Source organism: Capra hircus, chromosome 24 (genome assembly GCF_001704415.2).
Source record: "Capra hircus breed San Clemente chromosome 24, ASM170441v1, whole genome shotgun sequence".
Taxonomy (NCBI): Eukaryota; Metazoa; Chordata; class Mammalia; order Artiodactyla; family Bovidae; genus Capra; species Capra hircus.
Window position 1 is genome coordinate 44,547,479 of NC_030831.1, and position 576,716 is coordinate 45,124,194.

General features: G+C 42.0%; 1 protein-coding gene and 1 non-coding gene across 5 annotated transcripts; both read left to right on the plus strand.

Moving 5' to 3' along the window:
* On the plus strand, window positions 29,825-435,726 carry SETBP1 (SET binding protein 1). 4 transcript variants are annotated; one of them, XM_018039462.1, is made up of 7 exons: window positions 29,825-30,008; window positions 51,360-52,004; window positions 181,987-182,094; window positions 234,941-234,994; window positions 317,135-320,591; window positions 404,716-404,886; window positions 430,318-435,726. In XM_018039462.1, exons 2-7 carry the CDS (start codon window positions 51,522-51,524, stop codon window positions 430,938-430,940), a joined length of 4,896 nt encoding a protein of 1,631 aa, XP_017894951.1. In that variant the 5' UTR covers window positions 29,825-30,008; window positions 51,360-51,521; the 3' UTR covers window positions 430,941-435,726. The 4 variants fall into 4 exon arrangements, with proteins under 4 accessions (XP_017894951.1, XP_017894953.1, XP_017894954.1 ...); XM_018039463.1 differs by lacking the exon at window positions 29,825-30,008 and adding an exon at window positions 32,239-32,430; XM_018039464.1 differs by lacking the exon at window positions 181,987-182,094.
* On the plus strand, window positions 509,284-509,355 carry TRNAS-GGA. Its single transcript has one exon. It is a non-coding gene; the product is annotated as a tRNA-Ser (tRNA).

The following is a 576,716-nucleotide window of genomic DNA, read 5'->3' on the forward strand; positions in this document are numbered from 1 at the left end:
TTCTTTGCAGCCAGCAATGGAGAAGCTCTATTAGTCAGAAAAACAGGACCTGGAGATGACTGTGGCTCAGATCATGAGCTCTTATTGCAAAATTAAACTTAAATGAAAGCAACTAGAGAAAAGCACTAGGCCATTCAAAGTGAAAGTGAAGTCACTCAGTCGTGTCCAACTCTCTGCGACTCCATGGACTGTAGCCTACCACACTCCTCCATCCATGGGATTTTCCAGGCAAGAATACTGGAGTGGGTTGCCATTTCCTTCTCCAGAGGATCTTCCCAACCAGGGATCGAACCCAGTCTCCCACATTGTAGGCAGATGCTTTCCCGTTATGCCCTAAATCAAATCCCTTATGATTATACAGTGGAAGTGACAAATAGATTCAATACAGTAGATCTGATAGACAGAATGCCTGAAGTAGTATGGCTGAAGAACTATTAGTAACATTGTACAGGAGGCTTGGCCAAAACCATCTAAAAGGAAAAGAAGTGCAAGAAGACAAAATGGTTTTCTGAAGAGGACTTACAAATAGCTGAGGAAAGAAGAGATCGGGAAAGATATGCACAACTAAATGCAGAGTTCAAAGAATAGCAAGGAAAGATAAGAATGACTTCTTAAGTGAACAATACAAAAAAATAGAGGAAAAAAATCTATGGGAAAGATTAGAGATCTCTTCAAGAAAATTAGATACCAAGGGAAGATTTCATACAAAAATGGGCACAATAGAGACAGAAACTGCAAGGACCTAACAGAAGCAAAAAAGATTAAGAAGAGGTGGCAAGAATACACAGAAGAACTATACAAAAAGGTCTTAATGACCCAGGTAACCACCATGGTGTGATCACTCACCTAGAGCCAGACATCCTGGAATGTGAAATTAAGTGGGCCTTAGGAATCATTACTATGAACAATGCTAGTGGAGGTAATGGAATTCCAACTGAGCTATTCACAACACTAAAAGATGATGTTATTAAAGTACTGTACTCAGTATGCCAACAAATTTGGAAAACTCAGCAGTGGCCACAGGACTAGAAAAGGTTGGTTTTCATTCCAATCCCAAAGAAAGACAATGCCAAAGAATGTTCAAACTACTATATCATTGCACTCATTTCATATGCTAGCAAGATTATGTTCAAAATCCTTCAAACTATGCTTCAACAGTACACGAACCAAGAACTTCCATATGTATAAGATGGATTTAGAAAAGGCAGAGAAACCAGAGATCAAATTCCCAACATCTGTTGGATCATAGAAAAAGCAAGAAAATTCCAGAAAAACATCTACTTCTGCTTCACTGAGTATGCTAAAGCTTTTGACTGTGTGAATTACATCAAACTATGGAGAACTCTTAAAGTGATGGGATACCAGACTACCTTACTTCCTCCTGAGAAACTTGTATGCCAGTTAAGAAGCAACAGTTAGAACCAGACATGGAACAACAGACTGGTTCCAAACTGGGAAAGGAATATGTCAAGGCTGTATATTGTCACCCTGCTTATTTAACTTATATGCAGAGTACATTAAGCAAAATGCTGGGCTGGATGAAGCACAAGCTGGAATCAAGATTGCTGGGAGAAATATCAGCAACCCCAGATATACAGATGATACCATCCTAAGGGCTGAAAGAGAAACTAGAGAGCCTTTGGATGAAAGTGAAAGAGCAGAGTGAAAAAACTGGCTTAAGACTCAACATTCAAAAAACTAAGATCATGGCATCCAGTTTCATCATTTTATGGCAAACAGATGAGGAAAAAATGAAAACAGTGACAGATTTCATTTTCTTGGGCTCCAAAATCACTGCAGACAGTGACTGCAGCCGTGAAATTAAAAGACCTTTGCTCCTTGGAAGAAAAGCTATGAAAAACTTGGACAACATATTAAAAAGCAGAGACATCACTTTGCTGACAAAGGTCCATATAGTTGAAGCTATGGTTTTTCCCATAGTCGTGGATGGATGTGAGAGTTGGACCATAAGGATGGCTGAATGGCAAAGAATTGATGCTTTCAAACTATGCTGTTGGGGAAAACTGTTGAGAGTCCCTTGAATTGCAAAGAGATCAAATCAGTCAATCCTAAAGAAAATCAACTCTGAATATTCATTGGAAGGACTGGTGCTGAAGCTGAATTTCCAATACTTTGGCCTCCTGATGTGAAGAGCTGATTCATTGGAAAAGACCCTGATGCTCAGAAAGATTGAAGGCAGGAGGAGAAGGGGTGACAGAGGATGAGATGGTTGGATGACATCATGATTCAATGGATATGAGTTTCAGCAAGCTCCAGGGCATAGTGAAGGACAGGGAAGCCTGGCGTGGCACAGTCCATGGGGTCACAACGAGTCAGACATGACTTAGTGACTGAACAATGAGCAACAGCAAACAAAGTTGGAACCCTAAGGCCCTTTTGTAATTAACACTTGTTTTGTTTTGGGTTGCTTTCCTTTTTATGATGGAGTACAAAATGAGGAGGATGGAGAGTAGAAAAGAAGAGCATCTTTAAGACTGTCTGATGGAATCATTGGCATGAGCAGCATAGTCAGACATGATGCCACGCACCTGCTCAGCTCTGTGCCCAGAGAAGATGCTGAAAAAGCCTGGCCCATCATAACATCAGGCTGTCTCCCATCCCTCGAATCATTTCACTTCCCAGCAGTCCCCAATTCCAGAGAATCAGCTTTCAATCCATGTTATAGGCAGAAGAGCCAAGTCTACAATATAGTAAAAATATTACGAGGCCCTTCCATTGGCAAAATGCAAATATAAAAATGTAACAACATACCCTTCATCTACTAATTTTATAATTCTTTTGAGACAAGCTGTAAAATTTTTTCGCCTGGTTTTATTTCACTTTCTTTATATACACACATAATGTTTCTCATTGTATTCTTTATGTTTACAGATAGTCTCTTTGCTCCATTACTTCCCTAAATCAGATGGAAATCACTTGCAGTGTTTCCAGGACTAAACAGGAGTAAAAACAGGGAAAAGTGGCAAATTGGACACAAGGGACGGCCCTAAAGCAGACTGTTTTTACATGGCAACTGGCTCCATCCTTCAGTCCTGGTTGACTTGATTGATCTTAATTGATCTGATTAGACTCTACAATGACCAGTCTGTTGATTAATGTGCTGTCCACTTATACAGCACTTTAACTTTCAGAGGATTGCAATATTCATAACCTAATTTGATTCAGAAAGTAAGTTGAATCATTAAGTGGGCAAGAATTTTAGCCTCATTTTGTAGATAACTGTGGACCTGAGGTTCTAGATATTTGGTATCTAAACCTCCCAGCTTAATTGATCATTTTGGCTTGGGCTGCCTGGATTCAGCCTGATGGTGGCTGAAATAATATGATTGATCAAATCCCCACCACTTCATGGCAAATAGATGGGGAAACAATGGAAACAGTGACAGACTTTATTTTCTTGGGCTCCAAAAACATAGCAGATGGTGACTGCAGCCATGGAATTAAAAGACACTTGCTCCTTGGAAGAAAAACTGAGAAACCTAGTTCAGTTCATTTCAGTTACTCAGTCATGTCCAACTCTTTGTGACCCCATGGACTGCAGCATGCCAGGCTTCCCTGTCCATCACTAACTCCTGAAGCTTGCTCAAATTCATATCCATCAAGTCGTTGATGCCATCCAACCATCTCATTCTCTTTCTAGTATGCCAAGTTTTCTCTGAGAGGCAGATAAATGTGGGGAAATTCAGAGATGTTTTTTCTCTAGGTCAGTCTCCTTAAAGATCATATTGTATCTATGATACTCACCCAAAAGCTAAAGACATCACACAGATGGAATGGCAATTCATCATTACCTTCAATTCTTTAATTCACTCTCAAATTTTCTCCCTTTATGTTACTCTATTCATTCTTTAAACCCAAGTTTAAAGCATAAAATGTAAATTTTACAGAGAAATTCAGCATAAACTCCAAGTTCCTCATCACTTTTAATAACTACTTAAGTTTCACTCAAGACCTTCTGAGTGTTTTTCTCAAATGACAAACCCAAGTCAGCCAGGAGTCTCCAGAGGTCTTTTGCCCTGTTCAGGACTATGGTTGGATCAGTTCCAATTTTTGTTTCTATTCCTACAGGATAATGTAAGTCAGAATTTCCTGAATGGTGAGGCCAGATGCCTGTTTTAGCTAACCTCAGTTTTACCCCTTCTCTTTCTATCCCAATGTTGGTTTTCCTAAGGAGTCAGGCTATCAAAGTGTAAGAGAGATGCTTCTTAGGTGGAACTCCAGAGAATGTTCCAAGAAATACTTCCACACAATTACTTTTCCTACTAAGCAGAGTACAGCAAGGTTAATGCTCCGCTACAGCCACTGCAGGGGACATCTAATCAGAGGGAAGCATTAACACTCCTATACGTACACAGGGCAGTCATTAACAGTCTAAGATGGATTAATTAATAGAAGTATTAGTTTTGCCTTGAAAAACTGAGTACTTTGAGCTCAGGGGATATAACAGAAAGTAGGAAAATATGAACTGAATAAAAGAAGCTGGGAAAGGATGTGGAGTGACGATAGCTGTGATGGGAACATCTCCATTCTAGCAGTTCTGGGAGCTCTCAGGAGTGAGTATCATTTTGCTTAAAAATCTTCATTTTAATTTTACCTAGAACCTCAAAGATTAACTCATTGGTTGCACTACAGAAACTTTGTCATAAGAGATAAGTCTTTAGCTAATTAAAAGTTCTCTTTACTCTAGAAATAAAACTTTTTTCTGGAAATCATACTAAAATTGACATTCCCCACTTGCCAATTTTAGATCCTTTGAGACATTAACCTAGACTGTAATTAATATATATTCATTCAGGCATAAACTAATATTTTAACAGGAAACCCCTGGAGACAATATCTTAACACAATTAAATAAGTTTATGGATAGTCATTTCATTTGATGAGGGACATGTTTGAGCTAGGAAGTGCCCTTTATTGATATATATTCTTCATTGTTAAAGAACCAATCAAATGTAAGAAATGTGTACTAACTTTGGAATTCAACGACAACTAAATTTTACTTCTGTCGGCAAGGAGGTCCAACCAGTTCATCCTAAAGGACATCAGTCCTGGGTGTTTATCGGAAGGACTGATGCTAAAGCTGAAACTCCAATACTTTGGCCACCTCATGCGAAGAGTTGATTCATTGGAAAAGACCCTGATGCTGGAAGGGACTGGGGGCAGGAGGAGAAGGGGACGACAGAGGATGAGATGGCTGGATGGCATCACCGACTCGATGGACGTGAGTTTGAGTGAACTCTGGGAGTTGGTGATGGACAGGGAGGCCTGGCGTGCTGTGATTCATGGGGTTGCAAAGAGTCGGACATGACTGAGTGACTGAACTGAACTGAAAATAGTCTTACAATATTGAAGGGTCATTATTATTATACTATGAGAGTATTGAAGCATAGGAATATTAGCATGATGTTCTGATAAAGAGCCCTGGTCAGTTAGCATAGATTAGGAGTGAGTAAAGGAAACCCTAAAATAACAGAAATTGTAAACTCAAAATCTGGCCAGGCAATCCTGACTGGCATAGTGCTCCAAGTGTCATGCTTCTACCTACCTTGTTGCTTTATAGTACATAATCTCAGCTTCATGGGCCAAGATGGCAGCACCTGCATCGTAGGTATTAGAATAGGGGTAAGGAATGATATAATACATGCCTCTATTATTTTCATTATATTGGACAAAATCACCCAGCCACACCTGGATGTGAAGGTGAGTTAAATCACTCAGCCGTGTCCAACTCTTTGCGACCACATGGACTGTAGCCTACCAGGCTCCTCCATACATGAGATTCTCTAGACAAGAGTACTGAAGTGGGTGCCATTTCCTTCTCCAGGGGATCTTCCCAACCCAGGGATCGAACCCGGGTCTCCTGCATTGCAGGGAGATACTTTACTGTCTGAGCCACCAGGGATATGAAGATAGCTGGAAGTAAAATCTTTGTTTTTAGTGTTCATCAAAACTGTGCAGATTCTATTATATGGGAGACTAATTAGTGAATTGATATTAGGCAGGAGAAGAAGCAGGCAAGAAATGATGAGATGGTTGGATAGCCTCATTGGCTCAGTGGACATGAGTGTGAGCAAACTACAGGAGATAGTGAAGGACAGGGAAGCTTGCTGTGCTGCAGTCAATGGGGTTGCAAAGAGTTGGACAAGACTTAGTGACTGAACAACAAATTCTATTAAGAATTAGGCAACAATGAATCAGAAGCCATCAGAGATCTATGTATATCCATGGGTACATATTGTTTGTACTTTCCATAGCATCTTGTATTAAATGTCCACCGATTGAAGGGGTTTTAAGTTAGAGATAAGATATGTATGTGAAAGAAAATTCCTAGAGAAATAGGTAGGAAATGAGTCAATAAGTGATAAAAATGGAAAGTGCAATGGTTCTTCAGAGGTAAAGACTTCAGTGAAAGATTTCTGGGAACACAAAGCCCAAAAGAAAGCTGACGCTCATAGGTAGGCAGAGAAGAGGAGGAAAAGATTAGGGAAGAGACAAGCAATAAACTACAGTGTTGAAAGGAAGACTGGGCTTCAATATCCGTTTTGTCTTGCATAAGACAACCATTTTTCATTTTTAGTTCCTGTCTTTTCAAATACAGCTTTATTTACTTAATATTCTTTAAGTTTATAAAATAATATTTTAATTTCTAAGACCTTAAACTTTCTCTAATATATGTAACATAAAAGATGATGCAAAGTTATCAAATATTTAATACAAATATTTATTCAATACTCAACCATACCTAATACCATGCCAAGCTTCATGGCTCATTCAGAATCCTTCTTCTAAAAATCATGCAAATTATCCAAATGGAGATCTCAGGGGAATGTATAAAATTACAAGATATTCAGTTTTGAAAATATGATAAGATAAAAATAGGAATGTGCTGAGATGTGTGGTCCAAACAAAATTAAAAATTGAAAGTTAATCTCAATTAACCAAATAATAGAAAAGGAAGGTTATGAGGTTAAAATAAATAATAAAAGCTAGATTAATTTAGATAATTATCTCTTCTTGACTTTGTCTCTGAAGTATGAGAAAAGATGTCCTTTTTTTCCTTCTTCCTCCCTTCTTTTATTTCTTCCTTTTTACTTTCTCTATGTAAACATTACCATTAAACTATAAATTTGAGAAAAGCCAGGATTATATCTGCTTTGTTGCTACACTTTGTGTGTTTAATTGAAACTAAATATATATATAGAAGAGTATTATATATATATGAATATTATTTATAAATAAATATACATAGAAGAATATTATTTATAAATAAAATACCTAGGAATAAACTTAACCAAAGAAGCAAAAGACCTATACTCTGAAAACTATAAAATGTTGATTGAGAACTATAAAATATTGAAGGAAATTGAAGATGATGCAAAGAAATGGAAATATATCCCAAGCTCTTGGACTTGATGGATTGATATTATTAAAATGGCCATACTAGCCAAAGCAATCTACAGACTTAACACAATCCATGTCAAAACACAGGATGTTTTTCACAGAAATAAAACAAAGAACCCTAAAATTTATATGAAACCACAAAAGATTCTGAATTGCCAAAACAATCCTGAGGAAAAAAAGAACAAATTTGGAGGCAAACCATTCCACACTTCAGACTATACTACAAAGCTACAGTAATCAAAACAGTGTCGTATTTTCACAAATAGAGGCACATAAATCAATAGAACAGAATAAAGAGCCTCCAAATAAACCCACCCACCTACATTTAATTAATCTATGACAAAGGAAGCAAGAATATACAATGGAGAAAAAATAATCTCTTCAATATTCTCTTCAATAATCTCTTCAATAATCTCTTCAATAATCTCTTCCCAGTGGTGCTGGGAAAGGTGGACAGCTGCATGTAAAACAATGAAAAAATAAACCCAAAATGGTTTAAAGACCTAAATGTAAAACATGATACCATAAAACTCCTAGAAGAGAACATAAATGAAACACCCTTCAAATAAATTGTAGCAATGTTTTTTGAGATCAGTCTCTCAAGGTAAAAGAAATGAAAACAAAAATAAACAAATAGGGCTTAATCAACCTTAAAAGCTTTTGCACATCAAAGGAAACCATCAATAAAATGAAAAGACAACTTATGGAATAGGAGAAAATATTTGCAAATGATACAAGCAACAAGGGATTAATATCCAAAATATACAACCAGCTCATGTAGCTCAATATCAAAAAAACAAACAATCAAAAATGGGCAGAAGACCTAAACAGACATTTCTCCAAATACATACAGATGACCAACAGGTACAGGAAAAGATGCTCAACATCACTAATAGAGAAATGCAAATCAATACCATACTGAATATCATGTAAGAATTGAATTGCCAGTCTATGTCTGACGCAGGATACAGCATGCTTGGGGCTGGTGCATGGGGATGACCCAGAGAGATGTTATGGGGAGGGAGGTGGGAGGGGGGTTCATATTTGGGAACGCATGTAAGAATTAAAGATTTTAAAATTAAAAAAATAAATAAATAAAACAAACAAAAAAATCAATACCATACTGAAGTATCACCTCATATCTATCAGAACGGCTATAACAAAAAAAAGTCTACAAATAATACATGTTGGCAAGGATGTGAAGGAAAGGAAATTCTTGTATACTGCTGGTGAAAATGTAAATTGGTGCAGTCACTGTGGAAAGCAGTATGGACATATTTCAAAAAACGAAAAATAGAATTACAATATCATCCAGCAATCACACTTATGGCTATATGTCCATAAAAAAAAAACAAGAACAGTAGCTCAAAAGATACATGCACCCCAATGTTCATAGCAGCACTGTTCACAATAATCAAGACACAGAAGCAACCCAAGTGCCCATCACAGATGATCAGTTTAAGAAGATGTGAGATATGTGTGTGTGTTTATGTGTATAATGGAATATTATTCAGCCACAAAAAAGGTATGAAATATTATCATGGCATCAACATGGATGGACCTAGGGAAAATTATGCTTGGTGAAATAAGTCAGAGAGAGAAAGACAAATGCTATATAATATTACTTATATGTAAAGTCTAAAAAATAATACCAATGAATGTGTATACAAAGCAGAAACAGGCTTACAGACATAAAAAAAAACCTATGCTTACCAAAGGGGAAAAGGAGGAGGGAAGTACAAATTAGAAGTATGGTATTAATATATACAAACTACTATACATAAAATAGATAGGCATCAATGATTTATGGTATAGCACAGGAAATTATATACAATATCTTGTGATCGCCTATAAAGGAATATAATCCACAAAAAACTGAATAGCTATACTATATACATGAAACTAACACAGTATTATAAATCAACTATGCTTCAATTTTAAAAAAGAATATCATTTATATAACACACATAAACACAAACTCAAACATACATAACTGACAAGCTCATCAACAATTTTTTTTGCAGAAGTTTTTATTTTTCTATTTAAAAAATGACTCTGAGCATCTCAGAAATGTTGACCTAACTTTCAGTTTACCAGTCCTCTCTTAAATTGTACCTAGTTGGTCATTAAACGCATTTATAGAGACTTTACTTTCTGTTTCTGAATTTTTTCTTCTAGAATTCCTATTTCATTTTTAAAGAAAAGTATGAATCTTGTGAAAGTTTGCAACTTTTCTTTTTTTTTCTTAATATGTTAATCACAATTATTTTATACTCTATGTCTGATAATTCCAAATCAGGATCAACTTTTAGTGTTTTAATTATCTATTTTTTTCTTTTCTCCATCTCCTTGAATGCCTATTAAATTTTGATTGATGCCACATCTGGCACATGTATAAAAATTATAGAAGTTCTAATTCGTGCTATTTTCCTCCAGAAAAAAATACTCCTTTGAGTCTTACAGACTGCTCACCTTAATTTAATCAGATATTGAATTAATTTGGAGCTGGACTTCTAGTACTGAAAGACCTAGTCTCTTTTGAGTTTATTCTTATTCCTAAGAAGAGAGACTTTCAGGATTCCAAATGAAAGCCTGGGAATACTTACCAGAATCCATCCTTCTTGGTTGGGCCTGAATTATAATATTTTTCATCCCATGCTACATGTTCCTTAGGAATCATCCCATTCCATGAGAGGAAAATCAGCACAAGAGCCTACTTCTCTGGGTTGTATTTCTCTCTGTGACTGACTGCTCAAGTCCTGGCTGCCTTGGAAGTCCTAAACTACATGTTTTTTGTCTCCCAGGCTCATGATATAGTCAGAGCCTGCTTAGTTTTTCTACTTTTTAGTTACTCCTTTCTGCTTGGTTCCTCATATTCCATGTAAGTCTTCTGAATCAGCAAATGTTTGAAGGAAAAACAGTGCAGAGTATCTGACTTTCCTCAATTCTCTCCCCTTCTTTTGGGGATCCTGACATTTCATGTTTTGACTTCCTTCAGTTCAGTTCAGTTCAGTCGCTCAGTCGTGTCCGACTCTTTGCGACCCCATGAATCGCAGCACGCCAGGCCTCCCTGTCCATCACCAGCTCCCGGAGTTCACTCAGACTCCCGTCCATCGAGTCCGTGATGCCATCCAGCCATCTCATCCTCTGTCGTCCCCTTCTCCTCCTGCCCCAATCCCTCCCAGCATCAGAGTCTTTTCCAATGAGTCAACTCTTCCCATGAGGTGGCCAAAGTACTGGAGTTTCAGCTTTAGAATCATTCCTTCCAAAGAAATCCCAGGACTAATCTCCTTCAGAATGGACTGGTTGGATCTCCTTGCAGTCCAAGGGACTCTCAGGAATCGTCTCCAACATCACAGTTCAAAAGCATCAGTTCTTTGGCGGTCAGCCTTCTTCACAGTCCAACTCTCACATCCATACATGACCACAGGAAAAACCATAGCCTTGACTAGACGGACCTTGTCGGCAAAGTAATGTCTCTGCTTTTGAATATACTATCTAGGTTGCCCATAACTTTTCTTCCAAGGAGTAAGCGTCTTTTAATTTCATGGCTGCAGTCACCATCTGCAGTGATTTTGGAGCCCCCAAAAATAAGGTCTGACACTGTTTCCACTGTTTCCCCATCTATTTCCCATGAAGTGATGGGACCTTAGATACTCTCAGATGCCTTCAAACAGATGTGCTATTTTAGAGGGTGGGTAGGTATGATACAAGCCACTTCATTAGAGCCAGAATCAGTTCAGTTCAGTTCAGTTGCTCAGTCCTGTCCGACTCTTTAGAACCCCATAAACTGCAGCACTCCAGGCCTCTCTGCTCATCACCAACTCTCGGAGCTTACTCAAACTTATGTCCATTGAGTCAGTGATGCCATCCAACCATCTCATCCTTTGTCATCTTCTTCTCTTCCCACCTTCAATCTTTCCCTGCATCAGGGTCTTTTCAAATGAGTCAGCTCTTTGCATCAGGTGGCCAAAGTATTGAAGTTTCAACTTCAACATCAGTCCTTCTAGTGAACACTCAGGACTGATCTCCTTTAGGATGGACTGGTTGGATCTCCTTGCAGTCCAAGGGACTCTCAAGAGTCTTCTCTAGAAAAGAAGTCTACTTACCCTTCCATATAACCAAACACCTATTGTAAGTCAACGTAAATCTTAACCTTAAGTTCTGTTTAGCCAGTGAAGATATGTACAAGGGTAGAGAGAGTTCCAGAGAAGGCAATGGCAACCCACTCCAGTACTCTTGCCTGGAAAATCCCATGGGTGGAGGGGCCTAGTAGACTGCAGTCCATGGGGTCGCTAACAACTGGACATGACTGAGCAACTTCACTTTGTCTTTTCACTTTCATGTATTGGAGAAGGAAATGGCAACCCACTCCAGTGTTCTTGCCTGGAGAATCCCAGGGATGGGGGAGCCTGGTGGGCTGCCGTCTATGGAGGCACAGAGCAGGACACGACTGAAGCAACTTAGCAGCAGCAACAGCAGAGAGAGTTTGGGATATCAGTAAGAGAGCAGAGGAGATTCAAATGGGAGGGGCCCGGCTGGAGGCTGCAAATCATCTAATGTCTACTACTGTAGAAAATGATTAAGCTAGCCATTTTCTCCTCTGACCAAAACTCTTGAATGTTCTGAGCTGGTTGTTCTTCATGTCTGGTTTCTTCTTCCCACCTCAGCAAGAGCAGAATCTCCTGGCTCAATATAATTGGAAAGGTAGAACCCCATGTTTCTGGCAGCTCTTCTTTAGGGTGACAAGGACTAGGCAGACAAATATTTTATTTTATTTTACTTTTTTTATTAAATTTTTATTTTTACTTTATTTTGCTTTACAATACTGTATTGGTTTTGCCATACATTGACATGAATCCACCACGGGTGTACATGCGTTCCCAAATATGAACCCCCCTCCCACCTCCCGCCCCATAACATCTCTCTGGGTCATCCCCATGCACCAGCCCCAAGCATCCTGTATCCTGCATCAGACATAGACTGGCGATTCGTTTCTTACATGATATTATACATGTTTCAATGCCATTCTCCCAAATCATCCCACGCTCTCCCACTCCCTCAGAGTCCAAAAGTCTGCTCTACACATCTGTGTCTCTTTTGCTGTCTCGCATACAGGGTCATCATTACCATCTTTCTAAATTCCATATATATGTGTTAGTATACTGTATTGGTGTTTTTCTTTCTGGCTTACTTCACTCTGTATAATCGGCTCCAGTTTCATCCATCTCATTAGAACTGATTCAAATGTGTTCTTTTTAATGGCTGAGTAACACTCCATTGTGTATATGTACCACAGCTTTCTTATCCATTCATCTGCTGATGGACATCGAGGTTGTTTCCATGTCCTTGCTATTATAAACAGTGCTGTGATGAACATTGGGGTACATGTGTTTCTTTCAATTCTGGTTTCCTCGGTGTGTATGCCCAGCAGTGGGATTGCTGGGTCATAAGGCAGTTCTATTTGCAATTTTTTAAGGACCCTCCACACTGTTTTCCATAGTGGCTGTACTAGTTTGCATTCCCACCGACAGTGTAGGAGGGTTCCCTTTTCTCCACACCCTCTCCAGCATTTATTGCTTGCTGACTTTTGGATCGCTGCCATTCTGACTGGTGTGAAGTGGTACCTCATTGTGGTTTTGATTTGCATTTCTCTAATAATGAGTGATGTTGAACATCTTTTCATGTGTTTGTTAGCCATCCGTATGTCTTCTTTGGAGAAATGTCTATTTAGTTCTTATCTAGGAGCTGTACAAAGAGATTGGTGTAAATACAAAAAATAGCTCAGGCAGAAGATTGTGGGGGCAGTGGTGGCAGTGGTGGTAGGGAATAATTGTTGGGGAGGAGTTACAGCAAGAGAGAAATCTGTGATAAAGAAAGTCTCTAGCAGTAGTTGTTATTCAATAAATATTTTGAAAATGCTGAAGCAAATGCTTGTTTCTCTTCCTGACTGACTTAAAACCAGAACACTTATATTCATACTAATCTACATTCAATTAGATAATAATTCTAATTTTTTCTAAGTTCACAAGTTTATAAAATTTACTCTTTAAACTAACGAACTAAAAGCTAGAACCTGAGTAGAAGCTGTTTCCCAATATAAATGAAATTGTCTTTACAACCTTTAAGGACCTTTTTAACAACATCTCTCACTCTGCCACCTCAGTTCTTCTGCTGATATCTTCCTCACCTTTCCATAGCAGTTAAATTGATTTCTGCGTAAAAGTTCAACCCATTCCAGGCATCAAAGCAATCTGATTTATGAATGAACTTAAGTAGTCTCTCCAGTCTCTTCTTGAACCAGTAGGGTGATGCTTAGAACCCAAACATTGTGCTAGCTTCCCTGGTAGCTCAGAAGGTAAAGCATCTGTCTGCAATGTGGGAGACCCAGGGTTGATCCTTGGGTTGGGAAGATCCCCTGGAGAAGGAAATGGCAACCCACTCCAATACTCTTGCCTGGAAAATCCCATGGATGGAGGAACCTGGTAGGCTTACAGTCCATGGGGTCACAAAGAGTCGGACACGACTGAGCGACTTCACTTAGTGTTAGTGTTGAGGCAGCATGACATGACTTGATGCTGAATGTTTGATTTCCTTCCAGGACAGTCTATTTCTGCAATAACATTTGACAGGACTCACTGCCCCACTGGTGCTACAATATGACTGTCAGAGTCCCTCTTGGAGCTTAAGAGATACCTTCTTGGGCATCATTGCACCCCAGTGGATTCAGAAGACTTCACTTTTGCTTTAATTTCTATTATGATCACCATTTCTAATGACCTGACTTGATCTGGGTCCAGATCTGGGTTCCCTTCTTACTCTGACAACCTCCTTTTTCTCCCAGGCCATGGACAGACCTTGCAGATGTTACCTGCAGTGTTTGCTGCTGTATATTCATTTTTATCATTGTCTGCCTACCTGCTGGCACACCTACAACTTTACCTTTGTCCCTTCATAGAAGCTATGACTAAACATTGATATCTCTGCTGGAAGTTTGCCCTGCCTATATGGCTGGTCCACTGCTTTTAGGGAGCTTCCCCCGCAGAGTCTGCCACACCTTCTGAACAGATATAGCACTGAGCTCTGACCCTTTTCACACCTACCCTGACACAACTAATAAATAGGTGAATCTTTAGATAAGAAGTAGAATTGCCTCTTATCAGTCTTGTGTCTGACACTAGAGAAAATACTTTGTTACCAGTTTCACAGGGAGGCACCCTTACTTAAAGAACACTATATAATCAAGTGAATGCTTTATCTTACGCACTAAGGTTAAATAAAATTAAATTTTATTAATTTGCTCATTTCCTTTCTCATTTGTTCTTCCAAACTTGAGTGTGTTAGTTTGAGATAATTGTGTTATGTGTCACAACTCTGCAACTACACACAGGTTGCTCCCTTGGATAAAACATTAGATACAAATCTGTCACTGTGGAAGCAGTGACAGATTTTATTTTCTTGGACTCCCAAGTCACTCTGGATGGTGACTGCAGCCATGAAATTAAAAGATGCTTGCTCCTTGGAAGGAAAGTTATGACAAACCTAGATAGTATATTAAAAAGCAAAGACTTCACTTTGCCCAGAAAGGTTCATATTGTCAAAGCTATGGTTTTTCCAGTAGTTATGTATGGATGTGAGCACTGGACCATAAAGAAGGCTGAGTGCCAAAGAATTGATGCTTATGAATTGTGGTGTTGGACAGGACTCTTGAGAGTCCCTTGAGCAGCAAGAACATCAAATCAGTCAATCCTAAAGGAAATAAACTCTGAATATTAATTGGAAGGACTGATGCTGAAGCTCCAATACTTTGGCCACCTGATGCAAAAAGCTGACTCCTTGGAAAAGACCCCGATGCTGGGAAAGATTGAAGGCAAAAGGAGAAGAGAGCAGCAGAGGATGAGATGATTAGATGGTATCACCAACTCAATGGAAATGAATTTGAGGAGACTCCAAGAGATAGTGAAGGACAGGGAAGCCTTGTGTGCTGTGGTCCATGAGGTCAGAGAGACTTGGACGTGACTTAGTGACTGAACAGCAATAGCAAATAGTCATAGCCTCCAAAGGATGGTATATCACCATAAGCAGAACTGTGGGCTACCTGAAGAAACGAGAGCTGACACAGAAGACAAAGATAATCTAATACTGCTATATAAAAAATTTATAAACAACAAGGACCTACTGTATAGCACAGGGAGCTATATTCAATATCTTATAATAACCTATAATGAAAAAGAATCTGAAAAAGAACATATATATATATATATATATATATCACTTTGCTGTATATCTGAATCTAACACCTAACATAACATTGTAAAACAACTATACTTCAATTAAGAAAAAAAGATAATCTAGGTAAATACGATAAATGGAAACTATTTCCATCTTCCTACTTACCATCCCAATAATCTCTGTACTTAGTATTTTGTACTATTATCTTATTATCTAATGAATAGGAATTCACCATTGAGACACTGAGGGCTAGGATGGAAATACCTACACAGACACATATAATTCAATTGATTGAAGAAAATCTCAGGGCTTGATGATCATCCATCCTAGATACCAGTTTTTTTTCTCATTTTAATAGTAGATGATACAGATTGATTATAGACTATATAACCAACTACAGGTACCTAAATGTTTTCTACAAGGGAGATTGTTTATTTATAATACTATGTGAGATGTTCAGAAAGTGATTACTTTGGTAAAACTAACTGAGGGTCTGGATAAGCAAAACTGTAAGTTATTATACTTGGTCATCATTTCTGATTGAACTTAGAATTATCTTGAATCAACTTCTCTGCAGATCAGAAACTAAAGCTTGTGAGTTCCTGCCTAAATTGAGAATGTCTACCATGTTGAGATGGTATAATACCCTTCTTTATACATCTCATAGTCCTTTTCATTATGCCCTGTACCCAGTAACTTGTAGGATGAATGGATGAATCTTGTATCTTTCAATATGAACATATGACATCAAATAATTGATTTTGCTTTGTGTGTGCATGTTAGCCGCTTAGCTGTATCCAACTCTTTGTGACCCCATGGACTATAGTCCACCAGGCTCCTCTGTCCATGGGATTTTCCAGGCAAGAATACTGGACTGAGTTGCCATTTCCTTTGGCAGGGGCTCTTCTGACCCAGAGACTGAAATTGCATCTCCTGTGTCTCCATCATTGCAGGCAGATTCTTTACTATCTGAGCCAGGATTCCTGAGTTTGTGTTACCAACTGTTTTCAGAAATACCTCACATGTAAATTCTTATTCTTAACTTCTCAAAATATATTTTTCTTCTACCTTTCCCTCTAATACACCTTCTTACTCTCAATTATTACAAGACAAAAGTTAAAATAATTTCTGAGAGAATATCAGTCTAACCGTGAAGGATTCAACCCTATTTTCTTTCCTCCGGTCTATAATTTGGAGTAAAAAATAGACAATCACAAAAGTATATGCTAAATTATTTTCTAAAAGAGAGCATGCCCAAATCTCCCTATTTTGAAGGTTCATGGGTATGCCATTTGGTGAACCTTCTGGTTCTTTTCTTTAAATTTTATTTATTTATTATTTTTTGCTGTGCTGGGTCTTCATTGCTGCCTGCAGACTTTCTCTAGTTGCGGCAAGAAGCGGTTACTCACTAGTTGTGGTGCGTGAGCCTCTCACTGCAGTGGCTTCTCTTAGAGTGGAACACAGGCTCCAGGACGTGCAGCTTCAGTAGCTGCAGTACGTGGGCCCCATAGTTGTGGCTCTGGGGTTTTAGAGCACAGGCTCAATTGTTGTGGCCCCTGGGCTTAGTTGCTCTATGGCATGTGGGCTCTTCCTGGATCAGGGCTTCAACCTGTGTCTCCTGCACTGGCAGGAGAATTTTTACCACTGAGCTACCAGGGAAGCTCCTAATTCTTAGTTCTCTTTTTCATAGTCTGAGTTGGTTTGCAGAGGATACAATTAAGCCCTGGTAGCTGAGTATAATGTCCTGGTTTCAAAACCTAGCTTTGTCACCTGCCTGGAGATTTGGGAAATTTATTAGTTTATCTTTCTGCTTCTCAGTTTTCTCTCCTCTCTTAAGTGAATTTCTTGGTCCAAATGATCTTTAATGGACCCTCCAGCTCTATAATTCAAAGTCTTAATGTTACTGTGATTGTTTTTAGTTAGAAGGTTGAAATCAACAAGCTCATTCAATTCATTATAAAGAAGTGATTTAAGGAACATCCAGGTGTCTCTGTGCTGTTTCTTGACTAGGCAATACTGCAACAGAGCAGCTGTATGGGTCTGTGAATAAGAGAGTAGGCTCTGGAATCAGACTACTGAGTTTCAAAGCCTAGTTCTACAAACTAGGGTGCTAACTTTGAGGAATTTGTTTCCGATTCCTCAAGCAGGTTCGCTTTCACGGCCCTTGGCCTTTGTCTCTGAAAGGGTGAAACCAATAGATAAAAAAGGCACAGACAAGAGACAGAGTAACCCTGGAGAGGAAGAGAGAGAAGAGCTGCCTGGCAATTTCCCAGATCCCACAAGGCCTGGTATACTTCCTGTATTTGCCTTCCATGAGGTTCCTCTGTATCCTTTCAATAAATTCCCCTCAATATAAACAAGCAGTCCTTACAACACCTTTCTGTGCATACCTCTGTCTGTTTTGAACCAAGTAGGTGGGGTTTTAGGGGCAATGAAGACCTTGCATCACCTTGTAGTATTTCTCCTGATCTCCTTTCAGCTCCTGCACCATACACAGTGATAATACACAATAAATTTCTTATAGCTGGGCTCCTAAGGCTCAGATAGGAATTGGGAACATTCCATATGTTGCTGCAGATGTGGGGCTCTCTGAAATCACAGTGACAAAAAGTGTGCCAGGGAGCCAGAAAGTGGCAGCCCAGAAGAATGCTCCTTCCCCCACATTTCAAGCAGTGAAAGTTGCCCTCTTGGAGCATCTGCAGAAGGAACCCTGTGATAAGAAATCTTTCTGTAGTGAATTTCTTGCATCCAAGAAGGCAAAGTTTCCAAAACTACAATCCAGTCATTGTCAGACCTGGAATTCCCTTCCTGGGACAATTACATTTTGCTCCTGCTTAGCTCTTTGTTGCTTAGCAACAACAGTAGCATCAGGGGAAGCCACTGGAGAGACAAGCTCTTTCCAAAGTGGGGCTGGAGTGAGAGTAACCAGGAGTAAAAATTGCCTTCTCACTTCCTAGAAGAGAAAAATGTCTTGTGAACCTCAAAGGGGTTAAAATTATAGTCTTCCTCTGAATGGTGTCATTTAAATGCCCCCATCATATTTAATTATCAAAACCAGTCTTTGAACAGAATTATTTAGCTTTGCAATGTAACTTTGTATCTGGTATTTCCTGTAAGCCTCACGATGACTGATACCGTGAAGTGAAGTGAAAGTCACTCAGTCATGTCTGACTCTTTGCAACCCCATGGACTGTACAGTCCATGGAATTCTCCAGGCCAGAATACTGGAGTGGGTAGCCTTTCCCTTCTCCAGGGGATCTTCCCAACCCAGGGATTGAACCCAGGTCTCCTGCACTGCAGGTGGATTCTTTACCAGCTGAGCCACAAGGGAAGCCCAAGAATATGGGAGTGGGTAGCCTGTCCCTTCTCCAGTGGAACTTCTCGACCCAGGAGCTGAACTGGGGTCTCCTGCATTGCAGGCGGATTCTTTACCAACTGAGCTATCAGGTAAGCCCTGATTGATTAACTATAATCTTAGGGTAAGATTATAGTTCTCAGTTTATATATGAAGAAACTAAGGCAGAGGGTGGCTGAAATGATGTATTCAGCTTTACCCAGTCAGTTACTGGCGGAACAGGACTAGAGTCCAAGTTTACCATTTTCTATTTCTCTACTGTCATCTTACTGATTGATTCACTCATCAATTCATTTTTCATGATATAAAACCAATGTTCATCTAATATGTATGGATAGGATAATGGTGCTAAAATATTAGAATTTTAAAATAACTGTTGTTCCAAACTCACCTCATACCTTTCAGTTTATTATTCTGTCCTTCCTGAAATTCTAAAAGATCCAACAACTAAAGCAATATCAACTAGCTGAGCAAGGCCATGTGTCAGTGTCCATTCTGACCAATTAGCTCTGTGTCATATTGTTGAATATTTTTGACATTCCACTAACCCTTACTGGACATACACTGGGCTCCAGGTACAATTTTATTTAGTGAAGATATGGAGATATAATGCAAAGCCCTTGACCTCAAGAAGTTCATAGGTTATGGATGGGGGATGTGAAAAATAAGGGTACACAATCTTTTCTGGAGCTCTTCTCAGGCCAGTAAGCACCTTACTATTTCAGATCTGTTTTCATCTTAGGTCCAATCATGAAATCATCTTATTTTTTAAAATGTTTTTATTAAGGCATGCATGCATCCTTAGTTGCTCAGTGGTGTCCAACTCCTTGAAACCCTTTGGACTATAGCCCTCCAAGCACTTCTGTCCATGGAATTTTCCAGGTAAGAATACTGGAGTAGGTTGCCATTTCCTCCATCTTAGGTTCCATTTTATTGAGCTGACATCTGCCTTCCCATTACCTGAGCTGTTTGGGGCTTGCTATACCCTACAGAGCAGATCAAGCAAACTAATCCCTATTTTCTCTAACGTCTTTACACTTGGGCTTCCCAGGTAGCTCAGTGGTAAAGAATCCACCTGCCAATGCAGGAGACACAGGAGACGTGGGTTCCATCTCTGGGTTGGGAAGATCCCCTGGAGGAAGGCATGGCAACCCACTCCAGTATTCTTGCCTGGAAAACTCCATGGACAGAGGAGCCTGGCAGGCTACAGCCCACAAGGTAACAAAGAGCTGGACACGACTGAACACACATGCACGCCTGCCTTACATTTAAGGAGAGCTTTCACATCCTACTCCGACTGGTAGCACTATGTTCTCACTGACCTATTGGGACTCCCTTGTGTCCTGGAACCAAAAATTGGGAGAATCCTATAGCTGGCTTGGTCCTTAGAGATAGCTTTCCTTTTTTGCAAGTGGTATCTGCAGGTCAGAAAGATTAGATGACATTCCAAATAAGCTTAGAAATTAATCTTCTTAACAATCTAGTTGGTGCTCTTTTCATAACGTCATTGGAACAAACTCCCAGTTTTTACATTTCCAGAATTGCCCCCAAACTCCAAAAATTACTACAATTTACTGAGGCTATCACCTCTGTTGGTTAGGTACAACTTCTTTAATGCTACCTAACGTAAGAGGTCTGTATAGTCAAACCTATGGTTTTTCCAGTAGTCTTGTATGGATATGAGAGTTGGACTATAAAAGCGGCTGAACACAGAACTTATGCTTTCAAACTGTGGTGCTAGAGAAGACTCTTGAGAGTCCTTTGGGCTGCAAGGAGATCCAACCAGTCAATCCTAGAGGAAATCAATCCTGAATATTCACTGGAGGGGTTGCTGCTGAAACTGAAGTTCCAATACTTTGGCCACCTAATGGAAAGAGCCGACTGATTGGAAAAGACCCTGACACTGGGAAAGATTGAAGACAAAAGAAGAGGGAGGCAGCAGAGGATGAGATGTTTATATGGCATCAATGACTCAATGGACATGAATTTCAGCAAACCCCAGGAGATAATGAAGGTCAGGGAAGCCTGGCATGCTGCAGTCTATGGAGTCACAAAGAGTCAGATATGACTTAGCAGCTGAACAACAACAAAACAAAACCTAAGAGGATAGGAGCTTCCTAAGTATCATGATCACTTTATGGGGCATGCCCTTTCTATTGGATCAGTGATTATCAATGCTGGTTGCATATTAGAAGCACACAGGGCATTTATTATTAAGACCAATTAAATCAGTATGGGTCTCAAGCATCAGTAATTCCCTCAGGTAATTCTGATTCACAGTAAGTGTTGAGAAGCGCTATATCAGATAAAAACAACACTTCATTTTCTAAAAAAATGAGAATCAATACAGTATTTGAACCAAAAAGGGAAGATGACTGGCTCTGAGGGTTTGATTATACTATTTGATCTCAACTTCTTATGAAGGAAGAATGGATGCATTTGACTCATTTCTTTCTACCTTTAGTTTCAGAGATGAGAAAATGACATGACCTACCTTTGTATTTTGAATTACACCTTGCTTGTATATATGTATTTTATCTGGCTCTTAAGCTACATAGAGACATGATTAACTTGCAGCTGCATACAGTATCTCTGGTGTGTACCTCAGGTGGGAGCAGTATTATTATAGTCATTTTACCAGTTAGGCATCAGCCAGTTCAGTTCAGTTTAGTTGCTCAGTCATGTCTGACTCTTCGCGACCCCATGAATTGCAGCACGCCAGGCCTCCCTGTCCATCACCAACTCCAGGAGTTCACCCCAAACTCATGCGCATCGAGTCAGTGATGCCATCCAGCCATCTCATCCTCTGTTGTCCCCTTTTCCTCCTGCCCTCAATCCCTCCCAGCATCAGAGTCTTTTCCAATGAGTCAACTCTTCGCATGAGGTGGCCAAAGTATTGGAGTTTCAGCCTCAGCATAAGTCCTTCCAATGAACACCCAGGACTGGTCTCCTTTAGGATGGACTGGTCGGATCTCCTTGCAGACCAAGGGACTCTCAAGAGTCTTCTCCAGCCCCACAGTTCAAAAACACCAATTGTTCGGTGCTCAGCTTTCTTCACAGTCCAACTCTCACATCCATACATGATCACTGGAAAAACCATAGCTTTGACTAGATGGACCTTTGTTGGCAAAGTAATGTCTCTGCTTTTGAATATGCTATCTAGGTTGGTCATAACTTTCCTTCCAAGGAGTAAGCATCTCTTAATTTCATGGCTGCAATCACCATCTGCAGTGATTTTGGAGCTCAAAAAAATAAAGTCTGACACTGTTTCCACTGTTTCCCCATCTATTTCACATGAAGTGATGGGACCAGATGCCATGATCTTCGTTTTCTGAATGTTGAACTTTAAGCCAACTTTTTCACTCTCCTCTTTCACTTCCATCAAGAGGCTTTTTAGTTCCTCTTCACTTTCTGTCATAAGGGTGGTGTCATCTGCATATCTGAGGTGATTGATATTTCTCCTGGCAATCTTGATTCCAGCTTGTGTTTCTTCCAGCCCAGCGTTTCTCATGATGTACTCTGCATATAAGTTAAATAAGCAGGGTGACAATATACAGCCTTGACGTACTCCTTTCCCGATTTGGAACCAGTCTGTTGTTCCATGTCCAGTTCTAACTGTTGCTTCCTGACCTGCATATAGGTTTCTCAAGAGGCAGGTTAGGTGCTCTGGTGTTCCCATCTCTTTCAGAATTTTCCACAGCTTATTGTGATCCACACAGTCAAAGTCTTTGGCATAGTCAATAAAGCAGAAATAGATGTTTTTTCTGGAACTCTCTTGCCTTTTCAATGATCCAGCAGATGTTGGCAATTTGATCTCTGGTTCCTCTGCCTTTTCTAAAACCAGCTTGAACATCTGGAAGTTCACGGTTCACGTACGGCTGAAGCCTGGCTTGGAGAATTTTGAGCATTACTTTACTAGCATGTGAGATGAGTGCAATTGTGCGGTAGTTTGAGCATTCTTTGGCATTGCCTATAGGGATGCCTAAAGCATAGATCAACAGTCTAGGAGCAGCAAGTCAATTATTTGGTGATATCAGGGGAACATTTATTCTTGCCTAGATTTATTGACATTGTCTGTGCAAGGAACAGCACTGTCCTCAAAACTTTTTCTTTGGTTGGAAAAATAGGACATAGGGGACAAAGGTATATGTGTAAAAGGAATAGATATTGGATTAAATAGATATTGGATTGGCCCAAAAGTTTATTAGTGTTTTTCCATAAGGTGAGTCTAGTGACACTTATTTGTCCTAACTTTATTCAAAACAATTTTGTTAGATTGTATTGTGACAACTCTCTTAGCTGTTCAGTCGCTAAGTCATGTCAGACTCTTTGAGACCCAATGGACTGCAGCACAGCTCCACTGTTTCCCAGAGTTTGCTCAAATTCAAATCCATTGAGTTGGTGATGCTATCTAACCATCTCATGCTCTGCTGCCCCCTTCTCTTTTTGTCTTCAATCTTTCCCAGCATCAAAGTCTTTTCCAATGAATTTGCTCTTCGCATCAGGTAGACAAAGTACTGGAGTTTCAGCTTCAGCAACAGCCCCTCCAGAGAACATTCAGGATTGATTTCCTTTAGGATTGACTGATTTGATCTCTTTGTAATCCAAAGGAATCTCCAGAGTCTTCTCCAGCACGACAACTTGAAAGCATCAATTCTTTGGAGCTCGGCTTGCTTCATGGTCCAACTCTCACATCCATACATGAGTACTGGAAAAACCATAGCTTTGATATCTCTGCTTTTTAATACACTGTCTAGGTTTATCATAGCTTTCCTTCTAATAAGCAAGTGTCTTTTAATTTCATGGCTGCAGTCACCATCCGCAGTGATTTTCGAGCCCCAAAATAAAATCTGTTGCTGCTTCCACTTTTTTCCCTTCTATTTGCCATGAAGCGATGGGACAGGATACCATGATCTTAGTTTTTTTACTGTTGAATTTTAAGCCAGCTTTTTCACTCTCCTCTTTCACCCTCATCAAGAGGCTCTTTAGTTCCTCTGCCATTAGAGTGGTATCACCTGCATATCTGAGGTTGTTGATATTTCTCCTGGAAATCTTGATTCCAGCCTGGAATTTCGTGTGACGTACCCTTTATAGAAGTTAAATAACTGGGGTGACAATATACAGTCTTGTTGTACTCCTTTCCCAATTTTGAAACAGTCTGTTGTTTCGTGTAAGATTCTAATTGTTGCTTCTTCACCTGCATACATGCTTCTCAGGAGACAGGTAAGGTGGTCTGGTATTCCCATCTCTTTAAGAATTTTCCACCGTTTGTTGTGATCCACACAGTCAAAGGCTTAGAGTAGTCAATGGAGAATGAGATGTTTTTTATTTAATTTATTAATTAATTAATTAATTTATTTTTGAGATGTTTTTTAGAACTCCTTCCTTTCTCCATGATCCAAAGAATGTTGACAATTTGATCTCTGGTTCCTCTGCCTTTTTGAAACCCAGCTTGTACATCTGGAATTTCTTGGTTCATGTTCTGCTGAAGCTTAGCTTGAAGGATTTTGAGCATTACCTTGCTAGCATGTGAAATGAGTGCAACTGTACGGTAGTTTGAACATTCTTTGTCATTGTCCTTCTTTGGGATTGGAATGAAAATTGACCTTTTCCAATCCTGTGGCCACTGATGTGTTTTCAAAATTTGTTGAAATATTGATTACAGCAGTTTAACAGTGCCATCTTTTAGGATTAGAAATAGCTCAGCTGTAATTCCATCACCTCCACTAGCTTTGTTCATAGTAATGCTTCCTAAGGCCCATTCGACTTCACACTTCAGGATGTCCAGGTCTGGGTGCATGACTACACCATCATGGTTATCTGCATCTTTAAGCCTTTCTGTACAGTTCTTCCTGGTATTCTTGCCACCTCTTCCCAATCTCTTCTGCTTCTGTTAAGTCCTTACCATTTCTGTCTTATTCTGTCATAGTAGCCTGCATTAAAAACAACAACAAACTTATCGAAATTGGTAAACTTCTGGGAAGCTCTGTTTTAATATTGAAAATAGAAGTAAAGAGTAACATTTTTGGCATGCTATGCTGTATTACTTCAAGAAAGGTAAAAACACAACTGAAATGCAAAAAAAAAAAAAAAGATTTGTGCAGTGTATGGGGAAGTTAATGTGACTGAGCAAACACGTCAAAAGTGATTTGTAAAGTTTGGGGCTGGAGGTTTCTCACTTGGCAATGCTCCATGGTTGGGTAAACCAGTTGATGCTGATAGGGATCAAATAGAGACATTGAGAACAAATAATGTTATACCTCATGGGAAATAGCTGACATACTCAAACTATCCAAATCAAGTGTTAAAAATCATTCACATCAACTTGTTTATGTTAAATGGTTTGATGTTTGGGTTCCACACAAGTTAAGCAGAAAAAAAAAAAGGCACTTACTTGATCATATTTCCACATGCCACTCTTCACTTAAATATAAGGAAAATGTTCCAGTTTTGAAAGAAATTGTGACAGGCAACACAAAGTGGATACTGTACAATAAGGTGCAATGGAAGAGCCTGTGGGGCCGGCAAATGAACCACCACAAACCACAACAAAAACCAGTCTTCATCCAAAAAAGGTGATATTGTGTATATAATGGGATTGGAAGGGAGTCTTCTATCATAATCTCCTTCTGGAAAACCAAATGATGAATTCCAACAAGTAGTGCTCCAAATTCCAACTGAAAGCAGCACTCAATGAAAAGCATCTGGAATTAGTCCACAGAAAATGCATAATCTTGCATCATGATAATACAAAATCACATGTTTCTTTGATGATCACACAAAAAATGTTACTGCTTGGCTGGGAAGTTTCGATTCGTCTGTGGTATTCATCAGACATTGCACCTTTGGATTTCCACTTATTTCAGTCTTTATAGAATTCTTTTAATGGAAAAGATTTCAATTCCCTGAAAAACTATAAAGGGTACTTAGAACAGTTCTTTGCTTAAAAAGTTAAAGTTTTGGGAAGATAGAATTATGAGGTTGTCTGAAAAATGGCAGAAGATAGTGGGACAAAATGGTAAACATTGTTCAATAAAATTCTTTGCAAAAAAATGTCTTTAAGTGAAAGTAAAATGGAAGTTTCTCAGTCATGTCTGACTCTTTGTGACCCCATGGACTGCAACACACCAGGCTCCTCTGTCTATGGGATTATCCAGGCAAGAACAGTGGTGTGTGTTGCCATTCCCTTCTCCAAGGGATTTTCCCAACCCAGAGACTGAGCCTGGGTCTCTTGCATTGCAGGCAGATTCTTTGCAATATGAGCCACCAGGGAAGCCACATACTCCCTAACCCCTTAAAAATGTCTTTATTGTTATTTAAAACCAAAGGAACTTTTCGGCCAACCCAACTCACACTAAACATGCAGCAACTGTCAAGAAGATATGATCTCTGAATTCACCCTCTTCCATTTCTGCATCTGTGCTCTGTGTACTTTTTAAACATCCCTTTCTGATATTTACATATATTAGATGTAGTTAGAAGCTTGCATGTTAATCTCTCTTGGTTGTGAATGTTGAATTTGAATCTCTTGTTGCTACTATTTTGTCTAATATAGTTCATGCTACATAACTATTTGCTAAGTGGCTGCAAGATGCCAACTTTGGAGGCCATGTTGGACTAAGACATGTGTGTTGCGTGCATTCCCATCAGCTGCTCAGATTGTCTTTTCATTTTCTCAAGGATCCTGGGGCCCTCAGAATAGGTAACTTAAAATTGCATGGAACTAATTTTCAGATGAAATTCTTTGCCAGCTTCAGACTTTCAGTGTTTTAGGATCTGGTTCTTAGATAACCAGAAAGTGTCCTATTAGGGAAGGTAGATAAGAATTCCTATTTAGCTAGAATTTGAATACAGTTCCCCCTCCATCAACAAGCATATTGTTCAGGGGTGGGGCTTTACTTTTTTTCAGGAATATCTTATTATTGTATACAAAGTTATATTTTATATTATTAATATACATGATTATATACTAAAAATGTCAAATATGTAAAAATATATAATATGTAATGCATATTAGTGTATGTAGATACATTTGTGCACATGTATGTGCACTTTATATATATAGCTATATAAAATAAAGAGAGAGAAGACCCCCCTTTCCTTCTCCTCTTCTTACTTCTCACTTCTTGATCAAAAAATGGGCTACATTTAAGGAAGGGACATTGAATAAAAAGTCAAAGGACACAGAGTCTATTTATGGCTCTGTCTTAATTTAATGACTGGGGGCAGTCCACTGCATCTCTGTCTCCTCAATGTTAGGATGATGAGGTTTGAATAGGTGATCTCTTGGGTAAACTTTTATTACACTATAATTCTGTAGACTTATTTATCATCTATTATACTGAATTTTTAATATGTAATGTGCTTCTCTGAGCTGCTATTCAAAGAAACACAACGACACAGGATGGAAGACTCTACTAACATGCTAAGGTTATAGAAGGGAAGGACTTGAGCAACAAACTTTAGTTCTGGCTCAGATGACACCAGCCAGCTGTATACTCAGGGGCAAACCCTTCTGATTTCTGGAGCTCAGTTTCTCCATTTGGAGAGTGTATGGAGGGGGGAACCCATATGCTATCTTAGTCCTTTAGGGTCTCTGGGACAGGATTTCAGAAGTCTAGGTACAGAAGGAATCAGACAAAAGTCATCTGATCACACAGAACCATTGTTTTGACATATTTTATGCCTTTATCTTTATTTCTATCAACAGTTCATATGCCCTGCTGATTTTCTTTTTTCCTAATTAAGCATTACCTTCCCACTAATAACAATACTCCGGTATATGGGTAACAGAAGACCTACTGAAACATTGCTCTAAGAGAGTTTTCGCTGTGATGAGTAACAGGAAACGTTTTCTGGCCAGTCAGAAAGTTTCTCTGAAAAAAAGCACTTTGGTAAGAACACTTGGGTCAGAGGGCAGTGATCTACTTAGGATCGAACTTAAACGGATCCAGCGAAATGGGCCAGGATGGGAGTTGCTGGGTCCTCCCAGAATAGTCTCCGTTGCTGTACTTCACTGCATCCGTTCTGTAAAAAAGAGTGATGAGAGTGAGGAGGCTCTGTGACAGAATTCACACCAGCAGCCGACCCAGGTCGGCAGTGGCTGATGTAACTGGTCCCATCACATTGACATGTGATTGACATCACACTGGGGGGTTCATTCCCAACCACTACCAAATCATTCCTCAATCCACAGTCCCAAAACTCTCAGTATAAAACGTGGTAGGCAGGAGTCCTCTCAGAATGCCAGCTTTGAGTAAACTCTGCCTGGCGTCTTTGAGTTCAAACCACTGGCAAAACCTTTCTGAATCCCTATCTGTTCTATATTGTCCCATAACGCAGACACGCCCCTGAGGGAGTTACATTCCTCAGTCGCCTGGGGTTGCCACTGAGTGGCCTGAATAGGTCCACTTTTGCAGCCCCGCATACAAATAGTCAAGGAGATTAAAATGCCACATTTTGTATGAACTGAAGACATTCCTTCTTCTTTTCACCACCCTGAATAGGGAACCGCACGCCAGCGTCGTCTCTCTCGTTGTCTTTCCCTCATCAGCGGTCCAGTGTCTGTGAATACGAGAAAATGCACATACGCTTCTGAATGCATACATGTCGCTTGACAAAAAAAAATAATAATAACCCCCTGAAATGTAATTACCACGTTAAAAAAAATGCACCCAGTTTGCAGAGCCTATCACATCTCGCGCCTCGGCCGCGCAGCTCCCCCGACACTGCTGCTGTTGTGTCAGACAGTGGCAGTGTTGAGCCCCGGAGCCAAGCCCGCGGCAGTCCCCGCGGCCGCCCAGTCTCCGCGCCGCGGACTCGGGCGCGCAGAGCCACTGGGCCGCGAGGGCGCCGGGGAGCGGGAGGGGCGCGAGGGCGGCGAGGGGTCTCCGATCCGCCTCCACGAACTGTTTTCCTTCACCCCCGGCCCGAGCCCCACTCCCTCCCATGGATCGAAATCCACAGAAATTCACTGAGGGAGGGTGAAGGGAGAGAGGTCGCTCGCAGGTTCCTGGCTGTGCCTCCCCAGGTCTCAAGTCGGGGAAGCGGCCCCCCGGTCGGCTGGGCGAGCGGTGGTGTAGGGTGCCCGCACCCCTGCCGAGGCAGATCGCGGGGTGGCGGTCCCCGCTGGGCTCTGCCGCGAGGCCGCTGCGATCCTCCCCCTCCCCCGCCCGCGCCCTCCCCCTTCCTTTCAGTAGGACTCCGGGACTCGAGAGAGGGCGCGGGAGGCAGCCACTCGGGCCCGACCCCACTCCAGCGCTCGCCGGGGACGCGGGCGGGTGGCGAGGGGACGCGGCGGGGCGCGGGGCGGGCGCGGCCATGGAGCGGCGGCGGCGGCGGCGGCGGCAGCACTAGCGACCGCGGGCAGACGAGCGGGCGGGCTGGGCCGCCCGGCGCCGCGGACCGAACTGCACAGCTCAGCAAAAGCGCCCTCGCCCTTCGCGCGCTGCCTCCTGCGAGCCCGAACCCGGCAACATTTTTTTTTTTTTAAGGCTCCAATCCATCCTTTGAAGAAAAGGAAAAAAAAAATAGCATTGATTGGATAGACTGGGATATATATATATATATATAATTTGGGAGGGGGGTTCCTGCTAAAATTAGCCGGGCCCGCGGCGCGCGGTGTGCGAGTGTGTGCGTGCGGGCGTGTGTGTGTGTGTGTGTGTGTGTGTGTGTGTGTGAATGTGATTACTCCAGGACTCCTCGGGCTCCGGAGACGCCATTTTCCCCCTTGATATCTCTCTCTGTAAATCGGTGGCGCGGCGGAGGCGGCCGCGCCGGGCGGGAAGCGCGGGGCCGGCCGGGGCGCCCGCCGCTCGCCTCCGCCTCCGCGCGCCCGGGGGCCCCGGCGCCCCCCGAGCGAGGGCGGCCCGCCCGCGGCTCGCCGTGTGACAGATGCTCATCGCCATGGAGTTGCCGCAGCAGCACCTTCGGGGGCTCGGGCGAGCGACGGGAGCCGGGATCTGAGCGAGCGCCGGGGCCAGCGGAGCCGGAGCCGTGGGTGAGCACGCGCAGCGACCTTGGCCCGGGAGCTCGGCGCCCAGCCTCCCGCCGCGCCGCGGGCCCCCGCACGCCCGGGGCCAGGGGCGGTGTGTGTTCTCTGCGTGCAAAAGTTAACGCTGCCTCGCCGGGGCTTTGACTTTGCACCGGCGGGAACTGGGAGACCGGGCCGAAGGGGCGGGATGCCGGTCCCGGCGAGGCTGCGGAGGATGGGCGCGATTCCGGCCAGCCGGCCGTGGGCAAAGATGCTGGCTCATTTGAAGTGACTCGGTGGTGGCGGCGAGGGTGGCAGCGTCGGGCTGAAGGTCTGGGACCTTACTGAGTTTGGCCTAATCTGATCCCCCCCCCCCCACTCCGCCCCGGCCTTCCCCCTCCCCCCGCCTTTTGCACCCTCCCTCCCTCCCTCCGTCCGGCCGCCGACTGCTGGGGCTCGCGGGTTTGGCGTTGGTGGAGTGGACTCAAGAGGGGGAGGGGGTAGGGAACCGGAGTGGGAAGGCGGCAGGATATTTTTTTTCCTCTCTCTTTGTAACTTGCAGGTTAAGTGGAGCTAGAGAGCTACATTGTATCTAGTTGGATTTTGGGGGTGGGTGGGTAGGTTGAGGGGGCGGATGTATCAGAATCTAACGTGTGGTTAATAGAAAGAAGAACAGGGAAGAAGTGGTCCAGCCGGCGAAGGTTGGTGTGTGCTTGTGTCGTGGCTCTGTGTTAGTCTTTTTCTTAAAATCTTAATCAATGGATCTGAGTCTCTCTCGTGCTCTCCGGTTTTGGGACTCTGAAAAGATAGGAATTCCCTTAAAAGCAGACGAATGCCCTTTTTGAAAGCACGCATTGTGTGTGTTTCTAGAGGAGCCGTGGGCTTGGGAATTAACGACAGGCTTTCCCGTTCGGTGGTTTCCAGTGGGAAATAACTCCTGAAAGGGAGCCCTTCAGTATCGATTTATTGTTTTTGTCTTTCAAACCATATCCCTTTGACTACAATACTGTCCAAGAAGTTCCACAGAGACAAAGTCAGGTAAACTGGGCCGGGCAGATCTTTAGCAAGATGGTGATAACGCTGATGCTGTTTTTGGTGTCTGTTTGTGATAGAAGCTTTGTTGGGTAATAGCAATTTCTGATCGGTAGAGCATGCTGGCTCTACAAAAATAAGTAACTACCGAAATGCTGTCTTCCAGTCCCCATCCCCGACAGGCTGCACACACCCCTCCTCCCACAACCCACACCAGTTACAATTCTGAAATAGGATCCAACTGGAAATATTTTCTTTGGAGATCGGAAAGTTGTGCAATTGGAAGTACGAGATGAGGCTAGAGGTACTGCTGGTGTGGGGAGGGGGTTCTTATTGCCCGTTGATGCTGTATTTATTCTTTATGTGTGTCTATGTGGGTTCTGAAGGTGTATATATTGGTCTAAGAGGACTGTTGAGGGAAGGATTTCCGATTCATTTCCGCTTCAAATAAACTGTCCTGATAATCTCATGGTTGACATCTAATGCTAAAAGGCCAATTTGTGTGTCTCTTTATCCCCGCAGAAGCTCTCCTCTGAAAGGGCAGTTTATTTTGGAATTCTACCACAGCTACTTTTTCTTTCAAGCCTCTGCATCCCCTCCACCACTATCCACACCTTTTTTAAAAGTTAGTTGGAGTCCATGCATGCATGGTCTTTATGGAAATACTAATATTACTTGTTTTCCTCTTACATTATTTTTTAAAATTCTGTTCCTTTTCATTCTTTTACTCTTCATCCTATTTTTCCTTTCCTGTAGTTTTGTGCAAAATCTAACTTTGTAAAGTTATTATTGCCAAAACTGTCCAGCAGTCTTGCCCCATCTCGTGCTATCCTGTAGTTTACACAGGTAGGTCAGGTTGCCCTTCCCAGCCTGTCTTTATCCTCAAAACATGTGTGTAGGTGTGCACATGCATGCTCATGTGTTTTGGAAGGGCAGGAGTGGGCTCAGAAAGAACATGGAGAGGAGAGGAAAGGAGAGGAGAGGAAGGGTGTTGTTCTATGTGGCCACATCTGCAACACTAGGGCCAGACTAGCAGGCTCAGAGAGAGTTACCCTCACACAGCCCAGTTGGATGTTGTCTGGCTGGGATGGGGAGGTGGAGCCAACTGTCCAGGGGCGTGTGAGGGAGGAGAAAGTTTGTAGAACTTTAAAATGTAGCCAGTTTACAATCCTTGGTCACTCCTTCCCCTTTCTCCTGCTTTCTGTGACTTCTACCATTCCAAGACTCCTGAAGTGAGACATTATCTCTTTTGCTCTCACTTGGAAGTCCCAGTGAAGTTGAAGATGCAGTATTGTCCTCTGTACTTAATTACTTTGCCTGCTACCAAAGAAGGGCTTTAGGGCAGATCAGAAGAGTGTGGCTAAACACAGAGATTTGCCAACTTCAGGGAATGTAGCCTGAGAAGACAGGAGACCAGGTATGCAGAAAGTGCTGCTTTGCACACCATCTCCCCTCCCCCATTAAGAAAATAAAAGTCTTAGTCTTGGGAAGTTGAATCGGTGTTAGAGCTGGGCTCTGGGAACTGCTAGCCACTATAGTAATCTGAGCGGGGGCAGAGGGGAGGAGGTGGTGAGTGAATGCTATTGGAAGCCAGAGGAGGAAAGCTGACTTATTTCTGTTAGCAGGGAAAATAGATGTGTCAGTGAAATAAACAAATTGGAGGTGGGGAATGGCTTGTCGTGAATACAAGGATGATTGACTGAGAGGCAGTGATATGGTTTGGAAGGGGCCAGTTATAGCTCGGGAGATAGTATCAACTGCCTTATATGTTCACAAATGGGCTGGGCAAGTGAAGGGGTGTAATCTGGGCTTTTGTATGTTAGCATCAGAGCATCGCAGAGGAAGGCATCCCCTGGCAGGCTGTGTTCTGCGCTTCACGCAGGGAAAGCCTAGGGGCATCCCCGAGAGAACCAAGGAGCCCCTTCGGTGCCGCAAGGACTTCTGGTCCTGTGTGGGCATTATTCATGGTAGGCTACTTTCTAAGTCACTTGGCCTAAAAATGAGGGCTGAGGGCAAAGAGAAAACAGTACTTGGAATCTTTGTAGAACATTTAGTTGAACATGGTCAGTGGGAGGAGGCAGGAGTTTGTTGAAGAAGAAATAAATAGGTAGGTACTTTCCCCTGGATTCCTGATTCCATTTCTGCTGTTATCTCGACTTTCAGTTCCATTAGGAGCAGAATCAATACTTCACTGGCACAAAAATTGTACCTCTAGGAGCGCAGAGTTCTTTTAACCTGGTCATTATTTTTCGTTGTACTTTAGTCTCTGCTCTGAAGTGTCTATATGATATGCAAAAGGAGGAAGATGAGAGGTTGGCTGGTTGGATGGGACATCCTTTCTGGAGTTTGTAGAGACACTGAAACTTGGCTGGGCCTCAGCAACTCAGAATGCCAGTTTTTCCCTTGGAGACTTGACGTTTTAATTGAAACCAGATAGCTATTGAGAGTGGACCTGGCCAATGAGATCTTGTTTTCTTCACTGCTCAGGAATGGAAAATAAATAATTTTTGCTGATGGCATTTCAAGTTGCTTCAGTTTTGTTCCTGCCAGGAGAATGGGATAAATTATTATTAACACATTAACGTTGTCAGAAGTTGCAGTGCCTTAAAAAATGAGATAATGTTACTGAGTTTGCTCAGGGCCCCACTGTGTGGGATCTGTCTCTTCGGGATGGGGGAGTAGGGAGCAGAGACAGGAGGCTGCTCTTGTCCTGAAGGGGTAGCACTGCCCTGAGAAAAGGAAGCTCATAGAGTCCTGGCCACATATCGTTGCGCTTGGTCCTTGGGTTCTGCGAAGAAGGGTACAAAACCGTCCAGTTCCATTGCTATCCTACGATCTTATGGTATACTGTGAAACCTGGTGAGCTTCCCAGGATGTTTTGGGTCAGGATTAAATAAGGAGCTGGCTCAGTGGGTAAAAAATCTCCCTGAAGTGCAGGAGACACAGGAGATTTAGGTTTGATCCCTGGGTCACCCTGGAGGAGGAAATGGCAACCCACTCCAGTATTCTTGTCTGGTGAGTTCCATGGACAGAGGAGCCTGGTGGGCTGCAGTCCATGGGGTCGCAAAGAGTCAGACACAACTGCTCATGCGTGCATGTGCATAAATAAGGAGCCCAGCCATCAGATCTAGCCATAGGTTTGAACTTCATTTAAAATTGTTTCTAAAGGAAACCCTGGTGTTTCACAAACTCTTCATGAACCTGCAGACACTTTTGGGCAGGCAAATGCTTGATAAGTGCAGAAAAGTAAACACCAAGATGCCCACAGAATGTACTGCTTCATGAATTCAGGGGAAAGATGCCAACTTACATTCTTGTTTGACTCTAAGTATTTATGTCCATTTTCGCTTCGCTTTACTACTAGATTCTTATGCCCCTTTAGACACACTGAGTTGAGACAATACCAAGTTTTGGGGGAAGCTGGTGACCTTAGATGACTGAGTCCAACTTAGTGGCCCTTACATTTCACATCCGGAATTTTCAGAATTGGGTCAGAGCAACTTCCCTTTCAGAGTTGGTTTTCTTACCCCCTTAAGCTAGTACCAGATTGAGGAAAGTTTTTTTTTTTTTTTTTTTTAATGGCCGTTGGTGTAGAAACCTGCAGTTGACTTTCTGTCCAGTTCAGAGCAAATAATGCCAGGGTCAGATGGAGAATGTGAGCATCCCTGAAGTCCACAGGATCTCTTGGGAGGAAGCAGCTACCCCTCCCCAGGAGCTGATGATGGGTTGTCATCAGCAGATCCATGAGAAATAAATTACAGGCAAGGCCAGCTGAGCTGACCCCCAGAGGGAAAGGTAGAGGCTTCTACCTTTCCAAATGCTGGGAAGGGAGAAGGGGTGAATGGTGAGCCGATAAGAGTTTCAGAACTTTGCCACTTTGGAAAAATGTTTCTCTGACCCAATATACCTTTTTGCATCAAAACAAACTTTTTTATATCCATGGCACTTTTCTTTTCAAAAGTATCTTTATATCACATTTGCCCCCTTGATTTTCTAAGATGGGAAGCTAGGTAAGCCTTTTATCCCCTTGCAGAAGATGAGGCCATTGATGTGCTGACTTGCTGAAATGACACAAGTTGGTGGCCCACATGGGACCAGATGGCTCTGATAAAGTGTGAAGAGCATCACACCTGAAGTGACAAGATCTGCCTTGGATCTTGTCCCTATTATTTCCCAGCTAAATGTCCCTGCAAAGTTATTTAACCTCTTCGAGCCTCAGTAAACTAATCAGTAAAATAAGGATAAAAGATGCTTACCCTGCCTACTTCACAGGGGTTCTGAGGATTAAATAATACCAGCTAATTTCTATAATTGAACTCTGAGAGGATTTCCACGCTGCCTCCTGGAAACTGGTGTCTGGGATTGTTGTCACCATCGCTTGGAGATTAATAGCTTCTTGGTATGCCTAGAAATGCCTGTAGGGGCCCCTTGTGTTCTAAGACAGTCAGGGAATAGTTGTTTTGTGCTCTTGAGTTGACCAAAGGAAAAAGAAAATGTGTATAGTATATGTATTTCAGATCGGCTGAATTCTTAGATACCTACTTTGCATATATATCTGAGATCAAGAGTCTCAGATAGTATTGAATTTGGACTCAAGGATGCACTAATGGATCCTTGAGTCCAAATTCAATACTATCTGAGACTCTTGATCTCAGATATATATGCAAAGGTATATATGCACTAAGAATTCCTTCTCGTTCTTAACTCTTCAAGTTAAGATGGGAAGGAAAAAAGAAAAAAGACATGGAGACCCACAGAGAGGACAGGTAATGGATGGTGAGTGTGTGTGTATGCGTGTGGGGGAGGGGTTTCCATCAGGGAGTCACGGTGGCTGAGAAATGACAGTCAAGACAGAATTTGTTTCCTCTCTAACAGAACTGATAGCAAGATTGCATCTGTCCCAGCAAACCCAGAAAGTTCTCTCGAATCAGGGACGATCTTCATAGACTCTTCTGCATTGCTCCTCTTTCTCTTTCCCATGATTCCTGGCTCGCCCCGTCCAGCAGCCTGTACCAGGCATGTTGCAGCACTCACCGGTGAACCTCGTTTTATGCAGCACACATAGGCCCCTGTTCCCTTTAGACTGATTTCCTTGTTGGCCCTGAGCACTTGTACACTTGTCCACCTCAACACTTCTGCTCCTTCTGTGTCACCGCCTTCTCTCTGAAAGTGTCCCAATTGGTCCCTTTTAGCCAGAGTGTCTACCTCTTAGGACACCTGACCAGCTCTCAGCTCTTCACCGCCATTTCCAGAGCATTTTAGGACTAAAGCACTTGCTGGGCCTCTGGCTTATACTGCTTTGCTCTTCGTTGTCACTCACCTCTTCAGGCTGTGAGTCCTTGAAGGATGAGGCCAAGGTTGCCCCCACAAAGTCCTACTTATGAATGATTTCTGAGAATGAATGAATCACAGAATTTATGCAGTGATAGAATATTAAAAGTGAATGTTGTTTAAGATACATGAAAGCTCTGCACAGTGAAGCAACACAATGAGGCTCTCTTAGACAAAGTGAATAATAAGCACTTATGTCAATGACTTTTTATATTTTTGGCTATCTTTCAGGGGCAGTCACCCACTCTCAGTTATTCCCTCAAAGCCTGAGAGTTAATGATGCTTTACTGCCTGTACATCCTATCAGTCAGTGATTCACTTATTCATTCAATCATCAAAATATTTATTAAGTACCTACTAGAGCCTGCTTGCCACTCTAGCCCACATAGCTCTTGACTTTCTCTGAAAATTCCAATTGCGTTTTTTGTCCACCACACTCATTTTGGCACTTAACCATGCAATCTTCTTTGTTACTTAAGTCCAAGTGCTTCTCACTCCTTGGTGACTGAGTGCGCCTAGCTGCTGTGTAAAAGAAGGCTGAGCAGAGAAATGCACTCAGAAGGGAAAGTTCTGGGCTCTGGCTCCTGCAAGACTGGTAGCAAGCTGGATTGGCCCCCGGTCAGCACGTGGTATAGGACAATCTTTTCTGCTCCTTAGCTTGAGCCACGGTAAAGAGAAAGAGTTTGGATTATTGTGGAGGAGGGGCCCCTTCTGAAATTCTGTGACTCTGTAGGCAGAAGTGTCCCAGGAATTTTAAAGGTTTCTTAAAGCTCAGAACTCCTCAACCCCATTTAATGGCACCCCAACAACTGTCTACATTACTCCCACTAAGAAATCATGACCTTTGCTAAGTGCTTGCTGCGAGTGAAAGTTACAGGAGGAGACATGGGACCAGGAGAAACCCAAAGAGCCAGACTTGGGGCCACGGAAAGAAGAGGAGGGGATGATTAGTTAAGTGTAAAGAAATACGATAGTGAATAATATGGAAGGAAGAAAAGGATTGATCTGGTATATCTTTTGAAAACTGGCCCCTGTTGATGAAGTGACCAAATTGAGAGAAGGGAAATGGCTTGTCTCAGACAAAGCAGACAAAGATGGCTTCTGGAAAATCTGTACTGTATTCCCTTTCTGGGCTTTTTGCTTACTACTTCCTGTGCCCAGTAGGCATCTGGAATCTCTGCTGTGGTTGCTTTTGGACCTCATGGGTCTAGGGGGCTAGGCATTGTTTTCTTGTGTAGACTCGGTTGGGCATAAAGGTTAAGGCTATGGCTGTGCTCTTGGGATGTCAGTTCAGTCTTCACATCAGAGTCTGCCCTTTCATGGCCTGTGTTCAATAACAGTGCGTGAATTGGTTTGCATGCATTTTGAGATAAGAGGGACAAACTGACCTGCAGTTTGTCCAAAGCCAGAGGCCTCTGAGGTTAGGGTTGGGGTGGAAATAGGAAAATTGGGTTTTGACCTGAGTTCAGCAGTCATTCTGAGTCACCTAGGAGCACACTGTTTGAGTATTTAGGACCAGCAAGGCTCTACAAGCTACTGAGATGCTTCAGTTACTTTTACTCTAGGACTTGGGATATGAAAAAAAAAAAAAAAAAGGCAAGCAACTCGATTAGTCTAATTAGGTAAAAAGAAATATCTTCATTATTCCTTTTATTTGTTAAAGATTGCAAGATCTGTCAGTGGAAAGACTGGGCTTGGGGGGTTTCAGCTTGGGCCTGGAAAGATGTAGATGCTGGAGATGCTAAATTTGATGAATCCAATGTTGTAGCCTGAGAACTCCCATTAGAGGCAATTGGGGCACAGTTGTGCTTGTAGCAAAATAATAAACTCTGGGTGGCAAGTCCCTTGCAGTTGTTGGGTGGTATGTCTGTGACCTATTGTTATTCGAGCAATGAGAGCTTTGACTTTTTTTTTTTTAAAGTATTGATTCATAATGGTGACTAAAAAGGATGATTTGATGTGAAAGCCCTGTGGGCCTTCTCTCTGCTCATTATTTTGTACTCTGGAGCTCAATTACAGTTGGGTTTTGGATCCACAAATGTTTGTTAAGGTCTCAGCATTGTAGTTTGTGCCATTGTTCTTGGCAATGTTGGGTGAGAAAGGTCTGGTATGAGATGGGGCTTTTGCCCTTGACGAATGGACAGTGTATCTCAAGAGACAGGCTTAGCTCAAATGGAAAGCATCAGTCTGCAGCCAAAGTGGGAGCATGATGTAAGTGGAATTAGCTATTTGGGTGATCAGGGATAAAGTACAGTCAGGGAAGGCTTCAAGAATGTTGTGGTTTTAGGTTTGATGGTAGAACTGGAACCAGGGACCATTCTTGGTGTCCCAGTTAGCTTTGGCACAAGAGCAGAGATGGGACAGAGTTTGAATGTGAATTTGGAATTGCCACCAGGAAACAGACGCTAATTATGATCATGTACTGCATCTGACAGGAACAAGGAGGCCCTGATGCTGAAGGTCCAGCTGGCTGATATTGAGCCACAGGTCACTACAGCAGGCATCTTGCTGGTCTGAAGTCTCCTTATAGCAGCGGGAAGAATGACACTCAGGGCCCACTAAACTGGACCCATTTAAACAGGAGTATCATAGACTCTGATGGGTGCTGTGGGGACCCCAAGAGATGGAGAGGAGGTTGTCTCTGTTTTCAATCTGGTGGAAGACTCTGTAAGAACTCATTAAAAACCAGTGGAGGAGTAGAAGCAGGAGATGGTCCTCTAGGGTTCTGTGGAGTGTCCGTCAGCAGAACAGATGGGGTCGGGTTCTGTGGGGAAGGGGTCAAGGCTGTGTCTCCCATGCTGAGATGGGAGCCATGACTGGAGTTTTCAGAATGTGAGGCGTGTAGGTGTGAGGAGTAGAGGTATGTGCCAGTTGGAGGAATTCCACACATGCCACATGCAGGAAGATCCTGGCATCTGACTGTCCTGCCCACTACTAGTCCTGTTAGCCACCAGCTCTTCAGTGTGGAGTTCAAAAGAGGCATCTTTAGGACAAAAAAAATAAAAGTATGTATAAGCATTCAGAATGGAATCAGCCACTTAGAGGAACAAAAAAGCTCTGTGACATGGGTCCTCATTTCCAGGAGTTTAAAACGTAATTGGAGATAGACATGTTCAAATTTCAGTAACAATGCAATATTTAAATGTCAGTTCAGGATAGCTGAAGGAGAAATATCATAAAGGACAGGAAATGGAGCCAGTATTTGTTTACTCTCTGGTATGCCTAGCATCTCCTTTGTGGCAGAAGTGCAAACGTCTAAGTGTCAGGTTACACTTTACATTCAAATGACAATGAGCAAAGCAGTTTCGAATCAGATGGTTGAGAAGTCAAGGAATTTGAATTAAGACTGAATAGGTAGTGCGGTCAAAATTAAGGGGCCTTGAAAGAAAGACCAGGGAAGTTATTATCTGTTCAATTATTCAGTTTAGCTGCGTTGCCCTCAGGTAACTCTACCATTTTCATCCCCAGTTTACATGTGATGTGGTGGAGGATCAGAGTTTAAGTGACTACTCATGCTGGATATTTAAAGACTTGGGGGCATTATGCTAAGTCACTTCAGTCGTGTCCGACTCTGTGCGACCCCATAGACGGCAGCCCACCAGGCTTCCCCATCCCTGGGATTCTCCAGGCAAGAACACTGGAGTGGTTTGCCATTTCCTTCTCCAATGCATGACAGTGAAGAGTGAAAGTGAAGTCTCTCAGTCGTGTCCGACTCTAAGCAACCCCATTGACTGCAGCCTACCAGGCTCCTCCATCCGTGGGATTTTCCAGGCAAACGTACTGGCGTGGGGTGCCATTGCCTTCTCCGTGGGGGCGTTATGGTTCAGTGGAAAGCAAATGACAGTTGGGGTCAGAGAGAACTACCTATGTGATTTCAACAAATATCTGTACTTCCATTTTCTTATCTGTAAAATGGGTAAATCTCAGGTTTAAATCAAAGAATAAACTTAACAGTTATTATATACTATTTCCTTGTTCAAAGTTAGGATCATTTTATTTACTATGTGGGTGTCTTCTGTAATACACTTAAACAAAAGATACTGCAATCACAGTTACTTCTTACAGGTGAACCCTGTATATTTAACCTATTTAGGTGCTATTCTGTGTATCTTATTTTTTTCTTTTCCTTGTAGAAGTTGGTGAAGAGATTAGAAGGCTGATGAGAAAACTGATTCCCAGAGAATTTAAGTGCTGTGGCAAGTCAGATGGCAAACTGGTTTTAGAACTCCTGTGTATAAAAATGGGCTTACCTTGTGGGTCAGCTGGTAAAGAATCCGCCTGCAGTGCAGGAGACCTGGGTTCAATCCCTGGGTTGGGAAGATCCCCTGGAGAAGGGAAAGGCTACCCACTCCAGTATTCTGGCCTGGAGAATTCCATGGACTGTATGGTCCATGGGGTTACAAAGAGTCAGACATGACTGGACAACTTTCACTCATGTGTAAAAGTAGCTAGGAGTGTTTGGCCAAAAGCTAGCATCACTTTGTTTTAGAGACATCATGATCTGAAAGTAAAAGCACAGACTTTGGAATCATATAAGCCTGAATTTGATTGTAGATCTGGCACAGGTAGTGTGTGCAGAACAAATTATTTGCCTCTCTAGACATTTGTATTTACATTTCCACATCTTTAGTATGAGGGTGTGTCTTTTGCATCACAGGGCTGTTGTCTAGATTAAATAGATAATGCCTGTAGAGACCATTTATTATGCTCAACCCCTTCTCTCACTACAAGTGTGTGCTTTTCTTGACTGCATGGAGAAATGCAGAGAACAGGTAGTACACCAAAACCAGAACTCCACCTTTAAACTGGAGGATTGGCCCAGGCAATGCTGTCGAGACCTTCCCCTGGGGTCCAATACCCAAGGATTCTACCACTGCATTTGTGTTATTGGTTCACAGAGGAGGCACTATTTTTGCAGCTAGAACTGGAACTGTTGATTAACAGTATGTGTTTGGCCTCAGGCCTCGGAAGTTTGATTCTGTCTCTCCCTATCATGGAGATCCCTGAGCACAGAGACCAATTCTTAGTTTTGTGTTATGTTCAACCAGCAAAGGTCCGTCTAGTCAAGGCTATGGTTTTTCTAGTAGTCGTGTATGGATGTGAGAGTTGGACTATAAAGAAAGCTGAGCACCAAAGAATTGATGCTTTTGAACTGTGGTGCTGGAGAAGACTCTTGAGAGTCCTTTGGGCTGCAAGGAGATCCAATCAGTCCATCCTAAAGGAGATCAGTCTGGGGTATTCATTGGAAGGACTGATGCTAAAGCTGAAACTCCAGTACTTTGGCCACCTCATGCAAAGAGTTGACTCATTGGAAAAGACTCTGATGCTGCGAGGGATTGGGGGCAGGAGGAGAAGGAGACGACAGAGGATGAGATGGTTGGATGACATCACTAACTCAAAGGACATGAGTTTGGGTAAACTCCAGGTGCTGGTGATGGACAGGGAGGCCTGGCGTGCTGCAGTCCATGGGGTCACAAAGAGTCGGATACGACTGAGCGACTGAACTGAACAACCAAGCAGAGCTGCAGAGCCTGTAAAAGCTATGAAGAGGTGTGGGGTACCAGCTCTGTCTTTGAAAGGCTTTTGGTTGTCAAGTTGAGGAGAGAAGGCTCAGCACCTGAGAAGGTTAGAGGTGAAGGGACAAGAGAGTTCACCTCATCACCTCCCCATTCTACAGATGTGGATGACGAGACCCTGGGAGAAAAAAATAACTAGCCTAAGTCTACCTGGCTTTCCTGGTGGCTCAGAGGTTAAAGCGTCTGCCTGGAATGCGGAGACCCAGGTTCGATCCCTGGGTCGGGAAGATCCCCTGGAGAAGGAAAATGGCACCCCACTCCAGTGCTCTTGCCTGGAGAATCCCATGGAGGGAGGAGCCTGGTAGGCTACAGTCCATGGGGTCGCAAAGAGTCGGACACGACTGAGCAAGTTCATTTCACTTCACTTCACTTCACTTCACTTCAGGTCTACCTAAGGAGGCCTGGCGTGCTGCGATTCATGGGGTCTCAAAGAGTCGGACACGACTGAGCGACTGAGCTGAACTGAACTGAACCTCGTTCCAAATGGCAGAGTGGGGAATTGAATCTGGAATTCCTGGTTGAATGAAATCTCATTTCCTCCACAGGACAAACTAGGTACAAGAAGAAAGCAACAGTCAAACACCTTCAAAACACTCAAGTTAGTGGATACAAATTAAACTACTCGTATGTGCTTCCCATTGTAAAGGGAGGTGGAGGAGGTTGGTCTCCAACTCCCAAACCTCAGGCTTTACTTGGAATCTGGGAGGAGAAGGCAACATTTGGCCTAATGCCAGTGTGGGTGACACAGACTGTGGGAGTAAATCAAATTCACTTAAAGTTTTGAATACCCACTAAGGTGATCCCAACATGATCTGTCATAAATATCTTATTTTGATCTTCAGTTACTTCTTAACCCTTGAGGTAGGATTATTACCAAGTTTCCAAATGAAGCAAACAGTTTAAGTATAATTCCTGAGAACACAATTACTCACTGGAAAAGAGAGGTTAACTAATCTAAACCCATGACCTCAAATCAGTGCTACTTCCATTCCTCTTTTCAAGAGGAAGCATCGTTTAGACACTTGCTGTGGGACACTTACTGTGTTCGCTGTTCTCTGGTATACGGTAGAGACTCACTTAAAACCCAGCCCCTTCTTTATGGAGTCCTTGGTCTGGTGGGGGAGATCAATAAGGGAACATTGCAATACAGTTTGCCGAATGCTTTGATAGCAGAATGCCCAGGAAAGTGAGAGTAAGACCATCTGTGAGTGTGACTGTGTATATGTGCGTGTACATTTGTACACAGAGAAAATAGGAGAAAAGGAAGGCCCAAGTAGTCTTTATGAAGGAGGTGAAGCGACCCAATTATTGAAGAATGGCTTAGAGAGAAGCAGGCGGTGAAAGAAGACAGGACAGGCCAGCCAGAAGAATTAGGGAATTATATGAAGTTATGCAAATCAGTGGGATTTGGGGGAAGCTGCACCTCGGGACATGCTGTTCTGCAGTGTGCTGGATGGAGTGCTCAGACAGTGCTGCTTGGAGGTGATCTGTGATCAGGAATGTACCATATAGGTGTGTGTGCTTCCATGCTAAGTCGCTTCAGTTGTGTCCAACTCTTTGTGACCCTATGGACTGTAGCCCACCAGGCGTCTCTGTCTGTGGGATTCTCTGGGCAAGAATACTGGAGTAGGTTGCCATGCTCCCCTCCAGGGGATCTTCCTGACCCAGGGATCGAATCTGTGTCTCCTCTGGCTCCTGTATTGCAGGCAGATTCTTTACCCCTGAGCCACCAGGGAAGCCCATGTAACATAATAAAGTCACTGAGTCTGATCTTCATTCTCTGCTGGAGACCACTGCTGTGTTTGCAGGGTCAGAGAGCTGTGTGCAGAGCTGCTTTGCCCTCATTGTTTGAGAGCTGGCAAGGGTTGGATGGTTTCCCTAGTGGCTCAGGGAAGGCCAAGGCAGGAGATGTGGGTTCGATCCCTGGGTTGGGACGATCCCCTGGAGAAGAATATGGTGGCCCACTTCAGTATTTTTGCCTGGGAAATCCCATGGGCAGAGGAGCCTGGTGGACTGTAGTCCAGGGGATCAGAAAAGAGTCAGACATGGCTTAGTGACTAAACAACAACAACATGGGTTGGATTGCTTGATCACTTTATCAGTGTTTATGGAGCTTTCACTCTGTGTGCTTCTGTAGCAGGTAGACTTTCAGACCAGGGCCTGAATAATGAAAAGGCATTAACTCAAGGGGGCAAAAGAGGATCCCAGACACATGTAAAGCCCCTCAAGAGGAAAAGGCCACTTCTGACTCTCCACCTAAATACCTTAGAAGACACGTAGAAAGATGAACGCTCAGCTACTCCAATGCAGAAGTCAGACAGACGATCCATCTCTTGCTGGAATTTGAGAAGGGATTCTTATATACAGCTGATGAGCCTCAGTTGAAAATACAGTTGCTTCCCTATCTGAAGCCACAGAGGCTCACACTCCATCCTTTTACACAGTTTGTCCCTGTGAGATCAGAAACTTACAATTTCTGTCAACAGGAAAACTAGGCCGCCATCAGGTTCTTCTGCATGGCCAACTTTAATAAAACGACCAAAGACTGTCTCTCCCCTGACATCATTATATATATTCTCAAAGGCTACAGCTTTCAGAGAACATAGGCAAGACTGGAGGAGGGAGGTTTGAGAGGAGATTTTGACTACTGGGCAGAGACATTTCCGCAAGGGAAGTTCTGAGGAAGACATAAAGAGTCTCTGCGACAGCGCACTTTGTACATTTCAGCTATTCGGAGTTGTAAAGAAGCTGACGGAAGAATCTGCAAAACAGTAGTTGTAGATGTTTGCTATCAGTGGTGTAAGTGCTTAACACTTCGTTCTCCAGATTTTTTTTTTTTTAAACCCTGATATGTTAAGTTTGCTGTTCTTGTGGTATAAATACTCCCACCACAGCTGATTTTCAAGCTATCAACTTGATACTATTGAAAGTGGAGTTGGGAAGAACTCACATGGATGGGCTCTAATGAGCCCCAGGATACCACTGTTAATGTTTGCGAGGAACTGAGGTGACCAGATCACTGTAACAGCCATAGCTCTGAGAGGAGGACTTGATTGACTTCAAGCTGAATAGAAGGTGGAGTCAAAAACCTGTCTGGTACTTTCTTTGTAGACCAAGGCTGCCTTGCGTGGCTTTTTCCTCAATAGAGCATGAGTAAAGAGGAAGAATGAAACACAAGACCTTAGGGATGAAACACTCAGAACAAGGGCTTCCCAGGTAGGTCAGTGGTAAAGAGTCCGCCAGTCAGTGAAGGAGATGCAGGTTCAGTTCCCGGGTTGGGAAGATCCCCTGAAGGAGGAAATGGCAACCCACGGCGGTGTTCTTGTCTGAATAACTCCATGGACAAGGTGCCTGGAGGGCTACGGTGCATGTGGTCAGAGAGAGTTGCATATGACTGAGTTACTGAGCACCAGCCCTAGCACTCAGAACAGGGAAGAAAGAGTAGTATTATGATATTATTTACAACAGTAGCAAAATAAGGATTTTAGATTGCTACCAGACATGTGCAACAGGAAGAATCATGACCACCCACCCCCTCCCGGGTGGAAAAGTAACAAAGAGAGAGCGTTATGAGATGAAAAAGCATCAGAGTTAGCAGAAAGAGGGATGAATAAAGTAGGAAAGGTTGCAGGGATGCAAAATGTGCAATTGCAAAATTAAACATCCACAGTGAGGTCAACAAGTGCAAAGGGAGGATCAAAGACAAAATTAAATTGGTGTTATGGACCTTAGATTAGGGAAGGCTCTCACATGATGCAAAATAAAGAAATAAAAACAGTGAGAGAGAAAATAAGAGAAATGGAGAACAGAGATTAGAGTTCTAAACTGAGGTAAAAGAAAAAGAACCACTGAATAAAAGGAATAGCTAAAGCAATAATTGAAGGGGATGATGCTGAATTAGAAATAACCTGCACTTCAGATCCAAAAGTCTCACTCTGTTCCAGGAAAAATAAGTAAGATCCACATCCTCATTTTGTTGTTAACAACATTGTATTATAATTAAAAAAATTTCAGTTAGAAAAGCATAAAACTCATTGTCTACAAAGGAAACAAAACCAGACTGGCTTCCATTTTCTCTTCTTTTACTTTGAGTTCTAGAAGATATTCTACAGAGTTTTGAGGGGAAAAAGTTCTGACCTGAGGATTATATGGGCAGCCTACTGTCTTCTGCAATGTAAAGATGAAAGACGTGTCCAGCTTTATGGAATTTGCAGAATAAGGAGCTGAGGTAGGGGTGAGGATGTGGAGTTCTGGGGGAGTTTGGGAAAGGTCAGGAGTGAGGCAGCAGACTCTTCTGATATTTGTCATTGTTTGCCTTTAAGACCTTATGAGTTGTATGTGTTATTTAAAAAACTTATAAGAAGCATGTAGTTCCATTAGAAAAAAAGATAAACGATAATGAGGAAGATCAGGAAGTCATCTTTCCCCCCATTTTATTGATGAGACAGTGAGACTGAAAGAGTCTTATGAGGGCTCCTAGGTGTCAGAACTAGGTCCAGAGTCCACATCTTTTGACTCCTGTTACATAAGCGAAGGGCTGTATCAGTTCTACCAGGCTGACACTTTGGAAAGCACTGGTCAGGGTGATGATGGTCTGAATGTGCCCTGGAAGCAAAGCAGATGGGAGAGGTAGATAATCCTGGGAAGCCCAGCACGAGGAGATTTGTGTATTAATTAATTCAATCAACCAACATTTCTCAAGTGCCCATTATTCACTGGGCACTGTTCTAGGTGTTGGGATTGCATAGATGAACAAAATGCCACTGATGAACGGTAAGGGAGAATTCCCTTTAAATATAAAGTAGTAGTGCTTTTTGGTAAAGTCAGTTGGTAGGGGTAAGCACATAGACCAGGCAAAGCCTAAGCCCATTAGAACTTCTTAGAGGGCTTGGTACCAGCCAGAGTGCTGGGCTTATCCCTGCAGCCACAGATGGGGCTTGAGAATTCGCATTTCCACCAAGTTCCGGGATTAGTAAGAGTTCCCTCAAGGGTGCAGGTGGAGAATATGTTCTAGACTAGAAAAAATTCTTCCGTTTTACAAATCATGGAGAAGAGAGGATGGACTTACTCCCTGGGACTCATCTGGTTCGTGAAGCACACAGAGCCAAGCAAGATTCCCCCTGGCCCTCGGACAAATAATTCTGTAGGCTCACAGTACCTACTCTGGAGTGTCTCATAGGTCTGTGACCGTGCTGGGTGTAATTACACAGTCTAGAGTACGGAAGAGACCTTGGTCTGGTTGCATTCATTGCTGAGATAAGTACGGAGTAAGGAACTCAGATTGACTTGTCTAGCACCTCACTGTTGGGGAAAGGCAGGCCCAGTCTCCGGATTGCTTTCTCGGTGTTTTTCCGCAGCACCCGCCTCCCCGTGCCCCTCTGTTTCCCTGGGACCTGCAGAGTGGTCCTTCCCTAAGCGCATGTTATTGGACCGCTAGTGCTCCTCTCACCTCAGGTCCAGCGATCAGCCACAGACGGGTTAACTGCTGTTGGCCTGGAGGCCTGAGGCAGCACAAAGTGTCCTTTGTGCGCTGCCCACTCTGGAGGAGCCACTGGCTGCTGGAATGTGACAAGGCGAACGGTTTTCACCTTGCTTTTGTTTTCACTTTCGTCTGAGTATGTGCGTGAGCCTGTGCGTGTGCTCACTGGGGTACGTTGGCTGGTGGTGCCAGAAGAGGACTCCCAGTGTTCTCCCAGATGCACCGAAAAAGCTGGGCCTGTGAATCTGGGGTGACAGCTACGTGCTGGGAGAAGGCCAAAGGAGAACAGCGGCTTTGTGTGCTGGTGCAGTAAACAGAAGGTTTATGTCTTTGCTCTTTACTTTTGAAAGTGTCTCTCTTGCATGTGGCCATGAGGGGCATAGACAGTGAACTTCGCAGGGGCCGCCTGCCTGGGTGGATCTGCAGTTGGAGTCGTTTGAACCACAGGACTTTGATGAGCTGTCAGGGGCTAACTCATTTTCATTCAGAAAGAACTTCAGGAAGTCCTCCCTGTGCCCCATCCTGCACTGGGTGCTGAAGCGAATGTAAGTGTTGTATAGCCATCATCGACCTCAGCCTGAGCCTGAATTGCAATCAAGAAAGGAAATAAGATTTGTATCCTGGAAACAATGAGGAGACCATGTATGACTAGTATTTAGTGGCAAGCTCTGCAGTTGCAAGCAGTGTTCAGTCAGGCCAGGGAGTGAGTGCTGTGATTCAGAGTTTGCAATATGTTGTCATGGAGAAGTGAAGACTTAGGCATGACCTTGAAAGGTGGGAAGGCCTGGGGTCTGCTTGTTCCTTTGTCCATTCATTCCTTCATACAACAAACATTTGGAAAACACCAGTTGTATGCCAGGCATTGCCTGCATGGTTGAGAGAGAATATAAGAAGAGATTCTATAAAAATATCAAGGTAGAAAGAACTCTGAGTGTGTAATGCTGCTGTGGAGACTGGTTTGACTTGAACAGGGAATGCAGCTTGAACGCTAGTGAGCTCTGAGACTGAATTCTTAGGGTAGATAAGTATGGAAAGTCTGGAATTGGTGTGTTCCTGGATGGGATTATTTGAAACTGCATTATGGTTTCATCTCTACTGTTCATCAGGTAATACTCATGCTGACTTGGTCTGGTCCTTGTGCAACAAGAATCAGATTTCAGCCAAGCCTCTTGATGGTCCCCCTGTCTCTAATATCGGGTTCCCTTAATTTATCTTTCTAAAGCATAGTTTTTACTAATACCCCTTGCCTACTGACATCCTCTACTTAAATGGCTTCCCATTGTCTGTAAGATAAAATCCAGCTCATTAGCGTGCCATCCAAGGATGTCTGTGATATGGCTGTAACTGTTTTTCTCTCACCAGTTCCCAATTGTGCCTCACTTACTAGTCGAACCTCAGCTTTCTCTTTCCTGAACGTAAGTCTGTGCACTCCTGCCCAGGTCCTGCCTCATGCTGTTCTTTCTGTCTTCCATGTGTCCCCTCTTCTCATTTCACTTATTGAAGCCCATCAAGGTCAGATGCTTTCTTGAGGCCTTCCTGTGTATACCTTGCCCAGGAGGAAACCCCTTTCTCTTCCCTTTGTTTCTGTCCATTATTAAAGAAGGTGAAAATCTTCTCTGTTTTGTTTTCCAAGTCTCTTCAAGAGTATAACCTCCTTGAGGAAAAAAACTTGCATATTAATCGTTTCTTAGGATCTTGACTTGAGGAGAACTGAAAGAAAAAATGTTGAATTTTCAGTTTTTGTGCATCTCTTACTATTTGAATTTGTTTTGGAACTTTGTGTCCTATATTCATTAGCTACTGATTTATACTAAATATGAGAAACTCTGAAGTGAATCATTATTTAAATGGAAGATGCTTTCTCAATACTGATAATTCATCTACCTCGTACTCCTATCTATTCCTCTAAAGTTTAGATTTTACCTTCTTTTCTCTCATCACAGAACTGGCAATAGCTGTTGGCCTACTCTGGTTCAAAGGTCCAAATAGATTTAGTTTAGGAACTTTTTATGGAGAATATGTCTCAGCTTTTGCTCTGACCAAAGTATGCTTTGTAGGCAGGTACCAGGATATTAAAACGCTACCCTGGAGATCCCTGTCAGACAGAGCAAACCACTGAACACTGCTGCCAAAGAAGCATGGCTGCCGATTTGTGTGAATCTGATGCCCCAAACGAGACAGGCCTACCGGGCTTGTGCTCAGTGGCAGTACGCAGGGACAGGTTCTCAGGCATCTTGATGCCTCCAACAGCAGTGTGTTATCTGACACCAATAAGAGAGGCCTCAATGAATATTGACTTGAATATGACTTTTTAAAAATTATCTAAGGTTTTGGGCACGTAGGCAGATCAGTCTAGATGAGACAGGAACCTCGCCAATAAAGAAAAGATGAAGCGTCAACTGGTCTAACTGCCCTCCTCTGCTCCTCAGTGGGGCTTTGGCCCTTTTGTAGCATGGGGCCCGGGTTGCTGTTCAGTGTTGACAGCTTTGGGGAGGATGCTCTCACCAAACAGCCGCTTCTTTGCAGAGGTGCTACATTCATTGGGTTTTCCCCCAAGTGGAAGCAGTTGTCAACATGTCTTCCTGCGGGGCTGAGTAGTTCCCAGGAGCTGTTATGTTCCTGGGCCTCTCTGGGGAGCAGGGTCCATGGTGAAGCCCTGTGCCTTGCTGGCTGGCTTCCTCACAGGGCGTCAGCTGAAAATCTACTGATCCCCGAGGGTGGAAGTACCTGCGCGATTTCCAGTTCCTGGCTCTTCTAAATGTGTCTTTGTGGGCATTTCTGGAAACTTCTGGTGGGCACATTTGCTGGTCAAGTCTTTAAAATGATGGTCTCAAAGCTAACAGTCTGGGGTATGCCGCAGTGTCTTCTGCTGAGTGGCCATTTGTGAAGGCTTGGCTGTAACCTTATCTACAGCTGGGGTAGAAGGAGATGATGTCTTGAAGTTCAGGGCAGCCCCAGAGCTTAAAGTTTTCTCTTGAAAATGAGCATTTGGGCTTTCTTTCGGGCTTTAAAATGATGAGTATAAAGTTGGGAATAATGGGACGTGGAGTGAATAAGGGTGAAGGATAGCTTGGTGAGAAGAAAGGGAGAATAAAAAATCCTGCAGGGATTCCTGACACTTCCAAAGGCCTGTGAAACGCTCCCTCTCTCCCTCTCTCATTTTTTTGTTGTCATGTAGACATAATGCCACTTTATTTAAGGGCCAGGAAGGGAATTAAAACTGTCTCGGGTGGTTATTTTTATCTAAAAGATAGCGATTAAAAAACGTTTGTGTCAGAAACGCATTTAGCATTTGTTTTGCATTAATCACAGCACTAGAAGTAATTTCTTACTGAACTCTGTTTTCCTTTTACAAACCTTCACCTCAGCTTTGCATTTGTTTTAAGAAATAAAGGCAAGACACGTGCATGATTAAAATAATTCACAATGAAAGATGATAAAGAAAGAACAGTCCAGAAGCTCTTCTTCTGAGGGGATGCAGAGCTTGGCCTAGGCAGCCCAGGACTGTGTTCAGCTTTGCAGACTGTTCTTCACATGTGAGAGGGAAGTTGTGCAAGAAGCCAGCCAGGTGCGGTTTCCACAGACCTGAGTATCAGCACTTAGACTTCCTTTCGTCATAGTTGGCTTTGATGGTGACTCAGCCGGCTGTGGCTTTGGTATAAGAAGCATCTAGCTTGTTACTGGACTGGAGGACTCATCTCTCTTTATTCTTGGACCCACAACCATAAAAATTAGTAACAATTCAATGAAAGACTGTGCGTGTATCTGCCCCTCTGCTCCCATATAATACAATTTGGGGATGTGTACTTTCTGGTTTGATTTCTTTCAAATCATTTTTTTTTTCCTTTCTTTTTCTAATGCCATAGATAAGTAGGATGGGACTTCTGGAACTTAGTTTGAGTTCCCTTTGGGGGTCATTTTTTCCTGCCTGCCATGGCTAATTATCTCTCTGCTTCTCAGTTGCAGATCTGATCTCTTCTGAACAACCTCACGGTGTCTTCTTCCCTGGGGCTCTGAGCCCAGCCGGACCATTTTCTCCTTGGAATTTTGGGTGCCGTCTCTTCTCGCCTTCCCCTTTTCCCTGTCTCCCTCCTGAGAACTCTTGGCGACTGGAGGATTGTCATGGAGTCCAGGGAAGTCTTAAGTGGCTCCCGGCAAAGGGGGAGTGAGTCGGAATTCCTGCCAGTCTCCTCAGCCAAGCCCTCGACTACTCCTAGCTGTACAGGAGAACCTTTGCTGTCTGCTCCGGAGACTGGGAAGGGAATCCCAGCAGGTGGAGAACGCATGGAGCCAGAGGAGGAGGATGAACTGGGCTCAGGGCGGGATGTGGATTCCAACTCCAATGCAGACAGTGAGAAATGGGTGGCAGGAGATGGCCTGGAAGAACAGGAGTTTTCTATCAAGGAGGCCAATTTCACAGAGGGGAGTCTGAAACTGAAGATTCAGACCACAAAACGGGCTAAGAAACCCCCAAAGAATCTGGAGAACTATATATGCCCACCTGAGATCAAGATCACCATCAAGCAGTCAGACCAGAAGGTGTCCCGTGCTGGGAAAAATAGCAAAGCTGCAAAGGAGGAGGAAAGAAGCCACTCCAAAAAGAAGGTAGGGATCCCTGTTGGCCAGGTGTTTTGGTTTGCTTTTGCCGTTTTATCCTCAACTGTTAAGGGGCTACTTGCTTATTTATAAATTACTCATTTCTCTGATGGAACACTTGTGGCCTACAGAAAATGTCTTCTGTGTCTTGGTATAGTATCCAGTTTAATAATGGCTTCTACTGACTGAAAACAAAATGAAAAAAAAACTACAATTATATTCCTGGAAGTTCTTATTTATTATGTGGCAGCCAATTGGCTGGGTCAGATCTGGCTAGCTGTGAGAGAATTTTGAGGGTGCTTTTTGTTTTTTTTTGGTTTGATATTTATATCTGTTCTCATAGTGAAGAGTAGGAAGTTGAAAATTTTGGTCATTCAGAACAGTCAAGCACCGTTATAACACTCTTTTGGTTTTAGTCATTTCTGTACATCTTTCTAAAATAGACAAGTCGCTTACTTGAGTGAGGAAGCCCAGTCTAAATAGTAAATTGAGGCTCTTCTCGGCTGAGAGATCATCTTCCCGGGAGCCAGTGGTGAGCTTTTGAGCTGGCGCTGGAAAAATGGAAGGGACAGGGGACTGCTGAGGCTTTGTCTAACACATTGTAAACTTCTCAGGTGAAGTGTTGGATGAACTCAGTGTATTGTCATTTTCCTCATAAAAGGCAATGTGGGTGTGGAAAGCAGATCTCTAGGTGATTAATGATATAGTTTGGTTGAATGTATGGATCTAAGGTTTTGTTTTGTGTCGCACAGGGTTACAGAGACCTCCTTTCCTGGGAGGGGTGTGGCACTCAGCTGTGATAGCAGCGGGCTGCCCTAGTCTAGAAAGTTTTTATCCAAGAGTCTCTGGGTCTTGTGAACAGCTCTGCAAGAAGTCCTCTTGTTGACAAGAGTTCTGGAGTTTTAAGTTGTGGATGTTAACCAGAATCTTTGTAATTCTGTCACATCTTGTTTATTAATATTTGGACTCTGGGCATGATAGGAGGTAAAATGGCCCATATGAATGAATCTTTCTCCTTTATAGCCCAGAAATAATCTAGTTTTTCTGTTGCCAGTGATTTTTGAGCTTTGGTGTAGTCATTTTCAATAAACTGCCAAGAATCATGTGGTTTCTTTAGTGTTGGGCTGTGCCTTTCCTCATGCTAGGTGTATTGGCTGATGTGTTGCAGTTAAAAAAAAAAAAAGGACTAGAAAAGACTTTTCTGGGTGGCCAACACTTTTAGTTTGCTCAGACTAACCTGGTTTTCAAACAGAAAGTCCTGTATCCAGGACCCCCTTCAACCCTGAGCAAGCCAGGGCAGTTGACGTCTTCTTTAACATTTGGAACACAAAAAAACCTTTAGAAATTGGTGTGTTTTTACCTAGCATAGAGGTAAGTGCTTTCACTTCTGTCCCCATTTACAACTTTGCGATGCTTTCTGGGTTCTCTGATATAAAATCAAAGATTATCTATATGTACATGGAAACTTTTGAGATTTTTGCAAGCAAATGCAAAGAAATGCTAGCAGGCTCCACTTAGAAAGTTAAATTTTGCTTTGGAGTTGAAGTCTCTTCAGCTTTGAAAATGAATATCTTTGTCGTTGGTCACTGAGATGGCTCAGAGTATTGTTGGATTTTTGTGGGGGAGAGCAGTCTTGAAAACTGTGGGAACTGTTTTCCCTTCATCACCATCACCGCCAGAATTTGAGCAGCAGCCCACAGTTTAGGGTGCGCAAACCAAAATTCACAATCCTAGAAAGAGTAAGTTGTCCTGATCAGTACTACTTCCTTAAGGCCATAAGACTGTTCCCAAATATAGGCATCTGTTTATTGGAATGCCCCAGAATAAAACTCTGGAATTTGTTCACAGGGATGATTTCAAAGCTGAAATGTGCAGTGGACCTCCACTCTCATATCTGAAATTCTCAGGCTGGTGATTCTCACCCAAAAAGTTGGATGCCCTTTGTGTACTTCATTGGAAAGGGAGATGAAATTGCTTCTTTGAATATGTGACCTACTAAGTATGCATTTCTAAGCCTGAGCAATTGGAGGTGGAGAGAAAAAGGGGGAGGGCTGAAATCAAATGCATAATGCTGTGTTATGCTGGCTCTGTAATGGGACTATCTATGAAAATTGCTTTGTATTTTATTTCTTTATCCTTTCTACATTATGTCTAGAGCTGATACTTTCCAGAGATGAAGGAATATTTATCAGTACTGGGTCTTAATCATTTTAGGTGATAGGAAGGTCTCTGATCTATATTGGATTATTATGGTAAGTTTATTACTCTTTTAGTTCCTATTGTTTTGCCAGCAAGGAGTCAGCAAAAGCTGGAGCTAAGGCAGAGAGGTTGTCTATCATTTGTACAGAAAAGTTCAGTTGGAATGAGCTTGCAGAATTTATCTGTATGAATGGGAACTACATGATTATTAATTTTGGAACAGGGAAAAGGATGAGGATGGCATTTTGTAAGCATTAGGTCAGTGTATTACTCTAAAATCTAGTCTTCTGTATCTTTTATTGTGAGGCAAGTTGCTCATTGAAGAAGTGTACATGGAGTGATCCCTGGGAGTCAGGTCTTTTGCTAAGCACTTAGGAAACAGCTCTGTTGAGCTGGTCCTTGATTGAGTAGAGATGCCTCCTTGGGTGTCATCTGATCATATATGCTGACTTAGAACAGGGTTGGTAAACTAGTCTGTGGGCAAAATTCAGCCCCCTGCCTATTTTTGTACAGCTTGCAAGCAAAGAATGGTTGGGAAAAAATAAAAAAGAGAATAATATTTTGTAACATGGGAAAATTATATGAAATTCAAATTTCAATGTCCTTAAATACAGTTTCATTGGAATGGAGCCACATCTATTTATTTATATTTTGGCTACGGCTACTTTTGCACTTCGACAGCAGAGTTGAGTAGTTGTGACAGAGAATGTATGGCCCTCAGAGCTTAAACTATCTGCTATCTGGTTCTTACCAGAAACACTTGTTGACCCTTGACTCAGGGGAAGGGCAGGGAGTTTTAGGATTACAAGGATTTTGTTTTATCTCATTTTGTTTTGAAAGATTTATCCTCCAAACTTGGAGGCTGGGAAAATGAGTGTTAATCATTTATGCTTTGTTGCTGGTTGTTTTTGTTTGTTTTACTTTTGCAGACCAATCAGTTTTGTTCAAGTCATTGTTTGGCAGCCTTAGGCAAAGACAGCTTATATTGGATCCCAAATGATTTGCTTTTTCTGCTTTTTTTTTTTTTGGTAAAAGGAAAGTTCTATAGGATAATTATGGCATTCCTTACATATCACAGCTAGTTCTCTTCTATTTCTGTTTGTACATGTTCTGCTGCTGTGTGTGTGGTATCCTTCAGAGCTTTATTCTGATTTCACACCTAGACCCAATCTTCCAAACTGGAGAGTTGTGACCGATTTTCAGATAACATGGCCACGTCAGTCGTAGGATGTTAGGAGGGACCCATGAGAACATGCTAGTGCATTGGCCCAAGGGTGCATGGACTTGTCTCACCAGTGGACAGGTCACCTCCCTTCCAAGTAAACTCAGGGTGACACTTGAGATGCTGTCTGGTAGAGGATTTATGATGAACTGATTTATGTGAGGTGTAAGAGCAGCATTTGGTAAGAAGTGGTGACTGAGAAGAGAACTCAGAATTTCAGGGCCTCAGAATTGTTCTTTGGGCAGGTCCTGGGTTGCACATGGATCCTATAAATGCACCTTGCTCTTCATCACAGCACCCATGTTGTTACATCTTAGACTGACTCAGGTAAGTGGAATTATAATGTAAGCTTCCTCTATTTCCCCTCTAGGTCACTCAATAAAAACAATAGAGAATATGAGAATGAATCTCTAGAAGCAAGTTCAGGTATAACATGTGGACTTAAAATGTTCTAGCAGTGACAGGTTTTTAAGAGGCCCTTAGCTGGACAAAGCTTAGCAGCTCTCCTCTTTCTGAGGACTTTCTGTGGGAGTCAGGACACTCACCAGATTCAGTGGCATGAGGAGAGGGGGTTCTGAGACAAGGACTATACAGTGACCCAAGGTTGGAAGTGTGGCATGGCTATCAGCATCAACTGTCTTTGTGATTCTGGATTTGGAGTATAACCTTGCTGAAGCCCCAGTTTCCTCATCTGCCAAATAGAGATGATAGTTTCCACATGATATAACCCAATGGAAGATTTTTTTAAAAGATGGGAAATGTACATTGTACATGTCATAGGAACAGTTCCAATTTATTAAGCCACATGTCAGACCTTCAGCTAACTCTTTTATCTCTATTTGCTTTCTCTATGGAGAAGGCAGTGGCACCCCACTCCAGTACTCTTGCCTGGAAAATCCCATGGATGGAGGAGCCTGGTAGGCTGCAGGAGCCTGGTAGGTCACTAAGAGCTGGACGCAACTGAGCAACTTCACTTTCACTTTCATGCATTGGAGAAGGAAATGGCAACCCACTCCGGTGTTCTTGCCTGGAGAATCCCAGGGACGGGGGAGTCTGGTGGGCTGCCGTCTATGGGATTGCACAGAGTCGGACATGACTGAAGCGACTTAGCAGCAGCAGCATTAGTCCTTATAACAGTCCTGTCAGATGAGAGATATTTACAGATGAGGAAATTGAGGCTCAGTGGCTTCACATAAGCAGAAGCAGAGTTGGCCTTTAAAGTCAGTTCTTCTAGACTGTTTGGCCAATGCTGGAGTCCAAGCCCCAAGTGCCCACACTGGAAAGGGTTGCTGGAAGGTGAGGATCCAGCTCGAGGGCATTTCTCTCCTGCTTTCCCACACGGTAAGGGTGGCAAGATCATGAGCTGGTACACTGTCTTTAATTCCAAGTGTTTCCAAGTGTCATGAGTTAAAGTCTTATTTTCTCCCTTATTCTGCTTGTGGATTATTATTTGCTTTTGACCAAAATGCAACTTCTATTTTGTGTTTTTTGGATTTAATGTTCACCTTTACCCAGCTTCATCAGGAGAACTGATTTTCCCTAGCAATCTCATATTCCTCAGAGTCTGCCATGGTCCTAGGAAGATGTTCAGGATTCCTTCTCAGTAACCCCACATAGAACATCATCATACATGTGTGGAAAGAACCTGTATTTTCTTCTAAGTACTCATAACCCTCTCTTAGGAAGTCTAATAGGTTACAAATTCATTTACTCATCCTTCTAATAGCACCCTCCTTGTGTCAAACCCACAAAGTATGAAGAGGAAAAAGTTTTTTAGGTGATGTAGATGGGAAGCGAGTCTGGCATCAGATTGCAGAGAGTGATGAATAACAAATAAGTAAATGAGTTTGCATTTAATTCTGTAAATAATGGGAGTGCTCTGCAGACTTTGAACTGCAAAAAGGAAGGGTTGTGGGTCCAGGGAACGTAATGAGAGTGATGTAGGTCAGAGAGGCACGAAAGTGGTCCCCTTGTGAGTTAGGAGGGCTGCACCAGGGTTCTCCATTTTCCCTGTAGGCTTCTGGGAAGCGGATTTCTCATTCGACTCGCTATGGTTGTAGCAGTTTAGAGGGTGTGTTGGGCAGGGATGGAAGGTGGCTCAGACTGCTGGACCTCTGGTACTGCACCACTTCCTCCTCACTGATGGGTGGTCCTGAGCACCTGCGAGAGCCTTCCGCACCCCTTAGTGTTCAGGTGGCCCTCTCTCACTACCATTTGCCCAGCACCTCCTCTGGTCACTTCGAGGTGCATTGCTTGACTGAAGGCTTGCCCTCCCTGTTTCAGTGCTTGTGAATGTGAGACTTTGAACTCCAGGGTATATGGGCTTCTTCCCCTACAACACCCTCAACCTGACTGGGAGAGTAGATCTGGCCAGCATTTCTTCATAAGAAGCAGAATTTGCCTTGTTTAATTTTATATTTTCTCTCTATTGATTTTTTATTTTAAGCAGCATGTTCCTCTTTATTCATCAGAGTACCTGAAAATTTTGTTTCCTGATACGTTTCTCTGTAGTTATTTTATAGCTAAAAACCTTTTCCACAAAATAATTGTATCAAGCAGCAGGTAATATTTAACATCTGGAGTTGGTGTTTGGGAAAGGACAGTGGACTTGGGGACAGGAGCCCTGGGCACCATCTCTGCCTCTGTTAATAACAGCTTCAATAAGAATGCTTTCAGTTCAGTTCAGTTCAGTCGCTCAGTCGTGTCCGACTCTTTGTGACCCCATGAATCGCAGCACGCCAGGCCTCCCTGTCTATCAACAACTCCCGGAGTTCACCCAAACTCATGTCCATCGAGTCAGTGATGCCATCCAGCCATCTCATCCTCGGTCGTCCCCTTCTTCTCCTGCCCCCAATCCCTCCCAGCATCAAAGTCTTTTCCAATGAGTCAACTCTTTACTTTCCTGAATTTCAGTTTTTTGCATGTTAAACAAAAAAACAAAAACAGCTATTGACCTCTGAAACCTTATTTCTCTTCTAAAAACTGGAAACTTTAAGAGTCATTCTGTTAGATGAGGCAAGTCTTCCTCTCTAAGAAAACTAGTTACTATAAACAAAGTTGTTGACCTCTCTTTGGGACCCACTGTTCTGTCATTGGACTGTTTCCTTTTCGCTCCAGTGTCAAAAGGCCTAAAATCATGGGAGCGGACGTCAGAATTGAGCTTACAAAGCGGGGAGGTTTATCGAGCTTGCATTCCATGAGGATATTCTGGGAACGTTTGGTTCCCCTCTTTCTTCCTTGTGTGCTTCTTCTTTTTCTCCTGTATTAGGGATTCCCTGGGAGTTCATAGCACCCTGCTGGCTCTTTCCCGCTGTTGTTAGTTTCACTTTGGAGTTCAACAAGGATCCTCCTTTGGTGAACTCCATACCTTTGAAGATAAACCTGTTAGAGTAAAAGTAGGAAAACTGTGTTCTGTTCTGGATGGAGAGTCATTCGTTCCTTGAACTGTTCAGGTGAGAAATAAGGGATCTGTTAGAAAGATTGCCGGCCCTGATTCCAGACCAGGTTCTCTGCGGAGAACCTGCACTAGAAGCTGGTCCCCTGTAACATTAAGCAAGTCTCTTAACCCCTCGAAGCTGTTACCTAACTGTGAAAACCAGCGGTCATAGGAGCACTTCCTTGCTGGGGATGAGAGTGCCTGGTATGCTTAGCACAGCCCCTCACTCAGTACGCACCACTTTAATTCCTGTTGTGCGTGTCTCTCTTCCAGCTCACCCACAGGACCCTCTCGGCACCAGCATGGCTAGCCACATAGTGCCCTGCAGTTGTGCTGGGTGCTCAGAGGCGTCGGCTGTCTCAGAAGCCATATATTTCTTTAGGCTGATCCTGTTTTTGTACTGCTCATGGCTATGTTGAATTGTGATAGGTGGGTTGCAGTACCAGTGTCTTATTTCTGATGCTTGCACAAGCACCTACTAATCAAACATGCCTCTAAAGTTATAGATATATGTTTTTTTTTGGTGGTAAGAATTGGTATGGGGATTTATTTAAAGGCAATTCAAAGGTCTTTTATCTTTGATAAAAATCTTGTTTCTTTGTGGTCACTTGTCTGCCAAACCAGGATTGCTGCTGAGCTCAAAGCATGACTCAAAATGAAACTTTCAAAGTAGTGTCATAAGGACGACCAGATGGGGTTCAGCTGGTGCTTCCTTGCATCCCTGCCACACTCCCAGCGTTTGTACAGTCACCCCCTCTTCTCAATCAATTCTACACATGCAAAAAGTCCTCTCGTATCTGCATTTCCAGTTGACCTTCAGTTACATTACCTCTTTTCTTTTTAATAAAAGGCAAAAGAAATAATTCCTTTTTGCCCTTCTCTGCCCCATCCTTTGATTCTTCTGATTCCTGCAACTTTAAGTGAAAAATATCCCACCTTCAAAATGCTAGAATGCAGGACATCCCAGGATGTCCCCTTCTGCCTTTCTTGTTCCTGAGGCATGAGTCACTTTGGTTGGAAAGTCTCTGCTTAAGGACTGCCTAGGCAGACAGCATGGGGATATGGCAGGGAAGTTCTCGAAGCCTGCGCCACAGGCATTGGTTCAGGCTCTTGACTGCCTTACATACAGAAATCAAAGCCAGGAGGCAATGAAGAGGTATTTTTTATCCACAGTAAGCTAAAAATTCATATTATAATTTGCACATACCAGACTACTTTGTGGAAATGGTTTCAACTTGTTTGGTTCTCAGGATGACTTGACTTGGAAGGTAGCATTAAGGCTCTGCCCCCTGCCACCTCCATAAGAGGAACCGGTGGCCAAAGGGAGAGGCGGCCAGTGAGGAGGGCAGAAGCTCAGTGGAGCCAAAGGTTCCCAAGAGGTGGGCCGATTTACACAGCATGCAAACACCTGCATGGACTCGCAGTTGTACCCAGTGCATAGAGGATTCTGAATTATGTGCTGTCTGGTGAAGCCGAGAGCCCTTGGTGCGAGCTGAGGCTGCTGTCGGAGCGTGTTGGAACATGGACAGCCAGTCAGAGTCCTGCACTAAGGGCAGGTTTCAATGACATAACTTCTAGGGCTCCTTCCTAGCTTCCATAGCGTTCCATTGAATCTTGCCCTAAGAAGGCCAGGGGCCTCCATCTGCACCTGCAGTGTGTCTTTGTTGCTAAAGTCCTAGGTTTGTTTGTTTTTTTTCCTGCCTGCCCCTCCATCCCCCGGCTCACTTCTCTTGCCTTCCCACCATCCTCTGACCTCATCAGAGGAAACAACGGAGGCCTTTATTGACTCTGAAAAGTCCAAGTAGTTCCCACCTTGGTACCTGGCCCATGAAACCATTTGATAATCATCATTAGTATCAAATGCAGGTTGCTTCAGTGGTTTTCCCTAGACCATATATATTGTGTTTTTGCCACATTGTCTTCTTCAGCTTTCACAAGTTTCAGCCAGTTTCACAGTGGGGAGGATCAGCGGAAGGGGAGAAGAAGGGGTACAGAATTCTTGAAGGGATATGAACAGATCGCCGTTCTGTCCCTCATGGTGGGACACCAAGCCTTCCAATAAGAAGTCATCATTTGCAGGTATGAATGTGCCCAGGAACGTGGGCAGCCTTTCATGCCAAGACAGTTATTTGTTCAGTGCTGTGAATGAAAACATGTTCAGAGCACTGAACAATCAGGGGATTTCAGCACTGTCACTACAGTCTGTATCCCTGGAGAACTGTCTTAAAGGAGCTGCTTCTCATGGTGGATCATGAGTACAGCTAAAGGGGATCTATTTGTAGCATTCAGTGGGAATCTGTCATTTCTCCATCTTTGCCCTTTCAGGCGAGCCAGAGATGGACATGGATTTATTTGGGTGTGTGGCTCTTTCTTGCACCATCAGGTTCCTGAACTTACCAGTCTTCCACTGGATTCCTCCCATTGACTAAGTGGCAGGTCAGCATCATGCTGGGATGTGGATGCTGTTGGGTCAGGAAAGCAGCCATGATTAGGAGATCCAGAAAGGGGGTCTGAGAACCAGGAGTTAAATCTGACACAGGCTAGAACCTGGCACCAGATCAGGAGACAGGTGAAGGCCAATCACAGAAGGTATGGGTCAAAAGGAAAGAAAGGGTCCACAGCTGGGTTACACTTCCAGCATCCTGGACTTCACTAAGAGTTCAGAAGAGCCTCTGAATATTTCCATTTCAACTTCCTTTGTAAAAAAACAGAAGACACCTTCCAATATCCCTCATGGACAGTTGTTTGGCTGCTTCTCAATGGCCCTCAGGGAGGAGACTCGCTGTAACCTCTTGAGGCAGCTCTGGTTTTAGTAAAACTTTCTTACATTGCACCAAAATTATTCTTTTAAAACAGGACTATTTCCAGTTCCTGAAACTATTTCTGGGATTCCATGGTTTTTGGATGCTAAGGCACCTTGGTTCCTGTGCCAGGGATGCTAGTTTTCTGTGTCCTTCCTAAAAGGCTTCAATGGGGAGGGCTCGCAGAGCAGAGGACAATACCAGCAGGTGGTCTGGCTGCAGGGGATTGTGCCCTCCTTTACTGTCAAATGTAGTATCTCTATTAACAGGTCCCTGGGCTCTTTCAGCTTTCTGGCAGCTTCATCATTGTTGGTGTATACTGAACTCAAGGTCAAGGAGACTCCAACTTAGAATTGCCTTCTGCTATTTTTGAGGGTCTAAACCATTATATCCTATGTGTGCTGTGCTTAGTCGCTCAGTCATGTCTCTCTCTTTGTGACCGCATAGACTGTAGCCAGGCTGCTCTGTCCATGGGGATTCTCCAGGCAAGAATACTGGAGTGGGTTGTCATGCCCCCCTCCAGGGGGATCTTCCCAACCCAGGGGTCAAACCCAGGTCTCCAGCATTGCAGGCAGATTCTTTACTGTCTGAATCACCAGGGAAGCCCGTGAATATTGGAATGGGTAGCCTATCCCTGCTCCAGGGGATCTCCCTGACCCAGGAATCAAACCTGGGTCTCCTGCATTACAGGAGGATTCTTTACCAGCTGAGCTGCCAGGGGAGCCATACATCCTGCATACAGTGGTCCAAAGTGTAGGTGTTTGCATTATCCTTGTTATCATTTCTTCGGGCATAGTTCTAGACAGGCATCTAGGTCAAATATTAGTCAGATGGTCTGGTTAGGGTCTGTGGACTACACAGAAATAGGGCCACTTTGAAATGTAGATGCTCTCTCACAAAAGACTTCATCTTTTGTGGTTGCCCTACTGGGGCATCTCTACATGGCTCTCCACCATCTGTGAACCTGGTTTCTCAATTACATAGTGGCCTTTTTGGATCTAATGAAAAAGGTTTTAAAAGTGCGTTATCAAAGGTATTTTCTTCTTAGTTATAGTGTAAGCTCTCTGAGGACAAAAGTTACATCTTTTATTTCCTGGCCTGGGTATTAAAGTTCTTGTTAGCTCTGTGCCATTGAAGGTAGTTCTATGCGGGGGGTGGGGGGGGGGAACCCTCTCACTCTCTTTTTTCCTTTTTTTAATCAAAATAGGTTCTGCCTAGTCAGTCCTGTGTATTTTGCATTGGTTTTTAAGAAACATCTAAAACCTTTCATCATGCTGTCTTTTCTTGTGCTCTCATCCAGATACACTGTAGCAGAGCTGAAGCTTCTAAATTCTGCGTGAATCTACAGAGTTGTATGGTGTGTTCAGCATAAATGCTGCATAGGGTTTAGACAGTTCTTATTTGGAGGAATTGATCTCAGAGCATTTAGGGAAAAACCCAGGACAGTACAAGACTGTCACAGTGAGTGTTTCAGATAGAGCAGAGTGTGGAAAATTGGCGGCAACGCTCTCATCTGCCCAGCACCTTTACGAAAGATCTGCCTCACCCAACTGTGACCTCTTTCTGGATTGTTCTTGGGATAGTTCCATGAAATAGCTGTTAGTCCTCCCTGTTTTAAAGACTGAGGGAGGGACTTTGAGGGTTTTCAGTCAGGGTTTCCCAGGATTACAACCAGAGGAGAGGGAGTGGGGAGACTCAAAGCTACATCAGATCCTCGGATTCCTGGTTTCTGGCAGTAGGAAGCCATCATTGAACAGTGCGCTTTAGCTGGTCCTGCTGTTACCTCCTCAAGGAGAGAATAATTGAATTCTATTTGCTCCTCCTGCCTGTCCTTGATCTAGGCTGTGGATGAACCCGGGTGTTGTAGCTTCATCTGGGAGACACACAGCTCCTTTCTTGGGCCCATAGCCATCTCCCTGCTGGAGAATATTCAGCAGGACATGGCCACAGTGAGTCCTGGTAAGAAGTGATGGCTGGCAGTGCATGCAGCATGGGGCAGTGGATAATAGGCTCACTGAGACTTAATCTAGAGCTGTTTACAAAAATATTCTCAAATATCCTGGTTTGGGCTGAAAATGTGGGATTCAGCAAAGGCCCCTTCCAAAACAAGATTCCATTGAGTCCTGTCTGGCCTGAGACTTGAGGGAAGGGTGGCCACCCTGTGCTGGGGGTTCTGGTTTTGATTTCTTCTTCCGCCGTTAGCAAATGAATCTCTGTTTTCTCATATTTAACAGGGCATTAATGCTGTGTCTCTTTCTTACACATAACTTTGAAGATAATCTGAGTGAATGGTTGTAAAAGGGTTCTGAAATGTTAAAAATGCAATGGAAATATAAGACTTTTCTGTAGAACGGCCCTATAGTAGATTATTAACAAACGGTGGTCTTTAATTAAACTTTTCCAGGCTTCCTCTAATATCCCCCCATCCCTAGCCTCTCTCTACCCCAGCATTGGATAAAGGCTCCAGACGTGCCTGTGATAAACAGCAGCTGCAGGTTGGACACGATCAGTGGCCTAGTCCAGGTCACCACCACATGGAGTAATTGCCCTTTGTGAAATTCTGGGGCAAGAGGTCAGCCCTCTTTCCCCATCTTTGTCACTTCTCAGTCATCTGTATCCCAGTGGCAGTTGTGTTATCCCAGCACCCTTCCCCTCCCCCCTACCTCCCCACCCCATCCCCCTCTCATGGAGCCCAGCAAAAAACCATCTGCTGAGTTGGCTTTCAGAAGATTTTTTTTTTAAATACCAATTTCCCTTTGTTCTGAGGCAACCTCCAATCAGAGCTGGGGTCTGCTGGGTTTGGTGAGAGGCTGGTATTGTGTTTCATGCTCCCGGAGGAAAGGTTGTCCACTTGCTTTTCTTTTTGATTCGATTCCCTGCCATTCTGCAGGAGAGGCAGAGGTTGCAGCTGCTGCTGTCAGCTGTAAATGGGGGACCCCCTTGTTTAAGAACATGCATGTTAATCCTTTAGCGGGGGGTGGAAAAAACAAAAAACAAAACAGAAAAAAAATTAAAACCATCACTAGCAAAAGTATCTCTTCCTGTTCCCACCTCATTTTGTAGGTCACACAAGATCTTACTGGTTGCTTAAGCTTAGGGCCTGTTGTCCTTGGATGTTCGCTTGAAGGTCCAGCTTCTTATGTTTCCTGATTTCCTGCTGAAGAATATGAACTGTGCATCAGAGGCAGAAGAGAGTCATTCTGTGATGGAAAACTTGAATCACAGGGAAAGCCGTTGGCCGTGAAAGCTACCATTTTGTTGTTGAGCTGGGACCCTTGCCAGGCACTTGACACACACTGTCTACTGACTCCTTCCCACCATGGCAGTGGAGGTGTTTTTATCCCTTTTGCAGTTGTGTGCATGAGGTACAGAAACCCCCAGTGCCTTGCCTCGGTCTTAGGATTGGGAAGCTGGGATTCCAGCGTGTCCACCCTCTAAACCCTGAGGCAGCTCCTCACTTGGGGCTCAGCGGGACTGAACCTAAGGTGGGGGCCTGAGATCCTAGCTTTGTAACCCTGCCCCCCGAAGACCCACAGGCAAGGGGCCTTCTCAATGCTTCCGTTTCTCTGTAAACTGGAACCAGATAAGCTAGATTTCAGAGAACTCAGAGGGACTGTTTGTTCACATCTCCTGAAAGTTTATAAGCTCTTCTATTCCTGAACCTTGGGCATTGGTTGTTTTTCTGGTACCCTCTACAAGATGAGTGAAAATCCTCTTAGCAGGTTTCGGAGATGTTCTGAGATAACTTCTCAAGTGGTCCTGCGACTTTGTGCACAGAGCCAGCCTCTGGCCTTGCACCCCCAGCCCTCACATACGCTCCTAGCCTTCACTCCTGGGTATTGCTGGGTGAGAACTCTTTACCAACTAAAGGATGTGTTTTGCTCCTTTATGGTAATGAGACGATAGATTGGGGAATGAACATATGATAATTCTGTAAATTGGTGAAACCCCATAAAGTTGCTTTTAAACATACCATCTCCTTCCTCCTTTCACTGTTAGGTTGGAATTATGACCCAGAGCACAGAGGGGCTGGAGGATCTGCCTAGAATGGAATATAAAATAAAACAGACACAACAGAAAGAGAGAGAGAGGCCAGGGCTTTTCTTTTGCTTCCTTCTGAGCAGATAGAATTTTCCAAGATAACTTATAATGCGTGTGTGTCTGTTTTTATTTTAGTATCTTAAAATACATTGTAGGCTCCTGTCAATGTGAATTATAAGAAATATAGTGACTTGACTTAGCAATCAAGTCAGCTTTGCACTTGAAAATATCAGTGAAGTCCTTGTTCAAAACCTTACTGTATGAACTGAAGTAATTTTTACTAAATGGTCTCTCCTTCACTTTCTAATACAATCCATGAGTGAAAATAAATCTTGCCTGAATCAATTCAGAGAAAGAGCCAGAGAAGACATGTAGACACACTGGATTAGGTGAGAGAGGTTCTAATTGATGGTGTCCATAAGCTGGGTGACAGTGGGTGCAGGGGCAATGGGCCTGGGGCCAAGAAGAATGGTCCCTATACTCAGCTCTGCCAGCTGACTCAGGCTGTACTTTGAGTTAGCCTGGGTCCCTTTCTAGCTCTGTTTCACCTGAGGCTTCGGTTCTCAGAGGTCTGAAAGCAGGAGGAATAGGAGGAAATAGTGAAAGGAGAATGTTGACTTCAGAACAGTTGGCTCTGCTAGGCTTGAGAAAGGGGCCCTAACAAAGAGTCCCAGAGCTGAGCTGAGCAGCCCTCAGGGCCCCTGCTGATACTAACTGTCCACTCACAGGGCTTCCTTTCTTCTGCATCACTGAGTCATTCATTCACTCATTTAATAAAAGGTATTTTCTTCATTTCCTATGTGTTGCATTTGTCCTTGAGATTTTGAGTATAGAAAGAAGAAGAGAGAAAAGCAAGGTTGGCCAGAGGCGTGAAAAATATCACATCATGCCTTTTAGCAGAAGGAGCGGAACCCAGAAAAAGTAATGGATAAGGTGGAAGTAGGAATCTGCGGTGTACTGGGGCAAATCAGGTACAAGAGCAGAGGCCATGTGAGAACTAGTGCCTGGAAAGGGAAGGAGAGGACAGTGGCTGAAAGAAATGGTGGGGCGCGGGGCAGGGGAATTGTTTATGCTTATGGGCTGGGGGAGGGCTGCCTCTGCAAGGCTCCCTCTGTCCAGGCAACCAGTGCAGGGAAAGGATGGAGCGGTGAGAAAGTGGGTGCTCCTGGATGAGCTTGGCTTTTGGTCCTGGACCTCTCAGAAGTACTTAGTGCTCCACCCTAGGGACTGATGGCTTTCTACCAGTGTGGAAATCACTGCTCACATCCCCTTGGGGGGAGCCATGCAGGTGGGTTTGAGAAGGGCTGCCGCAGGCTGGACCAGCTGTGCCCCCTCCAGCTCCCGGGAGGAGCAGGTGCTGAACTTCTGGATGCCTGGCTTTCCTTCTGGCTTCATTCCTAAATGACAGCTGACCTTTGCTTCTGATATTGGGCCTGCAGCAGAACCCACTCCTTCAGGGCGGACTGCCTGGCATCAGTGGCTGCTTCGGCTCATTGCGTTAAGCCCAGGGAGACAGTTGCTGGTCCTTGAAGCTTCTCTTTCTCCAAAGAGGACAAGCCAGTTGTGGGGGTTCACCCTGTGGACAATGGAGGCAAAGAGCTGGAGAGGAAGACATATGTTTCAGAAATGATCCGAGCGAGGCCTGGAGAACATCGGAGAGGATGCAGAGCCACGTCCTTCTGTCGTCATGGTCTGAGGAGCTCTGTCTGGGGAGCCCTAAGAAGGCGGTGTGGTTTGGTGTGTGTGTGTTAGTGAGTATTCAGTGTTATGTGTATCTGCATGTGTGTGTGTGTGTGTGTCTGGTCTCCGGGCAGATAGATATTGTATACGATGCAATAGAGCCCTAACTGAGAAGCAGATTAGTCTCTGCCCCTAACCACCTGGGTTTTCTCCCTGCCTCTGTTCTTAGGAGTCCCATCTTGAAATGAAGGCAATGAAGCAGAAGATACCAAAGTCTTTTCCAACTCTCATATTCCAGTAAATTGCCATACAAATACTGATTCATGTAACTAGGAGACATATTAATATATGGGCTTGGCTTGACCTAATTGTTACTTTCATAACATGCCTAGTTTTGTAGTAGTCACTTATGAGTATAAACTACATATTTATTTGAGAAAAGGGTAGACCTATTCTGTGATAGTTGATGTGAATGATGACAGGCAATGAAAAAGGAGGGAACTCATGTGGGTACCTGGGCAGGCAAAAGAATGCAGAGTCCTTCCTCCCAGTTTATATGGACTTGTTTGGCCTTCAGAGAAGGCTCTGAGCTTCACCTCTTGTTGGGGAGGTTGGGTCCAAGCAGGATGGTTATTTCGTGCCAGACGCTGGGGTGTGTGAACAGTTCAGAGAAGGATGCAGAAACAGAGGAGGCTTGAATGGATCTTGATGGAAGCAGAGTATAGTTCAGTTCAGTTCAGTCATGTCTGACTCTTTGCGACCCTATGGACTGCAGCACGCCAGGCCTCCCTGTACGTCACTAACTCTTGGAGTTTTTTAAACTCATGTCCATTGGGTTGGTGATGCCATCCAACCATCTCATCCTCTGTCATCCCTTTCTCCTCCCACCTTCAATCTTTCCCAGCATCAGGGGCTTTTCAAATGTCAGCTCTTCGTATCAGGTGGCCAAAGTATTGGAGTTTCAGCTTTAACATCAGCCCTTCCAATGAATATTCAGGATTGATCTCCTTTAGAATGGACTGGTTGGACCTCCTTGCAGTCCAAGGGACTCTCAAGAGTCTTCTCCAACACCACAGTTCAAAATGAGGGAAAAGCAGCTCGGGTATATCTGAGCCATGGTCCTGGGGTGAGGGTGCTCACTGTATGCCTTGAGCCCACTGGGCTGGCCTGCAGGGTTTGCCTGGAAATCCAGAGTGCAGGAAAACCATGGGAGAGCAGATGAGGAATCTGACTTCTTCTTTAATGGGACAAAAAAGGTATGATACCATCCACCTCCACACTGGGGAGCAGAGAGCTGGGGAGTCTGTGGAGAGCTGCTTTAGGAAATCAAAATATAACAGCATTGGAGGGAAGCGGGCCCAGAGTGGACAGGCCCAGAGGCCTACTGCAGCACACAGTGAAGAGAGAAAGTGCCCTTGGTTTTTGCTGTCCCACCGAGGAGGCCTAAGCAGCCTTCAGCAGGTGAAAAGGAACGGCTTCTTGAATTTTGATTCCTGTGACTTAGAGAAGCTCAGTCGCTTTCTTAAGAATCCATTGACTGTGTGTTAGGGACACTTGTATCCCTGGTGGCTCAGATGGTAAAGAATTCGCCTGTAATGTGGAAGACCTGGCTCGATCCCTGGGTTGGGAAGATCCTTGGAGGAAGGCATGGCAACCCACTGTGCTGGGAGGATCCTCCTGGAGGAGGGCATGGCAACCCACTCCAGTATTCTTGCCTGGAGAATCCCCATGGACAGAGGAGCCTGGTGACCTACAGTCCATGGAGTCGCATAGGGACACTTATGAAAAGATGATTAGAAAGTTCCAGAAGAGGTTGAGGTGTCTACAAAAGTCCCAAATCTAGCATTTTGCTGTGGAGTTTTATTTCCAACTATCTGTTTCACGGTTTTGTTTTCTGCGATGCTTTGCACCCATTCCTCTGCTACTACTGAGTTCTCCAGCTCAGTATGTGCGTGCGTGCTAAGTCACTTCAGTCATGTCCGACTCTGTGCAGTGCTATGGACTGTAACCCGCCAGGCTCCGCTGTCTATGGGGATTCTCCGGCAAGAATACTGGAGTGGATTGCCATGCCCTCCTCCAGGAGATCTTCCCAACCCAGAGATAAAACCCGTATCTCTTGACATCTCCTGCATTGGTAGGCAGGTTCTTTACCACTAGCGCCACCTGGGACGCCTCCAGCTCAGTACAGGGCTCAGTAAATCTCTGCTTTTCTACCCCTTCTGCAAAGAGGTGAAATGGGAAAGAATATCCAGCATATTTGCTTCCCCCATCACCTCCTCTCAAACCTTTTTCAAACTCCTTTAAATGTGAACTTCCCCTACACAATGAGGAGGGACAAGTTGCACTTTTCATGTGTTAGAAAGGAACAGAATGCAGATGGCCATGATGGGGAATTTCCCCCACCTTTTGAGGGCAGGTGTGAAAGAATGAATTAGGGCAATGGTGTGAAAGAATGAATTAGTTATGGCAAATCTCGTTAGTGTCCATTGTAAGGAGAGAAGCTAAGCCATCTGTGGCCACTTGCAAAATTGTTCCTTGTTTGTTTGGGCTCCCCACCGAAGCAAATCTTTGTGGCTTCTGATAATTTGCATACTGTCACTTGTTTGCCAACTGGATGGTGTCTGGAAATGTGTAGGTGAGAGAGTGTCTCAGTGGACATATATGTATATATATGTTGGTGTGCTGTTGAAATAGATATCTGAGGGGCTGCCTTGACTGGGCTCTGGGCTTAGAGGGGGAATCCTGGGAGCTCTTATGTTATTTTTGGACATTCCTAGTCAATGTCTCCAAGCTTTTTTGTGCTCCTGTCCCTTATTCTCCTCTGAGTCTCCCATCATCACTTCAACTTCCAAGTTCTTAATTGGTGGTGTGTGTTCTGAAAGAGGCAGAGCATATTTAGGGCAGTTTACGTCCTAGTTAAAAGCTAAGAGAGGTATGTGCCTCCAGTGTGACCACATAGTTCTGTGTCAAGATATTGTTGTTCCACCTCCATTCATTCTACAAGTGTTTCCAGTGAGCCTGCTGGAGACAAGTGGTGTACTGGATGCTGTAGGGATCTAAAGGCTGTGTGACCTCCATTACCCCTGTCTTCAGGGAGCTTCCTTGGAGTACAAGGGATGCATAATGGAACAACACATGGCCCGTGGATGGGATGAACAAAGTTCTGTATGTCATGCATGGAAGGATTGGTTATTATCACCCAGTGACCGCTGAAGTGTGCCCCTGAGGGAGTGTGGAAGACAGAAGATTGGTAGGGTGTGTGGTCAGAAGGGCTCTCGTGCTAGACTTCTGGGATTTCCAGATTGACATCCTAGGGAAAGTGGCAAACACAAATCTACAAAAATTAAAAAGCAGAAATGCTCCTTTTGCTTATCATCAGGCCATCCTATGGGAAAGTTTATATAATAGGATAAGAATCTGGGACAAAAGTTCGAGTTCTTCTGTGTTTGTATCTAGTCGCACCAGTAATTTATTCTCTCTGTGATGTTGCCACACTGCGCCTAAATTTCCCTTTTGAAAAAAAGAGCATCCTGGACATCCCGCTTTTTCCTTCTTTTCCTCTTACTTTCCTTTATACTGGGCAGACTCGGGCTATAAAAAGGTTGGTGCTTTCATCTTTTCAGAAGATCCTTTTTTATACTGTAGGGGGCATTCTCCATATCTATATGAGTGGGTCAAACTGCTTCCCAGTGCTCGATGGATACACATAAAAAATATTAAAGCTGAAAGAGACCTTGAAGATCATCAGAGCAATCTTTCCTTTACAGGTGAGGACAGAGTCCAGATCAGAATGTCTCATGATTTGGCAAAGATCACATGACCAACCAGTGACAGTCTGGAAAAAACAATGCTAGGTGCTAAAAAAGACAGGACCCTTGATTACCGTGGCCTCCCCTTGCCACTGGATGGGAGTCTGCCTGTTTGCTTGGCCCATCTTAGCTCAGTTTGGCCCTTCTCTCTTGAATCCTCCTGAACCTCCATGGCTCTGGTCTAGGAGGATCAGATAAAGGAGCCTTTAATTCTTAGCTGTCCTGTGCAGGCAGCATCAGAAAGGAGAGACTGGAAATGGAGGTGGAAAGAGAGAAAACATTTGTCTTTTAATACTTGCCTGACATGAAAGCCTCACTGATAGGCACTTTGAGTACTCAGCTAAATAATGGTTGCAGCCAAGACAAAACATAAAGCTGACCCACTAGTTATGTGGTTACTTAAACATGATTTACCCTGCATTAGGCTGGCTGGGACCTGAGGTTCTCATTTCTAATGGACCAAGAGACAGCACAATTAATTACATTCAAAGGAGTGCTATTAGACAGCAGACTGGTCATTGTAAGAAAAAGAAAAAAAAGGTCCTTCACTATTCCTCACCTTCCCCCCAGTTTTGCAGAAATACTTAAAGAATAGCACAGCTCACATATTGGTGGACACAGACAAATTTGGGGAAATGGTGAGTGCTAATGGTCCCAACATGGGATGTGGGGTGGGGGGAGAGGGGCGATTAGCTGGAGTTGCAATGATTGGGAGATGGAGGGGCAGGGGTTTGGAAAGGAATTGTTATATGATTTGGCCAAATGTGAAGAAAAGTTCGCCAGGAGCTCTGCATCCTCAGTGCCCTGGTGGACCTGATCTGCTTCTTCTGTGTACATCTGACAGCCACCCCTGAGCCTCTAACCTCAGTGACCCGCCCTCTTGAGGTGGTTAGCGTTTAGAAGTGGCTAGAGTAGAAATAAGGCTCTGAAGGTTTGGAGGCCACATTTAGGCCAGTGAGAATGGGAGCCCAGTTACAGGAAGAGTCCCATTCACCACGATGAGGTGCCGATGCGTCTAATCATCTTTTGATCATGCGAGCAGATCACAGGAGCTTTCTTTTGACTCTGATCATTTTAAGGGTGTTGCTGTATCTCCTTTTGGTTGAACATAGTAGAGAAGTCAGCTCTGGGGTAGAGTGTCTAAGCTGGAAAGATGAGAAGGTAAAGCCTGAAAGATTTGAAGAGGGCAGGGCCAAAGGTTAAAGGAGAAAGGTTAGCAGCAGGCAGAGGCCCAGGATTGAAATATTTGTTGAAGTCTGACAGGCAACAGAATAGAGGCAGACAAGTGGCAAATTCCTGTTTTATTCTCTAAATGAGAAAATATTTTGAGTGCTATTCAGTCAGACTGCCTAATGCTTTGGGGTGGGAGCCGGAGATGGAGAGAGAGGACATGAATGTGAGAGAATATTATTAAATTACCCAGGAAGCCAGTGTGACTGCAGAGTTCAAGGAGCAGTGCAGTGCGTCATCCTCCCTTGCCTCCTTGTTTGGGCAGCTCAGCATTCATTTCTTCACTCACTCATCCAGCACATGGTCAACAGGACCTGCCTTAGATGGAGGGTTTAGAAGCTGCCCACAGGAGTTAGCATCAGACAAATGAAAAGAAAGCCAGTCCTGCCTCTCAAAGGTATGCAGGTGCATGAACAGGTGATTCCGATGCAGAGTGCAACTTTTGGTTTATTACTCTTAAGGTTGTTTTCTTTTAAAACCTAAATCTTAAAATTGTCTGTGTCTGCTTGCAGTTTAGTGAATACTTTTATATATAATCTTACATGTAAGATAGAATATAAAGTGATTGCAGCTACCCTAGCAGTCAGGCTATCCTAGAGTGTTGCTTGCTAGTGGGGTTACCCTGCACTGCCTAGGGAATTATATTAGCAAGGCTGAGGTGCCGTGTGTATGGATGGAAGAGTCTGGGTGTGGGAAAGTGGTTAGGAAGTAAAACAGCTGGTTCTTGACCTAGAGCCAGCTGCTCCTCCTCCTTGCTGGGTCCTGCCTGCTCTTGCTTCTGAGGGAGGCTTCTGTGCTCAGGAGTGCAAGTTCCCTTAGGTTTCTAGGCTGGCTGTGAGCAGCACTGGTAGTGTATTCACTGGGATATTTATGAACGACAAGAATGTGGAGCTGGGAAGGCCGTGACCGTCATTTCACAGAGGGCAACTCACAGGAGTTGAGTAACGTCCCCATGGTGCCTGGTGAGGTTGTGGCAGAGCTGGGACCCACCTCAACCCCCTGACTCCCCAGCTGACTTTGGGTTCCCTGCCACCTCTTCCAGGAAGTGATGACTCAGAGTATTTTCATCAGCCTATCTTACCCTACCCCTCCTCTATTTTCTTCCCACATCCACCGAAGCCAATAATAGACCAAAGCAGTTTCAATTTTAGGCAGTTTCCTTTTTCACTTAGAAATCTATGGTTAGAAAGGTTGCTGGGGGTGGTGATGGTGGCTGGGGGTGGGGAGGGAGGTGTGAGAAGCTTCAAAGGGGGTGGGTCTCTCCTGGTTCTCAGCCTGGAGGAAATCAGAACTGGGTACCTTCATGGAACCTTGGGTAGGTCTCTGAAAGATTCCTTCCCCTCTGAAGTGTTTTTTGGCTTTTTAGTTCAGGAGGGACTTTCTCTTCTATCAGTTTAGGAGCCCTGTGAAAACTTCATGAAATTCTTATCTAAATTTTGAACTTTAACAACTAACTAATGTGAATTGTTACAAAGTAATTTGTAAGTGACGTTTCAAGCTTTTAGGCTTTAGTTCATTCCAATAGACCTAGATACCTATTGTTTTCTTTTTGAGGGAGGTAGAAGCTTTGCTTTGTTGTACAGCCTGAAGTTGGAACTTACTGAAAGAGACTATGAATAAGCTAATGTTAATTGCTACCTCTTAAATTTTGTATATTAGGCACCGAGTTAAGGCCTTTACATACAAATTTATATGTATTCCTCCCAACAGCTCCAAGAGGTTGAGTCTTATTATTCCTAGTTTGCTGATGAGTACATTGTTTCTTGGGGGAGGTTAGATAGCTTAAGAAAGTGTAGGAGAATATAAGTTATAAGTACAAGTGTAAAAGAGTGTGACTACTTGAAGTTAGGTTATCTGATTTGAAAGTTCATTTATGAAGATATATGAGCTCCCATTTGCAGTTTAGAGGTCTTCATGTTATAGTAGTATAGCCCAGTTTGTAAAGAATCTGCCTGCAATGCAGGAGACCTGGGTTTGATCTCTGGGTGGGAAAGAGCCCCTGGAGAAGGAAATGGCAACCCACTCTAGTGTTCTTGCCTGGAGAATCCCATGGACAGAGGAATCTGGCAGGCTAAGGTCCATGGGGTCACAAGAATCGGACACGATTTAGTGACTAAACCACCACCACCATGTAACAGTAATGCTTTTAAATTTCATGATATGCTTGCTTTCAAGTGAACTATACTCGAAATTTATTAAATTTTAAGGTAAACAAAGATTTTCTGGAGGCCTTGTTTTAACAAATGCCTCAAACCACTATTGTCTGCTCTGTTCCGTAGCTTGTTTCTGGTGTAATATGAGAAGAAGGGTCCAAGGTGAAAGGCCCTAGCTAAATTGTTGTATGACAGCCATGTTCCCACTCTGGTTTCTGCTTTCACATTCTGGGGTCAACTGGGGAGATAAATCCCTTTACCATTGATTTTAGTGAGGAGGAGGGGGTGTGGAGGTGATGGCTATCAAAGGATCTTGGAAAGTTGAAAGCATTATTTAAGTGCAAGAATAGAACATATTAACAGCTTTTTTTTTTTTTTTTTTTTTTAACAGTCTAAGCATGCTTCAGTCTCACTTTTCAGATCCTAAATGAAGCATGTTTAGTTTGAGTTACTCTGTTTTACCTCTCAGGAAGTGTTAAATGTTGGGTTGGCCGTAAAATTGAGTAATGGAAAAACTAGAATGAACTTTTTGGCCAACCCAATATATTTGACTCATATATTTGGTCAGGATATATATAGAAATGTATGTGTTTGTATATATTTTGATTTCCCAAAGAAAAACAAGCCTTTACTTTTTTTTTTTTTTTTTCCATTGTCAATGTCCTGTGTCATCCACTACAGGGTAGAAATTATGATAAATGCTATCTGTTGAGGTCCCTGTCTTCAAGGACCTTACCATCATTTCATTTTCATTTGAAAGCATTTAAGGATTTGTTGCTGAATGTCTTCTGTGTCTCACAAAGATGCATTTAGATGAGAAACTTGCTGTTCTAGAGGCAGCTTTTGCGCTGAATGGCAAGAATCACCTTCGAGTTCAGGAGAGTGGATAGCTGGCAGAGACTTTCTTTGTATGAGCTCTGTTAGTAGTTGACAACTCTATGATTTGAGGTATCTAGAATGTTCCCTCCAACCCTAATGAGAACAAGACTCATTAAGGCAACCCCTGTTATGTTGTCATCAAGGTCTCAAAACACCCTGAATGTGAGATCTTGACCACCTTCGTAGAATTGAATTCTTATAGGTGAAATGGACCATGCTGGTATTCCCAATGGACACTTAGTTGCCATTATCTGTGCTTTGTGAGTACCCTTTCCAGTGGTGTATAGTTCTGGGCTTAGGTGCTTTTTCCCTTTTTGGGTTAAAGTATTCCTCTTTGTAACCCTGCCTTTTAACACAGAAACTATGCTAAAGAGTTGGTGACACTTCTCTAAGACCCTAAACTGAAACCCAGATCACTTATACCTGGTAAAAAGAGAGGCTTGATTTGACGGGAGATCCTTAGAAGTGCTATTCATACAGTCCCTCATTTGTTATGTTGCCACTTATGAAGTCCATCTACAGAATGAATGAAGGCTATCTCAGGAAGAAACCAGAATCGTCTCTTCTCTCCTTCAAGACTCATTGCTTCGGAATATGCTGAGTCTGAGGGACTGAGTCATGCCCCTCTTCTCCTTGTGATCACGTTAGCACAGCTTGGCTACTTCTTCCAAACTCCAGGGTGGCGCTGTCTGATTTATTCCAGGTAGCAGGCCAGTCAGGGATTCGGGCGAAGTGAAGCCTTTGGGATGTCTAGTGGCTGTTCACTGTCAGAAACTTGTGGTTCTCAGAGCGGGTCGTCTCTCTGGATATCACCACATTTCTCTGTGCTAAATTTATTTGCAGTCTATTAAAAATCACAGAAGGTGTACGTGATTGAAAAGTGCACTGTTTTAAGTGCAAGTAGTCAAATTTAAGGTGCATCTGGGTACCTGCTATTAATGTCCCATAGTGGTCATTTATTTATTCCACTAACAGTGAATGAGTTTAGATTCTGAGGCAGTCATTGCACTCAATATTAAGAATATAAAATCCGAGACGTGTCATCTTTCTTCAAAAATCACACAAACTTTTATAAATCACAGCAATGTTTTTTTTGGTTGTGTCTCATGGTGATGTATCGCAAAACCAATACAATATTGTAAAGTAATTAACCTCCAATTAAAATAAATAAATTTATATTAAACAAAATCAGACACACTTAAAAGTTTTTGCAGAGCAAAGGAACCCATAGACAGAATGAAAAGACAACCTACTGAATAAAGGAAAATATTTGCAAATAATGTGACTGCTAAGGGGTTAATACCCAAAACATATAAGCAGTTCATACAACTTGACTTCAAACTAGCAAACAAACCAATTTAAAAAATGGGCAGAAGATCTGAATAGACATTTTTCCAAAGAAGACATACAGATGGCCAACAGACACATGAAAAGATGCTCAACATCATCAATCATCAGAGAAATGCAAATTAAAACCACAATGAGATATCACCTCACATTGTTAGAATGGATATCATCAAGAAGAACACAAATAACAAATGTTGGCAAGGATGTGGAGAAAAGGGAACCCTTATATATTGTTGATGGGAATGTAAATTGGTACAGCTGGTGTAGGGAACAGTGTGGAGATTTCTCAAAAAGCTAAAAATAGCCACCATATGACCCAGCAATTAAAATTAAAACACTAATTTGAAAAGATATATGCACCCCAGCATTCATAGCAGTATTATTTACAGTTGCCAAGATATGGAAACAATCTAAGAATTTATTAACAGATGAATGGTTAAAGAAGACGTGGTACACACACACACACACACACACACACACACACACACACACACACTGGACTATTACTCAGCTGTAAAAAAGAATGAAATTTTGCCATTCATTTTTGCAACAATATGGAAGAACTTGGAGGGTATTATGCTAAGTTAAGTAAGTCAGACAGAGAAAGATAAGTACTTTATGATATCACTTACATGTGGAATCTAAAAAATACACAAAATGAGTGACTATAAAAACAAGAAACAGACTTATGGAAGGAAGGAACAAGCTAATGGTTACCAGTAGGGAGAGGGAAGGAGAGAGGGGCAAGGATAGGGGTATGAGATTAAGAAATGCAAAACTATGCATAAAATAAATAAACTACAGGGGTATATTGTACAACACAGAGAATATAGCCAATATTTTATAATAACTATAACTGGACCCTAACCTTTAAAAATTGTGAATCACTCTGTTGTACATCTGAAACTTGTATAATATTGCATATTAACTATACCTCAATAAAAATGAAAAGAATCACACAAAATTGAGAGAGACAGGCAAATAAAGTGGAAATTATGAAAGAATATACTAAATGCATGAACAGAAAGCTTCAGGGATGGAAAGAAAGGTAACCCTTGGAGCAAAGTTTTGAGGGACAAGAGGAATCAGTTGGACTCAGGAGGAGAATGGACATCCCACAAAGAAGGAATGGCCTGGATACAGGCCTGTGTGGTAAAACACAGGTTTGCTTAGAGGAAATTCAAGTAGTTCTGCTTGGGTTCATGACACAAAGAGTGTGTTGGGAGCAGTGATGAGGGCTGAGCAATGGGAAGAATGCAGATAGGAACTAAGTAATGCTTGCTGCATCCTTACTATATGCTGGATAGAGTTCTAAGCCCTTCACCTGTTTACTTCATGAAATCCCCATGAAAACCTGCTACTGCTAAGTCACTTCAGTTGTGTCCGACTCTGTGCGACCCCATAGACGGCAACCCACCAGGCTCCCTCGTCCCTGGGATTCTCCAGGCAACAACACTGGAGTGGGTTGCCATTTCCTTCTCCAATGGATGAAAGTGAAAAGTGAAAGGGAAGTCGCTCAGTCATGTCTGACCCTTAGCATGGACTGCAGCCTACCAGGCTCCTCCATCCATGGGATTTTCTAGGCAAGAGTACTGGAGTGAGGTGCCACTGCCTTCTCCCCATGAAAACCTAGGAGATAGCTTAATTCTACTTTGTAAGTGAGAAAACTGAGGCATAGAAACATTGAGCACTTTGTCACAGAACTAAGAAGAGGAAGAGGTTAGAATTGAGCCCTTGTAGTCTGGCTCTAGAGCTCACTTTGAATCACTGTTCTTGGTTCTTGTGTACAAAGAGGTTGAACTTTATCCTGAAAATTCTGATTTATTTTAGACACAGGAATGACCTGGACAGAATTACGTTCTGGAAAGGACACATGGAGAGCTGTGTGGAGAGTAGATCATAGGGGAGAGAGGTTGGAGGCCTTTGACATAAATCTAGGTGAGAAGTGATAAAAACCTGAAACCCACTGATGACAGGGGCCATCATCAGAGGTAAATAGATTCAAAAGGTATTAAGCGAGTAGAATCTGTGGGACTCCAGCTAATAGGATTTAGTTGTTGAATGAGGAGATGGAATTTATCTCCTAAGTAAATGGATATTACCATTCATAAAGAAGAGCTGGTTAGGAGAAAGAATGGTAAGGTATTTGATTCCTGTTGAGTTTCCAGTTTCAAGGGAAATCATGGGTGTGGTTTAATTTGCCTAGAGTAACTTGTAGAGTCTGAGGGTTGTAGAAGGACCTTGGGGATTATAGGCACTTAAGAGATAAGGAGAAGAAAAAAATTTACAAAGAGTGATGGGACCAGGATAGAAGAAATCCCAAGAGCCGCAGGAGTGCTTGCTTTATGTAGCACAGGCTTTGGCAACATTGGTCAGTGCGACTTTTGGGAGAGTGTTTCCATTGAAGCTGTGGTATGAAGAAGGGATGCAGAAACTGTAATGTGCCCTGTCTTTCCAGAAACCTACCTATGAAGTGAACTTTAGCCGTGCATCCATGTGAGTTAAGTTCTTGAAGACACATCAGGAAACATTTGCAGAAACCTGGAGTAGTGAGGGGGCTTCCCAGGTGGCACAGTGGTAAAGAATCTGCCTGCCAATGAAGGAGACTCAGGTTTGGTTCCTGGGTTGGGCAGATCCCCTGGAGGATGGCATGGCAACTCACTCCAATATTCTTACCTGGAGAGTCCCCGTGGACAGAGGAGCCTGGTGGGCTACAGTTCATGGGGTCGCAAAGAGTTGGACACCATTGAGTGACTGAGCATGCACACATGGAGTAGTGAGGCTGGAACATGACTTGCCTTTGGTATATGGGTAGTACTAAATTTTAGTCCCTGGAGACATGTTGAATAGGACTAGTTCAGATACGGACCCGGTACTGTGGAATGTGAAGGGAAGCACTATATTAATATTAGGTGTGCAATCTGTGGGCAGTGTCGAGAAGAATTAGGCACTTTCTGTTGACCTATGCTAGCTGCAGGTGTTGCCGTTTTTGGTGCCTCTCACTGATTTGCTGAGCACACTTCTCAGATGCAATGGTTTCGCCAGGATTCAGAATGCTGTAGTGAATCAGAATGGCAGCAGGCCACCAAACAGTGACCATGTCCCTTCTTTTGATGCAAGCTTGGCTGTGGGAAGTGCTTTGGAGCTTTTTATTGGTCCAACCACTGAGTTGGTTGCTATTGGTTGTTGTATAAAATCCACTTTTTCATCACACGTCATAATCGTAAAGAGAAATGGTCCACAGAGTAAGGAGACAGCGCTTCAAAATGACGATATTTTTGATATGTGATCAGCTCTTGGAGTACCGACTTATTGAGATGTTTCACCTTTTCAATTTGCTTCAAATGCTGAGCGACACCAGAATGGTTGACATTGAGTTCTTCGGCAGCTTCTCATGTAGTTGTCAGAGGATCAGCTTCCATGATTACTCTCAGTTGGTCATTGTCACCTTCCAATGGCCTGGCCACTGTGCTCCTCATCTTTAAGGCTCTCATCTCCTCTGCAAAACTTCTTGAAATACTACTGCACTGTATGTTCGTTAGCAGTTCCTAGGCCAAATGCGTTGTTGATGTTGTAAGTTGTCTCTACTGCTTTACAACACATTTTGAACTTAAATAAGAGAACCCCTCGAATTTGCTTTTTTGTCTAACATCATTTCCATAGTCAAAAAGTATATATAAAATAAACAGCAAGTGATAATTCATTAGCAAAAACTTAACGCAAGGACTGCACATTAAATGATGTATAACAGAACCACAGTAATTAAGAATGTATTCCAATATCAAATGCAAATTTCAACAACGCAAAAACCGCAGTTACGTTTACACCAACCTAATAACAGAGGTTCTGCCCTCAATTTTTATTCCAGTTATAGGGAGAAGACAAACATGGGAAACTAAGAGAAAAGAGAAGAGAGATGTCAATCAGTAGGTTGTTAGAGAAGGAGAGATTTTGCTGGAATCCTTGAGGATGCAGAGAGTAAATTCAATTCCATCCTGAATGATGGAGCCAGGGAGAGTCTGGGGAGCATGGTGTGAGCTTTGACGTGGAAATGTGCAAAGGGCCTGGGGGAGGAAAGCAATGAGGAGCCCACCTCATGCCTCTCATACTCAGGGTTTTCTTTTCTCCAGTTGTCTCCTTTATCACATGCCTTTTCTGAATCTCCTTTTTCAGAAACTTTCTACATGCTCACAACCTGTGTTGCCTGGTCTCTGCATCCAAGAGACTCTTCTGTATCACTTCTGCCTACCAAGAGGAGGGCATTTGACATCTGCTACCTGTTTTGCCTCTATTCTTTTTTAGACTTTCAACTGATTCTTTTCTTTTCAGCATTGCCCAGTGGCCCAAGAGGGTCACCAAGGAGGTGGATGAGAAAGCTGTGGCTGTGGCTGGGGAAAAAAAGGCTCAGATGGTCCCACGTGTTCTGGATGCTTGGATCACGCTGGGAGCCCTTTTTGCTGGAGATAGAAGTTGTGCTCATAGTTTAACTGCTGTGTAACAAACCACCCTGAAACTTAGTGGCGTTAAAACTATAGCCCTTTTATTTTATTGTGCTCTCCATGTTGTAGATGAGCATAGTAGGGATGGCTCATTTCTGCTCTTCAGTGGTCTGGAACTCATCTGGAGTGGCTGGGGCAGCATGCAGATGTGGGATTTTGTGACTGTCTCTAGCTGTTGGCTGGGTCTCTCTCTTCCCTGCGTTGTGTCTGCTGGGCACTTCTGGTGCCTGGCCTGGGATGCCTGGTGTAGCTGGGACCGTCTTCGAGCTGCTTTCTCCACACACAGCCCCTCAATATGGCTGACTTGAGTTTCCCCACAGCATGTCAGTCTCAGCATACCTGGATTTTTTCCCCCCAATATCCTTCTAGAAGAATTGGGTGGGAGCTTTGAGACTGCTTGTATACTAGTCTCAGAATGAATAAATGTCACTTCTGCTACATTCTGTTGGCCAAGCAAGTCAGTAAGGCCATCCTAGATTGTTAGGCTCTGTAAAAGTCCTGCTTTTTCTGCATGGCCACAGAAGAGAAGGAACCACTTGTTTAATTAATATGTTCCTGACTGAAAATAGGTCCTCCAAAAAGTTTTTGAGATTGTTACAGTTCTTGTGGGGAAGACCCTTATTCAGTGGCTTAAAGAACCCTGAATCAGGAGCCAAGAGACCTGGGTTCTGGCTCTGGCTTTATCTTCATCTGACCAACCTTAGAGGAACTTTGACCTATTAATATCCTGACCATATTGGTTGTATATTTTACTCTACTCGACCAAGACCCTGGGTTGAATGGAGTTACACTGATTATAGGAAATAGAGAATCTCTCTCAAGCATGTACACAAATACACAAATTCTTATATTCTCTATAAACTGCAGAAAGAGTTGAAACTGACTATAATCAGGCGGACCTTGGTCAGATCCTGTTTCTGCCACTTATAAACACATGGTCTCCCAATCTCATTTTCCTCATCTGTCAAATGTGAGGATAAGACTGCTTACCTGGTCAGTGTGTCACCCATATAAAGTAAAATGTTCCATGTCTGTTTAGACTCATAGATTCTTATAGAATTATCATTGTCATTCCGATTTCTTGCCGTAGTAAGAGTCAGAATTTCAATAATGTCTGGTTAGACTTCTTTTCCTCTTCCTTATGCCATGTCTGATCCTATTTTGACATGTTTTCTTTATCACCAAGTTCCATTGGCTGGAGTGTGTGTAGATATATGTATTTGTGAGTTATGCATTCTTAGGTTTTGAGCTGGGACTGTCTAGACCTACTTGATGAATAATGTGGTGTGGGACTGTGCATACGTGCTGGACTCTGCATGGGTGATTTAGATTCAGGACTGACCTAAGAAACCTGATTACTACTCAAATAGATGATCACATAGCCTTTTTAAGAGAATAGACTTGGTTGAAATTCATATCTAAGTATGGTCTTCTTGGAATTTACCTTACTGCTCCTTGAAGATGAGCAGGACTCTGAGATTTTATTTTCTTTAGCATGCTGCACCTTGACTGCAGAGGTTGCCTGCTCTTAGGCCCTGCTGTCTTCTGCTTATATATAATCGTGGGCTCCTCCCCACTCGAGCTTGGTGTGCTGAGCAGGCATCCAGTGAAGGAGGAAAACCCAAAGCCTGTGTCAGGACATATAAATAAGTAAAGATGTTTCCAACATGCATAGAGTGCTATTTCTCACCCCTGCACCTTCAACAGAAGCAACCATGTTGGATGTTGCATTTATTTAAACCCTTACTGCTAATGATAAGGGCTCTGTAAACATGTCCTGTTTAGCCCTTACTTCGTGTACTGTTGCCTTTCTGAGTTCTTTAATTCAATGAAATAAATTACTTAAAAAAAAAAAAAAGAGCTGTGCAGCCTCTTAGAACAGTAAACAAGAACAGTTCAGGTCTTTTCAGGAACCTGAAGCCAAAGGATGGCTTGTTGTTTTGGTCTCCAGGAAGAGCTGGTACAGAAGGAGGTATTGACCTCGCTGCTTTGGCTGGCACCCACCAGGTCCCTTCCTGGCGCTCACATTCCCTAAACATGTAACTTAACACCTGTCCTTCTGCCAGCAAACAGAGCTCACAGTGATGGCTGAGCCCCTCCTGTGCTGGGCCTCCCAGCTGCTCAGGACCCTTTCTCCTATGATTTCAAACCCTGACAAACCAGAATCAGAGAATACACATTCCCCCCACCCCAGGATTCTGATTTGGGGACAAGAAAGAATTCAATCAAAAAACAACTCTCAGGGGGCGGTCCTGGGATCAGTGCATCCCTCTGTTTCTATTTCCAGAACTAGATGAGGAAAAAAGGTATAAGGATCACTGAGCCCTTTAAGAGTACCGAGCAGCTTCCGTCTCTGTCAGAGGTGGTCATGATCTGAATGGTATCTTCTCTTACTGTTTCAATGCCCTCCCATGTGACCTACAACTACACCCCTGCTATTTCCATCTGACATAGCCAAGCTGAATCTCTGGTAAGTAAATAATTAATTTGGAAGTTGGGGATGGCAGTGGAAAAGTCAGCTGTGATGGGCTCAAATGACAAGGCCCAAAAGTGATAGCTGCTCTGGCCTCTGAGAGGACCTGTCGGCTCTATTAGACCCGTACAACCCTGTCTTCAGGCCTGTCTCTCCACATTATAGTCAAGGGACTGGACTCTTCATCCTTGAATCACATCATTGTCCCCAGTGCTTGTACACACTGGGCCAACTGGTGTTTTCATTCCTAAGTCCACCAAGCCTGTGCACGTCTGCGTGACTCATGACAGAGAGGAGTCTCAGTTCCAATATCTCTGTGGGTTTGGGGAGGGGTCAAGCTGTGAATAAACCATTACGTGGCTGATTCTACATCCTTCTCTTTTACCACAAAAACCTCAATTTCCCTTTTTGTGGAAAACAAAACCCTCTTTCAGTGCCCTGTCGAGGGGACTGTGGCCTTTGAATTACAAGCTGTCCTCAGGAAATTCTGAAGATGAATTGGCTTTTGGATGGAGTGGTTGGGACAGCCTCTGCCCACTGTCCACTGGAGAGTAAGGAGTCTTCACTTCCATCCTCTCTGACCTCCCTGCCAACTTCACGTGTAGATGAGGAAATTGATCAGCTTGTGAATGATTTGTGAATCCACAGACTTGTGGCTGAGAAGCCCTGAGGGCATGTACTATAAATCAGCTGGATTGGAGTTGCCTCCCTCCCACCGCAGTTCAAGGCTTCCATGGAGCTGGGGGAAGGAGTGAGTGAGGATGGGACTGCAAATCCCAGATCTCAGCAAATGGGTTCAAGAACAAGGGCTAGAAGGACTTGAACTAGAACTAGAAGTTCTCCAGAGGACTTTCCAGAACACAGGGTGAGATAATTTTTAGAAGGGGATGAAAGAGCAAGATCAGACACAGACAGTATAAAATTTTGTATACCATAAATGTGATATAAGGGTAAGATGTGATGCTTATTGCTAGAGGGAGTTTCTGCAGCCTTTCATATATCTGGATTTGTCATTTGTGAACTATTAATTAACTCCCTACTCTGTGCCAGTTTTAGCTTCTTCCCTGGGCCTTCCCAAAGACTGAGTGTACATCCTGCTAGCTGTCTGCTCTTTGAGTTCTCTTGTGTACATTGGTAGTGTATGGACTGACTTTGTTGTTTATTTGCTAAGTCGTGTCTGACTCTTTTGAGATCCCATGGGCTGTAGCCTGCCAGGCTCCTCTGTCCTTGAGATTTCCCAGGCAAGAATACTGCAGTGGGTTGTCATTTCCTTCTCCAGGGGATCTTTCTGACCTAGGGATCGAACCCATGTCTCTTGCATTGGTAGGCGGATTCTTTACCACTGAGCCACCTGGTAAAACCATGGATTGACTTAGGCCCTTGTAAATGCCATTGCTTTTACAAGACATAAAGGGACAGTGATATAACTTAGTATGATGTTCAAAAAGGCTTCCACATTCACCCAAACTGTTATTTAAAGACTTGTCTCTCACTATTTTCTGAGTGGTTTGCTCATTCCCTGGCTATTTCCCATTTCCATTCTTCTGTTCACATTACTGTGACCTTAAATGCCTTCCTCTCCCTTCCTCATTGGGCCAATAGTCACCTTTGCATGAAAAGTCCCCTCCTTCCTGATTCCTCAGCACAGCTTCCTTTCCTGAACTCCGAGCACACGTTCGCCAGTGTCAGTTGTTCAGTGGCAAAACGTGTTCCCATTGTCACATTTCTTCTTTTGAGCTATTGAAATTGTTTACTTTTTATGTTGCTTTCTCCCTTTTAGATTAAGAAATCTCTTTGGGGGTTAAAGGATTTAATTTATTGGTATTCCCTGCAGCACTTTGCATAGCACCTTATACATAGTAACTTCCCTGGTGGCTCAGATGGTAAAGCGTCTGCCTACAGTGCAGGAGACCCGGGTTTGATCCCTGGGTTGGGAAGATCCCCTGGAGAAGGAAATGGCAATCCACTCCAGGACTATTGCCTGGGAAATCCCATGGATGGAGGAGCCTGGTGGGCTGCAGTCCATAGGGTCGCAAAGAGTCGGACACGACTGAGCGACTTCAATTCAATATACATAGTAAGTTATTCAGTGAGTACTAATTTACTATATGAATAACTTCTGGACAGTATAAAATTACGTTATATTCCATTCCTCCATGTAAGGAATTTTGCTCTACAACAAGCAAGTGGAGATGAGGTTACCTGTACATCCATGTAGAAATCTATGTAGAGATATTTATTAATTAAACATTGTGGAGTTAAAAAATCAAAGCTAAATTTTTCAATATTTGCTGGATAATAGCATCCAGAGAAAGGGGATTTGATATGGGGCAAAGAATTTAGTTGAAATGTGCTTAAAGGTGACCTGTGAAAGCCTGAGATTGTGAGTTCAAGTCAAGAGGGATTGTAGGTTGAGTATGAACAGTGGTCTGTGATAGTGGGAAGCTGAATTCAACAGTGCCCCTTCCCAAGCATTCTGTAGCTTCCTTTGAAGGAGAATGCTCTCCCTTTGTGGAAAATGAAGAGTATAATTAATTGGAAGAAAAAATGTTGAAATTCAGGAACTTGACTCAATATTGACAACACTTGGGCACATAGATGTTTAACAAGAACAAAGAATGATTTCAATAACTACTCAGAAGGTGACGGGTCAGGCTGCAAGAAACCAAGAAGGACAGAATAGACTTCAGATGAAATCATCAATGCCAACCAAAGCGCAGGTGTGAGACCAGACCTGCATGTTGGAAACTGGTTTCAAGCAGTCATTTCAGTCTATTGGGTAAGGTGGCATGACCGTCTTTTATATGAGTTCAGGTGGATGGTTTCCTAGCATCAGGAGGATAGATTTGTGCTTTGAAGTGTTTCCCCCACCCCACCGCATATTTAATAGCACCAAACTCTACTAAGCCTTGAGCCAGTGGGCTGGAATAATAATAATACTTGTTTTAGGCACACAGTTTGGGGTTTGATAAATATAAATTTTATTTGTGTACATTTATGGTTCAGCCTATTTCTGAACTATGATCTCTGAAATATGAAATTATGGACCACTCTGTAAAAGGGATCCGTTGAATTTGAATGGGGTACTGGTGCATAGCAAGCATGTAGTGAAAAGGTTTGGTTAGGAAATGTGAGCCTTGTATTCTAGTTCCTCTTCTTCCATTTATTAGCAGTTCAGCCTCAGGCAAGTCATGTAATTTCCTAGGCTCAGTTGTTTTTTCCTTACAACTAAGGTTGTATTAACTGCCTGAGGTTAGAGGTCTGAACCTCTATTAAATCTGTTAAATTTCCTTTGTATATCTAAATTCTTTGATTCCATTATTTAATGAGACTAATCTTGCTTGCCAAATAAAAGTTAACTGAATACATACATCTTAACAAATAAAAGCTCAACTGAACTGACATTGCAGAAACCAATGCCAAATGTTCAAAAGACTAAAGATTAAGAAGGTAGACGCCTCTGAGATAGAGGTGCCCACAACAGGTTCTCCTGGGCACAAAGTAGGTCAAATACCAGAGTGGCCATGTTTTCCTGGGTTGAGAATGAGAAAGATCAGGGATGTCTTTAGATAAGATTTTGGATAAAACCCTTAAGTTAGCGTGGTCTTTTCTTTCTCATTTAAGTCTCACCAATACATCATGACTTCCCACAAGTTTCACAAAGGACAGAATAGTATGAGGTATTCCATACCTGCTGCTCCTGGGTTCAAGAAGACTCCAGAAAGAAGTTCTCTTTGGCTTCTCATGGGGCTGTTTCCCATCAAGTACCTGGGCTGGGAGCAGCCTGAAGAATGTATACTGCCATCCCCAGACACTGTGGGGATGGTTTTAGTTGCTGCCAGCTGGTGCTGCCTTGAAAGAAGAGAGAACAATTTCACCTTCAAATGCAGATCACTCTACTGGTCTTTTGGGATGGCCAAGGAAAGAAATGCTATGTTCATTAAGAATATTAGTATCAACTCTTTCCTGAACATAAATTGTCTTTCTGTTAGCCTAGGACCTATCAAGTATGCAGAAGAACCCCCCCCAGACATGGTCCTCAACAGCACAAAATGATATTGCTATTGAGAGACAAGGTTTATAGTTCTTAGTGAAAGTGAAAGTCACTCCGTCGTGTCCGGCTCTTTGTGACTCCATGGACTATATAATCCATGGGATTCTCCAGGCCAGAATACTGGAATGAGTAGCCGTTCGCTTCTCCAGGGGATCTTATCAACCCAGGGATTGAACCCAGGTTTCCCACATTGCAGGCAGATTCTTTACCTGCTGAGCCACCAGGGAAGCCCTTATAGCTCTTAGGGTGACATTATTCTAAGTTGGGAGGATACTGTCATCTTGTCTAAGAAACCTTCCCTGATGACATCAACCCACTGTGCTCTTTCACTTTTTTTGTTCCACACAGTCAGTATCATATTGTTGTTATTGTTCGGTCTCTAAGCTGTGTCTAACTCTTCGCAACCCCCTGAACTGCAGCATGCCAGGCTTCTCTGTCCTTCACTATCTCCCGGAGTTTACTCAAACTCATGTCCATTGATTCAGTGATGCCATCCAACCATCTCATCTGCTGTTGCCCCCTTCTCCTCCTGCTCTCAATATTTCTCAGCATCAGGGTCTTTCCCAGTGAATCTGCTCCTCATACCAGGTGGTCAAAGTATCGAAGCTTCAGCTTCAGCAGCAGTCCTTCCAATGAATATTCAGGGTTGATTTCCTTTAGGATTGACTGCTTTGAACTCTTTGCTGTTCAATGGAGTTTCAAGTCTTCTCCAGCACCACAGTCTACCACCAAGTCCAATTCTTCAGCAGTCAGCATGCCTTATGGTCCAACTTTCACATGACTACTGGGAAAACCATAGCTTTGACTATATGGACCTTTGCTGGCAAAGTGATGTCTCTGCTTTTTAATATGCTCTCTAAGTTTGTGATAGCTTTTCTTCCAAGAAGCAAGCATCTTTTTTTAATTTCGTGGCTGCAGTCACCATCCACAGTGATTTTGGAGCCCATAAAAATGAAATCTGTCACTATTTCCACTTTTTCCCCATCTATTAGCCATGAAGTGATGGAACCAGTTGCCATGATCTTAGTTTTTTGAATGTTGAGTTTTAAGCCAACTTTTTCATTCTCCTTTCTCACCTTCATCAAGAGGCTCTTTATTCTGCCATTAGTGTGGTATCATCTGCATGTCTAAAGATATTGAAATTTCTCCCCGCAATCTTGATTCCAACTTGTGTTTCAAACAGGCTAGCGTTTCTTATGATGTACTCTGCATATAAGTTAAATAAGCAGGGTGACAATATACAGCCTTGATGTTCTTTCCCAATTTTGAACCAGTCCATTGTTCCATATCTGATTCTAATTGTTACTTTTTGACCTGCATACGGGTTTCTCAGGACACAGGTGAGGTGGTCTGGTATTCCCATCACTTTAAGAATTTTCCAGAAATCATTGTGATCCGCACAATCAAAGGCTTTAACATAGTCGATGAAGCAGAAGTTTCTTTGGAATTCCCTTGCTTTTTCTGTGATCCAACAGGTGTTGGCAATTCGATCTCTGGTTCCTCTGTCTTTTCTAAATCCATCTTATACATCTGGAAGTTCTTAGTTTATGTGTTGTTGAAGTCTAGCTTGAAGGATTTGGAGCATTACCTTGTTAGCATGTGAAATGAGTGCAATAGTGTGGTACTTTGAACATTCTTTGTCATTGCCTCTCTTTGGAATTGGAATAAAAACTGACCTTTTCCAGTGCTGTAGCTGCTGCTGAGTTTTCCAAATTTGCTGGCATATTGAATGCAGCACTTTAACAGCATCATCTTTTAGGATTAGAAATAGCTCAGCTGGAATTCCATCACCTCCACTAGCTTTGTTCTTAGTAATGCTTCCTAAGGCCCACTTGACTTCACACTCCAGGATGTCTGGCTCTAGGTGAGTGACCACACCATTGTGGTTATCTGGGTCATTAAGACCTTTGATGTACAGTTCTTCTGTGTATTCTTGCCACCTCTTCTTTATCTCTTCTGGTTCTGGTAGGTCCTTGCCGTTTCTGTCCTTTATGTGCCCGTCTTTGCATGACATGTCCCCGTGGTGCCTCTAATTTTCTTCAAGAGATCTCCAGGCTTCTGCATTCTGTTGTTTTCCTCTGTTTCTCTGCATTGTTCACTTAAGGCTTTCTTATCTTTCCTTGCCATTCTCTGGAACTCTGCATTCAGTTGGGTATATCTTTCCTTGTCTCTTTTGCTTTTCTTTTCTCTTCTTTTCTCAGCTATTTGTAAGGCCTCCTCAGACATTGAGTTTTCCTTCTTGTACTTCTTTTTCTTGGGGATGGTTTTAGTCACCACCTCTTGTACAGTGGTACAGACCTCCATCCATAGTTCTTTAGGCACTCTGTGTACCAGATCTAATCTCTTGAAATGATTTGTCACCTACATTTTATAATCATAAGGGATTTGATTTAGGTCATACCTGAATGTCTGAGTGGTTTTACCTGCTTTCTTAAATTTGAGCCTGAATTTTGCAATAAGGAGCTGATGATCTGAGCCACAGTTAGCTCCAGGTCTTGTTTTTGCTCACCATGTAGAGCTTCTCCATCTTCTGCTGCAAATAATATAATCAATCTGATTCTGGTATTGACCATCTGGTGATGTCCATGTGTAGAGTCGTCTCTTGTGTTGTTGGAAGAGGGTGTTTGCTGTGACCATTGCGTTCTCTTGACAAAATTCTGTTAGCCTTTGCCCTGCCTCATTTTGTACTCCAAAGCCAAATTTGCTTGTTACTCCAGGTATCTCTTGACTTCCTACTTTTTCATTCCAATCCCCTGTAATGAAAAGAATATCTTTTTTTTTTTGGTGTTAGTTCTTGGAGGCCTTGTAGTTCTTCATAGAATTGTTCAACTATCTTCTTTGGCATTAGTGGTTGGAACATAGACTTAGGTTACTGTGATGTTGAATGGTTTGCCTTGGAAATGAATGGAGATTATTGTTTAGTTTTTGAGAATGCACTCAAGAACTGCATTTCAGACTCTTTTTTTGACTATAAGGGCTACTCCATTCCTTCTAAGAGATTCTTGCCCACAATAGTAGGTATGATGGTCATCTGAATTAAATTCGCTCATTCCTGTCCATTTTAATTTACTGATTCCTAAAATGTCAATGTTCACTCTTGCCATCTCCTGTTTGGCCACATTCAATTTACCTTGATTCATGGACCTAACATTCCAGGTTCCTATGCAATATTGTTTTTTACAGCATTGGACTTTGCTTTCACTACCAGACACATCCACACATGGTCATCGTTTCTGCTTTGGCTCAGCCTCTTCATTCTTCTGGAGGTGTTTCTCTGTTCTTTCCCAGTAGCATATTGGACACCTACCAACCTGGGCTGCTTATCTTTCAGTGTCATATCTGTTTGCCTTTTCATGCTGTTCATGAGGTTCTCGTGACAAGAATACTGAAGTGGTTTGCCATCCCCTTCTCTGCTGCTGCTGCTGCTGCTGCTGCTAAGTCGCATCAGTCGTGTCCGACTCTGTGCAACCCCATAGACAGAAGTCCACCAGGTTCCTCTGTCCCTGGGATTCTCCAGGCAAGAACACTGGAGTGGGTTGCCATTGCCTTCTCCAATGCATGAAAGTGAAGTCGCTCAGTCGTGTCCGACTCTTAGCGACCCCATGGACTGTAGCCTACCAGGCTCCTTCATCCATGGGATTTCCCAGGCAAGAGTGCTGGAGTGGGGTGCCATTGCTAGTGGACCACAGTTTGTCAAGCCTCAACTGGCAGAGATATGTCCTTCAGCCACTCCATGCAGATGGATGACATGCCCAGCACCCTGGTTGTCCCACTGCTGATTCCCGTTGAGTGTGTAAACCTTCACCAGCTGTTGGATGTTGGTCAGTATGCCACTTGTGGACCAAGGCAGAGGCCCTGCATCATACTGTTGGTAATACAGATTTTGTCATATCTCACTCTTTCCATTTTTCATTCTGTTCAAATCAGCATATATTTCAATTACCTGTAATGTCGCATATACATTTTTTCACTATAGTAACTCTAGAAATTTATCAAAGCAAAAGGCTTTGAGTCATATTGCTCTCATAACCTGCTGTGCTTTTGGAACAAGATGCTGACCCACAATTGCTGACCAGGAATTTGTTGACTGATTTACTGCCACCATGATTCTCTTTCTCATAGAGTTTGCATGATTTGCAGTTATTTGAAGGGATGACATTGCTGGAAAAGATAGGACTAGCATGACTGAGAGATTTATTAGTATCTGGAACTGTCTTGTAAAGCCTTCTGTGACTCCATTGTGCCCTAGGCAAACTTGGCCACTCTGTTCTCTGTATTCTGTCTCTTCCCCCTACACACTTGGTTGCCCTCCTTCTCCAGTTATTTGTCTACTTAATTATATCACCAGTGTTGATAACGGGGCCTGGCACATAGTTGACACTTAATGCCTGCATGCATGCTCCATTGTGTCTGACTCTGCGACCCCATATACTGCAGCTGCCAAACTCCTCTGTCCATAGAATTTTCTAGGCAAGAATAGTGAAGTGGACTGCCATTTAATAAACCTTTGTAAATGAATGCATGTTAAAGAATTAATTAGTGAATATTGAGCTTTTGGAGCTCAGATGGTAGTTCAGGTTGAGAAGGAGGGGCAAATTTGGTTGCAAGTCTGGCAGGTTCCTTGGTGAGTAATGGTTAGCAGACCTGACTTGCTGGAATCCTTTGTTGAGTTTATCTGGGTCAGACCTTCTTGGATGGTCCTCTTTTGTGATCCAGCAGAAACTACAGGACCCAGCCTTCTTGGCTTATTGCCTAGCAAACAATATGTTAGTCTCTACAACATGTTAGTGGATTGATTGCTGAGGTGAATATGCCCACTTGGACACAAATGGTTACTTGGTTACCTGCTGTAGGAGTGGAAACACTGGCAGTCTGGTTTCTCCATGATATGTAGACTCATATAGGCTGTCTGCGCACACACACACACACACACACACACACACACACACACACACACACACACCATATACCTCTAATAATTTGCTTGAGAGTACATTGTGCTTACTTGTTAAAGGCCACAAGATGTAGTATAAAATCCATTGCGTTCAAAATTAGAAGACACAGATTCTACTTCCAAGTCTGGTCTTTCCTGAGTGTGTCACCTTAGCAAAGTCACTTCTCTGTTTCCAGCTTCTGTCTGTAGGATAAATGCATACACTGCATGATCTCAGAGTTAAAGCTGGGAATTTCCAAGGATAGAATGGGTTGCTACTGAAATCAGTGAGGTTCCAGTTGCTGGTGGTGTTTTGTAGTAGGAATTCTGTGCCTTAGAAGTGTGGTATTGTTAGAAGACCATCAGAGCCTTTCCAGTCTGAAACTCTGCTGTTATAACTTTCAGCTGGTTTGAATTGCGTTGGCATGAGCCAAACTGATGTCAGGAGAGGGAGAGGGATTACATTTTTTGCAGCGTACCACTCACAAGTGAATTAATTACCTGCCACGGCTGTTTTGATAGTGACAATGTCGTCTCCATTGTGTGTCGCTTTTCGAATTCTTTTTTCAGCCTTGTTAATTGTTGGGCATCTGTATATCCAGAAGCACACACAGCTCCACAAGCTCTTATGCCCATGCCCTTTCTCTTTACTCCTTTGACAGCCTGGCTCACGGAGCCCCTTAGGACTTGCCATTTAAACTGGGGCCACGGAGCCCTGCACCTTGTCCTTCTGCAGGAGGCTCAGTTACCACTCCAGCGCCACTCAATAATTCAGTTGCCCTTGTGTGGAGAGTGATGTTCACTTTGTAGTCATATGTGTCTTGTGTTGATCTCTTTTCATTAACTCAGCAATCCTGTCCTCGCATCTGTGCTGCCAGAGACCTTTATTAACATTAAAATACTTCTGAAGCGTCATAATCCTAAGAGCAAAATTATGACATTGATTATATTTATTTGATTTTGTCTTCCTGAACGCATAGGAGAACGAAGTTATATAGTAAGAATAAATATTTGTGTTTGCAAGAACATACATAGGTTCGTGTGCACACATACAAACACATACCTACACATGGACACAGAGTCGCAACTTCGGTTTAATTTCCTATTGCTGCTGTAACGAATTACCACGAATTTAGTGGCACAAGACAAAACAAATTTATTACCTTAGAGTTCTGGAGATCAGAAGTCCGAAACAGGACTCCCTGGGCTAAAATCAAGTGTTGGCAGAGTTACAGTCCTTCCGAATGCTTTAGAGGAGAACGTTTTCTTTCCCAGATTCTAAAAGCAGTCTGCATTCCTTGGCTAACTGCTCCATTTTTCTGTCTTCAAAACCAGTAATATCCGTTGGGGTTCTCCTCATACCCATCTTCCTCTGAGAGTACTTTCCTCTTTTACTTTTAAGGAGCTTTCTGAGAGTTTATTGGGCCTACCTGGTTAATCCAGGGTGCTTTCCCTGTTTTAACGTCAGCTGATTGATTAGTAGCTTTAATTATATCTACAATGTTGATTGCCCATTGCCATGTAACATAAATACAGGTTCTGGAAATTAGGATGTGGGACATTTTTGGGGAGGGGCAGTCTTTATTCTGCCTGTGCTCAGTTGCTCAGCCATGTCTGACTCTTTACAACCCCATGGACTGTTGCCCATCAGGCTCCTCTGTCCATGGAATTCTCCAGGCAAGAATACTGGAGTGGGTTGCCAGTCCCTTCTCCAGGGGGTCTTCCTGACCCAGGGATGAAACCCAGGTCTCCGGCACTGCAGGCAGATTCTTTACCATCTGAGCCACAAGGAAAGCCCGTTATTCTGCCTACCATACCTTATTGTAGTAGTGGTAATAACTTGGGTTAACAGAACATCAACAGTCTTACCTTGCCTTCACCTCCTGTCTGTGACTACACCCCTAAGCACAGTCCTTTACACTTGAAAATGAAAATAGTTGTGTTTTGTTTAATCAGATTTGGTATAATTTGTGGAACTGTTGGAGTCATAACATTTTAAAGATCTGTTTTAATACTAAGATATTTGTATATATGTAAAATGTCTAAATATTTTCATTCATCAGAGGTTCTGCAAAATCTCTTTTTCATTGTCAGTGATATCTGAGTTTGGATTCAGGTCCTTTACATTTAAAGTATTCTGAAAAGGGTAATTTGCCTTTGTTATTTAATCAAATGGATAAAGATACAGAAGAGGTTGGCAGTGTGTTCATTAAACTTACAAAATCATATATTAGGTCATAGTCCAATAAGTGTGCACTGTATCTTGGCTGGTGTCTGAAGCCCGGGTTGGAGTAATTCTAGTTGCTGAGCAATGACTTGACACTCGTGGAGCTGCAGGCGCACATGTGGGGAGTGGGGAGTTGCCCTGCGACCTTCTATGATGATCAGAAGAATAGAGTCTAAGGAATAGACTTTGGTCAGAAAAATAGTTTGGTACTGTCACAGAAACTGAAATATAGATCAATGGAAAAAGATAGAAAGCCCAGGGATAAACCCGCACACCTATGGACTCCTTATTGTTGACAGAAGTTGAGAATATTCAGTGGAGAAAAAGACAGCCTCTTCAATAAGTGGTGCTGGGGAAACTGGACTGCTCCATGTAAACTAATTGGAATACTTCCTAACACCATGCACAAAAATAGACTGGAAATGGCTTAAAGACTTGAATGTAAGGCCAGAAACTATAAAACTCTTAGAGGAAAACGTAGACAGAACACTGACATAAAGATCCTCTTTGACCCACTTCCTAGAGTAACATAAGTAAAATAAAAAATAAACAAGTGGGGCTTTATTAAACTTAAAAGCTTTTGCACTGTAACCAAGGTGAAAAGACAGCCAGGTCAGAATGGGAGAAAGTGGTTTCAAATGAAGCAATTGACAAAAGATTAATTTCCAAAATATGCAATCAGCTCATACAGCTCAATATCAGAAAAAAACAAAAAAATTCACTCAAAAAATGGACAGAAGACCAAAACACACTTTTCTCCAAAGAAGACTCACAGATAGCCAGGAAATACATGAAAAAGTGCTCAACATCACTCATTGTTAGAGAAATGCAAATCAAAACTACAATGAGCTATCAGCTCACACCAGTCAGAATGGTCATCTTCAAAAATCTACAAACAGTAAATGCTGGAGTGAATGTGGAGAAGAGAGAACCCTCTTGCACTGTTCTTGGGAATGTAAATTGATTCAGCCACTATGGATAACAATATGGAGATTCCTTAAAACCTAGGAATAAAACTACTATATGTCCCAACAATCCCCCCATGAGAAAGCTGTAATTCAAAACGATGCATTGTACCCCTCTGTTCATTGCAGTACTGTATACAATAGCCAAGACATGGAAGCAACCTGTATGTCCATCAACAGATGAATGGATAAAGCTGTCGTACATATATACGATGGAATATTACTCAGCCATGAAAAGGAACCAGTTTGAGTCAGTTGAACTGAGGTGATGAACCTAGAGGCTGTTATACAGAGTGAAGTAAATCAGAAAGAGAAAAACAAACATCATATATTAACATATATATGGAATCTAGAAAAATGGTACTGATGAACCTATTTGCAGGGCAGGAATTGACACACTGATGTGGGGAAAGGATTTGTGGACACAGCAATGGAAGGAGAGAATGGGATGAATTTTGAGAGTATCATTGAAATATACACTTTTCCATGTGTAAAATAGCTGGTAGAAAGTTACTGTATAACATGGGGGATTCAGCACAGTGCTCTGTGAAGACCTACAGGGGTTGGATTGGGGAGAGAAGGGAGGTTTAAGATGGAGGGCATATGTGTATACTTATGTTGTTGTACAGCTGAAACCAACATAACATTGTAAAGCAGTTATCCTCCAATTAAAAATAAATTAAAAAAATGATACAATGATGATACTTATTCGCAAAACAGAAGGAGACTCATACATAGAAAACAAACTTACGGTTACCAAAGGTGATAGTGAGGAGGGGTTGGGGAGAGATAAATTAGGAGTTTGGTATTAACATTACTATATATAAAATAGATAAATGTCAAGGACCTACTGTATAGCACAGGGAACTGTATTCAGTATCTTGTAATAATCTATAATAGAATAGAATCTGAAAAAGAATATATATACACACACACATATATATATGACTGAATCACTTTCTTATACACTTGAAACTAACACAAGATTGTAAATAAACTATACCTCAATAAAAGTGGTTAAAAATAAAAATTAAAAAAATGAAAATAAATCTTTGGATCATCCCCTCCACACACAGAAAAAGAAAGGTAATACATTTCACCTTTACACTAAGGGTCACATTATACATTTTATATACTGTGGTCATCACAGCAGGAAAGGAAACAGCAAGAAAGCTGATATCAGTATAGTTGAGGACTGCCACTGTTTTAACTGTCATCAATTACTTCATCTCCTCATGTTTGGAATAGAAGTGGTTCCTGCTCTGTTTATCTCAAGAATTAATATAGAGACCACATATAGTGTGAATGTACTTTGAAAGTGTCAAGTATTGAATTTCCAATACTTCAAAAGAAAGAGGAACAGAAAGGGAGAGGGAGAATTGATATGAATTAATTTACTCTCTGACCCTGTGGTTTTCACTACGTTTGCCCATGGATGCTGGAAAAAGAGAGACTCTCTTTGTTTAGAGTTACAAATCCTGCACATGAGTTGATGTTTCATTAATTGGTGGGACATCATTCCTGGGATGGAGTTTGAGTGTAGGATAGAAGGCATGTATGGTTGGTTAGGGTGAGCTCAAGTTGTAGGATCTGTTATCAATTTAAGCATTTTCAATTGTTTTGAGTTTAGTGTTTTATCTCAACATTCTACATTCACAAAACTTTATTGGATGGTTCTATAGGCAAGTTAAACCTGTACTTAGATAAATTGGAACTTACATTTTGATTTTTCTTTATTCTTGTATATGTGGAGCCCTACTATATTCTGGGGCTTCCCTGGTAAAATTGGTAAAGAATCTGCCTGCAAAGAAGGATCCTGCTTGTAATGCAGGAGACACCACCATTGTACCTTAAAGTGCAGGCTGGTAGATTCTAAGATCATAGAATGTTAGAGATTGGAGTGACTTAAACATTGTCTGGCCCAGAGGACTTTTTTAAAATTAAAAAAAAAAAGGCAAAAATTGGGCATTCATTCAATGTGATATAATATTTTCATTCAATCAGGGAATATTTTAGAGTACCTGTTCTGTGCCAAGCTTTGATCTTAGTGCTAAATATACCAAGATGAGAGACTCAGTGCCTGCCTGTGAGGAATTCTTGGTCCTTAGAGGAGATAGGTATTAAACAATTAGTGTTCAGTGCTCCTGCTGGGTCTGGCTGATAGGAGGATATACAGGATAAACCGAGAACAAATAGGAAATGTCCTTAAGATTGCCTGAGGGTAAAAAAACAAAGCTAAGTGTTTTGTATCTCTTTTCTCTAGATAAATAAAATAAGACTAGGTCCATAAGAGACTAGCTCTTATTGCTTGCCCAATCAGAACCTCTTTTCCTTTTTCATTCTCTGTCAACCTATGATCCTGGAAGTCTAAGATCTATTTTTTACCATCGTCCTTCTTATTGTTATTATTTATGACGGTCATTGTTTTAACTGCTCCAAGGAGATAATTGCCTTAGTTGCTAAGGCAACCCAACATATTGGGTATAAGAGCAGCCAGCAGAAAGGGTTTGCCAAATTGCAGGGCTGGGTGGGAGGTGTGGGGTGGGAGAGCAAGGAGCTCAGCTGTGGAGCTTGAAAATAGCCATGTTCAAATTATCTCTGCATTTCTTCCACTGAGGAGCGTGAAGCCACTTGGAATTCGGTGCCTGCCAGCTCCTCAGCTACCCCGACGCTTCCTGTTTTCAACCCAGCTAGTGCACTCTCTCTCTCACCAACTGTCAGTGCTCGGCCCAGGCTTCTTGGGCCTGGTTTCCAGACTCACAACTCCTATGTGCTGCTGTTCAACCCTAGAGATGTTCTTGTTCTTTATTTCTGGGGCCTGCAAGGGTGGAGAGGTAGGGGGTTTAGAACCCCTCTCTAGCCACTGCACATTGTCTATTTCAAACAGACCACAGTCTTTAGTGGTCTTGTTCAAGGCTATAGTCTCCTCCCTGACTTGGAGAGGGGGGCAAGTATGGACTGATGACAGTGAACTTTTCTATTTTCACTTTTGAAAATTGGGACATCTTGGGAGATCAGCTTTGCTGCCCCCATCAAGTAGATAAGTTGACGCTGAGGGAGAAGCAGGCATGGTGACATGGTGATGCAGCAAAAGTGGCTGATTTAGGCATTGAACCTCAGACTTCTTTCGTCTTATGCTTATTCAGTGCCATTGGTTACTGTCCTTCGTTACTATCTTAGTCTGAGGTCTTCAGGTGGTTTTGCTTTCATCTCTTGTGTTCTCTCGTTAGCTCATTTTTTGTCTCCTGGCTCCTGATCCTTATGCCAAGATAGGGAGTGGGTCCAGAGAGGACACTGGGGAAGGAAGATGCAGGAGACAACTATATTTCATTGACTAGTTTTGCTGGGCAACATTTGGCCATCCAGAAGCAGGTTTTGCCATGAAATAGGGTAATGGGCATGGGATAGGGCAAGATGACAAAAAGAAGGTTTGAATGGATGTTAGTGACTTCTTTCAGCAACAACTTTCTCCTCTTCTTTCCTGCTCCCCAAGCACACATTCTTAGCCCCAGGATATCTGTGGGGAGGGCCAACTTGCCTCTGTGTCCTTAGCAGCCTCCCGGGTGTCTCCCTAAGTGTGTCCCAGCACCTTCCTCTAGAGCGCAGCCTCAGAGTTGATCTATCTGAGCAGGTTAAATAAACAGGTCTGTGTTTGGGTTAATTATCACTGGTTCTGTTGCTCTCCATTACTGCTCCATCCGGGCCTCTGGCCAAGGAGCAGATGGGAGAGGCTACATCATCACCCCTGCCTCTTCATTGTGTCTGGCTCTCCCGCCTTCTCTCTCGCTCTCTCTCCCTCTTTCCCTCACCCTCTCCCTCTCTCTCTCTCTCCCTCCCTTACCCTTCCTCATTTTCCTCCTTCTTTCTCCCTCCTCTCTGCCCTCCCCTTGCTTCCCTGCTTTCCTTTCCCCTCTTCCCCTCCCCCTCCCTCTTTTTGCTCTTTCTGTCTCTCTCTCTCTCTTTCTCTTTTTGGCTGAGCAAATAGGCCAGATGGCGGTGAGGGGAACAGACAACAAGTGAGGCATGGCATATGGGGAGCTTGTTTAATTTCGGCTCCTGTAGGGAAGTAGATTGGAGGAGGTGAGCTACAAAAGCATAAAATGGAAAGGGGAAGGGTAAAACACACACACACACACACACACACACACACACACACACACCAACTGACCCTTCCAAGAGGGAAAGTGGATTCAGTTTACTATTGTTGGCCAGTGGAATCAGTTGAGAATGAAGTGACTCTAAAGCAGAAAGTACCCTTTTTGCGTCTTGAAGTTTTATCCCTCTCCTCCAGCTATCCCACCTCATGCCATACTGCCCAGGGCTCTAGCTCTAGAGGATGGTCGGAGAGGGGCAGTGGGAGGTGGGCAGGATTTCTTATATAATGTGGTAAATGGCTGGCTGTTCATGTATCAATTCCAGGAAGAAGTTTAGCCAGTAATTTAGCAAGAGCAAAATAGAGGTATCTGTGGCTAAAATAAGGGGCTGAAGGAAGACTGGCCTGAGTTAACCCAGGCCCAGCTTCTACTCAGAGCTTCTTGCTTGGTTTCCTGTGCCTTCTCCGTTTGATTCAGCTCTCTCTGGGGCAGCTGCCCACGTAACCATGCCTTGTTCTGCAGACCCTGTCCACTGCCTGTGCCGACATGGGAGAGCCAAGGCAGGATGGTGGAGGGAGGTGTAAGGGACTCGATGGAAAGTCCTTTGTTTTCTATCAGAGTTTATTTAACCTTTTTTGGTGGCTACCTAGAATGTCAAACTTAAGGCAGCTTTACCTGGAGTTTCTGGAGAGATTCTGGCCTTAGCACATAAAATGGCCCACAGATCAGTCAAATGTCATCTGCTACCCACAGCAAGGTTCCACTCAGCCATTGCTGGGGGCCTTGGATGCAGGTCGAATTCAGCCATCCAAGGGAGACTGGCTTGGTGCAGCGCTGAGTTTCTGGCACTGTGGTCTCTGACTTGGTCTCTGAGACTGGGAGAGACCTTGGAGGCTTCAACAATGACCCTCGGTACAATCCAGGCTCCTCTGCTGTAGCGGCAGCTTGCCCCCCTTCCCTGCAGGAGCTTCCCCAGCTCCACCAGGCAACCCGTTCGGCAGCTGATAACCGGATTAGGCAGCAGAATGGGGCAGATGAGTACCTCCAGGGGCCCTGCCTGGGAAAAGGGGCTGCCTGGCCTGTCGTGGGGGCTGCCACTGTCAACACCCTAAGCTGCTGCCTCGGGCGGGATATTTGCATGTGTGTGCGGCTACTGTACGAGCTGTGCCTGGAGCCACTGGGAAAAGCGGGCGGCAGAGGTTCACACGGGCCAGGGCTGCACAAAGCCCGAGGCCAAGTGGCGCAGTGGCCCTGGCCAGCGAGTGTCGCGCACTGAGTCCTGACGGTGGCCAAGCGCCTGTGTCCTGGAGGGCGGGAGCCGGCTCAGCTACCCAACATGCTGCTTCCTCCCCAGCCTCCTCTGCAGAACTCTTCTTGCTTGTTTTCAGGGGCAGGCTGCTGGTTTGATCTCCCCTGAATGCTGTCCCCTCATTTGAGCCTTCGATTCTGAGAAGATTCGAGGCATTGTCCAGGGTGGCGGGATGTCGGATTGATTTCGGGGGCCTTTGTGTGGACGTGGGGCTCCTGAATGAAGCTGTTATGCGCGTCTGGGGCTGGCGGGCAGGCTGTCCGGCTGCAAGCTGGGCCTCCCTTTGTTGTGGGGGCCTCATTGAGTCCACGGAAGAGGCTCATTTCAGGGTGATTTACTACCACCCAAACACCAGCTGTCTCCTGTGCTGCTGCGCGCCCTGCCCGGCCCCCTCTTGGGGGGAATCTCCTCCCCTTCTGAAGCTCTCAGAGTCCCCACTCTTTCTGTTAAACATTGTATGGAATACACTCATATTCCTGTATGTATATATGTGTTCGTAATATATATTTGTATAAGTATAAAAAATGTATGTGCATGTATATGTATATATACATACATATTCTTTTTTTGCTTTCTTTTTTAACAGCAAGCCCTGGGCAGAGGCAGGGGAAGGGGCAGGTAATAAAGCTGCTGTGTGGGGAACTGTGTCACCAGGGTTTGGATCTCAGCTCTGTCTCTCATTAGTTGTCTTACTTTGGGCAAGTCACTCCATCTCTCAAAGCCAGCCTTTTCACTGGAAACAAAAAAAAAGAGTTCTCTTTTGATAGGAAATACTCAATTATTTCTTGAAACATTAAGGTCTTTTTAAAGCTATGAGAGAAAAGAATGCACCATTTTACTCTAATGATTTTATAAAGCATTGTTGAGTGAGAAATAAAGCCACAAGGCAATGGGAAGAGGAAGCTGTGCTAAAGGAGAAAACCTTTCCACCTTTCTAGGTGATGTGCCAGGGGCAGAGGGAACCACATCCAGACTTGGCTCACCCTAGGGTCTCAGAGTCAAGGGCTATTAAATAGGAGCCACAATCTGTTGAAAGTGCTAAATGGACATCAAAGAGAGGCACAGGAGGAAGCCTTGGGGTCAGGGAAAGCTCCTGGAGTAGGTAATGCAGGATTATTTTTAAGTTCAGGGTGGTCTGTAAGCGAAGAGGCTGGGAGAGTTTTTCCAGGGAGCTTGAGTGCACAGCATAGTGGTGGCCATCCCTCTGTGGACAGCCATCCCTGATCTCAAAAGCTGATATGCACCAAAGAGCAAAGGAAGTTTGGATGGAGGTGGAGGACATGGTCAGACACATAGTGCAGAGAAGCAAGTCTGCCTCTTTCATTTTAGCTGGTTTGAGGGTAGATTGTCAGTCAGCCAGAAGACAGTTTAGAAGGTGACTCTAATAGTTCAAGCATGACTAGAAAATAAGTGTTGGGGCTTCACAGGAGCACTGACCAGAGTGGAAGGGAAAGACATCTAGGTCGTGTAACTAATCTCAAGACTGGTTTGATGCAGGGAGTTGGAAAGACAGGTGTATCAGGTGTACAATGATATACATCTTTATGTAAAATAGGGCAAAAGTTGTACAAAATTCAAAGCATTGCTAGCCTGGCACAGAATAAACACTAATTTAATGCCATCTGTAATGATGAAGATGTTTGCTTTTTTAGGTGGCCAACTGAGTGGTTGCCTCCCGGTCATGTCTACAAATGGGGAGAGCAGGAAAAGAAGCAGAATGGGAGATTGAGGTGGGAGGGGTAGGAAGAGCAAGATGAGAAGTTTTGGCACCATTAAGTCCTCACAGATATTGTCTAATGTAATTTCTTTGGGAGTAGGGTCTGGTGGGAATTCTCTCTTAGTTCCCCCATCATGTCTAGCTCAGTTCCGCCAATAGTTCAGGCACTTAATAGATATTTGATGAACTTATACATTAATGTGTTTTCTGAGTCTTAACTCTCAGGAACTACTAGCTTAGAAATAATAATTTATTTTGCAGATGTTAAAGAGTACCAATTAATGCCACGCCCTGGGGACACAGTGAGGAACAAGCCAGCAAGTTATGTGCCAACCTGGAGATTGTTTTCTGCTCATATGACTGGAGAGGACTATACATATTGTTCCTGGGTATCTAAGGATCACCTTAGCGGAGGGGAGAGGAGCAGATGGAGCATGCCATGGATGCATTAAGGCATCTAAGTTGTGCTGAACTATTTTCATGCTTTTATATAGTGCCTCCTGGCCAGAGACAGACCTTGGCAGGGTGGTTAGTCACAACTGAGCCTCAGCATTAGCTGCACTCTGAGCTGTGCTCCTTGGGCTTAGGTAAGCAGCATGTGGGACGGGCTTCCCGGTTCCTGGTGACTCCAGAGTCAGCCATACAGTGCCTGCCTCTGCATACAGGTGATATAACTTGGACTTTATCTCCCCCCTGTTCCTCTCGTGGGTATCTTCATGACCATGGGAGGTTTTGCTGTTGGTTTTTCCTTTGTGTGGGTTGACAATTTCATGAGCTTTTTAAACTTTAAATTTAGAGCAACTGTAGGCTCACACTTCTGGGACTTGCTCCAGGAGGTGTTACAGCAAGTGTTAGAGTCTCTCAGTATCCCAGAAAAGGGAATTGAAAAGAGCCTTAGAAATCCTCAGAAGAAAAAAAATCCTCCGTTTACTGAGAATGAAAATAACTCTAGAAAGGAGAGGTGGTGGCCCAAGCCACACAGCTCGAAAATGACTGGGAGGCAATTTCACTCAGACATCCTGGCCTCCACATCCAGAGCTTGTTGAACTTCTTATGCAGCGCTTTGTATCGCCATTCACGTTCAAGATTAAGTGAGTCAAAGCCCTTCTCTATTTCTTACTTTCCCTGTGAGAAGAAGGTGGATATTGGACAAGGTCAGCATTTTACACTATGTGGTCTGTGGAACACACTTATTCAGAACATTAGGAGGTGTTGGAGGCCAAAAAAGATTCCATGAGCGAAACGATTGAGAAACACCTGGTTAAACGAAGCTACCTTGGGAGATAGTGAAGGACAGGGAAGCCTGGCGTGCTGCAGTCTGTGGGGTTGCAAAGAGTTGGACACAACTGAGTGACTGAACAACAAACAAAGCTAAATAGAATCTTTGCAGTAGGATGTCTCAAAGTCTTTGCTATGTTAGTAAGTATCATGGTTTTGCAGTGTGGTTGAGCTTATGGTGTTTCACAAATTCATTAGATCACTAAATGATGCCTACTAGACCAGCTCTCCCTGGACCACTCCCACCTCCAATTCTTGTGTCGAGGTAACTTTCTGAGCCTTTGTAAAGATGTCTTACTGCATCTTGTGCCTTGGGAGGCTGAATGGGGTTGGGAGACACAAGAAAAACTCTGGAAAAGAAAGCTTTGTGAAATACAAATTCCAGTAAATGACACTATCCCCACCTTCATTGTGTTAGTAGCTCAGTTGTGTCAGATTCTTTGCGACCCCATGGACTGTAGCTACTAGGCTCCTCTGTCCATGGGATTTTCCAGGCAAGAATACTGGAGTAGGTGGCCATTTTCTCCAGGGGATCTTCCCGACTCAGGAATCGAACCCGCACCTCCTGCATCCTCTGCAATGGCAGGTGGATTCTTTACTGTCTGAGCCTGCCCTCAAGAGAGAAGGAAGGGAGGCCATTCCACTAACATGAAGAGGGATGTGAATGTCTTTCTCTGAGTTAGGATAAAAGATTATCTCTTTGTTTCTTCACTTAGCAGGAAGAACAAAGTTTGCAAATACAGGACCTGAAAAGTGAAGGGGAAGAGGAGAATACACAAGAACACTTGTCTTCTTTTCCAGAGGAAGAAAGGGAGGAGGGCAGACAAAGGATATCATACCTTTATAGTTTTATCAGCTTTTGACTCATTGGTTTTATAGGATGGTTCCTGATCTTGGTCAAACCTCTAGTAGCTCAGGAATCCATGGTTTTGAAAAAGGTTGATTGAGAACATGCACTCAGTCTAAATCTGTTCAAAACACCCCTCAGAAGGAAGATGGTGTGTGTGGGCATTGCATACATGTTCATGCATGCACCAAAAGAGCGATGTAAGGAAAAGGAACCGTGTCCAGTGCTCGTTTCGCTTCTACCTAATTGGGTTGGTATTCCTGGACTTTGGATCCAGACATAAAGATCAGCCTTTGATAAGCTGCTCTTGGCAGCTTAGATTGTGTCTATTATTTATTGGGCAACACAGGATGGATCATGTAATGAGACATATTTGTACGCTCTGCCTGGGCACGTGGCAGGGCACACAGGTAGGTACAGACTGATGAAGAAGGGTGTCTCCAGAGGCTGCAGTCGAACCCTCCTCTCGCTCTCCTCACTGGCCATATTCCCTGATTCTCTGCATGACCACCAAGGCTTTGCTGTTTGTCAGCAGAAAAGTTATAGAGAGAAAGGGGGTGAACTTAAGAAGAACCGTCATGGTGATGTACTGTGTGTGTACAGAACAGCAAACGTAGAATCTCCAAGCCTTCTTCCTTTTCCATCGTGGGAAACAACATTCCCCTGGGGCAGTCACTTCATAATACTCATGACCTTCTCTGCAGCATTTGTAAGATATCATCATTTCGTTCTGTTCTAGTTATTACCCCTCTCTGAGGAGGTAAGTGTAATTGGACCCGTTTTATAGAAGGCAAAGGGAAGCATGAGAAACAAATGTTACTCTGGGATTCAGAGATAGAAATTGCAGTGGAGCCAGTGTATGCTTTCAGTTCTAAAATTTTATGGTGTTGGAGGAAAGAAATGACCAAGGATTAAGCCTCCTCACTACCCAACATACCCAAATCTCTGGCTGCTCTCTGCTTATCTCATCCTTTTTCAGGAGGGAAGGAACAATTAAGGAAGCAGTTTCTTCTTTTAGCAAGGATGTATGGAGGAGCTATGCTGTCCATAGAATCTTTGCCAGACAAGTGAAGGAAAATGGATATACAATGTATGAGTCCTTTTATAAAAGAGCTTGCAGTTTGTTGAGGAATAAAGACATACATATGAAAAGTGAAGTGCCATGCATCATCAAATCTAAGATGCCACAGACTCTGAGGCAATTTCAGAGATGTTAGAAATGAAAAATTGTACATTTTAGAATCAATGGGAGATGGTAGTAATACAAAGGTAAATAAAAATGAAAATTGGTTGTCCAGAGTTGTCATAAACCGTTTGTATTCATTCACCAGTTGTTTCCCCTACTATGCCCATGTGTGCTGAAGTAGCCAAGGCATGGTACAGACATGCATTGCTTTGAGCTCACAGTGAGGCAGGAGGCCTGGGTACCAGTAGGGTGGGCTAGTAAGGGGAGGATTTATGGATGATGAAGTACTTGAGCATCTCTTCCTTTTCTTATAAGGGCACTTATCCCTTCATGAGAGTTTCATGGCCTCATCTAAACCTAATTACCTCTCAAAGGGTCATCTGCAAATATCATCACACTGGGAGTTAAGGCTTCAGCACGTGAATTTGGGGACATAAAACATTCAGTCCATAACAATTGGGAAACTATTTAAATTAGGTTTGGGTCCTGGAACTTAGAACAGTAGGCAGGCTTGGAGAACTTTTGAGGATCTGGATAAGGTAGAATTATTAATAAGGCTGTTTTGAGGGGCAATCTGAGTCTGCCTGTAATCAAGCTTAATGTCACTGGGATTCTTCTGAGTTTCCATCTCAGTTCTATACACCTGCCACAGAGTTCTGCTCTCTGGAGTATATAAGGGGAAGGGAACACATGTCCTCTGTTCTCAGGAGGCTTAGCTAGAGCACACAAAATTTAAAGTTATGAAAGATTATAAGGGTAAGACCAGTAAGATGGAAGGTATGTGAAATACTGACAGTCTATTAAAGGTGGTGAGATAGGAAATCCATGTGGGCTAGTTGAGTAGGACAAGGCTTCTTGGGGCAGGTGGGATTTGTGCTGAACCTTGAAGATGGCAGGACTTATGGAATAGGGCAGATGGAGTTGGCAAGGGCATGAGCAAATATATTCAGACATGGAGGAGCTGGATATTTGGGAGCCCTTGAGAGGTTTGTCCTGGTGAGTGTCATTCCAGCGTTTATCTACCTCAGGGAGGACATAACAAGGCAAAGGTTTTTATCGTTGTTTTTTATTTGTTTGTCCATGACATAGTCAGTGAAAGGGCTGGAGAGAGAAGGGGAGGAAGCAGGAAGATAAGGGAACATACCTTTCATATCAGCATCAGCACTTCTCTCCCTGTCTATGGGGAGGAAGATGGAGGGAAGTTTACAGACTTACGCTTATAAATTATAAAAATTCTTAGAGGCCAGAATTTGAGGGAGTTTGAAATGGAAAAAAAAGCGAAGGAGGGAACCTACTGGAACAGAAAGGGCAAGGCGTTCGTATTTAGACTAATGTCCTTTCTTGCTTCCTATGCCCCTTCCTTTTTTTCTACCACTGTTTGTAATTAAGCTTATAGGGTTTCAGCCTGTATTTTATTACTGTTTACAGTTATTGCTATTTGATTTATTTCTAACTTGTTTTATTTATTGTTATTTGATTAATTTCTTCTCTTTCCAATTATAATGTCAAGTCCTTGAAAGCAGGTCCTGTTTTTTGTATCTCTCAAAGCATTGGGATATGTTTTCTTTTTCTTGGTAAATACTTAATAAATTGACTTCAATGCTTTTGGGAAAGAGACAGGATGCAATTTTTAAATAAAATAAAAATGATTGTATACAAAGAGTAGAGGAAGAACAATCTATATTTGTTTATTTGATTTTTATTTATTTGGTGGATTACCCTCCCAATCCAACTGACTTACCAGTTATATTATGAGAGACTCTAGGAACGCAGTGGTGCTCAAATGCCTGTATCATTGGAATATTGACTGGTAGTCTGTGCTGGGTTGGTCCAGGACTCTCTTCTTCATGGACAGAGAGCCTGGACAACTGTCTCTGGTATCATGAGATGCATAATGCCTGTGTTATGCTGAGAGACATAGGCAAGCAACAGGGATGCTTCTGAAGAATATGGCAGCTCTTGGGGAATGATCTAAAGGAATGATGGTGGGTGCTTGAATCTTCACTTGGGTAGAGATTGCACTCCAGCAGTGGTGACTGTAGAGTTGTATTAATGTGATTATCTATTGCTGTCTCTATGTCACCTCACCTGTTAACATGACTACAACTGACACATTTTATTTATTACTTTAAATGCCATGTGGGTGTCATGAGAGCTCTGTGTAACTAACTGGGAGCTAAAAAGCAAAATAATACTTAATAAATATTAACATTCACAGAGAAGGTTGCTAGAAAGCTAGATGGAGAAGCATCATAGAGTTATAATACTGGTCCACAGAGTTTTTAACCTGGGGTCCAAGGTTGCTGTGGAATCTCTATAGGTGATCTTCAGGTTTTCCTCTAACCTTCTGAAACTGGATATGCAGTTGACAGCTTTCATCAGATTCTCAAGATTATCTGTGACCCAGAAAAGTTAGGAACTACTGCAGACTGAGACTTCTCAGGTCTGCTGATGAGGAAACCGAGGTTTAGAAAGGGCTAATGACTCTCCCAGGTCACTCAGAGTAGGGAGAGTTTATGCATGTTTTTAGTCTTATAGTGTAGCATTCTCTCTAGTATTCCTCTCTGACAGATCAAGAAGTCACCTTTTCTTGTGGATTATTTCCAAAATCCTATTGAGAAGGATGAGCCACTAAAAAGAGATTAGTGATTGATTTCCTGCCAGGCCTCTTAATTCACAAGGCTACTCTTGTGTTGGAACCAAGGTGAACCACCCACAGGCTTGCCACAGAATAAGGATTTTGTGCAGTGAATCATCGAACACTAGACGGGTAATCTGAATCTGAATTGAAAGGCAGTTGTGAAAATGCTCTTTCCTTGTACCTTCCATCAGTGTAAGGATCCTTACTTCCAGGGATGGCATCCTAAGAATAAGGGATAGAAACATGGTCTGACTTGCCTAATGTCATAGAAATGTCTTTGTATAGCCTTTGAAAGTGCTATAAATTAGAGCTAGTGCTACCTCAAAAATTCTAGAAACACACCATTATGAGCCCTCCCAGGTCATTGCTTCAATCTCCCATACCTAAGGAAGTCCCTTCCTCAAATCCCTGACAGATGGGTCTTGGTCTCTCTACCCCATGACTGATGTGACCACGAAATGGTCTCTACCCCAGACAGAAATGTTTTAGATCAGCACGAGCTTTGCATTGGAGACGAGGCATGCAGTGTGGCAAGGTGCGTGTCCTGGTTGGAAGTTAGGGTCAAGTGTCTGGGGAAAAAATAGTGAAACACAAGGATGGAGTATGGTGGACCCAGGAGAGGGAGCTGAGGGCGGGAGGAAGAAAGGAAAAAGAGTTAAATCATAGCCATGGATGGGAAACTGGGGATCTGAGGGAGACAGAGTGAAGAAGCATGGCAGAACTCTTAGAGAAAGTCTGAGGCTATCCCCCTCTAACCTCTGGTTAGAGGTTCATTCAGAGAATGGTGGACATCTGGCTCCCCTTCATTCGTGGGCAGCTCAGATGTTTAGAAAGCTATTTATTTCCTGTATATTGCCTCTGTGCTGCTTCTTAAAATCCTGTAAGCTAGGTCCTCCCTTTCTTCCCAGGAGAGCTTCTCCTGTATTTGGAAACAGCTGTGGTGCTTCCTCATCTTTAACAACTGTAGGGTCTCCAGTTTCCAGTCACTCTCTCTGCAGGTTGTTCCTTGCAATGCTTCCTGAATGAGAGGTGCTCCCTCTGTGAACATCTTATTTAAATGTAACTCAGATGCATGTGAATAAAGTGGATTCCATTCCTTCAGATGTAGTCTGATTAGTACAGAGAAAAAGTGGAATCTAAGGTGTGTATTTTAGTACCTTCATCCCTTGCCTGAGTGCTCAGTTACTTCAGTTGTGTTGACTCTTTGTGACCCCGTGGACTGTAACCCACCAGGCTCCTCTCTCCGTCCATGGGATTCTCCAGGCAAGAATACTGGAGTGGGTTTCCACGCTCTCCTCCTGGGGATCTTCCCGACCTGGGGATCAAACTCACATCTGCCTGTATCTCCTGCATTGCTGGCAGATTCTTTACCCACTGAGCCACCTAGGAAGCCTACCTTGATTCTTTATGCTGTGCTGACTAACTTAAACCTAACTAGCTTTATCAATGATAAGTCAATTTTGGATCAGCATCCCAGTCTATGGTGATATTTTAAGATGTTTTTTGTCCATTATTTTGATTGGTCCTTTCTATTTTATGTCATCAGTGGAGCTGACTTTAAGACAAGGTGATTCGTGACTTCATTTGATAGAGATATTGAATAGATCAGGATTAAGTTATGAAGTTCTGGGCCTTATGATAGAGAAGTTCCTTTAAGCCTGTGATCTTGACTTCTTAAACTGAATAGTACACACTTGTAGGAATCCACACTGGAACATGTAGATGCCCAGCCCAGCGCAGGGGACACCATCTGCAGAGTTTCTCTAGACCCAGTCAGAATAGAAACAGCAGACTATACTTTATCGAGACAGTGCTGTCTGGACCCCATCAGCCCCATCCTTGTGCTCTTTGTCACTGTTCTTCTCCTTGGCTTTCCATCCCCTGCTGGACTCTGCATTTCAGCTTCATGTAGCTGTGGCTGGCCCTCATGACCGATTTTGGATACGTTTTTACTGTTCAATCTTGAAATCCTTCCTCGGGTATAATTCTGGGATTTACTGTGATCAAAACCCCAGCATAGTGAGTAAAAGGGATTCCTTCTTCAGCCTGCTGTTGAGTGAGAATATGATCAAAAGGCTGATAATGATCTGCTGATCAATATTCTGTCCTAGCATCTTGACTTGAACCTTGATTTTCTTGAACTTATCCCCGTAATGTCATATATCTTTAACTCATGAAAAAGACATGCTAACTTGTTTGTGACCCTTAGATCACTAATTCATACTTTGTAAAATGAAGAAGCTTAGACTAGAATAGCACTTCTGAAAATGTTTTTCAAAATGAGATTATGTTGCTAAGTCTTATATTTAAAAAATGAGAAGAGAAAAATGATTAACCAAGTTTTAAAATACTTGATTAAAAAAAGTAGGCAGGTTTTCTTTATAAAGCATTTCTCAGAGCCTTCCCCATGCTAATGTGCCTTATGAATCTCCATGACTGAGATATAATTTGCAGTTTTCCTCCAACTTTATTTGATCTTGGAGCACTTTCAGTTGGGGCAAATATTCTGTGGCACTCCTTTTGAGAAACACCGAACCAGCTGGTTTGGGCTGAATCTTTAGGGATCTCTGTCAAGTACATTCCTCACTCAGAGAACCAGGGGCTGGATGTGAGGGCAAGTTGCTGCCCAGCCATCAGCCAGGCTCCAGTGCCCACCAGAAAAACTTGTCCTTCTCCTGCAGATACTACCATGACCAGGGCGCCTCCTGACCACATCTGACACTGAAAAATGGAAGCAGTTCCCCGTGTGTGTCTCTCCCACCACCTGTCCCCTCTGCTGTCCCCTTCCTGCCATTCAGGGCACCTGCCTCGTGAAGCTTATTAACCTCTGTAATGATGCAGTATCATTGTTTTTTTAATATATATAATATAAACATCTGTTCTGCAAATTTGCTACTCTCTGTACTTCCTAGGAAGAGAGGATTCACACATGGGCTGTACTATGAATTGGAACTCGCTCCTCTAGAGTGCTGGGCACTCTAACTCTGGTGTGGGACATGCTTAGAGGAGAACCAGGGAACAGTTTTATGGATTTCTTGAATTTTCAGAATGACTTTACTGATTCACAAATGTGACATTTTGGTGCTGTACATATTAATGCAATGCTAAATCTGACAAAAGGCAGAGTTGGCATTTTTTGTTCTTTTTGGGGAGAGAATGAGGCACATAATTTAGTTCACACATCTGGCTCCTTAGCTATCCAAGATAAGAAGCATTTATTAGGATGAGACCCTTTGATTTTGTTCAGCAGTGCCAGGTGATACAGAGCAGTGGTGAAGAGATTTGAGTTCATTTCTGAAATCCCTCCAGTGGCCAGAACTCCACAGCCTCCTCCCCTCTGCCCTGAGTTTGCCTGTAGGGCTTGACAAATTGGATTGACATCTCAGTTCTGCCACTTATTAACAAAATGGGTGATCCTGGACAAGTCACTCGAGCTCTCTGATCTTTTTTTTTGTCAGTGAAATATGATCTGAATTAAATACTCATGGTTTTTGGTTAGTGAATTCCCAACCATCTGTGGTCCACAGTATAGCTACACACCTGCTGGGACATAGCAAGCACAGCATTATATGGAGCCAGCCTCACAGCTAATGGCAGTTCTTCTACCCATCCACACTGCCCACCAACTGGCATTGTACACACATAAACACGGGTGTGCATGAGCCCGTGTGCCCTGTACCTCCTGCCAGTCTCCACTGTGGTTAATGGCATTGTTACTATGAGGTTTAAATCACATTATTGGGGCCTCCCTGGTGGCTCAAATGGTAATGAATTCGCCTGCAATGCGGGAGACCTGGGTTTGATCCTTGGGTTGGGGAGATCCCCTGGAGAAGGGAACGGCTACCCAACTCCAGTATTATTCTGGCCGGGGAAATTCCATGGACTGTATAGTTTCATGGGGTCACCAAGAGTCAGACGTGACTGAGCGACTTTCACTTTCACGGCGTGCTAATAATAATAGCTAACTAACATCTATCAGCACTTGGATACGTTTTGCTTCTCTGAGATGTGCTTCACCCTCACTGTCTCTCTTAATCTTCCCAACAGTTCTGCGGGAAGAATTTAACAGATGATGAAATGGAGACTTAAGAGAGGTTAAGCAGCTTGTCTGAGGTCATGCCACTGGGATTGGAACCCTGACTCCAGAGTCCAGGCTCTCAGTCGCTCAGTTATAAAGTACAGGGAAGCAATCTATGAGTCATGAAGTGCTCTGCAGATCAGGGACCATTGCTGTGGCTGCTAACCCTCAATTCAAAGCATACCAAAGGATAATGAGGGGAACTGAAGTCCCCTGGTACCCCAGCCACACTCCATTTCTGGTTGGAGATAGATATGTTATGCACATGTCTGAGGGGTCTGAGGTTGAGGAGATGAGAGTAGACAGACCTCAGTGTAACTCTCCATCAAGAGTCCCCCTTCGAGTCCTGTTCTAATTTGTCTCTGAGCCAGGAGGCTAAAACTACCGAGGTAGAGGATGACATCGGACACCAGAGCACAGGAACCAACAGGATACACTTCTGAGCTGTAACCAGATTAAGGAGATAAGCAATAAATCAGTCCTCAGCTAATTCCCTTGAATTACCAGCACTTTCCTTTGGGCATAAAAGCAAGCAGTGTCTGATAATAGATCTCAGGAACTAAATCTTGAGACTCCAAAAGTTGCATGGCTAAATAGATTTTTTTTTTTTTAAGGATCTTGCTATTTAATAACTTGCATCTGTGAACTACTGCATATTCTGGACAATCCAGCCTTTCTGAGTGCCTCTGTCCTCTTTCTTGTTTGATGATTATTAGTCTTATAGGAAACTATGGACATGCTTTCCCATCTCTGTTTCTGTATAAAAAATATAGACCTGGTTTAGGGGCATTTCTTCCATTGTCCACTGATGAAAAGGCACCTTCTGGGTTCCTGGGATGCCTGCAGGGACCACCCTAGATGTGGTGTTCATGTGATGTTGGTTCATGCTCTAAACTCAACCTCTCTTCATAACTAGTTTCTTAAAGTAACTTTCTCCATCAGAAAACATAGGTTGGGGCCTTTCCAAAGTGGAGAAAGTTATCTTTCTTCTATCTAGTTTGTAATTGGTGAGTTAAGTCCTTTGTGATGTGGAAGAGGGACAATGTTTATTTCAATGATCAAAATGAATACGTTAGGAGTTGATGTGCTGCTACTGCTCATAGGACTTGGAAAGGTGGCCTCTTGATTTTATTTGTGGTGATCCCCTAGAGGGATCACTGCCCTCCTTTTTTTTTTTAATTTCAGAAGGTGTGCTTGCAGTCAGCAGACTGTTACAGCTCTGCAGTGGCCCTCAAGAAAATGCCGGGCCGGCTGAACTTGACTGCGTGGGTGATACTTTCAACATGTAAAGCATAATCCCTCGCTGAAACCTTAAATTATCCAAACTGAAAGAACTTTCTGGGTCTAACTGGTTTTTCTCAGTGAGTTGGTTTGTGTTAGTTTACTTCATTTCTCCAGTTTTGGCCTTTGAGCTGATTCTTCTCAGTTTCGTTCCTATTTCAGGTCAGTTTCGCCTTTCAGTTCCCTTCTTCCACCTTAGCCCAATAGAGTTTCATTTCCCCATACACAGTGTGCCTGGGGCAAGGTGGGAGGGCTTCATAACTAAGTTTGAAATTAGGAGATTTTCCTGAAATATGACCAAAATATTGGACAATAAGGGGAAGAAAGCAATTTGAAAGAACAAATCACTCAGTAGGGATCTTTGCCCCTCATCTTCTTCCTCTATATGTAATGATATTGAAATAGGTCATAGTTCTCAGTTCAGGCTACATGCTGGAATTACTAATAACTTAAAAGAAAAAAAAAAAAAGACAAGAAAACTGATACCTCTGTCTTACTCAGACCAGTTAACTAGAAATCTAGAATTGGGTGCTTGGCTTCGTACTTTCTTTTCATTGCGTCTCAGGTGATTTTTTTATGTGTGGCCAGGGTGCTTGCTGAGGACTCTCTTTGACCATCAGATTGTTGGGCTGGTGGTACCTTTGTCACAGCAGCAGGAAGAACGAGGTCACTGTGTCTGCTGGAGTGATGGTTACATCTGTCAAATTGTCTCCCTTTGGTGGGTAAAGGGCTTCCCTGGTGGCTCAGAGGTTAAAGCGTCTGCCTCCAATGCGGGAAATCCGGGTTCGATCCCTGGGTCAGGAAGATCCCCTGGAAAAGGAAATGGCAACCCACTCCAGTATTCTTGCCTGGAGAATCCCACGGACAGAGGAGCTCGGTAGGCTACAGTCCACGGGGTCACAAAGAGTCAGACACGACTGAGTGACTTCACTTTGGTGGGTAAATAATGTTTCTGAAATCGTCTTTGTTTTAAAGCTGATCATTGGGATTATTTTCACCTTAAACTTCTCACCACTTCCTTGCAGAGCTCTCTCTCCTTGAAGGGAGGGGTGGGAAGCGGCCCATGGAGGGTGATGCAGAGAGCTGGGCATGTGTCTGTGCTCAAGGATGTTAGCTCAGCCTAGCCTCTGAATGATCACCTGAAGCCTGTCGGTAAGCCCAAGCTCTTGTTGCAGCAGTGGCCCATGAAACCAAATTCTGCATCTCAGCCAACTGACCTCATTTCTGAGAAAGGAGTAGAACCCAGTGGATTTCATTAATTTTAAATGTTCCAATGGTTCATCTGAGCCAATCTGAGGTTTATACATCTCCTCTTTCCCTGCTCTTGTCTGCAACCCCTGTCAACCCAAACATGATAGAAGGACAGAATGTAACCCAAACTGCAAGTGTGGTGTGGGATAACAATATACTTTTTAGTTATTCCACAAGTAGCAGACCTGGATTTTTTTTTTTTTTTTTTGAAGGTGTGTGGGGAGATAGCTAGAGGTCTTCAGAATATTTTCTAATGTGCAATGTAACATTGTATGCTGACTTCTCCTGTGCCATTTTTCAGAAGTTTCCACTGCACCAGTTTCAGAAATGAAGGACATGGAAAAAGAAGCTAGGAGTCTCAAATCGGATTTAAATTATGTTTGTGGATATCAAAACATTTCAATTCTTTGCAAATGGCTGATAAATTTGATTTGATATCTGTTGTACATGAGGTCTTTCATATTGAGGCTAATTGTAAAAATGTCCACAACATTTGTGAGTATCTACTGTGTGCCAGGAACCAACTTAGAAACTTTACATGAAATTGTCTTTAATCTTCACTACAGAGTACGCAGTGTTGTTTTAATTTTACTGATAAATGAAGCAAAACTAAAACTGAAGCTAAGCAAGTTTATAAAACTTGTCCAAGGTCACACAAGATAGCAAATAACAGAGCTAGGAGGCAGTCCAAGTCGGTCTGATCTCAGTGTTCTCGCCAGCACCCACATTCTGAAGGGTTGACTAGTCCCCCATCCAGAGAATGTGCTCTCTGAGGGAAAGGCGGGGAGGGGTTACAGTGCTCTCATTAGGTCTTCTGGATATTAGGTCTCATTAGGTCTTAGGGACAACCTACTCTATTTTTGCTGGAGATTTACTTCATATACAGATTGCCTTTGAACTGAGCTTTGACAATCGTAACTGCATGTGAGTTTCATAAGTGTACAAGAGGGTGGAGCCATTGTTCGCCCCTGCCCACTCCCTCCTTTTTCCCTAAAGGGAGAAAACCAGAGCAAAGGAAAAAATGGTTGCCTTGTTTATATTTGTAAGTGTTTTCTGTGGCAGAGGGCTGGAACCCAGCCAGGCCTTCTGACTCCTGCTCCAGTGCTCTTTCCATCACTTGTGACTAATGGTCAATCTTTATGCACAGCCTGGCCTCACAGTTGTACCCTGGCTGACCCAAATCATCAAAGACACAGAAGTAAAGAACTGGACTAGCTGGTCAGACTGGTTTTCTGGGCTTTATCTCTCACCTTGGCCAATCCACAGTCCTACCAAGCTGCTGAACATTTTTTTTTTCCTAGTTTGCTTCCTGGCATGTTCTCCTGGTCTGTTACCACTCTAGCAAATTCTGCCCATTTCAGAACCCACCTCCTCAGGAACTCCACCTTGATTAGAGCCCCCTACTTGGTACCTCCCTTAGTTCCTAACACGTTTTTATCCCGACAGTACAACTCGTTTAGCACTTCCCACGTAGAGGTTTAAGGTTTGTTCAGCTCTTAACTCTCTGGGCAGCTGGAGAGTGCCAAGTATAGGGCAGGAGGTGGAGGTGGGAGTGATTAGTGTGGTTATGAGTATGTGGTTGGCCCTACCAGGTATGCACAGGCCATTTGTGTTTCTCTGGTTACTACATAGTATAGTATCTCAGTGGTTACCAGGGTATGCTGTGAAAGAAAAAGAAATTACTATTTTAAAACCAGGGATGGGTCAAGAGTTTCCCATTGAGGCCGGACTGTGGGAGTGGAGCCCAGAGAAGTAAAGACTATGGAAGCTTGTTCTTGGGGGAGCTGAGTCAAGGCTTTAAGAGTGTATTTAACAGTTCTATCAACAATTGGCTTTGGCAGAAAAATAGAGCAGACATTTCTGAAGAGTGAATCTGGGTGTCAGAACTTAAAGGTCCTGAACTGAACTCAACTATTGACTTGCTGTTAGCTCTTAAAACCATCATTCTTTGTTAAGAACCATTCATTCATCTTCTAATTAATCACTGAGTACTTACTTGGGGCAAGGCACATTGTTGTGATGTATAGAATAGGGATGGTGAAAAGATAACAGGATACAAACAATAAGATACATACAGGAAGTGCTTAATAGGCAGGATAATGAGGAGGGAGAAATTATTCTATCCTGGGTGGAGCCTCATTTACAGAAAATTTTCATTGGTGAATTTAACTGGGTCTAAAAGATGTATTAAATAAGTAACATTAGAGAGGGAAGCATCCCAGTCCAAAAGTAAGGAAGTATTCCAGGCACTAGGGGAACAGTGAGTGACCACACAGGTTGAAATAAATCTTGAGATTCTGAAATAGTAATAGTGGACATTGAATGCATGGAAGTCAAATTTTGATGGACAGAAGGGATATATTAATAAGACAGATCAATGGGGCGTAGCATCCAAATTAGTGTTCCAGGATCTTCATGTCTAAAATGAAAAGAGTTAAGTGACTGCTCCTTCTTAGCCCCTTGGTATGTGGTGAGGAACAGGGAGGTGACTGACATTGAGGAGTCTGTATCCCTGAGGTGGAAGCAAGCATCCCAGCTGCACACAGCATGAAAGTGAAAGTGGGTCAGTCGTGTCCGACTCTTTGTGACCCCCATGGACTATACCATCTGTGGAATTCTCCAGGCCAGAATACTGGAGTGGGTAGCCATTCTCTTCTCCAGGGGATCTTCCCAACCCAGGGATCGAACCCAGGTCTCCTGCATTGCAGGCAGATTCTTTACCAGCTGAGCCATGGGGGAATTCTAAGAATACTGGAGTGGGTAGCCTATTCCTTCTTTAGCAGATCTTCCCAACCCAGGAATCGAACCGGGGTCCCCTGCATTGCAGGCGGATTCTTAACCAACTGAACTATCAGGGAAGCCAACATACAGCATGAATCTGGGTTATTCAAGGTTGACGGTTATTATATATGAACAATTTGGAAGTTCTGGAGGGATGATAAAATGACAATGATCATTACAGCTGTGAAGCCCTTTCTCCAGTACTCTGCCAATGTGTGTCGAAAGCCAGAATTTAAATAATCTTGAGAAATATTCTTAAGCTTCTGATAACATTAATTACTATCTGACCTCTTAGTCACATTTGATCTATGTGGTCTTTCCCTTCTTGAAACATTCTTCCCTTGGCTTCCGGAATGGCACTCTCTTCATTCTCCTAGCTCACTGCCTGCTCTTTTTCTGAATCTCCTGCTGGTCTCTCTTCATCTCCCTGACCTCTAAACCTTGGAGTGCCCTAGGACTTAGTCCTCCAACCTCTCTTACTTCTGTTTTGCTCTCTCAGGCATTGAGTGTCATCTACACACAAAAACACTCAAATGTTATCTCCACCCTGGATCTACCCACTGAACTCTAAATTCATATGTCTATTCTATTTTTCAGGGTAACTAGAATGATCCTTTAAAACATCAGTCAAATTAGGATACTCTTCTGCTCCAAACTCACCAATGGCTCCACATTTCTTTCATGCAAACATCAGCTCTTGGCAGTGACCCACAGAATCCTAAGTGAGTTGGCCTTGTTACCTGTCTGGCTTCATCTCATTCTGCTCCACCTTACAGAACACTCTGAGCACCATCGCTTCTGACTTTCTCTGTTCCTCTTAACTTGCCTTAGTTTTATATCTAGTACTTATCTCTGTCTGATGTACCATGCATTTTACTTGCTTCTTTACTTATTACCGCCTTTCTCTTTTAGAATGAAAGCTCTGAGAACAGGGGCGTGGCTCTGCTCACTCTGTGTCTTTGTATTAGAACAGTGCCTGGCGCGTAGTGGTCACTGATCAATGGCTCAATAAGTATTTATAAAATGATTCATGAAATGAGCTTCTCTGAAAACAGAACTCAGGCAGTCTGGGCCAGGATCTAGCTAAGGATGAATTTTGTCAATGGTCACAACGTAGCAGCCTTGAATTAACACCAGGTTTTACTGCAAACATGCTCTGTGGTTTGGAAAAATTTGGGAGTAAATGCATTTGTGTTGCCTGAATGCTAATGTCTTACCTACAAGACAGAAGTAAAGATCAGTTGAGGAGATAGATACACTTCTGCCAATTAGATGGCTGATCCTTTCGCCTCTCTGTGAAAGGAACTAGGCTTGGCTCTTTCCTGCTAGGAGAAGGGTATGTGTCCAGTACATTTTGATTGTCTTTCTCTGGCACAAGATAGTAACATGGGGTTTTTGTTGTTGTTGTTTCTAGCTTTAAGCAGATATTTTGTGGGTGGATGTTAAGGCATTTGGCTTTTGGAGGGATGGTTTCTTATTTTACCCTTTCTTGTTTATGTAGGTATCTTTTGGGTTCTGTTTTAATGTGATAAATGGCTAGCGACTTCCCTGAACCCTGTGGAAATGGTATCCAGGCTACAGAATAATTATTTAGTGAATCTCAGATCCAGTTTATGTTGGTGCAGGTCAAATTAATCATTATTAGTCATGCCTTCACTGACAGTAACCTCATCCCCTGCAGAAGTGCTCCTCTTTTATTAAGAGATAATAGCTGTGAGGCATGGCTGAGCCCCACTCCGGTTACATTGTACGGTGGCTTTACCCATATCTTGTCAAGAGAGATAAAAGCACATAACCAGATTAAAATCCAAAACAAAGCCACCGGTGAGGTGCTCTCTCTTTCTACTACTGCTGCCTACCACAGGAATTCAAGTTCCAGTATTAAAAAGTAAAGAAAAGGAAGGAAAAGCTGAAAAGAAATGTGCTTCCTTCTCAAAAGGAAGAACATAAATAATTGTAATAGTAATTAGAACAATCCCTGTGGTGTGGTGTTTACTATAGTAGGACTAAATCCACATGCTTGCTACCCTGGTTCCCCTGCCAATACTTGGATTTTGGGGACAGCAGTCTCCATATCTCCAAACCCCTTACTATCTTAAGATATTTCCCAATCTGAAATGTGTGTGAAATGGCTTCCAAGAACAAGGTAAGCCTGAAAAAAGATGATAAAGGAGCCTCCTCTTCAACTTCAGTCCAATTTGAAATGTAGAACATTTGGAAAATAGAGAAGGATGTGATAGGTAGGCAGAAAACAGGGAATCAGGGCACCTAGCTTCCATTACGGTTGTGAGATTTTAGGAAAACTCTTAACTTCTTGGAGCCTTGTTTTTCACATCAGTAAAGTGGAATGGTCACATGGAATATGGTTTAGCCTTAAAAAGGAAGGAAATTCTGAGACATGCTACAATGTGGATGAACCTTGAGGACATTAAGTTAAACGAAACACGTCGGTCACAGAACAGAAACTGTATGATTTTGCTTATGAAGTACCTGGAGTAGACTGATTCACAGAGATACAGAGTAGAGTGGTAGTTGATGGGAAGTGGAGACAGGGGTAGGGAATGGGGAATTTGTGTTCAGTGGATACAGTTTCAGTTTTAAAAGATGAAAAGAGGATGGATGTTGGTGATGGGAGGACATTGATGTGAAGGTACTTAATGCCACTGAAATGTACAGTTAAAATGGTAAATTTTATATTATGTGTATTTTACCATAGCTAAAAGTTTTCAATTAGAAAAGAAATAGTAATGAATAAACTCTAAAAATTATATCTTAGAATCTAAAATTTATTGTAGTCCCTCAGCTGGTGGGGAGTCATTAAGTGCAGAAAGCAGTGGAGGCCAATCTATAGGGTCCTAATATATTTGGAAATAAGCGTCATACTTCAACTAGGATATGTCTTTGAAGGTCTGCTTCATGAAAGGAAGGATTTTTGTTCTGGGTGCTCTCACAGAGCAGATTTAGAACCAATAGGTAGGAGTGACAAGAAGGCAGAACTTTGTATTAAGAATAGCGGTCTTTTTAAAATAAGTAAAAAGGCTGTCCAAGATGAATGAGCTTCCCCAGGAAGACGTCCCCTCCCTCTAGCAGAGGTGCCGAGCACATGTGGTCATGAGCGGGCTCCTTTCTACTCCCGTGGGATGCTGGATGACGTAGCACTAAATCGTCTGCCTAAGGTTCTGTGGTCCTCTGTTCCTTTCCAGTCATGGCTTGAATGCTTTTCTTCATTCCCCCGAATAACAGCATCTATTACTACAAAGAAAAACACTGCTCTGAAGTTATACGGTAGTGAATTGAATTGTCTAGGGACAGATTAAATCCATTTTATTCTCAGGCAAGTCACAAACTGTAACTTGGACCTCAGGGGTTTCTAGGTCAGCATAGGGAAGAAAATTAGCAACTCAGCTCAACCAAATTGGTATCAAGCTTAGGAAATTTTTACGTCCTTAAGTTGGTTATATTAAATGCTTGTGATTAAAAGACTTACAAAAGACTTCATGGGTAATTAAATTGCGTTAAGTGTTATATATGCTTATAACTTAGTCTGAGTGATTAGTGCCAATATAGGCCGTAAGAATCATAATTCTGGGCTAGATGTATACTGTTTGATACAGTGTGAAAGTCCTGTCATTCCTCAAAAATTTGGCATTATCACATTTCCAAGGTGAATATCAAGTGCTTTTTGGGTAATTCTTGGGAAGAAAATGAAATGTTTATTTTATAGGGTCTGTCTCAGAGAGCCTTTAATATATTCTTTTCTTGGGCTCATCAGTCTTCTGCCCCAAAGTTAATGAAGTGATAAATTAAAGGCACAGTCCACTCTGGAACAGACTCGGTGTCCCTAGACTTTTGGTGAGATGAAAACTGGAATCTCAAAGCATCTGCTAACTACCTTTATCACATTACTCACTACAGTTTTGGAATATTCCAGTGCCTTGCCTTTCCCATAACAGAGTGTGAGCTTCTTGTGATGAGGACTCCTGTTCCATTGGCCTCAATGTCTCTGTATGCCAGCAGAGTGGATGTTCAGCAAATGAGAGAATGGATAATGAAGGTGAATGTCCGTCTCCATTCCCTTGAAGAGAACCCACAGCTGATGTCAGGGTGGCTGGTGGTCTTTAAAATGTGATTTGGGGAGTCCTGAATGCCTCCGAGCCCAATGTTGGGAACCAAGAGACTGCTAAATGGATAGGACCCCTTTCTAACCACAGAGCTCTGCGTTTATCTCTTTTACATGTTGGGATCCCATGTAAAGTTTTATGTAAAAATATTCTGGAAAACACATATACACAAATACTCAGAACATCAGGAAATGCTTTCAGGAGGTGTTTGTGTGCCTGTGTGTATCTGGTGTGTTGGCTGTTACAGAGCTTGGGGTAAGATACAGTGTTTGCAAGTTTCTTCACTTGGTTTAACTCTCTATTAAGTGTTTTTTTTTTTTTTTTTTTTCCTTAGTCTGGAAGTGGGCTGGCTACAATACAAACTGCTTCATTAGAGATCTGTCAAGACTAGCTAAGAATTTTATTCATGTTTATCAAGTTTAGGGTGATTACCAGGTGTTTTGTTCTTTTCCTTCTAAGGAGATTTGAATTTCCCATTAGTGGATTTATAGTCATCAGTGCTTAACCATATCAGACAATGAATTACCATTCAGTAATAAACCTACAGTTTCTAAATTGTTTGCAAACCCCATACAATGTATAGAGAGATGTATTTCACCAAGGACTTGGTTACTTTGACAGTTGCCCCTGGTGGCTCAAGAAAATCCTGCAGAAATCCTTAGGAATAAGACAAAGACTTCTGGTTCTGTAGTCATCCGCTGTACCTACAAGGAGGTGACAGAGTGATAAACTGATGGACTCTTATCTCTGCAGAGGGCTGTGTGGAGAGAGATGGGCAGTGTGACATGTGGCTATACTATACCAGTTTGTGGCTTGTGGCTGTGCTATACCAGTTTGTGGCTTTCTTTAAGTGACAGAGGAAGAAGTTTCACTAGGAGTGGGGGGAAAAGAAGAAATAAGCTAGAGGGTTAGCTCAATGGTCAGAGCTGAACCTGCGCTCCCAAGTGTCTAACTCTGGGCTTTGGTAAGGTAGCTGATCCAGAAGAGGAATTCTCACCTGTGAAGAGTTCAAAGGGCCCGACAATTGGATGCTCCCCATGGGAACCTGGATAGATCCCTTCTACTTAACACATTCCACCACCTCCCTTTAAAAAAAACTTTTTCTGTCTTTCTTTCCATGGTAGCTCAAACTCAGAAACTTCACCTAGCCTGAAACTGATATTTACTATTTAGTACTGGTTCTAAAATCCTCAAATCCCTTGGGAGCCAAAAAAAAAAAAAAAAAAAGGGTGGAGGGAAGAAGTCCTGATACTTTATTCACACTGCAATATGGTCTTTTCAAAATATGCTCTTTAGTTCTACTGGATAAATAATTTCTTAGAGATGTGTCAGAAGAGACCCACCTAGATGATCTTGACTCAGATCAAGTTCTCCTGAAGATTCTGATCTTCTAAATGCTTTCTCCTTTGCTTCTACTTTACGTGGGATTCAGTGTCTGAAAGTATGTATTGAGAATGGGGAGTAAAAAATTAAAAAATTTATTCTTTCCTATGATTATTCTTATAAAGAAATCTGGTAAAAGCAAAGAGAAAAAGAAATTGTGTATAGAACTCCCTTTCTTTTTCACCATATGTCATACAGAAATACAGAAATTCACTTAGGGCCACCTTTGTGCTGTCATGGAATGGGAAAGACTGGCGGTCTTGTATGCACACATTTGTATGCGATTGCCATGAGGATCCTCCTTCCTCATTGGCACCTGACACCGCCTGTGTACCTGTATGCCATCTCAGTTCAGTTCAGTTCAGTCACTCAGTTGTGTCCGACTCTTTGCGACCCCATGAATCGCAGCACGCCAGGCCTCCCTGTCCATCACCAACTCCCGGAGTTCACTCAGACTCACGTCCATCGAGTCAGTGATGCCATCCAGCCATCTCATCCTCGGTCGTCCCCTTCTTCTCCTGCCCCCAATCCCTCCCAGCATCAGAGTCTTTTCCAATGAGTCAACTCTTTGCATGAGGTGGCCAAAGTACTGGAGTTTCAACTTTAGCATCATTCCTTCCAAAGAAATCCCAGGGTTGATCTCCTTCAGAATGGACTGGTTGGCTCTCCTTGCAGTCCAAGGGACTCTCAAGAGCCTTCTCCAACACCACAGTTCAAAGGCATCAATTCTTCGGCGCTCAGCCTTGCCATCTAGACCATGCAAACAAAGACACCCCAGTTTCTTCGTGGGCTCACTACAGACATTTAATCACAGAAATTACAGATTTTTTACTCTCTACACTTCCATCAGAGAAAACCCAAGACTGTTCCTCACTGCTAGCAGATCCTGAAAGTTCTTCAAAAGTAAAAGGAAAATATTCTCTCCAACTCTTCTTTCCCCTCCTCTCATCCCAGTTGAGAAATAAAACATAAAAGGTACATATTCTTTGGGAGAGACACCTCTGGTTTTTGTTTTTGTGTTGTTTTTTCAAACTAAAGCATCAACAACTGATAACGGATTTGTCCCTAAGAAGAGTTTCTGTAGAAGTAACTGAGAAAGAAGACAGGATAGCCTTGTATCCAGCATATTCAGGAGAGGGCAGGCACAGATTGAGTGGAAGCTGGGAACCTGGAAAATACAGCATCTCCTGGAATTGCCCAAGCTTGGCCCTGAGATGGTAGAGTAACAGCCTTACCCCACTTGACTCTAGATCAGTTTGCCATCGTGCATGCTCTACTTTGTTTAATTGATTTTTTATTTTTCATCTGTTGCTTGCTTTAGGTTGTCCTTTCATTCTAGAATTTTGGTATTTTTTGTAGTGTCTTTGGGATTACCAATGGATTATTCTTTTTATCTTTTGTACCTCAGTGGTACAAATGAAACGCCTCACTGTTTTTTTTTTTTTTTTTGGTAAGTACTTGCTGGAACAAAATATTCCCCAGTCTCAACTGTTCAGAAACAGTTTACAAAATTTTTTTTTGAGTCATTTCTTCAAACGTTTTCAATAACTTAATACAGATGTCAGGTAAACCAAATTCTATTAATATCAGAAAGTAGGAGAGACATTATAGAACAGAAAGTAGTCAGCCACGTATTTTATAAAAGTGCCCCTTGGAAGAAAAGCTATGACTGACCTAGACAGCATATTAAAAAGCAGAGACATTACTTTGCTGACAAAGGTCCATCTAGTCAAGGCTATGGTTTTTCCAGTAATCATTTATGGATGTGAGAGTTGAACCATAAATAATGCTGAGTGCTGAAGAATTGATGCTTTTGAACTGTGGTGTTGGGAGAAGATTCTTGAGAGTCCCTTGGACTACAAGGAGATCCAACCAGTCCATCCTAAAGGAAATCGGTCCTGAATATTCTTTGGAAGGACTGATGCTGAAGCTGAAATTCCAATACTTTGGTCACCTGATGGGAAGAACTGACTCATTGGAAATGACCCTGATGCTGGGAAAAATTGAGGGCAGGTGGAGAAGGGGACGACAGAGGATGAAATGGTTGGATGGCAGCACCGGCTCGATGGACATGAGTTTGAGCAAGCTCCAGGAGTTGGTGATGGACAGGGAGGCCTGGCCTGCTGCAGTCCATGGAGTCGCAAAGAGTCGGACACAACTGAGCGACTGTGCTGAGGGTGGTAATAGGAAGAGATGGTTTGGAGAAGGTGCAGGGATGGAGGCGTGCCTCCAAGACCCAAGATTGTCATTTGAATACAGTGCAGAGCATTGCATGGCACTCTGAATGGGGCTTCTGAGACAGCTGTCGCTCACGGTTGGTAACTATCACAGTGGCCTGCTGCAAACTGGGCTGCCTGTCCTGTAGTATATGCAAGGAGGCCAATACTGTGATCTCTAATTTCGTCTAACACCTACTTGTAGAGACTGCTTTTCAGATTGCAGAATTACCTGGGAGCTTTTGAAAAAAAAGTACAGATTCTCAGGATATACTCCAGACCAACTGAATCAGAATTTCTGAGCGTGTGACTGGGGGAAACACACACTCACATACAAACATGCACATGTGCACACATTTTTACATTCCCCGGGTAGGCAGGTGAGCAGCAGCATGGGAAACAGAGGGAATGGACAGAGAGCTTACCCTTGTCAGTGGGCCAAGAGCAGCTGTCCAATCTAGTAGGTTCCCCTTAAATGCCTGGGGCTCTGCAAATGGGCATTATTCATCTGGGGCCTCAGGCAGAGATGGGATCTCCATGCATCTAGACATGAGGGTGGTGGGGACAGAGCCCCCCCAAGTGAGAAGGACTCATACACAGAGGAGCCTATTACTCTCCAGCCTCCCTTGGGCTCCCTGGGACCAAGCCTTGCCTGGGAAAGTCAGCTGAGGGTGGAGGCAGCTTTGTGCCCTGCATTCTCATCAGCATGTGACCCTTCCGGTTCTTATCAGAATCTGTGGGTACTTCCTGCTGACAGGCCTCCCAAGGGGCAACAGAAACAGTAGCCTGCTGGGAAGGGAATGGAGGAGAAGCTCTGTATTGTGGATTCAGTATCAGTTCTGTGGTTTCCCCCCAAGGGATAAATATTGTGCTTTGCAGCTTATATGATGGAATAGACTTCCTATGTGTATGATTCCAGGAAGAGAGTTAATAAAACCTCCTGATACCTTGCCTCCATGGCAGCATTTATTTGTCTAGCAGTGAGGCTGTGTGCTGTTCATACAGTACTGGTGTTAGGTTGACATTTGCTTTGACCTTTAAACTTTCTGCTTCCTCCTTCTCCGTCCTCTCCCCGACCCACCTCCCCGCCTCCTGTTGTTCTTCAGCAAGTGAGTTTGATCTTCTGTGACCTGGGCTTTTCCACAGGTTGACTCTCCCAGGCTTGGATGGGGTGGGGTGCAGGCTTTTCCTCTTTTCTCTGCACAAAGGTCATCGTATGACTGTAAAATTATTGTCTGGTGGCAGCACAAGCAGCATTTCTCATGTGGGGAGTGTGGAGAGCTTGTTTATTCTTTAAATAAGAAAAGGAAAAGAAAACACCTCCAGAATCCACATCTGCTGTGGGCTGTGCAGGGCTGGGCTTCCCCCCTTGGCTGCAAGAAGGCCCGCTGCTCCTTGGACCCTGGCCCCAGCCCAGCAGGGATGGGGAGCTGCATCTCTAGGGAGGCTGGTGCTTGTCAGGGGAGGAACATTCTTGGCTCCGAGGCATCTTCAGGACCTGGGGGTATTTTCATAAGGGTGTAACCCCAGGGCTAAAGGAAAATTCCACTCTTGGGAAGTCTGATAGTTCTGTTCTTGGTCGTCTTCTCAAGTTGCTGTGTGTTGTGCTTTTAACTCTCAGGCTTTGCACTGGGACTGACAGGGTTTGAATTCAGCTCTACTGACTAACCTTAGATGGGTTATGTAGTGTTTCTCCACCTCGATTTTCTCATCCATTCAGTGGGATTCATGGGGTTATCTTGAGAATTAAATATCATGATACATATATAAATGCATGGAATAATAGCTGGCATAGAATAGGCACCGAAAGCATGTTAGACCCCAATTTTATGATTTGTCCTTAAGTATCTCTTACGTAAAAGAATCTTTGATTCTATTTGTATTTTTAGAATGCAGTTGAGCTTTTGAAAATGTGGATTTCCGTGTAGAAATATCTAGGGGGGGTTCATGTGTTCTTTAAATTCCTTTTGCTTTCATCATGTCTGTTGAAGACAAGAGGTGCTTTCTTCCTGCAGATCCAGGTCTGCTGCGGTCTCTCCTCTTCCTCCCTCTTCTACTCATCTACTCTTACTATTGAATAGTGAAAGTTGCTCAGTCGTGTCCGACACTTTGCGACTCCATGGACTATGCGGTCCATGGAATTCTCCAGGCCAGAATCCTGGAGTGGGTAGCTGTTCCCTTCTCCAGGGGATCTTCCCAACCCAGGGACTGAACCCAGGTCTCCCACATTGTAGGCCAGTTCTTTACCAGCTGAGCCACAAGGGAAGCCCGAGAATCCTGGAGTGGGTAGCTGTTCCCTTCTCCAGTGGATCTTCCCAACCCAGGAATAGAACCGAGGTCTCCTGCATTGCAGGCGGATTGCTTACCAACTGAGCTATCAGGGAAGCCCGCCTATTGAATAAGGGGTCATAATTATCCATCTGTAGCCTACAGCGACTTTTTAAAAAGTTGTAGACTGTGGAGGAAGCCTGCTCACCAAGGTGCTCCTAGGTTTCCTGCCTATAGAATAGACTCACCCAGCTCTCCCTGCTGGTATTTCTTATGCTCTGAGCAGTCTTCCTTAGAGAGAACACATCCATGGAGGGAGACCTTGATGGCTTCACCCCTAACCTGTGCGTCTTAATTGCAGATATGCCCTCAAAGATATGCCTCATGGGAAGGCTGGCTCAGGCTAGGCACGAAGGAAAGGGTAAGAAGGAGATCCGAGCAGAGCTGCCAACTGGGGAGGATTGTGCAGGTTACCAGGCGGTTGCCACTGTGGACAGCAGGCTGAGATTTCGTTTTAATACATCTGTGCTGCATCAGCAGAAAATTGTTTTCTTCTTGCTCTCAGAATGTAGAGTAGTGATAGTTGGGATGTCTTGGAACCTCACTCCTTCAGTGCTTATCCCTGACTGACGGGAACCAAAACCAACAAATAAGTAAACAAATGTCAGTCCAGCTGCTTAGGGGCCTGCAGAATATCTCAGGCTAGCTGAGGAGAATGTGTGGTCTTAAGCTAGGTTCATACTTCAGATTCTAAGTAAATAATACTATTTCTCTCTCTCCATTTCCCCCTACTCTTTCTGGATGTGTATGTATTTGTTTTTTTCTTGGCATGGCCTGATGAGGAAAAAAGGCAGAGCTCTTGGATGACATGATAACATACTTTCCTATCCCTCCTATCTTTCCTATCCCTCCATGACCACTTCTCATAAGATAACATGGTCATTGAATCAGGTTGAAAACAAAAGTCTGAGCCAGTGGTAGATCATAGTTATTGAGGGGTAAGGTGAGAAGGAAGAGGGAGGGCCTGAGATTTATGTGCTAACTTGGGTTGAAAATGTGCTTGGTTTGCTGTAGGCGGTGGCTGTGACTTTGAAGCTGTTCTTATTAAAAGGAGGATAGTCTTTACTGCCTCCTTAGATGTAGGCATGAGTTTCAGCAGTTAGGGGAATTTCAGTTGGAATCAGGGGTTAGGGTACGGAAAACTCCTTCTATCCAGGGAGCTTCAGTGAAACATATGGTATGACTTCTGTCATTGGAAGTACCCTCTAGAAGAGTGTGTTGGTGTGTGTGTGTGTGTGTGTGTGTGTGTGTGTGTGTGTGACCTGGATGTGTGCACCATGTAAAAGACCTACGGAGACATTCTGATGACCTGCCTCTGATCTTCACCCCTTGCCAACATGAGCATTCAGGGAACCACTGGTGTTTATGATGTTCACTAGGTAGGACATATGCAGGAGATTAGCAAGAGTTGTCATGCAGAATGTGGCTTGTGAGTAGATGATTTGTGGATATGGAGGGACTGCCTGGGACTATGGAAACTTGAAGCCGGAGGTAACTTGAGGGTCATCTAATCACATTCCTCTACAGGCATTCTGGAAGATACTCTTCAACCTCGGCTTGAAAAATGTTAAGCAATCCAAGAGAGTCCAAGCCAGGAATTGACCCTGGGTCGTCTGATCCCAGAATTCATACTCCTGACATTTAGGCATCCAGACAAATGATAGTAACCTCTCAATCTGGGTGAATCACATATCCCTAGGTACTTAAAATGAATTCATGGGATTCTACATTTTTACTTGGGTTTTATTTTAAGTCAAATCACTTCAAAGTTGGCACAGTGCTTTGCAGAGAGGATAATGACAAGGTCTCTGGAGGTAAATTTAGAATTTTTTTTTAACTTTCCTGAAAATGCTAATGAGAAACTCTGAGAATGCCAATACTTCCAATCAGTGCACCTTGCCTTTCTACTGAGATTCTTGCCAGAAATTAAAACCCTTGGCCTGTGACCTGGATCATTTTTCTTTTAATTGCTATTGGAAAGTGATTACAGTACTTATTCATTCAAAATATTTTTGACCAGTTACTTTATACAGGCTCTGTAAAAGGTCCTCCAGATATAAATTTGAATAAAATGCTCTTCCTCTCCTCAAAGGAGTCACCATCTTCTGGGAGAGACAACATGGATATTTCTGTGTGACAAATGCAGTTAGCAGGATACATGAGGTGCTGTGGGAACAGAGCCTGGGAAGCCAGGAAGGTTTCCAGAGGAGGTAATATAAGGTTATGAAGTCTAGACTCCTCTCTCTTTCTCACTTGTGTGCCTATAAGAATTCAGTGCTCAAATTTTTGGTTACTTTTGTCTGACATCAGTTCCTCTTCAGCTGTGTTTTCAACACATGAACTAAGCACAACTTTTGTCTACCTTAGTGTCTCCCCTCTTTTCTATAGTAGTTTTATTTTACCTCTTAATTCCCTTACTCAATCCAAGTAATTAGGATGGAGCTTAATTTTCAAATTTAAATCAATTGAGGAATTCCCAAGCTTGGAAAGCTTTTTTATGGGAACACATTAACTTTTGACCGTTTCTTCATTATCTTACCCTGAAAAATAATGAGTTGTAGATATTGAACTTAAAATGATGGAATTGGAGACTACCAGGTTTGGAAGGGTCATGAAAGGCCATCTTACCGAGTGCTTGTGTATTATATGTGATGCATCTCTCACCTAGGTGAGGCTAGCTCAGTCACTCAGCTAGTTAGGCTTGGGTGGATCTCTGCTCAGACCACTTTCTTTTTGATCCCCATCAGTTTGATCTCTACCTAAACTGTTTGGATTGTGGTCACCTCTAGAATGATCTTGATTCTATCTCTTAAGTGCCCTTCAATATTCAATGAATAAGTCCATTTTAAGTGAATGGCTGTTTACTTACACTGCTCTTTTATCTCTTATGAAGTTGTGAGGTATGATCATCTATGCAATGCTTCCCTGTCAATTAGGAGGGATAGCATGATAGGCAGTGAGGCCTGGACATTATGTCAAGAAGCTCTTTTTTAGAGCCCTGTCACCACTGGTCTTTTCTCCCTCCTCCCCAGTCCATGGTAAGTAGGCACCCAGCCCCGAGTGTTCGCATTCGGTTGCTCCTGGTTGACGTCAAGAAATCAGGGCCCTAGCTCTTTGCTCCATAGCACAGCCCATGCTTTCAGTGGATGGCCATTCAGACCTAGCCTTGATTGATTTTTTTCCTAAAAAGGCCAAAGAGAATATGATTTCCAAACTAGACAGAATCTACTCTTATTTTATTTAGCAGCACTGTGAGGTAGGGACTGTCAGGATAAGACTCTATCTAGAAAGTAAGAAACTCTCAAAGCCAGAGGGAGAGGACATTTCATGGTAAATATTTAAGCTCCTGGGCTCCAGGGCAATTGGAAAGTACGTGTTAAGAAGCTTTCCTCTCTCCCTCTAATTCCCTGTATTTATCACTTGAGCTGTGCCATTTGGGCTTATTCTTTAGGCTTAAAGAAGTCCTGCCTTTTAATCTGTTAGCTAAGGGGGAAAAAATGTAAAGAAATATAAAACATCCTAAATAATGGCAGTGAGAGATAAAATTCTGGGGGGACATTCAATGCTCAGATGTCCCTAACCTGAACAAGTGTATTCAAAGAGGCCCAGCTCTGATGCTGATCAGTTTAGTAGAGGGGATACTTGGTACAGGATCAGGAGAACTTGGGACCGGTCCTGGCTATTCTCCTTACACTTTTTCTGTTTGTACCTCCATTTCCACCCTGGAAATTTTTTCTTAGACTGCATCCCAGGAGGCCAGGAGGAGACAAGGAGTATAGAAATGCTTTAGAAGTCAAAATGTGGGCAGTGGAAACCTGGCATAACTGTGGGCTCCTCAGGCCAACATCATCCTGGTGTTGGTGCTTTTTCAGTGTGGAGTTCTGCCTTCTCTCTCCTCCCAAATACAGGAGAAACTGAAGATTAAAATGTGAGATGGCTTGCCCAGTATGTCCCCACTTAAAAGTGCAGAACTGGGTTACACACTCAGCTCAGACTCTCTGAAAGGTGGACTCAGCGTCTGGCAGTTGATAATCATCCCCGCAGCATGGACTGTATGTTGTGGTCGTTACGGTCACCCTTACGGTTACGCCTTGCTTCTGCGTGGCCCTCACGTTGCTTCTGGCCCAGCGCTGTCCAGCCTGTGTGTCCTTGTCAGGTGGAGAGAGCCATACCTCCATACCTCCTGCTGTTCTGCCCTGTCCTTCAGACGAGGCATCCTTTCCCTCGGGCTTCTTGAGCTGGTAAACTGAGTACACAGGAGGCTCCTGGACACTAGTTAGGAGAAAAGCAGGGACTTGTGATAAGCTGAAATAGGCCCCTTTTGGGGCCAGTGATAAAAGTCTGATTTCTCAAACACTTTGTCAGTTGGTGCAGAACGGCACTGATTAGTACTTTCCATGGAGAAGCAAAAGCTGGGGGAAAGCCCTCCCGATTCTGAGCTTGATTATTATATTTACAATCTGAGCAAACTTTTGGAATGTCACCAGCAGATTCCCTGGGGCATAGTAATCAAGTTCCTTGTGTGTGGATGGGCTGGGGGCGGGCTAGTGTGTGCTCCAAAGCGCCCTTATCTTCCAGGCCCCCTCCTTCCCGTCTCCCTGAAGGACACAGTGCCAAGACTTGAGTTGTTTAGTTTGGCTTGAGTTTGGGGGCATGGATACTGAGCTGGCCTGGAGGAAGCCCACTTGCTGATTGCTTGACTCAAAGTCAAAGTCTAATAGCCTCTGGGAAACAGAGCCAGCTCTCCTCCTGTCCCTCTTTTCATTTTCAGGTGACAAGCGGCTAGTGCCCCAAGACCTGGAGGTCCACTCAGCAGACGGTTAGAGCTGGGAGGAACTCCTAATCATTCATCAGTTTCCCTCGAATTTTGTTCTGAGCACTTTGTAAACTTGGACTCAGTGTTGAAAGGTTCCTCAGAAGTTTGCTAGTGAGAAGTTGGGATCACTTGTCTGGCATATCCATAAAGAATGCTCAAGCACGGAATCCTAAGTATTCTTTACTTGTATCACTTGATTTTCTTTACTGGATCTTGTGAATTTTACTAAGAACACGATTTTTTAAGACGCCAGTAGTTTATCTTTTCTGGGATCAGATGTGGAATTTTCTTATGTTGGCACATCCAGGGGTGAGATAGTATACTTTTCCAATAAGTGAGTCACTTTCTTTTATTCTCCAAAGTTCTTACTCTAGTTCTTGGCCCTTCCTTCACCCTCTTTTCAAGCTATCAGGGTGTCACAAAAGGAAGGCTGAGGAGCCTGTGGAGGTTGGAATTGTGGAATTTGTAATTCCTGCCCAAAGCCTGAAGCAGACTTGGGATCTCAACCCTGGAGCCCCTGCAGAGTCTGGGCTGCCTGCTGAGGTCTATTTACTTAGCCCCAGAACATTTAATCCTGTTCAGCATGGGGTGATGTCAGTGGGTCAGGCCTTGGAGCTGGGCAGCTGAGTGGAAGCTGAAGGATGAATGGCTGGTTGAGGCCGAGGTGTTGGGTGGCCGCTGAGCATTGGCTGGAGCAGCCTCCGAGCCACTGCTGCGTGTTGATTTTGTAGTGAGATCATTACCTTGCCTGGGTTGTTAAATGCGGTTTAATCTTCCTTAAGGCAGAGCTGGACAATGTTGCTTTTGTGACTTCAGAGAGTCACTAGAACGTTAAAGGAGGCCAGGTTTCCAGAATTCCACCAGGAGAAAATCACAACCCCTGTCAGAGACTCAGGGGGTGGGTGATGCTTCAGTTCCCTTGTCATATGCACCACGTCACTGCCAGCAGAGCATCACACTTGATGGGGATGCTGGGAGGCAGGAGGGCACGCACCAGGCTCCCACAAAGTGCTTAGTGCTGGGGGAGACTTTCCTCACGCAGAGCCCGGCACTCCCCCGAAACCAGGAGTGGATGTTCCAGGAGTGCAAGGAACACGCCATTCGCTGAGGACGTCCAGATATGTAAACTGCTTGGGCTTGTGTTAGTTTCCTTTTGTGGCCGGATGGAGTCTTAAATTTTCTTTCTTTTTTTTTAAACAGCAATAATGGCCCGTCAGTGGTTACTTTGGGGACAACCGGTTGGCAGGAGAGTTCGAGGACTAGGAGAGGGAGAAAGGGAAGGAGAGAGAGAAAGGTCTTTTACCCAAGCTGCCCGCTGCGCACTCAGGAAAGCTCTGTGAGCAGGTGGCTTTGAGGAAAAGTCTGAAGGCATTCTTGGAGCCTCTCCAAAGGTCGTCACCTCGTTACCTTCCTTTGCTGTCCTCTTCTTGCCTCTGCACGTCTGCGTCAGACTCCTAAGTCACTGCATTTTCGTCCTACTGCCTTTTATTTTTCTCTGTGGTTGTTTTTTTTCTCTCACCTTGTCTTTATAGTCTAATGGAATAAAATTTAAATTACAGCCTCAAAGATTCTACAAACCACCAGAATCTCACACTGCCCCCCGCGTATACACACTCACATGCGCACATACTGTACTTTCCTAACACTTTGGGGCTACGGAATAGAGCTCCCTTCTTGCTTGAGTGTGGGATACTCACAGCTTCTCTGCTCCCAGCATGACCTGTGCCATCAAGTTATTCAGAAACAAGAAACTCTCATGCAAACCAGTCTCCTCCAGCTCTCCCAGGGAGGCACATGTTGCAGGAGACCATTGTGCTCCATGATAATAATCCTCAAAAAGCTCCTGTCTTTCCTCAGTTACCTTCTTGGTATCTTACAGAGGAAGAAGACGTGTAGCTGGGCAGCGAGGAGCCCAGAGCCCTGACTCCTTGTCTCACAAGTCGTGCCTTTCCTATTTTGGAGCTGTCATTTCTGTATTCTTTTCATCCTTTGGTAAATGAAGTTTTAAATTACCCTCATCATCTTTTAGGATAATGAACCTTAAATATTTGTTTTTTCCAATGGTCTTTTCTTCAATCTTTAGAATATATCCACTTACTCTTGAGTTCCACTGAACAAGTTCATGCTGGAACTTTTCATCCCAGTCTTGGTTTTGTGGCATTCTTCATTTGAAATGTCCATATGCACACCTTCATGTTTATTCATTCATCCAGTCAAACAATGAATGTTTATAGAAAATTGGCTCTGCAACACACATTGCTCTAGACCTTGGCCTTACCTTGAATGAAACACACATAATACTTGCCCTCATTGGGTTCTAGTCTCCTGGGGAAGAGAGACTTTGTTAAGGAGATACAGTTAAACTGTTGCAAGGCTAGGGAAGTAGGGTGTTATGGCAGCCCGCAGCAGGCACTCGGCTTAGTACTGCAAGTCACAAAAGTCTCCCTAAAGAAGTGGCGTCCACACTGTGAGCTGAAGAACAGGGAGTCCACCAGGTGAATGGCAGATTGGATGAGGTGGTGACAAGTCTGGCTAGGTCGAGAGAAAGAGTTCCAAAGAACAGGGACAGCTTGTTCAAATGGTGCCAAGGTAAGATTAAGTCTAGAGCTTTGGAGGAACTGACAGGGGCCAGTATGGCAAGCCTGAGGCAAACAAGGGGAGAGAGCTGCCTGAAAGGCCAGCGAGGAGAAATTCAGGGGTTGCCTGGAAGGTATTTTCCCAGCCCTCTGTGAAATTCTGGACTTCATCCTATGGATCATGCACACTCATCAAAGAATTGAAGCAGGGGAATGACATGACCTTAGTTATTTCTTTCAAGGATTTTTCTGGCTGCTCTGTGGAGAAAGGATGGTAGAGTTGTAGGATAATTAGGATGGATATGCAGGATGTGCTCACCTAACTGAAAATTCTTAAGAGATGGGGAGGAATTGGCCCAAGGTGGGCTGCTTAGCTCTGCTCCCATAGTGAGGTTTTCTTGTGTGTTTTTTTGACATATCCTCTTTTTATCACTAAAGCTACAGTGTTAAGTGTGCTTCACACACATACACACACACACACACACACACACACACACACACACACACACACACACACACACTGAGAGGGACCTACATCATGTTCATTTACGTACACCTCTCCCCCCATTGCTTAGCATAGTTCCTGGCATAAAAGGTGCCCAGTGTACATCTGCCACATTGATGAATGAAGAAATGCATAATTCCTCATTAGACTCTCTTTTGAAATAATTTCCCTGTTAAGGTTTACCTTGATGTTCAAGTGATATGCAAGGGAGGAGGGAGAGATACAAAGAATGAACCAGGAGGCTGGGTTTCCACTCCACCTCTGCCTCTGAGAAGCTGAGCAAATGGGACCAACCTGTAGCTTCTTGACATCCTGTTTCTTCTTTTGTAAATGAAGGGATTTGGCTAGAGAAAGCCTATTAATCACCTAGTTTTTGTGATCCTATGACTTAAGGCACTGTAATATGTTTAAATCCAGCACAGCCCTTACTGTTGACAACCCTCTCAGTATTTTCAGTTTGTCATAAAATATCCTTTGCTGGAAGGATGTTGGACAACCAGGACTATTTTATCATAGGGTGCTGGATCATACCTTCCAGTCTAGGGATTAGAGAAAATGAAACAGCCATTAGGAGTGCAGGGCTACCTCAGTCAGAATGTTAGCAGACACTTAGAGGCAAGCTGCTTCCAGCAGGGCATAGAGAAAAGGAAGGGATCCCATTACGAAGAGAGAGATTTGTTTTCTTCTTACTCTTCCTTGAAGAGAAAGAAAGGGGATAAGAGAAAAACAAGACTTGAACTTTCATATCTTGATAAGAATTTCCTGCTATTTACAACATGTAAAATAAACTTCTATTTATTTTTTTAAGAAACACATTTTTGCTACTTGGCCAACACTACTGCTTTGGGGGAAAGATATAGCCATTTCTTCCAATATGTGGGTCAAACAGAACAAAAGAGTACACAACTTTCTTTCTTTTTAAAATATTTATTTATCTCACAGGGGAAGGAAAGAAAAGTCAGAAGGAGGCAGAGAGGAAGCCTGGTCAAGGGTGCTAACCCGAATGGCCCTTCATAGCTGTCTGGAAATTGCCTAGACTGGGTGTGTTCATTTTCTTCCTGCAGGAGGTCCACGTTGGGCTGGGTGAAGGGGGTGGTTGTCGTTCAGTCACTAAGTTGTGTCCAACTCTTTGCGCCTCCATGGACTGCAGCAGGTCAGGCCTCCCTGTTCTTCACTCTTTCCTGGGGGCGAGGGGGAGGTTTTCTTAAAGGGCTGTGGACAGAGCTAGATATTCCTTCACACTCGACTCAGATAATCAATTAAAAAGGATTGATAAAGGTCTACCATGTGCTTTTCCAAATGGTCGAGGGGAGGCAGAATACCCTGAACCAGTCCTCCCCTTCTGCCAGCTTCTGTTCTAGATGAGCAGCCACCACTGACTGGTGAGAGAATGAGGACAAAGGAAGGGAGCACGTCTCACGTCTGTAGCCCCTAACAGTTTTCGTATCCATGACCCCATTTGATCTTTGCTCGATTCTTACGTGTAAGAGGTTCAGTGAACTCAGAAGAGCACTGGGCTTGGAGTCAGAATACCTAGACTTCGAGATGTGGTGAAACCACCAAAAGCCTGTTTTCTCCTCTATTAATTTGCTTTCTTTATTCCGATTCTCACCTTTCCCAGGATTATTAAAAGGATCAAATGAAATAATGGATTTGAAATTGCTCCATAAACTCTGGGAGACTCAAAAATCGTATCTTGTACATTGTGGGGAGGGGGCAGACTATAACTGTTCTGCACATTCTGGGAATGAAAACACACAACGTAAATGATAGCCTAAAGTTCAGAGATTGCTCAAGGTCCCATGGCTTGTCTTTAGCAGAATCTTGGGTCTTCATCCAGGAAGGGGTATTTCCAGTGTAATCTGTGGTTTCTTAGCCCATTGTGGGAATTCAGATGAAAAGGAAATCAACGGGAACTATTTTCATGAGAGAAAGTTCGTAGGTCATCAAGTGTTCATGGAACTCCTTTGATGCATATATTTTTTTAAACTGCCAGCATAGAAAGATACTCCCAAGGTCTATCCAAGGGAATAGTGATGGTGCAGCATAAAGTGGTTAGATATTAGCAGCAGTACATGTTCAGTGATCTAAGAAGAGACCACAAACCAAAAAAAAAAAATGACAAAGATAATGATATTTTCCTGTGTTTTATAGTTTATTCAGACTTTTATGCATATTATAATATTTGATCCTTTCAGAATTCTGTAATACAGGGAGAAAAGGCATTTTTATTATCCTTCAATTTTAAATGCCTCATCTAAGGCCTTGGAGAGTTTAAATAACTTGTTCAAGGTCATGAAACTTGCAAGTGATACATCAGGCCTGGGTGATGAGACTTTAAATTTTTATCTCCTTTGTGCTAATGCCACCAGCTGTTTACTTTAAGCCTTAGGTCCTTGATTTGTTTCACCTATAGTGCAGGTTTCTTGTGGTATAATGAGTTAGCTTAGAAAGTGAGTGGGAAACCCCATTTCCAAGCAGGCATGGGGGACAGGGGTTGGTGGGGAGGGGGGCAGGAAGCAGTTTTGAGAGGCTTGGTCCTGAAAGGCCACTGACATGACCTTGGGTAATTTAGTACCTTTGATTCTGATCTGGAAGATGAAAGGGTTGGACTGTTCTCTCTAGCTCTAAAGGTTGTGTTTTGAGATACATGGATCAAACATACTATTATTCTAAACTTTCCTTAGAGATACAATATGGAGAATTTTCCTTCCTAGTATGCTGGTTCTTATAACTCATTTTATTTTGTAGAGTGTTTTGCATTTTTGAGAATTTGCCCATCTTGTTTCATTTATTCTTACCACATTCTTTAGAGAGGTTGACCATGAATGATTTTTATGTCTTCTTCTTTTAAGACCATTCTAACTTTCAATACCTTAAACAGTCCTAGCCCAGACCCTCCTCAGGGACCTTGCACCTGCTATTGCCTTGTCTGGAGCATGGTTCTCTGCCATCATGTAACCTGCTTCTTGTCATTTGGTTTGGTCCTTTGTTGGTTTACTAAGAGGGCCCCCTCAGTTGAGGTCCCCATTGCCATTGCTCTTATCACATTGACCTGTTTTAATTTTTTCAGAGTATTTATTGTCACCTGAATTATGAATATCTGTTTATATTACCACTGTCTCTCCTTTCTGGAATTTAAGCTCCAGTAGAACTGTCTCCCCTGCTCCCATTGTATAACAAACAACCTAGAGCAGTGCTTAATATTATAGCACATAGTAGGAGCTTAAAATCTGTTGGCTGAAGTCTGTATCTTATGAGGAATTTAGTGACTTGCTCAAGATGACATGGTCAATGAGTAGCTGAGATAGCACCAGAATTCCACTTCTGTTTCTCCTATCTAACTGCTCTTTTCATTTGATATTATGCTGCCAAAATGTATGCATATTTATACCTGGGAATTCCTGATGACTACTGATAAAATTTAAATGATCTTGAGACATTTGTGTGAAACGGAAATGCATTTGTTAAGGGAAATGAGGAAATCCCTGAGGCTTACACCATGCAGCTTATGATAGAACTTTACAATCTATGTACTTTGTATATTCAACATCAATCATCTCATATTTGTTTAACTCGTTTTTAAAGGAAGCTTATTTTAGGAGCACTTTCAATATTTTTTATTGACGATGTTTGGATTTTCACATATATAAACACACTGTCATGCACACACACTTACAAAAGAACATAAACAATGACATATGGGTTAGATTCCTGGTCAAGCTGCAGAGATTTTCTTTCCGACAGAAGCTCAAAGGGCTTCATGTGTGAGACTGTTACACAAAAGGCATTGCTAGGGCATGGCTATTTCCTCGAAAATCTGCCTCAGAGGTTACATTTGCAGTATTTCCTTAATGGCCCAGTTTCCCTCAGTTACCCATTATGACTCTATCAGCTTACTGGAATTTGTTTTGGGCATTAGGATGACATCTTGAATGTCACCTAGATTACTTCTTAATTATTTATTTTATTTAGTGCTGTGTGAAGCTAATTGCCTTCATTTGCCTTGCATTTTCTCTTTTCAGCATTAAGGAGATTTCCTCTGGGTAGAAATTTTTGAGCAAGGCAATGTTTATTAATTTCACAATCTCTGGACTTTCCTGTATCTTCACTCAGCCTTCCTCTCTCCGTTAGATCCCAGATATTATTAATCAATTATTTCAAGACCATTGTCCATATACTTGTTGATGTTAGTTGTGTTCCTCCCCTGTGTTATCTTTTTCTTGAGATGTAAGATTCTCAATAGCATGTGGCATTTCTGGTTAGGCATAAATATAATTTCATCAAAGGACAGGTTGGCGTTGACTTCCTTCATATCTTTAGGAATACATCAGAGGTTAGCTTTCAAATTGTTGTGCATGAGAAGACTCTTGAGAGTCCCTTGAACTGCAAGGAGATTAAATCAGTCAATCCTAAGGGAAATCAACCCTGAATATTCATTGGAAGGACTGATGCTGAAGCTGAAGTTCCAGTACTCTGGCTACCTGATGCGAAGAGTCGACTCATTGGAAAAGACCCTGATGCTGGGAAAAGATTGAGAGCAAGAGGAGAAGGGGGCAACAGAGGATGAGATGGTTGGATGGTATCACCGACTCAATGGACATGAGTTTGAGCAACTCGGGGAGATACTGAAGGACAGGGAGGCCTGGTGTGCTGCAGCTCATAGGGTTGCAAAGAGTCAGACACAACTTTGTGACCAGACAACAAGAGTTTAGCCACTTAGGATTTTGTCAGTGTGGCCTACTCAAACTGAAAGGATGGTGTCATTGTTCTACAAATACACTTCCATAGTGCTCCACCCTAAATCAAAGAATTACCTATGTTTGTTCAAATCGAACACGTTTCTAGTTCTTTCTCCTCACTTATTCTCCCAAGAGTTTCTTGTTACTTCCCCCGTTTTTATATATAAACTTCTGTAGTTCTATGTTTCATGGGGTCCTTCTTCCTCAATGTCGTTTCTATCTATCCATGTCACGATTGATTTTTCAGCGAGGCCATTGAGACTTGAAGAGATGTATCCATTTGTCCCACTCTTTATTTCTTGTCTTTAAGCCAGCTTCCTGTCTGTGACAGAGCATCTCCTTTATTCTCTGGAAATGCAATATATGTTTTTAAACTTTTTGTTTTGTATTGGGTTATAGTCATTATCACTGTTGTGATAGTTTCAGGTGAACAATGAAGGGACTCATCCATACATATACATGCATCCATTCTCCCCCAAACTCCCCTCCAATCCAGGCTGCTGTATAACATTGAGCCAAGTTCCATGTCCTTTACAGTAGGTCCTTGTTGGTTATCCATCTTGAATATAGCAGTGTGTACCTGTCCATCCCAAACTCCCTAACTATCCCTCCCCCCATCCCTGGCCCTCTGCCTGTACCCCAGCAACCATAAGTTCATTCTCTAAATCTGCAAGTCTCTTTCTGTTTTGTAAGTTCATTTAGATCATTTCTTTGTAGATTCCACATATAAGGGGTGCCATATGATATTTCTCCTTCTCTGTCTGACTTACTTGACTCAGTATGACACTCTCTAGGTCCAGCCATGTTGCTGCAAATGAGATTATTTTATTCTTTTTAAGGGCTGACTGATATTCTGCTATACATACGTACCACGTCTTTTTCCATCACTCTGTCAATGGACATCTAGGTTGCTTCCATGTCTTGATTATTGTAAACAGTGCTGCAGTGAATATTGGGGTGCATGTATCCTTTCGGATTATGTTTTTCTCCAGATATATGCCCAGGAATGGGATTACAAGGTCATATGGTAATTCTATTTTCAGTTTTTTAGGGAACCTCCATACTGTTCTCCATAGTGGCTGTACCAGTTTATGTTCCCACCACAGTGTAGGAGGGTTCTCTTTTCTCCATGCCCTCTCCAGCATTTATTGTTTGTGGATTTTTAAATGATAGCCATTTTGGCTGGTGTGAGGTGATATCTCATTGCTGTTTTGATTTGCACTGGAAATGCAATATTTAATAATTATTTGAAAGGTACAGAGCTGACATCCTGGGTTTCCCCTGTATATACAAACTTACTGACTCACATAAAGAACAAGGCACCCCAGCCTTTCTTTGGTTAATATTTTTATCAGCCCAAGTTTAGACCTAAGTTCTAACGCACATAAAAATACAAACACAGAATTTTGGGGCTCTTTGATTTTTTTTTTTCCTGGAATTATATAATTTTCCATACCACCTGTTTATGATATCACTGTGCACTGTTACACAATCACAAGCAGAAGTTATTAGCCAAAACAGAGGGGTAGAGATACTGTATGGAACTAGAAAATTTTACTTTTGGAAAAATAATCTTCATAGTAAAGAACAATGAAAGCAGGCAAGGTCAAGACCCCATGTAGGATCTATGGGAGGATATAATGTGTTTTGAGCTCCAAGACAACATTAACTCCACTTGGCAGAGCAAAGCTATCCATGGTGGTAAGAAAACTTTTTTTTGACACCATTCACATATTCTCTGAAGATTCAGGGCTTTCTTCTTTCCTCCTGCCACCAAGAAGTTGTTCAGTGGCACAGGGCTGGAGAAGCATATGGGGCCAGAGGAGGTGGGGGTTTGTACTGAGCTCCACTTGATTTACTCAGGCAGCTGAGTTTGTCAAGGAAATGTGTTCATATCTGTCAGCTGTCATGTTGAAATGCTCCTGTCATGCTGTCTGTAGCTTTCAGGTTCTGACCCTTCTCTCGAGTTTGCCGTCTACGAGGGAAGCTTACAAAAGATGGTTTGGGTTCTAGGAAGGGAGGGCATTTTGAGTTGTTCCCTGGGAATCAAGACTTTTACAGACTTCGAAGCCCTGTCAGTCAAGTCCTGATGGTATGGAGTAATGTACAAGATAATTTAGACTTCTCTCTTTAGGAATGATTTTATTTATGAGGAGATGAGCAAGTAGAGCACCAGGATGAGAGAAGGCGTCACTGTGTAACAGACTCGTCTCCTTAGTTATGGTGATAGAGCTTAATTCAATAGAGTACATGGCAGTAATTGGAAGGCTATTTCATTTATATAGCATCTGTCAGCCTAAGGAACTGAGTACCCACAAACAGGTACTGCTTTCCTTCTTGGAAAAATGCTGCTGAGTCAAAGATGGAGCTGAGGCAAGGCCTGGAAGCTGCCTGAGCCACAGCTGAGTGAACTATGGGGTAGCCAGATGGGGGCAGGCACCCCTTACTTTGTGAGACAGGTGATTACTGAAAAGATATGTAGAAAGTTGAGCAGTTTTTTGGAAGTCAGTTCTTTAAAAAAAACAAAACGCAATGTCTTAGAGGTTGGCCATTTAAAGATAATGTGGGAAAATTCTTCTTTAAAAAAAGAAGGGAAAGAAGAAATAAAGAGCTTGTAATGTGAATAAAGACCTCTGGTTTCTCTCTCTTCCTCTTTTGGGCTTGTATACGTTCATTTTTTTTTTGTCGAGACAGGAACAGAACTATGTCTTAAAGATCAAAGATAAACTGCAGCCCCAGAGGGTACTTTCCCAGGTAATGTTAGGTGGGAAAAAACCCTCAAGCTGTTGAAGGAAGTTCACCTTCAGGAGTATAGGATCTTAGTTTCCATCTGGCTCCCAGACAAGCTGGTTGTGATGGTGGAGAGAAGGTGACCCCTTCTCTTGAGCAGATGTGAGAAGAGGCTGCCTCCATCCAGAACCTCTGTCCAGAATAGCTAGAGGTAGAGATGGGAGAGGAGTTGATCCAATGATTTTAGGAAACAGTTTATAATTTCTGATTCAAATTATGATGTTCCTGCAGGGCAGCTGCCTTGTTCCCTTGGAGAACTCTCTGTGTGTACAAACCTCCTCCATCTATGCTTCTGTTTTCTCTTGATGAGGACCCTGTGGAAGGCCTCATGGGATTTTAGGTGGCAGGAGATGTTAACAGAGTGAATGGCAAAGAGCCTGGAAGCAAGCCTCTCCCCCCATCCACTGGTCCCCTTGCTCTTATAGTATTCTGTAGAGCTCCATGACCTCATCTTTGCAATATTTTAATCTGCTTATGTTGTTATTTGTCCTGTGAGAAACACTGGTAAGAAGGAAGCAGAATTATTTATGGAAAAGGCAAACATTCAGCCCTAATTTAACTAGTGAAATTTTTAGCCATAAAAATGATCATATAAAGACACAAACAACTCCCCAGTCGAAGGAGATGGTCTCCCCCCATATTTCAAAACAAATAGTTAAGAAAGTCTTCTGTCCCTTGGATCGCATGTGATCAGTGGTAGGTTTTGTTCAGGGACAGTGGATAAGAGGAGAAAAAGGATTGTGTGGAAGGAAACATGGAGTTTGTTGCTGCTTTACTAAAAATAGCTCTGTGACCTTAGAGAAATCACTTAACTTTCCCATTCCTCCACTTTTCTCTCTGAAAATGAAGGATACAATGGTTGTTGGTGACTTTCTAGCTCAGTGTTTCTAAGGTTCTAAAATTTAAAGCTGCACAAAATCTAATTTATCTGAATAATCTTTCCTTTCTGTGTGTTTCCACAAGTACAAATATGTGCTCTTGAATCTGACTTGATTCAATTTATGGAGAATGTAGGAAAAAGAAGACAAGATCTAAGTTTTCTTCCGGATAGTAGTTGGCGGGGTGGGGTTGAGGGAGAGGGGGGTCCTTCAGTAGAGTTTATCCTTGGGCTGCTTCCATTTCATTTAACACCTTCAGTGCTGATAATCCTGTGTGGGTGGCATTTACCGCCTCTCTCTTGCTCCAGTTTTATTCTTCTTGTCTTAAAAAGCAAACAGGAGATTTTATTTTCTAGTGAATCTCAATAGAGAAGTGGAGAAGTAGGATGGACACTGCTTTCAGCAAACCAAGTCTGTCCCAACCTGTAAGCATAGTAGACTAACTCCGCCCACATTCCTGAAATTTAGCAAAGCTAACTCTGACACGCCTGGTTTATGTTAGTTTTATTTCTGAAAGTACTTTTCCACACTGATTCCTCCTGATAAGGCTTGCCTGGGGCTGCTTTGCTGGCCCTGGGAGAGTCAGAAGTCATTGTGTGACAAACTGTGTGATCCAATTCACTGGACAAACCCAGGAATGATGTAATTTACCCAGATCTATTCTTTAAACCAAATCTCCACCCATTATGAGATTTTTCTTCTTTCTCTTTTGAATCCTGGTGGCTGCTGCCCAGATGACTGTTCTGTGATCTCTACAGGAAGAACAGTCTGAGTTTTATGTGGAAGAAATAGCTACATACCCCACTGTCAGTTTCTCTGGTAATCATTTTTGCTCTGAAAAGGGGGAATTGGAGTACTTTTGTACTTTTGGCTCAGCTTAAAGAACAAAGAGAAGGCAATGGCACCCCACTCCAGTACTCTTGCCTGGAAAATCCCATGGACAGAGGAGCCTGGTAGGCTGCAGTCCATGGGGTCGCTAAGAGCCGGACATGACTGAACGATTTCATTTTCACTTTTCACTTTCATGAATTGGAGAAGGCAATGGCAACCCACTCCAGTGTTCTTGCCTGGAGAATCCCAGGGACGGGGGAGCCTGGTGGGCTGCCGTCTGTGGGGTCGCACAGAGTTGAACATGACTGAAGCGACTTAGCAGCAATAGCAAAGAACAACACAACAGCAATATTAATTAAAAAAAAAAAATCCTCAGCCAAATCCATGTTTGGCAACAAGTATGACTCAGTTCTCTGCCCTATGGGGCACTCTGAAAGACAAAAGGCAAGTCTGAGGTACTGCATGCAATGTATTAGTCCCACATGGACTCAGGTTTACAAAGATCTTGTTTGCTGAGCTCAAGGTATTTATTAGCCACTCATTAATGTTCTTTTTTTGATTATTCAAAGCCACTAGAACTTTTGATCCATGATAGCCCGTGTAGTCCCACTAAGATGCCATAAACCCATGCAGAGCCTGAGAACTGCTCTTCCAGCTAACATGGCAGCCACATTCCAGTACACGTCAGACTTCCCTGCGCTTTTTTAACTCTTTTGAACTTGATTCCCACAGTCCATTCACAGAACTGCAGAACATAGCTCTTAGCATTGTCTGTATAGGAGATCACTTGGGGACCCTTTAAGAACTAGGATTCCTGAATCTGACTGCTCCCTGCCCCCGCCAGAGTCTGTTTATTGGTATGTGCCTGTTATCTGGACACTGAGGTTTTTAAAGGATGTGTGACCTATGTTGAGAACTGCTGTCCCAGAGGCTCCAGAATAGTCAGAACTTCTTGCCTCAGAGAATTTTATGTTTATTTGGTGAGGTAAAATGTACATCCCTTAAAAGAGACCACTCTGAAGAAATATGTAACCTAGATAAACTGTCAGAATATTTGTTTCTTCAAACATATTTATTTATTCAATAATGTATTTATCCAGAAATATTGGTTGAACACCTAACACGTGCCAAACACAGTTACAGACTCTAGGGTACAGAGGGACAAAGCTAGTAAGGAATCTGCTTTCATAGAGTTCTCAGACGTTCAAGGACAGTTGAGTTGCCCGTGGGCTAGGGAGACTTTAGTGGACAAGTTACTCTGGAGGCAGGCCTGGAAGGTTTGATGGAGGAGAATGGAATAGTGGTTCTTTCCTGAAGCTAGAAAGAAGACAGGAAATTTAGCCACAAGACATTAGACCAATTGGGAGCTTGTGATTAAGGTGCCTGGTACATGGCTTTGCTCTTCTGTAAGTTTTACAGTGGAAAACACATGAGTTTTGATGAAAATATGCAAATTACAAATCTTTAGCATCTTGAAAGAGGATGTCAGATACACACCTTTGAACTTTCTTCCTATTAATATATTGTGGCAGGGTAAGACATTCCAGAACAGTGGTTCTCAATCAGGGTTCAATTTTGCCTCTTCTACCAGGAGATATTTGGCAATGTCTGGAGACATTTTAAAATACTTATTTATTTGACTGTGCTTGGTCTCAACTGTGGGATCTTCAATCTTTGTTGTGGCATGCAGGACCTTTAATTGTGGCATGTCAGCTCTCAGTGGCAGCTTAAGATATACCTCACTAGCTAGGTGAGTGGGTTCTAGCTAGGGATTGAACCCAAGCCCCCTGCATTGGGAGCATGGAGTCCCAGAAAATGGACCACCAGGGAAATCCCATGGAGACATTTTTGCTTGTAACAACCAGGGTGGAAACGCTATGGCATCCAGAGAGGTAGAGGCCAGGGATACTGCTCAACATTCTACAAGGCACAGATCAGCGTTCCCAACAAAGAAGGATCCAGTCCCAAATGTCAGAAGTGCAGCAGTTGGGGAATCATATTCTAGAGATAGAAGAAATTGGAGAAAGGCTTCCTGCGGGATATTCCTCTTACTGCAGTGCCTGTTACTGTAATTCCCCCCACCCCATCACACACACCCCTGTGCATACCCTCATAAATAAAACATGCAAATCAGTGTTGTTTTGAGTTTTCCCCCACCAGTCCTAGGGGAGACTTGCATCTTCCAGAGATGGGGGACATGTTCAGGATCTCCATACCTCCCTCAACTCACAGTCTTTCCCTGAGCTTTCAGTACTTTGGAGAAATTCCCATAGAGAGGGAGAGTTGCCCCTGCTTTGCCCTTGCAATTTCTTGCTCTGTTTTAGTAGTATTTGGGCTTTTCCCAGTGTAAGGCTGAAATTGAAACGTTGACTTTTTTTTTTTTCCCCCGCTCTGGGGACCAGAAAGAGCTAACAAACTCCTCCGTGGACATTTAGAAGTTCTAAATAAAGTTTTGGGCCAGGTCTTGAAAAGTACAAAGTGATGTCCGCTGGGGCAGGCCTGAGGTGGTGGGTGGGGGGAGGCAGCAGACTGCTCACCAGCACTTTGTCTTCTCATAATGCAGACTGAGCCGTGGTTTGGAGGAGAAAAACCTGCATTTGAGTCCTCTCCCTGGCTCTTAACCATTCTATTTTGGGCAGATCATTTATTCCCTATTTGCCTGTGCATCATCATCTGTAATCTGGAAATGTACTGCTCACTGGGGGCTGCAGAAACATTCAATTTAATGGGTTTACCGACATATAGTCGGGCTTAACAAATGGTAGCTTTTATGGTGTTCCCTATGAATGCAGAGGATAGATCTGGGCGACCCCAACACCCCAAATATATTGTCGTGTTGGGAAATGAAGAGGCTCGGCTCGTTCTAAAATAAGGAGGAAGGATATAGTATTTGTGCAAAAGAGAAGATACGAATGTCTGCACGTGTTCCAGTCCGATTTTAGGTTGCATCCAATTCCCCCATCATGGAAGGAGCAGAAGGAGCCCAAGGGCAAGTGCGGCCTGGCTGGGAGACGAAGTCGGAGCTCTACCTGCGCGTACCTCCCAGGAAGCCAGCAGCCCACGCGGCAGAGCCAGCACGGGACGGCTTCCAGGGCTGCTGGCTTGTGGCCTTCCCCTTGCCCACTGCCCTGCGCCAGTTGCCCACGCTCCTTCCCTCTGCCCACTGGGCACTGGGCTGCATTAATTGTCGTTTGCCTGACCACTTCCCCCTCGCACTCTGCCCGCCCTGCCGCCCCCCCTCCGCTCACCACACATACAGAGCATGAATATCCTTTTTGATGTTGGCTAATGTTAGAAGTTTGCCTCCTACTTTTTTCTCCTCCCAAAGGAGAACAACCTGAATACCACACACAGTGTTATCTCGCTTTGACTTTGAAGAGGAATTTCTCCCCTTAGGGCTCTATTCCTGGTGTAGCATAATCTAAGGAGAAAAAAGTTTATCCCAGGGAAGCCAAATCAGCCAAGAGTTATTCAGTGTCTGACTGCCTGTTATATTTAGAAACGACAGAGGCGAGCTTTAAGAATGCTCAGAGCCTGCCAACACCGCGTGGTCCTCTTTGATTCCTTCTGGTTACTTGGGGTGGCCAGATGAACAAAGAGGCTCCCTTAGCCTTGGGGTGTTTACCTGACTTATTATTTGGGTTTGATAGATGGGAGATGAAGGAGAAATGAAGCTATAGAATATTATACCCATGGAATTAAAGGCTGGGACTTTCAAATCATCGAATGTCCAAACCTCTTCCCTTTGCCATTGAATGTGCTGAACTGGGCATGGTTTGACCCTCTGAACTTCAGTTTTGTCATCTCTAAAATGAGGAGACTGAACTTGCTCAATCCTCCTGAACCTTGACTATGCACTGGGATCGTGTGGGGAGTTTGTTAAGAAAATAGAGCTAGCGACTGCCTGACTAGAGTTTCTGATTTACGAAGTCTGGGGCACATTGGGCATCTGCATTTTCTCAGTGCTCCTCAGGTGATTCTGATTTCCAGCCACGGTTGCCAATCACAGGGCCAGATCAGTGGTTCTCAAAGCATGGCCCCAGGACCGGCAGCAGCAGCAGTACCACCAGGGAACTTGTTAGCAATGCAGATTCTCAGAAGGCCCCACAAACCTACTAAATTAGAGACTGATCTTTGGGACCAGCAGTAGGTTCTGTCAAGCTCTCCAGGTAGTTCTTATTCTTATGCGTGAAAACATTTGAAAGAGCAGTAGATTGGATACTTTTTTTCAAAATTTATCCTATAAATAGCCTAGATAGGGTTCCAGATCATGTCAAGGCCACACAGCTGGCTAAGTGGTGGAACCCTTGCTAGAATCAAGGTCCTTGAACTGCCCTTCAGAGCTTATCTAATTAATCCAACTAAGAGGATGTTTAGAATTCATGGCATGTCTCTCTCTCTTGATCTCTCTGTCTCTTCTGTCTCTGTCTCTCTCTGGGTTTAGCTTCTAGTGGGCCGCAGGATTGTGGAGAAAATATTATTTTTAGCTCATAGTATACCTTCTGTGCAGGTTTCCCCATGTGGCTCAGTGGTAAAGAATCTGCCTGCCAATGCAGGAGACTTGAATTCAATCCTTGGGTTGGGAATATCCCCAAGAGAAGGAAATGGCAACCCATTCTGGGAAATTCCATGGACAGAGGAGCCTGGCTGGCTACAGTCCTTGGGGTTGCAAAGAGTCAGATACAACTTAGCAACTAAACCACCACCACCACCACACTTGCAGTGCAGGATATGTTCATTATAAAGAGAAATCACAGCAAAGAGTGAGTTATTTGTGAATTATTGGTCCCTATTAGTTCTGTAACTAAATGTGGCTGAGCAGTTTTGTTGAAATTGATTGGCAGGTAAATATGCTGATAAAAGCACAGTCTGCTGATCGAGAAGAGGGCAGAAGTAAACAAGACAGGGAGTGGCAAGGCACAACGCCTTTCTCTTAGGGTACAATTGTAATTCTTTTAGCTCTTCTTCAAAAATATCTAGAATTGCAGTCACTGTACTGCGTTTTATAAAATTCACTGTCTGTAGTGGTTGCAGCAGTTTTAAAAAGAAATGAATCGCCAGTCTAGGTTCGATGCAGGATACAGGATGCTTGGGGCTGGTGCACTGGGATGACCCAGAGAGATGATATGGGGAGGGAGATGGGAGCGGGGTTCAGGATTGGGAGCTCATGTACACCTGTGGCAGATTCATGTTGATGTATGGCAAAACCAACACAGTATTGTAAAGTAAAATTAAAAAAGAGATGTTCTTAAGCAGAAAGTGAAAGTGAAGTTGCTCAGTCGTGTCTGACTCTTTGTGATCCCATGGCCTGTAGCCTACCAGGCTCCTCTGTCCATGGGATTTTCCAGGCAATAGTCCTGGAGTGGATTGCCATTTCCTGCTCCAGGGGATCTTCCCAACCCAGGGGTTGAACCCGGGTCTCACGCATTGTAGACAGATGCTTTACTGTCTGAGCCACCAGGGAAGCCTTTTTAGGCAGAGTCTGGAGTAAGTTTTAGGGTGGAATTTGAGTTGTCTTAAGAAATAATTTCATCTGCTTGTCCTGGAGATTAATGAAGGCTTTGCTTGCAGTCCTCAGCACCCAGTAGGCAGGACTGGGACTAGAGGACCTTGGCCTCTGAACCCCAGGCTGAGGCACCTGGAGTGAGGATGAACAGCGGGGACCTCCAGGGAGAGCGGAACCCACACACAATCGGGGGGTTCCTGGAAGCAATGAGATTGGGAGGCATAGGCTAACAGGGCAGGTGTAGGGGAATCCTAGAGCTTTTCTGGTGCATCTCTCATTTCACAGAGAGGAATATTGAAGTTCAGATGGGAAAGTGACGTGCTGGAGGCTGCAGGTGCTGAAAGAGTTCTTAGACCTTTGGATGTCATTCTTCTCTAGCGCTCTCTCTGGCTCTCCACAGCACTTTCTAAAGGCACCAAAGTTAAGACCTGGGAAGATTTGCTGGTCCTCTTAACCTTACGTGCCAGCCTCAGACACTGCTCTTAAGTAGATGATACTGAGGAGAGGTTTGACTTGGAATTCCACCTCAGATTTTTAGGGCTTTCTCTCATCTCGCCCTCTTTCTCGTCCCCTGTCCCTTTCTTCTAGACTGCCTCCCACCTGAAAGGGGGGTAAATGGGACCTTAGGAGACTGATGGTTTCTTAAGATCCAAGATTTATGTGCCATAATTCTTTGAGTTATAAAACAAGGTAACAGCTGATGGACAGGAGACTTTCTAGTCACTTCACAGCTAAGAGCCCAGATCCCAGATCCTGTAGAGGATCGTGGCCTTCTCAGAGTTGATGGAGGCCTTGCCCTCTGGTTTCAGGAAACATCTAATTCCTGTGTGGCAGAAAAGCAGGCTGTAGAGGGCTGCTCTTATTCAAGGGCAGTGGGTCTAGGGTACAAAATCATGGTGTCTTGTCAGGAAGTGTTACTGCGAATAGCTCCACCGCTTCCCACAGCATTTTGCTGATATGCTAATGAATGTTCTAACAGTTCCGTTGCTGCTTTCCCACTCATTTCTCTCTCTTGGAATAAATCATGATTTACTAAAGTGTCTCAAATAATTGTGATCATTGCTGAAAAAAAAAGATGTGTGGTCTGTCGCTCGGTCAGTCCCGGGTTCTTCGAGGGTCCCCACTATGTCGGCGGCCCCTAGAACTCTACTTTTCACGCTTGGCCGCTTGCTGCACTTGAAACCACGTCTTCTTCCTCACAGCCTGACCTGAGTTCTTTTTATTCACTACAGATTTTATTAGAAGTAGGGTAGGGGGTGGTGAAATAATTTTAGAGGAGGTTACTGACTCAGCGAGGCAGGGGAAATTGCTGTCTCTCTGTGTGTCTCAGGCTGCCCACCTGCAGATTCTGGATTTCTCTCATTGTTTATTGGCTCCATCCAGGGGTGACATTGATGAAAACCTAAAGAGTGATTTTGAGGTGGAAAAGGCTACAGATAGCAGGTCTGTTTTTAAAATCCTGAGAAGAATACAGCGGCAAATATGCTGACCCCCAATGCTTTGAATAATTGAAATCATTGCTTAGAAAAGTCACCACATCCATATACCAACATACACACATATACTCTTGTCCTTGCTTTGGTAACAGAATTCCATGAACAGAGAGCATAAACTCTTCTCCTGGAAGTATTAGTAGCAAGAGAGATCATATGGGTCTTTGAAGATGAGTGGGGCGGTTTGCTCCTACAACAAATGCACCCAGACTGTGTTTTCCATTGGCTCCCGTGCTCTGTTTTTACAGAGCACAGTTTTAGCTTTCTCTGTCACTGTCAGGATGTTGGTTCTTCATTTTAAACATAAGCCGTTCTTTCACCAAACCACCCTTCCAATTCATGCTTCTCATCTGCTGGGGGTGAGAAAGGACATAGTCAAGCTGGTGAAAATCGAGAGAAAGTCAGGGTAAACAGGTCCTGAGCCAAGACCGGAGTGGCTCTTCTGTGATGGAGCTCTTCTTCCATGGATCTTCCTGTCCAGCTGTCTGGGGAGAACTCTCTTACGGAGTATCAACATTTTATGTATTGAGTTTCCCTCAGGATGGTGGTTCCTCTCAGGGCCACAGAGGAAATGGGGAAAGCATTATATATGACTGATTCCTTTGAGCCAGAAGTGCTCAGGAATGTCACCCTGGAGGGGACCCGGGTGTGATCTAGACCAGTGTGACTGAATGTGCATTAGGGTGCCCCGGAAAGCTATTAACACGCCAGTGCCTGCTTCCTAGCTGAAAAAGTGAAGTGGGGTAGGGTCCCAGTGTCTGTATTTGTCAACAGTTCTTCATGTGGTTCTCATTGCATCAGCAGTTGAGAAACAGGAATCTCCCACACTTTGCTCATAATACAGATGAAGAATTCCAGGCACAGGGAGTATGACTGATGGGCAGGACAGGGGCGTCTCTGCCACACTTAGCCTCCAGTCCTACAAATGCTGTGATGATAGCCTTCCTTGCATGTGGTCTTCGCTTGTCTGAACAGCTCTTAATCCTTCAGCCTTTTCTCAAGCGACATGATTTTAAAGTTTGACAAACACACACATACCACTTTTGTAAATTGTGGGATGCTTGGGCTTCCCTGGTGGCTCAGAAGATAAAGAATCTGCTTGCAATGTGGAATGCCCAGGTTCGATCCCTCTGTCGGGAAGATCCTCTGGAGAAGGAAATGGCAGTATTCTTGCCCGGAGAATCCCATGGACCAATGAGCCTGGTAGATTGTAGTCCATGGGGTCACAAAGAGTCGTACATGACTAAGTGACTAACACACACACTTTACAGTGGCAAAATAATTTCTCCCATCTCCCCCTCTTTGTTCTCCTCCCCTGCCCCTTTCTTCTGGGCTTCCTCCCACCTGAAAAGGAGTAAAGGAGGCCTTAGGAATGCGCTTGCTCAATACTGTTTGCTGCACTTCATCTGCTGGTGATGTATTAATTAGCCAGGGCACTGCACCTTAACGAACAGATTACAGGCAGGTCCTGGTGTGTGTTAATGCTTACCCAGAGATGCTCAGTGGTGGTCTCATCTGTGGCCTAAATGTAAAGAGAGAAATGCGGTTGACTTTACTTTCATAGATGATTTCTTACTTATATGTGTTGACATATTGGTTTCAAAGCCATATGTCAGCATATTTGCTATGAGTTGTTTCACATATGTTTAAACTTTTGGATAATAGCATTTACTCTATAAGTTATAATTCCTGTGCCTCAGTTTTTGCATGGTTATGTTTATGTTTTCTCACATGCATGTATAACTGTATATGGTGTTAACTTTCACCCTGTCACTGTATGTTTCAAATTTACCTTAAGGTCTGGTGTGGTACTTCCCCCTTCAAGCTGAGTAATAGATACAGACTTTGTATCTCCCAGCCTTCTCCAGGCAAAAATGCCACTCTGTCTGGGGCAGATTCCCAGTCACAAAACCAAGCCCTCTTCTTCTCTTGAACCCAGAACTCTGATGCTGGTGCTCATAGAAGACAGGCAGGACAAGGAGTGTGTGACCCTCAGGTGCACTGGAAGGGGGGCTAAATTAGTTTGGCAGCCAGGTGTTTTTGTTTGTTTGTTTTATTTGAGAACATAGCGCATTTTACCCAGAAGTATACTTTTGCTTGGTGCTTCCAAGCTCTCCTCTTTGGCATTCTCTCTCCCTTGATTCCATGTAAAATCAGGAGCCATCCTGCTTCTGAAATCTTCCAAACAATGAGGCCCCAGGGTTTTGTCTTGCTTTGAACCCACAGCACGTAGTGACTGGATGGGTGTATCTGTTCTGGGGCTGGTCTCTGGTGAGCACCTGAGACATTCACATCTCATCTGAGAATTGTCGTCTGCACATTCATACCTATGCTTTTCTGCTAAAAGCACATAGGGCTTATATATAGACCTAAAAGCTATAGACCTTTTTCCCAGGAAAAGTACATGTAGGCATAAAATGTTGTGTTCATTATCAAGAGATTCAAGGACCTTCCCAGGAGGCCCATTAAGTATCAGATAAGGACCCTTGGGGGGTCATGGCTGATATATTTTCCCTAAGATAACAATGGTGAGAATATATTGACTTTTAAGACATATTTGGTGAAATAAGGAAAAAAAAAATGATGCTCAAAATGATAGCATCCAAGGATCTCATAGATCATTTAATACAGGCCATTCATATTACAGATGAGAAAATCGAGCCCCAGAGGAGACCAGTGTTTTTGGAGGCCATATTGAGGTTAATTACAAGTAATGGATCTGAATTGGGGTCTCTGTCCTGCACTTTTTCTATCTGGTACAATAAAATGCCTTTCAGTAAAATGAAGGTTGACTTTTCTGGCTCTTTCTTGGATTCTTTTTTTTTTTTTTTTTATCATTTTGAGGTCTAGGGATATTCACTGGAAGGACTGATGGTGAAACTGAAGCTCCAATACTTTGGCCACCTGATGCGAAGAGCTGACTCATTGAAAAAGACCCTAATGGTGGGAAAGATTGAAGGCGTGAGGAGAAGGGAAAGGATGAGATGGTTGGCTGGCGTCACCAACTCAATGGACACGAGTTTAAGCAAACTCCTGGAGATAGTGAAGGACAGAGAAGGCTGGCATGCTGAGTTCCTGGGGTTGCAAAGAGTCAGACACGATTTAGTGACCAAACAACAATAAGAGTAAAATGCCTTTCGATAAAATGAAGATTGACTTTTCTGGCTCCTTCTTGGACTTTTTTTTTTTAATTTAATCACCTTGAGGTCTAGGAAGATAGCCATGCATCGTACTTACACTGTGAGATGAAAAGGAATAATAATAATAAGTAGCTGAATATAAAATATTACTTTTCCTTTAGGAGAAAAGGCATTTTTCAGGCATTGGGGCTTTCGATAATGGTGCTTGTGGGTTACAGGGAAACCTCCAGTTCTTCTCTGAAGAGCTACATATTTGTGGGGACTGGGTAGCATGAAACCCCACACCTGAGACTGAATTTCACATCCCCCTCAAGGTGGAGGTCACCGGTTGTGTCCCAGCTCTTCTCTGAGGCATATCAGAGAGCAAAAATAACTCTTGCTTATCTCCCATTCTAGGGCCTGAGACCTGAACAAATAGTATCTGAAGATAAGTGTAATTTGCCCGAGGTCAACCTGCTGCTTAGCTGGAAGTCAGCTCACCTACATTTTGTGCACCCATCTTCACTGACAGGTAGTGCTAGGTCTTCGCTGGATTTTCCCCTTCAGTCGGTCAACGAAGTTAGCTGCAAATGTGTCTTAGTTTGGGCTGTAACAGGAAAACACTGTAGGCTGGGTGGCTTATAAACAAAATTTATTTCTGATAGGTCTGAAGTCTGGAAGTCTGACATCAGGATGCTAGCAAGATCGAGTTCTGGGAGGGCCCTCTCCCAGCTTGCAGACTGTGTCTTCTTCCTATATTCTCTCACAACGGAAGGAAGCAAGAGAGCTCTCTGGGGTCCCTTTTATAACAGCAGTAATCCCATTCATGAAGATCCACCCTCATGACCTAATCACTTCCCAAAGGCCCTGCCCCCTAATGTCATCGCATTGGAGATTAGAGATTTCAATGTATGGATTTTGAGAGGGCACACACATTCAGTCCATTGGAATGCGTTTGTCGTTCTTCAGCTGAATGTATGCTTGCCATTATGCTAGGTGCTGTGGACAAAGTCTGGGCTGCCTTGAAGTGTTTCTGGGTACTTGAGGATTTTTATTAACATGATTATTATCATCATCTCATATTTGTGCAGTCATTTAAAATGGCAAAGCGTATTCCCCACAGAAGCTTAAATAACCAAATGTGAAATAAGGGCTAAGATCCTCTGTGTGGGTGGCGCTAGCCGTAAAGAACCCACTTGTCAATGCAGGAGATAGAAGAGACGCAGGTTTGCTCCCTGGGTTGGGAAGATGCTTTGGAGAAAGGCATGGCAACTCACTCCAGTTTTCTTGCCTGGAGAATCCGATGGACAGAGGAGCCCTGTGGGTGGGCTACAGTCCATAGGGTCGCAAAGAGTCCTACATAACCAAAGCGATGTAACACCCACACGCGCAAGTGTGAGGGAAAGAAGATGTGACAAGACCTTGGAACAGGTTGTTCCCTCTGCCCTGGATTGTCCCGATCCCTCCACTAACCTTTACCCGTGTCCCACCCAGACTTGCCCAGTGCTGATGTCAGCCCAAGCATCTGCTTCTTAGGGAGACCTTTCCTGACTTCTGGCCCACGGCCACCCCAGATCGCAGAAGTGCAGGTACCCATGGGACACATTGCTTATTTCCTCGTACTCATCTCATTTGTTCCTATGTATGCTTCTTGTAGTGAAGTCTCTCTACCTCCTGAACTGAGCGGGGTGTAGGGAAACCACAAAGGGAGCTGGAGGATCCCAGGAATAGTAATAGCCCCGGGAGAACTATGATCATCCTTGACTTGAAATGGGAAGGATCGGTTTCGTTCCCTGAATGTATGGGCGTGTTGGGGATGGGGAGCAAGCTGGAGAGCCCAGGAAAGTTGTATTGGTGGAGTAGGAGCCGTGGCCTTTAGTTAACACAGTCTGGGGGACCCAGCAGGGAGGAGACTGGGAGAGCAGTACTCCTGACCTCACTCACCTCCCTTCCTGTGATTTCCTGTTGGTGCACTAGTGTGGCTGAAGGCAGAGACTAAAAAGACTTGATTTGCAGCTCATAGAGGTCAGGGCTGCTGGTAGACAGTGGGGTTAGAGGAGATGGGGAGTGAACCTGGAGAGGTGCTTGAGGGGTGGCCAGTCCAGTGGGCGTTACCCCAATCTTCATTCCTTTCAGCTCATTTTCAGGTCAGTACTTCACAAACTGTAGATGGAAAGTCGTTCACAACTGACTAATTATTCCCTACCAGAGTTAATATTTATTCTCTTTCGGCCACTGGCACCTTTGGAACCAGGTGTGCTGGGCCCAGGGGACGCGTTCCCGCACCAGGGAGATTGTCAAGACTCAGGCTGATGTTCATGCCTTCCCTGGCCCTAGGGACGTGGATTTTTGTCTGATGCCAGGAGATCCCGAGGCTAATCATTCACCAGGTTGTGCCTGCTGCTATCTCAGCCTAACATAAAAAGGAGCTTGCTTCTGGAAGTCATTTACTTTTGATGTTTGGGGAAAATGATACCACTGCTGTTTCATTTACATTTTGTTTTGTTTGAGGGAGTTCTTTGAAAGTAGCAATGGGAAAGCTGTGATTTCCACTGGGATCCTGTTTACAGCTCTTTAAAGATTATCATGCTCATTCTATGATTTGACCTTCACCACAACCCTAGTGATGATAGGCATCCATCAGACAATCAAAATGTACATAAATAATTTCAAACATGATAAGGACTCTGAAGAGCAAGAGTGCTGTGAAAATCTGGAAGGCAAAGCGAAGGTTCTGTGTTAAGGCGCTGAGAGGGAGTAGGTTGGCGTAGGCAGTGCTGAGACTCTGGAAGGAGGTCGGTGCGGTGGGATGTGCGGAGCAGGTGGAATGGCCAGGGATGGTGTGAGGAGACGGGGCTGGAAGGGAGAGGGAAGCTGCACCTGCCTCTGTTGACAGGAGAAAGATTCGCAGGGTCTCTAGCTTGGGGACAATGGGGGCCATTGAAGGGCTGAGTAGGGATATGACAAACTTAGATTTGCTCGTAAAGGGATTTTTCTGGAATTTCTATGAAGGAGGGATGGAAGGGAGCAAGAAATAAATTATGAAGTCATGGTGGTGGTTTGGGTGAAGGGGATGGGGGACTAGGTAGAAAGGATCAGGTCTGAGAACTGTTTTGGAGGCAAAAGAACAGCATTTCTTGACAGGTATGTGACTACATTTGTCACAGGTGAACTGTTTGTCCAGGTGATCTATGACCCAGTTCTGTCACTGCACAGCCGTACTCTGTACAGAAGTCTTGACTTTGTCACCAATGGGGAGTGTGTGTGTGTGTGTGTGTGTGTGTGTGTGTGTGTGTGTAGGCACATGTGCCTGCATTTCTAGCACTGGGACCATTTATGTTCAAATACTCCTGAAGGTTTGGATATTTTCTCTTTTAAACCAAATATTAGGCTTGTTTATTGATCTTCCCATCTAAAAAGAATGAGGTGTGGGAAAAAGAGTAATTTAACATATACTTTTTAATAGTTCTTTGGTCTTTTACTCAATTTACACAGAATCCAAAAGGACTATTTACCACTGTGTGGTTGTTAAACGGTTGCCTTTCCAGGCAGACCTGCCTATAAAGTCATTAATGTATTTATGAGGAACCATGTGGACAGGAAATCACCCATTTTATACCCTAAAGAGAATGTTTTTCTCTTAGCCCTTCCTTCAGTTCAGTCTGGGTTAAAGTGATTAGACAGCTTGTAGGTGAGCTCTGGCTAAAGTAAGCTGCTTATTCCACCTGGCCCTTGCTTCCTCAGTTCTCTACTTCACCAGGAAGGAATGATTGGCATACACCATCCTCTGGGGATTCTCCTTTCCAAGTTCAGACCAGGGCAGGCACAGCCGTCAATCTTCCCCATCAGTGTCACTAGTCCTGTATTTTTGTTGTTGTTTTCTGCAGCACAGACAATCCTTCTTATAAGGACCCATACTTTTTCCTGTGTTAGTTTCCATGCTAGTTACCTTTCCTAGTCTTGTTTCATGGAAGAGGGACTTTTGGCTTCTAGCTTGTAGGTAAGGAGGTTGCTTCCTGGCAAAAACCTTTGTGCAGATGGCTTTTGTCCCAAGAATTAATTATGGAGAATCTACTGATATTTGTCAAGGCACAAGATTGGGAACTTTAATTTTACAGAAGTGTCCGTCTATACTCAACCAAAGAATGCGGGACATATTTGCCTACATTATCTCTCCCAACTGAAATGCTCTCCTCCTTCCCCTCTGCTTATTAATAGTTCATTTTTTGAGAAAGGAGTCTCTTCTTCTGAAAAACCTTCTCAGCCTTCCAAAGTTACACTGCTTTTTCTCCTGTTAGAATTTCATCTAGAGCCCATTCATCTACTCCCTGGGCCACTTGTGTGATTGTTGTTAGGCACGAATCGTAACTGAATCTTCTTGAGAGTGGAGGGAATGTTTATGTGCGATTTCATCCCATAGAATTTAACTATGACACCTTACCTAGAACAGTGACTCAGAATTTCTTAATATTCAGGTCAAGCACTGTTGATTTTCTAAACTGTTCCCAGTCCTAGCACTTCTCCTGTGTGGTGCCAGGGTTTGTGTTTCTTGCATAAGGTGTTGAGGTTGGTAACCTGCCAACCCTTTAACAGCCAAACCACTTTTTCAGCAGAAGTCCGTCATGTTCACCTGACATCAGCGGAAACCTGTAGGTATTTCTATGGGTCAGCTGGGTCTGGGGACGCTTGAGTAGCTACCAGAGAGTATTCTTCCAAAACACAAAGCTGTCTATGGAGTAAGGCCCAGAAGATCAGGGAAGCTCTCAGGAGAGAACACACTGTAAAAGGTAAGGGCTGGTGTTTGCCTGCAGGGGTTGGGGTAAAAGACATCCTATGCAACCAGGAGTCATGACTTTGGGCTTCTGAAAACGCTTTCCTGTTGCAGTCTTGTCAGTTATGTTCAAAATGTTGCCCTCTTGTGTATAAAGGCAGTGGATTCTGTAGCTACCAGGGCCTGGGACCTTAGCATAGCTGTTTAAGAGTAGGTAGTAAAATATCTCCTCAGGACTGTACAGCAGCTGCCCAAATGGAATGAATGCTAATGGCTGATGTTACATTGGAGCTAAATATAGCTGGTGCTCCTGTTCATACGACTGCATCTGAGCCGGGGTGGGGGTGCTCCTCAGGGCACTAACTTCTTAGACTGTGTCTCGACAGATGCCGCTTGCAGACTCTGGCTTTCCCTCCTTCCCCTCCATCCTCTTCTTTCCAATTACTCTTGTCTTTTCCTCTTTCCTCTCTGACACTCCAATCCCACCCTCACCATCCCCACGTACTTTTCTTGATAGTGAAGACAAGGAGTTAACTTTTTAGTTAACATTTAAAAAATTTCCTTATGTTTCTTTTTTTTCGGTTTTTCCTCCTTGCCTCTTTGCCTGATCTTTTTTCTCAGTCTTTATCTTTTTTATTTTTCTTTCTTTGTTGCTGCTCATTCGCTAAGTCCTGGTCCAGTCCAACTCTGTGACCCCATGGACTGCAGTATGGCAGGCCCCCCTGTCCTTCAGGATAGCCTGGAGTTTACTCAAATTCATGTCCATTGAGTCAGTGATGCTATCTAACCATCTCATTCTTTGTCACCCTCTTCTCTTTTTGCCTTCAATCTTGAGTTTTTCCCAGCATCAGGGTCTTTTCCCATGAGTCAGCTCTTCATATCAGGTTGCCAAAGTATTGGAACTTCAGCTTCAGCATCAATCCTTCCAATGGATATTCAGGGTTGATTTCCTTTAGGGTTGACTGGTTTGATCTCCTTGCAGTCCAAGGGACTCTCAAGAGTCTTCTCCAGCACCACGATTTGAAAGCATCAATTCTTTGGCACCCAGCCTTCTTTATGACAGAGAAGGCGATGGCACTCCACTCCAGTACTCTTGCCTGGCAAATCCCATGGATGGAGGAGCCTGGTAGGCTGCGGTCCATGGGGTCGCTAGGAGTCAGACACGTCTGAGCGACTTCATTTTCACTTTTCACTTTCATGCACTAGAGAAGGAAATGGCAACCCACTCCAGTGTTCTTGCCTGGAGAATCCCAGGGACAGGGGACCTTGGTGGGCTTCTGTCTCTGGGGTCGCACAGAGTCGGACGTGACTGAAGTGACTTAGCAGCAGCTTTATGATCCAGCTCTCACATTTGTACGACTTGAAAACCACAGCTTTGACTATATGGACCTTTGTCGGCAAAGTGATGTCTCTGCTTTTTAATATGTTGTCTTGGTTTGTTATAGCTTTTCTTCTAAGAGCAAGTGTCTTTTAATTTCGTGGCTGCACTCACTGTCTGCTGTTATTTTGGAGCCCAAGAAAATAAAATCTGTCACTGCTTCCACTTTATCCCCTTCTACTTGCCACGAAGTGATCTTAGTTTTTTAAATGTTGCTGCTTAAAACTTTCACCCTCATTAAGTGGCTCTTTAGTTCCTCTTCACTTTCTGCCATTAGAGTGGTTTCATCTACATATGTGAGGTTGTTGGTCTTTCTCCCAGCAGTCTTGATTCCACCTTGTGATCCATCCAGCCCCGCGTTTTGCATGAGATACTCTGAATAGAAGTTAAATAAGCAGGGTGACAATGTACACCTTTCCCAATTTTGAACCTGTTCGTTGTTCCATGTCTAGTTCTAACTGTTGGTTCTTGTCCTACATACTGGTTTCTCAGGAGAAGGGTAAGGTGGTCTGGTATTCCCATCTCTTTAAGAATTTCCTGCGGGTGGTTGTGATCATTACAGTCAAAGGCTTTAGTATAGTAAATGAAGCAGAAGTAGATTGTTTTTTTTAATTCTCTTGCTTTTTCTTTGATCCAGTGGATGTTGGCAATTTGATTTCTGGTTTCCGGTTTCTCTACCTTTTCTAAATCCAGCTTGTACATCTGGAAGTTCTCAGTTCATCTACTGTTGAAGCCTAGTTTAAAGGGTTTTGAGCATAACCTTGTGAGCCGGTGAAAGGAGTACAGTTTTATGGTAGACCTCAGCTGATTGCTGTCTCCACATTCTGCCCAGAGAACTGAGGTTTGAGGACAACTAACACAAGAAATTACCCCTCTCCAGGGATTTTAAAGTATAGGAAGGCTTTGAAATTAAAAATCCCCCAAGACCTCAAGGAATGAAATAACGCACTAATTAGGAGTATTTTCGGCATACTACAAGTTGACGTTGGAAACTTGGGACGAGGAACCTGTTTGTGCTTGAGGGATTGGCTTGTTTTGTCTAACAGCTGCTAGGCACTATGGGGATGACTGTGGATCTATGTGTGTGCGTGTGCACAGAGGTAGTGTGTGGGTGTGTGTATGTGGGGTGCAAGCTTGCATGGGTTCTTCCTCCTCCTCTTCCCTGTCTCACAACCTACCAGTTCCTCAGTTCCTTAGTCAAGTCCACCCTCCTCCCCTTCAGAAAGTCATTTTGGACTTCTTGAGAGGTGCCCCAACCCTGGACATACCCTTTTTTAAACTTTTGTTATATCCTGCTGTTCTTACCACTTGGTATGTATTTACAAGGTCTGTTGAACTCTTCTTAATTTCAGGTATTTCCTTTCTCATCTGAGCCAGACTAAAGGTATGAACTGTCTTCTGGGTTTCCCTATTGCCTCAGCAAGGCCCCGAGTTCAGCTCTGATACTGTAGGATTAGAACATCTAGGGTTTGGAAGTCCAAAAGAGACTGACTGTCTCAGCTAGTTCATTCAACAAGTGAGATAATGGAACACTTATTCCACTTGTTCAGGTCAATCAGCTAAGGCAGCCTGTCATGGAGGGGAAGCAATTTCTCCAGCCTCATTCCTCTACACTAAATTTTAAGTGTCTGAGCTGGATATCAGAACAAAAGGCTGGAAGGTCCTCCATGCTCTGCCTGAGATTGCTGAGGAGTCTCGAAGTCATGCTTCAGACCTTCCATTCCTCTTTGCCCCATTACACACTTCTTGACATTTCCATTATTCTAAAGTATCGTATATGTGCACATATCCACAAAGGCAGAAGGTGAAGTGAGGGAAATGCCGCATTAGGGAACAAGAAGAAAAATTAAAATGTGAAAGGAAAACTGATCACCTGTGAGAAAAGCGAGATCCTCATTCATTGTTTTAAATTATTTTCCCTTATGGATACCTTTCAAATACTGCTGTTGTTTTTTTGTTAAAGCCTGTGAATCTGTCTTCTGCCATTGGTATTCTCTAGCAAGAATGATCACAAAAGCTTGTCCCTTGCTAATGCATCATGTCTGAGTCTTCCATGTAACACTGTCTCCTTCTGCTTTCTTTTGGGGAAAGGTTAATTCTAAGTTCTGTCTCTCCCTATCTCTCTGATATCACTGATAACACAGTGATCTGTGTATCTGTCTACATGCACTCATGCTGAGTCATTTTGGTCCTGTCCAACTCTTTGTGACACTATGGACTGTAGCCAGCCAGCCTCCTCTGTTCATGGGATTCTCAAGGCAAGAATACTAGAGTAAGAACCCTTGTCTCTTACATCTCCTGCTTTGGCAGGCAGTTTTTGGTTTTTTTCCTGCTACTAGTACCATCATCTATCTAAAGGTATTTATATCTCAGTGTGTTGGAAATTTCTCACCTATGTGACTACTAGTAACACTTAAACTCTAAACATGCTTAAGACAAGTTGATGTCACCCGACTGAGTTTTAGTTTTCCACCATACATTTGTGCTCATGACAGGAAGCTTCTCTTCTGGTTGTGGTGCCGTAACGCAGTACCTTATGGTAGGAAGACCCAGTTTCCTTCCTCTTTGCCACCTCAGCCATGTCTTCCCATCTTTTGGTGTCTAACTCCTATTTGCACTTTACTCAGCTCAAACTGACAGCTTCCATCTGGGAATTCCATTACCACTCACAGTAAGCCCTGGGCAACCGGTGTGCAACCGGGCACACAACTGCTTCAAGTGTGTCAGTTTTCACTTTCTAACTATACTGTGAGCTCTGTAAGGCAAGGGCAGGAATCTTGTATTTTTTCTGTGACAACAGTTTTGCATAATCATCTTGGCAATATAATGCAAGCTGAGGCTGTTGGAGACTCAGGGCACCGGGGACTGTATATATTAAAAGCACATGTTATAGATTTTACGTGTAGTTCTTTCTTGATTGTACACTTACACTGTAGAATTAAATTTTATGTCCACCAGTTCTATTTTTCCATCTTAAGAGTTTATTTTTTGTTGTTTTCTGTTACGATGCTAGTAGCTACTCCACCAAGGAGCATTTAAATTTGTTTTACCCAATTTAGAACCATGGAATCTTTTCTATCTTATCTTAAATTATCCATGCACCATCATAGAGACATTTCCATTCATATTTGGTGACTTTATTTTGTTTCATTTTGTTTTTGTTTTCAGATGTTTCAAGCCAAGAGTACTTGGCAGTTTTGCTTTAACTTTGAAAGCCAAAGAAACCCCTAAATGATAGTAACATAGGATCCCCTGGGCCAGTCAACATTTTATCATTGTGAATTTATTTGCTGAAGGCCCTTTATGCCTCTTTGCTTAATTTTTCAATTATTCCTGATACTGGGGAACTAGTAGAATCATTCATTTGTAAAGGATTTATACTGCTAATTTAGACTGTCTTGCATAGTACTTCCGCTGGAACCCAATACTCTCTGGGACCTCAAGGGTGCTTGTACCAGAAGGCATGAGGTCAGGCCAGCCCCTCAAAAGGTGACACTAAAGAACTATTATTGTTATTATTATTTCTTCTCATTGAGTTATCTTCACAATATTAAGTTGTTTTCCATATTTTTTGTGTGTATGGATGTAACCAATTTTGGCAGCAACAAATGTTATTTTTGACTCTTCCCTGAATTATCTTGACCTTCTGATTACAGAAAGAAGAAATGAGTCCTTTGGGATATATGTGGAAGAAATCCAAGAGTAAGACATAGAATACATATCTTTTTGGCCTCTGCCTCTCTGTCTCTGCTGAAACTCAGACCCTCTTCAGCGGTCACCTTTTTATTTGGCACTCATCAGAGATACAGGAAATATATACTTGGAAGCTGAAGGAAATAAGTTTACTCAGGAGTTTGAGGCAAAGCCCAAGGTGATTAGACATTCGGGTTGAATCTTGAAGGACAAATAGGATTTGGCTACTTTAAAAGGGTATTCCAGTTAGGGTATGATGCTATAGAGAATGGCCACTCTGGAGGAAGTGACAAGCTAAACAGTGGTGGTTGGGTCTTGATGTTGAAGAGTGAAAAGAGCAAGCCAAGAAATTTGGTCTTCATCCTCAGAACAAATAGAAGCCATGAGAGCTTAGGAATAAGGCAGTGGGATCTTCATATGTGCCCCTTACCAAGCTGTTTCCAGTGTCAGAATGGCGACTGCTGCTGCTGCTGCTGAGTCGCTTCAGTCGTGTCCGACTCTGTGTGACCCCATAGACGCAGCCCACCAGGCTCCCCCGTCCCTGGGATTCTCCAGGCAAGAACACTGGAGTGGGCTGCCATTTCCTTCTCCAATGCATGAAGGTGAAAAGAGAAAGTGAAGTCGCTCCATCATGTCTGACTCTTAGCGACCCCATGGACTGCAGCCTACCAGGCTCCTCCGTCCATGGGATTTTCCAGGCAAAAGTACTGGAGTGGGATACCATTGCCTTCTCCGAGACTAGAAGGTATTAAAAACCTACCAATCCTCTGGAGGCTCTTTTGGTTCCACCCACTGCTCCCTCTCTATACTTGGGGTCTAGAGATAGTAATGTCTTCTCTACGAACCACTCCTCATTCTTCCCATACATCCATTCATACCATTGTAAATTAACTCTCCTTAACTATCTTGATTTTAGTGTGGTCAGCTGTTTCAAGACCTTGGCTGATACACCCTCCTTCACACTTCCTTATAATTATTTGTTTCTATGCTTGTCTCCCCACTAGCCTGTGAGCAGTCAAAATGCAGAGTGTGTCCATTTTCCATTCATTTTCCTTTCTTTTTTATTGAAATATAGTTGTCATACAATACTATGTTAGTTTCAGGGATGCAGCCTAGTGATTCAACATTTAAATAAATTACAAATGATCTCCACATTGTCTAGTAACCATCTATCTCCATATGGAGTTATTACAGTATTATTGACCATATCCTGTATGCTGTACATTACATCATCCTGTGACTTATTTTAGAACTGGAAGTTTGTACTAAGATAGTTTCATTCATGTATCTCACCCATCCTCCACTCTGCTTCCCTCTGTATCTATGAGTCTGTTTTGTTCTATTTTGTTTGGTTGTTTGTGTTTTAGGTTTCACATATGAATGAGATCATATGGGATTTGTGGTATTTGTCTTTGTCTGACTTATTTTACTTGGGTTAATGCACTCTAGATCCATCCATGCTATTGCAAATGGCAAGAGTTCATTCCTTTTTAATGGCTGAGTAGTATTTCATTGTTTGTATATATATCACATCTTCTCTATCCATTCATCTATTGATGGGCACTGGGGCTGCTTCCGTATCTTGGCTATTGTGGATAATGCTGCAGTGAACAAGGAGGCATATTTGTTGTTGTTGTTCAGTCGCTAAGTCATGTCCAACTCTTTGTGACCCTATGAGCTGTAGCACTCCAGGCTTACCTGTCCTTCACTATCTCCCAGAGTTTGTTCAAACTCGTGTCCATTGAGTCAGTGGTACTGTCTAACCATCTCATCCTCTGTCACCCTCTTCTCCTTTTGTCTTCAGTCTTTCTTAGTGTCAGGGTCTTTTCCAGTGAGTTGGCTCTTCACTCATCAGGTAGCCAAAGTAATGGAGCTTCAGCTTCACAGTAGTCCTTCCAGTGAATATTCATGGTTGATTTCCTTTAAGATTGACTGGTTTGAACTCCTTGCTCCCAGGGACTCTCAAGAGTCTGCTCCAGCACTATAATTCAAAAGAATCGATTCCTTGGTGCTCAGCCTTCTTTATGGTCCAACTCTCACATTTGTACATGACTACTGGTGAAATCAGTAAAAGGTCCATATAGTTTGGACTATATGGTCCTTTGTTGGCAAAGTGATGTCTCTGGTTTTTAATATGATGCCTAGGGTTGTCATAGCTTTAATTCCATGGCTGCAGTCAGTGATTTTGGAGCCCAAGAAAATTACATCTGCCACTGCTTTCACTATCCCCTTCTATTTGTCGTGAAGTGATGGGACTGGAGGCCATGATCTTTGTTTCTTGAATATTGAGTTTTAAGCCAGTGTTTCCACTCTCCTCCTTCACCCTCATCAAGAGGCTGTTTAGTTCCTCTTCATTTTCTGCCCTTAGAGTGGTATCATTTGCATATCTGGGGTAAATACCCAGAAGTGAAATTGCTAGTTTGTGTGATATTCTAGTCTTTGATTTTTGAGGATTCTCCATTCTTTTTTTCTATAATGGCTACACCTATGTACATTCCCACCAACAGCATGAAGGTTCCCTTTTCTCCACATCCTCACCAACACTTGTTATTTATTGTTCTTATGTCACCCATTTTCAAGTCTTTACTAGTTCAGCTAAAATTTGCCATTTGCCAATTAAGTTTTATTTGAGGCGGTGATTTCAAGTCAAGAAAGGTCAGAGTTAACCAGGGTAGCTCAGGAGGACTTCAGAGGGGAGACTGACAAGCATCTGCTGGTTGGGATCTATGAAGAGAAACAGCGTCATTCTAGGAAGAGTGGAAGAGCGTGGCTTAATAGGAAAGCAGGAGACACTTGCAGGGGCCACAGGGTTCATCTCTCGTGGGACACAGGTGGGTCATGTGGAGAAGCAGTGGGAAGTACATTTCGGAAAACCTACTTCCGGTCTAGAATTGTTTCACTTTCTAATTACATTTGACTCTAGCTAATCTTAGCATGATTTTGCTGACCCTTGAGCATTCATTGTAGTAAGGTAAGGAAAGAAGTTTCAGAAACTAACCTAAGCAGAAACATTTTCAAAACAAACAAACAAAAATTGCCATCAACCAACTTTTTTGAGTAATCATGGGTTATTACAAATCTTTAGTTTCCCCATTGTAATCACCAGCAGGATGTGCAGTCTCTGCTAAGTAGGATTAGGTGACCTGCAGTGGGATGTAAAAGCTAATGGTGCGGATTGCTTCTCTGTTTTAGCTTTTGGAAGCAGAATCCTAAAAGACAATTTTTTGGCATGAATATTTTCACTTTCCCCGGTGAAAATATTGTGCTTTTCTATTGAGATACTAGAAGGTTCAGATGGGAGCAATAGGGAAGATGGAGCAGGTGTGTGAGGAACTAGATTTTTTGAAGGAGTATGTAAGAAACAGCTGGATAAATCTGGGTAATATGACTTTCAAAACTACAATTAGATAATCCTAAAAACAAATTTCTCTTCATTCTCATATAAGGGCAACTCTGTGAAAACTTGAAAATTAAAAAAATGAATTCTGTAAGTATGTATAATCTCTGATCTCTTAGTCTGGACTTACATGTCCTAGGGAAGTATGGTGGTGTGTGTGTGTGTGATTCCTGATCTCAGACTTTAAAAAGAAAACTAATATGCCATCCAGAAAGACTCTTTGAAACTGTCTTAGGAAATGGATGTAAGGGGATCTGTCCCATACAGACTAGGTCTAGGGGTTACTCATGGCCTTTAGCATCTTGCTGGATCTATGGACGACTCTCTGTCAAACAACTTTTCTTGATGAAGTCTCATATACAGATAATATTGTTGCTTTAAACAAAAGCTTTGTCTCTCATTACCCACATGTCCAAAAGTGGGGGGTGTGTTGAGTGGAGAAAATTCCAGCCCAAGTGTTAGGAGGTGTGATTCATGAACGATCTGTCTAAAGTGGACAGGAGAGTGAGTCTCTGGAGCCTGGGGGTGGTCAGTGAATTATAAGCAGCTTATAAAATAGAAACACTCAGAATAATCCTTTTCAGGAAAGAATCTTAATGCAGAAAGTGGGAGCCTCTATACCTTCTCAGAAGAGCCATTGCTGGGACTGACCCACTCTCTGGGCTCCCATCTGCCCTGCGAAGGGGAAATTGTCTTTAGAGCCTCCCTGCATGGGTTATTTTCTTCCCCATTGGACAGGTCCCATGGCTTTAATGGATGTTATCTCACTACATTTGTTGAAAAGAAAAGCAGCAGGAGAGTTCTTATCCATGGTGCCCTTTCTTCATTTTACAAAATATCCCCACCTTCCCTCTCCTCCCAACACATACTCAGTCTGCTTTATTTTCCTGTGTGAGGCCTCTGAAATAGGCAGCAAAGGGTAAGGGGAAAAAATCAATATTTGAGAGTCAATAGAACTGAGTCTGAGTCCCGTTCTACCTGGTGAGCATTCACCTCTGTGAGCCTTCATGTAAAGTGAAGATCATGACCTAGACAATGTCTGAGGCACCTTCTAAGTTCGAAAATTACGCAGTTTTCAGGGAAGGAAATGGAAAGTGTTTTCCAACCTCTTTATAAAGATGGAAAGAGGATAACTTTATAATATTGGGTTGAAAGAAATGTGCCCGTCTTCATGGTTTCCTGGCATCCATTCACAATTAGATTTAAGCACATTTCAAGTAGAAAAACCCCTAAAGAAACTGAGTCACATGTGAGATATTAATTCTCAAAGCTTTCCTGACGATCACTTTCACAGCTGAGTGAATGACATTTGATTTCTGGGTTGGAAACCTTAATTGTAATATCTTTTGCTTCCTAACATATCATGCCCACTTGGGTTTGTGAAACAGTTTTATAGAACTTTCAAGCTTTAGTACTTGATGTAATTTTGCAGGTAAGATCACTGTGTTGAGGGAATGAGGAAAAGAGAAGTTGAAATGGAAGCCCACAGTTCTTGATTTTCTTGCTCAGAAATATGAAGAAGAATTTTTAAAGCCTGAAGGGATGCTGAATAGCAGCCTAAATCTAGGGAGAGGCTTCAGGTAGTCAGTGCCTTTGAATGTCATGCAAAATTGTATTGAGCTGTGAGTATGTGCATTTTCTAGGGAGAGCTATGTGAATTTCAGAAGATTCTGAGAGGGATCCAGGACCCAGCAAAGGCCCACCTTCCTTATTTTGTATTAGAGAGCTGCATAGAAAGCTGAAACCCCAAGAGGGAAAGTGCCAGAGAGCTTAGAGCCAGGACTTGAACCCAGATTTTTTTGCTTGTTCCTTTTAAGTATTTTGTAGACAACTTTAGACCAGATCTTAAATTTGCAATTCTTTGAAAATACGGTTCTTTATGTTGCTTTATATTTCTTTTGTCTCTTTACATTTAGTTGTAAAGAGACAAAACCATTCTAGCAAGAGATTTTCCAGGCTGCAACCCTGCCTCATGCACCTGTCTAGCTCCATCCCCCTTTGAGCATTCCACCAGGCTGAGATGTTTCAATAAATACGCACATGCTTGCATACATCTGTGTTCACACATACATGTGCCCATATGCACACGCACTATATAATTCGCGGATGTCCTTGTGGCACTACCTCACACGCTCTGTAAAAGGAAGGCGATACCAATAAAAATGGTGAAATATTTGTTCTGGCTGAAAAAACACGGTCATGGGTTTCCTGTAGGGCTGACTGTTATCTTCCCTCTTCCTTAGTACAGTCATGTGGACTGACTGAACTCTGCCCACCTGAGTATGGAGGACTTCTTACCAGGTAGAACTTGCAATTTTGAAATACAGTGTTTACCGTGACTGTTGAAGATACCCACAGATCTGAGGAAATATGAGGGCAAAAGGTCATTTTATTTAAAGGTGCCATCAAACCTTTGTATTGACAAATGAATGTCTGCCTTTGTTTTTCTTTCCTCTCCCATTGGGAAGATTAAAACTATACCTCAGCACATGCCACCACGTGGAGGTACCAATGTATTGTGACTAGTGTCTACAAGAGGCCTCCACCCACCGTCTGTCAGTGGGGTTCCCAACAAGGATGGGGATTCTTAGGGCAGCTGGCCCAAGTGCTGGCATAGTCATTGAGCCTGTCGTCTTTTTCATGTTCCTACAGACAGCTGTTTTGAGCAGGAAAACCCACTGTTTCACTGGAGAATAACCATGTGATCTTGTTCCCTATAGAAATGAGCTCCAGCAGGCCCAGGTATATTGGACTGGTGGCCGAGCCGCTGCCCCATCACCAGTCTCAGGGCTCATGGAGTTTAGAACTATGCGAGGCACAGAGAGCGCAGTGCAGTGTTGCCCTGTAGCTCATGGGAGGAAACCTCTGCATAAGCCTCTATAGTCATCCCTCTTTGCCTCTGTCCTTCAGCTTCTCTTTTCCCATGGCATACACAGTACACATTTGCAAGAGGTTATGCCATGTGCCACATTTGATAGTGGTCTCATTCCTAAAAATACTTGAATAAATTCATTTTTTTCAAATTCTTTAATTTTTATTGGTATACAAAGGCTCTGAATATCTGTGATTTGATTAGCATCCTATTTGGTTTTTAATGCTTCCTAATTTCTATACAAAATAGCTGAGCAAGAGGAAATGGTCTCTCAAGCTATTGTGGGTGAATTATTTTCTTAAATGAACACTTCATTTTATTTTCCCCATCATTGTATTTGAGATATTTTTGTCCATCAGCTTGGCATAGTGTGCCATCCACTTGAATGGTGTCCTGGCAGAGCACCTTTTCTTGGACTGTGGGCGGTTGCTTCTTTTGTGTCAACACTGATGGCTGTTCTCCAGCTGTACATTGAATCACCTCCTACTAACACCCTGAAAATCAAGTTTCTGGTTGTGAGCTGGGATGATTCCAACATGTGAGCTGGAAAATGACAAGTCATGGGCAACGTTTCTAAGCATTTCTGATGGAATGAGAGCCTTAGAGTGCAGGGAATGCCATACTCCAGCAGGTCTAGGCTTTCTCTAGTTTCAGGATTATTTTCTTTAATGTGAAAGCTCCACAGGTCAGGGGTAGTGCCAAGATCATTGCTTCCATGGCATTAACAATAAGTGACACTAAGGGATTTCTCTGGGCTCATACCAATGACATGTTGATTTTGAATGCCAGTTATCCATAGAGCAGAGAGGAAACAGGCTATAAAAAGGGATGTGTGTGCGTGTGTGTATGCTAAGTCACTTCAGTCGTGTCTGACTCTTTGCGACCCCATGGACTGTAGCCCCCCCAGGCTCCTCTGTCCATGGGATTCTCTAGGCAAGGATACTGGAGAGGGTTGCTATGCCCTCCTCCAGGGGATCATCCTGACCCAGGGATGGAACCTGGGTTTCCTGCATTGCAGGCAAATTCTTTACTGGGTCACTGGGTCACAGTCAAGCAAAACTCAAGTTCAGCAGTCCATTCTATGACTCTGTCCTTTCATGAAGAATGACTTTGAGGCATTACCACTGGAAGATGCTGCATGAAGGTGGATCCTCTCCTAGAATGTCAGAGTACAGAATAACCTTCTGGTTTCTGCTTGGGGAGAAAAAAGGCTCTTTTCTCAACCTTTTTCCTAGAGAAAACTCCCTTCCCTATCAAGAGACAAGTGCTGGACAGAGATGGGACGAAAGGAGCCAAGAGTCTTGTGGCTCAGCCATAGGCCTCCCAGGCTCTTGGATTTCCTGCAAAATGTGACGGTGGCAGAGTTGAATGCGTGCTAGACTGAGAGTAGGAGGCCTTCTGTGAGATCTTGGACTTCAGTGTTCCCATCTGTAAATGAGAAATTGGAATCAGCTCTCCATCAGACTCTAAATTTCTATGACTTTGCCAATCATTAAAAAGGGAAACTTACACAACTTTGCCTTCTGAGGAAAGAGAGAGTATGTGGGAACTGATCCAGTTTGAAGTCAGTAATTAATTTATTCCACATACACATAGTCATTCTGTAGAGTGTGCCAGACACTGTGCAAGGCTCTGCAGATGCAAGTCTTGAGTCATGAACTCAGAGTCCTCTGAGAGCTGATACCCTAATAGACCACATCTGTTTCTGGACTGAGACCACAAGTCTGCTGGGGTGTTAGAACAGGGCCGGTGGCCCTGTCTGCCAGGCCAGATTTATAAGTCCTTTGGTCCAATTCCTGTTTTGAGTTCACAAATACCATTGATCAAGTACTAAATTTAGCAAGTCCTATAGGCTGAAAATATAGTGATGAGTAAGGGCAAGGGCTCTTGCCCTCTAGGAACTCCCAGCCTAATGGGAGATGGAGGCAAAATGTGACCTGATGTGGTCTATAGTTGACGCAAGGGCCAAAGTAATGGAGAAGGGGCTTCGGATCCAGTGGAAGTATAGGGAAAGACTGGTAAGCTGGCAAACAGAGCAGCTGATCAGAGAATCTCACTTGAAAAGCAGAGTATAGAATCTTCCAGAAGCTAATTCTTGATTGTTTGATTTGGGTAAAGTTCTACAAAAATATACCAAAAACCTGCTTTGTGTAAAACCTGCACCTCATGCGAGGTAGTTGTGGTGGAAATGGAGGTCGCAGGGTGAGGGGAGGAGCTCTGGCCCCCTGAAATCAGATGGCAAATTTCAGAGAGGGCCTGACTGAGTGCCTCAGATGGTATGCCAGGTGTGACCTGTTTACTGCCCTTAGCAGTTTTGCCCTTTGCTTGAGGAGACAAGTTCTTTATCCGAACTAGTAAACATTCAAATGATATTCAAAAATTAAAAAATGATGGCTTTGACAATAAATTCCCTGGATGGTCAGGAAAATAAAGCATTTGCCTATAGACTGGAGTACAAAGGAAATTACTTCAGAGCCACTCAGACTTGAGTTTTCAGCTCCAGTTCACAGTCTTTGGCTGAGAACAGAAAGCCTTGACTTCAGTTCACTGTATGTAGAGTCAGGAAGGGCAACCTTGTCTCTTAGAGCTGCTGTGAATTGAATTGGGGTTCTTGCAATGTGGAGATGGAGGGGCTTATAGGAACAGCTCTTATATTCAGATTAGATGGGTAGATTGTGAGTCATTTCTTTGTTCCCAGAATACAGGGAAAATTTTCCTGAAAGTGGTGCCGAACTGAAACTGGAGTCTTTCCCTAGTTGTGAAGTCCCCCCGGCTTTGTGTGCCCTCGATTTCTTCTCCTTCATTCCTTAATCCCACTCTGCTCTCTCTCTCTAGTGTAGACCTTGGGTTCAACACTCCTTATGTGTCTGGGTTCTGGAAGAAGTTGCACTGAGACATGAGCTGTAAGGCTTCTTTTTCTGATTCAGCCATAAATCATGCATTTGTTCTTCTGGGTTGAAATAGAGAGGAAGAGGCAGAGTGATGGAGGAAGAGGGTAGATTTATTTTCTCTGCAGATTTAAGAAGTGGAGGTTGCTCTGTGAGGTTGGAAAGAGCTCTGGCCCAAAGGAATCAGAAGTAAACTGAATAAGCCAAGAGCCCAGTCAAATGCCTCTGGTTCCTTAAAATGGAATTTGTTACAATAAACAGAGTGAAGGTTATCTATGGCTTCTCAAACATCCAGATTGGCAAAGCAGAAATATTATCTGTTGGTTTAAATTATGCTGAATTTTATGTGACCTAGGAAGTAGATGCTTCTAACAGTAAGCAGAGGCTAAAGAAAATTCCCTTCCTAATGACTGCATGTTTGATTAGGGGGGCCACATGGTAAGTCCTTTAAAGTCAGAGCTCTAAGTGAGAAGAAGTACTGAAGGCTTCAGGGATGGATGCAAGCTTGAACTCTGAACTGTGGCCTCTTATGTTAGGTAGTACACAACTCATGCAGCTGTACATGGTATTCTAGGAGGTCAGAATCTGAATAGGTTTTTTTAAAAACTGAATTGTATTTGGTAATCAGATTTGGAGAGGAGGCTTTCCTGGTAGGTGACTAGCATGAGCACAGGTATGTGGAAGGGGCTGTGACCTTGAAGTATGTGGAATTCAGGGTCTTTGAATTCTCTTTAGCTGTACTGTGTCTGTTGAAATCTCATAAATTGGGCCATGTTACTGCCTCTAGTATCATAAATATACTGCTGGGCAGGGAGAACTTGGTGGGAAGTTGTGGAACTGTTGGGCCTGACACATATGGTGCCAGGAGCTCAGTATAGACTTGGATTCTTATTCTCTCTTCAGTTCAGAAATCAAGCTACTCACCGATATTTACTAAGCTCTTTCTATATGCCCGGTGCATGTTGGGCAACAAAGGATAATAAAAGAAAATATAGTTCCCACCCGTAAGAATTCATCTTGGGAATTCCCTGGCAGTCCAGTGGTTAGGACTCTGTACTTGCACTGCTATAGGGCCTGGGTTCAATCTCTTAAGTTCAAACTAAGATCCCTGGTTGGGCAACAAGCTGTGTGACCTCCCCGCTCTGCGCTCCTCCTCCCTTCCCCCAAAGAAAAAATTCTCTCTTGGTGAAGAAACAGAATTAGACTATATACAATCTAACATTAAATTCTATGGTAAAATTCATCAGGACCTCAGAACTTCGCGATGGGAGCTATTAGCAAGGCTTTTGAATTGAACTTTATGAGTTGGGTTTGAAGATGGAGTGCCATAAGGAGGATTCTGCGTCTACTTCCTAGGGGGCAAGGAAGAAAAAAATGGGCTAAAGTTATTTAGGATGTCCAAGAAGATCCATTTTACCAGTCCCTTCTGTTGGTACTATTTAACTTGGTCATTTTCTTGGGACTGGGGTTCCAGATATCTGAAGCCTTTTGCCACTACTCTTTTCTTCCAGTTGTATCAAGATATAATTGACATATAACATTCCCTTTAAGGTGTACAATGTTTATATTCATTGTATATAATTCAATACATGTATATATTGTGAAGTGTTTAACACAATATGGTTAGTTAACACATCTTTCACCTCCCATAATTATCATATTTTGGTGGTGGTTGTTATGGTTGACACTACTTTTGGGTACTTGGAGAAGGCAATGGCAACCCACTCCAGTACTCTTGCCTGGAAAATCCCATGGACGGAAGAGCTTGGGAGGCTGCAGTCCATGGGGTCACGAAGAGTTGGACACGACTGAGTGACTTCACTTTCACTTTTCACTTTCATACATTGGAGAAGTAAATGGCAACCCACTCCAGTGTTCTAGCCTGGAGAATCCCAGGGACAGAGGAACCTTGTAGGCTGCTGTCTATGGGGTTGCACAGAGTCAGACACGACTGAAGCGACTTAGAAGCAGCAACTTTTGGCTACTACTAATACCAGTGTTTAATATCTTTGTGTGATTTGGGCCTGTGGTGCTTTCTAGTTAATACTTCTTTCTTGCTTCATTGTCCCTGAAGGTCCATGGAGTCACCAAGATACACTCTTCTCCAAATCTGATTATGAAATACAATCCAGTTTTTTTTAAAAAATCTGTTCAGTTTCTGACCTCCTGGAATACCATGTACAGCTGCATGATTACCTGACACAGCAGGCCGCAGTTCAGAGTGCAACAAGCTTGCATGCATTCCCTGAAACCTTAAGTACTTCTGCTCACACACGTCTCTGACTTTAAAGGACTTGCCATGTGGGTCCCCTAATCAGACACACTCCTCTGTTAAGCATGAAAGTGGAGTCAGGATGACACATTTACTGCTCTGGTCAATCGGCACAATTTCCATCTTTCAGGTGGCCTTTAAAGTTGAAACATATTGTTTCTGTTGCCAGGCAGATGAGGAAACTGAAACTTAGATAGGCAAAATGACAGCCTAAGGATACACAGATGCCCAGTGACAAGGAAACTGCAGCCTCTCTGGGCCTTCTGTTTCTTCATCTGGGAAGTGACAAGCTTGAAAGAGATGATATTGGAGGACCCTCCCAGCCCTCCATCCTGAATCTGCATCTAAATACAGCTTTCCCGATTCCAAATAAATGCATCTTCCATTACACCAGGCTGTTTCTTTGTCTGAACAAAGGTGATTTGATTCCCCAAGTCAATAAACAAATTAGAGAAATAGTGGAGAGAGAGCCTGGGAAACAAGGGACAGCAGATGAGAGAAGAGGTCTGCGAGGAGGATAGGGAGAGGAGGGAGGCTCCCAGGGATCTTTCTACAAAAGCCAGAGCAAGGCAGGCTGAGCAAGTAGGCAGGAGAATTGCAGCCTCCACTGGCCTTTTTCATTTTGTGGTGTCATTTTCATTCTGTGGTGTCATCTGCCTGGGAATCTGCTAATGGGTGGGAGGGGGCTTAGGGCAGACGCTTTTGCAGGGAGAGAAAGGCAGGGTCTCTGGAGCAGGTGCAAGCAAAGCTACAATGCAAATACTCAGGAAGGATTTAGGGACTCGTTCGAGGGGCAGTGGTGAAGCCTATCCTGGGAAAATACAGGGACAAGTCAGCAGCTGGCTGAAGGGCGAAGGTGATTGAGAGGAGAGGGAGGGAACCCACAGGGAGGGGTACGGTAGGTGGCGGGGGATGAAGACTCTGGATACAGGCACTGGTAACTTTGTATCTTAGCGGTACCTCTATGCCTACCTTTACTAGAAGGGACATTTCCCACTGATATCCTGATATCAAGACCAGATAGAAGCCCCTTCTCTGAACGTCTGAAAAAAGAAGAGGTTCAGATTCACCACGAATGAATCCTTAACTGACTGCTGTTATAACCTGCCACAGTCTGTGTTCAGTAGAATAGGACAGCTCAGTTCATCATCTCAGAGTGTCCTAGTCTTAACAAAGAAGCACATTCTCAATTTTTTTAAAAATGCCTTTCAGATTTGTCACTTTCTCCACCTCCTTTCCTCCTCCATGGGTCTTTTTGCCTCTTTCTGGTCCAGAATGAGCAACACTGTGTGTCTTGCTCTTGGTTGACAAGAATGCATTAAACATGGATCCAGCCAGTGATTTAAGAAAATGGATGGTCTTCTGGGGCTTGTTCTGTTTGGGGTCAGATGATAATATTGCCCCTGGGTTAAATCCAGACAACACACAGGGACCTCCAGGTTTATCTTGTGCATTCCCTCAGATGACAGGAAACAGATCTGCACAACAGCACCAGCCCAACTGCATCATTGAGGGTAAAAGCAAGAGGCCCTGGATCCAAATGACTTCATGTAGGAATGAAGTTAGAACCAAAGCATTTACTGCTCACAGAGACACACTGCATTTGAAAGCTGAAGCCTTAATTACGTTCCAGACCAGCCCCCTCATCAAACAACTGCAGCCCAGACTGGGCAAATGACTTCCCTAGGGTCATATGGTTAAATACTGGGGTCTCAGAAATATAATATCCAGTCTGTGTCCTTATGCATTGGACTTCCAAGTGCAGAACTCAGCGCTGCACTGAGTGTCGTGCCTTAGCGGTTAGGCTAGGGTTGGTTAGGGTCGGGTTGAGGACACCGTGAACATTCTTTAAAATCAGAGAGTCATCTTGGTCTGGGTTGAACATGGGTCTCAGTCAAACCAGGAGATGCACTATGAGTGGCCACACTTTCCAAACAGATGTCAGAACACATGTGTCTTCCTGAGGACAATGGGCAATAAGATTATGTGACCTTTTGAAAACCAACAAGACACGTGTACCAAGCAAACCCGAGAAATCTGGCTTTTAACGGGTCTTGGAAATTACAGTCTATATATACAGAATATATTGACGTCTTCCAAGAATAGAAAGATTATTGTATATGACATATATTTTATTATTTATTTGCCATTTGGCTTCAATGTAGTTAACTGTTTTTGGCCACTCACCATCCATGTGGAATTTCATAAATTATCACATTTAATTCTCTTTTACAGCAAGATTGATTGATTTCCTAAAATAGTATAAACATCTGGGAAGCGGCAAATTGGATTCAAACCTTCATCTAACTCTGCATTCACATTCTTGTTTCTCTGTGGTTGCCTTTCGAGAAGCAGAATTCTTATTACTGTAGGGATATTTTATTATAAAGGGCTTCACTTATAAAAATGAATTTATTCTGGTAGAGATTCAGAGGATCATAAAGTCATTGAATCTTTAAAAAAGAAGGACTTCAGAATTTGTTGATCTCCATCCCCTTGCTTTGCAGACTAGGAAGTGAGGCAGGATCTGGGAAGTGACTTTGGCCATGTCAGGCCACACTGAACCAAGGCTCCCAGAGGAGTGAGCTCTCAACTCTGATGCACAGACTCCTTGGATTTAAAACTAGTGGCCCTTGGGGTAGTAACCAAAGGTTGCCAAGGCCGCATGTGTCCTTAGTGGGTTTTGTTTAGTTTCTTAACCACTACTCCCATCCCCCAGTGATAATAGGCACTTTTAAGAGGATTGAAATCACCCCTGCCTGTCTTTTACACAGTTAAAGGTGGCCTGCAGAGAGCTCAGAGGCATGACCTGTTACTTCTTTGATATTAGCTGTCTTCACAAAAACATTTGTAAAAATATTTTGAGATTTCTTTTCATGAAAAAAAAACCACACACACTCATACACACAATCTCACCAGCCTAACAGGATTAGGTTCGGTTGTTAGAATACTCCTCTCTACCATCTATCTCTGTGAAAAAAATCCCGTGGAGCTCTAATCATTGTTTGTAGCCATTTGCATTTGCTTCCACTTAACAGTGTCATGATTACTTTGCCATATTTTCTTCTCGATTTTAATGAGCAGATAATATTTCACTGAGTGAATATAGATAACAATATTTTAATAGTCTGCTGTTATTGGATTTTTGAAAGCAGCTGAGCAATTCTTCTGTAGCTTTTTATTTCTGGGGTTGTTTCATTAGGGCAGATACTTGAGAGTATGTGTCTTGTTGGTTTTCAAAAGACAAATCAAAATGCCATCTTTAGCTGGGGGTGGCCGATCACCTGGTTTCCCTTGGGCAGCAATACCAAACGCCGGATGTACCCACTGCTCTTCCCCCCTCTCATCAGAACTTCTGAACACTTCCCTGTTACTTGGTCAGTTGAGAGTATGGATATGCTTCTTTCCGTCTCATCCTTCCTCCACAGAGTTGGATCTTTTCTTTTTATAGTAAGGCTTACTGTATATGTTTCCTTCATTGCAGACCATCACACATTTTTGGAAGTAGATGGAAGGGCAAACAGAAAGGAAGCCCTGTCTCTCATTTCATCTGTACAACCTCCCAAATGGGGGCAGAGGGCACCCCTGTGTTATGGCAGGAAGTAGGCCCCCAGAGGTGCATCACCCACTCAAGGGCCCATAGTGGGGGCAGAAGTGAGACTTTCACCCAGAACCTTGTACTCGGAATCCAGTGTTTTCTCACAGCACCATACTGAAGCATGTTTTCATGTTCATACCGAGGCCACACATGGGGCAACTGTCTTGTTCAACGTTGGCTCAGGTGATAAGGCTGTTCTAGCATTAAAGTAAAGCCAGCAGGCGGCAAGTGGATACTAAGAATTTCCATTGAGAATGATTCTTCCAGAATAGAGTAGGACTGCTTGCAACCTACCAGTTCCCTTGGGAACAAGATAAATTATAATGATCCCCAAGCAGCAGGAAAAGGTAAGGGTCCAGAGTCAGGTTAGGGCACACAGGATCATTCTTGGACAAAAGCTGTTGTATTTGGTGTCCATATTGCTCACTGCTGGGGATGAATTGAGCAGGCACCTGGAAGCTGGACCAGGCCTACCAGTCCAGGGGCTTAAGGAGGCTGGCTGAGTCACCAGGGCGTGGCTGTGGTCACTGGTGGCCCTTTCTGGCCTGTCCAGCAGGAGGACATTCCCACTAGGCTGGTCCAGTCTGGGCTTGAAGCCACCCAGCTAAACAACACATGGCAGGCGGGCAGTAACATGGTTGGAATTTGGGTTCTGGAGTCCAAAGCTGAACCTACAGCCTTGTGGTTTCTATGTTTCAGGGCTTTAGTGTCTTCTTCAATCACACAAGAGAGTTGAGAATTATAAATGTTCAGAGGAGGACCCTAGAAGGCAGTGGAAGACATGGCCCCCTTAGTTTCCTAACGTCCGTGGCTTCTGATGGGATGCTTTCCTGGCCACCAACTCTGAGAGCTCTTGCACTTGCTCATTCTTTCTCTATTTGGCCTGAAACTGTGAAGTCCAGCCGGGTGTGTGCGCGTCTGCCCTAAGTCTGGCATTTCTGAATGGAAGGATGCGAAGGGGGCTTGTTTCCCTGACAACCTGTGCACACACCAGGCACAACTTCAGAAAAACTTCCGTGATGTGTGGGGGAAAGTAGTGCAACACTAGCAGCTCTGCTCACTCTCATTCACACACCACGTCGGAGGCCAGCCCCGAGTGCAGGCATGGGGAGTGCACAGATGGGATGACTCCAGAGTCCACAGTAGTCCATTTCCAGGGCGTACTCTGGGGCCAGCACAGTGCCTGGCACATGGACGTTATTCAGTTAACACTTATCTGAAGGACTGACTGAAGCTGTAGTCCCTGACTGCAAGGAACTCACAATTTAGTGCAGAAAGGCTGGTGGGTTACTAGTCACAGTGACATTATGGTAAGTGACTCAATAGAAATATATACTTGATAACTTGGAAGCCATCAAAGTAACATTTGCTTTCACTAAAGTAAGGATTACAATTTCTTATTGACAGGTAAGGATTCTGCTTCCCACAGGATGTCCAAAAAGATATATTGCTTGCCACAATGATATATTGACTCTGGAATCAGCCTACGCTGGTGGAAAGCAGTCTGGGTTGCAGGTAGGAAGACCTCCATTACAGACCTCACTGGCTGAATGGCCTCAGGCAAAACCTCTTTGCGCTACAATTGTTTTCATGTACAAAATCAGAACATTAGCTCCTTCCCTGCAAGGCCTTCTTAAAAGCCTCTACTGGCTCCCCAGCGCTCACAGAATAAAATCCAAACTCTGCAAGGCAGAAACCAAGCTCTCCACAATCTGAGTCATCTCTCTTTCTATTGCACCTGGTATTTTGGTCACAGCAGTCTCCTGAATTTCCTTAAACTTTCTTTGTCCTGCTGTGTCCCTATGGGTCCCTATGCAGTGTTCCTTCTGCCTAGAGTAACCTTTCAAAATTGGCTTCTCCAGAGGCTTCCCAAGCTCAAATGTCTCCTTTTTTTCCGAGTAGAAGAGTTGTCTCCTCGCCTGTGGCTGGCCCCATGCTCCTCTAGGCAGCCTTCTAATGGAGGATTTGCTTCATTTCACGTTTCTTGTTTATGCACTTGTCTCTCTTCTCCCTGGCTTCTGAGAAGCTTTGGATTTCTCCCTCCTCTTCCCCTGTTCCTGACATATGGCTTGGTGTTAAATAAGTGCTTGTAGCATTGTTGAATATACTGAAATAGACTGCCTCCTCGGTTTCTCTCTCCACCCATGGCAGAGGAGAACCATGGGTGGAGATGGTGAAGCAGATGTCAGTATTCAGTCTGTTTAGAATCAAAGCAGGTTAGCCAGGGCATGGATCTCCTTGGTGTACTTGGGGATGTGTGCGCTGTCCACAGCTATGAACACCTCCCTTGGGGATCCATACCCACATCTGTAGCAGCACAGCTCCTTCTAGAGCAGCTCTGTGTAGAGCAGAAAGGCAGAAGAGACTGTCATTCCCTGGAGCCACTGTCCAAAGGATATCCTACTCTTCTGATTTAATTCCCACTTAGCTCTCCCTTTTTTCCCTTTGATTTTCTCTTGTGTTCAATCACTGTGTGTTGATTGAGTCACCACATTTATCAGTACAACAGCGACTTCTGCTTTGCAGAATGGAATTGTCCAGGTTGGAGTATAACTGATTTGGAGAAGAAGTTCTGGCCCTTTCATTTAAGTCAGCAGCCCCATCCTCTTAGGGAGTGTGAAAACAGAGTTACTTAAGCTCAGGCTGTCTAATCCCGACTGTTATCACCAAGCAGTTCTGGGTAGCATCAGGGAAATCAGAACTTCCTGAGCATAATAATCATGTTGCTTCCTTTTTCACTCTCTTCATAGCATCCAACACCCCTGCACCTAATAGTCATCAATTTAAATTCGTCTTCTAAAATCATTGTCAGTGGATATTTAACCACTGACTAGCAAACAAGTTCCAGTCAAAATGTGAAAGAGTAAAGGTTGTAAAATTAGCTATTCATCCCGAAAATCCTTTCAGAATTCACCATGCCATGGACAAAGGGCTTGGTGTTACGGTTGGGACACTAGAGTGAAGTCCTGTCTTTGCAACCGAAGTCTCCACCCCTGCTCTGCATCTGGCCACCTTCTCCTGCTGGTCCCTCTGAAGAGGTCATAGGTATCAGCCTGAAGAACTGAACCTCAACTTGCCCCTACAGTAGCTACATCTAAAAACTGTGGCCTTCAGGCACAATGCATGGCAGAAGCTCCTCCTCCTTTTGAACGCCTAGGTCTCTGATTGAGCCGTCCTCAGTGCTTCCACCCCTCAGGAGACATGTATGCATGTGGCTCAAAGTCACCAACGATTGTTTTCAGTTTGGCTATAGAAAGAAATGAGAATTTACCTTTGCCTTGCTCCTTATGTGTTATTCACTAGATAGATCGTTGCCTACTGAAAATATCAAGCAGACTATAAATCTTAGACCATTTAACAGGCTAAGAAGAAATAAATATCCCTAGGTTAGATTTCTTGCAGGTGATATTCATAAAAAAGATACATGCTTCCATCTATCAGAGGGAGAATACCTAACAAAATAAAACCAACGGTAGCTTTTCCCTCCTTTTTCTGGCAATAACGATTATATTTTAAGAAAATAATTAAATAGATGAAGAGCACACCTTTAACTGAGAAAGACACAGATGGCATTTCTTTGTTTATGCCTGGTTCCATCCTTTGGTACTGAGAACAATTGCTCTGAGATGAGAACTCGCATCCATTGGTGACATTAGTACCATATATTGAAGGAAAGGCATTCTGTATCCTGGAGCAGCAGGACAATACTACCTGAGGAATCATTCTTGGGTCAACGAAATTCAAATTGTACTGCAAAACAGACTCTTTGCTTTTGAGCTTTTGTGCAAGGGAGAAACAAGAGTAATCTTTCTTAGCCAGAGTGCCAAAGAAGTAGAAGGGAAGATAACATGAATGTTAGAACCAAAACGATCTTGGAAACTAATCCTCTTGATTCACAAATAAATGATTTGACTTTTCTTTTCATCATACTGCTTGGTTATTATAAGTTCTTGAGGTAAGCAATGTGATGAAGACCATTTGGGTATGGATTAGTTGAATCTAGGAGAAAAAATAATACGTGGTGAATCCTAGTAAATAAATACTTTGGTTTAATAGCAACCATAGCAATAATCCCAGATGACTGAGAAGATGACTCCCTAGGGACCTGGTAAGAGGCATTACTCATTCTCTCTTCAAATTCCATCCAGGTTCCACTTTTCATTCCTGTCTGAATCTTAAGATCAGTTATTGGTGGCAAGAGGGTGAATTTTAAGGCTACAGCTCCCTTCTACTTCTTGGTTCCTCACCAGAGTTCATTCATCCTTCAGTGCCCATCCCAAGCCTTCCCTCCCTTGAGCCCCTGTCAGAGCGCATCCTGCCTTCCAGAACCTGGCGCACATCATCCCTAGAACACTCTGCTCCAGAACCTGCTCATTTGCTTCATGTAACATCATGTGTAGAATTTTGTATGATTCACTTATGTGGCCATTTCCTGTGGCCCATATGGTTTGCTAGACTCTATCCTCCTTAACTTAAGGGTCTCCAATAACATTTGTTTCTAGTTTGAATACTATCGCACCACTAGCCCAGGACCTCCATAGAGCAGATGCTCAACAGGTATTTGTTGGTGCATTTCTTGATTGCTCTTCTTTATTTCTGAGAGCCTAACATACTGTTTCAACGGATTTGTCCTTAGTTTTGCTTCTGAAGCACTCATTAAGTGTTTAACACTAGCAGACTATTTTTCTAAGTGACAAATTGTAACTTTTGGCTTGTCTCCTCCGCCTTCCTTTTTCCTTTCCCCAAGTATTGCTTTTCTGAGGCAGGTGGAAAAAAGGCGAGGAGGAGTGAAGAAGCAGAAGCAGGGGGAGGAAAGAAGAAGGAGAAACAAGGGAAGGGAGTTGCTAGGGAAGCAGATGAACAAAAGAGGTAGAAAACTACAAGGGTAGTTGAGAACCTGGGCTTCAGCACAGGAAGATGGAGGAGGCAAAAACATCTTGGTCTTGGTGTAGCCATGGAAACCGCACTACCCTCCACCAAGAGAGGGGTACAGACTCTGGCAAGTACATCACTAAGTCAGAGGTGTTTTGTTTTGTTTCTCACTTCTATTCAGTAATTTACTCTGTCTTACTCTGCTCTGTCCCGGGTGTGGACATTAAATAAGGTGTGTTAGATTATGATGACAACCTGAGATAGACATATATACTGATTGTTTCCGTATCAGGAAGTTCTAGCATATCTATTTCTAAAGGAATTGCAGAGGTTTATATGCACAATACAAAATTCAACAGTTATGGGAAAAGCAGAAGTATCTAAAAGGAGTGGGCGCTACCTGGTCCCTTCAAGGCTCTAATTGTCTACATTGGGGACTAACTGGGTCTGTAAGTTTGCTGGAAACTACAAGGAAAAAGGAAACTTTTGTATAATCATTTTCATTAACAGACGGCACAGATTTACCTGCAGAATATTTCTGAAATTATCTTTAAACAAGAGTTGTCCCTTATAAAGTAGACAGTATTTTCAAGTGCAGTTTAGTAATGACAGAAATCCTAATCAAGCAGATCACTTTCAAACTGACCGCTTAAAAATGTACAGGATATATGATTGAATTAGAAATTCAAGAAAACATTTCTGAGGTAGAATGAGATAATGTAGTTCATCAACTTTAGGGCAACCCTCGTCTGACCCACTTATCCCAAGATAGTTATGAAGAGGAAGGGAAAAAACTAATTTTCTGGGTGATTCAGGTTTCTCGATGCAAATTTACTGAATGGCGCAAATAATAACACTAGGAAATAGTAATAATGCCCCTTCCTTTGCTCTTCATTCAATTATTCTTTGATTTCTCAAAGTTTACTAAAGCAGCAGAGTAGAGCAGAGAAAGTATGGGTATATGGGTCTTAGCCCACAGCACTGATGCGTGTTAGCTGGGTGATCCAGGACAAGGAAATTCGGCACTACGGGCCTCAGTTTCCCCGTCTGGTAACAAGGGGTATCTACTACCTTGTTGTTCCAAGGATTAAGTGTCATTATGAATGAGCAAACGAGTAGCATAGTATTTGAGATTTAGTAGGTGCTCAGCAAAATGTTAGTTGAATCTTTTTGTAACAGAATGCAACTGAAAATGCGATGTCCCCTCTCGAGGAATTTCAAGGGAAGCCATAGAATTCAAAAGGAGAGTTCAGGTAGCATGCTTTTCACTGTTTCAAAATATACTTGGTCCTTTGGAGTCTCAGTGTAGTTGCCTTTCTTACTAAGGCAGAAAAAATTTAAAAAATGGTGGGGAGTCGGTCCAGAAAGACTTCCTCACAGGGCTCCCCATCCTCTCCCTGCTGCCGAGCCCTGGCCCTGGCACAAAGGCTCACCCCATTCAGCTCTCTGGTTGCTTTGTACCTGTTGGGCCTGCCCCTATCCAGGGCCCCTTTTGGCCTTTCTTTTTTTCCTCTCTCAAAAGACCCCAAGGGGGTCCCAGGGCCCAGTGGCTGGGCTCCCAGGTTGCCTCACAGAGGCTATGTTGTCCAATAGAAAGGCATGTGGAGTCCCAGGGTGAGAGAGAGGAGGACATTATCAATCATGAGCTGTGAAAAGCCAGGAGGGAGAGGGCGAGCCAGCGAGAGCAAGGAGGACTGAATTGAAGTGGAGGGTTTTTTTTTTTTTTTTCCTGTTCCTGTTGTTGTCGTCGTTGAAGGGAGCGTTCTTGGACATCTGCCCAGACACATGCTGAGTTAAAGAAGCAGCAGGATAAATTCTTAAAGAATGAATTGGGAGAAGGGAAGGAGCTGGGGGTGGGGAGGAGTAGTGAAAAGGAATCAGGGAATGATTCCAACCCCCAGACAAAGGAGGCCCCTGCAGATCAGCCCAGCCCCAGGCCGGCCTTTCTGTGGTTCAAATATTGGTTTGTTTAGCACATAATCCAGGAGCACCAATGCTCCCTAATAGCTGCTTTGGACCCACAAAGGGGCCAAGGAAAGAAACTACAATTTCTTGAGCTTACTCTTTGTATCCAGTGCAGGCTGAGAATGCTCTGGGGGACATTTCTCCTCCACTCCATTGGCCTCGGAGGTGCTTGCTGGTGAGCACACAGCTCAGGATGCAGGCATAGTGGTGATGTGAGCATGGGCTCAGCACTCATGGTGTGTTCTATTTGGTAACAAATGTCTTCTTCTTTTTAAAGAGAAGAAACTTATAAAAAAAGCTCTTTTGGAGCCTATAGTAGGAAATCAAGAACTTCCTAATTAAAGAATGCTCAGTATAGTTTCCAAAATGAGAAAAACAAGGTAAGATCTTGTGGTTGTGGTGGGACAACTAGATTCTAACTACATCCCCCCATCACTGGACAGAAACTACCTATAGAAAGGTCAATAGAGATGTACTTGTGTTTCCTATTTATTGTCTTTGTAATGAAATTCCCTAATAGGAATTATGTTGTTCGCTGCCTCCAAACTGGATAGACCAGACTTCAGAATAGGACAGTTGGTGAGCATCAAGCAGCCAAAGAGCCCATGATAGCTCATTTACTCATTTTTTGGTTGTTGTTGCAACATGTATCTCTCAGCTATCCAGTGGGTATTCATTAAAGGCCCTTTGTGGCCTGACCTTATGTGACGGCCTAGAGAGATAACAGATATATTGAGCACTTAGCCTGGTGAGTGAAAGCCTAGATGGTCAGCATTTTCAGCAGAACTTAACAAACTTTTCTCTTCCTGGGTGAGTAGTTTCCTGCCACAAAAAGTAAATGCACAGTTTAGCATAGAGACCATGGGGGAACCAAATGTTATAGTTGCAATGTAGTAAATCCAGCAGCTCCTTGAGCTGAGCAAGCTCAGCTTGTATTTGTGTTGTATTTGTTTACCCCCTAGGCCTCCAACTAGCTTCTCCATGAGTATGCACCTTTCTCTCCAGTTTAGCAAATGAAAACTGGAGAGAGGGAAGGACAGTGGACATTTATAAAAGCATTGCCAATTCAACCCTTGGGACCTTTTATTAATGGCTTTAAATGAAGAAGGATAGGCATGTTTCCATGCAAAGCATGGAAGAGTAAAAGTAATTTTTCAAAACACAGACTGGGTTGTATTATATTTTCAAGTAGTCACATCTCAAAATGTTCTTCTAAAAAGGCTATGTACTAAATCTTGCTGTTGTTGAAACTATGTTTTGAAATACTCTTTTTAGTGTTTCTAAGTCGCTGGTTTTTTTAAAAAAGAGATACCATTCTAGTGGTTTCTAACTTACATAGCTGACTTTTTCTTTTTTTTTTTCCCCCGCCCCCGCCCCCCCCCTTCCCCCAACACTCCATAGCTGACTTTTTCCAACAGGGCCCCAGGGAGCTACAGTTAGGAAGTGCTGTTATGCAGGTTCTCCGTGGCCTTGTCCCATGCAGTAGAAACAATGGGACTCAGTGTCTGTGAGCAGCTGCAAGTCCTAACTTGTCAAATCTGGCAATGCTTCCTTAACCATAAGTTATCATCGATATCATCAGATACCACTAAACCAAGTGTCTTTTTGAATATGGGGATGTTGAGGGCAGCTGAAGAAATGAGGTGTTTTTGATCCTTTCTGATTTGGTTTTAGTTATTTTGAAAATTTTTCTTGAGTATTGGCTACTTGTACTATACTATATAATATGAAGGGTTGGACTGAAAGAGGGTAGATGAAAGAAGAGAGGAGAGAGTAACAAAGAGAAGGAGTCTCCACTGACCTGGGCTTCACATCTTCAGATCTGCTATGAATTGAATTGTGTCACAGAATTTATATATTTAAGCTCTTTCTTCTGATGTAACTATATTTGGAGTAAGGAAGTAAAGTTAAATGAGATCTTAAGGGTGAAGCCCTGAGCCTATAGGATTAGTGCCCTTACAAGAAGAGACACCAAGACCTGGTTTGCTCTCTCTCTACTATGTGAGGTCCAGCGAGAAGGTGGTCATCTGTAAGCCAAGAAGGTAACTTTTACAAGAAACTGCACCCTGTGGGAGCCTTGATCATGGGCTTTTGAGCCTCCAAAACTGGGAGAAAATAAATGTCTCTTGCTTAAGCCACCCAGTATATGGTATCTTGTATGGCAGCTGGAGCAGATTAAGATAAACCTTTTTCCAGTTACTTCTATCAGATAAGTGGAAAAGAATGATCAGTAGTCTCTTTCCCAACTCCTTCCAGAAGATTGATGCTACATTTCGTGACAGAGTAGAAACTTGGTGAATAGAGACAAATAGGTCCCACTACAAGACCTGTAGATCCAGTCTTAAGACTTTAACATGTAACAAATGTGGTTGCCAGTGCGCTTTCTCAGTTCTCCTGTTTGCAAATGCAGCACATCTTATAAATGTTACTGTTACACTCTATTGCATTGGTGACTTTAAAGGAATTTTCTTCCTTTTGATCAAGTATAATTCTATTGATCAGACTGAATTCTGCTGATAAGATAGATCTAAAATGAATTTATTTAAACATATTAAATCAGCTGAGCAACTGAAAATACTTGAACTTTAAAAAAAAAATCGCTTAGGAGGAATAAGAATTAGTAAAATCCTGAGGCTGGTCACATTCCAAATTTCATTCTGGCAGAAGAATAAAAACCATGATCAGATTTCTGTTTTGATAATTCATTATTTTTATAATCATTGGACACCCACCGCATATTTACCACCATGGTTATACTTCAGTTCAGTTTAGTTCAGTCCCTCAGTCATGTCTGACTCTTTGCGACCCCATGAATTGCAGCACGCCAGGCCTCCCTGTCCATCACCAACTCCCGGAGTTCACTCAAACTCACGTCCGTTGAGTCGGTGATGTCATCCAGCCATCTCATCCTATGTCGTCCCCTTCTCCTCCTGCCCTCAATCCCTCCCAGCATCAGAGTCTTTTCCAATGAGTCAACTCTTCGCATGAGGTGGCCAAAGTACTGGATATACTTAAAGAATACCAAAAATGTGAGAAAGTAACCTTGTAGTAGGAAGTAATACTGGAGCAAAAAGAGTTCTAAAGATGAAAACAAGAAAGATTTCTACAACAGAGGAGCAAAGTGGTCGGTTGCTTTGGTCCTTAACTTTAATCGCTTTGGCCTGGCACAGATTCCCACCTGTGAAATTTGGCTATGACCAATGCCAAATTGTTATCAAAGTTTGTTGAGCTTGTCTCAGATCCTTATTCTTTGTGTTCAGATTCCTTAATGCTGCTTAACCCTTCTTGCCAAGGGGAAATTGAGACTTGTGTTCTAAGTAACTATGAATTAGTATAAAGTATTACCTTTGAATTATTTTCCTGGTGCAGAAGAGAACACACTATGATATCATGCATTATTTCCCAAATGGCTTACACAAGGACACTCATTCCTCTGCATGTTAGTAGGAATCATACTGTAAAAATTTTAAGTAGCTAAACTGTTTGGACGGAGAAGGCGATGGCACCCCACTCCAGTACTCTTGCCTGGAAAATCCCACGGACGGAGGAGCCTGGTGGGCTGCAGTCCATGGGGTCGCAAAGAGTCGGACACGACTGAGAGACTTCACTTTCACTTTTCACTTTCATGCATTGGAGAGGGAAATGGCAACCCACTCCAGTGTTTTTGCCTGGAGAATCCCAGGGACGGGGGAGCCTGTTGGGCTGCTGTCTATGGGGTCACACAGAGTCGGACACGACTGAAGCAACTTAGCAGCAGCAGCAGCAGCAAACTGTTTGGAAAAAGAATTGTTCTTGATGGTAGAACTTCTGGGACTCTTTAATCTATTAATCTGTGATGTGAATCTGCAAAAGAAAGCAGGGAGGTGATATTATATGTGCATCATTTCCCAAAGTGACTTGACCATGGGACACTTATTTTGACCCAAGGTCAGAAGAGGTCAACATCATATAGACCAAATTAACATTGAGAAAGGCTGCTTCAGTTGAAAACCTGAGTCCTTTTGCAAGACGGTAAACTCTCATAGCTACAATTTACCCAAACATAAAATTTGAGGACTGGCCTAGGTGATCTCAAAGGCTCTTTCCAAATTATTTTTGCTATAAAATCCTTAGAGGCATCAGAATTTCAGACTAAGGGAAGAGATATAGACATGTTCACAGCTTCTCAAATCACATTTCCCATCTATTTTTAGCCTATTTAGCCTATACAAAGGACATTTCTGCTTATCTTATGTATTGGAAACTTTTGGGACTTGCTCGCATGAAAGCTGGGTGGAACAGCCTTCAGAACTCAGAGCAACTGGGGATGCTACTCTGCTTCCCTGGTCAGAAAACAAGTTTATTCTCCTCCTCTGTAAATAGCGGCTATAGAAAAACCACACACATGTTTTAAAACATACCCTTGTAAGGGGACTGAAAGTACTGTGCACTGTTGCAGGGAGAGAGGGGAGGGGGTGGGGTGGGGTGGGTAAAGAAACTCTATACATTGAGCATTTGAATTGAATCCAAAAGTCTGGATTCACAAAATAGTACATAGTGTTTTCTCTAGTTTGAAGTGTTTCCTTGGTTTCATGACTTCCTTATAGAGGGAGTGGATCATTCCAACAAAGCATTGGGAGAATGGGGAATATGTATCGTTTGGAGAAACTTAAATTCAATTTTCTGCTCAGTGACTTTCCAGAGTGCTTATTCAGTAAGGCCTTGTGTAGAGTTGTCTTTTCTTTTTTGTTTTTATTCCCAATCCTCCTCTAAAAAATGAAGAACAAGCCTCGTTGTACATTTTGTGAATCCCAAAGAGGCCGGTTTGTGAACATTGCTGGTGTTCGTATCGTGGTCTCAATTGACGCAGAATAGTATGGAGTGAAGAGCAAGCTCAGTTTGACTTGTTTTCATGGATCATCTTAAAGTCAATCTTTCCCTCAGGGATCCCCAGGGCTTTTCAGCCTCTGTTCTGTATGTAGAGAGACATGTGGTCAAGGGGGCCCTGGTAATTCAGGGAGTTTCAGAATCTCCCTTCCAAAGATTCATTTCTTCCATGAAGTTTACTCCTAATTCTTACACACTTCTCTGACCTTTTCTTCCTTTGAGCTGCCATTATGCCTTTTAATTATCTTGCCCATTTCTGAGATTTTACCGCATTACAACTAGATTATTCCTGATTATCACACACAAGACTGACGCAGGTTATTGGGATCAGGCACAACTAAGGCTACTATCTGACTCCAATTCTTACTAGCTGTGTGAACCTGGGCATGTAGCTAATAAGCGTAAAGCTCAGGATCTTCATTTATAATTGAAAAATAATTGTACCCTTCTCATCAGGTTTTGGAGAGGATTAAATAAGGCAAATTCATTTGTACCACACCTGCCACTATGTAAATATTCCATAAACAGTGTATTGCTATCATTGGTTTTAGATTATGAAAGGCATATTGATTTTCTGAATTAAACGAATAACAGCTATGTGGTTGTGGCACTGATTGTAACAGAGTTTAAAATAGCACTCCCTGTATTCCATTCATTCCCTCTCTGAGCCTTTTGCCTTAGTGTGTCCGTTGTGTCTGGGTTGTGTTTATCTCACTTACTTCCTCTCCTGCTGTTAAGGACCATGCTTCATACTTCTGTGTAGTCACCTGGTGAAGTGATAAACACACTGTGTGACCCCATAGACGGCAGCCCACCAGGCTCCCCCGTCCCTGGGATTCTCCAGGCAAGAACACTGGAGTGGGTTGCCATTTCCTTCTCCAGTGCATGAAAGTGAAAAGTGAAAGTGAAGTCGCTCAGTTGTGTCCCATTCCTAGTGACCCCCCATGGACTGTAGCCTACCAGGCTCCCCTGTCCCTGGGATTCTCCAGGCAAGAATACTGGAGTGGGGTGCCATTGCCTTCTCTGACAAAATTGGTATTCAACAAATAATTGTGGATTACTACATAGATTGACTTAAAAAGCAACAATAATGAGGAGCCAAGTGCTTCCCTGGGCTCTGGAGAACGCGTGGTCTTTGTGGTATAGTGTACAGGAGGGAACTATCCTTAAGGGTCCAGGGGGTTCTTGATTTTTGCCAGACCTGTCAGATGAGGCTAGACAACATTTATAGATTTGAAAAGAAGGCAGCATGTGAAACCCAAGCCACTCTTGCTTTGGTCAAACAGCAGTGAGCATAACAATCAGTTGGAGATATTTTATAGCATGCAGATTCCAGGTGGGGTCTCGGGTTACCCACAGAGGTTCTGATTCTGTAGACTTGATGGGGCCTGGGAATCTGCACATTCCACAAGTGCCAAGGGGATTCTAATGACCATGGTTTTCAGACCATCCTCATCAGTGAAACATCCCCATCAAAGGCTCCCCTTCCCGTCCTTTCTCTGGTAAGGCTGAGTTTCCTCTGCATCCCAGGATGCAGATTAGTCATGATAAAACTTTACATCAATAGTTACCCCTCCTTAAAGCATTGCTGGGTATATCCTCTGTTCCCTGTCTCACTGTCTTCTGAACCCCCACTCTGTAACCTCATTCCTCTTGCTCTGCCTCTCTGAGGAATGGCTGATGTGCCCTTGAGGTTCTGATTGCAGGGGCCTGGCAGGGCAGCGATGTGCTCGGCTTCCTACTCCCTGAGCCCTGCTGGCCCCTGAATGGGAAACAGCTGTCTGCACCCACCCCCTATGCACTCTGTTTACATTGGTTACACAAAATTCATGCTGTTCTGCAAGCCAGGCCCCAGCCCTCCCAGTTTTCTGGCCTGTGAAGTACGTCATAATTGGGTTTTAATCACATTGGACAAACAGCTGCTCTAGGCCAGGGCCACCCCTTAGGACACTCTTGCTTCCAGGCCATCACTTTTGGATTCAAAGCTTGATTGTGTGTCCTGGGGACAGTGGAGTGAATGGGGAGTGTCTGCTGCAGTCAAGGGCTCACAGTGCTGAGCAGTGTGTCTAAAAGCCCCGAAGTGGACACATGGAAGCCAGAGGTATAAGCCAGTATTCAGGCATCCCCATCACCAAGGATCTTGTTAGAAATATAAAATTCTGGACCTCACCTCAGAACTTGGGGCTTAGCCCTCCAGATGTTTCTGATATGTCCTCCCTGGTGGCTCAGCTGGTAAAGAATCTGCCTGCAATGCAGGAGACATGGGTTCAATTCCTGGGTTGGGAAGATCCTCTGGAGAAGGAAATGGCAACCCATTCCAGTATTGTTGCCTGGGAAATCCCATGGAGAGAGGAGCCTGGTGGGTTATACAGTCCATGGGGGTCGCAGAGTTGGGCAAGATGGAGTAACTAACATTTTCACTTTCACTTTGAGAATCTTTGCTTCTAGAATATTTGTAGTTAATCCAGCAATTGAGTTTAGGCTAGAAACACTTTCTTGGAGAAAGAAAAACCTCTGAGGGCCTAGGAAAGGTTGGTTTTCTCCAGTGTTCCAAGAAATGGGAGCTTGGCAGTTTGCTGTAGCCGGGGGCTGGGAGAGAAAGAGTTTCCCTAGGAGGGTGCTGAGGGTGTTAAGATCTGGAAGATGGGGAGGAACAGTTGTTGGTCCCAGAGCCCATGTTTGTAACACTTGGGCCCTGGAATTGGATGGAGAATGACAGGGAAATAGAGTAGCTTCTTCAGAGTCACAGATGCTGGTCCTCAGGTCAGAGGGCAGCTTCTAAGATGGGAGCTAGAGAAGTGGGCCCCAAGTTCCTACTCGGGTGGCAGACATGCAAAGATAGGTTAGTCACACTCAATCTGGTGAACACAGCCTGCTGCTGCTGCTAAGGTGCTTCAGTCGTGTCCGACTCTGTGCAACACCATAGACGGCAGCCCACCAGGCTCCTCCGTCCCTGGGATTCTCCAGGCAAGAACACTGGAGTGGGTTGCCATTTTCTTCTCCAATGCATGAAAGTGAAAAGGGAAAGTGAAGTCTCTCAGTTGTGTTCGACTCCCAGCGACCCCGTGGACTGCAGCCCGCCAGGCTCCTCCATCCATGGGATTTTCCAGGCAAGAGTACTGGAGTGGGGTGCCATTACCTTCTCCGGTGAACACAGCCTACCGATGCTATATTTCCTGTGTCAAACATGGTCACTTTTTACTCCAGGCTCCCTTGGCATGTAATTATCACTCCCTGTAATAGTTACCTCAGTTACAAAGGGGAGAAGATAAAGGATCTTTCAAATTAAAAGATTTGCCTCTGATTCTTCCCTTACAGTCTTCCCCTACAGGAGTGAGTGGGTTTTTGTTTAACAAATACCTGGTTGGGTATGAAAGGTGAGGCCTCCAAGGCTTGGCATGAAAGGAAACTAATTGTTCTGCATTAAGAAAAAGAATGAAAATTTTACTGTAGCTGAGAGCTGGTAGAAAACTGAAAGGCAGGGATGTGGAAGGAGGGGAGATCTTAATTTTTATGAGAATAGAAAGTAAACAAAACAAAACAAAAAACAGGAATCCACCCTCATTTAACATGAGGTAATGTGTGGCTCCCAGGTGGCTCAGTGGTAAAGAATCCACCCGCCAGTGCAGGAGACACGGGTTTGATGCTTGGGTTAGGAAGATCCTCTGGAGAAGGAAATGGCAATCCATTCCATTATTCTTGCCTGTGAAATCCCACGGACAGAAGGAGCTGGTGAGCTACAGTCCAGGGGGTCACAAAAGAGTCAGACTTCACTTAGTGACTAAATAGCAACAAACAATGTGTGTAAATCCACTGTATGCAAGTCTCCAAGGATGGTTCAGCTGAATGTGGGATACCTTCTGTTTTACCATTTTTTTGTTTTTTAAAGTATAAGCTCCCAATGGGCTGAGGCCTCATTTCCTGGCTTCATTCCTCACCAAGAACATGATACTAGCCCTTGCCTTTGGAAAGGTCTAATGAGATACTGTTGATAGGAATGACAATACAGAACATAATTTAAGGGTGGCATTGATTGGATTTGCATTTATCCACAGTTAGCCATGTACTTCCTTGTGCGTGTGTATGTGTCAAGTGACTTAGTACACACACACACGGAAGCATATGGTTAATTGTGGATAAATGCAAACTCAACCAAGTTATAAAACGGCTCAAAGCTGTGAGTTCCAAGGAGGGCTTGCTCAGTGCTTTGGGGAGTACAGGAGGGGTACATGGGGATGAATAGAAAACAGCTAATTCCATGGAGATGGGTAGAAAAAGAGATGATTTGTGATCCCCAGGAGTTATGGAAGAAGCACAAAACTGGGGAGAAAGAGGCTAATCAATTCTTCAACAAACGTCCTCAGTCGACAGGGACCAGAAAATGTAATAATCAATCAATCAATCAAATAATTACTGTGTTTATCAAAAGCCAAGTGCTGTAGCAGAAACTAGAGATTCAGACAGAGATGAAGCAAGGCAGAAATGCATACTTGCCCTCAAGGAGTAGGAAGTGATTGACACTGAGAATGCATGAACTCAAATACAGGGTGGTGCCCTGTTCAGCAGAGGCCCACCTGGGACACACTGGAGACCTGAAGGGAGACGAGCTAAATCAGAACGGGAGATGGAGGAGCCAGGGCCATTCTCTGGAAAGGGTGCAGTCGTCGGCATTCAGAAAGAAAAACCTTCTCCTAGGCAGATGGGGGAGGAAAGCTGACTTAGAGGTATGAGGTGGGAAGGGCAAGAAACCTGTCTGGGGTTGGGGGTTGGGGAGCATGGCAGACCAAGTGGGCTTTCTCTGAGCTTCTAGGGAGCTTGGATTTCACAAAGCATCAGGAGGGAGCCTTTAAAGAGTCTTACCAGGGAGGGAGGTAAGGGAAGCTGAGAAGAGTAGTGGAGGGTCAGATTACAGGCAGAGAAGTGGTCCTTTCTGCTTAGGAAGTAGCTCTCCCAGGAGCCCATTTTCCAGGGAGGGGCTCTGGCAGCCTGTGCATTTTTTCTGAAACCCTCAGGTGAGGTGCATTTTATGAATGTCATCGCACTAGATCAGCCCTCCAAGAATTGTGAAGGAGACAGAATTGTGCAGGAGGCAGAATTGTGCAGGAGGCAGAATTGTGCTTGCAACTGCCTTCCTACTTCCTTTTCTCCTCACTCCCTGCATTTTCCATTTGCTGCCCATGCTCCCCCTAGAATCTTTCCTCTAGAGAGAAAAGCCCATCTGATTAGGGTTGCCAGATTTAGAAAATTAAAAATACAGGACTCCTCCACTTTTTTTTAAGTATACATGAAACATACACTAAGCATGTATTTATGATGAAATGCAAATTGAACTGGCTGCTCCTTTATCTGCAGCCCTACCTCTGATACATCAGGTAATCTCATTTCAGGGTTGAAAGGTCTGTCTTATCTAGCTGTGCAGTGTCTCTTTCCCATATGGATATGCTGAGGCCCTGAAAGGTCAAGTGGCTTATTTGCCAAGTTCACATAGTCAGGGTGGAACAGCGCTGTGACTTCCAGACCCTCTCGATGTCTACTTGACAACCTGTTCTCCACATCTTAGAATGAATTAGTTAAAAGTGTCAGCCTTCCCTGAGGTATTTGCATTTTTGAAAGAAAGCCTGAGGGCAGAAACTCCAAGAGTATGAATCTCTAGGAATGTAAATTCTGGTCCTACAGAAGGTGTAAGGGAGGCGGTCTGGTCCTGGAGCCTTTTTGGAATTCAGCAAATGCCTTTCACTGTCTGCTTTGGTGGCCAGCAGAGCCCTCGTGACCTCTGATCCATCAAGTAAACATATGGAGAATTTGGCCATGGACAGCAAACCCTTCCATGGGGACAGTACCCCGCACCTTTTGGAGTACATTCTCAGACATCATTTCACTTAATCTTACAATTTAAGTTCTTTAGATTGTAAATTATGTTTACATACTTTACATGTTTCCAATTTGGTTTCTGCCACCAAACAAACTAGAAAAGTTTCCACAAACACTGAGTTACACACCAGCTCTTTATAAACACTCTGTAGTCAAATTTTCATTCTTTTCTGCTTCCTCCTCGACCCCCTTCATTTTTTTTTTTTAAGTGTCCTTGTCTAGCACGGACACAACTGAGCAACTAAGCCCACAGCAAAGCTCACATCTGCTGCTGCAGGACTTCTGCTGTGCAAGAGAGGAGGTAGGTTGTCAGGTCCAAAGGCTGAAGAGCTGAGAGCGTCCTTGGGTGCAGTCCGGTAGAGGCTGGCGCTCACAGCTGTGGGGTCTGTGGGCTTTCCCACCCCTGCCCTACTCCACTCTTTCCTTAGGGTCCTTTGTCCTGCCTCTCCTCAGACTCGGAACACTTCTCTGAAGACTCTTGAGAACCGTGGCTTGTCCACTCTTTCTTTGTCCAGGTGTTTGTTGCTTCACAATATTAGTCTAGTAAACTCTAGACTTGATCCAGGTTTGTAACAGTCTATTTGGCAGATGAGTAAAAGGAAGACCAGGTTTAGGAATGCCCCAACTTGGGCAGTATGTGACAGGCCAGGCTGTCCTCAGTTCTTCAGTTCCTGCTCATGTGGGGTTTGCTGTGATCTGTCCTTAGCAGCTTCTCTCCTCCTGCTTGGCTTGCAAGGATCATGGTGTTTGTATTGCTAACTTCTGTTATACAGCAAGCCACTACATTTGTTAGGCCTGACACCTCTACACCTATTTTCCTGCCATGATTTTGTCACCATTCATTTCCACTGCTTTTTTAGAATCTTTCCACGTTAATTTTTTGAGTTGTGTGTGCTCTCCAGCCCCCACAAAGGATTTCCAGAGGGCAGGACAGGCTTCGCTCCACAGGCTAGCACCTTTTTTGATGTCTTGGAAACAGCAGTGCTGGTGGGTCAGCATGCAAGTGCCCTGAATATAGGTCCCTGTCCTCCCTGAGTGGTCTTTGATATGTGCTCCCTCCTTTGGCTGACACTGACTGTGGGAGGAAATGAGAAAGTGTGATGTGAGTACAGAGCAAGAATGCTTCATTCTGGATGGAAAAGTGTCATCCAGGCTTCCCAGGGAGGCTTCCTTCCTCTGCGTGGGAATTCAATTCTCTGCTGGCAAATTATCAGTATTGTGATCCATAGCAAGTCTCTTTCATTTGAAATAATTTATTCCTATGACTTATCTTTTATTTGATAATAAATATGGAGTTATTATATGTTCTACTCCTGTAGGAGCTAAGAGAATGTGCCTCGTGTATACAGTCATCACTTAACTGCCTTCCTTGCCACAGGAGGGTGGGGTGGGTGGGTTGGGTGGATGGGAGCCTGTCCTCAGCGTACTATGGAAGGTGAATGTTTGGACCCAGCCCAAGAGGTGCATTTGCTGCAGGCAGGACTGGGAGGGACAGGTGCACTCATCAGACCAGCATGGTGGCTGCCCAGCTCTTCCTGACTCAGATCTTTTGAGGCATTTTATTATTTCATGGAAAGTATTGCAAGCCCTACGTCTCCTCACCCATGCATATCAATTGTAAGACATAGATACATGCTAAATGATGTTTTGATTATCTGTCATTTCAGATTATGTGCCCCAGAGTCATTGGTGTATACAGAGACATATGCAGACACGCTTCTGTTTCTAGGCATGCCTAATATCTATTCAGCTGAATTGCCCACCATTCCCTGTTATAGGTTGTATGCACCATGTTTCTGTAATTCTCAAGTCTCTTTCCCACTTTGGTTTGTTTCCTCTTGTTGGCGTATGCCTGATGGGCCCTTCCTCCACTTTTCTATAATAAAGATGCTCCTACGTCCCCCTCTGTCAGAAGCATCCCATGGCTGGCTGTGTCCTCTGGCTTTTTCATTCATCAATTAAACATCCAGCTGCATTTAGCATTTTGTTACCTATTCCATATTATTTGTCACATGTTTCTATGTGCAGGTTTCTCCCTGCGTATCTACTTTTGTGTTGACATTTAGTACAGTGCTTCCCTGGTGGCTCAGATGGTAAAGAATCTGCCTGCAGTGCAGGAGACCCAGGTTCGATCCCTGGGTCAAGAAGATCCCTTGAAGAAGGGAATGACTACCCACTGAAGTATTCCTGCCTGGAGAATTTCATGGACAGAGGAGCGTGGTGGGCTGCAGTTCGTGCGATTTCAAAGAGTTAGACATGACTGAGTGACCAACACCTTTCACTTTCTTCACCTTAGTTCACTGAGCAACTAACACTTCATACTTCAGACATTGTGCAAAGTCTTTCCATTGATATGAATGGGTATATAGAGCAAAACAGTGGAAGATTCCATCCTTTTCTTTATCTGAAACTTTCGCTTAGCTCTTGCCTTCATCCATAACAGAGTGAGGAGGAGTCTGGGCCCGACTAAATAGCTCTTTAAACAGGTATTGGCCACAGCTGGAAGCTCTGCTGCAGCTGTGCTGGATCCCCTGGGCACAGCTACATGGCCCTTGGGGTGTGAGGGAGATGCATGCTTGTGATAGTCATATTCCTTTCAGAGCATCCCTTGGTAAGGTGATTTACTCCCAGGTCTTGCTGTCGCTGTTCAGGTACGTGTGCTCTGGCCATGGCTCCTCCCTCTTCCTTAGCCAAAGAGTGTGGGGTGGACTGGATGGGAACTGTCTTCCCAGTCCCTTCCTGAATGCAGGTGAGCAAATCAACCCCATTAATTACTCATGTGCTAAATCTCATTGTCCGCTCCTTTGGAAAACACGCACACCCCCATGCATACACCTGCTACACCTTAATAACCTAATGCCTGGAGCTGACAGTTGTTGTGGCATGCAGGAGCTGTGCACAGACAGATGTGATGAAGATGAACTGATCCCATTTTTAAGAGAATAAAATAAGCTCTTTAAAACTAATAATCAGGTTCTCTCTCAGGCTGATACACACTTAACTGTCGCTTTGAAGGATGAGACCCTGATGTGACTTCTCAGCAATAAATGATTTTCTTAATATCTTAAAAAAAAAAAAAACCACCCAGGCTTCTTGTTACTTCTTTCCAAAGAATTAAGTATTACAGGATAGACATCTGAGGGACACGGGAAGGATTCCTCCTGGGGACAGGATCATAAACAGTTTAGGCATGTGAATGAGCCACAGAAATTGTGCTCCCTAAAGTGGAAATCAGAGTAAGGAGGCTACCAGGGAGGCAGCAGACATCCCACTCAAACAAAAAGTCAAATCTCTTCTCTCTACTTCCCTCACTCCTAGGGTTGGGCAGGCTGATGTGCAGATGTAGAAGGAAGGAGGTTGATTCAGGATGTCCCGGCAAAAGCTGGTGCTGCTGGTACAGGACGACTTATCAGCCCACACTAGCTGCTTGAGCATCTCCTGGACTCCCAGCTACTGTAACAGGTGATGCAGAGAATGGGAGACATGGCTCTACATCTATGGATCTTCACTTGTTTGGAAGCCTGGTCCTATACTGTGCAAAATGAGTTGCCAGTGTTGGGGATAACACCCAGGCTGAGGCAAATGTACAGCATCATGGGATGTTCAGACTGCATGAGGTTGTAACAAGGGATTGAGGACCAGGATGTAGCATCCAGTTAAGTGGAGATCTGAGGGAGACCTGAATAAGCGTTCCTTCCTCCTTCACATGGTTTTGAAGGGTATTTGGGTAGTAAGCACTCTGTAAACACTTAGTGAATGAACAGGTGGATGGATGAAGGAGGGACTCAGACTTGATGCTTGCTAGATGTTTAGGAATGACAGAGAGGACTGTGTTTAAACCTCCTTAGGAAGGGCAGGTGGAGAACACTCAAAATATAACGTGTGACTATTGATCGTGGTAGGAGCGGAGACCAGGAGAAGGTCTCTCTGACCTTTTGGGGGCAAGTTGTCTTCTCGATGTGTATTGCTCTATTTATGTATTTACTGCTTCCTTTTCCTCAGAGAGAGAGACCTGTGGTGGTAGTGGAATTGCCTCTATGGGTTTTCGTGGTTTAGGGCCCTAGCACTACCATGCATGTGTAGTACTGTTTGTGTGGCTTTTCGCCTCTGTTGTCTCATTACTCCATATAACAAGGTCAGTGTGGGAGATATGTAATTTCCATGTTTACCAGTGTAGATCCTGAGTCAGAGACATGAACTGACTTGTCCAGGGTGTCACAGCCTGTGAGCAGCAAGGCTTTCGGCGCATATCCCAGTGCAGGACTGTGGCCAGCACCACGCCTGCCCTCGCTAGACCAGCAGTGGCGCGATGCTCCCTCACCAAGGGTCCATGCTTAACATCACTCCTCTTTTGCAAAAGGAGCCTGCTTAGCTGAAGATGGCTCATCATGTTTGGCTCTCTTTATGCAGTGGGTTAAGACAACTGATCAGTGTCAGCTCTCCTCAGATCTGGACTGTTTTTCTGTTCCCTAGCACTGACTCATCCTTATTGTAATGACATCTTACATCTTAAAATATGCGTCTTTGTCTTGGGCCAGGCTTCACTAGCTGGAGTAAAGGCATTGTCTTTGGCTCTGCTGGACCATGTCCAGGCATCTGGAGTAATGAGAGGGAGTTGGGAATGAAGAAATAGCCCAAGTCTCACGTTCCCAGTTTCCAAACCTGCCAAGGGTTTCGTAAAATTGTAAAATGTATTTTAGACCATAAAGTGCATCTAATTCAGTGGCACTCAATTCTGCTGTACATTTAGAATCACCTGGGGAGCTTTAGAAAATGCCAAGGCTGGGGCCTCACCATGCCTAGGTACTCAATTTCAACTGGTATAGGTCCTGAGTATTAAATGCTTTTGAACAGCTCACAAGTGATTCTAATGTATAGTCAGGATTTGAAACCTTGGATTTAGTCCATCCTTTATATAAAAATAAGGAAACTAATACTGAGAGAGTTTAAGCTTATTGCCTTGTATTAGCTCTCTATTTCTGCATAAAAATTACATCAATTTAGTAGCTTAAAATAGTAAACATTTGTTACCTCTCAGATCTTCTGTGGGTCAGGGCTCTAGGTGTAGCCTGTCTGCATCTAAGGGCTTAATGGTGTTGCTGGATCCTCATCCAAGGTGGATCATTTGCACACTTGGGAAGTTAATGCTGCTTCTTGGCAGGACACCTCAGTTCTTAGCTGCATGGACATCTCCATGGGGCTGCTTGAGTAGCCTCACAATATGGCAGCTGGCTTTTCTTAGAGTGAGTGATGCAAAGAGTGAGTGATCCACAATACCTTTATGAGCTAGCCTTGGAAAGCACATACCTCACTCACCTCTGCCCCAGTCTTTTAATTTGAAATGAGTCACTAAAACCAATCCATATTTGTGGCAAGGGGATTCAGGCATCATCTTTTGCAAGGAAGAATATCAAGGAATTTGTGTTTTAGAATCACCCCTGGCCAAGGTCATGTAACTACATTTAGTGTCAGAGCTTCAAGTCCAGTGCCCCATCAGCTAGTCTCATCCGTTGATTCTTAAATAAGAAAATGCCCATAAAATATTTAAGGTTCCATCAATTGGCTCCTTCCAATGAACAGATTGGTTCTCTAAAATATCAGCATCCAGAGAAAGGTCCCTCACCTGTCAGGCGTGTATGTGACCATCCCATCCCTTGCGTGATTCACTTGGACTTACTGCCTCTTTTCACCCATTAGAGTCCTCTGAAGGATCGGATTACTTTGCCAGTGGAAAAATATGAGCTCCCTGTGTGATATACCATAACTGCAACAGCACATCATATAATTTTCCCCGAAGGCTTGTTGCAGCCTATGTCGAGTCATTTGTATTTATGACAGCTCGGGCGTGATTTAGCGCGACCTCACTTTGATAAAAGCCATTTAAAGCTCATAAATATGGGTGACGTGCTGCCTCCCTGGCCTAGATTTTTAAGGAGAGACTGAGATTTGCATTGCCATTCAAACTTCCATTGTTCAGAAAAAGAAAAGAGCCAGGGAGTGAGCAAATGGGAGGGAAAGAGTCAGGGAAGGAGAGAGACCAGAGAGGTGAGAACGTGCTGACGCCCGGGACTGTGGAGTTGGGCTCCCCACTGTTTCTAGGCTCCACTCCAGCCTGTCCCTGGCGGCCTGGGGGGTGTGAAGGGCACCGGCTCATAGGGAGCGCTGATGAAGCACGCAGGAGTGAATAGGTCACTAGACTTTATGAGCCATTTACTTCCTCTTTTAAAAGCATTGTTAAATCACAACCAAATTACAGTAAATTGTCGATTTTTATTGGAACAAGAAAGCCCTATAGCTTCACTCCTTGACACACTGCTCTCTGGGGACAGTTTGATTACCAGGTAGAGCAGGTGGCTACCTGGTTGTAGGATCTGAAGGGCACCAGCCGGGGCTCTCCCCAAACAGTGTCTCCCAGTGAAACCCAGGGTACCTGAAATTCCATCATTTAAGAGCCAACTTGTTTGTTTAGAGGCCTGCACAGGCTACAGATTCCTAAAAAGAAATGGTCTTCAGATTATCAGCTAACACGTGGATCATGGGGATTCAGTTCAGTTCGGTTCACTTCAGTTGCTCAGTCACGTCCAACTCTTTGCAACCCCACGGACTGCAGCACGGCAGGCTTCCCTGTCCATCACCAACTCCCGGAGCCTACTCAAACTCATGTCCATTGCATCGGTGATGCCATCGAACCATCTCATCCTCTGTCGTCCCCTTCTCCTCCTGCCTTCAGTCTTTCCCAGCATCAGGGTCTTTTCCAATGAGTCAGTGCTTCACAGCAGGTGGCCAAAGTATTGGAGCTTCAGCTTCAGCATAAGTGCTTCCAATGAATATTCAGGACTGATTTCCATTAGGCCCCCAATTGTGGGGATGCCCACCAGGTGACAGAGACAGGATGATGGGGAGAAGTTGAAAGGAGAGATAACAGAATAAGCATTCGCCCAATTTTGTGAGTGTGCTTTGGTCTGACTACCCTGCTTAGTTATTGCCTTCATTTCCCATCTGCATGCGGGAACTGTGAGAAAGTAGACCCTCATCTCTCGGTTTCCTGTTAGCTGTTTGGCAAAACCATTTGAAGATGCTGAAGTCATCAGCCATGGCCTTGGAGCTGGGGGTGTGGGGACCCTGGAGACCTCCTAGTGCAGCCCGTTTGTTCTGCACATGAGGAAATGAAGGTCTACCCTCTGTGGACCAGGAGACTGATCAGCAAGTTCTCTCAGCCCAGAGCTGCTTTCACAGCTGCGGGAGGCCCTGGTGAGCTCTCCTTTCCTAAACTGGCTCACTTCTTTTGTTCAGAAGTGGTGTCTGAGTATCAGGGATTTGGAAATGAGAGTGGTGATAGAGCAGCTCCTATTCGGCAGCCACATACTATGAGGAATGAAGGGTCTTCCGAAAACACGGATGGCCCAGGGCCAAATTCATTGCACAGACATCTCTTTTTTACCCACACAGTGTTTTTACCAAAATTTGCCAACATTTGAAAATAAAAAAGATTCTTCATGTGCACATGCAATCGCGTCCACACCAGGTTTTAGAGTTTTGGCTTCTGGAAACAATTGGCTGGAGTGGAGCTGGACACTTTCGATCCTTCAGTCACCACAGCCCCCCAAGTGACCCTCCACACCCACATTTCTTGTTTGAGTTTGCAGCTCTTCCATTTGACAGATGGGAAAACTGAGTCTCAGAGGGGCACATGGAGCATTCAAGGAAGTATACAGGAGGTTAGTGGCAGTGCAGGGCCTGAAATGCAGTTCTCCTGATACCTGTTGTTCAAGGTCCTGCTTGAAAATCCTGCCACTTGGTGTCTGGCAGCCTCTGTATCTGCATGCTTCTGGGCCTTGGGCTTCTCCCACGTGGTTCTGTGCAGATCACAGAGGCTCCGGCGGAAGGAGAGCTCTCCAAGGGCAGACACGTGGAGGTGGTGGACAGAGGCCTTGTGGGCAGAGGGTGGATTCACCCTTCACCCATCTGGTACCCCCTTGCCCAGCTGCCGCTCCCTCCCCGCCAATCTCATGACCATTCACCTTGGTGCACAGGACTGGGAAACAAATTCCTGTTTGCTCATGGAGAGAACCCAGGCATCCTGACTGCTGTCCATACCTGCAATGACAGTTCCTTTTGGCAAGTACCATTATCGGAGTCCCCACAGCAGAGAGAGGATGATTTTCCGTGATTTAAGTCTCTATTTTCGTCCTGCTGACCTCTCAAGTCCCTAAACTCTTTTTGTCTTTGATCCAGATTCTTCTTTATCCTCTTTCCAAAGGTTTAATTTGCACTCCTGTTGTGTTTTTTTTCCGATGTGTGCATGGGAGATGGGGGTTGGGGGTTCTATTCTTTGACTTATAATACACTTGTGTGTGATAAGCAAATTTATTTTCTCACGCAAATAAATTAGTTGTTAATTAAAGCTTTTTGATATAGTGCAAAAAGAGGGCGTATTTGATATCAGCAGCTGTGTGCTTTTCGATTTCTAGTTTGTCTAAATACCGTTAGGATTATCAGCCTTCATCTGCAAATATAGCCCCTCCTCTTTGCTGGGTCTTTTCTTCCTCCGTTCTCCTCTCTCCTTCTCTTCTTCCATTCTCTCTCGTATTCTCCCCACCCCAGCCCCCCACCCCCCAGTCTCTGTCTCTTTGTCTCTGTCTGTCTGCCTCTCTCTTTCACATACACACATGAAAGTATTAGGCCACTGCTGCCTTGTTTTGGCCTCAATTAGAGAGACACTTTCTGCTTCCTCCCTTCTTATCCAGAGGGTTGTGCTCTTGGTGGCCCTGCCTGGAGATGTGTGGAACCTGAGTCCATGTAAGAGAGGGTAAGCCAAGAGTTTTACAGTTTGCTCAGGTGTGGACAGTTGGTACACCCAAAGCTGGGATTTGAAGCCAGGTAGAACTGCCCCCAGAGAAGGCAGTGGCATCCCATTCCAGTGCTCTTGCCTGGAAAATCCCATGGACGGAGACTGCAGTCCATGGGGTTGCTGAGGGTTGGACACGACTGAGCGAGTTCACTTCCACTTTTCACTTTCATGCGTTGGAGAAGGAAATGGCAACCCACTCCAGTGTTCTTGCCTGGAGAATCCCAGGGATGGGGGAGCCTGGTGGGCTGCCATCTCTGGGGTTGCACAGAGTTGGACACGACTGAAGCAACTTAGCAGCAGCAGCAGCAGCAGCAGCAGCAACACTACCCCCAAAACCCTCTACTCATCATACTGTGAGGGAAGAGAAACCATGGGCTTTTCCCTGTAGGCTCATGCCACTCACCTGCGAGGGCAGGTGAAAACCTGACTCAGTTGACCTGTACAAGGCAGTGTATGCTGGGGGTCCTCTTAAAGATGCCCAATATTTCAAGTATAGACATTTAGAAGAGGAGGTTTATGGAGGGTCTTGATGGCTATGGAAGCAATGCAAGATACATGAACGTTTCCTGAATGAGGCAATCAGGAGTGGCTGTGTGGAGGACTGAGGTAGTCATGGGGGCTGGTGGAAAAGCAGCTGTAGGCCAAGTTTGCTTTCCAACATGATATGGCATTCATCTTCATGCATGGAGCCAGGAAAGAGCTTAGTGTTGTGGAGAGAAGGGTATTGATATGAATCAGTGACTGATCAAGTTTGATCATGTGAGGGAGAGTTTTTTTCTGAATGGTAAAAAAGAGTTATACCTGGCTATTCTCTTTTACTATTGGGCAGTTGCCAGATAATGGTTAGAGAAGAGACAAATATCCACAGATATTCCATTTTCTTTTAAACTCAGAGCAAGGTTGTTTGATAGAGTGTGGTTATGACACTGGATGGTGCTACTTCTGTGTTGGTTTTCCCACCTATTGTTAAATAGCTTCCTTGGACCATGGTTCTGCAGGGCCCTGGGATGTTTCCAGGAGTCTAGGGCAGTCATCCAGCCCCTTTATTGCTACCCTCCTCATTGCCCTTGGCTCCTTCAGAATTGCCCGACTGTGGCCATTTACATACATGGAACTTTCCAGGAAGCAGGAGGTTTCACACTTCATCTCATTAACCTACATGGGCACCTGTATGCAGAATTCCCACTCAAGGCACCGAGATGTTCTGCCTGATGTTCTTCATCGGTCAGTCTCTTGTCTCTGGGTGGTTAATTTCCCTGTTGGTTTGCACCGTGCCCTGAATTTTCAGGAAGACTGCAGCTGCGGTTCTGCAGAGCCATGGGCCACCGTAGGGACGGCCCGTTTCATACACTCAGTGCTGCCAGGGCACGACACGCTCTCCCCCCTGCTCTGGAGATGTTCCCCTTGGGCAGCTGCTTCACTGCTTCCTCTAAGGCTTGTTCCAGGCAAGGATGGCCCCTCAACCGCTGCTTTCTCATTTATCTGTATTCACAGGGGAGCCCGGTTCTAATTAATTACCATCTACACTCTATACTCAAGGGGGAAATCTGCTTGGGGGAATGTTGGAGGGGGCTACATTTAGAAATTCAATCAAGATCTTCAGGTTGCATGGCCTGCTGTTGGCAGCAACACTTCCTCCTGGGGTAAACGAGAACAGAGCGTCCGCTTTGTGCAAAGCTGCGTCTACATTTGGCTTTCCTGTGTCCCTAGTGCCTAGCAGAGGGAATGCCTGGAAGTGCCTGAGAACATGAGCCTCCCTCAGCCTCAACCTGGAAACTCAGGGCTCCTCAGGTTCAGGATTTACGGAAACACATTCCTGCCTGTTGCACTGGGGGATCTTAGCCTTTCATCTGCGGCAGTCTGTTGAGATGATTCAGGCTGTGAGCAGTGGCAACCCTGGCTATGCTTCCTGATTACTTGTAGAACTTTTTAAAAATTTCAGAAGCCCAGTCCTGTTCCTTCAGTTTTTAAAAACTTAATGCTCCCAAAGTATCTTTTTTTAAAAAACAGATATAATTCACATTCTGTTTTTTGTTTTTGTTTAGTCGCTAAGTTGTGTCTGATTCTTTGCAACTCCATGAACTGCAGCAAGCCAGGCTTCCCTGACCATCACTGTCTTCTGGAGTTTTCTCAAATTCTTGTCCATTGAGTCGGTGATGCCATCCAACCATCTCATTCTCTGTCACCTCCTTCTCTTCCTGCCCTCCATCATTTCCAGCATCAAGGTCTTTTCTAGCTTCAGGGTCTTTTCCAGTGAGTTGGCTCTTCACATCAGGTGGTCAAAGTGTTGGAGCTTCAGCTTCAACATCAATCCTTTCAGTGAATATTCAGGGTAGATTTCCTTTAGGGTTGACTGGTTTGATCTCGTTGCTGTCCAAGGGACTGTCAAGAATCTTCTCCAGCGCCACAGTTTGAAAGCATCTGTTCTTCAATGTTCAGCCTTTTTGATTGTCCAACTGTCACATCCATACATGACTACTGGAAAAACCATAGCTTTGGCTGTACGGGCCTTTGTTGGCAAATCGATGTCTCTGCTTTTTAATACATTGTCTAGGTTTGTCATAGCTTTTCTTTCAATGAGCAAGTGTCTTTTAGTTTTGTGGCTGCAGTCACCATCCACAGTGATTTTGGAGCCCAAGAAAATGGAATCTGTCACTGTTTACACTTTTTCTCCATCTATTTGGCATGAAGTGATGTGATTGGATGCCATGATCTTAGTTTTTTGAATGTTGAATTTTAAGTCAGCTTTTTCACTCTCCTCTTTCACCCTCATCAAGAGGCTCTTTAGTTCCTCTTTGCTTTCTGCCATTAGAGTGATATCATTTGCATATCTGAGGTTTTTTATATTTCTCCCAGCAGTCTTGATTCCAGCTTGTGCTTCATCCAGCTCAGCATTTCACATGATGTACTCTGCATATAAGTTAAATAAGCAGGGTGACAATATACAGCCTTGACATACTCCTTTCCGAATTTTGAACCAGTCCATTGTTCCATGTCTGGTTCTTACTGTTGCTTCTTGTCCTGCATACAGGTTTCTCAGGAGACAAGTAAGGTGGTCTGATATTCCCATCTCTCTAAGAATTTTCCACAGTTTGTTGTGATTCACACAGTCAAAGGCTTTAGCACAGTCAGTGAAGCAGAAGTAGATTTTTTTTTTGGAATTCCCTTGCTTTTTCTTTGATCCAATGGATGTTGGCAATTTGATTTGTGGTTTCTCTGCCTTTTCTAAATCCAGCTTGTACATCTGGAAGTTTTCAGTTTATGTACTGTTGAAGCCTAGTTTGATAGATTTTGAACATTACTTTGCTAGCATGTGAAAGGAGTGCAATTATAGGGTAGTTTGAACATCTTTGGTGTTATCTTTCTTTGGGACTGGAATGAAAACTGACCTTTTCCAGTGGTGTGGCTACTGCTGAGTTCTCCAAATTGGCTGGCATATTGAGTGCAGCACTTTCACAGCATCCATCATCTTTTAGGATTAGAAATAGCTCAGCAGAAATTCCATCACTGCCACTAGCTTTGTTCATAGTGATGCTTCTTTAAGGCCCACTTGACTTCACACTCCATTATGTCTGGTTCTAGGCGAGTGACCACACCATCATGGTTATCCAGGTCAGGAAGATCTTTTTTGTGTAGTTTTTCTGTATGTTCTTGCCACCTCTTCTTAATCTCCTTCTGTTAGGCCCTTGCATCTCTGTCCTTTGTTGTGCCCATCTTTCAAAGTGCACAGCTCATCGGGTTTTAGTGTATTGCACAGTTGTGCAACCATCATCACCATCTATCAGAATATTTTCATCACCCCAAGAAAGAACCCCACTCATTCAGTTATCTCCCATTTCCCCTTCCCCTCCCCAGCTCTAAGCGATGTGTGATTTACTCTCTGTCTCTCCAGACTTGCCTATTGAGGACATTTCCTATAAACAGAATCACATAATATATGCTTGGCCCCATTCTGAACCTTGTAAATTGAAACATCAGAGCTTTGTGTGTTAAACATTTTTTTTTTTTTTTTTTTTAACAGTCTCAGGTGATTAGGCATAGCCAGGTTTTGGGTGCCCTAGGCATGGAGTGGTAAAGCACTCTGCCTGGGGGCCCCATTTGCCCCAGCACACAGTAAGTATGTAAGTATTCAGGAAATGTTTGTTGAATGAGTAAGTCCACATTTTAGAGGAGTCTCTCATAGCAATGGCACCCCACTCCAGTACTCTTGCCTGGAAAATCCCATGGACGGAGGAGCCTGGTAGGCTATAGTCCATGGGGTCACGAACAGTCAGACATGACTGAGCGACTTCACTTTCACTTTTCTCTTTCATGCATTGGAGAAGGAAATGGCAACCCACTCCAGTGTTCTTGCCTAGAGAACCCCAGGGACGGGGGAGCCTGGTGGGCTGCCATCTCTGGGGTCGCACAGAGTCGGACATGACTGAAGTGACTTAGCTTAGCTTAGTTTAGCTCATAGCCTAGTGTGATCAGGCTGTTTGCCTCCCAAATTATTGATTAGTCCTAATTTCTCCAGTTAGCTATTTCATCAACAGTATGTGAAAATAAGGGCTTCTCTGATGGCTCAGCAGATAAAGAATCTGCCTGCAATGCAGGAGACGTAGGAGTCACTGGTTCGACTCCTGGGTCAGGAAGATCCCCTGGAGGAGGGCATGGCAACCTCCTATAGCATTCTTGCCTGGAGAATTGCATGGACAGAGGAGCCCAGTGGGCTACAGTCCAAAGGGTCACAGTGGGTCGGATGCAACTAACACTTTCACTTTTTTTCATATGGAAATAAGTCAAAATCCACTGTAGTCTCTACTTTCCTACATCAATAAATTGATTGAGTCTCATTGACTGTTACCATCTCCTTAACTTACATAGAACTTTTTTACATGGAACCGTGGCTGGGTGCTCTTGAAATGTGCTCAGATAACTATATAATGACAGGGATAGTCCTGGTCAAAGGAACTAAACTGAAATGGCCACCCTGGGGTCTCATGCATGTATTAGAACCAAAGCTAGACTGATATTGGAAAGAGGGGATGAAAACATATCCTTAGCAGAAACTAGAGCTGGGAGAAAGGGGAGGTTAAGAATAGGCATATCACTGCAGTGGTTGGAAGGGCACCGGTTAGAGTCCCACTTTATGTGATGACTGTAAGATCTGCTCAGTAGTCCAAGTCCTGCTTTTCCGCTTCTAAGGCCTCCTGTTTCCCAAAGGATCCAGCCCTAGCCAGAGGCCACTCAGGCCACGCCTGTTTGCCTAGTGCCTTGCACAGTTCTGCCATGATGCCTGCCCAGTCATCTATAACACTAGCATCTCCATCCTTCACTCTGCACCTTCCCAGATGAGAATCGAAGTCATCCGCAGCCACCACAGTGAGTACACAGGCCCGTTGGCTGAAAATCCAAACCTGGCCTGCCATTGTGTGACAAAGTGGAAATGGCTTGATGCAAACCCATCTCCAGTGCTCGGGACACAACACAGAGCCTTCCTGATTGCAGAGCAGAGAGACATTCATGCCTTATTTGTCAGCAAGTCCTTATTGAACCCCTATAATGTGTCAGGCACTGTTGAGACGTAGCAGTGAATGAAACAAATCTCTGTACTTTGGGAGTTTACAATGAAGTCGGATGGGACAGGGGTTAGAAGAGAGACAGATAAGAAATGAATTAAGAAATACACAGTAAAATGTCAGAAAGCCTAAATGTACCAAGAGAGATAATGTAAGGCAGAGGATAGAAAACAGTGGAGAAGAGGAAGAGGTGCTGATGTGGAGAGACTAGCTGGCGAAGGCCTGTCTGATACGTATTATGACGTGCATAGAGTTAGGGAAAGAGCCAGTAGGCATCCCAGGAAAGAGAATTCCAGACAGAGAAAGCAGCCAGCACAAAAGCCTTGGTCCTCAATCCTGGCTAAATGTAGTAATTACCTTGGCAACTCTACAGAAACTTTCTAGGGTCGGATTTCACCCTGGAGCGTGGGTGTGTGTGTGTAAAACACTAGGCAATTCTGTAGTATGTCTGACAAAGACTGCAAACCAACTGTGTAAAAGGAATGTGGAGCCATGGTGGGTGGAGCTGAGTGGGCCAGAGTTCCAGAGAATGAGAGGATAAGTGTAGAGGGCCTTGAAGGCCACGGTAAGGATCTCAGCTGCTATTAGAAATGATGGAAAGCCCCCAGAGAGTATGGGAGCAGGGGTCGCAATGAGCATCATACTCCGTGGCAGGTCAGTATGTGTATGTCTGATCCATGCGCATAGCGACAAAGGTTGGGAAGCAGGATTCAGAGAAGCTGTCTTTGCTCATGTCAGTGTTCAGATAGTTGATCCGTGTTTAGTTACGTGTCTAGAAAAGACATGCATACCTGCTTTACGGGCTAGACACTGCAATACTAGAGAGCCTGTGAACTTAACACATTCTAATTCCCCTCCCTGGCACGCCAGGGGAAGATGAAGATATGCCAGATGAAGATAAATGTATCTCTTAGGTACAAGAACAGGGAGGACCCCAACTGTCTCATTTTTTTTTTTTTTTTCCTCGAGGAGTGGTTTTAAAAATGCAAACAAAATGAAACAGATGAGAAGAGTTGCAGATTGCATTTCTGACAATGCGTAATCTCCGCTTGTTTGAGCATGGTCATTAGGAAGCCTTCTGATTATTCTGGCAGCTCTGGTTTCTAACTCCCTGTGGACAGAAAGAGGCATGAAGAGAATTACATTTCTCCAAGGGTGGGGTCAAAGGTCTTTCTGTGCATTGGACAGCTGGCTCGAGTCATATTGAAGTGCCGTGGCCTCAAGTGTTCCTAAAAGAATAGCTGATGGCCCTGTTGTCAGTTTCTTTATGCTCACTATCTATTACAAATTAAGCTGAAATTGTGGATTCTCAAAAATCAGGGGAGAAAATCTCCACCAGCTCTCCCCAGTGTCCTGTGTTCATATGGAATCCCTGGTGGTAAAGGTGGGTAGATACTACACACTGTGTGCTGAATGGATGCCCATGCCAGAGCCACCCTGATCTACTCCTAGGAGGATGAGGTTGGCACTGGCCCCGTGTGCCCCCAGTGGCAACATATTAGTAAATTACTGCAGACATTTTAAGTAGAGTGTTGTCCTTGAAATGCCAGTGTGCAAACGACAGATACCCACATGTGCCCTCTTCCCAGCCACTGGGATACAGCCATTCAATAAAAATATCACTGAACTGAGAGTGCAAGACTTGGGTTTTAAGCCTATCGCATACTAACCTCGTGGTGTTGAGCAGGTGATTAACCTTTCAGAGCTTTAATTCACTTATCTGAATATATTCAAATGTTTATTTCCAGCAGTGTGAGTCTCGGATGCTTTGCTTGAAGTGTGTATGAGCAGAGCAGAGAGGTGAGGCGAATCCTGAGGTACCTGGGCTCTGTCCATGATGTGTGATGCATTGCATCAGTTACACCCTCCCCAAGGTGGGGCTGAGCCAGAGATGGGGAAGGCCGCGGGGAGCAGCACTCAGTAGAAGGATCAGAGACAGGAGTTCAGGTCTCAACTCAATCACTTTCTAATCATGTGGCCTTGGGCAAATGACTTAATGTCACTGGATCTTCAGGATGGAATTACTGATACCTATTCAGAAAACTTGTGAGAAACAAATGAGATTTGTCTGATACACTGACACGTATGAGAGCTTATTATGTAAAGGCTAGTTATTACCATCAGTTGCCCACTCCGTAATGGGTGATTATTTATTATTTATACCTTTGGAGTACCTGGTATCTTCCAACGTGACATAGAACTCAGCAAGGGAAAGATTTGTTCTCTTAGTGTTGGGTTCTATTGTAAATGTTTCTAAATTGCCCCCAAGTCTTCCCATTTAGCTTTCAGCTCCCAAACTTGATCATTCTTGGTGTGAAGGATTGCACAGTGTCATGCACAACCTAGATCTAGGATGTTGCTTTATCCCCTAAATCCATTGTGAAAGCTATAGTCATGTAGACAGTTAATATCATGTATTAACTCATGGTAGTATTTGCATCCCAGTCACCCACTGGGATCTAAAAGAATACATGCAACTCCCAAGGGACTCTTCCCCATGTGGGGAGATTAGAATCCCCCCAACTCAGGGAGCTGATCCCATGCAGTTTTTCCATGTACCCAGGTCTTGTATGCAAACCACACACTCTGTTCTTCTTTCTGTGGCCTCTTGAGAATGGTTCAGAAGTTTTGGTGGACATAGAGTACCTTTAGGCAGCCCGGAAAGAGAATTTCAGGCAGAGAAAACAGACAGCACAAAACCAAAAACCTTAGTGTTTTAGGACACTGACCATGTCAAAATCCTAACACAGACACGTTCATGCAAAACTCTTTGTGTCTTTCACTCACTCTTCTGTAGACTCTTGTTATGGGTCTGCCATATCTGAGGACTGTGCATGGCCCAGAAACAGATGCAAAGTCATGCATGGCCCAGAAACAGATGCAAAGTCATCCAAGGTCCAGAGCTGCCCTCAAGAAGGTCACAATTTCTGGTCAGAGACTCAAGACCTGGTCAACTTCAGAGCATCTCTGGAGGGGTGTCCTAAAGGGCATTACACAACAGCTGCCTGTAGGGGCTTTGGTCTGGCTGATGGAGCAAAGTTCATACACCCTACATCATTATCAATGTCATCATTGCCATCATCCATGAGTTAGAGTAATTATTTCCCCTGTCAACCCAGGAGCTATCAGAAGGACAAGGCATGCTAAGTACCAAATGAGTGATATAGGTAGAACATGGTGGAACAGTTCAGAGAAGGGAGGTTCGAGAAACTTCTTAAAAGACTTGAGTCTTTCTTTGGACCTTAGTGATGCTCATAATCTGGATGGCCAGAGAGAAGTGGAATATCAAGCTTTACTCGGGCAGAATTTATAAATAGAGGGTGATATCTGGGCTGGGATTTCACTGCTTTTAGGGAGACAGCTCAGGGAGTTACCGGAGCTGCTGTGTTGGAAGGACTGTATAAACTATTAGTGGCCCAGAACATCTTGACTCTTAGCTCCTCCTGCTTTACTTCTTTAGGCTTGTGTTTCCTTTCTCTGCTGTGCAGCACTTGGGGGAAACTTTTGTCTTGTCCTCTCTCCTCCTCTTTTCTCTCTTCCCCTCTTCCCTTCTTCCGTGCCGTATACCCACAAGTGCCTGCCAGTCGGGTACTGTGATTTGTTTGGGTCTTAGTGTCCTCTCCTATAAGTGAGAGTTTACAAATCCTTCCTGAGTCTAGGGGGCTTCCCTGGTAACTCAGATGGTAAAGAATCTACCTGCAATTCAGGAGACCTGGGATCGATCCCCGTGTCGGGAAGATCCCCTGGAGAAGAGAATGGTAACCCACTGCAGTATTCTTGCCTGGAGAATTCCATGGACAGACCGTGGGGTCGCAGAGTTGGACACGACTGAGCGACTAACACTTTCTTTCTTCTTCCTGAGTCTAACACCATGTGTCCCCTGCTTGCCCTCAGCCTTCCACCTGCTCCCTCAAGTCTCTGAGTTGGGAATGTCAGCCTCCAAAGGGAAAAAGGACCTGGGTCAGGGGCCTCCCCAAGGCTGCTGAACGTCAGGTGGGCAAGGCAGCATTTGCTGCTCCCAGTTTTACTCAAGGAGCCCACATTCCGTCGGACGGCCAGGGGCTGCCTGCCTCATGCCCCAGGCTCACAGGCCTCCATGCCCTCCCAGGTGCAGGCAGCTCTGGGGAGTGGGCAGGAGCCATGGCTTTGATCACACACACAATAACCTCAGCGCCAAGGCATCCATGCTAATGACTTTTGATTACGAATGGATTAAATGGGACAGCAGCTGCACAGGGCAGCTTTGATTCAGGCCTGCTCAGTAATGAGATGCGCAGGCACAGGCTGGGAGGCTGCAGCCAGCAGCTCTGCCCAGCCCCCAGCCCACCTCAGGGCAGGGGGCACTTCTCAGAGATGCAGAAGAAACCAAGGCAACTCACACAGACCCTTCACTAAGCTAGCCTCTGGGGTGCCCTCAGCCTCTTCGAGGTGTCCCTTGGCTGCCCTGCCTGCTGTGCCCTCGGCCATTTGTTCACCCGTGCTCTCCACCATGGCTGCGGGAAAGCAGCCTGTTCCCTCTGTGTTCCCAGGAGGCAAGGTGTGAAGCTGCTGGTTAAATAGCAGCTGCTCTTCTGAGATGAATCCCAAGTCCAACTCAGGAGCAGCCAGCTGCACAACGGATCCAGTGGCTCCTCTCCTCACCTAACCATGGTCGTTTGGCTTATTGGAAACAGTAGAAATCATAGTATCCTCAATAATGGTCTTTGTTTATATAATAGGTGTGAAGGATGTTCATGACCACCATCCCAAAAGTATTTTCCCCAAACCCCGTGAGCTCAGCAGAATTTTTGGATCTCTTTCAGATATAAGAAAGCTGAAGTTCAGACAGTAAAAAGGCTTTTCCCAGACGCTTGTGTGTACCCTTTCTGGATTGCTGGGGACCAGCCCAAGCTCTGTCATTCTGCCATGTAATCATCTACCAGCTCCTCTTTCCCCTTATTGGAGAGTGTCCTGAGCAGATCTAGTTTCTGATGATGGACTCATGAAAGCAGTGACCGCCTGCATGTATCTATTTTTGTATACAGATTTGGGGGAGGGGGATGAGCAGCTGCCTTGGCTAAATTGCAAGGCTCCAGGCGGGGAGAGGAGATAAGAGGGATTCGGCACTGAAGCCAAGAGTTCTCGGGGCTGTTAGATACACTAATAAATTTGACCTTGGGACATTTACTGTGTGGCCGAAAGACTTTGAAAGAACACTGGGGAATCCCCTGTTTCTAATAAAAGCTTCCACAGAAGAGCCAGCTTTTCCCACCACCTCCTGCCCACCCTCACCCTCAGCCCAGAAAGGCAAGGTATCAGCCTTCTGCCGAGGTGGCCAGTTAAAACCCAGTCACAAAAGAGCCATGTCCAGAGCTTCTCCACGTTGCCCACAGCCCTCCAGGGGCGTGGGGGCAGGCAAGGGAGAGGACGAGCGTGAGGCTTACCGCCAGCCATCGCTCTTGTCGGTGGCGGACAACATGCCCTCCCCACCATCCCATTTCAGTGGTGTAAGTCGAGCCTCACCATACCCCTTAAGCGTCTGAGAAAGAGGGGGGCAACTGACCTTTATGAAGCACTGACTGCCTAGCCTCCTTACAGGCATGTATTTCATTATTTAAACATCTCTGAGGTAGCTAGTGTTACCCACATTTTATGGATAAGAAAACAGAAGCTCAAGATTAAGCTGCTAGGAAGTACGTGAACCTGACTGATGACAATCCAGTATGGGCCTGATCTGTGTTCCCACTTCCCAGGTGTAAAAATGAGCTCCAGGGACAGTAAATGAATGAAATGAGGGCACAGTGCTAGATCATCAAGGATTTGGTTAGGATTCAGGAGTCTCACCTCCGTCTAGCCTACTTTTCACATTAGAGATTGTAGTGAAAGTCACTCAGTTGTGTCTGAGTCTTTGCGACCCCATGGACTATATAGTCCATGGAATTCTCCAGGCCAAAATACTGCAGTGGGTAGCCTTTCCCTTCTCCCAGGGGGTCTTCCCAACCCAGGACTCGAACCCAGGTCTTCCGCATGGCAGGCAGATTCTTTTCCAGCCGAGCCACAAGGGAAGCCCAAGAATACTGGAGTGGGTAGCCTATCCCTTCTCCAGCGGATCTTCCCGACCCAGGGGTCAATCCAGGGTCTCCTGCATTACAGGCCGATTCTTCACCAACTGAACCATCAGGGAAGCCCAGAGATTGTAAAGCCCTTCCAATTCACACGCCGTTTTTCTGCTCAAGGCCTTTGGAGGATGGTGCTCGATCTCCGGAGGTACCTTTCCCGTGGTTCTCTGCTTGGCCGTGTCTGCTCGTTCCTCAGGGCTCAGCTGCGTTTTTGCTTCCTCAAGAAAGCTTGCCTTGATCAGGTTGCTCTTAACTCTCTACCCTATCCATAATTTTTTTTTAACTTGTCACAACTCTAAATTACACTTATTTCTGTTATTCAAAATAATGATCTCCTTGATTAGACTCTTGAGTTTCATGAGGTCAGTATTTCTATCGTATTTGTTCATTGGTGTATCCGGAGAGTGTAGACACTGCATGGGCTTGGCACTCGCATGGACTCAATAAGACAAAGTTGAAATTTAGACCCGAGTGGAGCCAGAAAACAAGAAGGAGCATGGGGTCCAGGGGTCTGAAAAAATTCACATCCAGCGAATTCAACCACAGGTCTGAAAAAACTCACATCCAGCGAATTCAACCACAGGTCTGAAAAAACTCACACCCAGCGAGTTCAACCAAGAGGAAGATGAAATAGGGCCAGGTTCATCTCTTAGTTTTTTTAGCTGCTATAACAAACTATTGTAAGCTTGTTGTTTAGGCACTAAGTCGTGTCTGACTCTTTTGAGACCTCATGAACTGTAGCCCTCCAGGCTCCTCTGCCCATGGGATTTCCCAGGCAAGAATATTGGAGTGGGGTTGCCATTTCCTTCTCCAGGGAATCTTCCTGACCCAGAGATCGAACTCAGTCTCCTGCATTGGCAGGCAGGTTTTTTTTACCACTGAGCCATGAGGGAAGCCATTATAAGTTAGATGGCTTATAAATAAAAATTTATCTCTCACAGTCCTAGAGGCTAGGAAATTCAAGATCGAGGTGCTGACTGGCTTGTTATCTGGTGAGGACCTGCTTCCTGGATCTTCTCACTGTGTCCTCACGTGGAGGAAGGGGCTAGACAGCTCCTTGGGGGTAAGAGCACTAGTCCCATTCATGAGGGTCATGACATCATCGCCTCCCAAAGGCCTTGCCTCCAGATACCATTACGCTGGGGTCAAGATTTGACATGGATTTTGGGGACAAACAAACGTTCAGACTATAGCAGGTTCACCACATTTATCTGAGATTTCCTTGGATTTATCTTGAATCCCTAATAATGCAGATTCCTCACGATGGCCTACATGCTGGATAAATCCCACATACCTTTCAGCTTTCCTCGCCCAGTGCATGCTCAGCATACCTCTCGTTCTGAGCAGGATGGGCAGTGCGTTTGCACACAGGCCCACTATCCACATCTATTCTGCACTGAGGCTCTCTGTTCTCAGTCACACGTAATACTCATGGGTTGTGAACATACGTACACCACCACCCACCCCAGACTTCCCAATTTTTAGAAGTAACTCCATCCTTTCAACTTCTAAGGCAAAACGCTGGGTACCACCCTTCATGCCTGTCTCTCCCTCTCACTCTGCAGCCAGTCCATCAGCAGATACTGTGGGCTGTTCTCAACACAGCAGCTGGGAAGCCTTGAACAGTGTAACTCAAACTGTGTGCTGTGTCTGTACTCTGCTGTGCTTCGTTGTTCAGTCATATCCAACTCTTTGCAACCCCAAGGATTATAGCCCACCAGGCTCCTCTATCCATGGAATTTTCCAGGCAAGAATACTGGAGTGGGTTGCCATTTTCTTCTCCAGGGGATCTTCCCAGCCCAGGGGTTAAACCCAGCCAGGTCTCTTACGTCTCCTGCATTGGCAGGCGGATTCTTTACCCCTGCCCCACCTGGGAAGCCCACGTCCTGTGTCTGCTCTCCTCCGAAGACTCCCCATGTCCTTTAGAGTGCTATGCTATGACCGAGACCTCGGATCTAACACCTGATGGCTCTGTGTGGCATGGCCTTGCTCTGCGCCCGTCTCCAGCCTCCATCCCCTTGCTCACTCTGCCCCAGTGACACCGGTCTCCTTGCTGTTTCACCACTACACCGAGCTCCCGTCCATGTGAGTAACTGTGCACGTTGTGTTCCCTCTGTTAGGATCGTTCTTCTCCAAATATCACACAGCTCACTCCCCTACTTCCATCTACTGAGATATTCTCTTGTTAGATAGACCTTTCCTGACTGGCTCAGTTTAAAGCAGTACATCCTAAACTCTGCCCCTTTCTTCTGCTTTATTTTTCTTATCTTTTATTACAATTGATAGCTTATAACATTATTTTATTTTTATCGTTATCATTTTACTTTATTTTCTCTTGCTGAAAACAGACTTTTTTTTTTAACTTTTATATCCCAGTTCCTAGAAAAATATGTATTTATTGAATGAATTTATTTCATGAACATCAGCATCCTTCACATTTACTCCATTCAAAAGCTTGGCTTACTTCATGCACAGATTTGCACAGAGAGCATGTTAGTTTCTGGACATTGCTTCATTCAAGTCACCTGGTCTGTGTTTCAGTCCAGTTGTCAGTGGTCTATAGAGGATGGTCCCGTGGGCCCTGGGGTATGCTGGAGCGAGCTTGTGGTGGCAAGAGGCAATAGGGCGCATCTATGGGACTTGAACTGGTGGGAATATTTACACTGTGGAAATAGGCAAATGTCTTACATCAGGCCGTTTTTTCTCCCCCAGAAAGTCAGTTATTAAAGATTTTTCCAGGACAAGACTTGTTAGTAGCAGTTACTCCTTCCACTGACACAGAGCCACATCTTGCGGAGGCATTTGTAACCTAGATGATGACGACACCAGAAACCAAGGGAAGAAGAGTTAAAAGCCCTTAGCATATTCTACCTGAGGATGTATGGATATAAATATACCTGGTCATCAAATGTATTAGGAATGGCCGGTGGCAGGAGGACCAAGTATACTACAGTGTGGGCACATGGGAAAGACTGGAGAATTTATGGGAGAGGCTGTGTCTGAAATCCTCTGGGTTCAGTGTCTGGCTCTTAACTTGAGATCTGTGGCATGGAGTGGGCTGAGTAGTTTCCTCATCTGTAAAATGGGTTCATATTACCTGTTTAACGGGGAGATCTTGACAGTAAAAGAGGCAGTTAGCTCCTATTCCTCAGAACCAGGGGGATGAGTTTTACTGAGGCATATTTCAAGTGAATAAAGGTAGAATTTGCTGAAGACTAAAATAGGGAGCGGCACTTCCTCAGAATGATTCAAGCTGGGTGTCCATCTGTCAGAGAAGTTAGAGAAGGGGATTCCTACATCGGAGGGAGGCTGTTCTGAATAATCAGCCCCTGGATCCCTTCTACACTAAGACTTCTAAAGCCAAAAACATCCTTAGGCAAGTCACTGACCAATTTTTTCTTGCCTCATTTCCTCCATCTGTCAAACAGGCAGGATAGTTTCTGTCCCTCATGCGTTTCATTGTTGTTGAGATGATTAAGTGAGATCATCACCTGAAACGTTTTTAGATCTAGGAGTAAAGATATTTCATCAATATCATACTTCACCATTCTTTTATAAAACCACTTTACACCTTGGAATAAAGCAGCATTCCCTGTGATATGACTATGAAGAGTGCCTGTTGTCCTGCACTCAACAGATAACAGAGGGTAAATAATTAAAAGACAGCCCTATTGTCAAATTATTGTCAGTATTATGTGGAAATAAACTTGTCAGTTGTAGAATTAGGATGTGTGTTAATATTCCATGAGGTCAAGGAAAGCCCTAGGGTGAACGGGGGAGATTAGGCCACTGCTAGTGACACGCGCCTTGTGTTTAGATACAACAAGGGTAGATACAGCTTCCCTACCCTCTTGTTCCTCTTGTCCCAGAGTTAATACTTGCTCCATATAACTCACCATGTAGCAAAAGATCCTCTGCCCTCCAAATTATAGGCTACTCTCACCTCTATTCTTAGCTGCAGTTCCTTAGATCTAGAATTTCTTTTAATCAAAAGACCTGTGGATTCCAATTCTTCTTATCCGGTTAGAAATGAAACACAGCAAATAGCTGTAGTGGGAACACTTACAGTGTGATGATGGAGTAACTGGTTGATTATGGACACTTTCCTAAAACCAGGTTTATGTGGAGAAAAGCAAGAGGCAGCTTACTTCTCCAAAGAATGGTGAAGTATGATATTGATGTGATATCTTTACTCCTAGATCTAAAAAACGTGTCAAATGATGATCTTACTTAGTCATCTCAACAACAATGAAAGACAGAAACCAACAATGAAGGGAGAGAAACCATCCTGCTTGTTTGACAGATGGAGGAAATGAGGCAAAAAAAAAAAAAAATAATAAAATAATTGGTCAGTGACTTGCCTAAGGATGCTTTTGGCTTTAAAAGTCTTAGTTCAGTAAGGAATGGAGAGCCTGGATTCTCCTAAACATACACTTAGGCCTCACCAGCTTCTCAGTTCTGTCCAGGGTCCTGCCTCTGCTTCCACTCTGCCACTCCATTTTCCTATGATAACTCAGTCCCAAGTACCTTTAGTAATTGACAGTTTATGTGACACCTGATAGTGCTTTGGGTGAGGAGCAGGGCCATCCATAGCCTTTTCCAGATTCACAGCTTGTCAGATCATGAGGTGGTCTTCCAGAGTTTCCCATGTCAGGCATGGAATACTGAAGGCCAGGCATGGACATGACTTGCCCAAGGTCACCAGATGAATTGCCACGTGTAGCCTTGAAAGTGAACATTGTCAGTCCCTTGGTGGGCCCTTTGCGCTATAAAGAAAGGACTTGGCCATATGATTACTAAGGGGGTTTCAGACTAAGTTAGCATCTACTTCCAGTCCTGCTGATATAGCATCTGTGTGTTGTATTCATTCTGTGCAGCCTCAGTGAGCAGTGTCTAGAGATGTACCCTGCCCCACTGAGCCAGGCAGAAATTCTGAGCAGGCTTGTCCAAAACTGTGTGGACTGTGAGTCAGGCACGCATGTGATTTCAGGGAGAACCAGTTAAAGGATACCTTATTGGGGGAAGAGATGCAGGAAGATATAGTCCACATATGATGGCTTTTGATGAAAAAGAAATGTCTGTTTTCCAGATAGATGATCTTATTCTTGAGAGTAAAATCATAAGAAACCATTTTTAGTAAACAGTTAGTTGAAGCAGGACTATGTGAAGCAAATACATACACACCCAGGCAGAAAAGAGTTTTTGGTGAACCAGCTGCTTCCAGAAGTCCTATATAAAATACACGAGGAACAGAGTTTTAACAAAGTCCCAGGATAGATATTTCAGAGAACCATGCCTTCTTCAAAGTTGTTATGCTAGGACCCTAGGCCTGTTTTCCAAGGGTGTTCTGTTGGCTTAATATGCTGGAGAACATCATTAGAAAGCTGTGGCAGACCCTGTAGAGTATCTTTAATGGTGAAGAATCATTCTGGAAACAGCCACATGTCTCAGTCCTCAAGGAGACCCTGTCCTAGGAAATGGCAGGACCAAGTAAGTACACAGCATATACAATGGTTGTAACATTGTACAGTCTTAGAGTGCAAGAGCAGGACCATTTGTGAAGGAGATTGCATGTTAATTGTGCAAACAGTTTTCAAATAGAGTCTCAAAGTCATTTTCATTTCAACCACTAGCAAGGAATATCAACAAACAAGTTCCACTTGGTTAATTAAAATAAATAAGCAAATAACCTGATTTACATCCTTAAAAATACTTCATAATCTTTCTAATGAAAAACTGTAAGCAGAGGTATTTGGTAAACAAAGGCTGTCCTTTATTTATTTCTATAGTTCAAGAATATTAAATTTTGATTTATCAATTTTTATTGGGATATAGTTGCTTTATAATGTTGTGTTAGTTTCTTCTGTGAAGCAAAGTGAACCAGCTCTATGTGTACATATAGCTCCTCTTTTTTGGATTTCTTTCCCATTTAGGTCCCCAGACAGCACTGAGTAGAGTTCCTTGTGTTATACAGAAAGTTCTCATTAGTTATCTATTTTTTACATGGTAGTGTATATATGTCCATCCCAATCTCCCAACTCATTCCACTTCCCCTTCCCCCTGTCCCTTGGTATTGATACATATGTTCTCCATGTCAGTGTCTTTATTTCTACTTTGTGGATAAGTTCATCGGTATCATTTTTCTAGTTTCCATGTATAAGCAATATTCTACAATATTTGGTTTTCTATTTCTGCCTTACTTCCCTCTGTATGACAGTCTCTAGGTCCATCCACGTCTCTGCAAATGGCACAGTTCTGCTCCTTTAGATGGCTAAGTAATACTCCATTGTATGTATATACCACATTTTCTTCATCCGTTCCTCTGTTGATGCACATTTAGGTTCCTTCCATGAGCTGGCTTTTGTAAGTAGTGATGCACTGAGTATCAGGGTGCACGTATCTTTTTGAATTATGGTTTTCTCTGGGTATATGCCCAGGAGTGGGATTGCTGGATCGTAAGGTAGTTCTATTTTTAGTGAAGGACCTCTATACTGTTTTCTATAGTAGCTGTATCAATTTACATTCCCACCAACATTGTAAGAGGGTTCCCTTTTCTGTACACCCTCTCCAGCATTTAATGTTTGTAGAATTTTTTGATGATGGTCATTCTGCTAGTGTGAGGTGATATCTTATAATTTTGATTTGCATTTCTCTAATTATTAGTAATATTGAGCATCTTTTCATGTGTTTATTGGCCAACTGTATGTCTTCTTTGGAGAAATGCCTACTGAAGTCTTTCACTCATTTTTAGATTGGGTTGTTTGCTTTCTTGACATTGAGTTGCACGAGTTATTTGTAAATTTTGGAGATTAATCCCTTGTCAGTTGCTTCATTTGCAAATATTTTCTCCCATTCTGAGGGTTGTCTTTTCATTTTGTTTATGGTTTCCTTTGTTGTGCAAAAGCTTTTAAGTTTAATTAAGTCTCATTTGTTTATTTTTGTTTTTATTTTCATTACTCTAGGAGGTAGGTCAAAAAAGATCTTGCTGCAATTTGTGTCAAAGAGTTTTCTGCCTATGTTTTTCTCTAAGAGTTTTATAATATCTGGTCTTACATTTAAGTCTTTGATCCATTTTGAGTTTATTTTTTGTGTATGGTGTCAGAGAGTGTTTTCATTTCATTCTTTTACATATAGCTGTTACATATAATTTTCTCAGCACCACTTACTGAAGAGACTGTCTTTTCTCTGTTGAATATTTTTGTCTCTTTTGTCATAGATTAGGTGACCGTAGAGGTGTGGGTTTATCTCTGTGCTTTCTATCCTGTTACCTTGATCTATGTTTCTATTTTTGTACCTGTACCGTACGGCAAACACTGTGTTGCAGATGTGCTCATTTGTGGCCAACTCTTTGTGACCCCATGGACTATAGCCCGCCAGGGTCCTCTGTCCGTGGAATTTCCAGGCAAGAATACTGGAGTGTGTTGCCAATTCCAGCTCCAAACACTGTACTAGCTAGAAGGGAAAAAGAAAAGGAGGAAGGGAGGAAAGGAAGCAGGGAGGGAGGCAGAGGGGGTGAACTTGGTTAGGGAGAGAATAGCCACATGATGTATCAGTGCAGACCCTCGTGAGTCCTCAGTCAGCCAGGGCTCAGGAATGAAGCTCCTTTGGGAAAAGTCAACTTGAATTCAGAGAAATGTGAGGGGAAGATCAGGATGTTACCTTAGATACCTGCACTGTGAGGCTGCGTGAGGCTGATGGGAAGTGAGAGGTTTGGCTGTTCCATGCATGATGGGTCGTCTGGGGTCTGACCGGCTGTGGTTCCAATGTCCCTAGGTTGGGGATGAGACCCTGACACCTTAGGGAGGGAGAAAGCACCGTTCCATTTAGTGGTTCCAGAGGGAGTCATGGATGCCTTGGACAGAGGAATGGACTTGCCATGATCTCAGAGCTATGTTCAAATTCCAGTTCTGCTACTTTTTGCTCTCATAACTCTGGGTAAATCAGTTAACCAATTTGAGCTTCAGTTTATTCAACTGTGAACTGGTGAAAAGCAATACTATCCTACATTAATAATGTGAAGATTAAGAGGAATATTAAGTTAAAGCATCTACCTGGTACAATAAAGGGCCAAAGTAGATCCTAAAAAATAATAATTTTTAAAAAATCATAATTGCCTAGAGTTCAGGGTAGGCTTTCAAAGGAGGAGATTCTTCCACTTTACCTGTGGCTTATAAAATCTGTGGCTACCTTCAGCTACAAGGCTCAGCTCTCACTGGATCCAGCTGGACTTTACCCCTTTTAGATATTCACCTGTAATTGTGATTAATTGCTCTAGACTTGGCCTGAGAGACCCAGAGTCTCAGCCAAATTGGCTACACTGAGCTGAGGAGCCAAGCTTTTGACTCCAGCGCTCAGATGCTCTCTGAAGCAAGCACCTTCTGACTTTTCCATTCTCTGCTGCTGACTGAGCCTAGGGGTGTAAATCAGTTCCCTTGGATTTGCCAAGGAGATGCATTAGAAAACTTTAATACTAGTCTTGGAGCCAAATGAGCAGATCATCTGGTCAGTTTGAAGCAGAAATGCGGTACCGGATGAGAAGGCAGAGATGGGGGTGGGTTCTCCCCTAGTATCCAGCTTTGCTTGGGATGTTCAGTGAGGGCAACCTCCTTTCCTGGCATTTACAGACTTTGGGAATAGCCCACGGACGCTTCTGATGCAATGTGAATTTTGCATTTTGTTCAAAGAAAAGAACCAACAGCCTAGATCATGCTCCTGGAAAGCAACGTGTCCTTAGCTCCTTTCTTTTCTGATGTTAGCTATGATTTATTTTTAAAATTTATTTTATTTATTATTTATTTGACTGCACCAGGTCTTATTTGGGGCATGCAGGATCTTTAGTTGTGACATGTGTTGCTGTGCGCAAACTCTTAGTTGTGGCATTTGGAATCTACTTCCCTGACCGGGGATTGAACCTGGGTCCTGTGCCTTGGGAGCGTGGAGTCTTTACCACTGGACCACCAGAGAAGTCCCTAGTCATGCTTTCTTAAGTATGTTGTCTGCTGAACTTGAGATGAAAAGAAAAATAGACATCGCTGCCTGCACAAAGTGGAAAGAAAAGAAGAGAAAGCATTTTCCTGATGAGTAACTCATGGCAAGTATTTAAAAGGCTGATTTCTTAAAATGAGGCCTGGTCATGCATCCATTCCACTCCTAGTAAGAGATTTCTCTCTGAGCATTTTTAAAGAGGTAAGCTGGTTAATTCTCTTACTCCAGGTATATTCTGTTAGCATTGAGTGGCTTGTTCACTATATAGGGGCCTTATCTTTTAAGATATGCAATTTCAAATTTTCTTTGTTATAGTTTCCAGTCAACTAGATCTTAAATGGAAATTCCATATAAAATGCCAGTAAAAGGTGTGCCATTCTGGCTAATGTGGGATGGACACCTGGATCTCCCCAACTCATCTTCTCTCACCCACTTTGCAATCCTTTCTTTAGAATCCAAAGCTCCTTAGGGCACAATTTGGAAACCACTGTTCTATAAGTGTCCTTTGCATGGTTCACTTTGAAATATCAGGGGCATCATAGAGGACCTGATAGACCTTCTATTAATAGACACTACAAAAGTAGTGGGGGGCATCATGAAGTGTTATGATGTAGTGGAAGGGAACATGCGTTCACCAAACCAGGTTTCCATGCCTCCCTACCACCTGCAAATGGTGGAACCCCAGAAATGACTTAATCCTCTTGAGCTACTTTTTACCAAAATGCATAATAAATGAGAATAAACATTCATGTCATTAGTTTATACCAGGTTTACCTCTGTAAACTTCCCACCCAACTCCACAAAAGATGCCCTTCATCCATGAAATCCACTTTCCTTGGTCGGCAGAACAAGGCATTTAACAAGAATTTTACTTGGAAGTTCAAAAAGGGCAAGATGAGCTTCTGTAGGTTCACCAGGTTCAAATTACACGAAATAAGACTTTTTGTTTCAGTGAGTTCCAGATTAGCGCATTCAGACGCCTCTTCTGTTGTTAGGCTTGGTACTTGTAGCTCTAATCTGCAAGAAGGATTAAATACATGCTCACCCAGAAGTTGAAATATTATAACTGTGACTTGGACAGCAACGAGATATGCACACCATTCTAAGAGCATAGGTTCTATGTACAGGATCACACGTAGAATCTTTAAAAGCAATGTAAGAGCTCTTTTGGCTGCATGTCTAGGGGAATCTGTTACAGATCTCACCTATAAATATTAGAATCCCATTATTTAAAAAATAATAAAAGAAAACTATAAGCCATCAAGACCAGACTTGCTTGGGGTTATATTCAGTTATTATTAGTCATCCTCGTTGCTCTTTGGAACAGAGCCTGAAATTAAGACTGGAGGTATCAGTGGTTTCAGGTTTAACCTTTAAAATTCCTAGAGGCTGAAGGGATTTAGCTGAAGGGATTTAGCAAAAGGACACTCAGCCCAGCTAGGATGGCCACTTCAAGTGTGTAACTTAGGCTGTGAAGAAGCTGGCTGCCCGGCCCCTGCATCACCCACCCTACATACTTTGGCAGTTACGATGAATGCTTTCCGAATTGTAAGGTTGCTTACCTTTGGTTTGGATGTGGATGTGACCGCAGCCTCACTGGGATGGTGACCCCGTGTAGCAGCTTGAGTGACCATCTGTCTGAATTCCTATTTGCACACCAGTAATAGAGACACAGCACAGGACTATCTCTTTACCCTCTTGTCTGTCCTTCCAGAGAGTGTAGACAGCCTCTTAGAAGTGTCTTGTGGGGGAGAATTCCTGGAAAAAAAGAGAGCAGACTAGATAAAGTCTCTTACACCTCTTTTATCCCTGAGATTAGAGAGACTGGGGTACTGAAACTGTGGGGCCAGAAGGAACGTGGAATTCATATTATACATGGTAAACTGAGACCTGAATAGGTGAAGCGACCCCAAAACAGATCCCATAGTGAGTGGAGGCAGGCCCAGGGCCAGGACGTGAGTTTTCACCCTCTGAGTCTAAACTTTTCTGCAGCAGTGTCCCAGCTATCATCCTGTGAGGAATAGCAACTGGGTGGTTCCATTTTACCTCTCTTAATTCAGTGGCCACATTTCCTTCTGTGTTCCTGGAACCCTGTTGCAGGCTTACTCATGGTTGGTTCCAGAGCCTTTTGCTTGGTAGAAACCAAGCTCTCTCCCTTAGCTTTCTTTCCTTTACTCTGTCTTAACCCCTGGCTTACTTTGCTGCTCTTCCCTCCCCCTTTTGAGTCTCCCAGCCCCGGCTGTTAGATCATCTAAAGCTTTCTTTGCGTTGCATACATATGGTTGGCTTTGTTGTTTCTGATTTGTCCACTGGGTAAGCCACTCTTTCTGGGCCTTAGTTTCTAGTTAGTTCCTAATAACTCCAATCGCACACATAATTGGGTGTTTGTGTTGCTTCCTGGAACACTGCCTTCCACACAGGCTATCCCCGACTGTTCCGTGGCTTGAGAAATTGGGGTGAGATGCAGTTCATGGTCCATCCTGTAGCCAAAGTAAGAAGCAAGTGAAAACTTCACAACATAAAGAGGGAAAAAACATCCGTTTCCTACAAAAATATAGGAAAGGGAAAGGAGAACAGATTGAAAAGAGGACAGATGAGATAAAAGGCATACTTAATGAAAAGGGAAATTTGAAATAGGGTCATTTGTACTCCCAAAGCAGTCTTTGCTTTGTTCCTTTACCTGTGTACCTGCCTACCTCCGGATCTACCACCCACCCATCCATCCTTCCACCTGTCCATCTCACATGTTGTCATCTGCTTTTCTGGCCCACGTCAAGCGAGTATTGGAGAAGAGCAAATATTGGACCCAGAGCATCCCTAGCACAGCCAGGCTTCATTGTGTCCAGCTGCGTGTCTACAAGGCTGAGATCCTTTCAGCCACATGTCCAGTGTGAGCCCCAACCTGTGTTGTATCAGGAATCCCCTTTCCAGACGCCTGTATCCTGGGTCAGCCAGAGGAGGGACTGGTGGAGACATACTAGGCTCCACCCTACCCAGATGTGATGTGTCCTTTTGATGAAGGGAAGTGATGTTCCTGGGGCTGGAAGTCACAGAGGGAAGTGGAGCAGCCTCCTCCCCTCCTTTGAAGGAAGCTCTGGAAGCTATAGACTTCAGCAGGTGAAAAGGAAGCTGTTTGAGAGGCAGTCTGAGGCCCATGGAGGTCCCAGGGTGATGCTGGCTGCAGCTGTGCTGGGGGTGACTTCTGGTGCCAGAAGCAAAGGGATCCCATCCAGTGAACTGGGTGCGAGAGGAATGCTTGTGAAAGGAAAGCTGTTTCTCTCACCCGAGGGCCCCACAGCTGCCTTCATCTTCCTCTAAGCCCCCTGCTCCCCAGCCTGCCCTTTGGGCTTAGAGAAACCCAGAAAAAAATTGAGCTTGCGCCAAGAGAGAAAGTGCAACTCCTCCAAAATGGAAAGCAGGGTCATCGTCCCAATGTTCTGAGTGTGGACTGTTGCAGAGAGCAGGGAGACGTGTCAGGAATGAGAACGGTCTGAGACAGGGCCCCAGGATCGCTGCCCAGCTCCACCAGGGAGATGAAAGAATTTTCTCCTTCCTTTGCCTTTTAAATGTAATTCCGTCTACCCTTCTCCCCCACACCCGCCCAGCTCTCTTGCTGGGAGCAGCGCAGACATTCAGCCATCCTGGGAAAAGGCAGGATCCTTTTCATTACTGCCAGCCTGATTGAAGTCCCCAGAGCTAGGGAGGATTGAATTTTCCTCCCTCTCTGCCTCCCCTGTCCTGAATCCCTCCCCACACAGCTAGGATGCTCTGAGAGAAGTGAATTGGTGTCCTGTGGGACGGGATGAGGATGGGATCTGGTTGTGGGGGACAGTTTGGATGGTCTGTATCAGTGCTTTTGAGGACACTCCTTATGGAAGGACATTGTCATATCTTCTTGGCCATGCCTCCACCCCTGAGCCCATCTTCCCTACCTTCAGGATAGAGACCAGCAGCCAGTCATGCCTGGGTATGAGGGTTGGACCGGACCAAGATAGTCACTCATGGATGTTTCTGCAGAGGGACCAGGGGTCGTGAACCCACACAGGCTTGTTGTTAGTTTAGCAATGGGACTTGAAGAAGCCACTTCTCAACTTTGTGCAAAACAAGGACTTAGTCTGGAGGTTTCAAATTTGTTTTAGTCACAGAATATTTGTTCTCAAATGAAACTATGTACATGAAAAAGAGAAAAGCTGAGCTGTGCTGATTGAAAGGAGGGAGAGATGGACAGAGTGGGGATCTTCTGTCTGTACCACCTCCGCTCCTCTAGTTGCCCAGCAGAGGTGGTTCCTGAGCTTCCTGGAGACTCAGTGATTTCCTCATCCATCCAGGGACCTTTGGCTGTCTCTTTCAAGTCCTGACAAGACTGGGAGTCTTTTTTGGGGGTCCAGATCTAGGTGGTCTTCAGTTCTGAAATATGGGAGGACTTACTGTTGTGTATTTCTAATCTGTACCTGAGCTCCACACTTTAGTGCCTGAGGGTCAGTTCTCTCTCCTTTCCTGGGAGCAGAATGTGGAATCAGCTATGAAACAATCAGCTCTAGAAAGGGGTGTGTTCAAGGGGTGTGGTTTATATTTTGCCCTTACTGTTCTTTCTTCAATTTAACCTTGAGACTCATGCACTGAAGCATAAGCTGTTATTCTCTACTAAAATCTATCATGGACATAGAAGGACGTGTTCCCATGTTGGAGCTGATTAATTCATCCAGATATTTGAATGCTTACTTCATGCAGGAAGTGCTATGCATTCTAGATGTCATTTCCTCTTGTCAGCTTGAAGGATGTCATAGGCCATCTCTCACACATCTCAGCAGCTTAGTCATTCTAGTCCTCACCTCTAGTTTGACAGTATTCCCTACTTTTAAGTTATTTGACCAACAGGCATTCAATGACTAATTGTATGTCAAGACTTTTCTTGAGAAATGCAATAGTTGTGTGGGATATAAACCATTGTCTTGTTGTGCATGGACTTGTTTAGGCTAAAAAAGGAAAATTTAAACACACACACACACACACACACACACACACACACACACACACACACACCAGCACAAGATAAAACTTCAAATAATTAAGAACTAAGTTGTAGGAATTCCCTGGCGGTCCAGTGGTTAGGACTCTGTGCTTCCACCACAGAGGGCGCAGGTTTGATGCCTGGTCAAGGAACTAAGATTCTGCATGCTGTGTGGCACAGCCAAGAAAGAAAAAAGAACTACATTTCATGCATCTTTTGCTTTTCTAAGAGAAGGGAAAAGGATATAAGTTTTCCAGAGAGGATGGGATAGATCCTAACTTGTTGGGCTTGGGCCATAAGGAATAATAACCCAAAATGCCACATCTCTGTTTCCATTCAATCTGGATATGGTCATTACTCAGTCCCAAGCCTCTGATTTGACAAAATAGTGCAAATGCTGAGATGCTATGAGCACCCCTGTGGTTTGTTTTCTGTTGCAGTGTCTCAGAACTAGGAAGAGCTAGACGCTTTGCTCTCACTTCTGTTGCCTCGTAAACCTCATAAAAAGGCAGTAGAAGAGTTCCTGCCAGACCTGTGTGACCTAAAAAAGGCTGTTTAACCTCCCAGAGTCTCGATTTTCCCATCCGTAAAGTGGAGATACTTTCTATCTCATGAAGGAGTTTCGAAGATTAAAAAAAATTCTGTAAAGCAGCAACAATGAGGCTGATTCCCACCCTTCTTCCTTAAAGTACACCATGGCTAGCAGCGGATAATGCAAAGTGAGCTGCCTGCTGGGGTTGGTGAACCCCTTTGCCATGTCTTCTTCCCACTGCCCACCTGAAGGAGCTCCGTGCACTGCCGCCTTGCCATTTTCAAGGCTCAGTTGAAACTCTTATTTTAGTAACCCCACCCTGACATTTCTTGCCTTACATTGTTCACAGTTTGACACTAACAGTCTACTCAAGCTGACATATGTGTGTCTTACCCTTGGACCAAATTGTATGTTCCTTGCAGGCAGAGACGCCTTATAATTATGTTCCGGCCCCAGTGTCTCATGAGGTGCCCTCGCGGCTTGTTGTTGGCTGTGTTTGCACTCACAGGGGCTAAGCTGCCTCTCTCTCAGGATGGTGCCACCTTTCCAGGCGAATTCCACGTCCCTGGGCTTGGGGGGTGTGGCGGGGTCGGGGCCGGGTTGTGGGGGTTGGCTCAGCGGGAAGCTACCTGCAGGCCTGGGTGTGGGGAGAGAGGTACAGCTTTTGCAATCTCCACCTCCTTCCTACTGTATCCCAGAGTTTACACCACTTTGTGCATCATTTTAGGCAAAGTCATTGCCTAAAGAGCAATGAGCTCAGTTGAACTTTTCTGAGCTAAAGAGCCCAGTTGAGCTTTTCTAAGGCTGGAGGCACTGCAGCCCAGCATGACTTCCTCTCTTTCTTGAACCAAACAAAATATTGTTACAGCAAACATGAAATCTTTCTTATTTTTCACAAACGCTCTCCAGGCCTAACAAAGCTAGCAAGCAGTCACACTCCTTGAATCAAAATAAGCATCTGCCTCTTTTCTCTTTATCCTGCTTTCCCAGCATTTTTGAGCAACAATTAAGAATGTGAGTATTTTATTAATTTATCTTAGGACTTCACTGAGTGTCTTCTGGATAGCATGCAAACATATTAAAACCTTAACTTTACCCTTTAATATGAATTGAACACAGAGATACTGAACATACACAGCCTGACTTATCCATCAACATTGTGCATAATAGACCCATAAACTCTGAATATTTCAAAAGTATATAAAACGAAAGGCAACATACAGTAAAGGGAAACTGAGTCGCGTGCAGCTGGGGAGAGGATAGGGTCATTTTCACTGGTCTGATGTTTAAAAAAGAGGAGGAAGAAGCAACAGCCCTCCCGGAGGACATGGGCCTTTAACTGTCTCTTTTACTTGTGGTGTCACAGAATAATTTGATAGTAGGAAGGAAGTCAGGGACTCTCCCCCTAAAGAAGTGTGTGGACTCACATGTAATTTGTACTTACAATCTCAGGGACTCTGTGGGTCTGTTGGAATCCATTCATAGTTCATGCTGCCTAACTTAAAACTGAAGGATTGATAGCACCTAGAAAGAAGATAGGAGAAGGCAGCAGAGAGTCAGAAATAGAGTAGACACAAGCTGAAAAGGCCATTGCTTCCGGGCTGCTAGCCTGCATTTGCCTTTTGTGATTCTGCTACTTAGCCCTGGCTCTGGGCTCTGTCTTATCCATTGCTGATCAGTTGTCCTGGGGACGCTGTATGCAAACTGTTGAGAGGTATCACTAAGGAAGACTTCTTTGTTCTTTTCCAGCTCCTCACAGCCAGTGACCTTGCAGCCAGTGACCTCAAAGGATTTCAGCCACAAGTAAGTTCCACTGATCCTTTTATGAATTTTGGTTGTGAGGAAACAAAGTTGGCACCAGGGCACAAGCCCCCACCTTGTATTTCCAGTGTCTCTGACTCAGGGAACCTGCCTTGACAGTGACTTGGTAGCTTGTCATCTCCCACTGGCTCCTCTCAACTCATCACGAACAAAACCACCTTTTTCTGCTTTCTTAATATTTTATAGTGCGAAAGAGAGTAGACCAAGCTGCTTGGAATGTGTGGTGGTGGGTGACTCAGCATAGGAAAGGGTTAAACCAAGAATGTAGAAGGTGGGATTTTCTCCTGCATTTCTCCTCTTTGGTACAGGGTACTCCCATTTGTGGAATCTTTGTGAGCAAATACCTTGTAGCCACAGTCTGGGGGCCAGGTTAATCTCAGACTCTGCAGAGGCAGATGGTTGAGTTTTGCTCATCTTGGTTAGAAAATGGGCCATTATTATCTCTGGCCAGAATGCTTTTTGGAGGTCACTATGAGCAAGCGACAAGAGGCACAGGCAAAGTCTCTCTTGGGACCTCCCTGGCAGCTTTGAAGGTGAAAAATCACCTTGCCTGTCTTTGGAAGGAAGCTTACTGTCTCCACACAAAGGCATAACCACACACACACACACACACACACACACACACACACACACACACAAATAAATGCATACCCGACAAACATAGTCCTTGTGTTCTGCACGGATCTCAGTGTAGATAGAATGTGTATGCAAAGACGGGTAAATCCAAGAGCAAGAAATGAGCTCTCTCACCCCTGCCTCTGTTCCCCCTTGAGTGGGAAACTTCCTGTCACTCCCCAACTCAGTGCTGCCCAAGACCCCACCTGCCGTACCTCTGCAGGGACTCCCAAAGGCAGAGCAGGTAATTGTTAATACAAGAATTCCATAAACTTGAGGATGTTTTCTTCTTTAAACATGTTTTATAGCCAAGAGCTCACTGTACCCTTAATACACTTCCCCCATGTGGAGCGTATCCTGTGGGTCCCCTTTCACTGCCGGAGGAAACTGAGGCCCCAAGACCACTGAGAGCACTGGGGCCAGATCGGAAGGAGAGTAAGAGGCTTGGGGGAGACAGTGAACAAAATCCAAGGCCCCGCTGGTGAGAGTCAAAGATAAACCCACGTACAGTTCGGGGTGTTTTGATCACAGCTTGTTAATCCTTCTGTCAGGACGCAGTGAGGTTTTAAAAATAGTCAGGAAGCCTTTTGACAATATTGAAAAATGATAATTTATTCAAGTAGTTATTCACATAATGCACACAAGCTTTCAGGTGAGCTCAGAGAATGTAAAACAAAAATAAAAGAAAATCGATCCATGTCCCACCCACCTCCACACCTACACTCACACACAGTGGCATCCCGGCCAAAGATTTATTTTTATCTGGAATTTATAAAAATAAAGGGGGGTGGGAAGAGGCTTTGTACTATGTTGTTTTGTGGCTTGAAACGGATACATAGTGGAGACTGACTTTATGGAAGGTGTGTGTATGTATGGGTGTGTGTGTGGTTTTGGCATTATTTCTGAGTTGATCATATTCTCTCTCTGTTTGTTGAGTCCACAGTTCTAAAGATATTTGATTTAAAATGAACTATTGTTAGATATATTGGGGGTCTGCCCATCACACTTGAGGCCATGATCCTAGAAAAGCAGCTCCCCTGCTCCCTGCCAATTACACTGCGGTGGTTGGTGCAGACGGCTCACTCCCTTGGTTCCATCTGACCTTTCCACATTATTCCATTTGTGTGTCATTCCCCCGCGGCTGGAATATAAATGTGTATTTTTCACTCCTCAGGATGCATGTTCCTGAGGCCAGGAGGCCCTGGGAATCTTGTGGACAGAGTGTAGTGCCCAGATCAAAGTCAGTTCTTCAGTGTTGTTCCTAAATCAAAAAGGCCCGGATGTGTCTCGAATCAACATCACCCTCTTGGGTGCTTTTCCAGAGAGAAACAGAACATTGCCCACATGTTTGGGGCTGTGCACCAGTCCATTGGCCTCTGTTATTGTTTTCCCTTCTCTCTGGGTTTCAGGTGAAACTGAGCCCCAGGCATCCTGATGTCCAGTCATTCATGGGTGTGTTCCTTCCCAGGAACTGTCACTGACTTTCAGGAGGCAATTCACTGAGGACCCCTCCCTGGGCTCATTGTCAGTGGGCCTGTTGGCTTTCACGTGATCCATAGTCACCACTTGCATGGAAAAGTTTTTGTCTTTTTTTTCCTTCCTTGAAACATTTCCTGCTGCAGCCTCTTAGGGAAAATAGTCATGATTTTCTCCCTCATCCTTGCTGCCCCTCTGGTTTGAAGGTGTGGAGAGTAGTGAGTGTGTGAGTCTGACCTCTCCTGTCTCCTGTCTCTCTCCTTCTTTTCTGCCTCCAGATAAAGAAGAGGTGGGTCAGGAAGTCACTGTCAGCCTTTCTCCCTGTGATTATTGGTTTGTAAAGGCACCATGTTCATTCCTGGAAATAAACACATTACTTTGAAGGTAGAGCCTGATGCTGAGATTTTACAGCCTGTGCACTAGGGTTGAGAGTTCTTCCTGGGTCGGTGAGCTTGGCTTCTGTTCTGGGTGAGCAGGAAGAACTGCCTCACCGGAGGTTACTGGTCTCAGTAGGTTGAAAAAACACAGATGGAAAGCCTCCTGAAATTCACACCTATGTCACCCAGACTCTTCTCTTGATATTTGGTCCCCTGCAAACACATCTTTCATTTTCCAACACCTTGTTCTTCGTGCCTTTGAAGGAATGAACATATTTGAGCCCCCTCTCTTATCCTTGGATGACTAGAAATGAGGACCCTCATCTACCTTTCCCAGACCATCTCTCTCCATTCTTGAAAGGATTAAAAGCAGCAGAAGCTTAGTAGAAGCCCCACAGTCATGTGACTTCTTCATTTTATTTTTACTCTTTTTTTCCCTCTGAGTTAAGAGCTCTAAGTTGTCCACTGTAAAAATTTTGGAATATGTGAAAGTGGTAAAAAAAAGTACAGTCTTCTAGTTATAAAATAAATAAGTCCTGGGGATGTAATATACTCCACGGTGACTTTAGTTATATTTGAAAGTTATTAAAAGAGTGAATCTTGAAAGCTCTCATCACAAGAAAAAATTTGTAATTCTGTGTGGTGATGGATGCTAACTGTAAAAGTTAACTAAAAAGAAGAAATTTGGAAAATAGTTAGAAAATTTTGAAAATCTCTTTCCACCCCAGAAATACTTATAATGACCTTTTGGGGTATAGTCTTACCATAATTATTGTGCAAAACGTACACATCTATGGGATTTTTTTAAAAAATTGACATTCATATTTTATATGCCTTTTTAACCTTCTTTTTTGTTTGTTTGCATGCTTTTCATGTCACTGGAAAAATCTTCTAGCAGCTAGCTATTTTTGTCTTCTTGCTAGTACCATCATTTATTCACCACGCCCCTCTTGCTAGACATTCCGTTCCTTTTGCAGGCTGAGCTCTCCAGGAGCAATCCAAGGCAAATGCTAGATCCTCTGCTCTCATCTAGGATACAAATAGCAGCCACAGCTTCTTTGCAGTTAGTTCTTTGTCTCTCCTACAGGCATCTGACGGTTGTTTAAATTTCGTAGTGAAGTGTCCGTGTATATGTCCATGGGCATTTAAGCACATGCTTACAAGGGCCCTGGTGGGGGATGTTAGGAAGAAACAACCATAGCATGGGGCCCAAGCTCAGATGCAAGTGTCATCTGTCCATCTGCCGTCCTGGAAAGCAACCTTGAGAAGATCCATCCCCCCAAAAGGGAGCACCCACTAAAGGACTTGGTTCTCACCTGCTTCATAAACGCCCCACTGTCTCAGAGGAGAGAGGAGGCTTCTTATAGGAAAAATTGGATTTTACTTCAAGTATGCCTCAATGACAGGATTTTGGGAGGCAAGTGTAATAGCTGTTATGTAAGGGTAGCTATTTTAAAGACATTTCTAAAATGGCTATTGCTGTTATGGCCAAGGGGACATTTGCAGTGAAAGGTAAGAAGAGTCACTCCGAACACACAGAAAACATTTTTCAGTTCAGAGAAAACAGGACTTTCAGTTACTGAGCTGCCATTTCATTCAAAGATGCCCATGGAGATCTTTATGTAGAGCTACGTGCTGCACAGACTCTTCCCCCAGAATTTGGCAGTTCTGGAATATTCTACCACTGTTAGCTTTGTGAAGTTGCCTAATGGCTTTAATCCTCATTTTCCTTATCGAGCAAAAAAGCTGTGCTGCTTATCCCACAGACTGTTGTGAGGATCAAATGAGACAATATTGTGAAAGTAACCTAGCATGGTGGCTGCCAGATATAGCAAATTCAACTTTTCCTTTCGTTAGAGAAGTGTGCGCTTAATTGCTCAGTTGTGTCCAACTCTTTTCAACCACATGAACTGTAAACCACCAGTTTCCTCTCTCCGTGGGGATTCTCCAGGCAAGAATACTGGAATGGATTGCCATGCCCTCCCCCAGGCAAAGAAGTTTCAGTTCAGTTCAGTCACTCAGTCATGTCTGACTCTTTGCGACCCCGTGGACTGCAGCACGCCAGGCTTCCCTGTCCATCACCAACTCCTGGAGCCTACTCAAACTCATGTCTATCACGTCGGTAGGCCATCCAACCATCTCATCCTCTGTCGTCCCCTTCTCCTTAGGTTAAATTATTTAAGAATTCAGAGGAAGGAGAAATTGTATCTATGTGAGCAAGCAAAAAAGTCTTCTAGATACATGGGCCAAGATAGGTGAGAAGGAAGTGAGGCAGTGAACTTACTCCAGGGCAGGGGAAGCCTGGATGAAGACCAAACCAAGGGTGGAGATTCTTGGCTGTGTTCTGGAGACAGAGTGCTTTTACTGCTCTGGTTTAGATGGAATATGGTGAGGATATAGCTGCAAATTAGGTTGGGACCAAATTGCACAAGGTCTCCAAAGTCCAGAAAAATAGGTACACTAGTTTAATGATCCTCCATTAATTATCTAATGTTTATTATCTATTATTCAACTTTAATAATATGTTGTTACAAAAGCCTTGATTTGGAGCATGGGCTGATTTCTGTGGTGTAAATATCTCCCCAGTGAACAATTTTGAGCCGTCAATGGTTTAATAACCTGTTTGCAAAGTCTTTGATAGTCAGTTTTCCCGAGTTGATGTGATCTGTTCCCCATACACCCCTGGGCCAGCTTCTGTAATCATTACCATTCGCCAGTCTTATTTCAGCTATATTCCCAGATACATATGTATTTTTAATTTTAAATCTGGGGAAAGTATTTTTTAAAAATCCCAGTCATCATGTTATTTTACTCATAAATAATTCACTAAGCTTTTGTAACAAATAAGGCCTTTAAAATATATTATCATAATGCTATTATGTTATTGGTTTATGTTACTATTACCTATAAAATATTATTTTAATATAATATAAAAGTATTATGTTATTGTTACCTATAAAAGTAACAATAATTCCATAGTATTTTCTAATCCCAGTTCATGTTCAGATTTCTCTGATTATCTTAACATGGATTTTACAGTTGATTTGTTTGAATGAGAATCCACATTTTAGATTTTGACATCTGTCTGAGAACAGCAGAGCCACTGAAGGCTTGAGTATGGGGAAGAACCACAACTGTGATGCAAGAAGGTTGTACCATAGTTAGTAGATGTAATGAAATGAAGAGGGGATTGAGCCAGTAATAAGCCTGGGTGTTGGTCCATATGAGATGTAGTAGGGAATGAAGCTGGGCTGGGGTCAGTGGGACATGTTCCTGAGGGAAGAAATGCCAGCTAAAGTACAGGGGCAGAATCAATAGACCTGGTAGCTACTTGGCTGACTGGACAAATAAGGGGACTGTAAACCCAAAGGAGGTACAGGTTAAGAAGTTACAGTGTTCGTTCCTGGATTAAGTGTGATTATCCCCCCATGTTCAAAGGAGGAGGACTTTGTCATCCCTAAACAAACCCTTACTCCATTTTCCTCAGGCCCCACAATCAGTTCTACTTACAGACATCAGGAGGCATTAACCATCTGCAAAATATCTTGGGCTCCATGAGTCCTAACCCAGAATTTTTCAATGCAAGGACTCCAAACATTTTGTGAGGAGAGGCTAGTTTTTAGGAAGGTGTGACCATGGAGTTTCTGAACAGAAGGAAATTCGAGCTATGCACATGTCCCACCAGAAGAGGCATGGTGATGCAGGGAAGGGGCGATGACAGTAACCGTGACTCAGTGATGGTCTGTGTTTTGGTATTTCAAGTGGCTGCCCCTATACTGAAAAGCAGCAGAGCAGGTTAGAGAGTCAGAGGCTTCTGATGGCTCCTTTCTTTTGAATGTGAAATCCCTGAGTTCCCAGGTTGCTTGTTCTTCAACGGTGCATAGTGTCCTTCAGAACAGAGTCACCCTTGTCAGACTCTGTTCCCATGGACACCGGCTGCCTACAGGCTGAGAGTCAACAGTTGTAAAGATGGAAAAGGAAGCTCAGGATTTTCCAGAGTACCCAGCCGCTGTTGGACTCAGCAGGAGCTGGTGTTGCTACATGTCCACATGGCCTTTGGCTGAGTGTACATATGCCAAAGACTTACTAAAAGTGAACTGTATGCCAGAAAGTGTTCTTTGAACTTTACATTTATTCATCAGTTAATCCTTATAAACCTTTGTGAAATCAGTAATACTATTATTTTCATTTCAAAAGTAATTGCAGAATTGCTAAGGTCACAAAGCCCATAAGTGGCAGAAATAGAATTTGAACCCAGGTGATCCAGCACCCACACCTGTATTCTTCATCTCTTACGCTATGAAACCTTGAGTTAGAGCGTATCACCATTGTTAAGATAATTCAAACCCAAACTGATCACTGATAAAATCAGGACAAGCAGCCACAGCTTCACTTTTGTATACCATATTGAGTTCTTTTTATCTCAGCCTATTCAAGGAAAAATAATTCATCTATCTCAGAGTAAGACAGGGAATTTTTGTGGAGCATTTTGAATCCTTTCGTCTTGGCAAAGCATTTCTGCTGTTCTCATCCCTTCCCTTCCCCAGTTCCCAGATGGAGAGTTATGGCAGTTGTTGTCCTTTCTTCAGAGGAAACCGCAGTGAAGCAGAAGTAGGCAGCGGAGTCTCCCACCTAAGACTCACAGCAGTGAGGAAAAGCGTCGGCTTGTTTTGAATACACCACATCGCATCTACTTTGCCATTTTGGGAAGAACCAACCTGAAGCAAAACAGGGTATAAGGAAGTCCTTCTACCAGTGCTTACATACTCCTCCTTCCGTTTCAGAATTGAAAAGTCAAGACGGAACACCTAGAGTAGTGGTTCTCAACTTTGACCACAGATGGGATTATTGAGGGAGCTTATAGAAACTACCAAAGCCCAGGTCCAACCCCATTGAGTTAATCTGGGTGTAATCTGGGTGGAGTCCAAAAGCACCAAGTCTTTTCCGAAGCTCCCCAGAATCTAAATTAGCCTCCTCATTTTCTAGATAAAGACTGAATCTTGGAGGAAGTCTTAAAGAGGAGAGAAAGTAAAGGGCCCCATATTCAGATGGCTTCTGCCTTGTGTTAGGAATGTGTAATGTGCTTCACTTGCCCCTGGTGTCTAAGCCCACAGCAGCCTGTTATCAGATGGCTTACACTTCCACTTTCACTGAGGAGGAAACTGGGGTCCAGGCAGAGGATATATGGCTAAGCAGGTATTCTGAAAAGGCTACCCCTGTACCTACCACTGGCTATTCAGGTGGTAAAATACACTTGACAGGCCAGCACCAGTCTGCAGTCCATGCCCTGAATCATACTGAATCAAAGAGTGAAGATTCATGGCAAGAGGCAGAGGGCAAGAAAGGCCTTGAGAAAAAGATATGAGCTTACAGAGATCAAATTGCCAACATCCGTTGGATCACTGAAAAAGCAAGAGAGTTCCAGAGAAACATCTACTTCTGTTTATTTATTGACAATGCCAAAGCCTTTAGACCATGTGGATCACAACAAACCATGGAAAATTCTGAAAGAGATGGGAATACCAGACCACCTGACCTGCATCCTGAGAAATCTGTATGCAGGTCAAGAAGCAATAGTTAGAACTGGACATGGAACAACAGACCAGTTCCAAATTGAGAAAGGAGTACATCAAGGCTGTATACTGTCACCCTGCTTATTTAACTTATATGCAGAGTACTTCATAAGAAATGCTGGGCTGGATGAAGCACACGCTAGAATCAAGATTGCCAGGAGAAATATCAATAACCTCAGATATGCAGATGACACACACCACCCTTATGACAGTAAGCAAAGAACTAAAGAGCCTCTTGATAAAAGTGAAAGAGGAGAATGAAAAAGGTGGCTTAAAACTCAACATTCAGAAAACTAAGACCATGGCATCCAGTCCCATTACTTCATGGCAAATAGATGGGGAAACAGTGGAAACAGTGACAGACTTTATTTTTTTAGGTTCCAAAATCACTGCACATGGTGACTGCAGCCGGTGACTGCAGCCATGAAATTAAAAGATGCTTGCTCCTTGTAGGAAAAGCAATGACCAACCTAGACAGCTTATTAAAAAGCATAGACATTACTTTGCCAACAAATGTCCATTTAGTCAAAGCTATGGTTTTTCCAGTAGTCATGTATGGCTATGAGAGTTGGACTAAAAAGAAAGCTGAGCACCGAAGAATTGATGGTTTTGAACTGTGATGTTGGAGAAGACTCTTGAGAGTCCCTTGGACAGTAAGGAGATCCAACCAGTCCATCTTAAAGGAAATCAGTCCTGAATATTCATTGGAAAGACTGATGCTGAAACTCCAATACTTTGGCCACCTTATGTGAAGAACTGTCTCATTTGAAAAGACCCTGATACTGGGAAAGACTGAAGGTGGGTGAGAAGGAGACAACAGAGGATGAGATGGTTGGATGTCATCACTGACACCATGGACATGAGTTTGAGTAAGCTCCGGGAGTTGGTGATGGACAGGGAAGCCTGGTGTGCTGCAGTCCGTGGGGTCGCAAAGAGCTGGACATGACTGAGTAGCTGAACTGAACCGGTGGGCTCATGGTGACTGTATTTGTATTGTGAATAACGTTCCCCCTCCAAAAAACGGCTCTACGTGTAGAGGTGTTTCTTCTGGCTGCTTGTTGGATACCTACATAGAACACGAATCTTTTCCCACAGTTCCTAAGGCAACCCACTTTGTTTTCTTACCTCACACCAGTATTGTCGCATCTGTGACAGTAGTAGAGCATTTTAAACAAAAACATTTGTTCACCTGCATACACACACTTTGTACTAAAACTGACATTATTATTTTCTTACATGAGATCAATCACTTTGTATAGGTATATCTTTTTTACACTGCCTACCTGGATAGTGTTTATAGTAGATTAAAAAAAAAAAAAAAGACAATATTGATATATAGTCCTGAAGCAAGAAGTCCCCCAGGTGTTTCCAGAGTGTCTGGCATTTCAGTGGAATATTCTGGTCTTAATAAGTTCTAAATATCTTTAGAGTTTGTGAATATTTTATTTCTCCCAAGATATTTTGAACACCTGAAGGCCAAGTGCAGGTGGGTCCAGCTTAAAACAGACCTAATATGCAGAAGTTCACACTTGGGAAAATTGCTGGTTGACAGGTGGGTAAAGGGAGGAGAGGGGCTTCCTCCTATGCAGAAAGTTTTTTTCTACATTTGTCAAAGGAGTCAATGTAAGTTATCCCCACGAAATATTAAAATATGAGTTAGCCTTAAAATCTGATTTTGATCAAATTTTTAGCCTCAAAAATCTGATTTTGATCAAATCTGATACGATCAAAAAGTCAAATTTTCAGAATAGAAGTATAAAACAAATGAAGTCAATCAGTGATGATTAACTTTGAATATCATTCTCTTTTCTTTCAACAATAATTTTCCTCTGAAAGAAAAACAAAAACAAACCAAAATGCTTAGCAGCAAGGGTGTAGAGCTAGATGATTTCTGTGATCCCTTGAGACTCAAAACATTTAATTACACTGGCTTCTTCCACTGACTTCATGTTTCTAGTTTTCCATTTTTGTTTTTCTCTTCAATTCTTTTGGTAAAGTGGCTTCTGTTTGAGCTTCTTAAAAATCATCCTGTAATTCTGATCATTTGAGGTATGAGGTCATTAATTTTTTGATCTATCTCAAATATCTGTGTTTATTAGTGGATTGAGTTACAGATTTCTCTGTCTAAATTTTAATGTGATATGTAACTTTGTTCTATACATTTTTAGGGCTAGGAATGACTCATGGAGAAAATGTACATTCAAAGACCACCTTTAGGACTTGAAAGATGTTTTCTTCAAAATCTGTTTAGCAGGATAGTTCTAAACCCGAGGCAGAAGCCCCACCTCTCAGATAAGCAAACTCATTTAAGTTCTTTCCAGTCCCCTACTGTTTGGCTCACATTTCAACCCTCTTGTCCTTCTACCTATCAACTCAACCTCTTTCTGACCATCTTGTACCAGACAAAAGCGGTCAGTTGAGAGATATCAGGACACCCCCATAGGAGAGGGGCCTCTCATAGTGGAACAGCTTGCAGACTTCAAGAGGCATCTTCCGGCCACCTGTCTCCTTGTGTTTCAAGGCTGCATCAAGCCTGCAGACAGCCACTGCTTTCTCCTATGTCCCTGATAATGACTGCGCCCTCCCTCTTCTTCAGGTCTGCAAATGATCTTCCTTTTGCATCACCCACTTTCCTAAAAGTGTGTTTATCAGAGCTTCTAGCAGACCCATGTTGCCAACAGGTTGTCCTAAGGGGTTGATTCTGTCCAATGATTCATGGGACAGAAAAACTTTTAAGTGATGTTGTTGTAGTCTTTATTACTATAAATAGTAAAACTGATGCATATTTAGAAATATGGTATGAATCTCTCACCCTTCCGTTTCTAGTAACTAGCAGGGAGAATATTTTCCATTACTTTATCATTTAGTAGTTAAACTCAGAGGTCTGCCCAGTATTAGCTGTGTGGCCCCTGTTTTTATGTGGCTCAGATTCTGTTTTAATGAAAGAAGGATACCTGTTCTGTGGGATTTTGAGGAGGATTGAATAAATAGGCCAAAAAACAGTGGTATCTGCTAAGCACTCCACACAGCACACACACCATGTGTGCTGTTGTTTTAGTATTCTTATAAGTTACATATTGAAATTGAACCTGGACCACTGGAACTGACTTTAGAGCACAAATTGCAGCCTCCCAAGACAATATTACTAGAATTTGGGATTGTTGTTCAGTTGCTAAGTCGAGTCTGACTCTTTGCAACTCCATGAACTGCAGCACCCCAGGCTTCCCTGCCCTTCCGTATCTTCCAGAGTTTGCTCAAACTCATGACCATTGAGTCAGTGATGCCATCCAACCATCTCATCTCCTGTCACCCCCTTCTCCTCTTGCCCTCAATGTTTCCTAGCGTCAGGGTCTTTTCCAGTGGTTCGACTCTTTGTATCAGGTGGCCAAAGGATTGCGGCTTCAGCTTTAGCACCAGTCCTTCCAGTGAATATTCAGAGTTGATTTCCTTCAGGGTAGACTGGTTGGATCTCCTTGCTGTCCAAGGGACTCTCAGGAGTTTTCTCCAGCACCACAGTTCTTTGGGATTATCAAAGAAAAAAAACCACCTAAAAAACAAACAAAAAAATCTAGATCTTGCCTGGTATTTTTGCTAGTTTATGACACTTGCCAATCAAAGTGAGCAGTGGCGGACAGCCTTGCCCTGTGAGAATGACCCTACAAGAGAAAGGAGGACAGGATGGATGGGATAGATAAAAGACAGATAGGAACTGTTTGACAGGGACATGGGAATACCCAGAAAGAAGTGTGTCCATTGCTTGCTTCCGTCCGTTACTACCTGTGGCACTTTCCCATGGAGGAAGACTATCTAGAAAGTGCTCAAAAAGATTTTAAAGAAATGTATCAAGAGCTTTTTCAACCCCCAGAGCATTGCCTCATCTGAACCAACTCCCTTGGGTCCAGTGATCCTCAGCAGATTTCTGGACATCTACTTCAGCTCCAACCCTGTAAAAGAATCATAGGCACGATGACTTATTGCCCCCAGAAAATCAGTGAGAAATTGTACCAAAGGGTGTTTGAGTGAGTGCTGTTCAGAGAGGCTGTTTTAGAAACTGGGGACTTCAGGGGGATTTTATATGATGACTTTCATATGCATAAATTCAGTTGTTTCTGTATTAAAAATGAGATTAGGGCTGATTCAAGGAATATATGGGTTCTGGATTCCGTGGGCCATCAGCTGGAAGTGGCATCTGCAGAAGGGAGCCCTCCTGGCTGCAGGACTCTTGTCTCCAGTAAGCAGTTCATCGTCAACATGCTGACAGGGCACGTAGCTTGCTGATGGGAATGTGAGGTCTGTGCTCAGATGCTAGCCTTGTCTGCACTGTGAGAAAACACAGCTGGCTAAATTTGGCTTTCTTACCCTTCATCTGGTTAGGAATAGAAATGCCAAAGTGGAGAATGGGGTTTCACATGACCACTGTGTAAAGAAAAGAAGAATCTGTGCTTCTACAAAAAAGTAGATGCTCAATTTTTGTAGAACCCATTCTAGGGATACATGTCTATCAGCAGTAAAAATAGATCCCCCAAACAAAAGTGCATGTATCCAAATTCTGATATTTCTTTAGTGCTTCTGGCCTTGTGGTTATAATAAAGATGTCTTCTATTACTTATTTTTGGAGCTAGTGAGTTTTGTGAGCCTTTTTTAGAACAACCAAATCTTTGGAGGTTTGCGAGTCTTTCACTGTTATTTTATTGTGTAGCAAGAGCATTCGAATACCTCTGGAATTGGGACTGGAAATACACAGCTTTGAATTAAATCAGTTTTGATTTACCCGTTTCCAATCTATTGCATTATTGGCATCCTGTGAAAGGTGACTAAGGCACGGGGTCATGAGAGAAGTGGAGAGAGTGTTGAAAAAAAGAACTGTCTCTGAAATCTCAGCCTGCAGGCATCTGGAGAGACAGCGCGTTTCATTCTTGATAAACTCCAGCAGAAAAGAGCAATCAGCTCAACGAGAGCTGGACAAATTAAATGGCTGAGTATTATTTCAAAGGGGAGCTCGGGCAGCATCAGAAATTCCCCATCAGCTGTAATAACGCCAATTACTTTGCCAATTGCAGATTCCATCATGATGTGTTTCGTGCAATCAGGCGTAGGACTCTTACAGGGGACTGATGGGTTTTGTTTACTCTGAATGTGCGTTTGTAGAGAATCTTTTGCACCTAAAAGCTTAGCTCTGAGCATCTTCTTCTTGGTCCAGACTTATCCACAGCTGAGGGAGATTATCTATGTGATGGAGGCGGGAGCCGCCTGGGCAGGCTGGACCCAGTGCCCCTATCACTGGCGAACGCCTGGGATTTAAATACAAAGAGCACAGCTGGGTGTGGCAGTTCTTGTGAATGTAGCAATCTCCAGAAAATCTCTTTGTAGATTACCCAACTAGTAAATAAATACATATTTCTGATTATGAGCAAAGCTTCTTGGCACATTGACACATTGGACAGATCACCTTAAACAGTAATAACAAACAGAAGCTCTGGGAGGAGAGACTGCGCCAAGAGTTCATTAAGCCTTAAATACTGACAAATGAGGGTGCAGCGCTTTTATTGTCTCCCTTTGAGAATCATTTGGTTGGATGTCAAACAGATCAATTCAAATTTGGGAAGAGATGGTAAGAGAGGAAGATATCCCTCCTCCTCCCAACATTTTTAGCAGGGGAAATAAAACTTGGAGAGTCTACAGGAACATTCATTTTCTGTTTACATTTGGCTCCGTATAAATTAATGGGTGTGTGGCTCCAGCTACTTTGAGAAGTGAGCTGTGATTCTCCATTTACACTCCCAATTGAGGAAGGCGCTAATCATGGGCATTTACTGAGTGCTTTGGCCTGACTGACAGCTGGAGTGGAAGCTGTATCTGTGGCTGCTGGGGGTGCAGGCGAAGAGCTAAAGGCTGATTTGATTCCACTTGTGCTGAGCTGTCATCTGAGGCCAGAGCCTGGAGGAGAATGGAAAGCTGATTCTCTCCCCTCTGCTTTGTGACAAGCTACCAATATGTCATTGTATTGTTTTAACCTGCCTTTTCCTTCTTCATGCCTGTGATACAGGCCCCTCTGCGTAGGGAAGAAAGGATTCTCCTGAATTCAAAGGCAGCTGCCACTACTTCCAAGTAAGTGGCTCATCGACTCCCCAAGTCCTCCTTCTCCCAGCCTAGCTGCTGCCCAGGGCCCGCCTGGCCCACAAGACCAGCATCAGGCAGATTCTGCTGTTGACGGGAAGCAGCAGGAGATCAAGTCGGGGACAGAGGACAGGTCCATAGGATATCACTTAGTCTGGCAGGGCTCATGCCTTACAGATCGTTCATTCCAGAAGTGTGTGTCTGTGCACACACACACTTAAGCATGGTCATGTGTTTGCTTCCCCCCTAAAAGAGGTACTTTAGCTAGTGTATTTGGTTTGACACCAGCTTTTCGGCAGGTGGCAGCTGTTCAGATAACGTTCCTGGCTCTCAGATAAGAGACAGAACTTGTCTCCTGCAAATCCCTGGGGACAGAAACAACCCTTAGAAATCATGAGATAGTGTATGAAGCAGTAAGTGGAGATGAGGCCATCAAATCATGCCATGTGTATTCAGCATCAGCAGCTCCACAACCGATGGCAAAGGGAGCTGCCAATCCTGCCTCCTTAACATCATGACTTGGAGTGTATTCAGGGATCTCCTTGTTTGTGGGGTGAGTCATTCGTTCACTTGTGGACTCAGAGAGCAACCCTGGCTTAGCAATACAGCCTCCGCCATGAGCAGGGTGTATCAAGATGCATTCATCAAAGTCAGCCTCAGTGGGTGTGATCCTGTGTCTGACTCCTTGAGACAGGGCCAGCCTCAGGTGCACTAACATAGCTCAGCTGTGAAAATTAACTGTCCTCTTACAGCGAATACTCTTTTCCCATCTTTCTCTATAATATCCTTAAAAAAAAATTCCATAAACAATCCAGTGTTTTAAGAAACAAGACCCTTGCACCAATCTCAGTGATTCCACTTTCCTTAAATATATGTCAGTCTCGATTCACTAGTCAGGATGTCTGCCGACCTAGTAACACATCTCTGCTAGGTGGAGGAGCACCCACCCAAAGGCCAGAGAAACCCTTTTAAAAGACATTGCATTCCTTTCACTTGCGGGGTGAATAGGGTCATGCTCTAAGCCCATATACAGGATCCGAAACAATAAAATCAGCTTGTATTTATGTAGCTGTTTTATATACCTTCTCATACCTAGAGAGCACCAGAAACACAGGAAGTAGGTAAATCCATTTTATGGAAGAAAAAGTAGAGACAGAGGCAGATTAAATGGTTTGCTCAAAGTAATCAAAGGAATTTACCAAGACTCTAAAACCCCATCCCCTCTGTATTCTTTGCTGTCTTATCCACAGATGTAAAACAATAAGGTAACTGGTGTTGTGTACTGATGGCATTTTTATATATTTCTGTTTTACCTATAGAAGATATTTAGAATTTCAGCTAAATGTTCCCCAAAGAAAACTGAACCTATGGAAGTTAGTTGACAGAGGCATGTTTCCAGTGTATTTAGAAAGACTTCCCCAGCACTGGAAGGCATGTAGCCCTATGTGCCTACTTAGCACCCCATCTCTGTATACTTATGTGTAGAAGGAAAGGCTGTATACCAGAGGGTTTTGGCAGCTGCAGATACAGATACAAGACCTGAGCCTGAATCTCAGCTTCCACATTTGCTAGCGTTGTGACCTTGTTCAGGTTAGATAACCTCTCTGTATTTTGTCTTGTTTCATACATGCAATGTGAGTGTGTGAAAGTCGCTCAGTCATGTCCAACTCTTTGTAACCCCATGGCTTATACAGTCCACAGAATTCTCCAGGCCAGAATACTGGAGTGGGTAGCCTTTCCCTTCTCCAGGGGATCTTCCCAACCCAGGGATCAAAGCCAGGTCTCCCCCATTGCAGTCAGATTTCTTTACCAGCTGAACCACAAGGGAAGCCCAAGAAAACTGGAGTGGGCAGCCTATCCCTTCTCCAGCAGATCCTCCTGACCCAGGAATTGAACTGGAGTCTCCTGCATTGGAGGTGGATTCTTTACCAACTGAGCCATCAGGGAGCCTTCATGCAGACAATGGAGGAAGCAATACTCCCCTCACCTGGTGTAGGACTGATTAAGTATATACATAAGGAACCAAGCACTTTTTCAAGAAATGTTTGGTGTTTCTTTAAGCCATTGCATCCCATGTGTCTTCTCTTTCCCTGCAGCCCTGTCCAAGCAAATACTCTCTGTACCAGGTGAGGGAAGTAGGCCCAGCAGGCCCTTCCAGTGGCAGCATTGGGGCCCAGGGGCTGTGGTCCTCACTCGCAGGTGTGGGCAGAGCATCTTATTAAACTCATTTTAGATTTAGAAACCAGAAGAAGGTCATTGGAAAAATGGAATTGGAATCTTCAGCAATTCTGAGTAATTCAACAGTATGTTGTTTGGGAAATTGTTTTTATGTTTGCCAAAAAATGATACATGGAAAATGTGTCACTGAAGACACTCTCATTCAAATAAAACTTCTTCCAGTCCATTATGCTAGAGCCTGCTGGCAACTTGAAGAGGCCTTTCCAAAAATAAATGCCCTGGGTAATCCGAGTCTTTCAGTATGTCATGAGCTCAGTGCCTAGGTGTGTGTCTCAGCTTCTTTATGGCCTCAGATGACAGCTGAGCTCAAGTGGAATCAAGTCAGCCTTAGCTCTTCATCTGTGCCCCCAGCTGTCCCAGATGCAGCTTCCACTCCAGTGTCAGCCAGGCCACGTGTCTCAGTTTCTTTATGCACCAAATGGAGGGCTGTGCTTGAATGATGCCTAAAAAGTCTTCCAGCTCCAGTATTTTATCCTTTTCCATCCCATCTCATTCCTGTAGACATCAGACTTCTAGAGGCTGTAAAGAATATAAATGAAGGTTTTGAAAGAATAGGCATAGCTCCTCCAGAGCTCACTGCTTAGGCTACAGACTACTTAAATCTTTATTTACTCCAGCCAAGATGTTCCTCAGCCTACTTGGATCAAAGCCTTCCCATTTCATTTTTTGACACTTGCATATTTTTCCAAGTTGGATACTGTACTTTCATATTCATATGTAGAAGTAGTTTTAATTTAAAATAAAAAGAGTGCTTGGAGTCTGTAGCCCTCGGGTCTACCCAGATGCCTTCTACAGGAAGCACCCTGTCACCTTTGAAGTGTATCCAATTTCTTGTAAAAACTTCAGTACCCATCAGAAATATGGAGAAAGCCTCATTTTGGGGTTTAACTAGCTTCTCCTTTTGAAAGATTACTGGACTATACATTTTATTACTATTTTTATTAATTAAAAGGAAGCCAACTATCCTATTTGATGCCACACATAAATTACAGCTTTCTAAAGTCCCCCAAAATCTTCCCATTGAGCTCCTTCAAAGTAACCTTTTAATTCCAGTTGAAGGATCTTCTCATGCTGAACATTGGCAGAGGCTCTGGCTTGCAGTGAACCATCAGGAATACTTGCTGGATGAATGAATGAATTGGTGATTGAATGAGTGGTATTTCCATCTGGTATTTGGGAAGAACTTGGAGTTTGGGGTTATATAGAATTGGATCTGAATTTTGATCATCCTTTTAGTAGGTTCATGATCTTGAGAACATTACTAAACTTTGATTTTTCCTTCATCAAATGAGGACATGAACTCCCTTTGAGTGTTACTAGAAGGATTAAGAATGATGCGTGTAGGTGCCTGATACACGGGAGGTGCCCATTAAAAGAAGGCTTTTTTTTTTTTTTTTTTAAACTATCCTGCCTCATGCACTGCTGGCACCCAGTGGGCGTTTAGGAAATATTTGATGACTGAAGAGAGCCTAGCACCATTCATCTAAAGCCACGAGTCATCCACACATGGAAATTACACCTCCTTCATCTACTGAGCTGCTGTTCTCAGCTGGGGAAGTCCCCAGTCTCCTGCTTGCCATATTCGCCTAGTCAACCAAGCGCGTGTGGCTCTTTCTAGCTATTCTGAGAATGAGCAAAGTTACCTGGAGATTCCGTTCTTGTCAGGACTAGAGACTCCTGCTCTTAGGGCAGAAAAAGCAGTTCTGATAATGAGATGACAGAGCAGAGGGCTTTCTCTGATCTCAAGTAGGGTTCAAGCAATAGAGAAGCAGGCCAGAATGTGCCAAGGCCAAGGTCTGTGGCAGGTCTTCAGGATGAGACAGGAATGAGAACTGGCCAGGATCAGTTATTCTAAGGTGAGCATTCAGACTGGGTCAGATTCTTGGGCCACTGATAACAGAAGAAGCCACAGGCAGAAAGTACAGTGAGCTATGGCCAAATATGTCCAGGATGCCCAGGGCCTATCTAAGCAGGGGCAGGACAGGAGGATATCCAAGCCTTAGCAGATGTGATCAACGATTACATGAAAGAGTGGTGGCAAGACATCTGATCCCAGATAATGGGCAGTCAGGCCCCCAAATGCCAGGGCTCAGTTGGAGGAACGTGGGATACTGAGGTGTAAGACAATAGATCCTAACGAGAACCCGTTTGGACCAACGAACAAATCATTTTCTGGGCTCAACAAAGAACTTACACATCAGAAGAGCATCCAGTCTCCATCCCTGATGAAAGGCAACCCAAACCCTGTCCTTGGTGGAATCGTTTAGAGTGCTGGTCCTGCTCTGTGCGAGGGAAGATGCTCCATTTCTACACCAAGCTCACAGGGAGGCAATTGTGTAGGCTGACCCTGCAGCCATGCACTTCAGGTGAGGAGGAGAGCTAAGGAAACTCAAACCAAGGGTTTCATTCCCTTGGAGTTTCTGCCTGTGTGAACGTGCAGTCTTAGCAGCTTATCAGAAGTCACCAATAGTCCATGTTTAGAGCACACTCAGGGTCTGTGTTCAGGTCAGTGCTTAGAGAAGCCTTTTAATAAGAACTCAAGAAATAACATTTTGAAGCTGATACTGTTCTCTCTATTCTTTGGCAAGATTTATCTTCCCTGAAACCTTATGAATTGAATTGGCTCCAAAAGGAATAGGCTTCCCATTGGTGCAAAATAAAAGTTATATAGCAGATAAAGGAGCTTTGTGCTTTTATTAAAATGGTGGCAATCAGCCTATTCATTTCCTCAGACTTACCTTGTCTACTCAAGGCCTAATGCCCCTCTATTATGTTCATCCCTTGTGTGGACTTATATGAGCAGTGACTGTCATTGACATGGCCACTGAAGATTAATAACACTGACACCACTGACAGCTTATCCAGGGGTTTGGAGCATAGAAACTGATGTATAGTAAATTGGAGGTCAATGAAAAAGGTGCAAAGAAAGAGGGTCTCGAAAAATTGACAACCAGTCCTTCCTGGGAGTCAACTGCTTTAGTTTTAAGACCTGTTCATTGAGGATATAGAAATGGCCCCAGAATTCTCTCCCAAAGGGATAAATAACACCCCTGATCACTCACCAGCAAGTGGAAGTTTCTCTCTCCCATACTTTTTTTCTTCTCTTCCTGTTTTATTGAGATATAATTGACATACAACATGTGTAAGTTTAAGGTATACAGCCTAATGATTTGACTTACATACATCGTGAAGTAATTATTACAGTAAGTTTAGTGGACATCATCATCTCATATAAATACAAAGTTAAACAAATAGAAAAAAATAGTTTTTTCTTGTGATGATAACTCAAGAATTACTCTCTTAACAACTTTTATATATAACATAGAACAGTGTTCGTTATCTTCATCATGTTGTAAGCACATCCCTAGTGCTTACTTATCTTATAACTGGAAGTTTGTACCTTTTGACCACCTTCATCCAAAACCCCCTCGCATCCCTCACCTTTGGTAACCACAGATCTGGTCTCTTTTTTTCTATGTGTTTTTTTGGTTTTGAAATATAACTGACCTACAATACTATGCTGGTTCCTGTTATACAACATAGTGATTTAATCTCTCACACTTTTTTATTCCAGAATAATAGCAAACTGATTTCATTTGTCTGTGCTCAAAAATTGACTATGGTCCCTAATCAACTTTTTTCTCCCTTTTATTGTAAAGTCATATTCCTCCCAACTTTTTTTTCCCTTCAGCATTTCAAAATAGAGATAAACAATTTTGCTGATGCTTTTAGGATTTCTCAGATTCTTTGATTAATTCCCAGGGACAACAGTAGGCGTCTGTGGCTTTAAAAATGTTCTGTTTTCTTGCCAGATGAGGAGGAGAAGAATAAAAAGAGGAAGTTAACTTTGTTCGGAGATGTTTATTCTTCCTCTAAAAGTTTAAGAGCTATCATCAGAGCCTTATCTGTCGTCCCCACTCAAACCTGTCCTAAGAATAGGTAAAAACAACGTGATCAGTTATCTTAGATTGTTTTGATTCCCTTTGGAGCTCAGTTTGGACCCAGTCACGTGGTGAGCATACTACCGTTTCTAGATGTTAAAATCACTATCCACCAAACATCTAAGGGGGTGGCAACAGTGTCTCCAGATGGGAATATATTGACTCTCCACTTAAAAGAGCTGAAATGAGAGCCTCACTTGTTACATTCTGCTGTAAAGATCTTAGCAGATTGCTAAATTAAGCTATTGAGATAGAGCCTTGTGATAGGCAATAACCCAGGTTACATGTCATATCCTCATTCCTATATACACGTAAAAGGGACAGACAAAGGTAAATTAGATGTTTATAATTCATTGCCATCTATGTAGAGAAGTCCCATTCCACAGTCTTGAAAAAAAATGACCATTGGAAATTCTAATTTCTCTGAAAATGTTTTCTCTTTTATTGGATAAATAAAATTCCCCAACATCTTAATGGAGGATTTGTTGTTTTATGTGTTCTTATTCCAGTAGTGATAAATCATTATGTATAAAAAGCAGGATGAGAACAGCTGTATAAAACTTAGTGGGGCTATTAATTCTAGATGTTACTAGGTCTTCTGCTTTCTGGATTTTTCTTCTTCTAAGAGGTCATTCTGTTTCTCTCTACCTGTTGAGGGAAATTTATCAAGATGGAGAAGTCACTTCCACAAAGATTTTCTTAGAGGCCAAAGGTGGAACATTCTAAAATATTTGTGTGAAGTGAAGTGAAAACTCTTTGTGACCCAGAACTATACAGCCCATGGGTTTCTCCAGGGCAGAATACTGGAGTGGGTAGTCTTTCCCTTCTCCAGGGGCTCTTCCCAACCCAGGGATTGAACACAGGTCTCCCTCATTGCAGGCAGATTCTTTACCAGCTGAGCCACAAGGGAAGCCCAAGAATACTGGAGTGGGTAGCCTATCCCTTCTCCCGCAGATCTTCCCAACCCAGGAATCGAACCGGGATCTCCTGCATTGCAGGCAGATTCTTTATCAACTGAGCTATCAGGGAAGCCCAATGTTTGTGTAGGTCCCATTAAAATTATATATTATCAAGTTATTATTAGAACAAATATGCCTGTTTTTCTTTAATTCTTCAATTTAGGGGATCCCCCGAAGTAGCCTGAGCCTGCAGCTGGCAGAAAAAAATGTGAAGGGGTGACCTATAAACTCTAATTTATCTACCTTATCTTACATTTGATACTGTTTTGTTGCTGAAAACGTAATTTCAAAATGACTGTTGCAGTTAATTTTCACATCAAACCTGTGGCCTAGCCAGGGCCATTACTTTTATCCAAATTGTAATGCTAAGGAACTGAGAATCCAGAGATTGAATGGTTTGCCTGAGCTCCCTGTGTTAGTAAGCAACCACCCTGGCTTGGAATTTACATGGATCTTCTGATTCCAAGTCTCCAGTTTTGGGCCAGCAAAAAAAATGGTAAACATTTGACAAGATGAAGCACATCAACACAAATGAAATAAAACAAAAGCACTGTAAACCCATATATTTGATCATCTGTGTTTGATCTACATTTTATCACACATATTGTCAGCAAATATTCATTAAGTGCCTACTCTTTGTAAGGCACTCAAGGAAACTGGTTTGAAAAACAGACCTTGAGTTGAATGGAATCTTGATTCACTTACTTTCTTTCTTCAGTCTTAGTTCTCAAGTAGAAATGTTCGATTCCATTGTATTTTCTTTACATATGTGAGCACAATCTTACATTATAGGAAATACCCAAGGACCTGCCAGATCACAGGGTAGGCAGAAGCAGAGCAGAATGAGTTGAATCGTAAATGGAGCAATTCTGATGGAGAAGGGAGAATGAGCTGAGAAGGAGAGAATTTATAGCAAATATATATTATATACTCTGGGCAGACTTTTTATATTCTAATACAATCCTGGGCCTCCTGGAGCAGAGATAGACTTCAATAGTGGGGCCAGAGACAGACACTAAACCAGTAAGTGCATATATAATTTTAATTCACTAATTCTTGCCATGTACATCATTCTCCTTTTTCCTCTTAATCCTCTCCTCCGTACGTGTCTTTCTCCTTCCCATCCAGACACCTGTGAGCATAAGCAAGAGTGGGGTAGTTTGGGGCTCATTATAACCTAGCCTGTGCTCTAGCCATGGTGTGTAAAATCATCATGAGTAGGTTTGTTCCACTGAAGGAGCCAGAGTTGGTGTAAACCCAGTTAATGCCGACTGCAGGTGCCCTCTTCCTGAGAAAAATGATGTGTTTGAGGCCTTTGTGATCCCAGTGAGCTGTGAATATTTTCAGGTTTCTTAGACCATCGCTTAGGCTTCCATTTTCCATTTCCTTCTTTGACTAATTCTGAGTCCCACTTCAGAAATGCCAGATTTTGGTTCTGTATAATGGAGGTTATTCTTTTCTTCTTTAGGTTTCATGTCTTTTCACAGAGATTTTTGTCTTAGACGTCTTGAGATGGGAACTGTGAAAGACATTATTTTTGAACATTACTTTCCATTTTCTCAAAGGAGTTTGCACATGATCGACAGACATATTAATCAAACCCACCTACGAGATGAGAAACTCAGACTCAAAAGCTGAGCGGAGGGAGAGACCTGGGTGCTCTAGTGTGAGAACAAAGCATAGAAATTAAGCTCAAGTGTCTCATTCAATGAATCCTGAATAATCCTTTTACATTCAAACATTTTGACAGTTTTTAGGCATGATAGGGAGTGAGGCGTTTACAGGAAGCCCAAATTATCTCCAAATTGTTTGTTTCCTATTAAAGGATAAAAGAAAACATAAAACAAAACTCCTGGCTTTTCACTATTAGACAAGAAGAAATTCTGTTGCACAAAAACTTGGCTGTTTTGTCAGTGGAGAGTTACATGGCTGCCCAAATGTTGCTTGCACTGTTGCAGGAAGAGGGACCCCTTCCAGGGCCTGAAACTGGGGTCTTGTCTAACACTTGGAAATGAATTGTCCAAGGAGACACATGTGCTGACAAAGCAAGAGATTTTATTGGGAAAGGGCGCCCGGGTAGAGAGCAGTAGGGTAAGGGAACCCAGGAGAACTGCTCTGCCACGTAGCTCGCAGTCTCAGGTTTTATGGTGATGGGATTAGTTTCCGGGTGGTCTTTGGCCAATCATTCTAATTCAGAGTCTTTCCTGGTGGCGCACGCATCGCTCAGCCAAGATGGATGCTAGTGAGAGGGATTCTGGGAAGTGGACGGACACGCGGTGTCTCCTTTAGACCTTTCCTGAACTCTTCCGGTTGGTGGTGGCTTATTAGTTCCGTATTCCTTATCAGGATCTCCTGTCATAAAACAACTCATGCAAATAGTTACTATGGTGCCTGGCCAGGGTGGGTGGTTTCAATCAGTGTGCTTCGCCTAACAGAACCAGGAACTTTAGATCTGGTCTTGTGTAGAAATTAAGGATGGGAAGCAGAATGTCTTCTGGAGGCCTTGCAAAACTTCCTAGGTGGTGCAGACAGTTAGTTGCAGCCAGCATTGAAACAATGACACTGCATATGTGCATGGCTTTAGGCCTTTTAAAGCCCATTCATATGTGTCAACCTATAGAATTTTAACTCTAAAGGGTCTCGATTCAATGTCATTTTGCTATTAATTCAATAATTCAGTTAGACATACCTACTAGGCTATCTCATCTCTGCTTGAATGTTTCTTGTGATGGAGAGCTTCTATTGGGCCAGACTTATTTTTATGGCTAGAGGGCTTTTATTGTTTGGAAATTAATCTCTAAGTAGAATTCAAATCTATTTCATTGAAACTTCTATTTGCTGGCTTTATCCTAAAGCTCTACACAATGATTTTTCAGTCATTCAAAAGCAGTTATCAGGGCTCTCCTGAATCTTCCCATCTTCATGCTAAACATCTCATGTTCACAGCCAACCCTTACATGATTTGGTCCCTAGTCTCTCCTCACTTCTGCTCACCTTTCCCTAGAATTCACTTTTCTGCTGTCTCCAGACTCTAAGCATAGTCTGAGGACTGTGACACAGCCCTAAATGTGCCCTGAGCAATGTGGTGTGAGTGTCAGCAGTGTCCCTTGAAATTTGCTGCTTCAACTTCTGCCATCTAGGATTATGACAGCTATTTTAGAAACCATTGCTGGCTCAAAAAGCACTTGTGGTCAAATGACATCACTAGTCCTCTTCCCAGAACAACTTTGAGTCATTTCTCCCCATTTAATTCTTTCTCATCTCTTTAAAACAAACAAAAACCTAAGTGAAAGGTTTGGGTAGTTAGAACAGATGGCAATACCTCAGTTTTAAAAATATTAGATAACATTTACTGACTGCTTCCTAAAAGCCAGACATTGGCACTGTTCTAAACACTTTTTGTGTATTTAACTCATCAAATCTCATCATAACCCTTGAGGGTAGGTTCTCTGAAAGCTCCATTTGAAACATAAGGAGACTAAAGCATGAAGAGGTTTAGTAATTTGCCCAAGTTCTGGTTTAGAGGGCAGAGAATCTACCTGCAATGTGGGACTTGGGGGTCAGGAAGATCCCCTGGAGAAGGAAGTGGTAACCCTCTCCAGTATTCTTGCCCAGAGAATCCCGTGGACAGAGGAGCCTGGCGGGCTATAGTCCATGGGGTCACAAAGAGTCGGATGCGAATGAGCAACAAACACACACTTTATAACCAGGAAAGGTGATACTCAATTCAAAAATACAGTTGGTGGCCAACAAGAATAAACCCTCAGTCTCCTGGCTGCTAGGTCAGTGTTCTTTCTTCATCCCACTGTGGCTTCCTGTAGTGGCAAAAAGTCTTTCACTTTTGTTCTCTGTAGAAGATGCGTTGTTTTGTTTTCTGGGTTGAGACTCATAATCCATTAGTAGATTGTGAAATCAATCTAGTGGATTATTACTAGCAAAAGGAGAGGAAGGAAGAAAAGGGAGGGATAAGAGGGGAAGAGAGAGGGAAGGAAGGCGGGGGGAGGACTATAAAAATGCCTCTTAGTAAGTGTAAATTTTGTTTCTTATACTTTTATGTGTGAAACACATGCACACACAAATATACACTGTGTATACAGTTACAGTGAAAAATGTATTTATTGTTTCTTATGATCAAAGCAGTTTGAGCATTACTGCCTAGTAAATTTTATATGTTAGACTTTGTTCATTTCTTTAAGATTGAACAGGCATTGTAGGACACACCTAGATTTTAGATCTCCACTGTTGATCTGCACGCAGTGAGAACATAACTTACAACTTACAAAGTTTAAGCTAAGAACTTCAGAGAGAAAAGAAGTGGTTGAAGATTGAAGTAAAAAAATAAATAAATTAAAATCTGTTCTAATTACAGTTGAGTTTCTATTCAGCAGCCTGATAGATTCCTAACTCATCACCTCAAGCAAATCACTTCCCCTCTCCCCAAGCTGTTTGCCAGAACCAGCCAGAGAATTCAGGAAATGGTACTCTCTTTTTCTTTGTGAAGCTTGGCAAAATGACTTCAATTTAGCCAGCCAAGCAGGAAGCAATTGTAAATATAAATTTGTTTTACATATGCCTCCTGGAGGAGACATGCAGTTTGCTTCCCTAGTAAAGGGAATCCCTAGACTTCCATTCTTTGTGCTCTTGCTTGGATCGTTTTTTTTTTCTTTTTACCCCTCAGTGTATCAGTGTCCTTAATTGAGATCGTAATGTTGAGCTTCTTGGATTGTGATGAAGTTTCATTTGCATGAAAGAATGGTACTCAATTAGAAATCATAAGATAAGGAGAAAAATGAAATTATGATGTTGATTAATTATAGACATATAGGATTTCTGTTATGTCCACACTGATATATAGATTGTAGACTGAAAGATAGTAACTCTCCGTGAGTATTTCCAGAGTCATCTTAGCCATTTGGAAAAATGCATTCTCCCATTTCATTCATTTAAATTATATCTGAGAATGAGGCAAGTATCGGATAACAATCTCCAGGGATCAACAGAGGCCCACCAACAGAATCTAAACAGTTTTCAGCCATTGAGAACAGAAGACTGTTTAGGCCCAAGTCATTGTTGAAAACATAACTGAAAAACTATTTTTTCACATCAAATGCTATGGTTAAAAGTATTTAACCAAGTTATTGAGAATTTTGAAAAATTACGATCAGCAGGAAGTACCATGAATTTTGAAACTATTCTCTCTCTCTCTCTGCATGATCCTCATAGATAAATCAGGTGGTGTTCAGTCTTCTGTGTTGGCTGATTATGGTTGGGCTACAAAATGGCAGTGACCTTTGACAGAGGAAGTGAAATAGCTGCCCAAGGTGCTCCACAGCAAGTTGTTGGAGGAGGTCATTGGGCTCACATGCAATTGCTCCTTCCACAACTCCACGCTGCCTCCAAGTGGGAAGGTGGCAGTGGTGTTAGGATGTAATCTCTTCATAAATTACTATCTTTTCCTCTCAGTGGACAAGTGGCTAAGGATTTTAGGATGGCTTATAAACTGAACAACTTAGTGTTTAGTGTCTAATTTGAAGATTAAATGATTCCCTCGAGGGAAACTACAACATTTAGTTTTATTTATTTCAGCCAAAGAGAAAAAAATACGTTGAATGCATTATAAGTTATTTGTCAGTATCAAGTGCCAGATCCAAAGGCCTTTTTAAAGGAAATTTAGTATAATGCTCAATATAATGGTGGGGTAAAAATCAATTCCCCTTTCCTCCCTACCCACCATTATGCTCCTGATACAGGCATTAATCACTCCATCAGTGAAAGGAGAGGAACATAGACTTGCCCAGAGCTTTGTGGCTATTGCATACCTGTAACACTTGATGCTCATAACATCACTGGTTGTTACTTGCATCACTGACTACTCCTGCCAGGTGAGATGAGGAGGGTAGTGTGGGGAAGATGGGGACAGGGTCTCAGCTCATTTGTTGTTCGGTCGCTCGGTCGTGTCTGACTCTTTGGGACCCCGTAGACTGCAGCCCACCAGGCTTCCCTGGCCTTCACCATCTCCAGGAGCCTGCTCAAACTCATGTCCATTGAGTCAGCGATGCCATCCAGCCCTCACGTCCTCTCGGCACGTAGAACCTTTGAATTGGAGTTGAGAGGTATCTGGGAGAGCCACTGTTCTGATTCCCCATCTAATGAAGACTCTACCAATGGACATTCTACCTCTTCTAAAATTTTCAGTAGTTCCTCCCATTTGTGAACAATTCTGATTTTTAGAAAAGCACTTTATGCTTAGCTAAAATCTATGTCCTAGTAACTTTCACCTATTAGCCTATTTCTACCCAGTTGAACTATATGTGCGGTATTAATCTTCCATGTCATGATTTGAAGAGAACTGTCATCCTTGAGTCTCCCTACTCTACATCCAGGATCTGATTCTCCAGTCTAAATGCCCACGTTCTTCCTCCTGTTACGCCATATCACTTTCATCTCCATCCTTCTTTGTGTTTCTCTCGTCTGTTCTAGTTTGTCAGTGTCCTTACTCGGTTCTCTTTGGTTGCAGACTATTTAAGCAGCTATCAATCCACTGAACTGTACTATCACACACACACAAGGTTCTATCAAAACTGTGAGTCTTTATCAGAAATGTTTACCCAGCTGTCGCCCAGAGCGTGTTGGCTCACTCCTGTTGGGACTTCGCTTTGCTTCTGGCTGGGCAGCTGTGCACTCCTAACTTTTTATTTTCTGCCTTTTTGCGGAAAAGCACTTTAGAGATTGAGATTGTTTGAGCTCCAGAGTTAGAGCATTTCTCTGCTTTTAAGTTTAACATGGTCTATTTGGGGCTATTTAAAACCCCAAATGTTGAGTTATATCCCAGTTTGTGTCCATGAAACTCACTGTGGACAGCTTCCCTATCCCCAAACAGTAAGCTGAAGCTTCAGGGCATCACTGTGTTTGATAAAAACAATCTGGGATTTTCTGTATATTAGAAAGGGTGAGCAACTAAAGCTTTTGTGAAGGCAATATGGTGCTTCTATTGATCCATGTGAGCTGAACATATGGAGGCTCTGAGAAAAAGAGTCTGCCCTATTTAGCGACCCAGGGCTGATGAGGAGGTGTATTACAAATCTGTATTCCTCCCAGCATGTGGTCTGGGACACATCAGCTCATTTTACTGATGAGTTCCTCAAATCAAGCAGGGGCCATCATATCTTACCAGTTTATAGCATTAATTGAGTTGTGTGAGAAACACTGCAGGTGCCTCTGAGAGAGGAGCAAAGTAGGAAACACTGTTTCTGCTCTCAGAGAAGTGGTAAGCAGAAAAGAGCGCCAAGGCAGACATGTCACTGGCAGCAGATGAGCAAGAGCAGACGTGCAGGTGGTAAGACAAGGTCATCATTTTCGATGAAGGTAATGTGGGAAGACAGTCTAGTCCTGAGCTTTGGGCTCATTCTCTGAGTTACGGTGGCCGTGTTCACTGAACAATAAATACAGATCTGTGGCCTGAGAAATTATTTTAATACACTTCTGGGTTTGTGGAATTTTTTTAGTGTAATTAGGATATTAAAACGTTGAGCTTTTTAAAGTGCACACACCAGGGTTAAATGGAGACAGAGGGTCAGAATATTGGAACTGCAGGCCGTTGCAGAGAAGTTTTATGGTGTGTGTCATAGTTATAGTGCTCAGACCTCTGAGGAGTGGGTACCCTGACTGTGAACCCAAGTGAGCCCACTTCACCTTCTTCCACATTCTTTCCGGATCCCAGAGCAATGACCCGTAGTGACCAAAGGCCTTTTTGGCTACATCATTTAATTGATCCTGTATATTTATAAAGCAGAATTTTAAAACTGGGCTATAATATTAATAACTATGGAGTGAATAGAAAGCAAATTTATGGTTACCAAAAGGGAAAAGGAATAAAAGGGATAGGAGTTTGGGATTAACATATACATACTACAGTATATAAAATAGGTAACCAACAAAGACCTACGGTATAGCACAGGGAACCATACTCAATATTTTGTAATAATCTATAAGTGAAAAGAATCTGAATGTATGTTTATATATTATACATATATATATGTGTGTGTGTGTGTATGTAGATGTATAACTGAATCACTTTGCTGTATACCTGAAACTAATACAACATAGTAAATTAACTATGCTTCAATTAAAAGAAAAAAGAAATACAGTAAATATACATTGAGGATGTGGATGGCTAGCCACTTGGTTCTCAATTTTTTATCCACATGATAATCACTTGGGGAAAAATTAAATATAGATAGAGAGGGCTTCCCAGGTGGTGCTTGTGGTAAAGAACCCTCCTGTCAATGCAGGGGACATAAGAGACACAGATTGAATCTCTGGATTGCGAAGATCTCCTGGAGTAGGAAATGGCAACCCACTTTAGTATTCTTGTCTAGAGAATCCTATGGACAGAAGAGCCTGGCAGGCTATAGTTCATAGGGTTGCAAAGAGTTGTACATGACTGAAGCGACTTAGCATGCACTATCACTTGGGAAAAAATTAAATTTAGAAACATAGACAGATAGATAAGACAGATAGATTTCCTGTCTTCAAATTCCAATTTCGTATGGCTAGAATGAGACCCAGAAAGTTAGAATTTTAACAAGCCCTCTAGGTAAATTTGATGCAGGCCTCCCAGATCATATCTTCAGAATCTTAGCTAGAAGAAGATTGTCTCCAGGGGCCCCAATTTCCTGAGCTTCCTGGAAGGAAGCCAAAAGCCTGCCTTCAGGATTTTCTTTCCCTTCTCAGACTTTGTGAAAGGGCTCCAGGTTCCGCTGTACAGGGTCTCGCCAAGCAGAGTTTGGAGCAGAGTAAATTCTTTTTAGGATTATAGGATTAGGAAACTGAAAGGTGATTCAAATTCTTGATTAAACAGAAAGAAGGAAACAGGAGGGGATGCTCCCGAGCATGCACATCACTCCAATGTGTTTTCTCTGTAATTAGAGGAAGTGATTGCAAAATATTTGAGAGGATTAAATGCTCAGAGAATATAGTGATCAAATAACATGAGATGCTGCATTCTTTAAGATGATCACTGACTTGGCTTTGCATGTGTTGTTGAATTGCTGTCACTTACACCTCAGTACTGAGAAGATGTCCAACAGTACTCTCTGCTACAAGTTTGGGAAAATAGCCCTGAGTCATATGGGCAGACACTGAGGTTCTATTGTGGTGCCCACCATGAAATTTTGAGTGATGGCAAACTAAGGTATAATGTCTTTATTACTCCATATTCTCTTTTAGTGAGTTACAGTAATCTCTGCCGTGTCTTCATGTTACCCTTGTTGATATCTACTAATTCAGCAATAATTCATTGAAAAATTATTTTAAATCCTCTGTAGTATAAGGGGAGCACTTTTTAATATAAAAGTTATATGTATTGAGTGGTTTCTAGATGCTAAGTATTTGGGGGAATGCAGAGATGTGTTTTTTTCCCCAGGAGACTGTTCCTGGGGCTTGAGAAGGGGAGTCATACATAATACAAGGATATTGAGAATATACTTGGAATGGCTTCTCAGGAGAGGAGATCCTACCTCCAAGGAAAAACTGCAGTAGTTCACCATGACAATGCTTGTTGGTCATGGTATATGAGACTCCTGAGTCTGCCATGCAGGAGAGAGTTTCAGACCTCAGAGGCAGCCAGGTCAGGACTGGACACTATGCTTAGATCATGAGCATGTGACCTATTCAGTCACACTGGGCCCCATACTTGGTTAATGCTCTGTTCTCATCATCTTGAAATTCTTAATTTTTGAACAAGGAAACTTACAATTTCATTATGCATTGGGCACCACAGGCTATACCGAAGTCCTGATTTAGGTATTTCTTTATGCAAATTGGGCTTCCCTTATGGTTCAGCTGGTAAAGAATCCACTTGCAATGCTGGAGACCTAGGTTCGAACCCTGGGTTGAGAAGATCCCCTGGAGAAGGGAAAGGCTACCCACTCCAGTATTCTGGCCTGGAGAATTCCATTAACTGTGTAGAGTCCATGGGGTCACAAAGAGTCAGACATGACTGAGCGACTTTCACTTTCACTTTATGCAAATTATTAGACCTTGTGATATAGAAAAGTGAAAATGAAGTCACTCAGTCATGTCCGACTGTTTGCAACCCCATAGACTGTAGCCTACCAGGCTCCTCCATCCACTGGATTTTCCAGGCAAGAGTACTGGAATGGGTTGCCGTTTCCTTCTCCAGGGGATCTTCCCGACCCGGGGATCAAACACGGGTCTCCCGCATTGAAGGCAGACACTTTACTGTCTGAGTCACCAGGGAAGCCAATTCCATTTATATTATTGTGAAGGTAGAATACAAAGATATTTATTAAGTGCCCTGTTTATAGAAGTTGTTTAATAAGTGTCATGTTAAAGGAGAAGAAAGAAAACTAGAAATGGACTTTTTCTATAAAGGGCCAAATAATAAATATTGTAGACTTATAGGCTACTAAGTCTCTGTTGAAACCACTCAACTCTGCCATTGTAATTTAAGTAACCACAGACAATGCATAAATGAATGGGTACAGATACATTTCATTAAAACAATTTGGGAAAACAGTTAATCACAGCTTGCTGGCCTTTGGAATGCAGGCTAGAGATGTAGAAGATAAGGAAAGCTGAGACAAATAGACTTGTCATTTCAAGGTGTGGTCCCAGGACAAGCAGTATCACTGTCACCTGTTAGAAATGCCAGTTCTCAGATCTTACCCCAGATGCTGTATCTGGGAGCAAGTAGGGGTCAGCTTTTCATCAATCTGTTTTAAAACCTCAAAGACAACTTTATAAGCTCTCATGTTTGAGAACCACTTCTCCTGAAACAAAGAAATTTGAGAATCAAAATATAAGCAAAGAGTAAGCTTAAAATTCTATTAACAAGTGTTGAACATTACAAAACTTCTATCTTCAAGCTGCATTATAGATGTGAGGACACCTCAAGTCTTCTCTCCCCACTGATCCTCAAATCTTGCCTAGGTTCCATGAGAGAATACAGTCTTACAGAAAAAGATGAGTTAGAGTTTTTTCCCCATTCTCCCGAAAATGATACATAGCTAGCACTGTTCTAGATGCACAGGAGAAAAATTAATGCACTCTTACAGTGAATGCCACGGACATTTGTTTTCAAAAAGTGGCCCCCAGGCCAGCAGCATCAGCATGGGAATTTGTTAGAAATGCAAACTCCTGGGCTGTGTCTACTGGGGTAACTCTTGACTTCCTTGTCCTTTGTTCAGGAAGGAGCAATGATACTGAAAAGTTGAAAGAAAAAGTCAGCAGGAGACAGACTTCTGAAAATCTAGCTTGTGAAACCAAACATATCCATCTAATCAGTTGAATATTTTCCTGATTGTGTTCTTAGCATCATCTTTCCTTGCAGCTCAATGACTTCTTCCCACTGGAGGAGATGCATTTCAGCCCTTGGTCATGAGGGAGGCATTCTTTATGTCTTGGCTGAAGTTTTGAGTAGAGAAGTAGATGACATGGATATTTGATCCACTCAATGGGTATCTGAAAAGACACTGGTAATTTTATGTATCCCACCTCTTAGAAACTATCTTTCCTGTCATAATCAGTTCAGTTCAGTTGCTCAGTTCTGTCTGACTTTTTGCAATCCCATGGACTGCAGCACGCCTGGCTTCCCTGTCCATCACCAGCTCCCAGAGCTTGCTCAAACTCATATCCATCAAGTTGGTGATGCCATCTAACCATCTCATCCTCTGTCATCCCCTTCTTCTCTTGCCTTCAATCTTTCCCAACATCAGGGTCTTTCCTAATGAGTCAGTTTGCATCAGGTGGCCAAAGTATTGAGTTTCAACTTTACCATTTGTCCTTCCAATGAATATTCAGGGTTGATTTCTTTTAGGATTGACTGGTTTCATCTCCTTGAAGTCCAAGGGACTCTCAAGAGTCTTCTCCAATACCTCAGTTCAAAAGCATCAGTTCCTTGGTGCTCAGCTTTCTTTGTGGTCAGCTCTCACATCCATACATGACCACTGGAAAAACCATAACTTCTGTCATAATAACCCATCAGTATATACTGAATGTATAAATATGCTGCATGTATAAACTATATAGAGAGATTTGGTAGTGGGCACATCTACTCTGCAATACTTTTGATTTGACCAGTTAGAAATATTACCCAGGGACAAGAATTCCTAGTAGAATATACGACCACTTTGTCTCTTTCACTCTTTCCCCACAAATTATACATATTAGAATATCTCTTTAATTCCCTTAGGAAATTTTAATTCTACAGTTACCAACTCACTTCTAGAAACTATAGTTTTCTGCCTCTCCAGGCTCATATCTCTCTAGAGCTTCATAGTTCAATATGATAGCCACCAGCCACAAGTGGCAATTTAAATTTTAATTAGTAATTAACATGAAATAAAATTAGTTCAGTTCTTTAATTACACTAGATACATCTCAAGGACCCAACAGTTAGATGTGCCGGTGGCTGCTGTATTGGTAGCGCAGATACAGAATATTTCATCATTATAGAAAGTTCTGCTGGACAAACACTGCTGTGGTGCACTCTTCCCACCCACCAAATCTTTCTCTGCCTCTCTTTCTATGTATATCCCTTTTAGGAGTCCCATGTAAATTCACATGTTTTATTTTATTTTTTTTCCCATCACCTCTAACCAGCACCTGTATTATGTATTTATTTATGTATAATATAATCTGACTAATTGCTAATACATAATAATACATGTATATGTACCATGTAAATGCATATCTACATTTTAATATGAATAAAACATTTTAGCTAAATTGGTTGAGGCTCTTGATGGTAGAATTTCAGATCACAACTATTGAAAGAGAAAGTAAGACAGAGATGAAATGGGTTGGGTATGAGGGTGAGTGGGGAGCAGTCAGCCAGACCTTTGAGTTGCTCGAAACTACACATGGTAGACAAGCATTTTTTAACCAACTCTTTATTATGAAAAGGTTGAAATGTACAGAAAATTTGAAAGAATAATAATACGTGAACATCCACATACACTATACCTAGAGTCACTGACATTTGTCAAGTTTATCCAATTTGATGACCCATTTGAAAACCAGATTTCAGGCAGCATGGCTATTTACTGCTCCCTACTTCAGTGTGTATCTCCCAGTACCAAGGGCAGTCCACCTTATGGTTATCACACACACAACATGAATGCTAATTCCACATCAGTTAAGCATTTACTCGCACTAAATATTTCAATGGTACGCATCCTTTCCCAAATGAAAAATAGATATTAGATGAACAATGAGGATTTTGTTTCCCTTCAACTCTGTGCAGTACTTGTCATATATGTATAAACCCATTGTCCCACTCAAGGAGTCCAGAGGATTTCATCTTCCCTTGGTTGCCCTGAGATGTCAAGGAGAGCAAAGTGGATCTCTTTGACTTACCAGCCATCCTGTGAGAGAGTTTGTAGCCTAAGCTACAGGGAACCTAAGAGGACTTAAGGGGAATGACTCAGATGATGAGAGGGTAAAACAAAGAAATGTAAGGAGCAGCCCTTGATCTCAAAGACTTTATTTAAGAGTCAGTGCTTTTGAATTGCATAAATACCATTGCCATTTTCATTTTAACACCTATCATATCTCCCATCTTTATAGTCAACTTCTTGCAGCATCTTTAGCCCAGTGCTTAGCATGGACTAGGCACAAAATAAATGTTTATTGAAATTAAAATCTCAAAACAGTCATCAGAACAGGTTCATCTGTCACATGCTAGGTGACAAGAAATGTGGAAACAAATTATAAAGTCTGCTGGGCCAGGAGCTATATCTTCTGCTTCTTATTATACTACATAAACCTGCTTCAGTGCTGAGTCTACAGCAGGCTTATTTGTTAAAGGGATGGATGAGTGAATAAATGAATGAATTAAGCAGAATTGAATTTAATGAACAGAAAATATAATTTAGAAACTAGGTTTAGTGTGGATACATGCTATAAAGTCTGACAATACCTCTTTATAAAAGATAAGGGTGATGTGAATGGCTTCCTTGTGACTACTTTTTGTTTGTTTATGCATAAGATATCTGGACTTTGGACAACACATATACACAAGACACAGCACCAACATGAAGATACTTATCAGCCCATTCCTGGGGATTGGTCCTTGCTTCTTGTTTTCTAGGTAAATGGAGCCTCTGTTCATTTTGCCTTGCATACATACTTTACTCTTGCAGAGTAAGAGTAGACATAACACTACTGGTTTAAATGCCTTCCTTGTAGAGTTTTTCTCATGTTTAAAGACACTGAATTGAAATAAACATTTGAGCTGATTTACACAGACTTAACAGTGCAAAATCCTATGATTATTTGAAATTAGCTAAGTGTGCAATACAGGTAGTAATTTATAACAGTTTATCTGGGGAGAAAAAAAGGTGAGGTTAATTATTTTAATTAGGGTAGGCTAAACTGACTTCACAAATATGTGACAAAGTATGGTAGCAGTTCAGGGCCAAGTGTTTCTGGTCAGTGAGCAGTACTTCTCCATGTGATTCAGGGACCCAGTCTCCTTCCATCTCAAGGCCCTGCTATCTGCCAGGGTCTTGTATTCTTGCATCAAGTTGGAAAAACAGGAAAACTCTGACATAGAGTTTTAGGTGACTTCAAAATGAAAAAGAGAAAAAGAAATGTAAGCCCCATGAACAGAAATATGAGGATCCACAGTGAGAGAGAAAGTAGTTTTAGGATTGTACACTGATTCAGCAGTGTCTAGATACCACGTTGTAAAGGGAACATTGAAAAACCAGAGCTAAATCAGAGGAGGACAGACCTAGAGAGTAGTAAAGACAGACCCAGGAAGCATGTCTAGGAAGAAAGAAGAAGTAAAAATAGAGAGATTTGTCCTGGGCAAGAGAATTATGGGACCATTCACTAATGGATAAAAGTCTGTTAGAGGAAGAAGTGGAATCCTTTGGTGGGGGAGGGTTCTGGAAGCCTAGACTTTTGACTCTTACAGAATTTAAGAGGGTAAGAAATATGTATTCCCTAGCTCCTAGCACTCTGCCTAACACATCTCAGACAGTCAGTAAATATGTATGAATAGAATTTAGAACTAATTGTCATGACCCCATGTTTCTGTATTGCTGGATCCTAAGAGGGGGCTCTGATACCAAGAGTACAGAATTGGCTGAGTGTGCGAAGAATGTTGTAGCCACACCACATCGATGTTGCAACAAGTGGCAGCATTTGCACCATGCAGTATCCCCTTCTCAGTGGCTTTTTTCACCTCTGATTCAAGGGTTCATTAGCCCAGATTAAGCTTTCAAAAGTAGCCATGTCACAGCAAGTTTCAGCACACTGGCCACCATCACCAGGAATCACACAAAAATTAATTGACCTGGTGATCCATCAGAAAAGTTGTTTCCTCAGAATTGAAAGATTCCTTTGGAAATCTCTTCTTGGTCCCTGGCCTCCTGCCAGGGTTTTCCTGATGCTACTGTGCGTTTGTGTTTAAGATTTTATTTATACAACCTTTTAGCCACACACCCCTCTGCATAGAAGCACTCACAGTCAGTGGTCAGAACCACCCATTGGATACCTTTTCTTTTTTGAATGTCTTAACAGCAGTCCTGCTGACCAGAAAGTTGCAGGGAGACAAAACCTCTGAATCCTACTTAAAAGATATTCAGGCTTTGTGTAGATGGGGTCACTAGCACTGAGATGCCAGGAAATGCTGGAAATCTTTGTTGTCTATTTGAGTTTAGAAATTGGTTGTGATTCTTAGAGCTGATGTGTTTAAGAGGAGCTTGAAACACAAGAATCATAGCATTACAGATTACTCCAGAAGCCTTCCAGAAGTGACTAAGGGTTACCTCCTCCCGCTTCGAAAAATGGCCTTAGACCACAAGTAAAATGACTAGCACTCAGTGTATCTTTTCTTAGTGCTCTGTGTGTTCTCAGCGACTTTTTTATGTAGTCAAATCACCAAGTGAGACTTCAAGGGAGAAAATACTTTGGCAAAGATAAAATTTTAGACAAACTACTCTTTGTACCTCACTTTCATCAATAGAAAAACTGCCAGTGTACAGTAGGAAATATTCCTCTCTCTTACAGAAAGTCTGAATTTGGCAATAAGGAGTTCATGATCTGAGACACAGTCAGCTTCTGGTTTTGTTTTTGCTGACTGTATAGAGCTTCTCCATCTTTGGCTGAAAAGAATATAATCAATCTGATTTTGGTATTGACCATCTGGTGATGTCCATGTGTAGAGACTTCTCTTGTGTTGTTACAAGACGGTGTTTGCTATAACCAGTCTGTTCTCTTGGCAAAACTTTTAGCCTTTGCCCTGCTTCGTTTTGTACTCCAAGGCCAATTTGCCTGTCACTCTAGGTAGCTCTTGACTTCCTACTTTTGCATTCCAGTCCTCTATAAAGAAGAGGACATCTTTTTTGGTTGTTAGTTCTAGAAGGTCTTGTAGGTCTTCATAGAACTGTTCAGCTTCTTCAGCATTACTGGTTGGGGTACAGACTTGGATTATTGTGATATTGAATGGTTTGCCTTGGAAATGAACAGAGATCATTCTGTCAATTTTGAAACTGTATCCAGGTACTGTGTTTTGGACTCTTTCGTTGACTATGATGGCTACTCCATTTCTTCTGAGGGATTCTTGTTGACAGTAGTAGATATAATGGTCATCTGAGTTAAATTCACCCATTCCACTCCATTTGAGTTCACTGATTCCTAAAATGTCAATGTTCACTCTTTCCACTCCTTTTGACCACTTCCAATCTGCCTTGATTCATTGACCTAACATTTCAGGTTCCTATTGCAATATTGCTCTTTACAGCATCAGACATTACTTCATCCCCGTCACATCAACAACTGTGTGTTGTTTCTGCTTTGTCTCCATCTCTGCATTCTTTCTGGAGTTATTTCTCTGCTTTCTCTAGTAGCATATTGGGCATCTATCAACCTGGGGAGTTCATCTTTCAGTGTCATACCTTTTGTCTTTTCATACTCTTCAAACATGGACATCACCAGAAGGTCAATACCGAAATCAGATTGATTATATCTTTGCAGCAAAAGATGGAGAAGCTCTATACAGTCAGCAAAAACAAGACCAGGAGCTGACTGTGGCTCAGATCATGTCTCCTATTGCCAAATTCAGACTTAAATTGAAGAAAGTAGGAAAAGAAACTAAACCATTCAGTTCAGTTCAGTTCAGTCGCTCAGTCGTGTCCGACTCTTTGCGACCCCATGAATTGCAACACACCAGGCCTCCCTAAATCATTCAGACATGACCTGAATCAAATCGTTTATGTTTACACAGTGGAAGTGACAAATAGATTCAAGGGATTAGATCTGATAGACAGAGTGCTTAAAGAACTATGGATGGGGTTCATGACATGGTACAGGAGGCAGTGATCAAGACCATCCCCAAGAAAAAGAAATGCAAAAAGGCAAAATGGTTGTCCAAGGAGGCCTTAAAAATAGCTGAGAAAAGAAAGAGAAGCTAAAGGCAAAGGAGGAAAGGAAAGAAATACCCATTTGAATGCAGAGTTCCCAAGAATAGCAAGGAGAGATAAGAAAGCCTTCCTCAGTGATCAATGCAAGGAAATGGAGGAAAATAATAGAATGGGAAAGACTAGAGATCTCTTCAAGATAATTAGAGATACCAAGGGAATGTTTCATGCAAAGATGAGCACAATAAATGACAGAAATGGTATGGACCTAACAGAAGCAGAAGATATTAAGAAGAGGTGGCAAGAATACACAGAAGAACTATATTAAAAAGACCTTAATGACCGAGATAACCATGATGGTGTGATCACTCACCTAGAGCCAGACATCCTGGAATGTGAAGTCAAGTGGACCCTAGGAAGCATCACTATGGACAAAGCTAGTGGAAGTGATGGAATTCCAGTTGAGCTATTTCAAATCCTAAAAGATTATGCTGTGAAAGTGCTGCACTCAGTATGCCAAGAAATTTGGAAAGCTCAGCAGTGGCCACGGGACTGGAAAAGGGCAGTTTTCATTCCAATACCAAAGAAAGACAATGCCAAAGAATGTTCAAACTACCTCACAATTGCACTCATCTCACATGCTAGCAAAGTAATGTTCAAAATTCTCCAAGCCAGGCTTCAACAGTACAAGGACTATGAATTTGCAGATGTTCAAGCTGGTATTAGAAAAGGCAGAGGAACCAGAGATCAAATTGCCAATGTCTGCTGGATCATCAAAAAAGTAAGAGAATTCCAGAAAAACATCTATTTCTGCTTTATTGACTATGCCAAAGCCTTTGACTGTGTGGATCACAACAAACTGGAAAATTCTGAAAGAGATGGGAATACCAGACCACCTTACCTGCCTCCTGAGAAATCTGTATGCAGGTCAGAAAGCAGCAGTTAGCAGTGGACATGGAACAACAGACTGGTTCCAAATAGGGAAAGGAGTACATCAAGGCTGTATATTGTCACCCTGCTTATTTAACTTATATGCAGAGTACATCATGTGAAATGCCAGGCTGGATGAAGCACAAGATGGAATCAAGATTGCCAAGAGAAATATCAATAATCTCAGATATACAGATGATACCACCCTCATGGCAGAAAGCAAAGAGCTAAAGAGCTGCCTGATGAAAGTGAAAGAGGAGAGTGAAAAAGGTGGCTTAAAACTCTACAGTCCAAAAACTAAGATCATGGCATCTGGTCCCATCGCGTCATGGCAAATAGATGGGGAAACAATGGAAACAGTGAGAGAGTTTATTTTGGGGGCTCCAAAATCACTGCAGATGGTGACTGCAGTCATAAAATTAAAAGATGCTTGCTCCTTGGAAGAAAAGTTATGACAAACCTAGATAGCATATTAAAAAGCAGAGACATTACTTTGCCAACAAAGGTCCATCCAGTCCAGGCTATGTTTCTTTCCAGTAGTCATGTATGGATGTGAAAATTGGACTATAAACAAAGCTGAGCTCTGAAGAATTGATGGTTTTGAACTGTGGTGTTGGAGAAGACTCTTGAGAGTCCCTTGGACTGCAAGGAGATCCAACCAGTCAATCCTAAAGGAAATCAGTCCTTAATATTCACTGGAAGGACTGATGCTGAAGCTGAAACTCCAATACTTTGGCCACCTGATGTGAAGAACCGACTCACTGGAAAAGCCCCTGATGCTGGGAAAGATTGAAGGTGGGAGGAGAAGGGGACAACAGAGGATGAGATGGTTGGATGGCATCACAGATGCAACGGACATGACTTTGAACACACTCTGGGAGTTGGTGATAGACAGGGAGGCCTGGCGTGCTGCAGTCCTTTGGGTCACAAAGAGTTGGACATGACTGAGCGACTGAACTGAACTTATAGAAAGGAAGAAATGTTATATACTAGGAAGTGTCCTAAATGGAATCAGGTAGTAAAATTTGGCTAGATTGATTTATATAGTTATTTGTTTATAGCAAATAAATAAAATTTATTTATATTTGCTCTAGAATTGATTTTAACTGGAGTAAAAGATAGACAAAACTTAACAAGAAAAGAAAAATGGAAACAGCAAAGAAGAAAACAAAAATAGGGATGTTAGGAAAGTGACAAATCTAACTAATCCTGTTTGGACTATCTGGTTGACTTTAGTAACCTTTTGACCCCCCCTTTTTTTTTCATCTTTTAATAACTACTTTGATGAGATATGATTGAGTTTAGTTCAGTCACTCAGTCATGTCTGACTCTTTGCGACCCCATGAATTGCAGCACGCCAGGCCTCCCTGTCCATCACCAACTCATGGAGTTCACTCAGCACATCATCGAGTCAGTGATGCCATCCAGCCATCTCATCCTCTGTTGTCCCCTTCTCCTCCTGCCCCCAATCCCTCCCAGCATCAGAGTCTTTTCCAATGAGTCAACTCTTTGCATGAGGTGGCCAAAGTACTGGAGTTTCAGCTTTAGCATCATTCCTTCCAAAGAAATTCCAGGGCTGATCTCGTTTAGAATGAACTGGTTGGATCTCCTTGCAGTCCAAGGGACTCTCAAGAGTCTTCTCCAACACCACAGTTCAAAAGCATCAATTCTTCAGCGCTCAGCCTTCTTCATAGTCCAACTCTCACATCCATACATGACCACAGGAAAAACCATAGCCTTGACTAGACGGATCTTAGTTGGCAAAGTAATGTCTCTGCTTTTGAATATGCTGTCTAGGTTGGTCATAACTTTTCTTCCAAGGAGTAAGCGTCTTTTAATTTCATGGCTTCAGTCACCATCTGCAGTGATTTTGGAGCCCCCCAAAATAAAGTCTGACACTGTTTCCACTGTTTCCCCATCTATTTCCCATGAAGTGATGGAACCGGATGCCATGATCTTCATTTTCTGAATGTTGAGCTTTAAGCCAACTTTTTCACTCTCCTCTTTCACTTTCATCAAGAGGCTTTTTAGTTCCTCTTCACTTTCTGCCATAAGGCTGGTGTCATCTGCATATCTGAGGTGATTGATATTTCTCCCGGCAATCTTGATTCCAGCTTGTGTTTCTTCCAGTCCAGCGTTTCTCATGATGTACTCTGCATAGAAGTTAAATAAGCAGGGTGACAATAGACAGCCGTGATGTGCTCCTTTTCCTATTTGGAACCAGTCTGTTGTTCCATGTCCAGTTCTAACTGTTGCTTCCTGACCTGCATACAGATTTCTCAAGAGGCAGGTCAGGTGGTCTGGTATTCCCATCTCTTTCAGAATTTTCCACAGTTTATTGTGATCCACACAGTCAAAGGCTTTGGCATAGTCAATAAAGCAGAAATAGATATTTTTCTGGAATTCTCTTGCTTTTTCCATGCTCCAGCGGATATTCGCAATTTGATCTCTGGTTCCTCTGCCTTTTCTAAAACCAGCTTGAAAATCAAGAAGTTCATGGTTCTCGTATTGCTGAAGCCTGGCTTGGAGAATTTTGAGCATTACTTTACTAGCGTGTGAGATGAGTACAACTGTGCAGTAGTTTGAGCATTCTTTGGCATTGCCTTTCTTTGGAATTGGAATGAAAACTGACCTTTTCCAAATGGGTGAATTTAACTCAGATGACCATTATATCTATTACTGCGAGCAGGAATCTCTCAGGAGGAATGGAGTAGCCATCATGGTCAACAAAAGAGTCTGAAATGCTGTACTTGGATGCAATCTCAAAGACGACAGAATGATCTCTGTTCATCTCCAAGGCAAACCATTCAATATCACAGTTATCCAAGTCTGTGCCCCAACCAGTAACGCTGAAGAAGCTGAACGGTTTTATGAAGACCTACAAGACCTTGTAGAACTAACACCCAAAAGAGATGTCCTTTTCATTATAGGGGACTGGAATGCAAAAGTAGGAAGTCAAGACACACCTAGAGTAACAGGCAAATTTGGCCTTGGAATGCAGAATGAAGCAGGGCAAAGACTAATAGAGTTTTGCCAAGAAAATGCACCGGTCATAGCAAACACCCTCTCCCAACAACACAAGAGAAGACTCTACACATGGACATCACCAGATGGTCAACACCGAAATCATATTGATTATATTCTTTGCAACCAAAGATGGAGAAGCTCTATACAGTCAACAAAGACAAGACCAGGAGCTGACTGTGGCTCAGATCATGAACTCCTTATTGCCAAATTCAGACTCAGATTGAAGAAAGTAGGGAAAACCGCTAGACCATTCAGGTATGACCAAAATCAAATCCCTTATGATTATACAGTGGAAGTGAGAAATAGATTTAAGGGCCTAGATCTGATAGATAGAGTGCCTGATGAACTATGGAATGAGGTTTGTGACATTGTACAGGAGCCAGGGATCAAGACCTTCCTCATTTAAAAGAAATGCAAAAAAGCATAATGGCTGTCTGGGGAGGCCTTGCAAATAGCTGTGAAAAGAAGAGAAGCAAAAAAGCAAAGGAGAAAAGGAAAGATATAAGCATCTGAATGCAGAGTTCCAGAGAATAGCAAGAAGAGATAAGAAAGCCTTCTTCAGCGAGATATGATTACTCATCATAAAATTCACCCTTTTGGTGTCTTTAATTCAGTAATTTTTAGTATACCTGCAGATTTATGCCATCAATACTACAATCTAATTCCAGAACATTTTCACTATCCAAAAAATATATCATGTAGCTGTAAGCAGTCACACTCGATTATCTGCTCTCTGCAGTCTCTACAACTGCTAACCTACTTTCAGTCACTATAGATTTTTGTGTTCTGAATAATTCATGTAAGTGGAATATTTTTTGTCTTCTGTTGTTTAATACACTGTTTTTCAAGTCTTATCTCTTCTATAGTATGTAACAGTACTTCTTTTTTATGGCTGAGTAATATTCCATTATATGGATATACCGCTTTTTTTATTCATTTATCAGTTGACATATGGATTGTATTTTTACTTTATGGCTATTATAAGAAGTGATGCTGCTGTGAACATTCATGTACAGGGTTTTATCTGAATATATGTTTTCAAATTTCTTCAGTATATATCTAGAAGTGAAATTGGAGAAGGAAATGGCAATCTAGTCCAGTATTCTAGCCTGGAGAGTCCCAGGGACAGAGGAGCCTAGTGGGCTTTTGTCTATGGGGTCGCACAGTCAGACACGATTGAAGCGACTTAGCAGCAGCAGCATATCTAGAAGCAGAATACCTCGGTTACATGATAAGTCTATTTCTAACATTTTTAAGAACTTTCAGACTGTTTTCTGAAGCAACCAAGCCGTTGTACCGTCTCCCTAGTAATATCTGTGTGTTAGTTGCTCAGTCATGTCTGACTCTTTGCAACCCCATGGACTATAGCCCACCAAGCACCTCTGCCCATGGGATTCGCCAGGCAAGAATACTGGAGTAGGTTGCCATTCCCTTTATAGCAATGTATAAAGATTCCAATTTCTCCATATCCTCATCAGCATTGACTATTTTGCACCGTTTTTGTTATAGACATCCTACTAGATATGAAGTGGCATCTCATTGTGAGTTTGATTTGCATTTCCTTAAATAGGAAAAGGAGTATGTCAAGGCTGTATATTGTCACCCTGCTGATTTAACTTATATGCAGAGTACATCATGAGAAATGCTGGGCTGGAAGAAGCACAAGCTGGAATCAAGATTGCTGGAAGAAATATTAATTACCTCAGATATGCAGATGACACCAGCCTTATGGCAGAAAATGAAAATGAACTAAAAAGCCTCTTGATGAAAGTGAAAGAGGAGAGTGAAAAAGTTGGCTTAAATCTCAACATTCAGAAAATGAAGATCATGGCATCTGGTCCCATCACTTCATGGGAAATAGATGGGGAAACAGTGGAAACAGTTTCAGACTTTCTTTTTGGGGGCTCCAAAATCACTGCAGATGGTGATTGCAGCCATGAAATTAAAAGACGCTTGGAGAAGACTCTTGAGAGTCCCTTGGACTGCAAGGAGATCCAACCAGTCCATTCTGAAGGAGATGAGTCCTGGGATTTCTTTGGAAGGACTGATGCTAAAGCTGAAACTGCAATACTTTGGCCACCTCATGTGAAGAGTTGACTCATTGGAAAAGACTGGGAGGGATTGGGGGCAGGAGGAGAAGGGGACGACCGAGGATGAGATGGCTGGATGGCATCACCAACTCAATGGACATGAGTTTGGGTGAACTCTGGGAGTTGGTAATTGACAGGGAGTCTTAGCGTGCTGTAATTCATGGGGTCACAAAGAGTCGAACATGACTGAGCAACCGAACTGAACTGAACTGAATGACTAGTAATGCTGAGCACCTTATAATTTGCTTTGGCCACAGGTTTGTTTTGTTTTGTTTTGTTTTGATATGGGGGCAGAAATGTCATTCACGTCTTTGCCCATTTGAAAATTGAATTACTTGTCTTTTATTGTTTTGTTTTATAAGAATTCTTTGTACATTCAGGATACAAGTCCCTTATCAAATAAATGAGTTTCAAATATATTCTCCCATTCTGTGGCTTGGTGACCACACAGAAGTTTTTAATTTTGATGAAGTCCAATTTAAAATTTTTTCTCTTGTTTATGTTTTGGTGTTCTGCCTAAGAAGACTTTGCCTAACCAAAGGGTCAAGAAATTTGCTTCTGTGTTTTCATCTAAGAGGTTTATGGCTTTAGCTCTTATATTTCAACCTGTGATCCATTTTGAGTTAATTTTTGTACATGTTGTGAAATAGGCATCCAGCAACAATGTCTTCATTTTTCCCCCCTCTTCATTGTTCTCTTTCTCCTTCTTTTGTATATGTATATCCAGTTGTCCACGCAGTATTTATTGAAAACACTTTCTCCCCTCATTGTATTATCTTGGCGGTGGTGGTTTAGCCACTAAGTTGTGTCTGACTCTTGTGACCCCATGGACTGTAGCCTACCAGGCTCTTCTGTCCATGGGATTGTCCAGGGAAGAATACTGGAGTGGGTTGCCATTTCCCTCTCTAGTGGATCTTCACAACCCAGGAATTGAACCTGGGTCTCCTGCATTGCATGCAAATTCTTTACCAGCTGAGCTACAAGGGAAGCAATGATATTAGCACCTATAAAAATTCAATGGAAAATACATGTAAGGGTTTGTTTTTGAGCAGTCAGTTTTATTCTATTGCTATATGTCTATTCTTATGCCAATGCCACACTCTCTTGATCTTTATCGTACATTTTGAAATCAGGAAATGTGTGTTCTCCCAATTTATTCTTTATCAAGATTGTTTTGGCTGTTGTCCCTGACATTTCAATTTCTGCAAAAAAGGGTTCTGCAATAGGTCCTTCCAATTCAGTTCAGTTCAGTCGCTCAGTTGTGTCCGACTGTTTGCAAGTCCATGAACCGCAACACGCCAGGCCTCCCTGTCCATCACCAACTCCCAGAGTCCACCCAAACCCATGTCCATCCAACCGTATCATCCTCTGTCATCCCCTTCTCCTCTTGCCCTCAGTCTTTCCCAGCATCAAGATCTTTACCAATGAGTCAGCTCTTTGCCTCAGATGGCCAACGTATTGGAGTTTCAGCTTCAACATCAGTCCTTCCAATGAACACCCTGGACTGATCTCCTTTAGGATGGACTGGTTGGATCTCCTTGCAGTCCAGGGGACTCTCAAGAGTCTTCTCCAACACCATAGTTCATCAGTTCTTCAGCACTCAGCTTTCTTTATAGTCCAACTCTCACATCCATACATGACCACTGGAAAAATCATAGCCTTGACTAGATGGACCTTTGTTGGCAAAGTAATGTCTCTGCTTTTTAATATGCTGCCTAGGTAGGTCATAACTTTCCTTCCAAGGAGTAAGAGTCTTTTAATTTCATGGCTGCAGTCACCATCTGCAGTGATTTTGGACCCAGAAAAATTTAGTCCTCCATTTTCTCAACTATTTAAAAATACTGATAATCTGCCTTCTATGGAGTTTCTCTGAGACCCCAAAGAACCTGAACCTGCTATAATGTTAAAAAATACTAAACCTTCATTTTGGGAAAAATCTGCTTTGCTCTTTTCATTAACCTAGCATTGCTAAATCTTGACTAGCATTATCACTGTACTGCTTCTCAACTCGATGAACCATGATTTCTCCCAGTTTCCACAAGGACCATCATTATGCTGTGTCCTTTTGTTAGAAACACAAAATTCTGAGTCTATAAAGTAAAATGATCTCCCATCCATGAAGGTGTGATGAGGTTACTATCAGAAAAGAGAGAAGGGTGGATCAATTGGAAGGGAGGGAAAATAAGGGGAAATGGAGAACTTCTTTGGCTGCAGAAAGAGCATAGAGAGTTAAGCTAGAAACAAGTTTGTCTCTTGAGAGTTTAGTATCTGGAGGGCAGCGCTGAGGTCAGAATATTTTCCAACTTCCTCCAGACTTCACTCTACCTCTGGAGTGGGTTACCATTTCCTTCTCCAGGGAATCTTCCCAATCCAGGGATTGAACCCACATCTTCTCCATTGGCAGGCAGATTCTTTACCACTGAGCCACCGCTGTTTTATTTGCCACTCTTTGAAGTTATAGGGAAAGTGGACTCTGGGAATACTGTGGGCATCAATACAGCACTTACAATTCCCTACACCCTGCCTGTGCACTTGTGATACTTGCTTTGCAACACAAGACTGTCCATCCTAGAATAGTTCTTTTGGAAACACAGGAAAAGTAAGAGATTCCATAAAACTAAATGGCTATTGGACCTGGCCCTGAATCTGAGATGATAGGGGATGGGCATGGATTCCTTATCCAGAAACCTGCACCTGCACCTGTGACATGAGGCATTTTTGTCTAATTTGATCATCCCCATTTTCTCCAGTGTATCTTTAACTCATTTAGGTTATGAAATACCACCAGCTTCTTAAGTCTTAGAATATAGAGCTGGCAGAGAATCATTAGAGATCCATTACTCTGCCCTTTCCTCCTACAAATGATGTTCTGCAATGAGGAAAATTAAAGTAACCTTCAAAGTCTCTCAGCAGAGTCCAGGTTAGTGCCTGAAAGCTACTTCTACTGCCCACGAGCCAACTGTGTGCGGAGCACCTGTAAGTTTTGTTTTGACTCTTGGCAAACTAGGAAACCTTCATTTAGGCTGAAGGTGGCTCCTGCCCTAAAGGGAACTTCCTACCTGCCCCTCTTCTTACTATGATTAGGCTTATAAACAAAGAGTTTTATCTCCTCAGTGCTAAAACAAAACAATTGCATTGTTTTACGTGGAGAGTTGAACAGCATCTCATCAAAGATGAGGAAACAATACCACCCTGTGGGTCTCCCATCATTAGATAATAATACTCTTCCCACTCTGCTCTACCTGTTTAAATTCTACCAGCACAGCCAGACCTTACTGAGGAACCTCTCTGAGCTCTCCAGTGAGATTGTTCATCTTAAAGAGCATGTTCAGCATTCCTTAACTCTTTTCTAATAGATAGGCAGCCAAGATTCACTGATGCCTAACTGTGTGCCAGGGACTGGAACAGACATCACAAAGGGGCACAAATGTATAAGACTCAATGCTTATCATTAAGGAACTCAATATATTACTCAATATGTCAGCAAATTTGGAAAACTCAGCAGTCACCTTAGGACTGGAAAAGGTCAGTTTCCATTCCAGTCCCAAAGAAGGGCAATGCCAAAGAATGTTCAAACTGTCGTGCAATTACACTCATTTCACACGCTTGCAAGGTAATGCTCAAAATCCTTCAAGCTAGGCTTCAGTAGTACATGTACCGAGAACTTCCAGATGTACAAGCTGGACTTAGAAAACGCAGAAGAACCAGAGATCAAATTGCCAGCATCCATTGGATCATAGAGAAAGCAAGAGAATTAAAAAAAAAAAAAATCTACTTCTGCTTCATTGACTGTGCTAAAGCCTTAAATTGTGTGGATCATAAACAAACTGTGGAAAATTCTTCAAGAGATGGAAATACCAGACCACTTTACCTGTTTCCTGAGAAACATGTATGCAGGTCAAGTTAGAACCAGATGTGGAACAATGGACTGGTTCAAAATTGGGAAAGGAGTATGTCAAGGTTGTATATTGTCACCCTGCTTGTTTAACTTATATGCAAAGCACATCATGTGAAGTTCCACACTGGATGAATCACAAGTTTAATTAAAGATTGCAGGGAAGAAACATCAACAAGCTCAGATTTGCAGAAGATACCATTTTATTGGCCAAAAGTGAAGAGAAACCAAAGAGCCTCTTGATGAAAGTGAAAAAAGCTGGGTTAAACTCAACATTCAGAAGTAAGATCATGGCATCTGGTCCCATCACTTTATGGCAAATAGATGGGGGAAAAGTGAAAACAATGACAAATTTTTTTTCCTTGGGCTCCAAAATCACTGTGGACAGATGACTCCAGCCATATTAAAAGACGCTTGCTCCTTGGTAGGAAAGCTATAAGAAACCTAGACAGTCTATTAAAAAGTAGAGACATCAGTTTGTTAACAAAGGTCTGTATAGTCAAAATCAAAGCTATGGTTTTTCCAGTAGTCATGTACGGATATGAGATTTGAACCATAAAGAAGGCTGAGCATTGAAGAATTGATGTTTTTACAACCGTGGTGCTAGAGAAGACTTATGAGAGTTCCTTGGACAGCAACGAGACCAAACTAGTCAATCCTAAAGGAAATCAATGCTGAATATTCACTGAAAGGACCAAAGCTGAGGCTTCAGTATTTTGGCTACCTGATGCAAAGAGCCAGCTTGTTGGAAAAGACCCTGATGCTGGGAAAGATTGAGGTCAGGTGGAGAAGGGGGAAAGATTGAGATGGTTGGATGTCATCACTGACTCAGTGGACATGAGTTTGAGCAGACTCAGGGAGAGAGTGAAGGACAAAGAAGCCTTGCGTGATTCTAAAAGAGTTTGGAATGGGATTTCAAAGAGCTGGACGTGACTTAGTGATGGAAAATAAGAAAAGGAACATAGGCAATGGTGGAGAGAACATAGGCATGCACACACACACACACACACACACACCCACACACACCCACACACACACACAGACTTCAAGGCAATATATGGCAGATTAAAAAAAAACACAAAAACCCATGCTGAGGGTTTGGAGGGGTGTAAACACTTCCAGCAGGGGTAAAAAGAAGGCGTCTGTTTCTGATGGAAGTGGCATTAAAACTTCTCCTGCTGTACAAGTCAGGTTTACTCATCAAAGCCTTTTTTCTAGATAATGTACTTATTGCTTGATAAATATTAGTCTTGACTTCTTAATAAATTTAAAACTTTTCAAGGACAGGAACTATGTTTATGATACATAGTGATAGCTTAGTAAATAGTTGTGAAAGTGCTGAGTTTTCTCCCTAGAACTTGTAGTAATATTACCCAAGTAATGATGAACTTTAATTGACTTGAGTCTGTAGGGAGGCGTATATGTTATCAAATGGATGCTCCTGAGTGCCTTCCTTCCAGAAGCAATTTTATTCCATGATGCTCATGAGTACATCTGTATACATATTTCTAAGATAACTTTTCCTACACTGTTCTCTGTAATTAGAAGATTCTCACCCTCTTCCTCTAGTCGTGCTCATTTACACAGATCTCACACAGTCATTCTCTTCTGCTTGCTTCCTCTCTTCCTCTTTCTTCTCCCCTGGTTCCTAAGCCTTTTCTCTTGGGTGTAACCAATGAAGCAGTGAGCCCTGGTGGTATGTGCATTTCCAGTGCTCTTTGCTCCATTTCAGAGTCAGCAACCATAAAACAAGAAGCTCCCTTGAGCTTTAGCTTTTAACCCAGAGGAGTCAAGAATTCTGGAGCTGAGGATGAAAGTGTTTTAAAGAGGAGGAATATGCTTTCTGAAGAAACCTGTTCTAAGCCCACTTTCATTCAGGTTAAGGTATGGTTTGCCTGAATTCAGGTCACCGGGAGTATTGTTGTTTAGTCACTAAGTCGTGTCCAACTCTTTGTGACTCCGCAAATACAACTTGATGGGTTTCCGTAACAAGAAAAGTTCAGCTTCCTGTAACAGAAAACTCACAGAACAAATCTCAGACAAGATAGAAGTTGAGTTTTCTCATAACTAAGGAAGTCTAGAGGTAAGAATGCCAGGGCTGGTCAGGCTGCCTCACCCTGTCCCCAGGGCCTGACTCCACTTTGTCTGTCCACTGTCATCAGGGCTTATGGTTAGACTCAAGCATAAACTCTTACTGAAACTGCGGATGCTGTGGGCGTCCTGAGAAAAGAGGGAAGTGGATGGAGTATGCAGGGTCATCTTCACAGAAGATCAAGGGTAGAAGTGGGTTAGGTCTGAAAGGTGGATGTGACTGGGACATGTAGAGAACAGGCCTGGGAAGCTCTGTGGAAAGGGCAAGAGTGGGAAGGAGAGTAGTTCCCTGTCATTCCATCCAGGTGGAGAGCTGGATCACAGGCCCGCCCTGGCTGTCCCGCCTGTCCAGGGAGCCTCTTTCTTCATGCTGCTGGGGCAGTTTGAGTGCGTGCATCCCTGCTGTGGTCCGCTCAGCACTCCGTGTGTTGGCTTTCCAGCACTTTCTCTCAGACATCTTTGAGTGGCCCGCAGTGACCATAGCTGATTGTGTAATGGTCAGGGTGACACCATACTATGGTTAGGCCCTTTCCAGTTTTAGTTACTAAGGAGGCTTGGTTTCATCCGTTTATTTTCTGTGTGCACCCTCCTTCCACTCCTTTCTCAGCCTTTTACAATACAGGACCTGCGGGCCATTCTTGTGAGCTTAACAAAATAATATAGGGCCCAGGATACATGCCCAGACCTGGCTTTTCAATGTCTCCAGCTTTTGTTCTTAGATTGGGGGACAGACTTAGACTCAGTATAGAGTGTTTGGAGTTTCGGAAGCCACCCTTGTGTTCCCTTCCCCAGCCAAAGACAGGCTTTTATGTTCTTTCTATGTGATTTCCTTCTGCAACTTGTACATGCTTTGCACAGACGTCAATGTCAAAGTGAACTGCAGTATAGTGAGTTACCGAGGATGAAGATATTTGTCATTAGCCTGGTAATTGCTATTAATTGTTGATTATGAACACACTGGCCTAGGACAGGGTTTGACTAATGAGGCAAGGCCCTGCCGTCTAAGGAATACTCTCCTTTTAGGAAACACAGTACACTTGTGTGACTGGGAAAAACATGTGTTATATTTTGTTTTGCCTTTTCAACACCAAGGTCTGAAGTTTTGAGTTTTTGTTTATTTTTTCTGGGCAGGATCAACGTCACAGTTTCTCTATATGACAGGCAGAGACTGGCAATAATTGAATAGATTTGGCAGTGACTTTCCTCTTCCAGTGACTCTTGCCTTCTGATTTCAGATAGAAGAAGAGACAGTTCTTTCATGGGTCTGTATAATCAAATGATAGTAGGAAGTAATAGGGAAAGATAAAAATGGATGTCATCAAATGTCATTGTTTCGGACAGGTTTGGGACTGAGGTGAAGTGAGTTTTTGTTTTTTTAATAACATCAAGATCTAGAAGAAGCCAAAAAGTTTATCTTGACCAATCCCTTCATGTTACAAGCAAAGTAATTTGGTAACAGAAACTGAACTTGAGCCCAGGATTCAAATTCCAGACCAGCAATCTTGACAGTAAGCTTTCCCCGAGTACTGTTAGGCCAAGACTTTACCCAGGCACGTGTTCTGAGAAAAGGTGCCTAAGCACCTGATGCTGGGAGTGAGCTGATTATCTGATAAGCCTTGTTTTAATTCCTTCATGGATCATAGAAAACAAATGAATTCATTTAAAAAACAGTAAATTTTACTAAGTAAATGGCTCAGGTTTTAACTAATATCATTCAGTTCAGTTCAGTTCAGTTCAGTCACTCAGCCGTGCCCGACTCTTTGCGACCCCATGAATTGCAGCACGCCAGGCCTCCCTGTCCATCTCCGACTCATGGAATTCACTCAGACTCACGTCCATCGAGTCAGTGATGCCATCCAGCCATTTCATCCTCTGTCGTCCCCTTCTCCTCCTGCCCCCAATCCCTCCCAGCATCAGAGACTTTTCCAGTGAGTCAACTCTTCGCATGAAGTGGTCGAAGTACTGGAGTTTCAGCTTTAGCATCATTCCTTCCAAGGAAATCCCAAGGCTGATCTCCTTCAGAATGGACTGGTTGGATCTCCTTGCAGTCCAAGGGACTTTCAAGAGTCTTCTCAACACCACAGTTCAAAAGCATCAATTCTTCGGTGCTCAGCTTTCTTCACAGTCCAACTCTCACATCCATACATGACCACTGGAAAAACCATAGCCTTGACTAGACAGACCTTTGTTGGCAAATAATGTCTCTGCTTTTGAATATGCTATCTAGGTTGGTCATAACTTTTCTTCCAAGGAGTAAGCATCTTTTAATTTCATGGCTGCAGTCACCATCTGCAGTGATTTTGGAGCCCCAAAAAAGAAAGTCTGACAGTGTTTCCACTGTTTCCCCATCTATTTCCCATGAAGTGATGGGACCAGATGCCATGATCTTTGTTTTCTGAATGTTGAGCTTTAAGCCAACTTTTTCACTCTCCTCTTTCACTTTCATCAAGAGGCTTTTTAGTTCCTCTTCACTTTCTGCCATAAGGCTGGTGTCATCTGCATATCTGAGGTGATTGATATTTCTCCCAGCAATCTTGATTCCAGCTTGTGCTTCTCCCAGCCCAGCATTTCTCATGATGTATTCTGCATATAAGTCAAATAAGGAGGGTGACGATATACAGCTTTGACGTACTCCTTTTCCTATTTGGAACCACTCTGTTGTTCCATGTCCAGTTCTAACTGTTGCTTCCTGACCTGCATATAGGTTTCTCAAGAGGGAGGTCAGGTGGTCTGGTATTACCATCTCTTTCAGAATTTTCCACAGTGTATTGTGATCCACACAGTCAAAGGCTTTGGCATAGTTGATAAAGCAGAAATAGATGTTTTTCTGGGACTCTCTTGCTTTTCTAATGATCCAGCGGATATTGGCAATTTGATCTCTGGTTCCTCTGCCTTTTCTAAAACCAGCTTGAACATCTGGAAGTTCATGGTTCACGTATTGCTGAAGCCTGGCTTGAGATTTTTGAGCATTACTTTACTAGTGTTTGAGATGAGTGCAACTGTGCAGTAGTTTGAACATTCTTTGGCATTGCCCTTTTTTGGGATTAGAATGAAAACTGACCTTTTCCAGTCCTGTGGCTACTGCTGAATTTTCCAAATTTGCTGGCAGATTGAGTGTAGCACTTTCACAGCATCATTTTTCAGGATTTGAAATAGCTCCACTGGAATTCTATCTATCACTTCCACTAGCTTTGTTCATAGTGATGCTTTCTAAGGCCCACTTGATTTCACATTCCAGAATGTCTGGCTCTAGGTGAGTGATCACACCATCGTGATTATCTCATGATTATAACTAATATCATTACTGCATGGTAAATATGTGGATTATATTGACTTTTATATGTGAAAATTCATGATGAAGAAATATGGTCAACTGCATCTCCAACTTGGCAAACAAAGATCCCTGATAGAATGGGATCTTCTTGGGAAAAGTATGGGAAACATTCACCCCCTTTATTTCCCCTCCTCACTCCATTATGCTCTAGAATGATTCCTCTCCAAGCACTTCTCCTGATTTCAGAAATATAGTCAAGAACCAATCCTCAAAGGATGGATAGGGTTGCATTTGGTGACTCAGGAAAACATGACACCCTTTTTTGTTTTTTTTTGCATAGTCAAAAGGACATTCGTAGCAAGTGGAAGGTACAAGTCACTCAGCTAACCACTGACTCAATAAGTATACACAGGACACTGCTCAGTGTACCCAGTCCTAGGCTTAAAGTCCATGGGAATTTAAGAGCAAACATGACTCCAAGCCTCAATGGGCTCAGAGCATTATTTAAAAGAGAAAAGATGTAAGCACATAAAAATAATGGTAAATAATTAAGGGCTTGTGTTAGAGTTCTCTAGAGAAACAGAAGCAACTGAATATGTCCCCATATACAGAAAGAATCTGTTTCAAGGAAATGGCTCATGGGACTTTGAATAGTGAAAAGTCCACAATCTGCCATCTGCAAGCTGGAGGCTCAGGAAAGACAGTGGTGGATATAGTTCCTGTCCAAACCCGAGGTCCTGAGAACCAGGAGAGAAAATGTTGTTACTTTTAGTCCAGGTCGGAGGGCTCAAGAGCAAGGAGGGCTAATGTCTGAGGGCAGGAGAGGGTGGGTGCTCCCACTCGAGTAAAGAGCAGACCCTCAGTCTTTGTGTTATATTCAGGTCCCCAGCAGATTGGATGATGCTCACCTACATGGATGAAGGTGATCTTTACTCAGTCTATAGATTCAAATACTAATCTCTTCCAGAAAGACCCTCATAGACATACCCAGCAATTATGATTTACCAGTTCTCCAGGCAGCGCTTCTTAGCTCAGTCAAGTTGGCATATAAAATGAACCATCACAGGGCTCAAATGTTTAGTATTGACTGATAGTAGCAGTCAGGTGTTAGACGAGATAAAAGATGGTTGAACAATAAAGAATCCAGAGCAGGCTTCAGGCAGACACTAGAGCTGGGCTTGACTTGAACAGAATGTGGTTAAAGCAGGGAAAAGGGGAACTTGGGAAAAATCACCTGTGGACACCTGCCCTCAATTACTGATCAGGTGCCCTGGGGAGGCACTTCACTCCTTGATCTTGTCCTATCTTCTTGATATCCCACGAGAGAGCCATGACAATCCTCATTTTACAGATGAGGAAACAGAGTCCATGGATAAACAGGTATTCCTTATCACCCAGTTAGCAAATATGAGTTAAGATCCCAACTATGACTGGGTGACTCTGGGAACTTTTCTCTCAACCACTCTGTTTCGTTTTCCAGTTATTTAATTGATGTTTTTCTCAGTCCCCACAAACACTTGTTCTTTTCTGATCTTCGGTTTCCAGCCTGGTTGGAGTTTGTGTGGACCAGGGATTCCTTGATGAAATATTCCTTGCAGGTTTCCCATAGAGAAAAAATCAACTCTGCCTTCCCCAAGTGCTTCTTTCTTTCTCCTCCTTCCTTCTCCCCCGCCCTTCTCCCCCCTCCATTTTTCCTCCCTTCCTTTCTTTCTTTCCACAAATATTTATTAATTTCTTTTCAAACACTCAAATTTCCTAAACATAATTTGTGTCAATATAATTCCAGCCCAGGTCACAGTGGAATCAGTCATAGAGACACCACCTCATACCTGCAGATGAAGCATGCATTGGTATTGCCCTATTTAGGGTGTAGAATCCACAAAACAACCCAGGCGTGAGAGGGTATTTTCAGAGCAGTCAGTAAGAGGTTGAATGAGTTATAAACTATGTCAACAAATTGGTATTTAAATCTCAACTTTGTTATTAAATTCTCTCAACCTCAGAGAAGTCGTGTGAACCATTTATGCTACATGTTTTTCAAGCATAGAATGGGACCGATAATTCCTCCCTAGTGAACTTTACAAGGGTGTGGGGAGGCATGAGAGGTAGTGTATGTGTGAAAACTGTTCCGGAAACTGCAGTCCACCCTGGGCCCTGTGACACTTGCTGAGTGAGCTGCCTTACTGGCTGATAAAACACATGATGACAGGCTAGCCTGGCAGCTCATTGGCTACACCAGCGGTCCCCATCCTTTTTGGCAACAGGGATCAGTTCTGTGGAAGATAATTTTTCCAGAGAACCTTGGGGTGGAGTGGGGTGGGGGCAGTGGTTTGGGGGTGATTTGCATAAGGAGCGTACAACCTAGACCCCTTTCATGCACAGTTCACAGTAGGGTTCATGTTGCTATGAGAACCTAATGCCGCTACTGATCTGATGGGAGGCAGAGCTCAGGTGGGAATGTGAGCGAGGAGGAGTGGCTGTAAATGTAGATGAAGCTTCACTCACTCGCTCACCCACCACTCATCTCCTGTTGAGCACCTGGCTCCTAGCTGGCCACAGACCAGTACCGTTCCATGGTTCTGGGGTTGGGGACCTCTGAACTACACCATGCTCAATTATTTGATTCTAGGAACCCCATCACAGAAAAAAAATTAATAGATGTAATGGCTTGGAGGTAGCCCCATTCCCCAGGGAACTTCCTGAATGTCCCTCTGGGTGGACATCAAAGGAAGGACATCCTCCCCAGGAAGCTGAGTTGGGTAGGAGCTTGGACTGGGACATCTATAAGCCTTGAGCCAGAAGGGTGACTTTGCACCAACCCTTTCTCTGTAGGCCTCAGTTTCCTTATTTGTAAAATGAAGGGTAATTGATTTACTTGCTGGTTTTGGAATGGCGCCCTCCAAGAGTTTTATGGGGCCCAAGTTGGGGGTCACCACCTGGAGCGAGGTGGGTTGGCACAGGTCACTGGGAGAGCTCCAGCCCTCTGATCCCAGGGCAGCTCAGCTCCTAAAATCTTTATTTGTTTATGTTCCTGCTGAGATTTCATTTAAATCAAGGAATATGAAACTTATTATTTTTAAAGCACAGGGCCAGGTGATATTTAAATGTCTGACTCTCTGGTCCTGTAATCCAGTTAGGGAGTGAGTGAGCTTCCATCTCAACCCCCCATCTGCATGCAGGGCTTCAATGTTCCAGTCCTGCCTGTCCGCTCCAGCAGGAGTCTTGCACCCTCTCTAGCCCCCTCCTCAGCTGTCAGAGTCTGCCTCCTGCAGCTGAGGCTGTGAGGCAGGGTAGGGCTCCTTGCTTTCTACCTCTGCACCCAAAGCCAGTGCACAGGAGGGTTGTGAGGTGCTGTGCTCCCAGGGTATGATTGAAGCCTTCAGTTTGACTTCCAGGACTCCCAGGAGTCAGGTTTGGAGAAGCAGCAGAAGAGGAAAGGCTGGCCAGAACATGTCCGTCCCCATGGCAGCAGGCTTGCTTCTCTCCTAGAAAGTCTCAGAAAGCTCACATGCCCTTACATGGACTTGTTCACCATGGCCTGCCTGGAGCATTCTGCCCTCCGCTTGTGTTTTTTGGAGGACTCAGGAAAGTACATCAGGTTTTTGAAAGCCAGAATCATTTCCCTTGCTGCTGAGCCATTCATACTTTCCTCTCAATCAACAGTTGTCAGAGACTTTATTAAATGACCCCCCCCCACCGCACACACACACACACATACACACTCTATTTCGATCACAGACAGCCTGTACTTGTGCATAAGATGTGTTTGCATTTGGATCTGCTCATTGTGCTCTGATTGGCCTTCCTGGGGACGTGCATCTGTGGTGCACCTTTATCAGGGTGAAGTGAGAGCCTTCACCTGAGGAAGAGGGGACCGGGCCTCCTTAATCATGGGCTTCCTCAGCCATGGCTTGAGGTGAGTCCTTCTGAGAGAGGGCCCCAGTGCAAAGAGCACTTGGCTGGGAGTCAACAGACAAGGGATTTATCCCACCTGACCACTAACGAGCCACTGGGCTTCCAGAAATGGGAAAGATTGCTTTGCGAGGCGTGGGTGCCTCATCATTAGAAATGTTGCAAGCAGGAATGGTTGACTGTTGCTCAGAAATGCTGAAGAAAGGGACCAGCAGTGGGTAAATCGTTGGATCACATAGCCTCAAAAGTGCTTTCTGACAGAACGTTTCCAGTTCTGGCCATTTTGCTCAGGTCTACCTAATCACAAAGTGATGCATGTAAAAATATTTGACTACTACAATATGGCATGAAAATGTGAGAGTGTGTGTTCTGGCTAACAACATTAAACCTGAGATGATGTCTGAAGTACCTGCCACTGAGTTGACTAGACTTCCAAATGGCCTCAGCACATTCTTGGTGGAAATCTACTTTTCCTGGAGCAATTAGCTGAGATTATGGCAGTTATTATGGTCGTCCACTGTGGTTTGCAGCTTCTGCCAGTACCAGCCATGAAGGTCCCTGACACGTGTTAGAGCCCTCAAGGACAACAGCCACTTATTGAGAGCCTGGCAAACTCCTCCACTCAGGCTTCCCTGGGATTTATGCTTTAAGAATATAATCATAGATTAGTTATCAACTAGTTTCCAGCATTGGTATAGCCATCTTAAATTTTTTTGCAGAAGACTTGCTTTCCTGGCCATAGTTTTCCAATGTTCCCCTTTGTTCTCATATATCCTAAAGTATATCTACCAAAATAATGCTGATAGTAACCAGGATATGGTATGGAGACTGAGCTGAATGACAAGTCTGAGGTCTAGGTTTCAGTCCTCACTCTATCATTATCTAGCTGGGTGACTTTTCGGGTTTTCAGTTTCCTTATTCATAAAAGGATGTGATTGGGCTATGTCAATTTTAAGACATTTTAATTCTCAAATTAATCTTCAAATTCTACAGTCTTTTTTTCTCTCATAGTAAAGTCAACACTTGATTTATAAATGGAGGTAATTCCCAGTCTACTGGCAGACCAGTGGTGAATAACCTACCCATAATGTAACAAGCAATGGGTAAGTTCTTGGTGAAAGTCGCTCAGTTGTGTCTGACTCTTTGTGACCCCATGGACTGTCTATGGAATTCTCCAGGTCAGAATACTGGAATGGGTAGCCTTTCCCTTCTCCTGGGGATCTTCCCAACCCAGGGATCGAACCCAGGTCTCCCACATTGCAAGTGAATTCTTTACCAGCTGAGCCATAAGGGATGCCCAAGAATACTGAAGTGGGTAACCTATCCCTTCTCCAGAGGATCTTCTCCACCCAGGAATCAAACCAGGGTCTCCTGCATTGCAGGTGGATTCTTTACCAACAGAGCTATCAGGGAAAGTCACTCAGTTGTGTCCTACTGTTTGCGACCCCGTGGACTATACAGTCCACGGAATTCCCCAGGACAGAATACTGGAGTGGGTAGCCTAGCCCTTCTCCAGGATAGCTAGCAAAACTTGCACACACTATTTGAAGGGCAAGTAGTTGAACTCTTACCGCTAGTGCAGTAAGTTTCCAGCATGCCTGACTGGTGGGTGTCAAGGACTAAAGTCCTTTGAGGCTAGCCTTGTGAGCCTGAGCAGGAGGGGGCCAGACTCTGTCTTGATGGGACTGGGCGGTTCCAGTGGCAGCCGGTCTTAGAGCCACCATGTTAAAAAGGCTAAAGGCAGAACAGAAGGGAAGCATGGAGCACTCCCTAACAATCAAAAGAGCAAAAATACTTCGCTTTCAGTAGTGCATTGAGACTTCTGAGATGCTGATACATTTTTTTAAAATCACCGTAGTTTAGTGCTAAGTGTTATAAGGGATCCTCTCAAAAGATTTATAGTCCAAGAGGGAGAACAATAGCAAGTAACTCTAGTATAAGACTGACGGGGCTAAGCCCTTTAGGATATACAGAACAATATTATGGGAGCCCAGTGGATGGAGGGATAGATGGCAGGGTGGGGATTTATGAAGGAGGTGGTATTAGATTTTTACTTTTTCCAGGCGGAAAAAAGGTTTGCAAGGATGACAGAGAATGGCTCTCCGGGATAGAGGGAACACTGGGACCAGTGTCGCCTGTGGAGGCTCCTTTGTGATACTGAAGTCTGCTCGGTGGCATGCATTTCAGGACTTGGGTTTGGAAGGACTGGTTAGGCAGGCAGAGGAGTTTGAACTCTCTGAGACAAAAAGTAACCAGGAAGGACTTATGAGCATAAGAAAAACTCATTTTATTTTAGTCACTATTTCAGTTATTTTGCTATGTAAATAAGATAAAGAGGCTTAAAATGGTCTTGTTCTATAAGTGCTTATAGATTTGTAAAGAGAACATACACCTGGAGAGATGAGAAAAGAAAATATAAGCTGCCTCTCTCTAACCATCTCATTTCTTCCTCACTATAACCTGATTAAGGCATTCTTATGCCCACTTTATACCTATGGGCAAATAGAGACTTTAGTGACTTGCTCAAAATCCCCCTGTACTAATTACAGAGTCAGAACAAGGCTCTGCAGATTCACAAAACTGATGATCGTCTTTTTAATAAAGCATTACTAGCCATGTCTGTGAACCTCGCTGAGATCCTAGGAAGAGAGATATTTTCTGCCCAATCAAGTGTTACCATGTAAGTTATAGCAGTTATTGGAATGTAAAGTGTTAATATTGCAAATTACCTTTATAAAGAGCTAATGTAATTATATCCTCCTCCTCTCCCTAAAGTCACTGGGGTTAGAATCTTAGCTCTGTATAGCCTGGTTAAAAAATCTCTTTTCTCCAGTTCTTTGGAGCAGCTGTTGAAAGGACAAAGACCCTGTTTTTTAATGACAGTGTTTCTCTTGCCTAGCTGAAGCGAACCCTAGTGAGCAGGCACACAGCATTGCTCAGCTCTCATCCTTAGGTGAAGTGTCCTCTTCTTTCAAGCTGAAGAAGCACAGTATCTGTAAGGCAAGGAAATCTAATTACACAACACACGTTCTAGCTTTAAGATGCTCTTGCTTATAAAATATCTGACAGCAGAAACATTAGGATAGGTACTTCCCAGAGATGACAGTATCCTCCAAGTGATGAGAAGAAGAGTGTCAGGGACCCCTCTTGAAAGTAATTGGCCCAGAGCTCAGAGATTCCAAAGGTTGATCCTCAAACCCAGTCTTGAGAAGAGCCATATGCCTATTGCCATAGACCAGCTGCCATGTTGGTTAGTATGTAGCGAAAAACTATGGTCTCATGATGTCACAGATTTCTAGGATGGCAGTGCTGGGCAGAACTTTAGAGATTATTTCATCTGACCACATGGTTTAAATTGGAGGAAACATACAGGGAAGTGAAGTGAATCACTAGGTCAAAGAGTATGACCCTCTGGGCATCTGAAAGACATGTAACATCCCCTGCAGAAAAAAAACAAAAACAAAAAAAAAAACATTGATTTCAGCTCATTGCCATTTGTATGGCATTAGCTCCTTTTCTCCAACACAAGATGGCGAAGCACTGGATAGGCAGGGACAATATTCCTGTTTAACTGGTGAGTAAACTGGGCTTAGAGAGCATACGCAAGATCATTAAGAATTTAGCATTGCAGGCAGGGCTCCTAATGCCACTGAGTCTTTGCATTGACTCACAGTCATCTGGTCATTTACTTGGGATACATTTGTCCTGAGCCAACCATGTCCTTTCAGTTAATTATTCTTATGTGTATTTTTGAGCCAGCTAATAAGTCAAGGTTACTACATTTGAAAGTAGAATTGAGTGGCGATAACTGATTGACAGGCTCCTGGGCGTGGAGCCCTTGGCCCTGAACACTAGTTTTGTTGACATGCTTTGGCCACTTTTCCATCTATGAACATGATTGGATTCTTAGTCTCCGCAATTAGCCAGAGCTTTGAGAACTTCTGCACTTGAGAACTTATTATTGCAGGTGAGAGATCCAGTCAGTTAAAACCCATAATACCTCTCCACCATGCTCTAATTCTGCTTGGAAGAACTAATACAATGAAATATCTTTGATATCCTTAAGGAGAGTAATGGTTTGAAGGTTAAGAAACTAGGGTGTTGGGATGCTTTTGTAGAAGCTCTGTATCTGCCAGGGAGACCCACTCTCCAAGCCTTTTTTCCTTCTCTTGCCAGGTATTCTACTTTTCAGGAATCTCTGCAGGAATGCTTTTTATTTAGTTATAGATACAAATAGAAAAACTACTGATGACCCAGTTGTGTATGTGGGACCCTCGAGACTATGGTCTTCTTTCAGCTCACGCTAAGAGGGTGACTGCCACCTAGTTAATATATGATGCCAGGTTGGAGGTTAGGCACCTCTGAACTTCCAGCTCCCCAGGCTCCTGTCACTCTGTCCTTCCCACTGATAAATAGGCCTTGGGATCAGGGAATTTTTTGTAGAAGCAGCTCAGGCAAACCGTATGAGAAATAACCGAGGAGAGAAAACTACCTCAGCTGTATTTAGGCTTTTAAGAATGAGGTTCCAGGGCTTCCGTGGGGGCTCAGATTGTAAAGAATCCACCTGCTGTGCTACAGACGCAGGTTCGATCCCTGGGTCAGGAAGGTCCCCTGGAGAAGGAAATGGCAACCCACTCCAGTATTCTTGTCTGGAGAATTCCATGGATGGAGGATCCTGGAGGGTTACAGCCCCTGGGCTCGCAAAGAGCCACTCAGACATGACTGAGTGACTGACACTTTTCCTTTCACCTGTGTAATACCAAATGAATGACTGCACTTCACAGGTTACAGTGGTTGAGCCAGAAGCCTTGGACATCCTCTGTCACACTAGCTATTTTGTTTTACGAATGGGAAAACTGAGGCCTAGAGGAGCAGTGCGTGCTTTAGAAATCAAGTTGCCTGATGCTCACCCTGATGCTTTACCCTTTGAATGCCAGGAGCCAACTTTGCCCCCTTGACAGGACATGAGTTCACTCAGAAGAAACCTTGAAATACAGTGTTAGTCCCAGACATCTCAGTGCTAACTCCTCTGCTTGTTTGGTGAATACAGACTGAAGTACACTGCTGACTCCTTGTGAGGAGAAGTGATTCATTTAGGCACATAGTCAGTAAATTACCTCATGTGTGGCATCAAGTATTTTGCCAGGTAATCAGAGGAGCACAGTTAGCTCCCTAAGCCCAGAAGAGCTTGGTAGGTGCAGAGATAAGTGGAACCTACTTTCTTGAGCCTGTGTTGAGCTTTTTATTTGCAGAATGACCTAAAATTTCCAAGGTCTGTTTAATGGCTAGAAAAGTTGCCACAGTCTCACCTGAATTTCTTTTTTTTTTTTTTAAACCACAGTGCCCAAGATGTCTGGAACATACCCATGAGGCAGTAACCATAAAATAGAGGGACAATTAAATCTTAGTTCCATCTCCAAAAACATATATGTTTTTCCCCTGTAAATTCACACGTAATAAAATACTTTAAAATTGCCTTTTATTTCTCAATATATGCAGGACTGTGAGGGAGGGGGCATAGGATTAAGGAGGAAGGGCAGCCTGCTCCAGAAATAGGACCACTCAACCCACAGACTTACTGCAGAGAAACTAGACTGAGTAGTCAGGCTTCTTTTATGATGGGAGAAATGACTGTTTTTATGGCACACTAAATAAAACCTGCTTTGGAGCTAGAAGTTTATTGCCAGAGTGGGGAGGGCTGTTGTTAGCGTTTTCTGTTCCTCTTCCATACTCTCCCTTCCCTTGCCTTCAGCCGAGACACTGAAAGATAGATGGTAAGATTTTAGAAGTCCTTAGAAAGTGTATATAAATGATTTTTTAAATTTACTAAAATTTATCCTAAGTTTTCCCTGAATATCATGCTGATGTTACAGGGAGTATGGTCAGCATTCTTGGCTTTCTGAAATTATTAGATGAGTTTTCAACCAAGCAATAACAAACAACTGCAATAACCCGCATTTATATAGTGCTTTACGGTTTTCAAAATGTTTTCACATCCCTTAGATCCTCAGGGTAACCTGGAGAGGCAAGCGCGAGATCATTTCTGTATTTCAGAGAGAAGGATAGATGCCCAGCGGGTCAGGTTACTTCCCGAGGTTACACCAATAGTTAAGGGATCAAGCAAAAGCTGAAACCCAGAGAAACTCAGATTAATTTAAAAGGAAATGAAATTAAGATCCTTACGTAGGAAATGGGCAGTTTGGGCGGGGAGGGCATTAGAAAGAGGGAGAGGCAAGGCTAAGACACTGTTAGTCTGAATGTCAGTGTCATCAAAGATAAATTTCTGTTGGCCTGCAGCTGCACATGGGATGCGCTTCAGCCCCTAGTCTCCTAAATGGAGGAGGTTCTCGCAAGGGAATAGGAGGAGCAATAGGAGACTGGAATCAGGAGACTCTGAACCAACTCTTCTTGCATGTGGGGAATTGCTGAAAACCAGTCCAGAATTACCTCACCTGAAACATGGTTAAGCCAGTGGACCAAAGAAGGAGATCCACAGGTGATCCACAGGAGATTTAGCCAGGAGATCCACATGGTGACTGCTACTAAAGCATTATTGGCAAGGTGGGTGTCTGAGAATAGGCATACTGAATGAGCAAGTGTAATTATTAAGGCCAAGCTCTCTGACCAAACTTGACAAGGAGCTGAAGGAAAGGTGGGAACAGATTATGAGATAGTCCAGCAACCAAACTGGAACAGAAGCTTCAGGTTGGCTTCACCTTGGAGGCAGGTTCAAGAATCAGACCTGTGGGACTAGGTCCAATAGGTACAACAGGGCTCAGCAAAGTGCATCAGCTTGCAGGTCCCAGAGAATAACATCGGGACAGAGGGTGTCTTCCCAGTGCCTTGCACCAAGCCTCCTAAATGGAGGAGGTTCTCACAAGGGAATAGGAGGAGCAGTAGGAGATTGGAATCAGGAGACTCTGAACCAACTCTGACCCTGACTGTCTGTGTGAGTTTAAGCAATCCATCAGTCTTCGAAATCAATGTCTTCATCTGTAATAGGAGAAGAGGGTCTAGGATTGTGAGAGCACTGTACCTCATCTGTGTTGTGGTCAAATATACCTTTGCTTCATGATGAATTCACTCCAGATGAATTGAGGCAGACACATCAGACTCTGACCTAATGGAGGCAGACATAGATTTTCAACCTACATCCAAACTTCCCTGTTAACCTTTCAGTGATGCCAGCTGCCCACAGACAGGTACCAGCATTCATCATAGTAAGTAGTACATTTTGTCTTCATGACTTTATAACACGGCAGCACCCAACCCCAAAGCACACCAACAGAAACTCCATATAATGCTCTGCTTTCTATGTTTTGATGCAGAAAGATCCTAAAATCCCTATTAAGCTAAATCATGGCAAAAGACAATGGGGAGAATGTGTGTCCAGTTTATAACTTCTGGACAACTGATTGACACTCGAAGAAATTTGTACTGCAGGAAGGCACCAGGTACATTTGGAGAGATCAAGGCCAAGCCATATGGCCCAGAATAACTGCAGAATCATGACCAGGGAGTGTGCTTGGGCTGGATTCTCCTTCATACTAATTCTTATCCCTCTGGTTATCGGAAACCTCCTCCCAGACCTGTCATCACACCCAGAAATTTGAATTGGAGCTCATACCAAGAGGATAACTAGAAGTAAAGGGGGCATGTATCTCAACCCCTCTTGTGAGAGAACTGGGTTTCTGATGGAGGGGAAGGGTGACACCAATAATTAATAATCATAAAATTATAATGTTAGTAATAACTGGAATTTGTTGAACACATACAGTGTGTTCTATGACAATATTTTTACCAATATTCTCTTGTTTAATTTTCAAAATAGCACTATTAGACAGCTGTGTTACTTCTCCCGTTTTAGGAGAAGATAAGAAACAAGTCTCAGGTCACACAGGCTGTAGGAGGTGAAGCTGGGATTTGAACTGAGTTCCTTCTGATGCCTGAGCCTGAGTGTGCCCTTGGGATTCTCCACTGCAGAGCGAGCACTGGAGTAGCCTTGACTGTGCGCTTGGCACTGGATGAGCTGCCTAACATAGGCTGACATATGTGATTCACCTATTCACCTTGCTAGATAAATGTGTTATCATCGCTGTTCTGCGGCTAAGGAAATTGGGACAGAGACAGGTGAAGCAACTTGCCCAATGTCATACAGAGAGTAAGACTGGAACCCAGTCATCTTAGCTTGAGAGTCTATGTGCCTCACTGCCACACAGTTCTGCTCCACTGTCTCTCAGAGAGAGAGAGAAGACAGTCCACAAGTCACAGAAGCCAAACTACCTTCAACAGGAAGCCTCCTAGAGAAAGCTGAGGAGCATGAATTGAATAGGAGGTTCCAAGTGTGGTCGATATTGGTTGACATGGGGACCCACGTGATTGCCACACCCGGGACATCCCGGTGGGCAACCACCTAGGACACGGTCGCACTCCAGGGGCAAGAACTCTGGGCCTCAGCCCTCACCCACAAGGCTAGACCCTTGCCTTCGCTCTGCCTCCCTTGCCATCTAAATGATACTTGTGCAAAATGAAAGACGTGCCAAATGCAGTTTGCAGTGTTTATGGGAAACTTTAAAAGGTGGATCTGCAGGCTAATTCAGCATCTTCGTGACATTTTTTACTTGATTTATCATCAATGGTTATTTTTGCTCTAATGGTAAAAAGCACCAGTTTTGCTGTAAAATGGATTTATAAAAAGGAAAGCATGAGGTAAAGAGGGGAAAAATACTTCTTTTCCTCCGCCCTCTCCCATCTTAAGTTTTTTTGTCTTCTAACAAGCAAAACTAGATATAATCTTTGAGCCCTTTCCTGCCTGGTCTCTGCTATTCCTCTACCCAGTAGTACAGTTCTTAACCCCTTCCCTGTAGAAACCCTTAGGTTACCAGTGTTTACCAAACTTGACTGAAGTAAAGCTCTCTGGGCTCTAGCCCAGAATGGTGACCCCAGACTTGCAGGAGAGAGGCTTGGTGAAATGTAGATTTAGCGGAGACTACTGGTAGTTCTTATTGGTGAAGAATCTACCTACCAATGCAGGAGATACAAGAGATGTAGGTACAATCCTTGGGTTGGGAAGATCCCCTGGAGTAGGAAATGGCAACCCACTCTAGTATTCTTACCTGGAAAATTCCATGGACAGGGGAGCTTGGAGGGCTACAGTCCATGAGGTCCTAAAGAGCTGGATACGACTTAGCAACTGAACACACACCCACATACATTTAATAGATGTAACAATGTATTTTGTGCAGAAGTAAGCTCACTGTGACCCTATATGTCAGGTAACCACCAGGGAGGCTGTGAAGGAAGACTTTGAACTCTGAACATCAGGTCAATTTGGAGGAGGGGTGGCAACAGACTTCAGAATGAGTGACTGCAAGACTCCACCATCTGAGATTAAATGAGGCTAAGCATATTCAAAAGCAGAGACATTACTTTGCCAACAAAGGCCCATCTAGTCAAGGCTATGGTTTTTCCAATAGTCATGTATGGATGTGAGAGTTGGACCATGAAGAAAGCTGAGTGCCAAAGAATTGGTGCTCTTGAACTACGGTGTTGGAGAAGACTCTTGAGAGTCCCTTGGACTGCAAGGAGATCCAACCAGTCCATTCTGAAGGAGATCAGTCCTGGGTGTTCTTTGGAAGCTGAAAGTCCAATATTTTGGCCACCTCATGCTAAGAGTTGACTCATTGTAAAAGACTGTGATACTGGGAGGGATTGGGGGCAGGAGGAGAAGGGGACAACAGAGGATGAGATGGCTTGATGGCATCACTGACTCGATGGATGTGAGTTTGAGTAAACTCCGGGAGTTGGTGATGGACAGGGCGGCCTGGCGTGCTGCAATTCATGGGGTCACAAAGAATCGGACATGACTGAGCAACTGAACTGAACTGAACTCCCTGGTTAATGTCTCTACCCTATCCCAAATTTCTGCTGGATGTTACTTTTCAGAAAAGCAGTTTATTGAAAATATGTAAGTGTAATAGCTATATTAACATAGCACCTACTAAGGGCCAGGAACTGTTAAATACTTGATGCTCACGAAATGCTAATCCTCTCAACTCCTCTTTGACATGGATCCTGCTATTAATTTCTAGATAAGGAAGCTAAGATAGGAGAGGCCACAGGACTTGTGAGCCTGGGATTTAGACTCCTGTGTAGATCTCAAGCCTCCCCAACACAGTGTGGCCTCTCAGCTGTTCCTTGAATCTCAGGAATAGTGATCTCACACATAGACTTGAGAAAAGAGAGTCTAGACCAGCACAACTCCAGGTGGGTACCACCTGGGACCTTGTTAGAAATACAGAATCTTTTATTTATATCAGACTCTGCATTTTAACCAGACCCCCAGGTGAATCATGTGCAGTTTAAACCCTGAATTTGAGATGTTCAGGGTTCCAGTGTCTCTCTTCTATAAGGTTCAGGTCCTTCATGGGGGAGGGGAGAAAAATGAGTGGACTTTATGAGATCATCTCTCATGCTCTTATTGTTTTAACAAATCACTCTCACCTCCAGCTATTGTGTTCAGTCCTCATCATTGTCCTGGGCTTCCCTGATAGCTCAGTTGGTAAAGAATCTGCCCGCAATTCAGGAGAACCTTGTTCAATTCCTGGCTTGGAAAGACCTGCTGGACAAGGGTTAGACTACCGCTCCAGTATTCTTAGACTTCCCTTGTAGCTCAACTGGTAAAGAATCCGCCTGCAATCTGGAAGACCTGGGTTCCATCCCTGGGTTGGGAAGATCCCCTGGAGAAGGGAAAGGCTACCCACTGCAGTATTCTGGCCTGGAGAATCCCATAGACTGTATAGTCCATGGGGTCGCAAAGAGTCGGACACAAACGAGCGACTTTCACTTTCACTTTCACTTTCTTTAACTTATCAGAGTCCTGATTGGTGCTGACAGGGAAAGGGACTCAGGCTAATTGAAGTAGGGTGGTACAGCAGGGAGGAAGACGGTGGAGACAGCGGCCGCATCCACTGGGGACAGGCCTGTCCGTTCCCCTGCCGCCCTTGCTGCCACTCTCTGCTCTCCTGCCCCTTGCCCTGTTGGCTTCCTTCCTCTTTGGAGCATAACAAAAGGTGGCTCCCGGATCAGTAGAGTCCTGGTATGTCCCTGAACATGACAGTCCCTCCAGCCACTGCTGATGTTATTAATTTTTAAAACAAACTTCCTGATTGAGGTTCTGGCTGCCTCTAAATTGTCTCTACAAGGAGACTGTGTACTAATTAACCCATAGAAACAATCAATGATGTACCTTTTTCAAGTTTCAGGGTGATTAGAATATGAAAATGAAGAGCACAATGGTGCAGATGTTTTAAAATCACAGCAGACAGCAATTAGTGACACGGAAACCAGCTGCTTATCTCTCCAGATAAAGCCTCTTAATAGGGAATTACGCTGGAGGAGTCATTACCCAGATGGATCTCACATGATTTACAGGGGAGGCGGGGCAGCTTTAACTTTGATTTGTGAGCAGGTTCTTGTCAAGCATCCTTCTTACCTCACAAAAGGTGGATTGTAGCTGGGATGGAGGCAGGCTTCATCTTTCTACCTGTTGGCCCAGGTCAGGGAATCCAGCACGGATGAGGAAAGGAGAGAATGTGGCCTGCAAAAGCCACAGGCACCTGTCTGCTTAATTCAGGCTCCATTGTTTGGGTTCAGCTCCTTCAGCTGTCCCTGAGCAAAGAGAGCGTGATAGGGTACTCTGTGGTAGGGCAATACTACCTACTGGTGGCCTAGGTGTTCATTGAAAAGAAAGTGTCCCTAAATTCCCCTGAGTGGCTTTGTGTGTGTGTGTGTTTGTTTGGGTGTGTGTGTGTGAGTGACAGAGCTCTTTGTAATTCTTTGTTTGATGCATTTGCTTTTATATAATTGAGGTAAATTTTACATGTACTGAAATATATACTTCTTAAGTATACAGTTCAAAAAGTTTTGACAAATGCACACAGCTGTGTAACTCACTCTTATAATGATATAAAATATGTATATTATCCTTAGAAACTTTCCTCCTGCCCTTGCCCAATCCTATCCAACTTCAAGCATCCACTGTTCTCATTTCTGTCATAATAGATTAATTTTACCTGTTCTAGAACTTTACACAAATGAAATCATACAGTATGTACTTTTTTGGAGTCCAGCTTTTTTCACTCAACATAATTCATGTGTGTGACGTATCCATATTGTGGAATATATCCAGACTTCATTCTTTGCATTGATGAGTTTGTGTGTTCTGCTGATTGACACCCAGGCTGTGTCCAGGCGTTTTCTACTCTGAATAAGCTGCTCTAAAGTTTTTGTAAAAGTCTGTTTATTTATACATGTTTTCATATCTTGGATAAATGCACAGGAGTGGAGTTGCTCAGTCAGAGTATATGCTTGCCTTGAGAACTCCATGAACAGTATGAAAAGGCAAAAAGATACAACATGAAAGGTTGAAAACCCCAAGGTTGGTAGGTATCCAATATGCTACTAGGGAAGAGTGCAGATATAGCTACAGAAATAATGAAGAGTCTGAGCCAAAATGGAAACTCAACCCAGTCGTGGATATGTCTGGTGATGAAAGTAAAGTCCGATGCTGTAAAGAACAGTGTTGCATAGGAACCTGGAATGTTTGGTCCATAAATCAAGGTAAAAGGATGTGGTCGGACAGCAGTTGGCAGAGTGAACATTGACATTTTTAGGAAACAGTGAACTAAAATGGACAAGAATGGGCGAATTTAATTCAGATGACTGTTTTATCTACTACTGTGGGCAAGAATCCCTCGGAAGAAATGGAGTAGGCCTCATATTCAACAGAAGAGTCCAAAGTGCAGTACTTGGGATAAATCTCAAAAATGACAGAATGATCTCAATTTGCTTCCAAGGCAAACGATTCTTTATCAAGTAATTCAAGTCTATGCCCCAATCACTAATGCTGAAATTGAATGATTCTATGAAGACTGGCAAGACCTTCTAGAACTAAAAAAAAGATGTCCTTTTCATCATAGGGGACTGGAATGCAAGAGTAAGAAGTCAGGAGATACCTGGAGTAACAGACAAGTTAGACCTTGGAGTACAAAATGAATCAGGGCAAAGGCTAACAGAGTTTTGCCAAGAGAATGTCATAGCAAACACCCTCTTCCAACAACAAAAGAGACAACTCTACCCGTAGATAAAACCAGATGGCCAATACCAAAATCAGATTGATTTTATTCTGTGCAGTTGAAGATGGAGAAACTCGATACAGTCAGCAAAAGAAGACTAGGAGCTGACTGTGGCTCAAATCATGAGTTCCTTATTGCAAAATTCAGACTTATATTGAAGAAAGTAGGGAAAACCACTAGGCCATTCAGGTATGACCTAAGTCAATTCCCTTATGATTATACAGTGGAAGTGACAAATAGATTCAAGGGGTTAGATCTAATAGACAGAGAACCTGAAGAACTATGGACAGAGTTTCTTAACACTGTACAGGAGGCAGTGACCAAAACCATCCCTAAGAAAAAGAGGTGAAAGAAGGCAAAATTGTTGTCTGAGGGGGCCTTACAAATAGCTGAGAAAAGAAGATAAGGGAAAGGCAAAGGAGAAAGGGAAAGATATACACAACTGAAAACAGAGTTACAAAGAATATCAAGGAGAGATAAGAAATTCTCCTTAAGTGAGCAACACAAAGAAGTAGAGGAAAACAATAGAATGGGAAAGACTAGAGATCCCTTCAAGAAAATCAGAGATACCAAGGGAACATTTCATGCAAAGATGGGCTCGATAAAGGACAGAAACATCAAGGACCTAACAGAAGCAGAAGAGATTAAGAAGAGGTGGCAAGATTACACAGAACTATACAAAAGGGGTCTTAATGGCTTGGATAACCATGATGGTGTGATCACTCACCTAGAGTCAGACATTCTAGAATGTGAAGTTAAGTGGCCTTAGGAAGCATTAGTAAGAACACAGCTAGTGGAGGTGATAGAATCCCAGCTGAGCTATTTAAAATTATAGAAGATGATGCTGTGAAAGTGCTGCACTCAATATGCCAGTAAATTTGGAAAACTCAGCAGTGGCCACAGGAGTAGAAAAGGTCAGTTTTCATTCCAATTCTAAAGAAAGTGAAAAGTGTTAGTCGCTCAGTCGTGTGCAACCCTTTGCAACACTATGGACTATAGCCCGCCAGGCCCCTCTATCCATGGGATTGTCCAGGCAAAAATATTGGAGTGGACTGCCATATCCTTCTTCAGGGCATCTTTCTGACCCAAGGATTGAACTCAGATCTCTCGTATTGAATCCCAAAGAAGGGTAGTGCCAAAGAGTGTTCAAACTACCACGCAATGTGCTCATTTCACATGCTCTCAAGATAATGCTCAAAATCCTTCAAGCTAAGCTTCAATTGTGCATGAACTGAGAACTTGCAGATGTACAAGCTGGATTTAGAAAAGTCAGAGGAACCAAAGAATAAATTGCTAATTTCCATTGGACCATAGAAAAAGCAAAGGAATTCCAGAAAAAACATCTACTTCTGCTTCATCGACTATGCTGAAGCCTTTGACCGTGTGGATCATAGCAAACTGTGGAAAATTCTTAAAGAGATGGGAATACCAGACCACCTTACTTGTCTCCTGAGAAACCTGTATACAAGTCAAGAACCATCAGTTAGAACCAGACATGTAACAATGGACTGGTTTTAAATGGGGAAAGGAGTATGTCAAGGCTGTATATTGTTACCCTGTTTATTTAACTTATATGCAGAGTACATCATGTGAAATACCAGGCTGGATGAATCACAAGCTGGAATCAAGATTGCAAGGAGAAATATCAATAACTTCAGATATGCAGTGACACCACCCTAATGGCAGAAAGCTTAGAGGAGTTGAAGAGCCTCTTGATGAAGGAAAAGAGGAGAGTGAAAAAGCGGGCTTAAAACTAAACATTTAAAAAACTAAAATCATGGCATCTGGGCCCATTTTCATGGCAAATAGGGGGGAAACAGTGAAAACTGTGACAGACTTTATTTTCTTGAGCTCCAAAATCACTGCAGACAGTGATTGCGGCCATGAAATTAAATGACGCTCACTCCTTAGAAGAAGATCTGTGACAAACCTAGACAGTGTATTAAAACGAAGAGACATCACTTTGCCGACAAAGGTCAGTTTAGTCAAAGTTATGGTTTTTTCAGTAGTCACGTGCGGATGTGAGATTTGGACCACAAAGAAGGCTGAACACTGAAGAACTGATGCTTTCACACTGTGGTACTGGAGAAGACTCTTGAGAGTCCTTTGGACAACAACAAGATCAAACCAGTCAATCCTAAAGGAAATCAACCCCAAATATCATTGGAAGGACTGATGCTAAAACTGGAGCTCCAATACTTTGGCCACCTGATGCAAAGAGCCAGCTTACTGAAAAAGACCCTGATGCTGGGAAAGAGTGAGAGTGTGAGAAGGTGGTGACAGAGGATGAGATGGTTGGATGGATCACCAACTCAATGGGCATGAGTGTGAGCAAAGTCCAGGAGATTGTGAAGGACAGGGAAGCCTGGTATTGGTATGCTGCAGTCCATGGGATTGCAAAGAGTTGCACATGACTGAGCAACTATACAACAACAGCAAGGGTAGAGTATTTTTACTCTACCCTTTCTTTAAAGACATGACCAAAACAGCTTCCAAAGTGGTACCGTTGTGCATTCCCTCCAGCAATGGATGAGTGTTTCAGTTGTCCATACCCTGATCGGTGCTGGTCATCTTCAGTATTTTTAATGTTAGCTGTCCTACTTGGAATTTATCATTTGGGGCTCCAAAATCACTGCAGATGGTGACTGCAGACATGGAATAAAAAGACGCTTGTTCCTTGGAAGAAAAGTTATGACCAACCTAGACAGCTTTTTAAAAAGCAGAGACATTATTTTGCCAACAAAGGTCCGTCTAGTCAAGGCTATGGTTTTTTCAGTAGTCATGTATGGATGTGAGAGTTGGGTTATAAAGAAAGCTGAGTGCTGAAGAATTGATGCTTTTGAACTGTGGTGTTGGAGAAGACTCTTGAGAGTCCCTTGGACTGCAAGGAGATTCAACCAGTCCATCCTAAAGGAAACCAGTCCAGAATATTCATTGGAAGGACTGATGCTGAAGCTGAAACTCCAATACTTTGGCCACATGATGCAAAGAACTGACTTATTTGAAAAGACCCTGATGCTGGGAAAGACTGAGGCAGAAGGAGAAGGGGATGACAGAGGATGAGATGGTTGGATGGCATCCCTGACTCAATGGTATGAGTTTGAGTAAACTCCGGGAGTTGGTGATGGACAGGGAAGCCTGGCATGCTGCTCTCCTTGGGGTCGCAAAGAGTCGGAATGACTGAGCCACTGCACTGAACTGAACTGATTCTACTTGGGGTTTAGTCGTATCTCGTTGTGGTTTTAATTGACATTTTCTTACTTCAAATGATGTTTGAGGACATTCATATGTGCTCCCTGTCCATTCCTAATTGTTTTGTGATCCAGCGTATTTGGGTGAAGCTATTTTGCAGTTGTGTGAGGTTAAGTTGGTTGAGGGCATTGATCAAATATTCTGTATATTTTTTTCATTTTTTTAAAGTTAATTTGCTCTAGCAATTACTGAAAGAAGAGTGTTAAATCCTTTTAATTATGTTAGTCTATTTCTTCCTTTAATTCTGTTAGTTTTCATTTCCAGTATTTGATTCACGTATATCTGTATGAGGTGCAAACATATTTAGGATTATTGTTTAATCTTGATGAATTGACTCTCTTATTTTGAAATGTCCCTAATTATCTCTGGTAATAGTCTCTGTTCTGAAGGCTGTTTTGCACTATATTAATTGAGTCACTCCAGCATTCTAAAAGTTGATGTTTGTGTGGTGTGTCTCGTTCCATCTTTTTAAGCTGTACTGTACCTTTGTATTTAATGTGTATTTCTTCAAATATAAGTACCTTACAAGTGTATACTTCTATATACCCTTCTCTTGCCCTTTGTTTTATTGTTTTACATTTTATTTCTATAAAAGTCATAAACTTCATGATACATTGTTAATACCTCCACTTTAAGCAGCCCTTTTGAAGATTTTAAGACCAAGAATAGGTATTAAATTATATGCCCTCATATATGCTATTTCCATGTTCCTCATTCATTCATGTAGATCTGGGTTTCTATCTGGTGTTAGTTTGCTTTACCCTACAGAACTTCCTTTTACATTTCTTATAATTCAGATCTGGGCTTCCCTGGTGGCTCAGTGGTAAAGAATCGGCCTGCCAATGCAGGAGGCGTATGTTCCATCCCTGGGTCAGGAGGATTCCCTGGAGAAGGAAATGGCAAACCACTCTAGTAATCTTGCCTGGGAAATCCCATGGTCCAGGGAACCTGGTGGATTATATAGTCTGTTGGCTTATAAAAGAGTCGGATGCAGTTTAGCAACTAAACGACCAAAACAATTCAAGTCTACCAGCAGTGAATTTCCTCACTTTTTATTTATCTGAAAGTATCTTCATTTTGGCTTCATATATGAAGAATGTTTTCTTAGGATAGAAAAATTTAAGTTGACTTTATTTTCGTTTTAATACTTTAAAGATATTCATTGTCCTCTGGCTTGATCTTTCTCGATAAAATATCAGACATTCTTTTTGTCACTATTTCCCTGTATATAATGTGTCTTTTTTCTTGGTTGCTTTTCACATTTTCTCTTTGGTCTTCATCAATTTGTTTACAATGTACTTAGATGTAGTTTTTTTGTGTGTGCTTACCCTGCTTGGGATTTGTTGAACTTCTTACCTATATGAATCCACATGCGTTATTCTCTATCTCCTGGGATTCTAACTTTATGTATGTTAGACCACTTGGTACTTTTCCATAGGTCGGTGAAGTGTTGTTTGTTTGTTTGTTTGTTGTTTTATTTAAATCTCCCTCCCTCACTTCATGCACCTTTCAATTTAGATAATTTCTGCTGTCTTTTCTTCATGTTCTCTGAGGTTCTCTTCTACTGTGTCCTGTAAGTTGTTAAGCCCATAGAGAATTTTTCATTTCAGATATTGTATTTTTCCAATTTATAATTTCATTGCTATTTTGGTAGAGTTGCCATCTCTATTCTGAGACTTCCCATATGTTTATCAGTTGTTCCAGTCTTTTCCTTAATATTAGGCCATCTGCATAATGGCTGTTTTGAGGACCTTGGATCTATATCTGCCCTCCTGGTTGCAGGTCATATTTATCTGCCTCATTGCTTGTCTAATATTTTTTATTGTGTCCTGGATATTGTAGATAGTACATTGTAAAGATTCTAGATTTTATAATTTTCCTGTAAAGAGTTTGACTTTTGTTTTGCTTGATAGTTAATTTATTGGCAGATTAGCTTTATCTTATTAAGAATTCTTTTCAGACTTTGCTCGCTTTTATTCTAGGGCTCAAGTAACCCGACTCTTAAGGAGAACTATTCCTGGGATATCAGCTGCCTGTCTGGGATATTTATTAAAGTCTCCCCATTCTGACTAGTCAGAAATGCAAGATTGCCTAATATTATGTGACCTTAGAACTCTAGCTACATTCAGTCCCCGATAGCATATATCTACTGTGCTTCATGGGGTCTTGCCCTCAAGTGCAAGTTAAAGTTTGGCCAAAAACATAGGGTATTTCTATAAAGGTTTCCAGGGTTACTTTTCTACATGGCTTCCTCTTCTCAGGTACCCTGACCCCAGTTTCTAGTCCCCTCAAGAGTCTCAACCTGTGATCTCTATTTCCTCTCCCCTTAGTTCTCTGGGTTCCACTTCCCTGTGCCTAGGTGTAGAAAGTTCTTCTTGGCAGAAAACTAGGGATATGGCAGAGCCTCTTAAGTTTCCCTTCTATCTAGAATCACAGCTTATATTGCCTGTTGCCCAATGTCTGAAAATAGTTGTTTCATGTATTTGATAGTTTTATATTTATTTCCATAGCAAAGTCAAGTCTAATACCTATTAATGCCATTATGGTTGGAACCAAGTCAGCAATCATTTTTAATTACATAGAATTACTGTGTACTCAAGGAAACATGTGATAGTGGTCTCTGTATTTGTGTAAGCTGTTATCACCCCCAATAAATGGAGTGCTTCAATATCATTCACAGCCCCCAAATAGCAAATCAAGAATGGTTCCTATGGGAACCACATTAAGGTGACTTCCGAGGGCAATTCATGTGGCAGGAAATGAGAACTGTATATATATAATTGGAAACGTCATGTGCATTTAGGGGCTTTTCTATGTTCCATTGTCTTAGTCTGTTTGGACTGCTATAACAGAATACCATAGATGGAGTGGCTTGTAAAAACAGAAATTTATTTCACACAGTTCTGGAAGCTGGGAATTCCAAGAGCAAGGTGTTGGCAGATTCAGTGTGTGGAGAGAGCCCGTTTCCTGATTCATAGATGGCCCTCTTCCCTCTGTGTGCTCACATGGTGAAGGACAAGTGAACCCTCTGGAGTCTCTTTTATTATAACAGCATTAATCCCTTTCATGAAGTCTCCACTCTCATGACCTAATCCAACACTGTGCTCCCAAAGGCCCCACTTCCTGATACCGTGACATTGGGAGTTAGGATGTTAATATAGGAATTTTGAAGGGACACAGAGAATTCATGGAATTCTCTGAATTCAGAGGATCATAAAGCCATGGTTTAAATCAGGTACTTAGTTGACATTCTTCTCTACCTACCATTCGCAAATGCAGAACAAACTGGGCTTAGGAGAGATGCTTTGAGAGCAAGTTCAGTGGAAGCTGGCATGCGCATTCCTCCTATTCATGTGCCAAAATGGTAATTTTCAGTCTCTTCTTAAATGACAGAACCATCTCTCTCCACGTCCTTTCTCTTAAATGAAATCCTTTGCACGGCTGCTCTGTTCAATTGGGGGTTAAAAGAATGGTCTGGAGCCTCTGTGTTGCCCAATTCACTGGCTACAATTCAGAAATGTCTTTACAAAATCCTGGGACTCTGTGGAACACATTTGAAAACCACTGAGCTGGAACATCTCCTGATAATATCAGAGCCTCTTTAGTCCCTAACCCAGACCCCTGTCTTTGATATAATCTGGTAGTTCTCAACTCTGTCTGCGCATGGGGATAGCTGAGAGCTTTGAAAAATGTACTACTGTTCAGGTCCCACCTCTAGAATGTTGACTTAATTGGCCTGGGTCAAATCCGAGCTGTAGTGTTCTTTACAAAGCTTCCTGGACGATTCTAACACGCAGCCAGGTTAAGAACCTTGAATCAGACAGCGTGGGGTTGCATTCCTTTTCTCCCACACTCACCTCTTGCTCAGGCTTGAGCACTCGCTTTAAGCCTCAGGGGTGGAATGCTGGGATTCCCAGAGCTCTGGGGTTGGCTTGGATGAGATGGGGAAATAGAAATCCCAGGGTGGGAGGTCATGAACCTCTGCATGCCCAGTTCTTTCTGGGAGGACAGGATTCTCACCCACCCATATAATTGACTCTTCTGCTCACTGTGCAGTAAGCTTGGAAAACCTGAACAGAGAATGGACTGTGTTAAGAGTTTCTAACTATGTGAATTACAAAGAGCTCAGAGAGCAATCAGGAATGCTCAGTGGTGCCAAACTACATATCCTAACAGGCCTGTGGTAGCTCTGCATATTTACCACCAAAAAGTGCTGTGAATGTCATAGCAACCACATAAGAGCCCCACCCCGGAGGAATTATGGTGTTAAAACACTAAATGAGTGGTTTTACAACTCAATTATGTTTCAGAATTATCTGAGGAGCATGTTAAAATGCACATTCCTTAGTCCCACCCTGGGAGATGGCCAATGAGTGTATCTGCAGCAGGGCCCAGGAATTTGTATTAATAACCAGAACCTTAGCTAGCTGTGATGCAGGGATCCAGGACCACATCTTGAGAAGTACCAAGTGCCAAAAGAAGAGATAAAGCTCCCCTCATTCCCTTTAACCCAGGCACATCTTCCTGTTCATGTAAAAGCAAAATATCTCACAAACAGCACATTAAAATTACTGGTGTCAGCAAAAGGTAGCACAAACACAGCTAACCCAAAAGTGTCATTTGTCATCCACAAAGTCATGCTTGATTTTTGATGAGTTATATGATTTTCCTCAGGCCGGAATCATCATGTTGTCCTCTTATTGGGACAAAAATTGGTACTTGCTTTAGATAACCCTGAGATAAGGCTCCTTTCTACCATTTTCATAGACTTTTAAGTTTTTATGCAGTGATTTAATGCTTGTTTTTTAAATTATGTAAAAAAATAAAATGCCCTTTAAAAAGAAATCTGACTTGTGCAAAATTTAAATTTATATAAGTTAATTTATACATTGGTTGTGGGGGAGGGTATAGTTATCTACTTTATAAAGTAATTTTTCGCATGACAGGCATGCTTCCATAAACATATCCTGTAGGAGAGAAATCTGTCTAGTGTTTTCAAAATGGTATTTCCCTGATGAACATTTGGCCTAGGCTCAATGTGCATGGAAAACATATATAAAAAGGAAGCCAGACCTTCAGAATGACTATGAGTTCCACAGTCAATTTGTGGGGATGGGGAAGCAACCAAGAGTCATGCTGAACTTGATTGTATTAAAGTTTTTCCATAAAAATAATCTAGCCCAATATAGAATATCGTCAGCTCTTCCCTTATTTGCTAACCAATTCAGAGATAGCCTTGCTGGGACTGAGGGTGGTATAAAATCCATAAAAGATTCAGGTCTGATCCTCCAGAAAAAAATCTGTAGTCTAAAGGGGAAATGGAAACATGTGCTATGTGGGTTAATAAAGGCCCTAGTCAAAGCCCTCTATATGGGATAATATCCCCCAGACAGCTGGGGAAGGATGGGAGGGAGAGCTTGCACCCCTGCAACTGAGCTCAGAGCCCGTTTTGCCATGTCTATCTCTGTCTCAATGGAGTAAGTGCTCAATTCTCAGTGAAGGACATATTGGAACTGACAGCCTCACCATTGTGTATATAATCTGTCATGGCTGACAGATGAAGAAATGGGATTTTATGAAATGCAACTGGATATAGCCATCAGCCACTGCTGGAAGGAAAGCCTTGTTCTCCTGAACCCCTTAAAAAGCACTCCTCCTCAGCCCTCTTGCCCCTTCACTGCAGCCAGCTGAGCACCAGGTTTAAAGCACCATTTCCCCCATTACTGCTGGTCTTTTGTTGTGCTTCCCTTTTGTCCACCCTGCCCTTTGATTGCCAAGCTCTCCCAGCAGGGCAAATTGCAGCTGAAATGGTAGAAACAATGGGATCCGGCAGTGTCCAGATGGAGGCACTGGGAACCAGGCATGCTTAACTGCTTACTTTCAGCTGGTCTGCCCTGAGTGTAAGTGAGCAGGCCTCACCTTTCAACTGCCAGAGTGAAATCCACCCTCCTGACAGTCACATGGGTTTCCCCAAAGGCAGAGTTAATTGGAAAGTGAAACAATTAATGGGAGATGGAAGAGAGCTAACAGTAAAAATCGCTTTGAGGGGGAGTTACCATTCAAGTATCTTTAGTCCTTAAGTATTTGGGAAGGATTTTTGTTCAACATTTAACGCATCTGAGCACTCCAGTTTCATTATGAGCCATTATGAAATGAGTGATTGGTGGCTTATTGTCTTTTGTGTGTGGCCATGTATTTTGTCATGGTAATAGGCATCTTAAATATCATTTTGTTTGTTCATTCAACAAACATTTATTGAGACCTTTCTGGGTGGTTTGCTTTGTAGTAGATACTGGGGAATAAAAGGATAACTGAGAGCATCTCTGACCTCAAAATACTTCCAATCTAGGAGAAGATGAAAAAGTACACGCAAAATAGCACATTGCATTATAAGGATTGTGACAGATGTCTTCATGAGAGACAGTGGTGCATGCAGAAGGGATGGCTTAAGAAATAGGGCTGGAGAGGGTAACTGTGTCTGCAGACAATATGTTGCAATATACAGGTCACTAATCTCACCAATGACAAAATGGATTACCCATAGTAAAATGGGTCTTCCCTCATTTATTCAATAAATGTTTAGTGAGTGCCTGCTATTTTCCAGGTACTGTGCTTGGTATCTCTGTGATGGTATATACAGGCTAGAAAGGAAAACAGGCATTAATTAAATTAGCACAAAAATCAAATGTAAATTTAAAACTATGATAAGTACAACAAAGATGAGATACATTGTTTCATGAAAACATGAGAACATTTGACAGGCCCCTTTCCCCCATGCAGTCGCAGTGGTCAAACTTCCCCTCTTTTTTCTTTTTTTTGGAAGAAAATTAAGTCTTATTTATTTTTAAAACCAAACCACTAGGAAAATATATCACAGTTTTGAAACAACAAACAGACAATATTATCATTTCAAGTAATAAATTGGTAAAAAGATAAGGTCCTTATCAAAATGATAAGGTGCCAGAACTGGGATGAGAACAACACATATAGCAAAGGCCCAAGCTAAAGTGGTATCTGGTAATGGAGGACAGTCCTTTTACCGCTCTAAAGGAGCCACAGTTCACCCCTGAGTTGCTTACTTTTTCCTCCCTTGACTTTTGTGTTGCCAGAGGATTGTCTCAATAAAGCTCTGTCATTTCTGGGGGCAAAGTAAGCAATACTGGGTTTAGACTTTCATTCTGTTTCTTGAAAACCAGATTTTTCCAAACCCCATACTTCACAACAAACTTCCTCTCTTAATTTCCTCAACTTGTGCTGTTTCTCCTTTGTTCCTAATGAGCTGCTTGTTTTGCGTGCAGAGATGCCATACTCCAGGATAAACCTCAAACAGACACAAACTGCAATAGGGAACCATGTGTGTTTGAGGAGAAGCTGGGGCAGAAATAAGCTGCAGCTGGAGTTATGGAAATGAGCACAGGTTGTTGAGAAGTTAAGGTGCTCTCCTGAACTCTGCCACCTTGGGCAGAACTCTCTATGGTTGAAGTTTTGGCCTCTTCATTTGAAAAATGGAAGCATTGGACTGTGGGACCTTTAGAGGACCTCCCATCTCTAAATAGTTCTCATTCTTGAGATTGCATTAAACCAAGATAAATCCTGTTATTTAAGGTGAGAAAGGCAACGATTAAAGCGTCCTTATTAATGTTCAAATATCAATGCAACATAATTTTACTAAAGAAACTGAAAAATATACCTCCACAAAGCATTCTGGTGTTAAAGGTGGCTATTTCCAACTTATAAATAATTAAGCCTTTTGATATGAAATTTTAAATAGTTTCAACATGCTCATCTTTGTTTCTCTCTCTCTCCTTCTCCATTCCACCCACCCTTAGGCTTATGAGCGGCCACAGAAACACTCAGCTCTCCACTATGACCCAGGCCTCCCACAGGATTTCACCAGTGACACCTTAAAACCAAAGCACCAGCAAAAAAGCAGCAGCCAGAACCACATGGACTGGTCCACCAACTCTGACAATGGACCTGCCACTCAGAATTGCTTCATCAGTCCAGAGTCTGGCAGAGAAACTGCAAGCACCAGCAAGATCCCAGCTCTTGAGCCCATGGCTTCCTTTGCAAAGGCCCAGGGTAAGAAAGGCAGTGCAGGGAGCACATGGAATCAGTTGTCCAACAGTAACAAAGATCTGCTCTTGGGAGGTGTGGTTCCATCTCCAAGCAACCACAGCTCACCAGCCCCACCCAGCAGCTCTGCTGAGTGCAGCGGGATTCAGCCCTTGGTAGATCAAGATGGAGGAAGTACAAAGGAGCCCCTTGAACCACCTACTATAAGCAGCAAGAAAAAGTCCAGTAAAAAAGATGTGATAAGTCAAACCATACCAAACTCAGACCTAGACTGGGTCAAGAATGCTCAGAAAGCATTTGACAGTACAGAAGGGAAAAGGGAAGGATACTCTGCAGATAATGCCCAAGAGGCCTCGCCAGCCAGGCAGAATGTGAGTTCCGTCAGTAATCCTGAAAACGACTCAAGCCATGTCCGGATTACTATCCCTATCAAGGCACCTTGCCTCGATCCAAGCAGCCATAAGAGGAAAAAGAGACAGTCCATCAAAGCAGTGGTGGAAAAGATCATGCCAGAGAAAGCCTTGACTTCGGGAATCACTATGAGCAGTGAAGTAGTTAATAGGATATTTTCCAACCCTGAGGGTAATAAGAAAGATCCCCGTGTCCCTAAGTTGGGTAAAATGATGGAGAACGAGTCCCCCTCAGCTGGCCTTGAAACTGGTGTAAATGCTGAGAAAGTTGTCCCAGGAGGTGTACCTAAGCAGAGAAAGCCACCCATGGTCATGACGCCTCCAACATGCGCAGATCACTCTGCAAGAAAGCTGCCAGAAATCCAGCACCCCAAATTTGCCGCCAAACGGAGGTGGACGTGCAGCAAACCAAAACCCACCAGTCTGCTTCGGGAGGCAGTCATGGCCACCTCCGATAAACTGATGGTGGAACCGCCGTCTGCTTATCCCATCACTCCATCCAGCCCTCTCTACACCAACACAGACAGTCTTACTGTGATCACGCCAGTCAAAAAGAAGCGGGGGCGACCAAAGAAGCAGCCTTTGCTCACGGTTGAGACAATTCACGAGGGGACGTCCACCAGTCCAGTCAGTCCCATCAGTCGGGAGTTTCCTGGCACCAAGAAGAGAAAGAGACGACGTAGTTTAGCTAAGTTGGCCCAACTAGTGCCAGGAGAGGAGAAACCCATGAGCGAGATGAAATTTCACAAAAAAGTTGGAAAGCTTGGGGTATTGGATAAGAAGACCATCAAAACTATCAATAAGATGAAAACACTCAAGAGGAAAAATATATTGAACCAGATCTTGTCCTGCTCCAGCAGCATAGCACTGAAGGCCAAAGCTCCCCCGGAGACCAGCCCTGGGGCAGCAGCGATCGAGAGCAAACTGGGCAAGCAGATTAATGTCAGCAAGAGGGGCACCATCTACATCGGCAAGAAAAGGGGCAGGAAGCCGAGGGCAGAGCTGCCACCCCCATCCGAAGAACCCAAAACAGCCATCAAGCACCCGAGGCCTGTTTCTAGCCAGCCGGATGTTCCCGCCGTGCCTTCCAACTTTCAGTCACTTGTGGCGTCTTCACCAGCAGCTATGCACCCACTTTCGACACAGTTGGGTGGGTCCAATGGCAACCTGAGCCCCGCCAGCACTGAAACCAATTTTTCAGAGTTGAAAACTATGCCAAATCTCCAGCCCATCAGTGCTCTTCCAACCAAAACCCAAAAGGGAATCCACAGTGGGACCTGGAAGCTGTCTCCACCCAGGCTGATGGCCAACTCCCCTTCACACCTTTGCGAGATCGGGTCACTCAAGGAGATAACACTGTCCCCTGTGAGCGAGTCCCACAGTGAAGAGACGATCCCGAGTGATAGTGGCATTGGGACAGACAACAACAGCACGTCTGACCAAGCAGAGAAGAGCTCTGAGTCCCGACGGAGGTACTCCTTTGATTTCTGCTCCCTGGACAACCCGGAGGCCATCCCATCTGACACCAGCACAAAGAACCGGCACGGCCACCGGCAGAAGCGTCTCATCGTGGACAACTTTCTGGCCCACGAAAGCCTCAAGAAGCCAAAGCACAAGAGGAAACGGAAAAGCCTGCAAAACCGTGATGATCTCCAGTTTCTGGCGGACCTAGAAGAGCTCATCACTAAGTTCCAGGTGTTCAGGATCTCCCACCGGAGTTATACCTTTTACCACGAGAATCCGTATCCCAGCATTTTTCGGATTAATTTTGATCATTATTACCCGGTGCCATATATCCAGTATGACCCGTTGCTCTATCTTCGTAGGACTTCAGACTTAAAGTCAAAGAAGAAGCGTGGTAGGCCTGCAAAAACCAATGACACCATGACAAAGGTGCCTTTTTTACAAGGGTTCAGCTACCCTATTCCCAGTGGAAGTTACTATGCACCCTATGGAATGCCTTACACATCAATGCCTATGATGAACCTTGGTTATTACAGTCAGTACCCAGCTCCTCTGTACCTGTCACACACGCTCGGAGCAGCGTCCCCGTTCATGAGGCCCACAGTGCCACCACCTCAGTTCCACACAGGCTCCCACGTGAAGATGTCTGGTACAGCTAAGCATAAAGCAAAGCACGGAGTGCACCTGCAGGGGCCCGTGGGCATGGGCCTTGGTGACAGGCAGCCATCCCTGAATCCTCCCAAGGTGGGCAGCGCCAGTCTGTCCAGCGGTCGGCTCCACAAGAGGAAACACAAACACAAGCATAAGCACAAGGAAGACCGGCTCCTGGGGACCCACGACAACTTGAGTGGTCTCTTCGCAGGCAAAGCCACTGGCTTCTCCAGCCACATCCTGAGCGAGCGGCTGAGCAGCGCAGACAAGGAGCTCTCCTTGGTGAGTGAGAAAAACAAGCATAAGGAGAAGCAGAAGCACCAGCACAGTGAAGCCGGCCACAAAGCGTCCAAGAACAACTTTGAGGTGGACACCTTGTCTACGCTGTCACTTTCGGATGCCCAGCATTGGACGCAGGCCAAGGACAAAGGTGACTTGAGCAGCGAGCCTGCAGACTCCTGCGCGAAAAGGTACTCTAGCAATGGTGGGGACGGGGGCAGCGCAAGACCGGAGAGCCTGGACGTGTTCAGCGAGATGAACCCTCCAAACGACAAGTGGGACAGTGATGTGAGTGCGAGTAAAAGGAGGAGCTACGAAGGCTTTGGAACGTACAGGGAAAAGGACATCCAAGCCTTCAAGATGAACCGCAAGGAGAGAAGTTCCTATGACTCCTCCGTGTCTCCAGGTAAGGCCGAGTCTTCCTCATGCTTGGAGTCTCCTGCGACTCGGTTGCTGGGCCCTGCCATTCAGCAGTCCGCTATCTTTGGCACATTATTGCACTCACTAGTTTGCAGAGAGGTAGGAACCATATGACAGTGGGTCGTCTTGTGCATTTGAGTGCTGTACCTTTTTTGCCTTGTTTACTCAGTATTTACTGTCTTGCCTCTTTTGGCACCGTTGCCTGAGGACTGTGGTCCCAGAGGCAGCCCCAGTAGCTGCCTAGACTACATCCATACCCACTACCTTTATGCTGTTAATGAAAAATATGATGCCTAGGTCCTCAGCTGATCTGATGGTGAATTTGCAAGTTGGGTAAATCCTGTAAAACTCACTAGGAATACCAACAAGATCCCAGGAATGTCAGAGCTGGATGCAAATGAATATCTGATTTATCTGACATGTTAGCTCTAGATGTCCCACAGCCTAGGTTGAAACACCTATAGCAGAGCCATTGGAAGCTAATGACCAGTGACTCTTGAAGGCTACATGGTAAGGAAGCCACAGACCAAGGCCATGCTTTCCTCTTTTTGTCCATGGGCATTTGATAAGCAGCCCTTTGTAGACCCTCAAGTGAAGCCTTGACCTGTCATTTCCCTGCATAAAGGTGGGGCCGGGGCGGAACTTGGCTATTAGCACCATGAGTTTCCTGCCTCCGCGGGACTTTACCACCGTGTCTCTTGGCACATCCACTGGGGTTGGGATTTGCCCACTAATCTCTAAACTGAAGTGCTGAAGTGCTGGTTGCTCATTCCTTGTCAGTTGCTGGCAGAATTTCCTTGCTAATATGCCCACCCACGTAACCCTTCCTTGCCACAGAAGCCTCACACTTCTACACATATATCCCTTTGTCCCTGTCCATATATCACCCAGATGGTAAGACTCCTGTAGAACAGAGTAGTTATTTACTAGGAAAAGAGTCGAAACTCCTTAGGCCAGACAAACTCTCTGACCAAAGCCTGGTTTCAAGGACTGATCATTCCTCATAAGATTTGAGTGTAGTGTTTGACCTTTGTGTATGGTGCATATCCTTTGCTCATCCTCCCCCTTCATAGGGAGTCAAATTAGTGAAAGTGAAGGCAATCTATTCATGAGGATTAGAGACATTTTCCAGGCCAGCAGATTTCAGGAGGAAATATGGCTATGAGTTAGAAGCCACTTAAAGATTGCCCCAAATAGCCACTAGCTTGTGAGTTGCTCTTGTGGTAGATGTTGTCCTTGCTTAATGAAGAGACCAATTAGCAGTCATGTCTCCTGCGCTTGCGAAGGTGATGAATGGCCCACACTTCATGTCTGCCCAGATCGACGTCTTCTTCTGGGTTTCCCCATTTCTGATCATCAGACTTTATTGAAGGTGCTTATTTTTTTGTGTGCAAAGCCTAAATTAAGCCCATCCAAACAAGAGTTGGTCTTCCCTAGTAGCTCAGATGCTAAAGCATCCGCCTGCAATGCAGGAGACCCAGGTTCGATCCCTGGGTCAGGAAGGTCCCCCTAAGAAGGAAATGGCAACCCACCCCAGCATTCTTGCCTGGAGAATTCCATGGACAGTGGAGCCTGGCAGGCTACAGTCCATGGGGTCACAAAGAGTTGGACACAACTGAGCAACTAACACACACAGACAAGAGTTGCTAAAAGATTAAATTTTCACATGAGACATATTGTTACTTTCTCTTACAATGTGGTGGAATTTAACTTGCCATGAGCAAAGGGCTTTCTTATTTCTATTTTCTTAGCATTGTTTAGTTAGAAAACAATAATGGTATGTTATTGCTGAGAGCCTGCAAGCAAGAATCCTAACTGAACAGACCTGAGAAACAAGGTCTCAGAAGCTAAAACCAGCCGCTGTTACATCAGGGTTCTCAGCAGTCTCACGGGGACTTCTGCGTGTTTCGACTGTGTTACAGGTGGGCTGGTTTAAGTGTGCCAGCTAGAGGTTTATCTCAGGGCCCTGCATCTGAGGGCAGCCACACTGTAGCCATATACAACTCCTTGTATTTGTATTCACAAGGTGGTTGTTACTTCATTTAAAATTCTCCCTCTCTTTCCGCAACTTCTTATTGTTTTGCAGCTAGCCACAGAAAGCTGGACTCAGCCTGGAAATTGAGTTCTGCACCCAACTCTGTTATGACCTTAGGCATGATATCCTACCTCTTTGGGGGTACTATCTGGCAACCTGTAACTCAAAGAATTGGGCCACATCTCTTTTGTATGGCATATTTCAATTCTTAAAGCCATTTTACATGTATTTCTTAGAGTACCCTTCCTGCAATCTTAGAAGAGAAATACTTTCATTTCCATTTCATGAAACAGGACACTGAGGCTCAGAGATCAAGTGACCTGGTCAGGTTCAGAAAAACTGTCACTTTTAATTCTAAGCCTAGGGCTTTGCCCTCTGCATCGCAACTCAGCTGCATGCCACCCAGCTAGTTAAGGCCAAGTCTAGAACACAGGTCCTGGTCCCCAGTCAGTGTCCCTATATCTCACCACCACCCTTCCTCTCAGAATCTCATCTATCCTCTGATTGCATGCTTTCCCCTAGGGCATCTGCACAGTGATTATATGATGAGTGCATAAGAGAGTAATTAAAACAAGAAGACATCCCTTGATTTAGCTCCCAGCCACTGAAGGAGGATTTCTTATGGGCTAAACTTGACTAAATATCAGCCTGGAAACATGTATGCTGACAAGGTTTCCACTTCTGTCCTTGCTAAAATCCAGGTCCCTGAGTTATTTTTGCCACTGCTTGTACTTAGTTTTGTGTTGTATGAGCCTTTTTTCTGAACATTATCATGAATCTTAATTGTCAGTGGCTTCTGTGTCTGTATAGTTATACCTGTTGTCCCTACGCATCTTGATGAATACCTTATTGGAACAGACCAGATTCCCTATCATTCCCTTTCTTTCTAAACCATGGCCTCTCCTTGATATTTTAAATGCCCCTTCTATTCCTGAACCCCTGAAACATTAGGGAAAAAATGTCCTTAGCACTTGGAACCCAAAGCATTCACCTTAATGTAATACACTCCAAAGAGTGCCAAGTCCCATTAAAAGCTGGGAGACAGATGAGATGAGACTGAAGCATTAAGATTTTCAGAGACTTTATCCAAATCGAGGTGTCTGTTTGGCTAGATGGTACTGAAGGCCATGTTTAAACAATAAGCATCTGTCCTTCCACACCTTCTCTTCTTCTACCTCTTCCTTCTCCATGTGGCTCATTTCCATAGCATCTTAATGTCCAATTTCATACGATCTAGTCTTCTCCATAATTGATATGGCATAATTACAAATGCCATTCTTTACCCTGTGGAGGACCAAATTTAGGAGCAAAGTGAAAAGATGACCCTGAGGTCAGAACTGATATATGTGAAAGTAGCTCAGTCATGTTCGACTGTTTGCAACCCCATGGACTATACAGTCCTTGGCATTCTCCAGGCCAGAATACTGGAGTGGGTAGCCTTTCTTTTCTCCAGGGTATCTTCCAAACCCAAGGATCGAACCCAGATCTCCCGCATTGTGGCAAATTCTTTGGCAGCTGAGCCACAAGGGAAGCCCAAGAAAACTGGAGTGGGTAGCCTATCCCTTCTGCAGGGGGTCTTCCCGACCCAGGAATCGAACTGGGGTCTCCTGCATTGCAGGCGGATTATTTACCAACTGAGCTATGAGAAGCCCAAATGGAAGTCATTACCATTATGGAGAGAGGGATTAGAGACCCTACTTAGCAATAGCAGCAGCTGCACACGTCGTTTCCTCTTTTCTGCTTGGAAAGTCATTCGTTCTCCATCCCCCTGCCCCAGTATATAGATGTGTTGTCTCGTTAGCCCCCTTACTGGATACCTCGAGCTGGAAACTTACAGACTCTTCACCTTTTCCCTCTATTTTACTCCTGTCCTGCTGCTTCTTTGGTTTCAAAAGGCAGTGACTCTTTTGACCTATTTTCTAAATGCATACCATCTGGTAAATCTTCACCTATAAAAATGCTTGCCTGGAGCCAAATAATGGATAAATAGTGGGAAGGTGAACTGCACAGACTCTCAGAGTTGGGAAAAGCTTCATCTGGGCTGCTGTCTCACCAGGCATCACCGTCTCGTGCACGTTGATGTGTGGCACATTCCAGAGAGCAAACCTGTCCAAGGATGACAATGCATATTCAGATGATGCTATATGCTCTCAGAGCCAAGTTCTCCTGAGGCAGTGGAAGAAGTCTCTAGTGTGAATGATATTCTTCCTGTTCCAACCTCTTGGTGAAAACAGTCTTTGCATACTTTGATGTCAAGTTAGGCCTGAGGCTTCAGATATCTTGACCGCTGCTGTCCAGGTTCCCATCAGATACTGGAGATACAGTGAGGAGAGTTAAGTTTATACCTATTACCTCTTAGTCTAATGCCATTCTTAATCAAGGTGAGTCCCCAGGGTCAAGTACTTTCCCCATGATGAACGGATGCTGAGAATTCATTCTTAGCTCACGTCTCAGGTATCAGAGGCCTGCCATGTAGGTAGCTGAATTCCCTTGAGCCTGGGTGACTCCACCTCCTCTTGTGGCTCTGCCTTGCCCTCTGTCAGCTCCTCTTATAGGCACTGTGGGCATTTCGGGAGGCAGGCTCTGTTGTTAGTCACAGGCAGGAAATGGGTGCCCAAGCCAAAAATAATACAGAAGCCTCTTCCAATCAGTCATACAGATGAGGGAATATTAACCACACAGACAAAATGTCATGAAAACCATACAAAAGAAACGTGTGTGGAAAGTTTTCTAAAACTGAAATAGAAGGAAGAAGAGGACTCATGGGAGGAGAAAGTTAAAACCAGGAAAGAAGGAAGAGTAAAAAATGGAAAACTGGTGAAGTGTGGTCTGTCTGACCTCAATCCAAGGTGAATTCTAAGTCATCCTGTGGGAGGAAGTGAAAGATTAATTAGCTAATGGTTGCTGTGTGGTTTAGTAAGATTATGAGTACCTGCCTCAGTCTTGTCTCCTCTGCTAACCAGCTGGAAGATCTTTTTTACTCACAGGTTTCCCAAGTAATACTAGGACAATAAGGGTTCTGACCAGACCTGATAGTCTAGGAGTCTCGAATTTGTACAATGGAATTGGAGCACACACACACACACCAGATTGTGCAGTTAAAGAGAAAATGCCCACATTATGGAAAAGGCAATGGCACCCCACTCCAGTACTCTTGCCTGGAAAATTCCATGGATGGAGGAGCCTGGTGGGCTGCAGTCCATGGGGTCGCTAAGAGTTGGGCACAACTGAGCAACTTCCCTTTCACTTTTCACTTTCATACATTGGAGGAAATGGCAACCCACTCCAGTGTTCTTGCCTGGAGAATCCCAGGGATGGGGGAGCCTGATGGTCTGCCGTCTATGGGGTCGCAAAGAGTCGGACATGACTGAAGTGACTTAGCAGTAGCAGCAGCCCGCATTATAGCCAAGTTGACCAATTAATTAGCTGTTCAGTGAAGTTTCAAAACATATTCTTCTGGCCCGTGTCTTAACCTACGTGACATCCCGTTCATCTTTGGCTCAAGTGGCTTCACTTAACCATTTGATCTCACTTTTCCAAAAGATGAGACCTCATAATTATACCAACAAATTAATTTGTTCATTGTGTAGGCTGAAACCACAGTCCTCATCTTAGAACCAGGTAAGTTAGAGCACTAATATGACCAATTGTATGAGAGCAGATTGAGCAAACTTGCACCTATAGTCACACTTAGAAGTAAAAGAATACTAATATAGTATAAACACTTCATTTAGCTTCTGAGAATACTGAGGTTTAGGAAGGACAAGCGACTCATCCAATGATACGTATCTAATTGGTAGAAGGGCTCAGACTGGGAAGTTTAGCATCAGGCAGAAAGAAAGGGAAGCAAGAGAGAGAGACAATAAAAGAAAAAAGAGAGCGAGAGAAAGGTGAGTGTGGGAGAGATGTTAAGCTATATGTTTTATTTTGCTGTGAGCTGTTGTAAAAGGTAAGCATCTCTTTGACAATAATTTGTTTCCAGGATATCTCTGGGGACCCATGTTTGGGACTGGAAACGATCTTTGTCGACTGTGATGGAAGTAATTTTTTTTTCCTTTTCTGTCTTCACAATTGCACATGCTTATTTTATTGAGCCTCCCACAGTTCCTCCTAAGGTTTCCTTTTGGAAACCAGGAATTAATCAAATTAAATGTTGTGACCTATAACTTTCTGACAATGAAAAAAAGAAAATAGCATCTCTTTGCTACGTTGAACCAGAAATCCAGCAATCTGCCTTTGGAGCATGGAGTCTCCAGGCCATTTATCTTCCCACAGTTGGCAAACTTTCCCCCATCCTTTTGGAAGATTTTATGTATACCTCTGTGGCTTTGGAGAGTTGTGAAGATTCAGGTGTAGGTACGGAAAGTAAAAGTGTTAGTCGCTCAGTCATGTCTGACTCTTTGCCACCCCATGGACTGTAGCCTGCCAGGCTCATCTGTCCATGGGATTCTCCAGGCAAGAATACTGGCGTGGGTTGCCATTTCCTTCTCTAGGGGGTCTTCCTGACCCAGGGATCGAACGCAGGTCTCCTGCATTGCAGGCAGATTTTTTACCATCTGAGCCATCTACAGAGAAGTCACAATTTTGACAGACTTGGCTTTGATACAACATGGAGCTTTTCTTGGCCAGAAAAATCAGTAAAGCATGCCTTCCAAAGGCTAGCCTGTCACTGGGCCATGATAAGGATAGTGCCTTTGGAAGGATCCTCCAGAAAACCATGTCTTCACTCTGTAAACAAACAAGCAATAAGGCTGAACACTTCATTGTGGCTTAGACTTGTGCCAGTATAGCACTTCACATAAAGTAGTTGAATTGAAGAGGAACTAATAAAGACAGGGGACATTTTTAAAATTATTAATTTAGTGTCTAGTATATGCATGGGTTTGTACAGTCCTGGGAGAGGAGTTCAAGGATGCTTTACTATTAATGAATCATAGTAAAAAAGCATTAAGTAACTCAGTACTTTTGCCCTCAAAGAGGGTACAATCAGGAGGCTCTCCTGAATAACCTAGGGGAGGAAAATAGATGCAACTTAGACTATAAGGACCATCAGGAAATCATAGAGAAGATGCTAGGCTGTCCAATGAGGGTAAGCCACTGCCGTATTTTCAGTGCTGGTGAAACCAGGAAATTCTTCTGTTTGGCATTTTTTCAAGGATGGAGGAGTCTTTTGGAGCATGGAGATGGTGGGATGGTGATGGGAGGAAGTGGAGTCAAGCATAGAGTGGGAAGGAAGCTCTGTCAGTAAAGGTATTTAGGAGGAAATACCCAAAAAACACTTGGGAAATGGTGTTTAGTCTAAGTTCTTTTGAGGTTAGGATCTGCAGTTGGGGAATCATGGTAGATAAGGAGTATGTTGTGCTGGAGTTTAAAGGTTTTACCCCACACTCTGAGGCTTGTGCTTACTTAAGTAGACAGTGAGCAGCCATTTCATTATTCAGGCAAAAATTGTGAGATGATCAAATTATTGTCTTTTTCCCCTGACTGCTCCCTCTCTCTTGTCTGGGTTGGGCAAACTTACCCCATCTTGCATTTTTCATATGACATTGTAATAATTCATTTCTTATTTGAGTTGTACCCACTACCTACCCTCCTTCCCCCAGCCCACCCCCTAGATTATAAGCCTCTTAAAAGCAGCATATCTACTCAGGTGCTCAAAGAAAAAAAATAAATAATAATGAGTCATTCCTGACTCATCTGTTTCCCTCTTTAGCTAAAATCAAAGAGGGTTCCAGTATGTTGGCCTCAGGCAACTGGAAGGATGATGGCATGTGAACAGAACCGTAGACGGTGAAGCGGGAGTGCGAGGGGATGAGTGGCCGAGGCAGCGGTTGGCAGCGCTGCACAGAGGAGAGCTAGAGATTCACCAAAGGGGAAGACTGGAAAATTAAGGAAAAAGAGTGGAAGGGGAGACCCCTGTGGTTCACCTTAAACAGAGAGGCAGAGGAAGAGGGGATCGGGCAGACACAGAGAAGGAATGACAAAATTGTTGGAGAAGAAACAAGGGCACAGAGAAGACGGAATTTCAGAAGAAGGGGCGGGGGCCACGAGGGCCCGAGCTACGGGCTTCACGGAAGATGGGGACATGTGAGGATTTGTATGAACATATCATTGGCTCTGGGGACAGCAGAAAAGTTAGCAATTATGTATGTAGTGCCCCGTATGGTTAAGCGGGGGTGGGGTGGGCTGTGTGCCAAGTGCAGGTGGTAGAGAGGTAATGAATAAGTAGATGATGAGAAAATAGGGGGCGAAGGTGCAGAAAGTGAAACGTGGTTGTGGTTGGAGCTTCGTAGAAGCTCCGACTTCTTAGAAGGCTTTGTTCTATAGTGAGCCCTTGATGGTAAGTGACACATTCATTCTTAGCAGGCCTTCAGTCTAAGGTTCCCCCCATTCGGGGAGCATGAAAACCATGCCATACTCTTTATCCTATGTCATTCTGCCTCCCTGTGAAGGCCACATATAGAAAAGGTTTTAGTATTTTAAAAGAGGTCAGAGATTCCAGGCAGGCGCCACCTTGCTTGTCCCACAAACACACAGGCACTTAATTTTTGGTCACGGTAATGGCTGTTTGAAAGTTTCTCTTTATGGTGCCATGGATATGTGCGGTGCCACCATGAGTGTGTGGAGGAACAGTTCAAGTTTTGGTAAATGAATCTTACTGAATGTTTACTGTGTACAAAGTTTTATAGACTAAAGCTTAATTGTTGATCTTTCAGAGGTCTTTACTACTCTGTGGAATAAATATATATATGCTGGTTCATAAAGTGCTTACCTTCTTGCAAACGATTATGAGCTCTTTAGTTACTAAACATATAACATAGTGCCAAGATACAACACATAGAGAGACCAGAACAAAAGAAAAGCAAGAAAGGGCTCCTGACCTTAAGTTCCCTCTACTATACTGAAAAGGTATGAGGTTAACCTACATGAAACAACCTGAGGATTAATGCAGACCAGATTTAATCTGTGCCAACTCAGTGGCCAACCACAGGAGCCATAGTGATATAGGATCAGAAAGGATGACAGTGTTTAGTGAAAAACAAAATCCTGGACTTGAACCCTAGAGAGTGGATACATAGTGACTCACTGAGGCACCAGATGGATGTCAACTAAAAAATTAGTCACAACCTGAGAGGAGAGTTATTTTATTTGGTGGTAATGTTAAGGACTCCGAGCCCAGGAGGCAGGAGAGGCAGTCGAACTATATACAAGTTGGCAACAAAGGGAGCAGGCATTGTGAACATAAAAGATTATTGTTAAGTAGTAAGGGAAAGGGCTTCCCGGGTGGTGCTAGTGGTGAAGAACACACCTGCCAATGCAGGAGGCGTAAGAGATGAGGCTTTGAACCCTGGATCGGGAAGATCCCCTGGAGGAGGGCATGGCAACCCGCTCCAGTATTCTTGCCTGAAGAATCCCCGTGGACAGAGGAGCCTGGTGGGCTACAGTCCACAGGGTCACACAGAGTTAGGCACCACTGAAGCAACTCACCACATAGCACGCACAGGAGTGTGTTAATTGCTCAGTTGTGTCCGACTCTTTGCGACCCTATGGGCTGTAGCCCGCCAGGCTCCTCTGCCCATGGGGATTCCCCAGGCAAGAATACCGGAGTGGGTTACCATGCACGTCTCCAGGGGCTCTTCCCAATCCAGGGATTGAACCCTGGTCTCCGGCATCGCGGGCATACTCTTTACCGTTTGAGCTACCAGCTCACACAATAAGGAAAACCAAATGTCAGGCTAAGGAATTTAGCATTATTCTGTGTTTGGGCAGGTGCAAGCCTCTGGGCTCACTGAATTCATTCCTTTCATATGCACCTCAGCTATCTGGGGCCAAATTCTGTTTTGTTTTGTTTTTTATTTCTCACACCTGCTCCACCACCCCACCCCACCCCCAGCTCTTTGGCAGTCACCATGGGGGTGGTGGCATGCTGGATCTCAGGCATTGTGCTCCCTTTCCAAAGCCCTCATTCACTTTTGGAAGCTTGAAATCACTGATGACTGTTACATCCTAGTTTATTGATATGGCTGGAGCTATTCCATTTCACATGGGCGAAGACCTGGAGCTGGGCATATGTGGCGGGTACAGGAAGGTACTTAGCTAGGTTGAAGTTAGCAGTTGAGTGGGGATGGACTTTTAAGAGGGCTTCCCTGGTGGCTCAGATGGTAAAGAATCTGCCTGCAATGCGGCAGACTCGGGTTTGATCCCTGGGTTGGGATGGTCCCTAGAAAAAGGGAATGGCAATCCACTCCAATATTCTTGTCTGGGAAATCCCATGGGCAGAGGAGCCTGGCAGGCTACAGTCCATAGGTTCAGTTGGACTTTTAAGAAGGCAGATTTGCACACAGAGAATATGAAACTGTATCCTGGAGGGATGAAGTACACATGAAGTACATGCTGGCCCAGCATGAAGGGTGGTGAGCTTGGTGCTTGGTGAAATGATGAAGTCCCAGGAAACATGCCTCCCTCAGAGACCTTGTAAAGCTCCCAGGAGACAAGAAATGGATATATACACATGTGGAAAGCAACTAGAGAGAATAATGACAGACTACCCATTAATGACTGGAAATGAACACCAGGTCTACAGGAAAATAACTTTTAGAAGAGTAAGTTGCGTGTTGTAAAAGCAAGTTGATGTGAGTGTTTGCTTTATTACGTAAGGATTCAGAACAAATTAGATAGAAGAAAGTAAGAGGGGGAGATCCACAAAGTAGAACAAGCAGGTCCAAGAGCTGCCTCTGCTGGGGTTTTCCCATTCTTCTCTGGAGGGCCTGGAAGCTTGAGAAGGTGGGCAGGAATGCGTCGGGAGGTGGGGCTTCTGTATTGATGGAGGATCTGAGGACACAAAGAGACAAAAAAGCTTTCCCTCTGAAGAGGGCGTTCTGCTTTTCAAAGCACATTTCCTAACTTTTATTTGATCTTCCTGCTCCACTGAGATTTGTAGATAAGTATTGCTCTCCCACTTGCCAGGCAAGGAAATCAAAACCCAGAGGGTTGCAGTCTTTGTCCAAAGTCACTAAACCAGTTTTGCACAGAGAAAGTGCTAGGTTCCAGCTTTCCTGACTTTTCCCATCCCCTCCGTTTTTCCCACACTATTTCCAGAGTCTTTGCAACGTCAGTAGCATGACTCAGCTTTTGAGTTATCGAAAGAACCCTCAAGAGGCCTTGTCTGTGGGTTAAATATTGGAGTTCAGAGTAAGGAACTGGCTAATAAGCAATTTGATCTTTGCTACAATTTAAAAAACTTTCACTGGAGTATAGTTGCTTTATAATGTGTCAGTTTCTGCTGTACAGCAATGTGAATCAGCCACATATCCCATCTTTTTTGTATTTCTTTGCCATTTAGGTCACCACAGAGCATTCAGTAGAGTTTTCTGTGCTATACTGTAGGTTCTCATTGGTGGGGTGGTTTAGTTGCTAAGTTGTGTCCAACTCTTGCAACCCCATGGACTGTAGCCCGTCAGGCTCCTCTGTCCATGAGATTCTCGAGGCAAGAATACTGGAGTGGGTTGCCATTTCCTTCTCCAGGGGATCTTCCCGACCCAGGAATCGAACCCAGGTCTCCTGCACTGCAGGCAGATGCTTTTTATACGTAGGATCAGCAGTGTGTATGTGTCAGTCCCAATCTCCCGGCTCACCCCCTTCCCACCTTGGTATCCACAGATTCTATTCTTTACATCTGTGTCTCTATTTCTGCTTTGGAAGTAAGTTCATCTATACCACTTTTGTAGATTCCACATATATGTGTGAATATTCGATGTTTGGTTTTCTCTTTCTGACTTATTTCACTCAGTTTGATGGTCTCTAGATCCATCCACATCTCTACAAATGACCCAGTTTCATTCCTTTTTATGGCTGAGTAATATTCCGTTGTGTTTATGTACCCTACCTTCTTTATCCATCTCTGTTGACGGACATTTAGGGTGTTTCCATGTCCTGGCTATTGTGAATAATGCTGGAATGAACATTGGGGTGCATGTGTCTTTTGGAATTATTGTTTTCTGTGGGTTTATACCCAGTAGTGGGATTACTCAGTCACATGGTAGTTCAATTTTTAGTTTTTTAAGAATTTCCATGCTCTTCTTACAATTTTTTTTTTAATTTGAAAGGATCTCTTTGGAGCCAGTTAGCCAGACCCAGGGTATGATACCAATTCTACGTATAGAGCTTTCGTCTCATCTGGTGAACAGAGACTCAGTGGAGGCTGGACTTTCTGAAAAATCACAAAGGAGATGCAAAGGGAAAGCAAAAATGGTCTTACTCACTAAATCACAAAACACTAAACCTAATACTTAATAAAGAAAAGTTTGAGGAATTTTACATACCTCAGTTCATTCAGTTCAGTCGCTCAGTTGTGTCTGACTCTTTGCAACCCCATGAATTGCAGCACGCCAGGCCTCCCTGTCGATCACCAACTCCCAGAGTTTACCCAAACTCATGTCCATTGTGTCAGTGATGCCATCCAACCATCTCATCCTCTGTCCTCCCCTTCTCCTCCTGCCCCCAATCTTTCCCAGCATCAGGGGCTTTTCAAATGAGTTAGCTCTCCATATCAGGTGGCCAAGGTATTGGAGTTTCAGCTTCAACATGAGTCCCTCCAATGAACACCCAGGACTGATCTCCTTTAGGATGGACTAATTAGATCTCCTTGCAGTCCAAGGGACTCTCAAGAGTCTTCAACACCACAGTTCAAAAGCATCAATTCTTCGGTGCTCAGCTTTCTTTATAGTCCAACTCACATCCATACATGACCACTGGAATAACATACCTACGTACCTAGTAGTAAACAAAACTTGTATCTTGAGAGTGACATAGGCTAAAAATAAAAACAGACCAGAGTAAGTCATTAAGGAAACCATGGGTTTGAGGTTATATCTAAAACATATGGTAAAGTGTTAGGAGACTTCATCCCCTTTTAACCATCTACCAGAAATTGAGATTCCATAGTGAAAAGCTATGGTTCTGAACCAGTTTGTCATGTCTTATATTCCATGAAAGATCAGTAGGCCAAGGAACTTTCTCTTACAGGACATAATTCTTTGTGCTATTATAGTTTTTCTTTATTTTTTCTAATCATACAATTTAAAGGCATCAAGTGTCTAAAATGTGTAAGACATAGTCCTGGGTCGTATTACAACTACAAATATGTAAGGGGCATCTTGTCATCTTTCCATAGGAGTGACATAGTCCTAAAAGGAAATGGTACCCCACTCCAATACCCTTGCCTGGGAAATCCCATGGACAGAGGAGCCTAGTAGGCTACAGTCCGTGGGGTTGTGAAGAGTCAGACACGACTGAGTGACTTCACTTTCACTTTTCACTTTCATGCATGGGAGAAGGAAATGGCAATGCACTCCAGTATTCTTGCCTGGAGAATCCCAGGGATGGCGAAGCCTGGTGGGCTGCCTTCTATGGGGTCGCACAGAGTCGAACACGACTGAAGCGACTTAGCAGCAGCAGTGGCAGCAGCAGTCCTGAAAGTCTTTCAGAATTTCTCCTAATTCAGCAACCAACCCCTTTAGTACTAGATATTATTTTTCTCGTTGAAGACCCAAGAACAACAGTAAAAAACAGATTCTCTACCCATTGCGTAGATCAAAGGATTATTTGGAAAAACACATATTGTTTCTTTTACCATCTTAAAAAAAAAAAGTTAGTGAATACAATTTGGAAAATGTAGAAAAAAAAATTCGTATAAGAAAAAATAAAGTCAACTACAGTCCCACTAAATAGCCATTATGATAAGGTAAATACACAAGTCCCTAGTTGATGGTGATGGTAGCTGCTCACCTTGCAACCTACCTCCCTTTCTTCCCCAGGAAAGCCAGCCCATGCTCCCCCACTCCACCATCCCCTTTCTCCTCTCTTCCCCATCACCACTTCGACTGCCTGGTCCTTTCAGTTTTCTCTCAAGTGCCTTCCCAGCATTGACCGCTCTACTGCCATAAGCTTTCATTCTGCATTCTGTGTCATTGCCCAAACAGGGGAGTAAGTTCTTTAAAATAAATGCAGCGGCAGTTGGGCATAAAAGCCATCCCACTTTCCAGACTGTCCTATATACGATCTCCGCAAGAGTTCAAGTTCCAGGACAGCAATTGGGAAGGGGGCCGGTTAACCACAACTGAAGACGGTTGCCAAAAGTTTTTCCCAAGAGTTTCCAGGTGTTGAGAGTATTCTCTCAAATCAGAATCTGACAAGAGGGGGATGCAATAAATTTTCCAAAGCTTGAGATCCACAATTCTACATGGAAGTGAAAAATGCAACCAGCCAGTGTCTATTACAAATACCACCCTCACTTCACACACACACACACACACACACACACACACACACACACTATAGCTACACTCATTGGTCAGCGTTGCTGTCACTCATACCAAGATCACTTAAAGAGAGGGAGCTAGCTATTGATTATAGGTTTGTGACACAAAGGACTACCTGTACTTGCTTATTTTTCTTCCTCGTATACCTATGGATATATCTAAGTCTACATCAACACATGTTCTTAGATGCGTATTTGCATAGGGCATTAGGCAAAGGAGAAGAGAAAATCTTCCAGATTTCTTGCATTTTCATGGAGAGTACGAATAAAATTTTATTTTATTAAATAAAATAGCTAAAATAACTTTTTGTATTTACTTTTCATCCATTATTTGTCTAGTACCAATTGATATCAATTATAATAAAAGAAATTCTGTTCCTGTGGTCTGTCTTAGAGGGACATAGCTTATTTCTGGATGTTTTCTCCTGATACTGGTGAGGACACTGAGTAATGAATGGCTGCCTCAGGTGATTTCCCCAGCATAGCGTGTCAGCTCCACCTGCTTATGGAAGCCCCTGAAGCCCCAGAAAAACTTCATTCATGTAGCCCGAGCTTCCACCAAGCCAGGGTTGCACCTTCTTTATCCACAGCAATGCTTCTCTACTCCATTTTTCATTTGGGGGATCCTTTTGGAAATAATCAGCCCAGAGCAAAGCTCTTTTGTTTCCATGCCCTACCCCATACCCCTTATAGCTCTAACTAAATAAATATATTAATTACTGAAATGGAAAAAGAAGAATAAAATAAGTTTTCATGGAGCATCCACTAAGGCAACCATAACAAAACGAGTAATTGATGCCAGATGTAGAAATAACCATTTCTCTTGCATAAAGCCCCAAATTCTTTATCTGGCTTAACAGACCCTCCATTATCTCACCTTGTTTCCTGATCATTTTCATCTTAGTGACTTGCTGTGAGTTTTGCTAAATCTCTACCTTATCCTACAGAAAATAACATAATTAGCCTGGATCTGAATCTCCAGTCACCCCATTGCCTCCTTCACATAGAACATCTCTTCTTTTCAATCTGGCTTCCAAATCTTACTTAATTCCATAACCATTCTGGCATCTCCTGCTTCTCTGATGTAAGTAATATCTTCACTTTCATTTCAGTGCTTATTTATTTATGGCCTTGTATTGTTTATTTTAGGTAAGAATGTCTTGACTCAGATAAAATCTGAGTTGTACAGACACAACTCACTAGCTTGAGAATAAATCCAGCAACGTCTAAGGTAGCATACTAGAGCATTAAAATGCTAGGGCGCTGAAGTCTCTTGGATGCAGATTTGGATACTAAATCCCCACTTACTAGTAGCATGACCTTGGGCAACTGAGCCTCATTGATCCTCGTTTTCCTCATCTGAAAAACGAGGCTATTAAAACCTACCTGGCAGAGTTTTATGAGAGCCAGAGGAAAGTAGAGTATACACGAGAGCATCCAGGGCACAGCTTACCACATGGTCATTAATAATGTTCATTTCCTTTCACTTCCACTTTGGATAATATATTCAAGTGCAGAAAATACAACACAGCAGATTTCTGCAGAAGTCTTCTTTGAACAGCAGGCTTTCTCTCCCAATTATGCTCATACTGGGGTGAAGTTAAATCTCCCTGTGAACACACATATGCACATGGAAGGGCAGACATCTGCTGGACTACAGTTGTATTTGATGACAAAGATAAGGTGTCAGGATTAGACAGTGATGGTGGATAAGTGACAAAATACACATTTCACCCAAAGTTAACTGCAGATTCACCGTTTTGGCATCATCTGCAGGGCTTGGAAGTTCTCTTGAAAAGGGAAGCAGTTTCAACCCTATGACATTTGGTCTGCTGCAGCCAGAGTCTGTGAGCACTAGTTAATGGCACCTGTCTCAGAGACCAGTTTATCTACTAACCCCAGTCATTAAAATGCAGTGATAAGAGGAATAGTGAAATTTGTATTCATTTTCTATTGTCGCTATAAAGATTTATTACAGATTTAGAAGCCTGAGACAGTGAACGTTTATTGTCACATGGTTTCTGTGGGTCAGAGGTCCCGGAAGCTCAGCTGCTTAAGGTCTCATGAGGCTGAAATCAAGGTGCAGGCAGGGCAGGAGATTTGGACAAGGATGGGACTCCAGTCTCATTCAGGTTGAGTCTCCATTTAGTTCCTTGTGCTTTTTGCATCAAGGTATTGGTTTATTTGCTAAGTCATGTCCAACTCTTGCAACCTTATGGACTGTGGCCCGCCAGCCTCCGCTCTCCATGGAATTCTCCAGGCAAGAATACTGGAGCAGGTTACCATTTCCTTCTCCTGGGGTCTTCCTGACCCAGGGGTCGAACCTGTATCTCCTGCATTGTCAGGTGGATTCTTTACCACTGAGCCACCAAGGTACCTGGTGGCTATTAGCTAGGGGCTAGTCTTTGCTCCTAGAGGCTACCTGTATTAGTTCTTTTTTCTATGTGGCCTCTCCAGCAGAAGGTCCAGTCTCTCTGCTTTTCCTTTTCCTGCATCTCTCTGATGCCTGGACGCCCCTCACCCCCGTGCTTCAGCTCCTGGTAGTCTCTGCTGTTCTGTGAACACAGGTACCTTGTGCTTCCAAACCTCCCAACTTTTACACATGCTCTGCTTTCCTTTCAAAACATTATTCAGCGGGGATGATACTAACATTTGCCTCATGACTAATTACCTGTGTTCTTTGTAGATTTCCCCTTGTGATCTGGTAGATGATCATGGATAGTTTTAAAATAATTACCTCATGGATAATTTTTAAAATGCAGTTAAAAAGTCAATTATCAAGTCACAGATTGCTAAGCTGGATGGTAAAGAACTCAGAAAAGGGACAGTTCATTTGTAGACTGGAGTTGCACGTGGGACACTTTATGGAGGAGATGGTACCATACCTGGACCTTGAAGAATCGTGATTGTAAAGTCGCTCAGTCGTGTCTGACTCTTTGCGACCCCATGGACTGTAGCCCACCAGGCTCCTCCATCCATGGAATTTTCTAGGCAAGAGTACTGGAGTGGGTTGCCATTTCCCTCTACAGGGGATCTTCCAAACCCAGGGATCAAACCCAGGTCTCCCGCATTGCAATCAGATGGTTTACCATCTGAGCCACCAGGGAATCCACCTTGAAGAATAGGTTGGATTTACATAAATAATGAATAGAGATGAACAGCTTGGAGTTAATATGAATATATATACAATGTTCTTTGGAAAGCTATAGCATTTATTCATTCATTACATATATATATATATATATTTAAAATTCTTGGGAATATAAAAATGATCCAGAAAGATAGGGCTTCTGTATTCATGGAGTTTATTGGCTGATGTAGAAGAGAAAAGGAACAAATAAAATAATTAAATAACAAAATGTGATATATTTGGGGAGAAAAAAAGAATGTGACTAGTAGGGGCATGACCTGCTTGACTGGCTATCTGTGTGGAGGACTAGAGAAGTGGTCCCCTCTTGTCCAAGAGCATTGTGTTGAATGGTAGATTTCAGTCGAGTTCTACCAGCAAGAGGGGACCGCTGAGATCAAAGAAATGGCATGGTGATCACTGCGTCTTCCACAGAGTAGTTTGGCCATGATACTACTTACCTTGATTGTTTATGTAGTTCTGGGTCATCTTGTAATTCTGTGACATGTCTGAATGGTTTAATGAACCCTTTCTTCATGAGTAAGCAACAGTGGCTTTTCCTTTAATCCCCGTCTGAGCGATTGAGTTATAATGACTTGCTCTGAGCTCACCTTGAAAGCTAACCAACCACCAAATCTCAGTCTACATTTCAGGTGTAGCTCACATGCTAGGAGGAGGTAACTTGGAACATGTCTTCAGTCAAAATACTTCTCAGCCTTAATTTCTTTTCACAGTTCAGAATCTGTTTTATCCAATGTGGAAAGGAAAAGAACTCCCTTGCTTGGACTTCTTGCTGACATTTCTCTTTGGTAGAGGTCAGGAGTTGGGGGTCGCTCCAATCGCTCCCTTGTCCTCGTAGTACAGCTCTGCAGCATGTTCATAAAATACCAGCCACTGAAATTCTAGTAATCACAAAAACATGTGCTTTCTCCTTATATCGACTAACATTCTTTCTCTCATTAAAAAATAGAAAGTTCAGAAATTGAATTAGAAAGCTAAACTTGATATCTTTAAATTCTTTTGGTTTGTAGAAAAGAAAAGCTACAGCTTTTCTGATTTCCCTTCAGTTAAATATTACTCCTGAATGGGGAAAATTGTACAAAAAGTCTGAAGAGTTGAGACTGACATGAGGAGAGGGTTTGTATTTCCTCACTTTAAAGAAGAAGAAACCTTCAGTTTTGTCTAATCTTCAGGAATGCAGGGCCCCATCCAACCCACAAACTGTTGGCAGCATCATGGCACTACACAGAATGTTCTTTTACGCTTTCTCCCTCCTCCCAAACCTTTCCTGTGAAGTTATAAATGTCAGCATTTAGAGACGGTTTTATTCGCATAAAGTACAGACGTTAGGTTGGGTCCTTGGGCGTTGTTTCTGCTGGCTGCACGCTAGAGAGGTGGTCCCAAGAAAAGCAGGCACACTTTAGCTGGCTAGGGCCTGGGTTGGTCTTTATTTGTAAAATCTTCTTTGTCCCTCCTACACCAGCTACCTGCTTTGTGAAGCTTTGATTTAGTAGCCCTGTGCCCAGAAGAAATCTTACTGGACTCCTGAAATTACTGTCCTGATTGGAAGATAAAGTTACCCTGAAGGTCACCTCAGCAGGCCTTGTACTTCCTCCTCTTCTGTTTCCCCCTGACCTCCTGACTCTGTTTGTATACAGCACTCCCCTTTGACTTTGCTATAGCAGCTGATCAACTGTGACCTCAGGTGTAGCTGCACCAGGAGAAATCCCAGATAATGTCCACTCAGGGTCAAAGACACAAACAAATGCCCTGAGCTGCTGCTGCCTCAGAGTCAAATGTGGTTATTCTGCACACTTGGGGATAGTGACTTCTATTTTGCCAAGTACATTCATTATAGCCTCATAAGCTGAGAGCTCATATTACTTCCTCAGCAAGCAGTCCACATGGATTTGCTTACCAACGCAGGCCAAAAAGTGACAGACACCCTCTGATTTAGGGCAGGGAGCTATCACTGGAAGGAACTGGGGGAAAAGAGAAGCTGACCAGAGAGAGCAAACTAAGAGATCTTGGGCAAGTGACTTAAGCAATCTCTGCCTCTCGTTTCTCAAGTTTAAAACAGAGATAATAATAGTTTCTACCAAATAGGGTATTTTGTTATTCAGTCGCTAAATCATGTCAGACTCTTTGTGACGTAATGGACTGAAGCACACCTCCACTGTCTCCCAGAGTTTGCTCAGATTCAAATCCATGGGGTTGGTGATGCTATCTAACCATCCAATCCTCTGCTGTCCCTTCTCCTTTTGCCTTCAATCTTTCCCAGCATCAGGGTCTTTTGCAATGAGTTGGCTCTTTACATCAGGTGGCAAAAGAGTGGAGCTTCAGCTTCATCAACAATCCTTCCAATGAATATTCAGGATTGATTTCCTCTAATATTGACTGGTTTGATCTCCTTGTAGTCCGAGGGACTCTCAAGAGTCTTCTCCAGTACCACAGTGTGAAAGTATCAATTCTTCAGTGCTCAGTCTTCTTTATGGACCAACTCTCACATCTATACTTGACTACTGGAGAAACTGTAGCTTTGACTATACAGATCTTTGTTGGCAAAGTGATGTCTCCACTTTTTAATATGCTATCTAGGTTTGTCATAGCTTTCCTTCCAAGGAGCAAATGTCTTTTAATTTCATGGCTATAGTCACTGCCTGCAGTGATTTTGGAGCCCAAGAAAATAAAATCTGTCAGAGCTTCCACTTTTTCCCCTGCTATTAATATTTGCCATGAAGTGATGGGACTCGAAGCCATGATTTTTTTTTAATGTTGAGGTTCAAGCCAGTTTTTTCTACTCTCTTCTTTCCCTTCATCAAGAAGCTCTTTAGTTCCTCTTTGGAACTAAAGGAACTGCCTTTAGAGTGGTATCATCTACATGTCTGAGGTTGTTGATATTTCTCTTGGCAATCTTGATTCCAGCTTGTGATTCATCCAGCCCTGCATTTTGCTTGATGTACTCTGCATATAAGTTAAATAAGCAGGGTGATGAAATAAGGCCTTGTCATACTCCTTTCCCAATTTTGAACTAGTCTATTGTTCCATGTCCGGTTCTAACTGTTCCTTCTTGACCCACATACAGGTTTCTCAGGAGACAGGTAAGGTGGTCTGGTACTCCCATCTCTTTCAGAATTTTCCACATCTTGTGATCCACACAGTCAAAGGCTTCAGAGATAATAATCATTTCCATCTTCTAGGATATGTTTGCTTACATAAAGTCTGACTCATAGGAAACACACAATAAATGTCAATGGTCAGAATTATTGTTATTATTAAACCCATATTGTGTACCTTGTTCATGTGTTGTATACAGTGATTCCAGCTGGTATTCAATAGTAGAATATATCACTGTTGGTATCATTTCAAATGCATGTGATTGTTTTAAACAAATGTGCACCAAAAATCTACCTACTTGGTGTCAGGGACTCTAATACAGAAAGAACTATATGGCGCAATCACTGTTGTCCACAGGCTGCCAGTCTGAGAGAAACATGGGCTTAGAAGCAGAGAAGGACTCCTTCAGTGCTGCTGTGGTGTGTGCCCAGGGCCCATGGGAACAAATGAGAGTAGACAGTACTCCCTGGAGGGCCAGAAAGGGTGGCATTTGGGTGCAGTTATGAGGGCCTCATGGCTCAACAGAGAGAAAGAGCAGATCCAAGTATTGATGGCAATGAGAATAAAGACTGGAGCCATGTTGCCTTATTCTGTCTTGTTGGGAACAAAAGGATGCTGGGGGGTGGAGGTGGGGGTAGGTGGCCAAAGAATGTTGAAAAGTACCCAGGAGTGATCTGGAGAGGCCAGCAAAGAGGAGGGGTTGCTGCACCAGGTGGAGGAGCTTGACTTTTGACCCTGTGCTTTGGGATTCCGAAGTTTTTAAACTGGGCGAGGGTGGAGGATGGGAGTTGTGCCTTAGAACAGGGCTTTTCAAACTATCTGTAGTTAAGAGCTATGGGACTCAGAACTGCAGAGAGAAGGAAAAAAAGGGAGGTGTTGTACCAGGGTGCTTTCACTGCATCAAAGTCCCGGAGGTTTTCAATTGAGGTCCAGAGAGCTTCTCTGTTCATTCAGATCTAGGAGGTGTGACTGGTGTGGCCTTCTGAGCCCCATCCAGGTGAGATGATTAGATCTGCCAAAGGCTGGTAAAGCAAACACTAGTCCAAACAACAAATACATTGAAGAGGAGAAGGGTAGTACCTGATCTTTTTAAAAGAAAATAAGAGAACCCAAAACTGTCACAACTAAGAGCAAGATGGGTCAGAAGCAGAACAGTTTCATCTAAATTATACTTTTTTATAAACTTTTTTCCATTCAAATATAAAATATACTACATAGAACAAGAGAAAAGCAATAAAACAAATATACATAAGTAGAAATACTAAATCTGCAAGGAGCTTTCTTTAAAGATTGGATTATTATGTCTTTGGCCTTTGTTAACAGGCATACCACACGAAGACGCTTTTTGAAAGGTGATTTGACCAACATATGTTTATTAACTTCTGTGTGTGTAACTATCAATGTCACATGGTATATGAAGATCAGTAAGGGATACAAAGGTCTCTATAGTCAAAGCTATGGTTTTTCCAGTAGTCATGTATGGATGTGAGAGTTGGACCATAAAGCAGGCTGAGCACCGAAGAATCGATGCTTTCAAACTGTGGTGCTGGAGAAGACTCTTGAGAGTCCCTCTCAAGGCAGCAAGGAGATCAGACTAGTCAATCCTAAAGGAAATAAACCCTGAATATTCATTGGATGGACTGTTGATGAAGCTCCAATACTTTCATCACTTGATGCAGAGAGCTGACTCATTGCAAAAACCCTGATGATACTGGGAAAGATTGAGAGCAAAAGGAGAGGTGGGCAGCAGAGGATAGGATGGCTAGACTGCATCACTGACTCAATGGACATGAATTTGAGTAAACTCCGAGAGATAGTGGAAGACAGAGGAGCATGGCGTGCTACAGTCCAGAGGGTCGCAAATAGTCAGACAGGACTTAGTGACTGAACAGCAAGGGATAAAAAGATAGGATTGGAAATCTTCATATCCAAGGAGATAAGCTCTCCTCTATTCAAATGTCTGAGTTTCTCTGACCTTAAGAGCACTTCTGCACTAAAAAATAAATTCATCATTAAAAACCTGGGACTATTGTAAACACTTTCTGCATCTTCAGTTCTTCTGGATATAGGGCAATGTCATCACCTCACCTGTAGAGACCATTCATTTACTATTTACCACAGAAATGGGTTTTAAACTTCAGTTCTATCTTGTCAGTTGATTGCTTCACATGAAAATAAGTTTGCTTTTAAATACTTTTTACTGTTTTTCTCATGTTAGTGTTGTGATAATTTAGCAAATGCATTAGCCATTTATTAAGTTATTGAAGTTTGAATGTGGAGGATGGCAGGCTTAAGGCTGGTTGATATCTTAAATTCATCCTCAGCATTGTCCAGCACCCTATGAAGTGTTCATAGGTGTTGTATGAAAAGACGGTTTGATTATCAAGTAAGTTTATTAAATACTGGAATAAACAAAATATTTGATTATCTACTGCATCAAACACCTCATAGCTTTGGACACACCAGTAGAAGAAAAGTCACCTTCCTCAATATGTCTGACTGCACAAGTTGTTTTTCCAACCCACCCATTAATTTATCAAGGAATACCAACATTCTGCAGAAGATGGTTTGAGAAATACTAATCTAGCTTAATCCTCTAAAATTAAAAATGGCAGAATCAAGGCTCAGAGGGTTACGTGTCCTGGCTGAGATCAAGTGGTTGTGGCCAAGCTAGGCCTAAGTCTCCTGATGCCTACCCTGGGCACTTTCCATTTTCTATTGATGAGTTTTTCCCTCAAATCCCCACTGCCACCTTCAGTAAACTGGATGTGTGTGTACTGAGTCAGCAGTGAGACAAGCATTGGGGATGGCATGGGTGTGTATGTATAGACACACACACACACACACACACACACACACACACACCCCTTTAGGGCATCAAGGCCCCTTTCACACAAGACCCAGGAAATGCACTGAAGCAGGAAGCAGGTGCGGGGAGCAAACCCACAGCCGCAGTGAGTTTTGGAGGCCCCTTGTTTGCAGTTTGCATTAACCTTGGGCTGTTGCAAAGGCCAAAGCTTGGCTCGCATTTGAGAACTGAAGCTCTGACATTCAAGAAGCTCCAAATCAAATGAACCTGAGTGAGCAAATAATTAAACCACAAAGAAAAAGCCAGTATTGAACAAAATGTTAGCAATCTGGGGTAAACTTCGAAGAACCACACTGTTGGAAAGTAATCTGGCCTTTATCTGCACCAGAACACAAAGGAGCAATCCCAAGTCTGTGGCCTTCGAATGGTGAGATAGGTACAGGGCCAAGGTTCCATTCCAGACTGGGAGTTATGATTAGTAGTGGTTAGGGGCACAAACTTCCGAGTGCTTCCCAGGTCCATCACTCACTAGCTGGGTGATCTGCGTGAGTCTCTTCCTAGTCTGTGTTCTGTGCGTGCATGCTAAGTTGTGTCCAACTCTTTATGACCTTATGGACTGTACCCAACCAGGCTCTTCTGTCTATGAGATCTTTTGGGCAAGAATACTTGCATGGGTTGCCAGGCCTTCCTCTAAGGGATCTCCCTGACCCAGGGATCAAAGCTACGTCTCTTATGTCTCCTGCCTTGGCAGGTGGGTTCCTTAACACTAGTGCCTTCTTGTTTAATCACATCTGTAATACACAAATGATGATATCCTACATCATAGATGTACTGTGAGAATTAAAGAAGGGGCTTCATGTAAGATGTTTGGAACAGAGCCCGGCATATATGTATTTTTGTTGTTGTTATTCTGAAACCTTTGGACTCTGAGAATAAAATAAAAAAAACATGGCCTTTGCAATCAGACATACCTGAACCTCAGTTTACAGAGTTGAGTCCCAACTCTGTAACTTACTACCTCTGAGACCATGTAAATATAGAACTTAAATTCTCTGAGCATGTTTTATTTTCTATAAAATGAGGGGAAATGAGGTCTATTCTGGGACTTCCTCTAAGGATTAAAAGAGTTAGTGGATATAAAGAACATATAGAGAGTCTCTAATCTGTTGGAAATTATCAATACCAGGCAGATGTTTCTGTCTTCAGGTTTTTCCTGTCTCAAACCTTGAAATGATTCCTTAACTTTCATTGTGGGACCATCTCCCGGGGCACTGAAAGTCTTGGCTTAATCACCAGATGAAATGGTGCTAAAACTGCCCCTCAAGGATGTATAGAAAGGAAGGTATGCTGCTGTACGTGCTTTCTGGTACCAAGTGGAAAGAGCCTAGGGCAATGTCTTTTGGACCTGTTTAGAACTATTTTGGTTTCTTAAAGAAAAAGAGGAAGTATGTGTGTACAGCTGATATTCTGGGGAAAGAGAAAGGGGGAAAAGAGCAGAGGCAGGAGGAACAGCAGATAAAACTTAGCCTAAGTTTGGTTATAAACCCTGGCAAATGTTCAGTCCAGAATGAGCGCCAGCCAGAAAAAGCTGGCTACAGCTGGCAAATATCCCAAATCATTCTGTAGAATGAGAACCCACGAGTGGGGAAACGTTGCTTGATAGATGAATTGGATTGTGAATAAAATGCTGCCTTCCAGGCACTAGCCTTTGAATTACTCTGATATGTTGATTTAATTCAGATCCTTAATGTTTCCTGAGCATTGACTTTTTAACCTTAATTGTCTCCTGATTTATTAGTAAATCACTGTGCTTTTTATGTCTCCCTGGTAGAAGTTTAAACCTTGTTTTTCAGAAGGATTCTGTAACCTGGGGCAGATTTTAGGGCAGCCAAGCTCAATGTACAGAGAGAGGCCTGTTCAGCCTATAAACACTAGTGTCCTTTAAGCTTTAACCCTGGGCCACCCAGCTGAGAGAAGACTGTCCCGGGAGCCCATCATGGTCACTGCAGATGAGTTCTGAGTTTGTAAATTCTTTCCCAGCTTCTGAGGAACAGTCTTCCAGTACCAAAAAGTTCAGTGGCATGACATAGCTTTCAGCTTGAGGGTCACATACTCTTCCTGTTCTTGAGTTTGAGATTAAATCCACAACATCATAAAAGCTTCCATATTCTAAAAACAGATCCCTCCTCCCACCACAGCTAGGGCAGTACCCAGCCCATAGGCCAACACTAGTTTGGGAAGAGCGAGGGAATAAATAGCTCCATTATTCCTCTCCTTGCAGAGGAAACTGACAGTTACAATTGATGGCATAAAACACTGAGACAGGCTCATATTTTAAGAATGTCAATACAAACTTCTCCCTCAGAGGCCCAGATTTCAAGAGGCATTGTGTCGTGTTTTTTACAGGCTAGTTTCTCTCCTGTTCCTTCTGCAGAGAGGGCAGAAGAGAAGCCAGGAGCCAGGCTTCATAATGAGGTGTCTGCCTCTGCAGAGAAAGCAGTGTCATTTTATCTTACATCTTGTAGTGATAATAATCACAAAACCCTGAAAGTGAGTATTCAGAATCTAAAATAAATAGCATAATTCCACCCAGAATTTACACTCCTTGCAGCACCTTTCACCTTCTTTATCTGCTGATCCTCACTAGGTCCCCCTGAGGTGGGCGGGATTGAATATGATTAGCTCTGTTTAACAGATGAAAAGTTAGTCATTCAGTTGTGTCCGACTCTTTCCAGCCTCATGGACTGTAGCCTGCCAGGCTCCTCTGTCCATGGAATTCTCCAGGCAAGAATACTGTTGCCATTTCCTTCTCCAGGGGATCTTTCCAATCCAGGGATCAAACCTGGGTATCCTGTATTGTAGGCATATTCTTTACCATCTGAGCCACCAGGGAAGCCCGTTTATCAGAAGAGGGGGCAGAATTTCAAAAGGGGACTGTTATTGGATTTCAAAATAGAAAGCTGTGTCGCCTTCCTTCCTAACAAAGTGGACAACACCAGGCATCGTGACCTTTGGGGGTAGATATGAAGACGTATGTTTACCAAGCCCCGTTAGTCCCCTCCACCCCTGTCTCATGTGCCTACCTGTGGTGGCTCTCGGTAAATAAAAACATTTGGCCCACATTTGTACAAAGCTCCAGGATGTGATGCTGTTTGACATTTCCCATAAAATATCTTTAATCATCTCAGATGTCTTGAAATAGACACCATTATCACATTTTTTCCAGTTTTACTGGGATAAAATTGACATATAACATATTAATTTAAGGTATATAAGAAAATGATTTGATATATATGTATATATTGTGAAATGATTACCACAATAAGTAGTTAACATTCACCATCTCACATAGTTACAGTAATTTTTTTTTTTTCCCTTTTGATGAGAACACTTAAGATCTACTCTCCTGTACATGCTGAGTTGTTCAGTTGTGTCCAGCTCTTCGAGACCCCCTGGCTACTCTGTCCATGGGATTTTCCAGACAAGAATACTGGAGTGGGTTGCCATTCCCTTCTCCAGAGGATTTTCCTGACCCAGGGATTGAACCCATGTCTTCTGCCTTTCCTGCATTGGCAGGAGGATTCTTTACCCCTGAGCCATCTGGGAAGCCCTGTGCCCCTAGTAATAGTATAGTGTTCGTCGCTCAGTGGTATCCGACTCTTTGTGACCCCCGTGGACTGTAGCCTACCAGCCTTCTTGTCCATGAAGAAGGCTCTCTGTCCATGAAGTATTCTTGCCTGGAGAATACTTGAGTATTTCAGGCAAGAATACTTGAGTAGGTAGCCATTTCCTTCTCCAGGGGATCTTTCTGTCCTGGGGATCTCTCCTAGCTACTTTCAAATATACAGTATTGGTAACTAATCCCTGTGCTGACCATCACATCCCCTAGAACTTCTCCTGTTTAACAGGTGAAGGCATTGAAACTCAAGGAATGAATGATCTAAGATCACGTATATAATAAGTTCTGAACCCAAATCTATCTAACTTCAGAGTTGGTGCCTTTTCTCCTTTACTGGTGTGGATTTGAACTCATTTGCTCCACAGTTCTTGGTTAGTGTGCCTATGGGCCTCTCCCCTCAGGTGGGCTTTTCCTCTTATTTCTGATGTTCTGCACAGAGCAGGGCTACGCTCACACCTGGTGAATGGTGCCTCAGCAGCTCTTTGAAATGACTCTCACGGACATTCTGGCCCATACAGACCCAACCCAGATCTGTATTTGCTTCCCATTGTAATCTGAGAAGTCAACTCCTGTCTCTTCAGAGTTCTTCTGCTTGGAACTATATTCCTGGAAACTGCCTGTTTTCAACTTTATCCCTAAGCCTTTCATATTTTTTGGCCCTTTGTTCTAGGATGACTTCAAAGGAGTTGCCTGACTTTAATCAAGTTCAGTGTGCTAGTGGCTGTGCCCATTGGAAGGGTGGCTCAGGTTGAGGCTCGGCACACAATCTTGAAGCAAATGATAGTCAGTGAACGTTTATAAATAGGATTATCTTTCATAATTTCAAAGGCAGTTTAGTAAACTTTGGTCCCTGGAGATGATCACAGAGCTGTCAGATGCTACTCTATATAGTGGAGTAATTTTTTTGTTTGCTGAACAAATCTAAAGTTTTGAGCCATATTGATAAGAGCTGGTGGTTTTACTGTAAGAATTTGAGAAGAAAGTGTTCCAGACGTGTTAGCAAATGATCCACACTGACATAAAACTCACAAACAGTTCTTCAGTGGAAAGCCTCTGAGACAAACAAAACTTGCTTCGGTTTCAAGAAAACTCACCTGATGGGATTTAATATTTATTTTTTTCTGAACACCATCTGCAATTTATATATTGGCTAACAGAGATGAAGTATATAATGATCTTGTCCTTTATCAATGTTCTTCATTTAATAGATTTATAAATAAAGGAGTTCCTATCTAGTTACTAAGTTACTGATCTGGTGCCACTGTGTACTAGGCGCTGTGGTTGGAGCAGTGGCCAAGAGGGTTGGCGTTTTGTTCCCACACAGCTTATATTCCAGTCTTGGTGGTCCCAGACACTAGACGAAACAGTAAGTCTGCAATAAAATTTCAGATATCAATTCTGAGAAGGCAATAAAGCATGTTAAGAAGATGTGGAGTGACTGGATGTATTTTAATACAAGTGTTGGGACATGTATTTTGTAAATTGCTTGCTGAAATAAGTCTCAGGAAATAGTTTGCACAGTAAATTGTTCTCATGGCTCAGCGTTATTATTCAATTACAATTTGCTTCTTATTACAAACTATGCTTTTGAACTGTGGTGTTGGAGAAGACTCTTGAGAGTCCCTTGGACTGCATGGAGATCCAACCAGTCCATCTTAAAGGAAATCAGTCCTGAATAGTCATTGGAAGGACTGATGTTGAAGCTGAAACTCCAATACTTTGTCCACCTGATGCGAAGAGCTGACTCATTTGAAAGACCCTGATGCTGGGAGGAAAAGGGAACAAGAGAGGATGAGATGGTTGAATGGCTTCACTGACTCAATGGGCATGAGTTTGAGTAAATTCCAGGAGTTGGTGATGGACAGGCAGGCCTGGCGTGCTGCAGTCCATGGGGTCACAAAGAGTCAGACATGACTGAGCGACTGAACTGAGCTGAACAAACTATGGCTTTAGTAAGGTAGGAATGAGGAAATTTTACTACAGAATATATTAAAAGAGCCAATTTCATAGATCTTTCACAGAGTTAGAAGAGAACTTAGAGGCCACCCAACCTCAAATATTAATAGCTTCTCTGATTCACAAATACCTATTCCACATTCCTCTGCAAAGAAAAAAATTCTAGTTTTTAGAAACTCATTATTGTATATAACAACCCAAGTCCATGTGTGAACAGACTCAAGCTTCCCTGGCCCCTCCTCTTCTCCAACAAGCAAGAGTATAGAGAGAAATCTCCAAAGGCCTTTTCCTTGTTTGCAAGCATGGAGCTGCTTACCTTGAAGGAATACGTAGAATTTTCCAGCAAGAAGGCAAGCACTTCACACCTGCTGCCAACTTCAGAAACAGCTTCCTCATGTCTCAGTGCAGGTTATGTTTATGTATATCGGGTAGACAGGCTGCACGGTGTCATTCTAGGGAAATGGCAAAGCTTCTAGGTATGAAAGAGAAACACCAGTTTTCTGGGCCTGTGAGGGTGCAGCCTCTACATACCAGTATTTCTCTCTGGGTCTGTCTGTGTTCATTCACCAGAATGAGAGGGTTGGGTGAGACAGTGTGTCTCAAAGTGCAGTCCCTAGACTGATAGCATTACCTTCTCTTGAGAACTTGTTTGAAATGAAACTTCTCAGGCCTCATTCATAACCTACCCAATAAGAAGCTCTGGGACTGGGCACCAGCAACCGGTGATTTAACAAGCCCCTCTCCCCTGACTTCCACACACACTCAAGTTAGAGAAAAGCTGGATGATCTTTATTCTAGCTGTAACAGGCTGTGAATCCCCAAGGCAGAGCAGTGAAAACCAGCTAGCCCGTTTGCCCCATCTCAGCGTAGTCTCTCAGGTTCCAGGGGTTTCTTCTCTCTCTCTTTGTATCTGTGAGCCAACCTACAAGGCCATCAGCTTCAAGAGGTGACTCTTAACTCCCAGAACATGCACCTCCGTTAAAAAATCTATATCCGGTCTTACATGGAATCAATGCTACAGTCACCTTGTATCTAAGCAAATTGAATAAAGCTGGAAGCTCAAGCAAACCTGCTTATTTATCTCATGACAAGGGAAACAACTTTCAGTTCTGCAGGACTTGACACCTTTGTCAATAAAATCTGCAGATTGCACAATATAGAGTTGTTTTAGAATTCATCTTTCTGACAATAATAGGGCTTACCAGGAGAAGAGCATCTAGGTGCTATTGTGGCAGCTGTATCTTTGCCCTGAGATCACTGATCGTCCTGCCCACGTTTACATTTTACATGGGAACCATTCAGAGAATTTGCATCAGCATAGAAAAGAATAAGGAAAGAATTTTAAATATGTGCCATCCCTTTTTTTCATACATCTAAAGACGGCAACCAGATTTGATGGTTTTTTTTTTTTTAAGAAGCACTTAGTTTTAATAGCTGATTAGCCTGCAATGAGGTCGAACTTGTGTTTTGCTTCTAATTAGCAATAAAAACAACAGGGTGTTACGTTTGCAGTTGCTTCACTGTAGCATCTTTCTAAGATTTTCTCTTCACGCTGTTTGAAAGTGCCATATACATTGGAAATGTGCATTTATATTCAGAGCGGGCTTATTGTAGGAAGCATAAAATAGCTCCCCATAAAACCGAAGTTTAGGGAAGATGGGGTGGAGTTGAAGGTAGTAAAAACCCCTCAGTTGCTTGATTGTGTGAATTGAAGTTCCTGGTAGAGTGAATCACCGTTTGTGGTTTCACAACTCTGAAATAAATGACACTTCCAATAACATTCTCCTGTACAGGTGTAAAATACACAAGTTGGGTGAGGAAAACGGTAGCATCATTGAAATGCATAAAAGCAAAGAGCCTAGCATGCAAGCATATGGCAGAGAGCCGGCCTGGGAGGCGGGGGCACACTGGAGGGTCCTCACACTGCGGCTGTTCGGAGGAGCCAGGAGCACAAGCTCCATCTTCCACTCCTAATTTGGATGATTCTGTGATTATTATATCATTTAAGTATTCCCTGCCTAAAGTCATTTTTTCTCTCTCTCTCTTTATTCATGGCTCTGTTTTTTTTCCCCCTCTCAACTCTTAAGAGTTTGGCATGAGTAGTTGAAAAGCATATTAAACCAAGCAACAGTGTAACTTTTTGATTGTGTCTAAAGCGGTAAAAGAACAAATTTGGTAAGCTAAATTGTTATTCATGTAGATAATTATAGAGACTGAAAGAGTTATGTTTTATGTATTTCCCCTATAGCTGAATATATTTGACTCTTCCTCTTATTTCATTCCTGTTCCCAGGAGGTCGTATAATTCCCTGCCGACTTATGAAGGCAATTTTTAAAAGCCTTTTTTGACTCTCATTTTAAAGGCTTTGAAAGGGAGTGTGGCATTGTTGGGGGCACTCCACGCTTTAGCAAGTACACAGTCCTGAGGTCACCTTGGATTTCTGCACCTGATTTTATGAATGGCAACACCAAGGCCTAGAACAATTAAAGGATTCGCCCAAGATCACAGGATGAGTTAATTTTAGCCACAACTGTAGTTGTGATTATAGCATGTGAGTCCTGAGGAATTGCTGAAAGCCCCTGTCAAGTATTTCCCTCAGGCCCTAGACCCTCAAGCCTTGCAGGGAACTTACTAGGTCGGAACCAGACCTAGTGAGTAAATCTCAATAAGGACACTGAAAAATGAGTGGAGATAGAACATGAAGGCATCCATTTTCATTTAGGATCACAGAATTGAATGCTTTTGTGTGTATTAAAACACGACTAGGAGAGAAAAGGTATGAAATAGTTTACCAAATAGTAAGTCATTATTAAGGACTGACTACTTGTTAGGCACTATTCTAAATGCTCTATATGCATAATCTTATTTTTCTGTTGACCAATCCTAAGGAACAGGTACTGTTATTGTCCCCATTATACAGATCAGGGAAATGAGGCCCAAAGAGGTGAGGTAGATTTCTGAGAATGTAGGGTTCAGAGGGAATAAACCAAGGTTTGCCCCAAGCCAGCCTCATTGCAAGTTCATGCTCTGCACCACAGACCCGCCATGCAGGGCAGGTCTGCCTGTCTAACCGAGACCCTTCATGCAGCAGCATTCTTCCTCTTGCCAAGAAACAGCAGAAATAGCCAGCACCCACACAAGTTTGAGTGGCTTCTTCCAGACTTGATGACAACTGTAGGCCATCACTTGTTTCAGTAACCCCTGCTTTCCATTCTTTTCCAATAGATTATGCTGGTATGAAACTGGGGAAGAACCAGAATGGTAAATTCCCCATTTGCTGTTTGTCTTTGCACAAATGGCCCATCTTTTCTGAATTTGAGTTTCATTATTTGTCAAAAAACGATTATCTCTACCCTGCCAGTCTTATAAAAGGTACAGAATCGTTAAGACTGCATATATATTTGATATAACTACAAAATACTGTGCACTGATAAGTTGTTGATGTTGTTGTGATTGTGATTGTATACCATAAGGGTGTGATGTGGATTAAATGAAGTCATACATCTAAGGAACTTGGCTCTAATAGTTTCTGACACATAGTGTGCACAGACAGGTTACTGCATTACTAATTTTTATCATTATCATTACCAGTGTCTCCTGCAGTGATTTAAAGTTTCCATATAAAACTCAGTCCACCCTCAATTTGCAGAAAATGCTCAATGCCTCTGAGATAAGTAGCAAGAACTATTGTTTCCATTTTCTTTCTTTTTTTTTTTTTTTACATGTAGCTGATTCACTTTATTTTTTTTTTTATTTTTTATTTATTTATTTTTTTTTAATTTTAAAATCTTTAATTCTTACATGCGTTCCCAAACATGAACCCCCCTCCCACCTCCCTCCCCACAACATCTCTCTGGGTCATCCCCATGCACCTGCCCCAAGCAAGCTGCACCCTACGTCAGACATGGACTGGCGATTCAATTCTTACATGACAGTATACATGTTAGAATTCCCATTCTCCCAAATCATCCCATCCTTCCATTTTCAAATAACTTGTAACTCTGTCCAGATTCTACTTCCATATATACTATTCCTCTCCCAGGCCACAGTTAACTTGTGTGTTGATTCTTTTCCTTCTCCCAAATGGTCTTAATTTAAATCAGAAGTACAACAGTTCTGTTTTTACAGTGTCTGGATGCCAGCCTCTCCACTTTTCAATAATCACTTTGTAATCCACCATTTAGTACCGGCAGGGCTACTTTTAATCCGCTTTTAGGACTATAGATTCTCTGTTGTTCATTTGCAGCAGTTCAACCTTTAACCAGCTACATTGTCATAAGTACCTTGATTTCCTCCCAGATTTACAATGATGGCCAGAGAAATCCTGCAGGGGAAGCTAACATAACTTTCTGTTTTAAAAATGATATTTGGACCAGAGAACTAGAGTAGTCAATATTCTAGTGGAATCTTGTTGCCAGAAGTAAAACATAGGCAATTTCTAGGTGTTTTGGTTTTCAAGTGAGGGAGAAAAATATACGTTCGCTACAGACTATCCAAGGAACACGTGTAAAGTGATGCTGCTTCTTCTGGTGTGCATAACCAAACAACTCCATCCCAGTGGGCATTGCCCCTCGAGATGCCACTGTGTCGCCTATCCCAGGGATGTTCATAGGTCGACATCGTCAAAGGTCCTTCTGAAGAATAGCCCTGAGCTACTGTGTTTACCACTCCCAGATACATTTGATATTTGAGATATACAGGACTAAGGTGGCTTTAAAACAGTGGAACCCAATGCCATGGCAACCAACCCCAAAGCGAGGACTGCTGCCTGCCCAGCAGTGACCAGAAAACACAGATTCTGTTACAGCTGCCTCTGCTCAAGTGTTTTGAAGCGCTCTTGGAATTTCTTTCAAAGTCCTACCACATTCTTTTGAATATCTGAACTATCTTCATCTTTGGAAGGAAGATGTGATTTATGGAAATGGCGGAATCACTCGGAGCCAAGTCTGGCAAGGAGGTCAAGATGGGTAATGTAGTTTAGAATTACCCATTTTAGATAAGAGTGCCGTCGGGGTTTTCTCAGCAATGGCTGGTTTGTTTCTCTCAGTGAAGATCAAGCAGTTTATTATCCTTAAGCTTACAGTAGAAAAATACACATAATTAAAACAAATTTATGATTGATAACCCCAGTGTTTATTCCCATTTATGATTACATTTTATCAGAGTAGCATATACATACATTTATAAAAGTGTGGGCACATGTGTGGGTTGATTATGTATAAATAGGCAGCTTAATCTGCAGTTAGACAAATAGACATGCATAGATAGATATAGCTATGTATACTGTTTCTCATGGGATATTTTTCACTCCCTTTTCCCAGACATAGTTTCCAGAATTCTCCTAAAAATGTGGACCTATTTGTTGATATTCCTCTAAGATAAGGAATTCTTAACCTTTTTTTTTTTTAAGGCTGCATGCTTATTTTAGAATCTGCTGAAAAATATAGACTCTTTTGTAGAAAAAATAGAAATATATACACATTCATGTGATTTGGAAAGGAGGGGACATGAACTCCTGGTCCAGAAGTTTTGTCTTAGGATTTAGAAAGAAAAGTGACTTCAAATTCCATATCATAGGATATATTTATAGAAAGGAGTTAAATATTACTTTTCAAATAAAAGCTCTAAATTATTTATTATATAGTATCTTTAGTTAATTAACTGACTTAGATTACCTAAACAAGGCTAAGAAAATGCGATGATAATAAAGGAGAAAAGTGAGTGGGTCACTTTGTACTGACAGTAAGACATAGCAAAAAAGATATACTTTAACACTCTTCTTCCACAAAACATTTAAAAGCTGAATAAAGCATAAAAAATATTTTTTAAAATGTGCATACAGGCTGCAGGGGGTGGTGGGGGGGGGTCTTAGAAGATACAATTGATCAGAAAGCGCTAATACCAACAGGTAGGTTGTATTAAAGTTGACAGTGTTTCTGGGGGCATCTGCCTATCCCTGAGTGTCCAGACTCTTTGGTTTATTGTGCTTCACATAGAGAAAAAAAAATGCAGTGTGCATGCAATGTGGGATGTATAATTCAAAATCCCTTCATAAATGCTAGATTTTATAAGGCAAAATCCTCAGTGACTGTAACCCACCTCACAAGAAGAGAAAGGACTCTTACCAGTCTCCACTCTGGTTGGAAGGACCTGTAACCTCTGAGAAATCTTAACCCCAAGACAGTTCTCACATGAATAAGGGCCGAAAGAGGTACCTTTTGTAGCTTGAGAATGACCAAGATAAAATTTTGGTTTAAAATTGTTCCTGGCTTGGTGGAACTCTTACACATCTAGCAGGTATATTTATTATATCTGGAAAAGTACATTTAGAAATCCCTTGAGTCATAAAGGGATTCCCTGGTAAAGAGTCTGCCTGCAGTGTGGGAGACCCAGGTTCGTTCCCTGGGTAGGAAAGATTCCCTAGAGAGGGAAATGGCAACCCACTGCAGTATTCTTGCCTGGAAATGCCATGGACAGAGGAGCCTGGCAAGCTACAGTCCATGTGGTCACAAGGAGTCGGACACAACTGAGCAACTTCACTGCTGACTCATAAAATGCCAAAAACATGAATCAATATAAAATATAATGCAAAATGCATGAAAGAACAAGCTTTCAAAAAAGTCAGCAGAAACAAGGAATATAATTAGATGCACTGAGTCCACAAAAATGTGAATCACCCTGAAATATAAACTAAGTAATCTTGATATGTCTGAAAACACAAGTTCAGTTCAGTCACTCAGTCATGTCCAACTCTTTGTGACCCCATGAATTGCAGCACACCAGGCCTCCCTGTCCATCACCAACTCCCAGAGTTCACTCAAACTCACGTCCATCGAGTCAGTGATGCCATCCAGCCATCTCATCCTCTGTCGTCCCCTTCTCCTCCTGCCCCCAATCCCTGCCAGCATCAGAGTCTTTTCCAATGAGTCAACTCTTCGCATGAGGAGGCCAAGGTACTGGAGTTTCAGCTTTAGCATCATTCTTTCCAAAGAACACCCAGGACTGATTAGGATGGACTGGTTGGATCTTCTTGAAGTCCAAGGGACTCTCAAGAGTCTTCTCCAACACCACAGTTCAAAAGCATCAATTCTTCAGTGCTCAGCTTTCTTTACCATCCAAGTCTCACATCCATACATGACTACTGGAAAAACCATAGCCTTGACTAGACGGACCTTTGTTGGCAAAGTAATGTCTCTGCTTTTTAATATGCTATCTAGGTTGGTCATAACTTTCCTTCCAAGGAGTAAGTGTCTTTTAATTTCATGGCTGCAGTCACCATCTGCAGTGATTTTGGAGCCCCCCAAAATAAAGTCTGACACTGTTTCCTCTGTTTCCCCATCTACTTCCCATGAAATGATGGGACCGGATGCCACGATCTTCGTTTTCTGAATGTTGAGCTTTAAGCCAACTTTTTCACTCTCCTCCTTCACTTTCATCAAGAGGCTTTTGAGTTCCTCTTCACTTTCTGCCTTAAGGGTGGTGTCATCTGTATATCTGAGATTATTGCTATTTCTCCCGGCAATCTTGATTCCAGCTTGTGCTTCTTCCAGCCCAGCATTTCTCATGATGTACTCTGCATATAAGTTAAATCAGCAGGGTGACAATATACAGCCTTAACATACTCCTTTTCCCATTTCAAATAGGAAAGTATATTTCAAATTTCAAATTTCCTTTTTCAAATTTCCTATTTCCTATCTACAAAAGGAATGAAAAAGGAATAAGGAAAAAAAAAGAGAAGAAACTGAAAATTGTACAGTATAGCTACAAATAAATCAGTAATCACAGCAAACATATAAACTTTAAAAAGATCAGATAACATCCTCAATTTCATAATCCAGAAATATACTAGTCATGAGACATATACCTAAAATACATGGAAACATATGACTGAAAATAAAGGTAGGGGGAAAAATAGTAATAGAAAATCAGTATACTGATATGTTGGGCTTCCCTGGTGGCTCAGGTAAAGCATCCGCCTGCAATGCGGGAGACCTGGGTTTGATGCCTGGGTCAGATCCCCTGGAGAAGGAAATGGCAGCCCACTCCAGTACCCTTGCCGAGTCGAACGTGACTGAGTGACTTCACTTTCACTTTTCATACTGATATATTGGGCTTCCCTGGTGGTTCATTGGTAAAGAATCCACCTGCCAATGCAGGAGATGTGGGTTTGACCCTAGGGTTGGGAAGATATACTGGAGAAGGAAATGGCAACCCACTCCAGTATTCTTGCCTGGGAAATCCCATGGACAGAGGATCCCGGCGGACTACAGTCGCTGGAGTTATAAAAGAATTGGAACAACTTAGAGACTAAACAACAACAACAACATACTGATATATTAATATAATGTAAAATAGTCTCAGTGACTTTTGCCTTAAAAAATTATTGGTAGCCGTAAAGGTCATGTGTGTGTGTGTGTTTCTCACTCAGTCATATCTGACTCTTTGCAACCCCATGGACTGTAGCTTGCCATGTAGACTGTTCATGGAATTCTCCAGCCTAGGATTCTGGAATGAGTAGCCATTCCCTTCTCCAGGGGATCTTCTCAACCCAGGGATTGAACCCACGTCTCCTGCATTGCAGGCAAATTCTTTACTGTCTGAGCCACCAGGGAAGCCCCGTATAGGTCATAATACAGCATTAATGACAGAATGTTCAGTTAAAACCAAGATTTATACATTCCAAGTTGAATGTATATAATAATATAGATTAAATCAAAGAAAAAATATAAAACAAAGATGATCAAAAGAGAGATTGATAAATTTGATCTCAGAATGAAATATTTCAACCAGTTTTTCTCAGTGATGGATTAAGCAAAGAAAAACAGAGTGAGTAAGGATATAGTACATTGGGAAAAAAACAACTTGTAAATCTTATTTTAATAAGCATTCATGAATGCCAGATCCAACCAACAGAAAATACAACAAAGCAAATGGAAAACAATAATGAAAATTAATGACAAATTTCAAAGCATCATTGTCATAGATTTCATATTCTTTAACAAAAAGCAATTAGATTAAAATGCATAAAACAAAAAGATAACTGTAAAACACTCAAATTATCAGAAATTAGAAAATATATTTTTAATTAACTCGTTAAAATTAAAAAATTTAGGATTTAAATTATAAATATAATTTATATTTATAATAAATATAATTAGTAAAAATACTGTGTAACAAAGCTTGAGTGATGCACCTAGGTTCTTGGAAAGAAATGTATACATTTAAAGATTTATACTAGAAGATAAGAAAGTCTAGAAGAAAAAAGATTTACTGTACAACTTAAAAATTTTGAAATTATCTTTAAATGAATACATCCAAAGAAAATAAAAACATAAGAAAGAAAAGTCATCATAGATAGAGGCAGAAATCAGAAAAACACAGATGTAAATGAGAGGGTTAACAAAGTTAGACATTTGTTTGAAAGACTGATAAACTACAGTCAGAATAATGGAAAGGGGAAAGGAAGGACAGAAGGAAAAATAAGATAACAGAGAAAGAAGGAAAGAACTATTATGTAAGGTATATAACTACAGATGCGCTTGAGATGAAAAGACTTATGAACAACTAGATGCCAATAGATTTGAAAACTTAGATGAAACAGGGACAGATTTAGAAGAGAATGTGACTCACTGAAAGCAGTTTAAGAAGAAGTAGAAAACTCAAACATTTCTTTAATCATTAAAGAAATTAAATCAGTAGTTTAAAATTTTCCCAATAAAACCTGTCCAGAAGATTTTCAGTTAGCTCTACCAACCGTTCCATTCTTACCCAAACTTCTCCATAGGATAGAAATAGGAACTCTCCTCAAAATACAGTCTAGGTCACCACTGTCAAATATAAACTGAGAAAATAAACAAAACAGGCCAGCTTCACTCAAACATAGATATAAAAATCCCAAACAAAATAATAGCAACCCTAATCTAACAGTGTGTTTGAAAAAATATGTTCTGATCAAGTTGGTTTAACTCAGGAATACTGTTTTGACTTGACATTATAAAATATATTAATATAACCCCCTCTATTAACAGGACCAAAGAGAAAAGCCATATGATTATCTCAGTTGATGCAGAAGTCATTCAATGAAAATCAACATTCATTCGTGATAAAAGCTGTTAAGGAAACTTCCTTATCCTGAAAAAGGATATCAAGAAAAAATCTTCCAGTAGGCACTGTACTACAGGAGTGAAACATTAGTAGTAGTGATAATAGTGTTAGTTGCTCAATCATGTCCAACTCTTTGCAGTCCCACAGACTGTAATGCACCGGACTCCTCTGTCCATGGGATTCTCCAGGCAAGCATACTGGAGTGGACTGCCATTCCCTTTAATATCAGGAACAGGCAAGGATGCCCACTGTCACGACCACTACGTGAATTACATAATTAACTGGGACAGGTGAAACTTTAAACTTTCAGAAAACATTTTATGACCTCAGGATAGGAAAATATTTAAGACAAAAAGTACAAGCCATAACGACTTGATATATTTAACTATCTTCATGGAATATGTTTATCAAAAGACATAAAGTTAGTGATAACCTATCAGCTGGGGAAATGTTTGCATTTCATGTAACAAAGGAAGGAGATTCAGAATATTTAAAGAGCTCATAAGAAAGAATAAAAAGACAAGCAACCCGATTTAAAAAGAAAACAACCTGGATACAAGACATAAAAAGGCATTCCACATAAGAGGACACAAGAAAAACTGTTAACCTTGTTTTTAATAAGGAACATGCAAATAAAGCCACATCTACCAGATTGTCAACAATTAAAGGCTGATACCAATGGTTGGAAAGCTGTACAGCAGGGAGAATTCTTTACATGCTGTGAGTAGGAGTATCAGTGGGCACAATCATTTGGAAAACAATTTGGCTTTATAGCGTAAGATCAAAGATGTAATTTCTCCACATCTTACTACACAACACTTCCATCCTTAGGTATCTACTTCGGAAAAGCTCTTGCACACATGCACAGAAAATAAACATCAGAATACTATAGGGAATTTTTTTTTTTGTAATAGCTAAACACTGGACATAGCTTGCGTGTCTACTGATAGAAAAATCACTTAAAAAATTGTGGGTTATTTATACAAAGGAACGCTGTTAGCAAAGAGAATGAATGAGCCAGCCACATCTACACATATCACCCAGGGTAAATCTCAGAAATTGGATGTTAACCAAGAGAAATATGTGACTCTTTTCATAAAGTTCTCAAGTATGAAAAACCAAACAATATATTTATTATTCAGGAATCCATATGTATGACAAAACAAAAAGAAGGGGAAGTTAGATAGTGTTGCTTATGTATTTTTGTACATTGTACAAGGATTTTTACCCAAGATGATAATTAGTTCTTTATGGCAACCCACTCCAGGACTTTTGCCTGGAAAACCCCATGGACGGAGGAGCCTGGAAGGCTGCAGTCCATGGGGTCGCTGAGGGTCAGACACGACTGAGCGACTTCACTTTCACGTTTCACTTTCATGCATTGGAGAAGGAAATGGCAACCCACTCCAGTGTTCTTGCCTGGAGAATCCCAGGGATGGGGGAGCCTGGTGGGCTGCCGTCTATGGGGTCGCACAGAGTCGGACATGACTGAAGCGACTTAGCAGCAGCTACCCCTAAGCCGTTTACCCTGGTGTGAGTGACGCAACTCCACCCGGAGGAAAGGGGACCTTTTCCACATTTATCTCCACCATGTCAGGGTGGCGATAACATACATGGGAGTGTCAAAGGGATTGTCACTATTTTGTATCTTAATGAAAGTGAAAGTGTTAGTCACTCTGTCATGACGGACTCTTTGTGACCCCATGGACTGTAGCCTGACAGGCTCCTGTCCATGGAATTCTCCAGGCAAGGATACTGGAATGGATAGTCATTCCCTTCTCCAGGGGATCTTCCCAACCCAGGAATTGAACCCAGGTCTCCCACATTGCAGGCAGATTCTTTCCTGTCTGAATCACTAGGGAAGCTGGGTGGTGGTACATAATTAGCCTTGTTATTTTTGTTTTCTAAGTGAACATATGAAGAATACATTCTTTAAATATAATATGCATGCATATATATATAAAATATACATGTATAATTACACATGTCATGTGTGCAGTTTAAATTTATTACATACATGGAATATACAGATGCTATCTATATTTGTATAAACTTTATATGTATGGTGTATTATAGATCTTATAATCATCTGATATATATTTTAATAATTTGTATAAGGCACAGGGCATTAAGTTTTCTTAATATGGCTATTTTATTAACCAATAAAAAGGAAGCAAATAACGTATTTCTTATGGATAATCACTATTTCTTTGGGGGAAATAGTGTATATTTTATATTTGTAACACATATATGCTTCCCTTGTGGCTCAGTTAGTAAAGAATCCGCCTACAATGCAAGTTCGATCCCTGGGTGGGGAAAGTGAAAGTCACTCAGACATGTCTGAATCTTTGTGACCCCGTGGACAGTACAGTCCATGGAATTCTCCAGGCCAGAGGGTAGCCTTTCCCTTCTCCAGGAGATCTTCCCAACCCAGGGGTCAAACCCAGGTCTTCCACATTGCAGATGGATTCTTTACCAGCTGAGCCACAAGGGAAGCCCTGGGTGGAGAAGATCCTTGCCAAATGATTTGAACTGATCTTTGTCCAGGAACTGTCTTTTCCCAACTTTGAGATATCAGCACTAAGCAAGCACATCATGAGATCTGGATGAGGTGGCCCCCAAAACCCAGTACAGAGCTTATGTTATGTTAGATGTCGAGTAGCTACTGTCCTTGTTGCTTTCTCTCTCTAAAAATATAATGCTTATGAAGCTGCAGAGAACAGCATCTTTAAATAAAGCATGATGGTCTGGAACAATGTTTGCCTGGAAGATGAAAAGTCTCCAAACACTCAGAGAATGATAAACTAGAGGCTGCTTGCCCCGGGTCCAGGTTGTCAGTAGATCTGGGCTTCAGTGCACAATGTCCCCAGGGCTTGTGGAGAAGAGGAATTTCCCAAGAGGAGTTAGGGACCTGGGTGATAGCCAGCTTCTCTCCTTGGCTTCTTTCAGCCCTGGCAGTCGCCGCCAGGAGTTCCACGCTGCGCCCGTGTCAGCACCCCAAGGAGAAAGTCAGCACCACGAGTACTGCTCCCTCTACCCGTGAAGGTGGAATGCTGAACCGGCTCCCAAAATCCTTCCCTTTCATGTGCAACCTCGTAACTTCCCAAAGACTTTCACATGTGGGATCCCATTTGCGTTTCCAAGCGCGGCTGGGAAGAAGGGAGACAACAGCAGGTGTTAGCATCTCCCACTTGGTAAGATGGAGACCCTCAGGTCCCAGAAGCAGAAGTGACTTGGGAAGTCAGGTCTTCTTGCTCCTTCTCCAGCACTCCTCCTTTTCACCCCATGGAGGACTGAGTTAGAGAAGAAGCAGAGGAGGAGACAAAGGGAAAAAGGTTAAAGATAGGGGGCTAGCTGAAGAAAGCAGGCGAAGGAAAAAGACAAAACGAGTGAGCGTTACAGAGGCAGGTCTCAGCCAGAGCATATATTCCAGAGTGTTTCCTTTCAGCCCTGTCATTAAGCCCTGTCAGAAGCAGGTAAAGGTGAGGGGCTTCCCGCGTCGCTCAGTTGGTAAAGCATCTGTCTGCAATGTGGGCAGACCTGGGTTCAATTCCTGGGTCGGGAAGTTCCCCTGGAGAAGGAAGAGGCACCCCACCCCAGTATTCTTGCCTGGAGAATCTCATGGACAGAGGAGCCTGGTGGGCTACAGTTCATGGGATCGCAAGAGTCGGACGTAACTTAGTGCTATCTTTTCTTAAGCAGATTAAGGTGAGGGGCAACATTTGCCACACGGAGAGAGGCATTATCAGGGATGAGCAGGCTCTCTTGAGGGTATCTGGGACTGAGAACTGAAACTTAAGTCTCTGTGTTCCAGGATATTCGCTTTGTTTTCTCCTTCACAGTAGCCCCCAGGGGGCGAGAAGCATCAGCCCCTGAGACACCGGCTGATCACCTAGCCCTCCAAAATAGGCATTGCTAGTCCCCTTGAGTGTCACTTAGAGCCACCATAACCTCGAGATGGACTCGGACCTTTACAGAAGCCTCTCATCTCAGGACCCCACTCTAGCAAGTACACGCACCTTCCACTCTTGGCTCAAACAGAGGCCTTATGCTTGGCCTCTGCTCGCTGGCTCTCAGCTCCAATCCTTAAGTCGTACAGCATGGCCAGTGTGATGCTGAGTATTGCTGTGTAACTTTTTTTCCTGCACAGTTCTAGCCAAGCCCTGGCAAGATGCAATTGAAGAAAAGAAGAAACAGTCTCCCCTTAGGTGGAGGTCAATATATAATGGTGCAATTCTTGGAATCTAAAGATTGAGTTTTTTAAAACTAACAATCTGATCTCCATTGCTTTAGTGTAAATTGGAAACGGATACCATATCTTTAATGCTAATTAGGCATTGCATTACTTAGTCTTCGAGGCCTCATGTAAATAACAATTAGCAATAATTTAGCAGTTGTACATGCTGGCATCTTCTAAGCCATACCATTGTATACCATTCCAAATTCCTTTGCATTAATTAGGATCATAAGCCAATCAGTACTAATTAAGAAGAAAATAAGTATAATAATAAATGCAACAAAATTAGTGATTTGTATCTGGTCCTTAGCTCCTTCCCTCTGCAGTTCATCAAATAGTCTTAATGCGTAGGAACTTCTTGTAATTGAAACTAATTATGAGGTTTCCCCTGCTACTTTGAGCCTCATGTTCAAATCCCACGAAGCTCATTAAATAAGTAACAAAACTGGAATCTTTAACACATATTGTAACTTGGATCATGTTAATTAGCACCACACGCAAAAGGCAGCGAGAGGCCGTTTAGCAGCCCCTGCTCTAGTTAACGGGAAGGGAGATTGGGATCTTTTCAGTTCTTCAGGGCTTTGAAGAAGCCAGGCTGGTGGTGGGGGAGCGCCGTGGTGAGAAAGTCTGTGTGCTATTTCCGGGGCAGAGAGGAGACTTAGAATCCTGAGCTAAGCTGCGCCCCGACTGGGCATCTCCAGCAGTTCCCGTCGTATGTGGTAAGCACCCGAGGGGCCTGGTGGCCCAGTTACAGGGGAGTCTCATTACTTCAGGAACTTGCCCCACATTTGACTGTTCTGTGGCTCTCGCTTTGGGCCAGTGATAGAGCCGTTTTCTTCCAGGTTGAGTGGCGAGCAGGAAGGACCCCAGAGAATTCCCTTGCCCTGCACAGACTGAAGCTGTATACACATAAACCCATGTGTCTGTTTCTAGTCAGACATATGTACCATTCAGTAGACATATTGACTCTATTCACAGCTTCCAGCACTGATCCTAACGACTGCCGTTCCCTTTCCACGCACAGCTAGATCCGTAGATAGCTTTCGAGGCCTCAGTTGAAAGATGCTTAGAAATCCACTCACCTTCCAGTGTGCCTCCAGCCCTTCTCATGCTGTGGAGCAGTCTAAAGTCAAGCACTGAGCGTAGTGCTGGGGAAGGTGGGATGGGGAAGTAAATCCACAGGGATGTTCGTTTATGGGCATCCACCTACAGTACCAGAACTCCACAATAATTTTGTTTACTGCTGTTTTATGAGAAGCAGTCCTAAAATAACTCTAACAGAAAACACTTGTTACTCTACCACTAGTTTGATGCCTTGATGAGAAATAAATTATGACAAAAGATTCCCAGGGACCCAGTTGAATCAGACCTACTGATGTCGTAGTCTGTTAATGTTGCTGCTGCTGATGCTAAGTCTCTTCAGTCGTGTCCAACTCTGTGTGACCCCATAGAGGGCAGCCCACCAGGTTCCGCCCTCCCTGGGATTCTCCAGGCAAGAACACTGGAGTGGGTTGTCATTTCCTTCTCCAGTGCATTAAAGTGAAAAGTGAAAGTGAAGTCTCTCATTTGTGTCTGACTCTTAGTGACCCCATAAACTGCATCCTACCGGGCTCCTCCATCCATGGGATTTTCCAGGCAAGAGTACTGGAGTGGGTTGCTATTGCCTTCTCTGCTGTTAATGTTAAACCTTATATACTTGGAGATAGTCTTCTGGTTTTCATAGAATGATTAATAATCCTGAACATTCTTCTGGCCTCAACTAAGACCTTAGTTCTAAATAAAGCAGTTCCTGCTACTTATTGTAGCTCATAAAAATTATCCCTTAAAAAATGAGTTTTAAACAAGAGTTTAAAAAAAATAAATAAATAAAAATAAAAAACCTCCTATAGGGACTTCCCTGGCAGTCCAGTGGTTAAGACTTCACCTTCCAATGCAGGGAGTGCAGGTTTGATCCCTGGTCAAGGAGCTAAGATGTCACATGCCTTGTGGCCAAAAATCAAAACAGAAAACAGAAGCAATATTGTAACAAATTAAATGAAGATTTTAAAAATGATCCACATCAAAAAAAAAAAATTTTTTTACAGGAAAAAAAAAAAAAAAACCTCCTGTAGCTCTGACCGTCAATATGAGAGCTACTTTTACATGGTTCGAGGTTGTTTGATGAGACTCTTAGAGGCCAGTCTGGTCTCCTTACCCAGACCTATCTAGTATTCAAAAGCAGGAGTCCACGTGTGCCATATTCTTTTTAAGCCCTACAGTGGCCACTGACTCGGAACCAAAGGTTCCAAGAAGTTCTGATTCATTGATTAGTGAAGCATTTGAAAAATCATCCAGAGCTCAGCATAACAATGACACTTAGAAAGTATAAATATATAAATTTTATATTCTTATATTATTCACAGTATCTTAAATATTATGTGGAATATATGCATATATGCATAGGTAAATATTGTATGGTATGAGTGGGTGGGAAGGTGAGAAGTCTGAAATCTTGATTGTTGTTCAATTGTTAAGTTGTGTATGACTCTTGACAATACCATGGACTGCAGCATGCCGGGCTTCTCTGTCCTCCACTGTCTCCCAGAGTTTGCTCAAATTCATGTCTCCACTGAGTCGGTGATGCCATCTTGATATTATCTACCAAATGATACCTGAAAAGAACTCTGGATGTGTGCAGTGTGTGTTCTTACCATTTGCATTATTTTATTCAATATTAATGAATTTTGAATTCCGAGCTTTGTCTCCACATAGATACAATGGCATAGAAAGTTAGAACAACCTAATTCATGGCAAACCCTCCATCGTAATAGAGGAAATGATAGTTATTAGTTTGCCTGCATTGCTAAAATTAGCTGACCTGGTTAATCCATTTTATACTGGTTGATTCAATTTGTCTGTGTATGCAGAGCCCCCAGTATCTCACACTGGTACTTTGAGGATGTAATTTTGCATCATGTAATGCTAACTGATAACCCTGCCACTAGTAGCTTGCAGTCTAGAGGTTTTCTTATCAAGAGCTTATGACTTGACCATAAAGAAATTAAATATGGATGTTTAACCAAAAGAGAGGAAAAAACAGAACACAAAAAGCTTGTTAGTCTTTATTTAACTGAAGACCATACTTGCCAATATTCTTTTGTCCGTAGTCCAGCGTTATATGACAAAGTTCTGTTTGCATGCCTGCCTCCCCCACTACCACCAGACTGTGATTTCCAAAGGTCAACAATAGGTTTCAGATGGTACTTAAACAAGAGGGATCTTATTTGGCATAGGGATACCAAGGCTGGGCTTCTGAGACACAACCCCTATTCCCAGTAGAGGATGAAACAGGGGACTTATCTTGGTGATTAGGGAACCAGTGCAGACCTTGAACTTGGACAGACAGGAGCACACTAGAGTTAGTAAAATCAAGTCATTAGACAGAGGCACAGCCACAAGGGAAAAGCAGGAGCTGGGGATGAGAACTAAGGCCAGGGGCAGAGCGGGGCAGCAGTGAGCAGCCTGGATGCTAGGTAGCCCACGTGTTGACCTTAGGTTTTCTGTGCATATTCCTGACTGACAACATAATGGAGAGGTTACGAGGGTGGGGAGGGGGTGTGGGGTAGTTTTGAAGACTACAGTTGGAATCCTGGGATTATTATGAAGCCCTCTCTCTACCAGATCTGCTCAAAATGTATCCAGATCTTACTAAATAGAAATTTTAAATTAAAAATGTACTTGTATGTTTAAGGCTTGACAAGAAAACCTCTAAGAGCCCTACAGCTTTCCCACCTTATGATTTTCTCATTGAAAAAAAAAAAGCAGAGAAGTTGTATTGGAATATAATAAAGACCTTAAACGGTCGCTAACATGCTGCTAAAAATATATATGATTAGATCTGTGGTATACCACTGAGATGTGTGAGCTCACACACACCCTTAGGAAACTTTACACTGGGCAGGATGCTTGCTTTACATTTTTATCCACTTAAATGTGGTGCAGAGTTACAAAGACAACACCAGCAACAAAGATGAGGCTGGGGGTACTGAAGAACTCAAGACAATTGAGGTTACAAAGGTCCAAGTACTGACTATTTTGCCAATAGGATGCTTCTTTGGTTTGTACTTGTATTCGTTCATTCGCTCATTCTCCATCTGCTGAGCATCCCCTCTGGGCCTTCAACACTACCCTAAATGCTTGGGCTGCGGAGGACAGTGGTGTAGTGTAGGGATAGCTGCATGGCTTCAAGTCAGACCAACTTGGCTTCAAGTCTCCGCTCTTCCACTTGCTATGTGGAATGCTTTTGGCAAGTTGCATAGCCACTCAAAGCCCCGGTTTCCTTATGTGTAAAATAAGGACAGTATTAGCTGCTACCTTATTAGATATATGAAGAGGGAATCTGATAATGTCGGAAGAGTTTTTAGGCCAGTGCATGGTTACAAAGTGGTTCCCTCGTAGCTCAGCTGGTAAAGAATCTGCTTGCAATGCTGGAGACCTGGATGTGATTCCTGGTTTGGGAAGATCCCCTGGAGAAGGGAATGGCTACCCACTCCGGTATTCTGGCCTGGAGAATCCCATGGACTGTATAGTCCACGGGGTTGCCACGAGTCGGACATGGCTGAGTGACTTTCACATGGTGCAAAGTAGACGCACACAGAAAAGTAAGCTGTTTCTTTCGTGGTTGTTCAGTGTCAGTGTTCCACCTGAGCAGAAAGTGGAGAGGAGCAAGTGTGGGCTCGCAGCGAGAGCTTTCTCAGGGTGAGCGCTGTGCACACAGCATGGGGCTTGAGGAGGTGGTGTGCTGCCCAATCCACCCCTGTCTGTCTCAAGTAGAGCCTGGCTTTCCCAGAGTCAGGCATGTGGGCGAAAGGACTCCTGTTTGAGGAAGAGGCTGGGACAAATGCGCTGTCCAGGCTTTTCCAACTCTGTACTCCAGTCACCTGCTGTGGGATAAGAAGTCACATTTCTGATGACAGCCTCTGTGCTGGCTCACTGATTTTTACTCTACTGCTGCTGCTGCTAAGTCGCTTCAGTCATGTCCGACTCTGTGCGACCCCATAGATGGCAGCCCACCAGGCTCCCCCGTCCCTGGGATTCTCCAGGCAAGAACACTGGCATGGGTTGCCATTTCCTTCTCCAATGCATGAAAGTGAAAAGCGAAAGTGAAGTCGCTCAGTCGTGCCCGACTCTTCGCGACCCCATGGACTGCAGCCCACCAGCCTCTTCCGTCCATGGGATTTTCCAGGCAAGAGTGCTGGCGTGGGCTGCCATTGCAGATGTGTTCTAATTTGAGCCTTGCAGAACCTCAGCAATGTAGATGCAGGTACTCCATTTTTTTTTTCCAGTTACAGAAACTGAGGCTTAGCAGGACCAAGTGATATACCCAAGATGGAACAAGCAGGAAAAGGTTGCAAAGACCTCAGCTCCCAAACCCATGATCTTTCACTGCACAGCATTCACTTTCCGTGAATTCATTTCAAGAATCCTCAGGAAAGTGGTCCAAGGCAAAATGAAACCAAAATGAAATGTTCCTGCAAAATTAGGGGAGATGCTCCTTTTTGCATCTGTAGATCTCTGCCCCTGCCTTAAAAAGAAAAAAAAAACCTGCCTAAAAATACCTCAGATCTGACAAGTCTAAAAAGCTCCCTCAGAAAATCTTCACTTCCCCGCATTGATCTCTTTTTGCAAAAGCAAAGCCACTCTGTCAGCTGGCTACACTGATGAAAAACAGGCCCAAATGGAACGTTCCAGAAATTTACTGTGGAACCCAGTCTTTCTGATCTGGGATTAGAATGGGACACGGGGTGAAGGGGTGGTAGATGATGAGGGTTGAGAAGGAAAAAAATTTTTGTTGTCAAGAGGAACAGATTACATTCTTGAATCCTTCACCATGTTATAAACAAGACTAAGCACACAGCATTCCTTCCGAAGCACATGGCCCTGTTTTTAAAACACAGGTCCGGTCTCCCCTGGAATTTAGTGTTTGTCTCAGTCCTGTTCTTCCTACTTGCTTGGGATTTATTATAATCTGTGCTATTAATGGTGGCAGGAATGGGACAGGTCTTTCATTCATCTGCTCTTTTCCTTCATCTCTCCCTCCACACCCTCTATCTTTTATAATTACGCTTTTAAGCCTGTAAACATTTCCAAGAGCAGTGCCGGACTTAAAGTGCTGCTTCTTGTTACCTTGTGTGGGTGCTTCCCCCCAACCCTGTACCGACAGCCTGGTTTTTTTGTAGTTCCTTTGCCAAAGTACTGGGACCTAAGCAGTCACGTCACTTGAAGAGAAAGTACTGAAGCTCTTTCCTTCACTTGAAAAAACATTAGTTCTTTTCACCTTTTCAGGTCAGTTTAAGGAATTAGTTGAAAATATGATCCTCAGGAGATTGTGAAAACTTGGCTGAAGACTAGAACAATGGGGGCCTTTACTCTCATTACTTCTTTGGGGATTATAGTGAAGAACATGTGTTGAGGGTGATGAGTACCTTGGTATATACGAGATGTTAATATTGAGTAATTCTATTAATCCATTTAAGAAATATGCTGATAAGTTCCAACCCAAATGCATAAATCCTTGTCTCAAAAGGGTATATCACATTCCACAAAGCTACCATTGCTCAAGGAATTTTGGCATATTTTTGGAATTGCCTCCAGAAACTCTGGTGTATTTTCTCTCATGTATTCTCAATCAGGAAACATTTTCATCCTCTACACAGCATACTGTGGCTCAGCTGGTAAAGAATCTGCCTGCAATGCAGGAGACCTGGGTTCACTCCCTGGGTTTGGAAGATCCCCTGCAGAATGGAAAGGCTATCCAGTATTCTGGCCTGGAGAATTCCTTGGACTGTATAGTCCATGGGGTTCCAAAGAGTCAGACACAACTGAGTGGCTTTCACATTTTCACTTTCACACAGCATATACTAGTATACTGATACACTAGTGAATCAGTAAATATGTTATTCCCATTAATGATTATTACAGGCTTCTGAAACTGACTCTGTTGGTTGGCTCAGAATCCAGTTTTAATGGTTCCAAACCTGGAGCAACATTTGAACAATGGCAGTATCATCAGGATGAGTGATTTCCTTTCTTTGATAACTCCCTTCCATTACCACACATCTGTATATGTGAGTCCAGGCCAATTCAGTGGACCATTATCCTATTTAAGGAGCATGACTACATGGACAGTCAATGTAACCCAGCAACATCAGGAGCCCACTGTGTGGGCAGTGTTTGCTCTGGGTACGGCTTCAGAGTAAGTGCTTCCCGCTGTAAACATGTGAAGAAAACCACCTACATCCTCATAGTCAAATGAAGTCCTCATGTGGGTCCAACAAAAGACCTGCTTCCCTTCTACATAAAATGCCCAAAGAGTAGTGATGTCATAAAAAACCAAACGAGCAGGGAATCTGCAAGCCACTTCTCTTAAATCTTTAGAAGCCGTTTAGTTGCACAGGGACCCAAAAGTCCATTGATACTATAAGTAAACGTGGTGGCTTTCTTTCAAAATTCAGGAGAGGTGACCTTTCTTCAAGTTGTTCTCTCTTATGTGGGTGTGGTTATCTTCTGGCAGGATTATATCCCACTAGAGCAATGGTTTTCACCTTGGTGTAATTTTTTTCCCCAAGGAGACATTTTTTATTAGAAACTTTTTGTTTGTTTGTTTGTTCTGCTGGGTTAGGGGAGGACTGTTCCTACTGGGATCTACTGAGTAGAGGTCAAGGTTGCTGCTAAACATCCTACATGGCACAGGACAGCCTGCCTCCAACCCCTAATAACAAAGATTTATCTGATCCAAATGCCAAGAGCATTCAAATCGAGAAACTACACCTGAACAAGTCTCAGCTGGTGAAAAAAATGAAGGCGACGTAAGGGCATAAGTTTAGCCCTGGCAAAATACCACATACCCCCCTTCCTTCTTTGAACAAGATTTAGAATAGGGGTCAATTACTGTGATTCTCTTCAATTCATACCATGAAAATAGGAATGTTACAAGTCAATGATGCCCTTGGTATCCCAAATTTGTCTTTTCTGCCCCAATGTTTGGTGTGAACATTGCACTTATTTCATTCTATTACATGTACTGTGCTAAACACACATGACATCTCTGCTCTCCATGCTTTAATAATCTTCACTTTTTATTGTGTAACCAGATGGCAGTTATAGAATCAGAGGCTGTCAGAAGTGAAAAGGACCTTTTAGTTATCTTACCTGTAAGCAAAAGGAAATCTCAAGAATTCAGCTAACTCTTTGGGTAGGTTGAAACAGAGCTAGATTGAAGAACTGGCTCTCCTGGGATCCAACCCACTGCTTATCTCACCACCATACTTTTACCACACTTCCTCATGTAGGCATGAAGAGCAGCGGCCCCAGGTCGATTGTACCCAGCTTGTAACAGATTTCTTTACATGCCTAGGCAGTGAAATCACAGGCTCCATTCAAGGGTGAGAGCATAGCGTATTTCTCTCTGCTCTTGGATCCTGCTGGACCCTCTGAACTGTAAAGCTCAATTCCCTCACTTCTCTGCTGAGATTAGAGAATGTATTTTTTCTTCAGTTCACTCCCTGTGTCATTTTAAAACATTATTAATTGATGTTAGGAGCAATCCTGGTAAGCTTCTTTATCATCATAGTAAGGGAACATACTGGGAATAGAGTTGATGTGCAACAAAGGAATTTCATGGATTGTGGTTGCTATTTTAAAAGTAAATAGATTAGAGAAACCCAGTAATCTAAAAAGTACTAATGGTTTTGCCACAGTATATCACTGGAGGAGTGAAACCAATATTATGATGAGACAGACACCACCTGTCATCATTGCAGAAAGAAGAACTTTATATTAGCCTCAATAATTAGTCACATTTTGTTTTCCTTGGAATTTACTAAAACAAAAGTATTGATGGGCAATACTTTTTTAAAAATTCCCTCAAACTGAAGTGATTTTCAAAACACTCTCGGGTTCACCATCAGGTAAGTGAGAAGAGGTGTTAAAAGTGGTAACTCTGATGGGGAAACAGACCAGACTATTCAGTACACTAGCCAGAAGGGCACCCTAGTTTAAGATAAGGCCTAGGTCATTGAAACAGGGATAATGGTGATGAGGAAGATGAGGACTTTTCTCTACCTAGTCAAAGACCAATATTATTTTCCTTTGTTGGTTATTATAAAGTATTGAGTATGGTTCCCTGTGCTATACAAGAAGTCCTTGTTAGACATTTACCTTATATAAGTATATACAAGATATCAGAGTAGAAGGACGTGCACTCATCTTCTTCTGTGAAAACTCCTAAAGTATAACTCGCTGCTGAACAACTGTCGACAGGAGAATGTTGGATCCAAGGAGAGGCCCCAGCAAGATAGTAGGAGGGGCGAAATCACGTTTAGAATCAGGCCCCATACCTGCCAGAGACACTTGGAGGGCTCAAACGAATCTTGTGTGCACCAGGGCCCAGAGACTCCAAAGAGACTAAATCAGAGCTGTGTTTGAGTGTTTCCTGTGAAGGTATGGGTCAGCAGTGGCCTGCCACATGGGCAGGGGCTCTGGGTGCAGCAGACCTGAGTATTACAGAAGCCCTGTTGGAGGAGGTCACCATTAACCTCATCGTAGAGCCACCAGAACTTACAGGACTGGGGAAACAGACTCTTGGAGGGCACAAACAAAACTTTGTGCACACCAGGACCCAGGAGAAAGAAGCAGTGACCCCACAAGAGACTGACCCAGAGGAACCAGAGATCACATTGCCAACATCTGTTGGATCATCGAAAAAGCAAGAGAGTTCGAGAAAAACATCTACTTCTGATTTATTGACTATGCCAAAGCCTTTGACTGTGTGGATCACAACCAACGGTGAAAAATTCTTCAAGAGATGGGAATACCAGACCACCTGACCTGTCTCCTGAGAAATCTGTATGCAGGTAAAGAAGCAACTGTTAGAACTGGACGTGGAACAACAGACTGGTTCCAAATAGGAAAAGGAGTACATCAAGGCTGTGTACTGTCACCCTGCTTATTTAACTTGTATGCAGGGTACATCATGAGAAACACTGGGCTGGATGAAGCACAAGCTGGAATCAAGGTGGCCGGGAGAAATATCAATAACCTCAGACATGCAGATGACACCACTCTTATGACAGAAAATGAAGAACTAAAGAGCCTATTGATGAAGGTGAAAGAGGAGAGAGAAAAAGGTGGCTTTAAAGTGAACACTCAAAAATTAAGATCATGGCATCCGGTCCCATCACTTCATGGCAAATGGATGGGGAAACAATGGAAACAGTGATAGACTTTATTTTGAGGGGCTCCAAAATCACTTCAGATGGTGACTGCAGCCATGAAATTAAAAGACACTTGCTCCTTGGAAGAAAAGTTATGACTGATCTAGACAGCATATTAAAAAGCAGAGACATTACTTTGCCAACAAAAGTCCGTCTATTTAAAGGCGGGGTTTTTCCAGTAGTCATTTATGGATGTGAGAGTTGGACTATAAAGAAAGCTGAGCACCGAAGAATTGATGCTTTTGAACTGTGGTGTTGGAAAAGATTCTTGAGGGTCCCTTGGACTGCAAGGAGATCCAACCAGTCAATCCTAAAGGAAATCAGTCCTGAGTATTCATTGGAAGGACTGATGCTGAAGCTGAAACTCCAATACTTTGGCCACCTGATGAGAAGAACTGACTCATTTGAAAAGCCCCTGATGCTGGGAAAGATTGAAGGAGGGAGGAGAAGGGGACAACATAAGATGAGATGGTTGGATGGCATCACCAACTCAATGGACATGAGTTTGAGCAACCTCCAGGGGTTGGTGATAGACAGGGAAGCCTGGCGTGCTGTAGTCCATGGGATTGCAAAGAGTCGGACATGACTGAGTGACTGAACTGAGGATAGAATTCTGGTCATAGGGTCAACAGACTTAAAATTTAGAAAGAATCTCTAGGCCACCTAGACCAGCTTCCAGATAGTTCACACTGGATCTGGGCTCAGAACTTTGCATAAAAAAAGAAAATGTGAACTGAAACTCAAGAAATGCAAGTACCATAAACAGTGGTTGGAGGGGATAGAATGTAATACCAGCTTCAGAATCTTCAAATCAGGGAAGAAGCTTTAAAGTTATTCAAGGCCTGACAAAAGACCCCTACCTCCAGGAAAGGTTAAAAGCTCTCTTTCTGGCATGTTTCTCCCTTTACTTAGCACTTTTAATTAATATATAACCTGCTAACTTGCTGTTTAATTGTTCTCTGTAAGTATATTCAGAATCTCTGCAACTGATCAGTTTGTCAGAGCTGCCTATGGACACATCGCCCTGATCTCTGTCTGTATGTTCACCTGCTATTCTCCCTAGATGCTTTTCTGTGTCCTCATTTTCCCTTTTTGTGAGGACACCAGTTATATTAGATAGATCCCACCATTGTGACCTTGTCTGTAACTTGATTTCCTCTGTAAAGACTCATCTCCAAATAAGGCCACATTCTGAGGCACTGGGGATTAGTTAGAACTCCAATATTTCTTTTTTGGGGGTGACACACTTCAACTTACAATATCAGCTAAGCCTCCAGGTTTTGAGGACAAGAAATGTCTTATATTTATATGGCCTTTGTTACACCAGGCTAACTGTGCAAGTTTGTTAGGTAATCAGAGATGCAGTATGAGGCATGAACACATGGTCTGTCCAGCTCAGAGTATGGCCTCTTGTAAAGTTGCAAAAGGCTGGTTTGTGGGAGAGTACACTGTAAGAATTTCCACCAATGTACGCCCTACTTCCTCCAGCTGTACCCCTCCTCATTTGTCAACTGTAAACCTGAGAAAACTCTGTGACTCAATTTTGCCATTCGTGGAAGAGTTAGCGTTGAGTACCTGCCACCTCATTCCTGCTCCACTACATTCTGACTCCTTCTGAAGCTGTTTCCTGTTACGGCCAATCCAGTCAATGGAGCACATTTATTTTGTGAAGCTGTTATTTTTCTCTCTTTATCTTATATAGCAGTATGCTACGTTAGGCAAGTATTCTTTTTCATGTCTCGCTCTGCATTCCTCTAAATATGTTTACTCTAAAACAATACACAATTGTGAGGGCTTATTGTTAACATGGAACAAAAGATCTCCAGAAATGCTTAAAATCCCACTTTGATGATTATTCTCCTGTTTAAGAACTTACATTGACTCCAGAAGACCCACCAGATGAGGCTTGTATTCAGCCTGATTATCAAGGCCTCTAGGTAATGTTTCTGTATTCCTTTCCACCTATCTTCCCTTATGTCCCTTTATAAATCCTTAACGTCAGGACATGGTCTCCTGATCTCTTCTGTCTAGTCTTTTCCAGATCACAGCTGTGAATTTTTCTACATCGCATTTTTCCTACCATTATTAGGATTTATTCACATATTAACCTGGAGGCACTCATAATTATGGACATTCAAAAATGGGGAATTTTCTCTTCTAAATTAAGTCAACTGATCATATTAAGGCCAAACTCTTGCTTAAATCCAACATGATCCAGTAACCTTTAAACTATTCTGAAGATTCAAAATTTATCTGGGTTGAACTGTGACTGGACTACCCAGTGGAATGGAAGTTGCTCAGTCATGTCCAACTCTTTGCAACCCCATGGCCTATGGCCCCCGCCAGGTTCCTCTGTCCATGGGATTCTCCAGGCAAGAATACTGGAGTGGGCTTCCATTTCCTTCCCCAAGGACTTGGACTACCCAAGGTCAGAGTAAATCTGTCAGTTCAGGCCCAGGAGGACTGCAAGACAGGTATTTGCTTTATGCCTCCTCCAGAAATAAGCCAGTGATGCCTACAGAGTCTTCTGAAACATGGCAAGGTCTCCTTCAGAGCTCCTAAGTTACCAAAATTCCACATTGTCCCAACAGCTGGTACACAAAACTTTCTATGAATTCCCGGGAAATCCAGTGCTCTGCATTTGTGCAAAGCAGCAGGAAGGTTCACAGAGAGCTCAGGATAACTCTGTGGCTATTATTATTTGATTCCCCACCCCCTTTTCTTGTGGTTTGAGCAACCTAAACCAAATTCTATCCTAGGCCTAGTTTTCTTCATCAATCTCTTGGGTGTTGAATCTGTTAAAACTGAGACATTTTAAATTTGTAACAGTTTATGTGAGTAGAAATTGATTCAAATCAAGCAGTGTCAAACCGAAAGTGATTCAGAGCACTCGACCAACAGGAGCTCAAAGAGAGACTTTTATAGGGAAGAAATGGAAACAAACCAAGGCAATGATTTGATTGGCTATAGCTGGAGCACTTGCCTTATTTGGGAAAGCCTAGTTGACTGCTATGGTTGGTGGTCCTTACATCGTGACTTCTTAACTTTGAAGCATTTCAGGCATAGGATTTGGTTTGCTTATTATGTAGGCAACTAAGGCATTAAAGCCACCTCAGTTTATTGGCCTCCTTATCTAACTATTTTAACAATTAATATGGGTATAAAGTCTCAGTGAGAATTCACAGACCTCCAAAAACCTGGTCCTGAAATATTGTGTGGCCTTCATCAGGGAACATGTACATTCATCAGGGGTCTAATGGAAATTTTGCCCTACATATTTGCTTCTCTTCTGCATTTTTGCCCATCAGGATTAAATCCAGGTGTATTTCCAGGAAAGTCATGCAGGATACTGCTTTCAGGGAAGTGATGATGCTAAAGATCACATGCTCTTCCCCTAAAAGAGCAGCTTGAGAAGGTCCAAAGAGTATCAACTTTGGAGTTCAATAGACCAGGCTCCTGCATCTGGATCCACTTGTTCACTGCTTCAACTTCAGGCAAAATGTCTGAGATGTCAGAGAAATGGGGGTAATGATGCACACCTCAAGATATGGAAAAGAAAGCAAAAATAAATCCCCAAACTCCTTAGCTGTCTTTTCTTCCAGCCAAGGGCTAGGTTCTGACTGCACTATAAGCCAGAAATAGCAGACCCCAAATCCTGGCAGGGTTTGATGGCTAGCATGGCAGTAGCCAGGTGGCAGGAGGAAGCCAGGCCCACCTGCCCTCCTTGGATTGGGTTTGCAACTTAGGTAGCTTCACAGCAGCTCTGACAGCAGAGCTGTAAAGAGAGGCCGCAGAACAGCTAGTGTCTCCTTGTCTATGGGGTAGGATGTGGGGCCTCACTCCAGAGCCCATTTCTGTAGATGAGAAAACAGAGGAGGCTGGGAGGTGATGGCCACCTTGCACTTTGGGGGTAACACTCCTTTTAATGAAGGCTGCTTAGAAGTCCTGTTCTCGGAAGTGAGGATGCAGGAAGAACTGGGTTTCCTCCCGGTTGCCAACTGTACCTACTGGGCACCAGAAGGGGTTTCGCTTTCAGCACTGGGCCCTGCAGCCAACCTCACAAAATGTTTTCTTGCATTTGCCAACAAGGAAACTTGGTCTGCAGCTGCAGCAGCAGGTGCTGGCTGCCAGGTTCCCGCAGCAACCCAGGTGTACTCCAGGTTCGCAGCTCTGCTTTGGAGCAATGGCCTTCATCTCTGATGCATGTGGCTCAAAGCACAGAGTGGAGCTGTGTCCCCCCTCGGTGGGAAGATAATGATTTTGCTGGTTTTTATGGGGCATAATATAACCTCAGTGGGTGGTTCAGTAGTAGTGATGGTTTTTAGAGGATATGAGAGATTGTAACATGCTTGTTGATGTTTCTTGTTTGAAGGATTTGGGGCGGGGCGGGGTGGGGGAATGGGGATTGTTGCCATCATTCAATCCAATTCATTATCAGTCATGGGTTTGCTCAGGCCCTTGGCTGATATGTTTATGACTCAAGAGGGCACTGCTTCCAGCCACATGATAATTCAAGTTTGCATTTGTGTGTTTTGCAGAAATGTTTACATCTGGAGTCTTATCTGGGGCTCCCTATGAAAATCGTGAGTGAGGTAGAGCAGGAATTGCTGAACTGGTCTGTTTGATGTGTGATCTGAGGCTCGGGAATGACTTGGCTGGTTGTATACTGCTGTGTTCTAGAGCTAGGACCTCAGTTCAGGTCTTCTGTGTCTCAGTACCCGATCCTTTCCAGTCTACCGTGCTGCTCATGCCTTCTGCTAGCTTCTGTGTTTTTGTTTCCAGTTGCCAGTGAGCTGCTTAATCACATGTCTTTTTCTCCGATCGGTTGTGGTCTTTCCCTTAGTACACAGATCAATGCCTGTTAACCACAGTTGCCTGCCTCTGAGGCTTTGTTACTGAGAACGGTGGAAGGAGGAGGAACGGATAAATCCTGAGATATAAAGTCAGAGTCTCCTCTTCACCACGCCCGTCTTCTCCATGTGCTCCTCCATACCGCAGGCCCCCATCTCCGTTGCTTCTGGCCACCCCAAAAAGCATGTTGGGTTATGAACTGATGGCCCACCTGTAGATTCAGGCTAAACGGAGCATCAAGGGGGGCTTAACCTGGACCCAAAAGCACTTTGGTTAAAGATCATCTGGTGCTTTTGCCCCTGCACACTGGTAAATTCTCACCCTCGTAGACGGTTACCTTCTAACTCTTCTTGATGCAAGAGGAAGCCAGAGACTAGGAAAGCACCTCACTCTCAAATATGTAGACTCACACGCTCATATGACAAATACTTCCTATAACTTTTTCTCTAACTTTTTAGGAACTTGACACTGATATCTGTCATGATGTTTTTAGACTTTAGGCAGATGTTAAAATATGTTTACATTCCTTAGACAAATAATTAAGTACCCATGAAGGCAGCCCAGAAGTTTATCGAAACATGGTCCTTAGAGAGCATGGATTGTGATAGTTCTCCTGGACATTACCAAGGGAACAGTTTCTAGGACTCCTCCCCTCTCTGTTAACTCACAATTAACTGAAAATATTAACAGCACTTAATGAGCGTGAGCATTTACCATGTGCCAGACATTATGCTAAATATGGTATGTGCATTATTTATTTGTTCTCCACAACAATCCTATAGATTGGGTACTGCAGTTAAATAATTCCTCAGGGTCACGGCTAACATAGCTGGTGTGGACTTAGGCTGGAGTCTGAAGTCAAGACTGTAATGTATTTTTTAGCTTTATAGCTAAAAATTGTTTTACCACTTTATTCAGGTATAGTTTCCATGTATAAAGCTGTACACATTAAGTGTATATAACTTGTGTTTAGGACTAAGTATATACCTGTGAAACCACTACCATCGTGAAGACCATAGACACATTCCCTCCCTTCCCAAATTCTTCTCCAACCCCCTCACCTTATTATTTTTTGTTGTTGTTATAAGAATACTTACCATAAGATCTAACTTCTTAGAGCCTTGCCAACAATACTGGATTGTATACTTCAAATTTTCTAATATCAGAAAGCAAATGTTAATTTTATAACTGCTTGCTGATAGAATTACACATGATATTTAGCAAGAAAATATAATTCATGTAATCAAGTCAAATCAAACAATCTCCCAGCTTGGATGCTGTGGGGATGCCATAGAAATATGCAGCACAGTTCTAGGATTAAAGATTCTACAACCTGTTAGGCTGCAGATATAAGCACATGATATAAACATAACCCATGACTGATGATTTTTATTTGATTGAGTCAAGCCTGTGTTAGACTTGTAGGGCGGGAGAGACTCGCACTGCAGGTAAGCATGATTAATGAAATGTTATGACAGCAGTGTGCACCACAGTGCCAGGCATCTGATAAAGATCCAGTCAATGTTAAATGAATAAACCAGCATCTAGACCAGTCTTTCCAGTGAAGGACTCTACAAAGCAGCAGCTCCAGTGCCTTAAAGAGTGTGGGGCAGCGCATACGATTTTATAGCAGGTATTACGTTCAAAGTGCCGATTCTGAGAGCAAGATAAGGAAATGGTGCCTTTGTGGGGATCACCTAACTGCTTCTGTCACCCACAAAGGCTTACTAGAGAAACAGATAAATAGCTGAACTAGAAAGTATGGTCAGTGCCTTAGCTGGTTTACATATAGGTGCAATCTCTCTCTCAGGAGACACAAATTGTCTAGTGACCAACAGTAGGCGTGCTGACCACATCACACCTATCTAGGGCTGAGCACACCAAGTCTCAGAGCTCTCCCAAAGCTCGGCTTCCCAGGTGTGGCTGCCCCTCCAAGCGCACTGCCTTACCTGCTGCTTCAAGTCAAGTTGCCGAGATCTAACTGCCACCTCTGTCCAGCTGTGTGATCTTGGGCAACCAGTTATTCTCTGAAAATCACAGATGGAGAGTGTGCTTGAATTAAAGAAATTAATTCATGGAAAATGCCTCATACATGGAAATACTTTCTACCTGTTAGCTCTTGTTGTGGTGGTTGTTGACAATATTATTGTTAGAAACATCTGTAAAGTTTCTTTTAAAAAAATTAAGACCCAAGCAAAATAAATATGTTAGCATAAAATAAAAAATAAAGATCTTAGCTTATGTTAAAGGATCAAGAAGTGATAGGAGAGTGACCTCTTTTAATTCTCTAGCCTTAACCCAGGAGTTGTGAGGGTTTAGGGACAGACATGAATCTTGGTGTGTTAAAGGGTACCTGGGACTTGTTTTCATCATAAGGTAAGACATGCAGACATGAAAGTGATGGTCGTGAAGGAGGAAGTTTACACTCACGGATCCCTGGGAACTGATAGCGTGCTGTGAAGCACTAGGGCAAAAGCCCTTATTGTGATTTTCATGGAAAGGAATGTGTGAAGCATGTGAGGAAGGTTTAGAATTAGCTGTTTTGAATAATTTCAGCAGATTTTGGGGTCTAGAGATCGCCGCTAGTTGCTTGGTGCTTGGCCCTGGGATGATATTAAAGCAGGGGCATAGTGCCTCAACCAGTGGGGAAACTCCATAAAGGAGGTAGTTGGAAGATATGGGTTCTGTATTTATTTGCATATGAAAGGCATGCTTTATAGGGGGCTTGTCTACTATCTCTAGGATAACCTAGCCCTGTAAGGGATGGTCTCTTGAGGGTTAGCAAGGCCTCCAATGTCAAAGCGTCATAAAATACAGAAAATAAAACACACAGTTAATACATGTGGCACTACAGTCCTGACTGACAGGGGCAGAGTTGGCACTTAGGAAAGGCACGATGGTGGTTTCTGTCTAGCTCACCACAGACTCGGGCTTCCCAGGTGGTGCTAGTGGTAAAGAACACGCCTGGCAGTGTAGGAGATATAAGGGATGTGGGTTCAATTCCTGGGTCAGGAAGATTCCCTGGAGGGAGGAAGGCATGGCAACTCACTCTAGTATTCTTGCCTGGAGACTCCCACGGACAGAGTGAGCCTGGAGGGCTTCCATCCATAGGGTCACAAAGAGTCAGACATATCTGAGCAGCTAACTTTACCACTGAATCAGCTTCTGAGTTAAGGAATCCTGTGGGTTTCTCCATATTAGCAAGTAGGATGCTGGGTTGGTGCTGGTCATAGTGCCCTCACCCGACTGCCATTCCAGTGATGGTTTGGGGAGACCCAAGATCTCACCCTTTAGGCGTTTAATCCTACCTACCTGCTTAACCTTTGATAACTCATTTCATGAGCGGTGCTATGAAAATCTGGTTGCCTCCACCCAGTAGGAGTTTTGAGAGATCTGTTTCAAGAGCTGGACCCACTTGGACACAGACTAGTTAGGATAGTATCTGATATTTTCTGAGCAGTGGCCTCCGCTTACTGCCCTTGTCCTTGTGTCGGTCACTAGGCGTCCCCAGTCTGCTGTGAAGCTGTTTGTGGTTGACAAACAAAACTCACCCACCAGGTTTCTTCATGCTCTGTTTTAAAATTTGCTTTCAGGAGCAGGCATGCGGTGTCCAAGACACTTGGAAATACACAGATATGTGTTTAAGCAACTTGATTTCTTCTCACGTTCTGCCTTAATTCAATAATCCATTTATTCTTTCATTCAATAAGCAAATAATGTTTGGCAGAAGTTTTTTTTCTTTTTTTTTTTTCTGAATTCCCAGGCAATACAGCAAAATGAATCAGTGAGAGCTTTGAGACTCAAATTCTACATAGTGGGAGGATGGGGAAAGCCAGTGTCTGCTCTACAATCAGCAGCCAGAATGTAGGCTGAGAGAGTCAGTGAACACAGTCTGTGACCATCCTTGAAGCATCAACTGAACTTCATACAGTTCTGGCAAGGAGACAGGGATTTAGCAGTCTCTGAGGGACTGGTTTTATTTCCATGCTGCCCAGTTAGCCTGCTTCACTGATCGCAGGGTCTTCCCTCACTCTGACCTGTGACCTCACCCAAAGAGCAAAGGAAGAGGACAGGCTGGGAAGCAGGGCCCATCCACCCCATCCTGGGGAAAGAATTAGGTGTGTCTCCCACTTTGGGGTCAGGCAGCACCTTTCAAATGAAGCACATTCACTGACATCCGTGCAATCGAGAGATATGGTTCATATAGATAGGAATAAATCAAATATGTTCTTGTTTAACCGGCAGACTCGGTTTAGCTTCCTGTTACCATCTGGTCTAGTGGCTACTTATTGAATGTCCTCCTGGCCCACACTCAGAAAACCAATACATAAAGGGTGTCCATCATCCAGTTCTTGAGAGGAACAGATATGCTAGAAGCCAGGACTGTATGGCATGATATTGGGATCAGCTTGGGAACTTTCAAATTCTGACTGCCGTCTACTCATTGTGATAACCAAGAGTCAATTGCTTGCCCTCTCTGTAAAATGGGAATAAACATAATCTCCCTCCCATATAGACTTGTTGATGAATCTAAAGTGAGTCAGTACATGTAAAGAAAGGGCTTGGAGAGAATCCTTGCAATTGAAGTACTAGCTTTTACTATTATCAGCACAGTTGTGAAAAAGTTTTGGCAACCAGAATACAGGGGGGCCTTGCACCATTGCATCAGGGTTTCCTGATCAGTGCCAGATATTTTAGAGCGAGGGGAGGAAGGATCACGTCCTGCAGCGTTTCCAGGATTCAGAGTGCAGAGAGTAGAAAAGAATGACTTGGCCTGGCCAGACCAGGAGGAGCTGGATGAGCCCCAACACTGCGAAGGAGCAGGTACTAAGATTCTCTAATAAGGCCAGCTTCTCAAGAGTCATTTCTACCGTCTTGAACGACATGAGTCAGATGGGATCTCCAAGTGAGTGTATCCACATTTTGGCCCTAACTCAGAAACCTGCCAACTCCGTATAGTCACACCTGCACCGGGGCTCTCATCCACTCTCACTGCCGTCCCATGAAACCTCCGCCTAAGATCTCTCCTGGTTAATACCTGTGCAGTGCCAAGAAACACTCTCACCTTTCCAGAGGCCTCAAAATACCCCAGATATGTGCCTGAGTTTCACACCTCCAACCTCCCCACTCACGCCCTGGGCCTGTCAGGAATGTCAGGAGGCTCTGAGAGCTTCTGAAGGTGCCTCAGCAGCCGTGTTTGTGTGACGTACAAGTGAGGTTCTGAAGCCCCCGTCATACAAGTGCATTTACCTTTCTCCACTTTTCATACCAACACGCATGTGTGTAATGAAAGGCAATGAGGGAGGGAATTGGTGGCAAAATTATGTTGTGGAAAAAATCCTGATTTGGTCAGAGAAAAATAGATCAGTATATCTACATACTGATGCCCGTAAATCATCTCTTTAACGGAGAGAAAGAAAAGACTTGACGTTTGGTCTTGCTGATCCTGTGTTCTTGAGTTAGATGGTATTGTAAGACTTCAGTCAGCCCTCATATTTACCACACAAGAGTAATTATTATGGTTTACACTTAAGGAAACTGAGGCCCAAAGTCTAGCCTACAGTCTCCACCGCTAGGAGGTTACCTCCTAAAACACACAGCCCCTCAGACCATCACCGAAAGATACCAAACAACAAAAGAAAATACAGCCCAGGCATGATAAAGCTGGCCAACTGCTTATTTTCTTTATAGAGGCAAATAATTAGTTTGAGCTCTTGCCGAGTTTCATAAGAACTGGGCTGGTGGGGGTGGGGGAGATTTCCTTTTATATATACTATTTTAGGAAAGCCCATAATTGAATCTAATTTCTGCAGCTGCCGTTAGAAAGCAGGATAACAGTGGCGCATCTGGAGACTACAGAGGCCCACAGAGCAGGGTGAAATGTGCCCCATGCAACCGAGAAAACCCGGGCAGAGGGCAGAGCCACCTGCCCGAGAGGGACACCAAAGCCAGCGTTGGGCCGGGGGGGCAAAGTGGCAGGAGAGTGTGGCCCCCAGTTCCCACCTAGTTAGGGTGGGTGAGCAGCTCCCAGAGCTCCTGGAGCGAGAAACCTTCTGGATCTTTGTTCTCTCTCCGCCACGGCTTGTAAGTATTAGCCTGATGTTGTTTACTTCTTCTCCCAATCTCTCCAAGGAATATGATTCACACGTTTTCAGATTTATTTGAACAAAATGCAATAAATATGCTGCTTCAATTTTAACTGCTGGCCTGTAGCCAGGCTTTTTAATGAATCTGGCCTGTGCTACTGAAGTGTTCCAGGATCTCCAGGGCTCTGGGCACTGTGAGATTATATACACTGGTGTGCATGCTCACCACACACACACACACACACACAGACGCACGCATGCACTTCCCCACCTCCTATTCCCTGGAGGGCCACTGACTCACAGTCAACTGCAGGTTTTTCAAAGCTGACTCTGGTTAAAATTAGCAGGAGCCTTTATTGTCCAAGGAGAGGAAGGATTCCTCCACCTCGTTTCACGGCTGCATGGAAATGCCATCTTTTCGTTTTCCCCCTCTGCCTGTTGGAATTACTATACCCCCCTCCAAAAGCTGCCATCATCAGCCTTTTTTTCTCTTCCTTTGTTTCCTCACAAGTGGCCACTAGACCTGGCCCAGCCAATGGAGACTTCCATATAAAAACAGCTAAATATGGGGGCTGAAAGTGGAGATAAAAGGACTCTCAACTGACCATGACTAGTCAGGACTCCCTGCTTCTGAGAGATGGGAGAAAAGGATGAGGAGGGACACCCACAAAAGCAACCCTGGGCCTGGCACCCTTTCTCAGAAAGAGGAGGAAAAGGAGAGCTGCCAACCTCAGACCTGCAGCACACCTCTCCCAGACACCAGCCTCCAGGAAGCATAGCCACAGAGGGTGAAACTGAGGGATCTTCAAAATGGGACCCCATTGGTGGTCCCAGCCTCCTCTTCTGGAGGACCCGTTGCAGCTTCAGAAACCTGAAACTCCCAAGTTTTGTGCCCACAGTGAACAACACTTAAGACCCTTGTGGGTTGGCATCTAGGAATTCCCTCAGAAGGAAGGGACCATTCCAGGAAGGGGTGATTTGGGGGCCTGAGGCATGGTTTCCTACTGGTGGCAGTATGGTGGCCAAAATCTGCCTTGTTGCTAGTAGACACATCTATTTCTCTCCTTTCAAGGAACAGACCATAGTCTAATCTCTTCTATCGTCACTAGTGGTTTTGTTTTCTTTTCCTCTTTTGAAGTTACTGTCAAAAGCAAAAGGGATCTGACATCCCCATTCCATCCCCATCTTATTTCGTCACATCCCCTAATGGGATCTTCACAGTCATTTGACAAAATAAGCAAAGAAACTTGGAAGTGGCTGCCCTTACTGACTAGGGAAGAGGTCCAGAGTGCAAAGCAGCAGGTTGGGATGGCTTCACCAACAATATGCAGTTGTTTCCTGGGAGCCATTGTTTCCTCATTAGTGGAATGATCTTTCCAGCCTGATTATTCTGTGACTCTGACAGACTTTGAGTGGTTTTCCTCGAACATCTTTTACTCTCATAGTATTTGACACTTCCTTCTGTCTGTTTTACTTTCTTGAAATGAAATAATAAATAACATTTCTGTCACAAAAAAATTATATCTTCTTATTTATAATATTCATATAATTGTAGAATGTTTCTTATGGGGCCTGGGGAAAATACAATCTTGGTTTCTACTTCAAATAGTGGTATCAGTGATATGATTTTGTGTGAAACTGTCTCAAACTCTTTACAAACAGATGCAGTTCTATTCAACATATATTGGTCAATCTCTTGATCTCTTATTAGCTCTTTGCCAAGTGGACACTGTTGGAAATATGAAAAATATAAGACACAAACTCTTTTCTCAACTTACTAATTATCTTATTGGAAAGTCAAGATCACTATGAATTGTAATAATAGTAATGTTAATAACAGCATGCCTGTTAGGAGGCAGGCATTGTGGTAGATACTTGATAGATATTTACTTCATTTAAGCCTGAACAAATTCCTCACTTTAGTTCTACTTTAGTCACAAGGAATCTAAGGTTTAGACCAGTTTGTCTGCCCAAAGCTGGATGGTGATTGAAGATATATCTGATTGAGTCTATGAGTTTGAAATATCATATAACCAAGTGTTACACTGAGCGTGAGCAAGGTCTGCAGAGCTGTGGTGTAGGTGAGGTACTGTCTGCAAGGCCAGAGAAGTGGAAGTTCTGAGTAAGGGATGTTACCTGCTGCTTGAGTTTACCCTGAAAGGAATAAGCAGGAACTAACCCTGGACCCTAGTTCAGAAGTGAGAAGGTGAATATGGGCTCCTGATAGAAGATGTTAAAATGAACACTGGAAGACTGTTTTGCCACCTCCAATCCTCTTTAACAAGAGGCAAGCCTTTTACTAAGCCCACTAGGGAGAGAGAGCTTCTACCTGCCCAAGCCTCAGCCCCAGTCACCCTTGATGCTGCATGTCCTTCAAGCAAATTCCTGGCTTGACAAAGGGATGCCCTCAGATAACTTCAATTATTTTTAAATTGGTGCTTATAAAAATAAACACATTCCACTTATTACATAACCAAGGTTGAAAAAATAATGTTTTATTGTCAGTTTTATTAGCTGGGAAATGTAATAATTTCCAAGTCTGAGAAATAGTCAGGGAATTGTTTTTAACCTTTTGTAAAGTCTTGTATTTGCTTTATTGGCACCTCTCAGCAATTCCATTTGCTCCCCGAATGGTTTCCGGCTTCCTTTCCTTTCTTAGGAAAGCCTAAGTCAAACATGAAAGCTGTTTTTTCAGCTCTGAGCTCATGGAGATTGTCCACAGTTGTAGCCTCGTTGCACATTCCATCTGAACTTTTCTTGCAACAAGTTCCACAACTTCTTAATCTTATACTAGACTATTATCTGCTCATACCCAGGGCTAACTAGAAAAACTTAAGAAATACACCATTTGCTCACAAAAGTTCTTCTCCTAAACCTTTACTTAAAGAAAACCTCTCAGTTCTTCTGTCAACGTCTTGGAGTCCAGATGCTGAAGTAACCGTCTGTACTTCTCATAAGCATGGGACAGGAAAGCTGTTTAAGGGAAAGTACCTGATGCAGAGACTTGGGTTCAAATTCCTACTTTAATTTTGTGAAACCCTGAATATGTTTCTTAACGTCTCTGAGCCTTGTTTTCCTCATATATAAGATATCGTTAATATTCTCTGTCAATATTTCATTGGGTTGTGGGGAGTTTTAGATTGTTTGATCTTCAACCAAGAATAATCCTTCCAGAAGTAACCAAAAGGACCTCATTAAAAAGTGGCATACCACTTTCACCATGAGGCACCAACCCTGTGAGCGGGACACGTGACAGAAACACCCAGAGGAGCTTAGACCTAACTGGGTTTCCCAGGCCTTGCAGGTCCAGTAACTTGCATTTTATTTGGTTTATCTGATAGAACTGAGATCTCTGTTGTCTTCTCAAAAATAGAAGTGCTTTTGACTCGCAGATCTTCCTTATGATGGCTAAGTGACTTTCCTCCTGTTTAAGATCAGCAGAGACTCTTCTGTCTACTCGAGATACGGAATCACAAGGAATCAGAGACCATAAAGACACTCAGGACAAAAAGAAGTGTCATGCCCAAGTCATAGAGCTGAAGATAAGCAAGACTGGAATTGCCATCTTGAGCTGCTTTGGCCCTCCCTCTGCCCAGCATCATTCGTTTGTGACCATAAAACCTGAAGTGAGCATATGAAATGACTCTATGGAGACACTGCTGTCCATCAGGATTCTAAATGAGTTACTGGGACAGTGTGCAAAATATTCCAGAAAACCTGAGTGCCGTGTGGCCCATTCTTTACTGCATATACATCCATAACTGTGAGGCGTTTCTGTGCTGAACTCATACCTGTGTTCACTAGTGCTATTTCTTAGTGGTCAGAGATTCAATTTGTGTGACTTGTCTTTGGTTAGGGTGATAGGCATCACACCTTTTCTTACTTTTTATGCTGATTCTTGACCATCTTTCTGCTGTGTGGCAATAGCATTTTTGCCAAGATCTGCTAAAACTCATTCTTCATTACAGATACTCAATAGATATTTGTTAAACAAATGGGCAAATGAATATATGCATGCATATTCCCAGCACACATCAATCCAATGGTATTTATGAATTGCTAGACTGACTTCAGTTTACAAAGTAAACAGGCCATGAAATTTGAATTTAGTAAAAAGAATTTATTTCAGGCCTACAGGCCCTATTGGGCTTCCCTGGTGACTCAGTGGTAAAGAATCTGCCTGCCAATGCAGGAGATGCAGGTTCAATCCCTAGGTCAGGAAGATCCCTTGGAGCAGGAAATGACAATCCACTCCAGTATTCTTGCCTGGGAAGTCCCATGAACAGAGGAGCCTGGTGGGCTACAGTCCGTGAGGTTCCAAAACAGTCACACATGACTTAGCAACTACACGACAATAACAACAACAGTGCCTATCAACTGATAACTGTTTGATTATTTTTAGCAAGTTGTTAGAATGTCAGGATTTAAAGCTGCAGTATACTTGCTTCTTTAGGAAAGGGGGCACATGCCTTCTTCTGGCATCTCCGTTCTCCTGGTTAAGCTGCCATTGTGGTTTCTCTCTGCATAGCTATCCTCTGATGCTGGTAGAAAGTCCACTCACAGTTGTTGCTGTTCAGTTATTTCCTCTTCTCTCCCCAGCCTTATTTTCTATTAAAGCATCTTTAATAATCTGAGACTGAGCATCAATAGGAGATTTTGTACTAAGAATGAAGTCTTCCAAAAGCTACAATCAAATACCAGCCCATGAAGACGGGAGGAAGAAAAAGTGAAAACCTCAGTTCAGAGGTATACAGATCCACGCTTGTAGAATACATACTTTAAATGGGGACTTGCTGTCTTGAAAACATATAACTTTCTAAAAGCCCATACTTCCAGCTGAGAAATCGGTATGCAGGTCAAGAAGCAACAGTTAGAACTGGACGTGGAACAACAGACTGGTTCCAAATCAGGAAAGGAGTACGTCAAGGCTGTATATTGTCACCCTGCTTATTTAACTTATATGCAGAGTATATCATGTGAAATGCCGGTCTGGATGAAGCACAAGCTGGAATCAAGATTGCCAGGAGAAATATCAATAACCTCAGATATGCAGATGACACCATCCTTATGGCAGAAAGTGAAGAGGAACTAAAAAGCCTCTTGATGAAAGTGAAAGTAGAGAGTGAAAAAGTTGGCTTAAAGCTCAGCATTCAGAAAACTAAGATCATGGCATCTGGTCCCATCACTTTGTGGCAAATAGATGGGGAAACAATGGAAACAGTGACAGACTTTATTTTTTGGGGCTCCAAAATCACTGCAGATGGACTGCAGCCATGAAATTAAAAGCCGCTTGCTCCTTGGAAAGAAAGTTATGACAAACCTAGACAGCTTATTAAAAAGCAGAGACATTACTTTGCCAACAAAGGTCCATCTAGTCAAAGTTACGGTTTTTCCAGTAGTCATATATGTATATGAGAGTTGGACTATAAAGAAAGCTGAGCTTCGAAGAATTGATGCTTTTGAACTGTGGTGTTGGAGAAGACTCTTGAAAGTCCCTGGGACATCAAGGAGATCTAACCAGTCAATCCTAAAAGAAAGCAGTCCTGAATATTCATTGGAAGGACTGATGTTGAGGCTGAAACTCCAATACTTTAGCCACTTGATGAGAAAAACTGACTCATTTGAAAAGCCCCTGATGCTGAGAAAGATTGAAGGTGGGAGGAGAAGGGGACGACAGAGGATGAGATGGTTGGATGGCATCACTGATGCGATGGACATGCGTTTGAGTAGGCTCCTGGAGTTGGTGATGGACAGGGAAGCCTGGTGTCCTGCAGTCCATGGGGTCTCAAAGAGTCAGACATGACTGAAGCTGAACTGAACCAGCTTCCTTTGGACAGTGAGCTATCCAAATGAACAAAACAAAATTTGATTTACAAAACGTATTTGAACAAGGCTTCGAGTGTCTTCAGGGCAAGACCCATAGCTTATTCATCAGCATTTGCCCTATAGTGTTTCAAAGGGAACTTCTAATGTAAATTTGCCCAAAAAAGGTTGAGGAAGGAAAAAGGAAACCGGGAGGGCAAGTAGGAATTGTGAACACTAGGACATCCAGGATCAAAGGGCGAGTTTCTAACCTTAGTGTAGAAACCTTATCTTGAGTTGGGTCTCTTCTCAGAAATCTACTGGGAGCAGCTTTTGTCCCTTTTAACCACAATTGTACCTGTAGAAAGCATAGGATCTCTTTTCCAAGGCTGGGTGTCTATGTGCCTACATGGAAATATTTGTGTCGCCTCATTACCCCCTGGTAGCTCAGATGGTAAAGAATCTTCCTGCAATGCAGGAGACTTGGGTTTGATCCCTGGGTTGGGACGATCCCCTTGAGGAGGGCATGGCAACCCACTCTAATATTTTTTGCCTAGACAATCCCCATGGACAGAGGAGCCTGGTGTGTTGCAGTCCATGGGGTCGCAAAGAGTCAGACGTAACTGAGTGACTAAGCACACAACACATTATCCACAAGGAGACCCAAATTCCTAGCATTGTTCCCAGCCTGACCTAGGGCCCTGTCTTCACCCACCTGCCTTAGAGTCTCTATTGTAGCCACTCAGAAATTCCTGCTTTTTGCTAAACATGCCATTCTATTTTATGCTTCATGCCTTTGCACCTGCTGCCCTTCCTTCCTCTCATCCCTTTTCAGCCAGTGCTTCGAAATTGTTCAGGACCCAAGTAAAGTATCACCTCCTCAGTGATGTTCCTCCCTCCCTAACAGGAAAGTTGCTCATGCCCTTGGCTCTTATGCCTGACCCTGCTGTCCTTATCACAGAATATTGAGAATTAGTATTTATGTTTTTACCTCTAGTGCTTTGAGAATAGAGATTTATCTTTGTATTCTCACATGTAAGCCTAGAGGATAGGTACTATTATTAATTCCACTATTAACAGGAATACAGAAGCACTAAGAGGTGAAATAAGTTGCCCAATTCAAGACACACCAGTAACTTATAACCCTGTGCTATGAATTTAGGGAATGTGGGCTCAGAACACACCCTTTTATCTACTTTGAAATGCTGCTTTTCTTTCATCATACTGGGTTTTTTGTTACCTTTATTATAGCATCTATATTAATATAAATTCTTATTCTTAATCAGCTAGATAAATTATTTACGTTTGTATATGAGTTATATAGTTAATAAGTTCCATTTTAAGCTATTATTCTGCAGTATATGCTAGTTGTTAAAATCTCCCCAATAAATCTCTGGCGTGCCCCAGGTGCAAAAGAAGGTAATATTGGTAGTCTTTTCAGCTCAGGGAAGAGCGTTATTTTTATTCACGTTTCTTGTTACTGCATCTTGTCTCTTCAACTAAATATTTGAATACCCCAAAACTGGACCCATATTTTAAGGGTACCCAAAAGGACCCAGAATGGCTGTGTTCCTGATGGGCAGTGAAACTTTTGCTGAATAGATTAATGCAAGAAAGGCAAAATTGCTTCCTTACTGCCACCCACCAGTAACTTGTTGAAAATGTGATATCAAGTTGAATATTGAAGAGTTGACAAACTTTCTTGTTGGGATCCCACGTTTCAGAGAACTGGCAGTTAGTTCAGATGGCAAAGATGGAGTGATTATTTGACCAGCAAGCTCTCCTCCAACTCTCCAGGCTTTCAGTCAAGCATCTGGTGGCCTCCATCCTTATCACCTTGTAAATAACCAGCATTTCCTCTTTTCATTCCTAGCTGGCTCATTCTGAGCTCATTCTCTGCACTAGTCTTTATGCCAGGACATAGAGATGGAAACATTCTGTGTGGGAGAATCAGAATCCAAATGTACTACCAGTAATTAAGAAATACATTGCTACTGGGAAAGGAGTTTTGAGGAGGTAGATAAGCTGTAACTTTGGAGCCAGAAGACCCTGGATTTAATTCCCAACTCTGTCACTTAACTACGTATAGGACCTTGTTCAAGTTATATAACCTCTCAAAGCTTCAGTTTTGTTTTTTAAAAAATGTTTAATAAACCAACTACCTGAGAGGGCTGACATGAAGGTTAAAGTTCTTTTCACTTAACCCACCCCCCACTTTTTTAAATAAAGAAAAGTAAGTGTCTGGATATTTTTTATATTTATCAACTCATCCTCACCTCTGTGATTCCATGACCCTGGAGAGTTTGAAGCTGCTTCTCCTGAAATGCTTATTCCTTAGTGTGTGTGTATGTGTGTGCGTGCGTGCACACGTGTGTGAGAGAGAGAGAGAGAAGGAGAGAGAGAGAGAGAGAAAAAAGCATCAAGCCTCCAAACTGTAGAGCTACTACTTTTTGGCCTCTGAAATGAAATCTAGAGTGCAAAAGTCCTTCTTGTATCTCTTTGTCTTAGGACTAGGCCCTGAATAACTGGACTGATGTCTTGTGACTCTTTGAATCAAATGCAGTAGTCTCTTTCCAGTGCCATACTCTGCCAGTGACTATTTCCTTCTCTGATCTCAAGTCCTACCAAGGATTTTCATCTCCATCTTCTACTTCTGGAAATTTCCTTTCACTCTTCTCTGTATGACCGAAAGTCTTCCTCAGATGCATTAACTTTTAAAATACTCCCCTTATATCTTAAATTATATAATGGCATATCATCCATTAGCTCTGCCTGTGCACCATGCAGTGTTGGGAACAACACAGGCATTATACAAACAAAACTTATTTGGGGCTACTCTGGGGTCTGGCGATGGTGAAATTTCCTTAGAGGATGGTTGAAAAAAGTGCACTGCATGCCATTTATTGAATAGAGGCTTGCATAATCAACCAAGTAGAAAGAAATGTTGAGATGCATTTAACCTCATTAGTTTCAGTAGGACTAACTCTCTCCAATCCATCAGAGTTGAGCTACATTAGTGAAACTCAACTATTTCCAAATCTCATTTACATAATGGATGAGAAGTGAAATGAGCCTAATGCAAGGGGAGCCGCCCGGCGGCACTAAAGTTTATCACAATATGTAAGATTTCTTTTAGATCATTGCATTAAATTTCCACTAACAAGATAACAAATTAATTGTATTACTGTACTAGCCCAAAGTCTATTGAGTGGCGAGTACCAGTGAAGGCAGCAGCTGGGGTTTCAAGGGCTGTGGTTGGGGAAGGATGCTCAGAGGAATATGGTGACTTTTACCTTAGCTTTCTCCTGCCCCTTTAAGAAATTCTAGGCACCTCTGTAATCTGATGGTAGACTTTGGCTTTATTAGTGAGGTAAGTAAGGATGAGTAAATCAACTGTATCAGACAAGCCTCAGGACATCTAGAAATTGATCATTCTGCCGAAATAAGCACTCTGTGTTTATTAGCTGGGAGTTCATCACTATCACTTCTCCTCATCCAATTCCTAAGAGATTTCAAAGCCATCATCATGGTATTAGCTCGTCTGACTGAACTACTAGAGATAAAGATTAGGAGATCTATCTAATGATGGGTCTGAATTTCTGTGATTTTTTTTCTCTTCTATTGCAAAGAAGAGAGCTTTTCTGGTACACATTCTGTGTCTATATGTGTGTGCCTACACACAGTCACAATGTGTTTCCATTTTATAGGATTATTTCAAATAGTGGAACAAAGTAGGTAGTTTGACCATTAAAACAATGTAACTTTCTCACACATAAAGCTAAGACTTCTTAACAAGGGGGCTGTATGCTGAATTGACTTCTCTAGCTGACACAGTGTGTCCATACAGTGGATGATATTACACTGAGAGTAATTAGATTCTGTAACCACATTTATAATCCTAACATCCATACATGGCCAGACTCCCACAGATAGGTTCTTGAGAGATGAGTACATATTCGACTGATCTTTCACAAACCAGCAAGTATGCATTTATCTATTTATACATACATTTATAGACACACATGCATTTAAGCTCCTGATATCAAGCTCTTTTCTCAATGTGGCTTCTAAATAAGCAGTAATCAAAATGCAAATCAGGTGACCCAGTTAGCATCAAGATCTGTATTGCCATGCAGATGTGCTCTGCAACTCTGTGTTCTAAAGGTAAAAAGGAAGACACTACAAAAGATGCTTATATTAACAACTGCACATTAAGGAGAGTAGGGAAGAATCCCCCAGAGCCAGTGGTCTTATAGCTTGTATCACAACTGCCATTTTTGGTTTGGTCTGTTTTAAAGGTGCCCTGTAGAGTGTAGAATAATAAGCATGCACCAGGAGAGCAAGAAGATTGTTTCTGTGAAGCCTCAGAATGCAGCCCTTGTCACAGAAAGCCAACACACTGGCCTGAGACAGTCAAACACTAAAGCTGGGGTCAGAGTAAGGGCCCTGCCATTCTCCCTGTGTGTCACTGGGCAAAGCAAGATACATCCCTTTCGGGGGCCTCAATTTCCCAGGAAGGACTGGACTAGTTCCTTTCCAACTCTAAGCTGCCTTGAATTTACTTTACTGAAGCTTCGTGGTGTTCATCTATTGATGAAGGCTGCTTTATGTGCATCAGTTGCAAATTCCTAACCTACGTTATCCCCAAGGATGTAACAAAACCCCATGGTTGGTGCAGTGTGCTACTAAACTGTTTTAATTACCTGTGGGCATCCTTCCCTTGCTAGTATCTTTTGAAAATCCCTGTGTTATATTTTTCAGAGAAACAGGTACCACTTTACTGTACTTTTTTTTAAGCATCAGGCAATTTCATCAGCATTCTGTTTGGTTACATCTATCTGTGATTAGTTCTTCTAGGGTGTGTGTGTGTGTGTGTGTGTGTGTGTCTGTGTGTGTCTGTGTGTCTCTGTGAAGCCTCAGAATGCAACGCTTGTCACAGAAAGCCAACACACTGGCCTGAAAATGGCAGGGCCACAGGAATTGACTTAGGCAGGCCAGGATACGAACCTGAACCTAAAAGTATCTTTGAACCTTGAACTATGTACAAAATGTGTCGTGTGTGTGTGTGTCCATATCTATGTTGTTTTCCTAAGAAGAGGTTCTGATGTCTAAGATGCAGAAAGATTAAAAACTTCTAACTCAAGATGTCTCCTCTTTGCATTTGTGATGTTTGCTGTATTTCCATTCTGATATCATTGGGCACATCTAGAAAATACCTTTCATCTGATGTGACTTTTTCACTGTAGGATTAGGATAGACTGGCTTCTACAGCATTAGAATTTGCTGCATAAAGGAGTCTTTAATAAAATATCTCTTTGAAGTTCTAATAGATAAAACATTCTCTTCTCAGCCCATTTCTTCACTTCTAAACTAAGAGAAGCAAGAACAAATCAGATTGTTCAGCAGTTTCTCTGAATCTGGCCAACTTAGAATAGTGGAGCTAGAATAGATTCTGACCAAGAGGAAACTGAGACACAGGTTCAATCCTTGAATTGAGAAGATCCCCTGGAGGAGGAAATGGTAACCCACTCCAGTATTCTTGCCTGGAGAATCCCATGGGCAGAGGAACCTGGCAGCTATAGTCCAAGGGGTCCCAAAGAGCTGGACATGACTGAGTGATTAAGCATGCAGAGGATACACATGACTTGAACATATGAAATAAGTTTAAAATGAAACAATTAGTACTAAGACTGTAGTGCTGAGTCATAATAGTTAACACAGTTGACTGCTTGCTATATCTAGGCACCATAATAAGTGGTTTTGTATGTGTTAATATTTCTATTACTGGTATAACAATTTTCCACAAACTTGGTAGCTTAACCAACAAAAATGTATTATATTATAATATAAGAGGTCAGAAATCCCAAATGAATCTCACTGAGCTAAAATCAAAGTATCAACTTCCTTTTTGCAAACTATAGGAACGAATCTATGTTCTTGCTTTTCCCAACCTTCTTGAGGCAACTTGCATTCCTTAACTGAGGAGTCCCCAACCCCTGGGCCATGGACCAGTAACCCATCCACAGCCTGTTAGGAACCCCAGCTGCACACCAGGAGGAGAGTGGGAGGCAAGCAAGCAAAGCTTCATCTGTCACTTTCCTTTCTCCCCATTGCTCATATTACTGCCTGAGCATCCCCACTGCCCCCACCCCCATCCATGGAAAAATTGTCTTCCACAAAACCAGTCCCTGGTGTCAGAAAGATTGGGGATCACTGCTTTAACTTGTATCCCTCCTCCTCCAACTTAGCTGCTCCCTTACCCTACTTCCATCACTTTCACATCTCTTTCTCTGACTCTTCTACCTCCTTTTTAAACTTTTGACTACATTTTGATCGTCTCGTTATCAAGGGTATTCTCCAGATATTAAGGTCAGCTGATTAATTAACAGAATTAATACAACCTTAATTCCCCCTTGCCATGATACATAGCACATTGACAGGTTCTAGGAATTATAAAGAGGGGCATTATCTTCTACTACAATATATAAACTTCTTTAATCCTCAGTAACCTCGTTTAAACAGATGAGGAAACTGAACACAGAGAGTTGACATGAATTGCCCCAAATCACACAGCTAGTAATGCAGGTATCTTACCCCCAGAGAATGTGTTCTTCACCTGTACTCTGCACTGTGCTGAAAAAGAAGTTTTAGGTTAGAAGACGATGTGTGAACAGAAATAATTAGAGCAGCTTCCCCAGAAGGTTTGGGCCTAGAAGAAGAAATGTATATTCCATTTGTCCATTCGTCCATCCAACACTTTTGAGTACCTAGTACCCATCAAGCTAAGTGCTGGGGAATCAAAATAAAGTTAGACATGGTTCCTGACTTTCAGATTTTGCAGTTACCTACAAGAATTGTCAGAGCAATGAACAAATAATTACGTGAAAAATAGGAGATAAATCCTATTGTAGAAGTCTCTCCAAGATGATAAGACATATATGTGGAAGGGAGAAACTAACTCTACCTAACTACAAGATGTGGGTTTAATTTTTCCCAACTACCTTTCCAAACATATGTTTCAGTATTTGGTTTTTACAACCCAGCCCAAGCACTCTTGTCTCAGTTTCACAAAGAAGGCTTGTTATTTCTGCTTTCGCTCTTGTCATTTCCCAGTCCTGGCAGGCCTTCTCTCTACTTTTAGTTGTTGAGTTCTACTTATCATTCAAGATTGGGCTTTTTGTGCCTGTATCTGTCTTCCTGCATGGATGGGTTTGCCCCATTCAGAGAAGGTTCATATTCCCTGTACTTTAAGGTACCTGGCACTTACAGGCTCTTAATGAATGCTGAATTAATATATGAGTGAACACAAGAGCACCTCAGATCCCACTGCGGTCTCATTTTCCTCCTCATTCATGGAGGACTCCTTTGTCTTCCTATCTCACTTCGTTTATCAGTTTTGTAAGTGTTTCTGTTTTATCCCACTCTCTACTTCTCAACCTTCTTTGTGAAGACAGAGATCACGTCTTTTGAGTTGTGCTATGCAGCACTCAAATAACTGCTGATTTTCAAATGATTGACTCCAGGCTCACTGAATAGCATCCTACTTACAGGTGACCTTGGCTGAACTTCATCTCTCAAGATCCTGAAATGAAGTAAAATTCATTTGACACAAAACACATGTTGATAGGGCATCACCAGCTACTGAGCAGGTTGTTCGCAACGTGTAGGTGCCTGGCTCGAGGAGAAGAGGGCACCGAGATGCAGCCCATGCTCCTCTCTGCAAACCATGAGCAGCGGGGGTGCACTGCGCACAGGAAGCCTTGCTTCATTCAGACTTTTACAATCATTCCCTCTCTTTGCTAAGATCTGGGCCCTCCACCTAGGTGTCATGGCTTTTACAAATTTACCCAAAGATTCTGTATGGGTCGCAAAGGTTCTGATTTTTTTGATGGTTAAAGAGGCCCTTTAGGCTACTTCAGAATCCTTATAAAAAGTAACAGCTACCTTTATGCTATGCAGAGGTAATTAGAATGTAATTCTTAGAAAACTTAGGGGCTTCAACTATTTTGACCAGCGTCACATCCTTGGTATGGTAGATGTTCAATAAATACTTGTTGAGGTAATGAATAAGATGATGTAACAAAAATAACATTTTTATGGACTTTGGCACAGAAGTACATTATTTTCCAAATCCATCTATTTCTTAATTCACTTTATTCTATAATATGCATCCCCTTATTTACCATGAATGAAGTTCATTCGCAAACAAGAATAAAAGAGAAGTAGGAGAATTCATACAGATAACCAGCATATGAGAAAAGGAATTAAAATCAAGTTTTCAGGATGAGTTTCCTCTTGTGAAAAATATATACTGGTTTACCCAAAAGCCAATGTGTTAGGGAACAGAAAAGAACTTTGAACTGAGTCAAGAGGCATGGATTTCAGCTCCGCTTTTCCTGCACATGTGATATGTGAGCTTGGGCACATCACCTGGTCATCTGTGCCTTGGTTTTCTTATTTGTGAATCTGGAGTTTCACCCTCTGACTCTTGTCATCCATACATAGGGATGCTGCAAGGGGCAAATGGCATAATGCATATCATTGCTCCTTGCAAGATTAAAAGCCACTGACTGTTCAACAAAACGTGCCTCTCAGTCCATGCCAAGTCCTACATTCTACTGTGAAAGGATCAAAAAGATGATGGAAGGAGCTAACCACCTCAGTGGTGTCAGCCTTTCTCACTATGCCATTCTGAGTTTTGTCTACAGGAAACATCTCATTTGCAAATCTTAGAATTAAAAATTAATTAAGTCTATATTAATCACATGCTGTTTTACAGATATATTGCTTTCTGTAGTAGATGTTACAAAATGAATTACATATGATCCCTGGATGATGATTCTATCAGCGCTTTTAAAGAAAGTATGAAATGAGGACTCAGCCAGGACTAAGACCTAGTTCTTACTACTTCTTACCAGTGGTGTGATTTTAGATGAGTTATCTCACCACCTTGAGCCCCCATTTTCTCTTCTAGAAAAGAAGAGTAAACAGTAACTGTCCCACAAAGGTTTGTTTGCTTCCCCATAGAGAACATGAGATGAGTAGATAACTAACTTTATAAACCTGAGCAACATACAAATTACTCTGTGGTGAGGCTGGTTTTTATTATCCAGGGTCACAAAGCTCATTACAGGGATCCTGGGAAAATCAGCCACTGTTAGACCCTGCTTTTCCTGCATGACCCCTGTAACCTTGAGCAACCTGGGGAAGAGGTAATTGAACAGCAACTACTACTTCGGAAGAAACAGAATCAAGATATCGAAGCTATTGACTCAATATTGACTCACCCTTAAGGCAGTAAACAATGCTTTGGTCTCTGACCTTTCCGCATCCTGGGGCAGTCAATAACCTGGCCTCTAGATGCAGCCTCTGCCACTGATTCTGATTTGGGAGTACTTTAACCTTGAACTGAGCTCCAAGTAACCAAGGCAACAGGAAGTCAGCTTCTGCATCAGAGGAGCCAGAATCCATAAATCAAGTCTCTAATGCAAACACAGTGTGCAGGTAGAGGTTTAAGAGGATAAGTGATCTATGAGAAATTACCTTTGAAAATGAGTGACTGTCCCTTGATAGGCTATGCACAGTTTCAAAGACTTTTTTAGAAAATTTATCAATCGAGGTCAACAGATTACAGTGGAATGTTTTCGTATAAGTTTAACTTTTTTTATTTCTCTTTGGCTGATCTGTCTTAATTATGAACAGATGTTGGATCCATGAAGTTATTAGCATTGTTATTTCCTCCTTTAAAAAGGTACTGGCCTCTAGGTAGGCAAGCCTCAGTACAGTTTGTCCTGTGTTGGGGTTTGGGGTTGCTCTGAACACATCTACCAAGTGTGCTCTTCGTACAGTCTGCTGTCTGAATTTGACAGAGTGATCCTTTCCCAGATCGAAGCCATCATGCATTGCCTTTCCTCACGCCCCAGTGTAAGCAGCAGGGCCACACCTCAGTGGTCTAGTCAGGACAGTGCTGAATCTGGGTTTCTTCATGACTGATCTCCGGCCTCAAAAATCTTCCTCCCTTGGAGAGAACAGCCAGGCTCATGCTGGGAAAGAACTTACCAAATACCCCATCATTCTGTCACCTAGCATTTGTGAGAACTGGTTCTGAAATGTTTCACATTTGTCTGGTCCTTTGGGTACCTCTCCACGGAGCATCAGCTACCACCTGGAATGAAGGGAAGCCAAGACTTCCAGTGGCCAGCCTGTCCAATGCTCTCTCCCAAGGAGAAGTCACCCATTACAGTCTCCTGAGACCTCTGCTCCTAGACAGAGTTTGTGAATTGCTAGTACTGATATAGTAGCCTTTGTTTAAAGTTTATCTAATATTCTTGCCGACATACACTACTTCTGGAATTGTTTCCCTAGTCCTTTCAAAACTGAAAAATGTCTGAGAAAAACATCAGGATTTCTTTTTGTTTTGTTTTCAAATTCATTGGATGGCAATTAGCAAACAGCACTATAATCTAGAAAAACCTAAATTATCTAGGGCTTTCAAGATAGCTGAATAGTGACCATCTGAATTATAGAGTGTTCCAAGTATCATTTTTTTTAGTATAAATTTATTTATTTTAATTGGAGGTTAATTACTTTATACTGTTGTATTGGTTTTTCCATACATCAACATGAATCCGCCACAGGTATACACATGTTCCCCATCCTGAACCCCCCTCCCTCCCCGTACCATCCCTCTGGGTCGTCCCAGTGCACCAGCCCCAAGCATCCTGTATCATGCATCGAACCTGGACTGGTGATTCGTTTCATATATGATATTATACATGTTTCAAATTCTGTACTATAAACACTTGAGTAACAAAGTACACCCAAGAGAGGTGTGATCAGATCCATTTTCATGGAATGATGTGGGTTGTGAATCTCTGCTTGAAAGGGTACAACCAAATGGCTTAAAATCACTGTGTTCCCAAATGAAAGTTGAATATCTGCCTGCTAATCCTGTTTATGGCTCAGTCCTTGTGCATGTCATAATTTGAGTAAAGACCTACCTGCCCCACCTGTGTCCACAGGTACAAAGAGGACAGACAGATCAGGGAGAGGACCCATAATCCAACCGACCTCTGGCAGCTTAAAGTTCCAGAGGTGTGCTGTGCCAAGGATGCTTGCACCCGTTTGACGGGAACAGGGCCAGGGTTCCACAGGGTACCACTGAGGGGGATTCTCCTGACTTAGGCTTTCTGTCCCATTGCTAGATTTATAGCCATCCACAGTCAAAGTGCCTCAGTCTGTCCACTCTGATGACCATACTCTGATAGACTGCTAGATTCTTTCTAAACTATGTGTATTTTCTCAATGGAAAAACAGTTTAAAATATGTTTGTAGTTTAAAAAATATTAACAATAAAGAAGGCTAAAGAGCAGAAGTAAAAACTCCCACACTAATCTTCCCTGTGCTCTCCTTCCTCGGAATAACCACAGTTAGCTATTTGGATGTATCTCCTGGCAGAAGATTCTGTTTGCATTTTACATATATTGCCTGTGTTTGCCTTGCCTATCCCTTGCACACCTGCATATTTTCAAACAGGCATCATCCAGGGGTCATTTCCATGACTGTTGCACTTCCTGATTTCTTGGTGGTTGTGCCTTGCAGTCTCTCTGTCATAGAATTTGATGTTTGTGCACCCCCAATGTCCAAACTCTATGAAATACAAAATCAAAAAACAAAAATGGTATTGTTATTTACAACTCCTCAAGTGGAAGCTTCAGAGGCTGGGGTGGAGAGTAGGAGGAAGGTAGTAGAAGGTAAATGAAAATGTCAGTATTTTTTCCTTAGGTGGTTACAGATGCCTTTTCCAGGTGTGATACAGGGCCTCTGTGTCCTCAGTGTGAAGCATGCTGTTGGTATGCTGAGTCATGGGCAGATGTTGGAAGATGGCCAGTGTGCCAAGATGACCCCTGAGTTTAGCATCTGGCTACTTGAAAACTTCCAGCTCTGACAATAAGAGCTGGATGAGTGTAGTCGGTTATCTCTTAACATCCCAGAAATGTGTTGACCTCTTCTATAAAATTAAGAAAATAGTAATCTCTACACTACATGCTCCACAGGGCTGCTGTTAAGGCCCAAGTAAGCAGATCTCACTGTGGAGGTAAGAGGACAGTCTGGGAGGGACAGTGTCACTCAAGTTGGTTGTATGGGTAAAAAGGTCAACAACTGCTATTTTTATTGTTGTTGCTATTTGCCATTTCTTGTTGTTGCTATCAGTGGTCTGTAGCCAACAAAAAAAGAAATTCTGAGTAGATGACCTTTTGACATGGATTCAGATACCTCCAGTCTCTGAACTTATGCTTAGATGAGTTGATTTTTTTTTTTTTTTTTTTTTTTTTTTGCAGTTAGGGATGTAGAAGTTCCCCAGAAATCCTTGGTCATGTCAGGTAGAACTGAGGCTTTGCTGGCTGGTTTTAGTTTGACCTGTGGAGCAAGTTATAATAGTGATAGTAGTTCAGTTCAGTTCAGTCGCTCAGTCGTGTCCAACTCTTTGTGACCCCATGAATTGTAGCACACCAGGCCTCCCTGTCCATCACCAACTCCCGGAGTTCACTCAGACTCACGTCCATCGCGTCGGTGATGCCATCCAGCCATCTCATCCTCTGTCGTCCCCTTCTCCTCCTGCCCTCAATCCCTCCCAGCATCAGAGTCTTTTCCTATGAGTCAATTCTTCACATGAGGTGGCCAAAGTAGTAATAATAGCAATAATCATAACAGGAAACACTTACATAGCATGGACTGTGTGTCAGACATTGTTCTAAGCCCTTTGCTTTGATTGACTTATGGATGCTCCAAACCACCCCTATGAGAAAATGTGGTTCTATCCCATCTGCACAGTTAAGGAAGCTTGAAGCTTGGAGAGGTTAAGCAACTTGCTCATGATCACGCAGCTGAAAAGTAAGAGGGCCTGGATTTGAGCCCAGGAAGCAAGGGTCCAGAATAGTTCTTATAATGTGTCATGTAGTAAATTTCCAGATCCATCCACAGGCACCTTATAAGAGCCTACCCAGGCTTTGCAGCATCATAAAGATGGGACTATTATGACCAGACACTCAAATGCCCCCAAGTACAACTCTCACTTGGTCTAATGACTATTTATACAACAGTTCCCACAGGGCATCTTCTGCCTCCAGAAGACTGACTTCTTGCCCGAATCATCTTCATTCCCCACCCATGACTTAGGAGACACTCTTCTAAGCACTGAGAATGACTTTCCTTCAACCATGCTGCTCTGGGAAGCCTTTCCCCACTTCTTCCCACACTAACCCCTGCCTCCCAAGCACCTAGAATGAATAATATGCAGACCTGCCCACACTTGTTGCCCAGTTTTTCCTTTTCCTTTAGTCTTGTCTCCTCAGCTGACTGAGATGAGAAGCCTCACTAGGATGGGGTGCATTTCTCGCCTCCATGCTGTGTATACCACAACCTCTGTAAAAAACAGGCTTCTTGACCCATGGAAGGTAAAGTGTACGTGATGGATAACTCCATTAGACCTGTGCCCTGACCCCTACTTCCAGGTAGCCCAACTGAATGTTGTCACCACTAACATCAGCCACAAAACCAAAACCAGTCATGCTTCTAATTCATTTTTTTTCCTTTAAACATTCTAAAATATTATTCTTGCAGCAAAAGATCAGATCATTTGATGATGTGACCTCGGGTCATTTTCAGATTTTATGTTGTCTGTCTTCCTGTTTCTTTAAAGTGACTGTAGGTTTTGGGGTCATTGTTTTTTTAGGGATACCAAGTCCCCACTTAAAAGTGGACCAAACGGCAACGCATAGTAAGAACGAGGGCTCAGTGTCCACTGTGATGACCAGGAAGAAGCCAGCCACGGTGGACAGTGTTGCGATCCCACCTGCCCCAGTGTTATCTCTCCTTGCTGCATCGGCAGCAACGTCGGATGCAGGTGAGCACTTCAGATGCTTTGGATTCGCCCCAGGGAAAGTGGGCATGGCGAAGCCCTCTGGGAATGTGCTGCTGAATACAGGTAAGAGTTCTGTGCTCAGCCAACCTCCCGCAGATGCTGAGCACAGGCGCTGTTTCAGCACTGGATTTTTCTAGCGGGAGAATGTCTAAGAAAGGAAAGAGATCATCTCAGAACCTGGAAGCAGAGGTCAATGAGTAATAGTAACAGTATTAATCACTGAAGCCTTCGTAATTACTAGCCTCGGCATAAAGGACCTTATATGTATGTGTCACCTCATATAACTCATAAAAGAGCTTTCTGAAACAAATACGTGCATCTTCATTCCAGAAGAGGAAGCTAAGGGTAAGGAAACTTGCCCCGGGAACTTTTAGACTGTCAAGATTCCAACTCAGGTCCAAAACACAGGGTCGCGACCACTGCATTTCAGTATCTCCTGTGCTCACTAGGGTTAGGAGACAATAATCAGCGCTTCCCTGAGGCTCGATTCATTCTACCTCATGAGGTCATGAATTCCTCAATAGCCACGTGGCTCCTCACTAGCAGTTTATAAAATACAAGCTCCTTACTCAAACATCCATTATGCTCTGCCTTCCATTACTTCACACATCATCTCCTGTATTAACCCCAGTGTGCCAGACTCACCCCTACTGCCAGGAAGGAAGACCTTGCACTTGGCTTAACACCTTTCTTGAGGACAGCCTTACTCAATTCCTATTCACATCCTTCAGATCTTCAAGGCCCAGCAAGTAAGTCATACCTTCTCTGAATACCAATAGCATCCAGCATCTCTGTCGTGCATTTGGACTGCATAAGAAATGCTTCTGTTTAACTTTTCTCTCATGACAGAATTGTATGTTCCTTAAAGATAGAACCCATGATTTAGATTCTTCTGTCTTCATGGCACACAGAATGATGGCACATTCCATAAAATGTGTTATATTGATATACTGATAAGTCTTAGGCATATTGCAGTATCTAGAAATGCCTATTATGATTAGAAGCCCAAGAAGACACTCATTATTGATATTCACTCTAAACCCATCTTCCTCCAGGCAAGAATACTGGAGTGGGTTGCCATATCCTCCTCCAGGGGATCTTCCCAACCCAGGGATCAAACCAAGGTCTTCCGCATTGCAGGTGGATTATTTAACATCTGAGCCACCCAGAAAAGCCCTCTAATTCAGCAGATTGCTTTAAATAGAGACCTCCATTTGTCTACATACCCACCTCTTTCACTGAGACCATTGGTAATTAGGAAAGGAGACCAACTTAAATAACAGAAAGAAGTATTTGGCATGATTTCCCATGTTGAGTCTCACAAAATATCAGTAGGTGTTTTGTGATAGATGTTTTCAAACGTAGATGAGTGTGAGGAATGCTACTCTGTACCTGCTTCCTTTCTGCAGGGTTTTCCTAAGCCTTTAGTTGACCAATGTGCACTGTGAAGTTCCAGAAGGATGAGACACAGAATTTCACGATCTTACCTGACCACACAACCTCATTGTTTCTGGGAATAGTTCTTAACATCTCTTGGAAATGGTAGTCTTCCCCACCACTTGGGAAATCTTGCTTTGAAGAAATGGGATCATCTCTCCAATATGATCAAGAATATTAACATCTTTCACTTGCTAGGTGTGAAATGAAAAGTTTTTGATGGAAATGCCAGGTAAAGGATGCCAGCTATGAGAACAGCTCTCCCTCTAAGAGGGAGAATCACAGAGGAAAGGGGAAGAAGCTGCCCCTGAGACTTGCAGCAGCTTTGTGGAAGGGCATCTGTAGATAGAGAAGTGGGCACTGCTGCCATGCCTGGAACTCTAGGAATTCATCACTTGGCTGGAGCAAAATTTGGGCCAGAATCTGCATGTGTGTATGTGTATGCTAAGTTGCTTTAGTTGTGTTCCACTCTTTGCAACCCCATGGACTATAGCCCCCTCCAGGCTCCTCTGCCCATGTGATTCTCCAGGCAAGAATACTGGAGTGGGTTGCCATGCTCCACTCCAAGGGATCTCTCCAACCCAGGGACTGAACCCATGTCTCTTACGTCTCCTGCATTGGCAGGGGTTTTCTTTAGCTCTAGTGCCACCTGGGAAGCCCAAAGTATGCATACCCATCCAGATAACTGCCTATTGAACTCTGTCAGTTAAGCTCTGGAGACCTCCCTTTATGGATTTAAAAATTAGCCTGTGTGCTTCCGCCTTTGCTGGCCAAGAATAGATATTTCCCAGAGGCAAAAGACAGGTGATCCCATTTTCCTTTCCTGAACTCTTTCCATGCTGAGTGAGAGAATGCATTCTTGGGATCCCAAGCTTCTACAGGCTCACCTCCTCTATTTGCATTCAATAATTTACAAATATGCCAAACGGGCTTAGAAACAGGTGGATATTAAACTTTTAAACCCGTCTTTCTGGTAATAAGAGCTGAGCCAAAGCCCTCCTGTTTCAGGATACAGGAATAGGCTGTTTATTTTTGGCAGTGCTCAAAGGAGAGCCTCACGAGAATTTCACAGATTTGGTCCATTTCCGGGTCTTAGGCTCCTGAGCAGAACTTTACGGGAAAAGAAGCTAAAGACCCACTGCAGGTGCTGGAGACCAGACCTTCCTGAGATTCCACTCCCCATAGACAAATGTCTTCCCATAAATCTAAGAGAGTTAGGGTTGCACAACCTGGGCCCATGCCCAATGCCCCATTTCACATGTGAAGACATTGATGATTGCAAGATTCAGAAATTTGCTTAAGGTCATGCAGTTGGATTAGAATTCAAATTTCTTGATTTACTGCCTGATTTCTAGTGGAATCTCATTTCTGTCCTAGGTGCAACAGTAGCAGAGGCAGATTTCTTTCTCCCTAATTATGGACTAATAATTTTTTTAGAGAACAGTGAGTGAAACTCGTAATTGGATGTCCTAACCAAAGTCAAGCATACAGAAGGCAGTTAATAAATAGTTTCTGGGTTTGATTTCATTTAGTTGGGTGCTTGTACACTAATCATACATATTTCTGATGAGAAAACTCACTTTATTGTTTTCTTTAGAGTACCATCTTTCACTATAAATAAGTAATTTAGAAATTACTTCTGGCTGTATATAGAAATCAACTTATTTTCCAATAGATCATCATTTCTATGGAATGATTTTGAAGACCCAGACAAGTGCAGAGAAGGAAAAGGGAAGAAGAGTAAAATTAAGTTGCTTATAAAGCATAATTAATTTAAGAAATCATTTATTGAGGTATTTTTTTGACCACGTGGCATGAGGTATCTTAGTTCCCCGACCAGAGATAGAACCCATCCCCTCTGCAGTGGAAGTATGGGGTCCTAACCACTGGACTGCCAGGGAATTCCCTACTGAGATTTTTAAAATGCTAAAATAATTCAATTAACTTGAAATTCCATTTACTTTAAGGTATCTAGTACAGTCCCTGACACATAGTAGGTGCTGAATAAATAATCACTGAGTGAAATGAATGATTACAAGGCAATAGCTGTATATGTATTCAATACCAAACAACATGGGAGACATCTGAGAAAAACACGTTTGATATTGGAACTGCTTAACAAGCAAATGGGAAACATTTGACAGACATGTGGTAGGCTGTTGGTAAATACTTGCCAAATAATTTATCAGTCTATAGTCCTAATGGTATTTTTTTTAGACAGGTGGTCTTTGGTGAAAGAGAAAAAGGAACATTTTCCACTTCATTTTATAAACATGAAATGGAAGAAACGAATGTAGGTCAGAGGCTTAAAAATATGTCCTTTCTAGCTGGTACATGTGTGTATGTGTGTATTTTTATTTGTTTAAGGGAATTTTTTTTCTAGCTTCTCCAAGTCTGGTAGTCGTGCTGCTTATGAAGTTATTGATTTGGAGGAGGCAGAAGAGGAGCTGTAAGAGAGGGTGGCCAGGCTGAGAACAAGTCAGTCTGTGACCTTCTGGGAGGGAGGGAAGGCAGTGGGTTGCATTGGTGCTCAAACAGGTCAGCTTTCGTGATCAAACTGCTCAATAGCCATTGATCAGCTGCAGTCCCCTGGCACAGCACAGGAGGTCTGGTTCAAGGCAGCACTGCTTCATTATTGTGAGTAATTAGGGCTAATGCAGTGAAAGCTTCAATAAAGTTTGTTCAAAATGATGTATAATTTGAAATAACTTCTATTGCCCTGTTCCAATAGTGATCGAATAACCGCACCAGATAATGTGCACCTGAATAAGTCAGCCTGATTTTTCTGACCCTCTACACACTGAACTGATTTCTCAAGGAGATTATGGGATGTGTAGAGAGTACAGGATTTCACTACTGAAACCTGCCCCCACACTTTGTATTTAGGAGGAGGCTATGTTATTAAGTAAATTACAAAGTTTGTAGGCACTTCATAAAACACCAAGAAGGTTTCTACACCAAGAGTCTAGAGTAGTAGTGCTGGAAAAACAAGCAAATAGGCAGGCATTCCTTTCTGTTCTCTCTCTCTCTCTCTCTCTCTCTCTCTCTCTCTCACACACACACACACACACACACTGATAATCTCTCATCTTAAATTCAAATAGGAAAAAAGACATGTATCAAGGTTGCTGTCGCCAAATCTCACCTGTTCAAGTATAGTCTTGTTAGAGATGACAGAGGGGTAATGGAGGGAACACGGCTCTTAGTTTATAGTTTGTATCCGCTTTGTATAAAGGCTAATAAACTACTCTCTCAAACTGCATGATACGTCTTATTTAGAACTATCAGAGTAAGTGAAAATATTTAAATTCCATAAGCCTATCAAATGTTTAGATATTTTGCTTCTAAAAGCAAAAGGATGAAATAATATCCAGGTGCAAATGCAAGAAGCAATGAACAGGAATTTCAGAATTGTTAAGGAATTGATTTGTTTTTTTGTCATATGGGGAATCATGATCTGAAGTTCCTGATCAAAATAACAGGTCAATTCAGCCAAAAGTCTTGTCCTTCAGAAGAAGCAAAATAGAGCAAATCTATGTGCAAGTTGATAGGATTTGGAACATCTAAGAGCCACAAACATATAAACTGAAGAAGTCACCATATTGTGAAATAAATTTCCCTAAGTCCAGATTAATCACGTGAAATATACAGGAGAAAAAGTTCAAAAGGATCTAGAGAAAATAAAGCTTTGTTTAAAAAACATACCACTCGAATTTTCTAAAGGGCTACCTACCCACTGATGTTGAAGTAGCTCAGAATGAGCTCAGTAGCTCAGTAGCAAACAGACTCTGTTTGCCTAGCAAGCTCTACTGAACACAAAGTCCTAAAAGAGCCCCTTCCCTTTGGCTCTAAATCGGACATCCTAGAAAAGCTGAGTTCTTGCTATGGCCAAAGCTGTCCAACTCAGTGGACACGAGTTTGAGCAAACTCTGGGAAATAGTGAAGGACAGGGAAGCCTGGCATGCTGCAGTCTATGGGATCACAAAGAGTCGCACACAGCTTAGCGACTGAACAACATGGCTGTCAACATCCCCCCAAAGCATCAAATTCTCCAGAATCTGGCCCCTGCCTTCTGCTCCAGCCCCATTTGCCTGAAAATGTCAGCCAGCCCAAAACTCCTTTGGAATCCCCACTGTCAGAGTGTACTTTGTAAAAAACTAAAAACTCATGTCAGATTCATTCAGCTCTTTAATGAGGAAACCAACATGGTGATAAAACTGGTCCCAGAAAGAATTAGAAGTAGAAGAAAATGGCATTGCAGGAATGTAGGTGTTGGAGAAAGAATCCTTAGCAATATTGCTCAGTGAATGTCCTAATGGGCAATAAAACCGTAACCTCTGGGCTTATATTTTCTACTGGAAAGAAATAATTTGCATATTTTCTGGGCAAAAGTCTACAAGTTAATATATTACCCGGCAGAATCTGAGCCTTTAATCAGCAGTGGACAGTGAATTCAATAAGGGTACATTTCCCTGGATAATTAATAATCCTTGGGCAGGCCTGTAAAATGACACTAAGACTCCAAAAGGACATGCACCCTTCCATTTACCTTGTTTCTAAGTTTTGGCTCATTTTTCTTGACACAACTTGTGGGCTGTGCAACGCTCTAGCTGAACGCATGTGTTCTTGCTTCTGATTGCCTACGTTGGAAGCTCGGTACTGCACTAAAGCAGTGTTCACATCTGTGGACAGGGAAAACCATGGTATGCAGCATAAAGGATTATGGTGAGGAATAAATGAAGTAAGCCTTAATCAAATCTTAGCAGAGTGCCTGACACATAGGAAGAGCTCAGCAAATAAGTCTTATTGTCGCTGCTACTATTGTTGCTGTTAGAAACTGTTATGGCTGTTACCTGTTTTCCACCCTGGAATGTTCCTCTCTCCTTCACCCACTCCTCAAGCTGTTTGGATGTCAAATTCATGATTGTTCTTCAAGATTCATCATAAGTGTCTTCAACTCTAAGAAGGCTTCCCTTATACCCACTTTGAGAATCACCCCACATGAGACACCACATCTTCTGTGCCCCATGGCTCCCTACAAGCCTATTGATCACTGATCCCTACATTTAATGTGGTGTCTGTGTCCCATGCTGCACTGTCCACTGCCCTATTGTCAGACCTTATTTGGCTTTTTTAAAACATTTTTAATTGGAGGATAATCTCTTTATGATATTGTGCTAATTTCTACCATACATCAACATGAATCAGCCATAGGTATACATGTGTCCCCTCTGAACCTTCCTCCTATCTCCCACCTCACCCCAACACATACATGTGAATCTAGAAAGATGGTACTGATGAACCTATTTGCGGGGCAGCAGTGGAGACGCAGGCATAGTGAACAGACTTGTGACATAGTCGGGGAAGGCGAGGCGGGGACCAACGAACTGAGTGAGTGGCTTGGCAACATATACATTCCCAAATGTAAACCAATAGCCAGTGGGAATTTGCCGTATGCTGCAGGGAGCCCAACCCCAGTACTCCTCATTCAACTTTGAAACCCCAGGATCTAGCTCTGATGTGGCCTGGGCAAATAACAGCTAATCATTAAATATTAGTCAAAATGAATTGGACAACTGTCTCCTGCACAAAACCATCTGGTGCACGAAAACACTCTAGCATATTTACTAGAGTTGAGAGGCATTGATTTGCTTTTATTTTCCATGTCAGCCCCAGAAACAGCAAATCATCCTGAGACTGTTCTGCAAAAGGAGCAACCTGAGAGGGACCCCTGGGGCCTCTAGAATCTTCTGTTCAGTAGTAGCAGACCAGCTTCTGGCTAGTCCACCAGGATATCCTCCAAGGAAGATTGTTTTCAAGTTAACAAAAAATAGCAGCCTAAATGGCATGGTATATTTGGTAAATGGGTATGTGCTTATTCAGAGGAGGAGGAACTTGTACACATAAATGTATTCCTTTACTCAGAAATTCTTTGGGGTTTTCAGGGTGAACTTCTCAGTGGAAAGCTGGAGATTACACTGGCCTATGCATACTTAATTATTTTATATATACCATTCTTGAATTCTGTCCAAAGTATTGATTTCCGGGGAGAAGGCAATGGCATCCCACTCCAGTACTGTTGCCTGGAAAATCCTATGGACGGAGGAGCCTGGTAGGCTGCAGTCCATGGGGTCGCTAAGAGTCGGATACGACTGAGTGACTTCCCTTTCACTTTTCACTTTCATGCATTGAAGGAAATGGCAACCCACTCCAGTGTTCTTGCCTGGAGAATCCCAGGGACAGGGGAGCCTGGTGGGCTGCTGTCTATGGGGTCACACAGAGTCAGACACGACTGAAGTGACTTAGCAGCAGCAGCATTGATTTCCAGAGCGCAGCAACCATTTCCTATTTAAGATTTGTTCCATTCAATGAGTATTGAGTAACCCATGAATTTCCAGAATCTTGGGCTAAATGGGATGAAAACAAGAGAAAAAAAATCCAGGAACACTGCTATTAAGCAACATTTAATCATATTTGGGTGTCAAGAACCTGGTGCAGTGCTCTATTACATAGTAGATACTCAGTAAACATGCCTGGACTGCATTTAACTAATTTTGCTCTCTCCAGAGCTGAAATTTTAGGAAAGACAGAGGGTTTAATGTCAGGTTGGAAAGTGCTATGCCTGTGAGAAATTTAACTCAATTTGTCTTTTCCGAATGCTTTGTACAGATTACATTCCCAACCACCTCTTGCCACAATCAGACCCCCTTAAAAACAGAATAATGATAATAATACATTTTATCATCTTCCTGGTGATAGTATCATTCACACCTTCATCGAAGCCCAGTGGGAGGTTTGGCTGTGAGGCATCACACACCGGGGGAGTCAGGTGCGATCATTGTAATAATGATCCCACGCTCAGAAATGTGGGAAAGAAAACCTCCCACACGTGAAGTGATTTCTATTAAGATACTCATTTTATATCAAATATTCAAACTCCTCTTTATAAATAGGAAAGAATGAAAGGACACTCTTCCAGGGCAGATTTTATGTGGCCGAGAACAAAAGGGCACAAATATTTTACGATCAGTTTTGAGATGAAAGTGACACGCCTGCCTTATTCATTGGCTCTTTCCATTTCCAGAAGTCTAATTAGATTGTTAGTTTAATGGTGGCGAGATAATTTAGTGGCAACTGAAAGCAATTGTGTTAATGAGAAGGGGGGACAGTGCTTTTGGTTTCCTGTAATTAATGGAGAGTTTTTGAAAAACTTCTTGGTTCCAGTGAAGTTGGCATACTGAGCCCAGCTGTGAAGAGGGACAGGGTCTTTCCTGCTTATTGCTGCGGAAATGGCCTCAGGCAGTGTGGAAGAACTGTGTAATGACTGTCATTAAGAATGATCTTTAGTGGTCCAGGCAGACTGTAAGTCAGACTAAGAGACTGAAGAAAGAGGTTTAGAGAGAATAAACAGGTGTGACAAAGAGAAAGAGACAGACAGACATAGAGAGAGGTGGAACTCACCCGCAGCCCACTTCACTCTACCTTCGAGAGTCATTGTGATTATCCCAGAGCACCTCCCAGGAGGATTCCTTCTCCTACTCATACTGGAATTGACAAGGCTGGTTTAGAATAGACTAGAAGGGATCTCTGCAAACCCCTTCATGTTGCAGCTGAGGAAATTGAGCCCAGAGAGGTGAACTGAATTACAAATATTACCTGCTAGAAATTAGGAACCCTGGACTCTTTCTGGCTACCACACAGATGTAAAGTTAAAGCTGGATTTGAAATTCAAGGCCCAGTGTTATTGCATAGCCTGCGGTACTGAATGTCCTTAGGTGAGTAACAGTCTAACTAAGACCTCTGAGTCTCAGTTTCCTCATCAGTGAGATGGGGAAAATAATTTCTGCTTTTTAGGCAGTGGTGAGAAAGAAATGAAATCGCAGATAAAAACACCAATCACATACTCAAAACAATATATTACTGTCTTATGACCCCTTTCATGTCAAAAATGAAGTCATGTCATGCTATGATTTAATCGTGTAAGTCATAATTTAGTCCTGTTATGACTCAGATCATAACACCCATTAACTATCTTTAGAAGTTTTATCCTCACTGCCTGCATGTGTCCTCAGTTGCTTCAGTCGTGTCTGACTCTGGACTGCAGCCCACCAGGCTCCTTTGTCCATGGGGATTCTCTAGGCAAGAAAACTGGAGTGGGTTGTCATGCCCTCCTGCAGGGGATCTTCACAACATGGGGACTGAACCTGAGTCTCTTATGTCTCTCGAATTGGCCGGTGGGTTCTTTACCACTAGCACCACCTGGGAAGCCCCTTTATTCTCACTACCTCCTCCAAATACTCTTACTTCATGCCACCTGTTAAGGGCTTCATATTAAGCTCATCTTACTGAAACTTCTAGAAGGTTTTGTTACAAATTGTCAAATATTTTTTAAGTACCTGCCACAATGATACATACAAGTGAATCCTGGCCCTTGCCCTAGGGAAACGTTCACACTATTTGGGAAGACCTGACTCTAAAACATGAAATGGCCAAATAATATTTTTAAATTAATAGATTGAATTAACAGTCTCGGATACTAACAGAGCTATCATTTAGCAACGAATAAATCATTAGTTTCCAGCTGAATGGCACTAAGGGAGTTTGGAGGACACTGAGATAATCTGGGGAGAGAAGAGTTGAGATGGCCCTCAAAGGATGGATCAAATTAAATAAGTAGACAGAAGCAGAAAAGATAGGTTTACAGCATCTCTAAGACAGAAGTGTATGTGGAAATAATGACAGATAAGGCTGGAAGAAAGGTTTGGGGTCACAACCTGTAGTCCCTGAAATTCTAGAATGAGTCATGGTGATTCTTCTGAAGGACAATGATAGCAAAATCAAGTCATGGGCCAATAGCTGTCTGCAGTTGTATTTCAGTTGACCTACACAGGTTTATACATCTTTTTAAAAAGTTAATTTGTAGATTTTCAACATCAGGTTTACATAATAATAAGGGTTCTGGCTTTTTGGAAACCAGATTATCTGATAAATTTGGATTCAGATTCCTACCTGACAACAATGATTGATACCGAATAACATTTGTCCCATTGGATGGGCCATATTCTCATTATTTTCCCATGTCCTCCTCTATTTACCCCCACCTTCTTTCATAATCCTGGTCAACCTCACTCATTATATTGGCTGTCTGGCTCCCTATACAGAACCCTTAAAGGCATGTGACCTTGAGACAGTAACAGGATCAAAGCAAGGTGAAGAAGACTAGTCTAGCAGAAGTAGAACAGATGGTCTACTTGGCCTACGTGTGACCTAGAACACAGTAATGCCTGTGTTACTTAACTATGAAATTTGGGGACTGGAAAAGGCTTTTGAAGTTGGGAAAACCAGGGAAACCCGATTTCTCCTGGTCCAGTTCCTTGTCTTCTTTGCTTTCTTAGTAAGGAAATATGGTATGAAACTCACTTTCAAATAGGGCAGCCCTTGCTTGAATCCATGAATCTATGACTTATGTGTCCTTTGGAGCAATGATTTAATCTTTTAGGTCTCAGTTTTCATCTGTGTACAATAGAGATAGTGTGATGTCTTCACTTGGTTGTGATCACAATTAAATGAGGAAATATGTGAAATACTGCAGATTGCACTGTCAGTTCAGTTCAGTCGCTCAGTCATGTCCGACTCTTTGTGACCCCATGAATTGCAGGACGCCAGGCCTCCCTGTCCATCACCAACTCCCGGAGTTCACTCAAACTCACGTCTGTCAAGTCGGTGATGCCATCCAGCCATCTCATCCTCTGTCGTCCCCTTCTCCTCCTGCCCCCAATCCCTTCCAGCATCAGAGTCTTTTCCAGTGAGTCAACTCTTCGCATGAGGTGGCCAAAGCACTGGAGTTTCAGCTTTAGCATTATTCCTTCCAAAGAACACCCAGGGCTGATCTCCTTTAGAATGGACTGGTGGGATCTCCTTGCAGTCCAAGGGACTCTCAAGAGTCTTCTCCAACACCACAGTTCAAAGCATCAATTCTTCGGCTCTCAGCTTTCTTCACAGTCCAATTCTCACATCCATACACGACGACTGGAAAAACCATAGCCTTGACTAGACGGACCTTAGTCGGCAAAGTAATGTGTCTGCTTTTCAATATGCTGTCTAGGTTGGTCATAACTTTCTTTCCAAAGAGTAGGCATCTTTTAATTTCATGGCTGCAATCACCATCTGCAGTGATTTTGGAACTCAAAAAAATAAAGTCTGACACTGTTTCCACTGTTTCCCCATCTATTTCCCATGAAGTGATGGGACCAGATGCCATGATCTTCGTTTTCTGAATGTTGAGCTTTAAGCCAACTTTTTCACTCTCCTCTTTCACTTTCAGCAAGACGCTTTTTAGTTCCTCTTCACTTTCTGCCAGAAGGGTGGCGTCATCTGCATATCTGAGGTTACTGATATTTCTCCCGGCAATCTCTATTCCAGCTTGTGCTTCTTCCAGCCCAGCATTTCTCATGATGTATTCTGCATATAAGTTAAATAAGCAGGGTGACAATATACAGCCTCGACGTACTCCTTTTCCTATTTGGAACCAGTCTGTTGTTCCATGTCCAGTTCTAACTGTTGCTTTCTGACCTGCATATAGGTTTCTCAAGAGGCAGGTCAGGTGGTCTGGTATTCCCATCTCTTTCAGAATTTTCCAGTTTATTGTGATCCACACAGTCAAAGGATTTGGCATAGTCAGTAAAGCAGAAATAGATGTTTTTCTGGAACTCTCTTGCTTTTTCCATGATCCAGCGGACGTTGGCAATTTGATGTCTGGTTCCTCTGCCTTTTCTAAAAGCAGCCTGAACATCTGGAAGTGCACGGTTCACGTATTGCTGAAGCCTGGCTTGGAGAATTTTGAGCATTACTTTACTAGCATGTGAGATGAGTGCAATTGTGCGGTAGTTTGAGCATTCATTGGCATTGCCTTTCTTTGGGATTGGAATGAAAATTGACCTTTTCCAGTCCTGTGGCCACTGCTGAGTTTTCCAAATTTGCTGGCATATTGAGTGCAGCACTTTCACAGCATCATCTTTCAGGATTTGAAATAGCTCCACTGGAATTCCATCACCTCCACTAGCTTTGTTTGTAGTGATCCTTTCTAAGGCCCACTTGGCTTCACATTCCAGACTGCACTGTAGGTTCTCCAAAAATGTTAGTTTCTCCCCCTTTCCTATAGTTTCATATGAGAGCAGAGATGATACAGTCCACTTACCTTTTATGTTCTATGGTATGACACAAAGAGTAAATGCTACAAAAGCAATCATTGAGTAAATTAATGATTAAAAAAAAACACACATATACCCCACTACACCCCCAGCAAAGAATAAAATTTCTTTTTCTCCTCTCTTCCCCACCCAAGAGTCCTAAAATGTGACATCTGTTATTTTAATGTCCCTTTTAAGTAATGTTGTTAGTTTGCTTTATGAGGTCTACTTTTCAAAGAGACACAAGGAGAGAACTTAGCTGCTTACCATGTCTCTCAGAGTTCCTCACCTGTCCAAGAATCCTCTTCCCTAGGAATTGTTCTGTGTTTCCTTGAAACCTCTTTAAATTAACAGAAACCAGATAGCCTTCATACAACAATAAGGAAACGTGAATCTGTGCTACCAGTGGGCAATTTCAAAGGACAGTGAGAAGGTACTGATGGAGGGAATTTCAACTCTTCAGTGTTTCCAGCAATGTCTGTGAACACCCTGTGTGGCCTGGACCCAGGGCTTGCCCCATAAAGATGACAGAGCTCAGAACAAAAGAGAGTAAGCCTCATACTACCTTTAAATTCAGCAGGGGATCAGACCAGCCTCAAGCAGTGTTCCTGGGTTGTTGGGAATAGTTTCAGTGCTCAAAAACACTCCTCCAAGGGATTTTCTTGCCCTCCGATACCTGAAGATATTTTGAGAGGACTTTCATTATTTTGAAATTCAGTTTTTTGTCAGTGCCTTTTAGGTACAATCCTGGTCTTTGTCTTGTGCAAGTTGCTAGAGTTAAGTGATTTGGGCTTTACATATGGAAAGTTGATTTTGTTGTGTAATTAATGGGAAGCAGACTCTGGGAAGCTGATGATCCAGGCCCTTATTTATATGAGAGCATATGTCTGTGTTTTGTTTATGACTCACTCTCTTACTCCACGCATTGTAACTTGGGTTTGTTTACACTAACTTTTCCTAGAATCCAAGCCACATGGTATATGAGCCAATAATTTATGGTCTCTAAAAGGAAAAGATGATGAATGAGTGTTTTCCTGTTAAATTGTCAAATCTTAAATTGAGGAAGAAATATTTGCTGCCTGTGTCTATCCAAGCTTTTATTTGGAAAAAAAAAAAAAAATAGCGGTAATAACAACAACAAACCCAACCTATTGATTTAGTGCTCAGAACTTAAATGTATAGATAATTTGCCAAGAGAGCATATGACCACTCCCCCGCAATAAACCATTATAATTCTGATCCAGATGTTCAGCCATGAGAAGACCTTTCATCTCCCCACCCATCCTCTGTCTCTGTCACTCTCATTTCTGGTATTATATAATCAATATATAACATGTACTTGTCTCCTTTTTCCAGGGGACCATAGTTTTAATTAATCAGTGGATTTATATGTTCAAGCTTGTTTTCTTAATGGCACTTAATAAATTCTAAACTTGTTTCTTTCATCAAAGCTTCACTTCTCCTATGAGGTGGTTTGGAGTTCAGCCTGTATTTCATAGTACTTCAGTGCTTTTGATCATACCTTGGATACTCCAACAGCTAATGGTGCTCTGAGGAGAGCAGTGAACAGCTGAAATATGTGAGGATCTAGTTTAATTTACAGTGATTTGGATCCCCTTCAATAAATCCTTTTCTGTTTTACACACAGATTTTACAAAATAGATGGTAAGTGTTGGTTTAGGTTGAAGCACGTGGATTGTCCATTTCAAGTAAGTGAGCTGAGCTCTGGGCTAGGACCTTGCCTAAGGGAGTTGGAACTGAGTGCCTAGCACAGCACCTGGCACAGAGTGGGCTCAGTCCCTATTTGTTCTAAGAATAAATAAGACTGGCTAAGATATGGTCCTTGTGCCTTAAGAAAAAACAATTTAAAAGAAGAGATAAGTGCAGAGTAATCCCATCGTCTTAAAACAGGACACACTGTGTGAAGTGCCATCAGAGAGACATAAGCAATGTACAGGGACCAGAAAGATTAGCACTGAAATGAGAGTCCTTTTTGACTTTTAGGGAGAGGACTTCATTTGAATGAATTCCAGCAGAAACTGGAAAGCACTGGAACCACAACTAGCATTATTTTCTTTTGTTTTTGCCTTTTCTTTTCCCACTAGGGCTGGAGAATTGCCTCTGGATAAAAGAAAAATGTAAGACTTCTCTTTTCCCTTTCCAACATGAGATGCAATATCCTTTCTGGCAGAAATAATAGAGTTGGGCATACACCTGTGGGCTATGCAAAGTTATTGTTTCTGTGGTACACCCTTCATTTACTAACCAGACACAAACATATGTGAAAGTCTAAAGTAATGGGTGTAAATTGTTTGCTGGTTTTATGAAGAATTCAGGGATATTTCATTGTGTAAACTGACATCTTTTCTTGAGAAACTTCAATAAAGAGAAAAATAGTAGCATGCATTTGAGTCACACGAATCATGCTCAGAAGGGGTTAAAGCAAAAGTTGACATGTGGGTATTCAGATTCTCTGGAAACTTCACAAACCTGGGCCCTCTCTGAGAAAACAAAAATAAGATTCCAGACTTTCACAATAGATTAAAACCAGTAAAATTCAATTTTGCAGATTTAAATAGAAGGCTTGCATTTAAGCTCAAAAACCAATTCCATGTAGCAATGGCCAAGTTTGGTGGCCAAGCTTATGAAAGTGTTTAAGAGAGTTAATTGAGCTTCCATTTAATGTGAACCAACCATGTGATGTTGCTGGAAAAAAAAAAAAAAGGAGGCTTTTTGGTTGTTTTTATGTAGTTCACAATAAGTGTAGTGCCATACGCATTCATCACTTCATACTTGGAAAATCAGTTCCATCCTGGGCAACAAAATTTAAGGTGAGATTTGTCAGATGATTAAATCTCCAGTGGAGGGTAATCAAAATGGAATACAGTCTAGAATTAATTTCATATGAACATAGATGAAGGAATTGAGGACATTTTACCTAGAACAGAGAAGACTTGGAGGTATATAGCTATTTTTACAGAATCATATTTATTCCAAAGGAAACGTCCTGCCAAGGAATTGAGAGATTTGACTGAAGGCACAGTACTGAGGGGTGAAAAATCAAGATGAGAACTTCATTCTCCTAATGTCCCGGTCACTATGTTTTCTATCAGATTGTAAAGAAAAGTCTGAGTTTTAAGTAAACAAATGCAATTATTAAGACCAAATAGAAAACAAAACATGAATACCAACCATTTGATGTAATTCTTAAAGTTCTAGCATGGTCAATAAGGATTTATTTCATCCAAGCCTAAATGTTAAAAATGTGAAAATTTTCATAAGATCATGTCTGTTACATCATTCTTTGTTCTTCCTTGTTTTTCTATTTTCTTTTTCAAAACTTACACGAGAGAAAGAAAATCTCTCGTGATCACTTATGAACACGTATCTATAATAGCTGGAGTATTATATAAGTGATGGTATTTACAGTTAAGAATACTGCTATGCCACATTTGAGAGGAAAGAAAAGAGAAATAAAGAGCCCTTTGAGAGGTTGAAGCTACCCCCACCGCGTGACCACCTGGCATGCTGTGAGACTCAACAGATGTAGCGTCAAACTTTTTGGCATTAACTGCACTTCTATCCAGCCTCTCACGTTGTCTAGTCAGTCTGCTGGGGCTTGAGCCACATGCAACATGCAAAAACCGAAGTTGATTGAACACAGAGTCAGGCTAAATGGCTCTAGTATTCCTCAGTTAATGAGTGACGCCACTCTCAGTTCCCTCCTCACCAAGCCACTCTGACTCTGTTAAGTATCACTCTCAGAAAAACTCCCAGACTTAAAATTCTTCTGTAGATTCATCCTGGGCAATTCCTACTAATAATATGCACAGTTCGCTTTGAAGTTGATCTAGTTGCCCCTATTTCTTGTTTTCTGATCTCTGAGCTCATTCCCTTCACCAAGCTTTCTCAGCCCTGCTAAAGTCCTGATTCCCTTTCTTAGAGATTCTCCGAGCAACCTGGCAGTGTTCTTTCTTGGCTTAGTCTCTCTCTGGAGGCTAGTTGGGGAAGGCAGTCGCACCCCACTCCAGTACTCTTGACTGGAAAATCCCAAGGACAGAGGAGCCTGGTGAGCTGCAGTCTATAGGGTCGCTAAGAGTTGGACACAACTGAGCAACTTCACTTTCACTTTTCACTTTCATGCATTGGAGAAGGAAATGGCAGCCCACTCCAGTGTTCTTGCCTGGAGAATCCCAGGGATGGTGGGAGCCTGGTGGGCTGCCGTGTATGGGGTCGCACAGAGTCGGATACGACTGAAGCGACTTAGCAGCAGCAGGAGGCTAGTCACTGCCGCCTTTATCTGTCCAAAACTGCAGGTGGTTTGTCCAAAACCCAGGCTCATGAAAGGACTGGCATTTTAACCCCATGGTCAGAAAAGTCAAGAATTCTGAAAACCTAAGAACCAGGACCTCAGAACTGCCTTTCCAAAACATGGAGGTCAGCATCAAATCCCACTCCAGAGGCTCTCCATGAATGAAACACTCTTTTGACTGTCTTGGAATTGCATGCAATTCAACTAATTCAAGGTGCTCTAGGGAATATGCAGATTAATGATGTTAGGCTTTGGCTTCTAGGGTTTAGAAGCTGAAACAATCCGACAGGAAATATTAATCAAGCATCTACTATGAGAAAGGAACTACAGTTCTCTTCATTATGAGGGGTACAAAGAAGAACACATGCTGTCTTCAAGAAGCTTTAATGACTTCTTAAGCCATGGATTCATAGAAAGTTAAATTCTCTAGGATTAAATACTCAGTAAATAAAGTCTTCAGGAAGGTAGAAAAATAAAGGAAAACTTTTTAAGCAGTTCAAATTTTTGATCGTGAGGTGATATCAGTAAAATAATTTTGAACATTATCTCCATGTAAATACATATGTGCAGTTTTAAAATGTAAACTTGGAAAGTTGAGACAAAGCTGAAATAAATAATATTCTCAAAATAAATTGAAATTTCATTTAACTGTATTATTAATGAAACAAAAATATTTTCTCTGTCATCAAAATTTTATAGTAATTTTAATATTTTTAATAATGTTTCAGAGAGAACCAAGGATTGCATTTGAATACTTCTTTTCAAAAATCTTGGGTTTTAACACTTGTGACTAAGCAATTTGAAGGTCTCATTTCAAATTCAGTTTGTTTCAATACTTGATAGTAGATGTTATAGATTAAAATGGTATTTCGTATAAACATAGATCCAAAAGGAGAAAGTGCATCATTTTGTTTTAATCATAGCACTGTTTTTTTCAATCCCATCCATCAACTAAGCAAAGGTTTTTGTTGTTGTTGAAATTAGACTAACCAACTTCTTTTATTAACAGTCAGATGGTCTTGCATATCAAAAGGCATTGCGTTTTTTAATGAGCTCAGATCTCTGAAAACATTTCCAATCAATTTCAAAAACTGCTGTCTCCATGAGATGAATTGGCTTCTAAAAGCAGTTACTTTCTTGCCCATTTTGCCTTAAAGGGGCATTAAGGGCCTTTTTTTGTTTTTTAATAATTGCAAAGTAACATTATAGACAGCCTATTGACAGCACCAAGAAGCTGAAAATATTTAGAATCCTTCTCTCAAAGTAAAAGAAAATTGCCAGATTCATCTTTAAAAATAGCAACTTCTTTATACTACTGCAAGTTTGCTGCAAGGTAACCAATGAAACTGTGTGGTATAACATATTTCATTGATGTTGTTGGTCTCATTACAAAGTATTTTTAGTATTTTTATTTTTTGTGAAAATTTTTTTTTTTTTTTACTGATTGAAGACCTTAATTTTCTAAACTTAACCATGTACAAGACCTGACAACACCCAAAGGGAATAAACTGACGGGATGCCATCAGTCCCTTGAATGCATGTGGTCTCCTCTTTTCCCAGGGACCTCATGCCCAACTGTGACAGGTGACACATTATCTGATACGCAGCCCAAATACGGGCATCATCCACCATTGTTCCTTATATTAAGTATTAGACTGCTTAACATGGTTTTTATTTTTCAGCTAAAAATATAAATTAAAGTATTATTATGTTTTTCTTGCAGCCCAGTTTCCTCCTTGGGGAACATACACCCTGCCCGAGAGCCTGCCAATTTAGAACAGGACCCAGATCTGGAGAGGCAGAGAGGAGCCCCCACACATGAACACACAGGCACACACCTACTGCTCCACCTCTCCATAGTCACACTGCTCTCCTCACCTCCTACCTTCCCTTTCCCCACAGAGACATGTGAAATAGGAGCAAAACAAAGACCAGGGTCTCCTCAGCCATTGCAGTGGAGATAGAATGTACCCTCAGCATTGCAGCTGAGATAGAATGTTCTTTCAAAATAAAACCCTAAGAGGAAGCTATCATTTAGTGGTTCAAGCAGTTACTATGCTTTAACAAGCTAGTTACATTTTCAAAGAAACCCCCAACTATATTAATGTGACTTTCAGAACAGAATGGAAGCACACCATTCTATCGGTGACAAGTCCCCCACATCTGCTAACCCTTAATTCTAAATTATGGCTTTCAAATTGGAAAGCAGTGTTATATCGCACGTGTTCTGATGACCGGCAGTGACTCTGATGTGCCCTGCCCCACAGAGGCCTCACCGGCCAAGGGAACTTGCCATCTTTTTCAAATAAGCTTTTAAGACCAGGACGCAGAAGGTTAATTTAAATTTTAAGGAAGAAGGAAGAAAGATTACATGCCAAGGAAAATTGTTTCGTATGTCCTATTAGAAAATAAAAAGTAGCATTAGGAAAATAAGAAATCATTACTGAGTTAAGTACAGAAGTATCAAAAAAAAAAAAAATGCTCAATTTACATGCATGCTAGCATGCATGCGAGCTCAGTCATATTTGACTCTTTGCGACCTTATGGACTGTAGGCCACCAGGCTCCTCTGTCCATGAAATTTTCCAGGCAAGGATACTGGAGTGGGTTGCCATTTCCTCCTCCAGGGGATCTTCCCAACCCAGGGATAAAACCCAAGGCTTCTGCATTGGTAGGCAGATTCTTTACCAGCTGAGCCACCAGGGGAGCTTCATATATCTCACCAGAAAGTAAAAAGTAGCATTAGGAAAACAAGAGATCATCACTGAGTGAAGTACAGAAGTATCCCCAAAATGTACAGTTTACATGGGAGAACAATCAAATTCCCTTGAACTTGTATTTGTTGCCCATGTGTTACATACCAGATCTTGTCCTGCTGTGTGGATAACTCTGGGAGGACATAGGAAAGTCATGGCCTGTGCCTGCAAAGAAATCTAATGTGTATCGACATACAAAGCCCTTCACACTGCATCTCTGTTCCTTGACTGAGGCCAATGGTGTTCCAGTCCTATCTAACTGCAGACCAGCTCCACTCTGGGCATTTCAACAGTCCCTAAAATTTCTTCACCTTCCCAATAGCAAGAAGAAATCTAATTAGTTTAGAGATAAATTTGTCTCCCTCTCTAACCCATTCAAAACTTTACAAAACCAGAATGTGTCTTGCTTACGGGCAGAGTCTCTAAAAGATTAGTACCTGTTTCTTAAGAAAATTCTGTATACAGCTAAGCCTCATTAGCCCTTATCTTGCTCGCAGTGCTTACACAACATCTATAAAGTCAATGTGCAAAAGGAGTGCTAAGTCCAATGTTTGATTATCATAAAAGAAGTAGCAGAATCAACAAACGTTGGTGAGCCAAGCATCTGATAATGGGAGCAAATAAGAAATTCGAGATGTGGATCAAAACCAACTTAACCATTTGCATGGCAATTTTAAGTACAGAAAAAATCTACAAGATGATTTGCATTGTAGAGTTATGAAGAAATGAATTCATATTTTGCCTTGGCCACTCATAATTATTCTTTAAGACTAACAAAGAACAGGCAAGATATAGGACAATTATAGGAACTAGAGCAAATATGGAATCAATCTTGCTGCAAGAGACCAGAAATTACTGTCTAATAATGAAACAATTTGAAGAGAGAAAAATCTGTTAACATTTAGAGGGACAGTGAAATCATAAGCAATAAAGAGAAAGATTTGTGACTATCAAACCCTGCCAAATCCAAAGCCTTCCTCTCCACCACACTAGGATTTCAAAATTATTAGATGAAATACATGTTGTAGAAAGCCACCTCACATTTGGTACGGCAATTGATAATGAGTATAGGAAAGAATTTGGGCTTCTTTTGTAGCTCAGCTGGTAAAGAATCCGTCTGCAATGTGGGAGACCTAGGTTTGATCCCTGTGTTAGGAAGATCCCCTGGAGAAGGGAAAGGCTACCCACTCCAGTATTCTGGCCTGGAGAATTCCATGGACTGTAGTGTCCAGGAGGTCGCAAAGTGTCAGACGTGACTGAGCAACTTTCACTTTCACTTTCTTTCATAGGAAAGAATTATAATACAGAAGGGAACATTAAGAGCATCTAGTCTAACTGTTCAACATAACAGATGAAAAAGGGAAAACCTAGGAAGGGCTAACAGTTTCATCCTAATTCAACTTGGTTTCCAGCTGTCCCTGCCCAGAGCCCTTCCTACTGACCTGCACTCTGGTGCTACTCACACACAACATAATGAGCTCGCACTAAAAGTTTGCATAATACTTATAGGATACAATACAATTCAGATGTTCAGTTGATGGGAAACTCCTCAAAAACTGTAATATAAAAAAGAAAGAGGGATATTTAGTCTTAACACGTGAGGCCATCACCGGAGATTGGACCACCACACATGTTTATGCAATTAGTTACAAAATAAAACCCAGAGCACTCATTCATTCTTCCATCCCATTCAGCCAGGAGGATAGCTACCAGCAATTTTCCAGGAGATGATATATGACCTTTACTGAGGACATTTCTTATTCTTCTAAAGTTATTTAGGTAAAATAGAGCCCAAGAGTATGAAAAGCAGAACACTCTGACCCTTGCCAATCGTAAGATCCTAAGGAAAATGTCTTACTGACACTAATTATTTCTATTTTTAAACCATGGATTATGGAACTAACAAGTATATATCAGAGTAGTAGAATAGCATACTCAGCTTCAACATAATCAACTCATGGCAATCGCTTCAGGAATACTTCCACTCCCCTCTTCCTTCCTTTATTATTTTGAAGCCAGGGCCAGATGATATTGTATGATTTCACCTATTAATAATTTAGTAGGTATTTCTAAAAGGAAGGTACTTTTAAAACAGATCACAGTGCAATTATCACACCTAAGAAACTTAGCAACAATTATATCAAGAAATGCCTAGATATTATTAAAATTTCCATGAATTTATAAAGTATCTCTTGACAATTTGTTTAAATTGGCATCCACATGTAGTCATTTTATATCTTCTCTGTTTTAATTTACAGCTCCACCCTCCCCTTCTTCCTCCCCTCCTCCCAGCTTATTTGTTGAGACCCCAGGTTGTTTGCCAGGAGCTTCCCAGAGTCTGTGCTTTACTGGATAATCCCTATGTGTCCTCAGTGTTCTATAGTCCTTGGGCTAGAGCTGAGTTGCCCAATATGTTAGCCACTAGCCCACGTACCTATTTAACTTTAAATTAAATTAAAAATTCAATTCCTCAGTCACACTTGCCGCATGTCAAGTGCCCCGTAACCACATGTGACTAACGGCTACTGTATGAGACAGCATGAATACAGACCAGTTCCACCACTGCAGACATTTCTATTGGACAATGCTACTCTAGAGGCTTAATAAAGTCCCATGAGGTAGCTTTGGAGGGAAGAAATGTTGAAATCTCAGCCACTCAGTCTTTGACTCAATTAATCTACATAGGAGTCACTTTAAACTTTCACACCTGGTCATTGAAAATGAGATAAAAATTCAAGGGATCTGTGTGTTTTTAATTTACATAAATGATATGCTTACAAACACTCGTTTTCTTTTTTTATTCAATTGTTTTTAGATTCAGCCATGTTGATATGTAGTTTATTCCTTTTAACAGATGTGCAGTATTTCATTGGGTGAATGTTTCACAGTGATTCATTATCTTTTAAATTAATATTTAGATTGTTTTAAGTCTTCTGTAACATACACTGAGCTTCAAGGGACATCATCAGCCTCCTGTCACACATGAGCAAAGGAGGCAACCTGGCTGTTGGATCTCTGGGGCACTGGGCACACCCATCTGCAACACTAGTAGTTATTGCCCAATCACTTCCCCAAATCATCGTGACAATTTGCTTTCCTGTCAACACTGTGCAAGTCTTCCTACTTCCTTACAGGATTACAAATATCAGGTAGTCTCAGACTTTTAATTTTTACCAATACAGGTTCACATATATGCAGTCAAAGTACAAATTCAAGCAGGGAAAGGGAAGGAAATGGAATTGATGACGGAGCATTGACTGAGCTGATTCTGTAATGTCTTCTTGCTAAAAAAATAAATAAAGCACGTATGGCAAAAACTAATGTTTATTAAATGTGAATGGTGGGTACAAAAGAGTTGGTTATAGTATTTTTAGTATTGTTTGGTAGGTTTAAAATACTCAGAATGAATTATTTCATAATTTTTAATGCAAGGGTTTAATAAAAAAATATGTATCATGTAAGAAATTATTGAATATGGGATTATCTACTATGTTCCTTTTTGTTTGTATGACATGTCATGCTCAAAAAAGTATTGAGATAAAATATCCATTGGCTCCAGATGACCTCCAGTTCAGCTCACAGTTTTCTAGTCAAACTTTAATCATTGAACATTGCCAGCTAATTGCCCCAAATGATTTATTTTGGAACTATATCCTGCATCGTGTGTCACATAGCATTTTCTTCTCTTTGAATGATATAAACTAAAAAGAAGGTAAACTGCTCGTGGACCTTTTGTTTGGAACAATGCCAATTGTTTTGTGGCGTATTTCTGACTAGTTTTCCTTTCCTCGTGAGCAGTGTGGACAAGGTAAATGGCTTGGCTCTGACATGGAAACTTGCTGTCAGTGTCACGATATTTCCAATGGTCAATTTAAAAATCTAAACTAAAACTCCTTTAGAGAAGAACAGAAGACAGTAATGATCAGTGTGATTCATCAGTCAAGAAACAATGTTTAAATCCCTGCCATGTACAAGGCCCCATGCCATGCCCTGTGAGGGACATGAAGACCGACAGAAGTCAGCCTCTGTGTCGGAAAACTTACAATCGAGCGAGCTTTTCTTTTTACAACACTAACTACAAAAAATCTATTTTGTAGTCAGAAGCTCACTCTGGCTTTGTTCTATTTTGATCTTTATAACTTATTTTAAAGATTGTTCAGTAGGTATTCATTGCACAGTAAGTCTCACAATGACCTTTGGCCAAAAGCAGTACCATTTTGGCCTGTCCTATGGAACTCAGAGCTTCCCACTCCATGAAGCCCATGGCATAAATAACTTCAAATAAAACCCTCCAGGAGATCTGTGTCAGGCACAGCATGAGAGAGAGATGGGGAAAAGCAGGGAAAGAACCATGCCAGAGTGCCCAAGAGTAAGTGACAGCGGTGTCTGTGTTCTTGCCAGTTTTTCCTCATCTCCCTTAAGATATTTATTCTGCTTCTCCACTAACAGTTGAAAAACTGCAGGATGACACAACAAACCACCATGCTAAAATGAAACACATTTGCTTTTAGGCCTGCAGCGTTTTTGTAGCGTTGACAACAACTACATGGGCTTCTTTGGGGATGCGCATTTAGCGTAAATCACAGCAGCAAAGAACTAAGGACACACTTTTTAAGCTTGTAAGTGGCCAGAGGGAGGAGCCAATGTGAAGATAGGGCAGCTGGATGTGTGTGAGTGCCTGTGTGTGTATGTGTGTATACACATGTATAGACAGGTGTGCCTCTAGTGAACAACACAAAGAGGAAGAACAATCTAGAGGAAAGGTCTGCTCCATCTTGAAGCTATTCACACTTTATGGTGTCTGAACTTCAAAATGAAGCAGTTCTGAAGGCTATTTAGTGGTGGCAGTACAGGACTTCCTGTGACTAGAAGTTTGGCTCATAAAATAGAGGCGCATCTGGCCACCAGGACATGAAAAGAGTTCTTTGCAAACAACAGCCCAGTAGCAGGGGTGTGAATGATTCAGAAACACCTGGCTGGTATTTTCCTTGGGGATTCCAGAAGATGCACTAGTTAAGAAAGATGTGGTCAATTGGACATCATCAGGCAAGTCCAGACCATTGTTGGGGGTGGGGGGTGGAATTAAGAGAGATAAGGTCATCCCAAATATAGTGTTCCTAACAGAATTCTCCCTCAGTCAGTGGAGGATGGTTAGGGATATAATAGGTTCAGTTCCGGATTCTAGTTCAGGTCAAGGCATCTCCTTTTTGAGGTTGATGGTACAAACAAATGAGTCAGATTTTCTGATCCAGAGGGCTGCTTGTCATTTTATCCTTTCAGCATCTTTTACCAAAAAAAGAAAGTATAGCCGAATGCTAAATTAAATTAGATCAGAGGTCAGAGAGCTGAATTTAAAAAAAAAAAAAAAGCTGTAATAGAAAAACAACAATGGAAGACTTTATATTGTGATTCTGACATTGACTTCCTTGGCAGATCTTCCTACATGGTGTGAGCCTGTTTCCAAACTTAAAAATGGGAACAAGAGTATTTCATGGGATTTCTGTGGAGACTGAAATAATGATATACTTTGTACACATACTATTCAACCCATGTTTATATCTTTTAATTTTCATAGAAAAGAATTAATAGTGGGTACTGAGTCATAGCATCAACTTTCCATCATCTTCATAGCCAAATATAATGCCAGTTGTCACTGAAAAGACTGGGTTTAAGACAGCCGGCATCCTGTGATCAGTTTCTTCTCTCTTCCCTTCCTGCAGCCAGCTCCTCCCTGAAGAAGAGATTTAAGCGGCGGGAGATCGAAGCGATCCAGTGCGAGGTGCGGAAGATGTGCAACTACACCAAGATTCTGTCCACCAAGAAGAACCTGGACCACGTAAACAAGATCCTGAAGGCCAAGCGGCTGCAGAGACAATCAAAGACGGGCAACAACTTTGTCAAGAAGAGGAGAGGGCGTCCCCGGAAGCAGCCCACGCAGTTCGATGAGGACTCCAGAGACCAAATGCCAGTGCTGGAAAAATGCATCGACCTTCCCAGCAAACGGGGTCAGAAGCCGAGCCTGAGCCCGCTCGTTTTGGAGCCGGCCGCCAGCCAAGACACCATCATGGCCACCATCGAGGCGGTCATCCACATGGCCCGGGAGGCGCCGCCCCTGCCCCCGCCGCCGCCCCCGCCCCTCCCGCCGCCTCCACCACCCCCGCCGCCCCCGCCGCCCCCTCTGCCCAAGACCCCCAGAGGAGGTGGGAAGAGGAAACACAAACCTCAGCCTCCGGCCCAGCCCCCGCAGCAGGCGCCCCCGCCACAGCCCCTTCCCCCGGAAGAGGAAGTGAAAGCCAAAAGGCAGAGGAAGTCGCGAGGGAGTGAGAGCGATGTCCTTCCCTAGGGTGGGTCTGGGCGTCCGAACCTGGGGCTGGGGGTGGACTTACGCGTTGGAAGTGCAGTGAGCCGGGCTGGGCGGAATCCCCGCCGCAGGGACACCATGCCCTGCGCTCCAGAAGCTGGGCAGGGGCAGAATCGGGCCAGAGGACGGGGTTGAGCCTTCAGGAGTTCTTGGCAAAGCAAAGCAAGGGGACGTTTTCAAAAGAATGGGTGTGTGCGTGCGTGTGTGTTTGCGCGCGTGCGTGTGTGTTTCACAGCAGTTCCCACCAAGCAGCACTTCAGTATGGCTAGTTCCTTGACAGGCAGCAAGAGACCCATCCCGGAGGAAAAAGTTGGTGGTGCTCCCTGAAAGCCGCCAGACTTCCTGCAGCCAAGGTGCACCCTTGATTCCATTGCAGTTACTGGACAGGAAGATTGAAAGGGAAACGCCCTCAATTAGGAAACATTCCAAGGGGAGAAAAGTGGCAAATTTCTCAACTGGCTATGTTGTAACCCATTTCCATTTTAATTGGTTTTTATTTCTTCTGGTTTTTCGAGCTAGGCTAGGCTTTGGGGCACCAAAATCATCTTCAGGTGACCTGAATCTTTCTGTTAACAATACGGTTTCTCAGATAGACTGATGTCATCGGAGGGTGAAATTCTAGTGATAGGCAACCTCAGACATGCATTCGGTCTTTTGTGTGTTTCTTCTACCACACATACACTGATTTTTAGCATCATCTGTTCCAGCTTTTTCTTTGCACATGTACTTCCATGTACCTTTTCATTACCTTTCATGCCTAAATAATGTAAACCTTACCTGTGTCGTCATGTTCATCCTTGGCATGCTGTTCCAAGGAACTTGGCTTTGAATCCCAGTCATTGTGAAACAAATACTTAGTATTGATAGAGCCTTTTAAAAATAAGTAAGTTAGAGCAACTGAAGATATGTTGACCCAGGTATCAATCAGGTTATTTTTATAGTAAAACATGTCAGCGAAGTATAGACAGATTAAAATGGTTTTAATGCCCCATAGAAAATGGAATAACTGAAAAATCACCAAAAATTGAAACCCCGGACCCACCAGAAAGACAAGTGTCTAGCAATGCCTTGGTGTGTGATTTTTTTTTTTTTTCCAAACAGATAACTGTCAACGGTCATTGAAAAAAAAAAGGGAGCAAAAAGACAATTGAAGTCCATTATCTCTTTTCATGAAAGCAGATAGGGTTAAGTGTTCTTATCTGGGAAAAAAGAAAGGAAATGCTCAAAGGGTGTCACCACTCCAATCCTATCACATCACCTTGGACAAAGTATCCAAGTTGTGGTTGCCTTAATAAACTGAAACATTTTGTACATAATGTAATTAAAGTCTATCAGTCTGCATGGATGCAAACTGTGTGTGACAAATCGTCTTTTAAATGGTCAATTTCAACTGTACATTTCTCATCCAAGTTGTACTCTAGCCATTGGTTTAGCGTGGACAGATATTCCATCTCTTTTATCCATTTCCACAGCCCAAGTGAAACATGTTAAGAAACTCAGAATGAATATAAAGTTATTCCATTGCCATAGATGTTTTCTAAAAGTCAGATGTGGAAACTTCAAATAAGTATTTTCAATTTCCTTCCCCAGACCTCCCCCTTATCTTCCCTAAGACATCAAATACCTGGTATGGTAGATTATAAAAAGAGAGACACTAAGAGACAGAATTAAATTTTCCAATGAGAATGAGAATATCTGGTTTACCTACAGATTGCTTCTTTACAGAAAGTTGGGAACAGCAGAAAATTGTATTATTACTTCAGAACACAACATTATTTCCTTAGAAGAAGAGGATTTCTGTTGGGAACATAGAGTAAGGGATGGGTTATCTATCTGAGTAAATGTTTAAATTCCAAGTTAATATGCTTGCAAACATCACTGCTCTGTCATGGCACCAGCAGTTGGTTGAAATTACCCACAGAGTCATCCTATTGTGCGCTATCACCCCGGACTTCACATCGTGTGCTGCTACTAAGTCAGTAGCATTTAATCCCAGCATATGTGAGTTTAAAGGAATGCAGTCTCCTGTTCTTCAAAGCTTATATCTTAGATACTCAGTTTATGACCTAGGTTGACCTTTGGCATTTCACACGGGTTGAACAGCAAAATCAAACCAACCACTTTAAATTTGTCATTCCTAAGCCATATCTGAGTGGTTCCAAAGTCATTCAAGAGGAAGGTTTAAATTATCCCTGCTCACCCCACCATTGCTATGAAAGAGCACCCATTTTCATTCCAATTAAGCCATAAAGAGGTTTCTCTCTTGTTGGATTTTGAAAATAATTGATTTCATTCTTTCTTTTGCCCTTCTTCCTTCCAGTGTTGGACTGTTTCCCCAACCAAATCTGTGAGCAGACTAAATCTTCCTGCAGAGAGGAATAAGCTGACACTCTCTAAGCTTCTTAAGGAAGGACCTAAAGCTCAATTGGCATTAACCTCTGGTAGGTGAGAAATTTCAAATAACTCTAGGATACATTAGAATTTCCAAACCAACGAAAGGTATTCCAGGAGAGGTACAGCAGACTTATACCTTATACATAAATTCAGTTCGCCAGTGGTCATGTGAGTCAAATACAGATCTTCTACATTTATGATCCCAAGACTAGATTGGAAAACTACAGAAGAACAAAACTGAGATAAGCTAATCCATTGTTTGGAGGTGGATGCAAGTTTTGTCACAGGGCTTCTCTTTCCCATCAAGTTCTTCCCTCAGTATCGCATTACTTTGATTTTTTTTCTTTTGCTTTCTATTAACCTAACTCATCTTTCTAATATGACCATTTCCTCATTTTCTAACTACCCCCTTTGCATAAGCCTCTCCTGTCCAGACTCAATATGGGGCCAGTCTCATTTTACATCTTATTGGTAGCAGAACCAATGTTAGAACCCAACTCTCCTGACATGCACTGGGGAGGTCTCTTAGCCACTCAACACTGCTTTCTGTGGCTGCATATTTAGAGAAAATGCACGAAACTCCATAAACCGCTCCAAAAGTATTTCATAATAAGAGAAATCCCTTGGTTTACTTTTCTGTTCCCTGCAAGACTTGCCTTCAGCAAGGAGGCACTTAATATGGACCCACTTATATGGAGTCTGATTAGGGGTAAGCAAAGGGTGAAATCGGTATAAAAATCACCTTGAGGGTGATGATGGGTCTCTGAGCCATCTTTCTAAGTGGCTGGGGAGCCACTTGCTTTTCAACCGCTCATCTCAAACGAGAGGAACAGAGATTAACTTCCTCTAATGTATGGCTCCCGCTACAACCCAAGGAAGACAGGTTGAAGGAAAGGAGAGTATGTCAGGGCTGGCTCGTGATTTGACAGGCCTGGGACTCAACAGCCACTGACAGCCCCGAGTAGGTGACTAAGGGCCGACAGGATTAGTATGTTAACTTGGCTGCTGTCCGGAGTGGGAGGCCACATTTGATGGCAGTCAGAGTTTGTGTTCTGGGCATTGCTGGTTCTATAAATATGATAAGCAAGTGGTGACAGAATTATAGTATAAGGTGATGTACTACATGGAGATCATAAAGGATTTGGTTTTAGGACTTAAGTAGAAAATCCACTCCTACAGCTTATTACCCGACAATATTCAGATAATGAGCTTTTGGAGAATATTATTTCCCTACCACTAGGAAGATTTACCTGGGAACTGTCTAAAGTCTATACATATATTTCCAAAGCCTTTAAATGCCAACTGTAGCATGGGGGTCGGGGGGAGGTGGCAGAAGCTGAAATGCCTCAAAAGCCATTTAAGTGTTACATTGCAGGATTTTCAGTCCTTCACATTATGTAAAAGTAGATAAATATAGACATTATTCTCAATTCTACCCTATAATATCACAGTGGTCCACATGCCAGAGCTTACAGACAATGTCATCACAGTGCCTAGAAACTCGAACTGTAATATACCGTACCATTTTCTTGGTGTTTTTTAAAGTTTCCTTCCACAACACCAGACTCCCTCTGCCTCTTGTTTCTTGGAGAGTTTGCCCTACTGATGAGTCTGCCTCCCTTGTTGGACTCAGTCACTTGGGGAACAGTCTTAGAAGCACATATCAACCAAGGAAGAAACTTCCTGGATATCTCTTGCCCACTTGCCCAGGTATAATAAACACTAAAGGGGGAAAAATTGAAAAGAGCTGCCACTGGTCAACACAGAAGGGCAGTTCCAGCTTAGGTTGGTGTCTTTCTTTTTCTTCCTTTTTTTAAAAAAAAAAATCTATTTCTTAAATAATAATAAATGCACATGATGTGTTAAATATGTATATATATATTTCAAAAGAAAAAATGGGGCACAAGATTGTCTTACAAGTCGTGCTGGCTAATTTTTAGTTTGTATTCATAAGTGGTTTTTAAAAGCCTTTTTTAAAGTGTAATTTGCATGTTCTACTTTGATTGTATGTAAACATATTTTAGAACAAAAAATGTATTTGTATTTTATTGAATATAGAGGCAAGAAAAATTGTACATTGTTTGAAATGTTCTTTTTGTAACAGTTTTTATTCATAAAGCATTTTTGTACATTTAAAATGAACATGGACTTGCTGTTATTTGAGGCGTAGATACATCTGGCATGCTTTACTGTCATGCTCCTCCATGGTCTTAGATGTTGGGTTTTAAACATTTTTTCTAAAAGAAAGCTCAGTCTTTTTCGCTACCAGATCAGGTTAGCACAGTATAGAGCACTTAACTATTAAAAAAAAAAAAGTTAATCCTATTCATATGTTATTCATTGTGTGAAATTAAAGACATTCAATTCAGTCTAACATGAGTTGTGAATTCTTTTGTTTTATTTTCCATCTGGTTCACATCACTAAGGAGTTTAATAGCATTTGGGGGTCTTTGCTCACACCAACTGGATATAGAATCATTGAGAAAATTCTCACCAAATTTCTGCCTTTTGTATGATTCTGGGAAGTACATCTTGGGCAAGATTTGAGTCTGATTTACAGGGTTACTGTTCAGAATATATTACACCTGGACATAAAGCCAAGCCTGATTCAAAGAACTAGTCAGAACTCTGTTGAAAGCAATCCAAATGTAGTATAAGATATTGGCAACCCATCCTATCCTAAAATTTTAGAAGAACATTATGGATTAAGCCTTCTTACTAAATATCCCATGATGTTAAATAGCTAAAGGATGGATCCCCGGCTGGCCTTAAAGTTTTACTGGAGTGATAGGAAAAGCTATTTAATCAACCATAGGCAGTTACTGACCACGTATCCAAAACTCCCAGTCTGAGCAAGACCCGAAAGGTGTCGAGGAATGTACAATCCTTGCTCTGAAGGAACTTATAAGGTTGGCATGTGGAAAATAAACTATAGTTCTAGGCAGAATATGGCAAGCCGTAAAAGAGTGATGGAGTCTCATAAGGAGGGTGGAGCCCTTGAGGTGGCACTTTCTTCTGTTCCTACTCTTCATGTTCTAGTTTTTATATTCAGAAGTAGGTTTCAAGAGCCCTTTTAAAAGTGTAGTTTGCACACTCTACTTTGAGAACATGTAAACATATATATTTATATATTTTTCATTTCCTTTCTTTATCTTCTGATGCACCACTTCAAAAAGCCAGCAAGGTAAGTAGGAAATGTTACAGCTCTGCACCCTTAACCATCAACCTGACCCAATGGAACATTTATTACGACTTTTGATATTTGAAGCACACACAGTGGAATAACAGGAATCTTGTGGAATGAACAGCAGTCTTGAAGAGTGGATTATTAGGGCAGTCCCCAGGGTGGTTGGAATCCTAATGCTTTAGACAGTCACCTGAGACTCAGAGAATTTAGTCAGCAATCTCTATCAAAGTAGAATTTGCCCTCCTTCCTCTGCCAACTGTCTTGCACTGAACCTTCCCAACCCAGGGATTGAACCCAGGTCTCCTACATTGCAGGCGAGTTCTTTACCAGCTGAGCCACAAGGGAAGCCCAAGAATACTGGAGTGGGTACGCTATCCCTTCTCCAGCAGATCTTCCCAACCCAAGACTTGAACCAGGGTCTTCTGCATTGCAGGTGAGTTCTTTACCAACTGAGCTATCAGGGAAGCCTGCAGTGAACCAGGGAATTTTAATACCTCATATAGTCCTCTTTCATTAGACTGTTGGTATTTCTGAAATCAGCAAGGACTCCCAGGGGTGTACCTAATCTCTTCCCACCAACTTCTCATGTAGGGACAAAGCTGTCACCATGAAACTGATTGGCTCAACCTTTAGGGTTTTTCGTCAGTCCAGAGAATAGCAGCATGCTGACAGAGATTGTGAAGACAGCCAGATGTGTTCACACATGTTGCTGGTATGAAGCTTAGTGTACAAATTTTTACACCCTGTTCTACCAGCAAGGATGAACCTTAGTTCCAGACCTAAGAATTCTTTTCTAACCTGGAAGGGAAGGAAAGAAGGGCCTTTCAGAAAGCTTGGCTCTAATTCTTCCAAACAATTTCTCTGTGTTCCAGTCTTTTCTATTTTCCTAGTCCCTAGGCATTTGAAATTGAAAAACCATAAAAAAGTTTTTTTGTTTTTTAATTTCCCCCCTCTGCCTTTTGCTGTCAAGTACATACCCTGAGAGGGCGAGAACAAATCAGCCTAGCTACCTGAATTGAAGGGAGGAGATAGCAGAAAAGTAGCAATACTGGTAATTGGTTACTACTTCAAAAAGTTTAACCGGATATCCATGTGATAGGGAATAAGGACAATGGAAGTGAAAAGCTAAAGGATTTGCCCAAGTCTTAAAAGGCTCTTATTAGGTGAGGTGAGATAATGGGTGTGAAAAGGATTGGGAAGGTGGCAAGCATTTCCATTGGTTGTTATTACTGACACTTTCACTTTTATAGGAAAGCCCCAAATTCAGGTTTTTAATTGTTATAAAAGCTGTGGCAACACACTTTGTTGAGAGCTTTTGTTTCCAGGATTCATTAAAGGAAAAAAAAAAAAAAACTGGTTCAGAAGTGTTATTCTTATTTATATATGCCAAAATTGGGAAGTAAAAAATGAGAAATATTAAAACTTCAATAGAGAAACCTCACTTATTCTATCATTACTAAACTTGATATTTTCCCTTAATTCTACTCTTTATAGAGAATAAAGCACTGGAACAAGAGTCAAAATATCTGGAAGGTATTTCCATTTGATCACTAAAAAATTCTACACCAAGGAGCAGAACTTCTTTGAGCCTCACTTGCTTACTCTAAAATGGGGAGTTAAGTTCTTAATGATATCTGCAATGGCTTACAAGTTTAACTCTCCAATTCTCTCATTGTTCTACCTTCCAAACAGTCCCTACCTTTAGTTCCCAAATTTATCTGTTGTGTAGATAGTTGTTCAGTCACTCAGTTATGTCCGACTTTTTGCAAGCCCATGGACTGCAGCACACCAGGCTTCCCTGTTCATCACCATCTCCTGGAGCTTGCTCAAACTCATGTCCATTGAGTTGGGGATTCCACACAACCATCTTGTCCTCTGTTATCCCCTTCTCCTCCTGCCTTCAATCTTTCCCAGCATCAGGGTCTTTTCAAATGAGTTCACTGTTCACATCAGGTGGCCAAAGTATTGGAGCTTCACCTTTAATATCAATCCTTCCAATCAATATTCAGGGTTGATTCCCTTCAGGATGGACTGGTTTGATCTCCTTGCAGTCCAAGGGACTCTCAAGAGTCTTCTGCAACACCACAATTCAAAACCATCAATTCTTTGGCGCTCAGCCTTCTTTATGGTCCAACTCTCACATCCATACATGACTACTGGAAAAACCATAGCTTTGACTAGATGGACTTTTGTTGGCAAAGTAATGCCTCTGCTATTTAATATGCTGTTTAGGTTGGTCATAGTATTCCTTCCAAGGAGCAAGCATCTTTTAATTTCATGGCTGCAGTCACCATCTGCAGTGATTTTGGAACCCAAGAAAATAAAGTTTCTCACTGTTTCCATTGTTTCCCCATCTATTTCCCCTGAAGTGATGGGACCAGATGTCATGATCTTTGTTTTTTGAATGTTGACTTTTAAGCCAGCTTTTTCAGTCTCCTGACTCACCTTCATTAAGAGGCTCTTTAGTTCCTCTTCACTTTCTGCCAAAAGGGTGGTGTCACCTGCCTATCTGTGGTTATTGATATTTCTCCTGGCAAACTTTATTCCAGCTTGTGCTTCATCCAATCTGGATTTCACATGATGTACTCTGCATAGAGGTTAAATTAGCAAGGTGACAATATACAGCCTTGGCATACTCCTTTCCCAATTTTGAAGCAGTCCATTGTTCCATGTCTGGTTCTAACTGTTGCTTTTTGACCTGCATACAGATTTCTTCATAGGCAGGTAAGGTAGTCTGGTATTCCCCTCTTTTTAAGAATTTTCCACAGTTTGTTGTGATCCATACAGTCAAAGGCTTTAGTGTACTTAATGAAGCAGAAGTAGGTGTTTTTCTGGAACTCTTGCTTTTTCTATGATCCAAAGGATGTTGGCAATTTGATCTCTGGTTCCTCTGCCTTTTCTAAATCCAACTTGAACATCTGGAAGTTTTCAGTTCACATACTGTTGAAGCCTAGCTTGGAGAATTTTGAGCATTACTTTGCTAGCATGTGAAATGTGTGCAATTCTGCAGTATTTTGAACATTCTTTGTCATTGCCCATCCTTGGGATTGGAATGAAAACTGACCTTTTCCAGTCCTGTGGCCACTGCTATGTTTTCCAAATTTCCTGGCATATTGAGTGAAGCACTTTCACAGCGTCATCTTTTAGGATTTGAAATAGCTCAGCTGGAATTCTAACACCTCCACTAGCTTTGTTTTAGTGATGCTTCCTATGGCCCACTTGACTTCACACTACAGGATATCTGGCTGTAGGTAAGTGATCATACCATCATGGTTATCTGGGTCATTAAGATTTTTTTTCTATCGTTCTGTGTATTTTTGCCACCTCTTCTTAGTATCTTCTGCTTTTGTTAGGTCCATACCATTTCTGTCCTTTATTGTGCCCATCTTTGCATGAAATGTTCCCTTGGTATCTCTAATTTTCTTGAAGAGAACTCTAGTCTTTCCCATTCTATTGTTTTCCTCTATTTCTTTGCATTGTTCGCTTACAAAGGCTTTCTTATCTCTCCCTAATAGAGCCAATGACCTTTTGGGGTTGTATCCTAATGTGACTAAGGAAGTGAAGGTGTGGAGGAAATTAATGAAAACAAATAGAATCCCAAGAACATATAATGAAGCTTTTTTCTTTCTTTTTTCTTTCCTTCCTTCCTTCTTTTCTTTCCTATCAGAACATTAACAAGTACCAGAAATATAAAGATGAACAAGACAAGGTTTCATTGAGCTTTATCCAAGCAAGTCTAGGTCATAAAGTTCCTCCTCCCACTCTGCCTATCCAAATCCTACCCATCTTTTTAAGGTTCAATTCAAACCCCACTTCCTCGGGGAAGTCTCAAGAAACACCCACAAATACCTCTCAGATCACTAATTTGGTAACTGTTCTTAATAACCTTACATGCAGCAGAGTACAATCCTCAGCCAGGGCTGCCATGTAAAGTTGTACGGGTTGTTCCCTGTATAAAGTGATCTGTCTGAGAAAGAAAGTGGGAGCTGAAATCTAGCCTGCACTGCCTTGTCAAACTGTGTACTCTTGGGGTGGTATCTGCCCCAAATATACATGATGATTTTGTGAGAATAATGCCTAAAAAAAATTTTTTTTTTTCAAGATCTACTGTGCAGCAATGAAAGGTGGGGATAATCTCTGCTTCCCTGTTCTTCTCACTCAGATCATAGTCCATTCTGCCCTTTCCCCTGAGGCCTCCAAGACCAGTCTCCCAAGACTTCTGTTTTAGTCAGCAAGACCATGTATTCCAGAAGATCTTGAATCCCCTCTCAAACTAAATAGTTGGAAGGAAACAGTGAGACTAGATGTGATAGTTCATGTGTCGTGTGTCATGTGACACATGACGATTCATGTGTCATCTTGACAGGCTATAGGGTTCCTGGATTAAATATTATTTCTGGGAAAGTCTGAGAGGATGTGTCTAAATGAGGTTAGAATTTGAATGTGTGGACCCAGTAAAGAAAATTTCCCTACCCAATTTGGATGCGCACCATTTAATTCACTGAGGGACTGAATAGAACAAGAGGAGAAGGGAGAAAATTGTCCCTTGTTTTGCCCTCCTCACTACTGAGTTGGGACATATCTCATTTTCTCCTGCCCTTAAACTGGGATTTACACTATAAGCTGGTTCTCAGGTCGCAGACTGAGCCTGAATTATACCACTGGCTTTCCTGAGTCTCCAGCTTTAAGAGGAAAGATTATGGGACTCCTCTACCTCCACCTTCAATTCCTCATAATAAATGATAGCTAGCTAGATGATGGAGAAGGCAATGGCACCCACTCCAGTACTCTTGCCTGGAAAATCCAATGGACAGAGGAGGCTTGTAGGCTGCAGTCCATGGGGTCGCTAAGAGTTGGACACAACTGAGCAACTTCCCTTTTACTTTTCACTTTCATGCATTGGAGAAGGAAATGGCAACCCACTCCAGTGTTCTTGCCTGGAGAATCCCAGGGACGGGGGAGCCTGGTGGGCTGCCGTCGATGGAATCGCACAGAGTCAGACACGACTGATGTGACTTAGCAGCAGCTAGATGATAGATACAGATGAGAGATACATAGATAATAGCTAGATATCGATAGATGATAGAGACAGATATGATGGATGATAGATATTGCCTATTGATTCCACCTATTGATTCCATTTCTCTGGAGAACCCTGACAACATACAAGACAACAGTTTTGTATGAATGTGTCAATTAGTTTCAGTGTCACACCCCCATGAATATAATTTGATAAGCAAGTAGACTTCTGATGAGTCTACAATTTTCCAAAGAGTTTAGAATTTTTATTCTGAAATAATTATAGATTCCAAGGGAGGATGCTGAGGAATATATAAGAAAGTCCAGTACTGTCCTCCCCCAACTCCCTTTCTGCACCCCATATCAACATCCCGTACAACTGTAGTATAATATCGAAATCAAGAAATTGACCTTGACATGATTCATAGAGTTTAGTCAGATTTTACCATGAACTTAATTGTGGTGAGTGCATGTGTGCACAGATCTATGCAATTTCATCACCTGTATAGCTCTACATGACCACCACTACGATCAAGATACTCAGTGTGTGTTCAACCACCACAAGCATTTCCCTGTCGCTAAACTCCCTTTTCCCTCACCATTGCTAATCCCTGGCAACCACTAATGTGTGCTCCATCTTTACAGTTTTTTAAAATTTCAAGAATGTTACATAAATGAAATTGTGCAATTTTATATATTATCATTATTACATTAACAATATTATATTTATATATTTTAGTTTGTTGAGCAAATTACTATAGCTATGGCTATTGGGAGTTCTTTCCATTGGATCCTGTATTCCTTTGACATACCCCCAACATCGTATGTTGTTTTGTTCTTTCCTTTGGTAGCATGTTCTTTATGGCACTATAGGGTGCTCTAGGCTCCTTTTATCTGTTTACTGCCCCAGTCCTAGCATCAGTCATTTCTGGCTGATCCTAGCATCCTACCATCAGTCATTTCTTTAAGGATCCCTTAAAAGAACAACGTTAGAAACCAAGAGATGGGCCCTAGGCATGCACATTTATACCCGCGTATCCCTACTTCTTGGCCCTTTCGGCTGGCAAAGTATGTGTGCGTACTAACCAGTGTATATACACTGTATATTGCTAGAAATATTTCCATATGTAATCATCTGTTAAGCACGAGTCTGAACTGATATCTCTAATTCATTACCATGGATTATTCTAACCTCCTTCTCTTGCATATCTGTAATGTCCTACTCCAATAGTGAGAATCCTAGCTTTCATTATCTTCTTCCATTTCATTTACCCAATTGTTTAATTCCAGTATATCAGTATCAGAGCAGTTGACCTATGATTGTATATCTTTTTCAAATTGTCTTTTTTCCTTACCATAATTCCTTTGAGGTTTATCCAAGTTTGTATCAGTAGTGGACTTTTTCTTGCTGAGTAGGATTTTATGGCATGGAGGTACAAGGGTTTTTCACCTATTCACTTATTGAAGAATATTTGTGTAATTTACAGTTTGAGGCCATTACAAATAGTTACTATGAATGTTCATATACAAAAACCTATGTGGAAATAAATTTTAATTTCTCTGGGGAAATTGCCCAAATCTCCAATTACTGGGTTATATGATAAATTCATTTTTAGTTTTGAAGGGAACTGTCAAACTATATTTCAGGGTGGTCATACTATTTTACATTTCTACCAACAATGTGTGAATGATCCAGTTTCTTTGCATCCTCACCATCATTTGATGTTATCGTGACCTTTTCTAGTAGGTTTGTAGTGATAACTCACTGATTGCATTTCTGTAATGGCTAATAATGTTAAACATCATTTCATGCATTTATTTATCATCTATACATCCTTTTATCAGAATATCTGTGCTTGTATTTTACCCATTTTTATTTTTTTTAATTTTTAAAAATTTATTTATTTCAATTGGAGGCTAATTACAGTATTTTAGTGGTTTTTGCCAAACACCAACATGAATCAGCCATGGGCACACGTGTGTTCCCCATCCAGAATCCCCCTCCCAAGTCCCTCCCCATCCCATCCCCCACGGTCATCCCAGTGCACCAGCCCTGAGCACCCTGTCTCATGCATTGAACCTGGACCGGCGATCCGTTTCACATATGATAATATACACATTTCAACGCTACCCTTTTATTTTTTTAACGTTGAGTTTTGAGACTTTTTTCTTATATATTCTAGATATAAGAGTTTTATTGGAGATGTGATTGCAAATTACTTTCCTAGTCTGTAATTTGTCCTTTCATTTGCTAAAGTCTTAAAACGCTCTGAAACATGACTGTTTTTCATATCTCAGCATGAGGAAACAGGCTCAACAAGGTAAGGAGCTTTTAAAAATACAAAACTATTAAGAGCGTAGCTGGAATTAGAACTCACTACGTACATGCTAGCTCAGTACTTTTTTTTTTTTATGACATCTTGGTTATGTCATGCTTGGTAATTTTCTTGATGCCAAAGAGTCTTTCAATTAAAATAGTATGTTATTTTGGAAGGCACCTTAGATAGCTTATAGCTTAAGTCCTCCACTTTACAACTGATAAGACTAAGAGCAGGGAGATTAAATGAATCATTGATACTCATGGCTTAATAATTAATGGTGGAATCCAGCCTAGAGCACAACGCTTGGCTCTCAGTCTGGTTGTTTCCCTGTTCTGCCACACTCTCTCTCATTAGCCCTTAAACCTCCCCAAATCCAGCATGTTCCTGTCCCAGGAGCTTAGGGGACAGGAAGGACAATGACTTGGGAGCCCAGAAAAGAGCTCTTTACCTTGGAAGGATGAGGGAAAGTAAAGAAGGGCAGCAGAAAACAAATGGAAATCAAAGGAAGTGATTTGGTCACATGAATACCAAAGAGAGCCTTGGAAGTCTCACAGATGAGAATGTGTGGAGGCTGCTGACACCTTGTGAATGTTGTCACTGCGCCTCAAAATAGATATATTATTTATCCCCTTGCAATATCTGTGACAATCTTAATCGAGACTATTTGTGCCTAAAAGTTTGCTGTTATCCTGACTCAAAACACTCAAAACAAAAAATATTTCTCTTAACTAAGTGAATCTTTCTCAGTGCAGCAAGATGTCTATTCCATTGCTCCCTCCATCACCCATCTCCACCCTCCCACACATACCCAAGCACAGACTTGTCTAGATTCCAGCTAAGGTAGGTGGTGATGGACACACAGAGCTAGGGAAAGGCTCTGCTTTTCTTTCTCCCAGAGCCAAAGATGTTGACTTAGGAGGGTGTAGGTTATATACTCTGTGCTCATGGTGATCAAGAAAATATGTATGTTTAGAAAAAAATGTGAGGCCCCTTAGGTGTCTCTGGGGATATTTCATTTCATTTTTAAAAACTTACATTGTAAAAATAAAACACTGATATAGAAAACACACAAAATATGGCTTCACATCTTACTGTAAGGTCAATCCTCAAAAGCACACCCCAGTTTTAAAAAAATAGAACCCATCACACTACCCCTCTGGTGTTCTTCATTCCAACATAGCCAAGTGTTAGTTGCCAAGTTGTGTCTGACTCTTTGCAACCCCATGGACTGTAGCCCACCAGGCTCCTCTCTCCATGGAATTCTCCAGGTAAGAATACTGGAGTGGGTAGCCATTCCCTTCTCCAGGGGATCTTTCCCAATCTAGGGATTGAACCCTGGTCTCCTGCATTGCAAGCAGATTCTGTACCATCTGAGCCACCAGGGAAACCCAGAACCAAGCCCTCCTCCGAACATCTCCTGAGTTTTATGGTAATTATCTCCATACAGCTCTTTATGGTTTTATCACCCAAGTATGTATCCCTAGACATGCAGAGTTAGAAATCCTTGATAAGCTTTTAGGACCCTTTGAGTCTACATGCCTCCCCTTCATCCGTTTCTTTTCTTTACACACACCTATTGAAGAACCTGGGCTATTTGACTTGCAGAGCTGCTCCCAGTGTGGCTGCTGCTGGATGGACCCTCGTGGTGCATCTGCTCCTCTGGCTTCAGGCTTCTCTGAAAAGGGGTGATGTTAGCAGCTCTTGATGCTTAGGTAGAAATCTATTCATGTATTAAGGACTGAAAAGGGGTGATGTTTTGATCTTGTCATTACCTTCACTGACTAGGTGACATGCTTTCATACATGCTTTTCCTTGTCTTCTCTTTGTTTTTTTGTTTTTTAATTTATTTTTTTGGATTGTCGTCTCTTTGGATACTTCATAGTACAGTTGATATAAGAAAAACAGAATAAATATTTGATGCTTTCTTTTATTTTCAGGATCGTGAATATTTCCTATCACTCTGAAAGGGTGACCAAGTGGCTTTTTAAAAATAGTATTTTAAACTCAAGGACAAATATATTTGAAAGGTTTTAGCCCACTGCAATTATTATCATTATTGAAGCTCAAATTGACCCATCTGTGTCCAGCTGGATTCTCTTCAAGTTGGCTCCTAAAATGTTTTTATACAACCTCAACTGTTTTATATAACATAGTAGGTTTGGTAACTTCTTGGCTATCTGGGGTCACAAAATGTTCTAAGCTCATCTCATAATTTTTCTTTTTTGTTTCAGATGAAATGAAATGAGCCATTTCTCTAAGAATTCTTGTTTTTTTTTTTATTTTTTAAAGTGGGCGATGGTATTCTAAGACCGCAATCTGGGCACTGGGATAGACAGATTAGATCGATAGAATCTGAAATAAATTTGAATTGCAAGTGTAAGTATGAACTTAGCATGTGTGTGTGGGGTGTTTGTGTATGTGTGTTTCAGACTGATACTTCTAAGTCAAATTTATTTCAACTTTCTGTATTTGGATTGTAAGAGTTTTTTGTTTTGTTTTTTTTTTTTAACTAAAACTTATATCTGTATCTCCTTAATTTCATCTCAAGACACATAAGGGTAAAAAACATAGAAAAAGTATAATCTTTTCTTTTAGCTCCACATATATATACCATAGTATCAGTGAAACATCCCTAATAGATACCATCAATATGATTTCTGAAACGATGAGGAAAAAACCACCATGTGCTGTCTTCCTCTCATTTTTACACCATAACTATATGCTTACCTTGTCAGAACCTCAAGAGCAGTGTACTTGTTCCCTCTTAGCACACACCCAGTCTTAGTTCTACAAATGACTGTTTAGTGCTCACCACCAGACATGTCAGTGTCTCTCTAGTTATTTTGATGTCTAGCTCACCATCAAATAAATTCCTAAGAAAAGCCTCATAGGAATACAATTTCCTGAGCTCTCCATGTAAAGAAGAGTTCACCTTTATATTTAAAAGTTCTTTTGCTGGATAAAAAATCATTGGCTCACACTTTCTTTCTTTGAGTAAGTAAGTTCCTCCATTCTCATCTGGCATGGAATGCTGCTTTTGAAAAACACAATTACAATCTACGGTTTTTCTTATATGTCACTTTTTCTTTTTGTCTAGATACTTTTTTTTCCCTTTAAAATTCAATCATTTTACTAGAATAGATTTTAGTGTCGGTCAATAGTATCTTTAAACATATGATTTAAATTTTTTTAAGGGAAGATTTTTTTTGCAATGTATTTTTTTAGATCTTATTCTGTTTCCTTGCTTTGGTTTTCTTCTTTAGGGACTTGGAAGGAAAGTTATGACAAACCTAGATAGCATATTCAAAAGCAGAGACATTACTTTGCCAACAAAGGTCCATCTAGTCAAAGCTATGGTTTTTCCAGTGGTCATGTATGGATGTGAGTTGGACTGTGAAGAAAGCTGAGCCTGAAGAATTGATGCTTTTGAACTGTGGTGTTGGAGAAGACTCTTAAGAGTCCCTTGGACTGCAAGGAAATCCAACCAGTCCATCCTAAAGGAGATCAGTCCTGGGTGTTCATTGGAAGGACTGATGCTGAGGCTGAAACTCCAATACTTTGGCCATCTCATGCGAAGAATTGACTCATTGGAAAAGACTCTGATGATGGGAGGGATTGGGGGCAGGAGGAGAAGGGGACGACAGAGGATGAGATGGCTGGATGGCATCACTGACTCAATGGACTTGAGTTTGGGTGAACTCCAGGAGTTGGTGATGGACAGGGAGGCCTGGCGTTCTGTGATTCAAATTGCGAAGAGTCGGACATGACTGAGTGACTGAACTGAACTGAACTGATAATGTTCAAGGATCTTCTTTTGTGGTTTCAGTTTTAGTCACTATGTCATGAATTCTTTTTATCTGTTTACTTTATCTCTTAGATTTTAAAATTTTTGTTTCATTTAATCTTCTATTTCACTTCAAGTATTTTCTGTTGTGTTTATCCACTCTTGTATTCCTTCTGGTTTAATCTTCATTTTTTATATTGTTTTCGTTTCTTTTAATTTTTTTCTGACTTCTCTCACTTCATTATTGAGGTTTTCTCACTCTAATTTATGTTCTTTCTTCATATCTTTCAGCATTTTTTCATATCTTTTAGTTCATTTTTAAACAGTAAGTTAGCATTTTTATTTGTTTTGCAGATATGTTTTACTCATATATTTTTATTCTGCCTCTTTCTCTTTTTCTTTTAATAACTTTTATGAGAGATGTTTGAAAGTTGATCATTTTCTGTCTCTAATCTTTATCTGAAATTAATTTTCCTGAAGTTTTAAAGAGACAAGACTGTGGATAGTCCTAACTCTGCAGCCTTCCATTTCCCTGAAGTGTTAAAATGTTGACTTGAAGATTTCCTGACAATGTTTCCCTTCCCACTTTTATCTGAATCTTCTTTTCAATCCTAATATCCCTGTTCTCTCTAGTGTCATTTTAAGTGACACAGGATTTGACCACCAAGTATGTTCTCATTGGGGATGACAGAGGATGAAATGGTTGGACGGCAACACCAACTCGATGCACATGGGTTTGGGTGGACTCCAGGAGTTGGTAATGGACAGGGAAGCCTGGCGTGCTGCGGTTCATGGGGTCGCAAAGAGTCGGACATGACTGTGCAACCGAACTGAACTGAACTGATGTTCTCATTGGCCATGTACTATTTATTGGGTAGATTTTCCTGGCCTGGGAAATCCCATGGACTGAGAAGCCTGGCGGGCTACAGACTTTTGTGAGTACAGGTTCACAAAAGAGTCGTACATGACTTAGCAACTAAGCCACAACAATAGAAGCCATCTCAGCACAAAGTTAAGGTTTTCCCCAGCTTTAATTGTGGATATGACACGCAAAATGAAAGAAAATGAATGCGCCAGGGCACCACAAGTGTTTGAGGAGTTGAACAGAGAAAAATATGCATGTGGGTGTAGAAAGATGAGCATGCCCTTAAAGGATAGACACAAAAAAGGGAATGAAAAAGAGACATCTTTTGTGATGTTTCATTAAAGGGGAAAAGAAAATGCAAGCAAAACATGTTGTAAGAGTTATTCACATGGTCAGGTTATGAGATAGAGAGGAAATCAGCCCAGCCCATGGGTAGATGTCACAGAAGGAGAAAAAATTAGTGGGGAGCAGAAGTGAATAAGATGGAGAGCATCACAGTGCAAATCAACAACAACAAAAACGTGTCTGAATTGCTACACACTTATGATACGTTTTAAAAACAATAAACCAGGATTCAAAATTCCAGAAAGATAGGCTTACAATTTATGGTTCAAGTCTTATATTTTGATTATGTGCTCCCTTTAATTCTTAGTACTGTGCAGATAGAATAGCTTCAAATTTGCTGATTCAACAAAATAACAAATTGCTGTGGGCCTACTCCAAAAAAAGTTTGCAGCAGCCAATATAAATATGGTGGCTATAAAGCAGGTGCTAGCCTTCAAGGAAAGTATATCCTATGATGGTGAACACAGTTTATATAAAAAAATTTACAAATCAGTGTGGCAATGAATGATCATCAGCATGGCTCAACAACAACAACAATATGTTTAAGTGATGCTGTTTTTAAGAACCACTTACATATGTGAAGCAAGCAAAGAGCAAATGAGTTTAAACTCAAATAGAAGGAAGTGTCAGTACTTAATAAATGTTCTTGTCCTCCATCTTCCTCTTCTTTCCTCCTTTTCCACCATGGGAGTGATAATGCTTCTACAAGACTGGAGTTGACAAATCATGGCTCATCGAGAAAATTCAGTCTGCTGCTTCTTTTCACATAGCCCACAAGATAAGAATGGCTGCTACATTTTCAAGTGGCTTGAGGGGAAAAAAATCAAAAGAAAAATAATATTTCATGTCTTGTGAAACTTACATGAAATTAAATTTTCAGTGTCCACCTATAAAGTTTTATTTGAATGCAGCCCCATTCATTCATTTACATATTGCCTGTTGCTGTATTTCTGTCACCACAGAGATGAGATGTCACAACAGAGGCACTATAGACCTCAAAGCCTGCAGTGCTTACTGTCTGGCCCTTCACAGAAAAAGTATGGAGGCCGTGGGAATAGACTGACTTAATCATTGGTCTCCAGGAGTTAAAAACACAAGCTGTGAGCAATTAATTCAGTTTGCTGAGATCTCTGCCTGGCAGCATTTTAGTCAGACCCTGTGAGGGAACAAATATTCCCACTTCAATTTTTATAAGTTCCCATCCCAATCATTTCAGGAAAAGATGGATAGGATAAAGGACAGAAATGGCAAGGACCTAACAGAAACAGAAGAGATTAAGAAGAGGTGGCAAGAATACGCAGAAAAACTATACTAAAAAGGTCTTAATGACCCGGATAACCATGATGGTGTGGTCACTCACCTAAAGCAAGACAAGGCCCTGTGTGCCTCCCAGGCGTGGAGACTGTTCTGTCTGCCATTACTTGTGGGTGAATTCCCGCCTTCATGACTTTCCTTGAGTTTCAAGGGATGGATTCCCACAATTGGTAATCAAAGGAGAAGCAGCCAAGAAACCACAAGATTAAAGGAATCTCAGAAGCTCATCAAGATTAGGAGACCACCTGAGATTAAGGGTCTACATGCCCTGGTCACACGCTATTCTTGTCAGAGACCCCACCTTAGAGCCACTGTTATAAAACCCTTCATCAAATCTTCCGGTAGAGACACATAGTTTTTCAAGGCAGAGGACCAGTGTGTTTCCCTTGCCTGGCAAAACAATAAAGCTATCATTTTCTGCTTCACCCCAAACTCTGTCTCTGGGATTTGATTCAGCACCAGTGTACAGAGAGCCCTTGCTTTTGGTAACACTTAGATTATTGTTACCAAGCCTTGATGTTTCATTCATGTCCAGACAGTTAAATCTCTCCTGGGCTCCAGAATCTCATCCTGTTTTCTAAAAGAGGAAAGCATTTAGGCACTGAGGGCAGATGATCTAGTCCTGATTAATAATGAATCATCTCTCATTTTATCAGCAGTAGTGAATGTCTGCTCAAGCCTGAAGTGAGCACCTCAGATATAAAGCCTCTGCTGAGCATTTTGTTCTATGCCTCCCATTAAGAGCTACCCACAGCCCCTCAGTAGATGACCAGGATGTTTGTTGATTAACTGACTGATTGAGCAGCTAAGCCAGTGAGGTGGCAGCCCGAATATAAGGGAGGAGCGATCAAAAAGTCCCTTATGTGAAACCTGGGGCAGTGTTCATTTGTTTTGTGCCCTTTCTCCTTCAAGTTCCTTCCGGGTTCACTGGATTTGAAAGCATTAGAGAAGGAGAGAAGACTGTGCAAATGAACAAAGCAACTTGTCCCCATCTGCCTTCAATTCTCAGATGGGGAAAACATTTCCAGAAGGCCTGGTGCATGAGAACCTGACGTGGTGACAGAACGTTCTGTCTCCCTCTTGTTACAGGAGCAGCGAGCCGAGTTTCTGCAGCCTCATAAATCCTGAGGGCCTTTTCCAGCCACCGGCCCCGATTCCAGGAAGTGGACGCTTTGAAACCCCCATCAAAAGAGAACACTGTGTTTCTGTACTCCCAGCCCCAATGCAGGCCGACTGTTCCCAGCACAGGTAGTCAGGGCCGCCAGTAAGGACAGATGCGCTTGACGCTTCTTGAGCCCTTGCTCTTGGGAAATTTGCAGGGAAATACGGTTGCCCAACACTGCTCAGTGAGATGTTTGAATGTGCTGAAGGGTATTGTAGGAATTTATTAAATTAAATTTTCTAGGAGGAAACTGAGGACAGCATTCTCCAGGGGAAAGTGGAGAAGACCAGCCAGGTGGAGACCAGGCCGGACCTGAGGGCTCTGTAGGCACCACTGCTCTGGGCATATCCCCAGCTGCCAAGCGGCAGAAAGTCTGGTGCCCAGGTTAGGAGGGTGGTGGAGAGAAATCTACAGATACAGAAGTACAGACTCATCAACACTCTCACCATCCCTACTCCAGGCAGTTCTGGTGTCTAGGTATTGCCTTCTCTCCTCCTTTTTCCCCCAGCAATATTTGTGGTGTTCCTGGCCTCAGCCAGAGTAGTTAGCATGTGGCAACACGTTCACAAAAGTCATGTTGTGGCTGAAAAAATGTTGCCTGCTGGCTCAAAGGCAGAGCACTGGATAAGAGAACGTGGGCAGCAATACCTTCCGTTCCCTCTTCTGTAAAGTAAGAGGCTGTAACATCCACCACCCAGTGTTACCAGGTGGAGAAGGCAATGGCAACTCACTCCAGTACTCTTGCCTGGAAAATCCCATGGGTGGAAGGCCTGGTCGGCTGCAGTCCATGGGGTCGTGAAGAGTTGGACATGACTGAAGCGACGCAGCAGCAGCAGCAGCAGCAGCAGCAGCAGCAGCAGCAGCAGTGTTGTCAGGAGAGTGAAATGAGGCAATGACTGTGAAAGTACTTTATTAACTACTGTGAAAGTGGGAAACGGTATTAGCATAACTGACAATACTGTGTAAGCTGTCACTGTTGCCCTTGCTATTAATACTTCCATGACTACTGATCCCGTAATACTAATATTACTGGCCGTACTAATCTAAGGCAGTGGTCCCCAAGCTCTGGGCCATGAACTGATACCAATCTGTGGCCAGTTAGGAACCGGGCAACACAGCAGGAAGTGAGTGGCAGGTGAGCTAGGGAAGCTTCATCTGTATTTATAGTCTCTCCCCATCATTTACAGTAGCAGCTGAGCTCTGCCTCCTGTGAGATCAGTGGCAGCATTAGATTCTTATAGGAGCACTCACCCTACTGTGAACTGTGCACACGAGGGGTCTAGGCTGTGCGCTCCTTAGGAGAATCTGCTGCCCAATGATCTGATCCTGCACTGTGGTGAGTTGTGTAATTATTTCATTATGTATCACAAAGTAATATGCAATAATATGTCATATTATGATATGTAATAGTATTGACTCAGATAGAAATCTCAGTGGGAAAATAACTGTCTTCAAGGATCTGAAGGTTTGCCATGGAAAAGGAGATAGCCTTGATCTGAGAACCTCCATTGAAAACTCAAGACTACAGAGTAGAATTACAAGAAGTATTGATAGGGCAATAAGTACAGAGCAATAAGTACTTGCTCTCAATGTAATAGTAAAACAATGCAAAATACTATTGTGGGGCACAGTGAAGACACGGTCTTAGGAAAATTGTGGTAGAGAGATGAACATCTCTACAGACAGACTCTAGTCATTCATTTAAGAATTTATTTCTGCAACAGTGCCTGCTGATAACTTATTGAAAGCCAAGTATTATCAAACCACCTCATCCTCCTCTGCCCCTTCTCCTTTTGCCTTCAATCTTTCCCAGCATCAGGGTCTTTTGCAATGAGTGGCCCTCCACATAAGGTGACCAAAGTATCAGAGCTTCAGCTTTAGCATCAGTCCTTCCAACGAACATTCAGTGTTGATTTCCTTTAGGATGGACTGGTTTGATCTTCTTGCAGTCCAAGGGACTCTCAAGAGTCTTCTCCAACACCACAGTTTGAAAGCATCAGTTCTTCAGTGCTCAGGCTTCTTTATGGTCCAGCTCTCACATCCATACATGACTTCTGGAAAAACCATAGGTTTGACTAGACAGACCTTTGTCGGCAAAGTGATGTCTCTGCTTCTTAAAATGCTGTCATACAGGTGGCTAACAACCACATGAAAAGATGCTCAATGTCACTCATTATCAGAGAAATGCAAATCAAAACCACAATGAGGTACCATCTCACACCAGTCAGAATGGCTGCTATCAAAATGTCTACAAACAATAAATGCTGGAGAGGGTGTGGAGAAAAGGGAACCTTCTTACACTGTTGGTGGGAATGCAAACTAGTACAGCCACTATGGAGAACAGTGTGGAGATTCCTTAAAAACCTGGAAATAGAACTGCCATATGACCCAGAAATCCCTCTGCTGGGCATACAAACCAAGGAAACCAGAATTGAAAGAGACACATGTACCCTAATGTTCATTGCAGCACTGTTTACAATCACTAGGACATGGAAGCAACCTAGATATCCATTGGCAGATGAATGGATAAGAAAGCTGTGGTACGTATACACAATGGAATATTACTCAGCTATTAAAAAGAACTCATTTGAATCAGTTCTAATGAGGTGGATGAAACTGGAGCCTGCTATACAAAGTGAAGTAAGTCAGAAAGGAAAACACCAATACAGTATATTAATGTATATATAAATGGAATTTAGAAAGATGGTAGTGATGACCCTATATGCAAGACAGCAAAAGAGACACAGATATAAAGAACAGACTTCTGGACTAGGAGAAGGCGAGGGTGGAATGATTTGAGAGAATAGCATTGAAATATGTTTGCTACCATATGTGAAACAGATCACCAGTCCAAGTTCAATGCATGAAACAGGGCCCTCAAAGCTGGTGCACTGGAACGACCCAGAGGGATGGGATGGGGAGGGAGATGGGGGGGGGGGTTCAGGATGTGGGACACGTGTACTTCCATGGTGGATTCATGTCAATGTGTGGCAAAAACCACCACAATATTGTAAAGTAATTAGCTTCCAATTAAAATAAATAAATTAATTTTAAACAATGCTGTCTAAGTTTATCAATTTTCTTTTCAGGGAGCAAGCATCTTTAAATTTCATGGCTGCAGTCACTGTCCACAATGATTTTGGAGCCCAGGAAAATAAAATGTGTCACTGTTTTTCCACTTTTTCCCCTTCTATTTGCCATGAAGTGATGGGACCAGAAGCCATGATCTTAGTTTTCTGAATGTTCTTTCAAGCCAACTTTTTCAACCTCCTCTTTCACCCTCATTGAGAGGCTCCTTAATTCCTCTTCACTTTCTGCCACTAGAGTGGTATCATCTGCATATCTGAGGTTGTTTATATTTTTCCTGACAATCTTAATTTATTTTATATATAGTAGTTTGTATCTGCTAATCCCGAACTCCTAATTTATCCCTCTCCCATCCCCCTTTCCCCTTTAGTAACCATACGTTTGTTTTCTCTGTCTGAATCTGTTTCTGTTTTGTAAATAAGTTGATTTGTGTCATATTTTAGATTCCACATATAAGTGACACCATATGGTATTTGTCTTTCTCTTTCTGACTTACTTCATTTAGTATGATAATCTCCAGATCTATCCATGTTGCTGTAAGTGGCATATTTCATTCTTTTCTATGACTGAGTAGTATTCCATAGTGTATAGTGTATGTATGTATATATATATCACATCTTCTTTTTAAAATTTATTTATTTTTAATTGGAGGATAATTGCTTTACAATGTTGTATTGGTTTCTGCCACACATCAACATGGAGTAGCCACAGGTATATGTCACCTCCCTCATGAACCTCCCTCCCACTTCCCACCCCATTCCACCCTCTAAGTTGTCACAGAGCACCAGGTTGCGCTTCCTGTGTTATAGAAACTTCCCATTTGCTATCTATTTTACATATGGTAATGTGTATACTTCAATTCTACTCTCTCAGTTCATCCCACCCTCTCCTTGCCCTGCTGTGTCCATAAGCCTGTTCTCTATGTCTGAGTCTCTATTCCTGCCCTGCAAATAGGTTCATCAGTACCATTTTTCTGGATTCCATATATATGCACTAATATATGATATTTGTTTTTCTCTTTCTGACTTACTTCACTCTACATAATAGATTCTAAGTTCATGCACCTCACTACAACTGACTCAAATTCATTCCTTTTATATGGTTGAATAATATTCCATTGCATATATGTACCACAACTTCTTTATCCATTCATCTGTTAACGGACATCTAGGTTGCTTCTATGTCCTGGCTGTTGTAAATAGTGCTGCAATGAACATTGGGGTACACGTGTTTTTTTCAGCTATGGTTTTCTCAGAGCATAGGCCCAGTAGTGGGATTTCTGGGTCATAGTACACCATATCTTCTTTATCCCTTTATCTATCAATGGGGTTTTAGTTTGTTTACATGTCTTGGGTATTGTAAATAGTATTGCTATGAACATAGGGGTGTATGTATCTTTTTCAATTATAAATATATTTCTTTAGCAAAATTTAGAGCCATGTGACAAAGTCTTTGCAAAGTTACATTTAAATTAATAATAATGTATAGAACACTGTTTTGCTTTTTCTTAAAATTTATAGCAGAACTTGTGTAAAATTTAGATATAATAAACATAGATATGTTGGATATGTATATTAAAAACTGTTTTGTAGACAGTAATGTGCAAACAGAAACATTTGGTGATGATTGTCTGCAGGATTAAATCCAAACTCTAGAGGTAACTTTCCTATATCATCCCTGCCTCCAGTTCTCTTCCCCAGTGAAATATATGCACCAATCACATTTTAGTCAACTTTGACCCACAACCTACAGCAGCCTGCCCTGGAAACCAACCCCTTATCTACTGACCAGGATGCTAGGCTGTGATGTCAGATTTGCAGGAAGCAAAATTGCTATCTCTAATGACAAAATAGGAAGCTAAAGAATACCTTCCATAATAACCAACCCCAACAGCCAGGACTTGATTAATAATTAACAGCTTCTCTGATTGTTGTCTCTAATTCCAACTTAGGATCAAGGAGAGGAAACCATAGATGCACCCATAACCCATCCCTTAAGACATCTGACTTCTAGTTAGCTCTCTTACAGCTTTGCCAGGCCAACAGCCAGTCAAGGCATGCCTGAAGACTTCACTTTTTTCTACCATAAAGCTTTTCCATTCTTCTGCCTGCCTTTGAGCCTTTGCCAAAACAAGCCTCCTTTGGTTGATTTTCATTTATTTCCACACCTGACAAGGGGTTGCCAGGTGTTTATATTTGACATTGCAAGCTGCTCCTGTGGCCTATGTCCCTTCACTCCCCGTCCTCTCATCTCCTCATCACACTGGGAGTACAAGCTGTTCTCTTTATCAAGCTGAGGCCCCACCCACCTCCATCCTCACTTCCTGTGATTCCCCTCCAGGACCACTCTCCTGCCACAGTGGCCTCCTCTCAGGTCCTGGAATGTGTCCAGCTTGTCTCGGTTTCAAGGCCTTCACATAGTGCTGCTTTGCCTAGAGCACCTTGCCAACCTCATTCTTAGCCATCCCTCGGTGTCATTATTCTAAAAAGGACTTTCTTACACACACTCTTCCTTTCCTACCCACACTACTTAAATTGGGTTCCCTTCTTATGTATTTTACCTATAGTATACATTTTGATGATTTATAACTGAATGTTTATTTTAGATACTTTTTGTGTTTACTGCTTGTTTTCCCTGTCATAATGCATGCTCCACGAATGCAGGGACTAGGTTTATTGTTTTCCACTGGTGTATGCTAGTGAACTCATGTAGTGCTTTGTATTAAACAGGTACATAACAACCATGTGTTGGATGAGTGTGTGAGTGTTGAAATCATAGTCATGTTACAAAATACATGCCCAATATCCCTCCCTCTGAAGTCTTCCTAAACTTCCCAGGCAGCCTCCTGCTCTGTGCCCAGAATGCCTTGCACATGCTTTTATTTCAACACAGAGTCATGTTGTCAGTACTGACACAGGTCTGCCTAGGACCTATTTATTAAACCTAGACATATTTGTTCGTTCTATGGCCTAGCACAGTGTCTGCTGTAAATGGATGTGAGTGAGCTGTGTTAATTCATTGAATTAATGACTAATGATATATGTCAGTGCAAACATGTTTTATCAAAACTTCCTCTCCAAATAGGAGATCACACAACAGAGAGAAAGACTTGGGAATGGCAGCAGTGAGGTAGTGTGGGATTCAGTTCAGTTCAGTTGCTCAGTTGTGTCCGACTCTTTGCGACCTCGTGAATCGCAGCACGCCAGGCCTCCCTGTCCATCACCAACTCCCAGAGTTCACTCAGATTCACATCCATCGAGTCAGTGATGCCATCCAGCCATCTCATCTTCTGTCATCCCCTTCTCCTCCTGCCCCTAAACCCTCCCAGCATCAGAGTCTTTTCCAATGAGTCAACTCTTCACATGAGGTGGCCAAAGTACTGGAGTTTCAGCTTCAGCATCATTCCTTCCAAAGAAATCCCAGGGCTGATCTCCTTCAGAATGGACTGGTTGGATCTCCTGGCAATCCAAGGGACTCTCAAGAGTCTTCTTCAACACCACAGTTCAAAAGCATCAATCCTTTGGTGCTCAGCCTTCTTCACAGTCCAACTCTCACATCCATACATGACTACTGGTACAAAATTGTCTAATCTATATTTTTGTCCAGAGTTGTCTTTTTTTTCATAAGGGGGCATGCTGTGCAACTTGTGAGATTTTAGTTTGCTGACCAGGGATTGAACCCGAGCCCTTGGCAGTGAAAGCATGGAGTCCAAATCACTTGACCACTAGGGAATTCCCATGTCCTGTATTGTCTTGGAGCAAAATTTATAAAGTGTTCATATTTAAATGACTGAGGGAATCAAAGATCATCCTGGACTATACAGTTAACATGGAAATTTGTATACGAGGCAGGATTTGTGGAGGGGAAAAATGTAACTAGTGAGGTATATGTCATTATGTTTATAGAACCGCATGGCAAACGTGCACAGTATCTATCCATTCACCTATCCTCTTTCTGCTCCTTCCTGCCTTTCCTGTTTTTTCACGCCCCCCCCCCCCGCCCCCCCGCTTTGTTTCCTTCTTCCTTTCAGTTAGGACTAGAAGAAACAAGAGGAGTTCCAAGCTAGGAAGGGAAACAGAAGTCTAGCATTTGTGGATCATTTCCTCAAGTGCACAAAGCTCAGTTCCTAAATGAAATCTTGAACCATAAGGGCCACAGATGGGTGGAATGGTGATTTGAGATATCCAGAGGGTGTGGAGTTTGTTATTTTACAATAGAGTTAAATATAATAGTAATTGAGGGAAGCAGTTGGATCAAAAGAAATTATTTGCTAGGCAGATTCAAAACCAGAAAATGCTTAAAATGCAAACCACAAAATGAAGACAACCTCAAAGGTTAATGAAAACCTGCAACAATAGACAAAGGAAATGAAGAATTGCAACAGAGCCCTCCTCCCAAACCTATTAAACAGTCATGCCAACATCCTTCCAAAGAGGGGATGCTATCCAGCCCCATTCATTCTGCCTTGGAACTGCTGAAATAGGGACAAGATGTTAAGATAAAATGCATCAGTGGCTTCTCTCTTCACTAGACCAAGATTAAAGACAGTAGCCCCTCCAAACATTGCTGAGACAGCACTGGCTTATGCAGCTCTGCCTGGTAGGTGTCCCCTGAGGATTTGTTGAATGAATTAGTGCTGGCCAGTTTAAAAGTCAGGCATTTACTAAGAACCACAGAGGATAAGAATAAAGAAATTGTGTGGCAGTTCTTGGATAGAGCCAAAACTACTGGACCAGGGAAGGTACTTGGACAAAGTCAAAGAATCAAAACTCAAGGGAGTTACAGTAAAATTTAAAGAGCAGCAACAGGAGGCCTAGAAAAGTCATTCAGCTCTTAGAACAGGTGGGCTTGGGCCTGTGAACAAAACTGAGAGAGTTGTCTTGCCATATTTAGGAGAAATTTACTTCATCCGCCTCAACCCTATTTCTATCAGAATGTATTCTTAAAACAACACCATGTTCCCTGCACTGTAATCAGGCAATGAATGCCTGAAAATCACAAATTGTGATCTGCTGCAACGTCTTTTTCAGTACTCTTTGAGAAGTCACTGAGCTATACAACAACCAGGACACAGAAAGGACAGAAAGGCCACTGAGCAGTTGTCAGGAGGCCAAGGTCGAACTCCATGGCCAATTCCTGTGTGGCTTTGGATAAACCATCTAGACTTTCCCAAGCAAATGGGGATAATACATCTTATAACTTGCTCTTCAGGAAATCATGGGACCCAAATGAAATCCTGCAGGTACAAGTTCTTTGAAAGCTTTAACACATTGTTTAGACATTATGACTTCTTATTTTGATTTGCTGGCAGGACATCTTATGTTTTCAAACTATTACTTAAGTCATCAGTCAGCATCATCCTAAAATAGTACAGTATCTTCCCAAGAGCTGAACTTTGTTGTTTTTGGTCTGTTTTATTTTTCTCCCTAAAGTCTAGTTTTCTCCTGGGAAACTGATGAGTGGCCTGATCCAAGCCTGGCATGCTCATCTTTTTCTTTACCTGGCACAAGACTTCAGTTGCGTTGATGTCAGATGCTCTGGTGAGTGTCTCCAGCACAGGCCACACTTCCCTGCTTGTCTTGCAAGCTGTCAGGACAACAGGAAACTTTACAGTTGGCATCAGAGTATAACCCAGACACTCTGGACTCTCTTTTTTCCAAGAGATAAGCTTAGTTGACTGTGAAGGCGAATGGAGGGTAATTCTGCGGAAAATCGCAGGGAATTGGCCCATTTGGGTGCCATGTTGTGGCGATCTTGTGTGCATTGTGCAAATTGATTTTCAATGAAAGCATCAGCTCTCCCTGTTCTTTTTCTGCTGACAGCACACAGAAGGAATGCTGAGGCAGGGGAAGAGGTTGCAGAGTTTGGCCTATGATCGTCTCCACGCCCAGACACAAAGCCTCTACTGGCAGAAGCTGCCTCTGGGGGTCAGCTCAACAGCAGTATGATAATATATTTGCCCTTTCATGCTTTTCTCTCCTCTACTTTAACATTGTTCCCTCCTCTTGAGGCCCCTCAAAATTTTGCTTTTATGAAAGTCTGTTCTCATTAATTAAGCCTTAGACTCATTCATGCAATGAGCCCAAAGAATCCAGAGGTTTGGGTTCAGACTTGAGTCTTTTGCTGTGCGTTTGAGCTACTTCAAAGCCTTCTCTGAGGCCCAACTGTTTCAGTGTGATACTTGTGAGGGTCAAATAAAACAAAAAATAAAAGGCACTTTGGCAAATGGGAAGTTATGGTAATTTAGGGGGGTTTTCATTACTACTATAAGTGGTAGTATTTTTATTGGTAATAGCAGCAGTAGTAGCATTAGTGGTATAGTCTTTCTAGAATCCTAGAGTAAAAGTATTACAAAAAATCAATTTCTTGTCAAATATAAACTAGTACATTGCCTATCAATTTCATTACTACACTAACTGTTTTATATACTTCTTCCATTGGGACTTCCCTGGTGGCTCAAATGGTAAAGCATCTGCCTATAATGCAAGAGACCCAGGTTCAGTCCCTGGGTTGGGAAGATCCTCTGGAGAAGGAAGTGGCAACCCACTCCAGTACTCTTGCCTGGAAAATCAATGGTAGCCTACGGTCCATGGGGTCACAAAGAGTCGGACACAACTGAGCAGCTTCACGTCACTTCCATTGCGTTTCCTCTAGGGCATTTACTTGAGCATAATTAGTGTCTCTTTATCTTTTTCCTGGTCTCCTCCACCTAAAACTGCTCTTAGGAAGTGATCTGATCTCAGTCAATAAACCTAAAGATGGCTGTAGTAGAATGAGAATCCTGAACCAAGAGGGAAGGAACAGGAAAGAGAGAGGCCAAGAAAGAGAATTTTCTCTCAGACAGAAACTCAGGGGAAAAAAGAAGAAAGCAAGATGGGCTCAACATCTCACTATGCCTCCCTCCTTCATTTTGTTAGGCCAGAGCATTTTGGCCAGTGGTCATTTTCATGGTTGGCTTAGAATTCCTCAACTGTGGGGAAAGAAAGCTCTTATAAAAGTCCTGACAGGATTTGAACAAAGGTGATTCTGCAATTCAGGGTAAAATCTCTGTGTTGTTTTACACGATTAATTACTTCCTCCACATTTGCTTTGGGATGCTATTTCAGAGCCAAGAGAGACACAGGAAGCATTAAGGTTCTCTGGGCTGAATAGATGCACTGTGTCCTAGTGATCAAAATTCATTTCCGAGTTGTTTCCTGAAGTGGTATTTTGACACCTGGGTCATCTGTTTGCTTTATGGAGCTCCTCTGTGACATGCAACAGCAATGCAGATAGGCGATGGAACATTATTCCACAGGGAGGTAACTTGGAAGTTCACTGCTGCTTGTCAAACTGGATTAAATAAAGGGAAATATACAAGAAGCCAGATTTACTCAAATGCAAAATGAAAAGAAAGTTAGTTTAACTTTAGTTGGGAAGATCTCGTGTGGCAGAGTTCCAGACTCTGTAGTCTACAGCAGAACCTTGCTAGACTCAATTGAGAAAAAGAGAATTCCCTATCTTAGGGCCAGAAGGACTCTAAGAAATCATCTTTTTCAGGTGCATGCCACTGGAAAAACATTATTACTCCCCATTTCCTGATGAGGAAACTAAGGTGTAGAAGTTAAGTGAGTTAGTAACATTGTACAGCTGATAGGGAGTGTTCATCAGTCCCATAACTGGGCTTTGGTCCAACTGAAAAGGTGTCTCTAACCTTTATCTATAATCAACCAAGGCTACTGTTGCAGGTAACAAGGAGATACACTTTGTCCCGCACTTGAAATAGATTTAGAAGACAGTCACCTTTGGCTTTTCTAATTGTCAGTGTTTTCTCTTTACTCATTAAACCAGCCTCGTGAGTTGGCAAAATAGGAAGCTGTCAACAGGACATTAATATCTTCTCAGCTTTCCAGGACCTCTAAGCCTTGAAATTCTTTTATCCATCCAACATCTCTCTTTCTTCACTAAATAATAAGACTGAAAATGTAAATCTTTGGGTGGTGGCATGCTACCCCGTTTAAAAGAACAGGTTTCATGTTTAGGAACATCTGGGACCAACCGGGTGTGCCACCTACTAGCTGTGTGCTCTGGGACAATTATTTATATATTATGATCAAGTTTGGTTCTTTGTTAAGCAGTAGTATAATGTCTATCATAAGAAGTTTGTTGTTGCTGTTTAGTTGTCAGTCATGTCCAACTCTTGTGACCCCCAAGGACTATGGCTCACCAGGCTCCTCTGTCTGTGGGATTTTCCAGGCAAGAATCCTGGAGTGGTGGCCATTTCCTTCTTCAGGGGATCTTCACCACCAGGGATTGAACCCTTGTCTCATGCACTGCAGGTCAATTCTTTACCACAGAACCACCTGGAAAGTCTATCATAGGAAGTTCATTTCAGTTCAGCTCAATTGCTCAGTCATGTCCAACACTTTGCGACCCCGTGAGTCACAACATGCCAAGCCTCCCTGAACATCACCAACTCCTGGATTTCACCCAAACTCATGTCCATTGAGTCGGTGATGCCATCCAACCATCTCATCCTCTATTGTCCCCTTCTCCTCCTGCCCCCAATCCCTCCCAGCATCAGGGTCTTTTCTAATGAGTCAACTCTTTGCATGAGGTGGCCAGAGTACTGGAGTTTCAGCCTCAGCACTAGTCCTTCCAATGAACACCCAGGATTGGTCTCCTTTAGGATGGACTGGTTGGATCTCCTTGCAGTCCAAGGGACTCTCAAGAGTCTTTTCCAACACCACAGTTCAAAAGCATCAGTTCTTCAGCTCTCAGCTTTCTTCACAGTCCAACTCTCACATTCATACATGACCACTGAAAAAACCATAGCTTTGACTAGATGGACCTTTGTTGGCAAAGTAATGTCTCTGCTTTTGAATATACTATCTAGGTTGGTCATAACTTTCCTTCCAAGGAGTAAGCATCTTTTAATTTCATGGCTGCAATCACCATCTGCAGTGATCTTGGAGACCCCCAAAATAATGTCTAACACTGTTTCCACTGTTTCTCCATCTATTTCCCATGAAGTGATGGGACCAGATGCCATCTGATTAAATGAAGTCATAATATCCTGGCATATAAAACAGACCCAAAGAGTCCATTCTACAAAGATAAAGAAATAGCACAGTGGATGGCTCCTTTCCCCAGATTAACTAAAAAATCTGAAGAAGCAAAAGACTAGTATTTCTAGACTAAAACCAGAACAAAATAAAAAACAACAAATAAGGAATCCCTAGAGAGCCAGGTGTGTTGGGAGGTGCATAGCCACAGGGGGCAGTGAGTGGTAAAATTGGAGGGAAAGGTTGCATTGTGCTTTTGCCTCCCCCAGAATTCACATAAATTTGAATAATCCTTGAGTGCATTATTGTGTGATAAATCTTCAGTAAGAGCCCAGATCACCACCACAGGCCAAAAGCCTTGCTAAGTGAGTAACAGAAAACAGGTTGCAAGGGGCTGGTTGTCCTGGACTTTCATTGCTACCTCAGCCCTCTTCCCCATATGCTATCAGATGGTGTATTAGTTTTCTATTGCTGCTATAACAAATTACCACAAACTTAGCATTCAGAGTCTGGACGTAGCATGGCTCATTTGGGTCCTCTGTTTAAGTTCACTAGGCTGCAGTTGAAGGGTCAGTAAGTTCTGTTGCTTTTGAGACCCTGGCCACATTCAATTCCTTGCCATGTTGGGACTAAGGCCACTGTTTCATTGCTGGCTGCCATTCAGGGGCTAGTCTTATCATCTAGAGCCTGCCTGCTTTTTCTTCTTATGCTTTCCATGCGGCCCCTTCCAGTAAAAAGGTAAGAGATGACGATGAGGCAGAAGATGTCACTGATGATGACCTCTAAGATGATGGCATTCAACAAACAGAAAATGAAGACATCATAATGATTGTACAGTATTATACCTTTTTGATGGACATATCCAGAGTCAGAGACAACAGAGAAAACAAAGAAAAATGTCATAATTCCTTTGGCTTTTGGAAATGGTGGGTGAATTGGGGAAGAGTTTATCATGTCTTTTTATATAATTCATAAATATTCTAGGCACCAATAGAAACTAAAGGCAGCAGCCTGAGTGTTTATTTAGGTTTAATGGCCCATTTATTGTCTCATATTCCCCCAGTCAAAGATAATTATTTCTTAATTAATCATACATAAACAGTCTATATCCTTTGCAGAACTGCCTACTTAAAAGAACATTTATCATAGCAATTGGTTCCATATACCTAACTACAAATCATCGACTTTTAGCTAGTTTTGCTCTGACGGCTGATCATTTTTGTGCTTCTGAACGTTTGGGGGCAGAGGGCATGGAGAGTAGAGATCCGAGAAGGCCAGAAAAAGAATAATATTAGGAAATATCTATTTTTCTTGTTATCTCTTTTTAGGAAAAAATACTTGATGATAGAAAAGAAAGAAATCTTTATGAGTTGAAATATTGGCAATTTGTCTTGAAATTGGTCAGAAGTGATTTTATTTCATCAACAGGAAAGTCTCCTTCAAGGACTTGCCCAATGTAGCACAGAGGAATTTTAGGATAGTGAAAACATTCTATATGATACTATAATGATGGATACATATCATACATTTGTCTAACTCACAGAACATGCAAGACCAAGAGTGAACCCTTATGTCAACGATGGGCTTTGGGTGATTATGATATGTCAGCATAGGTTCATGGATTGCAACACATGTACCTCTCCAGTGGGGGATGTTACTAGTTGGGGAGGCTATGCATGTGTGGAAAATCTCTGTATCTTTCTCAGTTTTGCTGTGGATCTAAACTGGCTCTAAAAAACAAAATCTTAAAACTTTTAAAGTGTTTGTCCAACAAGAATGGCCACTACCCTAATCAACTTATGGCTGGTATTTACAAATGACCCCAAATTTCAAAAGTGGGTCAGGGCCCATCTTGGGTGGACTGTGTCAACTTGGAAAGAATGTACTGAGTTACTGAGTATTTTATCTTCCTGGATTCACAAGTAAAGAGGCAACAATAGCATTTTGGCATTGAATCAGTTCAGTTCAGTGTCCGACTCTTTGAGACCCCATGAATCGCAGCACGCCGGGCCTCCCTGTCCATCACCAACTCCCAGAGTTCAGACTCACGTCCATCAAGTCAGTGATGCCATCCAGCCATCTCATCCTCTGTCATCCCCTTCTCCTCCTGCCCCCAATCCCTCCCAGCATCAGAGTCTTTTCCAGTGAGTCAACTCTTTGCATGAGGTGGCCAAAGTACTGGAGTTTTAGCTTCAGCATCATTCCTTCCAAAGAAATCCCAGGGCTGATCACCTTCAGAATGGACTGATTGGATCTCCTTGCAGTTCAAGGGACTCTCAAGAGTCTTCTCCAACACCACAGTTCAAAAGCATTAATTCTTTGGCACTCAGCTTTCTTCACAGTCCAACTCTCACATCCATACATGACTACTGGAAAAACCATAGCCTTGACTAGACAGACCGTTGCTGGCAAAGTTAATGTCTCTGCTTTTGAATATGCTATCTAGGTTGGTCATAACTTTTCTTCCAAGGAGTAAGCATCTTTTAATTTCATGGCTGCAGTCACCATCTGTGGTGATTTTGGAGCCCCCCAAAATAAAGTCTGACACTGTTTCCACTGTTTCCCCATCTATTTCCCATGAAGTGATGGGACCAGATGCCATGATCTTTGTTTTCTGAATGTTGAGCTTTAAGCCAACTTTTTCACTCTCCTCTTTCAGTTTCATCAAGAGGCTTTTTAGTTCCTCTTCACTTTCTGCCATAAGGGTGGTGTCATCTGCATATCTGAGGTTATTGATATTTCTCCCGGCAATCTTGATTCCAGCTTGTGTTTCTTCTAGCCCAGTGTTTCTCATGATGTACTCTGCATATAAGTTAAATGAGCAGGGTGACAATATACAGCCTTGATGTACTCCTTTTCCTATTTGGAACCAGTCTGTTGTTCCATGTCCAGTTCTAACTGTTGCTTCCTGACCTGCATACAGATTTCTCAAGAGGCAGGTCAGGTGGTCTGATATTCCCATCTCTTTCAGAATTTTCCACAGTTTATTGTGATCCACACAGTCAAAGGCTTTGGCATAGTCAATAAAGCAGAAATAGATGTTTTTCTGGAACTCTCTTGCTTTTTCCATGATCCAGCAGATGTTGGCAATTTGATCTCTGGTTCCTCTGCCTTTTCTAAAACCAGCTTGAACATCTGGAAGTTCACAGTTCATGTATTGCTGAAGCCTGGCTTGGAGAATTTTGAGCATTCCTTTACTAGCGTGTGAGATGAGTGCAATTGTGCGGTAGTTTGAGCATTCTTTGGCATTGCCTTGCATTGTATCAAGGAACATCTAATCATTTTTGTCTAGCAGTTCCTCAGGCTATTAAGAAAGTGCTGATCAGCTTTCTCTAGCTCCTGTTTACAAAACCTGATTGACATACAATATAAAATATTTAAATTAGTCTAAAGTCAGGATATAGAGAGCCAAAATACCCAGGGGCACTTATTGCCTGGAGTAATCAAGAGTACTGAATCTTAGAGAAAGTAAGTGAATCCCAGCAGTACATGAGGAGTAAGTCTAACTGGCAGTAGCTTCTGTTAGATTCAGAAAGTAAACACTTATAAAAGTTAAGGAACTCACTTAAGAAGTTATGAAGCTGAATCTCTCTTACACCAAATCCTGTATTCTTACCTTGCTTAGTATAAGAACAATATGACTTCCTGAAAAAGAAAACTTTTTTTATTGATATGGAAAAATTCATGAAGATATACTGATAAAATGATCACCAAAATAAACAGGTAAGAGAGAAGAAAATATAGAGAATGTTACTCTGTTGAAAAGAGAGGGTGAAAAAAATAGCATATATATAATTGGCCTGCATATGCCAATGTATTTGCAAGAATTAACAGTAAATTAATCACAATAGTTCCTTGTTAAGTGTAATGGAAACTGGGCAAGAAGTATTGCCTGTATATTTAAGATACATTTTTAATATTTGAAACATGTATGTGGATTATCTCTTTACATTTTAAGAAATTTAAAACAGGTTTTAAAAAACGTATGACTTTTTTTCTTGGCTGTTTTGATACGGGTCATTTTAACATGGCCTTAAATATACAGCTTCTGTAACTGTGTAATTGCATGTCAGAAACACTCCATTCCACTGCTGAGCCAAATCAAAACCAACACGGAGCCTGAGGATTATGCCCAGAGCTTCTACTTTGACCAAAAGAACTTGGGAAATTTGAGAGAGAATATTGTGATGCTGATTCCACAGCCTGTAGCTGTCCGGCCTCCACAGGACTCATGGCTTTGCCATGTTGAAAAAACCACAGTCCACGGTCAGTTCTTGGGTTTTTCATGCTGATACTCTAGAGTTTTCTTCTTGACCCAAAGTGAGTCTGTATCACCAGAGTAGATTCACATTATCTGTGTTTCCAAGAGGCTAGAATATAAATCACAGAATCCGCTTAATAATTTCTACAAGACATGCAACAGAAAAGCCGGCACACTTTTTCCCTGTGGGAAAGGACACATGGTAAAGCAACCTGTATTAACAGATTGCTTGATTCACATGTTGTGAAAACAGAAAGGATGAGCCCAGTAGTGGAGAGCTGTAAGTCAAGGCTTCTGCTACTGTCACTCCAGTGGGGTTGCCCCTGCTGTACTGTGTTGGCAGTCTGGACACCTCTCCCCGCGTTATGATTCAGATGAGCACGGCCAGCATTGGACCCCAGGACTCCACCTTGTTGTGCTTCTGCTGGATACATACTCTCTTTAGACAGGTTAAAACATTCAGACTGATTTCCACTGATCTTGTGACTGACTCTTTAAAACACCTCTGCATGAGGAAGGTAAACTTCCAAACTCATTCTATGAGGCCACCATCACCCTAATACCAAAACCTGACAAAGATGCCACAAAAAAAGAAAACTACAGGCCAATATCACTGATGAACATAGATGCAAAAATCCTCAACAAAATTCTAGCAATCAGAATCCAACAACACATTAAAAAGATCATACACCATGACCAAGTGAGCTTTATCCCAGGGATGCAAGGATTCTTCAATATCCGCAAATCAATCAATGTAATTCACCACATTAACAAATTGAAAAATAAAAACCATATGATTATCTCAATAGATGCAGAGAAGGCCTTTGACAAAATTCAACATCCATTTATGATAAAAACTCTCCAGAAAGCAGGAATAGAAGGAACATACCTCAACCTAATAAAAGCTATCTATGACAAACCCACAGCAAACATTATCCTCAATGGTGAAAAATTGAAAGCATTTCCCCTAAAGTCAGGAACAAGACAAGGGTGTCCACTTTCACCGCTACTATTCAACATAGTTCTGGAAGTTTTGGCCACAGCAATCAGAGCAGAAAAAGAAATAAAAGGAATCCAAATTGGAAAAGAAGAAGTAAAACTCTCACTGTTTGCAGATGACATGATCCTCTACATGGAAAACCCTAAAGACTCCACCAGAAAATTACTAGAGCTAATCAACGAATATAGTAAAGTTGCAGGATATAAAATCAACACACAGAAATCCCTTGCATTCCTATACACGAATAATGAGAAAGTAGAAAAAGAAATTAAGGAAACAATTCCATTCACCATTGCAACGAAAAGAATAAAATACTTAGGAATATATCTACCTAAAGAAACTAAAGACCTATATATAGAAAACTATAAAACACTGATGAAAGAAATCAAAGAGGACACTAATAGATGGAGAAATATACCATGTTCATGGATCGGAAGAATCAATATAGTGAAAATGAGTATACTACCCAAAGCAATTTACAAATTCAATGCAATCCCTGTCAAGCTACCAGCCACATTTTTCACAGAACTAGAACAAATAATTTCAAGATTTGTATGGAAATACAAAAAACCTCGAATAGCCAAAGCAATCTTGAGAAAGAAGAATGGAACTGGAGGAATCAACTTGCCTGACTTCAGGCTCTACTACAAAGCCACAGTCATCAAGACAGTATGGTACTGGCACAAAGACAGACATATAGATCAATGGAACAAAATAGAAAGCCCAGAGATAAATCCACACACATATGGACACCTTATCTTTGACAAAGGAGGCAAGAATATACAATGGAGTAAAGACAATCTCTTTAACAAGTGGTGCTGGGAAAACTGGTCAACCACTTGTAAAAGAATGAAACTAGATCACTTTCTAACACCCCACACAAAAATAAACTCAAAATGGATTAAAGATCTAAATGTAAGACCAGAAACTATAAAACTCCTAGAGGAGAACATAGGCAAAACACTCTCCAGACATAAATCACAGCAGGATCCTCTATGATCCACCTCCCAGAATTCTGGAAATAAAAGCAAAAATAAACAAATGGGATCTAATTAAAATTAAAAGCTTCTGTACAACAAAGGAAAATATAAGCAAGGTGAAAAGACAGCCTTCTGAATGGGAGAAAATAATAGCAAATGAAGCAACTGACAAACAACTAATCTCAAAAATATACAAGCAACTTCTGCAGCTCAATTCCAGAAAAATAAACGACCCAATCAAAAAATGGGCCAAAGAACTAAGTAGACATTTCTCCAAAGAAGACATACAGATGGCTAACAAACACATGAAAAGATGCTCAACATCACTCATTATTAGAGAAATGCAAATCAAAACCACAATGAGGTACCACTTCACACCAGTCAGAATGGCTGCGATCCAAAAATCTGCAAGCAATAAATGCTGGAGAGGGTGTGGAAGAAAAGGGAACCCTCCTACACTGTTGGTGGGAATGCAAACTAGTACAGCCACTATGGAGAACCAGTGTGGAGATTCCTTAAAAAATTGCAAATAGAACTACCTTATGACCCAGCAATCCCACTGCTGGGCATACACACCGAGGAAACCAGAATTGAAAGAGACACATGTACCCCAATGTTCATCGCAGCACTGTTTATAATAGCCAGGACATGGAAACAACCTAGATGTCCATCAGCAGATGAATGGATAAGAAAGCTGTGGTACATATACACAATGGAGTATTACTCAGCCGTGAAAAAGAATTCATTTGAATCAGTTCTGATGAGATGGATGAAACTGGAGCCAATTATACAGAGTGAAGTAAGCCAGAAAGAAAAACACCAATACAGTATACTAACACATATATATGGAATTTAGGAAGATGGCAATGACGACCCTGTATGCAAGACAGGAAAAATGACACAGATGTGTATAACGGACTTTTGGACTCAGAGGGAGAGGGAGAGGGTGGGATGATTTGGGAGAATGGGAATTCTAACATGTATACTGTCATGTAAGAATTGAATCGCCAGTCCATGTCTGACGTAGGGTGCAGCTTGCTTGGGGCTGGTGCATGGGGATGACCCAGAGAGATGTTGTGGGGAGGGAGGTGGGAGGGGGGTTCATGTTTGGGAACACATGTAAGAATTAAAGATTTTAAAATTTAAAAAAGGAAAAAAGATACAACAGCAAATGAACATTAATTGTATCTAAAATAAATAAATAAATAAAAGTCTGCAGAACTAAAAAAATAAATAAATAAATAAATAAAACACCTCTGCATGAATCAGTTCTAATCATTAGTTTGTTGAATATGTGAATCTGCAATGGATAGTATCTTTCCCTTTAGTCCCCCATTTCAGAGTCTCCTCCCTGTCACCTGCATTCCATGCCTGCCATGAAGAGTTTGCAGAACCAGTCTCTCTCATTCCTTGCATGTGTGTTAGTCACTCAGTCGTGTCCAACTCTTTGTGATCCCATGGACTATAGCCCGCCAGTTTCCTCTGTCCATCCTGGAATTCTCCAGGCAAGAATACTGAAGTGGGTTTCCACTTCCTCCTCCAGGGGATCTTCCCGACCCAGGGATTGAACCCAGGTCTCCTGCAGTGCAGGCAGTTTCTGTACCATCTGAGCCACCAGGGAAGCCCCATTCTTTGGGCTGTTTCTATTTCCTCATGCACTCAAGCTGGGGACCAGTGGTGGCCAGCTGAACATACTCAATTTTGATATCTGTCACCCAATTCTGATGCCTTTTTTTCCCCTTCAGTTTGGAAAACCACTTTTCAATTCCCCTGTTTCCATGGGAAAGGAAGTTCCTTACACTTGGATTAGTACTGTGCATTTGTGTAAGAGTGAGTTGACAGTCACAGTAAGTGGCAGGGAGGGTGGGGGGAGGCGTATCTAGGCAGCTCTCTGAGGCAATGGAGCGGTTACAAGCTCATTTGTTGGAGGGCAGTGAAAGAGCCCACTGCAGAGTGGGTACACTCACAATTATACAGAGAGCTGGTGCTGGAAAAAGGAGTTCAAGGGAATTCAAAATTAGCAAGTCTGTCCTCACTCCTTTCAGTGTTACTCTGCTAGGGTAGGTCCCTGGCACTTTTTTCTTTTTTTTTTTAAAGGAAATTTCTTCAGATAGGTCATATGTCAGAGTCAAAAGGACAGAAAGGTGTATGTCAATGCATGAACTGTTTGCTTCTGGTTCACAAGATAAACAGAGAATTTAAAATTCTGAATTTAAAAAGAATTAAAAGGTTAGAAACTTTTATAGCAATGTGACATTGTCAAGTAAGCAGGACACTGGCAGACTCCAGTCTAAGAAAGGGGAATAGATCCTTTTGAATGTTGTCAAACTCATGAGATAAGTGGCCCACAGAGAAAACTGTGTGCAAGCATGCATAATAGGATCACATACTTGTCTATGATGGAGGAGAGGGAGCAATATTGGTGCTTCCCCCACAGGCAGTGTGAACAGCAGCTGTATAAAGTGAAGTCTTCCTTTTATTCCTATGCCTCAGCCCTCCAGTTGCCTCCTGGAGGCAACACGTGTCTCTAGACTCTGCGTATCCTTGAACAATTTACAAACATGCATACACATGTGTGTGAGTGCTACACACATATATGGACAAAATGTTGCCTGCTAAATGTTCTGCTCTTTGCTTTTTCATTTAAGTATATAACTTGGAGATTTTTCCCTCATTTTTTTTTTTTTTTTTTTTGGAACAGCTGCAGAATAGTCAATGATATGGAGGCACCATAATTTATTTAACCACTTCTCTGTTTTGCTATGAAGATAATGCTGCAATGAATAATCTGATATATATTTTATTTCACATATGCAGATAAATCTTTGACATGGAGTCGCTGTGTGTGTCCAAAGGTAGGAAGCATGCATAGTATGCACACAGGAGGCACATTTAATAAATGCTTGAATCAGTGAAGACTGTGGAAATTGGTGAAACCTCTGAAGGCAGATAGGCAGACAACCTGTGGAGCAGGGAGGAGCTGGCTTAGTGAGGTGGGGACTGCGTGAGAGGAGGGGCAGCTCCCAGAGCACTCAGTGCCAACTCTGGAAGAGGACAAGCAAGCAGCAGAAGTAGGCCGGCCTGGAACCCAGGCTCACCGGCCTGCTTGCCTCTTCAGGCTTCTGCTGGGCTGCTCTAGTCCCTTTTTAAAATCTCCCATTAAACTATATTGTGCTCACCCACTACTTGCTGGTTTGACTTCATTTTTCTCGTGCCTTTTCAGCACGAGGAGGCAGACTGAACAGTGGAGTGAGTTCAGGCTTTGGTGTCGATGGAAGGTCCTGGCTTCAAAGCCATTTCTGGCTGTGACTTGGGCAAGTGGCTTAACCTAGCCCTTTCTTATGTCTAAAGAACATAGACATGTCTAAAGAACCGAGTGGAAAGGATGAAATGAGCCGGCTCATGTAATGCTCCCATCCTGATGCCTAGGATGTAGTAAGCCCTCAAAGAATTTTAATCCCCCACACTCCCTTGTAGTAAGCCCAAGCCTTCCACAGATGCTATGAAACTGAATCTAATTAGGCTAACACCAGAGCACATTTCCTTGTGTAGGTGGCTGCACTCTGTCCTCTTCATGTCTCCAAGATGCCCTTGCTCCCAATTCTTGGAGGCTCCGTGAGAATGAGAAAAGCGCAAGAAGCTGATTTTCCCCCGAGGAGAGACAGGCAAGACACTGAAGGAAACAGAGACTGCTGCTATTCTAAGAGTTCATGAGAAACAGTCATTAGAGCCACGGCCTGCTGTGCAGAAAACAGGCTGAAGTAAGAGAGCAGTTTGGATTCAATGACCCGAAGTGCTTGCTTCCCATCTATTTGCTGCCTTCTTACATTATCTTAGCAAATGCCAGCTTAGCTGCCAGAGGTACACAGGGTATACTGCACAGAATGAACTGAGCAAATGTTAAGCTCAGTGTTGCCCCCAAAAGGGCGAGGTGGGAGGGAATCAAAAGGTGTTCATTGCCACCTGGCCAGTTTGGAGGTGTTTCCTGGGAGACCCTTTCTGGGTGTGGGCTGACAGTGAGCTGGCAGACGGTGGAGCTCCCCTTACACCAAATCCATAAACTCTTTAGCCCAAGTGCCCTCAGATACTCACAACCGTCACTTAAACAGCACTTGCTGGATGAATGGCAAATGTGTCTCCACAATCTCCCTTAGGATTAATTAGTCACTTCCTGGCCTTTGTTGTGATATACTTACTGCTCAACAACAGTCCAGCACAGGTCAGAAACCTGCCTAATGGCCATTAGTGAACAGAAATTGAAACCACGAATCCCTGCCTTTTGTTATAAATAAACTCCCTCTACTGCTTGTGAAAGATATGTTATTGAAATTAAAGATGCACTTACACCCTTAGAAGAAGGTTGTTTTCTTTACCTCAAAAACAGAACTATCCAGCCCGTCAGGCCATGTGGGCATGATCCTTTCATTAATCTTTTGCTGATAATATGTAAAATAAATATCAAAGTCCCTTAACACCAAATCATGCCATCTCTTGAAAGAGACTGGTAAAAGAGGATGAGCACATGGGTGAAGAACAGTATCCAGCCCCTCCAAGGGGACACAGCAGCGTTCATAGGAATGCCAAACTTTTATCCATATATCCACTCGATCATTTAGCATATATGGAACATCTACTAGATGCTAGAAACTGCACCAAGGAAAACCTTGGTCCCAGTCTTTCTAGATATGAGTGTCCTCCCTAGGAAACTACCTTAAACGCTCCAGGGATGATGTGAAGCCACCTGAATTCAGTGCAAGGAATTAGTAATGAGATAAGAAGAGACCTGATTGATGAGCAATACGAGAACAACTATTTCCCTCAAGATTTTTTTGAGGTTACAAGTTTGCTGGGCCTTTTTACTTTATATGTAATAATAAGGGTCAGAGGCTGTTTAACTGATTTATTCATTGCCTCTCAAGCCAAGGATTCTGCTAAAGTGACACCTAGTATTTGGTAAACACCCAGAGCATAACAATCTTGTCTTTTGGAATGCCAAGCTTATTGCTAAATAAATGTATAATTAATAGACACCTATTTGTCTTGTTATAGCTTTGGTATAATCTTTGTTAGGTTCTGTGAGTACAAAGTAGAAACAGGAGTCTGTAGCAGAAATGCCAGCCACATCTCTACCTGTCATTGTCTCTCCAATCATCCCCACCTCCTAGAGAACCTCCTCGTTGAGACTCAATCCCAAGTATCAAGGGCTCTGCAGCTTGGTTATAACTGACTACACTAGGTCAAGCAGAGCCAATATCTGTAATTATTCAAAATTTTAAAAATGAATTGAGTCAATAAATTAATGTTCAGTGTTTTAACTAGAAGGCTGTGTAAACTTGGGGTTGTGACCACTTTGGGGGCTTCTCTGGTTTACATGATGGATACATAAATGGAGAAGCCCTTCTATGATAGAACAATGAAGCAGTGGTGAGGATCTCTACCTCACAACTCTCTGGGTCCTATGACATCCTGCTATGATAGTAGCCATATGTTCCGATTATACATTCATCTTTAACTCTCCTTCTAAAATTTAAGACTTTTAATACTAATAACCAAAGAATAAGTGACGGATACAGGGAGAATAAAGGCCTAGATCCTTCTCAGGAGCAAAGGAACATGAAATATGGAGGTCAGTATGCATTAGTCTGTGAGAATCCAACAATCCGATAGAATCAGGGGAAGATACCAGATCGACAGAAGTTTTTGTCTCAATTTTTAGACAGCTTGAGTCTAATGTATTTGGCCCATTTCTGCTTAACTTAGAACATATTTGGCACCAAAATCGTTTCAGTCTTCATCTATAACTATTTCAGCTTGTTGTCTTTGTGACTTTAGAGCATGACTTTCCAATAGAGTTTTCTAAGATGATGGGAATGTTCTATAGCTCTGCTATCCAATAACAAAACCACAAGCTGCATGTGGTTATTTAACACTTGGAATGTGGCTAATATGAGTAAGTCACTGAATTTTTAATTGTATTTAGTGTTGATGAATTTCAACATAAGCATAAATAGTCAAATGCCGGAATACAGTAGTCACTGTATTGGATAGAATATGTCTAGAGTACATTCCAAAATGCCAACATTTTGCTCTCTTCATGTTACAACCCACTCTAACAGCCGCCCAATGATTCCCCATGCTTCCCCTCTTGCCTCTCCATAAGGTCATTCCTCACAGAGATGCTGGAGAGATCTCTAAAAGATGCAAACCAGATTTGAACGCTTGCTCAAAACCTTCCTATGTGTGTATCAATATATAATAAAATCGAAACTGCTGCAGTCCTCAGGGTCTTATCTGATCTGGCTTTCCCATCTTGTCTCCTCCTGACTCCCCATCACTCAGCCCCGTATTCACATTCCTCCAGCCTCATTGGCTTGCCTTCTGTTCCCCCAAACACTTCAAGGTCACCATCAGCTCAGGATCTTGAATTATGTCTTTTCTGCTTGGAATATTTTCTCCCTGATGTTGCTGTGGCTGGCTTTATTTCATCATTCAGCTCCCAGTTCATGAGTCATCTTCTCAGAGAAGACTTTCCTGGCCACCATAGCTATGAAAAAGCGTATGCAATACTGCAATGGATGGCTTCCTTTTCTTTTCTTTTTCACTGTTTTATTTTTGCTCATAAGACTGTCACCTTCTGAATTTATTTCATGTGTATCTATCAATATGACTATATCTATGTATCCGTCCATCTATCCATTCACCCATCATTAACCTCTGCACCTTTGCACAAAAATGCAAGTCTTTAAGCAGAGAGACTTTGTCATTGCTACAGCCCAGAGCCTCGAATCCTGCCTGGCACAAAGTAGGTCTTCAAAAATGCTGCTTAATGGATGGAATGACTGCCCATTCAGGGTTTGGATTCTTCAGTGCGGCCCTCCCAAGTCTTCCTTCTCAGCCCAGGCTGAGACCCTCTGCGAAGGTCCTGATGTGACAATAACTGAGCTCCTGACCTTTCTCAAACCTGTTTTTGCTCTCATCTCTGTTAATGATAACATCATCCTGATTATTGTTCAGGTGGAGCTCAGCAATGTCAGCTCAACTTCTTGATTTCTCTCACCCCATTTTCTATCTGTCAGCAAATCCTGTTGGCCCAGATGATCACTTCTCACTACCTGCTATCTCTTGGTCTGAACCACTATCATCTCTTCATCTCTTGCCCATATCACAATAGGGCTGTCCTAGCTTCCCCTACTTGTGACCTCAGATCCTCATTCTAACCCCAACAGAATGATTCTATTGAAATATAAATCGAAGCATGTCATTTATTTGCTCAAAATCTTGTCGTACCTTCTCATTTTACTCAGAGTTAAAGCCAAAGTGACCTTACAGAGACACAGAAAGCCCTATACCATCCATCCCCATCGTCTCTCTGACTTCGCCTTCCACAGAGCTCTCCTCCCCACTCCTCTGATGCCACACTGGACTCCTGGTGCAACAACAATGCCACATCTTTGGGAACTTTGCCCATGCTGGTTTTTTTTTTTTTTTTAAGTGAAGCTTCTACTCAAGTCCTTCCTAGTCCCGTCTCACTTTGTTTTTCACGATAGCACTTTATAGCTTTTAATATACTACAATATTTTTTATTTGTGTTGTTCATTTTTCATCTGTTTCCCTAGCATATAAACTTCATGACAGCAGGGACTTTTGCTGCTTTTTTGTTTGTTTTGTTCACTCCTATATCCCCAGTATCTAGAGCAGAATTCAATTATTATTTGTTGAATGAATGAATGAATGAATGATATAATGAATGACAGTTGACATCCAGAAACTCAGCAGTTAAGATGATCTAAATAGAAACAAGATTTGACTTTCGAAAGAAAAATTCATTTTCAAGATAAATAGAGGTCACATAAATTAAATAAATGCTAAAGGATCAACTTACAGACTTATGTCCCAAAGTCTTGAGTTCACTGAGAAATAAAGTTGGTTGATCTAGCTATCTAGTTTCAGAGCAGAATATTCTTCTTATTCACGGTCACTGAACACTGTTGGTTCATTAGATCCCCTTGGCCAACATATAACATGCCTTTCAGCTAGCCATAGATGCAGGGAGGAGAACTTGTAAACAAGTCAAGAAAGTGAGTTTAAAAATCTCTTCATTCATGATTTTCTTGTTAACATTGCTTACAAACTGCATGCTCTTTAGAGCTGCTTTCCACCTTAGGAGATAACACCAGGAGGCCTGAAAGACTCAAAACGGATGTTGAGAAAATGTGTACTTTGTTCCAGATAGGAATTTGTACTTAGACTACTCCATTTCAAGAAAACTGTCCCTGCAAGTGGGGGTGGAGCCACAAACATTTCAATAAACTACAAGTCACCATCAAGAAGTTAGAGGACACATGACTGGAACCAGAACTGCATCGCTTCTCTTTCACATCACCTCAGTTTTATCAATGCTGCAGTACCCACCTTGGGCTTCTTAGATGAAGCTAAGAAGAATGGAAACAATAGTGCATGCTATCTTCCATCAAAAAAGTAAATTAAGGACTTGGAGAGGCCAACAAGCTTAACAGAGCAGACACAGAAAGATGCTCATTCACATATGACTCCAGTTCATGCCCATGAGCTCCAGTAAACTGAAGCAGCCACACTGCAACTTTAATTGAGTATCCAAGTAAGCCACTGGCTTTCCTGGACCCACCATGTATTCTAGCCCTCCACTGGAGGAGGGGAGGTGATGGAAATAAATATTTCCTAGGAGTTGATGATCTTGTAAAGCATTTTGTGGTCTGGCTTTACTCATTCATGTTTTTACGCGTTTGTTCCATAAGCATGGATTGAGTATCCATTTTATGTAAGCTAGGGATTGGGTCTACAATGACAAAGAGGGGACAGGAGCCTCATGGTGGAGCCCAGCACACAAACAAGTAGAGTGGCAGCTCCCTGTGATGGAACACTGAACAGCGGAGAGCTATTCTATCTGAGGAATGGTTTCTAAAGCCATAAAATGTGATTCAAAATCATCTTTAAATCCCATAAGAAACACTACATTGAGTACCAACTTACAACTTCTCAGTAACTCTATTTCAGCTAGTTTTTCCACCAGAGAGCTGTTCTTTGGCTGACACAGAGAAGTGGTTGGCTTCTGTTTAGGGGTCATGTAGAATACAAAATACAAATCTTCGAGCAGCAAAATTCCAGTCAACATGGGAAGATTCTCACAGAATTAAGGTCATATGAGAACTGAGGCCAGCCTGAGACAGACACTAATTAAGGGAAATAGGTGGCAGAATCCCAAATTACATAGCGCAATGTTGCGCCCTCTCTCTCTCTCTCCTCACTCTCTCTTCTCTCTTTCTGTCTATTTGGGCTGAACACATATACTTGAATGTGAGTAAGTCCAATGCCTGAATAAAGTCACTGGATGGTACTATGTGTTGGATGCTTTATATACTTTTTTAATCGTCAAAATAGTTGTGCAAAATGTATGTTATTTTATCCAGAAGATGAGATAAACTTGGCCAGGATCATATAGCAAGTAAGCTAAAGTCCTTGTATCGATCACAGATGGCATAATAACATTGGAAATTTGACTTTCTAATAAAAGAACTATTTTCAAAGCAATGGACAGGGTACAGTGGCCTATGATGGACAAGGCAATATCTTGGACCTAGTGTCAGAAGTGGTGCTGCCACCTCTCAGCATAAAGGAGCAAGGAACAAAAGGAAAGAGAATTGTTGAGTTGTGGTTATAAGCCGAGAGATGCCTAAGCATGGAGGGAGCCAGAGGCATCAATATTCCCCAGCTTCTCTCCACTTTCAATCTACTGCCTTTTTGCAAGCTTCCCCATTAACTGAACATAAGAAGACAGAGGGCAAGAGGACCTGTTCAAACAGCCCATGATGTTTAGTTTTCTGGGACAATGAGGTGGGTAGTCGGTGAGTCAGGAGGGACAAATGGAACATAGCCAGAGCAACTCTCTGCCAGGGAGTAAGTCACCTCTTCAGTATCTGACTCATCTGCACATTCCACTAAACAATGTCTGTCACAGTATTAAGTGATTAATGAACACATGTATTAATGCTTTTTTTTCTTTCCCCTCCACTTTTCTGTCTCCAAAACCTCAGGCATTGCCAGCTAAATGTGGGCAGCTAGTAATAATCTATAGAATAGGAAAAGATTGCTCCCTTCTTTACCCCTCACCATAGTTTGGGAGGTGTGAGTGGAGAATACTCTAGAGCAGGATTCCCCCTTGTAAAGACTCTATGTTCCTTGCCCTTTTGCAGTTGGCCAGGAGTCTGGGAACAGGGAGGGTGGAGTGTTTCTTTTTCTGGGGATGCTTCCAAGTCATTTTGTAGAGCATCAGCAACTTTAATTTGGGTCATAACCAAAGTTTGAGAATCCAGCTACTCGGTGAACTTCTTTACAAGATGTTGGGGAAAAAACGCACTCTTTTTCAAGTGGTCAAAATTGTTGTCAGAAGCATTTTAGATTTGAATCATATTCATGAGAAAAATGTGGCAGAACAGAGCTGCATATCTGTTCCTTCCATTAGTGCTTATTAACTGTGTATCAAATGACCCTGCACCACAAACAATCAGACTGAGAAGACAATAAGGGTGAAGAAATATAGTTTAAAGGCTAAAACCAATAATGATTTTTTTTTCTCCTCAGGGCCCCCTCCCAAAATTTAGTATTTCAAAAATGGGTCAGTCCTGCTCTGAAGAGGTTATCTTGCTCTGATTAGACTATTTGTTTATTACAGACCTTTCATATGGTTGTTGATGGTCTTTAAACACAAGCAGCTGAGATCTCATTATCTGTCAACATTTCTCTGGACATACCTGCATAACAAGGGAAGGTGATATGGAATTGTCAGCTTGAAGGTCCTGGGGAGTTGTCTGGTACTTCGTTTGTCTTTTTGTTCTCAGTCTTCCCCACACTAGTTAACAGAACTCTTTCTGAGGGTGAGGGCCCTGAAGAAGAGAAACCTAACTTGCCTGCCATGCTAATAAGAAAGCAAACTTCTCTCTTTGAATCTTGCCTGTTCAGAATTAAAAATGAAAAGTATGATAGTTTAATACAATTTATGACCTTCATGTTTTATTAAATTTCAAAAAGGTGTTCCATTCAAAAGAGGGTCAGATTTTAAATTAAGGCTCTACAACAAATATTTAAACTCAGATTTAATAAAAAAGTTACTGTGTATTCATGTACTTGCAATTGATTATAGAAGACTTAGGTACTGAAATTTTAAAAGGGTAATAGATATTGTAAATGGATAATAATGTTTAACAGAATATTGAATTTGATATTTATTTGGACTGTTTTATGTACATTTTGAAAATGTATGAAACAATGAAAATTAATTTTTAGGTACAAGTGCTTCACACATACAAGGGGCATAATAAATATTGACTGAAAAATGTATGGATTATAGGAACAAAAAAACATCTACGGACTTTATACTCTTTTTAAAATGAGAACTTTTACACTTTAATTAATTCAATGAGCAAAATTTCATATAGAGTTTAATTTATTCTAACATCGCAACAAGCCTTGAAGGAGCTATGTGAAATATTCATGCATCCCTAAGAACTATGGAAATCCTAAGGAGCTATATGAAATGTTCATGCACCCTTAAGAACTGAGCATTGAGGAGGAGAGGCATAACCAATATAGACATAAAGCACTGAGAGAACAAGAGGAAAGAGACACCTGGCTCTCTTCCAGCTTTCAGGGGACCTGGAAAAGCTAGATAAGACTTTATGGAGGATGGAAAATTGAGGCAGCTCTTGAGTAACTTCCAAAGGGGCATATAATATGTTCTCCCATCTTATCATAATAAGCATTTAAAGATTGTCAAAGGACTTGCCAAAGATTCCTAGGAAGGCAGAATAAAAAGGCTATTTAAAAAAATTAAAATTCCTCCATACCAGTATTTTTCTTCAAGGAAATGTTCTCTTTAGCTTTGCTTCCAGAAGTTTTATTATATGGTGCCTAGATACAATATTTTTCTTTTTTCTAATATGATTCACAGAGCTTCTTAAATCTGTGGGTAAGTGTCTTTCATTAGTATTGACAAATTCTTGGCTATTCCCTTTCATCCCTCCCCCCAAATATTATTCCTTTCTTATCCTTTCTTCTTCTTCTCCTAGGGCCACAATTATATGTTAGATAGTTTAATTCATTTCCCACATTTCTTTCTGCTCTATTCTTTTTATTGTTTTTCTTTCCAGTATTTCATTTGGGGTATTTAAAAAAATACATTCAGTAATCCTATCTTCTGTTCTATCCAGTCTGCTGTTAAACCTATTCAACTGAAGATATTGTATTTAAAAAAATTTTTTTATTGAAAGATAACTGCTTTACAGAATTTTGTTGTTTTCTGTCAAACCTCAACATGAATCAGCCACAGGTATACATATATCCCCTCCCTCCTGAACCCCCTCCAGTCTCCCTTCCCATCCTACCCTCCAGGTTGACCCAGAGCCCCTGTTTGAGTTTCCTGAGCCATACAGCAAATTCCCATCAGCCATCTATTTTACATATGGTAATGTAAATTTCCATGTTACACTTTCCATATATCTCACCCTCTCCTCCCCTCTCCCCATGTCCATAAGTCTATCCTCTATGCCTGTTTCTCCATTGCTGTCGTGTAAATAAATTCTTCAGTACCATTTTTCTAGATTTCATATATATGCATTAGAATACAATATTTATCTTTCTCTTTCTGACTTACTTCACTCTGTATAATAGGTTCTAGGTTCATCCACCTCATTAGAACTGACTCAAAGGTACTCCTTTTTATGGCTGAGTAACAGTCCATTCTAAAGGAGATTAGTCCTGGGTGTTCTTTGGAAGGAATGATGCTAAAGCTGAAACTCCAGTACTTTGGTCACCTCATGGGAAGAGTTTACTTATTGGAAAAGACTCTCATGATGGGAGGGATTGGCGGCAGGAGGAGAAGGGGACGACAGAGGATGAGATGGCTGAGTGGCATCACCGACTCAATGGACGTGAGTTTGGGTGAACTCCAGGAGTTGGTGATGGACAGGGAGGCCTGGCGTGCTACAGTTCATGGGGTCGCAAAGAGTTGGACACGACTGAGCGACTGAACTGAACTGAACTGAATATTCCATTGTGTATATGTATCACAACTTCTTTATCCATTCATCTGTCAATGGACATCTAGGTTGCTTCCATGTTCTAGCTATTGTAAATAGTGCTGCAATGAACAATGGGATATATGCCCTTCTTTCAATTTTGGTTTCCTCAGGGTATATGCCTAGGAGTGGGATTGCTGGGTCATATGGTGGTTTCATTCCTAGTTTTTTAAGGAATCGCCATGCCGTCTTCCATTGTGGCTGTATCAATTTACATTCCCACCAACAGTTTAAGAGTGTTCCCTTTTCTCCACACTCTCTCCAACATTTATTGTTTGTAGACTTTTTAATGATGGCCATTCTGACTGGGGTGTGGTGATATCTCAATGTAGTTTTGATTTGCATTTCTCTAATAATGAGTGATGTTGAGCATCTTTTCACGTGTTTGTTAGCCATCTATATGTCTTCTTTGGAGAAATGTCTGTTTAGGTCTTTTTCTCACTTTTGGATTGGGTTGTTTGTTTTTCTGGCTTTGATTTGTATGAGCTGCTGGTATATTTTGGAAATTAATCCTTTGTCTGTTGTTTCATTTGTTATTATTTTCTCCCATTCTGAGGGTTGTCTTTTCACTTTGCTTATAGTTTCCTTTGCTGTGCAAAAGCTTTTAAGTTTAATCAGGTCCCACTTGTTTACTTTTGTTTTTATTTCCATTACTCTAGGAAGTGGGTCATAGAGGATCTTGCTTTGATTTCTGTCATTGAGTGTTTTGCCTATGTTTTCCTCTGAGAATTTTACAGTTTCTGGTCTTACATTTAGGTCTTTAATTCATTTAAAGTTTATCTTTGTGTATGGTGTTAGGAACTGTTATAATTTCATTCTTTTACATGTAGCTGTTCAGCTTTTCCAGTACCATGTATTGAAGAGGCTGTCTTTGCCCCATTGTATATTCCTGCCTCTTTTGTCAAAAATAAGGTGCCCATAGGTGCATGGGTTTATTTCTGGGCTTTCTATCTTGTTCCATTGGTCTATATTTTCTGTTTTTCTGCCAGTACCACACTGTCTTGATGACTATAGATTTGTAGTATAATCTGAAGTCAGAAAGGTTGATTCCTCCAACTCCATTGTTCTTTCTCAAGAATGCTTTGGCTATTCGGGGTCTTTTGTGTTTCCATATGAATTGTGAAATTTTTTATTCTAGTTCTGTGAAAAATGCCATTGATAATTTGATAGGGATTGCATTGAATCTGTAGATTGCATTTGATAATATAGTCATTTTCACAATATTGATTCTTCCTACCCAGGAACATGGAATATCGCTCCAGCTACTTATGTCACCTTTGATTTCTCTCATTAATGTCTTATAATTTTCTGTGTACAATTGAAAATTTATTTTTTAATTGTAGGAAAATTGCTTTACAATGCTGTGTTGGTTTCTGCCATACAACAAAGCAAAGCAGCCATAGTTATACATATATCACCTTCCTCTTGACAGATACTGTATTTTGTACATCTAGAATGTTAGTTTAATGACTTCCTAATGGATTCTAATTCTCTGTTGAAATATTTTACATTTTTACATGGGTCATCTATTTCCCCCTTTTGTTTCCCTTAACATCACTTTCTGAAGCTCTTTGTCTGTTAATTTCAATATCTGGAGTATCTCTGGATTTGCTTCTGGTAGCTCTATAGCTTCTGTTGTCTTTCTTTTCTCAGTCACTTTTCTCTGTTTAATTTTATGTTTAGTAAATTTTGATGATATGCTGAACATTTAAAATAATGTTTTACAGAGGTTTCAAATTATGTTCTATTCTTCTAAATGGAGTTGAGTTTTATTCTGGTAGGTGGTTAAATCAAAGGTGAATCCCCTTGATTCTTTTCAGGCCTGGTGAAAGCTTTATCAAAGTGGATCTATTTCAGCTTTTATTCCTCTTATCTTCAAGTCATTCTTGTTTTTACAGAATAGACATTTTAGGATGTCTAATTGTCCAAAGTGTTGCCCAAGGTACCTCCACTCCCCTCTGGGATCTCTGATCAGCCCTCAACCACTCAGCATGTTTTGCGTTGCACATGCAAAGTCCCAAAGTTGGCCTAGAACCTAAAGAATAATTCCACACAGATTTTTGAAATGCTTTCTCTGTGGTATATCCATTTTTTGTCACTCTGCTCCGAAGATCCCAGTTAGGACTCTAATTTTCCTTCCTTTGACCATTAAGATCACTTTTCATTGCTTGGGCTCCTCTTCCCTGTATTAGAGCCCAGGAAATATCCTTGTGGAGAAATTCTGAGAGAATATGACTAAAATCCCCTATGCCTTCATTCTCTTAAGGGACACAGCATGTTATATTTTCATTCTCCAATATCTGCCAAAAAAATCTAATATAATTTATCCAAGTTTTACAGTTATTTGATGGACATGTGAGTCTTGTACTGGTTACTCTGTCACACTGTCCCTACTAAACAGAAATTCAAAGCCATATATACACATGCATAATAAACTGGTTTACTTGTGTGCTTTCACACACCTGTGTGTTTATATGTATATACATGCATACAAGTTCACTCATGTGTGAAGATAAACACACATGTGAATGTGTATATATATACATATATATCACATGCATATGTATTCTTGTGAATATACACAAGACTAAAACTGTGTGCATGCTTGTACACACATACACACACACACACACACACACACACAGAGTTGAAGTCTAATTCATGCTAGAATTTAATCACCAGCTAGAATTGGCTGGTGGTTAGAAGGTAGAGATTTGCCTTCCCACTGCCAGATAGGCTGTGAAGATTTATTTGGTTAACTGAAGATTTTCATGAGCGTTAATTCACTAGTCATTGGCTCATTGACTCCTTACTGTGAATTCCCTGAAATAGTCTCTCTCTTTCTAACGGAGTCCCACAAGGGTAAACACTAGAGCTGGCACTGAAGAGCAGGACTCTGGATGTCTCACCAAATGCTCTTTCGACTATATCATTTCAATCTTAAAAGGAAAATAGTCTTTTCCTGATATTTCCCACTCCATGAGATACATGTTTACTTGCTGGCACTGAATATTGGCTATTAATTGAGATGTTCTAAGTGGCTCTGGAAATTCAACTTCATCCCACTGCTTCGGTTTCAGACATAAACTTTAGCAAACTTTCATTTAATTTTCTCCAAAAACAAAAGACATTGTTGCTTGCACAACAAGGTGAATATGGTGAAGAAAAAAAAGAGCTAAAAGGCAGAAGAAAAGTTTGGATAAAGTAAAAGTGCGGCAGTGCCAAGCAATTTGTCAGTTCCAACGCTTTTATTTTTGGAGCCCCTGTGCTCTTCCTCTGGTCTTACCTCAGTTCTGGTAGAGTCCCTAGCTCCTTAGTAGTTTTTCCATTCTCCCTTCTAACCCTCAAATCCTAATTCTCAATTTGGAATGACCAGTGATGATAATCTGAAAGTTCCCTTGAAGACACTTGTGGTTTAACAAAGCATCTAAGTCTTGAACTAATGAAACAAAATTCTGAAGGTAATATTTATAGCATGAAAGAATAAGTATTGTTGTATGATATATTACTATAGTACATATTATACTATGTAGTGTATTATTTGTACAATATAAATAAATGTGGCAGATTGGACCAGGGCTCAACATGAGGCAAAGAAGTCTTTGTGCCCTCCAGAAGCTAGATGCCTGAGGAGTAGAAAACAAAAGATCGCTAAAGTCCTTCTGCCCTTGGTCTAGGCAGCTTGGAAATGAGAATATTACCAAGCCCAGAATGAGGGTGATTAGACAAAGAGACTGTGAAAGAAAGAAAAGATGCAGCTCTGTGAGGTGTCAGCCTTTTGAAGTGCTTTTTAGTCTTTTTTAAAATAGATAAAATTGGCTTCATGAAAGTTTAGTTTCGCAAAGCTGCTTATAATCCTAGAAAGCTGTACATGGTAACAAAACCCATTCTTTATGTAGTATCCAAACTCATCTTTTAAAAATGCAAATAAGTCATGCGTGCCTCTTCACTGCTTAAAAAGTCCCTCCATGTTCTGCTATGGTATGGCAACTGGACTGCAAGTCCTCTGTGATCTGCTCCCTGCCTTCTCCTTGCCCTCCAAGCTCCAGCCTCACTGACCTTCTGTTTCATAAAGAAGCTCAGCTTACTCCTTTCTTGGGACCTGTTCACTCCTCCTTTTCAGTGCGCGAACAGCTCTTCTTTCTTGTCATTCAGGACCCAGTTCCAACGTCATTACCTCAGAGAGGCTTCCATGACCCATGGCACGCATCGCATTCTCAGTCTGCATTTTTCTTCGGCAATGACCTTGGTTATTTATGTGTTTCTGCTCTGAGCCCGTAAGTCCCCTTGAGAATGTCCTCTTTGAGGTCACTGCTTTTGTGCTCTTTACCACTGTATGACCTACTGCCAGAGCTATGTCTAGTCCAGAGAAGGTTTTCAATAAAGTGTTGAACCAAAGAATTAATAGCCGGAGAAAAACAAATACTGTATGGTAGCACTTAGATTTAGAATCTAAAAAACAAAACATACACATATACATCAGAACAGAAACAGACAGATACAGAGAATAAAATATTAGTTACCAGTGGGGAGAGGGAAGGGGGATGGGGCAATATAGGGGTAGGGAATTAAGAAGTACAAACTACTAAACATTAAATAAATAAGTTGCAAGGGTGTGTTGTACAATATAGGGAACATAACAAATATTTTATGATGACTATAAATGGAACATAACTTTAAAAATTGTGAATCACTATGTTGTACACCTGAAAGTTCAATATTAGTAATATTGGAAATCAACTAAACCTCAATTAAAAAAAAGAATTAGTGAATCAATGAGCATATTCTCCACTCTGGTATGTTTATAAGAATTTCATTCATGGATCCATAAAATGCCTAAATTGAGATACCTGCAGAAAGTCTCTAGTCTGATTTTCATGGAACACTGTTTCCCTACTCGCACAGCATACTCAATAGCTTCTCTGCTTAAAACAGGAATTTTATGCCGCAGCCCATTTCATTCCGGGCAGCCTTCCTAGCCCTTCACTCAGTGTACATTGACTTTTATTTGCTGCACAATTTTCATATGTTCATCTGGATTCCAAGTTCTTAGGAGACCTGCAGTGTCTAATTAGATGGAGAGGGAGGGACGGTCACAGAGATAGGAGGAGGAAGAGACATCTCACAGTCTGACAGTGAAAGAGGAAGCAAGACTCCCTAAGGTTCATGAGAAAACAAAACTTGGAAGCTGGAACCACCTAGTTAATGAAAAAAGTGTAGATATACTTTCTTAAGTGAGGGGCATCATAATATCACAGAAAAGAAAAGCACTGATAATAACTCAGATGCTGCCATTGAAATGATCTGAATTCAAGATCACATTAGTAGAGTGACATCAGATAATATACTTTGTAAGCTCCAAATTTCCCACTTGTACTTTAGGGAAATAAAATCTTTTTCAGAGAGATACTATAGACATTGATCTAATCTTTGTAAAATACTTAGCACTATATACTGATATGGAGTAAACCTTCAGTAAAAGTGAGTTTAAAAATGTTCATTATGGTGGCCCTATGTTATAAGCAAAAGGATATATTCTGTGCACTAAAATTTATTAATACCCAATGCTATTATTCTCTTTAAGTTTCAGTATAAAATAAATAAAACTTTGAATATCCAAACAGCATGGCACAATTCATATTACTGCTAATAAAACTTTTATTTTCTAACATTTTATATTTTGCAAATCCCTTTCATGGATATTCTCTCATTTGATGATTCACAGCTGCTCATTCATTGAATAATGTAAAGCTGTAGCAATAATATTCTGTAATAAGAGTTACCTGTATTCCAGCTCAAGAGCCAGCTGCATCACTTCAGTCTTAATGTTTTGTTTGGCTGAATCAGATTTCCTATACCAGAAAGTACAGAGTCAATTTGTTCTCTCGAAAGTTCAAATATTAAAAGGTAGGGAAGAAAAGTCTTTATCTTAAAAAGGCAGCTTGCAGGTGTCAGTTAAATTTGCTACCACCCACAGATGCTTAACCTGGAGAAATCAGAAATAATGGAGGATTAAAGATTATGCACCTCCAGTAATTTTGGAAAATGAAGCAGTATCTCAGGTAGAAACATGATCCATTAGCCCAAAACTTTTCAAGTTACATACTATAAATATTTGAAATGTTTACCTTCTAAGGAGGCAAAGGAATTATTTAACCCAGTACAGGAAGAGGTGATGAGGAGTAATGGGACGACAAACATTAACAAAGAGAACATTTCCTCAATAAGGAGGATAGCTAATGCAAAGGCTTTGCTTAAAATGGAGACTCCTTGACTTAGAAGAGTTAAAACAAGATGGTGCCTAAGGGCAGGAGTTGATGGCCAAGTACCATTTTAGTTCTTGTGATTTTCAATATACTGAGAGTCCACTGAGTGATTGTAATGGTTCATTCAGGAACTATTAAACCGGTTTGAGTGAACTGATCTAGAGAATAGCCATAAATAGAAATGTTGATGCCTCCCTGCTATGCTGACATCCACTTTTGCTGCTTTTCTTATTCAACACCACCTAAAGAATTCACCTTATTTTGCCACTTTTAATTGTTTATGGGACAGTCAGATATTCTGACTGACATTATTGAGGGAAGGGAAAGTCAAGAGGTAGGGGCAGTGAGTGGGAGGAGGGAGAAAGGTGGATGTTAGGCTGACTTTCATATACTTGCTATCAATTGAAGGATGTAAACACTGCCCCCAACAACCAGCACTAAGGCTGCGCCCTCACTTGTACACACTGGTTTCTTGCCAGTTCCTTTTGCTGAATCCTTGTCAGTAATACTAACTTAGTATCAACTACGAAGAAAGAAGAAAACAAGAAAAAGAGGACTCAGTTCACTTCAGTCCCTCAGTCGTGTCCGATTCTTTGTGACCCCATGGACTGCAGCACACCAGGCTTCCCTGTCCATCACCGACTCCTGGAGCTTACTCAAATTCATGTCCATCAAGTCAGTGCTGCCATCCAACCATCTCATCCTCTGTCATTCCCTTTTCTTCCTACCTTCAATGTTTCCCAGCATCAGGGTCTTTTCAAATGAGACAGTTTTTCACATCACATGGCCAAAGTATTAAAGTTTCAGCTTCAGCATCAGTCCTTCTGATGAATATTCAGGACTGATCTCCTTTAGGATGGACTGGTTGGATCTCCTTGCTGTCCAAGTGACTCTCAAGAATATTCTCCAACACCACAGTTCAAAAGCATCAATTCTTTGGAGCTCAGCTTTCTTAATAGTCCAACTCCCACATCCATACATGACTGCTGGAAAAACCAGTAGTTTTTCTACAGCTTTGACTACATGGAAATTTGTTGTCAAAGGAATGTCTCTGCTTTTTAATATGCTGTCTAGGTTGGTCATAGCTTTTCTTTTAAGGAGCAAGCGTCTTTTAATTTCATGGCTGCAGCCACCATCTGCAGTGATTTTGAAGCTCCCCCCCCCCCAAAATAAAGTCTGCCACTATTTCCATTGTTTATCCATCTATTTGCCATGAAGTGATGGGACTGGATGCCATAATCTTAGTTTTCTGAATGTTGAGCTTTAAGCCAACTTTTTCACTCTCCTCTTTCACTTTCATCAAGAGGCTCTTTAGTTCCTTACTTTCTACGATAAGGGTGGTGTCATCTGCATATCTGAGGTTATTAATATTTCTCCCAGCAATCTTGATTCCAGCTTGTGCTTCATCTAGTCCAGCATTTCACATGATGTACTCTGCATTTAAGTTAAATAAGCAGGGTGACAATATACAGCCTTGACGTACTCCTTTCTCAGTTTGGAACCAGTCTGTTGTTCCACATCCAGTTCTAACTGTTGCTTCTTGACCTGCATATAGATTTCTCAGGAGGCAGGTAAGATGGTCTGGTATTCCCTTCTCTTTAAGATTTTTCCACAGTTTGTTGTGATCCACACAGTCAAAGGGTTTGGAATAGTCAATAAGTTAGAAGTAGATGTTTTTCTCAAACTCTGTTGCTTTTTTGATGATCCAATGGATGCTGGCAATTTGATCTCTTGTTCCTCTGCCTTTTGTAAATCCAGCTTGAATATCTGTAAGTTCATGGTTAATGTACTGTTGAAGCCTGGCTTGGAGAATTTTGAGCATTATATTGCTAGCATGTGAGATGAGTGAAATTATGTGGTAGTTTGAACATTCTTTGGCATTGCCTTTCTTTGGGATTGGAATGAAAACTGACCTTTTCCAGTCCTGTGGCCACTGCTGAGTTTTCCATATTTGCTGGCATATTGAGTGCAGCACTTTCACAGCATCTTTTAGAATTTGAAATAGCTCAACTGTAATTCCGTCACCTCCACTAGCTTTGTTCATAGTGATGCTACCTAAGGCCCACTTGACTTCACATTCCAGGATGTCTGGTTTTAGGTGAGTGATCACACCATCGTGGTTATCTGGGTCATGAAGATCTTTTTTGTATAGTTTTTCTATATTCTTGCCACTTCTTCTTAATATCTTCTGCTTCTGTTAGGCCCATACAACTTCTGTCCTTTATTGTCCTCATCTTTGCATGAAATGTTCCCTTGGTGTCTCTAATTTTCTTGAAGCAATCTCTAGTCTTTCCCATTCTATTGTTTTCCTCTATTTCTTTGCATTGATCACCGAGGAAGGCTTTCTTATCTCTCTGTGCTATTCTGCGGAACTCCACATTCAAAGGGTTCTATCTTTCCTTTTCTTCTTTGCTTTTTGCATCTTTTCTTTTCTCAGCTATTTGTAGGCCTCCTTGGACAACCATTTTGCTTTTTTGCATTTCTTTGTCTTGACCATGATCTTGATCACTGGCCCCTGTACAATGTCACAAACCTCCATCCATAGTTCTTCAGAGTCATGGTATTTCTGTCCTCTAATTTGTCAGTCTTGAAGTTGATAATGAGGTTTTCCAATGTCTAGATATGTTTTGAAATGATTTCATTTGCATGAGGTACCTAGAATATGCAAATTCCTAAAGACACAAAGTATAATAGAGGTTATAGGGACTGAGAGGAAGGAAATAGGAACTTTCTGTTTATAGACACAAAGTCCCATAGTGATAGAGGAAAGTTCTGGAGATGGAAGGTGGTGACAGCTACACCGCATCTTGAATGTACATAATGCCACTGAATTGTACACTTAAACATGCTTAAATGATCAGTTTTATGTTATACATGTATTGCAATAAAAAGTTATTTTTTACTTTGAATGTTAACTCTGAAGTCAAGGGATTAATCTGGACTGATTTCCTAGCTATAGGAAATTTTTTCAGAAGCAACTTGTTTTCCAAACTCTCTAGACATCCAAATCCTTCTCTAAAGCCCCTTCTTTTTATTATCACCACCAATGACTGTCTAAAACTTAAAAACTATTCTGTGATATTTATTGCAGCCACTTTTGTTGTTGTTAAGTCGCATCTGACTCTTTTGTGACCCCATGGACTGAAGCCTGCTAGGCTTCTCTGTCCATGGGATTTCCCAGGCAAGAATACTGGAGTGGGTTGCCATTTCCTTCTCCAGGAGATATTCCTCACCCAGGGATTGAACTGGCGTCTCCTACATTGGCAGGCAGATTCTTTACTGCTGAGCCACATATTAATTTTAAATTTATGGGTATATTAAAATTTATGAAAGAACAATTTATTCATTTGCTAATTCATATAATGAACATATATATGGCATTATATGGCATCCATTGGTCAAGATTTTATTCTGGGTAGTATAATAAATGATGTTGATGGGTGCAAATTATGAGTAACATTAGTCTCTACTCTTAATGAGCTTACTATCTATTAGAAAGATAAGACATGTACAGCAACAATTGAAAAAATATATGCTGAAGACACTGCAGCTTTATTTAAGACAATACCTTACACCTGAATATTTTTAAAATTTGGCACACACATTTGCATAAAAGGAGGCAGATTTGTTTTAACAGTGAGTCTTCATGGAGAACTAAAATTTTATCCAGGCCATAGAAAATGACTGTTTTGTTTATTCCCATTTTATACTTTAAATAGACTTTGCATGAAAGTGAAAGTGAAGTCGCTCAGTCGTGTCCGACTCTTTGCGACCCCGTGAACTGAAGCCCACCAGGCTCCTCTGTCCTTGGGATTCTCCAGGCAAGAATACTGGAGTGGGTTGCCATTTCCTTCTCCAGAGAACTTCCCAACCCAGGGATTGAACCCAGGTCTCCCGCATTGCAGGTAGACGCTTTAACCTCTGAGCCACCAAGGAAGACTTTGCATAACCATATACAATTCAGCATTTTTAAAGGATTACAAATGTTATAGTTCAAAAAGTAGCCATGAGATATGGAATCAGACCTAGATTTAATTTCTCGTTCTACTGATGACAAACGTATGATTAAGGGTGAGTTATTTAATCTCTTGGAGTTTCAGTGTTGTTTCCCAGAAAATGGAGGCACTAGTTCCCTATTGTCATGTATTGATGACTGAGATAACATATGTAAAGCACACAGATGCAGCAACTGCTCAATAAATATTAGCTGTCTTCTCTAGCAGTGATTGTTGTAGCTCAGTTTGCTATGACACAATGCTGATTGAATCCATGATTTACCCAGCGCGATCCCTGGGGCTGGCACACCAGTCCCAATAATAAAATTGTTCCTGTATGAAAATATAATTTGGCTCTCAGTGATCTGTGTTTGATAATCATTTCTGATGTGGTTTCCAGGAACATGGCTTGATGAAAAACAAGGACTGTCTTATATAAGGGTGTGTGAATACATATATTCATATGTAATATATATATATATACACGTTTGTACTATTTTCAAGCACTTTAAGTAATGCAGTCTAGTGTCTTGCAAAGTGTTAAGAGAACAGGGTTCCTACCAGATGTGTTTGAATGACTGGCTATCAATCATTTGTAATTAGCACACTGTATGTAAATTTATGCAACTTAAGTGCTTGAAAACAATTTATTCTTGTAAGTAGATTAAATTGTCCTTTTTACAATCCTGTTTACATTCGTAATTTACTTAACAGACCCTCATTTCATTGATGGTAAACTTTACCCTTGCCCAAGTTCAGATTCTCTCATTTTGGCTATATGCCATCTGAATTCATTAGGTTATATTGTACTAAGAAAAAAAAGGTGGAGTACCAAATTCCATCAATCAAGTGCTAGCTGTCAGTGACAGGAAATTGGCACAAGCACTGGGACCCCTGACCAGATGGTAGACATCTGTGCTTTTCTCGTTGGCAGGGCCAGGTCAACAAATAGGCCTCAAAGAGTTGGGGCCCCATAGGTGGAAGGCACCTCAAGGCTGTTAAAGCATTTGGGTTATGAACACCAAGGAAGAAATTGACACCTTGGGATGCCTTGAACAATTTATTTTTTAATTATGTCATAGAAGTTAGGACAGGAGCCAAGTATGATCTTGAAGGGTCCTAAGACTGGGTTAGTACACTGTATCTTCAGAATGGGTGGGAAGATACAAAGGAGCAATCTTCCAGAAGGTTATTCTACTAGAAAGTGTCCTAAGAGGGAGCCAGAGGGACTTTGGCTCTGATCTGATGTGGGAACTTTGTCTACTTCAGAGGTTAGGATGTTAATTTCTCTGCACAAAAAGAACAGAATATATTTTCTGCTTTCCCTACTTTCCAGGGACATTTTGAGTGTTTCATGAGCTGAAGGATATAAACTTACTTCTTAAATCCAGAGAGACAAGGAGAAAACATCTCCTTCATCTACTTAAATCTCAGTAACGTATCATGACAAAATAAAGCATTTTGTCCTTCATGAAAGTCACCCCATTCTTGCCATGCAGGTTGTGCTTTCCAAGTCTGGAGTGTTAGAACCTCTAAGATCTAAAAAGGTCTTACACTGTTCTTGACTCCGTTCTACAATGGTAAGGAATTTGAGTACAAGAGTCTTGTCTTTTCATCCTTTTTCACAGGAAGATGCTAAATAAAAATGTGTTAACTGATTCATAGCTCTGACATTTCCACTCATATTCACAGCCCACTCGGTTGCAGTACTTTTCCCTCAAATCTCTGGCTGAAATCCTGTTAAAAGGACAAGCAGGATATTTCCATTCTGGGGCCTTGTCAGTAAGCATCAAGCCCTGCCAATGCCCACGGATGAGTCCTTGCCTCTTTTGTTCTGTGGAAGTAAAGGGGATGCATCAACAGTCTTTAGCACTCCAAGAAAGTCATCACTGAGCTTCAAATTCTCTTGCAAATCTGACTCTCTCTTCTTAGACTGTTGATACTGAATTTTGATAAACAGTAATAATAACAAGGACGACAGGGAGAGGTAGAGAAAGATCCCCTTTACTTGTTGTGATAGTAAAAATAGCAGTGGTCATCAAAATTTAGAGACTTGAAATCTAATTCTATTTTTAACTAGCTCTGTAACTTTGAAGTTACTTCAAGAATCTGAGCCTCAGTTTCTTTCCTTCTGAAAAGCTCATCTGGACTAGGTCATCTCCAGTGACCCTCCCTGTCCTATTACTTAGAGATTCCCAGTGGAAAAGGTCACAGATAGAACATGTAATTAGAAAGTATGAAATGGACAGGGAGGCAGGCCAACTCTTATACTCTTTTCTGAAAATAAACAAAAATACCTCTACAGTTATTTATATGTTAACTTTTTTTTTCCTTTTAGTTATATTGAGATATAATTGACACATACCATTGTATAAGCCTGAGGTGTACAGAATAATGATTTGGTTTACATCATTAAATGATTTTTACAGTAAGTTTAGAGGAATATCCACCATCTCATACATATATAAAATTAAAGAAATAGCAATAATATTTTTCCATGTGATGAGAGCTTCTTAGGATTTACTCTCTTAACTTTCATATGTATTAATTATATTTATCATGTTGTACATTATATCTCTAGTACTTATTTATCTTATATAAGGAAGTTTGTAGCTTCTGACTGCCTTCATCCAATGTCTGCTGCCCCACAACACTGGCCTCTGGTAACCAAATGTCTGATCTCTTTTTTCTATTAGTTTGTTTTTAAAGTGTAATTGACCTATAACACTGTGTTCCTGTTACACAACATGGGGATTAAATATGTCTATACATTTCAAAGGGCTTCCCAGATGGTGCTAGTGGTAAAGAACCTGCCTGCAATGCAGGAGACATAATAAGATAAGGGTTTGATGCCTGGGTTGTGAAGATCCCCTGGAGGAGGCAACCCACTCTAATCTTCTTGCCTGTAGAATCACATGGACAGCAGAGCCTGGTGAGCTACTGTTCATACGGTTGCAAAGAGTTGGACACAACTGAAATGACTTACACGCACACATACATTTTAAAATGATCACCGCAATAAGTCTAGTTGTGGTACGTCATCATACGAAGCTATTTTACAGAATTGACTATGTTCCTCACACTGTACACTTCATACTAATGACATTTATTTTGCAGCTGAAAGTTTGTACCTCTTAATCGTCCTCCTATTTGTTTTCTTCCCCTACTGCATTTCCTCTGCCAACCATTGTTTGTTCTCTGTATCTTTAATTCTGTGTTTTGTTATATTTGCTAATTTTCTTAGATTTCACATATAAGTGAAATCACACAGTATTTGCCTTTCTCTGTCTAACATTTGATTTAGTGTGATAACCTCTAGGCCCATCCTTGTTGTCACAGATGACAAGATTAGATTCTTTTTTATGGCTGAATAATATTCCATCGCATGTATATACTACTTCTTTTTCCATTTGTCTGTTGACAGGTGCTTAGGTTTCTCCCATATTGCAGCTATTATAAATAACTCTGCAATGAACATAGCGTTTCATATACCTTTACCAGGGCTTCCCAAGTGGCTCAGTTGGTGAAGAATCTACCTGCAATGCAGGAGACCTGGGTCCAACCCCTGGGTCAGGAAGATTCCCCTGGAGAAGGAAATGGCAACCCACTTCAGTATTCTTGTCTGGGAAATCATATGGACAGAGGAGCCTAGTGGGCTACAGTCCAGGGGTTCACAAAAGTTTGACACAGCTTAGTGACTAAACTACCACCACCACCATACCTTTTCAAGTTATTGTTTTCATTTTCTTTAGATAAACGCCCCAGAGTGGAATTTCTGGATTGTATGGTAGTTCTAGCATTAATTTTCCGAGGAGCTTCCATACTGCTTTCTGTAGAAGTTGAACCAATTTGAATTCCCACCAACAGTGCATGAGGGTTCTCTTCACCACATCCTAGCCAACACTTCTTATCTGTTGTATTTTTGGTAAAAACCATGCTGACAACTGTGATAGAATACCCAATTGTGGTTTTTATTTGCATTTCTCTGATGATTAGTGATGTTGAGTGCCTTTCCAATGTGCCTGCTGACCATCTGAATGTTTACTTTGAAAAAAATGTGTATTCAGATCATCTCTCATTTTAATTGGGTTGGTGGTTTACTTATTTACTTATTGTTCCTATATATATTTTATTTAACTATAGTTGACTTAAAATGTTTCAGATGTACAGTTAAATGATTTAGTTATGCATATCTATATATATATAAATCATTTTCCACTATGGGTTATTATGAGATATGGACTAGTATATACAAGACAGTTCCCTATGCTATATGGTAAACTGTTGTTGCTTATTGCATATCTATTTTTTAAATTAAAAATCTAGCATTTTATTCATACTAAGTTAAATGAATGGAATCAAAATGTCATAAATTTTTAGTCAAAAATTCATAAATCTTCTAAAATATGTATATTATATACACTATTTATTATATGTATAAAATGCTTTGCTACTGTGCTTGATAATGGCTTGAGAAAGAACATCAGAAAAAGAAGAGATGGAGAAATTGGAAAACATGAATGAAATGGGAGCACTGAATGTGAAATAGAAAAAGTGAAATCAACTAGATAAAAGTTAAAGATTATCATATACTCCAGTTTTTTTAAAACATGGCTGCTCATTAGCAACATAGAAGAAGCTTAGGAGAAAAAAGTAATACCTAGACATTTTGTATTTTTCAAAAAATTCCAAGATGATTCTGATATCCATCTGGATTTTTAAAAGTGATTACAGGTTTTTCTATTAAATGGTAGTTTTGGTGATATAGAATACTATTATTCTGTTGATCAATCATGATACACTAGTATTAAGCAATAGTTATATAATCACAATAGTAAAAGATGTTTATCAGTTTTCACAATCAATAGCCAGACAAAAATTAAAGATAATGCAGTTGCAAGTCATAATGGGAACATTATTAACCTAACAATATAAAGTATTGCATACAATTTGGGGGATCAAGCAATGTGATATGGTAAGTAGAAGTGCATACATGCACATGTTTTCATCTTCCCAGCCAGTCTATGTCTTTTGGTTGCTGCATTTAATCCATTTACATTTAAGGTAATTATAAATATGTATGATCCTATTACCATTTTCTTAGTTGCTTTGGGTTTATTTTCTTTTTTTTTTTTTCATTTTGAACTATTCACTTGACCTATTTATTTATTTTTTTTATTTTTTTAAATTTTAAAATCTTTAATTCTTACATGCATTCCCAAACATGAACCCCCCTCCCACCTCCCTCCCCATAACATCTCTCTGGGTCATCCCCATGCACCAGCTCCAAGCATGCTGTATCCTGCATCAGACATAGACTGGCGATTCAATTCTTACATGATAGTATACATGTTAGAATGTCATTCTCCCAAATCATCCCACCCTCTCCCTCTCCCTCTGAGTCCAAAAGTCCATTATACACGTCTGTGTCTCTTTCCCTGTCTTGCATACAGGGTCGTCATTGCCATCTTCCTAAATTCCATATATATGTGTTAGTATACTGTATTGGTGTTTTTCTTTCTGGCTTACTTCACTCTGTATAATCGGCTCCAGTTTCATCCATCTCATCAGAACTGATTCAAATGAATTCTTTTTAACGGCTGAGTAATACTCCATTGTGTATATGTACCACAGCTTTCTTATCCATTCATCTGCTGATGGACATCTAGGTTGTTTCCATGTCCTAGCTATTATAAACAGTGCTGCTGATGAACATTGGGGTACATGTGTCTCTTTCAATTCTGGTTTCCTCGGTGTGTATGCCCAGCAGTGGGATTGCTGGGTCATAAGGGAGTTCTATTTGCAATTTTTTAAGGAATCTCCACATTGTTCTCCATAGTGGCTGTACTAGTTTGCATTCCCACCAACAGTGTAGGAGGGTCCCCTTTTCTCCACACCCTCTCCAGCATTTATTGCTTGCAGATTTTTGGATCGCAGCCATTCTGACTGGTGTGAAGTGGTACCTCATTGTGGTTTTGATTTGCATTTCTCTAATAATGAGTGATGTTGAGCATCTTTTCATGTGTTTGTTAGCCATCCGTATGTCTTCTTTGGAGAAATGTCTACTTAGTTCTTTGGCCCATTTTTTGAGTGGGTCGTTTATTTTTCTGGAATTGAGCTGCAGAAGTTGTTTGTATATTTTTGAGATTAGTTGTTTGTCAGTTGCTTCATTTGCTATTATTTTCTCCCATTCAGAAGGCTGTCTTTTCACCTTGCTTATATTTTCCTTTGTTGTACAGAAGCTTTTAATTTTAATTAGATCCCATTTGTTTATTTTTGCTTTTATTTCCAGAATTCTGGGAGGTGGATCATAGAGGATCCTGCTGTGATTTATGTCTGAGAGTGTTTTGCCTATGTTCTCCTCTAGGAGTTTTATAGTTTCTGGTCTTACATTTAGATCTTTAATCCATTTTGAGTTTATTTTTGTGTGGGGTGTTAGAAAGTGATCTAGTTTCATTCTTTTACAAGTGGTTGACCAGTTTTCCCAGCACCACTTGTTAAAGAGATTGTCTTTACTCCATTGTATATTCTTGCCTCCTTTGTCAAAGATAAGGTGTCCATATGTGTGTGGATTTATCTCTGGGCTTTCTATTTTGTTCCATTGATCTATATGTCTGTCTTTGTGCCAGTACCATACTGTCTTGATGACTGTGGCTTTGTAGTAGAGCCTGAAGTCAGGCTGGGTTTATTTTCTGTAAGTCTTTTCCTTCTCTTGTTTTCTGACTAGAGAAGCTCTTTTAGCATTTGTTGTAAAGCTGGTTTGGTGGTGCTGAATTCTTTTAACTTTTGCTTATCTGGAAAGCTTTTGATTTCTCAAATCTGAATGAGAGTCTTGCTGGATAGAGTATTCTTGGTTGTAGGTTCTTCCCTTTCATCACTTTAAATATATCAAGCCATTGCCTTCTGGCCTGTAGATTTTCTGTTGAGAAATCAGCTGATAAACGGATGGGAATTCCCTTATATGTTATTTGCCATTTTACCCTGTTGCTTTTTGTTGCTTTCAATACTTTATTTTTGTCTTTAATTTTTGTCAGTTTCATTACTATGTGTCTTGGGGTATTCCTCCTCAGGTTTATCCTTCCTGGGACTCTCTGAGCTTCCTGGACTTGGTTGACTATTTCCTTTCCCATGTTAGGGAAGTTTTCAGCTATTATCTTATCAAATATTTTCTTAGGTCCTTTTTCTCTCTCTTCTCCATCTGGGAACCCTACAATGCAAATCTTGGTGTGTTTAATATTGTCCCAGAGGTCTCTTAGGCTGTCTTCATTTTTTTTTTCATTCTTTTTTCTATATTCTGTTCTGTGGCAGTGATTTCCACCATTCTGTCCTCAAGGTCACTTAACTCTTCCGCCTGTTATTCTATTATTGATTCCTTCTAATGTATTGTTCATCTCTGTCCTTCTAGATCTCTGGTAAACATTTATTATATCTTCTGCATTCTGTTTCTGAGATCCTAGATTGTCTTCATTATCATTATTCTGAATTCTTTTTCTGAAAGTTTGCTTATATCCACTTCATTTCATTGTTTTTTTCTGGGGTTTTATATTGACCCTTCTTCTGGGATGTAACTCTTTACTTTTTTCATCCTGATTAACTTTCTGTAATTTGGTTTTTGTTCTAGCAGCTGTAGTATTGTGATCTAGTGATTGGTCTATTCAAGTTATTTATTTCATCTTGCTTCTTCTCTCTGCCCTCTGGTGAATGAGGCTAATAGGCTTCTGTAAGCTTCTTGATGGGATGGACATGGTGGGTCTTGCTCTGATGGCTGGGGCCTTGCTCCAGTAAAGCTTTAATCCAGTTATCTGCTGATGAGTGAAGTTGTGCTCACTCCCTGTTAGTATTTCGGCCTAACGACTAGAGATGATCCAGCCTTGGGGTCTGTGGTGCCCACAGAGGTTAATGTGACCTCCAGGAGAGCTTACACTAAGGAGGACCTTCCAGGACTGCTGCTGCTGGTGCCCTCATCCCTGTGATGAGCCTCTGCCAACCCACACCTCCACAGGAGACCCTCCAACACCGGAAGATAGCTTTGGTTCAGCCTTCTGTGGGGTCATTGCTCTTTTCCTCTGAGTCTTAGTGCATGCAAGATTTTGTTTGTGCTCTCCAAGAGTAGCGTCTTTGTTTTCCCCAGTCCTATGGAAGTCTTACATTCAAATCATAATGTCCTTCAAGATCAGATTCCCTGGGGATTTCCTGTCCCTTTGTCAGACTGGGAAGACTCATATGGGGCTCAGAACCTTTACAACAGTGGGAGAACTTCTTTGGTATTATTATTCTTCAGTTTGTGGGTATGAAATTTGATTTTACATATATATTTATCAAAGATATTGGCCTGTAATTTTCTTTATCTGGTTTTGGTATAGGGTAATGGTGGCATCATATAATGTCCTTTGGAAGAGTTAGGAAGGATGAGTATAACTTCTTCCTGGTATGTTTGATAGGATTTGCCTGTGAAGCCAGGCTCTGGACTTTTGTTTGTAGGGAGTTTTTCTTTTTTTTTTAAATTACAGATTCTATTTCACTTCTAGGGATTGGTCTATTCAAGTTTTTTATTTCATCTTGGTTTATTTTTGGTGAACTTTATGTTTCTAGAATGTTGTCCATTTCTTCTAGATTGTCAAATTTGTTGGCATTTAATTGTCCATGAAATTAAAAGTGAAAGTTGTTTAGTCGTGTCCAACTCTTTGCGACCCCATGGACTATACAGTCCATGGAATTCTCCAGGCAAGAATACTAAAGTGGGTAGCCTTTCTGTTCTCCAAGGGATCGAACCTAGATCTCCTGCATTGCAGGTAGATTCTTTACCAGCTGAATCACAAGGGAAGCCCATAATTGTTCATAATATTCTCTTTTTTATGTAATTCTGTGGTGTCAGTTGGGATCCTCCTTTTTCATTTCTTATTTTATTTATTTGAGTCCTCTCTTCTTCTTTGTACACTTGGCTAGAGGTTTGTTAATTTTGTTTACTCTTTCAAAGAATTAGCTCTTGGTTTTATCAATTTTTTTCTATTTTTTTAAATCTCTATTTTATTTTCTCTTTGATTTATTATCTCCTTCCTTCTGCTGATTTTAGATTTTATTTGTTCTTTTTAAAATTATTCTAGGTGGTGTATTAGGTTGTTTGAGATTTTTGGTTTCTTAAAGAAGGCCTATATCGCTAAAAACTTTCCTCTAAAAATTGTTTTAGTTGTATCCCACAGATTTTGTATGGCTGTGTCTTCATTTTCATTTGTCTCAAGGTAATTTTAAATTTCTTCTTTGATTTCATCACTGACCCATTGGTTTTTTTTAATAGCATGTTGTTTAGTCTTTGTATAATAGATTTTTTCTCATTTATTTGTCTGTGGCTCTGGTTGATTTCTAGTTTCATGCCCTTGTAGTCTGAAAAGATGCTTGAAATAATTTGTATACTCTTAAATTTATTGAGGCTTATGTCTTGTCCTACTGTGTCCTCCTATGTCTTGTCCTATAGCCCTGCATTTTATACTCCCCTCAGATGTACTGCGTTTGATGTCATCTTTTACATCTTTTTGTTTTGTGACTATAGATGACTTAACTACATCTTTTGACCTTACTACCTTCATATGTAGTTTATTTACGACATTTCTTTTATATTTGTAGTTTCAAGTAAAATTTTTCCTTTTGTAATTGTCATATTTCCAGGTGCTGCCTTTTCTTTTTCACCAAGAGAAATCCCTTTAATATTTCTCATAAAGCTGGTTTTACAGTGCCAAACTCTTTCAGCTTTTGCTTATTTGTAAAACTTGTAACTTCTCCATCGACTCTGAATGAAGCTTTTCCAAGTAAAATATTCTTGCTTGTAAGATTTTCTCTTCCATCACTTGCAAATATAGCATGCCAGTCCCTTCTGGCCTGCAGAGTTTTTGACGAAAAGGCAGCTGATAGCCTTATGGGAGCTCCCTTGTACATCACTTGTTGCTTTTTGCTTGATGCTTTTAATACTCTTTCTTTAATCTTTCCCATTTTAATTACAATATGTCTTGGTGTGGGCTTCTTCGGGTTAATCCTGTTTGGGACTCTTTGTGCTTTCTGGACCTAGATGTTTCCTTTCCCAAGTCAATGAAGTTTTCAGCTATTAATTCTTTATATAAAGTTATCTGCCCCTTTCTCTCACTTTTCTGCTTTTGAAATGTTTATACTGAAAATATAAGTATGCTTTATGTTTTCTCAGAGGTCTCTTAAACCATTCTTATTTCCTTTTAATCTTTTTCTCTGTTCCACTTCAGCGACCTCCACTACTCTTTCAGCTCACAATCTGTTCTTCTGTATCATGTAATCTACTTTTGAGTCCTTCTAGTGTATTTTAAATTTCAGTTATTTTATTGTTCATCTTTGTTTGGTTGTTCTTCATATTTCCTCTTTGTTAAAAACTTTCTCTATCCAGTCCTCAGCTGGGTTCTTCAAACGTCTTTGTGATCATTACCTTGAACTCTCATAGGTTAGATTGCTGTCTCCATTCCCTTAATTCTTCTGTGGTTTTATCTCTTTCCTTCATTTGGAACATAGTCCTATGTTGCTTCATTTTACCTAATTTTCTGTTTTTATTTCCATGTGTTGTTTATATCTCTCAACCTTGCAGAAGTCATCTTTTTAAAGAGACATCTTGTGAGTGCCACCAGTGCATTTATCTCTGATCAGCAGAGCTATACGCTCTGGGAGTACCCGCTATGTTGGCCACATGTCTTTCTGTTGTGGTGGACTGAGTCCTGTAGATGGTCATGTAGGTATAGCTGATCCTTAGTCTATCCTGCCTGGCTCTTTCTTGTGTAAAGGCTGCTGTACTGTGATAGGCAGTGTCATTCACAAGGTGGATTTCTGTAGAGCTATGCAGTATCCTGGTACTAGTGCTGGCCCACTGTGGGCATTGGGTTCTGTTGTACACATTTTAGGACCTCTGGTCTTGGATCTGTTGGTGGCCTTAAGTCAATTTTTAGAGCTCTATTCTAACAAAGGTAGAGATGTGTAGATAAGCAATAGAGAAGGCTGATTTATTTGCTTGTTTATGTTTTCATTCATTTATTCATTGATTTATGTATTAGCTTCTTTAATCAATAAATATTTATTGAGCATCTATTTTGTACCAGGTTATATTATAGTTATTGAGGATATAGGTATACATAGACATATACATACATAGATTAAAACCTTGGGCTCTACGGAGTTTATGTTCCAATATTCTGAAGCAATAAATGCTAAATAAACAAATAAATAGATAATATGTGAAATAGGGGTAAGAAATCATTAAAAAAAAAAGTAGAGTTAAGATATAGGGTCAGGAATGGGGCAGTGCTATTTTAAATGTACCTGGTATGTTGAGGAATAACAAAGAAACCAGTAGCTGGAGCTGAAAGAACAATAAGAAGAATGGTAGGAAATGGTGTAAAAACAGCAGCAGGGCCAGAAAATACAGATTTTTATAGGATGGTATGTGTCTGAGCTTTTACTCTGAGTGGAATGGGAACTATTATGGGATTTCGAGTAGAGGGGTGTCATGGTATGATATTTTAGAAGGATTATTCTGTTGCTTTTTAGAGTACACTGCATAAAAGCAAGGGTAAAAGCAGGAAGATAATTTGGAGCAATTTAAATAATTCAGAAGAAAAGGGGAGGAAACAGCAATGAAAGTGGAGAGAAGTGGTCTTGAATCTAAATATATTTCCAAGGCTGGGCTGACAGAAGTTATGAGCTGATACAATATGTTCATGGATTGGATGTGTGTCCTCAGAGAAAGACAGATGTCAACGATGACTCATGTTAAGGAATGACTTAAGATTTTGTGGCCTAAGGGACTCACTGGTAGAATGAAAATGCCATTTGTTTGATGAGGAATAGAATGAGAGCACAAAAATTTGGTCGATGGTTTCAAATCTAGAGTCCTATTTCAAACATATAGAGCTTGAGTTCCCTATCAGATATCCAAGTAAGGATGTCTAGCAGAAAGTTACAGACATGAATCTGGAGATCAGAGAAAGGTCAGAGGTAGAGACATACATCTGGGTATCATCAGCATATAGATCGGAGAAGGCGATGGCACCCCACTCCAATACTCTTGCCTGGAAAATCCCGTGGACAGAGGAGCCTGGTGGGCTGCAGTCCATGGGGTCGTGAAGAGTCTGAAACGACTGAGCGGCTTCCCTTTCACTTTTCACTTTCACACATTGGAGAAGGAAATGGCAACCCACTCCAGTATTCTTGCCTGGAGAATCCTAGGGACAGGGAAGCCTGGTGGGCTGCCATCTATGGGGTCGCACAGAGTCGGACACAACTGAAGTGACTTAGCAGCAGCATATAGATAGTGTTTAAGATCATGAATTTGAATGAGTTCACCAGATAAGAGAAAATAGAGAAGATCATGAACCAAGCCCTAAAATTCTCTAACACTTACAGATCAGGATGCTAATAAGAGAGTGATCAGCTCTGTCATAGATTGCTGGTAAATCCAGCAAGATGAGGGATTTTACTTAGAATCCCCATTGTGATGCAGGTGACTTTTTCCTCCTTCCTATACAATTGTCTGTTGTTGTTGAGTCACTAAGTCATATTCGACTCTTTGTAATCCCATGAACTGAGCACATCAGGCTTCCCTGTCCTTCACTATCTCCTTGAATTGTGGTTCTCGTCAACAGACTTTCTTACAGAACTGAATGTGAGAAATGACTACTAAAGTGAAACCAAACCTTCATCCATCACTTGTATGAAGGTTCAGAACTGGCTTCTATCTGGTGTGTGTATGTGTGTGTGTGTGTGTGTGTGTGTGTGTGTGTGTGTATGGTAGAGGCAGAGAGAGACAGACAGACACAGAAACAGATACAAAGAAATAGAGATATTATACAGAGAAGAACAATAGAATCAGACATTGTCCCTGGCTTTGAGGACTTTGTCTATGAAGGAAGGCAAGAGAACCACTAACTTGTGTTCTTATGGATTCAAAACATGCTTAAGTAACTGCCTGCAGAATTTCAGAATAGGAGTGTTAAGGGTGACATCTGATGACAGGTGTTATGAGGCTGGAAAGATCTATAATGCATAAAAATTATTGTGTCTTCAGGAAAACTAAGGAATTTATCTTCAGGAAGCCATGTCTCAGAGTCATTCCTTGAGTTGTGTTATTATGCTCTAGTTTTTGCCTAAGAAATCTAAAGCTGTTCCATTGTCTAGAGAATAATTTCTCTCCATGGCACTGGCTGGCTTTCATGGTTTTTTAAAAATCCCAATCAGTCCTTATAACTATTCTAATTTATAGCAAGCATTCCCTTCAAATTCTTAGATCACTAGTTACCTACTTATCACTCATTAATAATTATCTTAAAAATTTTATTAAGACTTTATGTTTTTAGAGCAGGTTTATGTTCACAGCAAAATTGAAGGGAAGGTACATAGATTTCCTATATATGCCCTGCTCCCACATATGTATAATCTCACCCATTATCGATATCCCCCACCAGAGAGTACATTTGTTACAACTGATGAACCTGCAATAACAAATCATAATCAGCCCAAGTATGCCCTTTACATTGCATTTCCCTCTTGATACTTTATATTCTATTGGTTTGGACAAGTGTATACTGTATCCATCATTAAAAGATTATACGGAATGTCTTCACTGCCCAAAAAACCCTCTGCGCTGCATGTACTCCTCTGTCCCCTTAGCCTGTGGAAGCCGCTTACCTTTTTATAGTCTCCGTAGTTTAAAATATTGTATAGTTGAAATCACACAGTACCTATCCTTTCAGATTGGCTCTTTCACTTACTACATTTTCTCCACGCTCTTTCACAAAACAAATAGCTTACATCTTTTCAGCAGTGAGTAATATGTCATTGTTTGGATGAAACAGTTTACCTATCTACTCACTTACTGATGAATACCTTGGTTGCTTCTAAATTTTGGTAGTTATGAATTAAGATGCTGTAAAATCTATATGCAGATTTTTACGTGGACCTAAGTTTTTAACTCCTTTGGGAAAATATTAAGAAACCCAGTTGCTAGATTATATGGTAAGAGTATGTTTAGTTTTGTAAGAAACTGCCAACTGTCTTCCAAAGTAGCTGTACCATTTTGTGTTCCCACCAGCAATAAATGAGAGCTTTTGGCTCAGACGGTAAAGCATCTGCCTACAATGCAAGAGACCGGAGTTTGATCCCTGGGTTGGGAAGATCCTCTGGAGAAGGCAACCCATTCCAGTACCCTTGCCTGGAAAAATCCCATGGATGGAGGAGCGTGGTAGGCTACAGTCCATGGGGTCGCAAAGAGTTGGACACGACTGAGCGACTTCACTTTCACTTTTGCTTTGTTGTTCTACACTCATGCCAGTGTATGGTGTTCTCAGTGTTTGAATTTTGGCCATTTTAATAGATATTATAAGTATCTCTTTGTTATTTTAATTGTCTTAGCTTTTAAAAAGTGTGTTTATTTCCTCAGACAGCTTGCAAGCTATGGAACAAATGATATATTATTTTACTTTTTTTTCTGTCCACTATCACAAATTATTATTAAGTGGATACTTAATAATGCTATTTGAATGAATGCACAAAAAATACCAAGTACATTCTTTACCTGTGATTCCTAGTGTTTACCCAGATGTAATACAACTAAGAAAAAGATGAACAGAAACATTTGGGGGATGGTAGATAAACACGGGTGAAGTATTCAGCTGTGTGTTGTCTAAATTTAAGCAGAATATAAATGAAGAAATTTAAATCAATATTTGGGGTGTACATTATTTGTGTTGAAGGAATTTCATAAAACTTTTTTTAAAGCTGCGCTTCCTGTCAAATAAATCATGACTTGCACAAAAAAAGAAAAATAATGCCTTGACCCACGGGCTTTAACTAGCAAGATTAAATAACTTATCTTCTAGGCTAGGACAATTCTGAGAAAGGGGATGCTAGTAACAATTATACCAGATAAGCAGACATAAACCAGGGCAGTCCCAGAGACCCTTTAAGGTCCAGGGACTCACTGGAAAATGGATAGAAGCTATAATCTCTTTCTCTAGAAAAATTTTACCATAAGTTTCAGTGTATACTCGACCTGTCCCAATTCACTGATTAAGAATCCCTGACTCATATGACCTCATGTCCATTCCAATGTTTTACTCCTTCAATAAACTGACACCCCACATTAAAAGGTTAAAATGATCTTCAAAGATCTCTATACCAGAAGGAAAAACAAATGGATATTATTTTCAGTAGCTGGTATATGTTTTTAACCAAAATGTTTATAAAGTTTATTTCTGTGGAGAAAATCCTACTTTCTAAAAAGAAAATTGTACTTTTTTGCATTTAAAAGTAGGAGATAGGCTCCCATTTAGGGAAACATAATTAAGAATTTTTTCAGTCTGTAACAACACAGTAATTACTTTTGAAATAGATCTGTACTTTTCCAAATGCAACCCTAAGTCCTTTGTCCTTGAACTCCTTTCAGTTCAGTACAGTTCAGTCACTCAGTCGTGTCTGACTCTTTGCCACCCTGTGAATCACAGCATGCCAGGCCTCCCTGTCCATCACCAACTCCCAGAGTTCACCCCAAACCCATGTCCATCGAGTCAGTGATGCCATCCTGCCATCTCCTCCTCTGTCGTCCCCTCTCCTCCTGCCCCCAAGCCCTCCCAGCATCAGGGTCTTTTAGGCCTCCTTAAAAATTCAGTTACCAGACAGAGCCCACATGCACGCACACACAACCTGTTACAAGGTCTGAGGGAGCTTGGTTACTGTACCACATCATGCCAGGAGGTGCCACTCTCACCTGCTGGGCTTCTCTGGGAAGAGTTCTTCAACTTTACATTTTTATGATTTCAAATTTCTACAAAGAGATTATAATAATCTTACTGCAAAGTTTCAAACAAAGCTTTATGTGTGTGCCCTCTCCTCAGTCTGTTCCTTCAGCTTTCTAGCTATAATGAGCAAAAATGTGCAAGAAGCTGTCATAGCACACTGCTAGTCAGCTGTCCTAAAAGATGTCAATGCTTCTGTACACACACACACACACACACACACACACACACACACAGTCACCCCTCCCCCCCCCCATTTTTGGGAAAGGCTTTTACATCTTAAGGATTTCTTAATAATAATTTCTTAATCATAGAAATTTTGAAATCTCACATAGAAAATAGAAAATATTTAGATCACCCACAGTTCTATCAGAGATAATCACTACTAACATAGGGCTTCCCTGGTGGCTCAGAGGTTAAAGCGTCTGCCTGGAATGCAGGAGACCCAGGTTTGATCCCTGGGTTGGGAAGATCCCCTGGAGAGGGAAATGGCAACCCACTCCAGTACTCTTGCCTGGAGAATCCCATGGAGGGAGGAGCCTGGTAGGCTATAGTCCATGGGGTTGCAAAGAGTCGGACACGACTGAGCGACTTCGACTTCACTTTCAACATATGCTTACAGGTTTATTGATTTATTTTCTCATGTATGGAATATACATAAAGGAAAAGCATATGCACATGTAATCCCCTGCTTGTCTCTTTTCAACTCATATAAAAGTATAGACACTTTCCAAAGATATAGAATTTAGAGTCAGAAAAGACCTTATGATCTCTTTCCTGTTTAATGCACTTTCTTTACAGATGAAGAAATTAAGACCTAAATTTTGCACCAACTTTTTTATTTTTAAGTGAACAATTAGTCAATGAACTTATACTTTCAGTAAGTAAGCTATTTATTAATATATATGCAATCTCAAAGTTAGACATTATGGTATAATTCAATAAACATATATAGATTATCTACTAGTACTTGAAAGATAGCAAAGAACTTTACTGTGAATTATTTCCTTTAATCTCCAGAATGTGGAAAATACCACTATTATTATAACTTCCATTGTAGACATTAGGGAATTGAAGTTTAAACAGGTTGAATAATATTCTATAAATCATATAAGGAGGAAAGGGATGAATTGGAATTTGAAATTTGATGCTCTGATTTCAAACCTCATGTTGCTTTTGGTATAGTGTTGTAATCCAGGTAATAAGGTGTTGATTTTTAAGTGATCTTACAATTTTTCTGAAGAGACAAGATGTATTTATCAGAAAGTATGAAGAGACAGATAAACAAGCAAGAAAAGTTAGAATTTATTGAATATTCACTAGAGGGTAAACATTGTGCTAATGAATTTTCTTGCATTGTCTGATTTGAACCTCATCTCTAAGGTAGGAACTATTTTCCCCATTTTACATGTGAAAAAACTAAGGCTTGGAGAAGTCAAATAATAAATCAATTAAAGAACTAAGATTCAGCCCCAGACAGTTGAACAACAGAATCATTATGGTGAATAATTATGATCCAAATACAATGAATCTTCTTTACTGAACAACTTGAAGTTCTGTTTGAACCATTGAATCTAACGTATTTCCCAATGCTGGGAGTGGCGGAAAGAAGCTTCAAAGGCTGTTGATAATCAAGGAGGGACTTAAACTGGACTTTGACATTGAGTAGCAAAAGTGGATGCAGTGAGAGTAAGAACAGAACTCTTGCCATTGCAAATGTGGATAAGAGCAAGAGAAAGGTAGAAACGAGAAAGAATAGGACACTTGAGGGAATAGTAAAGCAACTCCAACAGGTAGAAGCCTAAACCACAGCTTGAGTAAGTGTTTTGAGCCATACTAGGAAGGGCAAGGAGTGTCTGGATGAAGAGTTTGGGCTATGCCATTAAAAAACTGAGAGTCACAGGAATAAGTGTGAAAGTCTGACAATGGTGTGCCATTGGGGAGGTATGTCTGGAAGGGAAGGATGTCTAGCTTAGTATAATTGGGATTGAACAGGAGCAGCTGTCAGGGGCTTCAGCTTAAAAGTTCATCTTTGGTTTTGCCTACAGTGTTAAGGAAAGAATCAGTGCTGTCCATGGTTCTATTGTGGCTGCAGCCTGGGGCAAGACTGGAAAAAAATAAATGTCATTCTGATTTCTTCAGTTGAGAAGCAAAAGAGAGCATAAACTCTGGTCTGCTTCAGCAGTGCGAGTTTTAGTATTCACATTTCAATAGATCTCAAACCTGAATGCGTGTCAGAGTTACCTGGGGCACTTTTCAACAGCACAAATGCTCCAGATACACCCCCTGGAAACTCTGACTTAGTTTCTTAGTGGGGAGCCCAAACAATGGAAATTTTGAAAGCTCCCAGATTATTCTAATGTATAGCAATGGATAGAGAAGCATAGCTGCAATGGAAGAAGTTAAAACTGATACAGTGTGTGTCTTAAGGTCTTAAAACAAAAACTTCTTTCCAAATCTATTGTTTAAACCTGAGCATCCAGCCTCTTACAGTAAGAAAAAGATGATCAGTATTTTAGAGGACATCTTTGGATACGTTCTTTTACATTTCTGTGTAACTTTGCTGCAGAAGCCAAGAGAAGAAATGAAAAAAACTTAATTATCGTGTCTGTGATTTTTCCTTTTGATTCTACTTCTCCTATGTCTCTCAAATATATGAATGCAGAGGCTGATCTTACATGCAAACTTACCACTCAGACCTACTTTTCTGGGTCATCTTCTTACTGTTCCTCCACAAACATTCTGTATTCATTCAACATCTGCTGTGTTCTCAGCAATTGGTGCTCAGTGCAAGTGAGACACTTTCTTTCTTCAAGAAATCCTTGGCTGAATCACTGTTCAGGTCTCAGTCAAGGCAAGTCTTAACCTCTTTCATGGGTCTTTGCCTGGCGGACTCCACTCTTGAGAGTGTTGTAGCTCTCCTCCCTCAGATTGCAAGTCCTCATGTACCTTTGTATCCTGCTCACAGCAGTTGCTCCAGGGACCTTCTCTAACAGTCTTCTATGAAAACTTCTTCCCACATTCATCACTCTTAAACTCCACTTGTGGGTCCTGGTGCTTAGGTCATAGCACACTTTCTCTTTTTTTTTCTCCATTTTCTCACCTACTCATACTAATTGCTGGGAAATCTTGATGCTGGGAAAGATTGAAGGTGGGAGCAGAAGGGGACGACCGAGGATGAGATGGTTGGATGGTATCACCGACCCAATGCACATGAGTTTGAGTAAGTTCCAGGAGTTGTTGATGGACAGGGAAGCCTGGCATCCTGCGGTCCATGGGTTCACAAAGAGTCAGACAGGACTGAATGACTGAATTGAACTCATATTAATTAGAATTAATGATTTCTGGATTTTTTTTTTTTTTCTGAGGAGGCGTCCAGAGGATGCTAGACCCCTCCTCCTAAGATGGGACTTGGAAATTTGGATATAACTCCTAAATGGCTTTGTTAGCCAAGTTTAGGAAAAAACTTTTTAGAGTAATATTTTAAGCTAAGTTTAAATTTAAATTATCCTCTAATAAATAAATTAATTAATTAAAAGATCAGAGGTTAAAAAATTAATTTAAATGCACAGTAAGTAAAACATTCTTACCCTGTGACTCAATCCCACACACATCCATAACTGAAACAAACATACACCTACTATATGTGAAATATTCTGATATTTTCTCTTATTTTAGCTCACTTTAAAAATGGGAAACTTGCAATTCTCTACTGGATTGTATCTCTTAGTTTAACAAATACTTTTCTAGAATTTAGGACAGTTATTCCCATAAGTATTTGAAAAATGTTAGTGGTATTGATTTATCTTTTTGTTTTACTTCTAGGGAATGCTTTTTACTTAAAAATCTCTCCCTATCCCATTTCTCTCTGTCTTATACTAAGTTTTGAGTATGAGCCTCTTCCTTGAGGCTGCTTATGATTTCTTTAAATATTCAGATAGACTTGGGCTTCCAATAGGCATTTCTTTGGACAACTTCATCCACGCTCCAGCCCATAAGGACAAGAGAATAGCTCCTTCCAACACGTTCAGGGCCTTACCATATAGCTTGGTTTGTATTGTATATCTTCTTTGGTGGACTTTAGCCTTCTAGAGAACACAGACCTTGCCTGTCTCTATCTTTATTTCAAGAACTGGCAATACCACTGTATACCATTTATTTGTTCAATACATAGTTGTTGAGTGGTTGTCTTGTGCCTCCTAACTTGGACTATATGTAATAAAACCTGACATCAATTTATTCAGGCCGAGACCTCTTAATATACCAAGCTGTCACTTCTAGCTTTCTAGTTGAAAGACAAGATGGTTGACACTTACACCAAGACGGATTGTATCATCTGTTCTCCAAAGTGAGAAAGGAAGGACAGGAGCTAACCCAAAGGTAATCAACAATACAGGAGCTGATTCATTCTTTTTCTGTACTTACTGGATGAGGCTCTAAAAATAATTGACCAGCCAAATCATTTAACTGCAGAGATAATATGAAGAGCCCTCTCAATTTCCCCATTCAGTGTTAATTGGACCAAAGAAAGCGCTAAGAGGACCCCTCAGAGCTTGACGAAAGGTCTTTTAGTTACTTGGCAAAAAGCACCTCACCTAGTAATTTGTATTTCACAGTGGTACTGTGGATGCTGCGCAGAGATATCATTTAGATTTTAAAAACTGATTTATTTGTAACACATTGTATTCTGGCTGAAATTAGTAGGGTTAAATGTGAGCTTAACTTTAAAAACATTTCATTTTATTATGTTGGTGCAAAAGTAATTGTGGTTTTGCATTGTTTGATATTGGGTTACATTCTTAAATAAATATGGTTATGTTATTTATCATTTTAATGCACATTTATCACTTTATTTTTTGCTAATAACTTATTACTTCCATTTATTTTATATTTATTCCAGACTATAGAGACGACATTAGACAAAAAGCAAATCTGAGCAATTTTTTAATTCAAGTTTGAAATGGGTAATAAAGCGGTGGAGATAACTCACAATATCAACAATGCATTTGGCCCAGGAACTGATAACGAATGTACAGTGCAGTGATAGTTCAAGAAGTTTTGCAAAGGAGATGAGAGCCTTGAAGATGAGGAGTGCATTGGCCAGCCATTGGAAGTTGACAATGACCAACTGGGAGCAATCACTGAAGCTGATCCTCTTATACCTACATGAGAAGTTGCTGAAGAATTCAACATTGACCATTCTCTGGTCATTCATCATTTGAAGCAAATTGGAAAGGTGAACAAGCTTGATAAGTGAGTGCCTCACGAGCTGACTGAAAGTCAAGAAATTGTCAGTTTGAAGTGTTGTCTTCTCTTGTTCTATGCAACAACAAAGAACCATTTTGTCTTCGGATTGTGACGTGTGAGGAAAAGTGGATATTATATGACAACTTGCAATGACCAAACACAGCGGCTGGACTGAGAAGACGCTCCAAAGCACTTTCGAAAGCCACACTTGCACCAAAGCGGTCATGGTCATTGATTGGTGGTCTGCTGCTTGGCGTGATCAGCTACAACTTTCTGAATCCCAGTGAAACCATTACATCTGAGACGTAGGCTCAGTAAATTGATGAGATGCCCCCAAAGCTTCAATGCCTGCAGCAGGCATTGGTCAATAGAAAGAGCCCCTTTCTTCTCCATGGTAACACCTGACTGAATATCACACAACCAGTGCTTCAAAAGTTGAATGAATTGGGCTACAAAATTTTGCCTCATCTGCCATATTCACCTTACCTCTCGCCAGGAGGCAGAAAATGCTTTCCAACAGTATGTCAAATCCCAAAGCACAGATTTTTATGCTACAAGAATCAACAAACATTTCTTATTGCAAAAAAAAATGTTGATTATAATGATTCTTACTTTGATTAATAAAATGTGTTTGAGTCTAGTTATAATGATTTAAAATTCACAGACTGTAATCACAATTGCTTTTCATCAACCTAATAGATATCTAGATTATGTTAGGCTATATCATGACCATATTTGAGAAACTATGTAAAGAATAATAATAATTAAGAAACAACATTTCCATGCTGAAAGGTTAATTTTTATCACAATGAAATCTAGTTAAACTTGTGGGACTATATTTTGTACACAGACACACAGACATATACAGTCAGTTCAGTTCAGTCTGTCAGTCATGTCTGAGTCTTTGCAACCCCGTGGACTGCAGCACCCCAGGTTTCCCTGTCCATCACCAACTCCCAGAACTTGCTCATACTCATGTCCATCGAGTTGGTGATGCCATCCAACCATCTCATCCTCTGTTGTCCCCTTCTCCTTTGGTCTTCAATCTTTCCCAGCATCAGGGTCTTTTCAAATGAGTCAATTCTTCACCATCAGGTGGTCAAATTGCTGAAGTTTCATCTTCAGCATCAGTCCTTCCAATTATTATCAGGACTGATTTCCCTTAGGATGGACTGGTTGGATCTCCTTGCAGTCCAAGGGACTCTCAAGGGTCTTCTCCAACACCACAGTTCAAAACCATCAGTTCTTCAGTGCTCAGCTTTCTTTATAGTCTAACTTTCACATCCATACATGACTACTGGAAAAACCATAGCTTTGACTAGATGGACCTTTGTTGGCAAAGTAATGTCTCTGCTTTTGAATATGCTGTCTAGGTTAGTCGTAACTTTTCTTCCAAGGAGCAAGCGTCTTTTAATTTCATGGCTGCAGTCACTATCTGCAGTGATTTTGGACCCCTGCAAAATAAAGTCTGTCACTGTTTCCATTGTTTCCCCATCTATTTGCCATACATATACAGATGTATATTTATATCAAGACTAGCTAACACCCTTCAAGAGGCCTAAATTCTCTGTAGAGAGAGAATGAACTCCTCTGAATTGATTATTGATATCTGAGACTGATAACTTCTCAGAATAAATTGTATTAAATAATTGCATGAAGACCATAAGATACAATTTTCTTTTGATTTCTAAAAATTTGCTTTACAGATATCTTTTCACTTATCCAACAATAATTTATTGAGTATTCCTGATGTATCAGGCAAAATGCCAGGTTCCTGACATTAAGGAGCTCTCAATCTAGTAGGAAAGCACGTAAACAAAAAGATTTTTTGAATGATAAGCTTCAGTAGAAAACATAATAGAAGCCTTCTTGACTGATGTAATTCAAACCAGTATTTTGTGTGTTGAGAATGATAGTTAAAGAGAAAAATTATAATAAATACTAATGCTATAAGTACTATATATTTTACTTAAAGTGATAATAAGTTAACTAATTTTAATGTAAGGCCAAGGACTTTTGTATACAGATTTGAATAATTGGAATTTCACATGCTCTTTCTTATGTAAACTGCATCCATCATGTATTCTATATAATTTTCAAATTTATTTTGAAGAGTGAAAAGTTTAAGTTACTAGCATCAAAACAATCTGAGTTCTGAACTCCTCTGGAATGTTATGTTTTTCACCCCTACTCTTTTATAATTTTTCACCCATCCCTAATTTGATTTGCTTTCATCAAATCATTCTAAACCAATAATTTAGTATTCACTTCTAAACCGATAACTTAATATTCACAGCAATAACAACCCCTTTTCTTTCACACTCATATTTCATCAATTTAAATACTATATGATTCACTTACATAATTGCAGTTAAAAACTCAATTGTCATAAGCAAATATGGGAATGAACTTGGTTGATTCTTGGAAGTGTGGTATTCAAATGCTGGTGGGAACAGATGTGAGTGCGCTAGACAGCAGAGTGCCAAACTCACTATCCTGTGTGCCTTACAGCTGCTTTATGGAGGGAAGAGAATATATGTTAATATAAAAAATGATTATTTGAAAAGTCAAGAGAATTCCTAGTGCAGCAATCCTGAGTTGAGCAAAATGGAGTAGGAGTATAGAAGAAATTAGAGAAGGGTTCTTAGAGGTGAAGGTATTTGAATTGGATCTTGAGGTTTAAGTAGGGGTTTTCCTCATGAAGCAGCAGCAAAGGATATTCCAGCCTGAGAAAATAGCTTGTAAAGTACAGAGAGCCAAGAAAGACATGGAAGATTTGAGGCAGACTTGGAAGTCAAGGGTAATGGTAGCATAGAATTTAATGGGCAGAGTAGCAAAAGATGAAGTTGTTAAGTAGGGTGCAGTAGACACTAGAGGGGAGTAATAATTAAGTAGAGATTTAAAATGTAATTTAAAATACATGATATAGTAGGCTGGGTATAGGCTGGGTACTGATGAGATATTTATTAAATAAATGCAAAAGGAAATATTTTAGTACCCATCACTGTGCATCCCCTCTGAAAGAACAACCAGGTCAATATTAAATCTTGCCTAAAATGCATTTAAAAAATTTTCTTCTAAATAGGCTTGAAGTAATTCTTATTATATGAAGAAGTACTGTGTAGTTCAAAACTCAACACTAAAAAAAAAAAATCCAACTAGAAAATGTTCAAAAACACACACAGACATTTCATTGAAGAGGATGGCATGGAAAGATGTTCAAAATTGTTAGCCATTAGAGAAATGCAAATTTAAGCCACAATGAGATGTCATTATACTACTATCAGAATGGATAAAATAAAAAATAATGGTGAGGGTTGCCATTTCCTTCTCTGGGGAATGTTCCAAACCCAGGAATCAAACACAGGTCTCCTGCATTGCACGTAGATTCTTTACTGACTGAGCTATGAGGGACACATGTACACCCATGGCTGATTCATGTCAATGTATGGCAAAATTCACTACAACATTGTGAAGTAATTAGCCTTCAATTAAAATAGATTAATTAATTTAAAAAAGAAAAAATATAATGGTGAGGAAAAATGATGGCAAGGACTCAGGATCTGGATCACTCACACATGGCTGATGGAAATGTAAAATGACGAGCTTGTATATTATCACCCTGCTTATTTAACTTATATGCAGAGTACATCTTGGAAAGTACATCATCTTTCCTTGAAAGGAAAGCTATGACAAACCTAAACAGAGACACATTAAAATGCAGAGACACCATTTTGCTGACAAAGGTCCATATAGTCAAAGCTATGGTTTTTCAAGTAGTCATTTACAGGTATGAGAGCTGGACCATAAAGAAGGCTGAGTGCCAAAGAATTAATGCTTTTGAATTGTGGTGCTGGAGAAGACTCTTGAGAGTCCCTTGGACTGTAAGGAGATCAAACCAGTCAATCCTAAAGGACATCAACCCTGAATATTTATTGGAATGACTGATGCTAAAGCTCCAATACTTTGGCTACCTGATGCAAATAGTCAACTTATTGGAAAAGACTCTGATGCTGGGAAAGACTGAAGGCAATAGGAGAAGGGGGCAGCAAGGGATGAGATGGCTAGATAGCATCACTGACTCCATGGACATGCATTTGAGCAAACTGCAGGAGAGATTGGAGAACAGAGGAGCTTGGAGTGCTGCAGTGCATGGGGTCGCAAAGAGTTGGACATTACTTAGCTACTGAACAACAACTATTTTAGATAATGGTTCTTTCAAGACTGAAGAACTACTCAATTTCTAATTGTATACCCAGAAATTTCCATCTTGAGTATTTATTCCAAGAAAATGAAAGCTATTTTCATGCAAGAATGTTACACAAACATTCATAACAACTTCATTTGTAATAACCCAAGTTGGAGACTACCCATACATCCTTCAATGATGGCACCTGAAATAAACTGTGGTAATCTATACCATAGAATACTATTTTACAAGAGCAAGGAACAAACTTGAATGGTACACACAACACTTGGATGAACCTCAAGAAATTTATGCTGAATGAAAAAAATTTTAGAAGTGTATATAGTATGTGATTCTTATTTGTGTAACATTCTTGTAACACATGGTTATAGAGATGAACAGATTAGTAGTTCCCAGAAATTAAGGGTGTTAAGAAGAACGTGGAAAAGGACTATAGAGGAATAATACAAGAGAAATCTTTGTGATAATGGCACAGCTGAGTATCTTGGTTGTAGTGCAAGGCTATACATGTGATAGTATTTCCTAGAACTATACACACATTCTCACAAAATGAATGCACACATACTTTATGAAATCTTAATAAATTTCATGTTTATGCTAATGTCAAATTCCTGGTTTTAATAAAGTACTAGAATTGAGCAAGATATTAATATTTGGGGAGAATGGGAAAATGGTGCACTGGACTTCCCTATGAACTTTTTTGCAGCTTCCTGTGAATCTAGCTATTTCAAGATAAAAAGTTTCAAAAAACTTTATATGTGTATGTGTTATCCTTTTGATAAGTCCTATTCATTGTGCCAAGTATAAGCATTCAGCTATGTCTGTTACCTGGTAAGAGCCTCTGTGTTAGGAATCCTTTGCTAGGATGTTAAAAGTCTATTAAGGATCAAGTTTAATCTCAAAGCCACAATACACGTGATGGACATGTCTTACCCTTGACTGAGTTATAGGCTTTGTGATGGCTGGCTTCAAAACTCCCAACCTAACTTGTGTAGAGTGGGTCTTTTTAAAAATTTATTTATTTTTAACTGAAGGATTATTGGTTTACAGTATTGTGTTGGTTTATATCAAACATCAGTGTGTATCAGCCGTAGGTTTACCCATGTCCCCTCCCACTTGACCATCCTTCCCACCTCCCTCCCCATCTCATCCCTCTAGGTTGTTACTGAGCCCTGGTTTGAGTTCCTTGAGTCATACAGCAAATTCCCATTGGCTTTCTATTTTACACATGGTTATGTTGTTTCCATATTACTCTCTCCATACATCCCACCCTCTCCTTTCTACTCCACAACCATGTCCCTATTTTCTATGTCTGTGTCTAAATTGCATGCTGCATGCTCTGTCATGTCCAACTCTTTGCAACCCCATGGACTGTACCCTGCCAAACTTTTCTGCCCATGGGATTCTGGAGTGGGTTGCCATTTCCTCCTCCACGGGATCTTCCTGACCCAGGGATCAAACCCATGTCTCCTGTGTCTGCTGCATTGGCAGATGGGTTCTTTACCACCAGTGCCACCTGGGAAGTGACTACATCGCTGCTCTGTAAATAGGTTCATCAGCACCATCTTCTAGATTCCATATATATGCATTAGTATATGGTATTTGCTTTTCTCTTTCTGACCTACTTCATAGAGTGGGTCTTGGCAAGAGAGAACTGTTTAAGGGAAACACACATTGATTATATTGAGTAATGTTTGCCACGTATTCAACCTCAACATATTAATTCATCTTTTATTTAGAGAAGGAAATTTAATATAGCATATTTCAAAATAAACTAACTGAAACCATTTAGTTACAATTGAAGGTGTTTTTCTCACCAATATCATAATGAAAGCAAGAAAATCACTTCATATTAATATATATGGAATCAAGAAAATTCTAGTCATTCATAAAAAGTTTCACTACATATGCAAACTCTTAGAGCAATCTTCCTTTGCAGGTTGCAGGGAGGGGTTTCAAGATTGTCATGAAGATATTCTTTCACCTACCCATTCTTAAAAATGCCTAAACTTTTATATCTAGGGGATAATATTTTTCCTTTCAGATGCAGAAATCAGGCATAATGCAAGTCCCCCTGCAGGGGAGATAAACGATGACTTCAATTTCTCTTAAGAGTTAGGTTCCTGGCGTAAGGAACTCTAATGACTACAGGTTTGATTAGGAAGGCCAAGAAAAGGTATCTGAAAAGAGAACAGGGACATAGTTTCTGAAGAGGGAGGCAGATGTTGAAAAAGGAGGTGAGGGAATGGCTCACAGCAGACTCTGGAGTTAGACCAGTCGGGTTTAAATTCAAATTCCATTGCTTGCTAGCTGTGCCTTATCTCCTCCTTTTAAAAGAGGGAACCGTGAACTTCCTGATGTTCAAGCTGTTTTAGAAAAGGCAGAGGAACCAGAGATCAAATTGCCAACATCCGCTGGAGCATGGAAAAAGCAAGAGAATTCCAGAAAAACATCTATTTCTGTTTTATTGACTATGCCAAAGCCTTTGACTGTGTGGATCACAATAAACTGTGGAAAATTCTGAGAGAGATGGGAATACCAGACCACCTGACCTGCCTCTTGAGAAATCTGTATGCAGGTCAGGAAGCAACAGTTAGAACTGGACATGGAACAACAGACTGGTTCCAAATAGGAAAAGGAGTACGTCAAGGCTGTATATTGTCACCCTGCTTATTTAACTTCTATGCAGAGTACATCATGAGAAATGCTGGGCTGGAAGAAACACAAGCTGGAATCAAGATTGCCTAAAGAAATATCAACAACCTCAGATATGCAGATGACACCACCCTTATGGCAGAAAGTGAAGAGGAACTAAAAAGCCTCTTGATGAAAGTGAAATAGGAGCGTGAAAAAGTTGGCTTAAAGCTCAACATTCAGAAAACGAAGGTCATGGCATCCAGTCCCATCACTTCATGGGAAATAGATGGGGAAACAGTGGAAACAGTGTCAGACTTTCTTTTTTGGGGCTCCAAAATCACTGCAGATGGTGACTGCATCCATGAAATTAAAAGACGCTTACTCCTTGGAAGAAAAATTATGACCAACCTAGATAGCATATTCAAAAGCAGAGACATTACTTTGCCAACAAAGGTCCGTCTAGTCAAGGCTATGGTTTTTCCGGTAGTCATGTATGGATGTGAGAGTTGGACTGTGAAGAAAGCTGAACGCCGAAGAATTGATGCTTTTGAACTGTGGTGTTGGAGAAGAATCTTGAGAGTCCCTTGGACTGCAAGGAGATCCAACCAGTCCATTCTGAAGGAGATCAACCCTGGGATTTCTTTGGAAGGAATGATGCTAAAGCTGAAGCTCCAGTACTTTGGCCACCTCATGCAAAGTGTTGACTCATTGGAAAAGACTTTGATGCTGGGAGGGATTGGGGGCAGGAGGAGAAGGGGACAACAGAGGATGAGATGGCTGGATGGCATCACTGACTCGATGAACGTGAATCTGAGTGAACTCCATGAGTTGGTGATGGACAGGGAGCCCTGGCGTGCTGCGATTCATGGGGTCGCAAACAGTTGGACACGACTGAGCGACTGAACTGAACTGAACTAAACTACCTCATCGTGTAGACACGAAGAAGCCCAGCATTAGGTTCATAGGGGCCCACAGTTAATGGGAGCTAGTGGTCCTGATGGCAATGACTATTGAAAGATTGTTGAATCTCAGCTCCGCACAATACACCTCTCATGTGCTCTTTACGCATCTTACCTTGTCTTACAGTTATAGAAAGGACTCTGTGATTTCAGAACCGGGCTTCTATAAATTCCACTTTCACCAAAGAAAAATGATTAGAAATACTTAGAAAAATTTCTCCAACTAGTTATCATTCTCTGAAAAGCAGTTATCTCTTCTTTTGGTTGAGTGTCTCTGGTAGGATTTAGTTCACAACCCACAGCAAGTGATCAATAGCTGCTTTCTAACAATCATAAAGAAAGTATCATTGGGATTGTTTGGATGCATGAAACAGAAACCTACTAAAACCAGTTTGGCAAAAAGAAAGAGAAGTGCATAAACCCTAATTTTGAGATAGATAGTGGGTTTTATGCCCAGAACCTGAAAAGCTGTCAAGCAGCCATCCTTTCTCCATCTTTCTGAGAGAACTTCTCTCCACACTTCCACTTAAGCCTTTCATTCTCCTTTCTGCATTAGAACTTTTGTAAAATTTGTAAATTCTGCTTCCCTATAACACTGGCTTGAATGTGGATTTGGTGTCTTGGCACTAACTCCAACTTGAAAGAATTACAGTTTATTGTTTAACACTCCCTGACTTACTCAATGTCTATATTTTAACTCCATTCTCCTAAAAGACTGACTGTGCTTGACCTACCTCAAACAGGTACTCATCTTTAGTTCAGTGAACTGTGAAAAAGGACAGGGTCATGTGGTTTGAGTCCTGTCCCTGTTGGGCTGTAGGCATAGAAGCTTCTCAACAAGAAAGGGTGGACAGGGAGAATATAATGATTATTTCTTGAATATGGACACAAATATTTCAGAAAAAAGTATCAGAGGAATTTTCAAATTGAATATGAGCACAGTTTTCAAAGTAACTTCCAGGATAGGTCAGGTTATGGGGACCATCCTCATGTGTGTACAGAGTAAGTGTGCCTTCATATTTTGTGAATGCAAGGCTGGCAGGAAAAGCTCCTGCTTTAAGAACCTGACCTTAAACAGGCACATTGTACTTGGATGTTCCAAATGGGCAATGAATGGGCATTTCCCCTACCACAGTTGAGATCCCCCTAGTATTCAGCTGTATCATCTAAGGCACCAAGGCAAAGGGGCAGAGGAGCTCCTGCAGCAGTCCTAACACGCCACAGTGCTGCGGATCTTGACTCCTCACCCAGTTCCCTTGGTCTTGTCTCCGTCTCTAGTGCCTCAGCTGCTCTCTGCAGCACATTAAAGATTCGCTGTCTCTATTAGCCACTAATAATGCACTAATACATTTGTTCTCCTATTACCTCGGACACTAATTTGGTGGAATTGGATAGTGACAGCACATTGATGTTGTTGAAGTTAATGACCCAGCAATTTACAAGATAAGTCACATTAGTAGTCAAATTGATTGTAATCATTGTTTCACCGAGCAGAATCTGCATTAAGCACAGTATATTGTACTCTGTCCTTCACCACTCCATTAATGGAGAGAAAGAGGCGATCAGAATCTTCAGCCTTTCTTCCTGTTTTGCAATGATTCTGTTGGAAATGCTAATTTCTCTTACATCTTTAACAGAAAGATATTAGGCGTACAGAGAAAGAATGGAATTTTAGGTTACACATCCTTGAATTCAAATAGCTATAAATCTAAATAGGTCACTCAAGTAGTTATTTGTTTCTTCCTTCATTGGATATCTACTGTTTTCTTGGTCTTATGATTTATGCTAGATGCTTCAGGACAAATTGTAAGACACAGTTTCTGCCTCAAGGAGCTTGCATTTAAGTAGAATTATAAAACTGATGATGAGATAGTAGCCTCTATGTGAGAAGAGCCAGCAGCCTCCCAGTAAGAAGAATAATCAGGTCTGAGGATAGACACACTGAGTTAGACAGAGAGAATGTCATGTTGGAGATGAGATTTCAGAAAGGGATTAGAATATCTAAGATTATGATTAATATTTAGCGATCAAGTCTTTATCATTTAATTTATGGATAAAAACATTATTTACCCTTGTATAATTTTGACTAATTATTAAACCTTGTTTCATCCTCTGTTTAGTGGAGATGAAATTGTTGATCTCTTATGTTTTTGATAATATGAAAATAATCAAAAAGGACATAAGTGAAATTTTCTGGCAAAGTGTTGGCATATAATAAACATTTCATAAATGATATTTAATTTCATATCTGACTTAATTTTTTTAAGAAAATTAAAAGTCACTTGAAGCCAAGATTGAAATAAGGTGAATAGTCAGTCTTAAACGTATTATTTGGGTTATAAATAAACAAGATGCATCTGTGAAATGATTGCCTCATTTGTAGTGTGCATGCAAACTTGTGCACTTGTGTATGTGTGTGTATATGTATGTGTGTATTTATAGCCACACATGCAAATCATTTCTGAAGGCATTAGAAAGAGGAAAGTTCTAGAACTTTTTTGAGAGTCATGGTAGTATGTGACAAGGAGGGGAGGAAGAGCTGAGACACTGTGTGATACAAATTTTAGTCTTATAAATGAAGAAACCACACCAAAAACCAGGAAGAAGTAAATTGCCCCATGGAACACAGGTAAGAACAAAATGAGGGTTAGAACCCTGATGAACTAACTTCTATTTATTTTTAATAAATAATAACAATATTTTACATATAAATATAATATATAAAATCATTAATATAATATACAATTATATTAATATAAAGTATGTAATAATATAATACAAACATTACCTCCACTACTTTAAGACCTTGAAGTGTCTCCTGTGAAGAACAATACTGATTATACATTCTGGCCTGTTTTCCAAGTGTTTGGTCTCATTTCGTCTTCTTCCTGTGTCCTATAAGGAAACTTCCTCTGGTTTCTCGGGTCTTACTCTCCCTCTCCCACTTCCCTGAAGCACAGGACCATATCCTTGCCTCTGCTCATCTGAGCTTGAAGTGCTTCTTTTGCCTCCTAGTTAAACTGAAAGCTGCCTGATGAGCATTCTGTGCTAAGCTGAGAACTCCTTGTGCCACCAGTCCTGGTTGGTTCTCAAGTGACTTCCCAGTCTGTCATCTGGAGCTGCCCAATCACAAAGGATCCCCACTTCTTTATGAATTAAAACATTGACTTTTGATGTTTCCTCATCTGAACTCCTGCTTTTGTGCTGTCGGAGACACTGGGCCCTGCCCAAAGCCCTCCAGGTGACCAGGTTTTCTGCCTACTTTGCCAGTCCAGGGAACCCTTTAACGAACGTCAGTGAAACTGTTGAAAGCAAAGGCAGAGAGAGAAACAGTATCAATAATAATAAATGGGCTCCTTTCAGTCCAGAGAAACCTGAGGGAAGGGCATGTCAACAACTTGCCATGTGATGCATTATGGCAACATAATATGTCATAATACCACATCGAATAGCAGCATATTCTGATTATTAATATAAAACAGGGTTCACTCCTTGCAGCTAGTATGGCCTGCAGAACAGAATGGCAAATAGCAGTCTACCCCATGTTCTACTTTCTTATTATCACATTACAAATTAAAATTGTTAGGGTGTTGAGCTTCTAATTCTTTCTTTTTCTTCTCAGAGTATTCTTGTGGTTTAGGATTCAAATTGTTGAGACTGAATTACTGTGATGGATTATTGAATTAATGGTGATGTTAGTTAAGTTCAGTTCTGTTCAGTCACTCAGTCATGTCCAACTCTTTGCCACTCCATGGACTGTAGCACACCAGACTTCCCTGTCCATCACCAACTCCTGGAGCCTACTCAAACTAATATCCATTGAGTTGGTGATGCCGTTCAACCAGCTCATCCTCTGTCATCTCCTTCTTCTCCCGCCTTCAATCTTTCCCAGCATCTGGGTCTTTTCAAATGAGTCAGTTCTTTGTATCAGGTGGCCAAAGGATTGGAGTTTCAGCTTCAACATCAGTCCTTCCAATGAACACCCAGGACTGATCTCCTTTAGGATGGACTGGTTGGATCTCCTTGCTGTCCAAGGGACTCTCATGAGTGTTCTCCAACAGCACAGTTCAAAAGCATCAGTACTTGAGGGCTCAGCTTTCTTTATAGTCCAACTCTCACATCTACATATGACTACTGAAAAAACCATAGCCTTGTCTAGATGAATCTTTGTTGGCAAAGTAATGTCTCTGCTTTTGAATATGCTGTCTAGTTTGGTCATAACTTTTCTTCCATGGAGCAAGCATCTTTTAATTCATGGCTGTAGTCACCATCTGCAGTGATTTTGGAGCCCCCAAAATAAAGTCTCTCACTGTTTCCATTGTTTCCCCAGCTATTTGCCATGAAGTGATGGGACCAGATGCCATGATCTTAGTTTTCTGAACGTTGAGTTTTAAGCCAACTTTTTCACTCTCCTCTTTCACTTTCATCAAGAGGCTCTTTAGTTCTTCTTTGCTTTCTGCCATAAGGGTGGTGTCATCTGCACATCTGAGGTTATTGATATTTCACCTGGCAATCTTAACTCCAGCTTGTGCTTCATCCAGCCCAGCATTTCACATGATGTACTCTGCATATAAGTTAGATAAGCAGGGTGACAATATGCAGCCTTGACGTACTCCTTTCCTGATTTGGAACCAGTCTGTTGTTCCATGTTCAGTTCTATCTGTTGCTCCTTGACCTGCATACAGATTTCTCAGGAGTCAGGTCATGTGGTTTGATATTCCCATCTCTTTAAGAATTTTCCAGTTTTTTGAAGGCTTTGGTACAGTCAACAAAGCAAAAGTAGATGCTTTTTTTTGGAACTCTCTCTCTTTTGATGATCCAACGGATGTTGATAATTTCATCTCTGGTTCCTCTGCCTTTTGTAAATCCAGCTTGAACATCTGAAAGTTCATGGTTCATGTACTGTTGAAGAGAATTTTGAGCATTACTTTGCTAGCCTGTGATATGAGTGCAATTATGCAGTAGTTTGAGCATTCTTAGGCTTTGCCTTTCTTTGGGATTAGAATGAAAACTGACCTTTTCCAGTCCTGTGGCCACTGTTGAGTTTTCCAAATTTGTTGGCATACTGAGTGCAGCACTTTCTCAGCATCACCTTCTAGGATTTGAAATAGCTCAACTGGAATTCTATTACCTCCACTAGCTTTGTTTGTAGTGATGTTTCCTAAGGCCCACTTGACTTGGCATTCCAGGATGTCTGGCTCTAGGTGAGTGATCACACCATCGTGATTATCTGGGTCATGAGGATCTTTTTTGTACAGTTCTGTGTATTCTTGCCACCTCTTCTTAATTTCTTTTTCTCTTAGGTCCACATCATTTTTGTCCTTTATTGTGCCCATCTTTGTATGAAATGTTTCCTTGGTATCTCTAATGTTCTTGAACAGATCTCTAGTCATTCCCACTCTATTGTTTTCCTATGTTTCTTTGCGACAAAATCAAGCGCTGGTGAGATATAGAGAAAAGTGCTCAGGCAGGACATCATAGTTGAGTATGTGTAGGAAAAGGCTTGGCTCCTGGGGAGGAATGTCAGGTAATGTAGAGGTAGCGGGAAAATAGATACTGTGTCCCTAAGAGTGACAGGGAAGAACAGGGAGCAGATGCTTCAGTAAACATGAGAATGCAGATACCTCTTCAAGGTGTGATTTCATTGTTAGATTTCTAAAAATAAGGTGCTAGATGGGTAGATGACAGCTTACTTAGTGCCTGAGTATTGGCACTTTTAACCTGTCATACTTTAGCGTGGTTTCTGTCATTGCTGGAGCTTTATGGTTTCAGGGCTTGCATTTGAGTTTTTAATCCATTTTGAGTATATAGTTTAAGAAACTAGTTCACTTTGATTCTTTTGCAAGTATAGCTCTTTTTGTAAGTGTAGCTGTTCCATTTTCTCAACACCGTTTATTGAAGAGATTGTCTTTTTCCCATTCTCTATTCTTACCTCTTTTGTTGTAGGTTAATTGCTTGTAAAAGTGCGGATTCATTTCTGGGCTGACTCTTGAGTTCCTTTGATCTGTGTGCCTTTTTTTTGGGGGGGGGTGGTGCGCAGTACTATATTGTTTCAATTACTATAGCTTTTAGTATAGTTTGAAATTAGGGAGTGTCCTATTCCAGCTTAATTCTTATTTCTCAAGATTGTTTTGGCTATATGGTGTCTTTGAGTTTTCATAAAATTTTGGAATTATTTCTTCTAGTTCTGTGAAAAATGTCATTGCTATTTGGAAGGGGAATTGCATTGAATTTGCAGTTTGTCTTTGGTAGTACGTTAATTTTAACAATTTCAGTTATTTCAGGCCCTGAGCATAGTATATCTCTCCCTTTGTTCTTGTCATCTTCAATTTCTTTCATCAGTGCTTATAGTTTTCTTAATACAGGTCTTTTGCTTCCTTAGGTTTATTTTTAAGTATTTTATTCTTAATGATGCAATTGTAAATAGGATTGTTTTCTTAATTTCTTTTTCTAGTTTGCCATTAGTGTATAGAAATATAACAGATTTCCATATATTTGTTGTGTATTTGTAAATTCATTGATGAATTCTAATAGTTTTTTTGTGGCATTTTTAGGATTTTGTATATGAAGTATGTCATCTGAAAACAGTCATAGTTTTACTACTTTTCCAATTTAGATTTCTTTTATTTCTTTCTCTTATGTAGCTGCTGTGACTAGGACTCCCAGTACTATATTAAATAAAAATGGTGAGAAAGGGCATCTGGTCTTCTGATCTTAGAGGAAGTGCTGTCAGCCATTGATGTTAACTGTGGCCTTGTCCTATATGGCTTTAATTATGTTGAGTTACGTTCCCTCTATGCCCAAAATTTCTTGAGAAATTTTGCATGTTGAATTTCATCAAAACATTTTCTACATCTATTGAGATGATTATATGATTTTTATTTCTCAGTTTGTTAATGTGGTATATCATATTGATTTATAAATATTGAACCATTTATGCACCCCCAGGGTAAATTTCACTTGATCATGGTGTATAAAACTTTTAATGTATTATCCTCCAATGGCTAATTCTTTGTTGAGGATTTTTGCATCTATGTTCACTAGTGATATTATAGAGCAATTTTTTTGTAGTGTGTTTCTCTAGTTTGGTTTGGTAGAATAAGCTTGGAAGGGCTCCTTCCTCTGCAATTTGTTGGAATAGTTTTAAAAGGATAGGTGTTAACTCTTCTCTAAATGTTTGATACAATTCACCTGTGACGCCATCTGGTCCTGGATTTGATGAAATTATTTTTTATTACTGATTCAATTTCAGGACTACTAATTGGTCTGTTTAGATTTTCTATTTCACCCTGACTCAATTTTGAGAGATGGTACATTTCTAGGAATTTACCCATTTCTTCTAGGTTGCCCATTTTATTGACATATAGCTGTTTCTAGTAATCTCTTATGATTCTACCTTATTCCATGATATTCATTTCTTTTCCATCTCTAGTTTTATTGATTTGACCCCTCTCTTTTTTTCTTGATGTGTTTGACTAGACATTTATTAATTTTATTTATCTTTTCAAAAACCCAACTCTTAGTCTCACTCATCCTTTCTATTTTTTTAGTCTCTATTTCATTAATTTCATCTCTGATCTTTATTGGTTCTTTCCTTTTACTAACTTTGGGTTTTGTTTGTCCTTTTTCTTATTCCTTTAGGTGTAAGATTAGGTTGTTTATTTGATGTTTTTCTTATTTCCTGAGATATGCTTATATCATTACCAGTTTTCTTCTTAGAACTGCTTTTGCTACATCCAATAGATTTTGGACTGTTGAGTTCTCATTTGTCTCCAGGTACTTTTTAAACTCTCTTTAATTTCTTCAATGATCCACTGGTTGTTTAGTAGCATATTGTTTATTTCTATATGTTTGTGCTTTTTGCAACTTTTTTTCTGGTAGTTGATTTCTAGTCTCATGATATTATGGTTGGAGAAGATACTTGATATGATTTTAATTACCATAAATTTACGGAGATACTTTTTGTGGCCTAATATGTGGTTAACCCTGGAGAATGTTCCATGTACATTTGAAAGAAATGTATAATCTGTGCTTTTGCATAGAATGTTCTCTCTCTTTCTCTACATATATATATATATATATATTCGTCTGGTCTAATGTTTTTAATATTAGTGTTTCCTTTTTGATTTTCTGTCTGGATGATATATACATTAATATGGAGGGATGTTAAAGTCCCCTAGTGTTATTATATTATTGTCAGTTTCTCCCTTTATGTCTATTAATATTTGCTTCATGTATTTAGGTGCAATTATATTGGATATATATGTATATATATACACAAACACACACATAATTGTTATATCATCTTGGATTGATCCCTTTATTATTATGTAATGTCCATCTTTGTCTCTTGTTATAATCTTTATATTAAACCCTATTTTGTCCCGTATAAGTATTGCTTCCCTGGCTTTCTTTTTATTACTATTTCATAGAATATCTTTTTCTATTCCCTCACTTTCTCTTTGTGTCTTTAAATCTGAAGAGAGTCTATCGTGGGTAGCATATATCCATTCAGACACTTTATGTATCTTGACTGGAGCATTTCACTCATTTATGTTTAAAGTAATGATTGAATTGTATGTACTTTTTATCACTGTAATGTTTTCCAGTTGTTTTCCCAGTTTTTTCTTGTTTCTTATTTCTTCCTTTGTTGTCCAATCCTTGCAATTTGATTAGTATCTTTAGTGTTAAGCTTGGATTAATTTCTTTTTTTCTCTGTGTGTTATCTGTTACAGATTTTGGTTTGTGGTTAACCTGAGGTTATATATATGAGCCTTTTGATGAAAGGGAAAGAGGAGAGTGAAAAAGATGGCTTAAAACTCAACATTCAGAAAACTGAGATCATGGCATCTGGTCCCATCACTTCATGGCAAATATATAGGGAAACAATGGAAATAGTGAGAGACTTTATTTTCTTGGGCTCCAAAATCACTGCAGATGGTGACTGCAGCCATGAAATTAAAAGATGCTTGCTCCTTGGAAAAAAAGTTATGACCAACCCAGACAGTGTATTAAAAAGCAGAGACATTACTTTGCCAACAAATGTCCACCTAGTCAAAGCTATGGTTTTTCCAGTAGTCATGTACGGATGTGAGAATTGGACTATAAAGAAAGCTGAGTGCCGAAGAACTGATGCTTTTAAACTGTGGTGTTGGAGAAGAATCTTGAGAGTCCCTTGGATTGCAAGGAGATCCAACCAGTCCATCCTAAAGGAAATCAGTCGTGAATATTCATTGGAAAGACTGATGCTGAAGCTGAAACATCAATACTTTGGCCACCTGATGCGAACTGATTCATTTGAAAAGACCCTGATGATGCAAAAGATTGAAGATGGGAGGAGAAGGGGACAACAGAGGATGAGATGGTTGGATGGCATCACCAACTCAATGGACATCAGTTTGAGTAGGCTCTGGGAGTTGCTGATGGACAAGGAAGCCTGGCGTGCTGCAGTCCATGGGGTCTCAAAGAGTCAAACACGACTGAGCAACTCAACTGACTATATATATATATATATATATATATATATATATACACACACACATACACCTTTAAGTATATATATTTAAATATATATATATGGTGGGCTTACCAGGTGACTGAATGGTAAAGAATCTACCTGTAATGCAGAAAATGTGCATTAGATCCCTGGTTCAGGGAGATCCCTTGGAGAAGAAAATGGTAATACACTCCATTATTCTTGCCTAGGGAAACCCATTGACAGAGGAACCTGGTGGGCTACAGTCCAAGGAGTTCCAAAAGAGTCTGACACAATTTAGCGATTAAACAACAACAACAAATATATAGGTGTGTATAAACACAGACATATTTATACTTACAAAATTATTTTAAGCTGTTGAGCTTTTAAAAAATTTATTTTTAATTGGGGGAAACTTGCTTTACAATGTTGTGTTGGTTTATGCTGTAGAACAATGCAAATCAGCTATAATTTTATATACATACACACACACACACACATATATATCACTTCCCTCTTTAGCCTCCCTTCCTTTCCCCATCTCACCCCCTAGGTCATCACAGAGCACAGCTGGGTTCCCTGTGTTATATATCAACTTCTCACCAGCTACCTATTTTACACATGGTAGTGCATATATTGATGCTATTTTCTCCATTTGTCAGACTCTCTCTTTCCCCCACTGTGCCCACAAGTCCATTCTCTGTATCTCAGTCTCCGTTTCTTCCCTAAATAAGTTCATCAATAGCATTTTTCTAGACACCATGTATGTGCTTTAATATATGATATTTGTTTGTCTCTTTCTGACTTACTTCACTCTGTATAATGGGCTCTAGGATCATTATCCACCTCACTAAAACTGACTCAAATTGTTTCCTCTTTATGGCTGAGTAAATGGATAAGAAGCTTCTTTATCCATTTATCTGCTGACGGACACCTAGGTTGCTTTCATGTCCTAGCTATTGTAAATAGTGCTGCAATAAACATTGGGGTACATGTGTCATTCAATGACAACTTTCTCAGGGTATATGCCCAGTAATAATGGGATTGCTAGGTCATATAGTAGTTTTACTCCTAGTTTTTTTAAGTAATTATGATACTGTTTTTCATAATGGCTGTTTTCATCCCCACCAACAGTGCATTTATTGTTTGTAGATTTTGAGATGAATCTGGCTGGTGTGAGATGATATCTCATTGTAGTTTTGATTTACATTTGATTTGGACATCTTTTCATGTGTTTATTAGCCATCTGTATATCTTCTTTGGAGGAATGTCTGTTCAGGTCTTTTGCCCACTTTTTGATTGGGTTGTTTGTTTGTTGGTTGGTATTGAGTTGCATGAGCTGCTTGTAAATTTTGGAGATTATTCCTTACCAGTTGTTTCATTTGCTATTGTTTTCTCCCATTCTGAGGGTTGTGTTTTCACCTTGTTTACAGTTTCCTTTGCTTTGCAAAAGCTTCTTTACCATCGGAGCCACTGGAGATGAAGATATTTTCCCCAAGAAATGTTTGTACCTCTTTTGATGAATCTCTCTCTCTCTTTTTTTTAAAAAGTAAGTTGTTTGCTTTAAATCAGCATGGTTTGAGGTTTCTTTGGTCATTCTGGGGGCACAAAGGTGGGATGTACATCTCTATATGGATTTACTGTCGTGGGATTAGACTGGCTCTCTTCTTTCTGTCTCTTTTTCTTTTTTTCCTATTATCCTTAAAGCAAGCCAATTATCCTTCAGTTTTAGGAAGGGAAGCTGTCAGGATGAGGAAGACTCATTCATACTGACTTATAGAGACATAGAAATATGGAAACACTTGAATCCAAAAAATCAGTATTTTATGATAAAATCTCACCATCACAACAGATTATTAAAGGAGAAAGTCTACAGAAGAAAGGGGAACAAAAAGGTAACTCTTCCAAGGGATCCTCCAATCTCTGTTATTACTTTTCTCTCTTATGTGCTTAGTTGCTTCAGTCATGTCCAACTCTTGGCAATACCATGGACTATAGCCTGCCAGGTTCCTCTGTCCATGGGATTTTCCTGGCAAGGATACTGGAGTGGGTTACCATTTCTTCCTGCTGGTGATGGAATGAAACACCAACACTGCAGAGTGGTTTGAAACTTTTTACTTTTAACTCCTTGCTTCTTACCACTGCTTTATTTTATATCCTTTGTACAACAATCTACAGAGTCTTGTTTGCAAGCACTTCCCAACCTTCCTTATACCTTGTTCCCTACACTTCCTCCAGGGCTTCTTCCCTTCTTCCTGACCCAGGGATCGAACCTGGGTCTCCTGTGTCTCTTGCATTGCAGGCAGATTCTTTATCATTGAGCCATCAGGGAAACCCCTCTTTCTCTCTTATACAGACAAGAAATAACTGGCACAGAAGACAAATGTGTTGCACTGTAGGCTACAGGCAAAAAATAGCTGGATACTGGATCAACAACTTGCTGGCTGGTCTAAAAATCAGAGGGTAGAAACTTGGGTAGGGTCAGTATTATCACTTTGTTTGTGGGCCAGGCTAAAAGTTTTAATTGGCTGGAATGCATTCTTCAGAGAGGGTCATTAAGACCTGGGCTGAGGCCAGCTTCCTGGAGCCGGTCAATGGTTTATTGGGGTTTTCTGCATGTTGATCATTGAAGGCTTATTTCAATTAGCCTACTCTACATATCTTCCACAGGTCCTCAGCAAGGAACAAATATTGATCTCACAAATTTTTTTGACATAAAAATCTATATCTCTATGGCCTTCCCTAAAACAAAACAGAGTTCAGAGTTTAGTAAAATAATAACATTTAAGGAAAGGAATATATCACAGCAAATCAGGAACAAAAATAAGATTAGCTTTTCCCAACTACAATGAGAAGTAGTAGATGAGAATTTCAAGACCTGAAATTATCTTGCTTAGATTTGCGGACTCAAGAATTGGTCTATAAAATTCACATCTTGGTCTTGTTTCAATTTCTTATGATCATGAAGAAGTAGAAGAGCTTTGCTCCTGTGTTCCTTGAGGTGACTGCTTACCTCTCTAACCATACATAGACCAAAAAACACTCACATACTTACCAGAAAATTCATCTCTGAAAGTTGTAATGTGACCCTAGCCCCATGTTGGCCCTGTGCTACACACTTGGATAATACAAAAGCAGTGCCAATATTATCTTTATTTATTTAGGGAGAATCATTCAATCTAGAAGGTTCTTGTAAGGCGGCTTACAAGGATATGCAAAATATAGCAAAATGCCAAAAAGAAAGAAAGAAAAAGAGAAAAAGAAGAAGGTAGATGGAGTCAAATATTCCAAAAGTACTACTTATGAATTTGCTAACAAATCTGATTCTAAAATATAATTTAGTCTCCTTTGTAGAGGAAAATCTGATGAATTATGAAAATTATATAGTGTCTTATCAGGTGAGAGATATATTGTTCAGGAGACCCAGAACCTTCCTGATGTTTACATCAGCTAAGAAAATGGCAACAGTGATGTTGGAAATCAATATCTTGTACATGTTTGAAGTTTTCTAAAAGTCATGAGCAAATGCATGAGAGACACAGTAAATAAATTTTTTAAAATAATTCTAAGGAAAAGTAAGAGGTAAAAAAGATACATGATTGGCACAGAGAACAGTGAGAAGGCTCTTGTTAGAGAAAAGTTCAAGCATTTCCTCTTCCAGGAGACTTTTCTTAACCGTACATCTTCAAACTGAGTTAATCACTTCTGAAAAACTATCTCTCTGCCTACTATTGGGTCCTACTAAATAATTTCTTCAGGCATTGTAATTATTTGATAGTCTCCTTCATTACTGAATCAGGAGTTGCTTGGGTGCAAGGGCTCAAGATTTTACACTGTTGCATCCCAAGTCTAAATTCTCAATTAATGTTTAATGAATATGAATATTAGATGGTCCTAAAGGAGTTTGCCCTATCCTATAGCAAGACTTTATTCTATAGAATGAAATTAAGTCCACTGGGCAAGTGAGTTAAATACAAAGCTTTTCTAGGAATATTAGTTGCAAGAATGAATGCCTGGAATGATGAAGGCAAGAATCTTAGTGAGAAAACACAAAACTGACCAATTTCAGCAGGTAATTTTTCTCACATCCAAATGGCTCATGCAAGAAAAAAAGTTTGTAATGAAGTTCTGTTTAAATTGTATTTCTTTCTTTCACTATTACATAAAAATAATTTCTACAAAAAATTAAATCCAAAATTAAATTTCCTTCCATTGTGTATTCATGTATCTTAATATATATGAGGGAAAATTATAATGGCATTCATAAGGCAGTACTAACAGCTGCCATGAAGTTTCTCTGTTTTGAAGGAATGTGGATAATAAGGAAGTCACATCTCTGAAAGACTGAGGAAATTGGGCTTTTTTTCTGCTCTAACACTTGTGTTGGAAAGTCACTTAACTTTTCTGAGTGTCCATTTCCTTATTTATTAAAGGGATGTCAATAATACGTTTCACATCTTAGTCATGGGGTTACTCTGGGCATGGGCCCTGATTTATGACCTGACACTTAAAGGAGTAGGAGAGGACCCAAAAATATTTATGGAAAGAAAGGATAAATTATATAATGAATATTAAAGTGTTGAGGCCAGACCACAGATTCCAAGAAACAACATTGTAAAAAATAAAATCATCTCATATTTGTGCCATTCTGTTTTGGAACCCTAGCCATAAAGAGGGAGGCAGTTTTTGTTCATGTCTTTATTCTTACTGAGACATAGCTGATTCTGGGGCAGGAACAGAGGATACTGGTGATTAGGAAGTGGCAAGATACTTTATTCCTTTAGCTCTGAGTGTCTTGAGAGATGTCTACAGAGCTTGGTCATTTATGTAGAGAATTCTGGAGTCTACCCTGCTTGCTAGAGGCTTCTGTGTCAACAGCCAGAATTGATGTGTGTCTAATTTTAACTCAAGTGGAGCAGACATTTATTTTGGGAAGACAGGATCCTTTGAAGAATGGTTGCAATTGCCTGTGGTCTGGTCAGAGCTGAATTTCTTCATCATCTTCTTTAGTCAGTGAGGAACATTTTATTACATTTTTACTGGCCATGGTAGGTTCTCTTTCTCTAACTTTCTAAAGGGCAGTTAGAATTTACTTTTAACTCCCCAAGACGTCATATCTGTCTCACACGTTTGGGAGTCTATCTGGTTTAGCCTTCATATATGACAAAAGGAATCTTCAAGCAGTAAACTTTGATGGCATTTTGGGGGACCACATTCCTCTCACCCTTCAGATTACAGCAGTTGTGATGAGGGGAAGGATCCCTGAACCAAGAATTATATAAACTGGGGATCCACTGCCAGATCCTCCACTTTATATCACCGTAACCTGAGGCAACTCTGGCATGAGACCTTTTAAGAATCTCTATTTTATAAAATGTATGTTTAAATAACTCCGGCAAGCATCACAGCCTTGTTGGAGCAAAGGAGCTTGCATAACTCAATGAAACTATGAGCCATGCTATGCAGGGCCACCTAAGAAGGATGGGTCATAGTGAAGAATTCTGATAAAACATAGTCTATTGGAGGCGAGAATAGTAAACCACTCCAGTATTCTTGCCACAAGAACCCCATGAACAGTATGACAAGGCAAAAAGATATGACACCAAAAGATGAGCCCCCACCCCTTCCTCAGGTCAGAAGGTGTCCAATACACTACTAAGGAAGAGTGGAGGACAATTACTAATAGCTCCAGAAAGAATGAAGCAACTAGGCCAAAGCAGAAATGATCTTCGGTTGTGGGTGTGTCTGGTGGTGAAAGTAAAGTGTGACACTGTAAAAACAATATTGCATAGGAATCTGGAATGTTAGATCCATGCTTCAAGGTAAATTAGAGGTGCTGAAGGAGGAGATGACAAGAGTGAGCATTGACATCTTAGGAATCAGTGAATTAAAATGTATGGGAATGGGTGAATTTAATTCAGATGACCTTTGTATCTACTCCCTGGAGAAGGAAATGGCAAACCACTCCAGTATTTTTGCCTGGAAAACCCCATGGACAGAGGAGGCTGGCAGGCTACAGTCTATGGGGTCGCAAAGAGTTGGACACGACTGAGTGACTTCACTTTTCACTTTTATATCTACTACTGTGGGCAGGAATCTCTTAGAAGAAATGGAGTAGACCTCATAGTCAACAAAAGAGTCTGAAATGCAGTACTTGGGTACAATCTCAAAAATGACAGAATGATCTTGGTTTGTATCCAAGGCAAACCATTCAACATCACAGTAATCAAAGTCTGTGCCCCAACCACTGATGCTGAAGAAGCTGAAGTTGACCAATTCTATGAAAGATCTACAAAACCTTCTAAAACTAACATCAAAAAAGATGACCTTTTCAAAATATCCTTCTCTCTCCTTCCCCACTGTGTCCAAAAGTCTGTTCTTTGTGTCTCTTTTGCTGTCCTGCAAGTAGAATCATGAGTACTATCTTCCTAGATTCCATATACATGCATTAATATATGATATCTGTCTTTCTTTTTCTGAGAGAATAGCTTGGAAACATATACATTATCATACGTAAAATAGATAGCCAGTGGGAGTTTGCTGTGTGACTAAGGGAACTCAGAGCTGATGCTGTGTGACAACCTAGAGGGGTGGGATAGGGAAAGAGGTGGGGGGGGGTGTTCAAGAGAGAGGGGACATATGCATACCTATGGGCAATGTTGATGTATGGCACAAACCATCACAATATTGTAATTATCCTCTAATTAAAAAAAATGTCCTTTTCATCACAAGGGATTAAAATGTAAAAGTAGGAAGTCAAGATATATCTGGAATAACAGGCAGGTTTGGTCTTGGAGTACAAAATGAAGCACAGCAAAGGCTAACAGAGTTTTGTCAAGAGAACACACTGATCATAGCAAACACCCTTTTCCAACAACACAAGAGAAGACTCTACACATGGACATCACCAGATGGTCAATACTGAAATCAGATTGATTATATTCTTTGCAGTCTAAGATGGAGAAGCTGTATACAGTCAGCAAACACAAGACCTGGAGTTGACTGTGGCTCAGATCATGAGCTCCTTATTGCAAAAATTTAGACTTATATTGAAGAAAGTAGGGAAAACCACTAGGCCACTCAGGTATGACCTAAATCAAACTTCTTGTGACTATACTGTGGAGGTGATAAATAGATTAAAGGGATTAGACCTGATAAACAAAGTGCATAAAGAACTATGGATGTATGTTCATAACATTGTACAAGAGGCAGTGACAAAAACCATACCAAAGAAAAAGAAACACAAGAAGATAAAACCTAAGAAAGAAGAGAAGAGAATGGCAAGGGAGGAAATGGAAAGATAGACCCAACTGAATGCAGATTTGCAAAGAATAGCAATGAGAGATAAGAAGGCCTTCTTGGAGAGAAGAGAAAGGCAAAGGGGAAAGGGAAAGATATACCAAACTGAATGTAGAATTCCAGAGAATAGCAATGAAAGAAAAGAAGGCTTCTTAAATAAACAATGTGAATAAATACAGGAAAGCAATAGAATGGGAAAAACTAGAGATCTCTTCAAGAAAATTAAGATATCAAGGGAACAGTTCATACAATCATTCTGGGAATGATAAAGGACAGAAATGATAAGGACCAAACAGAAGCAGAAGAGATTAAGAAGAGTTAACAAAGACACAAGAACTGTACAAGAAAGGTCTTAATGACCCAGATAACTGTGATGGTGTGGTCACTTACCTAGAGACAGACATCTTGGAGTGTGAAGTCCAGTGGGCGTTAGGAAGCATTACTATGAACAAAGCCAGTGGAGGTGATGGAATTCCAGCTGAGCTATTTCAAATCCTAAAAGATGATGCTGTGAAAGTGCTGCACTCAATATGACAGCAAATTTGGAAAACTCAGCAGTGGCCACAGGACTGGAAAAATGTTAGTCTTCATTTCAATCCCAAAGAATTTTGAAACTACTGCACAACTGTGGTCATTTCACTTACTAGTAAGGTTATGCTCAAAATCCTTCAAGCTATGCTTCAGCGGTTGGTGAACTGAGAACTTCCAATGTAGAAGAAAGATTTTAAAAAGGCAGAGGAACCAGAGATCAAATTGCCAACATTCATTGGATCATAGAGAAAGCAAGGGTATTCCAGAAAAACATCTATTTCTGCTTCATTGACTACACAAATGCCTCTGTATGGAGCATAGTAAAATGTGGAAAATTCTTAAAGAGATGAGAATATGAGAGCACCTTACCTGTCTCCTGAGAAACCTGTATGTGGGTCAAGAAGAAACAGAACCAGATAAGGAACAACTGACTGGTTCAAAATTGGGAAAGTGTACATCAAGTCTATATATTGTCATGTCACTCTGTTTATTTAACTTATATGCAGAGTACATCATGTGAAATGCTGGGGTGGATGAATCACAAATTGGAATCCAGATTTCCAGAAACATCAACCTCAGATATGCAGATGATACCACTCTAATGGCAGAAAGTGAAGAGGAACTAAGAACCTCTTCAGTTCAGTTCAGTTGCTCAGTTGTGTCCAATTCTTTGTGACCCCATGAATTGCAGTATGCCAGGCCTTCCTGTCCATCACCAACTCCCGGAGTTCACTCAAACTCACGTCCATAGAGTTGGTGATGCCATCCAGCCATCTCATCCTCTGTTGTCCCCTTCTCCTCCTGCCCCGAATCCCTCCCAGCATCAGAGTCTTTTCCAATGAGTCAACTCTTCGTATGAGGTGGCCAAAGTACTGGAATTTCAGCTTTAGCATCATTCCTTCCAAAGACCACCCAGGACTGATCTCCTTTAGAATGGATTGGTTGGATCTCCTTGCAGTCTAAGGGACTCTCAAGAGTCTTCTCCAACACCACAGTTCAAAAGCATCAATTCTTTGGCGTTCAGCTTTCTTCACAGTCCAACTCTCACATCCATACATGACTACCGGAAAAACCATAGCCTTGACTAGACTGACCTTTGTTGGCAAAGTAATGTCTCTGCTTTTGAATATGCTATCTGGGTGGGTCATAACTTTTCTTCCAAGGAGCAAGCGTCTTTTATTTTTTCTATTTTTATTTTTTTAATATTGAATATTTGGGAAATGAGTTTCTCCCTTCATTCATCCTCATTCTCTTTATTTATTATTATTATTTATTTATTTATTATTATTATTCTTTTTTACTTTACTATATTGTATTGGTTTTGCCATACATCAACATGAATGCTGCAGTCACCATCTGCAGTGATTTTGGAGCCCAAAAAAGAAAGTCTGACACTGTTTCCACTGTTTCCCCATCTATTTCCCATGAAGTGATGGGACCAGATGTCATGATCTTCGTTTTCTGAAGGTTGAGCTTTAAGCCAAGATTTTCACTCTCCTCTTTCACTTTCATCAAGAGGCTCTTTAGTTCCTCTTCACTTTCTGCCATAAGGGTGGTGTCATCTGCATATCTGAGGTTATGGATATTTCTCCCAGCAATCTTGATTCCAGCTTGTGCTTCTTCCAGCCCAGCATTTCTCATGATGTATTCTGCATATAAGTTAAATGAAGGTGAAATAGGAGAGAAATTCAACATTCAAAAACTGAAGATCATGGCATCCAGTCCCATCACTTCTTGGGAAATAGATGGGCAAAAAAATGAAAGCAGTGATGTATCATGAGAAATGCTGGACTGGATGAAGCACAAGCTGAAATCAAGATTGCCAGGAGAAATATCAATAACGTCAGATATGCAGATGACACCACACTGTGGCAGGAAGTGAAGAACTAAAGAGCCTCTTGATGAAAGTGAAAGAGAAGAGTGAAAAAGATGGCTTAAACTCAACATTCAGAAAACTAAGATCATGGCATCTGGTCCCATCACTTCATGGGAAATAGATAGGGAAACAATGAAAACAGTGACAGATTTTATTTTGGGGGGCTCCCAAATCACTGCAGATGGTGACTGCAGCCATGAAATTAAAAGATGCTTGCTCCTTGGAAGAAAAGTTATGACCAACCTAGACAGCATGTTAAAAAGCAGAAACATTACTTGGCCAAAAATGCTCTGTCTAGTCAAAGCTACGATTTTTCCAGTAGTCATGTATGGATGTGAGAGTTGGACTATAAAGAAAGCTGAGCGCCAGAGAATTGATGCTTTTGAACTATGGTGTTGGAGAAGACTCTTGAGACTCCCTTGGACTGCAGGAGATCCAACAAGTTCATCCTAAAGGAAATCAGTCCTGAATATTTATTGGAAGGACTGATGCTGAAGCTGAAACTACAATACTTTGGCCATCTGATGCAGAGAACTGACTCATTTGAAAAGACCCTGATGCTGGGAAAGATTGAGGGTGGGAGGGGAAGAGGATGACAGAAGATGAGATGGTTGGATGGCATCACCAACTCAACAGACATGAATTTGAGTAGGCTCCTGGATTTTGGTGATGGACAGGGAAGCCTTGCATGCTGCAGTCCATGGGGTTGCAAAGAGTCGGACACAACTGAGTGACTGAAGTGACTGAACTGAACTGAACTGAAGTGACAGATTTTTTTTTTTTTCTGGGACTCCAAAATCACTGCAGATGGTGACTCAGGAATGAAATTGAAAGACACTTGCTCCTTGGAAAGAAAGCTATGACAAACCTAGACAGTGTATTAAAAAGCAGAGACATCACTTTGCCGATTAAGGTCTGTATAGTCAAAGCTATGATTTTTCCAGTAGTCATGTATGGATGTGAGTGTTGGACTGTAAAGAAGGCTGAGTGCCAAAGAATTTTTGGTTTTAAATTGTAGTCCTGGAGAATAGTCTTGAGAATCCCTTGGGCTACAAGGAGATCAAACCAGTCAATCCTATAGGAAATCAACCCTGAATATTCATTGGAAGGACTGATGCTGAAGCTGAAGCTCCAATACCTTGGCTCCCTGATGCAAAGAGCCGACTTACTGGAAAAGACCTTGATACTGAGAAAGACTGAATGCAAAAGGAGAAGAGAGTAGCAAAGGATTAGATGGTTAGATAGCATCACCGATTCAATGAACATGACTTTGAGCCAACTCAGGGAATCCTGACCTGCTGCAGTCAGACATGAACAGCAACAACATATTTAAAGAAAATACTATTACTTTTCTGGACTCTAGAGGTATGCCTGGAGCTTATGTCATTCATCATACAAAACTTTCAAGACATTTGTCAGTCATTATTCTTCGAATCTCTAAGGCCTTGATTGCACAATCATCCTTTGTATCTTTTAATTTTACTTAAAGATGGAATTGTGCATGGAAAAAAGAAAGATATAAAGGAAATTTACCAAGAATGCCTCCAAGATAGGGTTTCTTCTACTTTGAAGCAAGTGATATCATGAAAGACTCAAAGCAGGACATTGACAGGGAGCTCCTGCCAATGTCCTACTTTAACTCCTAGTGGGATAAGGGCAAATTGGTGTTTTCTCAAGACCATGTGACCAAGTGATTTTTCTGAAGATTAAGTCATCACAAGGGTTTTCACAGGGTCATGGGGCAACTTCATTTTGAGAAGCATTTCATTCAAGTTAAGGTACTGGAGTCTTCTCCATACCTAAGTGCATATGCTGCTGGGATAATTTTAAGAATGGTCTTCTCCTCAGGAATTTTTCCATTTACCATGGTTATAAATACAGGAACTCATCAGAAAACAGTGATACACAGTGCATTATAAAATGTAAGTGGAATGCAAGCCCCAGTAGGGTGCCAAAAAGAGCAATGGAAGGTTTGAAATGTCAGCTCATTCTCCAGAAGCTCTGAAAACTTAAAAAATCATTTTGTTTTTCTGGACCTCATTATTTTATCTTTTAAGTGCAGAGGCGTATAGTGCATCAGTTAAATGTGGGCTCTGGATCCAGACAGTCTTTGAGTGTCTTTCCAAGACTACCCATAGGCCTTTGGTGAATTAGAAAAAAAAAAAAAAGACATCTTTTCCTCTATGAAGGGTTCATTGTTGGCTTGTTGAGCTGAGAATGGGTTAACTATCAGACTCCAACTGGCCCCTTGCAATACACTTTTGTACAATGCCTAAGCTGCATAGCTGTACATGGCAGCATGGGTTTATCTTAGCTATGATACTTACTTGCTCTCTGATCTTTAGCAACTTATTTAGAATCCCTAAGCTTCAGCTTTCTTAGCTGTATGGTGAAGGACAGGGAAGCCTGGCGAGCTGCAGTCCATGGGGTCGCAAAGAGTCAGACACCACTGAGTGACTGAACAGCAACCTAAAAGCATTGTTTTGGGGATTAGGTGCTGTAACAGATATAAAGTACTAGGTGTATACTAAGCATTCAGTGCTGGTTTTCAGTAAGATCATCAAAATAATTTTGAAAATGCCAAGATGTATTAAAAAAAAAAACCTGTGTTTCTGAAAGTCAAGAAGGGAAAGTGGGTTACCATGAACTAGTGATGTGCTCAGAGGTGACCCTTAAGGATCAGCTAGAGTTTTAGGTGAGCACCTAGACAGGAAAATACATTATGAGTAGAGAGAATTTCATCAAGGCCAGGTCAAGTGGAGAGAGAGAGAGAGAGCAAATGAGCAAATTCACTGTTTGGTGACAGAAACTTTGTGTTGGGAAAGCCAGCTCAGTTCAGTTCAGTCACTCAGTTGTGTCTGACTCTTTGCGACCCCACGAATTGCAGCATGCTAGACCTCCCTGTCCATCACCAACTCCCAGAGTTTACCCAAACTCGTGTCAATCAAGCCGGTGATGCCATCCAGCCATCTCATCCTCTGTCATCCCGTTCTCCTCCTGCCCCCAATCCCTCCCAGCATCAGGGTCTTTTCCAATGAGTCATCTCTTCGCATGAGGTGGCCAAAGTATTGGAGTTTCAGCTTCAGCATCATTCCTTCCAATGAACACCCAGGACTGATCTCCTTTAGGATGGACTGATTGGATCTCCTTGCATTCCAAGGGACTCTCAAGAGTCTTCTCCAACACCATAGTTCAAAAGCATCAATTCTTTGGTGCTCAGCTTTCTTTATAGTCCAACTCTCACATCCATACGTGACCGCTGGAAAAACCATAGCCTTGACTAGACAGACCTTTGCTGGCAAAGTAATGTCGCTGCTTTTGAATATGCTATCTATGTTGGTCATAACTTTCCTTCCAAGGAGTAAGCATCTTTTAATTTCATGGCTGCAGTCACCATCTGCAGTGAGTTTGGAGCCCCCCAAAATAAAGTCTGACACTGTTTCCACTGTTTCCCTATCTATTTGCCGTGAAGTGATGGGACCAGATGCCATGATCTTAGTTTTCTGAATGTTGAGCTTTAAGCCAACTTTTTCACTCTCCTCTTTCACTTTCATCAGGAGGATTTTAGTTCCTCTTCACTTAGAGGGGCGTAAGTATTCTGATGCTTCAGTGGACATTTAGGTATGAAAAAGCAGTGTAAGTAAGGTACTGATTATTACAGAGATTCTGTGGGTGGTAAGGGTTACCATTTTGTCTCTATATTGTAGAGAAGTGAAACATCCAAATCACTCCTTAAGTCCTCGGGCTAATATCTGTGTTCTCCCAGGAAGGAAATGTCACCTCGAATACAAATGTACTCTGACTGATGATGAAATGACTGATGTCACTCACTCTCATCCTTTTGTAGGAAGTCTGCCTTTTCCTCTTGGGCAGTTTTTTGGAATTCCTTTTCCTTTGATGTTTTAATTTTACAGATTTGTGTCCAAGTATAGTGTAGCTTGTAATTCTCCTCAGGTTTTCAGATTCTTACAATCTAAAGATGCAAATCATTTTTTCCCCCTTTTGCTCGGGAACATTTTCAGGCATTATTTCAGGCATATTGCCTATTCTCCATTTTTTTCTGACTATTAATTCTGTAACTCAAATTAGATGCACTTTCAATTTCTGGATCAAGTTTCCATCTCATTTAATATTAATCTAATATTTTCTGTCTCCTTCTTGTGAATTAGGCTTAAGATATAGCTTATTTCTTTGCCCTTCAGCTGTGTGTTTTCTAAATCATTATTTTTTCATCTTAAAGACCTTCATTCTTTGTCATAGTTGTTTACTCTTGTTTCATAATCTCCTGTCTTTGTTTCATAGTTATTTTTTAGAGAATGTGAATTTTTCCCCATTATCTCCCTGAGAATACTAAGTGCACTCTTTTAACAGCTTTTGAGATTACTCTGTCATTACTATTCCTTTTTACAGCATTAGCTTTCCTCAGATTATGGGTGGTTGCCAGCCAAATGCTTGTCTTCAAGAAACATTTTCCACACAGCTTTCCCACACGGCCTTTTGTTACCTGCTAGAGCCTCCTTGTGGGCAGAGTAGCAGGAGTCTGTCCTTGTTGGCACCGTGGCGTTGGCTCTCCTATTAGCCTATCTTTCCCTTTTATTAATGCTTCATTTGCGTTTGAATATGGCTTTGTAGTCATTGATTTCTTTCGTATATATGTGATGGTGTGGGACAAGATGTGAAGATTTCAGAAAGCGTCCAGTCCCCTATCTTAAAGTAAGAAATTTTATATTTTAAATTCTTAGAAACTACCTGTTTCTCAGATCTCGTGTGTGTGTGTGTGTGTGTGTGCATGTGTGTGTGTGTGTGTGCGCGCGCGCACTCAGTCGCTCAGTCGTACCCGACTCTTTGTGATCCCTCAGACTGTAGCAAGCCAGACTCCTCTACCCATGGAGTTTCTCAGGCAAGAACACTGGAGTTGGTTGCCATTTTCTCCTTCAGGGGTCTTCCCAACCAAGGGATTGAAATCGGGGCTCATGTGTCTCCTACATATGCAGTTAGTTTATCACTGAGTCACCGGGGAAGCCCAAGATCTCCTTTAAGTCTAAAATTGTACAGTTCTTTAAGTTCTTTTAGGCATAAAGCTGCACATTGAAATAAAATTTCAAGGTTTAACTCTTTTTTTTGTTGTTTTGTGTTTTATTTCTTAGAAGGTCAAATTAGCGTTTGCCCAAGAAAATGAAATGTGTACCAAAATATTACAAAACCCTGAGTTTTTATTTGTGTTTAGCTTTCCTTGCTGTTTATTTCCAAACAAAACTGAAGCAATGCTTAATTCTCCCATGTGCTCTTAAATCATACTGTCCAATATGATAGCCACTAACTACATGTAGCTATTTAAATTTAATGCAATTAAAATTAAATTAAAGATTCAGTTTTTCAGTAGCACTATCCACATTTCAAGTGCTCAGTAGCTCTTATGTGGATAGTCATTACCATATCCAGCACAAATATAGAACATTCTCTACATCACACAGATTTCTGGTAGCAGACTGATTTAGATTATTTAGATTCAAGGGATATAAACAGAATTTGTCCTTACAAAATATATGTATTTATGTTTGTGTGTGTGATTCTTATATAATTCTGGGTTTCTTTAGTGAACAATATTGAATATATATTAAATACATTTATTTTAGATCCTTTAGTTAAAATCTTAACTATATAAATAGGCTGTCTGAGTCCTTCACTGGTAGAATTCCAACTGAAGTGTCCCCTGTGCTTGTACCTTCCTGTCATGATAGGTTAGGAACTAAGATTGATCAGAGTACTGGAAACAAATTACATGTTCCACGTTTTGGAAGTAGAAGCAACAATTACCTCTCTCATCCATTTTCATCTCCATGAGAAAACCACTTCCTTAAAGATAATGTATTAGTTTGCTAGGGCTGCCATAACAATACCAGAGTGGTATCCTGAACCACAGAAATGTATTTTCTCACTGTTCTAGAGGCTAGAAGTCCAATATCAATGAGATGGCAGTGTTGACTTTTCTCTTACGCATCTCTCCTTGGTTTGCAGAAGGCTGCCCTGTAGATGCCTCTTCAAAGGGCCTTTCTTTTCATGTACATGTATTCTTGGTGTCTCTTCTGGGTATCTAAATTTCCACTTCTCATAAGGGCACCAGGTTTTAAGTTAGGGCCCACTCTAATGACAGTCTTCAAATATAGTCATATGCCAAGATGCTGGGGTTTAAGGTTTCACATATGAATTTTGGGGGAACATGATTCAGCCCATAACAGATAATATCTATACAACTGAGAAAAAAATTATCATCAACGTTTGTTGTACTAAAAGGCTAAGTGTTCTCCTGGTAAATTTAATTCTTTGTATGTTGGAGGGAAAGTAGAAAGCAAGACAATTCCAGAGAACATCTACTTCTGCTTCATTGACTGTGTTTCAGCCTTTAACAGTGTGGATCACAACAAACTGTGGGAAATTCTTAAAGAGATGGGAATATCAGACCACCTTATCTGCCTCCTGCAAAACCTGTATGGAGGTCAAGAAGCAACAGTTGTAACTGGACATGGAACAACAAACTGGCTCAAAATTGGGAAAGGAGTACATCAAAGCTATATGTTGTCACCCGACTTATTTAGCTCATATTCAGAGTTCATCATGTGAAATGTCGGACTGGGTGAAGCACAAGCTGGAATCAAGATTGCTGGGAGATTTATCAATAACCCCAGATATGCAGATGACACCACCCTTATGGCAGAAAGTGAAGAGGAACTAAAGAGCCTCTTGATGAAGGTGAAAGAGGAGAGTGAAAAAGCTGGCTTAAAACTCGACATTCAAAAAATTAAGATCATGGCATCTGGTCCCATCACTTCATGGCAAATAGCTGGGGAGACAGTGGAAACAGTGGCTGACTTTATTTTCTTGGGCTCCAAAATCACTGCAGATGGTGACTGCTGCCATGAAATTAAAAGACACTTGCTCCTTGGAAGAAAAACTATGACAAATCTAGACAGCATATTAAAAAGTAGAGACATTACTTTACCGACAAATGTCCATATAGTCGCAGCTATATGGACCTATATGGTTTTTCCAGTAGTCATGTATGGATGTGAGAGTTGGGCCATAAAGAAAGCTGAGTGCTAAAGAATTGATGCCTTTGAGCTGTGGTGTTAGAGAATACTCTTGAGAGTCCCAAGGACTGCAAGGAGACCAAACCAGTCAATCTTAAAGGAAATCAATCCTGAATATTCATTGGGAAGACTGATGCTAAAGCTGAAGCTCCAATACTTTGGCCACCTGATGTGAAGAGCTGACTCATTAGAAAAGATGCTGATGCTGGGAAACATTGAAGGCAGGAGGAGAAGGGGATGACAGAGGATGAGATGGTTGGAAGGCATCACTGACTCAATGAACAAGAGTTTGAGCAAGCTCCAGCAGATGTTGAAGGACAGGAAGCCTGATGTGCTGCAGTCCATAGGGTTGCAAAAAGTTAGACATGACTTAGCAACTGAACAACAGCAATAAGAAAGGCCCAGTGGTTTTGCCATGTTACATCCTTATACCTAAAGTTTGTTGTGTGTCAGTACTTGCTTTTCCCCAGTAATGAGGAAGCTTCAGTGTCCACGAGTAAATATTCCTTCTAAAATCATAGGGAAGGTTAAAGAGTCATCTTGGGGCTGTCATTCAACTTTTTTGAATCTGTGCTCTCTGTTATAAAATGGAAACAATCATAACTGTCTTATAACACTGTTTTCAAAGTGAATGCCTGTGAAACTAGTACCTAGCACAAATCATGTTTCACAGTTCATGCTCTACAAATATCTGTTGCAAAGAGAAGAGATTGAGTTTGTACTGATTCCAGACAGTCTGTATTAAAAACAAACAAACAAACTTATCAAGAATGTTTTTCTTCTCTTTCTTAATGTTTAGACTGAGTGACTTTCACTTTCACTTTTTCAGATTAGGGTGAAATATATAGAAGATATTGTCCTCTTCACCAGAAGACTGGTGGTGATCCCAGCACAATTTTGTGGACTAGCTGAGAAAGGTGGTGGGAAGTCACCTAATTTGAAAACCTGCTATACCTGATAGTCTTCCTTTGTGAGAGTCTTTGTGTCCTGGGTTCATTTGGGAGCTCCCCGGAGGAGTTTGCTTCTTGATTAATTATATCACTTCAAGAAATAACTGAGAAAAGAACACCAATACTTTTGAATTGGAAGGAAGTATAATCCAGCCTTCTACCCAGAAAGTGAAAGTGAAAGTTGCTCAGTTGTGTCTGACTCTTTGCGACCCCATGGACTATACAGTCCGTGGATTTCTCCAACCAGAGTACGGAGTGGGTAGCCTTTCCCTCCTCCAGGGGATCTTCCCAACCCAGGGATCGAACCCAGGTCTTCTGCATTGCAGGTGGATTCTTTACCAGCTGAGCCACAAGGGAAGGCCATCTACTTAGAGGAGGTATCCTTTATTCCACACCTTAAGCTTCCCTTGGGTGATCCTCAGAGTACCAAGTTTACTATCTGACAAGGCACATATTTCCTGCCTAGGGTCTGGTTGTTAAGAATCCCCACCATACACTGAGAAAAAGATCATCTTGCCTCTCACTGTTAACCTTGGAAGCAATTGCAGCACCTCACAACTCAGTCTTAAAAGCACTCTGAGGGAGTTCTGTGATGGCCTAGAGGTTAGGATTCTGTGTGTTCACCGCCATGGCCCAAATTCAATCCCTGGTCAGGGAACTGAGATCCCACAAGCTGTGTGGCATGCGTCCCCATGTTCCCCCATCTCCAAACTCCGAACACTCTAAAAGCCACATTTATGGACTAGAAAGAGCACAGACTCACAGATTTGATAGCAGCATTCACCTTCCGTTGGTACCAGTATTAAAGTGCTGCTTGGAGGGCCCTGCCTGCAGTTCAAGTTTGCCCATAGTGCACTGAGTCATGAAGGTCATTGACACCAACCTCAAGGAAAGTTGGCTGAATGATTAATGGATTTGGCTTCTAATTTTAGAGGCTCCTATTAATTATAAGGGTTTGGGTCTTTTCCACGAAGACGCTGTTACAGCTTCTCCTCCCACCTCCTCGCTTCCTTATAAAGTAAGTAAGATGAGTAATTTTAATTTTAAAGTGTGGAAACCATTTCTTGTCATTTCCTTTTGGAAATCTCTGGGCAAAATCATTCTAAAAACACATTTTAAGCGTATAATATATGAACAGCTCTAGAACAGAAGAAAATTGGTAAAAACGCCAGCAAACGTACTTTAGCAGTTTTATCTTGTAGAGTCATTACCTTTATCGTGAGGAATTTCAAGAACAGTGTTTATAGAGATCTTCACAAAACGGATTCATGTTGATGTATGGCAAAACCAACACAATATTGTAAAGTAATTAACCTCCAATTAAAATAAATAAATTTATATTAAAAAAAACAAGGATGTTAGTAACACTGGAATCATTAAAATGTGGAAAACCTCATATTTGCCATCACTGCCTCCTTACCATGGATGGATAAGGAGTTATGTGAGATGAGAGTACGATGGAGTGGAACTAGCCCCCAAATGTGTGTCAGGGAACCTGGGTTCAAATCTTGGCTGTAAAATAAACTGGTTATGTTGCATATAACTTTTACTGACTTCAGTGTTCTCATCAGAAATAACAAATGGTAAATATAGATAAGGTTATGTGAAGAATATAGAAAAATCTATAAATATTAGTCAAATTTTTATTTAGCCCCACTCACCTGTTGTCTTATAACCCATTATGACTCCCAGGTTTTAGATGCACCGTGCAAAATTGAGATTATCCTCTCTGATAACCTTTCAAGGTCAGCAGTAAACTAACCAACAGAATTAGAAAGTAGCATAGTAATGTGGAAAAGATTTGGAGTCATATATTCCTGGGTTCAAATTCTAGCTTTATTTACCCAAATAATCTTAAATTACTTGATTTAATATCTAAAATGTTAGCAATGTAATTTACTTAATCAGATTACTGTAAGGACAAAAAGATAATATATACACAGGGCCTGGTACCTAGCATGTACTTATTAAATATTATCATAAACACCCCTGCTCCCACCTGCCCTTCTTCTCTTCTTTCTTTTCTTCATTCCATTAGAAATCACTCACTGTCTTGACCAACCAATAAGGAACATGTAATAAAGGATAGAGGTGGTGAAAGGAGACGTGGATTGACTGGATCCAGAGAGTCAGCAGGGCAGGAAAACAATCTACCTTGATCTTGTGCTTCTGGTAAGGGCTAAGTATCCTGTGAGGAATTTATTCTCACCTTTTTATCCTAGACCCCTGGTGTGTCCTCCTTATACACAGAGTAGAGGGAAGATCAAGGAAAGGTTCTTGATCTTAAGTCTCTACCATTATTCTCTTACATAGCTCCTTTCTCAGGTCAGGACAGCAGGCTGGAAATCAATGCATAAGCTTTTTGAGCTGCTTGGAGAAGCACCTGAAAGTTGTATTTTTGACAGACTTCACACAACAAATAAGAGAACTTCAGATTTTGCTTGCATGTAATCACACTGAGGGCTCTTTTAGTCTCAAAATGAATCTACTCAGAGCATCTTCATAGTAATATTTCTCCGGTGTGAGGATGTTATAAGTACTCAGGATCATGCCTACCAAACTGAAGTTGATCCTGGTTACATTTGATCTCAGGGCTCCCTGTAATGGGCAGACTGAGGTCCTGATTAGGCATGCACCTGGGAGGTTCAGGTCAGACCAGAAGGAGCCCAGGGTAATGTAAAGAGCTCAGTGCGATACATTTAGAGACAAGAATACGAGTCCAGACTCCATCATGACTTGTTTGGGACCTCAGGCAGATCTTTTGAGCTTTAAAAGACTTGATGCCTCATCTTTAAAATGTAGATAATTATCCTTATACTTCTTTGCCTTACAATGATATGATGAAGATTAATGCAGATTACAGGTGATTACAGGTATATAAGTCTTATATAAAAACAAAATGCTATTATTATCTTTAATAATAGTCTTCTGAAGTCTTGCCATAACTGTCCTGGGGCTTTAATCTATGGTACCGCTTTATAATGAGGTCTTTTGGGAATTCCACTAACCATATGTCCTTGGATGCCTTTCAAATTGGAACAGAATCATAGTGCTAGAGAGTACTAGAGCTGGAAGTGATTGTAATACTTCTAGTCCAACCCTTGCGTTTTACAGATGAAGAAAAGGAAAGGATAAAGGGACTTGCTCCAGGTCATCTAGCTACACAGTGGAAGAGCTGATACAGGAATTGCCTGGCTCTATACACTGAATTTTACTTACATAGAGAGTGCCTAAACCACTTCTTCCCTCATGACTCTCACAGCTATAGCTTGATCCCTCCTCATTTCTCAAAGTCTCACAATAGTTCTACGTAGCGTTCAGTTTGACAGTGCAATCTCATTCTTCTTACTGCCACTGTGAGATTTTAAAAGTAGGTATCATAAACACACACATAAACTCATCATTCCAATATTTTAAGTGCTTCCCTATTACCCTCAATATAAAATTAAAATTTCTTAAATTAGGGAATACAATATGTCAACCAGTATCCACCTCACCTGCAGGCTCTGTTTAACTGCAACTTTACCTTCCAGGTTTCCAGACTTCCGTTTGCTGTTTGGCAAGTGATCCATGCTTTCTCTTCCTCCTTTCACTTTCAGAGTGATCTTCCCTTTACCTGAGCCCTGTTTCTCCATGTCTTCATATGTAAAATTCCTCCTGCTGCTGCTAAGTCACTTTAGTCGTGTCCAACTCTGTGTGACCCCATAGACCGCAGCCCAGCAGGCTCCCCCGTCCCTGGGATTTTCCAGGCAAGAGTACTGAAGTGGGGTGCCATTGCCTTCTCCGAAAATCCCTCCTAGTCACCCATTATATAATGTTCTCCTCCACCCGGATGAACTTTTATTGGCGCTTTATTCTCACTCCAGACACACCTTTACAATAACGCCTCCACGCGGTGGGAACCGGAAGAAAGGGATTGGGGCTGGAATAGCTGAGCTTTGATAGCTCAGTCGGTAAAGAATCTGCCTGCAATGCAGGAGACCTGGGTTCGATTCCTGGGTCGGGAAGATCCCCTGGAGAAGGAAATGGCAATCCACTCCAGTATTCTTGCCTGGAAAATCCCATGGACCGAGGAACCTGGCGGGCTACAGTCCATGGGGTCGCAAAAGTCAGACACAACTTAGTGACTAAACCACCACCACCACCAAGATCTGTGCCAGCGTTTCCATGAATCTATGCAATCACAGAAGAATGGGCTTTCAGGGAAGACTTTATGTAGGTGCAGGGATCTGAAGGATACAGGAGTGTGGAAAAAGAAGAGAGAAAAATATGTATCAATTTTTACTTGTCCATGGGTTGTTTTATGAGACTCTTAAAGCTGTCTATCACCCAAGTCATGTTACAATGGTTCTACAGGCAGGGTCATATCTTTCTAATTCCTAATTCTTGCTCTTTCCATGTCCTCACACCTCATGCTTAGACAGGGATCTACATGCAGACATGTGGTAGCACAAGGAAGTATATCTGACTCAGAATATGACAAAAATTGCTGCCTGTCACTTTTGCTGCCTTCAAATAATGGCGCAGTCCTCACTCCCCTTCTCTTCCTCCACCTCCTTCTCTCTCTCTTCCTCCTCGTCCTCTTCTTATATGTAGCATCTCAGGAGAAGATGTAGGAGGCAGGAAGTGGAATGCTCCAGGTCTCTCTAAAGGGACTGTCCATGTGTTCTCTAGCAACCTGTCTCTAGTAACAATTCCTCCTACACTAGGTGAAGGAAACAATTCTAAAACAGGATTCAGTAATTACAGCATAACCCTACAGATTTACACAGTCTATAGTGCACTAAATTATCATTATTAAGTACATTAAAAACTTATAAAGCTAGAGAAGGCATTAGTTAATCCTTTTTTAAGGCTGAGTAATATTTACCTGAGGTTATTGATATCAATAACCTCAGATATGCAGATGACACCACCTTTATGGCAGAAAGTGAAGAACTAAAGAGCCTCTTGATGAAAGTGAAAGAGGAGAGTGAAAAAGTTGGCTTGAAGCTCCACATTCAGAAAACTAAGACCATGGCATCTGGTCCCATTACTTCATGGGAAATAGATGGGGAAACAGTGGAAACAGTGGCAGGCTTTATTTTTTTGGATTCCAAACTCACTGCAGATGGTGACTGCAGCCATGAAATTAAAAGACGCTTACTCCTTGGAAGAAAAGTTATGACCAACCTAGACAGCTTATTAAAAGCAGAGACATTACTATGCCAACAAAGGTCCATCTAGTCAAAGCTATGGTTTTTCCAGTAGTCATATATGGATGTGAGAGTTGGACTATTAATAAAGCTGAGGACCGAAGAATTGATGCTTTTGAACTGTGGTGCTGGAAAAGACTCTTGAGAGTCCCTTGGACTGCAAGGAGTTCCAACCAGTCCATCCTAAAGGAAATCAGTCCTGAATATTTATTGGAAGGATGGATGCTGAAGCTGAAACTCCAATACTTTGGGCACCTGTTGAGAAGAACTGATTCATTTGAAAAGACCCTGAAGCTGGAAAGATTGAAGGTGGGAGGAGAAGGGGATGACAGAGGATGAGATGGTTGGATGGCATCACCGACTCAATGGACATGAGTTTGAGTAGGCTCTGGGAGTTGGTGGTGGATAGAGAGGATTGGTGTGCTGCAGTCCATGGGGTTGCAAAGAGTCAGAGATGACTGAGCAACTGAACTGAACTGAAACATTCACCTGAGCTATTTCAAATCCTAAAAGATAATGCTGTGAAAGTGCTGCCCTCAATATATCAGAAAATTTGGAAAACTCAGCAGTGGCCACAGGACTGGAAAAGGTCAGTTTTCATTCCAATCCCAAAAAAGAGCAATGCCAAAGAATGTTTAAACTACCCCACAATTGTGCTCATTTCACATGCTAGCTAAGTAATGATCAAAGTCCTTCAAGCTAGGCTTCAACAGTACATGAACCAAGAACTTCCAGATATACCAGCTGGATTTAGAAAAGGCAGAGGAACTAGAGATCAAATTGCCAACATACATTGGATCATGGAAAAAGCAAGAGAATTTCAGAAAAACACCTACTTCTGCTTCATTGACTATGCTAAATCATAGCCATTGACTTGTGGATCATAAAAAACTGTGGAATATTCTTAAAGAGATGGGAATACCAGACCACCTATCTGCCTCTTGAGAAACCTGTATGCAAGTCAAGAATCAACAGTCAGAACTGGACATGGAACAACAAACTGGTTCAAAATTGGGAAAGGTGTACATTAAGGCTGTATGTTGTCACCTTACTTATTTAAATTATATGCAGAGTTCATCATGTGAAATGCACAAGCTGGAATCACGATTGCTGGGAGAGATATAAATAACCTCAGATATGCAGATGACATCACCTTTATGGTAGAAAGCAAAGTGGAACTGAAGAGCCTCTTGAAGAAGGTGAAAGAAAGGAGTGAAAAGCTTGCTTAAAACTTAACATTCAACAAACTAAGATCATGGCACCCCATCCCATCACTGTGGCAAATAGATGGGGAAACAATGAAAACAGTGACAGACTTTATCTTCTTGGGCTCTTAAATCACTGTGGGTAGTGACTGGAGCCATTAAATCTATTGAAACACCTTTAAATCCATTAAAGCATCTTTAAATTCATTAAAGTTGCTTGTTTCTTGGAATAAAAGCTATGATCAACCTAGACAGCGTATTAAAAAGCAGAGACATCACTTTACTGATAAAGGTCTGTATAGTCAAAGCTATGTTTTTTTTTTAGTAGTCATGTATGGATGTGCGATCTGGACCATAAGGGAGACTGAGCGCAGAAGAATGATACTTTGGAACTGTGGAAGAAAACTCTGGGGAGTCCCTTGGACTGCAAGGAGATCAAACCAGTCAATCCTAAAGGAAATCAATCCTGAATATTCATTGGAAGGACTGATACTGAAGCTGAAGTTACAATACTTTGGCCACCTGATGGGAAGAGCCAACTCATTGGAAAAGACAATGATGCTGGGAAAGACTGAGGGCAGGAGGAGAAGGGGGAGACAAGACGAGTTCATTGGATGGCATCATCTACTCAATGGACATTAGTTTGAGCAAACTCCAGGAGATAGTGAAGGACAGGGAAGCCTAGCAAACTGCAGTCTATGGGGTTGCAGAGAGGCAGACATAACTGAATGACTGAACGACAAAATATTACATGGATGGACCTAGAGATTGTCATGCTGAGTGAAGTAAGTCATACAGAGAAAGACAAATATCATAGGATATAACTTATACTGGAATATTTAAGAAAAGGGGATTGTTATTTTTCAGTTGCTAAGCCACGTCCAACTCTTTGAGACTCCATGGACTGAAGAACGCTGGGCTTCCCTGTCTCATATACAAAACAGAAATAGAATCACAGATATCTTATCTGCAAAACAGAAGTAGAGATGCAGAATATATGATTATTTTCTAAACATAAGTAGAAAAAAAAACCTATGGTTACCAAGGGGAAAAGCCAGAGGGTGGGAAGGGATAAATCGGAAGCTGGGAATGACATATACACACTACTATATATAAAATAGATAACTAGTAAGCACTGACTGTATAGTGCAGGGAACTCTACTCTGTAATGGCCTAAAAGGAAAAAGAATCTTAAAAAAGTGGATGTATGCATATATATAACTGATTCACTTTGCTGTATAGCAGAAACTAACACAAAATTGTAAATCAACCATTCTCCAATAAAAATTTCCAAAGAAAGAAATTAAGATTGCAATGCCTTATGCTAATTAGGATATTTCACAGAATAAATCAACTAACAGCAATACAACAGCAAAACTTATAAAGCAAGTGGAGATAATGTTATTACAGCTATTTGCTAGGCAAGGAAATTGAGGCTAAGAGGGTTTAAATTACATGCCTATTTGGAGATGCTGGGATTGGCAGCCAGAGCTCAAACTGTCCATTTTGTGATCAGCAAGGCTGGTGTTCTGCTACAAATGGAGAAGGCTGAACTCCCATCCCAGCTCTTCCTAACCCCCGCTCTGTGAGTAAATGAGAGATCCTTTGCCCAAAATAGTTCAAGTTGGTTGAACACCTGACACTTTGATACTGGACAGGGGAGATTGACAATAGTTTATTAGTAACATAATGTAGGGGGTGAGTGTAGGGACAAAGACACTGCACACTGTGTGGGGCTACCTGGGGGTTGCCCTTGTGACAGACTGAAGAGCAGAGGCTGTGGAAGGCAGGATTTATAGTAACAAGAGGGTGAGGTGACCCCCTGTTCCTGCAGGAGGATGTAATGGGCTTGTGTGAACAATTCTGCAGGCTGTCAGGGAGGTGAAACCACAGGATGAGGACTGAGAATGGCACACCTGGTCCAGATGGGGAGCCTTTCTGTTGGAGTGGGCACACATCTGGAGAGAACAGAGGAACTCACTGGTAGGCCTTTGTGGCCTTGTGGGCTCAAATACATCAAGACAGCCCATGAAATTTTAGGTCTTACAGCTTCCCTTCCCGATGCGTCTTGCATCTGTTCTGTTGAAAATACTCTTATTTGGTGTCACATCCTTTAGGGCTTTCAGCAAGATTTTCTTTCTTATAAAAATGGCTATTCATAAAAAAAAAAAAAATCCTGTCAAGGAGTTGGCCTGTCCCTTGATGGCCCAGTAGATTAGGAGGCCTGACATGAATTCATTTGCCTAATGAATAACATGGTAAAATCTTGGTTTGATAAGTGCAGCACTTACACCAAGGTCTTTCATTCACATTCAACTTCGTAAAATGGACATCCCTGTAGAAACTAATTGCATCTTGTTGGTGTCTGGGATAATGAACAATGTCAGCACACTACAGAGATTAAAGATTCACACCGAAGGGAAGTGGCAGCAGAAAAGCTTAGCTGTGCTTACTGGAGACATCGGCTGAAGCAGGTGGTCACCATGCCTTCTCATTGGATCATGCTCCCAGCTGCATCCACCTTGATAGCCAATACCACCTTCTAGCTTTTCTCTTCTATAAGCCTATGTATTTGAATCTCAAGATTTCATTGAAAGCACTTGATTTCTAAGAATGTTCATGTTGAATGAGTTTCACAACAGTTTGCAAAATTGAAATTAATAGCTGATTTTTTCAAACAGGTCTCCAGTTACTCTTGGGGATTCCCAGGTGGCACAGTGGTAAAGAACCTGCCTGCCAATGCAGGAGACTTGAGTTCGATCCCTGGGTCGGGAAGATCCCCTGGAGGAAGAAACGGCAACCCACTCCAGTATTCTTGCCTGAAAGATTAATGGGCAGAGAAGCCTGAAGGGTCACAGTCCATGGGGTCGCAGAGAGTTAGACACCACTGAATGACTGAACATGCAAACATGGAGCAGTGAAGCTCAAACATTGTCTGCCCTTGGTTTACAAAATTAAAAATTGTAGCTTATTTTTTTAATCCAGATATCCTAATGATTATCAGTAATGTGATATATAGGGCTAGATGGAAATATTAAGATGTCTGTATCTTCTCTCTCCACAGGTGTTGCCTCTGAATTAAAGCTTGCAAAGATTCAAGTCATTATATTGGTCCCATTAACTGGCACCTTGGGATATATGGTCTCATCTGTTTTTGTCTTTGCTACACTATGAAAGGTCAGGCACACACATATATGGACAGGAACACACATGCTCCTCTTGTTTCTGCTCTGCCACTGACTTCCCCTGTGATTTATATGTAATTCTTGTGCATCACCAGGGCTGAGAACTCATACCTTTTGCATAGGAAGAGTTTGACAGAGACTACATACCCAGGGGGACTTCCCTGCCAGGACTTCCCCTGGCAGGCTACAGGCCATGGGGTTGCAAAGAGTTGGACATGACTGAAGCGACTTAGCACACACACAGGCACACCTCCAGAGAAGCCATAAGTTCAGATCAGGGGACCAATTAGTATGGAAGAGAGCAAATGGGTCCAGAAGAGGGAAAGCAAAAATCACCGGGAAAGAAAGTAAAATCCAAAGTCAAGCAAAAATTGAGCAGCTAAAACAAGGAAGAGGATAAGGATGGGTGGAGACAAAAGCATGGGTATGAACTTTATTCTAGATAAGGCCTGTGTTCCCTTGGCCTTAGTATTCTATTCTACACTGTGTCAGAGCCAAGGCTCATAGAAGTCAATTTGGAGTTGTTGCTGGAGTGTAAGATATTGGATTTGAACAGATTCTGATTCCAAGGAAGCCGGCAGGTAGAAGAGGTGATGGGATAAGGTTTCTCACAATCAATTCTACAGGGTGACATACAGATTCCAAATAAAATAAATTTAAGAATTAATGAATTCATGTACATATAGGTATAACACATCCATTCTAAAAAAATTTTTTTAACACAATTTAAATACTTATTAGCAAGTAACAAGACAAAATTTTACTAGGGGATGTAAAGAAGTAAGCTCATGGTCCTCAGTGAATTTAAAATCTGGTTGTGGAGGCAAGAGTCACATATTGACTACATTAAAACGGACGGTGAAATTAGTGTGGGTTGAATTCTTCTCTTAATTAACCTCCACACACTCCCACAGTCCAGAGATGCCAAAAAAGCTTCTATTTTTCTGATATGTCTGACAGTTTCATGTCTTCTTGCCTTTACTAGTACTGTACCTTCTGTCTAGACTAACCAGTCCTCGATAACCACCTGACAGTGCCTTTCCCTCATTCAGGATTCAGTGTCAGAGTCAGTCTTTCTTTAAGTCATTTTCAAACCTCTACCTGTCTGCAGGTAACTGACACTTCCTCATTTGCAGATCTTTCTTCTGTTTTGGATGAATACCTTTGGTTATGACTGGTTAGAAGATTCACCATTGAACCAGGTCATGGCCTTTACCAATTGAGTAGGGGTGGCTTCCTCCACGGCTTTACAGAGTAAATATAGAGAATGATTAAAACTAGGCCTTCTTGTTTTGCTTCATGTAGCCCAAATCTGGGTGAATGCAAGCTGTACAATAATAGTAAAAATGCTGAGAAATGTCAAGGCCATATCATAGTCAATAATGAAGAAAAACCAGGATTGGAATGAAGAAATGGAAAGCCAAATCTTGACCACATTCAGCTCTTGAAGCAAAGCCCCTTCACTATTGTCACGAAATCAAATATCTATGTGACTATTTTCTGATGTTAATTGTGTATGTGAATGTAGATTTAGTTAATATTTACTGAGAGCCCATCAGGCTGGAAAATGTTCTACATGTATTAGTATGTGTTATCTGCAATGACATTACTATTAGGCAGGTCTTTGTGCAGCTAAAGATGCTAAGGCTTGTGACAATGTAGCCAAGAATGAGCAGATATGCATATTAAATCCAGATTGTCTGTTTCTGAAGTCCACATATTTAACCATTTTTCAGACTTTTGGTGCTAACTCTGGGAAAATCCTGAGCAACTTGTTCTAGAGTTGGTCACTCTAGTTATACTACAAAATCAGGGCAACTGCAATGAGGTCTAAAGTGCTATTATTAATAGCCTGAGGCTGCTATAACAAAGTGCCAAAAACAGGATGGCCTAAACAACAGAAATTTACTGTCTCACAGTTGTGGAAGTTACCATCTGAAATCAAATTGTTGGCAGGGCCATGTTCCCTTCAAAGGCACTGGGGAAGGATCTCTAGTACTTCTCCAGGCCCCTCTCCTTGGCTGATAAATGGCCATCTTCATGTTCACATGGAGTTTTCCCTGTACATGTCTCTGTCTCCTAGTCCTCCTTTTCTTAAAGACTCCAGCCACGTCGGGTTATTGTCCACCCTAATGGCCTTATTTTAACTTGATTTTTTCTGCGAAGATCTTATGTCCAAATATGGTCACATTCTGAGGTACTGGGGATTAAAAGTTCAGCATGTGAACTTTTAAAAATTATTTATTTATTTTTGACTGTCCTGCATCTTCATTGCTGCATGGAGGCTTTCTCTTGTTGCACTGAGCAGGGACTATCCTCTAGTGGTTGTAGACAGGCTTCTCATTGCAGTGGCTTCTCTTGTTGCAGAGCATGGTCTCTAGGGTGTGTGGACTTCAGTAGTTGTGGTCCACAGGCTTAGTTGCCCAGTGGAGTGTGGAATCTTCCAAGACCAAGGATCAAACCAGTGTCCCCTGCATTGGCAGGCAGATTCTTTGCCACTGGACTACTAGAGAAATCTCAGCATGTAATTGTATGGGATACAATTCAGCCCATAACAAGGATCATCCAGTACACAGAGGTCAAGGTCAAGGTCAGACCATGAAGTATATCAGGGGTTCTCCATTTTGTTGCATGTTAGAATCATCTAGGAAGAATGCAATGGCACCCAACTCCAGCACTCTTGCCTGTAAAATCCCATGGATGGAGAAGCCTGGTAAGCTGCAGTCCATGGGGTCGCACAGAGTCAGACACAACTGAAGTGACTTAACAGCAGCAGCAGCAGCAGCAACAGAATCATCTAGATGGCTTAAAAATAAAGAATAGAAAAGAAAAGAAAATGAACAACAAAAAATAGCACCTGCAGGCCCCACACCAGGCCAAATAAATAAGAATTTTGATGGTGGGTCAAGCATTGGGAAAAAAAAAATTATTTCCCCTTTTATCTCTTTATTGTTTTTTATATGCATACAGGTAAAAGCCTCAACACATAATCTTAAAATGGACAAGAGGAAGCCATGAAATGTGAGGCATGACAAATAAGATTAATTCAGCATATCAGGAAGGATGACCTCTCAGTGTCTGGAAATAATCTTGAAATATAAACACAGTAGATATGGTCTCCAAATTTCAAAATGAGAAATGAAAGCTTTCATAAAATTAAACACTTTAAGGATGACCTACTTAAGAAAATCATTTCCCTTTCTAATCATTTTTATTTTAAAATTAATTTATGTGTTTTAATTGGAGGCTAATTATCTTACAGTATTGTGGCGGTTTTTGCCATACATTGACATGAACCAACCACGGGTGTACATGTGTCCCCCATCCTGAAACCCCCTCCTACCTCCCTCCCCATCCCATCCCTCTGGGTTGTCCCAGTGCACTTGTTTTGAGTGCCCTGTTTCATGCATCATACTTGGACTGGTGATCTATTTCACATATGGTAATATACATGTTTCAATGTTATTCTCTCAAATCATCCCACCCTCACCTTCTCCCAGAGTCTAAAAGTCTGTTCTTTATATCTACGTCTCTTTTGCTGTCTCACATATAGGGTCATCACTACACCTTTCCAAATTCCGTATATATGTGTTAATATACTGTATTGGTGCTTTTCTTTCTGACTTACTTCATTCTGTATAATGGTTTCCAGTTTCATCCACCTCATTAGAACTGGTTCAGATGAATTTTTTAAATAACTGAGTAAAATTCCATTGTGTATATGTACCACAACTGTCTTATCCATTCGTCTGCTGATGGACATCTAGGTTGCTTCCATGTCCTAGCTATTGTAAACAGTGCTTCAGTGAACATTGGGGTACATGTGTTTTTTCAGTTCTGGTTTCCTTGGTGTGTATCCCCAGCAGTGGGATTGCTGGGTCATATGGCAGATCTATTTGCAGTTTTTTAAGGAATCTCCATACTGTTCTCCATAGTGACTGTACTAGTTTGCATTCCCACCAGCAGTGTTAGATGGTTCCCTTTTCTCCACACCCTCTCCAGCATTTACTGTTTGTAGACTTTTTAAAAATTTTTTTATTGAAGGATAATTGCTTTACAGAATTTTGTTGTTTTCTGTCAAAGCTCAATATGAATCAGCCATGATAGCAGCCATTCTGACTGGCGTGAGATGGTACCTCATTATGGTTTTGATTTGCATTTCTCTGATAATGAGTGATGTTGAGCATTTTTTCATGTGTTTTTTAGTCATCTGTATGTCTTCTTTGGAGAAATGTCTGTTTAGTTCTTTGACCCATTTTTTTTTTGACTGGGTCATTTATTTTTCTGGTATTGAGGTATGTGAGCTGTTTGTATATTATGGAGATTAATTCTTTGTCAGTTGCTTCATTTGCTATTATTTTGTCCTACCCTGAAGGCTGTCTTTTCACCTTGCTTATAGTTTCATTCATTGTGCAAAAGCTTTTAAGTTTAATTAGGTCCCATTTGTTTACTTTTACTTTTATTTCCATTACGCTGGGAGGTGGGACTTTGAGGATCTTGCTGTGATTTATGTCAGAGTGTTTTGCCTATGCTTTCCTCTAGGAGTTTTATAGTTTCTAGTTTTACATTTAGATCTTTAATCTATTTTGAGTTTATTTTTCTGTATGGTGTTAGAGACTGTTCAAGTTTCATTCTTTTGCAGGTGGTTGACCAGTTTTCCCAGCACCACTTGTTGTTAAGGAGATTTTAACACTGTATACTTTTTCCTCCTTTGTCAAAGATAAGGTGTCCATAAGTGTGTGGATTTATCTCTGGGCTTTCTATTTTGTTCATTTGATTATATTTCTGTCTTTGTGCCAGTACCATACTGTCTTGATGACTGTAGCTTTGTAGTATAGTCTGAAGCCAGGCAGGTTGATTCCTCCAGTTCCATTCTTCTTTCTCAATATTGCTTTGGCTATTCGAGGTTTTTTGTATTTCCATGAAATTAAAAGACACTTACTCCTTGGAAGGAAAGTTATGACCAACCTAGATAGCATATTCAAAAGCAGAGACATTACTTTGCTGACTAAGGTCCGTCTAGTCAAGGCTATGGTTTTTCCAGTGGTCATGTATGGATGTGAGAGTTGGACTGTGAAGAAAGCTGAGCACTGAAGAATTGATGCCTTTGAACTGTGGTGTTGGAGAAGGCTCTTGAGAGTCCCTTGGACGGCAAGGAGATCAAACCAGTCCATTCTAAAGGAGATAGGTCCTGGGTGTTCGTTCATTGGATGGAATGATGCTAAAGCTGAAACTCCAATACTTTGGCCACCTCATGCGAAGAGTTGACTCACTGGAAGAGACCCTGGTGCTGGGAGGGATTGGGGGCAGGAGGAGAAGGGGACGACAGAGGATGAGATGGCTGGATGGCATCACCAACATGATGGACGTGAGTTTGAGTGAACTCCGGGAGTTGGTGATGGACACGGAGGCCTGGCATGCTGTAATTCATGGGGCCGCAAAGAGTCGAATATGACTGAGAGACTGAACTGAACTGAACAAATTGTGAAATTATTTGTTCTAGTTCTATGAAAAATGCCATTGGTAGCTTGATAGGGATTGCATTTAATCTACAGATTGTTTTGGGTGGTATACTCATTTTCAGTATATTGATTCTTCTGATCCATGAGCATGGTATATTTTTCCATCTATTTGTGTCATCTTTGATTTCTTTCATCAGTGTTTTATAGTTTTCTATACATAGGCCTTTTGTTTCTTTAGGTAGATTTATTCCTAAGTATTTTATTCTTTTCATTGCAATGGTGAATAGGATTGTTTCATTAATTTCTCTTTCTGTTTTCTCATTCTTAGTGTACAGGAATGCAAGGGATTTCTGTGTATTAATTTTGTATCCTGCAACTTTACTATATTCATTGATTAGCTATAGTAATTTTCTGATGGTGTCTTTAGGGTTTTCTATGTAGAGGATCATGTCATCTGCAAACAGAGAGAGTTTTACTTCTTTTCCAATCTGGATTTCTTTTATTTTTTTCTCTGATTGCTGTGGGAAAAACTTCCAAAACTATGCTGAACAGTAGTGGTGAGAGTGGGCACTCTTGTCTTGTTCCTGATTTTAGGGGAAATGTTTTCAATTTTTTGCTATTGAGAATAATGTTAAGCATTGGAAAATTTTTTAAAGCTTCCCAGGTTATTCTAATATAGAGCCAAGGCTGAGAATCACTAATGCTTCTGAGCTGAGGACCATGAAAGTAACAAGATCAGGAGGAACAAAGTTGGGGATAAGACTTTAAGAGGGTAAGACCCAAGGAGAAGCAAAGGTACAGTCAAGGGGCCATGTCAATAGCAAAATATGCAGCTCAGATGGGACATGTAGCACAGAGGGTCAGGAGGCAAAGCAAGTGAGACAGAGTCAGGCAAAGCTGTAATGGACTAAGGCAGGGTGCAGACTTAGACACAAGTGGTCAATGATCCAATCCCAATAGGAGTAATCTTGGTGAGCAGAACACGGAAAGTAGTTGAGCAGTGGCCAGATTCAGGGGGTGGATTTGCTCCAGTGTCTTGTCAGAGGTGCTCTCTGCTCCCTCTGCTGCTGCATTTTACCCACATTGCAGAGTTAGCCAGCCTACTTCTATCAGGAGAAACTTGGAATAAGATTCAGTGGCTGAAATGGCCAGGCTCCTGTGTATGCAGCTTTCAGCAATGTATAATATACAGTTAGAAAATCCAGATTTATAAAATGGATGCATTAGAGAATATTTACTTCATAAAATGACTCACAATGGTTCCTTTTTAAATAGAAAGTTTCCTCTGGGCCAACTGATTTTATTTACCACAAGTCATTTCACACAGCAGTTTTCTATAAGCAACTTTGAAACATGAATCGAGTTTCAGGAGACAGTATTTCTTGTTTTTCTGACACTTACCAGTTTTGAACTTAAAACTATAATTTATCTCTCTGGGACTTTAGTTTCAGTTCAGTTCAGTTCAGTCACTCAGTCATGTCTAACTCTTTGTGACCCTATTGACTGCAGCACACCAGGCCTCCCTGTCTATTACCAAGTTCTGGAGTTTACTTAAATTCATTTCCATTGAGTTGGTGACGCCATCTAACCATCTAATCCTCTGCCATCCCCTTCTCCCATCTTCAATCTTTCTCAGCATTAAGGTCTTTTCAAATGAACCAGTCCTTCACATCAGAGGGCCAAATTATTGGAGTTTGAGCTTTAGCATCAGTCCTTCCAATAAATATTCAGGACTGAATTCCTTTAGGATGGACTGGTTGGATCTCCTTTCAGTCCAAGGGACTCTCAAGAGTCTTCTGCAACACCACAGTTCAAAAGCATCAATTCTTAGGTGCTCAGTTTTCTTAATAGTCCAACTCTCACATCCATATATGACCACTGGAAAAACCATAGCTTTGACTAGATGTAACTTTGTTGGCCAAGTAATGTCTATGTTTTTAATATGCTGTCTAGGTTGGCCATAGCTTATCTTCCAAGGAGCAAGCATCTTTCAATTTCATGGCTGCAGTCACCATCGGCAGTGACTTTGGAGCCCCCCCAAAATAAAGTCTGTCGCTCTCCACTGTTTCCCCATCTATTTGCCATGAAGTGATGGGACCAGATGCCATGATCTTAGTTTTCTGAACGTTGAGTTTTAAGCCATCTTTTTCACTCTCCTCTTTCACTTTCATCAAGAGGCTCTTAATTCTTTTTGCTTTGGCCACAAGGGTGGTGTCATCTGCATATCTGAGGTTATTGATAAATCTCCCGGCAATCTTGATTCCAGCTTGTGCTTCATCCAGTCCAGCATTTCTCATGATGTACTCTGCATATAAATTAAATAATCAGGGTGACAATATACAGCTTTGACTTACTCCTTTCCCAATTTTGAACTAGTCTGTTGTCGCATGTTGCTTCACGACCTACATACAGATTTCTAAGGAGGCAAGTTAGGTGGTCTGTTATTCCAATCTCTCTAAGAATTTTCCACAGTTTGTGGTGATCCACACAGTCAAAGGCTGTGGCATAGTCAATAAGTCAGAAATAGATGTTTTTCTGGAACTCTCTTTGCTTTTCTGATGATCCAATGAATGTTGACAATTTGATCTCTGGTTCTTCTGCATTTTCTAAGCTTGAACATCTTGAAGTTCATGGTTCACATACTGTTGAAGCCTGGCTTGGAGAATTTTGAGCATTACTTTGCTAGCATGTGAGATGAGTGCAATTGTGGGGTAGTTTGAGCATTCTTTGGCATTGCCTTTCTTTGGGATTGAAATGAAAACTGCCCTTTTCCAGTCTTGTGGGCACTGCTGAGTTTCCAAATTTGCTGGCATATTGAGTGCAGCACTTTCACATCATCATCTTTTAGGATTTGAAATAGCTCAACTGGAATCCATCATGCCCACTGGCTTTGTTCATAGTGATGCTTCCTAAGGCCCACTTGACTTGGCATTCCAGGATGTCTGGCTCTAGATGAGTGATCATACCATCGTGGTTATCTGGGTCATGAAGATCTTTTTTGTACACTTCTTCTGTATAGTTCTTCTGTGTATTCTTTGGATAAGGCAATGGCACCCCACTCAAGTACTCTTGCCTGGAAAATCCCATGGATGGAGGAGCCTGGAAGGCTGCAGTCCATGGGGTCGCTGAGGGTCGGACACGACTGAGCAACTTCACTTTCACTTTTCACTTTGATGCATTGGAGAAGGAGATGGCAACCCACTCCAGTGTTCTTGCCTGGAGAATCCCAGGGATGGGGGAGCCTGGTGGGCTGCCATCTATGGGGTCGCACAGAGTCAGACATGACTGAAGTGAATTAGCAGTAGCAGTAGTCTGTGTATTCTTGCAACCTCTTCTTAATATCTTCTGCTTTTGTTAGCATTTCTGTCCTTTATTATGCCCATCTTTGCATAAAATGTTGCCTTAGTATCTCTAATTTTCTTGAAGAGATCTCTAGTCTTTCCTGTTCTATTGTTTTCCGCTATTTCTTTGCACTGATCATTGAGAAGTCTTTCTTATCTCTCCTTGCTATTCTTTAGAACTCTGCACTCAAATGGCTATATCTTTCCTTTTCTCTTTTGCCTTTCACATCTTTTTTTTTTTTTTTCCTCAGCTATTTGTAAAGCCTCCTCCGATAACCATTTTGCCTTTTTGCATTTTTTTTACCTTGGGGATGGTCTTGATCGCTGCCTCCTGTACAATGTCATGAACCTCTGTCCATAGTTCTTCAGGCACTCTGTCTATCAGATCTAATCCCTTGAATCTATTTGTCACTTCCACTGTATAATCGTAAGGTGTTTGATTTAGGTCATACCTGAATGGTCTAATGGTTTTCCATTTTTTTTTCAATTTAAGTCTGAATTTAGCAATAAGGACTTCATGATCCAAGCCACAGTCAGCTCCAGGTCTTGTTTTTGCTGACTGTATAGAGCTTCTCCATCTTAGACTGCAAAGAATATAATCAATCTGAATTTGGTGTTGACCATCTGGTGATGTCCATGTGTAGAGTCCTCTCTTGTGTAGTTGGAAGAGGGTGTTTACTATGACCAGTGTGTTCACTTGGAGAAACTCTATTAGCCTTTGCCCTGCTTTGTTTTGTACTCAAAGGCTAAATTTACCCATTACTCCAAGTACTTCTTAACTTCCTACTTTTGGCATTCAAGTCTCTTATAATGAAAAGGACGTCTTTTTTTGGGTGTTAGTTCTAGAAGGTCTTGTAGGTATTCATAGAACCATTCAACTTCAGCTTCTTCAGCATTACTGGTCAGGGCATAGACTTGGATTACTGTGATATTGAATGGTTTGCCTTGGAAACGAACAGAGATCATTGTGTTATTTTTGAGATTGCATCCAAATACTGCATTTCAGACTTTTTTGTTGACTATGATGGCTACTCCATTTCTTCTAAGGGATTCTTGCCCACAGTAGTAGATATAATGGTCATCTGAGTTACATTCACCCATTCCAGTCCATTTTAGTTCGCTGATTCCTAAACTGTTGATGTTCACTCTTGCCATCACCTGTTTGACCACTTCCAATTTGCCTTGATTCATGGACCTAACATTCCATGTTCCTATGCAATATTGCTCTTTACAGCATTGGACTTTAGTTCCATCACCAATCACATCAACAACTGGGTGTTGTTTTTGCTTTGGCTCTGTCTCTTCATTCTTTCTGGAATCATTTCTCCACTGATCTCCAGTAGCATATTGGGCATCTACCGACCCAGGGAGTTCATCTTTCAGTGTCCTATCTTTTTGCCTTTTCATACTGTTCATGCGGTTCTCAAGGCAAGAATACTGAAGTGGTTTACCATTCTATTCTCCAGTGGGCCACGTTTTTTCAGAACTCTCCACCATGACCCATCCATTTTTGGCGGCCCTACATGGCATGCTCATAGTTTCATTGAGTTAGACAAGGCTGTGGTCCATGTGATCAGATTGGTTAGTTTTCTGTGATTGTGGTTTTAGTCTGTCTGCCCTCTGGTGGAGGAGGATAAAAGGCTTATGAAGTTTCTTGATGGGAGAGACTAACTGAGGGGAAATCTGGGTCTTGTTCTGATGGGTGGGGCCATGCTCAGTAAATCTTTAATCCAATTTTCTGTTGATAGGCAGGGCTTTGTTCCCTCCCTGACTTCCCTGGTGGCTCAGACAGTAAAGTTCTGCCTACAATGTGGGAGACCCGGGTTCAATCCCCGGGTCAGGAAGATCTCCTGGAGAAGGAAATGGTAACCCACTCCAGTATTCTTGCCTGGAAAATCCCATGGACCTAGAAGCCTGGTAGGCTACAGGTTCACAGTGTTGCAAAGAGCCGGACATGACTGAGTTACTTCACTTTCACTTTCAAACTATGGTGGAAGCAGTGAAGATAATGGTGACCTCCTTCAAAAGGTCCCATGCAGGCACTGCTACACTCGATGCCCCCAAACCCTGCAACAGGCCACCGCTGACCCATCCCTTCTGTGGAGACTCCTGGATACTCACAGGCAAGTCTGGGTCAGTTTTTTAGTTTACTCATTTACAAAATGAATTTTACTCATTTATGAAACTTGCAGTTCTGATGAAGTCATTATTTTAAATTAATGAGATGGTACATGTGAAAGCAATTAGAAAATGCTAAATGTTTTAACAAAGTACAGTGTTTAAGGAAGTCATTGATAACACCAAAAAGTGATGAGAAAAGTTCATGATTCCATTGACATTTAGCTTATGATAAAGGAGGTAAGACTGAAAACTGCTCAACCAATGGCTTCAGGGAGGTGCACTCTTCCAAATCAGGAAATGGATTCCCTGCTATTCCCACAGCAGGGAAAACAGGAAGAGCTCAGCAGAGAGAATCCAGGTGGGCAGGATGCAGAAGCTGAAAAAGGAACCACAGACGCATCAAGTCATTTCTAGAACTGACAAGCAAAGCAGGCAGCTAACATTTTGCAGAACATATAATGGCTAGTCAGGGCTCCAGAAGTATATGTTTACCTTGAAGTTTGGGCATTTAAAGATGAAAAGATTAAAACTTAATAATTATTAAAACTTAATAATATGGAAAACAAAAGAAAGCCCAGTGAAGAAAGCCTGTGATGATTTGGCTTCTATAAGAGATGGTGTGCCGCATGTTATTACTGAACAATATTATTGAGTGTTTTGGTGAAAGTTACCAACATGTCCCTTATGAGTATGAACTATGAGGTAATAGAAGAATCCTGCTAGACAATATTTACATCTGGTTATTTATAAGCTTAATATAGTTTGTAATGAAATATATTCTTCTCATTAGCAGTTAACTTTTGACACTTCTTTTTGCTTAAATAAATAAAAACCTATAATTTCTCGGAGCTTTTTTATTCACAGAATAATCCTGCCTAACACTCTAAGGCAAGTTGTCAATGTTCTAACGGACACAAGTAATGACCAGCATCCTGAGACACGTTGCCCAAATAGAGATTTGTTCAGGTCTTGTCAGTATTCACATTGTACACACAGGTCCCTTCCTTCTTCCTGATCCACACCCTTACCTGGTCAACTCAGGACTAGACAAATTTTCACTTGTCCCTCTTCCTATCTCTCCTCAGTGGGAGCGCAAATACACAGAAGTTCCGAGAGCCAGAAGAATCAAGCGCAAGTGGAAACAGAGCACGTGGAGGTGGATGAGATCATCCACGCCTAAATGGTTCATACTTTGTGCCAAGACAGTTGGGAATACAATTTTATAGAGAGCAGGAAAGGGTGTTAAAATGAGAAACATTAGTCTGGATAAAAGGATCTTAAAAGTCAAACTTGTTTCCATACCATCCAATCATTCTTTTTGGAGTCCAGCTATTTCTTATCCTGTATTTGCTGCGTTTTTAGGAAGATTCTAGACATAAAATAGAACTGAGCCCGGTCTGGAAATTTGAATGGGAAACTGGATTCCTCAGTGAATTGTATGGAAGGTAAAATAGGTAATCAATGCTCCTAAGAACAGAGTCCTTAAGATTTCTGAAACCATAAATCACATTGAACAATTACTGTCTAAGGTCATGATCTGGATCAGTTGAAAAAAGTTCTGGAATATAAAGCATTTGATGATATATATGTCCAGAAAATGTCTAAACATGATGACGAGGGTCAGTGTAAGTGAACTGTCAAGCTAACTACACTTATTCCTTCAGGCAGGAGAGGACAGTTTCTTAGCGGGCTTACCTGTGCTCAGCTGCTCAGTCATGTCTAACTCATGTGACCTCATAGACTGCAGCCTGCCGGACTCCTCTGTCCATGGAATTTTCCAGGCAAGAATATTGGAGTGCCGTTTCCTACTCCAGGGGTCTTTCCAACCCAAGGATAGAGCCCACGTCTCTTATGTCTCCTGCATTGGCAGGAGGATTCTTTACCATTGCACCACCTGGGAAGCCCCAGTGTGTTGCTTAAAAAGTTCAAAATACTGTGCAAAATTACCTAAAAGCATGACAGCTCTGACCTGGGTCACTTTTTACCAGTGTTGGAAAAGTGAAAAAAGAAGTCAAAGTGTCGTTTGCTCAGTTGTGTCCGACTCTTGCAACCCTATGGACTAGCCCTCTAGGCTCCTCTGTCCATGAATTCTCCAGGCAAGAATACTGGAGTGGATTGTCATTCCTGTCTCCAGGGATCTTTCTGATGCAGGGATCAAACCCAGGTCTCCTGCATTTCAGGCAGATTCTTTACCACCTGAGCTACTAGGAAGCTTACACCAGTGCTGGAACACCCTCTAAAAAACATCAAGCCCCTGCTATAGTGCCCATATCGGCAGAAAAGGTTTTCTGAGTATAAAGGTGATGGAATTTACAGTCCAAATCACAGTATAGCTGATCAGATATTTTATAAATGTTCTCTTTCTTCTTGTAAACTAGACTTTAAAATGTGATATGCTATAATATAAACTTTGCTCCACAGAAGCATGGTCTTCAAGATCTTTCTGGCACTGACTCAGGTTCTATTCTTGAGTTTAACTGGCTGGATCTAGAGCTGGTTTGCTCCATAACCACAGACTAAGTTAAGATTCCAATCTCACGACTCACCGGGCTCATGCGTCGGGCAGGTCACATAAGCTTCCTCAGCTCTGTTTGCTCCACAGACGCTGTGAGGACAATGTCAATGTACTGTAACAATTGAGAAGAATAAATGAGCTAATGCATGTGGGCACCCAATATGGAGACACATTCTCAGTACATGGTTCATTCCCCCTGGATGGGTTGTGGTTACTTCCTCCTGCTCTCTGGGGCTTCTGACCTTGGCCCTGTCCTTAAGCTGATTTTGCTAGAGGCCCAAAGAGGGCAGCACCAGCCTGTCTGACTCTGTGGGGTTCCATCACTGTCTGGTCTGGCCTATGACTCTCTTGATGTGGTGAATTAGGTGAGTGTCAGGGGCTCCATGTTGCCCAGCAAGGTTCCCAGGGGATATTATGGTCTATGAGGGAAGATTCAGTTAGCTACAGCTGGCCTTGCATTGTGATAATAGCACAAAGAACATCCTTTCCTCCACTTCTTACTGCTCCACAAAGATAGCCTATTACTTCAATCAGCCACTCGATATATTGTGTGTTGACAGTGTGGGATGAAATCACTTTTGAACATATTGACAGTTTCTTTTTTACTACACATCTTCCACTGCTGAATGAGATCACTATCCTTGTTAATTCTTACGTGCATTTGGGTCAACCTCAACGTAGTTTCCTTTCTCAATAAACATGTGCTCAGCTGAAGATCAATTCTAGGGGTTCAGGAAGAGTGGATATTGGGGTAAAACAGTTTGCTATATAGGCAAAAGCAGAAAGTTAGAATGTTCTAGGCAGTGGAATAAAGCATGTGCAGAAGCTTCAGCTTAATAAGGAAGACCATTGTGGCTGGAACTTGGAAAGAAGAGGGGGGTGTTGTGAGGAGACAGACCTGGACTCTAGACGTGGATCCTCTAGAAAGCCTTGGATGCTTGCTTTTCCCTCCCCTCACTTCACCTTTAGCACCAAGGCAGGGGTATTACACAGAATCCTTAAACCAATGGCTAAATCAATTCTAGTCTGTATTCCTATTTTTCTGCATGACTTTGGTAAGAATTCACTTTTAGGAATAAACAACATACATAAGGATTATTCTGTCAAGTAGTAAATCCTTTGCTGTGAATGGTTTGTTTTCAGCTTATGGTAATGCTGAGGATGTGCTCTTATGATCCCTTTTTTAAATGTGGAGACAGAGGCACAGTTAAATTTGCCCATATTCACACAGCTGGCAGAGGATGTAAGCAGGTGGTGTTCAAACCCTCCAGTTAGACCTCAGTGCCTGCTATCTTCTCCACCGTCTCACCCTCAGTTGTTTGTGTGTGTTCTTCACGGTCTTGACATTTATATCTCAGTGCATCACCGTTAGGATTGCATTTGGCTGCAAGAAACAAAGTGTAACTCCAGTGGCCTAAACATTAAGGTATCTATTTTTCTATGTATCACAAGGTCCACTACCTCTGACAAGTTGCTGGCATTGGATTAGCAACCCAGTGGACTGACACCATAATCTTTTGTCTTTTCCTCAAGACCGCAGAATGGCTGCTGTAGCTCTAACCGTCACATCTAGGTTCAAGGTAGGAGGAAAGAAGGAACACACCAGCTTCATTTACCTACTTTTTATTCAGGAAAGTAAATCTCATGGCCACCTCTATCTGTAAAGGAGATAGGAAAAGAGCATTTGGTTTTATGCTTTGACATGGAACCTCACTCCAGTACTCTTTCCTGGAAAGATCCCATGGACGGAGGAGCCTGGTGGGCTGCAGTCCATGGGGTCGTGAAGAGTTGGACACAACTGAGAGACTTCACTTTCACTTTTCACTTTCATGCATTGGAGAAGGAAATGGCAACCCACTCCAGTGTTCTTGCCTGGAGAATCCCAGGGACGGGGAAGCGTGGTGGGCTGCTATCTATGGGGTCACACAGAGTCGGACACGACTGAAATGACTTAGCAGCAGCAAGGGTCGGTGCACCCCTGGGTGTCAGTTGCCCCCTAAGCTGGTGAGCACAATGGCCCTCAACCACCAGTGAACTTACCACGACCACAAAGAAGGTGAACCAAGCCTCTGGGAGCTAATGCTTTCCTTCAAACAGAAACAAACAGACAGACCAGCGCTGACAAATAATCACTGTACTCAGACTGCGCCAAACATCAGGGCAGCAGACTGGCCTCAGGTGCTCTCTCCCTCATCACTGTTTATAAAGAAGTAGTGAGGCATGCTTATTAATAAGTAGGCAATCCCTATATTCTAGAACAGATCTATGAGTGAACAATGGTTTGGAGTTTGGGAACTCCCCAGTGAAACTTAGGGACCTTAGCCATCGGTCCCCAAGTCTCACCTTCCACTCTGGGCTGCGGACTATCCAACTTTCTGCTTTCCTGCATGACCGCAACCCTGCTCTCCTTCTGGTGACTTTGACTGAAGCTTGTTCTCAGGTTTTGTACCAGAGAAGATATTATTTGAGCTCTGTGTATGGGAAGCAGATTGAGACAGTGCTCAAATGCAAATCGAGACACAAGCATCTGTCGTTCCCCACTTAAGTTCTGCTGTTTTATGTCATAGCCTGGTTTGAGATCATTTTTTCTGTGGAGGCTGCCTCTGTATGCTGTTGTGCTGGTTTGTCATTTGTATAATCAAGAGTGAGCCTGACTAGGGTGTTACTGCTGGCCCACACCTACTGAGCACAGCTAGCCCAATAGGCAGGCAGTTATTTGAATAGCTTGGTAGAGAGTTCATCCACCTTGATGTTGTCTGGGACTTGTGGCTTCATATTATTGCTGAACAGTTTCCTTTTATAATCATATGGTTCATGACAGTATCATCTTTGTCAAGATCTATATCCTTCAACTCTTGCAAATTTCTTTTAAAGTAACACATAATTGGCAAAAAAAGAAGTTACTTCACTTTGAAGTTTTAAATTCCTTTCTTAAATTTCTCCAGGGAAAAATGAATAATAATGATTTTTGGCATGAAATTTATACTTATATATATTTACCAGCTTGCACAGCCAATAGCATGTGGGCTCTGGAGCTGGACATTTGGTTTTGAATTTTTGCTGAACCACACACTAGCTTTGTGTCTATGAGCAAGTGGCTGATTTCTCAGTGCCTCAGTTTCCTCATCTGTATAGTGGAAATCATTAGTAGTATTTACCTCTTACAGTTCTGTGTAGATTAATTCCAAACACAGACAAAAAAGGTTAGAACAGTAGCAAGCTGACAAGAAACACTCAGTACATGGCAGCTTTTAATACTATGTTTGAAATGTACTTATGTTTGATGCATAGAACTTATACACAGGAGTCCTTACATTTTGGTAAGTGACTTCCTTTTGAAAATTTATCAAATTGTGAACTAAGTGTTTATAGAGTTTGGTTGACTATGAAAAATAGTCTTCTTTTAATGAAGTATTCCAACCAGGGTATTGTTTTAGTGGTGAAAAGGAGCTCTTTTTTTTTTTTTTAAATGAGGCAGCTGGTGCCTTGAATAAGGTGTCACATGTAATGATAGAATAACCCTAAAAATGAAAAAAAAATGGGCTTTTAGCATAAAACCACTGCTCTAAATTTATTAAGACTCATTAGATACTTTAATTCTTGTGTCAAATAATGTATAAATGGTGTTTTTGTGGCCTCAGAGTCTGGGATAAAGTTGAATGAAGACAGAGGTTATGCTTGTTTCATGGACTGCTTCATATGGGCTGGACAGTAGTGGACCTGCAGGAGTCACCCTATGAATATTTGTTGACTAGATAGACACCCACTGATGGCTTGAGGCTTTGACTTATGAAGAAATTAACTGTAGGTGGTTGTTGTCTTTTTAAACATTTCTCTTATCCCAATGTCCTGGGAAAAATTTTTTTGGAAAGAGATGGCATTAATACAAAATGCTGTGCATTATGTGATTTAAAGTCAATAATTCTCATGATGTATGCAGAGTACATCATGAGAAATGCTGGGCTGGAAGAAGCACAAGCTGGAATCAAGATTGCTGGGAAAAATATCCATAACCTCAGATATGCAGATGACACCACCCTTATGGCAGAAAGTGAAGAGGAACTGAAAAGCCTCTTGATGAAAGTGAAAGAGGAGAGTGAAAAAGTTGGCTTAAAGCTCAGCATTCAGAAGATGAAGATCATGACATCTGGTCCCATCACTTCATGGGAAATAGATGGGGAAGCAGTAGAAACAGTGGGAGACTTTATTTTCTTGGGCTCCAAAATCACTGCAGATGGTGACTGCAGCCATGAAATTAAAAGATGCTTACTCCTTAGAAGGAAAGTTATGACCAACCTAGATAGAATATTGAAAAGCAGAGACATTACTTTGCCAACTAAGGTCAGTCTAGTCAAGGCTATGGTTTTTCCAGTAGTCATGTATGGATGTGAGAGTTGGACTGTGAAGAAAGCTGAGCACTGAAAAATTGATGCTTTTAAACTGTGGTGTTGGAGAAGACTCTTGAGAGTCCCTTGGACTGCAAGGAGATCCAACCAGTCCATCCTAAAGGAGATCAGTCCTGGGTGTTCACTGGAAGG

Coding starts and splice junctions, on each gene's coding strand:
- SETBP1 (XM_018039462.1), top strand. CDS start 51,522: ATGGAGTCCAGGGAAGTCTTAAGTGGCTCCCGGCAAAGGGGGAGTGAG. Junction 52,005..181,986: donor GAAGCCACTCCAAAAAGAAG/GTAGGGATCCCT, acceptor TCTTATTGACAG/GTAAGGATTCTGCTTCCCAC. Junction 404,887..430,317: donor GGCAGCAACGTCGGATGCAG/GTGAGCACTTCA, acceptor CCCTTCCTGCAG/CCAGCTCCTCCCTGAAGAAG.